The sequence below is a fragment of the Dipodomys merriami genome, unplaced genomic scaffold (genome assembly GCF_024711535.1).
Source record: "Dipodomys merriami isolate MVZ:Mamm:240054 unplaced genomic scaffold, mDipMer1.0.p SCAF_50, whole genome shotgun sequence".
Taxonomy (NCBI): Eukaryota; Metazoa; Chordata; class Mammalia; order Rodentia; family Heteromyidae; genus Dipodomys; species Dipodomys merriami.
Window position 1 is genome coordinate 2,272,511 of NW_027206069.1, and position 564,990 is coordinate 2,837,500.

General features: G+C 50.4%; 5 protein-coding genes, 2 long non-coding RNA genes, 1 other non-coding gene and 2 pseudogenes across 18 annotated transcripts; 5 read left to right on the top strand and 5 right to left on the bottom strand.

Annotated features, from left to right (window-relative positions):
- Positions 1 to 2,281: 2,281 nt before the first annotated feature.
- Positions 2,282 to 9,336, top strand: LOC138810553 (uncharacterized). The gene is made up of 4 exons (XR_011367158.1): positions 2,282 to 2,617; positions 5,118 to 5,302; positions 7,831 to 7,927; positions 8,916 to 9,336. It is a non-coding gene; the product is annotated as an uncharacterized lncRNA (long non-coding RNA).
- A 19,213-nt stretch (positions 9,337 to 28,549) lies between these two features.
- On the top strand, positions 28,550 to 35,252 carry Hsp90aa1 (heat shock protein 90 alpha family class A member 1). The gene is made up of 11 exons (XM_069997550.1): positions 28,550 to 28,656; positions 29,486 to 29,647; positions 29,760 to 30,126; positions 31,400 to 31,533; positions 31,818 to 32,138; positions 32,274 to 32,439; positions 32,549 to 32,739; positions 33,011 to 33,158; positions 33,320 to 33,588; positions 33,820 to 34,153; positions 34,563 to 35,252. Exons 2-11 carry the CDS (start codon positions 29,486 to 29,488, stop codon positions 34,670 to 34,672), a joined length of 2,202 nt encoding a protein of 733 aa, XP_069853651.1. The 5' UTR covers positions 28,550 to 28,656; the 3' UTR covers positions 34,673 to 35,252.
- Positions 35,253 to 38,392: 3,140 nt separating this feature from the next.
- On the top strand, positions 38,393 to 50,778 carry LOC138810433 (uncharacterized). 4 transcript variants are annotated; one of them, XR_011367129.1, is made up of 6 exons: positions 38,393 to 38,526; positions 46,278 to 46,396; positions 47,066 to 47,122; positions 48,873 to 49,363; positions 50,160 to 50,365; positions 50,652 to 50,778. XR_011367129.1 is itself a non-coding variant. In XM_069997553.1 (5 exons), the coding sequence occupies exons 2-5, from the start codon at positions 46,298 to 46,300 to the stop codon at positions 50,653 to 50,655; spliced, it is 651 nt and encodes a 216-aa protein (XP_069853654.1). In that variant the 5' UTR covers positions 38,393 to 38,526; positions 46,278 to 46,297; the 3' UTR covers positions 50,656 to 50,778. The 4 variants fall into 4 exon arrangements, 2 of the variants coding, with proteins under 2 accessions (XP_069853654.1, XP_069853653.1); XR_011367128.1 differs by having other exon boundaries at positions 50,160 to 50,326; XM_069997553.1 differs by lacking the exon at positions 50,160 to 50,365.
- Positions 50,779 to 51,138: 360 nt separating this feature from the next.
- Dync1h1 (dynein cytoplasmic 1 heavy chain 1) lies at positions 51,139 to 134,043 on the bottom strand. Its single transcript, XM_069997551.1, has 78 exons — positions 133,645 to 134,043; positions 117,338 to 117,425; positions 114,403 to 114,576; positions 113,961 to 114,216; positions 113,194 to 113,380; positions 109,920 to 110,191; positions 109,605 to 109,832; positions 106,337 to 107,413; positions 105,572 to 105,751; positions 104,071 to 104,220; positions 102,099 to 102,245; positions 99,698 to 99,838; positions 99,152 to 99,328; positions 98,944 to 99,054; positions 98,743 to 98,862; positions 97,983 to 98,222; positions 94,929 to 95,084; positions 94,516 to 94,629; positions 94,246 to 94,356; positions 93,959 to 94,168; positions 93,644 to 93,790; positions 93,313 to 93,479; positions 93,051 to 93,224; positions 92,385 to 92,550; positions 92,112 to 92,300; positions 91,700 to 91,894; positions 90,833 to 91,115; positions 90,505 to 90,605; positions 88,231 to 88,390; positions 87,017 to 87,260; positions 86,678 to 86,861; positions 86,316 to 86,528; positions 85,906 to 86,144; positions 85,558 to 85,714; positions 83,442 to 83,669; positions 82,642 to 82,872; positions 82,289 to 82,429; positions 81,951 to 82,184; positions 81,661 to 81,867; positions 81,459 to 81,580; positions 80,178 to 80,343; positions 77,116 to 77,279; positions 74,637 to 74,766; positions 72,410 to 72,543; positions 71,526 to 71,640; positions 71,254 to 71,415; positions 70,952 to 71,166; positions 70,646 to 70,850; positions 68,810 to 68,983; positions 68,607 to 68,726; positions 68,374 to 68,494; positions 66,262 to 66,457; positions 65,766 to 65,883; positions 65,465 to 65,680; positions 64,650 to 64,862; positions 64,407 to 64,534; positions 63,924 to 64,077; positions 59,673 to 59,819; positions 59,435 to 59,585; positions 59,050 to 59,303; positions 58,833 to 58,967; positions 58,628 to 58,722; positions 58,339 to 58,513; positions 58,054 to 58,129; positions 56,675 to 56,835; positions 56,398 to 56,509; positions 56,259 to 56,319; positions 56,050 to 56,173; positions 55,847 to 55,960; positions 55,055 to 55,225; positions 54,690 to 54,907; positions 54,493 to 54,596; positions 53,621 to 53,832; positions 52,679 to 52,832; positions 52,118 to 52,260; positions 51,848 to 52,016; positions 51,610 to 51,737; positions 51,139 to 51,522 (listed from the first exon to the last, which is right to left on the bottom strand). Exons 1-78 carry the CDS (start codon positions 133,913 to 133,915, stop codon positions 51,394 to 51,396), a joined length of 13,956 nt encoding a protein of 4,651 aa, XP_069853652.1. The 5' UTR covers positions 133,916 to 134,043; the 3' UTR covers positions 51,139 to 51,393.
- LOC138810554 (ubiquitin-conjugating enzyme E2 C pseudogene) lies at positions 79,297 to 79,928 on the top strand (annotated as a pseudogene).
- Positions 127,869 to 127,975, bottom strand: LOC138810595 (U6 spliceosomal RNA). The gene has a single exon (XR_011367184.1). It is a non-coding gene; the product is annotated as a U6 spliceosomal RNA (small nuclear RNA).
- Positions 134,044 to 155,048: 21,005 nt separating the features above from the next.
- Ppp2r5c (protein phosphatase 2 regulatory subunit B'gamma) lies at positions 155,049 to 292,664 on the bottom strand. Of its 8 annotated transcripts, XM_069997556.1 has the most exons (17): positions 292,566 to 292,664; positions 291,769 to 291,834; positions 264,001 to 264,166; positions 210,167 to 210,366; positions 188,039 to 188,149; positions 186,700 to 186,792; positions 186,485 to 186,615; positions 179,657 to 179,716; positions 177,692 to 177,800; positions 176,667 to 176,720; positions 176,140 to 176,310; positions 172,088 to 172,215; positions 170,172 to 170,273; positions 168,182 to 168,254; positions 164,275 to 164,391; positions 159,821 to 159,877; positions 157,521 to 157,606 (listed from the first exon to the last, which is right to left on the bottom strand). In XM_069997556.1, exons 1-16 carry the CDS (start codon positions 292,590 to 292,592, stop codon positions 159,830 to 159,832), a joined length of 1,656 nt encoding a protein of 551 aa, XP_069853657.1. In that variant the 5' UTR covers positions 292,593 to 292,664; the 3' UTR covers positions 157,521 to 157,606; positions 159,821 to 159,829. The 8 variants fall into 8 exon arrangements, with proteins under 8 accessions (XP_069853662.1, XP_069853656.1, XP_069853655.1 ...); XM_069997555.1 differs by lacking the exon at positions 159,821 to 159,877 and having other exon boundaries at positions 157,385 to 157,606; positions 264,001 to 264,163; XM_069997554.1 differs by lacking the exon at positions 159,821 to 159,877 and having other exon boundaries at positions 157,385 to 157,606.
- A 365-nt stretch (positions 292,665 to 293,029) lies between these two features.
- On the top strand, positions 293,030 to 440,513 carry LOC138810557 (uncharacterized). Its single transcript, XR_011367159.1, has 4 exons — positions 293,030 to 293,155; positions 299,936 to 300,060; positions 393,131 to 393,220; positions 440,390 to 440,513. It is a non-coding gene; the product is annotated as an uncharacterized lncRNA (long non-coding RNA).
- LOC138810594 (huntingtin-interacting protein K-like) lies at positions 323,048 to 323,365 on the bottom strand (annotated as a pseudogene).
- Positions 406,155 to 407,352, bottom strand: Dio3 (iodothyronine deiodinase 3). The gene has a single exon (XM_069997777.1). The coding sequence runs from the start codon at positions 407,322 to 407,324 to the stop codon at positions 406,410 to 406,412; it is 915 nt and encodes a 304-aa protein (XP_069853878.1). The 5' UTR covers positions 407,325 to 407,352; the 3' UTR covers positions 406,155 to 406,409.
- Positions 440,514 to 564,990: the final 124,477 nt, after the last annotated feature.

A 564,990-nucleotide genomic window follows, 5' to 3' on the forward strand; every position in this document is an offset into this window, starting at 1 on the left:
TGACCTCTCGCCTGGGCTGTGACCTCCCCTCCTGGGCGGGGCCTCTTCGGCCTGGGCTGTGACCTCCCAACCCCCCCCCCCCCCCGCCGTGACCTCCCCGCCTGGGCTGTGACCTCTCGCCTGGGCTGTGACCTCTCGCCTGGGCTGTGACCTCCCTGCCTGGGCTGTGACCTCCCTGCCTGGGCGGGGCCTCTTCGGCCTGGGCTGTGACCTCCCCCCCCCCCCCCTGTGACCTCCCCACCCGGGCTGTGACCTCCCCCCCCCCCGCTGTGACCTCCCCACCCGGGCTGTGACCTCCCCCCCCCCCCCGCTGTGACCTCTCCGCCTGGGCTGTGACCTCCGGGCTGGGCCGTGACCCCCCCTCAAGGGCTGTGACCTCCCCACTAGGGCTGTGACATCCCCGGCCTGGCTGTGACCTCCCGGCTGGGCCGTGACCTCCACGCATGGCCTGTGACCTCTCGTCTGGGCGGGGCCGCCTCGGCCTGGGCTGCTCACTCTGGTCCCAGAACACTGAAGACCTTCAGACCGTGGGGAAGCCTGGTGGGGACCGCTCCACGCTGCCGGGGAGGTACCCGAAGGCTGAGTTTTATCTTAAGTGAAAGAGGGAAGCCCGCGTTGTTGGAAAGTCACAGGTCTGACCCCGAGCCGCAGGGAGCGGTGGAGGACGTGAAGCCGGCAGGAGGGTCTCTTGGCCCAGGAGTTCCGGCCAGTCTAGGCAGCATAATGATTCGCCCACATGGCCCAAAGGGTTGGTGAGTTCAGAAAGTGGGAGAGTTTAAATCGTAAGCATTTTGTGTGGTCTAAAACAGGTAGAGAGGCTGGGAAGGTGGCTCAGTGGTAGAGCGCTTGCCTTGCATGCCTGAGGCCCTGGGTTCGATTCCTCAGCACCACATAAGCAAAAAGAAAAAAGCCGGAAGTGGCGCTGTGGCTCAAGGGGTAGAGGATAGCCTTGAGCCGAAGAGCTGAGGGACAGCGCCCAGGCCCAGAGTTCAGGCCCATGACCGGATCCAAAAAAAAATAAAATAAAATAAAACAGGTAGAGGGCTGGGATGCAGCTCAGTGGCAAAGCGCTAGCCTAGCAAGTGCCCTGTCCTGGATTGGATCCCCAGTACAGAGAAAAGAATAGACAAAAAAAAAAAAAAAAAACATTTTAAACTAGAGATAACAGCACTAACTGTGATAATGATGTAACAATGCATTTGACATCTACATCCTGTAGCCTTTGTACATTCAGGTAAGAAAAGCACTAGAGTAAGCCAGCCTGGGAGCAGTATCTGTGAGACTCATTGTCAATTAACCACCAAAAAGTCGAAAGTGGTACAGCACCAGCCTTGAATGAAAAAGCTCAGGCACAGCACCCAGGCTCTGAGTTCAAGTCCTAGGACCCACACACGCACGCACACACACACACACATACATACACACACACACTTACCTTACTAGCCTGTTATAACTATCCTGCCTGTGACTTTGAGCCACAGCACCACTTCCTGTTTTCTGGTGGTTGATTGGAGATAGTCTCACACTTTCCTGCTGGCTTTGAACCACTATCCTCAGATCTGAGCCTCCTGAGTAGCTAGAATTACACTAGTGCCCAGATAGATATCTGCTTTATATATGCATAAAAATATTCTTACAAAAATAGGAAAGAAGGGCTGGGAAGGTGGCTCAGTGGTAGAGTACTTACCTTGCATGCCTGAGGCCCTGAGTTCGATTCCTCAGCACCACATAAGAAAAAAGCCGGAAGTGGTTCTGTGGCTCAAGTGGTAGAGCCTTGAGCTGAAGAGCTGAGGGACAGTGCCCAGGCCCAGAGTTCAGGCCCCACGACCAGACCCCCCCCAAAAAAAAAAATAGGAAAGAAATATCCATGACTAACTCCTTCCTTCATTTCTCCTACAGCCTGAATTAGATTGTTGTAGCTGGGTCTTAATAGCAGGGCGTGGCAATAGTCAGAGACATCCTACTACATGAGCTCCTGTGCTTCAGACCTTCTCTTCCTCACTTGCACTGTGAAGTAGTAATCCATTTTCCCTTGGTAGTCAGGAAGAATCCATCATTCCTCCAACAATAACTCCCTTCTTAGCTTGTTGACTCAGGGGCATGAAGAGCCCAAAATGGCTAAGAGGAAGTCTTAACTTCCAATTCAATAACATCATTGTATCCTCTCATAAATGACTACTTCCTCTGAAACTAAATCTTCTAAGTCGGCAGAACATCATAAGATCTCAGGAACTGGAAGCAAACTAATTTTGCCCCTTGATTTCTAGACCTGTGAATCCTGTCTATAAGAGAAAGAATACCACAGATTGGATGATGATTCAGTTCTCCAGCCTTCTGGAGACCCTTGTCCCACACCACAAGATACTGCACTAGCTGGCCCTGCAGTTAGAGCATCAGAAGGTCATTCCACCACTCCTGTTAAGCCAGCTGCTTCAGGATGGGTAGGGAGCATGGCAAATCCAGTGAATTCCACGAGCATAGGCCCATTGCTGCACATCTTGGCTGTGAATGGGTTCATTAGTCAGAAGCAATGCTGTGTGGAATACCAGGATGGTGAGCAAGGCATTCTGTAAGACAGCAAATGGCAGTTTCAGCCAGTACACTACGTGCTAGAAAGGTAAGTCTATACAAGAATAAGTGTCTATTCCAGTAAGGACAGGGTGCTCTCCCTTCCAATGAGATTGGCCCAGTATAACCAACCTGCCGTCAGCTGGCAGCATTCCAGGAAATGATGCCCTATTGGAGGCTCCAAGTCCATAGGGCAATGATGAACAGCTGGCAAAAGAGGGTGACTCCTCTCCACCCAACACGTCATCCTACAGTCCTCTGCTAAAATCACCTTTTGCTGACAGGAGTATCTTCACATCTCTTATCAGTTTATAGAGATCTACCCAGCTGCCACTTCTCCAGAGGTCTTTTGTCACCAATTTTCCAATCATGCTCCTTCAAAGACCCTAATCAGGGCTGGGAAGGTGGCTCAGTGGCAGAGTGCTTGCCTTGCATGAATGAGGCCCTGGGTTCGATTCCTCAGCACCATATAAGCAGAAAAAGCTGGAAGTGGTGCTGTGGCTCAAGTGGTAGAGTGCTGGCCTTGAGCTGAAGAGCTGAGGGACAGCATCCAGGCCTGGAGTTCAGGCCCCATGACTGACAAAAAAAAAAGAAAGAAAGAAAAGAAAAGAAACTTTTCATTCTAGGCCCCTCATGAACACTAGCAGCTGTTGGAGGTGCTGAGTACCTTGACCATATCTAGGTGAGGAATGCACTGCCTCCAAAAGCCAAATAGTGGTGCCTCTTTCTTGGTTGTAAAAGGGGCCATGCACAACAACTGACCTTAGCAGGGACAGCTCAGTATGGCCCACACACTGGACCCCTGGAGGTTTCACTGAGGTAGAAGGTCTTGGAGCTTTAGCTGGATTCATTCCCAATCCTCTTCGTACCCAAATGCTTTACCAACACATCCAGAGTAGTTAGTTACTGCCTCTCTTATTCGGTGCAGTGAGCATAATGTCATCATTGTAATGGACCAGCATGAAAGCTGGTGGAAGAGGAAGGCCATCAAGTTTCCTGAGAATTAAATAGTGACACAAGGCTAGAGTGTTAAAATTACTCCTGGTGTAGGACAGTGAACATGCATTGCTGGCCTTAGCAGCTGAAGTTGCTTCTGATAGGCCTTATGGACAGATAGGGAGAAAAGGCCATTTGCTTGGTCAGTCACTGCCTACCAGGTACAAGGAGGAGGTGCGTTAATCTGCTCAAGCAAGGAAGCCACATCAAGTAGAGGCAGCAGCTACAATCAGTCACCACTGGATCAAACTTACAGTAACTCATCTCTGAGGTTCATCTGCCTTCTGCATAGGCCAAATAAAATTGAAGAAGGTAGTAAGAACTACCATCCTTTAGCCTGGCACCAGTGGCTTCTGCCTGTAATCCCAGCTACTCAGGAGGCTGAGATCTTGAGGATCACAGTTTAAAGACAACCTAGGCAGAAAAGTCTGAAAGAAGCCTAGTGCCAGTGGCTCTGGTCTATAATCCTAGCTACTCAATCCTAGCTACTCAAGAGGCTGAGAGCTGAGGATTGGGGTTCAAGGCCAGCCCAAGGGCTGGGAAGGTGGCCCAGTGGTAGAGTGCTTGCCTTGCATGCATAAGGCCCTGGGTTCAATTCCTCAGCACCACATAAGCAGAAAATGCTGGAAGTGGCCTTGTAGCTCATGTGGTAGAGTGCTAGCCTTGAAGAGCTGAGGGACAGCACCCAGGCCCAGAGTTCAAGACCCATGACCAGCCAAAAAAAAAAAAAAAAAAGGCCAGCCCAAGCAGTAAAAAAAAAAAAAAGTCTGTGAAAAGTGATATAGCGCTAGCCTTGAGCTGAAGAGCTGAGGGACAGCACCCAGACCAGAGTTCAGGCCCCACAACCGGACCCCCCCCCAAAAAAAAAAAAAAAAAGTCTCTGATACTCTTTTTCTCCAATAAACTTAAAAAAAAAAAAAGGCTGGAGGGGGTTGGGAATGTGGCTTAGTGATAGAGTGCTTGCCTAGCATGTATGAATCCCTGGGTTCCATTCCTCAGGTACCACATACACAGAAAACCCCAGAGGTGGTTCTATGGCTCAAGTGGTAGAGTGCTAACCTTGGGCAAAAGAAGCTCAGAGACAGTGCCCAGCCCTGAGTTCAAGCCCCAGGACTGGCCAAAAAATAATAATTTTTAAAAGGCCAGAAATGGAAGGATAGCACCCTGGCCCTGAGTTCAAGCCCCAGTACCAGCACAAAAAAAAAAAAAAAAGAAGAAGAAAAGAAGAGAAAACAAGGGCTGGGAAGGTGGCTCAGTGGTAGAGCGCTTGCCTTGCATGCCTGAGGCCCTGGGTTCGATTCCTCAGCACCACATAAGCAAAAAAGAAAAAAGCCGGAAGTGGCGCTGTGGCTCAAGTGGTAGAGCGCTAGCCTTGAGCTGAAGAGCTGAGGGACAGCGCCCAGGCCCAGAGTTCAGGCAAGAACTATCATAGGTCTTTGGTGATGGCACTGATCTCTGTGGTTATCTGATTGCATCGTTGTTATTACTCAGCAGTGTTCTTATGGCTTTCCTTTTGCCTTTACCAACATAATAACCCTCTTCCCATGGGTTAGGAAAAACAGTGGATACCTATCCCAATTACACATGCTGAGAATAAGGAAATCACCATGGGATGAATTCAGGAACCCGCCAGAAACACAGAGTGGGGGGCCTTGGCTAAAACTCCATCGATCACCTGATGACTATCAGCACCTCTGACTGGAGGGCTACCCTGGCATTTGGATCTACTAGAATCGAGGTCAGTGCAGAGCCAGAGTCTTCAGTGTTCAGTTACCTGGTAAAAGTCTGTGGGCTCATTCAGTCTGCTACAGCCTCATTTTCCTTCCACCATTAACCTACGCCCATTTCATCTGCTTATGTGAAGGAGAACCCTCAAGAAATCCTGTAGAGCCGGGCGCTGGTGACTCACGCCTGTAATCCTAGCTACTCAGGAGGCTGAGATCTGAGGATCAAGGTTCAAAGCCAGCTCGGGCAGGAGAGACCGTGAGACTCTTATCTCCAATAAACCACCAGAAAACCGGAAGTGGTGCTGTGGCTCAAGTGGTAGAGCGCTTGCCTTGAGCTGAAGAGCTGAGGGACAGCACCCAGGCCCAGAGTTCAAGCCCCACGGCCGACCAAAAAAAAAAAAAAAAAGAAATCCTGTAGAAGTGTAGTGCACCTCTTCACAGATCACTCTGTGTCCTTCATCTTTGACCTCACACACCCTCCAAGGCTGAGAGTTAAATTAGGTTTGCAGTCAGCTAATCCAGTCATGAAAGCCTTTTGGGCTTTTGACAAGTGTACCTCTGTGGCCTCATGAAAGAAGGCTCCTTTAAGGCACACTTAGTAGTGTTGTATTTACACACTTCTTAACCTGGGAAATTAAATCCCTGAGCTCATCATGTTCCATCGTTACTCTGCCCAGGACGGGAGGATGAAAGACCATGAGGTAGAACGCCCACAGGACAAGCACAAATCCCTGAGTTCAGAACCTCTGTACTGCCAAGAAAAAAAATTATTTTGGTTGGTTGTGGGGCTTGAACTCTGGGCTTGGGCGCTGTCCCTCAGCTCTTCAGCTCAAGGCTAGCACTCTACCACTTGAGCCACAGCATCACTCCTGGGTTTCTAGTGGTTTATTGGAGATGAGTCTCCTGGACTTTCCTGCCTGGGCTGGCTTTGAACCATGATCCTCAGATCTCAGCCTTCTGAGTTGCTAGGATTACAGGTGTGAGCCATTGGTGCCCAGTTTTGTAAAAATAATATTTTTTAAAGCATCTTGTATAGAGTTACTGAATTCTTTTTTTTTTACTGGAAAATAATAGTTTAATAGAGTTACCTCACAAGTGGTGAATTAGGAATATCTATCTAATGCATTTACATAGTTCTTTGAACAATTCAAACCAGGGATTATATGTGTGCTCTAGGCTATAAGAAGGACTGTCTGCAACATTAGATTAGCAAGCCAATTCCAGAAACCACAGAACCAACTAAGGAATTGCAGCTGTTTCTCTAGAACCACTACCAAAATCCAAAATCTGGATGTTGATTTTCTAGAGCAACAGAAAAAATAGTATCTATCCATCTTAAATTGCATAATTATAAAGTGATTTGTTAGCGCCGGGCTGGTGGCCCAGGCCTGTAATCCTAGCTACTCAGGAGGCTGAGATCCCAGGATTATGGTTTGAAGACAGCCTAGGCAGGAAAGTCCATTAAACTTTTATCTCCAATTAACCACTGAAAACTGAAAATGTCACAGTGGCTCAAAGTGGTAGACCACTAGCCTTGAGTGAAAATGCTGAGGGACAACATTCAGGTCCTTATTTCAAGCCCCACAACTGACAAAAAAAAACAAAATTTAAGTCCAACCTGGGTCACAGAGTGAGTTACAGGCCATTCTTTGTCTTCTTCAGAAGAAGGATCCCCTAGAATATTGCTAAACATGTTGTAAATGATCGGATCAAATATATACTAACCTAGATTTCTAGTTTTTTCCTCTTCCTCCTTCATCCTCATATAATACTAGTCTATGGAATATTCCATCGATGCTGCATGTCTGGAAATGTCACAATGTACAGTTACAGTAAAATAATGTACAAAAATCATCCCTCTCTATTGTTCGCCTTCCCATACCCCACTTTCTGCTTTTCTGTCTGAGACCACGACTCAAACTCGGTATCTGACACTTTCGTTCATTGGCTGGCACTCTACCACCTGAGCCAGGCCTCCAGCCCTCACCCCTTCTTCACACACTTTCAGCCGGTTTCGTTGTTATTTTCATGTATGTATATTAAATGTGCACTTTCACCATATTCCCAGCATTAGCCCCCTTCTCCACCGCCCCCCACCTGCTGACATCCTCTGCCTACTTTTCCTTCCGAATAGTTTTGGGTTTTTTTTTCTCATTTCTCTTCCTGGTGTTTGCTTCCCACATGCCCTCTAACTGAGTGCTGGCTCAATTAGTTCCTCATACCCGCCATTCCTGCGCTTTCACGGAGCAGTGAGACGCCCTTTCCATCTGTCCATCCAGGGGAACCGGGCACTGCTACCCTTAAACCTCAGTTCCACAGTCACCTGCGTGCGCACGCACCCAGCTCTCCTTCCCAGGCGTCTCCTGACACCCAAATCTAACTTCATCTCTTCGGGGGGTTTTCTGCAACATTGTGAGTTCATTTATAGCACATAACCACAATGTCTAACCATAGATCATTTTATACGCACATTTATTTAAGCAGCCCACCTCCCCAAGGAGACGGTGGGCTCTTTGAGAACAGAACCTTTCTCTTTCAGCGTGCTGCAGGTAGATGGGAGCCCCGCATTCAGGAGGACTCGGTACCCACGTGTGTCAAGTGAATGCCGCACCTCCTCTGGGAAACATCCTCACCTGGTGAGTTAATAGCTAACCATCTCCTGAGGGTCAGCCACCGTGGCCGCTGTGGCAGACGCGCTCAGTCATGCTTTCCTTTCTCCCGCCCGAGCCCTGAGCTGGACCTCGCCTCGGGGTCACTTCACTGGCTGCGGGATGGCTTTACTCCTGGCCTCCTGAGGGGCTCCAGCCGCTCAGTTGTTAGATGTATTTACCTTTCATATCTAGTTCCTTGGGCATACCTCATTCCATCTACCTTTTTGCCAAAAGCAGACCGTGGTCCTGTGATGGGACGGCCATGTCAATTTAGTACCATACAGTACAGAATTTTCTGAAGAGGCTTTAAGAAAGAAAGAATTGCCACCTGGATATCTGTGTGGTTCTAGAAATATGTAGGATTTTGGCATTCAATATTTTGGGGTTTTTTTCTTTTTTGGGGGGGGGAAGGGGGTCTGGTTGTGGGGCCTGAACTCTGGGCCTGGCCTAAGCGCTGTCCCTCAGCTCTTCAGCTCAAGGCTAGCGCTCTACCACTTGAGCCACAGCGTCACTTTGGGCTTTTTTCTTTTTTTTGCTTATGTGGCGCTCAGGAATCGAACCCAGGGCCTCAGGCATGCAAGGCAAGCGCTCTACCACTGAACCACCTTCCCAGCCCCAATATTTCCTTTTTTTTTTTTTTTGGTCGGTCGTGGGGCTTGAACTCTGGGCTTAGGCACTGTCCCTCAGCTCTTCAGCTCAAGGCGAGCACTCTACCACTTGAGCTACAGCGCCACTTCCGGTTTTCTGGTGGTTTATTGGAGATAGGAGTCTCACGGTCTCTCCTGCCCGGGCTGGCTTTAAACCGCGATCCTCAGATCTCAGCCTCCTAAGTAGCTAGGATTACAGGCGTGAGCCACCAACGCCCGGCCCAATATTTTCTTTTAAGTATATCTTTCACAGATTTTCCTTTAATGCTAGTCCTTGGACTTGAACTCAGATGCTATTGCTGAGCTTTTTTTTTTTTTTTTTCCAGTTGGCTATGGGGCTTGAACACAGAGCCTATGTGGACTCCCGGGTGGCAATACACATCTCCCAGAGAAGTGGGGAAGCAGAGAAGTTGGTTAGGATGCTACAAAGCGAATGTGTGTCCTGAGGCCAAGTCCCGCAGTGCACTTAACACCGCTATGACCCTAACTACTCAGGAAGCTGCGATCTGAGCAGTCTAGTCCAAGAAGACAAATCCAAGAGACTCATCTCCAATTAACCATCAAAAAGCCAGAAGTGGAGGCATGGTTCAAGTGATAAAGCACCAGCCTTGTGGGGGAGAGGAGGGAACAAGGAAGAGTGCAAGGCTCGAAATTCAGGCTCTAGTACTAGCACAAATGCGCTTGTGAACACATGGGCATATACGCACAGAATAGTATAACACCATGAAGATGGGCAGGGGACCTGGCTCAGTGGTAGAGTGCTTGCCTAGCATGCATGAGGCCCTGAGTTTGATACCTTGGCACTACATAATAAATAAAATTAATAAAATTTAAAAAACATTAATTTTTTTGAACTATGAAGAAGATAAGCGAAAATACCTTCTTGGATTAGAAGACTCAATGTTGTAATGGTGCTAATTCTCTCTTGAGCACTATATAAATTAGATGTAGACTAAATCTAAAGCTACCCCAGGCAGGAAAGTCTGTGAGACTCTTTTGGGTCCGGTCATGGGGCCTGAACTCTGGGCCTGGGCGCTGCCCCTCAGCTCTTCAGTTCAAGGCTAGTGCTCTACCACTTGAGCCACAGCGCCACTTCCGGCTTTTTTCTTTTCTTTTCTTTTTTTGCTTATGTGGTGGTGAGAAATCGAACCCAGGGCCTCATGCATGCAAGGCAAGCACTCTACCACTGAGCCACCTTCCCAGCCCCTGTGAGATTCTTATCTCCAATAAACCACTAGAAAACAGGAAGTGGCGCTGTGTCTCAAGTGGTAGAGCACTGGCCTTGAGCTGAAGGGCTGAGGGATAGCGCCCAAAGTCTTACAGACTGTCCTGCCTGGGCTGGGTTTGAATCCTAATCCTTGGAAGTGGTACTGTGGCTCAAGTGGTAGAACACTCGTCTTAAGCTGAAGGGAGGGACAGCTCCCAGGTCCAGAGTTCAAGCCCCATGACTGACAAAAAAAAAAATGTTGTTAATCGAAATGAACTTCAATCCTCATATCTCACCCTCCTGAATAGCTGTGATTACAGGCATGAGCCACCAGTGTCCCGCTAAAACCTCTTTAAACAGATGAATGAAGTGGTATACATTATTAGGCCTCAGCAGATATGGATATATGCCAGAGATGGCAGCACTGACTAAACAAAAGGTACTGAAACAACCAGTTAGTCATGTATAATAAAAACAGATTCTAGGGCTGGGAAGGTGGCTCAGTGGTAGAGCGCTTGCCTTGCATGCCTGAGGCCCTGGGTTCGATTCCTCAGCACCACATAAGCAAAAAGAAAAAAGCCGGAAGTGGCGCTGTGGCTCAAGTGGTAGAGCACTAGCCTTGAGCTGAAGAGCTGAGGGACAGCGCCCAGGCCCAGAGTTCAGGCCCCACGACCGGACCCAAAAAAAATAAAATAAAAATAAAAACAGATTCTACATCCTCCTTACTCCAAAATAAACTCCAGATGGATGAAAGGTTTAAATATAACAATTAGCCACAGGAGTCCAAAAACAAACTGCCTGAGTAGATGTATTTGTAATTGAAATAGAGAAGGCTTTTCTAAGCATAGCACAAAACTCAGAAGCTATAGTATTTTTGTTTCATGTCTTGTATGGCACAAAGCACCACTTAAAAAGATAGACAAGGGACTGGGAGGCTGGCTCAATGGAATGGTGGAGTGATTGCCTAACATGCAGGAAGCCCTGGGTTTCATCCTCAGTTCCACATAAACAGAAAAAGCTGGAACTGGTACTGTGGCTCCAGTAGTAGCGTGCTATCTTTGACCAAAGAAACTCAGGAACAGTGCCCAGGCACTGAGTTTAAGTCCCAGGACTGGCAAAAAAAAAAAAAAAAAGACAAAGCCAGGTGCTGGTAGTTCATGCCTGTAATTCTAGCTACTCAGGAGGTTGCGATCTAAGGATCGGTGTTTGAAGTCAGCCCAATCAGGAAAGGCCCTGAGACTTTTATCTCGAATAAACTGTTAGAAATCTGGAAGTGGTACTGTGGCTCAAAGTGATAGAGCACTAGCCCTGAGCAAAAAAAGGACAGGGACAGGGCCTACCTAGGCCCAGAGTTCAAGCCCTGCAACTGATAAAGCAGATTAAAACTTTTTTTTTTTACTATCATACAGAAAAAAAATTGTATTGGCCCAGATTTTAGTGTGGAGAAAAGTTTTTGGGTACCAGTGGCTCATGCCTATAATCCTAGCTATTCAGAAGGCTGAGATCTGAGGATCGAAGTTTGAAACCAACTTGGAAGGAAAGTCCAGGAGACTCTTATCTGCAATTAACCACCAAAAAGCCAGAAATGGAGGTGTGATTCAAGTGATAAAGCACAAGTCTTGAGCTAAAAAGCTAAGGGAGAATGTGAGGCTCTGAGTTCAAGCCTCATGACACACACACACACACACACACACACACACACACACACACACACACAGAGCTTTAAAATGCTTCAGAAAGAATCAGAGTGCATGGAAAAGCACACCATGTTCTTGAGAAAATGACTCAACATCATGAGGATATTTTTGGTTGTTAGTGAATTAATGTATAAATGTATTGGGCCAAGGCTGTAGTTTCATGTCAGAGCACTTGTCTAGCATGTGGGATGGGCCCTCTGTCCACCCAAAAAAAATTGATCCATCAAATTCTAAACTGAGTTTGGAAACTAGGCAAGAAGATTTCAATATTCAAGTAGGAAAAAAATGAGAAAAGGCCAAATGAGTTAGGAAATTTCTAAAAAAAGACTAGGAAGAAGGTGAATCAGCTATATCAAATATTAAAAGATCTGACAAAGCCATAGCCGAATGTGATATAGGCACATAAATAGAATCAAGAAAAATAAGTGTAACGAGGAGAGACATTTTGAATCTCAGAATATGAAGGGGTTTTCTGAGTATGACACAAAATTCAGAAACCAAAGGAGAAATTTGACCACATTAAAAAAGGTGTATCGTGCCGGGTGCCAGTGGCTCATGCCTGTAATCCTAGCTACTCAGGAGGCTGAGCTCTGGGGATCCGGGTTCAAAGCCAGCCCGGGCAGGAAAGACCGTGAGACTCCTATCTCCAATAAACCACTAGAAAACCGGAAGTGGCACTGTAGCTCAAGTGGTAGAGTGCTCGCCTTGAGCTGAAGAGCTGAGGGACAGCGCCCAGGCCCAGAGTTCAAGCCCCATGACTGACAAAAAAAAAAAAATAATAATAATAATAAATATTTTTTAAAAAAAGGTTTATTACTCTGGGTGCTGGTGGCTCCCACCTGTCATCCTTGTTTTTCAAGAAGCTGAAATCTGAGGATTGTGGTTTGGAGTCAGCCAGAAGTGGAGCTGTGACTCAAGTGGTAAGCACAAAAGTTCAAGAATAAGCTGGGCACTGGTAGCTCACGCCTGTAATCCTAGCTACTTAGGAGGTTGAGATCTGAGGATTGCGGTTCAAAGCCAGCTGAGGCAGGAAAGTCTGTGAGACTCTTATCTCCAATAAACTATTAGAAAACCAGAAGTGGCGCTGTAGCTCAAGTGGTAGAGCGCTCACCTTGAGCTGAAGAGCTTAGGGACAACGCCCAAGCCCAGAGTTCAAGCCCCACGACTGACAAAAAAAAAAAAAACCTGGGTGAAAACAGGTATTGCTGGGGGGTAGAGAAATGGGCTGGGGAGGGGACATGCATGAAATAGGGTGAGGAACAGTCAGAATAAACTGCAACTATGAAAAGGGAACAGTGAAACCTGTTGAAATGGTTTTGGGAAAGGGAGGAGAGGAAGAGTAATGGGATGGATTAAATACATGGCCAATGTGTAGGAATCACTCCCCCGTAAAACTAATACACGCTAATTAAAAAAACATAGACAAAATATTTTCCTGGTGAAAAAGTGTGATAATTCTACCAGGCTCACTAGAGGACAACCTAGCAACAACTAATTTTTTTTTTTTTTTTTTTGGGTCCGGTCGTGGGGCCTGAACTCTGGGCCTGGGCGCTGTCCCTCAGCTCTTCAGCTCAAGGCTAGCACTCTACCACTTGAACCACAGCACCACTTCCAGCTTTTTTCTTTTTGCTTATGTGGTGCTGAGGAATCGATCCCAGGGCCTCATGCATGCAAGGTAAGCGCTCTACCACTGAGCCATCTTTCCAGCCCCGCAACAACTAATTTAAAGCCCCCCTCTTGCTGGATGTCCTGGCTCACGCCTGTAACCCTAGCTACTCAGGAGTCTGAGATCTGAGGATCGTGCAGGGAAAGGCCCAAGCCCAGAGTTCAAGCTCACGACCGATTAAAAAAAAAAAAAGCCCAGCTCTCCACTCTTCCCCTCCACACATCTTTGCAAATCTAGGTTCCTAATTTCTTTCTCCATCCTGGCAGAATCTGAGAAAAGAAAACAAGGAATTGTTATTATTAGCATACACTAATTGTATGCCATGATACATACCAGTCATCTCCCCTGGGGGTCTCTCTTATCCCTGTCCCCCTCAGTAAAACAAGTTCAGCAAGCTTCATTATTCTATTTCATGCATGCAAATGTCACCCTCGCTCACCCTCTTCCTTAGCCCCCTCCCCACTCCTGCAAGGCAGAGCGCTAGCCTTGAGCTGAAGAGCACAGGGATAGCGCCCACACGCAGAGTTCAAGCCCCACGACCACCCCACCATCCCTGCCCTCCTCCAAAAAAAGAAAAAAAGTATAATAGGTCTAGAAAGAAGAGCTCTTCAGAGTTTAGTTTGCACTTTTACACATTAGCACCATTTCTTCCTGGCATTCATATCTTGTGTGTGCTGCAGTTAGACCGACTGTGCCCTCAAGAAAGATGACTGTGTGTTGGAAGTCCATTGTGGAAATATCTCTTTGTGGTCATCTGTCTGAAACTGCAAAGCGGCCCGTGAGGTAGGCCAGCCCTGCACGCCTGTTGCTAGTGAGGGAAGACGGGGACGTGCGTGAGACCGCACAGCGGGCACAGTCAGGGCGTTCAGGGCAGGCCTGAAGACACTCGCTCTCCACTGGGGGTGCGGATCCGCTCCAAGGGGCTTTTGAAGGTTTTGTGAATGCGCCTTCTGCAAAACCAAGTCCTCCGGCCTGCCAGCCACACACTGCAGTGCGGTGGCTCGTTCCCTGCGCTGGACAGGGTTCCCTGCGCTGGACAGGGGCCTTCCTAACCCTCCTCTCCCTTCAGCCTGCTAGGACGACATTTTCTTTTTTTTTTTTTTTTTTTTTGTCGGTCGTGGGGCTTGAACTCTGGGCCTGGGCGCTGTCCTTCAGCTCTTCAGCTCAAGGCGAGTGCTCTACCACTTGAGCTACAGTGCCACTTCCGGTTTTCTGGTGGTTTATTGGAGATAGGAGTCTCACGGTCTCTCCTGCCCGGGCTGGCTTTGAACCTCGATCCTCAGATCTCAGCCTCCTGAGTAGCTAGGATTACAGGCGTGAGCCACCAGTGCCCGGCAGGATGACATTTTCAAGCTTACACAAAGTAGAGAACTCTGCGCCCTGCGGCCACAATTACAAAGGGACTGTCTTTTTTTTAAATCTTTTTAAAAACGTTAAGAAATTTTATTGTAACATATGCATAACATTTATCATCTGAACCAGTTTATATATTTTTTTTAATTTAATTTTTATTTTTTTGCTGGCCCTGGGGTTTGAACTTGAGTCTCTGTGTGCTCAGGGATAGCACTCTACCACTTGAGCCACAGTACCACTTGCAGCTTTTTTTTTCTGTTTATGTGGTCACTTCCAGCTTTTTTTCTATTTGGTACTGAGGAATCGAACTAAGAGCTTCATGCATGCTAGGAAAGCACTCTATCACTAAGCCATATTCCCAGCCTCCCAGAGCTCTTTTGCTTTTTGCTCAAGGCTAGCACTCTACCACCTGTGCTATCATCTTTTCTGTGCTTTTACTAGCATTCTATCATTTGTGCTACCATTTTTCTGGCTTTTTCTGTGACTAATTGGAGATAAAAGTCTCACAAATGTTTCTGCCCCGGCTGGCTTCCATCCACAATCCTCAGATCTCAGCCTCCTGAGTAGCTGAGATTACAGGCGTGAGCCACCAGTGCCTGACTGATAATTGGCTTTTTGAGTTTGGCTTGCTTCACTCCACATGATGTTCTCCAATTTCATCTATTTTCCTGTGAGTGACAATACTTCCTTGTTTCTGATGGCTGTATGATTCTCACGGTATATTTGTACCATATTATTGTTACCCATTCTCTTATTGGGTGCGTCAGCTATTTCCACTGTTTCCCGCTAATGAACAGAGCTGCAGTAAATGCGTATACAAGCATCTTTCCTGTATTTTGGTGTGTGTGCGTGCGCATGTGCATGCACACTCATGTGCTGATACTGGAGCTTGAACTCAGAGCTCCATGTTCTCGCTGTTGGTTTTTTTTTTTTTGTTCTTCTCAAAGCTGGCTGTCTACCACTTAAGGCACACCTCCAGTCTGGTTTTGTTTTGTTGTTGTTTTCACTGGTTATTTGGAGATGGAGATAGTCTCTCAGACTTTTCTGCACCAGCTGGATTTGAACGACCACCTTCAGATCTCATCCTGAGTAGCTAGGATTACAAGTATGAGTCACAGTGCTTTGTTGATTTATACTCTTATGGATATATGCCCCATATGGCTAGGCTGTTTCGAGTTTGAGGAGACTTTGTACTGATTGCACCCGTGTACTTCCCACGGGCCTTTTCTCCCACTGTGCTCACAGAGGGCCACCTAAACTATTACTCCTCAAGCAGAAATTCTTTTTTTTTTTTTTTTTTCGGGTCTGGTTGTGGGGCCTGAACTCTGGGCCTGGGCGCTGTCCCTCAGCTCTTCAGCTCAAGGCTAGTGCTCTACCACTTGAGCCACAGCGCCACTTCCGGCTTTTTTGTTTTTGCTTATGTGGTGCTGAGGAATTGAACCCGGGGCCTCAGGCATGCAAGGCATGAGCTCTACCACTGAGCCACCTTCCCAGCCCTCAAGCAGAAATTCTTTAAGAATCATTTCTGGACAATCTGACATTTAAAGTTTCACCAACCAATTGCCCATTATAAAATGAAAAAAAATATTCAGTGAAACCAAAAAGAAATGAAATTCAATGCACCATAGTTCCACTAAAATCAAGAAGAGAATAGCTACTGTCTCTACTACTAGGAACATTGTTCTAAAGTTATTAACCAGCACTGGTGGCTTACACCTGTAATCCCAGCTAAGCCTGAGATCTAAGGATCACAGTTTAAAGCAAACCTGGGCAGATGAAGTATAGAAACTCTTCATTAACCAGCAAAGCCAGAAGTGGATGTATGGTTCAAGTGGTAAAGCACAAGCCCTTTAAAGGGAGGTGGAGCTAATGGAGGATGTGAGGCCCTGAATTCAAGCCCCAATACTGAAACAATCAAAAGCCACGAAAACTGCCCTGGTGGCTCATGCCTGTAATCCTGGATACTCAGGAGGCTGAGATCTGAGGATTGTGGTTCAAAGCCAGCCAGGATAGGGAAAGTCCATAAGACACTTACCTCTAAAACTGGCAAAAAGTTGGAACAGAAGTCTGGCTCAAGTGGTAGAGTGCTAGCCTTGAGCACGAAGAGGCTCAGGGATGGCACGCAGGCCCTGAGTTCAGACCCCTAGTTTGGGGAGAGCCAAGCTGCAGGGAGGGTACAGGTGAGCAGCCTGCGCCTGCTTTGTGACCTGCTGGGCAGAGCAGCACTCGCATGGAACTGAGAGCCTCTGCTTCTCCCAGCATGCAGCGCAAAGCCGAAGCAGTGCCAATGGCTTTTCTTTCTTCCAACTCCTGGCAAGAGACAGCACAATCTTCTTGCTAGTCTTTTTCAGGATTTTTCCAGATCTATCTGATTTTGTGGATTGATTTTGTGGTCCATCGTGTGTGTGTGTGTGTGTGTGTGTGTGTGTGTGTGTGTGTGTGTGTGTGTGTGTGTGTGTGTATGTGTGTGTGTGTGTGTGTGTGTGTGTGTGTGTGTGTGTGTGTGTGTGTGTGTGTGTAGCTAGAATTTCTTCTTAGCTCCCTACCTGACATTAGCTGACATCGCAGAGGTTCTTGACTAAGCGATGCTGGCTCTGAGCTGCTCACTGAAAGTCAACACTAATCAAGTACTTGGATCAAAATGGTTTTGGTGCTGGGGTGTGATTTGAGCCCTCCAGGCATGAGGCCTGGAGTTTGATCCTTGGCACAAAAAGAAAGGAAGGGGAGGGGATGGGAGGAAAAGAAAGAAAAGGAAAACTGAGGCGGGGCACAGGTGGTTCATGCCTGTAATCCTAGCTACTCAGGAGGCTGAGATCTGAGGATCAGGGTTCAAAGCCAGCCCAGGCAGGAAAGTCCGGGAGACTATTATCTCCAATAAAAACCACTAGAAAACTGGAAGTGGTGCTGTGGCTCAAGCGGTAGAGCACTCACCTTGAGCTGAAGAGCTGAGGGACAGTGCTCAGACCCAGAGTGCAGGCCCCACAACCAACAAAAAAAAAAAAAAGGAAAACTGAAAAACTTCCAGGAGCCAAGGGCATGGTTTCTGGAGGTCAGGATCATTGATTGAGAGGGTTATTTCTGAACAAAACAGAAGCCAGACTCCACCAATGCACCAATGCAAAAGACGGTGAGACGCCAGCTCCCGCTTGCGAGAAGCCATCAGCCTCTCCGCCTGTACCCCTGCGATCGCTTTCTCATGGTCTCCTTGCAGCTAGGCTTGTGGCCTTCAAATCAGAAAGCCACCCACCCCTGAAACCTACCTAAAACACACATCTCAAAAAGAATGGTGCTAGGTGCTGGGAAGGTGGCTCAGTGGTAGAGTGCTTGCCTTGCATGCCTGAGGCCCTGGGTTCGATTCCTCAACACCACATAAGCAAAAAAAAGAAAAAAGCCAGAAGTGGCACTGTGGCTCAAGTGGTAGAGCGCTAGCCTTGAGCTGAAGAGCTGAGGGACAGTGCCCAGGCCCAGAGTTCAGGCCCCATGACCGGACCCAAAAAAAAAAAAAAAAAAAGAATGGTGCTAGTACTGGGGCTCGCATTCTAGCACCTGGATGTGTTCCTCAGCTTTTTCAGTCAAGGCTAGCGCTCTACCACTTGAGCCACAGCTCCACTCCCAGCCTTTCGGGGGGGGGGGGGGAGTAATTGGAGATGAGTTTCACAGACTTTCCTGCTGGCTTTGACCTGCAATCCTCAGATCTCAGCCTCCTGAGTAGCTAGGATGGCAGGCGTGAGCCACTGGCCTGGTGCAGGCTGAGGAACGTGCTCTGTGAGCCCCTCCTCCCACATCTCTGGACCTGTCACCCTCACACCCTCAGACATGCAGCCCCCCCCCCCCATCCCTGGCTTGTTCCTTTCAGGTCTGCTCCGCTGTCATTTGCCCTCAGGAAGCCTTCCTTCCCAGGGCCTTGCTAGGCCCCCATAACACTCGCAGCCTATGTTTACCATGGCGCTACGTCAAGGCGTACAAGTACCTATTCCTGGCTTTGCCTCCTCAGCCCCGAGGTCCCACACTGGAGAACAGGAACTGGGTCCTGCGGATCTCTGAATCCCCAGGCCTAGCGCAGACTGGGGCACACTGAAAACTAGGTCAGCATTTGTGGAATGAAAGCTGAATGAATCCACGCAAGGGACATTGGGCACGAATGCTGCCTGCGCTCTGTTCGTGCATGGTATTCCTTGGATATGATTTTGGAATGTCTGACATGCTTTTGTGTTATGCAAGAAAAAAAAAAAAACTGACCTTGGGCTGAGGAGGAGGCTCAGTGGTAGAGCGCTTGCCTTGCATGCATGAGGCCCTGGGTTACATTCCTCAGCACCACATAAACAGAAAAAGCCGGAAGTGGCGCTGTGGCTCCAGTGTAGAGCGCTAGCCTTGAGCTGAAGAGCTGAGGGACAGCGCCCAGGCCCAGAGTTCAGGCCCCATGACTGGACCCCCCCCCAAAAAAATGCATTCTTATTTGTAGAGTTGGTAGAGCACACTTGTAATCTCAGGTACTTGAGTAAGAGGTAGGAATTGAAGCCCAAGGCTGGTTCTGGGTGAAGGCACAAGACCCTACCTGAAAGGTAGATTAAAGCAAGAGGAGCTGGGGGATTTGGTTCAAGTAGCCTGCCCAGCCAGTGTGAGGCCCGAGTTCAAACCCCAGCGCCACAAAAACATTATTTTAGGGTTAGAACCGTAATGGAGGTAAGCCTCCGCCTAGCGCAGAGCGCTGTACTCTGACTTGGCATCACACCAAAAAATGAAAATAAATGATTTTTCTTTTGGTGGTGGTGGTGGTGGTCCCAGTTGGAAAACGGCCTCACCCTTGCTAGGTAGGTGCTCCAGCACTTGAGCCGTGCACCTAGCTTGTTTTCGTTGATTTTCTTATTTTTGTGCTGCTCTTAGGGCTTGAACGCAAGGCCTGATGTTAGCGAAACGAGTCCCTTCCCATAGCTTAGCCCACTGTGTCCCCTCTCCGCAGCTTGGCACGCTCCTTTCCTAGGCAGCACTAGGCCCAGGTAGTAGAGGCAGTAAAGAATCCGCCTCCAACCCCCTCTTCCTTGGGATGGCACTTCTCTGGGGAAGCCACCACCATAGAAGGCAGCCAGAGCCCCTTAGAGTGCCCTTCAGGTCTGGGCAGCTGCAGGACCCTGATCTACTATTTGCCCAGCAGCCATCAGTCCTAGTCCACCAGATGAAGCCCCTGGCCCACATGTCCACACCAGGGTCTCCGCCTCCTAGCCCCTTCCAGCCCCTCCTAAACCTCCTAGGTTATATAGGTCACCCCAGACAATAGCAGGTGCTTCTTCTCACTTTTCCCTTGTGAGAAGGAGTCTTGCCGGCCCTGGCAATAAACCTTCCTTTGTTCTTGTACCTGGAGTCTGCGTGGTTCTCTGGCAAAGTCTAATGAATCTTTTGCTATCACCTGAGAGCTTGTGTGCTCAAGGCTGACGCTCTACCACCTGAGCCACAGCTCCACTTCCAGCTTTTTGGCAGCAATGAGTCTCTTGGATTTTCCTACCTGGACTGGCTTTGAATCATAATCTGCAGATCTCCACCTCTTGAGTAGCTAGGATTAACAGGTGTGAGCCACTGGTGCCTAGCTTCATTTATTTTTATTCTTCCACCCGCTTGTAAACACTGAGACAACCTATAAAATTAGTGAACTATGGGGCGGGGAAGGTGGCTCAGTGGTAGAGTGCTTGCCTTGCATGCATGAGGACCAGAAAAAAAAAAAAAAGCTGGAAGTGTGCTGTGGCTCAAGTGGTAGAGCCCTAGTCTTGAGCTGAAGAGGTGAGGGACAGCGCCCAGGCCCAGAGTTCAAGCCCATGACTGGACCAAAAAAAAAAAAAAATAGTGAACTAAGCCGGGTGCCGGTGGCTCACACCTGTAATCCTAGCTACACAGGAGGCTGAGATCTGAGGATCGAGGTTCAAAGCCAGTCAGGGCAGGAAAGTCCCTGAAACTCTTATCTCTAATAAGCCACCAGAAAACCGAAAGTGGTGCTGTGGCAGAAGCAGTAGGGCGCTCGCCTTGAGCCTTACAGGGACAGCACCCAGGCCGAGTTCAAGCCCCACGACCAACCAAAAAAAAAAATTAGTGAACTCATAAAGAACTCTTCCTTCACCTCACAGACTCCTTTTATGCCTCGCTGCTTGGTACTGCATCACGTGGCCCTGTCTGTGTGCAGGCTGGGAGAGCAAGTTTGGTGGCTTCTTTCCAACCCACCAAGGGAGAGGTCAACAGCGCGGCCCCTCCATGTGGAAGCAGCATTTCTAGCTAGGTATAATGCTTGCTGACTGGCTTCTTCTCTACGGGTTAGAAGGCACGCAGCTCCATTTATGAAAGAAAAGTAATTTTCTTTTTGTTGGTCATGGGGCCTGAGCACTGTCCCTGAGCTCTTTTGCTCAAGGCTAGCATTCTACCACATTGAGCCACAGTGCCACTTTCAGTTTTCTGGTGATTAATTGGAAATAAGAGTCTCATGGAAGGGGCTGGGAAGGTGGCCCAGTGGTAGAGTGCTTGCCTTGCATGCATGAGGCCCTGGGTTCGATTCCTCAGCAACGCATAAGCAAAAAGCCGGAAGTGGCACTGTGGCTCAAGTGGTAGAGCGCTAGCCTTGAGCTGAAGAGCTGAGGGACAGCACCCAGGCCCAGAGTTCAGGCCCCACAACCGGACCCAAAAAAAAAAAAAAAAAAAAGAGTCTCAGGGAAGGCTGAGAATGTGCCTTAGTGGTAGAGTGCTTATCTAGCACACATGAAGCCCTGGGTTCCATTCCTCAGTACCACATACATAGAAAAAGCAAGCTGGGCCTCAGTGACTCACGCCTGTCATCCTAGCTACTCAGGAGGCTGAGATCTAAAGATCGCGGTTCAAAGCCAGCCTGGGCAGGAAAGTCTGTGAAACTCTTATCTCCAATAAACCACCAGAAAACTGGAGGTGGCGCTGTGGCTCAAGTGTAGAGTGCTAGCCTTGAGCTGAAGAGCTGAGGGGCAGCGCCCAGGCCCAGAGTTCAAGCCCCATGAACGACAAAAAAAGAAAAAAGAAAAAGCTGGAAGCGGTGCTGTGGCTCAAGTGGTAGAGAGCCTTGAGCAAAAGAAGCTCAGGGACAGCGCCCAGGCCCTGAGTTCAAGCCCCAGGAGTAGCAAAAAATAAATACAAAAAGTCTAAGGGACTTTCCTGACTGGGCTGGCTTCTAACCTCAATCCTCAGATCTCAGCCTCTTGAGTAGCTAGGATGACAGGCGTGAGCCACCAGCGCCTGGCTCCATTGTTGTTATTGCTGTTGTTAAAGGCCTTCAGAGAAGCAGCTCTCCCTAAAGTCAGTAGAAGAACAGAGGAGGGACAAAAGTGGCAAGGAGAAAAGGCACGGGGGGAATGGAATCTGCTGACCTGACTTTCCGAGGCAGGATGACATTCATTTTCCAGGCAGGAAGAATAGCCTGGACCCAGAGGTGTAAGCCCCACCCCCAATAAAAATAAAGGTTGGAGTGTGGATTAAGTAGCCCTCTATCTTCCTAGTAAGTATAAAGCCCTCAGTTCAACCCTCATTGCCCCCAATTGAGTGACTAATTTAGGGGGTGGAGGTATAGCCCAGTGGTAGAACATCCAACAGACTGAGAGCCCAAGGTTCAATACCCCACACCACCAACAAAAGTGAACTGGTCACTTCCTTGACAAATACAGACCGCCTCATTCTACACAGGGAAATCCTGGCATCTTCACTATGGACTTGTGGAGGTGAGAAATTAAAGACAGTGATGTGCACGGGGACTCACATCCCATTTCCCACTCCTCTTAAAATGACAGAAATCGGAAATCATTTCTGGTGGGAGGCTGCAGCTCGTGGTCACCAGGTGGCGCTAGAGGTTCATGGCTCCCTTTGGACTGAAAGGTTCTGATTTCGGACGTGTCCAGTCATTCCTTGAGCACATCCGTAGCTAGTGGCCTGCCACAGGCTGGGTGTGGGGCTGGGTCGCGAGAGCAATCAAATGAGAAACACAGACTCATCTCAATGTGCTCCCAGGGGCCAGAGACGGTGAAGGCACCCAGGGTGACTCTGGCCAGAGAAGATGGTTGCAGGGCTGATGGCAACAAGCCCATCTGGCCAGGAGTGGCTTCCAGCCCTCTGGGCCCAGCCCGTGGTGGAGAGACCCAGCAGCCCCGAGGGCTCTTGAGCTGCTCAGCGGCCCCAGCAGGTGACGGGGTGTGGTGATTGCATTGTGCAGGGTCTTTACGCCTTCTTTGGAAGGGTGGAGGAAGCAGCAGCACAGTACTAGGAAGGGGAGATGGAGGCTGGAACAAACTGGAAAAACGTGTCAGCGTAGCCTACCCCTACAGTCTGCTCTCTCTCCACATCTATTTGGAGGCCTGTGTGTGTGTGTGTGTGTGTGTGTGTGTGTGTGTGCACGCACACCCGCATGCACACTGAGGATGGAACCCAGGGCCTTGCACAGGCCAGGCACGTAGTTCTTCCACGAAGTTCCTATATTCTCGGTAACTTGCCAGGTCACCTGGTCGAGGCTTGCAGAGCTGCCAGAGCACGCAGGGTGAGGGCAGAGCCTGGTGAGGGGCCAGAGCTCGCCTAGACAGGGAGGATATAGGTCGGTGAGGGAGTCGAAGAGTAGAACGAGCTAGCGAACGTCCTGAGGGTTTTCTGCAGCAGGAAATGGGACAGAGAAAGGCACAGAGCAAGCCTGCAGGAGTGGCTGAAGGGTCCAGGTGTGGCCGCCCTCAAGGCCTGGACCAGGATGTGGGAGAAAAGAGCAGAGCATAGAAAAGAACCTGCGCACCTGGCAGCTGTCAGGTGTGGGGGGGGCAAGGCCGAGTCTAGACGTCACGAGGTTTGGAGGTGACTTCCGGTGGCTTCCAGGACTGGAGAGCTGCCTGAGCTCCGCCCCCTTGTCCTCCACCTGTTTCCGGTGTGTGCTTCCACTGTGCGAACGTGAACCCCTGCAGTCCCCCTGGGGTTGCTCTGAGTCCCTGGGTCTGGCTGGGGACTGAGGGGCTCCCACAGACACCCCTCTACCACCCGTCTAGGGGCAGGGAGAAGCATCGGAGGTGTCGGGAGACCTTGGGTTCAGGAGTTCGGGGAATGGGGGTCCTAATATCTCTTGCTGTGATCACACTGGAGCCAGGCACCCCCAGGACTGGACCCCACTCACAGGCCCGCCAGGCACCCCCAGGACTGGACCCCACTCACAGGCCCGCCAGGCACCCCCAGGACTGGACCCCACTCACAGGCCCGGCTCCATGTCCCCTGGGTCTTTCTCTCTCCTGGTTGCCGGGATCTCCAGCTCCCCGGAGATTGCTGGGACTGTCACACAGCCCATCCATTCCCCCCTTCATCCCCCTGCCCCCCCAGTCCCAGGACCACGGGATGGACGCTCCACAGCCTATTCTACCCAACACCGCCAGCCTGGGCCCCATGGTCCCCATGACGGTCACCCCGCACCCGCTAAGCTCCGTCCCTTGGAGGCCAGCCCGCTGTCTGTGGCTCCTCCCAACTCTGCCCTTCCTCTCCACCAGGGATGGGTCGCAAGGCCTGCAGGCTCATTGGTGGCCCAGCCCCTCACTCACCCGGGAGGAGGAGCCGGGTGCCCGGGAAGCCCCGCCTACCTTCGCACATTTCCGGTGCTTGGCCCAGATGACTTGGGATTTGTTTCCTGTCTCTCACTTCCACCCCTCCCCCCCCCACCTCCCACCCCATTGATGGTTGTGCCAGTCCTGGGGCTTGAACTCAGACCCTCATGTTCCAACTTTGAGGTAAGCCAGACTTAGGAAGATGGAATATGGAGAATGTATTACACAGCAGGCCGCAGCCAACCAAATACACATACCACAGCTAGGAAACGGTCCAGAGAGGAAAGAAAGAACAAAAGCAATGCCACCACTACCAAAACTCCAACTCAGCTCCAATGGAGAGCTGGATTAGGACACCAGGATGACTGGAGACAAGCCAGAAGGCAGGAGATACAGGGCGCGGTCACGGAGACACACGTGGCATGGAGTAATGGCGGCTAAGCTGGCCCGGGCCTAAGGTCAGCACAGGGGGCAGATCCTCAGGAAATTCCAGTCCCAGGCACTGGACTGACAGATTCAGTAACTATCAGCCAAGGGCCCGTCCCTGCCTGCAGGGGTCCAGGCAGGTGATGGGGGGGTTTCCTCCCCCCAGCATGAAGACAAGATGCCAGACCTATAATCTACCACATGGCCAGTATGCTACTGGCCAGACCTGACCTCCATGCTTCCACTCAGCTTCCCTACACACTTTACCACTTGAACCACCCGTCCATTTCTGGCTTAATTGAAGATAAGAGCCCAGGGACAGACACTGGTGGCTTGTACCTGTCATCCTAGCTACTCAGGAAGCTGAGATCTGAGGGTCGTAGTTCAAAGCAGCCCAGGCAGGAAAGTCTATGAGACTCTTATGTCCAATTAATGACCAGAAAACTAGAAATGGTGCGGTGGCTCAAAAGTTAAGAGCACTAGCTTTGAGCAAAAGAACTCAGGGAGGAGCCGGGCGCTGGTGGCTCACGCCTGTAATCCTAGCTACTCAGGAGGCTGAGATCTGAGGATCGCGGTTCAAAGCCAGCCCAGGCAGGAGAGACCGTGAGACTCCTATCTCCAATAAACCACCAGAAAACCGGAAGTGGCGCTGTAGCTCAAGTGGTAGAGTGCTTGCCTTGAGCTGAAGAGCTGAGGGACAGCGCTCAGGCCCAGAGTTCAAGCCCCACAACCGACAAAAAAAAAAAAAAAAAAAAAAAAAAAAAAAAAAAAAAAAAAAAAAAAAAAAAAAAAGAACTCAGGGAGGGGCTGGGAAGGTGGCTCAGTGGTAGAGTGCTTGCCTTGCATGCATGAGGCCTTAGGTTCGATTCCTCAGCACCACATAAGCAAAAAGAAAAAAGCCGGAAGTGGCGCTGTGGCTCAAGTGGCAGAGTGCTAGCCTTGAGCTGAAGAGCTGAGGGACAGCGCCCAGGCCCAGAGTTCAGGCCCCAGGACTGGGATAGAGCTAGGCCCTGAGTTCAAGCCCCACAACAGACAAAAAAAAAAAAAAGTCTCACACGTTTATATGCCAGGCTGGCTTCAAACTGGACAGCTCAGCTCTCTACTTCCTGAGCAGCTAGGATTACAGGCATGAGCCACCATGCTTGACTCTCCACACTCATTTTTTTTTTTCTTTGTTGGTTGTGGGTCTTGACTGTGGGCCTGGACACTGTCCCTCAGCTCTTCAGCTCAAGGTGAGTGGTCTACCATTTGAGCCACAGCACCACTTCCAGCTTTCTGGTGGTTCATTGGAGGTAAGAATCTCATGTACTTTCCTGCCAGGGCTGGCTTTGAACCTCGATCTGAATCTCAGCTTCCTGAGCAGCTAGGATTACAGGTGTGAGCCCCCAGCGCCTGGCTCCATCTCCATTTTTGAAGGAATTTTCCTGTCCATTTTCTCTTTTCTCCACTCACCCTCCTACTCTTCCACAGTCAGCTCCCAGGATTCCTCCTAGCTTCCCCGAAGTCCCCCAGGCCTTTCCTAATGCGATTCCCCCCCCCACACCTCCCGGCCTCCCCCTCCCTGCACCAATCAGTTTGTCTAAGCCAAGCACTTGGCGGCAAGCCCCACGACCTTCTTGACCTTCCTCACGTGGGTGAAGCCGGGAATCCGGGGCACCAGAGGGCACCGAAGAGCTGGTGGGAGGCCCGCGGCCGAGGCCTGGCTGAGGACCTCTGACCTCGCCCGGCCAAGCCCGGAAGGGACTCTGCAAAGGTTCAGGAAGGAAGGAAGCCAACTATGGGAATCACCTGGGGGGTTGGTGTTAGTTTTGCTTTTTCCCAGCTAGGACTGGACCCCGTTCCCTGCACTTGCAAACGCTCTGCCACGGAGCGACTTCCAGCCAGAGCCCTATGCTGGCCTTCATTTTGGTTTTCTTATTTTTAAGACTGTCTCTTGACGTAGTGCTAGCAGGTTTGGAATTTGTGATCCTTTCTGCCTCAGGCTTGTGAGTGGGAGCTCTCTCGGTTCTGTTTGCTCACCCCAGCTCCTGACTGGGAACAAAGCAGGGGAACGGAGTACTCCACTCTGCAAGGTTGTGAAGGACTTGCAGATGAGCTGATGGTTGTGTGGCTGGAGGGAGGGGTGGGGGTGGGGTGAAGTGGAGGGAAGTGTGGCTGGGTGGGGGGTGGGGGAGTGAAATGGAGGGAAGTCCATTCAAGAGGTATTTAGGAGCCAGGCCTTGGTGGCTCACACCTGTAATCCTAGTTACTCAGGAGGCTGAGATCTGAGGATTGCAGTTGGAAGCCAGACTGGGCAGGAAGTCCCTGAGACTTTTTTGTTTTGTTTGGGGCCTGAACTCGGGGTCTGGGCTCACTGTGAGCCACAGCTCCAATTCTGGTTTCCTGATGGTTGACTGGAGATGAGAGTTGGGAGATGAGTCTTTCCTGCCTAGGCTGGCTTCCAACCACGATCCTCAGATCCCAGCCTCCTGAGTAGCTAGGATTACAGGTGTGAGCTACCAGGGCCTGGCTCCCTGAGACTCTTATCTCCAAAATTCTACCCCCTCCCCCCAAAAAATGATGAAAGTGAGTTGTGGCTCAAGTGGTAGAGGACTGGCCTTGAGCACAAAAGCAGCTCAGGGACTGGGGCCAGGCCCTGAGTTTGCACGCATGCATGCATCCGCATACACACACACACACACACAGGTGATTAGGAAGCTATTCTAACAGGAGTTGAGTGTCTGGATCTGGAAAGTGGTAGTCAGGGCAGTCAGGTAGTCAGGCAGGGAGGTAAGGACTCTGTTAGCTTCCTTCCCGGCTGGGCTCCGCTGGTTGTCTGCCTGTAGAAAATAATGGTGCTGAGCCAGGCATGTGGCAACCATCTTTAATCCCAGCACTGGGGAGAGGGAGGCAGAATGACTGAGTGTGAAACCAGACTAGACCTTAGAGTGAGACAGTGCCTCTCAGAAAGACGGAAAAGGGCCTAACAAGCTTCCCCTGGGGCGCAGCATGAGCTCCGTCCCGGCGCTGGTGAGCAGCCAGGGGAGGGTGGCATGGAAGACGCTGACGCTGGCGCGGGGGCGGCGGGCAGCCGCGGGGCGGGCTCCCGGGAGAGGGAAGGCGGCGGGCAGCCGCGGGGCGGGCTCCCGGGAGAGGGAAGGCGGAGGCCTGGCAGAGCCAGGTAGGAGTGAGGCGGGTCCTGGCGGAGGCACAGGCCAAGCGGGTGCTGCCAGTCAGGGCTGGGCAGGCTGGCCAGCGGCCCCGGCCGGGCCTGCGGGTTCGCCCCAGAGCTGGGAAAGCAGGTTTTTCCTACAGGCATTGGCGTGTGGACTGCCCTTCAAGTGTGTTTACACCCTAAGGTTTCTAGATTGTTCCACCAGATGAGGGGGAAGGAGGGCGACAGACACCAGCGGCGGCAGCGGCGCCCTGTGAGCCTCGCCCCGAGCTCGGGCCCAGCCCCCGCCACGGGACCCGACCGGCTCCATCAAAATGAAAGCCTGGGAGCCGGGCCGTGGCAGGCAGCCGTGTCGGGTGCACAGAGAGGGCCGTCCCCTGGAGGAGGGCGCACAGCACTGACCCCTGACCCCGGCTGCCGTGCAGACGGTGGCGCGGGAGGCCCGAGGCCAGCCCGGCAGGGAAGCCCCACTCTGCTCGCCAACCACCACGAGTTCGAGCCCCGGGGAGCGAGCGCCGCCGCCGGCCCGGCGAGGCCCCGCCACGCTCCCCGTGGCCGCTGCGGTGGCCGCGCGAACCCGCACCCAACCCGCGCCGACGCTGCGCTTTAACACGCTGTCCAGAGCGCCGAGGCGCCGCGTCCTGCTGCGCATGCGCGAGGGCGCGGGGCCGCGCGCAGGCCCGCGCGGGCGCGCTCGGGGAGGGGGCGGGTAAGAGGGAACCGCGGGCGAGCTCGCAAAACGCGAGACTTCGCGAGAGTTCCGGGCGGCGCCGGCGCGTGGTGCCCGTGGGGGAGGGGCGGGCCCGGTCGAGGGCGCAGGCGCGAGCGCGCGGCCGCGGCGGCGGTTGGGGGGGGCGCCGCTTCCGGAAGGTTCGGGAGGCTTCTGGAAAAGGCGCCGCGCGCTGGGCGGGCCCGCGTCTATATAAGGGAGGCGCGGGGGCGGCGCGCCAGTTGCTTCTGCGTCCCGGTGTCGCTGCGCGGAGCGGTGCGGTCACTCAGCCAAGGTGAGCGGGCTCGGGCGCCGGGGCCGGGATGCGCGCCGGGGCCGGGGTGCGGGCCGGGGCCGGGGTGCGGGCCGGGGCCGGGGCGGGCGGCCGCCTGCCTGCCCGGACCCCCTAGGCCGCGGAGCCCCGGGGCCCGGCCGCCCTTCCCTGCGGAGCCCGGGCGGGACGGCGGGACGGCCCGGCGCGGGGCCCCGGCGGGCGCCGCCATGACGGCGGGCGCGGGGCAGGGCGGCCGTTGGAGGCTGCGGGGGCCGGGGCCGGGGCCGGGGTCGGGGCCGGGGTCGGGGCCGGGGTCGGGGTCGGGGTCGGGGCCGGGGCCTGGGTCGGGGCCTGGGTCGGGGCCTGTGCCGGGGTCGGGGTCGGGGCCTGTGCCGGGGTCGGGGTCGGGGTCGGGGCCGGGGCCGGGGTCGGGGTCGGGGCCGGGGCCGGGGCCGGGGCCGGGGCCGGGGTCGGGGTCGGGGCCTGTGCCGGGGTCGGGGTCGGGGTCGGGGCCGGGGCCGGGGCCGGGGCCGGGGTCGGGGTCGGGGCCGGGGCCTGGGTCGGGGCCGGGGCCTGTGCCGGGGTCGGGGTCGGGGCCGGGGTCGGGGCCGGGGCCGGGGCCGGGGCCGGGGTCGGGGTCGGGGCCGGGGCCTGTGCCGGGGTCGGGGCCGGGCCCGGGCCCCGCGCGCACGCGCCCGGCGGCGGCCGCCCCTGGAAATGAGGTCATCCTTTGTGAGCCGGCCGCGCCGCCCCCCGCCGGGCCGGCCCGGGGAGCCCGCACGCGGCGGCGGGGCCCCGGGGCGCCGCGTGGACCTGGCGCGGGGCTTGAGGCGGCTCGTGCCCTCCGCAGATGCCCGAGGAAACCCAGACCCAGGACCAGCCGATGGAGGAGGAGGAGGTCGAGACCTTCGCCTTCCAGGCGGAGATCGCCCAGTTGATGTCGCTGATCATCAACACCTTCTACTCGAACAAAGAGATCTTCCTGCGGGAGCTCATCTCCAACTCCTCGGACGTGAGTGCGCGCGCGCGGGGTCGGGCCTTGGTTTCAGCGGGCACTCCTCGGCCTAGGCCTCACGTGTTCTCCACCCCGCACCCCCCCCCTTTCTTTTTCTTCTAAATAATAGGCTCTGGACAAAATCCGATATGAAAGCTTGACAGATCCTAGCAAATTAGATTCTGGGAAGGAGCTGCACATCAATATCATTCCCAACAAGCAAGATCGCACCCTCACCATTGTGGATACCGGCATCGGCATGACTAAGGCCGATTTGATCAACAACCTTGGTACTATCGCCAAGTCTGGCACCAAAGCCTTCATGGAGGCTTTGCAGGCCGGTGCAGATATCTCTATGATTGGCCAGTTCGGTGTTGGATTTTATTCGGCCTATCTGGTCGCTGAGAAGGTGACTGTCATCACCAAACACAACGATGATGAGCAGTATGCCTGGGAGTCCTCGGCCGGGGGCTCATTCACCGTGAGGACTGACACAGGTAGGCACGTGGGAGGAAGAGGCTCCTGTCAGTCAGTGGGGGTGGGGAGCTGCACTGTGAAGTGCTCTTTAAAAAACCTTGTTTAGGGCTGGGAAGGTGGCTCAGTGGTAGAGCGCTTGCCTTGCATGCATGAGGCCTGGGCTCGATTCCTCAGCACCACATAAGCAAAAAGAAAAAAGACGGAAGTGGTGCTGTGGCTTAAGTGGGAGAGCACTAGCCTTGAGCTGAGGGACAGTGCCCAGGCCCAGACTTCAGGCCCCACGACCAGACCCAAAAAGAGAAAAAAAAAACCTTGTTTAGTCAGCTCTGGTCTCCTTCCTGTAACTAGATTTAGAAGGCTGAGGTCAGAATTGTGGTTTAAGGCCACCCCAGGCAGGAATATCCATGAGACTCGTATCTTTAGCCACCAAAAAGCCAGAAGTGAAGCTGTGGCTGAAGTGTTAGAGCACCAGCTATGAATGAAAAAGCTCAAGGATAGCCAGGTGGCTATCAGGAGGCTGAGACCCAAGAATCGTCATTCAAAGCCGTCACCAGCAGAAAAGCCCCCACGAGACTTGTAAGTCTCCATAAGCTACTCAATGAAAAAAAGCAAAGTGGCACTGTAGCTGAAGTAGTAGAGCACTACTAGCCTTGTAGTACAAAGAAACTCAGTGACAGTGCCAAGGCCCTGAATTCAAATCTCAGGACCTACGTTTTACACTTATTTGTTCAATATAGCCAGTTCAAAAGAAACATACAATAAAATTGTGTAAGCCAGGCACTGGTGGCTTGCTCCTGTAATTCTAACTACTCAGGAGGCTGAGATCTAAAGATGGTGACTTAAAGCCAGCCTAGGCAGAAAAGTAAGCACCCCTCAAAAACAGAAGAGGAGCTGAAGTATAGCAGCAATCTTGGGCAAAAAATGCTCAGGGTTAGTGCCCAGGCCTTGAATTCAAGTCCCAGGACTGGCACAAAGGTAAACTGCCTGTTTCTGTGTCTGAGGATTTAGGTGCTGGGAATTACATGGTGCCACTCAGCTAACAATTTTTTTTTGTCGTGGGGCCTGAACATAGGGCCTGGGCACTGTCCCTCAGCTTGAGGCTAGGGCTCTACCACTTGAGCCACAGCGCCACTTCAGGCATTTTCTGCTGGTGGCTAATACGATTTTTGAGGCTGGGTCCCACTAATCTAATCTTTTCTCTTCAGTCTCCCAAGTGGTCCCACTACAAGCATGGGCCACACCCAATTTGCTAATGTTCGTAAGCCTTTATTTGGCTCCATTTTCCTTCTGCAGGGGAACCTATGGGCCGAGGAACAAAGGTTATCTTGCATCTGAAGGAAGACCAAACAGAATACTTGGAGGAAAGACGAATCAAGGAAATTGTGAAGAAACATTCTCAGTTCATTGGCTATCCCATTACCCTTTTTGTAAGTATTCATGTAACTGCAGAATGAATTTTCTTGTTTGTAAAGTAGCTAAGATAAATACTCTGTTCAGCAGTTTAGCCCAAACTCCAGGTGTTTACTACGCAGCCTTTTGGGAGCCTAAGCACCCTAGGTGCTGTGCCTAGGATTGCTTGAAAGGTAAATACTAATGGAGAAGCTTGTTACAGCCACATAACGTCACTGTGTTATCATGAAGCAATGTTTTCTCAAATCTGTGCTTCGTGCTTACATACAGCGTAAAGCAAAATGACTTCTGGTTTTTGAAGGTGGAGAAAGAACGTGATAAGGAGGTCAGTGATGACGAGGCCGAAGAAAAGGAGGATAAAGAGGAGGAAAAGGAAAAGGAAGAAAAGGAGTCAGATGACAAACCTGAAATAGAGGATGTTGGTTCTGATGAAGAGGAAGAAGAAAAGAAGGATGGTGACAAGAAGAAGAAGAAGAAAATTAAGGAAAAGTACATTGATCAGGAAGAACTCAATAAGACAAAGCCAATTTGGACCAGAAACCCTGATGATATCACTAATGAGGAGTACGGAGAGTTCTACAAGAGCTTGACCAATGATTGGGAAGATCACCTGGCAGTGAAAGTAAGTGACCAATGAATGAGCACTGGAAAATGAGTCTTGTCTGTGGGCTCAAAGTGAAAACGCTCTCCTTTAGCACACACATCTCTGACAGCTCATTGCCCACGTGTTGATGCTGAACATTGTGTTTTGTTGTAGCATTTCTCAGTTGAAGGACAGTTGGAATTCAGAGCTCTTCTTTTTGTCCCGCGACGCGCTCCTTTTGATCTTTTTGAAAATAGAAAGAAAAAGAACAACATTAAGCTGTATGTCCGCAGAGTTTTCATCATGGATAACTGTGAGGAGCTGATCCCTGAGTATCTGAGTGAGTATGAGCGGGAAGACCGTTTCTGCTTAAAGCCTCTCATCTCCAGGTTCCTTTGAGGGTCTATGTTTTGTCCTCCAAGTGACCAGTGCCTTGTCTTTTTTTGCAGACTTCATCCGAGGGGTGGTGGACTCTGAGGATCTCCCTCTAAATATTTCCCGTGAAATGTTACAACAAAGCAAAATTCTGAAAGTTATCAGGAAGAATTTGGTCAAAAAATGCCTAGAATTGTTCACTGAGTTGGCAGAAGATAAAGAGAACTACAAGAAGTTTTATGAACAGTTCTCTAAAAATATAAAGGTGAGTGGATACGTAGTTGGTTTTTAAACAGGCCTCTTTGTTTTGGTCAGTCGTGGGGCCTGAACTCTGGGCCTGGGCGCTGTCCCTGAGCTCTTCAGCTCAAGGCTAGCACTCTACTGCTTGAGCCACAGCTCCACTTCTGGCTTTCTGCTTATGTGGTGCTGAGGAATGGAACCTAGGGCCTCATGCATGCAAAGTAGACACTACCACTGAGCCACCTTCCCAGCCCTGGGCCTCGTTGTTCTTAAAAAAAAAATAATGGTCCTTTCAGCTTGGAATCCATGAGGACTCGCAGAATCGGAAGAAGCTTTCTGAGCTCTTACGCTACTACACCTCTGCTTCTGGGGACGAGATGGTTTCTCTCAAGGACTACTGCACCAGGATGAAGGAAAACCAGAAGCACATCTATTACATCACAGGTAGTGGATGGGCTGGGGAGGTGTTACAGTCATCTGTTGGGTCTTGTAGCTTTAAAGAGGCCATGGATATTTTTGCCCTAACATAAACTAGATGATTAGATGAAGCAAAGCATCTGACCCCTAGGAAATGCGTGAAAGAGGAACTTTGCAATGCATTTCAGGTGAAACTAAGGACCAGGTAGCTAACTCTGCCTTTGTGGAGCGTCTGCGCAAGCATGGCTTGGAAGTGATCTACATGATTGAGCCCATCGACGAGTACTGCGTCCAGCAGCTCAAGGAGTTTGAAGGGAAGACGTTAGTGTCAGTCACCAAAGAGGGCTTGGAACTCCCAGAAGATGAAGAGGAGAAGAAGAAACAGGAAGAGAAAAAGACAAAGTTTGAAAATCTGTGCAAGATCATGAAAGACATCTTGGAGAAGAAGGTTGAAAAGGTGTGTTTTAATACCCACAGGCAATGTTTTCTGATCACTATTCCTACAGCGTTCAACTGCCACCATCTTTTTTGTAGATCTTAGCTTCCAAATAGTACTGATGCCTACACTTAAAGATGAAGTACTTCAGACCCACTCAATACTTGAGTTCCTATTTTATTCCTTTTAGAGAAGTCTTGAAAGATTCAAAAATATTTCTAGGCATAATCACCACTGGGCTTTGAATTGCAGGTCGTCGTGTCAAACCGATTGGTGACGTCCCCATGCTGCATTGTCACGAGCACGTACGGCTGGACAGCGAACATGGAACGAATCATGAAGGCCCAAGCCCTTCGAGACAACTCAACCATGGGCTACATGGCAGCAAAGAAACACCTGGAGATCAATCCCGATCACTCCATTATTGAGACCTTGAGACAGAAGGCAGAAGCTGACAAGAACGACAAGTCCGTGAAGGATCTGGTCATCCTGCTCTATGAAACGGCACTCCTGTCCTCCGGCTTCAGCCTGGAGGATCCACAGACCCACGCGAACCGCATCTACAGGATGATTAAACTCGGGCTAGGTAAGACACTGCAGGCTAGGGCAGTACACGAGAATGGAAGCCTCTGGAGGCAGAAGTTAATATGGGCCAAACTGGATTTCTCACCTTGCTTTTTTGGGGATCTTAATCTGTATATTTATGGGGATAATAGAACAAGAGGGGGGACTGGGAAGGTGGCTCAGTGGTAGAGCGCTTGCCTTGCATGCATGAGGACCTGGGTTCGATTCCTCAGTGCCACATAAGCAAAAAAACAACTGGCGCTGTGGCTCAAGTGGTAGAGCGCTAGCCTTGAGCTGAAGAGCTGAGGGACAGTGCCCAAGCCCAGAGTTCAGGCCCATGACTGGACCCAAAAAACAAAAAGAAGAGAATGCCAGCCATGTCAGACTGCTTACTTGTTTTTAAGAGCTAATAGATGGTATTTCCCACGAAGGTATTGATGAGGATGACCCCGCCGCCGACGACACCAGTGCGGCCGGGGCAGAGGAGATGCCGCCCCTGGAAGGAGACGACGATACCTCACGCATGGAGGAAGTGGACTAGGCCCGGCAAGCTCCACACTCACCTTCATTCCCTCTATAATATCCCCAGGATTTTGTTTATTTTTGTTAACATTTAAAAAGTCTGTATAGCATGACAACTACTTAAAGGGGAGGATAAGATTTCTTTCTACTTGTAAGTGATAACTGTGACACCGTAGGCGAGGCAGATTAGTAATGCTTTTTTCTAGTTTCACCTTGGTTTTGGGCAGGTGAAGATGTTTGTTGTAAGCTCTAACGTGACCTGGTTTATGGTCTCAAGTGTTTAGCTATTAAGCCAGATTCCTTAGCAGACCAAATCTTTTGTCATTGATGTGTTCTGACACATTACCTTGATGTTTAAAGAAATGTGTTTTTGTTGAAATGGCTTGAGTTTCATCAGAGGGTCCAATTAGTTTTCCATCCTTGTAGTTAATGCTGCATGTGCTAGTCCTCTAGAAATATGTGTTAGGCTGACACAACTTGATGGAACTCTACAGGGCTTGTTTTCCAAAGAAAAGTGTACCATTTAGAGAAATATAAATAAACTTCCCTAGATGTTGTGTTAAACATTAAAGCCACTCAGCAGCAGAGCTTGTGTGTGATGTAATGCGCTCACAGTGTGCTTTATTTTTTATTTTTTTAATTTTGGGTCTGGTCGTGGGGCTGAACTCTGGGCCTGGGCGCTGTCCCTCAGCTCTTCAGCTCAAGGCTAGCGCTCTACCACTTAAGCCCCAGCGCCACTTCTGGCTTTTTTCTTTTTGCTTATGTGGTACTGAGGAATCGAACCCAGGGCTTTGAGCATGCAAGGCAAGCGCTCTACCACTGAGCCACCTTCCCAGCCCACAGTGTGCTTTAAAAGATAGCAAATATAGATGAGTTAAAACAGTAGAAGTCTTTATTATGGAGTAGGGTTTTTATCTTGCTGCTTAAAAGGATCTGTTTCAAGCTGGGTTGGTGGCTCACACCTGTCATCAACTACTCAGGAGGCTTAGATCTGAGGATCATAGTTCAAACCCAGCCCAGGTAGGAAAGTCTGTGCTGCTTCATCTCCAGTTAAGTGAAGTTGTGACTCAAGTAGTACAAGTATCATGCTTGAGTTGAGACAGTGACAGTGTCTAGGTCCCATCCCAGTCCTGGGACCAAAGTGCATGCTTTAAAAGAACAAGACCCACACCAAACAACAGAAAAACTATTAAGTGGGCGTGAAGCAGCATACCTGTATTCTTGGCTGAAGCCAAATGGAGTCATTCTGGGCAATGTACTTTTCTTGCTAGTCCTGGGGCTTGAACTCAGCCTGGGTCCTGTCCCTGAGCTGCTTTTGCTCAAGGTAAGCATTCTTTTTTGTGTGTGTGTGTGTCCGGTCGTGGGGTTTTTTGTGTCCGGTTGTGGGGCCTGAACTCTGGGCCTGGGCGCTGTCCCTCAGCTCTTCAGCTCAAGGCTAGCGCTCTACCACTTGAGCCACAGCGCCACTTCCAGCTTTTTTCTTTTTGCTTATGTGGTGCTGAGGAATCGAACCCAGGGCCTCAGGCATGCAAGACAAGCGCTCTACCACTGAGCCACCTTCTCCCCTGTTCTTTTTTCTAGTAAAATTTCACTATTTTACCCAGGTTGGTCTTCAACTCTTGGGCTCACATGTTTCTCCTGCCTTCGCTTCTCAATTGCTGGAACTATGAGCTACACCTCTAGTCTCTGGGAATATTTGGGGGGAGTTGGGGATGAGGGCAGTCTCACCGTGGAGCTCAAGCTCGGCAGCGCTGGCGGGTTGGCCCTCCGCCCGCAGTGGCACTGCCCCAGCTGCCTCTGCCCGCGTGAGGTAATCCAGGAGCAGCAGATCACCGCGTTCCAAACCGGTCATCCGCACCCTGATTTTCCCATTTCCTTACCAAGACCCCGTGATTGGCTGAGTCCAAGTCATGGGTCTGTCCCAGAGACAAGGGGGAAGAGACTTGTGTCCAGAAGGCCTCAGGAAGCAGGGTTTGGGGGTTTTGTGCCAGTCTCAGCTTGAGCTCAGCTGGGTGCTGTCCCTGTACTTCTGTGCTCAAGGCTAATACTATCACCTTGAGCCATGGCTCAGTTTCCAGCTTTTTGTTGGAGATGAGTCTCTGGGTACCGGGTACTGGTGGCTCATGCTTGTCATCCTAGCTATTCAGGAGGCTGAGATGTGAGGATTGCTGTTCAAAGCCCGTGGGGGCAAGAAAGTCTGAAATTCTGATCTCTGATAAGCCACCAGAAAACTGGAAGTGGCTCTAGCTCAAGTGGTAGAGTGCTCGCCTTAAGCTGAAGAGCTGAGGGACAGCACTCAGGCCCAGAGTTCAAGCCCCACGACTGACCAAAAACAAAAAGGTCTCTGGGTGGGGAAGGTGGTTCAGTGGTAGAGTGCTTGTTTCACATGCAGGAGGCCCTGGAAATGGTGCTGTGGCTCATAGTGGTAGAGCTGAAGAGCTCAGGGACAGCACCCAGGCCCAGAGTTCAAGCCACATGACCAACCAAAAAAAAGTTCCATGGATTTCCCTGCCTGGCCTTAAACCATGATCCTCAGATCTCAGCCTCCTGAGTGGGATTATAAACGTGAACCACTGGCTGGCTGAGAAAATATTTTCTGACAGAAGCCCTAGCAGTTCTTGCATTCACCACATCTTTCCCTGTTTTGTGGTGGGAATGTGGCCGGCACCGTGCATGCTGGCCAGCCCCTGTCCACCGACCCCGGCCTGGCCTGGCTGGCTTTTGGTGGTGGGCTGCCTGTGAGTCTGGGAAGGGAGACCAGAACCCCGTTTATTCACTGCTGTCTCAGCGCTCAGGGCAGGTACCTGGCTCATTTGTGGCCCGAATGAGAAGTTGGTTAAGTGCAACTGGTATTTTTTTCCCTTCCTGTGTGGATGACAATTGAATAATTTTGTGTTATTTAGGAAACATGTTCCTCCTGCTCAGCTTCATCTCTTCAGACCTTTAAAGAATAATGGCAGATTAATCTTCCATGGGAAGGAACGTCACCTCACCTCCCTGGAAGAACATTCTGGAAAGCCACGTTCTTGATGAGTCACTGAGTATTAATAGCACCACCAAAAATCTGAACAAAGATTCCATTATGTGAGCGCAGAGGCGGTGACTGCCAGCGCCGCCAGCCGGGCGCGCCGTGCAACATTCCTGCCTTCACGCTGCCACAGTGGGCCCGTGAAAGTTCCAGAGCTGAAAATGTCCACGTTAAGCCAGGTGCTGGAGGCTCACACCTGTAATCCCAGCAGTCAGGAGGCTGAGATCTGAGGATCAGGCTTTCAGGTCGGCCTCCCGGAAGGACTCCATGAGACCGACAGGTTAAAGTGGAGCCGTAGCTTGAGTGACAGAGCGCCCACTTTGAGCAAGGGATCTCAGTGCCCAGGCCCTGAGTTCAAGCCCCACCAGGCCAGCAAAAACAACGTATTTTCGGTAGTTGATTGGGCAGGAGGAGCGTGTGGGAGCAAGCAGATGTTTCCCACTGTAGGGGGCCCCCCCGGGGGCTGCCGGGAGGAGCAGCTGGGGCTGCTCAGGTGTGGGGTGAGCGGTGCTGAGCCAGGCAGGGGCTGGTGCAGGATGGCGCTCGGCTGAGGATGGAGAGGCTGAGGGCAGCCACGGGGAAGGGGTGGAGGGCTCGGTGTCCTGCAGCCCTGGTGGGAGGAGGAGTCTGCCAGACTGGGCGGCATGCAGGGCAGGTGCACCCCTTCTCACCCCTACGTGGAAGGTGGGGGCAGGTGGAGGGCCTGTGGGAGGGGCAGGCGCTCTCCAGAAGTTGCCCTGAGGGGGGTCGCCGTGGAGACCCCTGTGACCTCACTGGGGCCTGGGCCCCAGGACCCCGCCGCCGCCACCTCCACGTGGGAGCAAGATGGACGTCCCATCCTGGAGGTAAGGCTGGCGCGAGTGCCTGAGCTCTGCACCGCTGGGCCACTGGCTCTAACCCGATCTATCCGCTCCCCTCCGCCCAGGGGCAGGCCCAATTTGGGGCTCCCTTCCTGGGAACAGTGCGAGTGTGGTCAGTGGGGTCCACCGGCAGGCAGGGGCAAGGCCAGGGGGGCCAGGTGTATGGCGCCCCCCACCCCACCCCGTGTACCTCTTCCCACAGGGACTGCTGTGCTCCGAGCCATCCTGGAGGTTGCTGGGTGGAGGATGGCGGGTGGATGGAGGATGGCCTCCAGCAGCCAAGGAGGCCCCTGCACACTTTGTGTGACTAAGGGTGTGGACCCCCAAGAGAGAAGAAGTGCTCCTGTGGGATGAGAACGGGACCCCACCTCCCAGATCCTGCAGTGGGGGGGCCTGGCTGTGAGGGGGGCGGGAAGGCGCCTCAGGTCTGCACCCTGGGCCTGCGGCCCTGCCTGTGGGCAGGGGGCCCATGCGGAGCTGGCCCCTCCGTCCCCGGCCGCACGCCCACGCAGGATTCTAGGGCATCTGGGAATTAGTCCCGGCCATTGGTGCCGTCTGGGAGGGCACGGTGTTTTTCCAAAGTGAAATAAAATTGCATCGAAGTGAACTAGAATTGCATTGGAGCAGCTTCCTGTCCAGCAAGGACTCTGCTTTCTGCTTGTACAAGTTTTGTTTTGTTTTTGTTGGTTGTAGGGCTTGAACTCAGGGCCTGGGCTCTGTCCCTGAGCTTCTTTGTGCTCAAGGCTAGCACTCTGCTTCTTGAACCACAGCGCCACTTGTGGCTTTTTCTAAGTAAGTTAATGGAAATAAGAATCTTATGGAAGCCTGGCACTGCTGGCTCACGCCTGTCATCCTAGCTACTCAGGAGCCTGAGATCTGAGGATCATTACGGTTCAAAGCCAGCCTTGGCAGGAAAGTCTGTGAGACTCTTATCTCAAATAAACCACTAGAAAACAGGAAGTGGCGCTGTTGCTCAAGCGGCAGAGCAGTCACCTTGAGCTGAAGAGCACAGGGACAGTGCCCAGGCCCAGAGTTCAAGCCCCATGACTGACAAAAAAAAAAAAAAAGTCTTATGGACTTTCCTGCCTGGGCTGGCTTTGAACTGTGATCCACAGATCTCAGCCTCCTGAGTAGCTAGGATGACAGGCGAGAGCCACTGGCGTCACCCAGCTCTGCTAGGGCACCTTTGTGATCCGAGGGATTCTGAGAAAAGCTTGGTTCACCCCCAGGCACTGTGACCTTGCGGTGACCTTGCCCTCAGGAGCTTTCCTCCTACCCCCCCACCAGAGAAGGTTGGTCTGTCCTTCAGAGCTACTCAGCACACTGTAGAATTTGAGTTGTTTTTCGGTGCCATCAGAGATGGGAAATTGTAACCTAAAATAAATAATACATTGTTGATCCTTTTAATTTTTTTAATTTAAATTTATTCTTGTGCAGATTCTAGGGCTTAAACTCCGGCTCTGACCCTTCTGCTTGGCTTTTTCACTCTACATTGGCATTCTACCACTTGAGCCACAGGTCCTCTTCTGGCTTTCTGGGTGGTTAATTGGTTCAAAGCCAGCCTGAGCTTTGGACCCGGACCCTCAGCTCTCAGCCTCCCGGGTTAGCTGGGATTATAGGTGTGAACCATCAGTTCTTAGCTGTTATTCCTTTCTAATATGCCAGAGAATGTGTGTACATATATATACACATATATATGTATAGATCATATATGTGTGATATTGTTATATAATCATGTTATATATTGTTATAATATATATCACATCTAGTTTATATACATGAGACATACTTGGTTTTTTGTTTTTGTGTATGTGGTGCTGAGGAATTGAACCCAGGGCCTCATACATACTAGGCAAGCACTCTACCACGAAGCCACATTCCCAGCCCCTTATGAGACATATTTGGAAATGTCTGGTTCGGCTACGATGCGCAGTGGCTGTGGTGAGCGCTTGCCTACGACACATGAGGAGCCCCAGCACCGCAGAAACAAACTATCTGGTCAAAATATTACCAAGTATGAGCCGTGTGCTGGTGGCTCACACCTATAATCCTACTCAGGAGGCTGAGATCTGAGGATCATGGTTCAAAGCCAGCCTGGGCAGAAATGTTCGGGGGACTCTTATCTCCAATGAACCACTAGAAAACCAGAAGTGGCGCTGTGGCTCAAATGGCAGAGCAGTAGCTTGGAGTGAAAAAGGTAAGGAACAGTGTTTAGGTTCTGAGTTCAAGGCTCCCAGCACCACAAAACCTAAAGCAAAGCAAAGCAGAAAGTTACGGCCAATAATATGAAGATGTTAAGCTTAGAAAAATGCTGGGGGGGTGCGGGGGGGAGAATGTGTGATTTGCACACTAGATCCAGGGCCCTCCGAAGGTGAGTCCTCCAGACCATCAGCTCTGTGTGTCTGTTTAGAATTCTGTCTTAGATGAGAACAAATGGTTTCTGCGTGCTGACCCTGGCTGAGAATAGGGAGAAGCTGGATCTGGAAGGAGTGCCCAGTGTGTGTGTGTGTGTGTGTGTGTGTCTGTGTCTGTGTGCGTCTGTGTGTGTGTGTGTACGTTTGTGTCTGTGTGTGTCTGTGTGCGTCTGTGTGTGTGTCTGTGTACATGTGTGTATGTGTGTGTCTGTGTGTGTGTGCATCTGTGTGCGTCTGTGTGTGTGTGCATCTGTCTGTGTGTGTGTCTGTGTGTCTGTGTGCATGTGTGTGTGTGTGCGTCTGTGTCTGTGTGCATCTGTGTCTGTGTGTGTCTCTGTGTGTGTGTCTGTGTGCGTCTGTGTCTCTGTGTGTGTGTGTGTGTGTGTGCGCACGCGCACTGTCCCTGGTGTCTAGTGCAGCGAAGGGGCTGGCTGCTTGCAGGGCAGGCTGGCTTGGAATGAGGCTCCCATCTCTGGAAGGAGTGCTGTGTGTGTGTGTGTGTGTGTGTGTGTGTCTGTGTGTGTCTGTGTGTGTCTGTGTGTGTGTGTCTGTGTGTGTGTGTGTGTGCACACGCGCACTGTCCCTGGCGTCTAGTGCAGCGAAGGGGCTGGCTGCTTGCAGGGCAGGCTGGCTTGGAATTAGGCTCCCATCTGCTGTGCCCACGCAAAGCCCGGGGATCCTCTTAGCACTGCTGGGCACAGGAGCTCAGCGGATCTGACATCATGCAAGGCGCGCGTGGGGTGTGGGGCCGGTGTGCTGGGGAGATCCCACGGCCTAGCCTGGACACCCCGGCCCTGGCTGCCCAGCCCTCCCTCCACCGCCCTGGGCTGGCGCGCCGGCCACGTGGCGCCTCGGCCCGTGTGAACAGGGAGCAGTAGGCTCGGGCGATCGGTGTGGCCCGGCTCGCTGGCTTCCTCCATCAGCACGCCGCGTGCTGGGAAGCAGACTGCAGGGCGTCCACATCTTTTTTTTCCCCCCTAGTCCTGGGACTTGAACTCGGAGCCTGGGCACTGTCCCTGAGCTGCTTTTGCTCAAGGCTAGCGCTCTACCACTTGAGCTACAGCTCCACTTCCAGCTTTTTCTGTGTATGTGGTGCTGAGGACTGGAACCCAGGGCTTCGTGCATGCTAGGCAAGCATTCTACCACAAAGTCCAGCTGGCTTTGAACCTGTCCTCAGGTCCCGGCCTCCTGAGTAGCTAGGATTACAGGTGTGAGCCACCAGCGCCCAACTAATTTGTCAGTTCTTTTGTTACCTGTTCATTTTGTTCCCTGTGCCCGTGGGGAGCTGCCTGTGCTTCCCGTGGTAACTGCGCAGCGCGGCACCTGCGTTTCGTGCTCGCTCTGGAGTTGGCGCTGGGCCGGCCTGGGGCGCCGTGCTCTGCTTCAGCCTTTTGCCTGTGGCTCTTCTCTTCCCCAGCGCCGCGTGGTGAGGAGTCTGGCTTTTCTCCAGTGTTTCTGGGGCCTTTGCTCAATCATGGAGCTGTGGGTGTGTGGTTTATTTCTGGCATCTCTGTTCTGTGTGTCGTTATGCCACTGCCGTTCTGGAGCATATGTATGTATGCGCGCACGCATGTATGCATGTTGTACACACTGGGTCATGAGTGTATTAGACTGAAGAGCAGAAGTATCAACAACCAGATCAACATGGAGAGTTGAAGTGGTCGCCATGGTGACCTGAGGAGCGTCAGGACACGCCAGGCAGGAGGGGCAAGGTTAGGGCGCAGGGTCCCAGGGGGCTGGAGAGTTCAGTCTCGTAGGTTGGCTTCTGGTGTGGGTGTGGCAGGTCCAGTCCAGAGACAGGTGTGGCCTGCAAGGAGGAGCTGGGGCACTAGTGCCATCTGTCACTAAGGGGGAGGGGAGGGGCTTTGACCTTTAGATTAAGATTCCCAAGCCAGGCGCCGGTGGCTCACGCCTGTAATCCTAGCTACTCAGAGGTTGAGGATCTCGGTTCAAAGCCAGCCTGGGCAGGAAAGTCCGTGAGACTCTTATGTCCAATAAACCACCAGAAAACCAGAGTGGTGTTGTGGCTTATGTGGTAGAGCGCTTGCTTTGAGCTGGAGAGCACAGGAACAGCGCCCAAGCCAAGTTCAAACCCCACGACCCACCAAAAAAAAAAAAAATTCCCAGCTGGAAGCCGGGTGCCAGTGGCTCACGCCTGAAGTTCTACTCAGGAGGCTGCGATCAGAGGATCACGGTTCAAAGCCAGCCTGGGCAGGAAAGTCTGTGACTTTTTTTTTTTTTTGGCTGGTCATGGGGCCTGAACTCTGGGCCTGGGCGCTGTCCCTCAGCTCTTCAGCTCAAGGCTTGTGCTCTACCGCTTGAGCCACAGCACCACTTGTGGCTTTTTTCTGCTTATGTGGTGCTGAGGAATGGAACCCAGGGCCTTATGCATGCAAGGCTAGCGCTCTACCACTGAGCCATCTTCTCAGCCCTCTGTGAGACTCTTATCTCCAATAAACCACTAGAAAACTGGAAGTGGCGTTATGGCTCAAGTGGTAGAGCACTAGCCTTGAGCTGAAGAGCTGAGGGACAGCGCCCAGGCCCAGAGTTAGACAGATGGCCTTCAGGTCGGTCGCCTGGGGGGAGGGGGAGGAGGAGGGATAGGCCAAGCTCTCCAAGCCCTGAGAGCAATACCGATTCCCACCTGCGCGTGTGTGCGTGTGTGCGTGTGCGCGTGTGCGCGTGTGCGCGTGTGCACGTGTTTGAATTATTTGAATCATGGCCTAAGAGCTCGACATGGCCTCAAACTCTCCGTCCTCCTGCCTCAGCTTCTGGGACGCTGGATTACAGGTATGCCCTACCATGTTTTGTTTCCACGTGTGTGCACATCAGAAATTGTGACATTTCCAACTTTGTTTTTTTATTCAAGACTGCTTTCCTGGGCTGGGAATGTGGCTCAGTGGTAGAGCGCTTGCCCTGCATGCCTGAGGCCCTGGCTTCGATTCCCCAGCACCACATAAGCAAAAAGAAAAAAGCCGGAAGTGGTGCTGTGGCTCAAGTGGTAGAGCGCTAGCCTTGAGCTGAAGAGCTGAGGGACAGCGCCCAGGCCCAGAGTTCAGGCCCCACGACCGGACCAAAAAAAAAACAAAAAACAAAAAAACAAGACTGCTTTCCTATTTGGGGTGTCTTGGAATTCCATGTGGATTTTAGAGTTATCTTTTTATGGGGGAGAGGGGGAGGAGTGAGGGAGGTAGGTGGGAGAGGGAAGGGATAATAGGAGAAAAACAAAGGTAACAATGCTGGACATTACTGTAACTGTAACCCCTCTGTACAGCATCTTTACAATAAAATTTAAGCCAAGTGCTGGTGGCTCCCACCTTAACTCTACCTTCTCAGCCTCCAGCTGAGGATCACGGCTCAAAGCCAGCCTAGGCAGGAAAGCCCATGAGACACTTATTTCCAATAACCACAGAAAACCGGAAATGGCGCTGTGGCTCAAATGGTAGAGCGCTCGCCTTGAGCTGAAGAGCTGAGGGACAGCGCCCAGGCCCAGAGTTCCATGACCGACAAAACACACACACACACACACACACACACACCAGTTCCATGACCGACGAAACACACACACACACACACACACACACACACACACACACACACACACACACACACACACACACACACACACAAAAAGACCCACAACTATTTTTTCTAACTGTGAAGAATATCATTGGTATTTTGGTGAGGACTGCTTTGAATCTGTAGATTGCTTTGGAAGGTATGAACATACTTTTTTCTTCATGGGGCTTGAACTCAGTGCTTGGCACTGTCCCTGAGTTCTTTTGCTGAGGCTAGAACTCTACTACCTTGAGCCACAGCGCCACTTCTGGCTTTTGAGTGGTTAATTGGAACTAAGGGGCTCAGGGACTTTTTCTTTTTTTTTTTTCAGGCGGGCGGGGGCAGTCAGGGAGCTTGAACTCTGGGCCTGGGCACTGTCCCTCAGCTCTTCAGCTCAAGGCTAATGCCCTACCACTTGAGCCACAGCACCACTTTTGGCTTTTTCTGCTTATGTGGTGCTGAGGAATCAAACCCAGGGCCTCATGCATGCAAGGCAAGCGCTCTACCACTGAGCCACCTTCCCAGCCCTCTCAGGGACTTTTCTGCATGATCTGGGTTTGAACCACCATCCTCAGACCTCAGCCTCCTGAGTAGCTAGGATCTCAGATCTGAGCCACCAGTGCCTAGCTGGTGTGTACTTTTTTTTATTTTTTGGCAGTCCTGAGGCTTGAACTCAGGGTCTGGGCACCGTCCTGGGGCTAGAATTCTGGGGCTAGGCACTGTCTCAGAGCTTTTGTGCTCAAGGCTACCACTTGAGCCACATCTTCACTTCTGGCTTTTTGCTGTTAGAGAAAAGCGTCCCACAGACTTGCCCGCCCAGACTGGCTTTGAACTGTGATCCTCATATCTCAGCCTCCTCAGTAGTTAGGATTACAAGCATGAGCCTCCAGTGCCCAGCTTGTTTTTCTTAAAACTATCAACCTTTTTTTTACCAGCACAACTATGTTTATTGCAGCATTATTTACCATAGCTAAGATATGGAACCAACCCAGATGCCCCTCAGTAGATGAATGAATCAAGAAAATGTGTGTGTATATATATGTATATATACGTATATATGTATATATGTATACATGCATACATATATACACATGTATACATATATACGTGTATATACATACATACACACACACACACACACACACACACACATATAACTATCAACATTTTTTTGAAGAGTTGGTCTTGCTGAGGTTTAACTCTGTCTCTGCCACGTTCACCCCTGAAGGCTCAGGGCTCTAGTGGCTGGTTTGCTTTGAGCTGGGGTCTGGCTTCCAGTTGTGGACTGGGTACTTCCTGGTCTCAGCCGCTAAGTGCTGGAACTGCAGGCAGGTTTCACCAGGCCGGGTGGCTCTGGGCTCTTTTTTTTTTTTTAAATAGTCATGGGGCTTGAACTCTGGGTCTGGGCGCTGTCCTTCAGCTCTTCAGCTCAAGGCTAGTGCCCTATCACTTGAGCTACAGCGCCACTTCCTTTTCTGAGTGGTTTATTGGAGATAAGAGTCTCACGGACTTGCCTGCCCCGGCTGGCTCTGAATGGCGATCCTCAGATCTCAGCCTCCGCAGTAGCTAGGATGACAGGCATGAGCCACTGGTGCCTGGCCACTCTGGGCTTTTGACAGACATCCTTGTGGGTAGTGGTCACCACCATGAGGACACGAGGACAGAAGGCTCCAGAAAGTTCCAAATGGCACTTTGGTGGTCCACCTCTTCCTGCCTCTGGGATCTCTGACTGTACTTTGTCCTTCCCAACTTGGTCTTTTCTAGTTAAGGAACAAGTGGACATCATGGCCTGCCTGAGGCGTGGCCAAGCCCCCTGTATCCGGGCAGGGTTCAGTATGACCAGCTTCCGGAAACGCCCAAGAAACGCACGTCATCGGCTCCAGGTGCCGGGACTGGGCAGGGGTGGGCAGGGCGGAAGGTGCTGGGGACTCCTGGGAAATGTCCATCTCACTGGCTCTTGGTTCACCTGTAAAGAACTTGGCTAAGAACTAGACCTGTGGGGCTGGGAAGGTGGCTCAGTGGTAGAGCGCTTGCCTTGCATGCCTGAGGCCCTGGGTTCGATTTCTCAGCACCACATAAGCAGAAAAAGCCAGAAGTGGAGCTGTGGCTCAGGTGGTAGAGCGCTAGCCTTGAGCTGAAGAGCTGAGGACAGCGCCCAGGCCCAGAGTTCAGGCCCTAGGATTGGCAAAAAAAAGGAGGCCCTGAGCCCTGAGGCCTCACTGGACCTCAGCTGCTGTCCGTGGAAGGAGGGAGGGACGTCTGGCTCTGGGGGTGGGCTGGTGTCCCTCCCCCTGGGGAGGAAGAGGGGTCCTGCTCTTCTGGGAGAGGCCCAGGTTCACATCCCGGGCCGCAGACCACGCCTGCCAAGGGCCCCGAGCTGCTGCTCAGCATCTGGGGCCGCTTTTCTCCTGTCGGCCGCCATCTTGCCTGGACAAGATCCAGCATGGCAGCCATGCTGGCGCGGGCTGTGGGAACCCCGCGTGCCCTCATGGGCTAAGTTGCTCTCCTGCCTCAGTGGACAGAAACACGCAAGACTTCCTCCCCTGCCCCAGGTCTGTCACAAGAAGAACCACCTGGACTTTGCTGTTGCTGAAGGCATCTGGAGAGAGGTGTGTCCAGAATGTTCCTGTGACCCCTTACCCCTTACTAGGGAATGCTAAAAGCCCCTGAAAACTGACCTCTGGAGAAAGATCTTGGGCCTCCTTTTTTTTTTTTTTTTTTTTTTGGGTCCAGTCGTGGGGCTTGAACTCTGGGCCTGGGCGCTGTCCCTCAGCTGTTCAAGCTCAAGGCTAGCACTCTACCACTTGAGCCACAGCATCACTTCCGGCTTTTTGCTTATGTGGTGCTGAGGAATCCAACCCCGGGCCTCAGGCATGCAAGGCAAGCGCTCTACCACTGAGCCACCTTCCCAGCCCCGACCCCGGCTGTTTTTTTAACCAAAGGAAAACAGTAAACTATTGACTGAGTAGTTGGCCTGGGAGCTTTACAAAACCATAGATCTGCAGTTAGTCAACTGCAAACATCACCTCTATCCAAATTCAGATTAAACCGTTTTCTAGGCATGCGGTGGAGAGGCTGAAAGACGCTTTTTGGGGAACGCGTGTCAGTCCTCCAGAGAGGATCGGGGGTGGGGGGAGCCCTGGGTGTGGCCCGTGGCAGAGTGCTCGGTCTGGGCTCCGAGCACACTGCGTTCAGGCTTTAACTCAGCACCAGAAGCGAGTCCATGAGCTCTCTGAGGTTTCCCTCCCGAGGGAGACGGCCCTGGAGCGCAGCTTCTGTGCTGAGCTCGGGACAGTGTGCTCCTCTCCTGTGTGCACACGTGTGTGCGTGCAAGTCGCACTGAGTGGCACGCAGCACTGGCTCACCCATTGCTCAGCTGTGCGTCCCCCGAGCTCCTGTGTGAGGCCCTGGATTCTGCCCACAGACAGGGCGAGGAGGAGGACTGGTGCTCTGAGGGGCCTGGGCGGGCTGCAGCCGGCTGCCGCCCGGCCTTGGGTACATTTGGGCATCAGCCACCCTGGCCAGCAGCCCTCAAGCTGCTGCCTGCAACAGCCCCGGGAGCAGGTGGCATGAGATGCACCTCAGGACAGCAGAGGAAGCCGGCTTGGGATCCAGTATGGCACTCTGGTCTCCCTTCACCAGGGAAACGGACTCGGGGTTGGCAGGGATGTGGCGCCGGCCACAGTGGCCGGCAGGGCTCGGCTGATGGACCTTTGGCCCGAGGGCAACTGGTTTTTCTTGAGTTTGAGTCTTGTTCTGTTTCCCAGGTTGGCTTCTAACTCCCACTCAAGGGATCCTCCTGAGTCGCTGGGACTACAGGCACACTCCACTATGCCAGGGAATTGGCTCTAATGCCTTCAAAAAATTGTGCTGTAGGGGCTGGGAAGGTGGCTCAGTGGTAGAGCGCTTGCCTTGCATGCATGAGGCCCTGGGTTCGATTCCTCAGCACCACATGAGCAAAAAAGAAAAAAAGCCAGAAGTGGCGCTGTGGCTCAAGTGGTAGAGCGCTAGCCTTGAGCTGAAGAGCTGAGGGACAGCGCCAGGCCCAGAGTTCAGGCCCCACGACCGGACCCCCCCCACACAAAAAAAATTGTGCTGTAACCCAGCAGTCCTGAGGCCGAGGCCGGCAGGCAGCAAGCTGCAGGCCAGCCTGGACCGCACTGCGCTCTCCTCTCAAAGCCCCGACTGTGGACTGAGGCCCGGGGTGGGGTGGGGGGCGGCCCACTCCGCCAGCAGCGCAAGGCCCAAGTCCGATCCCCACTCCCCCTCAAAAATCGCTCCCAAGGCCGACCGCAGGCCGCATGTGTGCTGCCGCCTCTGCCGCCGAGGTGGACGCGTGCAGCGACGTTCTGTCTTCAGCTTTCAGACCCCCGTGACGGCCACTCAGACGACCCTGGTCATTCTTACCACCTGGCCCGCTGCCCGGGCCGGAGCGACTGCGCGGGCGCCGCAGCCACGCCGAGGCCGAGCCCGGGAGAAAGGCTGCGCGAGGAAGGGCGGCGCCCCTCGGGGCTCCCCGCCATCCTGGGGGGAGCTGCCAGCCGCGCCCCGCCACCCCCCGTGTCCCCCAGTGCCAGCGACGTGGACATGCAGCCTGTGGGCGAGGCCAAGCTGCCCGCGGCTGCCCGCAGCCCCCAGGGTGCCAGGAGGCCGGCCTGGAGACCGTGGGCGTGGCCAGCCGCGGCCGCCATGCAGCCCGCCGAGGGGGGCAGACGCCTGCCCAGCAGGGCCAAGGGCACGCGGTCGCCACCCCGGCTCCGGAGCGAGGGAGACAGGGCGCCCAGGCTCACGCTGTCCAAGAGAAAGCTGCAGCTTCTGCTCGCAGAACCTGTGAGCACTAAGAGAAAGAAGTATGTGGCCTGTTCTGGGGTGATTGGATTGGGTTCTGGAAGGGTCCAGAAGTCACCTGGGGTGGGGGCTCATGCGGTAAGCTAATGCTGAGGAGTGCATGTTTGTTTTTGTTGTGTGCCCACACCACTATTGGGTCTACACTCTGGGGCTGATTCTGCCCTGTTGCTTTTTAAATTTTTTTTGCCTGTCATGGGGCCTGGGCGCTGTCCCTCAGCTCTTCAGCGCAAGGCTCTACCACTTGAGCCACAGCGCCACTTCTTGTTTTCTTGTGGTTCACTGGAGGTAAGAGTCTCATGGGCTTTCCTTGCGTGGGCTGGCTTTGAATGGTGATTCTCAGATCTGTCTCTTGAGTAGCTGGGATTACAGGCGTGAGCCACTAGTGCTTAGCTTATTTTTGTTTTCTTTTTGTGCCAGTACTAACTGGGACTTGAATTCTCTTTCAGCCTTTTCTTTTTTTTTTTTTTTGGGTCTGGTCGTGGAGCCTGAACTCTGGGCCTGGGCGCTGTCCCTCAGCATCTTCAGCTCAAGGCTAGCGCTCTACTACTTGAGCCACAGCATCACTTCTGGCTTTTTTCTTTTTGCTTATGTGGTGCTGATGAATGGAACCCAGGGCCTCAGGCATGCAAGGCAAGCACTCTACCACCGAGCCACCTTCCCAGCCCCAGCCTTTTCTTCTTATAGCTCTAGTTAGGATTTTCTTTTTTTTTTGGTCGGTTGTGGGGCTTGAACTCTGGGTCTGGGCATTGTCCCTCAGCTCTTCAGCTCAAGGCGAACTCTGTACCGCTTGAACCACAGCGCCCAGGCCGAGTTCAGGTCTTCTAGTGGCTTATTGGAGATCAGAGTCTCATGGACTTTCCTGCCTGGGCTGGCTTTGAACTGCGATCCTCAGATCTCAACCTCCTGAGTAGCTAGGATTACAAGCGTGAGCCACTGGCGCCTGGCTGGACTTTTTCTCTTAAACGGTGACAGATGGAGTCTGCTGTTGAGAGGGGATCTTTGTGGTAATCTTGAGTGGCCTTTGGGGAGGGTCTCAGTATTGGTGAGGAGCTAAGTTCTAAGCCAGAGGCCCACAGGCCGCCTGTGCCCGTGCCCGTGCCTGGCTGCGCGAAGGCCGCCGTCGGGCCGCCGCCTCTGAGCTGGAGTGAGCGGGGGTGAGCGACCTGAGCTGCCGGGGGGGGGGGGGGGTGGGGGGGGTGGGGGGGTGGGGGGGTGGGAGCAGAGGTGTTCGGAGCTGTTGGCGGGCTCTGCTCTGAGGATGCTGGCTGAGCTCGGATTTGCTTCTTGCAGGTAGCGAGAGCAGAGAGCCAACGTGGTGCCCGTGGATGCTGGCGGCTCTGTGCCCGGCCCCCTCTCCCAACAGGGTGTCCCCCCACCCTCTGCAGGCTGCAGGACTCCCCCAAGTGCAAATAAAAGCCACGACCTCAGGGGCGCTGGTCCGTGCGGTGGGCGGCAGGGCTGTGTGGGGCAGTCAGTCCTCTTGTGTGGTCGCTGGGTGAGCACCGGGCCAGGCAGTGTGCTGCTGTGTTGTTCACCCCGCACCCTTCCCGGGGGCCAGGCAGGCCTGGGCCACTGCCTCCCCGCCATGCGATTAGCAGGTCTAGCTTTGCTGTGCCAGTAAGGGTGTTGCCCCAGAGCCTCTGCCAGGAAGCCTGGCTACCCCACAAGGTCCGGTGGCCATCGGGTGAGGACAAGCCAGGCAGAAAGCCACACAGGCTGCCGGGAGGGCCCCGACCTCCGCCTCCCCCCGCCAGATGAGTGCCGAGACAGAGCCAGCCGCGTTTAGTGTTTTATTCATAAAACCAGCCCCACGCGGACACTCTAAAACCAGGCGCTTCAGCTGCACCATCCCACCGCTTGCTACCGGCCGCCGCGCTCCGTGCCTCCGGCGCCCGCCCCGCCCCGCCCCGCCCCGCCCCGCCCCGCCTCCCTCCCGCTCGGTCCGCAGCGCAACCCGCGCTGCCCCGCGGCCAGGGGTGAATGCGTGTTAAATACTGAGTTTTACTGTGACATAGGGGAGCCCGCGGGTGCCTCACTCAGTGCACAGCACGGCCACGCCTCGCTCGTAGAAGCTTCGAGGATCTTCCTTGGTAGCAATTTCGAAGTCCACGGTGAAGATGAGGTCTGCCCGGGTGAAGTTCAGGTACACGGGTAAGGTCACCTGGGGAAGGTGGGGGAGAAGAGGTGAGGCGCGGCGCTGCGGGGGTGGGGTGGGGGCTGGGGGCGGGGCAGGGCAGCGTCTGCTCACCACACTGGCCTTCTTCTCGGCGTTGGTCTGCTTGACCCAGCGCAGCTGCGTCAGCGGGAGGACGGTGGAGATGGCGTTGGACAGCGACAGCTTGTTGTTGTTGCACGTGGCCCCTTGGAGCTTCAGACCTGCGGGAGAGGAGGTCGCTGGGCGGCCGTCCCCCTCCCCCCTCCCCCCCCCCCCCCCCCCCCCCGTCACCTGGGAACAGCAACCCGGGCTGCCCCGCCTCCCAGCTCACCTGTGACCCCAAAGCTGCAGGCGTCCAGGGCGGCGCCCTGAGAGGTGGTGACATTGACCTCCAGGCAGAGCTCCTCCAAGGACCAGCTGGTGGCCTGGGCCACGTACTGCCTTGTGGCGGTGATGTACGCCTCGGGCACAAACAGGCCGCCGAGGTACACGTGCACGTTCTGTGGGAGAAGCCGCGCAGGGCAGGCGCTGCGGTCAGCCGTGTCCGCTGCGTGGGCCCGGCCCGCAGGGCAGGCGTCCCGTTCCCCGCGGGCGGTCCCACCTTGAGTTCCTTGGCGCCCCCCGACGCGGCGGCCTGCGAGATGCTCTGCAGCTGCTTGATGCGCTCGCTGAAGTCCGACACCCACTGGATGACCGTCATGCCGGCCGGCACGGTGTAGTGAGACCAGCTCCGAGGCAGGATTCCTGCAGCCAGGCAGGGACCCACTCGTGTCAGCTCCCACAGGGCCCTGTGGGCTCCCCCCACCCCCGGCTCTCACCCGGGTCCTTGGCACCCAGGATGCCCCTGGGTGCATCTGTTCAGCGTCCAGTTAGCCCAGGGCGAGTGGTTTACACAGCTAAAAACCCCCCAAGTGGCTGAGGGCTCCTCAGCCCCGTGCCCTCGCCCGCCACCACCCCCACTCCCGTCCAACCCACTCGCGACGGAGCCTTCTCCATGGAGGGCACTGTGTGCTCCCTTGCCGCACTGGAACCCCCTAAAGTTATGGGACTTGGAGCAAGACTGCTCTACCCAGAACCTGGCATAAAGGAGGAGCCCAAGGCATGGGAAGGCCCGTGCGCAGGGCCTCCGGCATGGCCGGGCGCGGAGGTGCAGGCCCAGTACCTTTCACCAGCTCGTTGATGAGCGTGCGCAGGTAGTTGGTCTGCTTCTTCTTCCCCTCGCACACCTGTGCCACGTCTGCCAGGTCCTGGCGCACGTCCTGGAGCAGCTTCGCCCCCATCTTTACCTCCCTCTCAAAGAACCTGAACAGAGGATCCTAAGAACATTCCAGAAGAGAAGCGAGGATGAGGCCATGGCTCGCACAGGGAGGAGACCCTTGTAAGGAGCCCAGAGCTGCTGACAGTGTCATGGGAGCCTGGGGTGACCTGTCAGCGCTGCCCACCTTCACTTTGCTTTGGTGATCGACCAAAAAACAAAACAAAACAGTGGGGTTCACTTGGGGGCTTGAACTTGGGGCCTGGGTGCTGTCCCTAAGCTCTCTGTTCAAGGTTAGCACTCTACCATTTTGGGCCACAATGCCACTTCTGGTTTTCTGGTGGTTAACTGGAGGAGACGGGAGTCTCACAGACATTCCTGTGTAGGCTGGCTGTGAACTGCGATCCTCAGAGCTCAGTCGCCTGAGTAGCTAGGGTTATAGTCGTGAGCCACCGGTGCCTGGCTCTGTCCCTTTTTGAGGTCCTTTGCCTAGCCTAGGGAGCAGGCAGTTCCAAAAGGTTCCTTGATGGTAAAATAGGTTCTGGAGTGCAGGAGCCATGGGAGGGCGGAGAGGCCAGCTCTGGTCAAGTTCTTTACATGCACGCATGAAAACAGGTCCGTGAGCCCTGCTGAAGCTGGTTTACCAGCCGGGAGGAACGGGGCAGAGATGGAGGGGTGGGTTTACCTGGGATGTGCTATGTGTACAGACAGAAGCGACACCACTTGTTGCAAGGAAAACACTAAAGGGTTGCTCCACTTGCTGCCGGCTGGGGATGAGCTGCTGCTGCTGCACAAGGCGGGGCCGCTCAAGCACCTCCTCCCCCCAGTTGGCTAACCCCGCACGGCTACCTTGATGTTCTCCACCGTGCGCTTGAGCGGGCTCAGCGCCTGGGGGATGAGGTGCAGCCAGTTGGAGGCCGTGGTGTGCAGGGTCCTCATCCAGGCCGGGCGCCCGTCGGACGTGGAGTCTGTCCTGGTCTTCTTCTCCGTCTCTGCGTAGGCCAGGTCATCCTCATCCTCCAGCATCTGCATCTTCAGCATCTTGCTGATCATGTCCACACCTAGGCCACAGGCCACCAGAGGGGGAGAGGACGGAAGAGAAGAGACACGGAATGGAAAGGCCACAGGGCCAAAGTCTTGCTCGGGTGGCCTGAAAGGCACTAAGCTGGAGTGCCCCTCGGGCTCTGCGGTGCTGTTTCCTCCCATGTCCAGTCAGTGACTGAAGCACTGGCCGGGAGATCATACAGGACAACAGCTCACCCCAGGGCGAGGCCCCGGTGCCCCTCTGGTGCCTGATGGCGCGTGTGGAAAGAGGGGCTCACGACGGAGAGCTCTGAGGACATCTATTCTGCCAACTCAGAGAACTGGTGGCTGCGGAGCCTCTTTGGTGTCCTCTGCGTCTGGCTGAACCACCCCAAACCGCTCTGCCTCGGCGGGCCCTGGACTCGGCCACGTCCACCAGCTGTCCTGCAAGCGCCCATGGGCAGTGGTGCCCTGCTGGTCGCTGCTGTCGTCCTCTGTTCTGGCCCTCACCTCCGAGGCGGCCAGCACAGCCTGCAGGACGCTGACCCCAGGCCTTCACTGTCCTCCCTGGCCGGGCTGTGTGCTCTCATGGGACTGAGGAGCCTTCCGCACATGCATGCGTGCACACACATGCATGCACGCACACACACGCATGCACACACATACGCATGCACGCACACACACACACACACGCCCACCTTGGGTGGTCAGGAGCACCTTCTCGGCGTTGTTGGGCAGGCCCAGCCAGGAGGGCGTCTGTGCGTCGGGGAGCAGTTCCACCCACTGCACAAACTCCTCTCGCCTGGAAAAGCAGCACATGTGGAGCGGGTGTTAGGCAGCCCTGCAGCGCCAGCCGCGTCTCCTGCCACCCTCGGGCCCCCGAGGCGGCGCACACCTGATCCCATCGGGCATTTGAATGTCCTTGTGCCCATCGACCTTGCAGGCCAGTTTGAATTCACTATCGAAGCTCCTGGTGGTGAAGAGCCGCTCGAGGAAGGTGTTGAGCAGACGCTGGTCAAACTCATTGTCCACGCGCCCCCCGTAGATGGATTGGGCCATCAGGGTCTTCAGCGCAGACCAGGGGATCTTGTCAGGAGAGATGTTCTGCCTGCCCTGGGGTGCGGAGCCTGGGTTACACGTGTGCGCTCAAACACTGGGCCTGCCGACCGGCAGCGCTCTCCTTGACCCTCCCTTCAGGTGCGGGGTGACGTGTGTGCTCCCTAGGCGTGCCCTGCCTCAACTGTGGCCTGGCCAACGTACCTTGGCCGTGTCATCTAGCCACGTGTCCACTGTGTCACAGGCTGACCTCAGGTCAGATTCTCCAAACTCGTACTTCTTGGACCAGCCCAGGGGTGCGTAGCGCAGGCGCTCTTGGATGATGGCGTGGAACCAGGCCAGCAGGAAATACAAGCGGGCACGTTCGTTGGGAGACTAGGTGAGAAAATGAGGGAGACAGCCGTCAGGAGGCAGCATGGTTTGTGCGTGAGAGCGCGAGAAGAAAGGCGACCTGTCCAGCTCTCCCCCTGCCTGGGCCCCCGTGAGCTCCAGGGCGGAGCAGCAGCAGGGAAAGCAGGCTGGGTGGGAGGCGGGGGGGGGGGGGGGGGAGGAGGAGGAGGAGGAGGATTTCTATTAGTGCAGACAGGAACTATCAGTCAACAGAACATTACAAGACACACTTTCTAAAAATGCACCAGAAAATAGCGGATTATGGCACAAAATCCAGTGGCATTCAGGACACGGAGCCCGTGCAGGCCCACTGCTGTAAACCCCTCTTCCCACTGCTGTCATCCCTGTCTCTGCAGGCACCCAGATGCTGTGAGTGCCCTCAGGGTCCTGGCGTGGGAGAGGAGGCTGCTGCCACCCTGTGGGACGTGACTGCCCTTCCATCTTTTCTGCGAGTGGGACACATGCCACGCTCTGCAACTAACCATGGCTGTGCAGGCGTGCCCCTTTCTGAGTGTGCACAGGAAGCAGATCTGTAAATGACCCGTGCACAGCTCCAGGACGCACTGCCGAGAGACCCACTTCCTTGCGCAGGGCTGGACGCTGTACCTTGCATATCCGAGACACAGGGATGCTGCTGAAGGTCCGCAGCATGTTGGCCTTCACGCCCGGCGGCGGCTCGAACACGAAGATGCGGCCTGCGCGGAGCAGGTTCACTGGGACCTAAGGGAGAGCGCGCCGCTGTGACCCAGGGCTCCGCTCAGCCAGTCAGCCCACCAAGTGCCCACCCTGTGTGCCTCCCACTTGCTCACCTTGGGGTTGATCTCCATGGTGAGGAAGAGCCGGAAGCAGGCGTGGGGCTGCAGGGAATGCAGCTTCTTCTCCAGCTGCATCAGCCACCCGGGGGCCAGGTGCACGTTCTTCAGCATCACCCACCTGCGCGCACAGCGTGAGCCATGACCCACGGGCCTCCACCAGCATGGGCAGATTTTGGCTCTTAGGCAAAACCGGCTAGGCCTACCTGCCCGATTTCACTGCCGTGTTGATAGCCTTGTCTGCTTGGTTGAAGCCTTCCGCTGAGCCTGAGGCAGGAAGGAAAGTGTGGGTAAGCAGCTGCAGCCTGCTTCCCACAAACCCGCAACGCCATCAAGTGTCTTTACCGATGGCAATCGAGGTGATCTGTGTGTTCTGCTCAGCTGCCAGGTCCTCCACGTGCCCGCTGGCATCATACCCGGGCACAGAGCACATCAGGACAGGTGTGTTTGGCTTCACCTACAAGTGAAGAGGCAGTGGACGCTCACCTGCAGACTTCTGACGGGCAGGTTCAGGACCATGGGGGGGGGGGGACAGCAAGGAAGTGAGGCTTCACATGGCTGCGGTGGGGGACGGGGAAGCAGACACGGGGTTCTGGGAAAGCGGGTGGGCACGGGGCATTACCTCTGTGCCCACAATGTGTGTCAGGTCGAGCGGCTGCTCCATGATGGACATGAAGGACTCTCCAAGGTTGGTGGAGACAAACATGTGCGCCATGGCCAGCAAGCGGTCGGGCCGGAAAGCCTGAATCAAGAGCAGCCGGTGGATGGCCTGTCCGATGGGAGCTGAAAGGAGGGGTGCCAGGGTTGGGGAGGCAGACACTTCAAGACCCTGCCCCAGAGGCCTGCTCTACGCAGGGCACTGGCGCGGCAGGCACTCAGTAGCCAAATCAACCTCTGCTCAGGCTCCACCCCAGAAAGCCCGCGGTCAATTCTGGCTCTCTAGCCAGGAGCGTCCGCCCTGCTTCCTGTTCCAATGCCCGGCGACCAGACCTCACCAGCTAAGCATAGCAAGGTAAGGCACCATCCATCCGTCCATCTCTCTGATGGTATGGGGCTTTGAACTTAGGGCCCTGTGCTGGTTAGGCAGGCATTGTGTCAGTTGAAGAGTCCTGTTGTTTTGCGGCAGGGGGGGTCTCTATATAGTCCAGGCTGGCCTGAAACCCCTACTTCTCGGACTGCGTCAGCCTCCCAAGTGCTGGGGTTACAGGTATGCACCACCAAATTGGGCTTACTTGTGATCCTTTCATCATTCAACTAGTACCTGTTCAGTGCAAAACAGCCAGGAATTCTCAGGAAGGTCTGGGGACGTGGCAGTGGCTGGCTGTGGGTGCAGCAATGTCCCTACTCTGCCTTCTGCAGTCTGGACCCTGAGGTGGGGTGGTCATTTCTGCAAGTGCCTGCCTGTTGTGGCCCAGGGCATTTTCTCTTTTACGTAAGGAGAGGGCTTTTCTACCTCCCGCCCGTGTCTGCGGGATCTTTTAGTTGGAGCAGGAATTAGGAACTGTTTGGTTTTCGCTCTTTCTACATCAAGAGCCATTCGACTTTTTTTGTGGGGGGGGGGGGGGAGGATGGGGGGGGGTTGTGGGGCTTGAACTTGGGGCCGGGATGCTATTCCTGAGCCCTTTTGCTCAAGGTGGCTAGCACTCTATTACTTGAGCTGTACTTCCTGTTTTCTGGTGGTTTATTGGAAAAAAGAGTGTCATGCACTTTCCTGACCAGGCTGGCTTTGAACTGCGATTCTCAGATCTCAGCCTCCTGACTAGCCAGGATGACAGGCGTGAGCCACTGGTGCCCAGCAAGAGCCATTTGCCTAGGTATTTCCTACAGAGTTTATAGAGTGTCACTGTGTAGCCTGAGCTGCACAGTTTAAGGTGCATCTCCTGCCGTGGCTTCCTGAGATTTTTTTTGTTTAACTCTTTAAGTGCTAATGTATCCTGGGAACCAGTGATGCTTTGGTTTGTGGAAGCTTCCCTCCACCCCAGGAGCCCGGATGCCACTCACTCGCAGGCGTGTCCTCACTCCAGACGTACGGCACTGTCTGCTCTGGGGAGCTGCTGTCCAGCCAGATGCCAAATTGCTGTGGAGGCAACAGAGCATCACCACGAAGCAGACCTGGATGGAGCCCGGGCCCGCGCCCCGCTGCTGAGCTAGCGGAGGCCAGGGCTGACCGCGGGAGGGTGCTAGGGCCAGTCTTCCAGGTGTCTGCCGTCTCTCTGTGTTCCCTCCTTGCCCATTTAATGGGAAAAGGGCACAGTTCTCATGGGACACATATGGAAGGACAGTTACCTCATCTGCCTGAACCTTCGCGATCAGATCTTTAAATGCAGGAAGACAGCTCAACCTCACAACGGCCTCTGCTTGTTCCATAGTCAGGCCCTGGACTTTGGGAGTGGAGCCAGCACTCAGCACAATCTCCTTCCCTCTCAGGAAGTGCTGAAACTCAGCATCATAGGTGGGCTCCCTGGAGAAAGAGGTCAGTCACAAAGATGAGGAACAAAGAACACATCCCAGTGGGACATGCATGCAGGCAAGCAGTGACTTTTACCCCAGAGCAAAAGCAGGGAGCTGGACTCACCCCACAGTGCCCTTCAGCTTGATCCTCGCCAGCAACATGGCGAAGGTGATGTGGTCCTGGTGCAGCATACCTCGGGCCACTCGGTTAAATGCCACCTGTGGACAGCGGAGGAAGCACTCACGTCCTGAAGAGGCGCTGCACCCACTCATGCACACAGTGTCGCTGCCGTTCCCACCCGCAGGCACACAGAGTCTGAGTGCTGTACCTGGAAGAGGTCCCTAGTGACAGTGGCGAGGCGCTGTGTGTGGTCACTGACCCCCTTCAGGTTTGGGTTCTCATACAGCACATTGTGGTAGATGTCCAGGAAGAACTGGAGCGAGTACTGGTAGAGGAAGTGTATCTGCAAGGAAGGTGGGCACGACTGTCAGCCCCCCCTCCCCCTCCCCCTTCCCCCCAACAAGCCGAGGACGTGCGTCAGTCACCTGCTTCAGGGACTCCATGGTGAAGTAGATGCTGCTGCAGGCGGTGGACAGTGGCAGGTACTGCTGCGACACCGTCTCCACCTCCTGCATGACGATGTCCGTCTCCTCCACCTTCCTGGTCACCTCAGCAGCTTCTCGCTTGAGGTTCTCCAGGGTTGTTATGATTGTGTCATCATCCAGGATGCGACCTTTCACCTCGTTCAGCGCTTGTAGCAGAGACTTCTCCAGCTGGCGTAAGCGGAGCTGAAATTCCCCTAAAGCGATCAAGACACGCAGGTTGCTAAGATGCCTACGCTCATCCGAGGAAAAGCAGTGCTCCCAAGGTCCACACGAAGTCGGTGGGTGGCCTCCCTGCTCCAAGTGGAGCCTCCACTGTGTAGCCTACCTTGAAGCTTAAGAAGATCAGAACGCTTTTCGTCCACGTCGGGTCTCTCTGCCTTCAGCACTTCATTGAGACACTGGCTCTGCAGACTGCTCCGGGTGACGGTGAAGTTCACAAAGGTGACCCGGGAGCACAGGTCCGGTGGGAACTCAACCTGCCCAAACAGAGGGCACAACGCCTCCGTCAAGTCAGCCGCAAAGCCACCCTGCACACGTCGCACACGAGGAGGCTGACTGCTTACCGTGGGGTCTCTGGTGGACAGGAAGATGACAAATGACGGTGACAAATCTATGTCCTGGTCACCAAGGGTGATCAGCACCCTCCCTCCTGTGCGCCGAACTTCACGATTCAGTACTGGATTCAAAACTGGGTCGTAGCTCTCCACATCCTGTAACAAGTGAGTGAACAGACATCACCTTCCTCCCCCTGACAAGCACACCAGCCAGGAGCCACCTAGCCACCCACACCTGTGCACTGGCTCACGTGACAGCCAGGAGCCACACATCCTTACTGAAATCGAGGTAAGATTAAAATTGACACATAGGGGCTGGTAAGGTAGCTCAGTGGTAGAGTGCTTGCCTTGCATGCATGAGGCCCTGGGTTCAATTCCTCAGCACCACATAAGCAGAAAAAGCAGGAAGTGGCACTGTGGCTCAAGTGGTAGAGAGCTAGCCTTGAGCTAAAGAGCTGAGCCTAGAGTTCAGGCCCCACAACTGACCAAAAAAAATAAAAATAAAATAAATAAATAATAAAAATAATATTAAAAAAAATAAAATTGACACATCCTAGTACTTGGAGGATCTTAAGTTCAAGGCTGGCCCAAGCTACATAGTAAAATCACCTCAAACAAATAGGAAGTGGAGGTGAGGCTCCAGTGGTTGAATACCAGTCTTGAGCAAAAAAGCCAAGAAAGAGTGTGAGGCCCTGAGTTCAAGCTCTGATCCCAACTCTCTCTCTCTCTCTCTATCTCAATTCTTGCACTAGGGAGGGGATGTAGCTCTCAGTGGCAGAGTGCCTAGCACATGCAATTCACAAGGCCCTGGGTTCCATCCTCAGCACCAATTAAAAAGAAAAATCAGCTGGGCACTGGTAGCTCACGCCTGTAATCCTAGGTATTCAGGAGGCTGAGATTTGAGGATTGCGGTTCAAAGCCAGCCTGGGCAGAACATCCATAACTCCAATTAACCACCAGAAAACTGGGAGTGGCACTGTGGCTCAAGTGGTATAGCTAGCCTTGAGCTGCTGAAGAGCTCAGGGACAGCACCCAGGCCCGGGGTTTAAATCCCACGACAGACCAAAAAAAAAGTTTTTTTTCAGACTTTCTAAATAGAATTTTAAATTCAAACACGTTTTTGTTGATTTATTTTTAGTTGGTCATTGAGTTTGAACTCAGGGCCTCGGCTTTGTCCCTGAGCTTTTTTGTTCAACGCTAATGGCTCTACAGGCTACTTCTGGTTTTCTGGTGGTTAACTGGAGATAAGAATCTCATAGAGGCCGGGCGCTGGTGGCTCACGCCTGTAATCCTAGCTACTCAGGAGGCTGAGATCTGAGGATCGCGGTTCAAAGCCAGCCTGGGCAGGAGAGACCGTGAGACTCCTATCTCCAATAAACCACCAGAAAACCGGAAGTGGCGCTGTAGCTCAAGTGGTAGAGCGCTTGCCTTGAGCTGAAGAGCTGAGGGACAGCGCCCAGGCCCAGAGTTCAAGCCCCACGGCCGACAAAAAAAAAAAAAAAGAATCTCATAGAGCTGGGAGCCGGTGGTTCAACCCCATAATCCTAGCTACTCAAGAGGCTGAGATCCTGGTTTAAAGGCAGCCCAGACAGGAAAATCCTAGAGACTCTTATCTCTAATTAATCACAGTAAAAGCCAAGAAGTGGTGTTGTGGCTCAAATGGTAGAGTGCTAGCCTTGAGCAAAAGGAGCTCAGGGACGAGTTCAAGCCCCTGGACCAGCAAAAAAAAAAAAAAAAAAAGAGGGCTGGGGAAGGTGGCTCAGTGGTAGAGCGCTTGCCTTGCATGCATGAGGCCCTGGGTTCAATTCCTCAGCACCACATAAGCAGAAAAAGCCAGAAGTGGCACTGTGGCTCAAGTGGTAGAGCGCTAGCCTTGAGCTGAAGAGCTGAGGGACAGTGCCCAGGCCCAGAGTTCAGGCCCCACAACCGGCAAAAAAAAAAAAAAAAAAAAAAAAAGAATTTTCATAGATTTTTCTGCCTGGGCTGGCTTTGTACTGTGATCTCAGCCTCCTGAGTAACTAGGATTACAAGTATGAGTCACTGATGCCCAGCTGGATTTTTGAATTTTTTAAAGATTTATTTTGGCCAGTCCTGGGGCTTGAACTCAGGGCCTGGCCACTGTCCCTGAGCTTCTTTTGCTCAAGCCTAGCACTATGCCACTTGAGCCACAGCACCACTTTTGGCTTTTTCTGTTTATGTGGTGCTGAGGAATCAAACCCAGGGCTTCATGCATGCTAGGCAAGTACTCTACCACTAAGCCACTTTCCCAGCCCCTAAATTTAAATTTTATAGAGCAACTTCAAACTTTACCCTTGCTCTGATATCAAGTCTGTAAAAGTTCAAATATCAATGTTTGTACCATGTAGTTTTTTTTTTTTTTTTGGTCAGTCATGGGGCTTGAACTCTGGGCTTGGGGTGCTGTTCCTGCGCTCTTCAGCTCAAGGTGAGTGCTCTACTGCGTAAGCCACAGCGTCACTTCTGGTTTTCTTTTTTTTTTTTTTTTTGTCGGTCGTGGGGCTTGAACTCTGGACCTGGGCGCTGTCCCTCAGCTCTTCAGCTCAAGGCTAGCACTCTACCACTTGAGCCACAGTGCCACTTCCGGTTTTCTGGTGGTTTATTGGAGATAGGAGTCTCACGGTCTTTCCTGCCCGGGCTGGCTTTGAACCGCGATCCTCAGATCTCAGCCTCCTGAGTAGCTAGGATTACAGGCGTGAGCCACCGGCGCCTGGCTTCACTTCTGGTTTTCTAGTGGTTTATTGGAGATAAGAGTCTCACGGACTTTCCTGCCTGGGCTGGCTTTGAACCAGGATCCTCAGATCTCAGTCTCCTGAGTAGCTAGGATTACAGGCGTGAGCCACTGGTGCCCAGCTTGTACCATGTAGTTTTTTTTTGGTCGGTTGTGGGGCTTGAACTCTGGGCCTAGGCATTGTCCCTCAGCTCTTCAGCTCAAGGCGAGCGCTCTACCACTTGAGCTACAGCGCCACTTCCGGTTTTCTGGTGGTTTATTGGAGATAGGAGTCTCACAGTCTCTCCTGCCCGGGCTGGCTTTGAACCGCGATCCTCAGATCTCAGCCTCCTGAGTAGCTAGGATTACAGGCGTGAGCCACCAGGGCCCGGCTTGTACCATGTAGTTTTAAGACCTACCTTACAAGCCTAAAAGAAATTCAGTCTTGGAAGCTGATCTTAGAATTCAAACATAGTTGGGTACTCATGCTTGAAATCCTAGTTACTCAGGAGTCTGAGATCTGATAATTGAGTTCAAAGTCAGGCTGGGCAGGAAAGTATCAAACTTTTTTTGTTTTTTTTGGCCTGTCTTGGGGCTTGAACTCAGGGCCTGGGAGCTGTCCCTGAGTGTCTTTTACTCAAGCCTAGCACTCTACCACTTGAGCCACAGCGCCAATTCTGGCTTTTTCTGTTCATGTGGTACTGAGGACTTGAACCCAGGGCTTCATGCATGCTAGGCAAGCACTCTACCTCTAAGCCACATTCCCAGCTCCTTTTCTAAGTTTTTTTTTTTTTGTCTGTTGTGGGGCCTGAACTCTGGCCTGGGTGCTGTCCCTCAGCAAATAAGCTTAAGGCTAGAACACTACCACTTGAGCCACAGTGCCACTTCCAGCCTTTTCTGCTTATGTGGTGCTGAGGCATCTAACACAGGACCTTATACGTGCAAGGCAAGCACTCTACCACTGAGTCACCTTCCCAGCTGCCCCGCCCTCCTTTTTTTGTTGTCAGTCATGGGGCCTGAACTCTGGGCCTGGGCGCTGTCCCTCAGCTCTTCAGCTCAAGGCTAGTGCTCTCCAACTTGAGCCACAGCGCTATTTCTGGCTTTTTCTGCTTATGTGGTGCTGAGGAATCAAACCCAAGACCCCATTCATGCAACAAGGCAAGCACTCTATCACTGAGCCACCTTCCCAGCCCCCTTTTCTGAGTATTTTTATTGGAGATGAGAGTCTCATGGGCTTTCCTGCCTGAGCTGTCTTTGAATTGCAATCTTTAGATTTCAGCCTCCTGAGTATCTAGGATTATAGATGTGAGCCACCAGAGCCTGGTTTCTATGAAACTTTTTTTTTCCTCTATAAAATGCTTATGAACTTCAAAAAGCCAGAGTGTAACTGTGGTTCAAGGTGGTAGAGGGCTACCTTTGAGCCAAACAGCTCAGGGACAGTGCCCAGGCCCTGAATTCAAGTTCAGAGGCCAATAGACAGACTGACAAGAGACTGAGACAGAGATATAGATAGGCATTCAAGTGGAATCACAAACCTGGACCAGAAGGGGATTCCCAAATCTCAGTGCACTCTCCAGATTCTTTCTGAAGGCATCATCCAAGAAGCTGGTCCGTGTGATCTTCCGGTCCTTGTACTCATTCATAATGAACTCCGTGGCCTGCCCGGAGGGATCGATGATCAGCGGATACCTGCAGATGAGGTGACAGAGGAATGGTGAAATGGCCTGCAAGGTGTGTGATCCTGACCAGCCAGGAGGGAAGAAAGGCTATTATCAGACCATTCAGTGGTTTCTAGGTATTTCCAGGCTTACAGATGCTGGATGCTAAAATCAAGTTGTCTTTCTCAAGAAGGGCTGTGATGAGCAGAGCAACTCAGGGAAGATTAGGAATGGGAAGGAACAGGAAGGAACGAGAAGGTTAGGAATGGAAGAACTATGCCCCACCCCTCCCCACCTCCCAGTCCTCTACCAGTGCTTTCTGAATGGAAAGGGTGAGCGCGCACAATGCCTGGCTCCTACCGATTGAAGCGTTTCAGCATGATGGCGTTCTCCGTGCACAGGTCGTCGGCAGGCAGGGAGCTGGCCTGCCAGCGCAGACGCTCGTCGGCATTGGAGAGGTACTCAGTCCTCGCGATGTCTGTGCGGAACTGAGAAGGGAGCTGGTTATCTTCCCCCCTACTCAGCTACAGACAGCGACTGTTCCCAAGTGAACACTCGGAGTAAGTGGCTCCCACCACCCTGGAGCTCCCCACAGCCAGTCACCTGGATGTTGGCTTGCTGCAGGTGGTGAGACCAGGTGGTGAACAAGTTCTGCCGCATCTGCTGGTCAAAGTACCCGGCGTAGGCGATGAAGGCGGCCGACAGCAGGCAGTCCCCGGCAATGGTGGACATCTGGTTCTTGAACGTCTCACTTGTTTTTTCCCATCGTTCCCGTTCAGCAGACAAGCTCTTCAGGAGAGCAGTGCTCCGGTTCACCTACGGAGGATTAGAGGTGCTCAGGGAGTGGCACATTGGGCGTGCCCCCAATGCCCCCCCAGAAGAGGCGTGCCAAGGTGCGCAGGCCCATGTGGGTGAGCAGCAGGCTTCTTCTGTGCATGCTCCAGCAACGACGGCCAAGTCCCACCATTGCCGCTGTGGGCTGGTCTCTCCTCAGAGCACAGGGCTCACTGTTAGCCTGAGACACAGGCCTGAGAAGGAGAGGCCCGAGATGAGGGACAAAAGGGGGTGTCCAAAGGGAACAGAGGACACCAGTGGCAGAAGACCAAGGACTGGAAAGAGGAAGTGGGTGAGTGACAGCAGTGGGTGGGGCAGAGGCTGGACAAGAGACCCAGAAAAGAAGTTTTCAAAAGTGGGAGAACAGACAGAAGGAGAAGGACTTGCTGGCTTTGGACTGTCAAGCAAGCTAATTAACACCGCCAAGCAATAAGCCAGACCCCAACAAGCACAGAGACTCACGGAGACCAACAAGGCCTGTGTAGCTCAAGTTCATGTGCACAGTTCCCAGTTCCCAGACTCCCTCGGGGAGGCTGAGGGCTAGTCCCAGGTATGTGCAGGCTGCAGGAGGCCGAGTGGCTTACTTTGGCCTCGACGGCTGCCAGGTCGGCCTTAATGGCCTGGGCCTCTGAGATGAGGACGGCATACTCCTCCTTGTAGCGCGCGATGCTGGCCTCCAGGTCCCGGATCATCTGCTCCACCTCGTTGGCCTTCTGCTGGTTGTCCTTGGCATCATCTTCCAGCTTCTGCAGCTCATTCCGCAGGGGCTCCACTCTCTTCAGCATGTCTGCGTAATTCAGCTGTGACGGGAGAGTCCACAGTTGTGGTTGCAAGTGACAGGAAGGGCTGGTCCTTATCTCCGGGAGCTGCCGGCTGCATGCTTACCTGTGCGATCGCCCATTTTACCATGGGGCCACAGGCCAGGGAGGCGCGGTTGACAATCTCGTAATTGTAACTTGGATTGGACATGTAGTTCTTCTTCATCTTCTCCCTTATGGCATCACTGGAAAAGAGGCATTTTCTTTCTAAGTGTGTGTAGGATAAGAAGGACTTGAGTTCCCATCTGGATGGTTCTGGCTCAGTCCTGTCTTGGGTGGAAAAAGCAGTGGGCTGTGCTGCCAAAGCTGGGTGCTAGGCCTTGAGCTGGTTTTGGGGCAGCAGGTGGGTGGCCCCCGCCAGGGGCTGTGTCCTCACAGCTGCTCGCAGGACGGACACCTGCAGGATTAGTGTAGCCCACACTGCCTGCTGCTCTGAGGCACCAGAGATGGCCGGCAGCCTGAAGAAAACGCTAGCCCCAAGAGCTGCCGGATACCAGGACGCTGCTAGCACACGGGCATGCTTCCTCTGTGCCAGCTGGGCACCGGCACTGTGGCATGCGCACCTGATTTCCTCAGCGGAGAAGTTGACGATGGTGGGGATGAAGTTCTCCCGCATGATGATGGAGCGGATCTGTTTCCAGTCCGTGGTGCTTTCGCCCAGCAGCAGGCAGATGGACTCGAGAGCCAGCTTCACGGCGGCAGGAGGGTTGGCCATGGACCGCACTTCCACCAGGTGCTGCTTCTTGATGGACTTCACAGCTGCAGACGTGGGCAAGACGGGACAGCGCACAGCGAGGTGAGGATGAGCAACCAAGGCTGGCGCTGACTCCCGCAGGAGGCAGACACGCAGCGCGCTGGGGTCAGAGCCTGTGGACTCTGACCTTTCACTTTTTTTTTTGGTCCGGTTGTGGGGCCTGAACTCTGTCTGGGCCTGGGCGCTGTCCCTCAGCTCTTCAGCTCAAGGCTAGCGCTCTACCACTTGAGCCACAGCGCCATTTCCGGCTTTTTTCTTTTTGCTTATGTGGTGCTGAGGAATCGAACCCAGGGCCTCAGGCATGCAAGGCAAGTGCTCTACCACTGAGCCACCTTCCCAGCCCCTCACTTTTTTTTAATATAGCATTTTTTGATTGAATGATTACATAAACTTCAAATTTCACAGTAGTGTGAAATAGTGATACTTAAAGTCACAAACACATCCTAACCTTCATTTTTGATTAGGGGTTGGAACTCAGGTGCTCTACCACTTGAGATACGCCTTTTTGTTCTAACTGCACTTGAGATAGGGTCTTGTGTATCTGTGATCAGGCTGGCTTTGGACTATGATTCTACTACTCACGCTTATTGCTACAGTTGTGATTATAGCTGTAAGTGCCACCATGCTCAGCTGTTTCCTGTTGGCATGGAGTCTCACAAAACTTTTGCCCGCAGGCCTTGGATCGCAATCTTGTTCATTTTCATCTTTGCAAGTAGCTGGGATTATAGGTGTGGCACAACCACACTTGGCAAAAGTAAACAATTTTAATGTAATCATTCATTCATTCCTTTAGGGTTTCTGATACACAGTCTTAGTCCCGCACCTGCAGCTGGTCTGGACCTCACTAGTAGCTCCCACTGGCCTCCCTCACAATCCTCCTGCCTCCCACAAATGAGTGCTGAGATGCGACCAAGCCCACGGAGCGGCAAGGAAGCACCAGCAGTCCCCTCCCTGCCTTCTGTGCTTGGGATGCAACCAGGCTAGGAGAATGCTCTACCTCAGCCACAGTCAGCCCTTAAGGCCACTTTTTTGGGGGGGCGTCAGTTGTAAAGCTTGAACTCTGGGCCTGGGCACTGTCTCTGAGCTTTTCAGCTCAAAGCGAGCTATCACTTGAGCCTCAGAGCCACTTCTGACTTTACTGGTGTGTTTAACTGGAGATGAGTGTCTCATCAACTTTCCTGTCTGGGCTGGCTTTGAACTGCGATCCTCCTATTTCGGCCCTTAGTTGCTAGGATTGGAGGCGTGAGCCACTGGTGCTCAGCTTTGGTGCAGGCCATTCTTAATCACTGGGTGAAGTGCAAACTCAAAGTGGCGTCCTACTCCAGCATTCCACAGGCATGTATGAGCACGCGTGCTATCTCCACTTAAATAAATAAAGCATTGCAAGCCAAGGCCAGACGTACTCAAATCACTGTATGAGGGTGACACGGACCGTGATCACTTCATGAAATTCAAGTCAGGGACTGATAAACCCTGCCAGCACCATGTGTTGATAAGATGTTTTAGAAAGCAGGCACATTTGTAGCCAGGCGCCAGTGGCTCACGCCTGTCATACTAGCTACTCAGGAGGCTGAGATCTGGAGATCGTGGTTCAAAGCCAGCCCAGGCAGGAAAAGTCCATGAGACTCTTATCTCCAATAAACTACAAAGCTGGAAGTGGGGCTGTGGCTCAAGTGGTAGAGTGCTAGCCTTGAGCTGAAGAGCTGAGGGACAGCGCCCAGGCCCAGAGTTCAAGCCCCATAACCAACCGGGGGTGGGGGGGTGGGGGGGTGGGGGAAGGAGGCACATTTTTTTTCACGGTGGTACAGGCAGGCTAATGTCAGGAGATTTGCTGTAAGATGGAGACTATCCTAAGAGTTTGGAAAGGCCTCAGTGCCATTAGGGTGCATCCTTTCTGGAGAGCTGAGCGGCACCTACATACCGTTCTGGGCCTCAATGACAGCAGGCTCCACCTTGTCAAGGTCCTCCTTGACGCTCATCTGCTTGTCGGCAATCACCTCCTGCTGCTTGTGCAGCTGCTCCTGGATTTCTTGGCTCATGACCTGGAGAGGAAAGATGGCGCTGCTGTGAACCTCGCTGACCAATGTACAGCTCCCCGCTTCTCATGGGAGTGTCCAGCCCCCAGGGCCAGCTTCCTGGAATAAAAGGAAGTACCTTTTTCTTCTCGGCCTCCTGTTGGTCCTTCACCATCTTTTTCAGCTTGTCATTGGCTGCCGCGTTCTTCACCTCTAGTTCCTGGCTCTTTATCCTCAAGTCCCGACGCAGTTCTTCTACCTAAGGAACCAAGGAACACGCAGCGACCACCCTGACCACAGGGGTCTCACGCAGCCCGCAGGGAGGCCTGCGCCCCGCTCTACCTGGTCTACTGTCTCCTTTATTTTCCTCAGCCCAACGTTCAAGTGCATCTGCTGCTCCTCCAGCTCGCTTCGCTTCTCGTGGAACAGGTTGGCGTAGTGGTTGATGAAGTCCAGGTAGTGGCGGGGCGTGATGGCCATGGTCCTGCCCCCTCGCTTCGCCAGACGAGCGTTAGCCTTTCAGAAAACGAAGTAAAATCTTTTCACGCTCTTCATCGTCTCTGTGTTTTACTTCATTTTTTGCCCAGGCTGGTTTTGAACTTGGATCCTTAGATCTCAGCCTCCTGAGCAGCTAGGATTACAGGCGTGAGTTACCAGCGCTTAGCTGACAGTTGCATCTTAACAGACTGCAGTGTGAACCAACTGCCCTGACAAGCAGTCCCGCCTCCAGGCACCACACGCTCAGCTGGACTTCGCTTATCCACTTTCAGCACTGAGTAGCCCCTAAACTTCTAAGTTTTGCCTTAAATTTAGCTAACTGAGGATGATGATTATGCTAATATCAGAGGCGGATTTAATGAGAAAGGGTTCCAAACAATTATGATGTCAACCCTGCTCATGCCCCCTCTACATTTTTTTTTGAAATAGGGTATGAAGCCTAGGCTGGCCTTGAACTTGTGATTCTTCTGCCTCAGCCTTCTGAGCGCCGGGATTATAGGCATGTGCTATTAAAGGTAGACACCAATCCTTTCTTATCTTTTACTGCTTACTTGCAATGGAAACCAAAATAAGAAACATAGAACAGGCCCTTTGGGGCTGGGAAGGTGGCTCAGTAGCAGAGTGCTTGCCTTGCATGCATGAAGCCCTGAGTTCCATTCCTCAGTACCACATAAGCAGAAAAAGCTGGAAGTGGCACTGTGGCTCAAGTGGTAGAGTGCTAGCCTTGAGCTGAACTGAAGAGCTGAGTGACAGCCCCCAGGCCTCTGGTTCAGGCCTCATGACCGACAAAAAAGAACAGGGTCTTTGTGATCAATGGTTTTGGTGTGAGGCAGAGCAGTGGAGATGTCTGCAGGCATCCCGGGCCACAGGTGCCCTCCAGTGTGAGTAGCTTCTCAGAACTTTTCTGGTGGACTGTCTGTTACAGAGATTACAGCAGGGATTGTACATTTCTCAGGGGCAGTCTGTGGGTGGCAGCCATCCCCTTGATTGTACCGCCCTTAGAGCAAGGTGGTGGTGGGCAGGACAGCGAGTGTCACCAGCTCTGGATTCAGAGCCTGGTACAGGGAGGATGACTCACTGGAGAGGTGACAGAACAGGTGGGAAACAAAAATTTCTTCAGTAGTGATGGCTCCCGAAAGGCTTTTTATTATTTATTTATTTATTTATTTTTGGGTCCAGTCGTGGGGCCTGAACTCAGCTCTTCAGCTCAAGGCTAGCGCTCTACCACTTGAGCCACAGCACCACTTCCGGCTTTTTTTTTCTTTTTGCTTATGTGGTGCTGAGGAATCAAACCCAGGGCCTCAGGCATGCAAGGCAAGCGCTCTACCACTGAGTCACCTTCCCAGCCCCAAGGCTTTTTATTTTTTATTTATTTATTTATTTTTGGTCAGTCACGGGGCTTAAACTCTGGGCCTGGGCGCTGTCCCTCAGCTCTTCAGCTCAAGGCTAGTGCTCTATCACTGGAGCTACAGCACCACTTCCGATTTTCTAGTGGTTGACTGGAGATGAGTCTCATGGACTTTCCTGCCCGGGCTGGCTTTGCACTGCGATCCTCAGATCTCAGCCTCCTGAGTAGCTAGGATTACAGGCATGGGCCACCAGCACCAGGCCTAAAGGCTTTTTAGAAAACCACTTTTGTTTTACTTATTTTTTTACCACTGATCTCAAAACTGCACTTACCTGGTGAAGGGTCTGATGGACGAACACACAGCTGTTGACGATGGCCTCGCGGTGCGAGGGGGGTTGGGGCAGTTTGTCGTACACCACCGGCATGTAATCTGGCACCATGTAGTTAGGCTTCTCCAGGTCCATTTTGCTGGTGAATTCTTTGCCAACTTGATACAGTGCTTCCGTGGACCAGTCACCAAACCAATTTAACACGCACCTGAAAAGGAAGCCCCTCCGTCAAAACAGCTCCCAAGAATGGTCAGTCCTGGGCAGGAAACAGACTGCTCTGAGCGACCGAGAGCCCGAGGAGGTGGGCACCTGTTGAAGAGGGCGGGCGAGGTGGCTGCCCGGTCCTTGAGCCCCTCTGAGGACGGGTTCATGGTGAACACCACGTGCAGGTTGCGGATCACCTGGCTGGTGAACCACTTGTAGAGCTCTTCATGGGAATCGAGCATCAGGCCCTCCTTCTGGGCGCCCTCTTTGCACTGCGTCATCAGGGTGGCATACTCGTCTCCTTCAAAGAGCCCAGGAACCTGAGGGTAACACAGCGCTGTGACTTACTGGTCCCTGCAACACGACACCATTAACACACCGCATGGTGAGACACGCTGCGTAATCACCTCGCCATTGGCCAAAAGGGTGTTCATTCGCTCCAGGAACCCAGAATCTAACACGTTGGATTCATCCATGATGAATGCTATCTTCTCATTTTTACAGCCAGAACGTCTCAACACTGTCCGAAGATCTTCATCAAAGTCTTCCCCTGTGTACTTTCTGTGGACCTACAACAGAAGCAGTTGACTAACAAGTTAGGTCCCTTTTTATGCCACAGTTCTGTTACGTGTTAGAACAAGAATCCATTATTGGTAGTAAGCGCTACTGAAAGACCTACCTTTATCTGGTACACACTCAAACCATTCATCCAAGCGACGAACCGAGACAGGGTGGTCTTTCCTGCACCACTAACACCAATCAGAAGCAAGTGGCCTTGTGGCTGACGGAATATTCTGAAACATCATCCGAGCCAATGAGTTTCAATGTTTGTATGCCTCTCTCCCCGTTTGATACTCATGTCCTAAACTTTTATTGTTGGTTGTAGGGCTTGAACTCAGGGCCTGAGTGCTATCCCCTGAGGTCTTTTGCTCAAGCTAGCGTTCTACCACTTTAAGCTACAGTTCCACTTCTGGTGTTTCTCTCTATGCTGGTCAAGGGGCTTGAACTCTGGGCCTGGACACTGTTCCTAGGCTCTTTTTGCTCAAGGCTAGCTAGCACTCTCCCACTTGAGCCATAGTGCCACTTCTGGCTTTTTCTCTGATTAATTGGAGATAGAAGTCTCACACACTTTCCTGTCCGGGTTGGCTTTGAACTGTGATCGTCATATCTCAGCCTCCTGAGTAGCCAGGATTACAGGCGTGAGCCACCAGCAGCCGGCTGTAAGCTGAATTTTTACATAAACATTTGCCAGGCCCAGTGAGGATCCGAAGATCAACAAGATATGGCTGTGTTCTCCAGACTCATAGCTGACACCAGAGACAAAGCCAGTTGTAGGAGGCGGCAGAAAGGCTGTAATCCGTGGCAGGCCTGCAGTGCTAATAAAATAGAGTGAAGTTCTTGGGGGCAAACACTAGGAACAATTAAGCTGGACTTGGAGGGTGAAGACGAATGGCTGAAAGGCTGTGGGGGAGGGGGCACCATGAAGCCTGGTCTGATCACCCTGCACCCACTTACTCAAGAACAGCGAAGCCCAAGGGTATATTGTAACAACAAAAAGCCTACCTGTCAATCCTGAGCACATGGTCTAGCACTTCATTGAACAGCACTAGAGGAACATCAAGCTCTTCTTCATAGAAGACTTTCAGCCGAGCTTTGACATAATCTCTTAATTCTTCTTGGTCGACTGGGATGTAATCCTACAGAAAAGAGATAACATAAAAAAGTACAACAAATATGCCAGGTGCCAGTGGCTCACGACTGTAATCCTAGCGACTCAGGGGGTTGAAATCTAGAGATTGCGGTTCAAATTCAGCCCGAGCAGGAAAGTCCATGAGACTCTTTATCTTCAATAAACCACTCAGAAAACCAGAAGTGGCCCTGTGGCTCAAGTGGTAGAGCACTAGCCTTGAGCTGAAGAGCTGAGGGATAGCGCCTAGGCCCAGAGTTCAAGCCCATGACAGACAAAAAAAAAAAAAAAAAAAAAAGAAGGAACATGGGAGGTGGATGGGATGGGAAGGGGAAACAAAGGAGGAGGCTACAATGTTGGATGAGAAATGTACTCATTGTCTTGCCCATGTAATTGTAACCCCTCTGTACGGTATTTTCACAATAAAAGAAAGAAAGAAAGAAAGAAAGAAAGAAAGAAAGAAAGAAAGAAAGAAAGAAAGAAAGAAAGAAAGAAAGAAAGAGAGAGAGAAAGAAAGAAAGAAAGAAAAAGAAAGAAAGAAAGAAAGAAAGAAAGAAAGAAAGAAAGAAAGAAAGAAAGAACATTTCTGCACAGCTACGGACATAGTTGCTAAACTAGAAAGACAGCCAACACACTGGGAAAAGATCTTTACCATCAATATATCAGACAAATGACTAATATCAAATGTATACAAGGAGCTCAAGAAACTAATCTCTCCCAAACTAATAAACCATCACTCAATGGGCACGGGAGCTAAGAAGAGACTTCTCAGAAGAAGAGGTGAGAATGGCAAAGAAACACATGAGGAAATGCTCACCACCCCTGGCCATAAGGGCAATGTAAATCAAAACAACTCTGAGATTCCACCTCATCCCTCTAACATTGGCCAACATTGTGAATTTGAACAACAAATGCTGACAGGGATGTGAGGATAAAGGAACCCTATTACACTATTGGTGGGAATGTAAACTAATACAACCACTCTGGACAGCAGTCTGGAGGTTCCTCAAAAACCTAAACCTAGACCTTCCCTACGACCCAGCCACACCACTCCCAGGCATCTACCCTGAGCATCATGAGCCAGGATACGATAAAGACACCTGCACATCCATGTTCACTGCTGCACTGCTCACAATAGCCAAGCTATGGAAACTGCCCAGATGACCCACAGGAGATGAGTGGCCCCAAAAATGTGGCACCTATACAAAATGGAACTTACACAGCCATTAGAACGAGTAAAATAACGTCACCCGCAGGGAAACGGGTGGAACTAGAACAAATCATGCTCAGAGAAACTTAACGGCGGTGCATGTTCTTTCTGATATGTGGAAGTTAGATTATGTACCTGCATATGATAAATTATACAGAATTCTAGATATTCACACACAGACCAAGAGAGGATACTCAGGAGAGAAATACAAAGGGGCAATGCCCAAGGGCTTTTTTGCATTTATATAAAATAATATATATATAGTGAAACAAACTCCAAGATAGGGAAACAAGAGACCTCTTTTTCTTTTTTCTCTCTTAGTTTTTGAGGATTCTACCTTCTTCACCTTATGTATCTCTTTAGGAGAGTAAAGGGGAGGTACAGAACTCAAGGGAAAAAGATGGAAAAATGCAGCAGTGGAGCTCACTGGACACTGATGAAACTTACGTAGAGATGAGAGGGAGACTGAGAAATGAGGGAACAGAAGACTGTAGAAAAGGAAATGTACGCAGTACCTGACTCATGTAATCCTAATCTCTATGCATATCACCACTATAATAATAAACGAGTAACAACAACAAAAACCAAACCAATTCATAGCTACGCTAGAAATGTCTACCATAAGACATTGCTCTGTCTTTTTTTGTGCTGGGGACCAAATCTAGGACACTGCACTTTCTAGGCAAGTGCTTTGCCACTGGCTACATCCCAGCCCCATAAGACACTTCTCACACAAATCTACAACTGCCTCATGTCAGTGTGGGGCTGTGGCGCAGCCACCAGCCACCTCCCAGGGTTTTCTACAAATGCTATTAGCACACTGCGCTTCACATTTTTATCAGAAAATCAGTTTAGTCACAGGGAAAAAGAACCAGTGGGCAATGCGGCGGTACCTTGGACAGCCAGTTGCTGTACAGGATGGGCCGGCTCATGGCTTTCTCTTTGTCTATGTTGGGGAAGTGCTTCAGAGCCACCATGTCAATGTTCTCGTCAGTCCAGCGCCGCTCCTCGTCCTCCACGAGCCTGTTGGAGGGCAGCCGAGCATTAGAGCTGTCCAGGTCCACGAGGAAATGGCAGGCATGCGCCATGGAGGCCTGAGTAGTCAAGTCACTCTAGCCACGGGAGGAGCCCGTGGTTCTGCATCCTGAACTCAGGATGACTGAAACAGGCTGAGATTTTGAAACTCAGGGTCAAGACCTTTCCAACTATGGCATCATGACATTTGAAAGTTCTTTTAAAAATGTTTAATTGCACGACCGACAAAAAAAAAAAAAAAAAATGTTTAATTGCAGCCGGGCGCCGGTGGCTCAAGTCTGAAATCCTAGCTACTCAGGAGACTGAGATCTAAGGATCACAGCTCAAAGCTAGCTGGGGCAGGAAAGTCTGTGAGACTTTTTTTTTTTTTTTTTTTGGTGATGGGGCTTGAACTCTGGACCTGAGCACTGTCCCTCAGCTCTTCAGCTCAAGGCGAGCGCTCTACCATTGGAGCTACAGCGCCACTTCCGGTTTTCTGGTGGTTTATTGGACATAAGAGTCTCATGGACTTTCCTGCTCTGGCTGGCTTTGAACTGCAATCCTCAGATCTCAGCCTCCTGAGTAGCTAGGATTACAGGTGTGAGCCACTGGCGCTGGCTGTGAGACTCTTATATCCAATAAACCACTAGAAAACCAGAAGTGGTGCTGTGGCTCAAGTGGTAGAGCGCTTGCCTTGAGCTTAAGAGCTGAGGGACAGGGCCCAGACCCAGAGTTCAAGCCACACAACTGACTGCCCCCCCCCCCAAAAAAAAGCTGTTTCAGTTGGGCGCCGGTGGCTCATGCCTATAATCCTAACCACTCAGGAGGCTATCTGAGGATCTTGGTTCAAAGCCAGCTTGGGCAGGAAAAGTACATGAGACTCTTATCTCCAATAAAACACCAGAAAACTGGGCTGTGGCTCAAGTGGTAGAGCACTAACTAGTCTTGAGCTGAAGAGCTGAGGGACAGTGCCCAGGCCCAAGATGTTTAATTGCACTGACATACGAAGTGAACATATAAATCCAGTTTCTTTTCTTTTTTGTTTTCTTTTTTTTTGTTGGTCTTGGGGCCTGAACTCTGGGCCTAGGTGTTGTCCCTCAGCTCTTCAGCTCAAGGCTAGTACTCTACCACTTGAGCCACAGCACCACTATCGGCTTATGTGGTGCTGAGAAATCAAACCCAGGGCCTCATACATGGACGGCAAGCACTCTACCACTGAACCACCTTCCCAGCCTCTAAATCTGGTTTCTTTGTGGAAAGGGTCTGTGTTGCCCAGACTGGTCCTACGGGAATCCCCAGATTCCCCCTTCTTCTTAGTCTTCTCCATCTGCCAGTACAAACCACCAAATGTGGCTCAAATCTATTTTCTGAGCCTACGAGAAAGCAATGTTCCAAATATTATGGCAGTAGCATTAAGGGGACACACACGGGGCCATGGAGGTGGCGCGGGGTGTGGGAGGGAAGAGCGAGCAGGGCACGCGGGGTGACCTGAGGGCTGGAACCTGGAGAAGCTGAGTGTGGCGTCTGCCGTGCTGGCTGCCAGAAGGGGTGAGCAGACATGCAGAGCAGGCTGGCCTGGAACTTGGCATCCTCCTGCCACACCCCTCTCATTTTGTGCTGGCATGAGAACTCCAGACCTTTTTCACTCACAGCCACATTTTTTGCTGGTTAACTGAAGATAAGAGACTTATGAGGAGCTGGGAAGGTGGCTCAGTGGTAGAGTGCTTGCCTTGCATGCATGAGGCCCTGGGTTTGATTCCTCAGCACCACATAACCAGAAAAGACCGGAAGTGGCGCTGTGGCTCAAGTGGTAGAGCGCTAGCCTTGAGCTGAAGAGCTGAGGGACAGCGCCCAGGCCCACAGTTCAGGCCCCATGACCGGCAAACAAAACAAAACAAGTCATTTTCACGACTCCTAGAAAGGTAAAGAGAAGTTTTTTGCGTGGCAAGTTCTGTGGAGACTGGTCTGCTAAAGTCTCCCATAAATGACCCTGCCTATCGGTTCCTGACCTCAAGCAAGAACCCACAGTAGCCAATAGGGAAACAAGGAAAGGGCAGTGGCCGGTGAGGAAGACTGAAGTGCAGCAGGCGTGGTGGAAATGCAAGCCACACCGTGGAATTGTGGGAAGGCCCAGACCTCGCTGGAACACAGGCTTTGACAAGCCACGCCCACAGCCCCTTACTACCCAGGCTGGAGACACGCCTGCCAGCGTTGGCAGCAGACTGCTGCAGGCGGTGTGTGGCCGTGACTTCCATCCCCTGCAAGCCCCACCTACTTGTGCACGCGCAGGCCTGCCTCACACAGACCCAGGCAGATGAAGCAGAGGACGGAACCAGAGGGATCCTGGGCTTGCCTTACCTGTCCTGGAAGAGACGGAGGGCTTCGTGTGCCCAAATCCGAATGAGGCCTTCAACAGGCAAAGTCTCCAGGGGTCTTAGGGCCTCAAAGATACCCCTGACCCACCGCGTCATCTCCCGGGGTGAGTAGATGTAGTGGGGCTGGGTGTCTTGAGTGAATCTCTCCTGCAGGAAGGAGGAAAACAGGTGAAGGTATGAAGAAATGACTGAATGCAAAATGCCACAAAATGACTATGTCTACTAAAGACAGAGTCTAGGCTGGAGGTGTGGTTCAGTGGTAGAGCACCTGCCAGCAAGATCAAGGCTCTGAGTTTAAATGCTAGTATTGCCTCTCCCAACAGCAACAAGAATCTAGACTTCAAATATTTAAGGATGAAACAGTAAATATTCCTAAAGATTTAAACTAGACTGGGTATTCGGTGGTAGAGCATATAAAACATCCCACTTAAAAAAACAAAATAACAACGAACCCCCAAAGCAAAAAATAAAACAGAGTAAACAAGTTGGGAGCCTCCTAGATTCTAGGAGGCTGAGATCTCAGGACAGCAGTTCAGAACCAGCCTGGGAAGGCAAATCGGAGAGACTCTCATCTCCAAATAACCAGCAAAGCCTGAAGTGAGGCGTGGCTCAAGTGGTAGAGTGTCTGTCAGCTGTGACTGAAGAAGCTAGGTGCTGGTGGCTCACACCTGCAATCCCAGCTACTCAGGAGGCTGAGATCTGAGGATTGTGGTTCAAAGCCAGCTGGGGCAGGAAAGTCTGTGAGATTTATTTCCAATTAAACACCAAAAAAACAAGAGATGTGGCTCAAGTGGTAGAGTACTAGCCTTGAACAAAAAAGCTCAGGGACAAGGGCTGGGAAGGTAGCTCAGTGGTAGAGCGCTTACCTTGCATGCATGAGGCCCTGGGTTCGATTCCTCAGTACCACATAAGCAAAAAGAAAAAAGCCGAAGTGGTGCTGTGGCTCAAGTGGTAGAGCGCTAGCCTTGAGCTGAAGAGCTGAGGGACAGCGCCCAGGCCCAGAGTTCAGGCCCCATGACTGGACCCCCCCCAAAAAAAAAACAAAAAACAAAAAACAAAACTCAGGGATAGCACCTATGCCCTGAGTTTAAGGTCTCAGGACTGGCACCTAAATAAATAAAAAAAAAACAAGCCAATAAAACCAATTAAATACCAGAGTAAGTATCTGCAGTCTCGGAGAGACAAGGCCAAGGAAGCAGTGACAGAAATATGGACAGACTATTAAGACCAGGCAGCTAGGCACCCTTCAGGGCCAGGATGGAGGCTGGGCAAGGACATCAGGTTAACATGAAAGCAACACTTTGAAGCAGCTGTAAACTGTGATTCTCAGATCTCAACCTCCTGAGTGGCTAGGATTACAAGTTGCGCAATTGGAGACAAAGCCCAACTCCATTATTATTTTTTTTTTGGTGGCAGTCCTGGGGCTTGAGCTGAGGGTCTGGGCACTGTCTTTGAGCTCTTTTTTCCTCAAGGCTAGTGCTCTATTACTTGAATCACAGCTCCACTTCTGGCTTTCAGGTTGTAAACTCGAGAAAAGAGTCTAATAGACTTTCCTGCCTAGATTAGATTTGAACCCCAATTCTCAGATCTGAGCCTCCTGAGTAGCTAGGATTACAGGTGTAAGCCATCAGTGCCTGGCTTCCTTTTTTTTTTTTTTGCCAGTCCTGGGGCTTGAACTCAGGGCCTTGGTGCTGTCCCTGAGCTTCTTTATTGGTCAAGGCTAGTACTCTACCACTGAGCCACCTTCCCAGATGACCCCGCCCCCTTTAAAAAAATGATTTATTAGGAAAGCAAAAGTAGACCTGGAGAGGCAGGGCAGGCAGTTGTTGCCCTTTGGAGGGCCGGCCCAACACACTGATGTAGCCCCAGTTCATATTCTACGTGAAACCATCAGTAACGGGCTGGGAAGGTGGCTCAGTGGTAGAGCTCTTGCCTTGCATGCATGAGGCCCTGGGTTCGATTCCTCAGCACCACATAAGCAAAGGGAAAAAAAGCCGGAAGTGGCGCTGTGGCTCAAGTGGTAGAGCGCTAGCCTTGAGCTGAAGAGCTGAGGGACAGCGCCCAGGCCCAGAGTTCAGGCCCCACGACCGACAAAAAAAAACCCCAACAACAACAGGCAGTTCCCCCGGTGTGGACTTTCTGTCTCCTTGCCAGCGCAGCCCTGATGGCCTCCCAAAACCGCGATCCAGCCGCCGCCAACGTCGCTGCCTCCCGCAAAGGAGCCGAGCCGAGCGGGGGCACCGCCCGGGGCCCAGTGGGCAAGTGGCTACAGCAGGAGCTGATGACCCTCATGATGTCTGGTAACAAAGGAATTTCTGTCTTCCCTGAATCAGATAACCTTTTCAGATGGGTAGGGACTATCCATGGAGTGGCTGGCACAGTATATGAAGACCTGAGGTATAAGCTCTCCCTGGAGTTCCCTAGTGGCTACCCGTACAACGCACCCACGGTGAAATTCCTCACGCCTTGCTACCATCCCAACGTGGACACCCAGGGAAACATCTGCCTGGACTTCCTCAAAGACAAGTGGCCGGCAATGTATGACGTCAGGACCATCCTGCTGTCTATCCAGAGCCTACTAGGAGAGCCCAACATCAAAAGCCCTTTGAACACACATGCTGCCGAGCTTTGGAAAAACCCCACAGCTTTTAAGAAGTACCTTCAAGAAACCTACTCAAAACAAGTCTCCAGCTAAGAGCCTTGACCTGAGCTGTCCAGCTTCTCCTGTGTTGTCTGTTTTTTCCTTAGTCTACCTGTCCTTTTCCTTGACTTCTGTACAGGACTCTGTTATCTTGAGCTGTGGTGTTGTTTTTGTTATATTTTCTGTTTTTTAAATTAAGATTTAAGTCCTTGCAATGTTTACTAAATAAATAACTTATGGGTTGTTTTTGTAAAACAACAACAACCAAAAAAAACCCCAAAAAACAAAAAACATCAGTAGCCAGAGGGCCTGTGGAATGATGCTGAGGACAGAGCTGGCAGAAAAGCCCTGTATGAGTTCAGAACGCACTCGATCTTACCAGGTTCTGCAGCTCCTGAACTAACCTGAGACATGGTGTAGAACTCCACCATGGCTGCCGTGAGCGGCTCTGCGTAGGTGCGCAGGGAGGGGATGAGCCTCAGCATGGCGCGGTTGAAGGTGCCGTAGATCTGGGTGAGGGAGGCAGGTCCCGGGTAATCCACATACACCACAGGCACGTGCCGCAGGAACCTGTCAAGGACGGGTGGTTTGCATCCTTCCACTGTCTCAGCACCCTCTGACAGGGCATGCAGAATGGGCTGTCTTGGAGGGTGCTTCTACTTCCTTGCCCTCTACATTATACTCTGGCTGCCATCTCAAACACTAGGTTCAGAAAGCTTCAAGATCCAAGGAAAGATGGGAAATGGATTTGGCCCATTTTAACTTCAACCTGACCCTGCCATGGAAGTGTGCAGTTCACCTCCTCACAGGGTCAATGCTTTTCATTCTCCTTGCTACTCACAAAGTCAATCCTTTTATTCTCCCCCACCCTCCTTCCTTCCCTGTTCTTTTTTTTGTTTGTTTGTTTGGTCAAGGGGCTTGAACTTTTATCAAGGCCTGGCGCTGTCCTTGAGCTCTTTCACTCAAGGCTAGCGCTGTACCACTTTGAGCCACAGCACACTTCCAGTTGGAGATAAGAGTCTCACAGACTTTCCTTACCTAGGCTGGCTTTGAACTGTGATCCTCAGATCTCAGCCTGAGTAGCTAGGATTACAGGCGTGAGCCTCATTTCCCCCCCTTTTTTCTTGTAGTGTGGTCTGCCACTGAGCACTGGGCACTCAGCCCCAGGACTGGCAAAGAAAGCACTAAGCCCTAAAGTCTCTCTTTGTAACAGGACGTCCTTGAAACCCTTCTTGTGGCAGTCTCCCAAATGCTAGCATTTCACATGTGCTGCTCCATCACATTCAGCTCCTAATGCTTTTTATAGAACATGTTTCTAGCCAGGTGCTGGTGGCTCACACCTGTAATCGTAGCTATTCTAGAGACTGAGATCTGAGGATCGTGGTTCAAAGCCAGCCAGGCAGAAAAGTCATAAACTATCCAGAAAAAGCTGTAACTGGTTTTGGCTCAAATAGCAGAGCACTATCCTTGAACAAAAGAGGCTCAGAGACAGCACCCAGGCCCTGAGTTCAAGCCCCAGGACAAGCACACACATGCACACACACACAAAACAACAAAAATAACACATTTCCACGGACCCTGCACAGTGGGCGTGCCCTGTGACAGGCAGTTTTTTGTCACCCTCATCATTCACACCAGCTGTTGGTTGGCTATGCTGTGCTACAGCCCTCCTGGAAGGGGGGTACCTGTGGGACAGGGGCTTTCTCCCAGGGTCGGTGGGGGGATTACAGGCCCCCACAAACTGGATCCGCTCTAGCTTCACCCATGTTTGATCTGAGGTGCGGTAAAAGCCTCCGTGCTCCACCATCTGAAGGAAAGGAAATGGCACGATCAGGAAAGAAGTGGGCGGGTGGCCGTGGTAGGGAGCCAGGCTGTGGCGGGGCGGACCTGTCTGATGAAGGAGATGACCCTCTGCGTGCCGTATTTGTCCATGTCCGGCAGGTTGATTTCATCACAGAACAGCACCAGCCACTTTCCAAGCTGAACGGGAGCCAGGACAACGCCGTTGGGTGTGCGCCTGTACTCGCAGTAGTGGTCGAACGTCTTCAGGAGGAGCTCTGGGGTAGTGGCACTGGAGAAGTTAAGGCCGACGACCTTGGAAGGGACACAATCAAGTTAGAAGAGCACACCTGCCCTGAAGCCCTAGAGTCCAGCTGCTCCCTCCTCAGTCTCCCTACCTCCATGTCAGGCAAGGCCCGAAGGGCGCTGAAGAGGGTCATGGTCTTGCCAGAGCCTGGAGGGCCACACAGCACCAGCGGCTTGTGCTCAGCCAGCCAAGTGTACAAGAGAGCTTCATGGCGGACCGTGTCTAGAGTTGGCACGACGACATCTGGGGCTGCCACTTTGTGTGTCTCCACTTCAATCTGAGGCACCTTGGCCTGCCACGGGGACCATTCTCCACTGATGGACACCTGCACACGGAGACAGGGAAGCGGTGCTGTGGGGCCCAGCGGCGCACGGGATGAAGGGAGCCACGCGGTGCGAGGCGGGGCTGGAGGCGGGGCGGCACACTCACTTCATAGTCGATGATGGGGATGTTGGGGGCAGTGGGCAGTGGCACCGTGGTGATGCGTCTGATGTATTCACCCAGCTCTGCTCTCATTTTCAGCCGGCTGTCTCCAGACAGGGACCAGAGGATGGCGTAAACCAGGTATCGCTGTTGAAATAATTATAATTACATTTTTACAAAATTTCGACAAGACTAAAGCAAGCTACGGACAGCGGAGTTCGCCTTGAAACCTTCTGGGCCTCAGGATGCCCATCTGAGCTTTCCTCGGCCCTCAGGAAAGCCTAGTTCTCCTGCAGGAGTGCAACATGGCAGAAGATTCCGGACTTTCCCAGACCCCCAGCTACCCGTGCGCCCCTGACCTGAATGTAGCGCTCCAGCTGCTCGATGTGCATAGGGAAGTCGGGGTGGTTGGCATTGTACTGCGCCACGTTGCGGCAGGCTTGGTGCAGCATGGAGAAGAGCGAGCCCAGGCAGCGCAGCCGCGTCAGGTCCATGATGTGTTCCAGCTTGAAGGCATGCTCCAGGGCCTTGGTGACCAGGCCGTTGGACGTGAAGTATGGCTGCATGATGGTTGCTGCGTCCCTTTGGATCTAGGGGAAAGAGGGAGTGAAGGATGCATAGCTGTCACTTCAAAGAGCTGGGGAGCTGGATGTAGGGCCAGACTGAGCTCCACGGCGGCACTCTCCAGAAACAAAACAAAGCTGGGGCACTGCACTAGCTTAGCCTCTGCCTGGGAATCATGTCAAGTGGCTTTTTTGGGGGGGGCGGGGAGGAGAGGAGGCCAGTCATGGGCCTGAACTCAGCCTGAGCGCTGTCCCTCAGCTCTTCAGCTCAAGGCTAGCGCTCTACCACTTGAGCCACAGAGCCATTTCCAGCTTTTTTTCCCCCTGCTTATGTGGTGCTGAGGAATCGAACCAAGGGCCTTATGTATGCAAGGCAAGCTTTTCAATGACTAATCCCACTAACCCCTGGAAACCCTGCACAGAACGGAGGCTCACTTCCTAAAAGGAGAGCAGGGAATGTTTCTCTTTCTTAGTTCTCCCTCGTTTTAACCCTGTCATACTAAAAGAAATTCTTGCTAAAGCTTTCGTCAATTTGCAGAGAAAATAAAGGGATTAAGTGTCCCCTGGGCGTGGACCGTGGCCCCACTTGGTGGCACCTGCAGCATCGGGGAGGCAGCCTCTTCTCCCTCGTCCTCCTTGCCCTTGCGCCGCCGCTGGGCCTCATCCTCCCCTTCGTCCAGGGGGATGCTGCGCAGCCTGGCCAGGAAGTTATTGAAGATCATGTCTGTGCTGAGCACGTCCTCGCTGAACCACACCATGCCACAGCGAGACACCGTGGCCAGTGTTGCATACTTCAGGTCCTGTACTTCAAACATTATTCGCACCTGGAAGAGATTTAGTACCTTGATGCTTATTTTGTATATTATATATACATATATTCTTCAAGTATTATTTAAACTTAATTTTTCTAGGGGAGGGGAGAAAAGAAGAATGGAGGATAAACAATTTTGAAGTGCAATGAAGTATGTATGATGATGGCATGAAGAATCTCAATGCATGTTGCTGACCAGCAGATGTCTGGGGCAGAGAAAGAGATCACAATAGAGAAGTTACACTGATCTAAATATAATATACCCACACCTGAAATACCATGGTATCTTTCCTTTGGATAACTAATACAGACTTCAAAAAAATTCCAAGCTGGATACCAGTGGCTCACGCCTGTAATCCTACTCAGAAGGCTGAGATCTGAGGATTGAGGTTCAAAGCCAGGCCAGGCAGTAAAGTCACTGTTTTAGTTCCAAGAAACTACTCAAAAAAGCAGGAAGTGGCCCTGTGGCTCAAGTGGTAGAGCTCTAGCCTTGAGCACAATGAGGTTCAGGGATGGTGCCCAGCCCTGGAGTTCAGGCTCTGGACCAAACAAACAAACAAACAAACAAACAAAACCCAAATTGAGACTGACAGGAATGTGAGTGAGCTCTGTTGTTGGGAGTGGGTAGGTGCAGCAGAAGTGTGGATAAACAAAATTTTAAACATTAAATCAAACTGTAACATGTTTGTACATCACCTTTATAACTATAAAAATTGAAAAAAAAATAGAAGAATTTTCTGGGCTGAGAATGTGACTTAGTGATGGAATGCTTGCCTAGCATGCATGAAGCCCTGGGTTCCATTCCTCGGTAGCACATACACAGAAAAGGCTGGAAGTGGCTCTGTGGCTCAAGTGGCAGAGCGCTAGCCTTGAGCTGAAGAGCTGAGGGACAGCGCCCAGACCCAGAGTTCAAGCCCCACGGCCGACCAAAAAAAAAAACAAAAACAAAAAAACAAAATACTAAACCTATCAACAATTCATACTGCTCTGGCATCCACACTGTCCCCACAGACCTGGGCAGGAAAGTGTGTGTGGAGGGCAGAAAGGCCGGACAGCACACTGTTGAGCTCTCTGTCAGGAGCTGGGGGTAGGATGGAAGCACAGCTCCCAGTGCAGTGTGCACCTTTACCCCAAAGCACTGCAACCATGCTGTGGCTAGACTCAAGGTGCAGGCCTCCGGGCTCTGTTTACAGGTAGGACACTGCTGCTATTTGGTGGGGTTGAGATTCTAATCACTTGGTCAGATTCCACAGCCTTTAGCCTTCATGCTGCATTATCTCACTGGGAGATCAATCTGACAGTAGTTAGAATCTACTGGATAATTAACCACCAGAGGAACCAACAAATAAGACAGATCAAGAGGCCATCAGTAAAGGCACACTTGCAAACTGGATTGATTCCACGGCTCTGTTCTAAGCAGTAGTAACCACCACTCCTGATCCTTCCTGTAAAGGCTTATGTTCACCAGCTTCTTAGACTACAGGGTTGGCCTCAACTCCTGTCCCTCCTGCCCTCACCTAGCTCATCAGCAAATGCTATCACCACCTTATAAACTGCAGTGCAGGGAGCCCTTCTCAGCCCCTCAGTGAGAGGGACAAGCAGCAAGACACTCAATGGATGCCCCAACTGCACGCTCCGCCTTTCTTAGGCATGCTCCTGTACACGTAAGAGATGAACAACAATAACCTGACAGAACAATTATGGTAACAGACTAGTTATTAAAATGTATAAATCATGAGATTCTGGAATTTTCCAGAGTCTTCTCTGATTACAGTTCACCTTGGTGACTGAAACCTTGGAGAACAGAGTTTTATGAGGGGACCACTGCCTAAGGAAGAGGCTCCCCAGCGCCCTCTCAGGGACGCAGGGCGCTGCGCCCACAGCCACAGGAAGGTATTTACATTGGGTGGAAGGCTGAGCCGCTCTCCGTTGGGCAGAGTCAGGAGTTTGTTGTCGTCGAGCACGGAGTTCAGGTTCTCAACCCACTCCGGGTCCACATCACCATCAAACACGATCCACTGGCGTTTCTGTAGCTCACCTCTCACATTGTCTATGATCCTGGTTGGGAAGGATTTTAACACAGCTGTTGGTTAAGTCAAGAAGTGAAAACTGAAACGCTCATCTGCTCCGGGCTTCCCAAGTGAGCTTTGTCTAGTCGAGAGCACAGTGAACCCGAGGCTAACCCGAGGCTACCCCGAGTGCGTGGGCCCGTACTCCCCAAACGCAAGCGCCAACGAACGCAAACGCACTTCCTCAGTACGTGTGTGAAGAGCCCGTCGGTCCACTCCCGGGTGTTGGGGTCCAGCGTTCCGTAGAGGTGGTCTTTGCTGATGGCCTTCGGGTCGATGATGTGGGCCACGCCCTCCACGCCCTCCAGCCTCTCCAGAGCCTTCAGCAGCACTCGCCAGGCCATGCTCTTCCCACTTCCTGAGGGCCCCACCATCATCAGACCGTGGTTGATCTGGGTGATCTGATAGAGCTGGAGAACCTGCAGGGCCAGAGCACAGGCATCTTCAGCGGCCTGGGGTAATGGCGAGAGGAAACAGTCTGTGCATTCTTTTTTCCCCTTTTCTTGTAAGGGAGCCGCGCCCACCGCCTAGACTCCAGCAGCGTTGCCACAAGCTGCTGGGCTGTGAGCACAGCAGAGCAGATTGATTACCTTCTCAACCCACATTCCGCCGACTTCTTCCCCGTCGCCGTATGTCAAGTACATCTCCCGACACACTTTCTTGAGCTCTTCTCGAAGGGCAGTCATCTCCCCTCGGTGGTACTGGACTCCGGGGAACACGTCCGACAGGAGACTGAAGAGCAGCGGGATGTCTTCTGCCACCAGCTTGGGCACCATGGTCTCACAGACGCTCTGTATCAGGATCTGTGGGGAGAGGTGGGGCCCAGCCCCAGAGGAGCGCATGAAAGACGGCAGCGACCCCACTCCCATCATCCACTGATGGAACTTGGAAGTCCATCACCAGAAGGGCCCCAAAAGTGAGGTTTGAGTGGGGGAAGAACTTTGATGCAAACCTCTTGTTCCGGCAGATTCTCTGCAATTTCTCCTTCATCAACTGCTTCCCCTCGTTCTTCTTTCTCCCTCTTTATCTTCTGAATCCTCTCCCTTTTCACATTGCCAGCGCTCACCAGCACGCTCTTCAAAGCCCGGAGACCGAAGTCATAGTGGCTTTGAGAAGACAGCTGCTCGTCACATAGTCTGCAAGGGGAAAGGATCTCTGTAACAACAGTGGGCTTACGTAATGCGAGTGTGAAGAACGGAAGAATCAGAGATGAGTACTTTGAAAGCTATACCCCAAGTCTAAACGACACTTTTAGCATGAGATGGGGCACACTCAACAACAGGCTACTCACTTGAAGAAGGGGACGATTTTGTTGGCCAGGACCTCGGCGGTCCGGAAGCCCTGTGAGTAGAGCATGACCTGCGCGATGAGCTGGCGGTCGGGCTTGGTCATGGCCAGGCTCCGGAACAGCTTCTTGAGGTTGTCAGGGAGGTTGGAGCGGCCTGCGTAGCCAGGGTTCATGGTGATGAAGATGGCCATGTCTGGGCTCACTTTGACTTGTTTGTTGAGCAGCTCACAAGTAATGGGGGCAGAGGCTGCAATCAGATGACGGTGTTAATGCCAACGATGGGGAAGACCACCTACCAACTTTCCAAAACCACACAACGCTGGTCTCCCGTCCTCTGCCCAAAGCGCAGGACTCTTGGAGAGACTGGGGAGGAGACCTCCCGGGGGCCACTGCTAGCAGCCAGGCACAGCCCCAGCCCGTGCCACACCGCAGTTATAGAAAGGGTAGCGAGTGCAGCACTCTGGTTTGTGCACAACGCTGCTGAACACCACAGCACAGCACGAGGGCAGCCTCACCACATTCAACACGCGACCCGAGCAGCTGGTGGTGACAGGACAGCTTCCAACTTACAGAAACAAAGCCCTCAATGACCGTGGGGCGCGTGTACTTATTCCAGGAGCACTGACCACAGACATGGGAGTGCCCTCTGCCCTCTGCCGTGCCTCTTGACTTACGAGGCCTGGGGAATTCTCTGTAGGACAAGTTACTATCATCATGGAATAAAAGGAGGAAAGAAAAACTAAGGTGTGCACATGAACAGGCACCATTTCACCCTATCCTGGTGTGCCATATGGATTTCCTCGTGCGGTTGAGACTCGCTCCACCCATGTGAAGCCATGCTTAGAGCCTGAGCAGCCACTCTTAGGATAAATATGACGGAACACTCTGGTCCAAAGGGAAGCGGGTGCTGGGGGCCTCGTGGGCTGAGGTACCCACTGCATGGCACAGGCTGGAGAAGGGAACACACTCGTACATACGTGGTGCAGGGACTCAGGGCACCAGCCTTGTTGAGGGAGGACGACACGGCAGCTAGGAGCTGACTGCTATGCCGCTAAGCAGCACTGGGACACGAATTGCTGATGCAGAATCGTCTTAGCTCTGACCTTTGACCCTTATGGAGAGCTCACTATATTGCCTGTGAGAGTGGGTTCTAGTTCTCATGTCAGAACTCCCCCTAACTCCACCGAGTGATTGTTTTTAGCAAAGAGAAGTCTTACTCTTATCGTAGTTGGGGTTGGAGTGCTCGCGCAGTGCTTCCTGTATGCACTGCACCTGCTGGGACACGGCCGAGAGCATCCGCTCCTCCAGGCGGTTAAACTCGTCAAAGCAGCCCCATGCGCCCACCTGACAAAGCCCCACAAAGATACGTCCCATCGCCTGGAATGGAACAAGAAAAGAAGCTAAAACCGTTAGTTACAAACAACTGTGTCCCCCTCAAGTCACACATTACAATCTAAGCCCCAGCGATGATTCGGAAATGGCCTTTTGTGACAGACAGCGAATGAGGCGAGGAGGTGGACATCAGAGGGGAGGCCACACAGGGACAGTGGCCGTCTACAGGCATCACATGGAACCAACTCTACCAGAACCATGACCTTGGACTTCCTGCATCCAGTACTGTGAAAAGATAGGTTTCCACTGTTCAAGCCAGGCCATGGTGGCTTGCAATGATGGCTCCGACACACTATGCTGCCGCTGCCGCTGCCGCTGCCCCAGGAGGAGCTGGGCAGGGCTTGAATGACTCGTTCAAGCTTAGGCGAGTCCCATCTTTCTGACAGTGGACTCCTCACTTTAAAATGAATTCCTCCTAACCTCCCCTGCGGCTGTGAAGATAACACTCCTATGCCAGGGGAGGGGCACAGGGCCTCTGGTGACAGAGGTGACAGGCATTTCATAAACAGACACAGGGGGACTATATGATGTTTTTCTTCCTGTGCCAGTAAAAACACACTGACAAAGTTAGTTTTAGTCTACCATGTTTTGTTGATTAAAAAAAAAAAAATCCATGGGGCTGGGAAGGTGGCTCAGTGGTAGAGTGCTTGCCTTGCACACATGAGGCTCTGGGTTCGATTCCTCAGCACCACATAAGCAAAAAAAGAAAAAAAAAGCCGGAAGTGGCGCTGTGGCTCAAGTGGTAGAGAGCTAGTCTTGAGCTGAAGAGCTGAGGGACAGCGTCCAGGCCCACAGTTCAGGCCCCATGACTGGACCCCCCCCCTAAAAAAAAATCCAAAAAAAAGTTTCTCCTATAATATTAGTTTATTCTCAGACACAGGCGCTACATTTTTTTTTTTTTAATTTGCCATTTTAAGCCAGGTGCCAGTCATGCATCATAGTTAGAAGGCTGAGGTCTGGAGAATCATAGTTCACAGCCAGCCCAGGAAGACTATCTCCAATTAACTAGCATTTTCAGACTGGAGGCATGGCTTAAGTAATGGCAGAGCATTAGCTGTGGGCAAGCATACTCAGTGTGCGACATGGAGCTCTAGCCCAAAAACGGGGAGAAGATTTCTTCCACATATTTGCTTGTCAGGCATAGGCACTACACATTCATTTTCCTCAAATTGCTATTTTAAGCCAGGCACTGGTGGCTCATGCCTATAATCCTAGATGTTCAGGAGGTTGAGATATGGAGGATCAAAGTTAAAGACTAGCTAGAGCAGAAAAGCTTGCTAGATTCCAGCTCCAAAATAAACAGCAAAAAGTAGGGTTGGAGGTGTGGCTCAAGTGGTAGAGGGTCAGCCTAGAAAGTACAAGTGACTGAAGTTAAATCCTAGTACTGTAAATTTTATTTTATTTTTTAAAGCTTGCAGTTCAGGGGTGAGGCGCAGCTTCAGTAGAGTGCTTGCTTGACTTGTGTGAGGTTCTGGGTTTGATCCCCAGCACCACAAAAATATAAAAGTACAGCCGAGTGTGGTGGCACAACATACTACCATGCTGTAATCTCAGAAATCTGACCTGAATTCAAGGCCAGCCAGGTTGCACAATAAGACCGTTTCCCAAAAAAACAAAAACGAAAACATCATTTTAGAAAATAATGTCTAACTCTGAAAACATAAAGTTAAAGTTAACTTCAAAGCACAATATGTTGACTGCACAAATAGTTCAGAATTACAGTTATAAGAACTCTATCTTGAGCCGGGTGCTGGTGGCTCACGCCTGTAATCCTAGCAACTCAGGAGGCTAAGATCTGAGGATTGTGGTTCAAAGCCAGCCTGGGCAGGAAAGTCTGTGATACTCATCTCCAATGAACCACCAGAAAACTGGAAGTGGTGCTGTGGCTGAAGAGGTAGAGCACTCGCTTTGAGCTGAAGAGCTGAGGGACAGTGCCCAGCCCCAGAGTTCAAGCCCCATAACTGACCAAAAAAACAAAACAAAACAAACAAACAAAAAAAAACTAAAGGCCAGACACAGCACACCAAACTACATGTAAGGCGAACAGCTTTGAGAGGAGTAAAGTCAATGGTACGGACAGAACCTGTAACATTTCTTACCTGGAAGTCAAAGGTTTCATCACAGTTGAAAACTAAGACAAAGCGCCCAAGCTGATGGCCCAGGGCTTTAACAGACTCCGTCTTCCCAGTCCCAGCAGGCCCTATTGTTTGAAGAAAAATAATTGAGTACCTTAATGAAAACATAGCTTTAGCTGGAAGACAGCTGGAAAATGCCATTTATGTTACAAGCCAGAGCAAAGAGATACAATAAAAACAAACTTAAGATTTCATGTTTACTATGTAATAAACATATTCACATCTTCACCTTACTCTTTAAAAATTAAGCTTATGACACGATCAGCTCCGCCTAGCGTGTGGGGTAACTTACCGAATGGGGAGCCCCCGAGCCTGGCCTCCAAGGCCTGCGTCATTGTCAGATAGCAGCGGTCAGTGAGCGGGGTCTGGACCAGCTTGTCCTGAACCCCCAGGTACTCGAAGCCGTAGTTAAATTTGGCATTTGCCATTTGAATTGACAATTGCTGCAGCACATCGGTTTGCTTAGGGTCAAAGTAAAACCGCATCTGGCTGAGCCACTCAAATGATTTGGGGTTGTCAATCTTGCTTTTGATCAAGGATCTGGTAACGTCTCTCTGGTGAACCAACTCTGTAATCTGAGGAAACAGAAGATTGCCATTAACTATAAGATTGGAATAAAACATAAATAAGTGCGGAAATCAAATGCCCCTCCCTGTGTAACCCATGCAAACTAGTAATAATAAAAAAGTAGCCCAGTACATCCTCTGGGTTTGTGAATTACTTGTTAAAATAAGGTTCTAGGTCAGTTCCAGCAGCTTTTGGTAAATAATGCAATACATAAATCCGCTTCTAGAGACAGCATAAATGGTATTCATGTGACAGTGCAGAGATTCAACAGCTAAGCAAAACCAAACACCATCACCCACTGTAGACAGGGGCGCCGTCCCCACAGGCCACATCCTGCCTCATGGGGAGAGACGAGGGGAAGGAGTGACACAGCCTGACCAGGGTGGCCACCGACTGTCTCCCGTGAGGAAGTCTCATTCCAGAAGCCAGCTGCCAAAAGCATTTCCAAGAACAGAGCCCAGCATCACCAGAGTGCGTGAGTGTGCCTTCTAGTTTTCTACTGGACACAGAAACATTTCCAAGTAACCCTCCACTGACTGCCTGAAGAAGCCGCAGAAAGCCTAAGAGGCGGGAAGGGCCAGGCCTGACTCACCAGGTGCTCCAGCTTCCTTCTGCGGAGCGGGGGCTGCTCCATGAGGACGGAGTCTGCTAACACATTCAGAGTGACCTCCACGTTGCTCAGCACAGACTGCAAAGGCGCAGTGTCCCCGCCTCCTCCGATGCTGCTCAGCGCGTTCTCCACATTTTCAGACCAGGCTATCTGGGCTGACAAAACCACAAGCTGGGCCTGAAGGAAAAGACAGGAAAAGTACAGGGTAATTTCTTTTCTTTTTTCATAAATTTGAGATGGGCTCTCCCTGAACTCCCAGGCTTAAGCAATCCTCTGCTTCCTCCTTCCAAGCTGCTGCAAGGCAGACACACTATGGCGCATGTGTCAATAGAACAGGGTCGCCTGAAAGCCAGCCGGTGCTTTCATCTCCAGCCTGCCCACTTCTATAGATTACCTGGTATTTATCAATCCAAGTGATGTAGGTGCTTGGGTCAATTGATGTCGCTTTGCCAAAAATTTCCACCTCTGTAACAGACTCAGCAAGAAGTTTAGCCAAGGTGACTCTCATCTCCTTCTCCACCAGCGTGAGCCACTCATTGATTTTGGGATGTTCGGTGATGGACACAGGAGTTTTAAACATAACCTTGAAATTAAGAAAACATATTAAGAATTAAGAACAGCAGAGATAAGCAATGTTTTCTAGGTTGCAAACATCAACTTGACCAACCTCCTCCCCTTCTCGGGACGAGATGCCCAGGACCACAGAGTTATCCTCATTCAGAATGATGCTCGAAACACCAGCAAACATTTTCTTGAAGTGTTTCTGCAATTTAGCTACATTCTTGCTGTTTCCAATGATTTCAAGCAAATCTTCATCACCCACAAAATAGAACCTGAAATTAAGACAGCATCCAGTTGACTCCCCTTTCCACATAGAACTAAGTGATGAGGGCAAAACAAGGATGCACAGAAGAGGAAAGATGTGACTGCTGGCGGGAATCTCCAGTCCAAAGTCACATCACGTCCCTATCTCTTCCAGACCTGAGCAAAAAATACACATTTATCCAGCAAGATTTTGAAGCAAAAAGAAGTCAATGTCATTACCTAGCCACATTAGTATCCTAAGCCACTCCTAGCTAGACAGTGGAACCATGCACGTTGCCTTGGGAGGACGATGGGCTGAAGCTGCTCAGTAAAGCCCAAGTGGAAAATCAGAAACTGGGGTGCAATCAGTGCACAAAAGGCAAAGTGTTCAGTAAATAACTCAGTCAAAGTCCTGGGTGTCAAAACTGACAGCACATAGGCCAGAGGAGACAACAACAGCTGGAAGGAAGCACAGGAGGACGGAAATGCAGCTGGAGCTCAGCTCGAGGAGAAGCAAACCAGCTCTTACCTGGGGAAAGACGAACGCTCTCTTTCCAGGTATTCTCCAAGGGCCTTCTGGATCTTTCCGAGCAGGTCTGCCAACCTTTCTAGAGACCTTTGCACGCCCTGGATGTTCAGAACATCCATAACAAGGGGAGACTTGGATACTTTTTTCATTAGAGCCAAAAACTCTGTGCTGATACTAGAAATCAAATGAGAACATGTGTGAGCGTGTAGGTACCGGCATCCCCAGCCCGGCTGACCCCTGGCTCCCTGGCCAGAGGCCATACCTCTGGAACCGCTGGGTTTCCACAGGCAGCAAGTGTTTGATGTCTGCACTGCCTGTGAAGATGCCTTCCAGGTAGACCCATCGCCTCTGCACGTCAATCCATACGTCAAAGAGAGCCATGATCCGGTTCAGTTTGTCTTCCCAGGACAGGGCATCCTCCTCGAAAACCTGGTGGGTACACGGGAGGGCAGGGTTCAACAGCTGGACTTCACTCACAGACATGCCAAAACTCATTAGAAAATGCAGACTAAGATCTATCAACCCCCACTTCAGAAAACAAGCATCTAGCAACTTGCAGTGCAAGCTCCCACCATGAAGGCAAAGAAGGGTACCTTGTAATATGGAGAGAGCTTCATGGCGGAGACACTGTTGATGTGCTCTTTGACCTTGTTGAAGAGGTCATCCCAGCCTCGGATCAGGCGGCACTTATTCTGATAGTTGACCAGGTCCAGTTCGTAGGTATTCCATACTTCCCGTATCTGAGTGAACCACAGAGGGCCGTGTTACAGTGTTTCCAGATATTTGTCAAAGCCCAGAGACCACACATCAGGGGGACAAGAGACAGCAGAGGGTAAGGCTTCAACTCACAAGCTCAAATCCACACAACAGACTGAAACATGGAAGCAGCCGTCCCCCCCAGCACCTGCCTGCTTCAAAAACTCCTCCAGAGCCATCTCCCCCTGTGCCACCAGTAGCACATCCTTGACAACAGCTTCGTTCTTCTGCAGGTCCACATCCCAGATCTGGCCGAGGGTCAACTCCGAAAGCACCCAGTTAACATGTAGCCGCTTCATCAGTTGTTTCCAGTGCCGGTCTTTAAGTGCTTCAGATTTCAGTTCAATCACCAGCATGTTGATCTGAGAAGAGAACACAGAGACACTTGCTTAGGTGTGCCCTCATTGGACAACCGCCACCAGCTGTCCCAGCTCCCTACCTTCATGTAGCCTTTCAGCAGCCTCTGAACAAACTCATAGGAGGCGTACTGTCGAAGCCGGGCAGGAAAATTCTTCAGCTGGTTCAAGAGGCCATCTAAGTTTTGTCGAAGCTGTCAAGAGGCACAGAGGATATTTAGCTTGCCAATATTTTTTTTAAGTAGTGTAACAGTCTTTGAAATAGCCCTATTTTTATTAGTCTGGATGAATCATGCAAATGACACATAGGAGAATAACATCTGTGAACTCCCATGCATTTCAACAAGACGTACCTTTCGAGGCTGTACTGAAACCCATGGCTGCTCCTTCATCTGATCTATTTGTTCCCAGACTTTAGAAAGCTCTGACCAAACGCCTTTGAGGTCCTGTAATTCCTCTAAGGCCACCTGTGATTGAGTGTAACAAAGCAGTTAAACTTTGGAAATAGAAGTCACCTTACAAACGAAGAAAGAAAAGGAGGGAGAAAGGGAGGGAGGGAGGGAAGGAGGGAGGGAGAAAAAGAAAGAACTAAAAAGAAAGAACCAATTCGCCATGAAACCAAAGAAAAGAAAACTACCCCAGAATGTGGTCAGGCCAGAGACACAGCTAGCTCGGTGGATGTCAATGGAGCAGGACCCCATCCTGGGGGAGGGCTGGCAGTCTGTGGGCGGGACCCAACCTGGGGGAGGGTGGGCAGTATCTGTACCTGCACGCGCTCCTCGCTGCCACTGAGGAGGCCCGTGTCCGTCAGCTCCAGCGCCTCTTTGGCCTTTGCACATTTCTCTCTGTCATCCTTCAGTCTGCCAAATTTTCCTTCGTATATGGTCAGAGCCTGAAGAGCCTCCTCGGGGCGAAGATTGCCCTGAGAGTGATCAGAACACAGAATATTGCACTGACTGAAGAGAGAGGATCACTGGGGCTTTACATGGTGGACATGCTGCTGGCTCATGCTTGTATTCCTAGCTACTCAGGAAGCTCAGATCTGAGAATACTGGTTCAAAGCCAACCTAGGCAGGAAAGTTAGTAAAATTCTATCTCCTTGTCAACCATTAAATGTTGAACTGGAGCATGGTTCAAGTGTATAAAAGCTGAGTGAAAGGGCTGGGAAGGTGGCTCAGTGGTAGAGCGCTTGCCTTGTATCCTGAGGCCCTGGGTTCGATTCCTCAGCACCACATAAGCAAAAAGAAAAAAGCCGCAAGTGGCACTGTGGCTCAAGTGGTAGAGCGCTAGCTTTGAGCTGAAGAGCTGAGGGACAGCGCCCAGGTCCAGAGTTCAGGCCCCCACGACCGGACTCCCACCCCAACCCCCCCCCCAAAAAAAAAAGCTGAATGAAAGCTCAAGACCCTGAGTTCAAGCCCTGGTTCTGCTGCCAAGAAACAACAACAACAAACAACAAACAAAACCCCACCAAGACCAGGTGTCTGTGGAATTTCTGAGGTTGAGAACACATCTGTGTAGGTAGATATTCAATGAGCATCCATATACAGTACTGAATGTTTTGTTTTCTGCCTTTTGTTTTTTGGTCGGTCTTGGGGCCTGAACTGTGGGTCTGGGCGCTGTCCCTCAGCTCTTCAGCTCAAGGCTAGCACTCTACCACTTGAGCCACAGTGCCACTTCTGGCTTTTTCTGCTTATGTGAGGCTGAGGAATCCAACCCAGGATCTCATGCATGCAAGGCAAGCACTCCACCACTGAGCTACCTTCCGAGCCTGTACTGAATGTTCTGTATCAATATATCACATAAATAAAACAAGAGTTGTTTTTCCATTGTTGTGTTGTTTTTGGTCATGGGGCTTGAACTCTGGGCCTGGGTGCTGTCCCCCAGCTCTTCAGCTCAAAGCGAGCACTCTACCACTTGAGCCACAGCCCCGATTCTGGTTTTCTAGTGGTTTATTGAAGATAAGTCTCATGGACTTTCCTGCCTGGGCTGGCCTTGAACTGTGATTCTCAGATCTCAGCCTCCTGAGTAGCTAGGATTACAGGCATGAGCCACCAGCGCCTGGCTTCTTATTTTCTTTTCTTTTTTTTTGTCTTATTTGTTTATCTCTCTTTGGGAGGATAAGGGGCAGCACAGAAATGGAGGGACAAAGGATGAACAAATGCAGCAGTGGTAGTCACTAGACACTATGTTGAAAATGAACTATACAACTTGTGGGTAGGGATGGGAGGGAAAAACTGAGTGGGAAGGAAATTCTCCAAAAAGATACATCCTAGCTGGCTTGTGCAACTGTAACCCCTTGGCACATCACCTTTATAATAACAATTTTAAAAATTTACAAAAATAAGTGGGAACGTGGCCTAGTGGTAGAGTGTTTGCCTAGCATGCACGAAGCCATGGGTTTGATTCCTCAGTACCACATACACAGAAAAAACCAGAAGTGGCACTGTGGGTCAAGTGGTAGAGTGATAGCTTTGAGCAAAAGAAGCTCAGGAATGGTGTCCCAGGCCTTGAGTTCAAGCCCCAGGAATAGCCAAAAACAAAAACAAGAGTCTCATAGACTTTCCTGCCCAGGCTGGCTTTGAACCGTGATCTTCATATCTCAGCCTCCTGAGCAGTTAGGATTAAAAGCATGAGCCACAGGCACCTGATTAGTCATTGTTCTTTAAATCCTACCTAAAATTTGAGTAACTATATCAGCGCACTGTGAGGCTTGGCCTGCCTGGGTCTACAGAAATCAAATTCTAAACTTTGGGTGTACCCAAGGGAGAGAGTGGTTTAAAACAGAAAAACTTCAGTTTTGGTTTTGTTCTTTTTGGTCAGTCATGGGACTTGAACTCTGGGGCTGGGCGCTCTCCCTCAGCTCTTCAGCTCAAGCTCTACTGCTTGAGCCACAATGCCACTTCCAGTTTTCTAAGGGTTTATTGGAGAGAAGAGTCTCACAGACTTTCCTGCCTGGGCAGGAACTGTGATCCTCAGACCTCAGCCTCCTGAGTAGCTAGGATTACAGGCGTGAGCCACCTGCACCCAGATGAAAAACTTCAGTTTTAAAAATTTAAATGAGGGCTGGGAAGTTGGCTCAGTGGTAGAGCGCTTGCCTTGCATGCCTGAGGCCCTGGGTTCGAGTCCTCAGCACCACATAAGCAAAAAGAAAAAAGCCAGAAGTGGCACTGTGGCTCAAGTGATAGAGTGCTAGCCTTGAGCTGAAGAGCTGAGGGACAGCGCCCAGGCCCAGAGTTCAGGCCCCACGACCGGACCACCCCCCCCAAAAAAAATTTAAGTGACTGTCATTGTGGTTAAAAGAAATCAAAAGTTAGCTTTACATTTACTACCTGCAAGTATTTTCCCCCCTTTGTTGGTGCTGAGGATTGAAGTCAGGACTTCAGATATGTCCAGTAAGTCTCCAGCGCCGCATTGCTTTTTAGACAGGGTCTCCACTAAGCAGCTCGAACTACAGGTGTCTGCTTCCACATCCTGCTGCAAACACAGCTTTCTGTGTGTGTGCTGGTCCTCGGGCTTGACCTCAGGGCTTTGGCGCTGCCCCTGAGCTTTTATGCTCAAGGCACGTTCTACCACTGGAGCTACAGCTCCACTTGTGTGTCTGGTAGTTAATAGAAGGCAAGAGTCTAATGGGACTTTCTTGCCTGGTTTGGTTTCCAGCCACAATCCTCAGATCTCAGCCTCATGAGTAACAAGAATTATAAGCAAGTACTGCTTTTTTAAGTATAAAGAGGAAAACTAAATATTGCAAAGTTACGGTGCTATATGTGTGGAAGGTAAGCAGAGCAGGTGGAGCGGGTAGCTGGCACGTGGCAGGGCTCACCGTGACAGGCTTGGTCTTCTCCCAGTCTGACAGTAGGTCAGTGGTACGGCTTTCCACGGCCCGGTCCTCCTGCACAATCTTCATCTGCAGGTTTGCCACCTGCTGCTGGATGGCAGAGTCCTTCCTCCGCATGATGTCATTGAAAGCCCCCCACTCCCCCTCGATGTTGTCGATGTAAAGCCAGGAGGGGGGGAACTGGAACCTTTGTTTTTCCAGCAGACGTTGACCATTGCGGTAAAGCTTTGAGAATTGAATTGAAAGATTCATAGAATTAAAAAACAAAACAACGGAAAGGTATAATTAGTTTGACATTAAGACAAAACAACTGTCAAAACCTCTATTCTCCCACAGTTTTCCACCCTAACACGACTGCGCCAGAGGACAATGCACTGAAAGTGTGGCTCACTCGCCAGTTACTACACCGAGGTCCTGATGAGAACAGAGCATGGGAATGCTGGGCTTCGCTCTTTTATTTCAAACACAAAAGACCTCAAATCCTTGAAAACAAGGACAGCAAAGGACTGGTATATACAGCAGTAGCTCTCAGGCCTTGTCGGGCCTAGGAATTGCGTGCAGAGCTTTGCAAGCACAGACTCCAGGGCGCTACTGTCTGCACTGAATTGTAGTAAGGACATTAGGTGTCCTGACAGGTTACCGCCGAGTAAGGAAGGGTGCTTTACAGCTGGGTCAGGACATTCCCTACATTTTAGAAGCCCAAGCACACTGCTCTAGTCTGAGGGCTGCTATCTAGAGAGCTCACCTCAACTTGTTTCTCAAACTGTTTGATCTTCCGTTTCAGAGACTGCACGTAGGTGATGAAGGTCACAGCATCAGAGGTGCTGGCTGTGTCTACAGAGTGCTGCTCCAGCTCTTGGCGAGACTGTTTGGGGAAGGCACGTTTTATCACAGGGCTCAGATTCACCCACATCCTCACTACACAGGCAGACTTCTACCTCCTCACCTTTGAGATCTGGGAATGGAATTCTGTCATGTTTGATCCTAGCATCTGACCAAATTTGCTGAGAACTTCCTTATGCCAGGAGTCATACTTCAGGTTCACCTTGGATTGCACCTGAGGGGGAAATGCACACAAGGACGCCATCAGTTCTTCCTGCAGCCATGGTACAGGAAACTCCCCACCTTCCTTCTAGGAACGAAGCTGAACTCACCTTGCCATAATCTATAACCACTGGCCCAAACTCTTTCTTGGTTTCAGCATTGTCAAAAGTTCCTCTAGCCTTCCTGATCTGAACCAGCAGTGCCTGCCACTTGTTGAGATCTTCCCCAAGGCGGTTGTAGATGTTTTCAGCTTGCATATCCCACAGGCACTGATACTGAAGCCACACCTGCAAGTGGGATGCACAGTTAAGTATCACCGTTTAGGTTTTCATTTTATGGACTGTTACTAGTTACCACGTTCACGCTCCATTAAGAAGGCTCATGTTTTCATCACCACTACAAACTCACTTTAGAGTCTCAGAATCAGATTTAGTCTTCTCAAAAACCATAGTTAAAACCCCACGAGATGTATCTTACTGGTCACTCTTCACTTTGAAATAAGCCAGTACTATCTAGTAAACACTACCATGTATGGTCAAAATGTTTGTCCTGGAGTGCTGGGTACCAAACCCATGGTCGCTGAGCTACACTTATCTCTACCCTTAAGTGTCTACAATAGAGCACAGTGCATGTAGATGAAATCAGAAGCTGTGTACCTTAACATACTGCTCCACCTCGGTCACGATGCCCATGACTGCAGAATATGACTCTTCCAGGGCAACAGGGCCATCAGGCATGCGCGTTAAAGCATTCCGATAGAATTTCTCTTCTTCAGTCAATTCGTAATGCACGCCCACCTGACCAATGGAAGCCAGAAATGAACACCAAGTAGTGTGCACAGAAATGCTCATCACAGTCACCTTTAAACTCAGTATTTAAAGAGGATCACATCCTCTTACCTTCATCACAGCTAACCCAAGGCCTACTTATATTTAACCAATAAAAGGAGTATTAGTTCACCACACTGTACCACTATCTGAATGAGGTAAGAGCAGCTGAAGAGCACACAGAACTGTGTTCAACTGTGAATTCTTGCTACATGTATACAGATACTATTTTAAGTACAATAAGTAAAAAAAAAATCCTTGATCATGTGAACTCACAGTTTAGGAGAGGAAAAACAATAAAGGAATACGCAAAACATATACAGATAGGGAGAATTCTATGGCGAAAGGGCAGCAAGGAGAATAGGAAGGATGGGTGTGTGTGTGTGTGTGTGTGTGTTTTACTTGTTTTTCTGCAGTGCTGGGGCCTTGTGCATGGTAGGCAAGTGTTCTACCACTGAGCTATATAGTGATATGGCAATAGGAAGGATGTGTGTGTGTGTGTGTGTGTGTGTGTGTGTGTGTGTGTGTGTGTGTTACTTGTTTTTCTGCAGTGCTGGGGCCTTGTGCGTGGTAGGCAAGTGTTCTACCACTGAGCTATATAGTGATATGGCAATAGGAAGGATGTGTGTGTGTGTGTGTGTGTGTGTGTGTGTGTGTGTGTGTGTGTGTGTGTGTGTGTGTGTGTGTGTGTGTGTGTGTGTGTGTGTGTGTGTGTGTGTGTGTGTGTGTGTGTGTGTGTGTGTGTGTGTGTGTGTTACTTGTTTTTCTGCAGTGCTGGGGCCTTGTGCATGGTAGGCAAGTGTTCTACCACTGAGCTATATAGTGATATGGCAAGGCCTGATTGTATTTAAGATGAGTCAGGAAAAGGCCTTACCAGAGGGTGAACAACTATGCTGGGCATTGGTGGCTCACGCCTGTAATCGTGACTACTCAGGATTTAAGAATCACGGTTCAAAGCCAGTCCAGGTAGAAGTCCGAGAAACTTTTTCTTGTTGGTTGTGGGCCTGCTGGGCCCACTGTCCCAGAGCTCTGTTGCCTAATGTTCTACCACTTTGAGCCAAAGTTCCATTTCTGGGTTGTTTATTTTTTTTTTTTGGTCGGTCATGGGGCCTGAACCCTAGGCCTGGGGGGCCCTGTCCCTGAGCTCTTCCACTCAAGGCTAGCACTCTACCACTTGAGCCACAGCACCACTTCCAGCTTTTTCTACTTATGTGGTGCTGAGGAATCGATCCCAGGGCCTCATGCATGCAAGGCAAGCATTCTACCACTGATCCACCTTCCCAGTCCCCACTTCTGTTTTTTTTTTTTTTTTTTTTTTTTGGTCAGTCGTGGGACTTGAACTCTGGGCCTGGGCACTGTCCCTCAGCTCTTCAGCTCAAGGCGAGCGCTCTACCACTTGAGCTACAGCGCCACTTCTGGTTTTCTGGTGGTTTATTGGAGATAGGAGTCTCACGGTCTTTCCGGCCCGGGCTGGCTTTGAACCGAGATCCTCAGATCTCAGCCTCCTGAGTAGCTAGGATTACAGGCGTGAGCCACCAGCGCCCGGCTCCCACTTCTGGTTTTAAGTGGTTAATTGGAGATAAAGAGTCTCACAGGGACTTTTATGCCCAGACTGGCTTCGAACTGCTCAGATCTCAGCCTCCTGAGTTGCTAGGATTATAGGTGTGAGCCACTGGCACCTGGCTGAGAAAAATCTTACCTCCAATTAACCACAAAAGGCCACAATTAGAACTGTGGCTGAAGTGATAGATCACTAACCTTGAGTGAAAAAGGTCAGGGACAACACCTAGACCCTGAGTTCAAGCCTCAAAACTGACACACACAAAGAAGTGACAGCCAGGAAAAGACCAAAAGAAGGGATAAAGCAAGCCATGTGACTGTTACTCTCAGCAAATGCAAAGGCCCAGGGACCAGAGTACATTTGATCTGCATATCAGTGAGAGTTCAGTGTGCTAACAGAGCCTGCAAGGGGAGAAGCAGGAGGTAAGGCCAGAGAAGCAATGAGCAGCCCATATTAACATGGGGCCTAGCAAGCACTGTGAGCTGTCAGCTTTCTTGCTGAGTGAGACAGCAGATGGTTAAAGGGCTTCAAGAGAAGCAATGTCAGGATCAACGTAGAACTCAAGACTTTCAGATTTTAGGGGGAAGAGCAGCAGGAATGGCTGAAATGAAAGAGGATGGCACCTTAGATAGGGGAGTATCACAGAGCCCAAGTTGGGGGAAGGCTTACCTGGTACCTCTGACTCTGGATGCGGGGGAGGGACAGTACCACCATCTTCCAGGCAAACATTTCCTGGTATAGCTTGTATCTGCACTCCTCGATCGGAGGGTTCAGATAGATTACCTGATTGGTTATTCTTAGCTCATGAACAACGTTCTGTAAAACAAAGGTTTCATTTTCCCCTCAGCAATGTATTTCAATAAAATGCTTTCAATTCTTAACACCCACTCTAAGTTATCAAACTACTTATTTCTGAATCACAAAGTCTATGACTTTACGGGACAGGGTCTTACATAATCTCATGTTTCTCATTCGCCCCCTTTCAAGATCTTGAGTGGCTGGAGGTGGGAGTTGCTCATCTGTTGCTCACCTTTTCCCAGGTCCCTGTGCCTGGGCATGAATATACAACTAGTGCTTAGTGAGTACCCTGTAACTCCATATACCTGACACCTGAACCACATATGACCTCAGGCCTGAGAAACCAGTGCAGTCAATTTGGGGAGGGAAGCACTGGATGTCAGCCACAAAGGCACTGATTTAAGCATGCCAAGTTAAGCCTGTCATCTGCCAGTGTGTTAGGCTAAATTCCACCTCTGGCCAAGTGCTGATGGCTCATGCCTGTAATCCTAGCTACTGAGGAGGCTGAGATCTGAGGATCACGGTTCAAAGCCAGCCCAGGCAGGCAAGTCCGAGAGACTCTTATCCCCAATAAGCCACTCAGAAAACCGCATGTGGTGCTGTGGCTCAAGTGGTAGAGCGCTAGCCTTGAGCTGGAGAGCTGAGAGATATTGCCCAGGCCCAGGGTTCAAGCCCCATGACAGACAAAAAACAAAACAAAAGTTAAAAACAAAACAAAAAAAACAAACTGGGCTGGGAAGGTGGGTCAGTGATAAGAGTGCTTGCCTAGCATGCATGAGGCCCTGGGTTTGATTCCTCAGTACCACATACACAGAAAAAGCTGGAAGTGGCGCTATGGCTCAAGTGGTAGAGAGTAAGCCTTGATCAAAAGTAGCTCAGGAACAGGGCCCAGGCCCTGAGTTCAAGCCCCAGGACCGGCAAAAATAAACTCACAAACAACTAAAAACTTAAGAAAAAAAAAGAGTTTTTAACAACAATCCAGTTACTTCTCCTGGCTCACTCTTTACTGAGCTTCCGTTCTGTGAGACACAAGGCTGAAAGCACTGACCTAGGTCTGTCAACTACAGGGCAGACTAAGTCAGGTTACAAGGGAGCTAATCCAAAATACAGCATGATGTTTTGTCATTAACACTCGCTATCAGTGACACCTTCTCAGCTTTCTCTCCTGTTTCACAATCTGGACACTCGGGACAGTGGTGATCAGGTGTTCTACAGTAAGCTGCAGGGATTTGGGAAGGAGTAACAGCGGTGAACCACGTGACATCACACAGCACGTGGTTTCCTCACTGTAAATGAAAAGTTTGGCAACTACTGCTTGTTTTTCTCCTGTTTAGTGTGGGGGAAAAGGAGCCAGGGACCTTGCACATGCCAGGCAAGTGTTCTGCCGGAACTACATCCCCATCTCAGAGCCTTACGCTTGCTAGACAGGCAACCTACCACTTGAGTGGCACCTTCAGCCCTTTTCGCTTTAGTTTCTTTTTCAGATGAGATCTCTCTCATGCTAGGGCCAGTCTGAGACTCTGTTGCATAGCTGAAATTATAGGCACACGTCACCAAATAACGTATTTTGTTACTTGTTGAGATGAAGTCTTGCTAATAACTTTTTACCCAGGCTGGCCTCAAACCATGAAACTCCCATTTCTGCCTTCTGTTTTTTGTTTGTTTTTTTGGGCAGGGGCTCACTAAACAGTGCTCGGCTAGCCTGGCACTCATAATCTTCCCACCTCAGACTCCGGAGCACTGGGATTACAGGCTTGGCATTGCCACGCCTGGCTCCCATAGATACATGAGCAGAGCGTTTGCCTCTGCTTTCCCACAAGTGGATGCCATAGTAAGTACTCACTTTGATCTTTGGCTCTCCACCAGGCTTGTGACTAAGTTGTGGAGCATCTGTGTCCATGTCGACTTCTGCTTTATCTTCAGCCTGGCCCAGAAGCACCTGGGTCCAAGCCCTTAGGCCTGCTTGTAGACGGACGCCCAGTATCCTTTCAATCTAATTCCAAGACAATCAGAAGGCAGTAGATAAGTTTTGGATTAAAGATTAAAAGTTCTTCCTCGGATTCTGTCTCCCTTCTGTCACCTTCAGTCTCAGACAGCGCATCTCAGGCTGTGTTCTCCTTCCTGCTAACAGAATCACCAGTCCTCCGAAAGTATAGGGACAAGGAAGCAACACAGTGCAGCAGATGCAGTGAGGTCCTGAGGTCTGCTCAATACCTTAAGAACTCACAAAACCACCAGGCACCAGTGGCTCACGCCTGTAATCCTAGCTACTGAGGAGGCTGAGATCTGAGGATCACAGTTCAAAGCCAGCCTGGGCAGAAAAGTCCGTGAGACTCTTATCTCCAATTAACCACTAGAAAACTGGAAGTGGTGCTGTGGCTCAAGTGGTAGAGTGCTCGCCTTGAGCTGAAGAGTGCAGTGATAGCACCTAAGAACAGAGTTCAAGCCCCACGACTGACCAAAAACCAAAAACCTCTCCAAAACTCACAAAACCAAAGTGCTTTTGTGGGGCTGGAGAGGTAGCTCGGTGGCACAATGCTCGCCTCACATGTGCCAGGTCCCGGCTTCCATCCCCAGCAGAACACATGCACATGTGTGAAAACCCACACTCTGTCTTTTTCTCCTGGAAGTCTCAGACATAAAATAAGAAAAACAGTAATTTTGGAGATGAAATCATTTTCTTTCAACAAAGAGAAAGCCTTCTTGTGATCCAGAATGAGACAAAAGTCTATGAACAGGAGGACCCCTGCACACCTTTGTCAGCGTATGTCTTGGGCCACACAGCTGTTCTGGGCCAGCTCCAGGGACTTTCAGTACATTTGTGGACTGGGAACTCTCTTCTGCTGGTGTCCCTTGTGTGGTGTGGATAGAAGCAACTGATCTCTCCATTTTCAAAAAGAGAGATGGAAAACTATAGCTTGAGACCTGACCAGGCCACTGACCTGCAACCTCTGCTGTAAAACGTGCCCCAGCCAGGCCACTCCGTATGTGCCGAGGCTCAGTCACACTGGTGAGCAAACACACACCTTCGCCCTCACCCTCAGGGGTGAGCCGAAAGCCTCTACACTAGGAACAAAGGGTGTTTTGTAGTTGGGCATTTCTTTCTAAACCAGGCTGTGGAAGAGCAGGGTCTGAGCACGGTGCCCAGAGGGCTAGGGAAGACTGTGAAGTATCCAGCAGAGAAAGGGACTCATCCTGTATAGTGCCCAGCTGGGAAATGCATGGGTAGGACACCCAGTATCACAACTCAGCTCTAGATTAACCGGGATTCCATGGGGAGCTGGGTCATCCCAGGGAACTTATAAGGAAAGTGCTGAAAACACCCCAACCATCCCTCGCCTCACCTCCATATCGAGCTTGTTGACCCAGATAGGCAGGTTGGAGTACGAGTGCAGATTCAAGTCATCCACGGCTTTCTGGACTCTGTTTAGGATCTCAGAGAAAGTCTTATGATCATACATGCAGGTTTCTAAGGAACGGACTTCCAAGTCTATTTTTTCTTCAATAATCAGGAGATCATCCACCTAAAGAAAAATGCACTCAATACTTAAATGGCCACTTGCTCTAGTCTACTTTTACACTTCTTCTCAGGAAACTCACACGGGCTCGAGGCAGAAGTCCCTTCCTTCCACAGCTTAGCCTAGCCGATGGACTGCAGGCAGGCCTCACCTCCATGTCCCCACTGGGGGAGGGGCAAGTGGGGTGTCACCAGCTTCTCTCCCCTACTCCTCCACAGGAGGGTTCTCTGATCTCTATGTCTGAGTGCCCCAGGGAGGCAGCCTGGGCACAGCTACATGTTCTGGGCCAGGAGATCTACAACTGTCCAGCTGGGCTGGAGACTGGGAGTCTGACGAGAGGAAAGCGGACGAGCACTCGCAGCTGTGGATCTAGCCATGCTTCCTCCAGCCACAGGGGTGTGCTCTTGCTTGGCCTGTCAGCCTCCCATGTCCTCTCTCTGGGATTCTGAACACAGGGTTGCTCACAGCCTCCCTGCAGCCCCACCCCCACTGGAAGCATCAGTCACCAACCATGCCGGCTATCTGTGGAAGAGCTGGCCTGTGTGCGCTGACTTAGTACCATCTATACTCCTGAGCATTGGGAGACAGTACCTTTTCCTGGAAGTTGAAGACTGTCTCTGCGAGGCGCTGCACGTAGGGGTCGAGCTTGTAGGATTCCCACACCAAGGCAATGCCCTCTGCGATCAAGGCCTGCACTTCCTTTTTCAAGCCGGCAACCAACAGGGAAATGGTGTTCCGCTCCTCCACTTTCTCGCAGGTTCGCTCATATGTCCGGACGCTTTCAATCAGGGAGATGGCAAACGGGTAAAGCTGGTTGGCTTGGTGGGCCTTGTTCACGATGGCCAACGGGACCCGGAAGCCGAGCCACTTGAGGTTCCGGACTTCTTTTGAAAGTGTGATGATCTCGGGAAGAAAGTTCACTTTGAGTTTAAGGACATTTCCAGTTCGGCCCCGAACACGGGTGCTTTCAATGGTGAAGATGCGCCCTGACACGCCCAGGTTGCGCTGCTGTACCTTCCTTGCCCAGTCGTCAAAGATCTCCTGGGTGTTGAGCTTCATGCGGAAGCTGTCTCCGTCCTGCTTCAGTTTTTGTCCTTCCACATGGTTCTCCCAGCCCTTGCCCAGGACATCTTCCACTCGCTTCATGTAGGCAGTGAGCTGTCTGTCAATCTGTTTAGCCCAGATGATAGACCCTGACACAGGGGGCAGATCACGAACGTGACTCATCTTACAAGCCTGACTTTGTGGATACTGGACCTTGAACTTGTCGTGCAGAGATTCAATGTCATCTTTAACCCGCTGGATCAACTGGGTCTGGTATTCACGGATAGCCCCACGGATGTGAGGTCGGACAAACAGCGCATTGAACCTGGAGAAAATCCTGAACATCTCGTTGGCATTCTTGGCTGTGCCGAGCTGATCTCGAAGGCGCGCCGTGATGCGGGTCTCCACTCGGTCAATCCTCTCGTCGTACCTCTTCATCGCTGCCTCCCAGGCCTCTGTGCCTTCTTTGGAGACGTCTAGCCCATCGACTTCCTTGACATTCTCGTAAGCCAGATTCACCTCTTCAATAGCGTTGGCGTCCGCAGCATCGAAGAGAACCTCCGCCACCTTCATGTCTTGGGGTTCAGGAACCTCACCTTGATTCTGCTGTGCAACAGCTGTGACCTAAAGGAAAAAAATTGTAAAAATGACTGTGAAAGAGATTTAGTTTTTTTTCTTTTCTTTTTTTTTTTGTCGGTTGTGGGCCTGAACTCTGGGCCTGGGCACTGTCCCTCAGCTCTTCAGCTCAAGGTTAGCCCTCTACCACTTGAGCCACAGCTCTACTTCCGGCTTTTTCTGCTTATGTGGTGCTGAAGAATCGAACCCAGGGCCTCATGCATGCAAGGCAAGCACTCTAGCACTGAGCCACCTTCCCAGCCCAGATTTAGTTTTTTTTGTACATATCCCACAGGATTATCTGTCAGCAACATGGACAATTATGTATTTTAGTCAAACATTTTATAATCACAACAAAGCCAAGTAGAACATTAATTTTGGGGGGAGGGGGCAGGTCGAGGGGCCTGAACTCTGGGCCTGGGCACTGTCCCTCAGTTCTTCAACTCAAGGCTAGCGCTCTACCACTTGAGCCACAGCGCCACTTCTGGCTTTTTCTGCTTATGTGGTTCTGAGGAATCGAACCCAGGGCCTCATGCCTGCAAGCCAAGCATTCTACCTCTGAGCAACGCACCTTCCCAGTCCCTAAAACACTAAAATTTTAACCTTGCACCACAAGTTTTTTGATGGGGCTGAGAAGGTGGCTCAGAGGGGCTCAGTAGTACAGCGCTTGCCTTGAATGCATGAGGCCCTGGGTTTGATTCCTCAACACCACACAAGCAGAAAAAGCCGGAAGTGGTGCTGTGATTCAAGTAGAGTACTAGCCTTGAGCTGAAGAGCTGAGGGACAGCGCCCAGGTTCAGAGTTCAGGCAAAAAAAAAAAAAGTTTTGACAATATAGTTTCGTTGATTAATCTTGAATTTTTTTTGTAGTAATGAGGTTTAAACACAGGGCCTTCCGCTTCTAGCCCTGATTTTTCTTTTCTTTTTTGGTGCTGGTACCAGGCAGAACCTAGAGCTTCAAGCTTTTGCTAAGCTTTTTTGCTCATGGCTGGTGCTACATCGCTCAGGCCAGGCCTCTAGCTTAGGGCTTTTGCTGGTTAATGGTGGCAAGTCTCAGACTGTCCTGCCAAGGATGGCTCTGAACTAAGATCCTCCAGGTATCAGCCTCCTAGATAGCAAGGTTATAAATAGGGTTAGAGGGTTAGCTACTAGTGGCCAGTGTGGGTGTTGCTTTTTTAAAGGAAGAAAAGACCTGCTGAAGCAGGTGACTTCAGAAAGGAAAAAGAAAATACAAAGAAAATTTTATTCAGTTCTTTTAACACATCTTGGGAATATACAATTTTAATCCACTGTTTACCAAAGAGGGCTCTGAGAAGAAAGGTTAAATAATGTGTTCAATTTACACAGTTAGTAAATGGTTAAATTGGGATTTAAACCTAGGAAGTGTGGCTCTAGGGTCTAATGCAAAAGGAAGGAAGGAAGGAGAGAACAGAAAGCATTAAATATTTGGAATAAAAAAATATAGAAATATCACATGTAAAAGACAACAGTGACAAGACCAAAATGCAGTTAAAGAATAATAAGTACTTAGCGCAAAATAGAAAAAAGTACTTAGAACCATGATCCTCAGATCTCAGCCTCCACAGTAGCTAGAATTAGCCACCAGTGTCTGGCTAGAAATAGTTCTTTTTTTTTTTTTTTTTTTTGGATCTGGTCCTGGGCCTGGGCACTGTCCATCAGCTCTTCAGCTCAAGGCTAGCACTCTACCACTTGAGCCACAGTGCCACTTCCAGCTTTTTTTTTTCTTTTTTCTTATGTGGTGCTGAGGAATCGACCCCAGGGCCTCATGCATGAAAGGCAAGCGCTCTACCACTGAGCCACCTTCCCAGCCCCTAGAAATAGTTCTTAAAGAAATAAAGTACTCATAGCTGAGCACCAGTGGCTCACGCCTGTAATCCTAGCTACTCAGGAGGCTGAGATCTGAGGAACACGGTTCAAAGCCAGCCTGGGCAGGAAAGCTCATGAGACTCTAATTTCCAATAAAACACTAGAAAACTGGAAGTGGCTCTGTGGCTCAAGCAGTAGAGAGCTTGCCTTGAGCAGAAGAGCTGAGGGACAGCACCCAGGCCCAAAGCTTAAGCCCCACAACTGACAAAATAAAAAAGGAGGAAAACTGTCAACCCTCCGTACATCCCTGTTACAATAACAGTTTTAAAAGGCAACACAATATGCACGTATGAGGTTTTAGAATGCAGTCATACCTGTGGCCTCAGGACCCTGACAATGACAGCTCTCAGCTGTTCATGCTGGCGCCTAAATTTCCTCATCTGGTCCAGGCGAGCCTGGAGCTTCCTGTGAGCAGGATTAATACGCCACACCATCTTCAGATTTTCCTCCCTCTTTCTCTTGACGATGTCTCTGAGCAACACCTGCAGTTTCTCATACTCATCATCCCAAGTCTGGAAGACTTCGAAGCAAGCTACCATAACCTATAATGCAATTTAAGAAAAGGAGCTTAGCACTGGAACAGATTTCTTTTCACTGCCTGGAGGTGGGTTTCGTGAGGTTAAACTTACTTTTTCAAATTCCTCATAAGCAACGTGCATTAATTTTCTTGTGCCCAATACTTTGAGTAACTGAGAACTCAAATCTCTCGAAATTGCCTCCACCAAACGCAGGGCCCTCTGAATGGGATACTTTGTGTTTCGGATTTTTCTCAGATGGGTGAAAATTGCAACAAGTGCCTGCCTTATTTTGTCCAGCTCGGTGGCAGAGAGCAAGTCATTGAGAGGGAAGTCTTTCATCAGCGGGTTGTAGTCATTCACGGTCTCCAATGCCTGCTTTAGACCTACATCAACGAGGAAACAGCTATAGGTTTTCACATAAAATAATAAAACTCAGAGATATATCCTAACAGGGAAACATTTTGATGCTATGATGCTACAAACCTTTAGAGACTGTTCATGGTACCTGAAAAAGAAGCATTACGGATAGCCTGAGTATAAGAGCACGCTCAACCCATGAGCACTCTCAATACTATGGGGAGAGCCTTGTCAGTTCACACACACACACACACACACACACACACACACACATTCATGCATGTGCTTTCTATGTCATTTATGCATAAGTTTAGAGATGCTAAAATGTTGTCATCCTTGAGAACACTAAAATGTAATTTCAGCCAGGCTCATGCCTGTAATCCTAGCTACAAGAGGCTGAGATTTCAGAATCGTAGTTCAAAGCCAGCCCTGGTAGAAAACTTACCTACAATTAGCTACTAAAAAAGACAAGGGCGGGGCTGGGAAGGTGGCTCAGTGGTAGAGCGCTTGCCTTACATGCCTGAAGCCCTGGGTTTGATTCCTCAGCACCACATAAGCAAAAAAAAAAAAAGACAGAAGTGGGGCTGTGGCTCAAGTGGTAGAGTGCTAGCCTTGAACTGAAGAGCTGAGGGACAGCGCCCAGGCCCAGAGTTCAGGCCCCAGAACCAGACCCCCCCCCCCCCCCGCAAAAAAAAGACAAGGGCTAGGAAAGTGGCTCAGTGGTAGAGTGCTTGCCTTGCATGCATGAGGCCCTGGGTTCAATTCCTCAGTACCACATGAGCAGAAAAAAGCCAGAAGTGGAGCTGTGGCTCAAGTGGTAGAGTGCTAGCCTAGAGCTGAAGAGCTGAGGGACAGCGCCCAGGCCCAGAGATCAAGCCACATGCACAACAACAACAACAACAACAAAAAAGTATTAAGAAAAGTCTCTAGGTAGGCATTCAGCATTAGTGAATGCCCAGATAAACTGTTCAACATGATCAGAAAGTAACCAAAGGTTCTACTTGAAATTTCTTCTAACATTTAAAATGTAGGTACCATACTTACCTGAGCGGAAGCAGGGAGGGAGGAGATGAACATGACAAGCAGTATACTTTAGTGTGTGCATGTGCGTGTGCGTGTGTGTGTGTGTGTGTGTGTGCATGCGTGCATCAGTACAGGGCCAGGGCTCTGTTCCTAAGCTTTTTTCCTTAAGCTAGTGTTCTACCACCTGAGTCACACCTCCACTTCTGGCTTTTTTGCTGGGTAAATGAAGTTAAGTCTCATAGATTTTTCTACCCAAGGCTGGCTTTGATCTGTCATCCTCATATGTCAGCCTTCTGAGATGTGAGATTCCAGGCGTGAGCCATCTGCATCCAGTAGACAAACAGTATACTTTTAATTACTTAACCAAACATGTCTCTGAGGTATAGAGCTGTAGAGAAATGCCTCACAATGCTGGGTAAAAAACATTTGTTTGGCCAGGTTAAACTTCAGTTAATCAGCAAAAAGCCAGAAGTGGAGGTATAGCTCAAGTAGTAGAGCAACAGCTTTGAATAAAAAAGCCAAGAGAGCTGGAGTTCAAGCTCTAGTACTGAGACACACACGAAAAACATTTTATTCAATATCACTCCCAATGTTTGGATTTACTAGATTTACTCTGACCACTTAGACAGAGGAAGAGAAGGCAGCATTGACCAACTCTGCTCCTACAGCTTCCCAGAGCAAGTATGTCTGCATGGTTCAAAATACCTTCCTGCCTGAGATTGTGAAAAGCACACGTATGTTTATACAGGAACCAAGCAGTTGATAAACAGAAGGAAAATTCCCAGTGCTCATCTCATTATCTTCATATTTACAAGTTGTCTTAGGTTCTCAAAATCCCTGAAGGGGAAGGAGTTATATAAAAAAACCATTTTAATTCTCTAGAACTAAAGGAAAGATGAGACAAAGCACGAGGAGGAAACCAAGCAGGTAACACTGTTCAAAAAGAAATATACAGGGCTGGGAAGGTGGCTCAGTGGTGGAGTGCTTGCCTAGCATGCATGAAACCCTGGGGTCCATTCCTCAGTATCACATAAACAGAAAAAGTCAGAAGTAGCACCGTGGCTCAAGTGGTAGAGTGCTATCCTTGAGCAAAAGAAGCTCAGGGACAGTGCCCAGGCCTTGAGATCAAGTCTCAGGACTACCAAAAAGAGAGAGAAAGAGAAAGAGAGAGAGAGAGAGAGAGAGAGAGAGAGAGAGAGAGAGAGAGAGAGAGAGAGAGAGAGAGAAATGTACACATTACCTGACTTATGTAACCCCCTCAGTACCTCACCTTTACAATAAACAATGACTACAACAACAACAACAACAAAAAACCCAGCCTCTGTGAGCTAGAGGCATGGCTCAAGTGGTTGAGTCCCAGCCAAGCAAATAAGGCCATTAGTTCAAACCCCAGTACCAGCAAAATAAAAACAAAACACTTGGCAGAATGGCTCAACTAATGGCCGGGTGTGGTGGCATACGCTTGTAACCCCAGGCTGGCCTCTGTACAAAACAGCAGAAAAAGGGGTTAGGAGTGTCTCAAGAGACAGAGCCCCTGATTAAGCAGCTGATGCCCTGAATTCAATTCCCAGTACTACCAAAAATAAAACACCAACAACTGTCAGGTACTGGTGGCTCACACCTGTAATCCTAGCTACACAGTAGGCTGAGAACTGAGGATCACAGTTCAAAACCAGCCTGGGCAGGAAAGTCCATGAGACTCTTATCTCCAATTAACCACCAGAAAACTAGAGGTAGAGCTGTGGCTCAACGTGGTAGAGCACTCGCCTTGAGCACAGCAGCTCAGGGACAGCACCTAGGCCCTGAGTTCAAGCCCCACAATTAAAAAAACACAAAACAGCAACAACAATCCAGGGCTAAGGCTGCAGCTCTGTAGGAGAGCATGCCTGGCCTGCACGTGGCCTGGGTCTGGTCCCACAGTAGACCTACTCATTTTCACCTACACTACAAAGATCTCTTACAACCCCGTCAGTAGCTAATGAACTGAGTTAGCTCCAGTTCTCACCTGTGTCAGTGTCGAAGCTAACGGTGGCATGGAAGCGCTTGCCATGCTTCAGGATGTCCAGAGTCAGGAGGACCTCTGGGCTCTCCCGCTTCTCCTGGATGCGGTATAACGCACGTTCCAAGTTTAGCCAAAAACTGATTTCCTGTAAGGCAGTTCCTGAAGCAGGATCTCGATCCAGTTTGGTCACCTATGAAGACAAAGTAACATTCAAGGATATTCACTACTTACCCAGAGAACAAACAAGTATTCCTGAAATGTACTGCAACTCCACATAGACTGCCTCCCTGTAAAGCGGAAGTGGTCTGCTTAGAGTCTGCTGGGGTGGATGCTCAGGGCTAGTGTGTTTACTGCACCTGACCATCCCACCCACACCCACACCTGCGCCGGTCCTGCGTGAGCACTGCCAGGAGAAGCAGGAACCACTTCCAGGTTATCCCACGAGTTACCTCCCTGACAAAAGCCCAGACCAGCTTCCCATAGATATCAAAGAGTAATCGAATTTTTACACAATTTTTCAATATTGTGTTCTTACTTTTTGTTTTTTGTTTTTTGGATTTTTTTTGGGTCCGGTCGTGGGGCTGAACTCGGCCTGGGCGCTGTCCCTCAGCTCTTCAGCTCAAGGTGAGCACTCTACCACTTGAGCCACAGCGCCACTTCCGGCTTTTATCTTTTTACTTATGTGGTGCTGAGGAATCAAACCCAGGGCCTCAGGCATGCAAGGCAAGCGCTCTACCACTGAGCTACCTTCCTAGCCCATGTGTTCTTACTTTTTGAATTTCTCGGATCCACCGGTTAACTCCGGATTGCAGTTGGTTAAGAAATGTTGGATCTTCAACTTTATCTCCAAAATCTGTAACTTTTGGCTTTTCTCCGCGTTCATAGCACTGTTTTGCAACATTTGTAATGACTGGGTGGATCGGGAGGCTGATCTCTGGAATCTCAATGTTCTGTTGCAAGTGAAGGAGTCCCATTTCAAGTTCTGCAATCTTCTTCTCAACGGAAGGAGCCATCTTATCACCATCTCTGCAAGGATAAAATATCCCAAAATTAGGGGACTAGGGTCTCCATAGGGACCAGCAGAGAGGAGTTACACCACCTTGATTTGCTAACTTCTCCTGGGCTCACAAATTTTACATCATCCTCCACACTGCCTGTGAACAAATTAAGTGAAATTACATTCAAACTACAGAAAGAAAGAAGGGATTTTACCTGTCTGCCTTGCCAGACTCTCTGATGTAGGACTTGAAAAAAGGAGCCACTGCATTGCTAATGAAGGAGTGAAGCGTTTCATAGGGAGAGTCTTCACTGAGCGTAAGAACGCGGAGCTGAGAAGACACTGGTTTATCTGCGTCAATCACGGGGGTGCGCTTAATGAATGCCAAACTAAGAAAAAAGCAGAGGGAGAAATTACACAGGACAAAGAATAGCATTTTCCTAATGATTCTTACAACCACAGCCTTTGTGTTACACTCAGATTCACTCACTTGAGGGTTTAACTTAACAAACATGTCAAGAACTGTTGTTCTAACTGGGAAGCTTACAGCGGCCTTTCTGCACTCAGTATGTGAGGGTGACTGAACCAACTCTGGGGTCATCGCATTCTCCCAGAAGTGGTCTTGAACTCAGTCTTGGCTTAAAAATTCCTGCCCTTGCTGGGCACCAGCGGCTCATGCCTGTAATCCTAGCTTCTTGGCAGACAATCTGAGACTCTTACCTCCAATTAACCAGCAAAAAACTGAAAGCGTTATGTATGGCTCAAGTGGTAGTATGCCAGTATTGAGCAAAAAAGCCATGGAAGACGGTAAGGCCTTTAGTGGAAGCCCTCGTACGGGCACAAGTGCGTGCGCATGCACACACGGGGAGACCCGGTCTTAAAGTCAGGGCTGGGCACTATCTCTAAGATTTTTTTGCTCAAGGCTAGCACTCTGCCATTTGAGCCACAGTTCTACTTCTAGCTATTCCTTGTTGTTGTTGGTTAACTGGAGGTAAGGTTCTCATGGCCTTTCCAGCCCATGCTGGCTTTGAACCTCCATCTTCAGGTCTCAGTTTCCTGAGTAGCTAGGATTACAGGTAGAGGCCATAAGCACTCAGCTATACTTACAGTATATTTCTTGTAGTGTTGGGGATCTGCCCAAGTCCTTGTGTGCACTAGTGCTCTACCACCAAACAACTTCCCCAGCCCAAGGACACCCAGGAGTTCAAGCTACTATACTTGGAACTCTTACGTAATACCTCTAGAGTGCTGGAATTCCAGACCTGGGCTTCCATACCTTGCAACTCTCCTGCAACCTTGAAATCACTCAGAAACTTCTGACAACAAAATCAATAATTATAGTACTTACGTATTTACATTTGCCTATTTCTACTAGATTAATTAATACCAACTTTCTGGAAGGTGAAAAGTCTAGTAAGATGCATTAAAAACTTTAACAATGTTTTGCATCTGAACTCCTAATGCTATCTTTAAAAGTTTCTCCTACAAAAAAATCAGACGAGCCAGGTATGATAGCAAATATCTGTAATTTCAGCACTTGGGAGGCTGAGACAGGAGGAGGCTTGCAAGTTTAAGGCCTTCCTGGACTACACAGAGAGTCCCTACCTCAAAAATACAAAAAACCTTGTCTAGCAAGCACAAGGTCAGTTCAATCCCTAGTATTGCATAAATAAATAATCTTGAAACAACAAAAATCAGACCAGTATAAAAGAACGTTTTCTAGTTGGGGCTGAGAAGGAGGCTCAGTGGTAGAGCGCTTGCCTCGCATGCATGAGGCCCTGGGTTCAATTCCTTAGCACCACATAAGCAAAAAAAGCCAGAAGTGGGACTGTGGCTCAAATGGCAGAGCGCTAGCCTTGAGCTGAAGAGAGAGGGACAGCGCCCAGGCCCAGAGTTCAGGCCCCACGACTAACAACAACAACAAAAAGAATGTTTACTAGTTACTTATAATGATGAAAATCAGATAAAAATCTGAGGCTGTATTAGACTGAGTAATAAAAAATCAAATTAAAACCAGAGACTAGCCAAATCCTGGTGACTCATACCTATAATCCTAGCTACTCAGGAGGCTGAGATCTGAAGATTGTGGTTCAAAACCAACCTGGGCAGGGAAATTCATGAGACTCTTATTTCTGATTAACCACTTATGGCTCAAATGGTAGAGTCGTAGGCTTAAGCATAAAAATGCAGGGACAGGGCTGGGAAGGTGGCTCAGTGGTAGAGCGCTTGCCTTGCATGCGTGAGGCCCTAGGTTCGATTCCTTAGTACCACATAAGCAGAAAAAAAAGCCGGAAGTGGTGCTGTGGCTCAAGTGGTAGAGCGCTAGCCTTGAGCTGAAGAGCTGAGAGACAGTGCCCAGGCCCAGAGTTCACACCCACGACCGGACACCCCCAAAAAAAACAAAAACAAGGGGCTGGGAAGGTGGCTCAGTGGCAGAGCACTTGCCTTGATGCATGAGGCCCTGGGTTCGATTCCTCAGCACCACATAAGCAAGAAGAAAAAAACTGGAAGTGGCGCTGTGGCTCAAGTGGTAGAGCACTAGCTTGAGCTGAAGAGCTGAGGGACAGTACCCAGGCCCAGAGTTCAGGCCCCACAACCAGACCCTCTCCCTCCCCCCAAAAAAAACAAAAAAAACAAAAACAAAAACAAAAATGCAGGGACGGCACGCAGGCCCTGAGTTCAAGCCCCAGGACCAGCGCCAAAAACCAAAAACGCCAGAGCTAGGCACCAGTGGATCACATCTGTAATCCTAGCTAGAGAGAAGGCTGAGACCGAGGATTGTGGTCTGAAGCCAGCCTGGGCAGGAAAGTTAATTAATTAATTAATCACAGGAAAAGCCAGAGTGGAATTGTGGCTCAAGTAGTAGTGCTAACCTTGAGCACAAAAACTCAGGGAAAACGCCTAGGCCTAGAGATCAAGCCCTAGGAATTACTATTAAGTACATTATAGCTCAAATATAAGAGGAATGCCATTATGTGACAATTACTTTAGAATTTATACCAAATTGAAAATCTTCCAAATTTGAAGGCATAAAACCAAAAATATTAAATTTAAAAAGCAGAAGTCTTTTGAGTGTTTTTTTATGTGCTCAGTCAATTAAGATTCAAATTTGTAATCACAAACATCATAATGCAAATTCATAGTACTCACCTATTGGACTTAACTCCATAATGAATGTCTATGTTGATATTATAGGAAATGAATTCTTTTTCTTCTTCTCCTTCGTCACCAACATCCTCTACAATCATAATAAATATTTTATCAAATTAATGTCAACATTTCCAATTTCTTTCTTTCTTTTTTGTTGCCAGTCCTGGGGCTTGAACTCAGGGGGCCTGGGCACTGTCCCTGAACTTCTTTTGCTCAAAGGTAGCGCTCTACCACTTGAGGCACAGAACCACTTCTGGCCTTTTCTGTTTACGTGGTCCTGAGGAATCGAACCCAGGGTTTCATCCATGCTAGGCAAGCACTCTACCACTGAGCCACCTTCCCAGCCTGAAATTTCCAATTTCTTTGTCAACTGCTTGGAGAATGATTCCCCTATTCCATGTCGGGCATTGAAGTCCCTAGGTCATCAGAACTACTACTTTCCCAACTCCAGATGTGGTGATGCACTTGCGGGTTCGAGGTAGATCAAGCAGTACTGGGTATGAGTTGTTGGAGGGATTAATGAGCGGGCTAGGGTAAAGCACTAGAGCAGGGCTGGTCTGCACACAATTGCAGGCAGATGCTGCTGGCTTGGCCAGTTTCTCACTATCCCAACCCAGCAGATTCATCCCCAGTGTTCCCCACCCTACCAAGCTCACCTTGTCAGCTCTCTACTCTGCACTCAATACGCGTCACAACTAACCGTAGGGGTGGCCTGCCCTTATTCTTCTTATTTCCATTTTCCTACTACACAACATAAGCAAACCAACACAGACACTCGGCAAGAAGGCAGGGAAGCCTGGGACTCCAAAGTCCAGGCTCTACACTAGCACAGAGCACAGGAGGCCCAGGGCAAAGCCCAGCTGAGTCCAGCTGAGCCCAGCTGACTGCTATCAAGATGCTCCCGGGGGTAGAGGCATTGGCCAACCTTCCACCACAGCATCTGGCAGTCTGCTCTGGGTTCAAGTCAGGAATGCCTTCTCTCCTCAACTGTGAGCTCTTAAAGGCTAGAGCCTATGCTAGAACACAGCACAATGCTGAGATGTATCTATTTAGGAGTCATTTTGGGAAGGTGGCTCAGTGGTACAGCGCTTGCCTTGCATGTATGAGGCCCTGCTTCCTCGGCACCACATAAAGAAAAGGCCAGAACTGGCGCTGTGGCTCAAGTGGTAGAGCACTAGCCTTGAGCTGAAGAGCTGAGGGACAGCGCCCAGGCCCAGAAGTGGAGCAGTGGCTCAAAGTGGCAGAGTGATATCCTTGAGCACAAAAAGCTCCGGGACCGCACCCAAGCCCTGACCAGGCCAGGCACGGTGGCTCATGACTGTACCCACTTGCTCAGGTGAAGATAGTGGTCTGAGGCCAGGCTGGGCAAAATAAAAGCTATGTACAAGGAATAAGTCGATTATGGCTTGAGATAGACCGCTGGCAAATCCAGAGATGCTTTCTGAAAAATAACTAAAGCAAAAATGGGCTGTGGTAAGTCAAAAGCAAAAACAAAACCCCAGGGGCTGGGAAGGTGGCTCAGTGGTAGAGTGCTTGCCTTGCATGCATGAGCCCCTGGGTTCAATTCCTCAGCACCACATAAGCAAAAAAAAAAAAAAGCTGTAAGTGGTGCTGTGGCTCAAATGGTAGAGCGCTCGCCTTGAGCTGAAAAGCCGAGGGACAGCGCCCAGTCCCAGAGTTCAGGCCCCATGACCGACCAAAAAGACAACAACAACAAACAAACAAACAAAAAGCCCCAATCCCCTTCTTATTTAACAATAAATTAGTTTCAAAATGTAGGTGTGTAAAATTTTTAAATAAGTAACTCAAAATCAATATGGAAAAAGTAGCTGGGGGAGTCAAAGGTTCATACCCATAATTGTAGCTACTCCTGAGGCTGAGATCTAAAGCTCACGGTTTGAAGCCAGCCTGGATAGGAAAGTCTGTGAAACTCTTAACCTCCAATTAAGTACCAAACCCCCAAATGTAGAGGAGCTGTGGCTTCTGTGGTAGAGCACCAGCTTTGAGCAAAAAAGCTCAGGGACAGCACCCAGGCCCTGAGTTCAAACCCCAGGATTGACAAACATATGAAAAATAATAAAATAAATAGAAAATAAATTTGTAAGAAGGGAAGACAAACCATATTTTTCTTTTTCTTTTTTTTGAGGGGGGAGGTCTGGTTGTGGGGCCTGAACTCCGGGCCTGGGCGCTGTCCCTCAGCATTTCAGCTCAAGGCGAGCACTCTACCACTTGAGCCACAACACCACTTCCGGCTTTTTTCTTTTTGCTTATGTGGTACTGAGGAATCGAACCCAGGGCCTCAGGCGTGCAAGGCAAGTGCTCTACCACTGAGCCACCTTCCCAGCCCCAAACCATATTTTTCTAACAAGCACTAATCTACAAGTGGCCTAAACATTCTAGCTGAATCATCTCTGCAATGATACACTGTGAAATTTGTTTTGGTAAAAATTATGATCTAGGGATTAATTATACATGATTTACCTTTACATTTAAGCCAGATGTAAAAGAAAAGGCAATAAATTTAACAGATACAGAGTCAGGTCCTATTGCTTTGAAGTGAAGTGACCTTGGGAAAGTCATTTTTCTTAACTGGGGCTTCAAATTCAGTTAACCACTAAATAGCTGAAAGTGCAGCTGTGGCTCAAGTGGTGGAGCACTAGCCTTGAGCACACACTAGCCTTGAGTGACCCGGCCCTGAATTCAAGCCCCAGGACCAGCACACATACACAGAAGAGGAGACAAAAAATTCACTTGTGGATGCTGGTGGCTCATGCCATAATCCTGCTCAGGAGGCTGTGACTGTGGCCTGTGGCTAGCCCTAACAGAAAAGTCAGTGAGACTTCATCTCCAAAATAACCAGTAAAAGGCAGGCCTGGAGGCATGGCTCAAGTGGCGAGCACCAGCCACGCAAGTGTGCAGAGGGAGTGCAAGGTGCCGCGCTCACCCCCAGCACTGCCAAAACCAACCAGCCAACCACACCACAGAGGGAGTGCAAGGCACCACGCTCACCCCCAGCACTGCCTAAACCAACCATCCAACCACACCACAGAGGGAGTGCAAGGCACCACGCTCACCCCCAGCACTGCCAAAACCAACCAGCCAACCACACCACAGAGGGAGTGCAAGGCGCCGCGCTCACCCCCAGCACTGCCAAAACCAACCAGCCAACCACACCACAGAGGTAACGAGATTTCCAAACTGTTTTTGGTACAATTTTAAGAAGGGGAAAAGCGGGTAGTAGAACATTCTAGTATGCCAAGTACTACCCAGAGCTTTTGTGGGTACTGGCAAGAGACAAAGCATCACTAAGGCCTTGAGGATGCTGCAGTACAGGGGAGAAGCCATGGCTGCGCCCGGGTGCTCCGTCACCCGTCTCTGTGCATCTTGGTTTCCAGTCACGCTGCTGCCAAGGCTCACTGCTGGTGCTCTGAGCAAAGTGCCCGCGGGAGAGGGCAGTATTGAGAAGTCCCAGCGGGGCTCACGGCAGGCACTGGGGTTACCAGAACCTCCCACCACGAAGGGTGTTGTCAGACAGAGCTGCTGAGGCACGAGTTGGGACTCGGTGCTGGGCACCGCGCCCAGGCCGCTCCATCCAGACCAGGAAGCCATGACTGCCACCGAGAGGCCCAGCGTGTCCTGAGTGCAGGGTCCTCCTGCTCCTTGGCAATGTCACCAAAAGTTTAATTTTAAAATTATTTTTAATGGCTTCAAATGGCTAGACAAGGCAATCATTTCGCCAACATTCGTGTATGCACGACTGCACTGTAAGGCAGCTCACGCGGCCACACGTGCGGAGGCCATCTGTACAACACTAGCACCTGGAGACAAAGCAAGTAAAGACTGTCCCCACAGGTGTTCAGGGGATGGATTATGAAACATTTTCTCCATCAATTTCCTAAATTTTCCATAATATTGGCCTACAGTTCATATAAAATAACACTCAAGGGCTGGGAAGGTGGCTCAGTGGTAGAGCGCTTGCCTTGCATGCCTGAGGCCCTGGGTTCGATTCCTCAGCACCACATAAGCAAAAAGAAAAAAAAGCCGGAAGTGGCGCTGTGACTCAAGTGGTAGAGCGCTAGCCTTGAGCTGAAGAGCTGAGGGACAGCGCCCAGGCCCAGAGTTCAGGCCCCACGACTGGACCCAAAAAAAAAAAAAAAAAAAAAAAAAAAAAAAAATAAAATAACACTCAAGCAATACACAGAAAAGTGTGTCAGGTGTGCACCGTATAGTCCTGACACTTAAGAGGCCGGGGGGGGGGGGGGGGGGGGGACTGAGGCCAACCTGGGTTACAGAGTGAAACCATGTCTCAAGAAAACAAAAAGCGGGGCTGGGAAGGTGGCTCAGTGGTAGAGTGCTTGCCTTGCATGCATGAGGCCCCGGGTTCGATTCCTCAGCACCACATAAGTAGAAAAAGCTAGAAGTGGTGCTGTGGCTCAAATGGTAGAGTGCTCGCCTTGAGCTGAATTGCTGAGGGACAGCGCCCAGGCCCAGAGTTCAGGCACCATGACTGGCAAAAAAAAGAAAAAAGAAAAGAAAACAAAAAGCCAGGTGCCGCTGGCTCTCGCCCGTCATCCTAGCTACTCATCCTAGCTGAGACCTGAGGATTACAGTTCAAATCCAGCCTGGGCAGCAAAGTCTGGGAGACTCTTATCTCCACAATTAAGCAGGAAAAAGCTCAAAGAGGAGATAAGGCATCAGCCTTGAGCTAAAAAGTTAAGGGAGAGTGCCTAGGCCCAGAGTTCAAGCTCTGGTACTGGCACACACACATACACAAACATTAAACCAAGCTAAACAAACAAACAAGCAACAAAGCTGGATACTGGTGGTTCACAGCTGTAATCTTAGCTACTCAGGAGGCAGACATCTGGAGGAATGTGGTTCAAGGCCAGCTTGGACAGACCAGCATGGAAAAACCCCATCTCCAAAATAAGCAGGAAAGGCTCAGATCCGGAGGTGGCTCACAGGGCAGAGTACCAGTCCACGAGGCCCAGCATACGGACGGTACCGACACACACAAAAGCTCTAGAATGACTAAGGGGAACACTGCCGCTGCCAGCATGCTGCCAGCAGTTCCTAAAGCAGCTCCGGAAGCAAGCTCCACTCCAGGAGATGACTCATGTGGTGGGTGTGGCGAGCACTCCATGGCACTGGGGTTTGGCAATGCAGCAAGCGCAGCGCAGGTCTGGGAAGACACGCCCAATGACATAATCCTAGCACAGTGACAATGCAAACAGACATTCCCTACTGCTTTGCACACAGAATGCAGCCTGGGTTGAGTCTTTATGCAAGATCAAATGAAGTCTCAGTACGTCCGATTCCCACTTACAGAACTTATGGCACTATTTGATAAATTTCTAAATAAACTTTTTGTTGTTGTTGTTGGTCCTGGGGCTTGAACTCTGGGCCTGTGCACTATCCCTAAGCTCTTCAGCTCAAGGGTAATACTCTACCACTTGAGCCACTGGCGCCACTTCCAGTTTTCTGATGGATTATTAGAGATCAGTGTCTCATGGGCTTTCCTGCCCAGGCTAGCTTTGAATTGCGATCCTCACATCTCAGCCTAAGTAGCTAGGATGACAGGTGGGAGCTACCAGTGCCTGGCTTGAAATTCTTCTACAGAAACATTTTTAAAAAGTTGTTCAAAGAATATAACTGCTTGCTAGCTTATAATAACAAAAAGGCTAGTATTGTTGTTGTCTATTTTATCAGACAGTTTTAGTTCCAGTAAAGCTTGGGTCAGTTTCCTGAAGCCCATAAAGGACCAACACCACCTGTGAACACAGTCTGTGAGTGGGGTTCCAGACATACATGGGGCGGGGGACGGCGTGCGTGCGGGCGGCTGCCTCCTGCAAGCCGCAGGCTGTACTAGTGTCTCTAGAATCTTGGAGCAGCTCTGGTCACTTTCTGGGTCTACTGACTTTCTAGAGATGTTCAGCATGGTATTAATCGCTCATCTGTGAATACCTTTATTGGAAGACTAATTATTCCAAGTTACTAGTGATTTGTGTATGACGTTGTGAATCAGGTGACCACTGTCCTCTGATTAATGAAATGCATATAGGATAACAGCTCAGTCACCTCAAGACCTACACTCCCTCCTGAGGAGACAGGTCATGAGTCCACAAAGTATGGCACCAATGGGCAGCTGGAAAAGGGATAGAGGACGCAGGCAAAGAAACAGGAGAAGCAGCAGGAGCTGCAGCACCGGGGTCATTCCTGTGGCTCTTCCCGCCCAGCTTCCTGCTTCTTAGCTCTGGCTAAGGTGAAGTCATTATCCTCAGTCCTTCCTATTTGCTCCAGGTTCCTTTCCCCCTTTTAAGATGTGAAACTTCTAGTTCCACATTATCTTGGTCGGTCACCACCATCCACATCCTCTTTTTGTAGATTGCTCCTGGCTTCTCCTCCTCTAAGGAGGCTGGGCCTCTTACTACATCACTCCCTATTCAGGTTCAGAGCAAATGACACGAGATTACCTTTCCCAGTGTAACATCCCTAGAGGGGTGAGACAGGGGCACTAAGCTCCATTTAATACTCCCAAGATACAAAAGTACAGTTCACTTAGTATTCCTAGGAAAAAGCCAAGAAATATAAACACTGAATTACTAATGCCCTAACATCTTGAGACTTAGTGCTTCTTAATAATAATTTTAAAAAGTAATTGTTATGACATTAAATATTCCCATTTGAATAAGTATCAAGTAATTGCAGAGAACTTTGTCTTCAGATTTCAGAATCCTCCTTACAAAGCCCTTTACCTGATTGTACCCCAGCAGGGCCCCGGTGGCTTACTGCCTGTCATCCTAGCTACTCAGGAAGCTGAGATCTGAGGATCTTGGTTCATAGCCAGCATGGGCAGAAAAATCCATGAGACTCTTATCTCTAATTAACTAGCAAAAAGCTGGAAGTAGAGCTGAGATTCAAATGGAAGAGCACGATCCTTGAGGGGAAAAAAAGCTCAGGAACAATGCCCAGGGCCTGAGTTGAAGCTGTAGGAATGGCACAAAAACACAACAACGAATCTTTTTCCCAATTGCGTCTTAAAAGTCTAGGGCTTCGCCGGGCACCAGTGGCTCATGCCTATAATCCTAGCTACTAAGGAGGCTGAGATCTGAGGATCCCAGTTCAAAGCTAGCCCGGGCAGAAAAGTCCGTGAAACTTTTTTTTTTTTTTTTGGGGTCCAGTTGTGGGGCCTGAACTCTGGGCCTGGGCGCTGTCCCTCAGCTCTTCAGCTCAAGGCTAGCGCTCTACCACTTGAGCCACAGCGCCACTTCCGGCTTTTTTCTGTTTTGCTTATGTGGTGCTGAGGAATCGAACCCAGGGCCTCTGGCATGCAAGGCAAGCGCTCTACCACTGAGCCACCTTCCCAGCCCTCCATGAACTCTTATCTCCAATAAACCACCAGAAAACTGGAAGTGGCAATACAGCTCAAGTGGTAGAGCAATAGCCTTGAGCTAAAGAGCTGAGTGACAGCGCTCAGGCCAAGAGTTCAAATCCCAAGAGTGATTAAAAAAAAAAAGTCTAGGGCTTCAATTCCTTCCTGTTGAAAGAGGAGGAGATCTCTTGCTTTCTTGCCGCTCTAGACTGGCATTTTAAATGCTGAGAGCCAATTCCTGTCCACCTTCATCTTTATCACTTATTTATTTACTTATTTTTATTTTTAGTTTTGTGTCAGTCTGGGGCTTGAACTCAGGGCCTGACCACTGTCGCTGAGCTCTTCTGCTCAAGGCTAGCATTCTACCACTTTGAGCCACAGCACCACTTCTGGTTTTCCGGTGGTTAATTGGAGATGAGTCTCATGGGGACTTTTCAGCCTGGGGCTGGTTTCAAACTGTGATCCTCAGATCTTAGCTAGGCTTACAGGTGTGAGCACCAGCGCCTGACTAGCAACCCTTTCTACTCTTAGTCATCTCATTGATCATTGGAAGGGCCGTGAAGGTTGTAATCTGAAAATCTGAAACTTTTTGAGTACTGACAAGAAGCTCAAAAAAAGAATTCAGATTTCAAAATAGAGACGCTCAAACAATAAAAGTCTATACAAGGGGCTGGGAAGGTAGCTCAGTGGTAGAGTGCTTGCCTTGCATGCCTGAGACCCTGGGTTCGATTCCTCAGCACCACATAAGCAAAAAGAAAAAAGCCGGAAGTGGCACTGTGGCTCAAATGGTAGAGTGCTAGCCTTGAGCTGAAGAGCTGAGGGACAGCGCCCAGGCCCAGAGTTCAGGCCCCACAACCGGACCCCAAAAAACAAAACAAAAAAAAAATGTCTATACAAAATGACCAAGTCTGACACTTCTGGTCCCACATATTTTAGATCCAAGAAACCCAGTTTGTACTATGCTTCTTTAGTCATAATCTGCACTTTCTATAAGACTTTCCATCTCCTCTCCATCTCTATGATAAGGAGTCCTTCACACAGCTCTGCTTTCTTTCCCATTCCACTCCCAGCCTACACATTAGAGAGGAGGCAAAACCCCATATTACCTACCTCTGGACAAACTGTAATTACATGCTTCAGGTAAGTACACATGAAGGCAACCACTGTTTTCAGTCCTAAGCTAAGACACTGTGGTGAGCATGCGCGCACACGGCACACACAGCACACACTCGCGCGCCGGGCCCGGCCAGGCCACTAACAGGCTGCAGAGCCCGCAGCTGGGAGCTGCACAGGGATGCTCACCAGCCCTGCTTACTTAGCACAGACGGAACACAAGAGCCACAATCCAAGCACAAAGTGCTTTCAGCATCAGCAAGAGAGCAGGGGCTGGGAAGGAGGCTCAGTGGTAGAATGCTTGCCTCGCATGCATGAGGCCCTGGGTTCCATTCCTCAGCACCACATACGCAGAAAAAGCCAGAAGTGACTCTGTGGCTCAAGTGGTAAAGTGCTAGCCTTGAGCAAAAGCTGCTCAGGGACAGCGCCCAGACCCTGAGTTCAAGCCCCAGGACTGGCAAAAGGAAAGAAAGAAAAAAGGGGGGGAAGCAAAGTATAGAACACCCAGTTCATAATGGACACCTGCCTATCTAGTCAGAATTTTTATAAGTACACTATGAAGATTATTTCGTGCAGACCAGATGTGAACGAGAGATTTCCTTTTCTTGTCTATTTTGGTGGTGGTGGTGGTGGTGGTCATGGGTCTTGAACTCTGGGCCTGGGTGCTGTCCCTGAGCTTTTCAGCCCAAGGCAAGTACTCTACCACTTGAGCCACAGCACCACTTCCACTTTTCCAGTAGTTTATTGGAGATAAGAGTCTCTCAGCTGGGCGCCAGTGGCTCACGCCTGTAATCCTAGCTACTCAAGAGGCTGAGATCTGAACATCAAGGTTCAAAGCCAGCCCAGGCAGGAAAGACTGGGAGAGTCCTATCTCCAATAAACCACCAGAAAACTGGAAGTGGTTCTGTAGCTCAAGTGGTAGAGCACTGGCCTTGAGCTGAAGAGCTGAGGGACAGCGCCCAGGCCCAGAGTTCAAGCCCCATGACCAAAAAAAAAAAAAAAAAAAAAAAGTCTCTTGGACATTCCTGCCTGGGCTGGCTTGGAACCGTGATCCTCAGATCTCAGCCTCCTGAGTAGCTAGGATTATAGGCCTGAGCCACTGGGACCCGGCTTGAGAGGAGATTTCTTAAAGTGAAAGCTGTAGCTTTTCATTCCCTACACTCCAATTTTTCACTATCAAAATAAGCTCCTAAGATTGGCACCAGTGGCTCATACCTGTGACCTTAGGTACTTAGGAGGTTGAGATTTGAGAACTGTGGCTCGAAGCCAGCCTGGGCAGGAAAGTCTATGAGACTCTCATCTCCAATACCTAATCAGAAAAGGTGGGAAGGAATGCTGTGGCTCAAGTGGTAGAGCACTAGCCTTAAGCAAAAAGAAGTCAGGACAGCACTCAGGCCATGAGTTTAAGCCCCAAGACCAGAACCAAAAAACCCCCAAAAACCTGCTAAGCTAGATGTTGGTGGCTTGTGCTTGTAATCCTAGCTACTCAAGAGGCTGAGATCTGAGGATCATGGTTCAAAGACAGCCCAGGCAGGAAAATCTAGGAGACTCTCATCTCCAATTAACCACCAGAAAACCAGAAGTTGTGCTATAGCTAAAAGTGGTAGGGTGCTAGCCTTGAGCAAAAAGCTCAGGGACAGTGCCCAGGCCCTGAGTTCAAGCTCCACACCAACAAAAATAAATAATATATAAAATAAGCTGCTAAAGCTTGTGAGATCTGAGGATCTTGGTTTGAAGCCAGCTCAGGCAGTAAAATCCATGGGACTCTTTTTTTTTTTTTGCTGTATATATATATATATATATAAATACTTTTTTATTGTGAAAATACTGTACAAAAAATATGGAACGCTTGGGCTGGGAAGGTGGCTCAGTAGTAGAGCACTTGTCTTGCATGCATCAGGCCCTGGGTTCGATTCCTCAGCACCACATAAGCAGGAAAAAAAAAGCCGGAAGTGGTGCTATGGTAGAGCGCAAGCCTTGAGCTGAACAGCTGAGGGACAGCACCCTGGCCCAGAGTTCAGGCCCCACGACCAGACCCCCCCCAAAAAAAATATGGAACGCTTCACGAACTTGCATGTCATACTTGCGCAGGGGTCATGCTAATCTTCTCTGTATCGTTCCAGTTTTAGTATATGTGCTGCCGAAGTGAACACATCCATTAGACTCTTATCTCCACTAAACTACCAAAAAAGCTGGAAGTGATAGAGCACTAACCTTGAGCAAAAAGAAGCTCAGGGACAGCACCCAGGCCCTGAGTCCAAGCCCCAAGACACACACACACACACACACACACACACACACACACACACACACACACACACACACACACACACACACACACACACACACACACACACACACACACACACACACACACACACACACGCGGACAGCACCCAGGCCCTGAGTCCAAGCCCCAAGACACACACACACACACACACACACACACACACACACACACACACGGACAGCACCCAGGCCCTGAGTCCAAGCCCCAAGACACACACACACACACACACACACACACACACACACACACACCACCACCAACAAAGCCAGGCGCTGGTGGCTCACACTTGTAATCCTAGTTATTCAGGAGCCTGAGATCTGAAGATCAAGGTTCAAAGCCACCCCAGGAAGTAAAGTCTGTGAGACTCTTTTTTTTATTTGGGTTTTTTTTAACTGTATTTTTTTTTATCTTTTCTTTTTTGGTACTGGGGATCGAACCCAGGATGTTGCACTTGCTAGGCAAGCGCTTTGCCACTGAGCTACATCCCAGCCCAACTCTGTAAGATTCTTATCTCCAATAAACCACCCAGAAAACCAGAAGTGGTGCTGTGGCTCAAGTGGTAGAGTACTAGCCTTGAGCTGAAGAGCTGAGGGGCAGCGCCCAGGCCCAGAGTTCAGGCCCCATGAGTGACAAAAAATAACAACAAAACACAAAAAACCAAAGATGTTTGCCGGGTGCCAGTGGCTCATGCCTGTAATCCTACCTACTCAGGAAGCTGAGATCTGAGGATCGTGGTTCAAAGCCAACCCAGGCAGGAAAGTCCGTGACTCCTCCAATAAACCACTAGAAAACCGGAAGTGGCGCCGTGGCTCAGCTCACCTTGAGCTGAGGAGCGCAGGGACAGCACCCAAGCCCAGAGTTCAAGCCCCATGACCAACCAGAAAAAAAAAAAAAAAAAAACAACCAAAGATGCTGATGGGATAAGCACAAAACCCCGTACCACATACACAAAAAAGCAAAACTGCCAAAACAACGCACAATCTTTATTCTCTACTCTGAAGAATGCTATACTTTTAAGAAAAGGTTTACAGCTAACTGGGTTAGAAATATGGTTTCATATAAATATGTCTGTATTTAATACAGGTGGTTTGGAAACTCCCTTCTATTAAAAAAAAAAGAGAGAGAAGGGGCTGGGAAGGTGGCTCAGTGGTAGAGTGCTGGCCTTGCATGTATGAGGCCCTGGGTTCAATTCCTCAGCATCATATAAGCAGAAAAAGCCAGAAGTGGAGCTATGACTCTAGTGGTAGAGTGCCAGCCTTGAGCTGAAGAGCTAAGGGACAGTGCACAGGCCAGAGTTCAGGCCCCACAACCTGAGAGAGAGAGAGAGAGAAGGTAAACCAGGCACGGGTGGCTAAGGTCTGTGATGCTAGCTTCTTTGGAGGCTGAGATCTGAGGATCAAGGTTCAAAGGAATTTCAGGCAGGAAATTTTGAGAGAAGGTTATCTCCAACTAACCACCAGAAAACCGGAAGCAAAGTTGTGGCTCAAAATGGTAGAGCTCCAAGAGAACTCAGGGACTGGGAGAAAATGAGGAAAGAGATGACACTGTTCAAAAAGAAATGTAAGCGCGGTTCAAAGCCAGCCCAGGCAGGAAAGTCTGTGAGACTCTCACCTCCAATAAACCACTAGAAAACTGGAAGCGGCACTGTGGCTCAAGTGGTAGAGCACGTGCTGGTGGCTCACGCCTGTTATCCTAGCTACTCAGGAGGCTGAGATCTGAGGATCACAGTTCAAAGCCAGCTCGAGCAGGAAAGGCTGTGAGACTTCTATTTCCAATAAACTACTCAGAAAACCAGAAGTGGCACTGTGGCTCAAGTGGTAGAGTGCTTTCCTTGAGCTGAAGAGCTGAGGGACAGCTCCCAGGCCCAGAGTTCAAGGCCCATGACTAACCCAAAAAAAAAAAAAAAAGTAGTCATTACCTGATTTATGTAATTGTAACCCCTCTATACATCACCTGTCCAACAAAATTTAAGAGAGGAGAGAGAGGAAGGGAGGGAGGGAAGGAAGAAGGGAGGGAGGGAGGGAGTAGGGAGGGAGGGAGAGAGAGAGAGAGAGAGAGAGAGAGACAGACAGAGAGAGAGAGAGAGAGAGAGAGAGAGAGAGAATGCTCAGGGACAGGCCCCAGGCCCCAAACTGAGCCCCATGACAAAAAAAAAAAAAAACAAGCCAATGCTAAGTCCTGAAATTACTTGCAGACAAGCCCTTCCACCAGAGGCGCCAGCTCCTGCTGGGGTCTGCACTGTCCAGTGCAGCCAGGCTGCTAATAAGATCATAAACTTGGGCTAATTTTCAAGTTTTTCCTCAGCTTTTCAAAAGGTGAAAAATAACTTATACAGGCTCACTCACTAGAAATAGCAAGGATTTTTATAAAGAAAAATGAAGGAATTTTTCAATTTTAGACACTTTCACTAGTCAGCTCTCAAAAGTGCAAGTCATGATGGAGCTGTGATGTGGACGCTGGTATCCATTTGCTGAAGAAAAGTACATTCCTTTGATATGTTCACCCGTCACCAACGATAATTCTAGCAAAGTCTAACTCTAAAATGTTGAGAAAAGTGAATTATTGATGTGCACTGTAGAAGCAAAAAGCAACAGAGAAAAAGGAATCATGATACAACAGTGGTATCACTAGACACTCACTATGTTGAAAATGAACTATACAGCTTATGAGTGGGGACAGGAGGGAAAAACCAGGAGAGCGACGGAAGGGGTGACACTGTCCAAAAAGAAATGTACTCTGGGGACGACTGGGAAGGTGGTTCAGTGGTAGAGTGCTTTGCCTTGCATACATGAAGCCCTGGGTTCGATTCCTCAGCACCACATAAGCAGAAAAAGCTGGAAGTGGCGCTGTGGCTCAAGTGGTAGAGCGCTAGCCTTGAGCTGAAGAGCTGAGGGACAGCGCCCAGACCCAGACTTCAGGCCCCACAAACTACCAAAAAAAAAAAAAAAAAGAAAGAAAGAAATGTACTCTTCATCTGACTTATGTAACTGCAACCCCTCTGCACATCACCTTAATAATAACAATTTTAAAGTTAAGGTTGGTAATGTGACTTAGTAATAGAGAGCTACCCTAGCTTGCAATAAGCCCTGGGTTCTTCTATTCTTCACTACCACTGAACAGAAGAAGCCAGAAGTGGCACTGTGGTTCAAGTGATAGAGTGCTAGCCTTGAGCACAGGGATAGTGCCCAGGTCCTGAGTTCAAGCTCCAGGACTTGCAAAAGTAAATGAAGAAATAAAATATTTAGGGCTGGGAAGGTGGCTCAGTGGTAGAGCACTTGCCTTACATGCATGAGGCCCTGGGTTCGATTCCTCAGCACCACATAAGCAAAAAGCAAAAAGCCGGAAGTGGCACTGTGACTCAAGTGGTGGTGCTAGCCTTGAGCTGAAGAGCTGAGGGACAGCGCCCAGGCCAGAGTTCAGGCCCACGACCGGACCCAAAAAAAAAAGAAATAAAATATTTAAAAAATCATGATCCAAGGTAAATAAAATCACTAATTTAAATTCATATATTGCACAATAAAAATAGTACAAATGGGTCCAGGGCTCGTTACAGGCTTATGCCTATTATCCTGGCTATTCAGGAGGCTGAGATGTGAGGATCAAGGTTCAAAGCCAACCTGGGCAGAAAAATCCGAGACTCTTACCTCTAATTAATTACCAAAAAGCTGTTAGTGGAGCTGTGACTCAAGTGGCAGAGCACTAACCTAGAGTGAAAAGACTAAAGGGTCAGCACTCAGGTCCTGAGCTCAAGCTTCAAGGCACACACGCACACAGACAAATGAATTACTGAAACTTCTTTTAAAAAATGCAGGTTAGGGGCTGGGAAGGTGGCTCAGTGGTAGAGCGCTTGCCTTGCATGCCTGAGGCCCTGGGTTCGATTCCTCAGCACCACATAAGCAAAAAGAAAAAAGCCGGAAGTGGCGCTGTGACTCAAGTGGTAGAGCGCTAGCCTTGAGCTGAAGAGCTGAGGGACAGCGCCCAGGCCCAGAGTCCAGGCCCCACGACCGGAACCAAAAAAAAAAAAAAAAATGCAGGTTAGCTGGGTGCCATTGGCTCACACTTGTAATCCTAGCTACTCAGGAGGATTGAGATCTGAGGATCCAGGTCCAAAGCCAGCCTGGGCAGCAAAGTCCATGAGTGGCGCTGTGGGTCAAGTGGTAGAGCACTAGCCTTGAGCTGAAGAGCTGAGGGACAGCGCCCAGGCCCAGAGTTCAAGACCCATGACTGACAAAAAATAAATAAATAAAAATAAAATAAACACAGGTTAAACTTTATTTTAATAAAATACTGTGCATGCATTTTTTTAAATGTCCAAGAAGCAATAGATCAAAAAGCTGACAATGGCCTTACCCGGACAGTAAAGTCATAGTTCATTTTATCTCATGTGCATACTTTAAAGGTGAGTTAACGTTTTTTTAATCAATGTAGATTTCCATTAAAAAAAAAATCTGGGTACCCTTGAATGGGTATTTGCTTTGAACATTCCAGGCGAATCACAGAAAAATACTCTTACACTCTGCCAACCTCTGGCCCAAACCAAGGCTACAGTGAAACATCTCATCGCAACCTTGAAAGAAACAAACTATCAGAAAGAAACGGGAGGGGGGGCGGGGGGGGGCACAGTAAGCTCTCGGGCGCGCTCCAGGCACAGACCTGACACTGTAACAAACGCGTTCCCACACCGCACTTCCAATCTGCAGTCCCTGGCCACCCAACATTCTCCCGGACGCCATCCGGGTTCCCAGCAGGGCCTGCCACACCCATTCGCAGAACTGTCACACACCACCCCAGAGGGCTTTTCGGCAGCTGGACTGCGGTCTGCAAGCGGCCTTTCTCCTCCTCCCTCGCCAGGCCCCACCTCGCGCGATCACCCTTTCGGAAAGCCAGACTCGGTCCTGCGGGGCCCCCCTGGTCAGAGCCCTGGGCGCCTCGCGCTGGAGGCGCGGTGCGGGAACGCGGGCCACGGGCCGGAGCTGACCCCGGGGTCCAGCCGCCGAGCCGGACGCGCGGCCTCCCGGGCAGGCCAGGCCCGCGCGTGGGCACCCGCCCACGGCAGTCGGGCCGCGGCGCCGGGCTGGCCGCTCCCTGCGGGCCGGGCCCCGCCGCAGCCCTCCCGAGGCCCGGCCACGAAACGAAAGCAGCGAGCTCATGTGACACCGGAGGCGGCGAGGCCTCCGCCCGGCCCGGGAGACGCCGTCTCCACCCAGCTCGGCCATCTTGAGAGGCCCGAGCAGACAAAGCGACCCCATTGTTTGGGGGTGACGGCCAAGACGGGGGGCGCCCTCATCCCTTCCCGAGAGCAGGAAGGGGTCCTCCCGCGGAGACCCGGCCGGCCGAGGGGTGTGGCGAGGGCGCGGCGCCGGCCGCCGGGGCTCTCCCGGTGCGGGGCGCCTGCGGGCTGGGGGGCGGGGGGCTGGGGGTGCCCGGGCGGGCGTCCGCGGCCCGGGGGGCTTCCGAGGGGCGCTGCGGCCCACGAGCCCCGGCCGGCCGCGCCGGTGCGGCCCGCGCCCGCCTGCCCGCCCGCGCCCGCACCTTTCAGGGTGGAGCGCTCCACCAGCACGGTGTGGACCTGCGGGTCCGACAGGAACTTGCGCATCTGCTCCAGCGCGCTCTTCTCCTCCAGCGCCGCCTCCAGCGCCGCCGGCGCCTCGCCGCCGTCCTCCAGCAGCAGCGGCACCAGCTTGCGCAGGTGCTTCTGCAGCACCGACACGTCGGCCACGTTCTGCACGGCCGACACCTCCAGGCCGGCCGAGCCGTCCTCGCCGCCGCCGCCGCCGCCGCCGCCGCCGCCGGGCTCCGACATGGCGCCGCGCTTGGGACCCGTGGGGAGCCCTGAGGAGGTGGCCCGCGCGCGAGGGGAGAAAGTGCGAGAGAAACGGGCGCCGGAAGCCGCACCGTCCGCTAGCCCACGGCCGACTGCGGCGAGCGGAGCCGGCTCCGCCCTAAAGCCACCGCCGCCCGCCGGCCCCGCCCCGGCCCGCCCGCCGGCCGCAGCCACCGGCGCCCGCTCGCGGCCCGGCGTCACGCCGCCGCGCGTGCGCGGGAGCCTGGCCCGGCGATGCCGCCGCGCGGCACCCTGGGACTTGTAGTCCTAGGGCTGGCTGGGTCCTGCGTCTCTGCAGTGTGAGGAAAAGATGGGGCTCCGGCTTGGCACCCGGAAAGATGGGGGCGGGGCTGTGTCCGTGTTGTTCACTGCAGGGACCCAGCGGAATAGCGCAGAGCCCTAGAACTCCATAAACAGCGAATGAATGATGTATCGGGGGACCTTGTGCCCGGCACCGTCCTCTCGGTGAATGAGAACATCTGGAAGGCGAGGAGATGAGGGGTGTGCCCACCACCACCCTGGCTAGACCGGGAAGAGAGTCGGTGGGCAGGGGTCTTCCCGGCCTGCCTGACGCCGCGCAGGGTGAACCTAGGCCCTGGAAGACTGAGACCATCACTCCCCCGAGGGCGCCGGGACTCCTGGGCGGCCCCGGGCTGGCCTGCCGCTCCGTGGGGCTGCGCACCCGGGCTGGCAGGGACCTGGGCTGGATTCCTGCTGGCGAGGCTCCCCGCCGTGACCCACCACGGCCTTCCCTTACACCAAGCACAGAAGGGCCGCAGCCCACGCTTCCCACATTCATGGTGACGAAATGGCCAGTTCTGTGACTCAAGTGACCTGTCTACCAACGATGAAGCGCTGGTTCCAACCTCCAGCACTGGGCTGGGAAGTTGGCTCAGTGGTAGAGTGCTTGCCTAGCATGCATGGAGCCCTGGGTTCCATTCCTCAGTACCACATACAGAAAAAGCCAGAAGTGGCCCCGTGGGTCAAAGTGAGCAAAAGAAGCTCAGGGACAGCGCCCAGGCCCCAAGTTCAAGCCCCAGCACTGGCAAAACAAACAAACAAAAAACCCTCTAGCACTACCACCATCAAAAAAGAGTTTATTCTAAAGGGTAGTAATTGGTATTTGAGAGTTCATGTTCATAACTTATTTCTTCTTGGTTAGAAGCCAAAGTTGTTTTTGTGCACGTGTTTTAATATCAAAGAGTAGAGCCAGAGAGCTGCGTTCTGATTGGAGGGATCATGATGGTATGATCTGATTCTCTCAAATCATCTTTGGAAAACGGAAACCTGCAATATGCTTATTTCTGGCACAATCATCTAGTGCCAAGTCCCAGGGGCTGCTGGAACAGAGACTCATCAGCTGATTCTTATGAGAGAACAGATCAATCCTCTATCCTTCCATCCTCCATCCATCCACTGTTGTTAATATGCCCAAGGAATTTTAAGTAATCTCCTGGAAACACACACACACAAAGCAACTGCAATGAGTTTGTGCTGTGATCAAAATAGTTCTGGATAGCAGTAACACACCACCAATAGTTCACACTCAACAGTCACTTTGTGCAAGGCACTATGCTGTCCTTCAGGGGCAGGAACAAGGACAATAAGGAAAACCTATCCTCTATGAACTGGCCACACCCCACACTGTGTCTGCGACGAGAATCTTGCAGGGACTTGGTGGCTAAAGAGGCCACATGCTGGCTGCTGCACAGTGAGTCAGCACGGGCCCAGGAGACTCAGCCACTCAGGCATCCAAAAGGATTCAAACCTCTGCAACCTGGATCCAAGCCAAGAGAACTGATAACAGCCTCTGGATTTGAAACCCTATGTGACAAATTTGAAACTAATAGTGCTCATTATTTCTAAGGGGATGGAAGGCAGAGTCAACCCATCTACAAGGATTCTCATTATTAAAGGCATTTGCATTATTAGATGTTATAAGAAGAATGACCACCTTGGTGAACACTTGCTGCACATTAAGTGCCTGGTACTTTCATGCTTTGTCCCAGAGGCTGGCCAGACTGTGCCAAGGTTCTTTCAAGGTACCCCTTCCCCTCCCAGCACAGGACTCAGCCTCAGCATACCCCAGAGCTGACAGGGACCGGGGCCTGGTCCTTCTGCATGCTTGCTTGTTTAGGCCTCTCTGTTTTCTCCAGTCCATGGTAGAATCTGTTGGAGAAAGACCAATATAGTTGCTCCAATGCTTAGATTTTATCAGAAATGGGTGGTGCACTGTCTGTGTGTCCATCCCTCACCCCCCAACTCCCTCTTTGTGTCAGTCAGTCCTGGGACTTGAACTCAGGGCCTGGGCTCTGTCCCTGAGCTTCTTTTGCTCAAGGCTAGCACTCTACCACTTGAGCCACAGCCTCACTTCCAGCTTTTTCTATGTATGTGGTACTGAGGAATGGAACCCAGGGTTTCATGCATGCTAGGCAAGCACTCTACCACTAAGCCACCTTCCCTTAGCTTTTTTTTTTTTTTTAAACTAAAGGTTAGTGATCTACCACTTGATATCACCTCTACTTTTGGCTTTGGTGGTTAATTAGAGATAAGTCTCATGGATCTGCCCAAGCCAGCTTTGAACAGAGACCCTCAGCTCTCAGTCTCCTCGGTAGCTGGGACTATAGGTGTGAGCAACCGGCATCTGGCTCCCAAGTTGGTGTCTGCATCCCAGAGGCCCGCTGGAGGCCCTGCTGCCCTACAGCCCTACAGCCTCAGGCCTGTGCCCCACCCTTCTGTTCTCTCCCGAAATCCCACGGTGGGCTCTTCATTCATTCATTCATCCCTGTCGGGGCGGGCTCCTGCAGTCAGGATACTCTGGCCCAGGGAAGCAAAGGCCTCCCGGGGAATGGGTGGCATTCACCGCACCGCCGGGCTGAGGCTGCAGGACGCAGGTCATTCCAGAATCCGCCCTTCCTGTGGCGCCTTTCTGGTGGCGCCCTCAGGCAGGACACAAGGGCCCCTGCGCCCCCTGGAACGCCCCAGGGCTGGAAGCGGAGGCCGGAGGTCGTGGTCACCTGCGGGGACGACGGCCCTGCAGCACCCTCTGCTGGCCGATGCGCGCGCAGGCTTCCCTCCGGCCCAGCCGGCTGCCCATCCATAAGGTGATGCTGCCAAGGTCATCTTCCCAAGGTCACTGGGCCAGATGTCTAGGATTCCAGCCCAAGTAACAACGCAGTGGCCACATCCCACCGCCCACGGGGGAGATGTTCCCGTTCATCCAGGCTCCCCCGATGGCTGGACTAACAGGGGCTGCCACAGGCCCTGTTCAGCCCTCCACACTGCCCTGCCCTGTGCTGTCCCCTCTGGGGCATGGCAATGCTTCTGCATCTCCAGCGAGACCACTGCCTCTGGGTGCTCGGAAGACTTCATCTGAGATTCTCCCCTCACTCCCAAATATTCCTGCTCCGTCTCGGACTTAACCCTCTCCAGCATCCACCTACTCCCAGACATCTGTTCTTAAAAGGAAAAAGGCTAGCCGGGCATTGGTGACTCACACCTGTCATCCTAGCTACTCAGGAGGCTGAGATCTGAGGATCACAGTTCAAAGCCAGCTTGAGCAGGAACTCTGTGAGAGTCTTTTTTTTTTTTTTTTTTTTTTAGGTCCGGTCGTGGGGCCTAAACTCTGGGCCTGGGTGCTGTCCCTCAGCTCTTTGGCTCAAGGCTAGTGCTCTACCACTTGAGCCACAGCGCCACTTCCAGCTTTTTTTTTTTGCTTATGTGGTGCTGAGGAATCGAACCCAGGGCCTCATGCATGCAAGGCAAGCGCTCTACCACTGAGCCACCTTCCCAGTCCCATCTGAGACTCTTATCTCCAATAAACCACTAGAGAACCAGAAGTGGTGCTGTGGCTCAAGCAGTAGAGCGCTCACCTTGAGCTGAAGAGCGCAGGGAAAGCGCCCAGGCCTAGAGTTCAAGCCCCAGGACCAACAAAAAAGAAAAAAAAAAAAAAAAAAGCAAAAGGCTGCCATAACCTACTACCAGCGCTGTCTCTCTGCTGCCTTTTCTAGCAAATTCCTTAGAAATAAGTGCAATGGTTTCTCTTTCTCTTGGGAAATGTGTCTGTCTTGGACACTCTTGCAACTCCTGCCCATCCAACATTCCAGCATGTTCTCCAGTGAAGGTCACCTTCAGCCTCTGGGGGCCCAAGCCAGAGGCCAGAGCTCCGCCTTCGTCTCAGAGCCTCAGCTCAGCAGTTGTCAGCTCCCTGGACTCCCTCTATGTAGCTTCTGGCAGGGCGGCGCCGGTACTAGCACTCGAACTCAGGGCCTCACCCTCTCACTTAGCTTTTCCACTCAAGGCTGGTGCTCTACTTGCTCCTTGCAAGTCAGACCATGTTTGCTGTTTTATTTGCCTTTATTTTTACTGTCCTGTTTCTGTTGCTTTTGTTTCTTCAGTGCTACCACGGCTTCTGGTTTAGAACAACTGTTTCCTTTCCAGGGTGGATCGTCTCCATGTGACAGTGGGTAAATAGGCCCTGAGCTCCACAGGTTCTGCAGTCCATCATGGGTGCCTTGCTCATCTGGATGCATTCAATATCAGCGCAGTGTGCATCTAAACCAGAGTCTTCGTTTTTAAGTGTAAGCATCAAAATCCCCACACTGGGGGACATGCCAGCCGCTGTGCACAGCGACTGGCTGAGATGCAGTCTCCAGTACCCTTCTCCACCCTTTCAGAATGGCCTAGAGTCTCTATCCTCCCAATTCCACACCCAGGTTTATGGGCTTGAGCCATTAATCCTGGCCATTTGTTTCTTTAAAGCATCATCAGATACTTGATAGTTTTTTTTCACATATGTATGTTCTTAATCTGCTTCAAAAAATGCAAACAGAAAAGTTATGGGGCTTCATTTTAGGCCCAAGCACTGTCCTTGTGTTCCCTACACATTCCACCCCCCCCCCCAAGGTTGGCATTCTACAAAGCTCCACAGCTCCATTCTCCATTCTCCAAAGCCACAGCTCCACTTCTGGCTTTTTGGTGGTTGATTGGAGATAAGACTTTGAGTTTCCTGGCCTTGAGCCGTGGATCTTAGCTTTCTGGGGAGCTGGGATTACAGGTGTGAGCCACTGGTGCCAGGCTGAACCTCTTGATTTGCGCAACTTTGCTGGGTTTCCTGGGTCAAGAGTGGCAAACCATTTTCACAGGTCACCTCAGGACACTTACAGGAAGAGAGCCATGTTTGTTGTTGTTTTTTTTTTTTTGGTCCGGTCGTGGGGCCCGAACTCTGGGCCTGGGCGCTGTCCCTCAGCTCTTCAGCTCAAGGCTAGCGCTCTACCACTTGAGCCACAGTGCCACTTCCGGCTTTTTTCTTTTTTGCTTATGTGGTGCTGAGGAATCGAACCCAGGGCCTCATGCATGCAAGGCAAGCGCTCTACCACTGAGCCATCTTCCCAGCCCTGTTGTTTTTTGTTTTGTCAGTTGTGGGGGCTGAGCTCTGGGCCTGGGTGCTGTCCCTCAGCTCTCCAGCTCAAGGCTAGCGCCCTATCACTTGAGCCACAGCAGCACTTCTGGCTTTTTCTGCATATGTGGTGCCGAGGAATTGAACCCAGGGCCTCATGCATGAGGGGCAAGCACTCTTATCACTGAGCCACCTTCCCAGCTCATGTTTGTTGTTTTGAAATTCACAACCTGGCGTTGTCCTTTTCTGAATCACCTCTTTGATCTTTTCAGTGTCTCCTTATTTCTGATAATTTTTTGAGACTGTCTCATTCTGTAGCCAGACTGGCCTTGAACTCACCTCCTGCTTCTGCCTCCCAGTGCTGTTGTTACCAGCATGCACCACCTTGCCAGGTCTGTGGTAGGTAGGACTACCTGCGATAAAATCTCCTTTATTTGATATAGAGCCATTTCAGCTCTTTTTTTTTGGGAGGGGGGTCAGTTGTGGGGCCTGAATTCTGGGCCTGGGTGCTGTCCCTCAGCTCTTCTGCTCAAGGCTAGCACTCTACCACTTGAGCCACGGTACCACTTCCGGCTTTTTTCTTTTTGCTTATGTGGTGCTGAGGAATGGAACCCAGGCCTCATGCATGCAAGGCAAGTGCTCTACCACTGAGCCACCTTCCCAGCCCCATGTGTTAGGTTTTTCAAAATAGGTAGCCGAGTAAGAACAGCACCACGCAGGTGGTATTCAGGTAAGGGGTAGGTTTATTCATCGTTCTGGCTGGCACCAGGCCACATTGGCCCTCCACGTGGCTGGGAAAGAGGTGGGAAAGAGCTCGGAAAGAGCTAGAAAAGAGGGCATCTGGGCCTGGGCTAGGCCTTATCTAGGATATGGGCGGAGAAAGGTGTGGCCACATCAAATTCAGATGCAGATGTGACCTCTTCCAGGTGTGCCAGTTGCCTAGGCAACGCAGGTACTGGGCGGAGACTCTGGAGTCTGCTCGCCATCCAGGAATGGACCTTACAGTCTGTGGGTGGAGGGATGCCTCTCACCAGCTCCCTCCGCTCTCTGGGGTTTCGCATGGCTTCCTTAGCTACGAGGGTGCGCCACGTGGCCTCGTTCTACCTCGTACGCACCTGAGTAAACGCTGTGCCCAGGCTGTGGCATCTGCGATCTTTGTCCTTGGAGCCACAGCAACAGGTGGAGCAAACTCCACGGCGCCAAGCTGAGCAAGGGTCACTGCCTGTTTTGCAAAGAACTTTTCAAAAAAATTTTCATGTCTGTTGTGGGGCTTGAACTCTTGGCCTGGGTGCTGCTGTCCCTCAGCTCTTCAGCGCAAAGGGATTTGAGAGCAGTGCTTGGCATGACTTTTCTCCAGTGTCTCAAGCCTGGCTCTTTTCCCCTGGGTTTCTCTTTCAGAAAGAAACTATTGTGCGCCCCCTGCTGGAAGCGGACAGCTCCAGAAGCCCGTGGTGGTGCCTCATTGATAGAATAGGGACTGGGCCCAAAGCCAGACTCCAGAAATACTTGCTGAATGAATAAATACATGATTATCTCCAATGTATCAAGTCTCAGTGCAATCCCATGTCTCACCAGTAATGACGTGGCTGGAAGGGCCTTACCAGAGGCTACTGTAGAAGTGGTCCCTTGGGTCTGTGTCCCTCTTCCGTACTCCATTGGCTGCCCCTGGGGTGTCCTTCCTGTGTCCCTGCACTGACAACTCCTCCTTCCTCAGCTCCCAATGGTCCATCCTCTGCACTTCCAGCCTAGCTGGATGTCTTTCCTGTGAGCTGTGACTGGCCCTGCTTCCTCTGAGATCGCCGACATGTCCGGTGGACTCACACTCAAGCTTAGTCTGTCAGGCTCCTCTCCTGTAAGTCTGACTAGGGCAGACAGCTCTAAATGCGATCACGGCATTCAAGCACCAGTGTGGTAAGATTCAGCCATTGGCTGCTTCTGCACTGATCCTGGATCCTGGTCTGCCCAGAAAGGCAGATTTGATCATCCAGCTATCGATCAATCATCCATCCATCCAGGGATTTCACAGAGTCTCCCGCTTGTTAGACAAGTACTTCACTGCTTGAGCCATGCCCCAGGCTCTTCACTTTTGATAGTATTGTGTTTTTGCTCCAGCTGGCCTCAGATCTCAATCCTCCTACTTCTGACCACCTAGCAAATAAGATTACAGGTATATACCATACCTAGCAGAGAACACACAGATATATACCATACCTAGCAGAGGACAGTTTTTTATTTTTATTTTATTTTATTTTTTTTGTCGGTCGTGGGGCTTGAACTCTGGGCCTGGGAGCTGTCCCTCAGCTCTTCAGCTCAAGGCGAGCGCTCTACCACTTGAGCTACAGCGCCACTTCCGGTTTTCTGGTGGTTTATTGGAGATAGGAGTCTCACGGTCTCTCCTGCCCGGGCTGGCTTTGAACCGCGATCCTCAGATCTCAGCCTCCTGAGTAGCTAGGATTACAGGTGTGAGCCACCAGCGCCCGGCGACAGTTTTTTATTTTTGTCTGTCATGGGGCTTGAACTCTGGGCTCGGGCACTGTCCCTGGGCTCTTCAGTTCAAGGTGAGCGTTCTACCACTTGAACCACAGCGCCACTTCTGGTTTTCTAGTGGCTTATTAGAGACAAGAGTCTCACGGACTTTCCTGCCCAGGCTAGCTTTGAACTGCGATCCTTAGGTCTTCAGCCTTCTGAGTAGCTTGGATTATAGGCGTGAGCCCCTGGCGCCTGGCCAGTTATGTTTGTGTGTTTTTTTTTTTGGCGGGTCATGGGCCTGAACTCTGGGCCTGGGCACTGTCTCTCAGCTCTTCAGCTCAAGGCTAGCACTCTACCACTTGAGCCACAGCGTCACTTCCAGCTTTTTCCGCTTATGTGGTGCTGAGGAATGGAACCCAGGGCCTCATGCATGCAAGGCAAGCACTCTACCACTGAGCCACCTTCCCAGCCCTTGCCAGTTATGTTTTTTAAAAAGAAGTAGGTATGATTTCTTCAGTGAAAAGCAAAAAAGCAGAAGCTTTGTTTAAATTGTATCTTTATTTCTTTAGCTTATTTAAAAAAAAAAAAACTTATTGGGCTGGGCGCCGGTGGCTCATGCCTGTAATCCTAGCTACTCAGGAGGCTGAGATCTGAGGATAGTGGTTCAAAGCCAGCACAGGCACCAAAGTCCGTGAGACTCTTTTTTTTTTTTGGGTCCGGTCGTGGGGCCTGAACTCTGGGCCTGGGCACTGTCCCTCAGCTCTTCAGCTCAAGGCTAGTGCTCTACCACTTGAGCCACAGCGCCACTTCCGGCTTTTTTTTCTTTTTGCTTATGTGGTGCTAAGGAATCGAACCCAGGGCCTTGAGCATGCAAGGCAAGCGCTCTACCACTGAGCCACCTTCCCAGCCCTCCGTGACTCTTATCTCCAATAAACCACTCAGAAAACTGGAAGTTGCGCTGTGGCTCAAGTGGTAGTGCTCGCTTTGAGCTGAAGAGCTGAGGGACAGAACCCAGACCCAGAGTTCAAGCACCATGACTGACAAAAAACAACAATAAAAACTGAAAAAACGAACAAAAAAACGCAGAAAACTTTTTGGGCTAGAATGTGGCTTAGTGGCAGAATGCTTGCCTACCATGCATTAAGCCTTGGGTTCAATTCCTCAGTATCACATATACAGAGAAAGCTGGAAATGGTGCTGTGGCTCAGGTGGTAGAATGCTAGCCTCAAGCAAAAGAAGCGCAGGGAAAATGCCCAGGCCCTGGCTTCAAGCTCAAGGACTGGCAAAAAAATAATAATAATAAGGTATTGTGGTAAAATATACATGAAGCTTTTTTTTTTTTTTTTTGGTTGTGGGGCTTGAACTCTGGGCTTGGGTACTGTCCCTCAGCTCTTCAGCTCCAGGCGAGCGCTTCACCACTTGAGCCATAGCGCCACTTTTGGTTTTCTGGTGGTTCATTAGAGATAAGTCTCACAGCCTCCTGGGTAGCTAGGATTTCAGGCATGAGCCACCGGTGCCCGGCTTATCATTAAAATTTTTTGAGGCGAAGCCTTGCTCTGAACAGAGTCTGGACTTTGACTCACTACGACCTCATCTTTCTGACAGCTAGCATTACAGGCATGTGCCACCACACCTGGCATGACCTATTTTATTATTTTATTTTGGCAGTGCAGGAGTCTGAATTCAAGGTCTCACCTTGCTAGGTAGGCACTCTTCCACAAGAATCACTCTGCCATTGTAAAATGTATAATCCCAGGACATTAAGATCATCTGTATTCTAGCTACTCAGGGGGCTGAGATCTGAGGATTGAGGTCCAAAGCCAGCACAGGCAGGAAAGTCTGTGTGACTCTTATCTTCAATTAACCATCAAAAAGCCAGAAGTAGAGCTGTGGCTCAAGTGGCAGGGTGCTAGCCTTGAGTGAAAAATCTGAAGGACAGTGCCCAGGACCTGAGTTTTAAGTCCCAGTACTGGGAAAAAGAGTGCAGCACAGTGAAATGGGCTAGGTGTCCTATGGGTAGCTGGTACAGGAATAGAAAAGCCTAGGAAATCTGAACTCTGGGCTCTGGTTAATGATAATCTGTTAATAGTTTCATCAGTGGTAGCAAAGGAACCATGTTAAGGAAAGACATTACTAAGGACAGCCCCCTTCCCAAGCTGTAGTCTAAGCCATCCCTGGTGAGCCTCTTGGGTAAGGTCCTGGGTGCTAAAGTGGACATGGTACCCCTTCCCTGGCAGTCTGCTGTGGGGGATGTTAAGCAGAGGACAGGTACAACAAAACATAAAATAAGACTCAACTCCCAGCTTCTGACTTTTCAAAGTGATTCTGAGAACTTGTCGGAGACCTTGGAGCAGGGGGCCTTATGGAGATCAGGAAAAGCTGTCACCCTACTTCCTGGTAAGCCACCTACCCACCTGTACAACCTCAAGTGGAAACTCTGGAGCTCAGGGCAGAGCTGTGGACAGAGCAGAGGAAGCTGGGAGCAGCCATCTAGGTTTTCCTCAGGCTGGCAGCTACCCAGGCCTGGGCAGAGATTACAGACACCACAATGGCTTCATGTCTGGTGGCTGAGAGCACATGACAAGGCTGCTCTTGAGGTGTGTGTGTGGGGGGGGGAGGGGGACCAGTTTGAGGGCTGCCTACCTATCTCTGCCAGAACACCTAAGCGCTTCTGGGAGTGGAGGCAGCTGATGGGATGTGGAAGTGCCAGACCATGGGAAACGAACTGGAGTGAGGTGCTCTGCCGATGCTAGGAATATGTGGATAGAGTGACAGGAAACCACATTCCCATTCCCCTCAACTTGCCATTTACAGCCCACAGAACCGAAGGGGAGGCATCATGGTCGGAGGAAGACTGACTTTCTGTCCCTTTTTGATGCAGTACTTGAAGCAGGGAGGTGACTTGGTGAGATGTAAGGTTTCCAGTTGGACATGACGTCAATCTCACTATACTTACCTTCAAAATCTGTTAGCTTAGAGTGGATGGCTCACGCCTGTAATCCTAGCTTCTCAGGAGGCTGAGATCTGAGGATTGAAGTCAGAAGTCAACACGGGGCAGGAAAATCCACGAGACTCTATTTTTTTTCTTCTTTTTTGGTCGGTCTTTTTTTGAACTCTGGGCCTGGGCGCTGTCCCTCAGCTCTTCAGCTCAAGGCTAGACCTCTACCACTTGAGCCACAGCGCCACTTCCGGCTTTTTCTGTTTATGTGGTGCTGAGGAATCGAACCCAGGGCCTCAGGCATGCGAGGCAAGCGCTCTACCACTGAGCCACCTTCCCAGCCCTCCACGAGACTCTCATCTCTAACCAGCAAAAAGAAATGTGGCTCAAGTGAAAAAGCTAAGTCAGAAGGTAAGGCCCTGAGTTCAAGCCCTCGTACTGCTCAAAAGCAAAACCTGCCTCGCCAGCAGCCTGGCCGACCGTCCAGGCCGCTCCTCCAGGTGTCACGGCACAGCGGACCGGGGCGTCCGGCGGCGGCCTCGGTCAGTCCCGCCCCAGGCTCGGGAGCGGCGTCCGCGGCCGCCTCCCACCCCGCCGCCCTTCCTTAGCCGCTCTCACAGCACCGACCTCCGCCATGGCCTGGTTTCACAGTCCAAGCGCATTTATTTAGCGGTGCTGGGGGTCCAGCCGAGGGCCCGAGCTGGGCCCGGGCAGGGAAAGCAGCTCCCGCAGGCCGCTCCGCGCCGGCCGCTTCCCGGGAAACCGGCTTCCGCGACTCACGTGGCCAAACGGCGGGTCACGTGCCCTGTGGCTCGGTCACGTGCGTCCTCCGGCCAATCCCCGCAGCCAGGAAGGAGAGGCGTGGTGATTGGTCTGTTCCTGCCAGGGGGCGGTACTCCGGCTCCGCGCAGGCCAAGCACCAACCCTCCCTACTTCACTCTCAGCGGTCCTCGTAAATCTCGTTCCCTCGCGAGACTCGGCGCCAGGCGGATGCCTGTAGGTCCCACAATGCAGCGGGCGGGGGCGGGGCAGTCCTTTATCGGCGCGGCGTCGCACACCGTTACGTCATCCTTCTGAGCCAGTCTGATCCCAGAGTTTTGTGTTTGGCTGCTGTTCTCTGGGGGAAGCGGACGCGTCGGTTCGTGCGGCAGCTCCTTCGGCTGTCGCCGTCGCCACCCTCCTCCCTGGGTAGTGGTCCTTAGGGACCTTTCCTGGCACCGCCGGTGGCCGTGGATGGGCCTCGCGGGGCTTCAGATAGTGCGCCCGGCTGGCGCGGGCTGTGTCTGGGCACTCATCACGGCATGAGTTGTGACTGGTGTGTGCTCAGGCTGTGATCCAGGTTTGTGATCCAGTGAGTGCACAGGCTGTGATCCGGGTGTGAGAATGGTCCGTGCTCTGGTGTGTGCACTGGATGTGATCTAGGTGTTGAACACAGGCTGTGGTATAGGTGTGAGTATGGGTTGTGTTCCAGGTGTACACAGGCTGTGATCCGGTGTGTACACCCCAGGGATCCACATGAGTGTACGGGCTGTGATCTGGGTACACGAGTTGTGATTAGTGTGTGCACAGACTGTGATCTTGTGTGTGCACGGGCTGTAATTCGGGGTGTGCATGTTGTCTGGCATCCAGGTGTGTGTATGGACTGTGCATTTGGGTTTTGATTAGTGTGTCCACACGCTGTGACCTAGTGTGTACTCAAGCTATGATCCTGTGTATGCATGGGCTGTGATCCTGTATGTTCCTGGGCTGTGATCTGGATCTGGGCACGACCAGGATTCTGGGCTTTGTTTCATCAGACTGGTACCCCGTGGCATCCCAGGACCCCCTCACCCTATTGTTCTTTACCAGTCACCCGTGCTTTGGTGCAGGTGTCTGAGGCACTTGCAGATGAATGCCCCAACGTTATCCAGGTTGCCTTCTGCACTCGCCTCAACCTACCCCTGCAGGAATGTGTGATGTTGCTTGCACACAAGTTTTGGTCACTTGTCTTCCTGCTGGGATCATGATCTGCTCTGTTTATCCCTTCATCCTGCCCTCAGATGGTGATTTAAGCCCATGAGTGAGGTGGCGGGCGACGGGGAGGGGGGATCACGAACATGCTGGACCCCAAAGATAAAGTGAACAGAGTAGCGGGGCAGTGTTGCTCATGGACTAGCTAACGGGGAAGCTTGGAGATGAGACACCCACAATCTGAGGACTAAGTGAAGCTGGGAATGTCATTCCAGTATTTGAGGCAGGGGGATCATGAGTTCATGGCCAGCCTGAGCCACACAGTAAGACTTTGCAGCAAAAGAAAATCAAAAGAAAGGGTAAGAGGCAAACTGACCTTGAAGGCTCGTGGGTAAGAATCAGCCTGTCACGGCGAGAGCAGAGGTGACTAGACTAGCAAGTTGATTCTTTACTGTTGGTAGGCAGGATTGTGGACTGATTCGATGGGTATTTTTGGAAGACTTGTCTTGGATGTAGCCCCACGTGTCACCCCTCATGTGAGGGGTGCAGGAAAAAGAGGGGGTTGTACCTGGACCAAGAACAAGGTGTAGGGACTTGCTGGTCTTCACTAGATTCTTATTGCCATTGAGGAGCTGCTGAGCTTGAGCAAGCGTTGTATTCCCTCTGAACCTCAGTCCTCAATGGGAAAACAGAATCACAGACCACCTGAGTTTGAGAACTGATGAAGAGAGGTCGTGTGCAGACAGCCAGCCCAGCACGGGCCAGACACTCTGCACATGTCACAGCCATTCTGTCTCCTTGGCTTTGAGGAGTCCATGGCTGCACGGCATAGCTTGTAGGTTTCCATTGCTGGGGGCTGGGGTCCTCTTAGCAACGCAACCTTGTATTATAGAAGCCCAGCTGAGGTGTGAAGAGGCCCTGACACAGTTAGGCCCTGGGGCTCTGGAGTTCTCCAGAACCACTTTTATTTGGTAGTTTTGAAATAGGGCTTCCACTCTCAAGTGCAAGTATTGCTGTGCCGACATCCCTAGAAAGAGAATTGTAAAGGCTGAGGTATGACATCTTAAATCCTTTCCATATTTAGCCATATTTGACCATCACCCAGTCACCAAAGGTTCTAGCCATCAACGTGCTTGTCCCCCTCTCCCACAGCCACTGGAAATTCTTGTCCTTCCCGGCAAGTCCTTTTCTTTCAGAGCCTCAGTTGACCCCAGGTGAGATGCGAACAGGACAGCTGTGATAATCACTGCAGGGCACTCGGCTGAGCTTCGTCTGCTCTGCTGCATTCTTTCTTCATTCCTCCCGTCACCAAGGCAGGAATGGTCTGTGTGTTCCCTTACCCCCACTCCCAAAAGCTGGAAGCTGGAATTTTTGACTGAAGTATGTCTGTCTTCAAGAAGCCCTTCTCGGGGCTGGGAAGGTGGCTCAGTGGTAGAGTGCCTGCCTTGCATTCATGAGGCCCTGGGTTCGATTCCTCAGCACCACATAAGCAGAAAAAGTCAGAAGTGGTGTGTGGCTCAAGTGGTAGAGCGCTAGCCTTGAGCTGAAGAGCTGAGGGACAGCGCCCAGGCCCAGAGATCAAGTCCCATGACTGACCAAAAAAAAAAAAAAAAAAGGGCTTCTCCAGGTGCCTGCCTTCCTTCCCAGCAGTGGGAACTTTTCCTAGCTCCAATCTGGTGAGCATTATGGTAATTACTTGTTTGATGTCCCAGGAAATAGGGGGAGGGGAATGCTGCTACCTCCTCCCAGGCTGTCACCTGGAGCCTCTGGGGAAAGGGCAGGGAGAGATTCTCATGTGAAGATTTAGAGGAAGCCTCTGTCCTGGGTGGAGGACATGCAGATGATGGGAAATTCCACGTCCTCCATTGTGTGCCCAGAGAAGTATAACACAAGTTTCATCATAATTCATGACCAGAGAATCATTTGGTCATTCATGATTTCCTGTGACACCATAATGTAAGTGCATATACAAAAATTGGAGGCTGGGTGCTGGTGGCTCACGCCTGTCAGCCTAGCTACTCAGGAGACTGAGATCTGAGGAGCATGATTCAAAACCAGCCCAGGCAGGAAAGTCTGTGAGACTCTTTTCTCCTATAAACCACCAGAAAACCAGAAGTGGCAAGTGGTAGAGTGTTAGCCTTAAGATGAAGAGCTGAGGGACAGCACCCAGTCCCAGAGTTCAAATAAATAAATAAAAATTGGGGGACAGCACTGGGGTTCAAACTCACAACTTTGTGCTCTCTTGGTTTGCTTGCTTGGCTAGTGCTCTTCTGTTTGACCATGTCTCCAGCCTGTCTTTTTGCTGCTTAGTTGAGAATAGAGCCTGGTGGACTTTACTGCCCGGGTTGGCTTTGAACCTGAATCCTCCAGATCTCAGCCTCCTGAGTAGTTAGGATTACAGGGGTGAGCCATTGGTGCCTAGCGTGTAATTACAGGTATGTACATTTCTTCCCTCCCTTGCCTTTCAGGTTTGCCCTCCTGTTAAAATGGACCATCTTATCTGCCTGCGCTCCTGCTGAAGAGCATCCCTTTGCTGCTCTCCACCTCGTCCCCTGTCCTCTTCTCATACCCCATGGGGGCCCTGTGTGTCCTCCCACTGGAGAACACAGTGTCTCACCAAGGCCAGATCCCCCTGTCCACGCCTTCCCCCTCCATCCTGTCTCCCACTCCCACTGTCTTCCCAGGGTCCACAGTGGCCTCCACCCTGCCCACACCAGCGGTTGCCACTCTATTGCTCACTCTCTGTTCGGACCTCTTGCTCCTGGCTTCTGTGAAGCCACTACCCTGCTTTCCCCCACACTTCCTGGTCACAGGCCCTGCACCCAAATGCCCTTGCATGACGTTCTGTCCCATTCTCCTCTCACATAGATGAGTTTGTCTTTTTCTGATAGAAACTCACTGACTGGCATCCGAAATCTAAAGGCTGTCTCCCTGCTTACCTTCCTATGAACTCCTATCAGGATGTCAATTCTTTAGTAACAGCTAGAATCCACCTCACCTCCTGTTTTGGGTTTCTTTCCTTTCCCAGTCCCGTTTTCTATCCCAGAGCAGCCTTAAAGCTAGTGGTCACTTCTCCCCCATGACCTTGCTCTCAACCTGTCCCTGTCTCTAATGTCCAGTGGCTCACGCCTGTACTCCTAGCTACTCAGGAGGCAGAGATATGAGGATGGCGATTGAAAGCCAACCCAAGCAGATAAATAGAGGAGATTTTTTTTTTTTTTTTTTTTTTTTTTTTGTGGGGCTTGAACTCTGGGCCTGGGCGCTGTCCATCAGCTCTTCAGCTCAAGGCGAGCACTCTACCACTTGAGCCACAGTGCCACTTCCGGTTTTCTGGTATTTAATTGGAGATGAGTGTCACAGACTCTCCTGCCCAGGCTGGCTTTGAACCACAATCCTCAGATCTCAGCCTCCTGAGTAGCTAGGATTTCAGGTGTGAGCCACCAGCGCCCGGCTAGGAGATATTTTTTTTTTTTTGTCGGTCGTGGGGCTTGAACTCTGGGCCTGGGCGCTGTCCCTCAGCTCTTCAGCTCAAGGCGAGCGCTCTACCACTTGAGCTACAGCGCCACTTCCGTAGGAGATATTTTTATCTCTAGTTATCAGGTAAAAGATTGAAGCATGGCTCAAGTGGTAGAGCACCAAGCCATGAGTTTGTGTTTTTTTTTTTTTTTTTGAAAAAGCTGTTAGATCATAAATCCTAGAACTCAAGCCCACTCTCTGCACACAAAATTAAATGAAGAAATAAAAATACCCATGTGAGCCTGGCAGCCCTGCCTGCGCCCTCACTTCTCGGACCACATGTGCCGTGTGTGTACATGCCGCTGCTTGCACTGGCAGGGACCTGGGGAGAAGGGGCGGCGCGGCCAGTCCCAAGTGCAGGCTCTACCCAAGCCCCAGGCTGGCACTCCAGCTGGTGCTCACCACGTGGGGCTAGCTCTCTAAGTGTGGGGCATTAGTTGCGGGCACGGGGCGGGGGAGGGGCAGCTCTGTGGGGATTCACTGTTGGTGGTACTGAGGTTTGGGCTCTGAGCCTCGTCTATGTCAGCCACACTCCAGCCTGGATTTTGTGTTATTTATATTTTGGGAAGTGCCTCATGGTTTTCCCTGGGGCTGGCCTCAGACCCTGATCCTCTTCCCGGAGGTCTCCCTTGTAGCTGGGATTATAGGCTTGAACTACCACATCTGGTGTGTTTGAGAGGGAGTATCACTAACTTTTTATGACCCTCCTGCCTTCGTGTTCCAAGTGTTGGGATGAAGCTGTCTCCCAGCACACTCTGCTCCTTAGTGGCTCTTAACTCACCATATCATGCCCGCCATTTAGATCTTTTCCTCACCAAATACATTCACGAGTAAGTAGACAGACAAAAAACCCCAACAGACCATTTGCATATGCATACACACAAAAATGATGCCAACTGCCCTGCATGGCCCACGCCTGTGATCCTAGCTACTCAGGAGGCTGAGATCTGAGGATCATGGTTGGAAGCCAGCCAGACAAGAAAGTCTGTGAGACTCATCTCCAATTAACCTGCAAGAAGCCAAAAGTAGAGCTATGGCTCAAATGATCGAGTAACAGCCTTGAATGGAAAGGCTGAGGGTCAGTGCTCAGGACTTAAGGTCAAGCCCCAGGACTGGCACACAGGTGTGTGTGCACGTGCACAAAAACCTTGAAACCAGGCAAGCTGACCGAACAACATCCTAAAGTAGACGTGAATCCAAGAAGGCTCCGTGGACCTCACGGACAGAACCTAACCGCAGAAACCGATGAGCTCAAAGCAGCAGGCACCTGTGCTCACATCACGGCCTTGGTGATAGGCCTGCAGGGGGGCAGAGTACTTGGTTAAAGGGGGATGCACAGAAACATCCCAAGATTGAGGCAGTGGGAGCCTCAATCACATAGCACCCTGACCCAAGAGAAGACATAGCCGGGCAGCACTGCCAGCCCTGGGAGCAGAGAGAACAAAGGGTTAGTGGTTCTGGAAGTTATGGATGCTCCCTGAACACGCTCCTGCTTCCGGTCCCTGCTGACACCAGTCTGCTTCCCATCTCCTGCCTGAGTGAGAGCGTGTCTCCAGAGTGGGTGTGGTTGAGGTTGGGAGCAGCAGAACAGAACGTTATCGCCTATGATGGGCCAAAGATGGTTTTCCCAGCTTTCCCCCAAGCAGTTGCAAAAACTGAGTTTTGTTTTTTTTTAATGTGGGACTTTTTTTTTTCTTTCTGTGTAGGAAATGTGTGAATGTTTATTTTATTCAGTAAAGACATTTTCCTGCTGAGCACTGGTGGCTCTTGCTTGTAATCCTAACTACTCTGAAGGCGTAGATCTGAGGATTATGGTTCAAAGCCAGCCTGGGCAGGAAAATCCTTAAGATTCTTTATCTCCAATTAACCACTTAGCTTCCCACCCCCAAACAAATAAAAAACCAAAGTGGAGCTTTGGCCCAAATGGTAGAGCACCTACCTAGCAATAATTAAGCCTGGAGTTCAAGCCCAAGTGCCACCATGTGTACACACATGTGCCCAAGCATGCACACATGCATACACATGCATGCACACATACATACATTATCAGCCCCTTAACCCGGCTCTGGGGTCAGCCTAATTTTGCTAGCTTGGGCCTTAGTCCCACTTCCACTTAGAAGGTGATACCCCATTCTGCCTGGCCTCCATCAGTGTGCCCATACTGGGTGATCTCCCAGCTGAGGACCTACTGCCAAGAAGCTTCTAGATACTCAAGAGTAAAAGCATGTGGTCTTAGGCACAGATGGCTCATGCCTATAATCGTCACTACTCAGGAGGCTGAGATACAAGGATCACGGTTCAAAGCCAGCTGAGTCAGGAAAGTCCATGAGATTTTTTTTTCTTTTTTCTTTTTTTTTGCCAGTCCTAGGCCTGAACTCTGGCCTGGGCACTGTCCCTCAGCTCTTCAGCTCAAGGCGAGCGCTCTACCACTTGAGCCACAGCACCACTTCCGGCTTTTTTCTTTTGGCTTATGTGGTGCTGAGGAATCGAACCCAGGGCCTCAGGCATGCAAGGCAAGCGCTCTACCACTGAGCCACCTTCCCAGCCCCGCCATGAGACTCTTATCTCCAATAAACCACTCAGAAAACTAGAAGTGGTGCAGTGGCTCAAGTGGTAGAGCGCTTGCCTTGAGCTGAAAAGCTGAGGGTCAGCGCCCAGGCCCAGAATTCAAGACCCACGACCAACAAAGAAAAAGACAAAAAAAGTAGAAAGGAAAGATGGGTGAGTGTGGGGACAGTTCGCGCCGAGTCAGTTTGGGCATCTTTCTACTTAGTTTCCTTCTCTCTCACACACACAAGACCCGAACCAAGTCAACCCCACATGCACACAACAGCACCGAGAACAGCCGCAAAGTTACACCCGGAGGACCGGAAACCTCAGGCACAGAACCCTCCCGCCCGCCTCGGAGAGAGCCATCTGTTCATACATTTGTGCTAGTTTGATGCCGACCGCGGGTCCGGTGTGCGCGCCTGCCAGGCCTGCTGTGGCCGGTGGGGGTCCCAGGGGTTCTCAGGTCCCGTCCCCGAGCTCTGTCCCCTGTCCTCCCCCTGCACCCCCCCCCCCCCGCCCTCCAGGCCTGCGCAGGGCCGCCCTGTGACCTTACCATGGGCTCAGGGGCCTCCCTGCCTGGGGCCTCCACATCTCCCACAGCGGAGGACACGAGTGTGGGTCCCCGCGGTCCTCTGGGGGACTGGGTGGTGAGGGGCAGGGCTTGCTGCAGGGCTCAGGCCGCACCCACTGGGCCCGTGTCACCCGCACCCGCTCGGGATCATGTCAGGCCGCACCCACTGGGGCCGTGTCACCCGCACCCACTCGGGATCATGTCAGACCGCACCCACTCGGGATCATGTCAGACCGCACCCACTCGGGATCATGTCAGGCCGCACCCACTGGGGCCGTGTCACCCGCACCCACTCGGGATCATGTCAGACCGCACCCACTCGGGCCCGCGTCACCCGCACCCACTCGGGATCATGTCAGACCGCACCCACTCGGGCCCGCGTCACCCGCACCCACTCGGGATCATGTCAGACCGCACCCACTCGGGATCATGTCACCCGCACCCACTCGGGATCATGTCAGACCGCACCCACTGGGCCTGTGTCACCCGCACCCACTCGGGATCATGTCAGACCGCACCCACTCGGGATCATGTCAGACCGCACCCACTGGGCCCGTGTCACCCGCACCCACTCGGGCCGGCGTGGCTGCGGGCGGCGGCCTCCCGTGCTCCCGGGCCCTGAGGCTGCAGCGGCCCCGCCGGCCTTGCCTGCTGCCTCCCCCTATCTGTCCCTTCAAGAGCGCCTGCATGGGGCCGGAGGTGTGGCTCAGGTGGTAGAGCACCAGCTGGTACTCGGATGAAAAAGGAAAAGACACGGCACTGCACTTCGTGGAGGACAAAGGCGTGTGCTCCCGGGGGGGGGGGAGGGGTCCCGCAGGGGAGTCCCGCGGGGGAGGGGGTCCCCGGGGGGTATCCCGCGGGGGAGGGGGTCCCCGGGGGGTATCCCGCGGGGGAGGGGGTCCCCGGGGGGATGGCGGTGGAGCGGAGCACGCGGGGCACGCGGGGCGGGGCCGGGGCCTGCGTGCCGGGACTGGACAGCGGGGCCGGGGAGGCGGCGGCCGGGCCCGGCCTCGGCTCACAGGGAAGTGTTTCAGGGAACTGTTTTCTGTCGGTTGTGGGGCCTGAACTCTGGGCCTGGGCGCTGTCCCTCAGCTCTTCAGCTCAAGGCGAGCGCTCTACCACTTGAGCCACAGCGCCACTTCTGGCTTTTTTCTTTTTGCTTATGTGGTGCTGAGGAATCGAACCCAGGGCCTCAGGCATGCAAGGCAAGTGCTCTACCACTGAGCCACCTCCCCAGCCCTCAACTCATTTTCTTAACATGTCTGGCTCTCATCTGATTCCTCAAAAACCCAGATGCTGCTGACAGGCTGCTGGCCCTGCGCCTTCGGCTTCTGCGATCGGCTCCGAGCCCGGAAGGGCCGGGTGCTGGGGGCGCTCGGGGCGCCGGGTGGGCGACAAGGGCCGGCCGCCTCCTCTGCCCTCCGGCCGGCCGCGTCAGCCCGGCCTGCCCGGTGCCGGGGCTAATTTAGTTTCAGGATGAGCAATAAAATTCACATGTTCTTTATTTAGTTCATATAATACACCGTTTTAAGAGTTCTTTAAAATTAGGTAAAAGAGCATATTAAGTGGCAGGTGTATGAAGTTCCTCTTCATAAACAATGTCAAAACAAAAAGTTCTGAATTACAAAATGTTAAAAAATATGTAGGTACTTAACATTTCACGAAAGCATAAAGTTACAGGTATTTCCTAAAGAAAAAAAATAATTGTGCCACTTACCTATTTTTGCTGTTTCTATGAACTTTTTTTTATTCTGTACATAGGACATTTTTGTACAAAATATGAAGTCTACATTTTTATTACTTATTACCATAAAACAAAGATACAATGTATGTACAATATTAAAAGGAAGCCATCCTAAAGCCACACTAAGAAGACACTGGGAACTGTGACATTTGATGCACAGATACATTTCTGGGAAGAGTGACGATGCCAAACGCAGAACTTTATGAAGAAAAACAGTCACCAGTTTATTTTCAACGCAGTACTTCTGAAATCTGTTTGGTACAGAGTGAACAGTGTCTCAGTATGATATATATATATATATATATATATATATATAAGCTGAACCATTCGCACAGGGAATCCGAGTACTAACTAGGTAACTTTAATAGGCCAAAATATTAAGCAATACTCTTGTCCAAGAAAATTAGTTTCTCTCAAAACTGCTTTTCTTCCCCTTATTGGTGAATGTTTGTCTTCAATAAAGAGCAGAAATAAAACCTAGACCAGAAGATGTTTTTATACGTTGAGCTTTACACAATCACCCGACACTGATATCTCCCTTCTCCCCCAGGGCCGAGGGGAGGCCCCACCTCCTCAGCACCCCGGTCAGGGGCCTCTGAGAATCTATCAGCTAAAGACGGAAGTTCAAACAATGGTATATCAAAATACATAAGACGCTGCTTTATACAATAAAAAGCACCCTTTTTCCCTCAAAAGGAGAAGGCATCTCAACTTGTTTTTAAATTATAGATTTCATAATGGTAAAATGGATAGATACTTGTCAAGTTTCTCAGGAAGTGTTCTGACCAGGCCCGGCAGCCCTCCCGCGCCCTGCCGCCCCCCGCCAGGCCCAGCCGGTGCCGGCCCTCAGCACAGGTGGCCTCTCCCCTCCCCGCAGGGCGCGCTCCTCCCAGACTCAGCAAAGAAGCATCTTCAGCGGACCGCAAGGAAAGCTGGGCAAGCAGGCACTGAGGCCGCCCAAGGGGCAATGTTGGATTTCACCATCTTTTCATGGATACCCGAGACCACGATTAAAAACAGATCCTAAAAGAAGCCACATTTTATCTCTTATGCATCAAGACATTTAACATTAAGTTTTATATATATATATGTATTTATATATGTATATGCCAGAGACAAAAGAAACTAAGTCACTGTTCAGAACAGCAGTGCACATCTCAAGTAGCTTTCAAGCAGGATAAGTAAGTCAAAATACTGGCCACCCTGAGAGAAATAAAGAATAGACAAAGCACTAAGTTTAAAGGAATTCTCCTCGTGCTATCCCATCTAAAACAAAAGCTTAATCCATGCAAGAAGTCTGGGAAATATATAGCAGCATTATGAAGACAGTGAAAACTCAAGACACTGCATTTTCCTTCCGCGGCAGGTGCGTGTGCCCCTTCCTCACAGAGCGCAGGCCACTTCCCAACACCCCCCGCTGCTTCCCGCCCCCCCTGGGAAAGGAGCCGGTGAGCTGGGGGCGGGGCGGGGCCTGGCCGGCCCACAGTTATCCCAAAGGCAGAGGCCGAGGCCTGCCATAGGCCAAGCGCCTGACTCCTTCCAACTTCCCCCTGGAAGTAGGAGGATCTTAGACACTGTAACTGTATCACTTCAAGAGTGTTGTGGAAGGGTATCCAATGTGTACGTAGATGAAAAAAAAAAACTGATTCTGTAAATAAAAATATGAGCACATAATTGAAAAATTCCAATCCAGTCAAGGTGACAGAGAAAGCTTTTGGAAGGACTGCCTGGCGCGAGCTTCCCTCGGAACCCTGGTGCTGGCACGGACTGGGAAATATGGCTTTCGGTAGACGAGAGCAGCAGGGCCTGGCGTGCGTGCGGGAAGCAGGGTGAAGGACACCTCGGCAGGCATGGCCAGCGCCAGGATTGTCACGACACTTTCCGGGAGGCTCGAGAACGTGAAAGCGGAGAGCCAACCCGCGAGATCACACAGACAAAAACGCGGGCCTAGCCACCTGTGGGAGCCATCTGAAAGGCTGTGCAGTCTTAAAGGTAGGCGGTACTTTTCCAAGTGTTCCTCTGATCTGCAGAACATTGAAATTACTGCGGAGCCACCTATCTGGAAGGGACACGAATGCTGTGTGTGTGGAGCAGGGGCGTGAGGGCCAGGGTGCTTTCCTACAGCTCTGGTTTGGTGATAGTCTTACTGAGGGTGATGCTGGGGAGGGTAGGACCTTGTGGGGACACTGTCACCCGCCCTCCCCCCGCCCCAGCCTGGCCCGTGGGGTCTGAGAACCACCATTGTTTGAACTCCTCATCTCGAGCTGAGGCAGGTACGCGTGGTCGCCTACGGAACGGGGTGGAAGGAAGCTCTGAGTGGAGCTGACGGGTATGGCACACACAGTATGTATTTTCTACAGAATCCAGAAGAGACGGGCAGGCCGGGCCAGCGCTGCGCCGGGCTAGCGCCCGTCCTGGGAGAGCAGCTCGTCGGCCCTGCAGTGAGCTTCCAAGGCTTTCTTGGTGAGAGGGTCCTGGGGCAGCTCGGACTTGCGGCGCGCAAGAGGACGGTCCTTCTTCGGATCTTTCTGGGCCTGGAATTAGAAATGCAGTGGCGTTGGCTGCGCTCTGAGCTGTCTGACTTCAGAGCAGGGGAGAATTACGAGGTGTGGCAGGTGTGTGCGTGCCTCGGGAAAGCCGGGGCCCGCGGCCATGGGAGACCACCAGGCCATCACCAAAACGCCATCCGATGGCTGGCGGCTGCCTTTCTACAATGTGTGGTGTTGGCAGAATGCCAGGGCCAGGCCCACCTCGTTCATCAAACAGCCACTGCCAACGTGATTTCACAGCCCCGGCATCCCAGGACATTTAAGTAGAAATTTCCTCTTGAGGTAAAGAGAATGAACAAAAAACATAGTCAAACCAGATTAAAAACCAGTAAGAAACCCTCTGTAGGACAAAAAACCTCTGTCTAAATTAAAAATTATTTAAAAATAAGAGGTACAAATGGGCTTATAAAGCCAGTAATTTACATTATTATTAAGGAACAAGACTCCTTTGCCCATTCCATTGTCTTTCTGAAACTTAAGACTTTAAAAGGGGCTGGGAAGGTGGCTCAGTGGTAGAGCGCTTGCCTTGCATGCATGAGGCCCTGGGTTCGATTCCTCAGCACCACATAAGCAAAAAGAAAAAAGCCGGAAGTGGCGCTGTGGCTCAAGTGGTAGAGCGCTAGCCTTGAGCTGAAGAGCTGAGGGACAGCGCCCAGGCCCAGAATTCAGGTCCCACAACCGAAAAAAAAAAAAAAAAAAAAGACTTTAAAAAATTAAGTGAATCCCATTTTTCAAGTCGATTTAGAAAAGTGTATCTGCAAAGAAAGGGCAGGTTTCTTGGTAGGAAGTTTACATACTCAACACACTCATTCACAGGAATAATAGTTAAAAAAAGGAATTCAGTTTTAAAGGAGGGCTACTACATTAGCACCAGTATTTTGAAATAAAATAAGAAGCAGTGTATATGTCAAAGACTGCCAGATAGTTAGCAGCTTTGTTGGATCAAAGTTGTGTAACCAGAATTATTTTCCTTTCTGTTCAGTTTCTCCAACAGACAGGACATTGGGCCTGGCTCCTCCTTCCTCAGCAGCAGTGTGAGATAGCGGAGAACCAGAGTCCAGAGATGGCGAATGTCACCGGTCCCCTTAGAGACTGTCTGTCTGTCAGCACTCTCTCTCTTTCTCTCATCTATCTATCTATCTATCTATCTATCTATCTATCTATCTATCTATCTATCTATCTATCTATCTATCATCCATCCTTCTATCCACAATCCATCTTCTTCATCACCTATTATCTATCTATCTTTGAGGCAGGATCTTGTTATGTAGCCCAAGTTGGCCTCAAACTCCTGATCTTCCTGCCTCATCTTTTTGGTGTCGTCAGGCACAGCACTTCAGAATGCTGTCTGTAGCTTGCAAAGCAGGTTTGCCTTCAACCCATCAGATACTTGAGAGGTGAAATCCTACCCTGAATTTTATGCCTGTGGTATACTGATCTGTAAACCAAACCAAATCAAGTAAGTTTTTGTATAAACAAAATATATGATCACCCGTGGAAATGAGCACTTCAAAAAGAAGAAACATTTTAATAGAGAAAGATAAAATAAAATAGTTATTAAATACTTGGAGCTAGAAGCAATGCAGGCAAAGGAGAAAATCGGCTGGGCCCTGGGGCTTGCGGGATCTCGGGCAGCTGATGGATGTGTGTGGGCTTGGGCATTTCAAGTCAGCATGTGAGGCAGAGAGTCATCGTACACACCAGGAGGGGACAAAGGACGAACCACAAAGGGACAAGGAACACAGGAGGGGGGAGAAACGAGACATCACACAGACAGTCATCGAGGGTGAGGGGCCTCTGGGGACATGCTGGTAGCATGCGGGCATGGGTGGACTGACAAGAAAGGACCAGAACGCGCTGGCCGAGGACAGCTCTGCGGAGGCCCCACCGAGGAGCAGCCTGAGCTGGAGCGTGTGTCTCCCCCAGGGCTGTCAGGTCGGGGAGAAGAACACAGGACTGTGCACATTTTCTTCCTTTTAGAAAGGCGTAACTCCAACTCCAAATTAGTTTGAGGCACGATGTATCAAAAACTTGTTTTATCTTGACTACACCATTCCAAGCTGGAATGACATGGGTGACATGCAAAAAAGGGAAAATACTTCATGTATACCACATTCTTTTCTTCGGTCAACTTTCCTCACAGACGTAAAGCCTTAAGCATACTCTACGCAGTTCATGGCAGATACCTGCACTGCCTACCTTCCGTCTCTACACCTTCCTCACTTGCGGGCTTGACATTGCTTTTCTTGCGACCAACTGTTAAAAACGAGAATCGTAAATATTTTAAACATCTCTGATATCAGTGCTATTCATATGAAACTTTCTAGTTTTCTTTGGATGTTCTCTATAGGGCAACACGAGTTTCTCAAAGGAAGTCTAAGCCAGCATTCTGAGTGGCTGCTAACGAGGTGGTTAAGGGTGAGTTGGAGGCACTCCACCCTCCTGCCCCCTCCTGACCCAGCGCCCAAGCTTATTTACAGGAAATGGAATCACTTTGGAAAAACAAAAATTAGTTGAAAATCAGATTGAAGGGGCACTGAACATATCCAAATAACAAAATACAAGATCCCCGAACCTTAGCATTTGGCTATAACTTTTTTTGTTTTGGATACTGGGGTTGAACTTGGGGTCTTACACTGCTCAGCTCGGGTGCTGTCACACCCCAGCCTTGCTTTTTGCTGGTTATTTTGGAGATGGGGTCTCACAGACTTTTCTACCTAGGTTGACTTTGAACCTCAATCTTCTGGTTCTCGGCTTCCTAAGTCGCCCCCTGCACCGGGCTTGTTTGCTCCGTTTGGGGACAGGGTCTCACTTGATAGCCCAGGCTGGCCTCGGGTCCCCACTCCTCCAGACTTAGCCTGGGCTACCTCACCTGGCACTTGGCATCTGTTTTCTTTTTGTGAGAATTTCAGGAAAATGACTTCAAACATGTTCAAACTTAGAAGAATCTACTCTCTCTCTTTCTTCTTTTCTTTTCATGACAGTGCTGGGACTTAAACCCTGGACCTCCGACTCTCACTTGGCTTTTTTGCTCAACGCTGGCTCTCTTCCACTGGAGCCATACCTCTACTTGCAAATTTTTCCTGGTTAACTGGAGATAAGAGTCTCTTAGATTCTCAAGATCTGTGTATTCAGATTGGCTTCAAGCCTCGATCCTCAGATCCCAGACTCCTAAGTAGCAGAGATTATAGGTGTGAGCCACTGGTGACTGGCTTCTCCTTCCAAATATTAAGCCTACAAGTTCATACTTCATAAGTATCTTAATCTACATAGGCTGAGATCCAACTGAATCTGAATGAGTTCATGGAAATCATCGAGTGCCGACACTGGGAAGTGCTGCTAGTCTCCCAACTCTGTTCTTTCTCAGAGTTGTTTTGGCTATTCGAGGTCCTTTACGTTTCCACAGGAATTTTATCTTGTTTTACTTTTCAGAAAGAGTCTTGTAACATAGCCAAGCTGTGCTCTAACTTGAGATGCATCTGCCTCCTGATCAAAGGGAACTCCAGTGGACTCGGCTTGTTAATCGAATGGGAAAATGCCTGTTGGGACTCTAAAGAGGCCATTCATTTGGGGAAATGATTCCTGTGGCATTCTGACTCTGGAACAGGGTGGAAGAGAAAGCACACATGCCATAGGAGTCCTCTCAGAGACTGCCATCCATACTTCCCTTTAGGACAAGGTGAGCAGAAAACTTCAGACTAGTTCCTTCCACAGGGTCCTCAGGATTGGACATGACCCCTGGGAAGGGTGGAGGTTGGGGCAACCAGTTGAGAAGGAGCGTGGCTCTGAGCATCCTACACCACCAGACTCCACCCAAAGGCAGTGTCGCTTGAGATGAGAATGTTATTTATTTATTTATTTAGAGATAAAGCCTCACTAGGCCTTATTGCAAAAACAGTCCTAGGCTGGCCTAGAACTTATCTTAATGCTTCAGTCTCTAGAAAGCTGGGATTATAGGCATGCACCACCACACACAGTTTGGTTTGTATTCCTATCAAGTGCTTCCTTCCCTCTCTCCCTCTCTTCTTCCTGCCCCCCCCCCTTTTAAAAACAGTATTGGGGATTGAACTCAGAGGCCTTTGCTTTTTAGACAGGGTCTGGCACTTGTATCTGTTCCAGTCAGCCTGTGACCTCCTATCTCTGCCTCTTAAGAAACTGAGATCACAGGTGTATGCTGCAACTCCTGACTCCCAAGTGTCCTAAGAATAAACATGAGATCAAATCCCAGGCAGGCTTCCCACAGCATGGATCACATTTGGAGTCTCTCCTGAGGGACTCAGGTAAGGGTTCAGCTGGCCTTCCTTTGGCAAACTCAAAGGTGAAAAATTAAAATAAAGAAGATGACCTTAGGGCCAGGGCTGTGGGTTAAGTGGTAGAGTGCCTAAGTTCAAATTTCAGCACTATTACTAGCACAATAAAAGATGGACTTCCATTATTTTTCCATTCCAGTTTAAAAAAAAAAATCAAGGGCTGGGAAGGTGGCTCAGTGGTAGAGCGCTTGCCTTGCATGCATGAGGCCCTGGGTTCGATTCCTCAGCACCAGATAAACAGAAAAAGCTGGAAGTGGCGCTGTGGTTCAAGTGGTAGAGTGCTAGCCTTAAGCAAAAGCAGCTGAGGGACAGAGCCCAGGCCCTGAGTTTGAACCCCAGGACCAGCACAAAAATAAAAAAATCAAGGAGGAGAATTAATACCTCACAGATAGAATACAGGAAAACAAAAATATTTTTTTGGATGAAATCTGTTAAGAATAATCCTTGGAGGTGGGCACTGGTGGCTCATTCCTAGCTACTCAGGAGGCTGAGATCTGAGGATCGCAGTTCAAAGCCAGCTCAGGCAGGAAAGTCTGTGAGACTCTAAACTCCAATAAAACACCAGGAAACTGGAACTGGCACTGTAGCTCAAGAGGTAGATTGCTAGCCTTGAGCTGAAGAGCTGAGGGACAGCGCCCAGGCCCAGAGTTCAAGCCCCATGACTGAAAAAAAAAAAAAATCCTTGGCTGGAAAAGTAGCTTAGTGGTAGAGTGCTTGCCTAGCATGCATGAAGCCCTGGGTTCGATTCCTCAGTACCACATAAACATAAAAAAAAAAAAGAGGGGCTGGGAAGGTGGCTCAGTGGTAGAGCACTTGCTTGGCATGCATGAGGCCTTGGGTTTGATTCCTCAGCACCACATAAGCAAAAAGAAAAAAGCTGGAAGTGGTGCTGTGGCTCAAGTGGTAGAGCACTAGCCTTGACCTGAAGAGCTGAGGGACAGCGCCCAGGCCCAGAGTTCAGGCCCCACGACCGGACCCCCTCCCCCCCCAAAAATAAATAAAGAGAATAATCCTTATGAGCAAAGCATGGAATCCAACTGGATTAGATTGAAAAAAATATATAGTTCCTGATGCTTATTAGGTGTCTGCTGAGTTTTTCCATTTCATTTTTAGATTTTTTTTCAGGCTCTGATGAGCTGAAAGAAGTATTTGCTTATTTTTTGACTTAACTAAGGCTGAGGGATTGTCTGGGCAGGAAGACATCACAGGTACACAGTGCCAAGAAACCTCTGTGCATAGCACTGTGAGAAAAAGCCTGTAGAGGGGCTGCCCATCCAAACACAACACCAGCTATGCACGCAATTCCAAATCTTCTAAGAGCCACGTTAAAAAAGGCAGGGTGCCTGTCATCCTAGCTACTCAGGAGGTTTAGATCTGAGGATCATGGTTCAAAGCCAGCCCAGGCAGAAAATCTGTAAGATTCTTATCTCCAATTAACCGCCAGAAAACTGGAAGTGGTGCTGTGGCTTAAGTGGTAGAACACTAGCCTTGAGCTGAAGAGCTGAGCAATAGCGCCCAAACCCAGAGTTCAAGTCCCAAGACTGGAAGAAAAAAAAAAAGTTAAAAGAGCTGGGTACTGGTGGCTCACACCTATAATCCTAGCTACTCAGGAGACTGAGATCTGAGAATCAAGGTTCAGGAAACCAGCCTGGTTAGGGAAGTCCACAAGACTCTTATCTCCAATTAATCACTTAAAAAACCTGGAAGTAGCACTGTGGCTCTAGTGGTACAGTGCTAGTCTTGGGCAAAAAAGCTCAGAGACAGTTCCCAGGCCCTAGTTCAAGCCCAGGACTAGCACACATACACAAAGGCTCTTCAAACCTAAGTGGGAGTACTTCTTTGAAGCCTATCTGTGTACATTCCCAGTTCAGCAGGAAGAGGCTTGCGGATCCAAGTGCCGTCTCCACCACGGAAAACAGACCTCAGAGCGTGTGAACTGCCTGAGGTGCTGCCACAAAGGCCTGGGCCCAGGCTCCTTCCAGCGTACTGTGCACCTGTGAAGAACTAAAAGAGGTGTCTCTGGGCCAGAGCAGAAGTCAGAGAGATGGAAAGGGAAAAGCAGGTGGCAAGATATTACCGCAAAGCTTTTGATTTTGCTCGTTAACATATATAAAGAATAGCTTTGGAATTACTAATGTTAAAGTAAATGAAAAAAATTGCAGACACACAACCATGAAAGACTGTTTCTAGTAATCTGATTATTAAAATCTAGAGATCAAACATTCCTTAAAGGATGGCCAAGTGGGATCTGTAATTTTAGCTGAAGCGGAAGGCTGACGCGGTCCATGTTAGCTACTGGGAGGCTGGCATTTCTGGAGCAGCACTGCTGGAGCTCACTTTTACCTGATGAGCCTCGTCGCTCCCTGTCTTTCTCAGCACCTGCACATCTTCATACTGAGGCCCATCTGTGTCCATTGCAACCGGAATGCTCATGGTGCTGGCTTGACTATACACTGCGTACTGCAATGCAAAGTGTGGAGTTGCTCTGTTAGGGGCTCATGTCTGCACTTGGGGTTCTCATCTTGGCAGGGGCGGGGGCACACCTTCCTACCGCCTCCCCCAGCTCCCTTCCTCCACGAGGCCTACGTACAGCAGCCTGTGGGCTCTGCTGTCTGCAAGCCAGACTGCAGAACTGGCCTCCTTCTGGCCCCAGGCCATTTTCACACCCTGAGTCTCCAATGTCTGGTGAACAGTGGGCCTGCACCTGGCTTGGAGCTGCCGACAGTGACCCTGTGTGGGTCCCCATCGTTGAGAAACACCCCTGACTGACACTGTCACCCCTGCACACAACCTGCCAGCCTTTACTTTCATGACACCATCCTCCCTCCCTCCCTTTCTCTTTCTCCTCTCTCTCTGTCTCTCTCTTTTATACCAATTCTAGAGCTTGAACTTAGACTCAGGGCCTAGGCTCTATCCCTAAGCATTTTTTTCCCTCTACCACTTGAGCCACACTTCCATTTCTGGCTTTTTGGTAGTTAATTGGAGATAAAAATCTCGAACAGCCTGGTCATCCTAGTTAGTCAGGAGGCTGAGATCTGAGGATGGCAGTTTAAAGCCAGCCTGGGGCAGGAAAGTCTGTGAGACTCTTATCTCAGTAGCGCTGTGGCTCCAGTGGTAGAGTGCCAGCCTTGAGCTGAAGAGCTGAGGGGCAGTGCCCAGGCCCTGAGTTCAAGCCCAACGACTGACAAAAAAAAAAACAAACCCCAAAAACAAAAAAACCTCATGAACTTTCTTGCCCTGACTGGCTTTGAACGGTGATCCTCAGATCTCAGCCTCCCGAGCTGCTGGATGACAGGCGTGAGCCGCCAGCGCCCACTCCTCTATCTCTGTATCTCATTTCCTCAGCATTTTCCTAATTGCTTAAACTTTTAGCCATATTCCCAATATTCTGCTTGTCATCAAAACAAATGCAACCACAATTCATCAGACAGCCCTGGGGAACCAGGCAGCCCTACGGGTGACGGGTGTTGTGGGGTGGGACCCGCCCCCCCTGCCCCCCCCCCCCCCAGAGCTGTGCTAGTGGTGCCTCCTGTCCCCTCTCTGGACCCCGTCTCCATTCCCCGATACTCTGCAAAGCCAACAGCTTGGCATTACAGATGGTTCCTCACCAGCCTGTCCCTGGCCCCGCTGACTTCTGGCTTGTTAGTGTTTGGTGTCTACACTTGCTGTGAGGAAGGGACGGGGAAGGCCAGAAGCCTGGAGCCTGCGGCGGGCACCCCCGTCCCACAGCAGTGGGTGACCCAGCCAGAGGGGCTGGGAACTGCCAAGCCTTGGGGCCTGAGGGGAAGCGGGGCCTGCCACCAGAAGAGGTTCAACAGGCCAGGCCTGCTCCAGCTCCTTCTATCCACACACATCTGGGGGTGGGTGGCTAAAATCCAATCCCCTGCTTCTCCAGCGCCACTCTCACACAGACCTGCCCTGGCCCCACAAACAGACACCTCCTGGTTCCAGCCTTGTGGCCACCTCAGTCGGCCTTGCCATGGACGCAGGTCTGAGCCTGAACGTGGACTGCATCAGCAATGCTGGGCACACAGGGCGGGTGGCCGCTGGAAGGCAGGCCTGCACAGTGAAGCAGAGCCCCTGCAGACCCGTGTGGGCGCCTGTGGCTGCACTGTACTCCACAGAAGCACTTTCCTTCATCCTCACCTTTCCCTCTCCAGGCAGGGAGCAGGCTACATGGAGACACACACCTAGGTTAGAAATCTTCCATGTTTTAGGATTTCAAACAACCAAATCACGTGTAACACAGAAAACTCAACGAAGCTGCCACAGCCGCTACAACAAACAGGCCAAGCGGAGAGGCGCGCCCACAGGTGCCGGCCAGGGGGCGGTGCTTGGTCTGTGAGCACAAGCAAACTCAGACACCATCTCCACAGACGTCACCCTGTGTAGGATGGGGCTCTACCTTCAGAAAATGAAGCCCAGTAAATCAACTCACCACAAGGCAGCTTTAGATGGAAAACAAAGCTTAAAGAACCCAATCATTTTTGTGACAGAAATAAAAAAAGCATACTGTATCATCACCAAATGCACTATGGTAACGATGAGCACAGATCACAATTTAGGAAAGATTTTCAGAAAAACAAAAAACCTCTTTCCAGTTCTGAACACATGAAGTATTTTCCACTGGCAGGGGTGGGGGGCATGCACACAGGACTATCACAGAGAAGAGGACAGAGGACAGCAAGAAGGGAGGTCACAGAGCCCCAGAGTCAAACCAGCACGGGCGGGGCAGTCAATTAGACAGTTCACAGAGAGCAAAAGAAAGAAAGGGAGGCCCTGGGCAAACCCGGGCAGAGAGCAAGGTCTACGTGAGCAGGAAGGATCATGCTGTGGGACAGTCATGAAGCCAGGTCGCTGCTAAGGCTCATTTGTAACCGTGCTATGTGTGGTTTGCTCAACAGGTTATTCTCATCTTCTAGGGAAAGTAGAGAAAACCAGATGCTCTGGTTTACACACATTCTGCACACTCTTCAAGACTATTAGCTGTTGAGCAGGCATCTGTCTACAACTTAAAAGAAAGCTGACCCCTAGGGCAATGTTAGATAGTGCCAAACCACCTAAATCTGCCACAGGATTACGGTGTTACCACATTTTAAAACAAGTACCAGTATTTTTACCTGGCTACTCCGTCCGTCTACACAAGAGCATGGATAAGTACTTTTTTTGACCAGGACCAGGACTCACTCAGTATCTGATGCTTTTGCTCATTAGCTGGTGCTCTACCACCTGAGCCACACCTCCAACACCAAGTTCTTCCCAAAAATACTGACTACCAGTTCTGGGTGAAATCAAGGATACACAAATGAGAGTCATTCACACTTCCTATGATTTTATGGTTTTAAGTCTCTTAATTGCAGTTTTATCCAAAAGATACAGGCCAGGATGTGGTTGCACAGATAACATTCATACTGTTAAGTTTATGCTTATGTTTTGCTTTTTACCATTAAGAACTGACGCATCAAGCCTTGGACATTAACTTTTTAGGTGCATCTCTCACATGATATAGTAAAATACTTTCTTCCCTGGGGAACTGAGAGAAAGAAGCTTGTGAATTCTAGTGTGGCAAAGATTCAGACAATGCTTTTCATAGAGGCCCTGCGGCCATCAGAAGACACATTTGTGCTAATGTTCTACTAGCGAGCCCAGTGGATGCAAAATCAAAGGACCATGGTGGCCTTGGAGCCAGGCCGGAGACAATACTGTAGGAGGTCCTGGAGGTCCACCACTCCATGCAGACATTGTGCAGGGCTCACTGCTCCCTGTCAGTGCTGACAGGGTAGAATTCATTAGTCCTTAGCATGAAAGGCTGAGGCCACAGAAACACAATGACATTACTTCATTCACACGTCACCTACTGCAAGTCAATTTTTCTTTCTTTTAAAAGAAATTAATTCAATATTTAAAAGAAAGGGAAACATAGCTTAAGTTTGACACTTAAGTGGGAAAGCAAATCATAATCTTGGAGCAGAAGTTAAATCCTCATTTTATTTTTACCACAGTATAGTAATAAGATTCAGTTCTTATTTACAAAGAAGAGGAAAAAAAAGTAAATTCTGTGGTAAAAATGGTTTGGGGCAAAATAAGTACTTATACAAGAGGAAGGTTACAAAGTTGAAAAGTATTTATTGCAGACATTTCCATGTACAATGTTAGTAAAATTGATTTCCCCTCCCTGGCGACGCCATGCCCCTGTCCTACAGAGGTCAGTAATACCTGCACACTTTCACATTAGTCTTTTTTTTAGTACCTGGGGATTCGCTTTGGCTAGATTTTCTATTTTAACCCATGCTTCTTCTCGCTCTTTCATCTTTAGCTTCTCTCTGAAAAATAGCAAAATGTCATCTGAATTAGAGAAAAGTCACAATTGTAGAAATGCTGAGATGAGCCCACATCTCTTTCTCTGGTCCTTCACAATCTCCTTCCACATACCTCCTGGTGCTGCTCACGCTGCAGGTTGTAATGTGAAGACTAGCTGAGAGTTTAGAGGAAAATATTGAAAAAAGGTGGGTTGAGGGCATGGCTCAAGTGATAGAGTGCTACAAGACCTGAAGTTCAAACTCCAACACCACACACACACACACACACACACACACACACACACACACACACACACACACACACACACACACACACACACACACACACACACACACACACACACACACACACACACACACACACACACACACACACACACACGGTAATATTTAACAAAAATTTCAATTAAAAAAAAAAGTCTTAGATAAGGAAGTGGTAAATATTTAACAAAAATTTCAATTAAAAAAAAAGTCTTAGATAAGGAAGTGGTAAATCTTATGTTTCCATCTTGATTGGTTATCTCTCCATAGGACCCACTGCTTTGGTGTGGAGCTTATTTATTCAACAAAGGACAAGATTAGCATGGAGTGAAGGAGCCAAAGTGGATGGAGCCAGAGAACAAGGTTGTCCGATTCTACCCTTAGAGTCACAAGACCTTCGGGAAGTCATTGAGTTCGGCCCCTGCTTGCCTCTCGGCACTGTGACGCTCTGGGCAGGAGGAGGGCCTGGGGCAGCCCCATGCTGGGCGCTGCGCGCAGCAGTGCGGGAGAGCACACACCACCGGCTCTCCCGTGGCCCTGCCACTGTCTCACACATTCTGCCTTTCGCTGAGTCGTATTTTGTTCTTGACCATGTTAGGTAAGATATCAGCCTTCCAGTGAGGATTTTTGTTTTGTTTGCTTCTGTAGCCTTTGCAAAGCTAAAGCAGGACGGGTTAGGAGAGATGGGTGACAATGTTGTCAGACACCTCATATTCATATACTGTTTCGTAGAATGGGAACGTCTTTGTACAACTACTTAAAGATAATAAAAAAAAAAAACTAAAGCAGAGTTGGTATGCAGAAATGCATGTTTATCTCAAGAATGACTAAATGATGGGTGGCCATGTAGATACCTTGTAGTCTGGATTCTACCATTCCAAGTTATCTACCCTAGATAGTTTTAAGTGACAAGCAAAGAGCAAAATCTGCTAGCAGCCCATACTGGGCGGTACTGTGGGGATACTTGGGTCTGAACTCAGGGCCTGTAGGCTTGCTAGGCTGGCACTCTAACATTGAGCTGAGCCTCTTTTCTTTTTCGTTTTAGGTTATTTTTCAGACAGGGTCTTTTGTGCTTTTTTGCCCAAGCTGCCTAGGCTAATCTACCTACGCTTCCTGCCCAGCTGGGATTATAGCCACGATACACCAGGCCAGGCTGAAGAGTGACTTCAATGAGCAATCACACGATTATGTGTGCAGCTGAGGGACACAATGTCTTACCACCTAGACTAACACTGGGCAAACGTGGGCTCTGAAGTTCCCAAATGCACAAAGGCAGCATCTTGGTTTTTCCAGAGATGGCCTAGATCCCTGAGAGTATGGAGAACACTCAGTCAGAATAAAGCTATGCTACAAGGCAGATTCTTGCTCTTTTACATAAACCCTTTAGGACGTGATTAAAATTCTTCTTTACACACATGATAAATTACTATCCAGAACAGCCTCAATGTGTCCCCAGAGAAAAGCAGCTGTCCTGCAGGCTAGTTTCCTAACCATACCGCATCCCAAGAGTGACTAAACTAGTATCAGGGTGAAGAGCTGACTTTAAACACCTGTGAGAGGTCTGTCATTGCTTTAAGGCTTAGAACAATTGAGGACAAAACAATTTAGGATTAAGAAAAAACATCCTATAAACAGCCACGTGTGCAAGGAGCAACTTACTTTAGTTTCTCTGCTTTGAACTGTTGAGTACAGTCGTCAAAGAGCTTCTGGTTCATTTCCATGAAGAGTTTCAGGGCATTGTATATCAGGCCATGTATGGTCCTACCAAGGAAACATTACAGTGAAACTCTACACTGGACCACCCTCTCTCCTTCCTCTGCCACACCAATCCTTCCTTCCTCTCCAACCAGAGGCTCTGCCACAAGTTTATGAGGATTTAACATGAAAAGCCTGCTAGTTTTCACCCAGTGTCTACTTCCTTCTCTCCCTCCCTCCTTACTTACATCCCTCCCTTCTTTCCTTTCTTGTGTGTGTATGTGTGTTAGTTTTAGGGCTTGAACTCTGGGCTTGGGCACTGTCTCTGAGCTTCTTTTTTTTTTTGTCGGTCTGGGGCCTGAACTCTGGGCCTGGGCGCTGTCCCTCAGCTCTTCAGCTCAAGGCGAGCACTCCACCACTTGAGCTACAGCGCCACTTCCGGTTTTCTGGTGGTTTATTGGAGATAGGAGTCTCACAGTCTCTCTTGCCCGGGCTGGCTTTGAACCGCAACCCTCAGATTTCAGCCTCCTGAGTAGCTAGGATTACAGGCGTGAGCCATCAGCGCCCTGCTTGTCTCTGAGCTTCTTTTGCTCAAGGTGAGTGCTCTACCACCTCTGGCTTTTTTGAGTAGTTTACTGGAGATAAGAGTCTCCTGTCCAGGCTGGCTTTGAACTATGATTCTCAGATTTCAGCCTCTTGAGTACCTGGGATTACAGGTGTGAGCCACAGGGTCCCAGCTCACTTTTTTTTTTTTTTGCCTACGGCTGGTGCTCTACCACTTGAGACATACTTCTACTTCTAGCTTTTTTCTGGCTCATTGGAGATAAGAGTCTTGAGGAATTTTCTGCCCAGATGGCTTTGAATTGTGATCCTCAGGTCTTAGCCTTCTGAGTAGCTATGATTATAGATGTGGGCCAATGGGTGGCCAGATTCTAGTGTCTATGCTTTTTGGGGGTTGCTGGTCTTGGGGCTTGAACTCAGAGCCTGGGTGCTGTTCCTCAGCTTCTTTTGTTCAAGGCTAGCATTCTACCACTTGAGCCATAACTCTACTTCCAGCATTTTTTTTTTTTTTTTGGGTCCGGTCGTGGGGCCTGTACTCTGGGCCTGGGCGCTGTCCCTCAGCTCTTCAGCCCAAGGCTAGCACTCTACCACTTGAGCCACAGTACCACTTCCAGCTTTTTTCTTTTTGCTTATGTGGTGCTGAGGAATCGAACCCAGGGCCTCAGGCATGCAAGGCAAGCGCTCTACCACTGAGCCACCTTCCCAGCCCTTCCAGCATTTTTTTTTGAGTAGTTTATGGACATAAAGAGTTTAATAGACTTTCCTGCTTGGGCTGGCTTTGATTTCAGATGTCAGCCTCCTGAGTAGCTACCTCCTGGCCCAGGCCCTTAGTTAGAACCCCACGAGTGACACACACAAAAAAACAAATAAAAACACAATTAAAACAAAAAAGTCACCAAGCCAGCTTAGACACTGGTGCTTATAATACTAGCTGCTAAGAAGGCTGAAATCAGAGGATCATGGTTCAAAATCAGCCTTGGAAGCAAAGTCCATGAAACATTAATTCTAAACTGATAGTAAAATTTGGATTGCAATTCTAGTTGCAATAACAAGAAGATATGCATCACTGAACAATGACAAGGAAAGATGGGCGCCTGTTCTTTCTTTTTTTTCTTTTTTTTTTTGTCGGTCATGGGGCCTGAACTCTGGGCCTGGGCACTGCCCCTCAGCTCTTCAGCTCAAGGCGCAGCACTCTACCACTTGAGCCACAGCACCACTTTCCGGCCTTTTCTGCTTATGTGGTGCTGAGGAACCGAACCCTTGCAAGGCAAGGACTCCCACTGAGCCTCCTTCCCAGCCCCAAGCCTGTTCTTTCTTACTTGTTCCAATGGGTCTTTGAGTTGCGGTACAAGGATGGAAACATGATGGGCAGGATCTTTGCTGCATTGTCACTGATCAGACTCATGATGTACTCGTTGTTCCAGTAGTACAGTGCTCGCTCTGCCACCTGAAGAAACCAAATGCACAGTGATGTTGGTGATTATGCTTATAGACATCAGGCAGCTTCCTGACCAGTTCTGACCTGGGTCAGAACACTAGTTACTTCAAAGTGTTCTAGATTACAGACTTGAAGAGTCTTCAACAAAGAGCTAACAGATGATTTTAATTATTATTATTATTTTTTTGTCAGTCATGGGACCTGAACTCTGGGCCTGGGCGCTGTCCCTCAGCTCTTCAGCTTAAGACTAGCGCTCTACTACTTGAGCCACAGCGCCACTTCCGGCTTTTTCTGCTTATGTGGTGCTGAGGAATTGAACGCAGGGCTTCATGAATGCAAGGCAAGCACTCTACCACTGAGCCACCTTCCCAGCCATCTTAAATTTTGCCAGTCGTGGGGTTTGAACTCAGGGCTTGGGCACTCTCCCTGAGCACTTTGTTGCTCAAGGCTAGTGCTCCCACTTTGAGTGACTGCTCCACTTCCAGTTTTTGGTGGTTAATTGGAGTCTCATGGGGACTTTTCTGCTCCGGATGGCTTAGAACCACGATCCTCAGATTTCAGCTTCATAAGTAGCTAGGATTACAAGTGTGATCCACCAGTGCACGGCAGATGATATCATACACATTTAGAAATCTAGAACATCAGCATTTGATTCTTCATTCACTCCATGAACATTTATCCTAGATATCAGCCACCTGATGGTAACATGACTCGAAGACGTTTCTTCCAGTCCTTCCTTGAACTCACTTACCCATCCATTCATTTTCCACTCATTTTCCTTTTTTTTTTTTTTTTTTTTTTTTGTCGGTTGTGGAGCTTCAACTCTGGACCTGGGCAATGTCCCTGAGCTCTTTAGCCTAAGGCTAGTGCTCTACCACTTGAGCCACAGAGCCCTTTCGGTTTTCTGGTGGTTAATTAGAGATCAGAGTCTCAAGGACTTTCTTGCCTGGGCTGGCTTTGAACTGAGATCCTCAGATCTCAGCCTCCTAAGTAGCTGGGATTACAGGTGTGAGCTACCAGCACCTGGCCATTCACTCATTTTCCTACTCACTCATTCATTCCCCATGTCCTGTATTTACTAGTTATCTAGTGTGTGATGCATACTCAGCAATGCGTGTAGAGAGAGCAGGGGATGGGGGTGTGGGCAGACATACTTACTTGTAGTGGCTTCTGAAGGAAGAACCAAGGATGGGTGATTTCCTGATTTACTACAAGTGATGAGGTTGTAGAGGGCTCAAGGAGCAGTGGGCAGGAGGGGGCATGCAGGGAGATCCTGAGAAAGGAGGACAGCAGGGAGCAGCCAGAGGATTGCCAAGAGGAACTGAGGCATGGACCCAGCCCAGGGTCCATGGACTGGTCCTACTTTGGATGATTTGGGAAGCCAGAGGAGGGCTCCCACCTGCTCTAAGTTTCCAACACACAAAGCTGAAAGGCTATTATGAGTACACACATCCTTCCACCCCTGCTGTCTCTCTCCACAAGCACCTGGCACATCTCTGTGCTTTCTGCAGAACCAGATGAAAGTTCATACAGCCACTAGGCTATGTACAGCCTAGCAGTGGCTCTCACACACTTAGCACAGAGGAGTGGTTACATTTCTGCTACCAGAAACCTAGAGATTCTAAGATCATAATGTGGCAGGGTGGGCAGCAGCAGAGAGAATGGCAGGAGAGGGCGAGGAGGGCTCAGGAATCACAGGATGTGAGGAGCTGAGCTTTGCAGAATAGGGGTGAACTTGTTGAAACAGAAGAGAAGGGCACACAGGACAATATAGAGCATGAGTTAAAAAGACAAAAACAACATTAACAAGGCTGGGCACTGGTGGCTCTTGTCTATAATCCTAGCTACTCAGGAGGCTGAGATGTGAGGATCACAGTTCAAAGCCAGCCTGGGCAGCAAAGTCTATGGGTCTCTTCTCTCTCTTTTTCTTCTTTGTTGTCTCTTTCTTTTTTGGTACTGGGGATTGAACCCAGTATGCTGCACTTGCTAGGCAAGCGCTTTTTGCCTGTCTAGATTTCTACCCTGCTTATGGCAACATACCATCCATATCTGCTAGTGGCTCAATACTGCCCTCTTGCATGGGACTATGGTAGGGAGAAAGGCAGAAATACTTTACATGCATACATGTGTGCGTGCACGCGTGTGCTCACGCACACATGCACACACACACACACAGATGTCAGTTGTTTTTTTTAAACCAGTCCTAGGACTTGAACTCAGGGCCTGGGCACTGTCCCTGAGTTTATTTTGGTCAAGGCTAGCCCTCTAGAACCTGAGCTACAGTACCACGTCAGGCCTTTTCTGTTTATTTGGTATCGAGGAATTGAACCCAGGGCTTCATGCATGCTAGGCAAGCACTTTATCACTAAGTCACATTCCCAGCCCACACACTGGTTTTTGAGAAAGGATCTTACTATGAAGCTTATTCTGGACTTGGACTTGTGATTCTCTTGTCTCACCCACCAGGGTGCAAGATTACAGGTGTGCACCACCACACTTGGTTGGAAAATACTAATTTTTTTTTTGTCAGTTATGATGCTTGAACTCTGTTGGGCACTGTCCCTCAGCTCTTCAGCTCAAGGCTAGTGCTCTACCACTTGGGCCACAGTGCCACTTTTGGTTTTCTGGTGGCTTATTGGAGATAAGAGTCTCATGGACTTTCCTGCCAGGGCTGGCTTTGAATCATGATCTTCAGATCTCAGCCTCCTGAGTAGCTAGGATTACAGGTGTGAGCCACTGATGCCCAGCTGGAAAATACTAATTTTTTAAAGCATTAAAAAAAACTTTAAGCGGGGCGCTGGTGGCTCACGCCTGTAATCCTAGCTACTCAGGAGGCTGAGATCTGAGGATCGCGGTTCAAAGCCAGCCCGGGCAGGAGAGACCGTGAGACTCCTATCTCCAATAAACCACCAGAAAACCGGAAGTGGCGCTGTAGCTCAAGTGGTAGAGCTCTTCAGCTCTAGGCTAGTGCTCTAAAACTTGAGCCACAGAACTAACTTCTGGTTTTCTGGTGGTTAAATGGAGATAAGAGTCTCATGGACTTTCCTGCCTGGTCTGGCTTTGAACTGTCATCTGCAGACGCAGCCTCCTGAATAGCTAAGATTACAGGTGTGAGCTATGGGCACCCAGATATAGAACTAGGGGTTTTTATCATCACCTAAATTCTGATAACTCAAAGCCAGGCATAGTGGCTTACGCCTATAGTCCTAGCTACTGAGAAAAAGCTGAGATATGAGGATCATAGTTTGAAGCCAGCCTGGGCAGGAAACTCCATGATATTATTACCTCCAATTAAAGGCCAAAAAACCCAGAAATGGAGTTGTGATTCAAGTGCTGGAGCAGCAGCCTTGAGTGAAAAAGCTAAGGGACAAGGGCTGGGAAGGTGGCTCAGTGGTAGAGTGCTTGCCTTGCATGCATGAGGCCCTGGGTTCGATTCCTCAGCACCACATAAGCAAAAAAGGCCGGAAGTGGTGCTGTGGCTCAAGTGGTAGTGTGCTAGCCTTGAGCTGAAGAGCTGAGGGACAGCACCCAGACCCAGAGGTCAGGCCCCATGACTGACCGGGGGTGAAAAAAAAAAAAGCTAAGGGACAGCACTAAGGCTCCAGGACTGCCACACAAAAAATATCGATAACTCAGTTGTGAAAAATAAGGCTGTGTCCATACTGGACTTGAACAGAAAAAAGTATATAGAGAAACCACTTCTAATCACTCCTGTGAAGAAAAATGTTTTCAGTGATGAGAACAGGATATGAAACTATGTTTTATAGAATTAAAGTTTTAACAGCTTATTTTGAAGCATAACTGAAGTAAAAACTTGAATTTTAACTCTGAATTGTGAGAAGCAAACCATGCACTGAAACTTTCATTTCCAAAATGAATATTCTGAAATAATTGAGCAATCGCCGCCCCCCCCCCCCCCCCCAAGCCATCTACCTGGAAGTGCGGGCTGGAGACACATTTGGCTAACTGCCGGAAAAGGGGCTCCATGATCTTCACAAATTCCGACGGTTCAATTACATCTAGAATCTCCTCTAGTTCATTTAAGAACATTACTTCTTTTGGACTGTGAGTCTTTGGCCAGTATTTGAGAAGTGCCATTACCACCTGAAAAAGAGGAGACAGGAAGTGAGGTTGACAGGAAGGGAGGTCTGACATCTGGGAGGTGAGAGGTGTGCTCTTTAGGTCCTGGTAGAGCGTCAGACTCAGAGATTAGCATAGGACATGGCGCCTGAACCTCTTAGGGGCTCAGTGTTCTGTGACTGGGCCAGGGACAAGCTCATCACATAAAGATTTTGTAATGACAACTACCACCCTTTGCAAACCTCTGCACAGAAGTGCGATTAGCCTGCTGATCAACACTGCAACTGAAGACGAAAATGCTGTGTGAGCAGCAGACATGTAGCCATAGTCACAGATGTGAGGAAGGCACAGGCAGTCAGGACCACAGACAGAGCACTTACTGGCTCGGTGAGGGTGCTGTCCTTTTCTAAAAACTGCACGACACAGTACGCCAGCTGAAAAGTGATAGAAGAGTGTTAACATTTCACTTCAATATGGAAATGCAGCCGTGTTCCTTCTAGAATCACCATTAAACACTGTCCCTTGGCAAGACAAAGGCCTACCAGGCCTGAGCCTACTGAGTCCAAGGAGGCTCTCCCAGGGGCTTCTCAGGAAGGAACCCGGGACTGATGCTCAATATACCACTCTTTCTCCATTAATAGGTACCAAAACAAACCAAGAAACATCTTTTAGACTAAGCGCCATCAAGTCAACCTAGTGCGGTGGGGTTTTTCTTGTGGTCCTTTTCGAGATCAGAATGAACAAGTAATCTAATGGCTGGGGGAAACATTGAACTCAGTTTCCATCTGAAATCTCTGAATTATTAATTTCTTTTGTACAACACTTAGTTAATAGCAGCCACAGAAAATGAGTTATTTCCCAGGAAGCCAATGCCTTCTGAATCAACTGAAGAATATACTTTTTTTTTTTTTTTCTGGCAGAACAGGGTTCCTTCCGTGTGTGGCCCAGTGGCCTCCAAGGGTACCACTGAGGAGGAGCCTTCCTAAGGCTTCAGGGTGCTGGGATGGTTGTGGCTCAGTGTCAGGGACAAGTGTGGGTCATCCAGATCTAGAGACAGCCAACTACATCAGGAACCACTCAATTTCCCAGTATAACTACAGTTAGCCTCTTTCATTTAAAAAAACCCCTTCCTGGTGCCCTCCCCTCTTTGGCCTACTGGTTTCTGTACCCCAGGTCCACAGTTGCAGAGCACACTGTGGAAAGCTTCCCTCCCAGAAGTCATCCTTTCAGTCTGCTCCTCCCATCTCTACCTCAAATTATCTGTACAGTTCTTGATTCCAGAGCCTCCCTCAGTTTCTCAAGAGGAATCTCTTGCCCACTTCTGCTCCTGATGTCACCACTGTGATAGGGAGACACTGCTGGGCAGCTGGGCCCCCACCCATCCTTTGTCGTGAAGATGCCTTACCTGGGGATGGTAGACACTCAGGGATTTCACTTTGTGCAAAGGTAGTAACACCTTCAATAAGAAAATCTTGTGCTCTTCTTTGAGTGGTAAGGCAAATCCATTAATTATACTGTTGAAGAGACAATTTATTAAATTAGTATTTGCAAATTCCAGATTAAAACCAAATACCTTCTCATTCTTTGTTTTCTTCATAATGAGCCAGTATGCAAAATATTTCAGAAAAAGGGAGTATATCAAAAGGAAAAAAAAACCCAAATGACTTTGAGAAAGCATAGCTGTTGTAATCTTTGTCATTGCAAGATAATCTTGAAGTTCAAGGTTTGTGCAACTTGACTTGGTAGCAGGCAGCCTGAGGCAGCTAGAAGGCTGAGATCTGAGGACCACACAGTTTGAAGCCAGCCTGAGCAGCAAAGTTTGTAAAACTTTTTTTTTTTTTTTTGGTCATTGTGGGGCTTGAACTCAGGGCTTAGGTGTGGTCCCTGATTTTTTTGTTAAGGCTTATATTCTACTACTTAAGCCACAACTCCAGCTTTTTGGTGGTGAGTTTCAGACTTTCCTGTCCAGGCTGGCTTTGAACTGTGACCCTCAGATCTCAGCCTCCTGAGTAGCTAGGATTATAGGTGTGAGCCACCAGTACCTGGCTGAGACTCTTAGCTTCAATAAGCTACTCAGGAAAAGCTGGAAGTGGTGCTGTGGCTCAAGTGTAAGAGTGCTAGTCTTGAGCATAAAGAGGCTCAGGGACAGCGCCCAGGCCCTGAGTTCAACTTCAGAACCAGCCAAAAAAGAAAAAAAAAAAAAAAAAAAAAAGGCAGGCCAAGGCAGTGGGAGAGCATGTAGTGTTTAGTAGTATTTACACCTTTTGCAGCTGTGCCACCCCGTCAGCTGAGATGGCAAATACAATTATCCTTCCCATGTGACTTGCCCAAGGTCATGTGACTGGGAAGGACATCCCTCTCCACCCCCGACTATGCCATGCATCGAGGGATAGCGTTGTCCTAGTGTATCAAAAGTAGCCTATGCAGATGTCTCTGAGGACGATGCCTTTCAAATTACATTAAGGCAGCAGGGGTGGTCTTTCTTGGAACTCTTGGGCAGAACCTGGCCCACCAGACAATAGTGTCTGTTGAGACGAGACTCTGTTTAGTGCTGTGGGGAACCGGCAGGCTCAGTCCAAAGACCTGGGTTTCTTCGCTGCAATGGCTCCTCTGCAGCCTGCAGCGCTGCTACCGCACACCTCATCCCCACGGGGGAAAAGCCCTCCTCAGCTTTGCCACTCCAGCCCTGAGGGGATCTCAGGAGTGGGTTATGAGGGCTACTTGGATTAAAATGATAAAATCTTGGAAAAATGTCAATTATCATTAAATACTAAAAACAGTAAAATCAAAGAAATATTAAATATTAGTATTTATTTAATACCTCAAAGGTATAATCTACCTTCTGAGTTTCTAGGATCAAACTTCTTATGTAACCATTTTTTTGTGTGTGTATGTGTATATGTGTGGTACTAGAGCTTGAACTCAGGGTCTGGGCTCTGTACCTGAGCTTTTGTGCTCAAGGCTAGCTCTCTACCACTTAAGCTAAAGCTTCATATTTGGCTTTTTGTTGGTTAATTGGAGATAGAAGTTTCATGGGCTTTCCTGTCCAGCCTGGGCTTTGAACTGCAACTTTTAGATCTCAGCCTCCTAAGTAGCTAGGATTGCAGTTCTAAGACACTGTTCTTGAGAAGTAACTGAAGTTCCATAGTTTCCATGGTAACGGCACTGAGCTATGTGAAGTGGGATCAACTTAAAATTAAAAAAAAATTGAAATCATAAAAACGAGATTTGTCAAGCTCACCAACCTTCTCCTTAGGTGAAATTCTATCATCTTTCTTTTAGAGAATGATTTAAATTACTTGCCCTAGGGAGAGAGAGTGGGATCATTCTAGCATAAATTCTACCTTGGTCCATTCACTGCCAGACTTACCTTCCCAATATTTCCAGTAATTCTGCTATGCCATTATGATGCTCTGTTTCATAAATAAACCTAGAGAGAACAATCAGAGTGAGAACCTGAGGTAATAGAAATAGTAGGAAAACAAAGCCTGCAGGAGGCAAGCCAGGGAGCCGGGCGGGAGGCAGCCCTCTCACCTCCCTGCCTGTGGAGTCTTCAGGTGCTCAAGAGCTCGTCAAAGCCTGGAGATGGAAATGCCTTGAGGGCAGAGAGCTTTTCTTGCTCAAATTTCTTCCCAGGATTTTATTTTTAAAAATTTCAAAGCTGGGCGTCGGTGGCTCACGCCTGTCATCCTAGCTACTCACAAGGCTGAGATCTGAAAATCGTGAATCAAAGCCAGCCTGGGCAGGAAAGTCCATGAGACTCTTATCTCCAATGAACCACCAGAAAACCAGAGTGGCGCTGTGGCTCAAGTGGTAGAGGGTAGCCTAGAGCTGAAGAGCTGAGGGACAGTGCCCAGGCCCAGAGTTCAAGCCCCATCAGCCCCCCCCCAAATTCAGTTATGGGGAAGAATTTTTATAGCAAACCCCTTATTTCAAATATGCAGATTCAATCATTAACTATCTGTTTCATCCCATTTATACCTATCCATGCTCTAATTCATCTCATATTTGCTTATTTCAACATCAGAGGATGTCTTATACAGTTTTTAAGCACAGTGTCCATAAAGGGGAGTAGCTTTTCCTGTAGTACCTTTGTGACTATGTCACCTGCATCCACTGACATCCCCCTACACTTCTGGGGGTGCTGTCACCTTCCCACAGTGTCAGTCGGCTGCGGCTTGTCTCCTGTATTCTGTGCAGTCTCTGCCACTGTGCCCCTGCGCATGCTCCTAGGGAACTATGTAGCCCACCCTCTGCATCTGCTTGTCTCCTCCCAGACGAGGACAAGGACTTCTTCTAACTGTGTTCCTGGTGCTAGAACTGAGTCTAGCATCTGTCAGATGCTTACAATGCATTTGCTAAATGAACTGAGGACACAGAAACAACAGGAACATTTCAGAAAACAAGAAAATGTCCAGCAAGGGCATCGTAATCCTAGCTACTGCTACTCAGGAGCCTGAGACCTGAAGATCGCAGTTCAAAGCCAGCCGGGGCAGGAAAGTGTGTGAGACTCTTATCTCCAATTAAACACCAGAAAACTGGAAGAGGCACCATGGCTCAAGTGGTAGAGCACTGGCTTTGAGCTGAAGAGCTCAAGGACAGCGCCCAGGCCCAGAGTTCAAGCAGCATAACTGACAAAAGAGAGAGGGGGGAGGGTTTTGGGTGGGAGGAGAAAACGTCCTTCCCCCAAGAATTTTCCTCACAAACAGATAATCTGCTCTTGCCCCATCCAGGCTCACCGGGTGTTGGTCACCAACATGCACAGAAGCTTTCTGTGAGCAATGGGAGGTTGAAAGTCTGCCTATCAGATGAAGCTTTACATTTGGAGACAGCTCTAAGCAGGAAAGACGCCTATGAAGACTAAAATGTCCTAAAATTGAATTGTTCTTGTTTGATCATCCCTTTTTTTTTTTTTTTTTTTTTTTCGGTCGTGGGGCTTGAACTCTGGGCCTGGGCACTGTCCCCCAGCTCTTCAGCTCAAGGTGAGCGCTCTATCGCTTGAGCCACAGCACTACTTCCGGTTTTCTAGTGGACATAAGAGTCTCATGGACTTTTCTGCCCGGGCTGGCTTTGAACCATGATCCTCAGATCTCAGCCTCCTGAGTAGCTAGGATTACAGGTGTGAGCCACTGGCGCCAGCTTCTTGTTTGAAACAACTGTGCAAGTGACCCAAGATAAAGAACAGGTAGACATCACAGAGGCAGAGTCTACACAGAGGGCTGGGTCTAGATGTTTCTGTATTCCCAAATAGCCACAATTGCCTGGTGGTCAAAAAACTCCCTGAGGGGCTGCTGCTGCCCTGCCCTGCCCTGAAGGAGGGTTTCCACCAGACTTACACAGAAGAGACAGGACAAAGTTGGCAGGTGGGCAAGACAGGTGTGTGGACAGGTTTTGAGCCCCCCCCCCCCAGTCCTGGGACTTAAATTCAGGGTCTGGGCTAGCACTCTATCACTTGAGCCAAAGTGCCACTTTTGGATTTTTCTGTTTATGTGGTACTGAGGAATCGAACTCAGGGCTTCATGCATGCTAGACAAGCACTCTACCACTAAGCCACATTCCCAGCCCGTTTTGAGGTTCTTGGTAAACGGAGAAACAGCCTCAAAGGATTGGGAGCACTGGGCCTCAAAAGACAGATGTGATGTGCTCTTGGCCATCTGTCACCTCCAAGTGGGGCAGGTATTATAAGAACTGGAGGTGGGTGCCCAACAGGGTCCTTGTTGAATCTGCTTCCTGCCAGCCTCTTTCTACACCTGCCCCAAGACAGAACTCCACTAAGTGAAATCAGTTGTGTCCACAAGGAAAAGTGACTGAATTTATCAAACTCAACTCAAACTTCACATGTTTATCCATAATGCGGAGGATGGCTGGTGTACCATGTGGCTTTGATCTCCCATCATCCCACTGCACTCAGGGCTACCTAAGGCCAGCAGTCGGGCACAAGCCATTTGGCTTTCCAAATCAACACTCTTAATTTCTAATTACTTTGATCTGATCTGAAGTAGGTGTAAGAAAGAGAAAATGAGGGTAGTTCTCCTTTCCCGGAGGAAGACAGGAGGGGACCGTGTACACCTATTTAGAGCAAGCTAGAGTATTTCTAACTTTAGCAGAAAAGCAACTGGCCCTTCCGAAACCTGGACTGAGCCTGCTGCTCAAGATGGACGCCTCCCTGTGTGATGTCTTCTGTAGCTCACCTCAAGAGGTGGGGCTCTGCTTCTTTCCTGTGAAGCTGGGCTGTCCAGCAGTTCCAAGCCAAGCCCTCCAGAGGACTGGCAGCTCTGCCACTTCCCTTTTGGAGGCAGCGGGAGCACTGCTGCAGGCTGCAGGAGTGGGGATGGGCAGCAGCCCTGCTGCGCCAGCCACCGCAGGAGCCACCAGGCACAAAGGAGAAGTGACCTTGGACATTTACAGCCCTTGAAGACGCCATACCATTTCTGCTGAGTTCACTCTGGACATACAACTGAGAGGATCAATGGATGGTGATGGAGGCCAAAGGTCTGTGGATCAGTGCAGCAAGAGCAGGAGCAGACCTGTGACTGCTCTGAAACCACATCTCCAGGTTTGCCAAAACACCCTTAGGAGTCACCCAAAAGATTCACATTCAATAAACAGATTCGAATGAGAAATTCTAAGATGAACCAAGTATCTAGAAAATGCTAAAAAGATAAAAGTTTTACAGACCGAGAATCCCTTACTCAAAATGTTTGTGACTGACCAGCAGTATGACCAGATATGGGATAGTGATTTTTTTTTTTTAGATTTTGGAATATTTGCATGTATATGATGAGAAATTTTGAGGATATGCCCCGTGTGCTTGTGGTTTTTAATTAAGCGTGTGTGTGTGTGTGTGTGTGCGCGCGCGCGCGCACACGCGCGCATGCGCGCGCGCACTGGAGCTTAAACTCAGATGGGTACTGTTCCTTAGCTTTTTCACTGGTGCTCTACTACTTGAATCACAGTTCTACTTCCAGTTTTTGCTGGTTCATTAGAGATAAGAATTTCATGGGTTTTCCTGTCCAGACTGGTTTAGATCTCAGCTTCTTGAGTAGCTAAGATTAACAGGTGTGAGCCACCAGTGCCTGGCAAACTTTTTTTTTTTCTTCATGTTGAGGACTGAACTCTACTTTTTTTGAGACAGATTTTTGCTGTGTTTCTCAGGATGGTTTCTAATTCCTAGGCTCATGAAATGATTCAGCCCCAGCCTCCTTAGTAGCTAGGACTATAGGCACAAGCCACAAAGCTTGGCTGTGCCTGTGTCTGTCACCTGTCACATGAGGTCAGATGCGAAGTTTTCTCCTTGTGTCATCCATGCCAGTGCTCAAAGTTTCCAGCTTTGGAGTTTTAGATTTTAGGTTTGGGATTTTTTTGGTTGGGAATGTTCAATTTGTATTGCATAGAACTTAGATAAGCTGAGGACACAGATTCAAGATGTTTTGCTAGTTTTCTCACAAAAGGGAAGACCCAAAGCATACTAAGTAATCTAAAGGTATGCTTGGGCCTTGTTCTTGCTATGCAAACAGACTTCACTTGAGCCATGCCCTGGCCCTTAAGATATGAGACATTTCCACGTCTTTTTTTTTTTTAATCAGTCCTGGGGCTTGAACTGTGGGCCTGGGTGGGCTGTCCCTGCACTCTTCAGCTCAAGGTGGGAGATCTACCACTTGAGCTACAGCACCACTTCTGGTTTTTTTTTTTGTTTTTGTTTTTTTTCCCCCCCTGGTGGTTTACTGGAGATAAGAGTTTCACAGACTTTCCTGTCCCAGCTGGCTTTGAACCATGATCCTTAGATCTCAGCCTCCTATGTAGCTAGGATTATGTGTGTGAGCGCAATCAGCTCATTTCTATTTCTTTAATGATAGTGTTCAACAGATTTATGGTTCTGTTGTCTAAACAAAATCTAGTAGTGTTGAAGAATCAAAAAGATTGTGGCAGGAGCCTTTTCTTTTTTTGTTTTGGGTTGGTTGTGGGAGCTGAACTCTGGGTCTGCGCATTGTCCCTCAGCTCTTCAGCTTAAGGCTAGTGCCCTACCACTTGAGCCACAGCACCACTTTGGCTTTTTTCTGCTTACGTGGTGCTGAGGAATCGAACCAGGGCCTCATGCATGCGAGGCAAGCACTCTACCACTGAGCCACCTTCCCAGCCCAGAAGCCTTAATTTTAGGATTAAAAAACTTAAATTTATATTGTACCTGTTCTATATTATTTGAATAATGTATATTACATTCTGATAGATAAGCCTAGTAATGATCTTGTTAGAAAGGAATAACAGAATCAAGAAATGCAAAACAAAGCCAGACACCAGTGACTCACATCTGTAATCCTAGCTATTCAGGAGGCTAAGCTGTAAGGATAGTGGTTTACAGCCAGCATGGGGAGATAAATCTTATCTCCAATTAACCAGTAAAAAACTCTGGGAGCAGAGGTGTGGCTCAAATGGTATAGCACCAGCCTTGAGTGAAAAAGCCATGCACGAATTTGAGGCCCTGAGTTCAAGCTCCAGAGAAGGCACTTGCAGGTGCACACAGTATATACTGATGCAAAACAGGAATGAACATTTAGAGGAATGACATCATTCCCTGCAATGCAGGTGGTGAGTCAGGACTGGGTTATGTTCAACCCTGAGTTCTGTTATGCAAATAGACATGGGAGCTTGAAGTTCAAAGGTAGCCACATACACACTGAGATGCTCCAACATCAAAATGTGTCCCTGGGTGGCAACGTGGGAGCAGAGTTAGATTTCAGTGGCTGCAGCCACTGGGCTGTGCACTGGACTGGGAGGGCCAGGAGGAATGGGTGCTGGGCTCTGTGAGTCTGATTCAACTCCCTAGTTCCTGGCTCTTGCTCAGCCACTATGACTAGGGAAGGCCAGAAGGCCTAGGTACTGCCGTGACTGGCACTTCAGGCCCCTTCTGTAGGCAAGGCCAGGCCTGGTCTTATAGTGAGACTATATGAAACTCTCCTTTGCTTGGTCATGTTGGAGTTGGATATCATGGAGATGCAAGCCAATCCAAGAAGCCCAAACCAGAACATACTCACTTGGTGTTTCAGACACAGGTGGAGACCACATGAACTGTTTTTTCCAACAGCATCTATCCTGTGCAATGGTGGGCTGTGCTTAAAGCTGGTCCTGGGTGTGAGCACCTCACCTTGTGGGATGGGAGCCACGCTGAGTAGGGTGGCTTCCCTGCAAGGGGATGTTTGGGAAGCTTCATGGGCCGAGGGGAGGGCAGGGCTAGAGCAAGACAAAACAGCTACGAAGCCTTAAGTGGCAGAGCCTCGATGTACACAGAGGCGGATCAGAAAGGGTGCCCTGCCACCCCAACAGCAGCGGCGGCGGCAGCCATCTGTGGTGTCAAGAGACTCAGAGGTGCCAGGTGAGAGAATCAATGAACCCAGCATGCTGGTGCAGGTATAAAATCTCTGGAGGCACAGGCAGGAGGATATGGAGTTGGAGGCCAGCCCAGGCTAAGTTAGCATGACCCTGTTTCAAACAAACAAACAAACAGAAGGGCTGGAAGCATGGCTCATGGGCTAGAGTGCTTGCCTAGTACACATGAGGCTCTGACTTAAGAAGCAACGAGGCCTGGTCAGCGAAGAGGCCAGAAGTGATGTTGGACCACGCACTTGAGCACTGTGGTGCCTTTCTAAGCTCAGTGCTCACAGGCCAGCATCTGAGGTTACACCCCATGGTCCTGTAGGCTTCAGGCTGGGCATGGCACTGGAAAGCCACTCTGGCAAGGTTTTCTCCCCTGTGCCCAGCCAGAGCCCCCAGAACTGCTCACCTGAGTTCACAGATCCTCCTAGGTCAGGCTACTTTGCTCCTCACCCTGTCTCCTTCACTGAGATTCTTGGAGAGGGAACAGATGGCGCAGGTGGAAGGACGCGGTGTTTGGACACCATTGGTTCAGTGCCATCGGGGCACCCAGAGGCTCCCAGGGAAGTCCCAAATCAGCATGAACAGTGAGGTTCTGGGAGATGTGGGAGGCCTCAAGAGGGGGCCAGGTATGGGGCCGGGGAGGGAGCTACCTGGACAGCAGCAGGGAGGCCCAGGGGTGTGCAGTATGTCTGCCGCTGTGCATGACTTCTAGCATGCTGCTCCATCTCTCTCCACTGCCCTTTGCCCCACGGCAGGGAGACACGGGGCACTGAGTGTGAACGTGAATACCGTCATGCACAAAGAACGTCGCCTCACAGAGACTTACCTATAAAATATATTATTTATCTGTTTTCGGATGTAAGCTCTCAGGCCTAAGAACTTTCCATAGATTCTGTGAAGGGTTGTTTTTAGAAAATCTCTCTCCCGAGGATCCTCGCTGTCAAAGAGCTCTAAAAGCTTCAAGAAGAAAAAGACATTTAGTGACCACTTTGCAGCTCTGCAGATTGTAGCTCCTGCAGTTACAGCTAACTCGTGCCTTACCTGCAGTACAAACTTCTGGTCAATATATTTCTTTGCAATATTAGGCTGGAAATCTGGAGACTCTAAAAATCTTAAGAAAAATTCATAAACAAGCTAGGAGAAAAAAAAACAATGAGTCAAATAACAGTATTTTATTTATTTGTTTATTTATTTTTTGCTAGTCATGGGGTTTGAACTCTGGGCCTAGGCGCTGTCCCTCAGCTCTTCAGCTCAAGGCTAGCTCTCTACCACTTGAGCCACAGCACCACTTCCAGCTTTTTCTGCTTATGTGGTGTTGAGGAATCGAACCCAGGGCCTCATGCATGTGAGGCAGGCACTCTTCCACTGAGCCACTTTCCCAGCCTAGTAGTATTTTAAGTGGTGATTTAGATGCCCTTTGATGTGGTTTTTGTGGGTGTTTGAAAATAACAGATACTTAAAGGGCAGCATCTCTACCGAATCCAGGTTGAAATGTGTGGCTTAACTTAACTATAATTTGTGATGGCAATTATTTTGTTTATTGAGAGCCACAGACTATGCTTTAAATAGCCATTGAGCAAAACATTTTCCATGGCCATGTCACCAGTGCTTACATCACTGCCAGAGCCCACTGAAGAGCCGCCACGCCCTGGGCCTGGATCAGCCTCCAGCATGGGACTGGCAGGCTGTTGCCTGGGCATCTGGAGTGAGTGCTGAGACACAAAGCCAGGCAGCCGCACTCAGCGGCTGTCAGTGGAGCGGGCTGCACAGATGCAGACAATGAGCTGTAGTCACTGGCTTCTCCCCTCGTGACTAGGCTGCATTGGGCACCATGGCCTGGTTGTCACAAGCTAGGTGTAGAAGCTAGACGCTGTGAGGCAGAATATCTGGCTCCCAGGACACCCTCCCTTCCCTGTGTGTCCCACTATCTGCTTCCCTTCCAGGTGACCTGCCATCCCCCTCCAGGGCCTTGGCATGCATGACCTTGCTTTGTCCACACTGGCCTGGGGGCCTTCTAGTCTATCTGGCATGTACAGATGCACTTGGAGAAGGTTCCAGTCAGGAAGGAGCCCAGGGTATGCAGGGACATAGGTTAAATCCAGGAACACTGGAAGCATACCTGCCGAACTCCTCCAGGTCTCAATTTAGAGGATATCTGCAAGGTGGGTATTGCCATCGGAGATACACCCCAGTTTAACATCTTTGTAGTTTGTGTAAAAGCACTTAAACACAAACGCGGTTTGCTAAAACATTACTAGATCAGAGATGAGTTCAGATGAGAGGTCTACTGGCTAGCACTGAAGGAAGGCCCTGGGCAACGCCTCTGCTCTACAGAGCCATGCAGTGGGCACCCTCCTGTTTGGGGCTCAGAGTCCAGTACCTGAAGATGAGGCCAGGCTGCTTCTAACGTTGGCTCATCCTCCTCTGGGTCGAATTCTGCTCCCGTAGGATTGGAGGAGGGTGGCAAGGTCCGAAACATGTTAACTGCAAACTAAAACCCACATATTACGTGGTTACAACCATGATACTTCAAGTTTGACAAAGAAATATGTAATAATTCTAATAACAGTCTTCACCCTATCGTGAAGTGGCTGGTCATTATTTTTAAGATTCAGAAACAGTGGAGCCTGGGTCAAAAGTACAGCAGCAAACAGACTTCCCACAGGCAGACGATCACCAAAGTCCTGTGTTTGACTTCCTTCCTTCCTCCCTCCCTTCCTTTATTGTGCCAGTACTGGGGCTTGAACTTGGGCCTGGGTACTATCCCTTAGCTTTTTCACTCAAGGCTGGTACTCTACTTGCGCTGCATATGCTACTGGTTTTCTGCTGGTTAACTGGAGATGAGTCAGATTTCTGTGCTTGAGATGGCTTCAAACTGTGATACTAAGAACTCAGCCTCCTGTGTAGCTAGGATTTCAGGCATGAACCACTGGCACTGGGCTTAGTCTTCTGACTTTTTTTTTGTTGGTCGTGGGGTTTGAACTCTGGGCCTGGGTGCTGTCCCGTCCCTGAGTTCTTCAGCTCAAGGTGAGCACTGTACCTCTTGTGTCACAGCACACTTCCCATTTTCTGGTGGTTAATTAGAGCTAAGAGTCTCATGGACTTTCCTGCCCCGGCTGGCTTTGAACTGCGATCCTCAGATCTCAGCCTCCTGAGTAACTAGGATTACAGGCGTGAGCCACTGGCGCCCGGCTCCTTAGCGTCGTTTGCTCAAGGCTATCATTCTATCACTTGAGCCACAGCCCCACATCAGGCTTTATCTGTTTATTTGGTACTAAGGAATTGAACCCACGGCTTCATGCATGCTAGGCAAGCGCTCTACCATTAAGCTACATTCCCCGCCCACAATTTAAATTCTTTTAGTAAAATAGGAGTAATGTTCCTAAGACATAAGTATAAAGAAAAAAAGTCTGGCTGGGTGTCTGTGGCTCACACCTGTAATCCTAGCTACTCAAGAGGCTGAGATACGAGAATCGGTTCAAAGCCAGCCTGGGCAGGAAACTCTGTGAGACTCGTATCTCCAATAAACCACCAGAAAACTGGAAGTGGCGCTGTGGCTCAAGTGGTAGAGCGCTCGCCTTGAGCTGAAGAGCTGAGGGACAGCGCCCAGGCCCAGAGTTCAGGCCCCATGACCGACAAAAAAAAAAAAAAAAAAAAAAAAAAAAAAAAGTCTGGAACCTAAGCCTTGATGCCTGACTGGTTCTCACTGGTATCCAACCTCTGAGGACCAGAGACCTCCTGTGAGCCAGTCATGTGCACAAGCCTCTGTGAGAATGCCAAAAACAGGTGACAAATGGTGAAGCCTGACAGGGAGAGGGGTGCTTCCTCAGCAGGTAGAGGAGACCGGGACAGGAAGGCTTCTCCAGGCAGCACACTCATAGATTCAACCACCAGCGACTAAGGAGAGGCCATGTGCCCGGTGGGCCATCACTCCTTCCAGAGTTTGCAGAGAAGGGCAGAACTGCCTGTCACCACCAGCCACCGAGCTGCGCCACAGCTCCTCCCCGAGCCGTGAGCATGAAGAGAACCAAGTTTTGTGTGTGTCAGTCCTGGGGGTTGAACTCAGGGGCTGGGCGCAGTCCACTTCCAGTTTTCTGGTGGTTAATGTCCAAGCTGGCTTTAAACTTCAGTCCTTAGATCTCAGCCTCCTAAATAGCTAGGCTTACAGGCGTGAACTATGGACATCCGGCCTCAGAATTGAGTCTTTAACTTTCTTGATCTGGGTTGGCTTTTCCTGAAAGCCAGATCATGGGGGTGGGAGCGCCCCAGTCACTCAGAGTTGAGGGGCACATTTGGAAGAGAGACAGGTGTATTGCGGGCTGTGGTGTTAGTTTGGAGAGAGCGTGTGTTTGGAGAAAGCAGAGTGCATGTGGGAGCACTGGGGCTGGCTGGGAGACAGCGAAGGAGGGCTGGCTCACCACAGCGGGCGTGCTGCCCTCCGCACAAGGATGTAACCTGCCCAAAAGACAGACTACCACAAGGAAGAGCCCGCACACTGCTGGAGGCAACTTCTCTACCCCCTCTGCTCAGTAGGGGTAAAGGGGACCCCCGCATGTCCCTCCTAAAGCCAACTATGTCTGAGATGAAAACTTTCAGAAATGACCAGCCTTCCCAGGAAGGGCAGGGGGTATGACATCACAGACAATGGTGAAAGGCAATAGTTAAGAAGGAAAGGTACCCCAGAGTGATGGTTCATATTGTGCTAACCAGCGAAGCTGCAGTACCCGACCATGCAAACAGACAAGGTGTTGCTGCGAGGGTGGTGTGGAGATGCTGTAAGCAGCTACCATCAGCTGACTCAGAAAAGGAGACAATCTTGGGTAATGGAGGTGGCCTGGGCCTGCGAGGCTGGCTGGGCTCCCTTCCTTCTCCCTCCCCTGCCAATTCTCCAGGAGTCTGACTGGAGCACCCGTTTGTAGGGGATTTGTTAGAAACCCAGTCACAACATTAGTTAAGAGAGTGGTGCGCTGTCAGGCTGCTGTCCACCAAGTGTCCGTGCACTGTGGTCCAGTGACTAGGAAACTCTTCAGCTTCTGGGTCCTGCTAGGGGTCTGCCAGGCAATGGCTGCCACCTTGCTGCAGTTGCAGCCTAATGTGGTGCCACTTTCATTCACTTCCCTGGTGGCTACACATGGTCCCCAGCTGGTGGTGGAAGCCAGGGTCGGTGAGCTGGGTCTGTTTTTCTGTTTCCTCCAGATCCTCCTTCTCCCTGTTTCCTCCTACCATGAAGTGAAAACTAGTTGTCCTACCACATCTGCCACAGCTTCTGCTTCACTGATGGCCTGATGAAGCAGGAGACTGTGGACAGAAGCCAGGGACCTTTCTTTCCTTTTCTTTCTTTCTTTTTGTTTTTCCCGTTTTTTTTGTTTGTTTACTTGGCCTGGGCCAGGTCAGAACTCCCAATATTCCTGCTTCATGAATCAGCCTACCGAATGCTGGCACGAGAGGTGTGCATCATTATGTCCAACTAATCTTCCTTCATTTAACTTAAATTTTTTCCCCAGGTATTTTGTCCTAGCAACGGGAAGTTAACCCAGGGCCCTAGGATTCAATTAAGGTAAATATGGTGCCTCCACCCCGTGCACTCTCTCAGAGGAAAGACCAACGGGAGCCAGGAAGGGAGTCCTCGCTGAACTAGAACTCTTCCGGCCCCGGGGTCTTGGAGCATCCAGAGCTGTGGGGACGCCTGGGATGTGTGGCACAGAGAAGCCTGGACAGGCCAACACCGTGCCCTGCACAGCCAGGCGGCTGTGCTGCTGCTGCTCGACAGAAGCGCTCTCACGTGTAAGAAAACAATCTTCTACCTCTAACTCCTAACCTCTGTGTGACTGCATGACACTGCATTGACCTAGCGCTCATCTGTGGAAAAGGTTAAATAAAGATGTTGAAACTGGTATTTTGAGGGGGAAAAAAGGGAGCAAGCGGCGACCTAGAAACATTTCTTATCATGAAGGCTTCAAGGGTCACATCTGAGGAGGCCCAGAGAGAACAGAGCTGTGCGGCCAACATCAGGGTGCAAATGTCATCTCCGTACAGCAGAAAAGAGTTCATGACATCTTCACCAACACTCCATCTCCTTGTGAGAACCAAGGGACTCAGATCTCTTAAGCCTGCACAGATCACTCTGGTCTCAACAATCTTTTTTTTTTTTTTGGTCGGTGGTGGGGCTTGAATCTGGGCCTGGGCGCTGTCCCTCAGCTCTTCAGCTCAAGGCTAGCGCTTTACCAACTTGAGCCACAGCACCACTTCTGGCCTTTTCTGATTATGTGGTACAGAGGAATCGAACCCAGGGCCTTGTGCATGCAAGGCAAGCACTCTACCACTGAGCCACCTTCCCAGCCTGTGTTGGTTATTTTGAGACAGAGTCTTGTCTCCTGACTGGGTGTGTGCCTGGACCTGGACCTGCCTATTTTAGACTTTATGTTACAGCTGGGAGGATAGGTGTTTGCCACTCATTAACTTCATTGTTGTTGTTCTTCTTTTCTTTTCTCTTTTAATCAGTTGTGGGGCTAGAACTCTATGCCTGGGTGCTCTGCCTCGGCTCTTCAGCTCAAGGCTAGCGCTCTATCACTTGAGCCATAGTGCTACTTCCAGCCTTTTCTGTTTATGTGATGCTGAGGAATCAAACCTAAGGCCTCATGCACTCTATTGCTGAGCCACCTTCCCAGCCTCTTCTTCTTTTCTTAAGCAAAGTTAAAAAAATTATCTTAAGTAGTTGACTTCATCTTCTGCTGAGACAGATGGAGTCTTGAAGACTTCTGCTGGGTTCACTTGGAATCACAGTCTTCCTTATTTCCACAAAGCTAGGTTGACAGGCATGGGCCACTGCTCCCAGTTTGCAGTTGAGAAGAGGTCTTGGGAACTTTCTGCCCCTGCTAGAACCATGATCCCCCCAATCTCAGCTCCCAAGTAGCTAGGCTCATAGGTATAAGCAACTGGCACTCAGCTTTCCCTACATTTTCTTCTTACCTAGAAGCATGAGCTAGACTGACGTTCTGCCTCAACTTCCATTCTCTCATCTGCTAACAGGGGTGGCTCCTTCCTTTACTCTGGAATAGCCTGAGAACCACACATGACATCAGAAAGAGTACTTGTCAAGTGTAAAACCACGATGCCTGGGCAGTCCCCACTTAAGTATTTCCCAAAAGTGTGCCACTATTTCTCTGGCCTCCTGAGGGCAGTGACGGCAAGCACGCACATGTGTAGTTTGTCTCCAAGCTCCATGGGCTGACTGTGAAACACCCAAAGCACCGGCTTCTCCACTGTTCCCGACACACCCACTGGCAGGGCAGAGGTCAGTCCTGCAGGTGTTGAAATAGATGCAAGCCAAAACAACTCCAAAACCATTTTGTGGAGAATTCTTACAATTCAGCAATTTTCTGCCGTGTTTCTATAGCTGTGTTATTTATTACCAAGGGGGTGAATAAATACTTATGCTGTGACATAACTGCAGCCCAATAAGACAGATAAAGATTTTAAGAGGCGAAGGGATGTTCTCCCACAGAAGGTGGCTTAATTCTGGATGAGCTTGGAAGACAGGCTTGGTTACTCACAGGTTCCGGGTGGAACTCACACCGCTAGCCTGCTACCTCCCTCCTCCTCACAGTTCTGTTCCTGTGAGTGCGATTTATAACAGTTCACAAAGGCCGAACGATGGCTACTTCAGAACACTTTCCCTCCTATGACATTATATTGTAAGAGTCGTACTACTCAAGAAATACCTTTCCAGAAAGTTTGTTTAAATACTAAGCTACCATTTGCAAATGATACATCAGAAAAATAAAGGCACAGACTGACCTGCAGCTCTGACAGCTGGGCCATCATAGATGGATAACCAGATCCAAAAAGCAAGTACAAACAAACAATCTCTCCATGAAACAATAACAGAGTGAAAGGCACCATACACAAAGACAGAGAACCACTGAGCATTACCTGTGCATTTGTCCTAATTAGAAGGCTGAATGGAGAAAGCACAGGAGCTCCAACAAAGGGCATTAAGAATACTAAAAGTGTGATGAAGCCTTCACCACCACCAGAGGATGACATTCCATGGTAAACAAGGGACTTGAACAGTAAGCATAAGCAAGCTGATTTTCCATGAACCCAGAGACTTACAACAGCCCTTTCTTCACTGGCACAGGGAACAGCTGGCACCTAGTAGGTCCTCAGATACTTGCTGAGGGGAGTGGATCCTCTGGGAAAATACACATCAGTCATTCTGTTAACTGCAACACCCTGTAATTACCTGAAAACTGTGAAACATGTCTGATTAAACCTTAAGCTCTCAGCTGTAATGTAATTACAGTCCTAATTGGGTTCCTAATTGTAAGCTCTTCCATGATGGAGTACATTTTCTCCTGAACATTTATTCCAAAGATAACTGGATGACTGGGCAGCTCCATCTCCAAGCACTACAGACAGGCCCTCAACAAATGCTCAGGGGCTTTTACTCAAGGTCAGAGCTGTCTCAAAAAATACAACTTTCGAGCTGGAAAGGTGGCTCAGTGGTAGAGTGCTTGCCTAGCATGCATGAAGCCCTGGGTTTGATTCCACAGCACCACATACACAGAAAAAGCCAGAAGTGGTGCTGTGGCTCAAGTGGTAGAGGGCTAGCCTTGAGCAAAAGAAGCTCAGGGACAGTGCCCAGGTCCTGAGTTCAAGCCCCAGGACTGGCAAAAACAAAATAAAAAAACAACTTTCCATCAAAACAGATGCTAGCATATGTTATTTAAGAAAAAAAATCCTGGGGCTGGGAAGGTGGCTCAGTGGTAGAGCGTTTGCCTTGCATGCCTGAGGCCCTGGGTTCGATTCCTCAGCACCACATAAGCAAAAAGAAAAAAGCCAGAAGTGGCGCTGTGGCTCAAGTGGTAGAGCGTTAGCCTTGAGCTGAAGAGCTGAGGGACAGCACCCAGGCCCAGAGTTCAGGCCCCATGACCGGACCCAAAAACAAAAGAAAAAAAGAAAAAAATCATATCTTTTGAAGTTCTTATTTCTGAATACCTTGCTATTTGTATAATCTACTTGAATACAGGTTAAACATCCCTTATCTGAAATGCTCAGGGCCAGAAATGCTTTGGAGTTTTTCAAATTTTGAAAATATTTTATGTCATACACATAATGAGATATCCTAGATATGGGATCCATGCTTAAGCACAAAATTCATTTGTTTCACATATATACATCTTACATGCAACCAGAAGGTTTTTTTGTTTTTTGTTTTCTGGGTCATGGCTGTCCTCCCAGCTACTGGGAGGTAGATATTAGAAGATCCTGGTTCAAGGGTAGTCCAGACAAAAAGTTAAGTGAGATTTCATCTCAATCAATAAAGCTGGGCATGACGGCATGTGCTGGTCAACCCAGCTACGGAGATGGATTACACAGGGGATTGCATTCCAGGACAGCTAGAGCATCAAAGCAAAAAGGGCTGGAGGCATGGTTCAAAGTTAGAGCGCCTGCCTAGCAATGATAAGGATCTGAGAACTGAGTTGCCTGATTTTAAATTTTACTTATTTTTATAAGCCCACATTATTAATACAAGAGGTTTCATTGTGATAATTCCATAAATGTGTACAGTGTACTTTGAACAAGTTTATCTCCTTTACTGAAGATAGGGAAAAAAACCCCACAAATTGAGAGACAACTACTATAATGTGTGAGGTGAAAACTTGACTGGATGGAGGTGAGAACAGATAAGATGTGCAGAAAAGGTGAACTTAAAGAAAGCAAAAGAAACCATTCAAGTGAAATGGGGGAAAAATAATAAAAAGAAACAGCCCTAGCCCGTGGTTCCCCAAGGGTTTCTACTGGGGCCCTGAAGAACTTTTAGAAAGAGAGCAGGGGAAAGACAATGGCTTTCTAAATTTGATGGGAAGTATAAACAAACTCCAAAGGAGAGAAATGAAGGAAGCCATACAGGCTGGAGGTGGGGGGTAAGGGCAGGAGGTGGGAGTGAGGGAAGCATTATATCAGTGGCAACAGAAACAAGGATGAGAGCAGATTTCTCACTGGCAGCAGTGCAAACAAGACAAGAGCAGTCTAAAGTCAGAAGAGAGCCCTTCAGACAGATACAGGCTGAAATAATTTGCCACTGGTAGACCTCTGCTTCAAGAAACAGTAAAGATGACCAGCATTGGTGGCTCACGCCTATAATCCTAGCTCCTCAGGAGGCTGAGATTTGAGAATCGTGGTTCAAAGCCAGCCTGGGCAGGAAAGTCCATGAGACTCTTATCTCCAATAAACCACTCAGAAAACTGGAAGTGGCGCCGTGGCTCAAGTGGTAGAGCTCTAGTCTTGAGCTGAAGAGCTCAGGCCCAGAGTTCAGGCCCCATGACCAGACCCCTCCTCCAAAAAAAAAATCCTAAAATTCAATGGCAAGAAAAGAACTCAATTAAAAAAAATGGGCAAATGGCTAGATGCCAGTAGCTTATGCCTATGATCGTAAGTAATCAGGAGGCTGAGATCTGAGGATCTAGAGTTGTGACTTAAAAATCAAAGCCACAGCTTGAGGCCCCAATTTCCAAAACCAGTTAAATAAATAATGAATAGAAATAAAGCTACAGGGCCTGGGAAGGTGGCTCAGTGGTAGAGCGCTTGCCTTGCATGCATGAGGCCCTGGATTTGATTCCTCAGCACCATATAAACAGAAAAAGCTGGGGCTTGGAAGGTGGCTCAGTGGTAGAGCGCTTGCCTTGCAAGCCTGAGGCCCTGGGTTCGATTCCTCAGCACCATATAAGCAAAAAGAAAAAAGCCGGAAGTGGCGCTGTGGCTCAAGTGGTAGAGCGCTAGCCTTGAGCTGAAGAGCTGAGGGACAGCGCTCAGGCCCCACAACCGTACCCCAAAAAAACAAAAACAAAAACAAAAACAAAAACAAAAAAACAGAAAAAGCTGGAAGTGGCACTGTGGCTCAAGTGGTAGAGCGCTAGCCTTGAACCGAAGAGCTGAGGGACAGCGGCCAGGCCCAGAGTTCAGGTCCAATGACCAACCAAAAAAAAAAAAAAAAGGTATTTAAAACAAAACCCTTTTTCTGGGTTTCAAAAAGACCTTTCCTCCTTTTCTCCCTCCCTTTCCATGGTTGGAAGAGAACCTGGAACCTGAGGCATGCCGGGTAAGTGCACTACCAACTGTTCTACCTCCTCAGCCCCTAGGGCTTTATTTTTAAATCCATTGATGCTCATTCTCCTTTAATCCATGTTATTGTAACCGTGGCAAAATAAAAACTAAGCAAAACAGGGAATATGTAATTTAAAACTTATTTGAACTAATTCTGCCAATGATTTGAAACTTCACTGGTTACCATACTACTCCTTTTAAATTCAGAACATTCTTTCCTTTCCCATTTCAGAAGCATCGTAACTCTTACAAGTAATACTTTCCAGAACACACTGTAACTGTCAGATATAAAAATAGGGAAGGGAAAGTATCCAATTTTGATCGCTAAGTGGAACATGGGACAATCATCTTGAGTCCTTGAAGGTACCTGGCCAACACATCCTAGGGAAAACTCTGAGGCCAAAAAAGCTTGTAAGTCAATATTAAATCATGTGAGTGCAGACTAAAATAAAAAGCAGAGTTCATTTTCCCTGGAACAAAACACAAGTCTTCACATGAACCATCATCCCATACACAGATCATTTCTGTTCATTCGTTTTAGTGATCCTCCTCTCCTTCCCCTCGTTTCCTCCTTTCCCTCCTAGCCTCTCCTCTCTCATCTTTTCTCCTCTCCTCCTCTGCTTCCTTTCCCTTCTTTCCCTCCTATCCATCCACCTATCTAACAATCCATTGTGATTATGGGAAGTGAACTCAGGGCCTCTAACAAGCACACTACCATTTGAACCATGCCTTAGTCCTTTTGCTTTTAGTTTTCAGATAGTCTCGAGTTAAGTGAACTGATTTTACCTCTGCTTCCCGAGTAGCTGGGATTACAGGAGTGTATCACCAATTTTTTTTTTTTTTTTTTTTTGCCAGTCCTGGGGCCTGAACTCAGGGTCTGGGTGCTGTCCCTTAGGCTAGCACTCTACTACTTGTACTACTACTTCTGGTTTTTGAGTGGTTAACTGAAGATAAGAGTCTCTCGGGGACTTTCTTTTCTGCACAGGCTGGCTTTGAACCTTGATCCTCAGATCTTAGCCTCCTGAGTAGCTAGGATTACATGGTATGCCATAGATGCCCGGTTGTATCACCAACTTAAAAAAAATTTTGTTGGCTGTGGTGATGGCAAGTGTAGTACATGATCATTATTAAATGTTTTAAAAATTATGAAAACATACAGCAAGGGGGGGGGGAAATCTATATAATTTAACTACCCCAAAGCAGCTACTACCCACATTCTATTATATTACCTCTAGATTTATTTTATAATCTGAAATGGAACCAGCAAGCCAAGCTGTGGTATGAATGAGGCTGCAGTTATATAATTGCCTTCTCATCCCAATTTTGGTTTTGCTTCCATTAATTTAGTTCCATGTTACAAACATGGAATCATACCTCAGGCCATGTTTTTAGACCTCTAATCACTATTTAGTCTAACCTAACCAAGTTCTCTGTGAAGCACTTCCACAATGTAACTTTCTAAACAGGGAAGCAGAAAGAGTGACTGTGACTGTAAGGTATCAGAATGTGAAGCAAGTCAACACAAGGAGGGAGAGCTAGGCAACTGCCCAGCACATGTTCTAAAGAGCCTGGAAGAAGGGTCTCTTGGAGTACTGTCTCTTGCCCATCCACTTCTGGGGCTGAGAGAAGACACTTGAACAATAACTTCATTCTGGGGCTCTCCCAATTTCCACATGATTCCCTTTCAGCCTAAGGCTGCTACAGTCTTTTGTTTAGAACTAACACAAACTTGTAGACTTGAACCATTCACCTACAGCAGCACAGGGAGTGGATGGAAAGCTGGGTACAATGTGACTGCTTGGCCTGCCCTTCTCAAAAAGCCTTCCTCCAACTCTCAGGCACAGGAAGGAGACAGGCAGGCATCAGACAGTTTGTGACCAGGGCCAATCAGTTTCTCTCCTTCCAGGGCTTACAGCCACTGTCACACAGATGCCCGAAAGACCGAAGCTCTACACAAGCTGGACACAGGACATGGACAGAGCCTTGCCCACTGGAATTGTTGACCAAATACCCCTAGGTCTGTTTGACAATCCACCTATGAGTATAAACAGCGTGCCTGCCATGCGCAACCCAAAGACAACTCAAACTCAGGGCCCAGGGTGCTTTCCCATACTCATCTACTTGCACAAGTCAGAAACTGGGGCACCAGTTCATCTTCCTAAGTATCTCAATTCAAATCCTCTAAACATTAGTGCGTCTAACTCATCATATTTCACAGCTGCCATTTCTTTCCATCCCCACAGCACTGGCTTAAGCCACCATTTCTCCTCTGCAAGGCTCTAGCAGACTCAAAACCAGTTCCATACACCTCCATTTTATATTCCTTCCTATTGCTCTTCACAGGGCAGCCAGAGCAAAGGGTGTGGCTTCAGCCCTCCAGGCCCAGCCTCTAGTCCTTGGGCTCCACACCAAACTCCTCAGGGTCTTGACTCCAGCCTTACTCAACTGGTGCCCCCCCTTGTCTTTATCTGCAGCCGTGGAGGGCTGTCCCGGCTCGATGCCCTTCCAAATGCAGCTTGTCTTCCCCAGACAGCAGGTCAGGCTCCATGTGTTCCTGCTTGCCCCAGGCCACTCTGCTCTGTCCCTCTCAGACAAGTATGGGCAGGCTTTGGGAGAGCGCAGGGAACATCCCAAGAGGTAGCACGGTGCTAGAGCCCCGACGGATCTGTGTAGTGATTCAGCACAGGCGACCGGGGAATTCCAGAGTCCATGTGATGATGTGGAGTGCCCCGCCAGCCACCACATCCACACACCCAGCTACACAAATCCTGTCTCACCTCAAGGGATGCTCACCTGTGCCTGTTCAGATGAGTCTCAGTGTCCAAGTCTAGGCAAAACCCGGCATTGTACACACAGAAGCTGTGCCAACTTCAGTGAGGAAATGCAAGAGCCTAACTTTTCTCTCAGGGAACTTGCAGTCCCAACACGGTGGTAAGTCAGGAAGCCTGCTGGGAGCAGTTCCTGTTAAATCTGTGGCATGGCAGACACAGGCGGACACAGACAGCTGCTGCAGACCACCCCACAGGCCAGCTTCTGAAGGCAGGCGGGGCCCAGGAACCTGGGCTTCTGATGAACTTCTACCTTTGAACTCCTAAAAATGACTGAGGAGCCCAAGGACCTTTTGTTCATGAGAGCTGTATCTATCAATACATACTGTACTAAAAACAATCCAGAGAGGTTAAAAATAGCAATTATGTCTCAATATAAACAATAAAAACTTCTGTGAAATAACTATTTCCCCAAACATAAAGGAACTAATTCATTGTCATTGTTTTACATTTCTCAAAGCTCTTTAATATCTGTCCTAAGGAAAAAACAGCTGGATCATGCTATCAGCTTCCGAATCACAGGTTGCTTCTGGATGACATCTACCTCACACAGGCAGGTACTAAAGAGGGATGAGCACCTAACTCCTTCTGGGCAAATGGGCTTCCTGACACTGGACTAGCAGCAGCTTACTACAAGTGAGTGTTGTGCGGATGGTAAAGCCTGAGTAAAGATGTTTTGTCCTCATTCCATTCAAATCAAGTGTGAACCCTGCAGGTGAATGGACTTCTCGCTATAAACCATTTTCTTACACCACTCATTGGTTCTTCGGAAAACTGCATGGTTGACATACATAGATCTTCCCGGTGGTGACTCACTTCGGGGTGTCTTAAGAAATCCCATTCTTACCCCAAATGACCAAGCTAAAAATTCCCTTAGGAGCTCAGATTTGATCACTGACCACAAATACCACCAGCTTGTTTTCTATAAAACTGCCTTTTTATTTTGTTGAGCTTTGGAGAAAATGTGTGCTACAAATATTGAAGTCTGAATGACCGATTTGTCTGTCAGCCATTTTTCAGGTAAAAACAGTCTCTGTGGAACGGTGGCAAGTTTGGCTTTCAACTCTGCTGTGCAGGGGCCTCCTCCATGGGTCCTGCCTGAGCCTGCAGCCTAGAGCCTGGGCACACTCACACCTCGTCAGGTAGGGTACTAAAGAGGCATAATGTAATAACAGTAATATATTCTGCTTCGGCTAGACCATGAAGGAAGATGGGCTGTTTTTGTTTCTTACTGGTCATGTTACGGCTGTGAGTATACCAGGTCAGTTCAGTGACACTACCTGGCTTCTTGCTAAGATGCTAATTGTACCCACAATCACAGCTTTTGCACCAAAGTGCAAATGTCAACACAGTGAAGTGTCGAAAAATCAAATCTTAATGTCATCGTGGAAATATTTTTCACTTCCTAGGTCCTCTGAAAGAGCCCTAGGAACCTGATTCACTGATTTGAATGAGAGCCTCATTAGAAGATAAAATGGATACTATGAAGTTTTTTAGTTTGGGTCTACTACACGTTGTAAGAGAATTAAAGCCTCTGAAATCATACGCAAAAATCAGTGCATCATTCTATTCTTCAGATTTTTTTTTTTGGGGTCCAATCGTGGGGCCTGAACTCTGGGCCTGGACGCTGTCCCTCAGCTCTTCAGCTCAAGGCTAGTGCTCTGCACTTGAGCTACAGCGCCACTTGCGGCTTTTTTCCTTTTGCTTGTGTGGTGCTGAGGAATCGAACCCAGGGCCTCATGCATGCAAGGCAAGCGCTCCACCACTGAGACACCTTCCCAGCCCGCTTTTCAGATTTTTAAAGAATCCAGCCTTCCATGCAACAACTTAAATACTGCTGGCAAAGCAATTTTAAGTTTATTACTTAAAAAAATTTAAATATATTGATTTGTGATAAAAATTTTGGCTATTAGAAAAAGGTGACTGTCTAAAAAAAACAGATTAGAGAACTGAAAACCCAGATGACTTGTTACATTTAAAATCTGACTGAAATGAAGAGAAAAGGAGGTTTCCGTGATTCCCCTAAGAACCTGGGGGGCAAGGGCTTATCCCTGTTTTCTGCTGCTGCTCCTTTATCTGTGTGTCTCTGGGAATCAGGACACCACCTGTGCACAGCCCCTCACTCATGGGGAAATGCAGGCCTAAAGTACAGTGAGAGGGGCTTCTTCACAGTGAGGATGGAGCATGGCTGTGATCAAGACAGGGGACACCCCAATGCGGCCCCCAGGAATGCGGAACAGCCTGGCAGCCTGTCAAACTGCCAAATACACATTTACACATACGTATATACCAAGAGAAGTGAAAACGTGTTCACATAAAGCTTGTACACAGCTCTCACAACAGCAAATTCACAAAATCCAAACCAAAAGTGACCCAGATGCCTGTCAGCAGGGGATGAGGGTAGTGGAACACTAAGTGGCAATGAAAGTACGGGCAATAAAGTAACGAGGCAGGACATAGGCAACACTAAATTAGACAGCAAACCAACCAAGAACACAACGCTGAGTGAGAAAGGCTGTGATCGCACTCTTCCCTTTACATCTTTACCTCGTCCACAGACCGCCTGCAGCGCGAGATGGCAGGCGTCCTCTTGGTGGTGGAGGTGGTGAGGCGGCAGGAGCAAGGCGGGGTAACAGTGAGCAGGAATGCCCGCGGGACATGAAAACATTCCAAGTCAGATGTAAGGACAGTGGCATGATCTTTTTCTTTTTGGTGCTTACCGGGGTTTGAATTTAGAGTCTCATGCTTGCTAGGCAAGCACTCTACCACTGGAGCCACACCTCCAGCCTTTTTTTTGGGTCCGGTTGTGGGGCCTGAACTCTGGGCCTGGGCGCTGTCCCTCAAATCTTCAGCTCATGGCTAGTGCTCTACCACTTGAGCCACAGCACCACTTCCGGCTTTTTTCTTTTTGCTTATGTGGTGCTGAGGAATTGAACCCAGGGCCTCCTGCATGCAAGGCAAGCGCTCTACCACTGAGCCACCTTCCCAGCCCCACCTCCAGCCTTTTTGCTTTAGGTTTTTTTTAAAATTTCATATAGGTTATCATACTTTTGCCCGAGTTCAGTCTCTGACCTCAATCCTACCTCAGCATTCTTGAGTAGTTGGGATTACAAATGTGCCATCATGTCAGCCTTCGCAATCTGAGACATATTAAAATATGCTGATGGGCTGGGAAGGTGGCTCAGTGATAGAGCGTTTGCCTTGCATGCACGAAGCCCAGGGTTCGATTCCTCAGCACCACATAAGCAAAAAGAAAAAAGCCGCAAGTGGCACTGTGGTTCAAGTGGTAGAGCGCTAGCCTTGAGCTGAAGAGCTGAGGGACAGCGCCCAGGCCCAGAGTTCAGGCCCCATGACTGGAACAAAAATAAATAAATAAATAAATAAAATAAAATATGCTGAATTACCCTTTTTAAGGGGGCTAGATTTTAAGGTATGAATAATACTTTAATATAATGCGTTAAAAAGCAATATAACAGACTAGTCTAACAGACAATATGACCAAGATACATACATACATACACACACACACACACACTCTGTCTCTGTCTCTGTCTCTGTCTCTGTCTCTGTCTCTCTCTCTCTCTCTCTCTCCCCTACTTCAATGTCTGGAGAAGTGCTATAATGTGGCCAGCACCAGGGCTGTGGCCTGCAGAGCTTCCCACCACAAGAGACCTTTAAGAGGTCAGAACTTTTCCACCTTCCCGTGGGTTCAGGTCTCACTGGAGTGAAGGTCTGAATTCTCTGCCCTCTCTTTATGTCTGACATGGTGACACACTATAGCCCATTCCCACCCAGCACATAGCCTTTCTTCCTTCATAGTACTTTTCTTTCTTTCTTTTTTTTTTTTTTGGGGTCCGGTTGTGGGGCCTGAACTCTGGGCCTGGGCGCTGTCCCTCAGCTCTTCAGCTCAAGGCTAGCGCTCTACCACTTGAGCCACAGCGCCACTTCCGGCTTTTTTCTTTTTGCTTATGTGGGCTAAGGAATCGAACCCAGGGCCTCAGGCATGCAAGGCAAGCGCTCTACCACTGAACCACCTTCCTGGCCCCTTCATAGTACTTTTCACCAATGTTGTCTGTTCATAAAACAACTGCAATCATCAACAAAAAACAGAAAATCCTATCTGTCACTTACCCGCCCCCCCACCCAAGTTCTGGGCAAATGAGAGGTCAGGGAATGCTCTTCTGAACTTAATCAACATTAGAGCAGAAAGAGAGAGAAAAGGAAGGACCTCCCTGCTCTTTGTCTGCAGAAAGTGCCTCGTGAGGATATCTGTAAGGGACAGCCTGATGAGATCACAAGGTTCTCTTTGGACCTGCACTACATCGTGAAGCTCTAATCTAACCCTGGGTTCCTTCCCTTTGCATGAGAAGGAAAGGCTGGGGAAGGCAGCACTCTCTCTCTGGAGAGTGCCTGCTCAGAGGATGTTCAGCCAGTGAGTGTTACATGTGTTCTGGATACTAGATCTGATGCTCAGGGAAGGGGAATAAAGCTAAAGACAACAGAAGGGAAATCAAGCTAAGAACTAGCTAAAATCTGAAAATAAATGGTTCAGGTAGTACTCCCTGGTATCGTGAAGTAGGAACAAGAGACTAGGTCAAGCTGTCCAGAGCACACCTGGCTAGCGGTAAGCATCTGCCCCGAGCCAGGGCAACTGGCCTCTCCTTCCTCTTTGCAGACTCCTAGAGTGCAAAAACTGGCTGGCTGCCAAGCCTGTTTTTTTTTTTTTTTTTTTTGGTCCTGGGGCTTGAACTTAGGGCCTCAGCACTGTCCCCTGAGCCTCTGTGTGCTCAAGGCTAGTGCTCTACCACTTGAGCCACAGTGCCACTTCTGTCTTTTTTGAATAGGTTATTGTAGATAACGTCTCACAGGGACTTTCCTGCCTGGGCTGGCTTTGAACCATGATCCTCAGATCATCACCTACTGAGTAGCTAGGATTATAGGTGTGAGCCACTGGCTCCTGGCTTTTAAAAAAAGTCCCAAGATGATTATAAATGTAATGTGAAGAGTAAAATCATGCAAGTCATAGGAGAGAATATCAGTGATTTTTCTTCATGTCTCTAAGGTTGGTAAGTAACAGTTGAAGTTAAAGAAAGAACAAAAGGTCCACCCTAGCTTCTTGGAGGCAGTTTGAGGACATTTGCTCTTTGCTCAGTAGATGTTCATCATCTGAGGTGAGGCTCTTATGTGTCCCTTATGCAGACCACATGGCAGCCATGGCATAATTTCTCAACTTCCAGAATTAATAATACCTAGCTGGGCAACTATGGCACATGCCTGTAATGTTACCTACCCAAGAAGCTGAGATCCAGAGGATCAAGGTTTAAAGCTAGCCCCGGCAGATTAGTCTGCCAGACTCCATCTTCCAAATTAACCAGCAAAAAGCCGGGGAGGAGATGTGATCCAAGTAGCGCAAGTCAAGCGCAATCATAAGGCCTTGAGTTCAGTACTGCCCTCCCCCAGGCTAACAATAACTTAAAGTAATCAAGCTGCTCTCAACTGCTGACAGAAGACAGAGCTATAAAAAGGACATTCCTTATAGTCCCAGGGGCACAACAGATAGGAGAGAGATTTGACAAGTGGGACTACATCAAAACAAAATGTTTCTGCACAACTAAGGGCCTAGTTATTAAACCAGAAAGACAGCCAACACTGGGGAAAGCTCTTTATCAGCAATATATCAGACACAAAGGCCTAATATCCAATATACACCAGTATATACTAATATCCAATATATACTAACCTCTCCCAACCTAATAAACCATCACTCAATGGGCACGGGAGCTAAGGAGAGACTTCTCAGGAGAAGAGGTGAGAATGGCAAATAAACACATGAGGAAATGCTCACCACCCCTGGCCATAAGGGCAATGTAAATCAAAACAACTCTGAGATTCCACCTCATCCCTCTAACATTGGCCAACATTGTGAATTTGAACAACAAATGCTGACAGGGATGTGAGGATAAAGGAACCCTATTACACTATTGGTGGGAATGTAAACTAATACAACCACTCTGGACAGCAGTCTGGTCTGGAGGTTTCTCAAAAACCTAAACCTAGACCTTCCCTACGACCCAGCCACACCACTCCCAGGCATCTACCCTGAGCATCATGAGCCAGGATACGATAAAGACACCTGCACATCCATGTTCACTGCTGCACTGCTCACAATAGCCAAGCTATGGAAACCGCCCAGATGACCCACAGGAGATGAGTGGGCCCAAAAATGTGGCACCTATACAAAATGGAATTTACACAGCCATTAGAACGAGTAAAATAACGTCACCCGCAGGGAAACGGGTGGAACTAGAACAAATCATGTTAAGTGAGGTAAGCCAAGCTCAGAGAAACTAACGGCGGCACACGTTCTCTCTGACATGCGGAAGCTAGATCTATGCACTGGGATATGATAAATTATATAGGATTCTAGATACTCACCCACAGTGAGACCAAAAGAGGACACTCTTAGGAGAAAAACTCAAAGGTGCAATGCCTAAGTAACTTACTTATATAAAATAATATGCATCTTGTTTCCAAGATATGGAAACAAGAGATTTCTTTTTTATTCCTTTCTCTTTCTTTTAGTTTTTGATGAGTTTATCTTCTTTACACTGTATGTATGGTATATGCATGTGCACATCTTTGGAAGGTTGGGAGGAGGGTACAGGACTCAACGGAAAAAGTGTGAAAAAGTGCAGCAGTGGAGCTCACTGGACACTGATGTGAGTGAACTATACAACTCGTGGGTGGAGATGGGAGTGAAGGACTGGGAGAGAGTGAGGGAACAGAAGACCCAGTACGAAAGGAGATGTGCTCATTACCTGACTCATGTCATTGTGATCCCTCTGTATATCACACCTCTATAATACCAATGAATTAATTAATTAAAGAAAGGACATTCTGCTAGGTGGCAGTGGCTCCTAGCAGTGCCTGTAATCTTAGCTGCTCAGGAAGCTGAGATCTGAGGATCTTAGTTCAAAGCCAGCCCAAGCAAAGGAGTCCCCATGAGACACCTATCTCCAATCAACCTCTCAAAAGCCAGAAGCGCTCTATGGCATTGTGAACTGCAGCCTTCAAGAACACATTCCATGGGCTGGGAAGGTGGCTCAGTGGTAGAGCGCTTGCCTTGTATGCATGAGGCCCTGGGTTCGATTCCTCAGCACAACATAAGCAAAAAGAAAAAAGCCGGAAGTGGCGCTGTGGCTCAAGTGGTAGAGCACTAGCCTTGAGCTGAAGAGCTGAGGGACAGCGCCCAGGCCCAGAGTTCAGGCCCCACGACCGGACAAAAAAAAAAAAAAAAAAAAGAACACATTTCACATTCCTGGCCCTCCACTGCAGTTCAGCTGTCACCTTCACAACAACTTCACCCATTGCCTGGTCATGCACGGATTACATGTAGGGGCTCAGACTCTTTCACATATTTCCTGGCCTTTCAGGCCTTCCTTTGAAAGCTTGGATGCCCCTGCTCAGTACCTTGCATTTGGTATGCCTCCACATGTGTACAGGATGCCAAGGTCTACAGCCAGCCTGAGCAGCAGCCTGGCCCAGGCCCCTTAGAGCACGGGTAGAACAGGCTCTAGGTGGCTGGGTTCTGAGCACAGTGAAATGAATCTCAGGAAACAATTTTGTAGGTGGCCTTGTACAAGAAGGATGTCCCAAGATGCTCTCTTCCATGGTAAAGTCTTTTTCCATAAGTCCAGTCATGCTGCAGTGGGTAGGGCCTTACAGACTCCTGAGATGCCCGCAAGGCATTTTTCTATTGTCCAATGTACAGTGCTAGGCTTCTCCTTTTTATTTTTTTTTTGGTCGGTCGTGGGGCTTGAACTCTGGGCCTGGGCACTGTCCCTCAGCTCTTCAGGCTCAAGGTGAGTGCTCTACTGCTTGAGCCACAGTGCCACTTCCAGTTTTCTAGTGGTTTATTGGAGATAAAGAGTCTCATGGAGTTTCCTGCCCGGGCTGGCTTTGAACCATGATCCTCAGATCTCAGCCTCCTGAGTAGCTAGGGTTACAGGCGTGAGCCACCGGTGCCTGCTAGTCTTCTTTTTAATGTTCTAATCTCTTCAGCAACCCTACCTCCCTTTGCTACTCAGGGTTGCTGGACCCAAGTCCTCTGTTTTCCAAGTCCTGATGTTTTGCATTTTGCTCATAATTCACACTGTAATCCTGGCTAAAAGCAGCTGGCAATAGCCACTGCCAGAGCCTAAATGCTGGAATACCTTTAAAATATCTCCTCCAAATCCTCAGGATATGGACAAAATAGAGACAAGTTCCTGTCAAGTGTGACACACATGCCTCTAGTTGAATTCCAAGTGGAGGCAGTCCTGGTCCCTTCTGAACCCTCACAGTACTGGCTTTCTGCCTGCATGCTGATGAGCATCCTGGTCTTCTGAGCCCCCACCAGCGGCACCCGTTATGCTCTGCTTATGGCATCCTAGCCTACTTTCGCAAACTCTTCCAAATCCTTTCCACAAACCAGTTCCAAAGGCCGAGGAACCACATGGTCAGGTTTAGTCAGAGCCATGAAACACTGTGTTTAATTTTCTATACTAACTTTTCCCATCTCTGTGACCAAATATCTGACAAAACAGATGGATTTGGGCTCATGGTTTCACAGTGCTTATTTGTATCATGGTGAATAGGAAGCAGGGACACAGAAGAAGAGAGGCAAGAGGAGAGTATGGGAACAGACTGGGGACTCAACATGGTCTTCAAAGACATACACTCTGTCACCTTCCTCTAGGCTCCACCCCCGAGGTTCTGTAGCCTCTCAACACATTGCCTCCAGCTATCGACCAGGCTTGAAGACACAGGCCTACAGGGAGAGCAGCTCTCTCTCTCTCTCTCATTTTGTTGGTCATGGGGCTTGAACTTAGGGCCCTGATGCTGTCCCTGAGTTCTTTTTTTTTTTTTTGGTCGGTCGTGGGGCTTGAACTCTGGGCCTGAGCACTGTCCCTCAGCTCTTCAGCTCAAGGCGAGCACTCTACCACTTGAGCTACAGCACCACTTCCGGTTTTCTGGTGGTTTATTGGAGATAGGAGTCTCACAGTCTTTCCTGCCCGGGCTGGCTTTGAACCTCGATCCTCAGATCTCAGCCTCCTGAGTAGCTAGAATTATAGGCGTGAGCCACCAGCGCCCGGCTAGTTCTTTTTTTTTATTTGTCGGTCATGGGGCTTGAACTTGGCCTTGGCGCTGTCCTTGAGCTCTTCAGCCCAAGGCAAGCACTCTACAGTAAGTTGAGCCACAGCACCAATTCTAGCCTTTTCTGCTTATGTGGTGCTGAGGAATCAAACACAGGGCCTCATGCATGGAAGGCAAGCACTCTACCACTGAGCCACCTTCTCAGCCCCCTGTCCCTGAACTCTTTTGCTCAAGGCTAGCGCTTTTGGGGGGGGGTGGTGGGGAGGATTGGGGGGGAAAAAAAAAAAGGCTAGCGCTTTGCACTTTGAGCCACGGCACCACTTCTGGTTTTCTGGTGGTTAACTGAAAATAAGAGTCTTACAGACTTTCTTGCCTGGGCTGATTTTGATCTGCAATCCTCAGATCTTAGCCTCCTGAGTAGCTAGGATTACAAGTGTGAGCTACCAGCACCCAGTTAGGGGAGAACACTGCATTTTCAAACCATAACACATATTAAGGAAGAAATAAAAGTATTTTCAGTCAAGAAGGTAGTCAATGCTGAAATGTCAGTTGGGGGAAACATCAAAAACTTTGAATAAAGAGTTCAATGAAAAAAATCAGAATTTAAAATCCTATATTAAGCAATAATGACTCATCAATAACTGGAGGGAGAGGGCAAGGGAGAGAGGGAGAGAACAAGGCTGATTTAAAGGCAGGCAAGATAGTAGCAGAAAAAATAAGTCCCACACACCAGTTATTCTGTATCAAATTTTGGTAGCAGCATCACAGGAAATGTCTCAGGTAGTACTGCCTGAGTCAACAAAAGGAGAAAATAAAGATAGTTGCAGATGGCCGCGAAACAGTTCTTCACAGGATTGAGGTTAGGGGCTGAAACACTCTGATTAACTCATGGTAGACTGTCTCAGCCAATCACCACATATTATCCTAATCCCAGCACTGATTGATAGAAGCTTGTCAGCCAATTAGCATGGGCTGCTCTGACATCAGCTTGGTCCCACCAGTATTTTAACTCTACATCATTACAATTTTTCTTCATGGGTATGGAAAACATTTACTTCTAAACTAAATAAAGGTGCTAGTACACTACTGTTAGATATGTTAAGAAAACACAAAAAGTTTTGAAGATGGTAAGAGAATAATGCTAATTAACGTTTTAGCATTTCTATCCCACAGGGTAGTTTCTGGGGACTGAGGGAGTTCATAAATATAAAGAGGGTCTATTATATAAGCAATTATTATATATTATACCCAGCTTCCTAAGAGGCAATGAATTCTGTCACTATCATGACCCTTCTGGCCTCGTACACGCTATAGAGAAAGCCCCCGTTCTTCCTAGGTGAACACTTGTGTCTTAGCGGAGGAAGAGGTTGCCCCACAAGCCTCACAGTCCTGTGGCAGCTCCGGCTGGGACTCAAGGTTAAACTGCAGTCACTTACCATATGGACTACTTCCGGATAAATGGGCTCTGTGATCACATTCCGATTATGGGTGATATATTCTACCATTTCACTTAAAGCAGCTCGTTTTACTTCCTTCCACTTTAGGTCACTCAGTGGGTCAGAAACAAAGTCAAAGAGGACACAACACTGACGTAACTTCTGGATAAAAAGCTTCTCTTGATCTGCAGGAGGAACATCTGCAAAGCAGAAAGTAAAACATATTGATCACAAAATTTGCTTAATGCAAAGGGGCTATGAACCACTTTTTAGTGTTCTGTTTTTATTCTGAATTAACAGAAGTTCAAGAAAAAAAGAGATGGGGTTGAGGTAAAGAAACATTACATTTCTTAAACAAGTGAAAAAGTAAAAGCTTGTCACTTCTCAGATCATATGTCTGACTTGAGAAGTGTGTTAAGCTCATCACTGCTCAGATCATGTGTCTGGTATGAAAGAGTACTTTTTTTTCATTCTTTCAAACCAAGACAAATCCCCCTTTCATGCATTCTCTGGACAAATTCTAAGCATCCAAGTTTACAGGCAAGGCACTAGCCAGGGGAAACAAGAACAAGAGGCGAGTGGTGCGTTTCTAGTTGGGGTGAGGGTGTGGGTACATTTATACCAGGTGACTGCAGAACACAGGTAGAGCACTGGTGGAAAGGGTTAGAGGGGAAGGGTGCTTCCTCTTGCTCTAAACTGCCACAGGGGAGGCTACAGTGGCTGTCACAGAAACAACCTGTTACAGATCTCCAATAAAAGCATCTCCTTAGTGCTCCTCAAAGCCCATTCCACTGCTTTTTTCTGGTCTACAGTCAATGCACAGCACACGTGATGAGGGACAGCACTCATGATGACACTATTAGCGAAATGGAAGTAATGATAGTAACCACTATTTAGTGGTTATAAATGTATTAACATTTTTTTCCACTTAAGTTTTACAAAAAGACAACTAAGATAAACAGATTTAGAGGATTACTAAAGGGTGGCAACTGATGAAGCTGGGTTCAAACACTGTTGCTATGACTGGCTGGTATTCTGGGAAGTTTGGGAAACCTGTCAGTGTATGCCTGCTGGCTTCCCTAGGCTGAATATGGGATCTGTATAATGGTAAGTGGCAGTTGTTGATATATGTACTGAAAAGGTGTCAAAGAGTGGTCAAGTGTCTCAGCAGATTCGTGTAACTCTGTGAAACAGTATTTTCCAAGTGAGTTAACAAATGGTGTAATATCAGAGCCAAAGTCACTGAATGTGCAAGGCAGACGGGAAATGAGAATTTAAAACAATATAATTATATTGTTATTATTAAGGTGCAACTAAGCTTTGTGGGTATTTATTTATTTATTTTGGGTGCAGTTACTGAGGCTTGAACTCAGGGCCTGGACACTGTCCCTGAGCTTTTTTGCTCAAGGATAGTGCTTTACTATTTGAGTTACAGCTTTTTTTTTTTTTTTTTTTTTTTTTTTCCAGTCCTGCCTTTTTGGCAGTTTATTGGAGATCTGAGTCTCAGGGACTTTCCTGCCCTGGCTGGCTTTGGACTACAATCCTCAGATCTCAGCCTCCTGAGTAGTTAGGATGACAGGCGTGAGCCCCCAGTGCCCAGCTGCCACTAGATTTTAAAGGGATAAAATATGCAGATAGCTTATTGATAGGCTTTCACACTTCACACTGTAGGTTCCTATAAGAAGCTACTCCAAAATTTTGGTGCACTATCACAGAAAATGTCCACCACTCTCTGGAATGGCCATTGAAATACTCTTCTCTTTTCCAACCATGTCTTCCTACATGCAACCACAGCAACAATGATCAGAGTGTGAGTGACCAGAGTGTGAATGACCAGAGTGTGAATGCAGAAACACATCGAGGGGCCCAGGTATCACCTAGTAAGTGAGGCATCACAGAGATTTATGATATAATAAAACAATGTATGCTCACTAAAGTTAACTTTGTTTTGGAAAATACATCTCTTTTCAAAACAATGCTAACTTCTGTCAAGATGTAATAAGTTTATTAATGAGTTAATAAATACATGTTAGAATTTTTCCTCTGGTTAATTTTGAATAAGTCAATGCTAATAGCCAAGAGTCACGTAAACAGAAACTGTTGGGGTCCTAGTTACTTTTAGGAGTGTAAGGGGTCTGGAGATTAACCTTCCCACACTGGCCTTACCCCACAGAATGTCTGGGAGCACTTGGGCTCCTGCTGTCCTTCAGCACATTGTGTTTTTGCTCTGGCCCACAGTTCTCGCTGCTGCTCACTAATTGTCAATGTGCAGTACAGGTTTATTTTTTGAAGGCCTTTTCTTACTTCTTAGGTTAGCTAAGACACACTGCTCTAAGCACTTAGCACTTCCAATTGATTTGCACAGCTAGTGATCTGCTCAGGGTCTTCTCCGGGAGGGGGCATGCTGTGAGGTCAGGGGATGTGTGATTGTTTCCTAGCTCACTTTGTGTCCGATGGTAGCCTCAGATACAGATGGTACATAGACAGTGCTCTCTCAGTTTCATAGCCCCTTTGTGTGAAAGGGTGCTTTCCGCATTTGCCATGCTAAGTGTTGAGGAAAGCAGAGCACAAGCTGGGAGCTGGAGTGGTACACAGCACCCGCTTTAGAGACCCGAGAACGAGCCTCTGATTCTAAACATTGTACACCCAGTTAGAATTTCAGGGACCTTACCATCCAAATACCCTGTTTATGAACAGGGTTCATTTTCTGAGTTTCTTTCTTGTTTGCCTTTGATCCTCTTTCATTCCATAACTCTGCTCATATTCCTAAGGGCCAAGGTGCCTTCAATGTGTTCATGGTTGCTGCCACAGCTTGTCCATTGGGATGGCCTCTAGCAATCTCACTGTCTCAGTACTACAGAGAACTAAGAAGTCTATAGCCATCTCAAAGAGCCACCCAGCACCCCATTGTGAGCCCCCTCACAGATGGCTGCTACCTTTAGGACCATTTCCCTCTGGACCCTTGAAACAGCAGCATGGAGTAGGTACTATAGGACCCAGCTGAGAGGAAAAGGATTCTGAGAGCTGAACAGCCTGTCCAGGCTCCTGGGCAGACAGAGCCAATGGCAAGAAGAAAAACTTGAATATTGGGAGAATCAAGTAAGTCTTAAAGACTCTGAAAATATCATGTGCTTTTTAAATATAGCCCTACTGATACTTAGAATAAAGATGATGTTTCATCAAAACATGAAAATAAATCTACTATGACTAAGAAAGGACATAATAAAACCATTTTTCCCCCATAAAAATGCTTCTAAAAGGCAAGCAAATCTCAATGATTTGGAAATGAGCTTGAATTCTTCCAGAGCTCTGGGCAGTTAAGGTGTTACTGCATGGCTTCTATTCACAGCCTGCAAACAGGTTGGTCATTATACTCTCACAAGCCTTTTGGTTACTTTAAATATCTTATTTGGCTATTGAAAATATGCTACCTAAAAAAATCTATAACAATGAAAGTGAGTACAGTATAAAAAACTCATATTAGGCCCTATCAGTTTTTTTTTTTTTTTTTAAAGAAAGTCAATTTTGATCAGTACATTTTCTAAAGTCTTACTTTTCTGCTGTACTATTCGGGCTGTACCACAGGGGAATAAAAATAGGTGGAAGTGAAGGAATGTGCTTTATATCTTATGGGCTCTAATTTCTTTTAAAAATTTAATTGTTATTTATAAAGATGATGTATCGACGTTACAATTATATAAGTCAAGAGTACATTTCTGGGAGGGAGGTGGGAGGGCAGGGATGGTAAGGGGAAACAAAGGAGGAGGCAACAATACTTGATAAGAAATGTACTCATTACCTTGCTCATGTAATTGTAACCACTCTGGTATTTTCACAATAAAAACTTATTAATAAAAAAAATGAACTCCAGGAAATGAAAAAAAAAGAGTACATTTCTTTTTGGACAATGTCATTCCTCCCCTCACTCTCTTCTAGTTTTTCCCTTCCTTCCATCCCTACCTACAAGTTAAATAGTTCATTTTCAATAGTGTCCAGTGGGACACTTAACAGTGTAAATGTTACAATGAATACCCCATATTTACATAGGTAACTTCAAGAACCCCTCCAGTTCCATTTTTTTTTGTCAAGTTGGGTCAATTCTCAGTTGTTTAAAGGGAAAGCCTCAGTGATACTCAGGAGCAAAAGTAACAGACACACTTGTGCAGAATCTGCAGGGGAGAGGAGAGCTGAGGGCCTCAGAGACAACAGAAAGATGGTGAGGCTAAGAATGTATCACTGCTTCCAAACTTCAGCACGGTCTGCCTTCTGCTGAAGGCTGAAGGCAAGGCAGTCACTCGTCCGGGAGAAATGCAATGCGCAACAAGTTACCTCTGAAATAGCTTTGTAAATGTCCCCAGTTGCACTGGTGAGGAAGGGCAGCATTTTTACAGGGCATGGCGCTGAGAAAGCCCCAAGGAACTGGATTTGTTCCATTCATGGGGGCTGAACTTGGGGCTGACCAAGTGAGATGTAAGAAGAAAACAGAAAGTCTGCTTGTATTTCTTCTTCTTCTTCTTCTTCCAACAGTAAGAAACTAAGATGCTAGTATGTGTGCACGTCGCCTCACGTGAAGAGGTGTGCTGGAGGCTGATCAGTGGGGCCTGGGAGCTGACACTTCCACGGGAGGAAGGTGATCCCCGGGAGTTTCTGAGGGTGTTGGGATCTCTGTAAAGACCCACCTTTCTCCTTGGGATAGGGTCTGGCTAATTTACTTTCCTTCTCCAAATCTTGCTTTAGGTATTCTAATGGGCATCCAGTTTAGGGAACCAAAGTTTTAGTTTAAATTAACTGCTTTCTAACTCTTACTGCCTCTGTATTCTGCTTACAATGGTGTCTTTTAATTTTAAGCTTGAACAATTAATTCTTTTGACTTAGGTATTTTGGCTACTTGTCCCCTTCTATACTAGCTTATCACTAGCTAAGAAACCTACAAAGCCAGACTGGCTGAAACCCTAGTTTCCCAATAGTGAAGAATGTTCAAGGGAGATATGTAACAGGTGTGTACCAGCTGCTTTGGTTGAAGAGCACTGATGTCTGACTTGGGCACATGCCCTAATGATAAGGTAAGAGCTAGTATCCCTGCCCCTGACTTTGTTCTGTGCCATTCCCTCCTACTGTCCTGTAATCCAGGAAGGAGTGGGTCGCCTGCAAAGTGCCAATAGGTAACCAATCCTGAGACAACTGAGTGTGGCCAGTCATTTGCCAGTCACCTGTAACTGGACTGTTTAACTATGCCCACCTCTCTCTTCGTCCCCATTTCTCCTTCCAATGTAAACCTGAAGTAAATGTCTCTGGGGAAGACTGAAATGCTTCCTTCCTGTGGCTGACCTGTAATAAACTTCCTTTCTCTGCCCTTCATTAATACCTGTCTTCTGTATTAGACATGCTGGGGCGAGTGGCCGGACCTGATCTATGAAATCCAGGAATTTGGGCCTAGGGTCTAAAATCTGTACCACTAAAACTAAACACTTACCACCAAGAAGATGGGCGTGGTGGTGCTCACTCTAGCATTTAGGAGGCAGAGGCAGGGGATAGTGAATTTGAGGCCAGCTGTGCTATATAGTGAGACTCTATTTCAAAAACCAAACTAAAAAAAATGAACCAACAAAACTCAAAATCAGACACCACTGGTACACCCTCACCTGTGCCAGCAGAGGCCAGCGGTACCCAGGATCACACTGTGCCAGCACTGTAGTGTGGGTACATGTTATCAACCTGGCCTGGGAGCTAGACCTGCACCCTGGCAGAAAACCTCATGACAACAGACAAAAGTGCATCACAACACAGGTAAAAACCAACACAGTGCCGGGCGCTGGTGGCTCACGCCTGTAATCCTAGCTACTCAGGAGGCTGAGATCTGAGGATCTCAGTTCAAAGCCAGCCCGGGCAGGAGAGACCGTGAGACTCCTATCTCCAATAAACCACCAGAAAACCGGAAGTGGCGCTGTAGCTCAAGTGGTAGAGTGCTCGCCTTGAGCTGAAGAGCTGAGGGACAGCGCCCAGGCCCAGAGTTCAAGCCCTACGACCGACAAAAAAAAAAAAAAAAAAAAAAAAAAAAACAAAAACAAAAACCAACACAGCATCCATCAGTGGTGGACACACTAGACACACTGTGGTTCACTGTACTCCACTTTGTAAGTGGACGCACAATGCAATGTGATGGGGGGTGGGGAGGTAGAATCTAAGAGGCAAGAAGCAGGAAGGCCTACTATGGAAAAGAAGTGCCAAACTGTAGCTCATGACCAGCCATGCCTGGCCTCTGCTCCCTGGAAGAGGGGAGGGCTTTGCTGACCTAGCAGGCTGCCATCTGGGGTAATGATGACCTTTTTTTCTTCTTTTTCTTTATTTGGTGGAGCCAGGAATGGAGCTCAAGGCTAAGCAAGCGCTTTGCCACTGGACAATACCCCCAGCTATGACAATGACCTCTCAGTCTATGGTTCCAAACTGACCCACAGAAGCATGGCAAACATAGCTGATATAAATGAAGTAACATGCTTGTCTTCTGTACATATGGGATCTAATCTCCCCACACTATTCTTTTTTTTCTTTCTGGTTCTGGGGTTTGAACTTAGGGCCTGGGAGCTATTCCTGAGCCTCTCTATGTTCAAGGCTAGTGCTCTACCACTTAAGCCACACCACCACTTCCAGCTTTTTCTGAGTAGTTTATTGGAAATAACAGTCTCATGGACTTTTCCACCTGGGCTGAACCACAATCCTCAGATCTCAGCCTTCTGACTAGCTAGGATTACAGGTGTGGGCACCGGTGCCCTCCTTCTCACACTATTCTTAACTTCTGAAATTTATAACAATCTTTCTTGGTCTCAAAGTACAAGTATCTTTTTCCATCCATTCTAGTCTATTTTCCATCTTAATAGTCCTAAAATCAAGTTGCATCTTTCATTAAAAAAATGGTTTGAGGGGCTGGGAAGGTGGCTCAGTGGTAGAGTGCTTGCCTTGCATGCAGGAGGCCCTGGGTTCAATTCCTCAGCACCACATAAGCAAAAAGAAAAAAGCTGGAGGTGGCTTTGTGGCTCAAGTGGTAGAGCACTAGCCTTGAGCTGAAGAGCTGAGGGACAGCGCCCAGGTTGAGTTCAGGCCCCACAACTGACAAAAAAAAAAAAAGATATGCATAAAAATGGTTTGACATACAATTAATAATGTTAGACTGCGGTATTGATATTTATATGTGTAGCTTTAGTACCCTTATAGGCTCCTTCTTTGGTTTCTAAAAGTAGACAATGTCCCTGCCTCCTTCCACATTGACTGTCTAAGTTAGTAAGGGGCTGAGTAATCACTTGGTAATAGGAAGCAAGCAAGGCTTTGAAAACAATGTCTTTATCCCAGGGAGGGTTCACTCATCCACCTTCAGCTATGTCTTGTTTAGTGGCATTCCGTGAGAAACCACAGCGAGGTCTGGATACTGACACTGTCCTTCCTCCACACCTTGTGGGCGGAATCTGGGCTAAATGAAAGTGCTGCTTGCTAAACTGGTCTGGGTACACGCTTGGTTATGAAGCCTACTGTGCCACTCCTTTCTTAAACCCACAGATAGACATTTTGCAGCTCAACATCCACTAGGCTGCTGCTTTCTTACTTCTCATTGTGCTGGTGGCTGTTCTGCTCTGTGGTACGTAGACAGTACTGTGTCCTCTTTCTACAGAGAGTTGCTCACTCTCTTGGGGCTCTCACTCAAGCCTGGGCCATGCCAGCCTCAAGCCCAGGAGCCCGCCTTAGGGTTCATGGATTCTGTAGACTACTGTTGCTCCTAGATGAAGAAGGGTGATACTACTCTTTCCACACACTTTGCCTCCCACCATCATCTTTCTCATGAAATGATAGTGCAATTTAGTAAGGCAGGCAATTTCATTTGAAAAAGCAGTGGCTTAAGCCAAGTTCTATTTCATTCATGTATGCATCTCTGAGCAAGAGAGGGTGAGGAAGGCAGGGCAGGGGAGGGCAGGGCAGGGCGAGAGAGGAAAGACAGGCTAGGAAGAGACTGGTTCTACACAAACGTCTTATTTCAGCTAAGTACATTTTTCATGGAAGATCTGAAGTCACACAGAAGAAGCAAGCCAATCTCTAGTCTCCATTCTGACGTAGAGGAGCCCGGAGGCCATGCAGTTATGCAAGCTGTAGGCTGCTGAGGCTATAAAACCTCTGTGGACATGTGTAATTAGGATGGTACCCTCGCCACCTGCTAGAGGTAGCACAGAAGAGGAATTCAATACATTTGCCCAATGGGCAATTTGGCTTTTTTTTTTTTTTTCTGTTGGTTGCGGGGCTTGGAGCTTGAACTCTGGGCCTGGGTGCTGTCCCATCCCTGAGTTCTTCAGCTCAAGCTGAGCACTGTACCTCTTGTGTCACAGCACACTTCCCATTTTCTGGTGGTTAATTGGAGCTAAGAGTCTCATGGACTTTCCTGCCCAGGCTGGCTGGCTTTGAACTGAGATCCTCAGATCTCAGTAGCCACCGGCCCCACTATGGATTTTTTTTTTTTAACTAGGAAAAGATTAAGAGAGCCAATAAACTCCTAGCAAGAAAAACAGAAACCCAACACAGCATTATTTGTTGGTGCAGACCATCTTCTCTATTTCAGGACCAAGCTCTAGAGTGTCTAGAGAATAGACATTATAATTAAAGCTAATCAGCAAGGGTTCAACACCTGTGGTGGAGCCTGTGTCACTTCACCTTCCTCTCATTCATATTAAACAGCAGTGCCGCACCTGGTAGCCCACAGTTCTGCTCACTTACCGAAAGAATAAAGGAAGACATGACAGCAGCAGCCTTTATTATGTTTGACTCAGAAGACTACCCAAGAAAGATTCTAGAATTTTCAATACACTGACCAGCATATGAAATAGTGTGGGGTTGTTGAAAGGCTACACTAAAAATATTTTGTTGTTGTTGTTGTTTTAAAGTTCCTATTCTGTTTTTCACTTCCTTTCTCTACACCTCTTTCTGGACAAAAACTCGTTTCTGGGAACGTGGGCAGTTTCCCTTGATGTCTACTTTTCTGATGCAGCAGGGGGGTCAGGGAGCCCTGCTATGTAATGCAGGGCCGGGGCACTGCAGGCAATTTCTGTCCTAGAAGAAGCAGGCTTTCCTGCGGTGCTGGGCAAGAACCATGGACAGAAGTTTTTGGGGTGAGGGGGAAGGGTAGAGTTGCGACCTCAGCAGCTGGGTAAGAGCTGCAGTGTGGGTCTCTGAGGTGGAGCAGCAGGCCTGGCAGGCTCTGTGTGCTTTTCTCAAGCTTGCCTGCATGGCCCTGGTGACACCGGCCTCCTGGGCCCCGCTCAGCCTCTCCCTGCCCCAGCAGCTGCGCAGAGCCTGGCCACACGAACTCCTCTCCCACTCGCCAGGATGGGGCAGTCCACTGTCTTTGCCCTCTGCTGCCTTTGCTGCCTAACACTGAGGGCTTTTCTGCAGAGAGGGCACCCCATTCATTGTGGTACCTCTCCCCTAACTGCCCTCTTCGGGGATGACAGAGGCTCACATGTGGATCTAACACGGTGCCACCGTTGGGGAACCTCAAATCTAAGTTCTGAATTCAACACTTCTGTAGTGAAACAACATGTTCATGGCATCTCAAGGCACAGTGGTTATTCACTCCTGACTCTATCCTTCATTTAGAAAATACTTGCTATGTGTTGGGAAGGTGGCTTAGTGGTAGAGTGCTTGCTCAACATACATTAAGCCCTGGGTTCGATTCCTTAGTACCACATGAACAGAAAAAGCTGGAAGTGGTGCTATTGCTCAAGTGGTAGAGTATAGCCTTGAGGAAAAGAAGCTCAGGGACAGTGCCCATGCCCTGAATTCAGGCCCCGGGACTGACAAAAAAAAAAGAAAAGAAAAAGAAAATACTTGCTAAGCCTCTAGGACATAAGGAGTAGCACTAAAGCATGAAGACTTTGGGCAGAACTGAGCATGGTAGTGTCGGCCTGTAATTCCAGCACTCAGGAAAAGGAGGCAAAAGACCAAAAGTTCCAGTCTAGCTTGGGCTGCGTGGTGGGATTCTGTCTCAAAAAACTTAAAAGACAAGGATACCTGGGTTAGAATCCTAGCATCCCTCGACAACCTTAGTGACCTTGGGCAAAACAGTTTGATATCACTGGGTTTGTTTCCTCAACTGGAAAGCAGGAGTACTCTACTCCTGGGGTTGCAGTGACATGCTTAGCACAGCCTCCAGTAAACAGGCGGTTTTGTCTTTGTTAAGCATATGCCAAGTGACTTAATAGTTTCTACCACTCAATCCTGTGATTTTCCAATCCTTTGGGTCTGCAAACAAAGCAACTTTTTTTTTTTTTTTTTTTTTTTTTACCCCTGCAGGCATTTCCTAGCAGGCCTCTGACATATTGCACTAAATCTGTACCTAGGGAGAGGCAGAATCACAACTGGATAGTGTCTGGTTCTGCATAACACAATTATGTGCCTGTCCTGCCAGAGCCTTGTTGTGCTTGTTCTCAGAACAGGGTAGCACAACAGTTGGCCTAAAGAGGATGAATAAACCCAAACCCAATTATTACAATGTGCCAATAGGTCACAGAGAGTCAATCTCTTGGGTTATCAGTAGGTGACACAACCAGATTTGGACGGAAAAAAAATCTTTAAAGTCTAATAGGTTTATAAAGGATTATGGTAGAGTGTGTTAATTATTTTTTTCTTTTCTTTTTTTTTTTTTGAGGAGGTTATAGAAACTCATATGGGTAAGAAGAGAAATAAAAATTAAAAAGTAGAAACCCTTCCTCCAAAAAAAATTATATAGTAGTAGGCAGGACAGGGCTGTTGGTGCCAAGTGTGACCAGAGTGACCTGATCTTAGTCTCTACATCCTGGCCTCCTGGGCCTCTGAGGCTGTGGAGGAGCAGCTCTTTCAGGAACTCGGTTTTAGCAGAAATTTCAGACCAGGGAAAGAAAACACAACAGGGCTCTAAACAGGAGGGCTCTAAACAGACCTCGTAAATCCAGGTGAATAACTTACCAGGTGAGTATTGCACATAAAAACCCAAGGGCATATATCTACAAGCAAAATCTCTCCTAGTGTATAGCTGACCAGTATCTTTAAGCTGAACTACTTGTTAGAGTATATTAGACTTTGCCAGAAAACCACACAGACATCCAGATACAAAGAACAAAGGAAAGGTTTACTGCTGGTAAAGGGACCGACAAGACCCCTTCCACATGAGAGAAGTGAGAAGAAGTGCCGGCTATTGTCTAAGTTGACCTATATACCCTACTGAGGCTAGGAGGGGCCAGGAGGGGCTAGGAGGGGCTCGGGGGTGGAGACCTTGGTGCGGATGTGAGGACCAGGGGCTTCATCATAGTAGACTAGGATTTATGGCTGTTGCCCAAGTAGTAGATACGGGGCCCTGCAGCTGCCCAGACCTGAAGGTCACTCTAAGAGGCTCCTGCTGCCTTATATAATGGTAGCTACCCCAGAGGTGGGCCATCTCAAGGTAAAGGAGGGTTGGAGGCTGATTATTTACTGTCTTTGCTACATGGGGCTCGTGTTGCCTAGGAAAGTAACATGCTAAGGTATGGGAACGGGCAGGAGCGTGCTAAGCTACGGGAGCTAAGGGAGCTCAATGGGCTAACACTACTTCTTAGCATTTTATTGCTAACATACTGAGCAAAACTATTTCTGAAGAATTTTGTCTTTAGAAATACATGCTCACAATTAAAAAAACAACAACACAATCCAAATGGAAAGGACCACGCTGAGACCAGCGCTGTTGGGTGTGTGATGCCACCTGCCCAGGAGTCCCCAAAGCAGATGTTCAGAGGCAGTCCTGTGGGACTGGAGCTTCACGCACCCTGAAGTTCTCACCTCCCGGATGCCAATGAATGGGTCAACATCATCTTTAACTGAAGTGTCACTGTACACTGTGCTACGAACGTTAGTAAAGTCAGTCATCTAATGGTATTGTCTAATGTATCCCGCCATGGAGGCGGGGACATCATCCAGTCCCACCCTGTCCTGAGCTTCCAGGAAGGACAGTGAACTCTGTGAAGGGCTTGCACCATTAAGGCCTCGGGGCTACTAGGCTGGAGAGGAGGGGCGGAGGAGAGGTTAGGCATCTGGTAGGGCCCCGGGAAGGTGGAGCATAGCACTAGTGAGGTCCACAGGCCCCCATGGAACATGGGTGCAGGTGAGCAACAGGATGAGGACTGGGCAAGGCTATTCCAGAGCCCGCTTCAGGGCCACTCGGGCAGCGTGACCATGTGAGCGAGGAAAGCTTTTGCTTTTGGGACTGGCAATCATTACTGCCAACCCTTCCTCCCACAGGGGGGCAAGCTAGCCTCATTTGTGTATGGGCAGCACCAACAAGCATGCAAAGAAACCCAAGAGCAATCAACACGGATGAACCCTGCATCTGCGTGGCCCCTGGCCGGGGCTTGCCCATTCTAGAACAGGGCGTCAAATGCAGCTTTTTCTTTTGACAGCTGCCTGGGTAAGGAGACAAAAAATGAGGCCAGGGCCTTGAATGTAGGGAGGGTCTGGTAAGACCTCCGTGCCATTTACGATGTATTTACCTGAGGGAATAAGTGCTGGAGATGTAACTATTAAATAGAGATAAATACGCAACACTTTGATCAAGAAAACTTTTATGCTACTCTTGCAACTTTCCCATAGTGGAAATTGTTTTCAAAATGTTTTTTTAAAAATGCCCCCCCAAAGGAATGCTTCTTGAATTTTATCATCTTTTAAAAAAACAGTATTTTTTTTTTTTTGTAAAGATACTGTAGAGGGAGGTTACAGTTACACAAGTAAGGAATCCAGCATTGTTATCCCTTCCTTTGATTTTCCCTACCATCCCTTCCCTCTCTACCTCCCCAAATTTTATCATCTTTATGTTAATTGAAATCTCTGTCCTAGCTACTCAGGAGGCTGAGATCTGAGGATTGCGGTTCAAAGCCAGCCCAGACAGGAAAGTCCGTGAGACTCTTATCTCTAATAAACCACCAGAAAACCGGAAATGGCACTATAGCTCAAGTGGTAGAGCACTAGCCTTGAGCTGAAGAGCTGAGGGACAGTGCCCAGGCCCAGAGTTCAAGCCCAACGACCGAGCAAAAAAAAGGAAATACTCTGATTTTTTTCCCTTAGACCCATTAAGTCTTTTTTTTTTTTTTGGTTGGTTGTGGGGCTTGAACTCTGGGCTTGGGCGCTTTCCCTGCGCTCTTCAGCTCAAGGTTAGTGCTCTACCGCTTGAGCCACAGCACCACTTCTTGTTTTCTAGTGGTTTATTGGAGTAAAGAGTCTCATGGACTTTCCTGCCCCGGCTGGCTGTGAACCACAATCCTCAGATCTCAGCCTCCTGAGTAGCTAGGATTACAGGCGTGAGCCACCGGAGCCTGGCTTGACCCATTAAGTCTTACTGTACCCTTTTACTTCTCTTTTTTTTTTTTTTTTTTTTTTTTTACTAGGCTAGCTAGAAGTTTATTTATCTTTTCCTTCTTGGCCTCACTCCCTGGCCCAACCCTGCTTCTTGGATTTCATATTCATTCATTCATTTTCAGTTTCCTAAGACATTCATGTCAGTGTCTATCTTTAAAGAATACAATAATGGCCAGGTGCTGGTGGCTCATGCCTGTAATCGTAGCTGCTCAGGAGGCTGAGATCTGAGGATCACGGTTCAAAGCCAGCCCAGGCAGGAAAGTCTGTGAGACTCTTATCTCCAATAAACCACTAGAAAACTGGAAGTGGCATTGTGGCTCAAGCAGTAGACTGCTTGCCTTGAGCTGAAGAGCTGAGGGATAGCGCCCAGGCCCAGAGTTCAAGCCCCACAACTGACCAAAAAAAAAAAAAAAAAGAATACAATAATTCTTTGATTGTTTTGGTACCATTTGGTTCCATTTTTGAGTTGAAGTAGTCTGATCTTTACTGACGATTCACATATTAACTCTGTAAGCCATCTCCTTCTTTATAGTGGTTCATCCACTTGGAAGCAGTATTTGAGAGCACAGCCTGAAGTCAGATGCCTGGGCCCAACTCTCAGTTCTCTGCTCCTCCTCCACAGGGGCCCACAGGAGTAAGTGTGAGATCAATGGAAAGTACTTAGAAAGGGGCTTGCCACATACCCACTACTGTTAGCTGTTACTCGCGAATGGTGACTAGGGCTACTTCAGATACCCCTAGGAAGAACAGGACAGAAAGGGGGGTGTTAGGGACCCAGAAGCTCCAGCTAGAGGGCGAGCCACGGCCTGCGCAGGGGCGGCTGGTGGTGCCTGCTTCCACCTGTCTACTTACTGCCACTGTTACTGTATTAGGATGAGGGAGTACAGCTTTGGTCTCTTTCAATTTTCCAGAAACCACAGTGGTCTTTCTGTAAACTATTATATATTAAATTTAAAAACTTACACCTGTGAGCCCTTGTTTTACAGCCATCAAACCGCAAGTCTCTACTAGCTCACAGCAATAACGGAATTCACCACGTGACCCGTCAGGGTACGCCCCCCCCCCCCATGCCCTTGGAAGAAGTGATTTTGTCTGATAGCCCCCACACCCCTTGTTTTATGTGCTCAACATTAATTAGTTGGGCCACAACATTTTATTACAGTCTGCTATCCCTTTAGCATGATGGAAACAATTCTACCTCATTTAACACTTTTGCCTTGAATTTAATATTAATGTATTGACCCCTGCTTTTCTTTCATCTGCCTAACCTATAGTTAGTCTCTATTTCTTCTTAATATACTTTTTAGATTATCCATCTCATTTTAGGATTTAAAGCTGAAGTTAGAAGAGTAATGTTTTTTGTTTAAATATAAAGGTAAATGTAATTTTTTAAATGACAGAAGTAATTAAGTTCTGCTAGCCTAAAAAAATGTATGCAACACACCAGACATCAGAAACTGAGATGTCATATTTATCTAAACAGCAATATGAAGAACTAGCTACAGACCCCTGGAAGGAGGTATACATTTCTAAAACAATGAATGTTTTGCTTATAATAATCACAGAGATGAGCGGTAGCTATGACTTTGGTCTAGAGGTTGGCAGAAGAGGAGTGAGTGGAGGGAGGAAGGGGAGATGGGGCTGGGTCAGGCTCCGGAGCTACCTGGCCCTGGTGGACTCTCCCCCTACTTCCCCTTGGCAATGCCAGCCACGGTCAGAGGCCTTCCAGCCCATGCACTCAGTCTACAGCTTGGGACAGAACCCTGGGCAGGACAGCCTTAGTTATGAGAGCATTTTAACTCCAGGAAAGTCTTAAGTTTTTACAGATTTATTATTGCTTGCAAATTTTCTTAAATAATTTTTAAAACATAACGTCCCATTTTATTCTCCTATTTTGTCTAACAGTTCCTATTATTTTCATTTTAAATTCTTTGTAAAGAACAATGATAGCTCATCATCTTTTTTATTTTTTTATTTTTATTTTTGCCAGTCATGGTGCCTGAACTCTGGGCCTGGGCACTGTCCCTCAGCTCTTCAGCTCAAGGCTAGCGCTCTACCATTTGAGCCACAGCGCCTCTTCGGCTTTTTCTGCTTATGTGGTGCTGAGGAATGGAACCCAGGGCCTCCTGCATGCAAGGCAAGCGCTCTACCACTGAGCACCTTCCCAGCCCCCCATCATTGTTTTCTATGTGCTAGGCATACTGGAACTTTTCCAAATGTTGTCCTCCAGCACACTGAGGGGTTACGGTCTCCTCCCTAACACAAATGAGAACCGGGGTGGAAGAGGGTGAGGTAGTATGGCCGGTGCCTGAACACAAGCAGGATGGCTTCAGAGCCTTTCAGTGACAGTGGGAACAAAAGTCACTTGAGCAAACTGCTGCTGGCTCTGCATGGTGTGGGAGCTGGGCAGGAGCTGGGCAGGAGCCCTTCCCCACCGCTCCCGTCCCTCACCGTCTCCAGGGTGCTGGTCAAGAAAATAGCTATGTCTGTTCCTTGAGGGTTCTCAGAGCTGGGACAAAATATTCCCTCTAAGACGTTTAACTTACTCAGTGAACACTTCAGCTGCATTCCTCATAGACCCTGGACACGAGGCAGGAAGGGGAAACTAGCCAGCCAATATTTGGGGTCTTGCCTTTCCTCTAAGTCTACCCTGATGATTCCTCACCAACCAAACACCAGAATCACCAACTTTCCCTCTTAATTCTCTAGAACACTCAGTCAACTGTAAAATGTGTCCCCAGATGAGCCACTGTGGAATCTAGACTATGTCCATTCCTAAGTGCCGCTTACTTGCCCGTGCTCCACTGATGGACGCTCCACCTCACGCTTCCCTGAGCCTGCCACACACCATGATTCTCTCTTCTTAGATGGTCCTGGCAGAGCAATTGTATTCCCCCTATCCAGTCCAATCCCCTAGATCTAAGCAGTTAGGTGATCAGCAGGACTGGAATCAGAATCCTCAAGTCCCTAAAGACACAGGCAGCATCTCTCTCATTACTGTGAATGCACGGAACACACTCCTACAAGCAAGACTCTTCTCCAGTCCTGCCAGACCTTGGAGCCATTTAGGGTGGCTCCGTTATCACATGTCCACAAGGTTCCAGATGTCAAAGGCAATGTGCAAAGTTCAAGGACTTGTTTTTGTAGCTTTTGGCAAGATCACCTCAGGACAGGACAACAGTGATGTTACAGGACAGATTCTTCTTTTCCAGAATGTAGTACACACTTGTCCAATCACATACCTTTCTTTTTTCCCTCTTTTTTTTTTTTTTTTGTGCTAGTCCTGGGGCTTGTACTCAGGGCCTGGGTGCTGTAACTGAGCTTTTTAAGCTCATAGTCAGCACACTACTATTTGGGTCATAACTCTACCTCTGGCTTTTTTTGGTGGTTACTTGGCAATAAGAGTCTCATGGACTTTCCTGCCAAGGCTGGCTTCGAATTGTGATCCTCAGATATCAGCCTCCAAAGCAACTAAGATTATAAGCATGAGCTACGAACACCCAGCCCCACACCTTTCTTTAGCTCCTTTGCTCAAGGCTAGCATTCTAACACTTGAGCCACTTGCTTGGGCTGGCTTCGAACTTCAGTCCTCCCTGCCGTGTCCCCCGGACTTCCCCCATGCCTGCCCCATTTCCCCAACTCCATGCCGTGTCTGGCTGCTGAATGCAGAGACCACCCGATGCTAACACCGACTGCTTACTCTGAGGTAATCTCTTCCCCACAGTACTGTGGAAGCAGCAGGGAAAGGAGAAGTTTAACCAAGTATAACTCAACATATCAGACAGAGTCGTACTTTACTTGAAAATAATATAGGCTATTTTTCCTTTTTTTTTTTTTTGGTGGGGAGGGGAGGAAGGACAATCTTGTTTCATAGTTCACAGGTGGTGCTAACTAGGTGCAGCTTTAGCATCTATGGATAGAGTTCTAGCTAACACTAAGAATGGGTCATCTGGACTCAAAAATGAGAGAAACTTCATTTAGGTAAAAGCCTGAAGAAGTCTTCAAACCATTCAACATTGTAGTGTGAAAAGTATGTGAGGTGAGATAAAATCTCTTTGGGTCAGCTGACACTGCAGTTTCCGGAGATTACAGATATGCAAATCACTAGCACTGGTGTGCATATCTACTGTGTGTGTGTGTGTGTGTGTGTGTGTGTGTGTGTAAGAGAGAGAGAGAGAGAGAGAGAGAGAGAGAGAGAGAGAGAGAGAGAGAGAGAGAGAGAGAGAGAGAGAGAGAGCCCCAGGATTCACTGCAGTTTAACAAAACTCTTTCCCTTCCAAGCTTTCTTTTTTTTTGGGGTGGGGCCTGAACTCTGGGCCTGGGCGCTGTCCCTCAGCTCTTCAGCTCAAGAGCGCTAGGCTTGAGCCTTGAGCCACAGCGCCACTTCCGGCTTTTTTCTTTTTGCTTATGTGGTGCTGAGGAATCGAATGCAGGGCCTCAGGCATGCAAGGCAAGCGCTCTACCACTGAGCCACCTTCCCAGCCCCTTCCAAGCTTTCTGTATAATTACATCATTCAATTTTTAAAAATGGAGGTGAAATTCATATAACATACACCAAACTATTTTCAAGTGGGCAGGTCAGTGGTGCTCAGTACACTGGTGATGTTGTACACACTCAGCCTCTCTAGTTTCAACATCTTTCCGTTATCCTAGAAGAACACTCCATATCCATTTATGTCATTTCTAAATCCTTCCTCTGTTAACCCCTGACAATTGCTAGTCTGCTTTGGCCCCTATGGAGTTTCCTACTCAGGATATTTTAGAGAAAAGGAATAGAAATAAGCTTTTAAGTTACATTAATTATTTGACATATTGTGTGGTAATTCCAGATATAAACAAGGTAGAAAGCCTAGGGTGCATGGTCTAAGATGATACTAGGATTTGGGATCTCATACACCACTAACATTTACTAGGTGGTCTCAAGGATAGGCACTGGCTTACCACCTTGACAAGATCATTTAAAAACATCATCGCAAAAAAGACACTTTAATACCCAAAAGGACAATATCAGAACAGAGAAAGGACAGTCCTGTATAATGAGTAAGTTCAGCTCTGTAGAAAACCTACACATCAGCCTTGTTTTCACCCTGGAGAAGTCAAAGTCCTGTTGCTGTGCAGCACTGGTGTTGGAAAATGACCAGATACACTAAAGGTTAGTGCTCACAAATCAAGATCCGGTTTCTCAGAAAAAGGCAACAGGAACAAAATAGATTTTACATTGTAAGACCTAATTTTTTTTTTTTGACGGCCAAGATGGATAAGACCCAAATATAGCTCAAGGATCAACAGAAAAAGGATGGGACCTTTGCTAGAGAAACTAGCATGGGGGGCTGGGAAGGTGGCTCAGTGGTAGAGCACTTGCCTTGCATGCTTGAGGCCCTGGGTTCAATTCCTCAGCACCACATAAGAAAAAAGCCGGAAGTGGCGCTGTGGCTCAAGTGGTAGAGCGCTAGCCTTGGGCTGAAGAGCTGAGGGACAGTGCCCAGGCCCAGAGTTCAGGCCCCATGACCGCCCCCCCCCCCAAAAAAAAGAGAAACTAGCATGGGTGAATCAGGTCAGGCCGCCTTTGCCCCATAAAGATTTTGACAGCAGCTAAATGCTGTCCCTCTGATTCAGACCCCAGTTTGGGGTTGGGGGTGGTCAGAAGGCAGGCACTGCAGAACCAGTCTTCACAGCTACAGGAACGCTAGCTAGCAGCTTCTTCTGCCCGGCCTTTCACACAAAGGTGCACTTTGGAGGGTGCATGTAGCTGTGGGATCACATGATGGACTTCCTGGAACATTAGTTTTCCCTGTAGCTAAATAATGTCAGGCATTTTACACTGACTATAGTAATTATTAAATACTATATTAAATTCAAATAGTTTTTTTTTTTTTTTTTGTCAGTCCTGGGGCTTGAACTCAGGGCCTGGACACTGTCCCTGAGCTTCTTTTGTTCAAGGCTAGCACTTTACCACTTGGGCCACAACACCACTTCTGGCTTTTTCTGTGTATGTGGTACTGTGGAATCAAACCCAGGGCTTCATGCATGCTAGGCAAGCGCTCTACCACTGAGCCCCATTCCCAGCCCCCATTAGCTTTTAATGATCAAACCTCTAGGTTTGGTTTGTGGGGGAGGTCTAGTGTGCCCTCTCAGGATGTGGGCGCTCCCCAGGCAGAGTTCTCAGGGAGTCTGGGTGGTCTGCTCTCATCAACTTGAGCAGACCAGAGAAGCCTTTAGAACAGGAGAAGAGACAGAGGGTACTGACAACTGGTCTAAAAGTCACATGGAGATGCATGAGACCCAAACTACCAAAACTAAACTTGAAAAAGACTAAAGTTATAGCACTCACATTTTCTGAGTTTAAAGATTACAACAAAGCAGTAGTAGCCAAGACAGTGTGGTACAAGATATAAGGACAGACACAGATAGTACATAACTGGCGAACTCCTCTGTGGTCCACCGATTTCTGACAAGGGTGCCAAGTCCATTCAGCAGGTGCAGGGGGACAGTTCTTTCACTCAGTGGGGCCATGGGAAGAGAATATTCACGTATGAAAGAATGAAACTGGGACATCATCTCACACCATTCACAGTGCCCACTCAAAGTTGATCAAGAAACTAACGTATTCACTTAAAACTACAAAGCTCTTCCAGAAAGCGTAGGAGTAAACCTTTGATTCTGCAATATTTCTTAAATCTAACACCCCAAGCACTGGTGGCAAAAGGCAAACCAGTCTTCACCCAAATGAAAAACTTTTGTATTTCAAATAATAACATGAAGAAAGTGAAAAATTCAACAGAACATCTGCAAATCACACGGATCACCAGGGGCAGGCTCACCAAGTAGACAAGGCCTTTCTGTGTGGTTACACTCTGACCACGCCCTCCCTGCCATTCTAAGCATTCAACCATCTTGGGTCAGTTTTCCCTTCAGTCTTCTTGTTTCCCATCTGTTGTTCAGCCTCAGCTCTCTGCGAGACATCCACCCTCTCTTATACCACTGGGGTACCTTTTCCAACGTACTCCTTAAATTTCCTCTGGGCTCCAGAAAGCCCTAATATCCCTCTCTGCTGCTGATGACACTGAACACTGGAGTTTCCAGCAGCCTGGTTTTGACAGGCCTGACTACACAGTGATGATATCTGAAAAACAGAAAACTGCTTCAAATGATGCCTGAAAACCAATGAGGCCCTGGCGCATTCATGAGTGTGAGCCACCTGCACCCTTTGCTCTGTGGTGCTCACGCAGGGGAGGAGCACTCAGCCAGTTAGGGAAAAGCAAGAGTGCATATTCTAGGAGAAGGATGAGGAACGTGAACTAGACAAGTCTCCAAGTCCAAATCTACAATGGGGGCTTTCCAATACAGTGTGCTAGCCAGCCGGCCAGCTGGCAAAAGTCAAAGCATTAACCTTAAACACCCTCACTTTTAGTGCCCTGAGTTTTTTCATTTATTTATTTTCCTGAATAGGTAGTATATTCACATGGTTCACACATGTGTGGACAGCAGCACACACAGAGTATAAACTTTCCTCTCTCCTCCTCCCCTCCCACCCAAGACCTCACTTTGTCTCTTCTCCATTGCAGAACCACACAAACACATTTTTAGCCCAAACTCCATGTACGCAATGACACAGGTGACATGTTTTGCCACTGTTCTGCACCTTGCCCTCCACTAAAGGCTCTCTGCCCCTCTTCTTTTATTGGCCCACAGTGGATGCTGCTTTGCTTTGCTTAATATAAAACCTTTTCTAGGATTTCTGTGACCATAAGGCCCAACTACTGTCACACACCCTTCCCAGCCAGTTGAATGCTCTCCCAACCCCATAGTGTCTTCCCAACTGCATTCTGGGACCACCAAACAGCTTTTTTTTCTTTCTTTCTTTCTTTTTTTTTTGGTTGGTTGTGGGGCCTGAACTCTGGTCCTGGGCGCTGTCCCTGAGCTCTTCAGGTCAAGACTAGCGCTCTACCACTTGAGCCACAGCGCCACTTCTGGCTTTTTCTGCTTATGTGGTGCTGAGGAATCGAACTTGGGGCTTCATGCATGCAAGGCAAGCACTCTACCACTGAGCCACCTTCCCAGCCCCCAAACAGCTTTTTGAAACATCTACTGAGCAGGTCTTCTGGGATGCCTACTCTCTTCCCTTCATGCCACAACGCTGGCACAGGTCCACACCAGCAGCACCTGTAACAGAACCGATGCTAGCACCAAACAAGGACTAGGTACCACTAAAGTAATGTCTAAACACTTGTCTAATGAAGCAAGTGGTCGCAGGCAGAGAGGCAGAACTTGATTTTCTTTTCCTTCCTGTACTAGGTACATTCCATAAAGGTCCCCTTCCATTTGAAATGAACTCAGCTACCTGAAAGTTTCTGGTCTGAATTTCAACTCATTTGTCACAGACAAAGCTGCCAGGCTACTACACCAGTGATATGGAGCCCTTACAGCAGTGAACGAGGAAGGAAATGTGTATCAAATGATCAGAAGCATGAGTTCATAGACATTTTTTACTACAATGTAAATATCCCTTCATTGTATACATCAAGAAACATTCCTAATTTACTATTGTTTTGCCTTAGACAAATGCCTAAGCTAAAATAGAGCCTGTGTTTAGAGAAAGAATACTTCACTGTTCTACCTAAAACTGTAAACCAAGACAAAGAAGATACCTAATATTGTTTCTGATTCTAAGAATTACTCATTAAACATCTTTACTAACAGTAAATTCACATTCAGCAAGGAAATACTGTGGCCAGTTATGTTTAAAATGCAGCTGGACCATGAATCTTTCAGGACATGGTTGATCTACTTAAGTAGAAGGTAAGTTATGGGCTTTTCCTGTCTGTGCTTCTTTACCAGCAGGCCCAAGGCCAGGCTGAAGTACAGCCAGGCATTAGATGGAGCTAGACAAGACCCAGTTCAGGTAATTTCACCTATGCCACAAACCCCCAAGGAAGAGCCTTACCTTCATGACCTAGAATCTGCATCTCTTGTTTTTCTAGATGACACCATAACCTGGTTTCAGCAGCTCTGCACTCTACACCACTGCAGACAGAGGCAGAAAGAGCTGTACAGGGAGATGTCTGTGATAAAGGAAGCGGCAAGAACAGCTTCCCATGCCCATCCAGAGAGGTGTGAGCCCAGAATCGTGAGTCAGAAAACCCAAGTGCTTATGGCTCCCTGTCACCAGCTCCTCTGGGACCTCAGGCAAGTTTGAGGAACCTCTCTGCTCTGGTTTCCACAACCATAAAAATGGGGCTAATAATACCTGTTTACTACCTCACAGGAAGGAGGGCAACGGCTAATGAACACTTCCAGGGAGCTTTGAAGATGAAAAAGGTTCCTGGGTGCTAATGACAATAATGGTCTATCCAGTCTCAACAGTGGAAGCCAATTGCTTCCAGGAAACTAGTACTTCAGAATCTTTCTTAAACCATTTTGAGAAACCCAGCACTGAAGGGCCAAAGCTGTTAACTGCATCAGGGCGAACTGGATAAATATTTACATTCGCAGCATGTCTAGTTACTATGGATGCCACAGTTAAGGCTATTAACTCAGTCCTTAGGTCCCTGTTTTCTGCCAAAGAACTCCTTACTGAACATGTTTCTTAAACTTTCCTTTATATTTTTTCTTAATATTTAAATGTGAAGTGTAGTGCTATAAATTGTTCTGGGGCTCCAAATTTAGCTTACCTTTCACTTAAAACACTCTTTTTTTTTTTTTTTTTTTGTAAAATTGAAAGGGTAAAAAAGCTCAAATAAGCAAAGGCCCACTAAGGCTGGAAGACTGAACTGACTCTTTTGTTAATTGATACTCATCAGCTTTACATTAACATACGTGCATACACACGCACACTATTCCCACCCCAAGACATGGTTTCTAATCTGGGCAGACAGGACAATCTCTATTTATTTAATTGGATAACGGTAGTACCAACTCATACATAAAATGAAATGCAAAGCCTCAAGATTAGTATTTTAGAGCTGACATCTAAATTATGTCCAAAATTTCAAAGTAAAAAGTGCAGAGTTCATGCCTACTGATATTGCACTATTTGATTTCTTAATCAAAGCACCTCCTCCCACAAAGTTAACCTGCCTTACAAACCCTTAGTATGAACATCGGAGGGCCTTATCAGGAAAATGAAACAAAGTAAGAATGGAGTTATTAAGGAGAGAAAGTAGGAAGAGAGGAAACTAAGTAAAAGATAAAATCAGAATATAAATTTAACTTTGTTGCCAGGCACTGGTGGCCCATGCCTGTAATCCTAGCAATATAGGAGGCTGAGATCTGAGGACAGGGGTTCAAAGCCAGCCCAGGCAGAAAAGCCATTAAGACTCTTATCGTCAATGAACCACCAGAAAACCAGAAGGGGTGCGATAGCTTAAAGTGGTAAAGCACTTGCCTTGAGCAAAAGAGCTCAGGACAGTACCCAGGCCCTGAGTTCAAGTCCCATGACTGTCAAATAATAAAACTTTGTCCTTTTTTTTTTTGTCGGTGATGGGGCTTGAACTCTGGGTCTGAGCGCTGTCCCTCAGCTCTTCAGCTCAAGGCAAGTGCTCTACCACTTTAGCTATAGTGCCATTTCCTAAAACTTTGTCTAATGGCTGTTTACAAGTAATAAAACCACTTTTGGGCATAATGCCATTTGTGGCTTTATTATAAAAAGGTATCTAAGCTTTTATTAGATTCTAAAAAAAAACTTGCCCATTGGACAGTTGCTAAAGTTCTCTCTTAGCAGGACATTTCTCTTAACTACAGATAAAATAAAGAAAAAGTGTGCACATTCTGTTGGTTTCTTGTCTTCAGGAGTAGTAAGTACACCTTAATGTCAACCTAAGTTCCTTTCTTCCAATCCCCTTGAAAATAAGGAATTTGACCAGTGTATCTTCAAACATCTTTGGAGCTGTGGGAAGCTATGGTGATTCAGTTGTGGATACTGTGGCTTTAAATCTGGATGACTTGATCTGGTAATTCAGGAAGGGAATGTGACACTAGGGGCTAGGGAGGGATTCAATATTTTCAGGCTGTAGTAAAATAATTTTAGTAGGGTTAGTGACGTTGTATATAGTAAAATGCCTCCTCAGAAACAAGTCTGAAGAATTGGGAAAGAAAAGTCAATGTTTCTGGCTCCTGGATGAAGCAGAAAGGAGTCTCCATTCTACAGTAGGCCATTTCCCTCAGGCCTTCCTATTCTGACACCTCTCAAACGAGCCTAGATCATGTGTGCTTGTTGTGGGAGGTGCGTAGAGGAGACAGCTGGAGGACAGTCCCAGGCAGGTGCCTCCTCCTCTCAGACACCTACCCAGACCTAAAGTTTAAAGTAAACTCCCAGAAGGGTGCAGGGAGCTACACTAATTATTTATGCACATGTGTACTTACAGTGCAAGATTATGTTATTAGCAACAGCTCAGAGCATCGCCCAACTATCTGAGTGCATTATCTACATATAACAAGAGCTTATAAAAGGGTTTGGCTTCTGACACTGCTCTGTCAATTTTCCCCCCTAAGAAATGCAGAAACAAAACCAACTATATATGTTCTATAAACACATACTTATGTATGCAGATAAACAAACATATATCAGGGGCTGGGAAGGTGGCTCAATGGTAGAGGGCTTGCCTTGCATGCCTGAGGCCCTGGGTTCAATTCTTCAGCACCACATAAGCAAAAAAGAAAAAAGCCGGAAGTGGCACTGTGGCTCAAGTGGTAGAGCGCTAGCCTTGAGCTGAAGAGCTGAGGGACAGTGCTCATGCCCAGAGTTCAGGCCCCACGACTGGACCCCCCCAAAAAAAACCCCCAAAAAACATGTATCAACAAAGCAGTCTTGTTTTGTTTTTTGTCAGTCATGGGGCCTGAACTCTGGGTCTGGGCGCTGTCCCTCAGCTCTTCAGGTCTCAAGTCTAGCACTCTACCACTTGAGCTACAGCACCACTTCTGGCTTTTCCTGCTTATGTGGTGCTGAGGAATTGAATGCAGGTCCTCATGCATGCAAGGCAAGCACTCTACCACTGAGCCACCTTCCCGCCCAACAAGGGCAGTCTGATATAACACATAGGAAACTCCAACAGTAGAAGTTCTAAGATGTAAGGGAACATAGAAAACAATTTAGGGTCAGGGAGAATTTTAGTTTTAGTTGTAATTAAGAAAAGAATATAAAGATGGCTTTCTCTATATATGAATGGAAATGGGTTAAAAAAGCATTTGAAAAAGATGAAAGGAAACTGATTAAGGCAGAAAGGGAAGTATTAGAGCAACAGTCTCTGGATGGTACATGGTCTGAGAAACCCATTTACATGACTAGAGCATCATTGAGTTTGTTTTGTTGTTTTCTTGAGAGAGAGGGCACAGAGGTTTAATAAACACAAACTCAGAGCCACTTCCAGCCCAAGTCAGAGAGATATCCTAGAAGGCTTTTGATTTTTGTGCTATCTTATGGAAAATCTTACAACTTGAAAGAACTTTGGTATGGGTAGATTATATCCATATCCATGTCTAGAAAACTGAAGATACATTTCATGCTCAATAGCATCTTTATGAAAAAATTATTAAGAATGAAAATGTTTTTGCATTTTTGCATATATCATTACTTGCAATATCAACAAGATAGCCTCTGTGTTCAATTTGCTGGGATAAGTTGTTTTGATTGAAAGTTCAAATTTTATCATGGACAAAAAAAAAAATCACAGTAGGTTTTCTTTGAATTGATGATCTGATTTCATACATTTTGAGAAAAAAAAAGCCAAGTATTCAAGTCTTCGTAAACATAGTTTGTCGTCTTCCTTTTTTGCTTACAAGAAAAGAGTGTTCTTGGAGAAGTGGCTACAGCGGCTGGCGACAAAAGCAGCGGGAAGGAGCTTCCCTCACCACAGCCACTGCATCCCGCATGTCAGACAGGCCTTGCAACTTTGCATCTCACTCCACAGAGTTAAAAATTATGTGCCAGAGTTGAGATTTAATACAACTAATCCTCCCACATGTCATCAAAGATATTCTTAGTTGAGACAGGTAGGTGTGCATGTGGTGAACACAGTGGCCACTTGCTGGGTACCATTCCTTGCTCGGTCAGGAGCCTTTTACACTGCCTCATGCCCGGCACATTCCACATAGCAAACAAGGCAGGTAACATCTTGGTAAGCCCAGGAAGACAGTTTACAGACTCTTTTTTTTATTTTTTTAATTTTTTTTTTGGGTCCGGTCGTGGGGCCTAAACTCTGGGCCTGGGCGCTGTCCCTCAGCTCTTCAGCTCAAGGCTAGCGCTCTATCACTTGAGCCACAGCACCACTTCCGGCTTTTTTTCTTTTTGCTTATATGGTGCTGAGGAATCGAACCCAGGGCCTCAGGCATGCAAGGCAAGCGCTCTACCACTGAGCCACCTTCCCAGCCCAGTTTACAGACTCTTTGGCAAAGGGTACCTGTAGACTCGATGGGCCAGAGGTTGCCTTGACGTATATGCAAAGACTGAGGGCATCACCATAGCCTCTGAGTTCTGAGAACATAGCTGCCAAATGATAGTTGTCAAATGTCATCACTTAATGCCCTTGGCCACTATATAAAACTGGGGGAAAAAAATCCATTCCTAGCTGCACGCTTGCAGACACCATCTAACAAACATATATATGCACACATTCCCTGACCTCTCTTTCCTTGAATGAAGCCCACCAAGACTGAAAAGAGCAACTTGAGAAGAATTAGGATTGCTCACTAGAGTGAAGCATTACTGTTCTCAGGATAAGCACTGGCTGGCTTGTGGCGCATGTCTGAGGGAGGAGTGTTTGGGGACTGAGCAGGAGGATAACTTATGCCCAAGAGTTTTAGAACAGTCTGGACAACATGGCAAGACTCAATACTTTAAAAAAAGCAATTCAGTAGGACAGAGACGGGATAAGATTTGACACTTCTGAAGACAATGTGGCTAAAACATCAGATAGCAATATCTGCACTTAAGAGAAAGGAAGAAAAGAGGACTCAAGTGGTAGAGCACCTGCCCAGCAAGTGGGAGAGTTCAGTCCCCGGTACTGAAAAAACAAAGCAACAAAATATTAAAATACTAAAAAGAAAATGACATATGAAGTGAAGCTATTTGGTCACACAGAACATACTTATATACCTGTGTACTAAGCACACCTATGCACTTAGTACACCTGTGCTATCAGTCACAAAGAACATCTTTAGATATTCAATGTAAAATGTATGTTACGCTAAAAAGTCTTCCTCAAAAGGGTTGAGTGTGAGTGCCAAGTTCTTGTCTTACCCTAGGCTTGACAGAACTGCAAGAGATGGAACAGAGGCCAGTGGGCACTCGGACAGAGGCTGTGGAGGTGGTGCCCCAGCTCATATAGGCAGATGATGTGGGACAAGAGCTAGAATGCTGAAGATACGAACTGCTTCCAGATGGCAAGATACCACAACTACTTCGAATGAAAAGCCTCAGGAAATGAAGGAGCTTCAAGATGAACAAATACAGGTAACACAGCTGTGGAAAATGAAACAGATTTTTGTGGTTCAGCTGCTTGGTTCCCAAGTAATACTTGTGACCTACAAAAGGGGTCACTATGGCCACCACAAACACCTGGAGTGTCTTATACAACTCCAGATGCCATTTTACGCCATATATACACCCTCCTGCACTGAACTCCTATGAAAGCTCTCATTTCATATCTAATTTCTAGGCACGGAGAAGGCCTCCTCTGTCTAACATGGGCTGGGGTGGTGGTGTGTTGCAGGGTGGCCCCAGACCTCACCCTCACCCTTGGCCATTAAGCACCTGCCTCTCAGGTTCAAGAGGAGTCATGGTTTTATCTCCTGGCATGCCTTAAAGGAAGTTACTCTAAAAGATTGATAAGAAGGGATAAACATCAAACAGTAAGTATAATCTGAAACAGTGTTTGGTGAGACCATGCAGTCACCTGTGCAGCTACTGTGAATTAGCAACCATGGGGCTAAATCTCACACTCACAAGACTACTTTAAGGAATGATTTCAAAGCTATTACAGTTCCCTCACTGTCCCTCCCCCACAAAAGCAGACTTGTTTTAAAGATACTTCCCTCAAACATTATGAAAAAGTTTAAATCACTGAAGAACTTGAATGAATGTCGGTGCATTTCTTTCCTTAGATGCAGTAACTGCTTGATTAGCATACTGCTTTAGATTTATTTTTCTCTGCTACATGATTACATTTCAGAGATTGTGACACTTACAGACACTTCAGTCTGCATTCTCTAATGACAAGGACAGTCCCCTACACAGTCACAACCACCTTTTAGTGTAACCCTGTGGCCCCCGGGTCGCTCTGCATTCAACTTTCAACTGGCCCGAAATGTCTTCTTTGGGGCTGGGAAGGTGGCTCAGTGGTAAAGCGCTTGCCTAGCATGCATGAGGCCCTGGGTTTGATCCCTCAGCACTACATAAGCAGAAAAAGCCAGAAATACTGCTGTGGCTCAAGTGGTAGGGTGCTAGCCTTGAGCTGAAGAGCTGAGGGACAGCACCCAGGCCCAGAGTTCAGGCCCCACAACAGACCAAAACAAAACAAAGTCTTCTTGAGCTTGACTTTGTACCATTTAGAACATATATTAATTCACTGAATTTAATATCGTATCTCTGTAGTCTTTGTTTTAAAAAAGTTTTGATTATCAACAATTGGGGCCTAAAATAAAACCATACCTTCATTTGCTGTAGGAGACTGTAGTGTCCCTGCATGCTTTGCTAATGTCTTTCCAAGATCAAAAAGACTATGTTAGTGAGAAAAGAGTACATTCATGAGAGAAATCACTTATTCAAGTTCTCCACTTGGTACCACCATTTCCTACACGATGCCTAATAACAACTGCTTTCCAGATGCTTACTAGAGAAATGATGTCAGGTGCCAGGAGAGAAATGAGCTCCAGTGACTGTCTTCAGGATGCTTGTGATTTTGTGGAGAAGATAAAACACTGAACCAACAAGTAACACCTGGTTGGCCTGGTAAGTGCAATGGGAGGTGGGACGGGAGCTCCGTCTACACCAGCATATGTATCACACCTCTAGAAAGCCTCTGTTCAGCTGGAAAAGGAGGACTGCACTGCAGACCTTCCACTATGGGCCCCCCCCCCCCCCCCCCAGGCAACAGAAGACCAAGAGGTACAAGAGATTTAGGAACCTTCACAACAGTTCCCGTACACAGGAGCTGAGCTGTCTGAGGCTCACTGCATTCTCTCTGGCCCTGGGCATGGGCTTCCCTTTCTCCTCTGGAAATAGAAATAATTATTCCTCACAGTGCTGGGAGGACTCAAAAACAAAACACAACACAGAGACAGGAGGGTGTGGCCTTGGTCCAAATACTGTAAGGGCCCCATCAATGCTGCTGCTTCCTTCAACAGTGGCTTCAGGAGCAAGAGCCTTGGACTGTACCCTCCAGGCTGGGGGACCTTAGGAAGAGCCACACCAGGACTTGTCCTGCCCCTGGGAGGTACAAACGAGTTTAGTGCTCACAAAAGCTCCCTGAAATTGGCCTAGTGCTAGGGAATTAACAGAGAACTATTATATTTGATGTAAGGGAACCAAAAGTAGAATGTCTTGGAGTTTCCGTCCATCATTTTCCTAGGTTGAAAAACACACACTATAATAACCTTACCACTTTCGTTCATTCTTTTACCACAATTAACATAACTCAATGAAAAAATTTTAGGAGGCAGCTTTTACTGGAAGGCAAAAACTCTGGAGAAGACATTATCCCCAGGTTCAAGGGCAGGACTAATTATCACAAAGGCGTGTAGACTTTATACAAACAACTCCCTCTGCTCCCAGAGGGTTGTTACTTTGGTGACTGTGCAAGACACCAAGAGTACAAAAGAAGCTATTTCACAGTTAGGATCACTACAGTGGTGTTCAGCATACTTGCGGAACACTCCATGCATGCAGAAATGCAGGCAAAGCAAAGCAGTCACACAGTAAGCAAGTGTTTTGAAGTAAAATTGTTGGAAATGAAGTATTATGCAAGGGTGGGGAACTGTATGGGGCCTTCAAAGCCATTTGGTATATGCTACAACAGACCTGTGTGCTTCTCATTGGCTGCCCATGGCTTGTCTGCCTGTATTGATAAATTTGTATTGGCTTGAGAATGATGTAAGTATGGCAGAGAAAAGGCTCCCTACCTCTGATACAAAGGATCAGCAATTTGCTATTTGGTATTTGTTTCTTGTCTTCATTCAGACCTGTTTCCTTCTTGTTGGGAACTGAGAGTGTGACAGTGTATCACATGCTCACCAGTGCTTGCAGAACTCACTCCATGCAGATTTCTCAGTAACCTGTGTAGAACTGTACACAGTTCTACCAACGGGGAAGGTGCCAGAACTTGGGCAAGGGGGAATGGAACCAGCAGACAGTGATTTCTTTGCTTGCTTCCTGCACATTTCTCCCTCTCTCCCTCTCTCCCTCTCTCCCTCCCGCTCTCTCTCTCTCTCTCTCTCTCTCTCTCTCTCTCTCTCTCTCTCTCTCTCTCTCTCTCTCTCTCTCGTGTGTGTGTGCACATGTGCGCGTGTGCTTATGTGCTGTCTCTGAGCTTTTATGTCTGGCTTTCTTTAACTTTGTATTAGAGAGGTGAAGACCAAACCAACTGGTGACCCAGGGAGGACTGGTGAGAAAACAATAATAATTAAGACTTCCACTTCTCAGGAGACATTGGCTTCTATCAAAAGAATAATGTGTTTTTGCCGGGCACTGGTGGCTCACGCCTGTAATCCTAGCTACTCAGGAGGCTGAGATCTGAGGATCATGGTTCAAAGCCAGCCTGGACAGAAAAGTCCGTAAGACTCTGATCTCCAATAAACCACTAGAAAACTGGAAGTGGCGCTGTGACTCAAGAGGTAGAGCGCTCGCCTTGAGCTGAAGAGTGCAGGGACAGCGCCCAAGCCCAGAGTTCAATCCCCATGACCAACTGAAAGAAAGAAAGAAAGAAAGAAAGAAAGAAAGAAAGAAAGAAAGAAAGAAAGAAAGAAAGAAAGAAAGAAAGAAAGAAAAGAAAGAAAGAACGAACAATGTGTTTTCCAACTTCCCATCAAGCCTCCAGAGGCTCACCAACCAGGCGGGTTTCTGAGGACTAGACCAAGGTGGGGGCAGTTTACAACTTTCTAGAGGCCCAGAATGGGAGCTGAAGAGAGAGGGTCCTCTCTGGCCACTGATACCTTTGTGGCTGGGCTGTGTGTGTTTTTGAGTGGGCAAGCTGAGCTCTAGGTCTAGGGAGGTGCAACTTCCCAAACTTCACTCTCTGGTTTTCACCTAGCCCACTCAAGAAGGACAGGAAGGGGAAATGCCACCTCAACTGAAGGGCTAGCCTAAAACACATTTCCAACCCCAGAACTGCCCCCTACTCGTGCAAAGAAAGCTTACTAGGTCACGACATACCTTCCTGTTATTGTCTCTGGCTGTTTTTTTTTTCACAGAGACAAAAGTGTTGACAACTGGGCCCCTATCCAAAAAAGTTTGCCAATTCTACTACAATAACCACTAGAGGACACATGTGTCTATTTAAACTAATTAAAATTAAATTAAAAATTCAATCTCTTACATTTTACATGTGCAAAAGAGTGGCAGGCACTAAGAACATTGTCCTCCAGGCAGAGTTCTCCGGGCAGTGCTAGGGCAGCCCAGGATAGTCAGCAAACTACATTTACAGCCATCTAGTTCTCTCCTTTTGGAGGCAGGAAGGTCTGGACTTGGTTGAAATAGATTCCTTTTACACCTGAAAATTCATCATGTAAAGTACGACTCTAGACTATCTGTTGATTGTATGTATGTATTTGTTAACTTGACTACCAGCTACCCCCCACAGGGCTCACTCTTATTCCAGGTTAAAGCGTTGCCCAGCACCTGATACTAAGTGACAAATTCAACGTCTAAAACCACCAAGAAGTGAACCTGGGTGTAAAATTGTCACCAAATGGATGATAGGGCACTAGGACAAAAAACACTACTGCAATCTTCTTGCAAAATGTTCTATAAACTGCCAAGATTCCTATTATAAAGCAATCATCTGGATTTGGACTCTAGCCCCATGACCTAGACCTAAGGGCCATGTGACCTTGGGCAAGTTATTTTCCCCTGGTAAACAGCCCCTCCCCTAAATGGGAGGGATAAGGGAGCCAGGTAACCCCGTGGCTAGCCCTTTTCTGTCCTCTCTCCTCGCCAGCAACCCAACACTCAGGCACCCCTGGAACTCCCTGACTGAGGAGTTCTTCTCTGTCCCCTCCAACACAGTGGTCAGCTCACAACAGGGGTTGTGTGTTAGTCATTTTTACTGACCCTTAGCACTTGACACACAGCAGCTGCTAGTCAGAAGTTAAACTGACTAAGAATCTAAGAGCCCAATGAATCAAATACATGTTGCATACTTCACATTAACATGCTTGCTGTAAGAAGCTCTTAGGGAGGTCATGTGTTCTGTTTTGAAATTAGAAATGGAATTAAAAGTTACTATTAAGTCACTAAAGGTTACCCCTTCTTGAAAACCCATGTCTCTTCTAGTTTATTATACTTTACTACTTTTCTCTCTACAATTACATACTAAAAGACCAACAGGTGTATCAACAATACCGGAAAAAAAAACCCCAAAACACTGGGTGCAATGAAGTCTTAGAATTTAAAACAATAGTAATGGGACTTAAGATATAAAATCATTCGATTTTGGAATAATAATTCATAATCCAAAAAACCTATACATTAGATGTCTACTTAAAAAGCCAGAGGAGTCACAAACCAAATAGACTCGTTATTTATAAGGTACAGTTAATGTGGTGAAAATTTATATTTTATACCTAGTCAAACAATTTTACTGCTAACTAGCTAGTGGGTTCACTGAAATCTAAGCAATTACATTTTGGTTTTGCCCATGTGGGTCCTGCAGCTGAACCTTCTAATGCTATCTGTAGTGGGCCTGTCTCTTTCTGGTATAGCACCAAACAACAAATCCACCACACCACCAGTCTTGCAATTTGGCCACAGTGGCTATTGATTTCTACCAGCTTCATAGAGGGGGTTTGGAGAGAAGCAGTGCAGTTTCTTCCAAGAGGCTGGCTACGTGTCCACTGTCCCAGGTACACCTTGCAGTCCTGGCCGGCATTTTAGTCACAGGGGCTATTAGTCATCAATGATCTGATCTGCCCACACCCTTCCTTAACATGGGCCCCTACTGGAGATTCAGACAGTAAAACTGCTCTGTGAAGGCAAGGCCATGATATGTTATACATTTTAAAGTGACGTGATAGTCTTTTACATTCACTTTCTCTTTCACTAAATCATGAACAAAAACTCACATTAATAGCTTAAAATACCAACTAAGAGTAAGTATGTACAACACCCTGATGCCTATAGTTTAACAAATAATTGTGTTTTAAAGCTAAATTTCAAACCCAAGATATGTATAAAGTGTAATTACCAAAATAGTGATCTATGTATACATTGAGAACACGTTGCTGTTTAAAATTTTAATGCCAAATTGCAATAAGAGTCCTTGTAAATGCTACTATGCTATGAAAATGCTAACAACCCTTTTCTCTCCCCTAACAGGTTTCAGCATTTCAAAGCATGAACGTAATTTTCTCTCTCCGGCTTCACGGCAAGAATGAAAATCCTTCCAAAGGGAATTCCTTCCTAAACAAATCTGCATAATATCTGAGCACCATCCATCCTTAATTCAGAGACAAGTCCCTGGCAAAGCCTTTGCAGTATTAAGCAACACTGGTTTAACAGAAACTCCGGGAACGGACAACTTGGCTGGCTTGGTCGGCCCGCCTTTCCTTCCTTCCCCCACCCAATGCCTTCCCCAGGCAGTGACTTCACATCCTTTGACATCAGCACAGCTCCGAAAGGGGGATGGGAGAGAGGGCAGAAAGCAGAAAAACCAGCTTTGAACGGAGCATGCAAGGCCTCTCTCTAGTCTCAAATTCTGTACGTAGTTGGTAAAATGTCCAACAGCCGAGCCACACCCCACCTGCTCAGGTGAAGTCCACAGATAAGTGGAGTGAATTCTGCTGAAAGGACTTCCTGCTTTTCCTATCGGAAGCACAATAGCCATTTATTAACTACCTCGGCAGGTTCCGGTCAGTGGAGCACACAATAACTCACCTCGAATATGGAGAAGGGCCACGGGCTGGAAAGGCCCATTGGAGCTGGCCGCATCCACCACCATCCCGCTGCCCGCCTTATTACATGTCAACATCTAGACTCCAGCGGGAAAGGCGGTGCACTCCTTAAGGCAAGAAACCAGCCTCCATTTTAGTTTAAAAAAAAAAGGCAAACTGGAGCTCTGCAGCTGGAGGGAACTGGCTGGTTCGTGATGTCAGTGGGCCTGGAGCTCGCTGATTGGCCAGGAGCTGCAACTTAAAATGACACTAAAAAAACTGCAAGCGGAAAGAGCGTTCTGTTTGGCTGTCAGTGTGCATTAAAAGCCTGGGCATTTTCCGGCTTTCTGTGATCTTCATTTCTCAGTAACTTTTAGGCAACGATCTTCACTCTCAGGGCCCAGGGCAGGAGGCATGGTTCCCATCAGCCTGTAAACAAAGGTCTCTGCGAGCTACCAGGAAAAAAAGATGTGTGTGTGCGCGCGCGCTTGTGTACTTTACATTTTAGCATTTCCCTAACTGGCACACAAAATTCCACAGTACTTTCTACTACCTTCTACTATTTAGTTCTACATTTGTTAATTGCTGTATTATATGCGAGAGTCCAGCAACCTAGTTTTTGTTTTTGTTTTTTTTTAGCAAATGGCTAAATATTACACAATTGAGTAATTTAGACTCTTATTCAACTTCCCTGAGTGATAGGGCAAGTAATAAATAAAAAATCCCCCAGCTGGTCCTTCCCGATACCTTTTATTTTCCTGAAAAAAAAATCAGGTTTAAAAAATCATACAGAAAATGAAAGCTGTATAACATTCAAGTTAGAAAATGCTACAAACAATTTCTTAGCATAGCTGTGGGTGTTAAGGCATAAAATGGAAAAAGATAAAGTGAAATTCAGAGCTCATTTTTGTGGTCAATATATTATATGCTTTCATTCAAGTTTTAGACATTTTGTTGTTATAAAATTAAGATAAATTTACTTATTTTTATTTAGGCTACTATTCAGATCTTAGTTTCCTATCTATGCTCAAAAAATGTAAATGTGGGCTGGGAATATGGCTTAGTGGTAGTATGCTTGCCTGGCATGCATGAAGCCTTTGGAAGTGGTGCTGTGGCACAAGTGGTAGAGTGCTAGCTTTGCGCAAAAGCAGCTCAGGGACAGCACCCAGGCCCTGAATTCCAGCCCCAGGACTGGCAAAAAAACAAAAAGTAAATGGGGATGGTGCTGAGACTCAAATGTCATTACTGTATAAATAAATCAAAGATAGGAACAATTTCTGGTAAAACTAAAAAAAATTCTCATTTTTTCATGTAAATATTGAAGTTCTCCCAAATTATGTCCCTATTTTTTTTATTTCTCATGCAACCTCACTCATTTGCTCCACTCATGATAAGAAAAGTCCTTCATCTCCTATAACCCCCACAAAGTTCCCAAGAATAAGAAATGCTGGGAATACAACTAGGCTGCTGTCACTGGAACAGGCCCGGTCTTCCACTTCTTCCAGTGAATGCGTGAGTGAACCCCACAGCCAGCTAGTGTGCTTCACAGGAAGAATGTAGATTTTGTGTGGCATGGTGTCACAGAATTTATGAGACTGAGGCTGGCCTGGGCAAAAACAGTGAGACTGTCTTAAAAAAGTAAAACAAAACAAAACAAATGTAGATTTTATTGTGTTGATAGCTATTAAGATAAATAAGAAAAAAAAAATCCCTCCCCCCACTCCTTTCTCCTAGAGCTGAAAATGCTGTAGTAACCCTACAGCTGGCCAGGAAGTTATTATTATTATTGCTACTATTGTTGTTGTTACTGTTTTGAGGTGATACGGGTTGAACCGAGGGCCTCTGTTGTGCCAGGGGCGCTCTAACACTAAGCTACACTCACAGCCTTTGCTGACTGCTTGTAAGTATCAGAGTAGAGGCTTTTCATGGCCTTTGCTCACATGCACACACTTCGGGCCTCACACTGGCCCAGCTGGCACTGGCACGTGAAGCAAACATGGGTCAACAAAAAGAGCTTGTGCTCCTACTCAAGGGAACTTAAATGTAGGACTGTGGCTACCTACTCATTTCTGGGTTTTCTCTACTGACCGCTGGGTTGCACCTGTCAGCAGAGGACTGTGACCAACCTGTCACCAGCATTAGGCAGTGTTGAGGACCAAGCTCATCCTCATCTCTTTTGTCCAAGGATGAAGACACAATCAGGAGCCAGGTCCTTAGGGGAAGAGAGAGAGGTGAAGAGGAAGAAAAGGGAGAGGGAGAGCAAGAGCAAGGGAGGGGAGGAAAAGGAGAGTGAGGGAGAGAGAGGGAGAGGGGAAGGGAGGATGAGGGAGAAAGATCTGCCCACCAATACTTTCTGTGACATGAGAAGAGACTGGATGTGCCTGTTCTAGGGCTGTGCTGATGAGCTGGAGTGCCGAAATCTGGGGAAAGACTTCTAGAAGCTTCATGTAAAATATATAGAAGGCAAAGGAAAAGTAAAGACACTTTTTGATGTATTTTTCAAAGGAGCTCAACTTTATTAGTAATTTCTCCCACAGTCTTTTGAAATCTTATGCATATAAAGTAGTTCTTCAAAGAACTCTGAGAGTGTGATCTAGAAGTCATTGATAAAACATACTAGTAGCATGTCTGTATTCCTAGCAATCAGGAGGCTGAGACATGAGTACTGAGGCTAGTGGGTGCTCCACAATGAGTCAAAGTCAGGTTAGGCTACACAGAGACCCTGCCTCTCTCAAACTCTCAAATATAAGCAGGAGAAAAAAAGAGAGTTGAACTAATAAGTGGTATGTTTCTGAATGGGAAAAATAAATACTATAATATGCTGGTGTTAGTTTTTCCCTAAATGGTTTGTAGGTAAAAAGTGTTTCCAACCAAAATTCAGGTGGGTTTATTTTCCTAGGTAATTAACAAAACCATTCTAAGCTGGGCTAGAGGCTCACACCTGTAATCCTAGCTACTCAGGAAGCTGAGAGCTGAGGATCGCATTTTGGAGCCTGCTCTGGCAAAAAAGTCCATGAGACTCATACCTCCAATAAAGTACTTAGAAAATGGCAGAAGTGGCATTGCGGCTCAACTGGTAGCACCCTAGCCTTGAACACAGAGAGGCTCAGAGACAGTGCCTCGGCCCTGTGTGCAAGCCGCAGAACTGGCAAACAAAACGAAACAAAAAAATCTAAAATTCACCTAGAGAAATTAAACCTGAAACTTCTAATAGAGCCAGTAGCTAGTTGTACCAACCATAAAGCTACATGGACTAATGACAATGAGAACAGGCAAAAGGGGCTAAGGAAGCAGAGAAAATAGCCCAACCAATGAATGCGTTCACACAAAATAGTGTTGTGACAAGAAATAAATTCCAAATCAGTGGAAAAGTGAAAAACTAGAAAATCAATCCGTTATTAATCTTTTGGCTACTTAATTGGAGATAAGAGTCTCATAGGTTCTCCTGGATGGGCTGATTTCAAACCACGATCCTCAGATCTCAGCCTCTTGAGTAGTGAGCCACTACAGCCACTAGTGACTGGCTAAAAGTTACCATTTTTTAAGTATAACAATTCAGTAGCACTAAGTACATTTATGTCTCTGCCTTAATTTTTTTTGATATGTTACTCCAAATTGGTGTTTGTCTCAGACTTCTGAGCTACCACACCCAGCCTATTTTCTGTTTTCCCTATGAATTTGGGATTGAATTTTTTATTTGGGGAAAACACCGCCATCACTGCCCTTAGTGTTAGACAACTGGGTGCTAGAGTCATCCCTTGCTATATGGCAATTCACTGATTGCGGCTTCACTGTATTGTGCATTTAAAAAGTATGTATCTGCCAGGCGCCGGTGGCTCACGCCTGTAATCCTAGCTACTCAGGAGGCTGAGATCTGAGGATTGCGGTTCAAAGCCAGCCTGGGCAGGAAAGACCTTGAGACTCTTATCTCCAATAAACCACTAGAAAACCGGAAGTGGTGCTGTAGCTCAAGTGATAGAGCATTTGTCTCATCTTGAACTGAAGAGCTGAGGGTCAGCACCCAGGCCCAGAGTTCAAGCCCCATGACCGACAAAAAAAAAAAAAAAAAAAAGTATGTATCTAATTCTGTATTGTGGAGTTTTCGCTATATCATGGGATTTTTTTTGGCATACAGGTATTTATATAATATTTATGATTTTAGTTATTTTTGCCTAAAATTTTAAAACAATATAAAAATCATCTGTCCATGAGTGCTCCCACACTGTGTCCATATGTTCAGAATCTTGCCTTGTCTACTTCACATTGACGTCTGGTCGCTGCACCTAGTGTTGCTCTGTGGTGTTGTGTTTTTTGTGAAATTTTCATAAAAGTCTGAATTTATTTCAAGCCCTATGATGCCACCCAAACATTCTGCACCTTTAAAGGCTTTTGGCAGTGAACTCAAGATGCTTACCATCAAAAAGGTGGACCTTCTTGACCTGTTAAAGGAAGGCAAAAGCTACACAGCTGTAGGCTGCCATTATGGGATCAACAAACCTAATGTGCACCATATAAGGAAAGATGAGAAGACTAATAGGTCTACGGCAATGATGGCTTTAAACAAGACTGAAGTAAGGCCGCTGTGAGGATGGAGCCTGCACTGGACCTGTGGATAATGAGAGCAGGAAGAAAAATATCTTGCTGGATACCAACACCATCTGGATGAAGGCCAAGAACCCTTATGATGGTCACAACAGGGATGAGGACGAGAACCAAATGTAGAAGCAGCATCGTCGAGTGCCTCTTCCACTAGGCCAATCTCACTCAGTGCCAGCAAGAGCTGGTTTGACAAATTTCAAAGACACTTTGGACTCAAGAGCATTTCTCTGCATGGCGAAGCTACCTCTGTGGATAAAGCTGTAGTATGTGAACGACACGTTCAAATCCATCATTGACAAAGGAGGCTATAAGCTTGAACAAGTTTTAAAAACACAGATGAGATGAAGTTAGGGAGTGAAGAGGGGATAGGGAACAAGATGAGCTACAGGTTGGAGGAGGAGGTTGGCCTAACACTCGACTGTCTTGCCACCATGGTCAGAATGGCCAAAGAACTTCAGCGAGTGGCTGACGAATGGGAGCCCAGATGTGTTGTTCGTTGCACTTCATAAATACAATTGAGAGTGGTGTGTCAGATTATAAAAACTGTCTCACTCAGAAGAAAAAGCAGTGCCAGCAACTCTCTGTAACTACGTTCATCACTTGGATGAAGAGAGCAGTTATGCCAGCGCCTTTAGTAGAAATACAAGTTACGGTCCAGGGGAAAGATACTGCACCACCGATGAAGTGCCCGATGCAGTGGTGCCTTCAGAAGAGCTGTACCGCGCTTCTTGGCTGTCCCGTACATTCACCTCATTGCCATGCCTTCACCACCATCAGCGCTGCACTCTACTAATTCATGATCTTTGTCATTCAAGTTGTAGTATACTTTCACTGGTGAGTACCCATATCGATATTATATGTATGTTGTTAACATTACATGAAAGTGTTTATAAAAGTGTGGGACAGGTTAATGAGAGTGGGAAGGGTTTACAGGAGAGTGGGGTTTATAAAGCCTTAAAATGCATATAATAAAATAAATATAATGCTGCTACTTCATGGATTTCCACCTATGGTGGGAGTCTCTGGAATGTAACTCCTGTGATAGGTGAGGGATCCCTGTACAGACATTCTAACAACAGTACAGGTTCATCTTCTGCTCTACTATACAACGGGTCCTTCCATTTGCTTGTAGCTGCTTTATTTTCAGTATGGTCAGTCCCTAGGGACAAACAAAGTGTTCCCCAAGACTCATTGTTCAGGGCTTGGTCCCCAGAAGGGGCACCATGTTGGGTAGTATGGAGATTTTTAGGAGGAGGGGCTTAGAGGGAGGAAGGAAGTCCCGGTGGAGGGGGGGAAGGGGGCTGTGTCTCTTCCAGGGCCTGGGTGTCTGATATGATGGAGATCCCTTGTCTACCACCTGCTCCCCACCATCACCTTCAGCCTGGACACTCCCTGTATCATAACAGAGCTCGCCAGACATGGATAGAAACCATGGGCCAAAGTATGTCCTTACTCTTTTTTTTTTTTTTGGTTGTGGGGCCTGAACTCTGGGCCTGGGAGCTGTCCCTCAGCTCTTTAGCTCAAGGCTAGCACTCTACCACTTGAGCCACAGTGTCACTTTTTGCTTTTTTCTGCTTATGTGGTACTGAGGAATCGAACCCAGGGCCTCATGCATGTGAGGCAAGCGCTCTACCACTGAGCCACTTTCTTACATCCTTACTCTTTTAAGTTGTCTCCTCAGGCATTTGTCACTGTGACAAGTGTAAGGTCCGCTCCTGGATGGCCAGCAGACTCCACCCTCCTCGCAGCAAAGTCTCCACCCAGTACCTGCGTTACCTAGGCAACTGGGATACCTGGAAGAGGTCACATCTGCATTCGCTGAGGTCACATCTGAATTTGATGTGGCCACACCTTTCCCCGCCCATACCCTACATAAGGCCTAACCCAGGCCCAGACGCTCTCTTGCTCTTGCTCTTGCTGCTCTTTTCTTGCTCTCTCTGTTCTATTCTAGCTCTCTCTCTGTTCTTTTCTTGCTCTCTCTTTCCCAGCCACGTGGAGTGCCAACCTTGCCTGGTCCCAGCAGGTCTACCCCTTACCTGAATACCACGTGAGTGCTATTGTTCTTACCCCTCTCTCTGCTCTTTTCTGGCTCTTTTCTCTCTCTTTCCTCTCTTCCCAGCTCTCTCTCATTCCCAGGCCTTTCCCAGCCACGTGGAGTGCCAACCTTGCCTGGTCCCAGCAGGTCTACTGAATAAACCTACCCCTTACCTGAATACCATGTGCGTGCTGGTGCTGTTCTAACTTGGTTACCTCTTTTTAAAAACCTAACAACAAGAATTCTAACATAATTTCTTTGGGGAGTAGTTTGTTGTTTTCAGTTGTACCAGTCTTTCAAGTCCTTGGTAAGTTAATTCCTAAGTATTTTATTCTTTTTGAGGCTATCAGATTTGATAAATATGGTAAACTACCTTAATGTCAGAGATTTTCTCTCTCCCTCTCTCTCTCTCCCTCTCTCTCACACACACAGAATGAACTTTTATACAGCCATCAAGAGTACTTACACATTTATAAACCAGAAACATGAGAGGGGCCATGTATAATTTTTCAAAAGCATTATGCAGAAAAACACAATCCCAAAATACCAACAATGGTCACTATTGATGGTATGGAAACAGGTGACTTTTCTTTTAGAAATATCCCTGTATTTTTCAGCACTGATAAAACAAGAACATATTACGTTTATGAGATTTTAAAGTACAGTTTGGAATTGGGCGCTGGTGGCTTATGTATGTAATTCTAGCTACTCAGGAAGCTATGAGGTTGTGGTTTGAAGGCAGCAAAGCCCATGAGACTCTTACCTCCAATTAACCACCAAAAAAGCCAGAAGTGGCGCTGTGGCTCAAGTGGTAGAAGCACTAGCATTGAACAGGGAAGCTCAATGGGACAGTGCTCAGGCTCTGAGTTCAAGCCTCAGGAATGGCACACACACACAAATCAACAGTTTTTAAAAAGGGATATGGATCAAGTTACAGAAAGAACCACCTTTAATAATGAATGCTGCCTTTGAGATATAGGCTAAGAACAAGGAAAGGCCTATGATAGGAGCCAAGGAAATTTGATACAAAAGAATATTGTGACAGATAAGTAAGATCATCTATGTATAAACACATAAACAGAAGCTGAAATCAGACATGAGAAATTCGTTAGGATGTTGACTCCTGATTTAAAAAAAAAAACAGTTATCAACTGCTCAACTTTTCTCATGATTTTGTCATCTTTGCACAGGCTCTGGGGTAGAGCTTCTGCCCTGATGATACAAGAATCTCACATGGCAACTTGTGGGGGGGGGGAGGGGGGGAGGACGGGTGGCGGAGAGGTTTGCAATGCTGGCTCATCGCTTGCACCCAGCCATGTTTCATTATGCTTGGGAGAGGCTGGGTGCTGAGGGGAGGGAAAGAGGCTGCCCTGAATGCCCCCAAGCTGGTTCTCTTGTCATCATAGTGTAAAGAGGGTACATGTCATACAAGGATGTCGCTCTCCCTGCTGAGGTAAAGTGGACAGTTGGTTTGAGCTAGCAAAAATGAAATTCAGGAAACAGCAGGCATTGTGCCACTCAACACATGCTGCCAGGCTGGGCGCTGGTGGCTCACTCCTGTAATCCTAGCTACTCAAAAGGATAAGATCTGAGGATTGTGGTTCAAAGTCAGCCTGGTCAGAAAACTCTGTGAGACTCTTATCTCTAGTTAACCAGCAAAGACCTCGAATTCAAAGTGTGATTCAACTGTCAAGAGTGCCAAACTTATGCCAAAAAAAAATCTAAGGGACAACACCTAGACTCAAGAGTTCAAGCCACATATAAAAACAAAACAAAACAACAACAAAAACCCATGCTGCCATCCACCAATAGAGTTCCAAAAAGATCCCCTGGCCACAGTGACACTTAAAGGGCCTCCTTAGGCTAACCCCTTCGGGAAAGACTTCCTCTTGCTTCCTTGCCGGGCTTGGCCAGAGCTGTGACCACAGGCTGTTTTCCTTGGCTGAGTGCCTATGATGAGCCTGACACCCAGGAGGTGCCCTGTCCTGAGTGAACAGGTAAGTGAGAAAGTTGAGCAGAAATAGCCAACACTGATCTGCCCTCCTGTGGCTCATGGCTAAGAGGGACACGCCATCCAGTCATCTCCAGAATACTTCCCATGCTCTGAAACAGACCCTACTCCATGCCAGCTGCAGAAGGGGACACCTTCCAATCACAAGCAATGACAAGCATCACTTGCCTTCTCTGCTAGCCTTACAACAGTCTTCTAGCGACTTTCTGGACTGAAACTGTATTGTACAGGGCTTGAGTCAACATCAAGGAAAGTAGCTGGCTGGTTAAGCACAGTGCATCTTCTACAGGGAAACAGGAAAATAGTAGAGTGATTGTCTGCATGTCTCTTTTTTTCTTTCTCTCTCACCGGGGTTTAAATTTAGAGCCTCGTGCTTTCTACATAGGTATTCTACTGTTGAGCTAATCTTCCAGCCTTCTTTTGCATTGGTTTTTTTTTTTTTTTGGGTCCGGTCATGGGGCTTGAACTCTGCGCCTGGGCACTGTCCTACAGCTCAAGGCTAGCACTCTACCACTTGAGCCACAGCGCCACTTCTGGCTTTTTTTTTCTGCTTACGTGGTGCTGAGGAATTGAACCCAGGGCCTCCTGCATGCAAGGCAAGTGCTCTACCACTGAGCCACCTTCCCAACCCCTGCATTGGTTATTTTTGAGACAGAGTGTACACTTCGACTGTGACCCTCTTATTTTGTTGCTGCCACAGTTGTAGTGACAGGTGCATACCACCACACCTACCCTCTTCTACTGAGATAGCATCTCATAGATTCTTCTGCCTGGGTTGGCCTGATATCACTCTCCTGATCTCTATATCTCTTGCAGCTAGGATAACAGGCATGTGCGTGCCTATCATCAGCTAATGGAGTCTTGCCTTATTCTGTGATCCTCTTCATTTTAACCATGAAGTAGCTAGGATCACAGGCATGAACCACTAGCACTAGGCTCAATGCTCAGCTCGATACAACCTCCTAGCAATACTGCATGCAGTATGGTAATCTTTGTACTCAAAGATTTCTTTTTTCCAGTCATGGGGCTTGAACTCTGGGCCTGGGCGTTGTCCTTCAGCTTTTTAGCTCAAGGCGAGGGCTCTACCACTTGAGCCATAGCGCCACTTCCAGTTTTCTAGTCGTTTACTGGAGATAAGAGTCTCACAGACTCTCCTGCACAGGCTGGCTTTGACCTGTGATCCTCAGATCTCAGCCTCCTTAGTAGCTAGGATTACTGGGGTGAGCCACTGGTGCCTGGTCAGTTAAGATTTCAAAAGAAATTGTCCTTTATTTTCTGGTCCCTCTGTTACTGTTTTGTTCCTTACTTACAGCAGAGCGTGTATAAATTCATCCTGCTGATTTTATTTTATTTTTATTTTTATTTTTATTATTTTTTTGGGTCCGGTTGTGGGGCCTGAACTCTGGTCCTGGGCGCTTTCCTCAGCTCTTCAAGCGCTCTACCACTGAGCCACCTTCCCAGCCCCCCGCTGATTTTATTTCTAAGTATTTTTCTGAATAAAACTTAGATTTCCATTTCTAAATTTAGCTAAAGGTTTTCATTTTTAAAAGCTCTTCAAGTAAATTTGTAGGCAAATTAAATATATTCATATTTTACTGAAAAAGTTTTACAGCAATTAGCAGAAAGCTGGTGTTTTAAACCTAGAGATCTGGGGCACTAGAGCTGTAATATGCTGACATCAAGCTGGTCAGCTCTATTTTTCAAAAGAAAATAAAGGAAACAACATCTGGAAACAATATGGATGATGGGAAGTTTTGTTGAATAAGAAATTCAACCTTGGGGCTGGGAAGGTGGCTCAGCGGTACAGTGCATGCCTTGCAAGCATGAGGCCCTGGGTTCGATTCCTCAGCACCACATAAATAGACAAAGCCAGCAGGAAATTCAACCTTTTTTTTTTTAACTTGCAGTTTAAAATAGACCTTTCCCCCTTAGATCCTAAGTACCTACTACTCAGCTATGTTTAGACGCTGCCAGTAAGTGCTGTTTGCCAACAGCAAGGACAAGGGACAGGCACTAGTGTTCTGCAGATAGGACTGATCCTGAGAGTAATAAATAGCAACTGGAGAGCTTCTCCACAGGCAGCTCAGCACAGCTAGGTGGACCAGGTGAATGGAGCCTACTCAGGTTCTGTATGCAGACCAGGGCTCCCACTGCTATAGCTTAGCAGAGGTAAGTAAAGGGGGCTTACCTAGGTCTTGAGGGCAGATCTGGGCACGTTTACACAGGTCATGTCTGCCTCACTTACATAGTTTAACACAGCAGTGGAGCAGTGAACAAGGCCTACCCCAGATCCTGTATGCAGCCTGTACTCACATACACAACTCAGCACTGGCAGGTGGAACAGCTAAAGGAGGCCCAACTCAGCTCCTGTATGCAGACTGGGCTCACTGACACAGCTCAGCACAGTAAGTGGAGCAGGTGAACGAGGCCCACCTCAGCTCCTGTTTTTGGATTGGTTCACTTTCATTCTGTTACAAGTGCTTATACCCTTCCTTGCACTGAGAATACTAGAAACCCCACATAGTATAGGAAGGATCTATTCATTCAAAACTTTCCATATCAACTGCTTTGTTTAATTTGCCTATATCCTTCTTGATCTATCATATGTCACTCAAGCAATCAACTACATTTTTCAAGAAGGATCTTGAGGGGAGGTGAAGGGAACATAAAGCCAGGCTGGCTCTGGACAATGGAAGGTAACAGGTCTCTGCGATCACTGAGGGTAGGTCAAGAACAGGCAGGGGGAAGAAGGGTAGCTTTGGGTGGGGGGTGGGGAGAGTACAGTTGTGGAGATGGGAGGGAAGGGATGGTAGGGGAAAAACAAAGGAGGAGGCAACAATACTTGTAGGACATGTACTCATTACCTTGCTCATGTAACTGTAAGCCCTCGGTACAATAAAAAACATAAAGACAAGAGGGTAACTCTTTGTGACCCCTGAGACAACAGCTTGCATGTGGTATTAGAAACATGTCCACCCTACTGCAAAATATGCAAAGGGGAAAGAGAGAAGAAAGTGTGGCCATCTTTGGAAGGAATAAGATCCGGTACCTCTGTGACCTTAAGTGGGCCTTGAGGATGTCCCACAAATGAACTGAGACAGACAGAAAAGGACTAATACTACAGGACTACACTTATATGAGGTCATCAAACTCTGGTAACAAGAAGTATACTGGGGCCGGGCACCAGTGGCTCACCCCTAGAATCCTAGCTACTCAGGATGCTGAGATCTGAGGATCATGGTTCAAAGCCAGCCTGGGCAGAAAAGTCTGTAAGCTTTTTATCTCCAATTAACCACTAGAAAACCAGAGGTGGGGCTATGGTCCAAGTGGTAGGGCACTAGCTTTGAGCTGAAGAGCTGAGGGATAGCACCCAGGCCCAGAGTTCAAGAAAAAGAAAAAGAAAAAAGTAAAAAGAAGTATAGTGGGAGCTGCAGGGGAAGGAGGTAAAGAAGACTTGCTACTTCATGGGGCCATTTCAGTTGGGGATGATGGAAGAGTTCTGTGAAGACTGGCTGGGGATGACAGGTGCAGCACTGAGAATGCACTGAATGCCACATAAATGGATCACTATGATGCTAAGTGTATTTTGCCACAATTTAAAAAAAGAAGAAAAGGATAGTCTGAGCCAGAGTAGCTTGCAGACCTCACACATAGGGTGTAACAAGGGCAGCAGGGATGGTGGACTGTGCTGCCCCTGGAGAGGCCAACTGCCATGGGCAGCAAGGTCTCTAGCTCGAGACAGTGACCTCAATAAAAGCAAGTAGCTTGGTAACTTTCTCACACTCTGTTCTTATTATTCTTCAAGGAATAGGGAAGAGGCCAGATTCATGTAACTATGTATGCAATTCATCTTTAAGCAGGAAAAAATACACTTTTATGGCAAAACGTTCAACTATGTTGGAAAGTAAACTACCATGAGTAAGGATGGAATATGTATTTTCACAAAGAGGTCAGGATATATAAAATATTCCCCCCAGAAATGCAGATTTCTTTTACCAAGGCCTTCTACTTCACAACTCTCTAGTGCTAGGGTCTCTCATTAATTGATCTTTAGCAACTATACTGTCCGATAACTTTGGCTTCTTTCTGTTTTTTTTTTTTTTCTTTCTACAACAGAGAGATCAGCTGTAAGAAATAAAGCCATGTTATTTTATTCCTCCCATAAGTCATTAAACAAATTATATTGGAAGCTGGGTGCCAAAGGCTCATGCCAATAATTTGAGCTACTCAAGGGGTTGAGATCTGAGGATTGAGGTTCAAAGCCAGCCAGGGCAGGAAAGCCCATGAAACTCTTATCTCCAATTAATCACCAAAAAGCTGGAAGCGGAGATGTGGCTGAGATAGTAAAGTGTTAGCCTTGTCAGGTTTGTTCCCAAGTGACATCCTTGAGATTTTCTTTTTTCTTTTTCTTGGGGGGGATCTGGTCATGAGGCTTGAACTCTGGGCCTGGGTGCTGTCCCTCAGCTCTTCAGCTCAAGGCTAGTGCTCTACCTCTTGAGCCACAGCCCTACTTCCGGCTTTTTTCTTTTTGTTTATGTGGTGCTGAGGAATTGAACCCAGAGGCTCATGCATGCAAGGCAAGTGCTCTACCACTGAGCCACCTTCCCAGCCCGAGTGTTAGCCTTAAGCACAAAAGCTCAGGACAGCATCCAGGCCCCGAGTTCCAAGCCTCAGGATCAGCACGCACATGTGCATGTGCACTCATGCATGTGCACACACAGATGTGCACACACACGCGCGTGCATGTGCGCGCACACACACACAAAGATAAAAATGGTGAATGATGCTAAATAGAGACAAAATAACCCAAAATAGTCCTGAGTTCAAAAGCTGAGGGATAGCACCCAGGCCCTGAGTTCACGCCTAAAGATCAACAAATATGTAGGTGTGCGTGCGCATGCGCCCACACACACAGACACAGGTAAAAATGGTGATGAATGATGCTGAACAGAGACAAAATAGTCCAAAGAATAAATGAACTCCTAAGGACACTAACTTGCACAGATGTGAAAACAATTCAAGGATGTATTAAGCAGTGCCATGTACTAGTTATCAGGTGACCCTCACTAAGCCGACCCGTGGTGGAAGGAAGACCTATAGTGGAGAAAAAAGCACACTCCCTGCTTACTTCTGCTGCAACCTTTCAACCCTATTTCATGGATACTCCATTTTAATACTTCTGAAAACCAGGTGACCAACCCTTATCATGAGATGGCAGCATGAGAGAGAGAGATGCAGAACCCTGCGACTACCTTCAGGGGAGATCTCAGATGCTGGTCCATACATCTTGGGTTTAAGATACCAGAGTACAATAAAAAAAAAAGCAGAAACAGAAAAACCCAAACCAAAAACTACTAAAGAAAAATTACATACACAAAGGGAGGGAAAAAAACCCTACAAACTAGTTTCTTTCTTTTTTTTCTCTCTTTTCTTTTTGTCGGTCATGGAGGATGAACTCTGGGCCTGGGCACTGTCCCTCAGCAAGTCAGCTCAAGCCGCTCAAGTGGCTACCACTTGAGTCACAGTGCCACTTCCAGCCTTTTCTGTTTTATGTGGTCCTGAGGAATCGAACCCAGGGCCTCCTGCACGCAAGGCAAACATGCTACCACTGAGCCACCTTCCCAGCCTATGCAAACTAGTTTCATGTAGTAAATATAGAAGATGTGTGTGGGTTTGACCTCAGAGCCTTACAATCATTAAACAGACACTCTACCACTTGAAATACACTCCCTGACAAGAAGTAAAAATTAGTAAACTGGGTCTCATTGCTCATGCTTGCAATCCTAGCTACTTCAGAGACTGAAACTGGTAGATCACGGTTTGAGGTCAGCCTAAGCAAGGAAGTTCATGAAATCTCAATCAATAAAAAAGTTGGGTACAGTATATGAACCTGTCATTCCAGCTGTTTACATGTGTAAACAGAAGGACTGTGGTCCAGGCTGGCTTGTGCATGAATGTGAGATCTTATTCAGAGAACGCAGGAATAAAGGACTATAAGCATGATTCAAATGGTATAGCATATGCTATGCAAGTGCAAAGCCCTGAGTTCAAACTTCAATAACACTAAAAGAGAAAGAGAAAAAAGAAAATCAGCAAACTGAACCAGGCAATGTAAATAATATACTGCAACAAAGTTGAAGTTTATCCTGCAGATGCAAAGATAGTTCAGACCCAGAAAAATCTATCAACACAGCATTTGTAAAGTTGCGGTAACATCTTACGGAGAAAAAAATCCTACATCACTGTCGAGGTTCAGCAGTGGCCATGCACTGGCACAACACTGCACAGCCCATGTGGCTGATCAGGGCTATGCTGCTGTGGACCCTGAACAGCAGCCATCTGGGGATGACCATGTGCCAGGACCGAGAGCCCCTTCTACATTCGACAAGGGGAAGACGAAGCCATTTACCACAGCAGGAGAAACAGGATGCCTGCTTTCCCCTCTGTTATCTGTTTAATTGGTTCTGGCTGATGATGTAATCAAATTACAATGACTGGTATGTATTCGTATAAGCATTAGTAATGACAGGACAATAGGAACAGACTCAAGTAAAAAAGAATTACTAAGGTTAATAAGAAAAATTAATGAGACGATAATGGCATATAAAATTATTTAAAAACCAAATATTTAAACTCACTCTTTAGTAGCTTACCAAAGATCAATTTGAAGAAGAAATAGGAACATGTCAAGTCAGTCTCAAGAGTAAGAAAAACTATAAAGGATTTAGGAGTAACAGTAATAGAAAGGTAGAGCTTTGAAAAAAATATAATATCATTTTATTATGCTGAACACCAGTGGCTCACATCTGTAATCCTGGCTATGCAGGAGGCCAGGGTCTGAGGATCAGGGTTTGAAGTCAGCCAGAGCAGCAAAGTCCTGTAAGACTCTTACCTTCAATTAACCACCAAAAAAAAAAAAAAAGCCAGAAGTGAAGCTGTGGCTCAAGTGGTAGAGAACTAATGTTGAGCAAAAATGTTCAGGGCCAGCACCCTGGCCCTAAGTTCAAGCCTCAGGACTGACACAAATTTTAGGATTAAAAGAAATTACCCCTCAAATGGCTAGAAGGGCAAAGAATACCACAGAAGTGTCTCTCTTCCCCAAATTAACATGTAACTTTACTGTATGCCAGTCAATACTTATTTCTTTTAAAATAGATAATATTCCTTAGTTTACACACAGAAGTTATAGAACAACTGAGAAAGAATTATCAAGCAAGATGAGGAGAGCTATTGGCTGACGGTTGTGAAATGCTCCTGCATGTAGACTGACTATGAGGAAAACCCTGGAGAAGAGTAGAAGCTTAAACGTGGAAGAACGTGGCCTGACACTCTTATGGGGTGTAGCAAGAAAAAGAAGAAACAGGGGTTGAGAACAGTAAGCATGGCAGAGCTGATGGCCATGAGCAGGTTTGGGTGAGACTCCTTGGAAAGGTAAAGGAAGACAGGAGGTACACGTGAGCCCACACTGGTACCTGTCTGGGCTCTGACATGTGCAGAAAGGAGCAGAACACACACCTAGCACACCCTTTCTACAGTACACTCCCGATGGGATGGGTACTAGGATGGGGCTTGGAATAGGAAGACAATAAAAGTTCTACACACATAACCTCTTTTACCCAGACACCCTCATCATTCTTATTCAGCCTGTGAGGGAACTAGAGGAGTCACATGTTCCTACTCAGCCTACCAGGGAACTGGAAGGAGGAATAACATGTTTCTACTTAGCCTACCAGGGAACTGGAAGGAGGAGTCACATGCATGTGTTTTTTTGTTTTTTGTTCTTTGCCTCCTTACCATCAAGAGGGTTGAGCCCAGGAGGGCATTGGATTAAGGGATTTAACACTAGGTCCCTCATAGCTACTCAATACATATGTATTAGGAGAAGATTCATCAAAAACCAAGCACTGCACTTATTCACCACAAAGCTAAAGCAAACACAAACAAGTGCTGTAAAACACAGTGAATGGAGAACCTGGATTTTGAGCAAAGGAAGGGCAAAAAATCTACCCACTCATCCATCCCTTCCCCTCTCCCCTGCTTCCTTCCCTGTCCCCAGTCATGCTGGGAGTGAGTATTCTCTACCCTGTGGTATGGAAAGCCCTGCTCCCATTGAGTTCATTATCAATAAAAATTAATCGCAAAAGCCCTGTGATTAGAAAATTAAGATTGGAAAAATATCAGATGTTTTCTATATTTAGTGTACCAGTCTTTTACCATTTTCAGTCATTCACATTTGACTTTACAATTCTTAATCTTCTCTCTCAAAGTCTCCTGAAGGAACCCAGTTAGGGGCAGAGCAACCTCGGATTCAAGGGGATGGCTGTGCCATTAGGGGGAAACTCTAGGTAAAGAGCACTTTTCCCTAGCCTCAAATAATGAAGCCTAGATGGAGATAATGTTAGGATCCATCGTGACCATCCCAGCGGACCACATGGAGGCAGGCAGGCACAGGAGAAAGATTACACCTGAAGCGAGTCTCTCAGCCCACATGGTAGCCTCTCTTTTTGCCAATTGTAATTGTCTGAGCACTCACAGAAGTTATATAAGTCCCATAAAATATTGGGGTTCCAGTGTCCCAAGAAGTAGCCACGTGGAGTTCCAAATTTGGGGCCAAATTTGATTGCATTAGGCTTAAGATTGGGCTCAAAGTTGAGTGGTTTTTATGAAGAATTTTAGTTGTGTCCCTCCCATGGTAGGGACAATGCTTGGTTAAGACCAAGCATCCTCAGAAGTAATGTTCAGCTCATATGAGGGGAACACCATAGCAAATGTGATCGTCACCACAGTTGCTGAGTCCCTGGGCCTTTGAGGACCTTGAAGTGAGGTTCAGAACTTGACAGCCAAAATTTTGTCCTAAGGCCCTGCTGCCTACATGAAGGCCCTGCACCCTATATGGAAATCTGAACTCTGAACCTCTGGACCAACTGGTCACTTACCCGAGAGTAAAAACCAATCATCCACTGTTGGATGGGTAGGAGGTAAAGCGCTTGGTCAGGAGAAAGTTACCTTGGTGGTCTTCTGGCAACAGCAATTTGGGACCATGGGCTAGGTCCCAAGGCAGCTGGCCAGACCCGTCTGAAGTGTGTGTGTGTGTGGGGGGGGGAGCAAATCCATCAGGGAACCTATTCTGGGTTTTGGCACCAAATGTTAGGGTCCATCACGACCATCCCAGGGGACCACACGGAGGCAGGCAGGCACAAGAAAGATTATTATAAGGTTTATTAGAGGGGCCATATCTCCCTGGGAGAAGGAGCAATATGGCATCTGCCTCTATCCAGGTGGGTACCTCTAGGGCTTGTAGTGAGGTAAGTGCACAGGAAGGTCTGGGTGGAGAATGGGAGTGCCCAGGAATATGGCTGGAATGCTAGGGTGGGGAGGAGCTCAGGTCTGGCTGCAGCCAAGGACTGGATGTGGGGATAATGCTAACAGAAATAACCTCCAGGGGGCTAGGAAGGTGGCTCAGGGGTAGAGTGCTTGCTTTCCATGCATGAGGCCCTGGGTTCAATTCTTCAGCACCACATACACAGAAAAAGCCGGAAGTGGCGCTGTGGCTCAAGTGGTAGAGCGCTAGCCTTGCACTGAAGAGCTGAGGGACAGCGCCCAGGCCCAGAGTTCAGACCCATGACTGACAAAAAGAAAAAAAAGAAATAACCTCCAAATGATTTATAACAGAGAGCCTCTAAAGCATTTCTTTTTTTTCCTACTTATCCCATCCCCTCTAACTCATCTTTTGTACATCTCACACAAATGTTAATATCTCTATCTATCTATCTATCTATCTATCTATCTATCTATCTATCTATCTATCTATCTATCTATCTTGTGTCTGTCAGTCCAGTCCTGGGGCTTGAACTCAGGGCTTGGGTGCTGTCCCAAGCTTTTTTACTCAAGGCTATAGCCTCTATCTCTTGAACCACAGCTCCATTTCCAGCTTTTTTGGCGCTTAATTGGAGATAACACTCTCCAGACTTCCTGCTCAGGCTGGCTTCCAATTATGATCCTTAGAGCTCAGCTTCCTGAGTAGCCAGGAACATAGTGATGGAGACACACTGGTGCCTGGCCTTCTTTACTTTTTGACCAGATCAATCACTTGGATACCTGTACATGATACTCTAAAGATTTTATCTACCCCACCTCCTGTCCCCAGAAACACTTCGCCCGGTGGCAGCTTAATACCTATTTAGGATATCAGCCGCTCATCTTCCCTATTTTGATATAGGCAACAAAGATCTTGTCTATGTCCATTGTTTTCTCACTATCCAACTCAGGGCTGATATATGTTTCTCCTAAATATTGTGGACTGAATAAATTAAACAACAATTTAAAATAATTTTTCCAGGGTTAAATAACCTTCTTGTAACAGAAGTTACCATGTGTGACTACATTTGAAAAATAGAAGGTTTTAAAGCCTTTACAATTTCTCCACTTGTAGTAAAGAGTAAGACAAACAGGAGAAAATTGCTTAAAAGAAAAAATGGCTACTTCACAACAGGAAACCTTTTTAATCTTTCTTAGTACAGCATACTTATTTTTTAAGTATTAAGTTTTATCTCAATTGCCTTGGAATAGTAGCCAAGAGAAATGAATGGCATGCAATCTAAGAAACATCTCAGTTGAGAAAAGGATCTAGAGAAGGAATAAGAAGCTAGCAAACTATTGAACCAGTATTGCTTCCACACAAATAGCCAAAACTTTAACTTTCAAAAGACAAATGGAAATTACCTTTTAAAGATGGTAGTTTTTGCAGTTCTCTATTATTGCTGGCATTAAACCGAGAAGAATTTTGCCGTTTGTCTTTCTTCATGACTGGCTGAGGGGCTGGTACTTTCATTTTAGTAGATGTTGAGGACTGGACAGACGCAATGCTATTTTTCCTGCTGGGAATCTGCTTTAGAAATAAAAACAAGAATGAAGATTTAAAATGGCTGTATTTGTAGCACAATCAAAATATTAGAAAACACATACATAAATCTCATCCTGGAACAGTGTCTGTCATTCCATTGTAGACATGAGCCCTTGTTTGGAGCTGCTAGACGATGGGTTTTATGAAACACCTCTCTGGAAGTGGTGCTGTGGCTCAAGTGGTAGAGTGTTTGCCTTGAGCTAAAAACTGAGAGACAGCGCCCAGGCCCAGATGAAAGCCCCAGGACTGCCAACAGGAACAAGAACAACAACAACAACAACAAAACCTGAAAAAACCCACCTCCAACATGTTCATCTGAGAGGGATTCACAGTCACCTATTTCTTATATCTCCAATTTTTTTTTTTTTTGGCAGTACAGGGGTTTGACCTCAGGCCTCATGCTTGTTTTTCATTTTGTTTTTGAAGGGGAGGGGTGGTTATTTTTGAGATAGGCTCTTACTCTGAGCCTAGGATGGCCAGGACTTCAATCCTCCTAGTCTGAAATCTCGCCTTGAATATGATCCTTCAATCTCCACCTCCCATTTGGAGGTGGATTACTAGGATTACAAGCTTGAGTTGCTGTGCCCAGCTCTTGAGTTCTAAAGTTTGTTGTTTTTGTTGTTGTTGTTGGTTGTGAAGCTTGAATTCTGGGTCTGGGCGCTGTCCCACAGCTCTTCAGCTCAAGGCTAGTGCTCTACCACTTGGGCCACAGTGCCACTTCCTGTTTTCTGGTGGTTTATTGGAGATAAGAATTTCACTGACTTTCCTGCCCAGGTTATCTTTGAACCTTGATCCTCAGATCTCAGTCTCCTGAGTAGCTAGGATTATAGGCATGAGCCACCAGCATCTGGCAGTTTTGAAAAATTTTAACTATAGTTAATGTGGTAGGATGAATAACAACTGCCACAAGAATGGTCATGCTGGGGGAGGGGAGATGGGAAGGTGACTCAGTGGTAGAGTGCTTGCCTTGCATGCATGAGGCCCTGGTTTGATTCCTCAGTACCCCATAAGCAGAAAAAGCTGGAAGTGGCACTGTGGCTCAAGTGATAGAGCGCTAGCCTTGAGCTGAAGAGCTCAGGGACAGCACCTAGGCCCAGAGTTCAGGCCCCACAGCTGACCAGAAAAAAAAAAAAAAAGAATCGTCATGTTGGACCATCAATGACTCACACCTGTAATCCATCAATGACTCACACCTGTAATCCTAGCTACTCAGGAGGCTGAGATCTGAGGATCATGGTGCAAAGCCAGCCCAGGCAGGAAAATCTGAGAGACTTATCTCCAATTAAACACCAGGAAACTGGAAGTAGAGATGTGGCTCAAGTCGTAGGGTACTAGCCTTAAGCAAAATTGCTTAGGGACAACACCCAAGCCCTGAATTCAAACTCCACAGCCAAAAAAAAAAAAAAAAAAGGTCACATCCTAATCCCACATATGTGACTTTACTTGATAACAAAAACTTTGTAGATTTGGCTGCATTCAAGGCCTTGAGATGAGTAGTTAATACCGGATCACAGAAGGGCCCAATGCCCTTACACAAGCATGGGAACATGCTTACCACAGCCGTGATGACTGAGGCGGCGCTCTGCCCCAGACGTGGACCCGGTGTGAGGACAGCGTCTCCTCCAGAGACAGTGCAGCCCTGTCCTACCTTCACTTTCCACTTCTGATCCCCTCAAACAGCAAGCCAGTCAGGCTGGGTGCTATTGTAAGCCACTAGGGTTGTGGCAGTTTATGTCGAACAGAAAGTCTGTCTGGGAGAATACTTGTAAGGGCTGGGTTTCCTTGCTAGCTCACCACCCAGCCTCAGGAATGAGAGCACAGGCTGCCTATAGCCCCTTCTCCTGAGCCAGGGAACTGCTCTGGCACCTGGCTTCTTTATTTGTATGCATCTCTAGGCTCCCAATTCAAGCCTCATCACAATCATTAGGACCGTATATTCCTTTGTGGTCAACTGCAATTCAGTGAAATACTTGAGTGAGAGTCTGAGGAGATATGTGGCAGAGGCACTGGAGGTACCATGTTCCACAGGCCTAAGGGGATCCTATGGTGTTCATCTGGGCCCACAGCTGACACAGCACACTGGTTTGTTACCACTGGGGTCCAGCAGTGACAGCCACCAGCCAAACAGCAAGTGAAGATGTAGAGTGTGCTTCGCTGTGCCCTGTCTACTCTAAGCAGTGGAGCTCGGTTCTGTAAAGCCCTTGAAATAGGCCTTCAAGCACTGATCTGGAGGTGCTCTCCCTCCTTCACCCCCCAAGCCCATTCCAAGTACTGGGGAGCTTGGACAATGCACACATCAACTCAGGCTCCAAACTAATCTGCTCGCATCCTTGAATGAAAATTGTGCAAAGCAGTAAAAGCTGCTTTAGTTTTAACAAGCAGCTTTAGAACACTTGAAAAGAGTTTTCCAAGATGAGATCAGCAAACAGAATTCTGACCTGGGAGCAAGGGGTCTACGGTCCCTTCTCTCTCAGCCTGTGGCTTCTTGGTCAAAATGCACTTCCTTGGGCTTTGATCTAGATATCTACTATTATCTGAATGTGGCCTTTTGGCCCCTCTTCCCAAATTTAGTCCTGAGGGTGGTGGTGTGGAAATTTAGGAGGCAGGGCCTGTTCGGTCGGCCTGGGAGAACAGCTCCTCCCCATTTCCTCTTCACCTACCTGAAACCAGGAATCACCTGGCTGTAAGTCAGCAAAGGATCCCAGGCTCTGAGGTCACTTCCTCATGTGCTGAGGTCACTTCCTGAGCCGCCCAGACAGTGAGAGCTTCCCCAGGCTCTGCAGTCACTTCCGCATCCACTGTGGTCCCACCTCCCGCCTTTCCCTAGATAATCTGGCTCAACACAAGTCCCCTCCTCTCTTTCCCTCTTTTTCTCCTTTTTCTTCCCCTTCGTCTCTGTGCACCTCCATCTTGTGCGGGCTAGCAGTTTGCTCTCCCCTCAATAAACTCTTTTCTGCCCGAACCATGTGGCAAACCTCACATCTGTTGCCCAGAACCTGGGAGGGGGCAGAGTTAGGAGCCCATGGATTCCCTCCTCCCTCTTCTCTTTCTGAGGTTTAATCCGCCTCCTTGACCACCCCTCTGTAGACCGACATTCTGGAAGCTGGAGAACCCCACCTCAGACTTCTCACCTTTATCGTTGCTGTCTGCAGCTCTCCCTCACCATTTCCTCTCTACATTTGGTGAGCGGCTCCCTTTACCATTGCTGGCTATGCATCTACCACAGGGTGTCCTCTCTACATCTGGTGAGTGACGTCCCCCCCCATACATCTGGTGAGTGCTACTTTACGAGCCCTCTGCTGTCTGTCTAGACGCAGCACCAAGCCAGAGGGTATCTATGCCTCACTGGCTGGTCATTTGGGACACCTAAATTAGGGACTCTGACCCTCACTCTGGAAAAGGTTCTGGGAATGCATCAGGACTCAGGCCATTCCTAAGATTTTAACACTCACCAGACTCCTCCCCCTGTACATCTATGTGACTCGGCCCCTACACCCTATGGGGCCTCCCATCCCCCAGTCCTCACCCAGACTCCCTGCTGTCACGCTGGGCCAGGACTCCCTTGGGACGATTCCTTCTCCTTTAGTCTCTCACTCAAGCCAAAATGCCTTATAGGCTAGAAAATCGGCCTCAATGGCCCAACCTTTTGGCTTGTGCCCGCAAGAATGCCATGCAGGCTGGATTCCAGGGATCCCCTCTCCAGGTTCTCTCTCAAAAGCTAGACATTCTGGGTTTGAAACCAGATCTAAAATCAAAACAAAAGTATCTGCTTAGAAATTTGGACTCAGTGTCAATTGAACAATCACAAGTTTAAAAAACTTAACTGCTTAGAAATTTGGCCTTCCCCTCTGTACAGTATTTTTACAATAAAAAACTTATTAAAAAAAAAGAAATTTGGCCTAAGTACCAACTGGGTAATTGCAATCACTGACCTAAATACAGTACTTTTTTTTTTTTGGGGGGGGTCTGGTCGTGGGGCTTGAACACTGGGCCTGGGCGCTGTCCCTCAGCTCTTCAGTTCAAGGCTAGCACTCTGCCACTTGAGCCACAGCGCTACTTCTGCCTTTTTCTGCTTATGTGGTGCTGAGGAATCGAACCCAGGGTCTCGTGCATGCAAGGCAAGTACTCTACCACTGAGCCACCTTCCCAGACCCTAAATACAGTACTTTTGACTCCACCATATTTGGACAATTTCTTCCATGATAATGGTATGTGGTCAGAGTTGACATATATTTAGGTTTTCTTTGCCTGTCTTCTGTCTCTCTAAGTAAACTCCCTCTGTTGACCTCCACTTCTGCCTCCCAACCATCTCCTCTAGAATGGTAACCTTCCCTATTATAGTTCAATCTTTCTCTCTGCAACTCCAGACTGGAGATCATTTAAAACTCACTCTCTCTCTGCCTTTCCTCGAGGGCACCCACACACTGTTAAGAGTGTGCCCCTTCCTTTCTGCTTGTTTGTCTGCTTGCTTGCTTGCTTACTCAATAAATCTCCACTGGGCTGGGAAGATGGCTCAGTGGTAAAGTGCTTGCCTTGCATGCATGAGGCCCTAGCATCACATAAGCAGAAAAAGCCAGAAGTGATGCTGTGGCTCAAGAAGTAGAGTACTAGCCTTGAGCTGAAGGGCTGAGGGACAGCGCCCAGGCCCAGAGTTCAGGCCCCATGACTGAGCAAAAAAATTAAAATAAAAAATAAAAAAATAAAGCTCCGCCAAATTTTCTTACCATCCTGACTTGTTCAGAAATCTGCCATCTTGGATTTGCCAGCACTGCCATGTGGCGGGTTAAGGCTTGGCCTCGCCTGATGCTCACTCACCCTTCTGCCAAGCTTACTACTCCACCCATTTATCTTTTTTTTTTTTTTGTCGTTCATAGGGCTTGAACTCTGGGCCTAGATGCTGTCCCTGAGCCCTTCAGCTCAAGGCTAGTGCTCTACCACTTTGAGCCACAGCGCCACTTCTGGTTTTCTGGTGGTTAATTGGAGATAAGAGTCTCACGGACTTTCCTGCCTGGGCTGGCTTTGAATCTCAATCCTCAGATCTCAGCCTCCTGAGTAGCTAGGATGACAGGAATGAGCCACCTGCACCCAGCTCCAACCATGTAATCTAATGTACTTTGCTAACAATAACAAAGTTGCTGTCTCTCTTCACAGGCCCTGGAAACTGAGGCCAACCATCTTCTGTGCTTTGTTAGCAAAGATGTTTAACCATACTGTTTGTTTTCAAATTTTTTGAGCTTTTCCTTGTATTTTGTTTGGTGTTGTCTGCTTTTTCTAGCCTTGACCACATGGTTCTATCATACAATGGGCAAAAATGTATTGCCACTGGAATTCCAGAAAACTTAAATGGCCAATTAAAAAAACCTAAGCAAGCCAGTACCAGTGACTCATGCCTGAAATCCTAGCTACTCAGGAGGCTAAAATCCTGAGGATTGAGATTCAAAGCCATCCAGGGCAGGAAAGTCCATGAGACTCTTAACTCCAATTATCCACCAGAAAACCAGAAGTGGTGCAGTGCCTCAAGTGGTAGAGCACTTGTTTTGAGCTGAAAAGCTCAGGGACAGTACCCCAGGCCCAGAGTTCAAGCCCATAACTGACAGAAAAAAAAAAAAAATTCTAAGCACACCCTGAAGCTTGTGCACAAATGTCTGTATCTAAAATATGTAAAAACTGTCATCATGGTTTCAAAATTACTTGTTTTTTGACTATAATTGACTAATGTAAACTTTGTGTTAAATAGCAAGTGTTCCCAGGCTAAAGGGTAAAAGCTGACAGTTTTAAAACCCAAACAGCAAAGAAGCTGCCCACATCAGTCTGTGGATGGAATCACGGACAACTGCCTTGTGGCAATTATGTGACTCCAGACCAAAGGAAAAAAACAGGCAGTTTTGAACCCAAACTGCAAAGAATCATCAGATATGGGTGCAAGTAAATGTGTCTAAGAGTTAATCCAAACACAAATTAAGGAAAAACCAGTAAGGAATACATTGACATAAAACCAGCATGTCATTCTTTATGTCCATCTAAAGTATGTACTAGCCTTCAAAAGCCAGTGTACTCAGAGAAAGTGATCAGGAAAATACGGGGAGATTGCAAATGTCTTTAGCCAGTCTGTGAAGAAATTTTCAGGCAACCCAGCAGGAGGTGTGACAATCCACCCAAGGACACAGCCTAGCCCATACCCAGTCCATCTCTTTGAATCTGAAAGACAGCCTCACTCCTGCCTGGACCATCTCCACCGTGGTAAAAGCAGACTGGACTCCTACCTGACTCCATTACATGCAGCTGATTCCTGGTGAAAGACTGATTTGGATTTGCAAAAACTAAGACTTGTGTGACATTATTCCTGTAATCTTCCCCAGGCTGACCTGGAAAAGGCTATGTTGTTATGCTAGAGAAACACGTGTAGGCCAGGAGTCTCTTGTGAACTTTGGTTAAAGTAACTTGCTTAATTTAGGCATTGTTAGGGTCACCAGAAATCAATACTATCTCTGTGCTAAAACCCTCATCATAGGGGCTGGGAAGGTGGCTCAGTGGTAGAGCGCTTGCCTTGCATGCATGAGGCCCTGGGTTCGATTCCTCAGCACCAGATAAACAGAAAAAGCTGGAAGTGGCGCTGTGGTTCAAGTGGTAGAGTGCTAGCCTTAAGCAAAAGCAGCTGAGGGACAGAGCCCAGGCCCTGAGTTTGAACCCCAGGACCAGCACAAAAATAAAAAAATCAAGGAGGAGAATTAATACCTCTCATCATATCTACCGAGTTTTGCCATTGCAGAATTCTGGCAAGTATTTGTTGGTCAATTCTTGACAAGGGGCGGGTATTTATTTCTATTTGATCTCCTTGTTGCTTTAATTGGAAATAATAAAGGATTTTGTGGCAAAGACTGCAGTTTAAAGCCAGCCCAAGCAGAAAAATCCCTCTGACACTTCATCTCCTAACTAACCAGCAAAGAGCCAGTCTGGAAGCCATGCTCAAGAGACACTTATCTCTGATTAACAAGCCAAATACTGGAAGTGGAACTGACTCAAAGTGGTAGAGTGCTAGCCTTGAGCAAAGCCCATGAATGCCAACTGGGATGAGCTATCCCAGCAACAAGCACCTAAACCCCCAGGATGGGGCTAGTCCTAACAACAAGAAACCACGGAGAGGAGTTAGAGGAGATGATGTCATATCAGCCATTTTGTGCCTGCGCTTTCAAAATTAACCAGAGCGGGAGGTCAATAGCAATAAGTTAAGAAGCTTGCCCATCTAATGTTCATACTAGTCTACCTTCACCTGGACAGGAACTTACATTCTTGCATTTGCTACCTGTTATTTGTATTTATAGTGAGTCTTAGAGTCAGGACTGTTAGCCTTGCAGCTTCCTAGGTCTCCCATCTATACATCTACCATCCAGACATCTATCAAGGCCCCCGGTCAGGAACCTTAACCACTCCAATCAAGCCCCAACTTCTGAATGTTTACCAGCCTAGCAGCTCTCCCCTACCTAGTCACCAGATGTCAGAAGTAGGAAGGGACATTTCCCACTAACTCCAGGACCACCTGGAATGCAAGAGATAGGAAGTAGCCCAGTCATTCAATTTTTAAGTTTCTGCCCTGAACCCGTCTTTCTGCCATTTGTGTGCCCTCTAATATTTTTTCTTATTGCTCAACCCCTGCCTTGTAAGATTTCTTTGATTTTATCCAAGGACACATATATCTGTTCACCACCAAGAAACAGTTGGTGCTTGCTGCCTTCTCCCAGACCGGACAACAACTCTGCCCCTAATGTCATTGCCCCTTGCCAGCAGGCAGTAGCCAAAGAAAATCATCACCCATGTATAACTACCAAAAGCCTGGAATGTTAGGTCTGCCTGGAAGACCAGCCCCTCCCCCCTTCCTCTTCACCAGCCTGAAACCTGGAATCACCTGACTGTCAATCACCTGACTTGGAATCAGCAAAGGATCCTAGGCTCTGAGGTCACTTCCTCATTTGCTGAGGTCATTTCCTGAACCACCCTGGTCATACCTCCCTCAGACAGTGAGAGGTTCCTCAGGCTCTGAGATCACTTCCACATCCAATGTGGCCCTGTCTCCTGCCTTTCCCTATATAATATGGCTCAACATGAGTCCTCAACTCTTTCTCTCCCTCCATCTCTGCATGCCTCCCTCTTATGCAGGCTGGCAGTTTGTTCTCCCCCAATCAACTCTTCTGCCTGAACCATGCGGTGGGTTTCCTTACGGGCTACTGGGAAGTCTGTGCCATTGGGGGTGTGCCCTCATAAGGAGGCAGGACACCAGTACAGGGATTTGTGCCAAGTATTTTGTTATAGTGCAGAAAGTTGACTAATATATCTGTCATTCTTTCTAGTCACAAAACCCTGAGACTTCCTTTCTTAAAAACCCCATCTATAACCCACTTATTTACAGCTAGAACTTACCTGCTCAGCTTTCTTGGGGGTATGCCTTAAAAAGTGCTAACTGTCCCTGTTTTAAACATTATACTATATTGGCCAGGCACAGTGGTGAATTTCTATAATCCCACCTTCTTGGAAGGTGGAGATACAGAGGAATCAGCATGAGCAAAAGTTCTTGACACCCCATCTCAATCAAAATTTGGGTGTGGTAGTATGCCCTTGTCATCTCTGCTGCATGAGAAGCATAACAAGGAAGATCATAGTCCAGGCCAGAATGCAAACAAATGGAAGGCATTTGAAGGTATTTGAAAAACAGCAAAAAGAACTCAGAGCATGACTTAAGTGGCAGATAGACTGCCTAGCAAATATAAAGCCCTGAGTTCAAATCCCAGTACACCAAAAAATTATATATACATGTGTTCCAGTATATAACTTCCATCTCCTTTCATTTCCTACAATGCCCAACCTAGTGCTGCACATATCATGACCCTGAACAAACAACTTATAAAGAGATAAACAGACATAGCCCCACAGATGCTTCCTACCCCGACAGGAAAATAAACTGTGTAGCTTATGAAACCAGATTTGTAAGACTGGGATTTGGTGATCTAGCTAACCCACAAAACGGCCTCAAATGTTCTGTGACTTCCCCAGTTCTTCCAGGTGTCTGGGTCTGCCCTCTGCTGTCTTCAGATCAGGGTGGCCTTCCTTACTGCTCATGTCACCCAGGTGTCTACACACAGCATGCTGCATTGTGGGCACATAGTAATTTTACACTCTTCTGTCAATTATGAAGTGGACATCTTTTTTCCTGACTGGGATCATGAGCCCCTGAGGACTTTTCTGAGAAAAGATGCTGTGCTCCCTGCCACAGGCTTGGCATGGTTGCAGGCCAAAAGCAAAGACAGGAAAGGTGCAGGTGCCTTTCAGATAAGCAAGCCAACTAGCCTAGGCAAGGAACTGTTCTTCATCTGAAGAGCAACCAGAAGTTAAGAGATCTGATGTGGGGAAATGATAGGGCAGCTCTTCTTTTCCTTTTCCTTTTCAAGGTATTTTGGTGGTTACTGGAGTTTGAATAGACCTTGTGCTTTCTAGGCAGGTACTCTGCCATTTAAGCCATTACCCTCACCCAGTTCTTTTTTAGAAGACTACTCAGAGCTGAGTGCTGGTGGCTCACAGCTATAATCTTAAGCTACTCAGGAGGCTGAGACCTAGAGATGGAGCTTTGGAGCCAGCCCACACAGACAAACAGAAAAGACTTTTTGTTGTTGTTGTTGTTGTTGTTTTGTCGGTCATGGGGCTTGAACTCTGGGCCTGGGCGCTGTCCCTCAGCTCTTCAGCTCAAGGTGAGTGCTCTACCACTTGAGCTACAGCGCCACTTCCCAGAAAAGACTTTTATCTCCAATTAACTAGCAACAAGCTGGAAGTGGAGGTATGGTGCAAGTTGCAGAGTTCTAGCCTTACGTGAAAAAGATGAGAGTATGAGGCTCTGGATTCAAGCCATAGGACTGGCGCACATGCAACACACACACACACACACACACACACACACACTCTCTCTCTCTCTCTCTCTCTCTCTCTCTCTCTCTCTCTCTCTCTGCTTGGTCTCTTGTGTAGACTACAGAAGTGGGAGGGGAACTATCAGAAGACAAGAGTTGAAGATGCTGGCTTGGGACAGGGCAGTACCAGGTAGCTGTGGTAAATGACTCAGGTGCTGAAGGACAGGAGGGCATGTGGGATAACAAGTGAAGAAAAGGGAGCCAGGAAGGATGCCCCGCTTCTGGCTCAGGTAGACAGGTGGACAGCTGGACAAGCCATTGAGGTGGGAAAGGAGTAAATTCAAGGGGGACTGATTTGTCTGAGGTCCCAATGTAGTAATTCCAATTTACACAGAGTGGGGTATACAAGGGTGCCTCTCCCACTTCCAGCACTGATTCTTTGTTGAGTGATGTAAGTTAGCAGCTGGGCTTTTGTTTCTCTGCCTGCTTTCTTGGTTATTGGCTTTCCCATTCTGCCTCTGTGTCCTGGACCTCATGACAGTCTTGCGGGCACACATCCCCATGGGTGGACATCTAACATCGACATGGTTACTGAAGTCTTGGGAATGAATACCTACCTGGCAGAGGAAAACAAAGGGAGAATGCAGGTAGAGACAAGAGGAGGATTGAATGAGGCATTGAGGACAGGCAGCCATGCAGGAAGAACCCCAGAGGGCATGGTCTCATACAAGGAAGGAGAGTGACTTTCTGGAAGACAGCATTAACCCTGTCAACTGTGTGACAGTGACCAAGTTCAACAGCTTGGAGAGGGTGCTAGTGAAAGCAGTGCTCTTGAGCAATGCTGGGAGAAGTGATGAGAGCTCACCTGAATAGAAGACCTGCGCTCAGCCATGCCCTTGAGAAATTCTGTTAAGAGAAGAGGAAGCAGAGGGGAGGCCACGCCATTTGGGGAGAGAAAGGCCGGATGTATGGGAAGGCTGGCAGGACAGGGCTGGCTGAGCTGGGCAGGAGCTGTGCCTGCAGGGACAGCAGGACAGAAGAGGAAAAGATATTCAGAAGCCTCGATGTCAGCAAGTCTGGTGTGTGTGTGTGTGTGTGTGTGCGCGCGCGTGTGTGTGTGTGTGCGTGTGTATGTGTGCATGTGTGTGTGTGTGTGATGCCAGCAAGTCTGGTGTGTGTGTGTGTATGTGTGCGTGTGCGTGTGTGTGTGTGTGTGTGTGATGCCAGCAAGTCTGGTGTGTGTGTGTGTGTGTGTGTGTGTGTGTGATGCCAGCAAGTCTGGTGTGTGTGTGTGTGTGTGTGTGTGTGTGTGTGATGCCAGCAAGTCTGGTGTGTGTGTGTGTGTGTGTGTGTGTGTGTGTGTGTGTGTAAACAACATGAGGTCATCTGTCAGGAGTTTCTGTAAAAGGAGGTAAAGGAAGTGATGAGAGAAGGCAGAAGAGGTCTCTGGGAAGAGGACACAGGCAAGGTGCCTGTTGAAGTGGGGTGGCTATGAACACATGCTTTTCCCTAGCTGCCAACACACCTGCAGCGGGTCAGTGCCAAGGAGAGCTGCCACGAAGAACTCTCCAGACACCCTATTTCCCTCCCATGTGTCCTCTGGCAGTCTCTATTATTATCATTATCATCATTATTATTATTTTAGTGTGTGTGTGTGTGTGTGTGTGTGAGCATGCTGGTACTGGGGCTGGAATCCGGCCTTGCTGGCAGTTCCTATTTACTCTGCAAATTTACCATCTGTGCCAGACCCTGGCAGTAACATAGCTGTGATTCTGTTCCCATGGGGTCCAGAACTTAGAGGCAAGCAGGGAGCAGCTGCTCTAGAACGTCAGGTGCCCTCCAAGTGCCCCATAGTGTTTCCACATCCTTGTTTCAGACGAGAAGCTCAAGTTCAGAGTGTTTGGCTCAAGAAGGTGAAGTTGAGAGGTGCAGCCACTTCAGAAGTGGTATGTCAATGTCTGTACCTCCAGCCTGAGCTGGGTGCTGGTAATGCACACCTAGAGTCCTAGCTAACTCAGGAGGCTGAGATCTAAGGATTGTGGTTTGAAGCCGGCCCAAGCAGAAAAGTCCATTACTCTTTATCTCCAATAAACTACTCAGAGAAAGTCAGAAATGGCATTGCGGCTCAAGTGGTAGAGCACTAGCCTTGAGCACAAAGAGGCTCAGGGACTGCATCCAGGCTAGTTCAAGCCCCAGGACTGGCACAACAAATAACAAATAAACAAACATAAATAAATAAATGCAGGGCACATACAAAATGTAAAAATGTAATTTACATAGCTTATATGGTTCTTAGCAGGGGTGATTTGAATGTTGGTTTTTTTTGTGTGTGATAATACTATTTTGGTTCTTTTTTATTCCAAAGGCATGGAAAACAAAAGCAAAAATTGATTAACGGAATACTTCAAATTAAAAAAAAAACCACTTCTGCACAGTAAAAGAAGTAATCATAATGAAAAGATAATCTCCAAAGTAAGAGAAAATATCTCCCAACTATTCATTTGACAGAGAGGTAATATCCAGAACACATACACATACACACACACACACACACACACACACACACACACACACACACACACACACCCCTAAAACAAGAAATATAATTTAAAAATGGTCATTTATCTGAAAGATTCCTCTTCAAAGAATACAATGGCTGATAAACATAGGAAAAATGCTTAGAAACATTAGTCAACTAGAAAATGCAAGTCAAAACCACACTGAGATACTATCCCACCCTTCAGAATGGCTCTTAATTAGTACACCTATGAGAATCTTTAATAAGCTAAAATAGATCTACTATATGATCCAGCTATTCCACTGTGGGTATATATCCAAAGGAAATGAAACCAGTGGTCCAAAGAGATACCCACACACTCAGGTTCAGTGCTGTACTATTCACAAAAGCTACAGAACAGAATCAGCTTAGGTGCTTATCAACAGATAAACAGGTACAGAAAATACAGTATATACATACAATGGAATATTATTCAGCTATTTAGTAAGAATAGACTCATTATTTGCAACAACATGGGAAGGCACTAGAAGACATTGTGTTAAGTGAAGTCAAGTCAGAAACGGAGACAGCTACCACATGCTCTCTCTCATAAGTGGAGGTTATAAATAAAGTTGACCTGGATGCAGAGCAGAGATGACTTGAGGTAAGTAAAGGGTCGCCAGATCTAGTCAATGTGTGCTGTCTGTATGCACTCAAGGATCACTAATGGAGCTGAGCCTCATTCATATGCTTATTGAACACACATTAAAGAGTCCTATAAACACAGGCTCAGATTTCCTTCAAACCAATGTGAGGAGAGGGAAGTGGGGGAGGCTAGGTAAGTCTGGCAGAGTTCTCATGATGCAAAGCTGGATGATGGGACCTCTAGTTTAATTTAATCCTATCACCTCTAGACTAGAGTGTAACAACTAGAGCCTTTCCCTATTTTATTCTGCTGCCAGACTTCCCTTTTTAAAAACTCCAGACACGGGCCCTTTATTTCAAGGCCTTCCACCCTACTGCCAGATTCTCAAATGTCTTCTGGACATGTCCTGTGGCAAGGCCTGTTCCTTTTACATGAGGTGCCTTCTACATTTCCCACCAACCCCACTTCTCCATGCTTAAAGGTTTTCAAATACTTAACCTTCCATCATGGCTCAAATGTCAATAGTTTATCAAGTTCTCCCACTTCCACACTCTTGCAGCCGGGCTCAACCACAGCCTTGATATTCTTAAGGTATTTCCCTTAGTCTTACATCATGCCTTGATCGTGTCTGCCTCTACAAAAATGGTATACTTTTTGAGATCTGGACTATGTCTCAGCACCCTTTTACCTTCCAAAGCGCTCAAGATGGCCCAGAACTTCTTAACTCTTCTCCACATCACTGACTCAACTTCTGATTCTCCCTTACATAACTGTTCTGTGCATGAACATTTACTTTATGTTTTGGCAATGCCAAATGACTTGTATTCCCAGACAAAGCCTATTTTTGAATGTCTATTAGTATCCTTTCAAGGAGAATTGTGATCAAGTAGCGTGACCTAACATACGGGTCGGTGAGATGGAACCAAGAGCCAAGACCACTGCATGATAAAAGAATACCGGCACCCTTGTTAGTAGACTGTCATGACAATGGGACAGTCACATGGAAAAGAATGAAGCTAGACCTCTATCTCATACCATAGGTAAACAACTCAAAATAGATCTAAGGCCTAAATATGAGTTAAAACCACATAATCCTCTGGTTATGATAGTCAGCACCTGTAATTCCAACTATTTAGGATCACATTTCAAGGTCAGCCTGGCAGAAAAGTTGGTTAAACTTAATCTCAGCCAACAAGCTAAATGTAGTAGATGGTGCCTAGCATCCCAGTTATATGGGAGGCATAAATAGAACGATCATTGTCCAAGTCCCAGGACAAAACTGTGAGACTTCTCTGAAAAACAGAGCAACAGAGGGCTGGGGGAATGGCTCAAATAGCAGAGACCCTGCCTAGCAAGCACAAAGCCCTGAGTTCAAAATCCATCATCCTCCCCCAAACAAACCCCAAACCAAACCAAAATAAAAAGCTTTCATAAAATTCTTATAAGTATACAGAAGTAAAACTTAATGGAAGTGAATTTAGCAATAGTTTCTTAACTATGACACAAAAAACCCACAAAGAACTAAAGAAAAAACAGGTAGGTTGGACTTCACAAATATTGGAAACTTTGTGTAACAAAAGATATTATCAAAAAAGGCAGAGGTAAGTCAGGCAACCAGTGGCTCACGCCCATAATAATAGGTTCTCAGGAGGCTGAAATCTGAGGATCATAATTGGAAGCCATCCCAAACAGGACAAGACTCTTAGCCACCAGAAAACCAGAAGTAGAGCTGTGGGCTTCACTAGTTTTGAGCAAAAAAGCTCAGGGACAGTGCCCAGGTCATGAGTTCGAGCCCCATGACCAACAAAAAAAAAAGGCAAAGATAATTTAACAAAATATGACAACGTATTTGAAAATTATATTTCTGATAAGGGTCTAATATCCAGTATACAAAAAGAACTCCAGCAACCCAGTAACAGAAAAAAAGAGCGTAGTAAAGAAGGGGGGGCAAAGGACTTAAATGGACATTTCTCCAGAGAAGACAAACAAGTGGCAACAAGCACGTGAAAAGACACCCCCAGGGAACTGCAAATGGAAACCACAGTGATATACCAGTTCACACCACCAGCCCGGGCTTCATGCTTTGTTGTATTTTTTGTTTTGTTTTGTTTTGTTTTTGAGGGGGGTTGGTCATGGGGCTTAAACTCAACCCCTGGGCACTGTCCCCAAGCCCATTTTACTCAGGGCGAGAGCTCTACCACTTTAAGCCACAGTTCCACTTCTACTTCCAGTTATCTAGTGGTTAACTGGAGATAAGAGTCTCACGGACTTTCCTTCCCAGGCTGGCTTTGAACTGCGATCCTTAGATCTCAGCCTCTTGAATAGCTAGGATTATAGGTGTGAGCCACGGGCACCTGGCTTTTTTTTGAGGCAATTCTCTCTCTCTCTCTCTCTCTCTCTCTCTCTCTCTCTTTTAGGGTCCGGTCGTGGGGCCTGAACTCTGGGTCTGGGCGCTGTCCCTCAGCTCTTCAGCTCAAGGCTAGCACTCTACCACTTGAGCCACAGCACTACTTCCAGCTTTTTTCTTTTTGCTTATGTGGTGCTGAGGAATTGAACCCAGGACCTCATGCATGCAAGGCATGCGCTCTACCACTGAGCCACCTTCCCAGCCCGAGGCAATTATCTTTCTACACAGCACAGACTATCCTTGAATTTGTGATCCTCTCTCCTCAGCCCCGTGTTCTGGGATTACAGGTACCTGTCAGTATGTCTAGGTGGTACATTGTATTACAAATGGAAAATAATGGTTGTTAGTAAAGACGTGGGAACTTGGAGGCCTGTGCATTGCTAGTGGGAATGTAAACAGCAGCAGCTGTGGAGGACGTCTGGGTCCTCAGTAAGCACAAAAAATTACTGAATGACCCAGCAGTCATTCAGTATTACACATGTGCCCAGGTGTACATCAACAAGAACTGTAAACAAAGTTAAACTAAGGCACATTGTAAAATGCTCATAGGAGCACTATTCACATAGCCAAATTCCATCAGGATGCCCATAGAATGTCCATAGAAGGAAATATAATTCAGCCACAAAGAGGAATGGTGTATTGACAGATGACAACATACATGGGCCTTGAAACATGATGCCAGGTAGAAGAAGCCAGACACAAAAGGCCCTGCATTACATATTTCCACATACAGGAATATAGAGGGGAGGCGAATCTACCGAGAGCACATCAGCTGTTGGGGCAGGGTACACATGGGGAGTGACTGGAAAAGTTCTGGAACAAGAATGAGGTAGTGGCCGGGCGCTGGTGGCTCACGCCTGTAATCCTAGCTACTCAGGAGGCTGAGATCTGAGGATCCCGGTTCAAAGCCAGCCCGGGCAGGAGAGACCGTGAGACTCCTATCTCCAATAAAACCACCAGAAAACCGGAAGTGGCGCTGTAGCTCAAGTGGTAGAGCGCTCGCCTTGAGCTGAAGAGCTGAAGGACAGCGCCCAGGCCCAGAGTTCAAGCCCCACGACCGACAAAAAAAAAAAAAAAAAAAGAATGAGGTAGTGGTGAGCTACAGTACCCTCTCATCGGAAACATCCTTTAGGGCTTGCTGTCACAAACAGCGAGGGTGCCATGGGCAGCAGCGGGGTGCATAGGAAGCATTAATGTCATCTGGACAGTGAGAAATGGCAGGTATACTTTTGTACTTTAAGAGTTTACACATTCAATAAAAACAGGATATTGATCTTTTAACTTCTGTCAAGAAGTATGACACTATTGTTCAGCGGCATGACTCGGGAACCTCTACCAAAGACTTGATTCTTTCTTTCTTTCCACTCTGCTAGACTGGAGGGAAAGGGTAGTTTTGCTTTTATCTATTCATTCAGTGAGGCAAGTCATGCCCCTGGAATGACTTGAGCCTTCTTGTGTCTGGCTCAATGGTAGGAAATGGCTTCTCAAAAACAGTATTTACTAAACCCAAACCAAAATAGCTGATCTCCCTTCACTTAGAAGCCACTGAAGGTCAGTAGCCTGCAGAGCACTAAGGCTCCCTACCTATCTACAAAGTACCTGTGTTTCTGGGGACCCCCAAGCTGTGTGTGAGGAGCTTAGAGGCCAAAGGGAAGATACATAAAGTGGAAGGTGTTTGCTCAGGGCTACCTGACTGGGGAAACACCAGGAACCGTGTGGGAGGGGCAGCTAGGTCACATGGGGCAAGTTAAGCAAGGCCCAAGTAGCCCCTTGACCCTGATCCCATGTAGAAGCTCTGGTGCTCAAGATGGTAGTTGGATCACTGCTCCTGGGTCTGGCCCCCCCTACCTTGCTAGGCTCACAAGAAAAGTATCGGGGGAAATGGCATTGCTTGCCTTGGGAATACAGGGCCCACTCCTCAAGTCTTCCTAGAAGCCATCAAGTATGTGGACACTTCCTAAGACAGAGAAACAAGATGCCAGAGATGTCCTTCACCCTCAGGAAAGGTGTGCAGTCTCCCATAGCAGAACCCACCAAAATGTGGAGCAAAAAAATCTGGACAGAGCAAGCAGGGCACTGGTGGTTCATATCTGTAATCCTAGCAACTCAGGAGGCTAAGATCTGAGGATGGGGATTTGAAACCAGCTGGGGCAGGAAAGTGGGGGAGACTCCAACAAACTAACAAAAAATGGGAAATGGAGCTGTGGCTTAAGTGGTAGAGCACTAGCAAAAGCAGCTTGGGGACAGCACCAAGGCTTTGAGTTCAAGCCCCAGTACACCCTTTTTTCCCTGCCCCTTCTCCCTACACACACTCCAAATCTGGTCAGGAGATATATGGGTGCTTATTAGTCTCTGACCTTCAAAATTATTCATTCGAACGGCAAAACAGGCAAGTAGTTTTGTGACAAATCCTTACTCTGAGAAGCATTATGATATAAGAGATTACTACTCTAAATAAGCAGCTTGTTTCCTTCATTCAAATGCTGTTACTTCTGAAGATTTAAAATGCCATTGGGTAGAGCCAAACTTTAGGTCTTGGAGCAGCTTCAGAGGCGATGGAAATAAGCAAGGTTGGTTTCAGGTAGGAGTTCAAGGGTAGAGCCTGAGGACAGCGACATGACCGCCTCTTACCACTCTAAGTGCTGAACCTCATTTGGGTCCCCCTGGACCCTACCGCTCCCGGGCCACTTCTGGCCCTACTTTGTAAATGAAGTTTTGTTTACTAGAGTAGCATTCATCTGCTTACCACCGTCTAAGGCTGTTCTCTTGCTACAACAGAGCTAAGTTGTTGTGTCAGAGAACAAGACCTGCACCTAGAATATTTCCTACCTGGCCCTGCACAGCAAGTGTTTTTCTAGGCCAGCATTTACTGGTGAGAGGTAGGAGGGATGCAGGAGGGAGGATGAAGGTTGACTGTGCACTCCAGTCCACATGAATAATGAAGGAATACGAGAGCTCTGACCTGCACCCATGACAACAGTACTGGACAGTGCAGCTTGGCAAGGGAAAAGTTGAGAGCTCAAGGCCCCCTAGAGGTCTGGACCTGGAAACTCAGCTGTAGTGGACCGTAGGAGCAAAATCAGGAATTATTCAGCTGATACTCATCTGTTCACAGCCACTTTCTTGCCCTTACCATTTCTGCAGAGCACTGCTGAACTGGGTGTCTATCAAGGGAAGCGTATATACTCCATAGACACTAGACTGTCTAGGAAAATTAAGGCTGCTATGAGCGCCCTTAAAATCATCTAAAAATGAAGGCAGCCTTTGTTCCCCAGCTCTCCGCCCTGTGTGTGAACATGGAGACATGCCTCTGGGTGCTCTACCTGTTCTACTCTGCTGTGCTGGAAGAGAGAAGTGTCATGTGTCCCTATTATTTTTTCTTTTAGGGTGGTGCTAAGGATTGAACACAAGCCCTCACTCATGCTAAGTTTGCCCTTTCCCACTGAGCTAACTCTCCAGGGCCTGTACTATTCTACTTTTTAGCCATAGGTGTTTTGATCTAAAACTAAATATGTAAGAGAAACTAAATGTCTAAAAAGCCATCTGGAAGGATGTGTAACTTCTCCCCTCCTATGACAAATGATGTCTTTGTGTAGGCCTCCTAGGCAGGCCCAGCATGAACCTAGAGGCAAAGGTGGCCTTCTCCCCATCTCCCCAGCATACTCCCTCCTCTTGATTTTTTTTTTTTATTGTGAAAATACTATACAGAGGGGTTACAATTACATGGGCAAGGTAATGAGTACATTTCTTATCAAGCATTGTAGCCTCCTCCTTTGTTTCCCCTTCCCATCTTTCCCATCCTCCTCCCACCCCCCCAATCATCCCCCCCCCACCAGTTGTAAAGTTCGTTTTTCCACATAATGACTTGTACTTCTCATTGTTGCAATGGATCCACCTGTATCCCTATTTAAACAATTTGTTTTTTCCCTTCCCCTCCACAAATTATACCAACCTCAAATACAGTGAAAGCAGGGGTTATACCATGGGGGAGGGACATACAAAGCAACGAAGAAATAATCTTATAAATGTGTTAGAAACAATCACCTGAAAGAAAAAAACATTTGAATACATATCTTAGGGCTCGTTTCCCTAACATCAACTTATCTGACCTTTTCTGCTTGACTCAGACATATACTAGTTATTGCAAATAAGGGAAACCATGGGAACTAAGTTTCTTTGGACCTGGCTTACTTCACTTAATATAATTTTTTCCAAGTCTTTCCATTTCCTAACAAATGGGGCAATGCCATTCTTTCTGATGGAGGCACAGAATTCCATTGTGTATATATACCACATTTTCTTGATCCATTCCTTTTGATTTTCTTGTTCCAAAATTTTACCTACTTCCTTCTCTCTGGCCAATTATCTTCTTTACCTTTAAATTTACCTTAAACTTTGACATGTCATATTATAAAGAGTGACAACTAGCAAAGCTAAGTTAAATTCACTCATGTTAGGATTGGTTTTGGGCAACAGCTCTAAGCTCCAGAGGCTCTGGGGAGCTGGACACTTACCCATCTGATAGCCATCAAGTAGCCACAAGCCACTGGGGACTATGGAACTAGATTTTAATTTTTAGTTTCATTAATTCAAATTTAAATTACTTGATATGGCAACTGGCTAGCATATATCCAGGGCAATTCTAACACTTCAGAGTTCCCAGTCTTTTGATATTATCACTAAGAAAAATCAGCAGTTGGTCAAATGAATGCTCTTTAGGGCCATGGGCATAAATCTCATCTTTAAAAAGATATACATGATGAAAGAAAATCCAATATGTCCTCAAACCTTTGTTTTTCCCCTGGAATTTAGGGTCTAGGCTTGTTCTCTGACTCCCCCAGGTGGAGACATGAAGACTGCAGCACTGTATTGAAAAGCAGCACCTCACTGTGGCAGCTGTTCTTAAACCTGCCCAAGAAGCAGGGAATAGGGAAGTCATTGCTTAACACAACTCACTGATAAGAAAACACAAGATGATTGCGCACTATGTGTGCCTGGCCTCTGACAGGCTCTCATGCATTATGTAAAGTCCTAATTGCAATCTTCTAGAGGATTTCCCTAGTAATGTTGGAAGGCGGGTAGACTGCCTAGTTATACCATAAAGGCAGGGGGAAAACTTCACTACTGTGTGGCAGGATGCAGGTCTATGCTCAGCCTACAGGAACTTGGAGTTTTGACACCTCCCAGACCAAGTTAGATCATTTCCTGTCACTCATCTGATGAACTCTTTTTAGAAGAGGAATGCTTTATCTACTTGCCTAATGTGCCTCCTGGAACTTGACCACTTAGTGGTAAGCCTGTGCCTGTTTACGTGCTTTCCAGTACCTGATGTTCTAATTCCAAGCTCCAGTTGGCTTTCCCTGAGATGGGCTCCATCTTGTCCCCTCCATTCAGCAGAGATGAGATCTGACTGAATGGGGTCCAGGTTACTCAAATACTTGACTGTCCAGAGGCAACAGGTGTCATACAGCACAAATGGTTAGGACCATGTTATTCATTGTTTTGATTCTCCCCAGTCAATAGGACAAAATGTTTGCATGAGATTTGATGTGCTCATGACAAACTCTATTTTACAAAACACATTCAAAGTATATTCTACTAGAAAGCATTCTCCAAATATTTATTTATTTGGCAGGATGTTCCTCTGATTCTCAACTGGTCTGAAACTTGCTATGTAGCACAGGCTGACCTGGAACCTGCAGTTCTCCTGTCTCAGTCTCCTTAGTGCTGGGATTATAGAGGTATGTCACTACACTTGATTCCCTAAGTAAATTTAAACTATGAAATCCTAGGCTGTGAGTGGTGCTGTATGTTTGTAGCCTTAGCTACTCATAAGGTGAGATAGGAAGATTAAAGTCTGCTTGAAGCACATGCTTCAAGGCTCCCTCTGAAAAATAATGAAAGCAAAAGAACTGGAGGTATATAGAAAACATATTTGAGTGGAAATGAAAATAATATGTTGAGACTTCTACAGAATTGGAATTCAGGTGGTTGAGCATTAGGTGTGGTAGAGATGTTTTAGCAAAATCTTGAGACTACTCTTTTTTCTATGTATGTTGAAGCAAACTAAGAATATTCTATTTCTTAAAACGTTCACAACATCTTTTTAAAAAAGTCCTGGTGTTAGGTGTGGTGGTGTAGGCTTTTGATCCTAGCACTCATGAGACTGAAGCCAAAGCATCTTGAGTTCAAGGCTAGCCTAGCCTACATAATCAAGTTCAAGTCCAGCCTTAGCTACATAAGGAGACCCTGTCTCAATAACCCAAACTCAGTCATGGGCTTGTGGTTCACTAATGTAACCTTAGCTACTCAAGAGGTTGACACCTGGAGGACCGTGGTTTGAAGCCAGCCTGGTAGAAAATTCTGTGAGACTATCTCCTACTAACCAGCAGAAAACCAGGCTTAAGGGGTAGGGTGCCAGCTGCCCAAGCAAGCCAAGCAAGAGAGAGGTCTTGAGTTCAAGCCCTAATGGCAGCAAAACAAACAAATGAACACCCCCCCCCCCCACATACCACCACCAACACCACAACAACAACACAAAAAAGCAGGCAGCAGACTCCTGAGTACCTTAATCTCCTATCTCAGTATGCCATTTAGTTAAAATAAATATTGAATAAAAACTCTGCATAAAATGTCTTTAAATCATCTGGGAGATGGTGGCTCACGCCTGTAATCCTAGCTACTCAGGAGGCTGAGATCTGAGGCTCATGGTTCAAAGCCAAGAAGGGCAGGAAAGTCTGTGAGATTCTTGGCTCCAATAAACCACCAGAAAGCCAGAAGTGGGAGAGTGCTCGCCTTGAGCTGAAGAGCTAAGGACAGCGCCCAGGCCCAGAGTTCAAGCCCCAGGACTGAAAAAAAAAAAAGTCTTTAAACCAAAATAAGAGATAATCTTAAAACAAAAAGCAACTTGTTTTGAAACTTTTTCCTTATCACTTTTGAAATCCACTAATCAAACAGAATCATGTTAAATTATATCCTATAGGGCTACATCTAGTGAGGGTGGCAAGTTGAAACAATATGAATGAAAATAAATGGTACAGCAAATTACTAACAAGTTTAGAAAGTCGAAAAAATATGGCCCAGATGGTGAAAACAGGTTTCCTTAAATTTAAAAATAGATGAACTTGAGTTGGAGCTAAAAAGATGAAGCGTTTAGTCAGAGGTTAGTCAGAAGTGTTCTAAAACAGTGGTCTTTAGGTATGTTCTTGGGACCACAGGGGGTCCCTCATTTGCTTTCAGGAGTGCAAGAAGTCAAAGCTGCTTTCCTATCAGGAAGACACGATGTGGCCTTTGTAGAATCGTGATGTGGAGTTATTCACAGACTACACATGATATCAGAATGGACTGAATACAGAGGTAGACAGTTGAAGAGATTTGTACGAACATAAAGCAGTGCTGCTCTTTCTGGTGATCAGGTTCATCTTGGATAAATTCAGTTGGTAGATATAGCTTCCCTTTGGGGTTCTAACTTCGGTGAGTGAACAGGAGAAACTCCCTTCATCTGAGCACTGCAGTTTTGCAGGCAAGTGCGGCAGGGTGAGTTATATGTTGCTCTATAAGTAAACATGTGCTCTGTGGAGAAGCTTAGCAAGGTGTGTGTGTCCTCCAGACAACATTTAGCAATGCATGGATGCACTCTGGTTGCTAATGGCCTTCAGTGCGTAAGTCCAAGGATGCTGGTGAACCTCCTACAAAGCATAAGACCCAGGACAGCCTTCAAATGAAGAATTGGGCCTCCATGTCCAGGGGTGGGAGATCACAAGGGGTCTCCTGAAGGTCCATCTATGACACTTACAATTGGACAGGAGGGTGGTTAGAGGAGGGTGGCAGTTTAAGGAAGAACCAACTGCTTCTTTGAGGTCTTGAGAGCAGCTGGTGCAGGGACGCAGTGGCTGGTTCCTTGCAGCCTGGCCACCTTTCTCCAGTATCTGAGCAAGGATGGTTAGGGGAAGGAGCCTGGGAAGAGCCATCCAAGACAAGAAATTCAAAGCAAGGAATGGCATTTCCTATGTAACAATTACATATGAATTCCAATGCCCTTGAACAGTATTTGATTATACTGCCACATATCTTCCAGAGCCTTTTATCTGTAGTATTTCCCAAATACCTCTTCTTTGATTTGGATTTACTGGCGTTTCCTTGAGGGTTGTATGGAAAAAAGCTGGGAGAGAATGAAAGAAAACAAGGTACAGGAGGTCCAAATAGAAGACAAGTGCTCAGAGATGAGCATACAGATGGAGGCTATAGTCTTGCCAGGGAAGCAGGGGCCAGATGTCCCCCTGCGGTGGCCATGCCACCACCCACTTCTCCTTGAACACTTCCCACTGTCTTCTTTCAACTAACTCAGGAGAAAACTCCTGCCAGCATATGAACAGAAAGTAAAAAAATCTTTGAGAAGACCTTCTTTTAAAAAATTTATGTTAATATAAATATGTGCTATCAGATTAATAAAACATTTGTTTTAACTTATAGAAAATTATTCCACCACCCAGTGCAATATGACCTTAGGCAGGTCTTTGTTTCTCTGCTCCAGAACACCATGGGGGTGGTGGCAATGGAACTGCAAAGGGACTATCTGTAAGGATGTTATTCCTAGAGGTAGACGGTGTCGCGATAAGATACCAGGTCCAAGAGAAGGCTGTTCAGCTTTCTTTTCAGCAATAGATGTTATATAAGAGTTGCCGTAAAGGCTTCGAAACCAAACTAAGCAGAGCCGGACACGCAAAATACATAAGCAGAGAACAATACTCAAATCACCTTTAATGTGCTGAAAACAAATCACTTCACAAATGCATTAACAATTATTTAAAGCATAACTTTGGACACAGTACACAAATTCAAAAGACAAAACAAAACAATACAGCAACACCATCCTGCAGTCTGATCTTGCAAAATGAACTTTAGGGTTTGAGGAATTTATTAAGATTTTAAGTATTCATAAGATGTGCCTAGTCATGCTCCCCCAGACTTGAATGCTACTGAGAAGAGCTGCACAAGAATATAGTTCCTTGTCAATCTCCACATTTTTCCATTATCAAGTGGCCTATTAGTCCAGCTGTGTTCTTGTTCCTTAAATATGTGCTGCAAAACCAGCAGTGAGAACTGGACAGAAACTTCCATTTCCAGGACACATGTGGATAAGCAACAAGTCAAATTTTAAAATTCTATTTGGGAGAGGAGAAAAATAAAAGAAAGAAAAAAATGTATCAGTGTGTCATTGAAGAAGTAGGCCTTGTTAGGATAAGGTACAAGTTGGCCACAATAGTGATGGCCTTTAACAGTATTTTGTTATTCTGAGATATATCCTGCCATATAGCTTTTGGGGTAAATTTCTTATCAGAATAGAGCCTATCTGTTCCACGTAAATAAAAATGGAAAAATCTTAAACTCACCAACTTATTTTAGAGATGAGGAAATAGAGTCACACAAGTATATGACTCATAATTTATGACAAGCAGGAAGCGGCGTTTCAATTTTGTAATTCCTCAGGTGAATGAAAATCTTTCCACTTTGCTGGTGTACCTTTTGCTCCATGACTTTATCTTCCTTAGGGAAAAAAGGTCCAGGCTGTCAAATATTCCCTTGTTGTAGCCAAAAAAATGTGATCTTCCATGCAGACCACTTGCTGCCTTGTCTTCTGTAAGGCTAGAAGACAGCTAGCCAGCGTTTCCTCTATAAGGACCTTTCACACAATTGAAGTAATGTGTTATGGCAACCTCATGCCAGGATCCTGAATGATTCCTCTGCCAGGATTACTTCTCAAGCCTGGAGCAGGCACCCATCCTCCACCCACTACAGGCTGTGAAGGGAGTGTGTGGTAACTCCATGCTCACAGACATGTTCATAGGGAACATGAACAAAATTACTTGTGAAGGTGACATATTCCAAAGGTGACATGTTCCAAAGCAACATGGGAATATTAAACCTATTTAAATCCCTCAGGTTAAGGTATTCTAGTTCAGAGTAACACTGAGAGACAGGAGAGGAAAAAATGTGTGCAAGAATGGTTTAAGTCACCTGTGTGAGTCAATCATGCTTGGTAAGTGGGCGGAACTAGAAGAGAAGAAGAGAGCTGAAAGCTGAGGGGAAGAAACAACGGAGTAAGGGTCAACTCAGAGTTCAGATGAACTCATGTGCCTCAATCTGTATTCCTAAACAACAGATTACACAGTGACCTGCCAAGTGTCATGCTTAAAATGCCATGTTGCCTCTGGGGTCCTTATGAGAGGTAATGAGGTGCTCAACATCTGTGTTTTGCAGTGGAAATTTCAAGCCTTGTGGTTCCAGCTCTTAAGACAGTAGCACTAGAAAAAATACAAAAAGACAAGTGGGGCATCACACTCAGACACTACAGGCCATGCTCAAGATCCTAACTCAATAGACAGTCCAAGAATCCAAGCCACCTTACAAACACATTTCCACATAGCACTGATTTGGGAATTTTTGAATTACTGATGGACTTTTCAGGTTCAAACTTAGCAATATTTGTCCTTATGGCCAGGTTCTTTCCTCTAAAATAGAAGCAGATGACGCATATACATTTATATCCCTTGGTAGACGTAGCAGTAAGTAGATATAGGCATGTTAGCAACAAAAGTTTAAGGACAGTAGGAAGTCTTAGCAGTTTTAATGAAAGAGCAACAACCCTAAAAGAGAGTGTATACCCCTGCAAAGGTAACTACTTCTCATCTAAATTGTCAGAAGAGTGACCCAGGAAGTAAGCAAGTGAAATGCACATAAGCCACAGTAAAAGTGGATTATCTGCTATAAAGAAAGAGCAGAGAAAGACAGGTACAAATAATCCTAACTAAGCATATTTAAAGAACCTTTTAGATTTCTGCTTTTTGCTCTAGATAGGGCAATAGATTTGTTGGAATAAGCTACCTGCTGTAAAGGAGGGAGGCTTAGAATACACCAAGGACAAGGAAAGATAACCTGGGGCTAATCAAAGTCTACTGCATCTGATTACCAGTTAACTGTGTTTCTCAGGCAGAGCTCAACTCTTCTAATATGATGTACAGGAAGGAATCTGAGAGTCACAAGTCAATGTGTGATAAGACCTCAGTGATCAGTTCTGGAGCCCCGATTGAAGGAGGCCCTTGTCAGCATCTTCTGAGCTCACAGACACTTGGACCCTTGGCCTCAGTAGCTACAGTTCCCCGATTAGTCACAGGAAGAAAAGGCCAACGTGGTGATTCTGCGAACACTCCCAACCTACAACTGTGTCAAGGACCAAAGATTCCACCAGGTAGACAAAACTACACAGAGCATTCCAGCTGTTCCTTAAATAAGCCCAAAGCCAGGAAGAAGGAAAAGTCACAATTTGCCAATTGCAGGGAGGTGAGGGCAAAGGTGGGAAGGGGGCGAGTGGAGAAAGTAGAAGACTACACAAAAAAAATACCCAAACTAGGTATCAAAAATACCAGCACTAGACATCAAGAGAAAAAAAAAGCTTGTTCAGAACACCAGCTGCGGAGACAGCACCAAAGAAAGCAGGGTGATAAGGAAGGAGCCACTGAAAAAGCCACCTGGTAGCTGGCACAAGAAGGAAGCTAGAAGGAACAGAAGTCCAGCCAGAGCCCCTGTATGACTGTGTGCAAGGGAGCACTTGGTAGGGGCAAGGAGGTGGAATAAACTTAAAAATACCAGCTTCGAAGCAGATGCTGGCAGCTCAGGCCTGTAATCCTAGCTACTCGGGAGGATTTGGGGAATGTGGTTCAAAGCTGGCCCAGGCAGAAAAATCTATGAGTTGCTTATACCCAATTAACTGCTCAGAAAGAGCTGGAAGTGGCACTGTGGCTCAGGTTGTAGAGTGCTATTCTTGAGCAAAAGAAGCCCAGGGACAGTGTCCAGTCCCTGAGTTCAAACACACACACACAAACAAAAAACAACACACACACACACACACACACACGCACGCACAAAACCGTTCCTCAGGTCAGCATAACATTCATAACATCATTGCTATTTTCCAAAGCAGAAAAAAAGAAATACCTGAAAACCTCCAAATGGTGAGACCTCAAAGTCTTACATAGGAAAATATTTTGGAAGACCCAGAATTTTATCACTTAGGGCTTTTCCACCCCCTTATTCTCTGTATTAGAAACTGTTCATGGGGGAAAAAAAAGAATCTCTGAAGAGAGTTACCTCTGTGTCTACCGTGTCTTGTCCTTCTTTTGAACTTTTCCCACTTTTCCCCGGTTTTGGTGGTTCCTGGGAAACATCAAAGGCATGCAATTAGTCTTCTCAATTTTTTTTCGACAGCTGAACATCAGATAAACCAAATGCAGTTTCGAAATTGATTTATATAATTGAACTGGAGCTTCTGGTGGTTTCAATCCATACCGGCAGGAGATCTACACGGTATTGTGGAAGGAAACCGTGCAGCCATGCTGCACCCCACCCCGCGCCCCACCACCCCGATTCTGATCAAGGCGCTTTCGTTCTCCTCAGTATCGGGGGGCTGAAAACTTTAAGCGGTGTCAGATGAGCCCGATTGCATGCAGCGCTCTCGGGCATTCTGCAAGCGCCACATCACACCCCTGGCTTCCCTCCGCGCCAAGTCCCGGGGAAGGGTTTCTGGGGTGATCCTGAAACCTTAAAGCCAGAGCCTTGGCCGCCCCCCCCCCCCCCGGCCCCGTGCAAACGCAACGCGCCGCACTGAGCCGCCGCCGCCCCGCACAACGACCCAGGCAGCGTGCCACCCTGTCAGCCGCCCGCTTCGCCCCCGCCCGGCCCGGCCCGGCCGCCGGGTCGCCGCCCCGCCAGCACCTGCCCACCTCCGAGCTCCCGCCGCTCCGCCGGGCCCGGCGCTCCCCGCCCCCACCGGCCTGCGGGGCGCCCGGCCCGCCGCCGCCCAGGGGAACCCGCCGAGCCCCCCTGCCCCGGCCAGCCCTGCCTTCCCCCTCAACCCCCCGCCCCGGCCGCCCGGACCCGGGACTCACTTTCTCCTTCTTGTTTTTATTCGGCATGGCTGGTGCGGACCGCCGCCGCCGCCCCTGCCGCCGCCGCCGCCGCCTGCCCCCGCCGCAGCAGCGCCCCCACCCCGGCCGTCGCGCCGCCCCGGCCGCCGCCGCCGCCGCTGCCGCCGCTGCCGCCGCCCGGGGACTGAGTCGCTCGCTCGCTCTCGCTTCCCCTTTTCCAGGCTCCCAGAGGCTGCGGCAGCCGCGGCGGCGGCGGCGGCGGCGGCGGCAGCGGCGGCGGCGTCTCTCCGCCCCTCCCCTGGCCCGCCCCTCCCCTGCGCAGGCCCCGCCCCCGCGCCAGGCCCCGACCCGTGCCGTCCCCACGCCGCCCCTCGCCCCGCCCCTCCGCCCTCAACGGCCCCTCTCCATTGGTCGGCGCGCCTTCACGTGCCCTAACGCTCCGCTGCGCCGCCACGCCCCCTGCGCGCCCAGTCCCCACCCACTTCTCGTTGCTCCGCCGGCGCCGGCTTCTGCCGCTGGGTTCTGAGGGAGGCGGGCGAGCGGTGGGAAGCGAGGCGTCTGAGGAGGCCTGTGGCTGCGACTTAGGTGACAGGGCCGTGGTCGCTGTGGAGGTGTGTGTCAGGGTAGGGGACGAGTAAGGCGTGTAGAACGCACGTTTGAAATGTATGGTAACAACGTGGGCGGCCAGCGGTGTGCTGAATGGTGACTTCTCGGCCTCGCCCTTCACCGCGGCGGCTCTTGCAAAACGAGGGCACTCGTGCGCGGTGCACGTGGGGGCCGTGGAGGCCCGGGAGCCGCGCGAGCGGCGGTTTCGCAGGGCCCCGCCAAGCCCCGCCTGCCGAGCTAGCCCCGCCCCGCCCCTTAGCGACCCTGCCTCCTCCGGCGCAGGCCCCGCCCCAGGCCCCGCCCTCCGAGGCTGTGCTTATTTTAGCACGGGCGGCTGCTAGGCTGGGTTTTTGTTTTTGTTTTTTAAACAATATGATTTTATTGTTATCGTTAAGGCGTGGTTCGGAGGGGATACCGTTTCATAAGTCAGATAAAGAGTACGTTTATTTTTTTTTTGGACAAGTCACCCCTTCTCTCTCCCATAGTTTTCCCCCTTCACGTCCCTGCCCACAAGTTACGTAGTTCGTTTCCCACATAGTGTATACTGAATAGCACAAGTACGTTTGTTCACCTTTATTCTTTCACTTGGTTTGATGGTAAGCCGTATGAGAAAACTTAAGTATGATGACCACCTACTTTTCTCATTCACTGATAGCTCTGGGGAGCCGAGTTTTCACAGGGGGGGAAAAAGCATCACTTTTTAATACATGCTTCTTCAGTCTGTCTAGGGTTCCTGATGATTGGAGGTGCTAATTAAAGTCATCCTAGAGTGCAGCAGTGCATCAGGTAGTGAGACTAGGAATGAAGGATGTGAGCGGTATTTCAGGCTCACCTTGTTTAACTAAGGGGCTGTAATTTTTTTTGTGTGTATGTGTGCTAGACCTGGAGCTTGAACTCAGGGCCTGGGTGTAATCCCTGAGCTTTATTGCTCAAAGCTAGTGCTCTACCACTTGAGCAACCACTTGGCTTGTTGGGGTAATTAGTTGCAGGTAAGAGACTCACACTTTCCTGTCTGGGCTGGCCTGGAACCTTGATCCTCAGATTCAGCAACTTTTAAAGCTAGGATTAGAGGTGTGATTCACCAGTAGCATACTTCAGTAGACATTTTTTGGGATGCTTTCTGTGTGCAAAGCATACTGCAAGATGAGCAAGGTACTGCCTTTGTCAAGCAATGCATATACCTGGGTGGGAACAGAAAACCCACTGCTAGCCATGGCACAAGAGAAGTCTTCAAGGACTAGGATTAGGATGTCAGGCTTGCAAAATTGTGAAGGACTCTGCATAGGATGTTTTGTTGTGGCCAGAGAGATACAAGGAACAAAAGCTCTTGATTAAGACAGGTATGGGTTGCCAAGTAATTGGACTTGTTTTCTAGTGCATTTTAGGGTCACTGAAGAATATTCAATTGGAAAAGTGATGTGATTACATTTGCATTTTCAAAAGTATCTGTGTCAGGAGTGTGGCAAGTGTGGAGGTGATGGTCCAGGTGCTGCTTCTCTGAGAGTAGCAGGGGGACCACAGGTAGCAGGTGGTGGACTTGCTCAGATGGAGAGCGCCAAGATCTTAGCTAAAAAGCTAGTGCTCATGTTTGTAGTTTGGGTACTAGAGTGAATGATGAGGAAGGAAAGCATATAGAGAGCAAGTTTTCTCAGAAGCATGATGAAATCTGTGTGGGACATTGTGTTCGAGCCGTGTCTCTCCAGAACATAGGTAGAGTGACAGTACGGCAGAGTTCTAGTTGTAGGTTGTTAGGGAATTATCAGGTCATTTTGAGTTTGAGAAAAGGAATAGAAAAGATACCAGACAAGCTGCCTAGTTTCCATCCAGTGACCTTGAAACCATAGTAACCAGAGAAGTCTGACTACACCATCATGTAACATGCGGGTACCTCACTGGCTACTAAACTGGTTTCCATTTGTCCACATTAGAAGAAGCCATCCCATGACCATATGAGCTGACGGTTACCTCTCCCTGAGGACTTTGTGCCCTGGGTGTTTGTGGTCTTCAAAGGAATGCTGGATGTAGATATAGCTTGCTCTCTAAAGAAGGATTTAGAATGGGATGCCAAAGAGGATACAGAAACAGTGTGTGAGTGCACATGTACAGTGTGTGTATGTGTGCCTGAGGGGCACCTCTTCTGGGAGGGCCCTGGCTTCCATGTTCATAAAGCCATCTTCCATAGCACACAAAACGTCGTTACCCTTCTGAAATGCTTTATTTTCCCTTTAAATAATTGTACAGAAAGGTTTTAATTCAGCATGTTAATTTATGTACACAATGCTGAAACACTTCTTTGAAAAGGTCTCTAGCAATTTGGACATACTCTGTCCATGTCTAGCTCTGGAGAAATGGCTAAGGGATTGCTTTGTTTATGCTCCTGGGGTCTTTCTAGAGGGTTGCAGAGGTTCCCAGAGAGCCCAACCAACCACACAGTGGCAGGGGTTTTCCACCCTGGCCCTCAGCTGCACTCAGCCTCTGCAACCTTCTCTTCCCAGTGTCTCCTCTCTTAGACACCCATGGCACTTGAGGTCCTGCCTCCTGGTTTACGCTGAGTCTAGTATGAATTTTTCCTGGCTGACACATTGCAGCTTGGGCCTTCCTGTCCCAGGATGCCCTCTTGATCCTGACTTCCAGGACACCAGGACACCATGGGCTCAGCTTGCTTCACGTCCCTTCTGCCCAGCTACCTCCAGTGAGTGTCAAGGCAATCTTACTGTGTGGATTTTCAGCTGAGCTTCTTAAGAGGTGGTGGTTATGGTTTAGATACTCTGTTTCTTAGTGCCTCACTGGAAGGAACTGATGCTGGCTTGCTCCTTATTGCAGTTTGGCCCGACTTGTTCCCAGACTTGTCCACTAACCTATGCCTTCTGCTTTTAAGCTATTTTCTCTGTTAGCCTCGTGGTGTAGCTATAGTCCCCTTCTGTCCTTGTCCCCGGCCCTTCTCAGGCTCCCAGCCTCCACCTCCAGCCAGGGGTTGCACGGATTGGACAGTAACTTCTTTTAAGGCCAAACCAGGTCAGCTCATCTAACCACCTTTTAACCCTTTCCTTTGAAAAGTCTTTCACAGTCATTTTAAAAATTGAATCTGGATATATTTATTCACACACTCAACTCTCTCTACTCACAGTGGCCTACAGGCTTAATAATAGATTTAAGTTGGGTTGGGAAGGTGGCTCAGTGGTAGAGTGCTTGCCTTGCATGCACGAGGACCTGGGTCGATTCTTCAGCACCACATAAGCAGAAAAACATGGAAATGGGCGCTGTGGCTCAAGTGGTAGGTAGAGTGCTAGCCTTGAGCTGAAGAGCCGAGGGACAGCGCCCAGGCCCAGAGTTCAAGCCCCACAACAGACAAAAAAAAAAAAAGTAGATTTAAGTGAAATTACATTTAAATTGTCCACATATAAATTGTATTGATCCCAGAGCCTGGCAGAAAACAAGTGCTCAGTGAGTTTAGTTGTCAACTAGTGGACAGTGATTTGGTGTAGGTACCATTTAGTTTTGAGGAGCAGGAGGAAAATCCCCAAGTTTTACCTTTAAGGCCCAGGATAGTTAACAGCTCTGTTAGGCTAAGCAAGGCTCTTGGTTGGCCAAGTGAAGAGCCTTGATAAACACCACTAGCTAGTTGCCCTGAATCTCAGTATAAAAACCATTCAGAGCTGGAGTAACCAGCCTTAGGTGCTGACCCCATGAGAACCAAAGGGCAAAAAACCATGAACTTTAGAACTTCAAGTCTTGTACATTGACCTTAATAAAATTTTGAATCCAGCTCTTGACAAATGTAAAACACAAAAAAAACATTATCAGGGGCTGGGAAGGTGGCTCAGTGGTAGAGCACTTGCCTTGCATGCCTGAGGTCCTGGGTTCGATTCCTCAGCACCACATAAGCAAAAAGAAAAAAGCCGGAAGTGGCGCTGTGGCTCAAGTGGTAGAGTGCTCGCCTTGAGCTGAAGAGCTGAGGGACAGCGCCCAGGCCCAGAGTTCAGGCCCATGACCGGACCCCAAAAAAAAAAAATCATTATCAGGTGAATAGGATGAAATACAATCCCTTTTCTTTTTCTCTCTGAAATCCCTAAGTCCAGGGGAGGATGTAAGAAGGGACAGAAATAACCTGAGGTGGAGAGAATACCTTAAGAGCATTAGAGACTAGATTACGAGGTCACAGAGAGAAAAGGGCACATTCAGATGGGGGCAGCAGAAGCTTGCTGGGAGGGAAGGCCTTGCTGAACAGCCACAGTATTTTGACATGTGGATTTCAGTTGTTTTTGTTCCCTTGGATTTTTGGAGACAGTCTCATTATATAGTGCAGATGGGCCTGGAACTCAGTGTGTAGTCCTGACTGGCCTCAAGTTCACAATCCTCCTACAAGCCTCCTGAATGCTGAGATTGCAGGTTTGAACCACCATGTCCACTTTGATTTTAGGTCTTAATCAGGTTTGGAGTTTTTGGTCTTAACAGACAAGAAATAGATGGCACCATCAAAAGGGTCTGATTGCAAATAAATGAATGAAAGGCCCAAGCATGGAGACATGCAAAAGTCAAGTACATGGGTGACAGTGAGCAAAGTGTTCAGGGTGAGTGCCCAGGTGCGTTTGCTGAGAGTGGGATAATGCAGAATCTGTTAGGACTACTGTCAAATGACAAAAGGGAGGAGGGACAAGTGGCCACCCCCTCCCTTCTCTCCTTTCTGTGACCAGCGCTCTTTTGTCCTGAGCCACATGACCTTGAGGACTCTGGGGCAGTGAGATGGGCCTAGAAGAGTGGAGAGTGGCTCTCTGGTGGAGTCTAATCTAAGCTGTGGGAGAATGGAAGGTTGAAATTAGTCTAGCTCTGTGTGTAGACTCTGAGAGTCCAACCCCTCTGAGTGCATGGCTCCCATATAGGGGCAATATTGTGCCTATATAGGGACAGTTGGCGTGTCACAATTGGATGTATGTGGGTACTGTTAGCACTGAGTGAAGGTTAGGGCAACTGCAACATCTTACAATATGCAGAACAGCCCCCACAAAGGATCCCCCAGGCCCCAAAGTCACTTGTTTTAAGTTGGAGAAACTCTGGTCTTACATAGATAAAATGGATGTGACACAGGTTGCCTGCCCTTGCCAGTGGCCACTGTGAGTGTCAGAGATGATAGTGGTGTGAAAACCAGAATTCTGCTCACAGACTCCATTTGGGAGAAATCCTCCACCTGGACAGAGCTCTGCAGCAGGCTTGGTGTACTCTATGCCCATTGTTGTCATCTTTCCTGGCCTTGGAAAGATGTAGCCCCTCAGCTGCCCCTACCTGAGTGAGCAGAGTTCTTTGCCAGGTTACTGCTCCATCTTGGGAGGCCTGGAAGTACCCCTCCACATACAATAAAATCCAGATTGTAATGGAGAGGCAGTGAGGTGGCATTGAGAGTACATTGAGAGAAAAGGCACATGACATAGCGTCATCTTAGCCATTTTCAGGTATGCATTTCAGTGACATTCAATGAATCTACTTCATTGTGCTACATCTATATGTACTACTGCAAACATCATTTTGTTTCTTCCTTTCCAATTGGGATGCATTTGTTTAATTTTTTAATTTCTCTGGCTGTGACTTCCATTGTTGTGTTTGATATAAGTGACAATGATGAGCCTTTTTTTTTTTTTTTTGTCGGTCGTGGGTCTTGAACTCTAGGCCTGGGCACTGCCCCTCAGCTCTTCAGTTCAAGGCTAGCACTCTACCACTTGAGCCACAGCGCCCAGTTCTGGCTTTTTCTGTTTATGTGGTGCTGAGTCATGCATTCTACCACTGAGCCAACCTCCCAGCCCTCTGGTGAGCCTTTTTGTCCTATTCCTAATCTTAGAGTAACATCTTTGTGCCACAGTAGTTTCCTTCCAATTAAAGTTTATTGAGTTTTTCCCCAAAGAAGTGTGTTGAATTGTGTCAGATGCCCTTTTTATATCAACTAAGATGATCCCCTTTGTTTTGCTAATGTAGTATGTTCCATTAAGTAATTTTTGCATATTGAACCATCCTTGCATTCCAAGAATAAATCCTACTTGGTCATGATATAAAATCTGCTGAATGTATTATTTTATTTTCTAGTGTTTTGTCAAGCACTGTTATATATTTATCAGAGATAGATAGGTTTATAGCTTCCACCCCCCCTTTTTCTTTCTTACACTGCTTTTCTCTAGTGTTGATTTCATTCTAATCTTATAGAATTAATTTGGAAATCCTTCCTCTTAAATGTTTCTGAATTTGAGGAGGATTGGTGTTACTTCTGCTTTAAATGCTTGGTAGGGTTCCCCAGAATAGCCCTCTACTGCTGGGATTTTCTTTTTTTTTCTTTTTTTTTGGGGGGTCCGGTCGTGGGGCCTGAACTCTGGGCCTGGGCGCTGTCTCTCAGCTCTTCAGCTCAAGGCTAGCGCTCTACCACTTGAGCCACAGCGCCACTTCCGGCTTTTTTCTTTTTGCTTATGTGGTGCTGAGGAATTGAACCCAGGGCCTTAGGCATACAAGGCAAGTGCTCTACCACTGAGCCACCTTCCCAGCCCCTAATGCTGGGATTTTCTATGTTGCCAGGCATTTGATTTCTAAGTCTATGAAGCTACCCCTTTACAATGAATGCTATAACTTTTATATCCAAAAATTTCCTTTCAGAAGAAAGTCCATCACTTTAGAAGGAAATGTGCCTTTTATATGTGATTTTTTCAGAAAAAATTTTAAACTCCTTACTAGAATTGCTTAATTTTGATTACTTGATTAGCATAGCTTGTTACTATTGTTTGATTGCATTGTTTTTTTTTGTTAAACAGAAAAAACAAGAACAACAATAAAAATATTGGACATTAGCCTTGATCTACCCAACTTGGCACACATAAAATTGAACATCCAGATATACACCCTAGAGTCGGAAGATAAAGATTTGCTACCACTTCAGGTATGTGCTAGCTTGTGCCAAAGGCTTATGAGTAAGTTTTATTTCATAATATATGAATTTACACTTGATGACAGATGGGCTGTTGCATGTCCAGAGGTGTCCACAGTGCCTGGCAGCTAGAACTTTTATGGAAGGGCAGAGAATCAATGTAGGGAATCATGCACAAATATGAGGCCCAGTTAGTAGCTGTCCATCCTTTTCCCTCTATCCCCTCAGAGCTCTCTAAGCCCTGAGAAGCTTCTGGAAGGCACATGGGAAGGGCATCTTCAGAGCTTTAACCACCGTAGCCCGCAGCTCTATCTTGACCACAGCATGTGCTCATTGAGGTGTGAAAGGCTAGTGCGTAACAACTCTGTATGTACTGCCTCCTTGTTTCAGAACAAATTTGTCTCTCTGCCTTTGCTTCATGTGAGTTCTGTTTTTGTTGCTGTAATGAAATTCCTGGGGCTGGGTACTTTATAAATAAAAGGAGATATATCTAGCTTACAGTTTTGAAGACTTGAGAGTCCAAATTCAGGTGGCCCGTCAATTCAGCCTGGTGAGGCCTTCCTAGAGGTTGGTACTGAGACTGCAGAAGCATCCCATGGCGGGACAGGAAGCCAGGGGAGCCGGGATACAAGTGTTAATGGAGCAGCTGTCAGAACTCCCTACAGCAGTTACAGCAGTTTCCAGGTCAGTCCCATCTCCTCACCACCCTCCTTGCCTGCTGACTCCCCTGGCTTCCCAAATTCTGCTCACCTCCACCCAGCTTGTACATCCCCTCTGGCCTCCCTGTTGGAGCTGCTCCTTTTCTTGGCTCCAAGGAGGTCCATGCCCACCTCCTCCACTTCCTAACCCCCACTGCAGGGACGTGTCTGCACTTCTCTCTTCCCCCCCTCTCATATTTCCAGTGAATATAGGGTTTATCCGATCCTCGACTTGCTGGTTTCCCTGTCTTTTCACACTGTCTCTCCTCTTACATCTGTCCTTCAAAATTTGGGCTTAGTCGGGGCCAGTGTGGTCTCTCTTGCTCCTAATACTTCCTGATTCTTTTTCTTCTGCTGTATTCCATGGCTTTCTGCTTGTTCTCTCTTACTCTCTTAGGCCCTGTGGACTCACCTATCCATTTGCACCAAGGTCTATCCTAAGTTGCTGCTCCAACCTCTGGTTATCTCCTTTACACAGTAGTCTTGCTGTATCTGCAGTTTGACTTTCCATAGTCTGAAGATATTAAATAAAAAATTCCAGAAATAATTCATAAATTTAAAATTATGCATCATTCTAAGTAGTGTGATAGAATCTTGCACAGTTTGGCTCCACATTGGACGTGAATCACCGCTTTGTCCAGCACACCCACACTACACATCAACATGCCCCCTACCTAGTAGCCATTTCTGTTATCAGGTCAGGTGTATCTGTATCTATCACCCTGCTTCTATACACGATTTGGTGCTGTGTGCTCAGGCATCCACTTACAGGGTTACTTCTCATATATCAAATAAGATTAAGAGATGAGTTTTGGGAATGCTTTGGTGACATAGCATATTGGGCAATAAATATTAGACATAATAGAATTACTGAACTGAAGGCCTAGGTAGGCAGCCTTTTGTCCTACTATTTGATCATAATTTATTACCCACCTAATATATGTCTTTGGAATTAGGATTATATTGGTAGAGACAGACAGAACACTTTCCTTATAGACCTGCATTCTAATGGGGAGAAACAGATAATGACTTCATGAACAAACAGATAAGTGAGATCATTTTAGATAACAATATGCTACTAAAGCCAAAACTGGTGGCGAGGGATTGACCCATACTGTCATAGCCACTGTCCATGTGGATATTTCAAATTAATTCCTTACAACGAAATAAAATGTAAAATTCCATTATTCAACTTCACTTACCACTTTTCAGTTCTTTTCAGCCACATGTGACTCATAACTACTGTACTGTTCAGCATGGAGATAGCACATTCTCAACATTGCAAAGGATTCTTTGGACATTCTGGTTGGGTACTGCAAAGGGTCTGGCAAGGGAGCAGTGGCTACTTCAGCTACAGTGGTCAGAGACAGTTTCTCTGGGAAGGTAGAATTTCAACTGAGATAGGGTCACAGAGTGAACCATGTAAGCTATTGAGAAACAGCTTTGCAACTGAAGGGCCATCTGGTGGAAATGCCCCAAGGCCTTAATGCATGTGACTTAGACCATCTAGAGGTTGCTCTGGCAAAGGGTGGGAATAGATTTTCCTGAAGGCAAGAGGAAGGCTGGATGTTACCTTCCATCTTTACAGTGGTCTTGGCTGGGCATATGACTTGGGCTGTTCATTTGATCCCGCTAATGTCAGGTTCTCATCACTCCTGGCCTCGTTTTGCTACTGCTGCCAGGGGAGCCAGCATGTAACACAGTGTTCACAGCTGCTGCTTGGCTCCATTCTGCCACACAGGTGAGGGACTTGCTGCATGTGTATACATCTTGTCAAAACACTATCACTCCAAAAGTGAAATATTTATTGCATCAACTTGAGCAAGCCTCGGTAAGCAAGGAAAAAGCTAAAACTTTAGTAATCCCATCTCCTAAAAATAATAATCATTTATGCTCTATGTCCATCTTTTCCAGTTTTTATCCTAATCATATTACTTTTATTGGCAGAAACTCAATTATGATATACCTGTAGTTCTGTAGTTGGGTTTCACCTCCTAAGACTTTGCTGTGGGCAAGTTGTGGCACTTGTATCTTGCTCCCATGGGTCTCTGAGGAGGTCCTTCTGAGAGGACATGGTTGCTACTGTTGAATCTCCTGACCTATAGTAAAGGTACAGCTACCTTGTGCTTTCACCTCTCTTGTTTCCCTGCTCTCTCTCTCTCTCAGTCTCTCTCTTTCTCCTCCCTGTCTCTGTCTGCTGGACTCCCCTGAGACTTTCAGCCCCCCTCAAGCCATCCACTGCATTGCAAAGGACGGCAAATAGAAGACAAAGATTGCCTGTACTGTGTGAGATTCTTGTTGAGGTTTGGTGTCCAGCTCTGTCTATCTTCTGTCTCTTCCAGGTTTCCTTTTTGTCTTTGAGCCGGTGGATATGACTTCCCTGATATAACCCTTGGTGACCTCAGAAAGTCTTTCCTTGGTCTCTGCTCCTGGATCTTTCTGCTACTACCTGCCTTAGGGAGAAGATGTGCCTTGTGTTGGCTTCCTGCTTCAGGGCCCTGGTTTGGTCATCTTACTGCCCAGGAAGAGGAAGTACAATGTCAAAACTCTTCTAAATCCCTTCAGATCTCCATGATTTCTTTCTGGACTCTTTCTCTGACCAACAGTGCTTACTAGCCAGCTACCACCTTCACCACAGCTATGCCTGTCATGTCATTTCCTCCTCAGAGACCCAGGGGTAGCAACATGCCTGATTTCCTCAACCTCCTCTCAGTCTGGCCCTGCTCCCTGACAGCTCTCAGGGCCATCCTCCCGGCCTCTGCCTCCTCACCTGCCGACACTCTCCTAGATCCGCAGATCACACTCAGACCCTCCTCTAGCCTTCCCCTCCTTTTGGCTTCTAGGACTCTACCCAGCACCTCCAGGAAGCATTCTTGTGGCTGTGCATCTGTCTGCCTCCTGCTTACTTAGCCCAGTGCATGGAGCTGGGTGAGGTCTGTGCCTACCTCCTCCCTTTCCTAACCCCACTTCAGGAAGGTGACTGCCACTCTATGTTGGCTGCAGGTGCTACATCTGTAAAGTAGGCATGATCCTGGTCCCTCCTTCCTACACTGTTTTCTCCCCACGGCTTAATCATCCCCTTGGGTACTTATTTTAGTGCCTCCATCTCCATCCAAGCCTGGCACAGTGCTGGGACTCAATAAATGATTGTGAGATAGGACTGTCAGGTCATGGTGTTTACGCCCTGTATAGTGGCCCCTTTTTGTATTCCCACTGGACCTAGAACACTCATTGAATGTGTTCAGAATGAACACAAGCATGAATATAGAACACGTGTTCCCCTGACTAGAAAGCCTGCCCTCCCTAATTTCTCACAGGTCAGGCTGCAGTGGGCAGTGCTAAGTCATGCTAGTTTCTTTGGACCCTGATCAAGCAAAGAAAAGTAACATGAAGGCAAAAAGGGGACAAATGCTCAGTGGATTGTCGGTGTGACACTTGGCATCTATAATTATTCACTGTGTGCAGGGAAAAGATGGCATTTTAATTTATGCACTTGGTATTCTTGGTTTTGTGCTGAAAAACCTTCTGCCCAGCATCTCATAATGTCCACAACTGCAAGGACTAACTTTGCCAAATATATTGCTTGCCTGCCATCCCTCCCTCCCTCCTTCTTTCTTTCCTTCCCTCCCTACCTCCTTTCCCCTTTCCCTCCTTCCCTCCCTCTTAGCTGCTGTGAGGACTATAATTCTTGAGGTGTCTCTTCCTCCTGCCTATCCTTCCTCTTTCCTTCCTTTCCTCTCTTCCTTCTCCTTTTTCTTTTCTTCTCTCTTCTTCCCTTCCTCCTCCTTGTTTTCCTTATCAATGCAGAGCTTTCAAAAGGCTTGAAACAACCTACACAGTTATCAGAATTATTCATCTGCATGATGCATTGCAGGACATCCATTTTGTCCACACACAGCTATAGCCAGAAGGTATTTACCTCACCTCAGAACATTTCCAAGAGCCACGATCTGCATCCATGAAGGTGGGGTAAAGCTCATCCCACCAGCCTGGTGCCCTACAGAACAGGACAGCCTAGACATGGTACAAAATAGAGGTTACTTTGGACTCAAACAATTGAATCTGTGGATACTGCTTAAGAATACAAATTATGGGCTGGGAAGGTGGCTCAGTGGTAGAGCGCTTGCCTTGCATGCTTGAGGCCCTGGGTTCGATTCCTCAGTACCACATAAGCAGAAAAAAAAAAGCCAGAAGTGATGCTGTGGCTCAAGTGGTAGAGTGCTAGCCTTGAGCTGAAGAGCTGAGGGACAGCGCCCAGGCCCAGAGTTCAGGCCCCACGACCAGACCCTTCCCCCCCCCAAAAAAAAAGAATACAAAATATTCAGCACCAATGCTCACATTCAGGCTTGTATATTTAGAAACTTACAGCTATTCAAACCCACATAAAATCAACTCTTGCCATTTATTAAGTACCTACTATGTGCTTAATGATTCCCTAGCTTCTATGTGGACTGTAACTGAGATGTCTCTCACTTCAGAGGAGGCCAGAAGAATGACTCATGAAAAGAAACAGACAGAGGACTTTGCAGATATTTCTCATATGGACCCCTTGTACCCAGACACACTCCTGCAACAATGTGTTCCATGATTGCATATGGCATGAATGAATCAAGGGCACTGGTTCTTTTTTTTTGTTTTTGTTTTTCTTAACCATCTCCTCCATGTAAGTCCCATCTCAGCAAGTCAACGGGACAGGTGGGTTTGTTCCCAGGATTGCCACATCCAAGTCTCACAGACTAGAGTACTTGAACCCCCACATCTAGCACTGGCAACGATGGTTGATTGCCTTAAAGTTCAGAAGACTGGAAGTCCAAGATCAGTATATAAGAGGGTTGGTTCCCGCTAGGGGCTTTGGGAAGGGTCGGTTCCAGGTCCTTCAGCCCAATAATGGTCTATCATCTTCCTGCTGTGCCTCTGTTTCTGGTTCCAAAGTTTCCCTTTTTATAGGGACACCAACCATATTATCTTTGATTACTTCTCTAAAGACCCTCTACCCAAATGAAGTCACTTTCTGTGATACCAGAGGCCAAGACAGCCACAATTCAACTCACAACAGCCAAAGGGCTCACCTTATGATGCAGAATCCGAGGTAGTTCACACTGGGGTCTAGGTTTGCAGGATGGAGATCAGACCCAGTCAGGGCTTTGCTTCAGAACCTGTGCTTTTCCTCTGCCCCATGGGGTGTGTCTGCACCCGCACAGAGCAGCCAGAGGAACAGCAGGGACTGTTGCATGCCCAGCGGAGAGGACTGAGTGGGGAGATGCAGAGCCATGCCTGAAGGGAGCCACCAGGAAGAGGGTCAAGGATCCTTCCAGTTGAGTCTCTGTCAAAATCAAGATTTTGGAGCAGTTTCTTTCAAGGATGAAATTCTAAAATATGTGACTGGGAACTTGAGTGAGAGCTGGACAGTTAAAATCGAAGGAAAGGGAGGGAGGGATTGACTGTGAGTTCAAAGGCAGGGAAGGGGAGTAGCATACTGAGAAAATAGGTCACTCCCTGAAGCTCTAGTGCAGAGTCTTGGAAAAGTTCAAAGTCGTGAATCTGGGCTGCCGGGAGAGGTTTCCCAGAGGTGAGAAATCAGAGGCAGAAAGGACTTTCCGTGTGTGGTGGCAGCTGGGGAGGCAATGAATCATGCGCATCTCTCTAGGAAGGCCAGGCCTACAAAAGGAAAGCTGGTGAGTCCCTGGAGTCCAGCTTGACAGGCAGCCTGCCGCTCACCTGCCCAGTGCAGCTCGGTGCATGGCCCAGTCTTCCCCCTCCTCTACCAGCAGGGCACCATGGGCAGAAGGGAAGATGATGGCAGATCCGTATCTTCTCAGCAGTCTTGTGCCCGATTAAGAAAACAGATAGTTTGGAGGCTGGCAATGTTCTGGGCAGCATCTGGCCAAGCCTTTATAGGGCTCGACTCAGCTTCTTTCTCCCACCCCTCACCACAATAGAGCATTCATTTTGGTGACAGCCAGGCAGCCATACCACAGGCCTTGTGGGTTTCACAAGTCAGGGGCCAAGTAGACATGGGTGGGTCAGTGTTATATGCTCATTTCCTTAACTGATTAAGGTGAGTGAGTGCATAAAGCTATCTTGAAAACAGTTGCTAGAGCGCAATGTCCTACTCTGCAAGATTTCCAAAGATGAAGTAGCACTCTTAAACCTGGGTGTCTGGGGGACTATGTCCAGAGCTTCACTACGGTGGGAGGGACGAAGTACCACGTAGAGGCCATCCTTTGGCCTTTTTGGTATCTGGAACCCTAGAATCCCTCTTTCCTAAACCCCAGGGGCTATGCAGGCCTCTTCCTGAGTCTCCCAGGGTAGACCACAGCACTGGCATGGTGGTCTCTTGAAGGGGAAGGATGGGTGGAGCTTGGATGTAGGAGCTGGGATGGCCACAGTTGTGCAGAACCTGTCCTCTTGCCTGGCCTCACCAGGGTGGGGAGTAGACCTGCAGGTATGCACATCAGTTGTGGAAGCTTTTATTCGCAGCCAAAGAATCAAAAAGGAAATACTAATAGTAATAATAATAATAATAATAATAATATACCTTCCAAATGCATCTTCTAGCACATCATTCCGTGCCGGTAGATGAGCAGATTTCAGTGTGTAGACTAACTGGTACCTGCAGTGCTGGTAGATGAGCACCTCCGTGTGTTGACTGACTGGCGTCCATAGCGCTGGTGGATGATCACATTTCAGTGTGTAGACTGACTGGTGTCTGCGGTGCTGGTAGAGGAGCACATTTCAGTGTGTTGACTGACTGGCGTCCATAGCGCTGGTAGAGGAGCACATTTCAGTGTGTTGACTGACTGGTGTCCACAGTGCTGGTGGATGATCACATTTCAGTGTGTTGACTGACTGGCGTCCGCTGCGCTGGTAGAGGAGCACATTTCAGTGTGTTGACTGACTGGTGTCCATAGCGCTGGTAGAGGAGCACATTTCAGTGTGTTGACTGACTGGTGTCCATAGCGCTGGTGGATGATCACATTTCAGTGTGTTGACTGACTGGCGTCCGCTGCGCTGGTAGAGGAGCACATTTCAGTGTGTTGACTGACTGGTGTCCATAGCGCTGGTGGATGATCACATTTCAGTGTGTTGACTGACTGGCGTCTGCTGCGCTGGTAGAGGAGCACATTTCAGTGTGTAGACTGACTGGCATCCATAGCGCTGGTAGAGGAGCACATTTCAGTGTGTAGACTGACTGGCATCCATAGCGCTGGTAGAGGAGCACATTTCAGTGTGTTGACTGACTGGTGTCCATAGCGCTGGTAGAGGAGCACATTTCAGTGTGTTGACTGGTGTCTCAGTGCCTTCAGCTGCCCAGGCCCCCATGCACCACAACTCAGGCCCTTTTCCTCCAGTGCCAACTTTTTGTTTGGTCTGTCCTCAAACCTTGATCCATACAAGCATCACCTCCTGAGTAGCCAGGACTACAGACATGAGCCACCACACGGCTACGACCTGCTCTTTTTTTTTTTTTTTTTTTAATGTTCCCTTCCCTGGAAACTAGGGAGGTCTGTGACTATGGCAGACTTAATGCTGTGTAACTGCTGGGATCAAGCGCCTCTTGCAGGGTGCTAAGACTCAGAGCCAAGTCCCATGCTAGGAGGAAGTACACTAGGTAAGGGGCCAAATGGAGGCAGCACCCACACAGTTGTGTAAGTGAGCAACCAACTGTAAAGCACTTACCGCTGTTTGAAGCCAGTTCGTTGGATGACCCCTGAGCAGCAACAAGTAACGGGAGTAGGGCACAGAGGGTGCAGTAGGGTGCTTTCTGGGCAGGGTGCGCGGTGTCCAATGGTTTACACATGGCCTGCTTCGGCGTGCTTGGGTAATGTTGCATATTAGATGCACAATTACATCTGCCCCACTTCATTATCGTCAGGGCTCTCAGAGATGGGTGGGCGGTGGCTGCTTGAAATGCAGAACATCTTTGGAGCCGAGGCCTTCCAGACAATGCAGTGCTCATTAATTAAACCGATATTATTAGATGTGTTTACCTGGAGGAACGCTGTGCAATAATAAACGTGCTGGTTTCTAGCCTTCTCTCTTTGCAGACTGAATTTTTATTGTTTTGAGCCCAGCACCAATCAGAAAACAGCAGTGTCTAAATATTGAAATGCTTTGCTTCCACAAGCTGTGAGGATGTACTGGCAAAGGTAGCTCTGTGACATGGGGGTCTTTATCTTGTGTTCTGTGCTGTAGAGAGACCACCAGGGGCTGTCAGCAGCCATTCAGCAGTGCTGGTGCTCGGTAATAATCAGAGGCATGGAGACTGTGATGCCTATGGATGTGAGATGCCTTGTTCTCAGTCCTGCTAGTGCCTGGAATAACCCTCAGAGGGGCCACTAGTACCTTCATGTTGTAGGGGTAGATTCAGGACATGTGAGGCTTTAAGCTGTTAAATCTGGGCATGCATATGGAATGAGGCTGATAGAAGCTTTGGGAGGAGCTGTATTTGTTCAGACCCCCATCCATGTGCCTTGTAAATGCTCACTGACACCCGAGTCTGCAGGGTGGGATGTCTGAGGTCCTCCTGCTGTGTGACAGTCTCCCTGCCCAGCCAAGGTCAGATACCTCAGCCTACAGTTTGTCGAGGACTGGTGTCCGTGGGTCCTTCCTCACCATGCTCCTTGAGGGGAGCTGCTTCCCTGGGCTCACAGCCCCACTTCAGAGTCTGCTCCACACCCCTCCTCTTACTTCCCTCACAAGCCTGCCATGCTTTTCTTTTCTTTTCTTTCTTTTTTTTTTTTTTTTGGGTCCGGTCGTGGGGCCTGAACTCTGGACCTGGGCGCTGTCCCTCGGCTCTTCAGCTCAAGGCTAGTGCTCTACCACTTGAGCCACAGCACCACTTCCAGCTTTTTTCTTTTTGCTTATGTGGTGCTGAGAAATCGAACCCAGGGCCTCATGCATGCCAGGCAAGCACTCTACTACTGAGCCAACTTCCCAGCCCCCATGCTTTTCTTCTTTAGAGGGCATCAGGGTATTCATTCTAGTTCCCGCTTCACACCCCACAGAAGCAGGGAGACCTGATGGTTTGGCTATTGACAGGTAACTTTTTTATGGGCTGTGGTTCTGGTCTGAAACTTCTAGGGCTCAGTGTGGCCTGGACAAAGCTGACCACCCTCTGCTATGCAGGGCACTGGAAGGCTCACATGGCTCCTGCACTGTTCAACCTACTATCTGTGATCCTGCTTCACATGTCGCAGCTAAGGTGCATACAGATGTATGCTAAGTACTTGCTGCTTCTAGCTTCTCTCAGCCACCACAAAGGGAGAATGGACAGTTTACTTCCATACTGTGTTGTGGAGAACTCTATGATCAGGATTGTGACTAAAGATCACAAGGAAGGGAATGAAACATTTATCATCTCTTGGGAGGACTGAATCTACTGAAGAGGTGGGGTTTTTGGTTTGTTTTTAAGAAGGCTTGCTGTGGGACTGGATACCTGCATTTGACAAGCTTCCTCACGCCCTTTGGTACAGAGTCACTACAGTTTGCAAATGCCTGCTCTGAGGCATCACTAAAGACTCAAGCAGTGGGTTAGTGTTCTTTGGAGCTATAGCCACATCCAAGTACCTGGGTAGTCAATGTCTCTGGGAGGAAGCTCAGTGTCACTAGATGCAAAATAGTGCAGCACATCAGGGCGCTGATGGCTCACACCTGTAATCCTAGCTACTCAGGAGGCTGAGATCTGAGGATCTCAGTTCAAAGCCAGCCCAAGCAAAGAAGTCCCCATGAGACTCTTATCTTCAATCAACCACTCAAAAACCCTAAGCATTTTATTTTTTTGCTCTACCACTTGAGCCACACTTCCATTTCTGGCTTTTTGGTAGTTAATTGGAGATAAAAATCTCATGATCAGGCTGGGAAGGTAGCTCAGCGGTAGAGTGCATGCCTTGCAAGCATGAGGCCCTGGGTTCCATTCCTCAGCACCACATAAACAGAAAAAGCCGGAAGTGGCGCTGTGGCTCCAGTGGTAGAGCACTAGGCCTTGAGCTGAAGAGCTGAGGGACAGCGCCCAGGCCCAGAGTTCAGGCCCCATGACTGGCAAAAAAAAAAAAAAAAATCTCATGATCAGTTGGTTATCAGTGGCTCAGACCTATAATCCTAGCTATTCAAGAGCCTGAGATGTGAAGATTGTGGTTCAAAGCCAGCCGGGGCAGGAAAGTCCATAAGACTTTTATCTCCAATAAACCACTCAGAAAACCAGAAGTGGCACTGTGGCTCAAGTGGTAGAGCACTAGCCTTGAGCTGAAGAGCTGAGGGACAGCGCCCAGGCCCAGAGTTCAAGCCCCACGATCACCACCACCAACAAAAATTAAATGCAAAGAGGGCAGAGCTTGGTCTTAGCCTCTAAGAGGGCTTAGACCTCTTAGAAATAAGTAAACCTGATCCTTCCTTCCTTTTTACTTTCCTTCCTTCCTTCCTTCCTTCCTTCCTTCCTTCCTTCCTTCCTTCCTCCTTTTTTCCCTTCCTTCCTCCTTTCTTTTTTTTTGGTGCTGGGCCTGGGGCTGAGCTCTGTCCCTGAGCTCTTTTGCTCTAGGCTAGTGCTATCCCAGTTAAGCTACAACTCCATTTCTGGCTTTTTTGATGGTTAATTGGAGATAAGAGTCTCATGTACTTCCCTGCTCTGGCTGGCTTTGAACTGGAATCCTGAGATCTCAGCCTCCGGAGTAGCTAGGATTACAGATGTGGGCCACCAGAACCTGTCATAATCCTGGTCTTCTATACACAAAATTGCAGCTGAGCCCCAAGTGCCCCCAGTCCCTCTTCCCCCATCTTGTTCCCCTCTCTTTTCCAGTTTGGAAAGCCTGGGCAGCCCTCAGGGGCTCTCAGCACCCAGCGGGGCCATCCAGTGGCACAACAGTTAGGAAAGTAGATTTGGGTTAAGGGAAGCCCAGGCCCCTTCAGACATGTGGTGAAGGGAAGTCTGGCGTTCTTCTGGCCACAGACAGCTTTACTAAGGACTCACATGCACTCATCTGTGTATGTTGGGTTTTTTTTTTTTTTTTGTTTTCTATTCTTATCAATATCTGCTTTGATCATTTTTGTTTCTTATCTTTAGAATCAGTTTGTTTCTTTTAAACTTTTTTTTCTTTTTTGGTTGGTGGGGCTTGAACTCTGGGCTTGGGTGCTGTCCCTGTGCTTTTCAGCTCAAGGTGAGCCCTCTACTGCTTGAGGCACAGCGTCACTTCCGGTTTTCTAGTGTTTTTTGATTGGAGATAAAAGTCTCACAGACTTTCCTGCCCTGGCTGGCTTTGAACTGTGATCCTCAGATCTCAGACTCCTGAGTGGCTAGGATTACAGCCATGAGCCACCGGTGCCCGGCTGTTTCTTTTAAACTTTTAACCTTTAAAACTTTCTTAAAGTAGATGCTTTAAGAAGTTGATCCAATTGCAGCTGGGCACTGGTGGTTCATGCCTGTAATTCTAGCTATTCATAGGTATTGAAGTTCAAATCCAGCCAGGGAAGAAAAGTCCCCAAGAGACGCTTATCTGCAATTAACCACTCATAAAAACTGGAAGTGGTGGTGTGGTTTTAAGTGTTAAAGCTCTAGCCTTGAGCAAAAATGCTCAAGAACAGCACCCAGGCCCAGAGTTCAAGCCCCACAACTAACAAAAAACAAGAAAACAAAAGCCCATTGTAGCAGCTCACACTTGCAACCCAGTTAATCCAGGTTTGGATTGGGAAAATTATGGCTCAAGGCTAGCCCAGGGAAAAGTTTATCAAGATCCTGTTTCAATAAACAGGGCCTAATGTGGGTCAAACCATAATCCCAGCTGTATAATGGACTGTAGGTAGGAGAATCTTGGTTCCAGTATGACCCTGGGTAAAAAAAAAAAAATAAGTGAGATTCTATTTGAAAAATAAAGCAAATTTTAAAAAGGCTAGAGACATAGCTCAAGGGATAGAGTGTCTGCCTCACAAGTACACATTGGTAAGTTCAAATCCAAATACTGCCTAAATAAATAAATAAACAAACAAACAAATAAATTAAATAAATGGATGGATGGTTAGATATCAATTTGAGATCATACTTCTTTTCTTTCTTTTTCCTTTTTTTCTTTTTATGCTGGTACTGGGGCTGAAATTCAGGGCCTTTGCTTTTGCTCAGCTTTTTTTTTTTTAAAACAGGATTGATTCACTTTATTATTTTTGTATAAAATTCTATGTTGAAAAAAATTCTATGTAGTAGCACAGCTGGAGCCTGGGTCCTCTGCATGGAGACTCTGGTGTGGGTTTTCACCAGTGAATTCCTGATAAGGAGATTTGGTGAATGTGGTCTCTTTCCAGAGGTCAGGGGTAGGTAACTGTAGGTCTTAGAGATGGCAATAAAGATGGCTTTGGTGAAGTTGTCCAAGGTAGCAGTACAGCCCTGGCTGAGATGGAGCAGTCATGATTCCAGCCATCAGCAGCAGCTTCTTGGGGACAGGCGCTGATAGGATCCCAGTGCCTCTGAGGGTAGGAATGAGGCCACCAGTGCAGAACCGCAGCAGCCTGTCACCTTGCATGGGACAGTGTGAGGCTTGCCCATCTTGTTCCCCCAGTAACCTTGCCGCACAGGGACGATGGAGAACTTGGCCAAGATGAAGGCCCCGGATGGCAGTGGCCACCTCCTTGGAGCACTTAACCCCTAGATCAACATGGCCGTTGTAGTTGCCAGTGGCTACGAATGCCTTGAACCTGGTGTGTTGGCCAGCTCGAGTCTGCTTCTGCCTGGGCATAATCTTCAACCCCTCACCCTGGATGATACCCCCAGGAAGAAGTCAACAATCTCAGACTCCTTGATGGGCAGGGAGGATAGATCGCCTCCGGAGACTTGATCTTCATTCTTCATGTCCTTAACCGGGTGGCCCAGTTTGATGACAGGGATCCAGCCTCCCAAGCACGCCGGGGGGGGGGGGGGGGGGGGGGGGAGTAAGAGGGGGAGGGGGAGCCTGGGCCCTCCCACTGGTGTTTTCCTGGAGGAGAAGAAGGTTTGCTCAGCTTTTTTACTCTGGTTCTCGTGAGCCACACTTCCAGTCTAGCTCTTTTGTTAGTTAATTGGAAACAGAGCCGGATAGATTTTGCTGCTGGGGCCAACTTCAAACTGAAATCCTCATAATCAGCCTCCTGAATAGCTCGGATTACAGCTGCAAGGCATGGGTGCAAGCTCATTTTTCTTTTCTAGTATAGGAGATACTGTTTGACATTCCACCCCACACACTGCGGTAGTAGCATATTGGTCAGGTTGTAGCAAGGTACCACAGAGGGGTGCTGTCAACTTCAGAAATTCCTTTTCTCATGGTTCTGGAGGCTATGAGACCAAGATCAAGATGCTGGAAGAAGAACTGGTGTCAAGTGAGGCTTCTCTTTGTGGCTTTTCGGTGGCCACCTTCCTTCTGTGTGTTCATCTGGTTTCTCTGATGCACCTGTGTGCACACGGGCACACACCTAGCTCACAGATCCCCTCCTCTTCTGAGCAGTCCTCCCTCCCCCAACCTCATTTAACCTAACAAACTTCCCTAAAAGCCCTGTGTATATGCATCATGTTAGGGGTTAAGATTTCAGCAGATGAATTTTTTTTTTTTTTTGGGTCCGGTCGTGGGGCCTGAACTCTGGGCCTGGGCGCTGTCCCTTAAGCTCTTCAGCTCAAGGCTAGCAATCTACCACTTGAGCCACAGAGCCACTTCCGGCTTTTTTCTTTTTGCTTATGTGGTGCTGAGGAATCGAACCCAGGGCCTCAAGCATGCAAGGCAAGCGCTCTACCACTAAGCCACCTTTCCAGCCCTCAGCAGATGAATTTTTATGTTTTAAAATTTGTACATTGTGGTGGGATATAGAAGTCTCTGGATTTTATTCTTCTGTGAATTTCCTATATCCATTCACATATTCCCTCCCATTCCTTCCCCATTATCTCATTTTTGGCTTTTATTATAAATGAGTCAAAGGATTATTTTGTGCTGGTACTGGGGCTTGAACTCAGGGCCTGGAGCTCTCACTTAGTTTTTCCACTCAAGACTGGTGCTCTAGCACTTGAGCCACATCTCTACTTCCAGCTTTTTCTGGTTAACTGGAAATTAGAACCTCTAGGATTTTTCTGCTCAGTCTGTCTTTGAACTTGATCCTCAGCCTCCTGAGTAGCTAGGATTACAGATATGAGCCTCAAGTGCCTGGCTATTATTTTTAATTTAGTTAATTAAATTAAATTAATTTATTTATTAATTTATTTTGTTGGTCATGGGGCTTGAACTCGGCCTAAGAACTGTCCCTGAGCTCTTCAGCTCAAGGCTAGCGCTCTACCACTTGAGCCACAGCACCACTTCTGGCTTTTTCTGTTTATGTGGTGCTGAGGAATTGAACCCAGGGCCTCATGCTTGCAAGGCAAGCACTCTACCACTGAGCCACCTTCCCAGCCCAATTTAGTTAGTTAATTTTAAAGTAGTTATACAAAGGGTTTTCAATTCTACAAGTCAGGTTCTGAGTACAATGCATCTTGATAATATCACCCCTTTCATCATTCTCTCCCCACTTTCCCTCAAGTTGTGTAGTTCAACTATTACATAATATGCATGGAATATAATGACTGTATTTGCTCTCTCTCCACTCATGTCTCCCACCCTCAGCAAAACATGTTTCAGCTTCCTGGTATCATTTTGTTAAATGGTCTATTATCAACATACAATTATTTTATTTTATTTATTTATTTTTAATTTTTAAAAATTAAAAAAATTTAAATATGTTTTTTTATTGTGAAAATACTGTACAGAGGGGTTACAATCAGATGAGCAAGGTAATAAGTACATTTCTTATCAAGCATTGTTGCCTCCTCCTTTGGTTTACCCTACCATCCCTTCCCTCCCACCTCCACAACTACATTCTCCCCTCTCAACATACAAATTTTAAGGGAACATGATTTGGTCTATAGTGAATGACATTCCCCAAATTCTGGTACTTGAAGTTTTCATTATTTTCAGTTCAAAATATGTTCTAATTTCCCTTTTTTCTTTTTTATTCATGGTTATTTAGTAGTTATTTAGTAGTATATTATTTGACTTCTGAATAATTGTAGATTTTTTTTTTCTTTGTCAGTCTCGGGGCTTGATCTCTGAGCCTGGGTGCTGTCCCTCAGCTCTTCAGCTCAAGGCTAGAGCTCTACCACTTGAGCCACTGCACCACTTCTAGTTTTCTGAGTGGTTTATTGGAGATAAGAGTCTCATGGACTTTCTTGCCCTGGCTGGCTTTGAACCGCCATCCTCAGATCTCAGCCTCCTGGGTAGCTAGGATGACAGGCGTGAAACACTGGTGCCGGGCTAATTGTAGATTTTAAAGGCTTTTTTTCTATTACAGACTTGTTATTTACTCTCATAGTCAGAGAATTTACTTTGAATTACATGAATCCTTTTAAATGAATTATACCTGTTTTCTGGCCCAGAATATGATCTACCTTGATAAATAGTACTTGTACATTTGAGAAGAGTGGGTATTATACTGTTGGGTAGAGTGATAAATGTCAGTTAGGTCAGATTGGTTGATGATGGTGCGCAACTTTGCTGTATTCTTGTTAATTTTCTGTGTACTAGTTCTTTCAAGAAAAAAAATTTCTGAGCTGGGCGCCGGTGGTTCACGCCTATAATCCTAGCTTCTAAGGAGGCTGAGATCTGAGGATCATGGTTCAAAGCCAGCCTGGGCAGGAAAGTCCGTGAGACTCTTATCTCCAATAAACCACTCGAAAACTGGAAGTGGTGCTGTGGCTCAAGTGGTAGAGCACTGGCCTTGAGCTGAAGAGCTGAGGGACAGCGCCCAAGCCCAGAGTTCAAGCTCCATGACCGACCAAAAAAAAAAAAAGAAAAAAGAAAAAAAGTTTCTGAAATTTCTATGATTGTAGATTTCTGTTTCATTTTTCAGTTGTAACTTCTTGTGTTTTGTATTTTGATCTATTACTAAGAATGTGAGTGTTTAGGATTACTGAGTCCTTTGAGTGAGTTAACTCCTTTATCATTATCTTCTTGTTCCTGGAAATATTATTTGATCCAAAATCTGCTCTCTGTGTTGTTGCTATAGTGATGACAGCTGTCTTTTGACTAGTATTAGCATAATACGTCTTTTCCTTTTCTTTTGCTTTGAACTTGTTAATATCTTGTATTTGAATTGTGGTACTTAACAGGCATCAAATAGTTTTGTATTACTTGACAATTTCTGCCTTTAAATTGGGGCACTTACATTTAATGTAGATTTTCAATATACTTAGGTTTAAATCTATCACCTTACTATTTTTATGTATCCTATTTAGTCTCTGTTCTCTTTTTTTTTTCCTGCCTTCTATTATATATATATTTTTTTGGTGTGTGTGGGGGTCTGGTCGTGGGACCTGAACTCTGGGCCTGGGCGCTGTCCCTCAGCTCTTCAGCTCAAGGCTAGTGCTCTACCACTTGAGCCCCAGCGCCACTTCTGGCTTTTTTCTTTTTGCTTATGTGGTGCTGAGGAATCAAACCCAGGGCCTCATGCATGCAAGGCAAGCGCTCAACCACTGAGCCACCTTCCCAGCCCCTCCTATTATATTTTTATATTTATTGTTTTTATGATTATAGTTTTATATTTATAGTGTATGATTCCATTTTAATTCATTTGTTGACTCTTAATCCGTAAATCTTTGTTTTGTTATTTTAGTGGCTGTTTTAGGGCTATGGTATACATACTTAACTTACCTTCTTATGTTACTTCACTTCATTTATTTTATTTTTATTTTTATTATTATTTTTTTTATTTTTGGGTCCGGTTGTGGGGCCTGAACTCTGGGCCTGAGCGCTGTCCCTCAGCTCTTCAGCTCAAGGCTAGCGTTCTACCACTTGAGCCACAGTGCCACTTCTAGCTTTTTTCTTTTTGCTTATGTGGTGCTGAGGAATCGAACCCAGGGCCTCAGACATGCAAGACAAGCACTCTACCACTGAGCCATCTTCCCAGCCCTACTTCACTTCATTTATGATATAAGACCCTTGTCATGTTCCTCTGTGATTCCTCTCCCAGCCTTTCTGCTACTGTCATGTTTTATTGGTGTATATGTTTTGAGACCTCATGTTTAGTTTGTTTAAATAGAAAAGTATATGTTAAAGGAATTTAAATAAATATATAATCAATTATTAATCATTAACATATAGTTATAATTTTCAGTCTGTTCTATTGTTTAGATCCATATTTCTATCTGGCATCATTTTTAAAATCTACATTAAGGATATACTTTAACACCTAACATTTCCTGTAGTCTGGCTGTTCAAGTGATGAAGTCTTTAAGCCTTTGTATGTCTCAAATTGTGTTTATTTTGCAATAAGCATTAAAAACTTGCTGGGTATAGAGTTATGGGTCAGCAGGGTTTTCATTCAGTGCTTTGAAGGTGTTTTCTCTTTTGTCTTGCATGTTTTATTAATGGCAATAAGTCTGTTGCTGCTTTAATTTCTCTTCTGTCCATTATATGCTTGCTTTTTCTCATAGATTTTAAAGATAACTCTCTTTCTTATTGGTTTTGAGAAATTTGAGTACAATATGCCTTGGTGGAATTTTTACCAGGTTTTCTGTGCTTTGGGGTTGCTAAGTTTCCTGAGTCTGAGGGTTCACAGTTTTAATCAAATGTGGAAAAGATGTTGTTGCTGTTTTTTTAAATGTAAGTTTCACTATGTAGCTCAGGCTGGCCTGAAATTTGTTTTCCTCTTGCCTCAGTCTTCTCTGTGCTGGGATTATAGGTGTGTATACTATGCCCAGTGATAGGAATTTGGTTTGATCTTTATGCCTCATGGCTCTAATATTTGGACACTTGGAATACTCCTCCTCCTCTAGCTTCTTTTTCTTCTATATTGGGGACTGAAATCAAGGTCTTGTGTTTCTGTGACAGATGTCCTACCACTTGAGCTACATCTCTAGTCCTTTGGCTTTTTTGTTTGTTTTTCAGATAGGATCTTGCTCTTCCTTTGATTGTGCTGGTCTTAAACTAAGTAGCTGGGATTACAGGTCTATGCCACCGTATAGTCCTGTAGTACATTTAATAACTATTTTAATGACTTTGCTAATTCTAACATCTTTGTCAGTCTGAGTTGGTTTGGTTTGACTCATTCTTCTCCTTATATATTCTGGCTTTGTTCCATGTTCAGAGTATTTAATTGGACACCACATATGATCTTATTGGGTGATGGAAACTTTGTGTTTCTTATACATATTCTTGACCTTTGTTTTGGAATCCTAAAGTTAAGTTACCAATTAAGTTTGATGGCCTCTGGGCTTGCTTTTATAGTAGGTGAGTTGACAGTAGCTTGTAGCCTAGAATTTGTCATTTCACTTCTGAAGCAAAGCTTGCCTCAGTCTTGTGAGCCAGGAGCCATCCAGTCAATCCTTGTACAGAGCAGGGCGCCGCCGCCGCCGCCTTTCATCCTTTCATGTGGGGTCTCTCTCCTGCCTGTTGCGTGCTGGATGCCTGCAGGGGTCTTGCACATCTCTGGGTTCTGTTTGTGCAGCTCTCTCCTCTTTGGAACTCTGCCCTGAGCATCTTTACTACCCCAGTCTTCCCCAGACTCTCAGCTCTGTCCCGTCCCCTCAACTCAAGGAGTCTAACTAGTTCCACCTGGCCACCTGCCCTGGGGCTGTGGTGTGGGTCCCTTCTCAAGGAAGTAAGCTGGAAGGACGGCAGGGCTCTCCTCCTTTGATTCCACATTCTCCGGGATCATTGTGTGTTGTCACTGGCTACTCACTGTTTTGAGCAGTCTCACTCCATGTATTTGGCCCAGTTAATTTTAGTTATTTCAGCAGGTGGGTAAATCCAGTCTCTATTACTTTATCTTGTTTTAGAGTGAAAGCTCTCTTGATTGAAAATACCTTTCCATTTATAAAATCAGTTCACGTTTGTTGTGAAAAAAATCAGGGAATAACAAAAGCATCAAGAAGAAAACAGAAAGCATTACTAATGTCATCACTTCGCCACAACCACTGTTAATGCTCAATCTATGCTGTCATCTTTCATTTCTTGTGCATATGTGCACATATAGCAGGGTCACAAAAATCAAATGTGCAAAGAAAATAGAGCATCTTTATTTTCCTACATAATCTGATCTTTCTTGAGTGGTACCATCTGCTGGATAATAAATCGGGAGGGAAAGAGTCCATCTGAGTGACTTCAGTCTAATGCACTGAAAGAGCTTCTTGAAACACTTTTGATTTGTTTTCATAGGCAAAAACATCTATCCAGTCAGATGTCTGACTGCTTCATCCTCTGTACTCCTACTTCAGAGCGTGAGGACTTGCCTGTAGGATTTCTGGGCTCTCCTGCTAACCTGGAAGGAGAGGTTCTCTGGTGTCTGCATGCTTTCCAGTCTTTGTGTGACTCTACAGAGCTGTCAGCTGACTCGGGGGGCGTGGCTGGGCTGAGAGGGTGGTATGGGGAATGAGTGGTAAGGGTGATTAGATGAAGACTTTGGGGACTGAAGGTGTTGATTAAATGGTGGAACACCTGAGTTCAAACCCCAGCAGGAGCCCCTCCAAAAGCCCACATTTGGCTTTTATCCCTTATGAGTTAGGGCAGCCACTGGAAGGTTTCTTCGCCCCCCCCTTCTTCTTTTATATGTACATATACTGGGGCTTGAACTCTTAGCCTAGTGTTTTCCCTTGGCTTCTTTTTTTGCTCCAGGCTGGCATTCTACCACTTGAGCCACATCTCCACTTACAGCTTTTTTTTTTTTTTTTTTTTTTTGTAGTTAATTAGAGATGAGAGTCTCATGGACTTTTTTAGCCTGGGCTGGCTTTGAACCTTGATCCTCTGATCTCTTTCTTCTGAGTAGCTAGGATTACAGGTGCAAACCGCCAGTGCCCAGCGATGTGGAAAGTTTCAGTGCAGTGGCCTGACTGACATGAGAGGAGAGGAACCGAGGAAAGAACCAGTTGCTGCTTTCAGGGTGGAGCGTCTGTAACGGGGAGCAGAAAAGGGATGAGGAATCAAGTTTGTAAGATTTGAATTAAAATGGAAGATAAAGTGAAAGATCCAGAGAGGACAGAGAGGACAGATGGACACGGATATACCACTTTTCATTCCCACCAACAGTGTACAAGGCTTTTTATATCACCACTCACGCTACTTTTTCTTAACCAGTAGCCACCCTACTGGGTATGAATTGATACCTCATACTTCTTTTTTTAATTTTAATTTTTTTAATCAGTCCTGGGGCCTAAACTCTGGGCCTGGGCACTGTCCCTCAGCTCTTCAGTTCAAGGCTAGCACTCTACCACTTGGGCCACAGCACCACTTCCAGCTCTATCTGCTTTTGTGGTACTGAGGAATCGAACCCAGGGCCTCATGCATGCAAGGCAAGCACTCTACCACCGAGCCACCTTCCCAGCCCCTCATTGTACTTCTGATTTGCATATTGTTATTTTGCTTTTTGAGATGGGGTCTCCCTATACAGCCTAAGTAGGTCTCTAACTCGCAGGCTGGGACTTTGTTTTTGTTTCGGCAGTACTGAGGACTGAACTCAGGGCCTTGCACCTGCTAGGCTGATACTCTATCACTTGGTCCCAGTGAATGTACATTTTTCCCCCTCTATGCCACTGTGGTGATCCTTCTGGATTGTTCTCCCCAGATGGACTTGACATCCTGGATACCTGGGGTGTTCCAGCTGTCAGTCCTAACTGCAGAGAGCTGTCCCGCCCGAGGTCACCACTCTGCCTGGACGGCCTCCTCCAGGGACAGGTCAGTGTGGGGCCTCTCCGCTCAGCTCAGAATAAGGCTTCTGGACCAGCACCACCCAGCTCCCGGAAGTCACTAGGACTGTCACTGAGTCTGTAGCAAGGTTCCTTCTGCTCTCTCCCCATTTCTTTCCCTTTTCTTCCATAGCTCTTGGTACTAAGGCAGGTCTCCAGTAAACACCTGCACCTGCTAGCCTGCCCCTAAAACACCCATTCTTTCCATCTCACAAGGGCTCATCTTTACATCCCAGCCTCCTTGATGGGGTGGGGTGGGGGGGCTCGCTTGTGTTACATCCCTGTGATTAGCTGGTAAGGCTGTGCTGGGCTGACAGGTATTGCCAGAGTGACTTTTGTGGATTGCTTTTGCCAACAGCTTCTTTTGCCTGCATCTCCGCCATCTGCTTTTGAAGATGGTTCTGGGTGTGTGGTGTGTCTGCTGCCCTTGTGGTTAGGAGCGCGGCATGGTGTCCGGCCCCCGCACCTCGCTCACCCTCGCAGCTTCCCTCCCTGCCAGACCTCCATTAAAAACAATCTGCTTTAGGGCTAACATTACTACTTTGTACACTGGTTATGGAGATTAAATGAGTAATAAAGCACTTCTAACAGTGCTGGGGTGCATAGAGAATGGCATCATTACTTTCTATTTTTTGTTAGTATCTATATTATTTTTTCCCACTGGCCATCCAGAGTATTGCACCCCGTACAGTCAAGCCCGTCTGTGTGTTGCCTTCCCAGTGATGTTTAGGAAGAGCTTGCTTGTTTCAAGGTTTTATAAATATGTACCACCATTTCCTCTCAGTGGTTTTTAGGCTTTCATTCACCTGAAATCCAGAGCCTCTGAAGTGAGATTATGTAGATTATTATTATTAGATTATGTAGAAGACAGATTTCTTGAGTGTATAACATTGCTTTAGGAACCCAATTGGTTTCCTTTCCTTTTCTTCTTAAACTTGTTTTTTTTGTGTGTGTGTGTGTTTAAAAACCTGTCCTTCTGTAGTTGTACATAGGAGTTCCCATTTAACAAAGCGGTTTGTGAGCACAGTGCATCCTGACCAGTGCCACCCTCTCAGCGTTCTCACCCGTTCCCACCAAGCCCCTTCCAAAACTTTTCTTAATTTTGGATTTCTTAACATTGGATTCTTGGCTGCATTCTCTCTCCCTTTCATTTAAAGTTTGAACAATTCCTTTTCAATTGACATAGTTCAACAGCCACAGCCACTGTGGGGAAGTAGAGGCTTCTGGTGTGCTCTTGATTGACACCTGGCCGTCGCCGGGTACACTGGCTTCAGTGCAGGGCCCTTGCTTTGGCCCTCGAGTGCTCATTCCATGTCTCCCGGGCCCTTGTGCCATCATTGTGGGCGCTCTTAGAGCACCCCATCTATTCTTTTTTATTTTATTTTATTTTTATTGTGAAAATACCATACGGAGGGGTTACAATTACATGAGCAAGGTAATGAGTGCATTTCTTTTTTTTCCAAGATAAGAAAAAGTTTATTGCAATAAGTTAATCCAGAAAATGTCTAAGGAAACGCCTCTCAGTCGGTTAGGGCAGTAAGAGCTTCTCCACATTGCCGTGTGTTCCCGCAAGCTCCTCTGTGCTGCTGCTCTAGAGATCTCCATCGCTGTCATTATCAGCTCCACATCTTCCTTTTTGGTTGTGACCTTTGCCAATGCCTTCTCCCGCTCCTGTTCGGCTTTCTGCTCCGGGACCGTCTATCTCCGATGACGGACGTGGCGTCCCAGGTTGCAGCTCTGGATCTCCTTCTCCTCCGCGTGGTCGGTGACCGGCTCCAGGTCCGCCGCACCGCTGCCATGTCTCCGGGGCTTCTGGGGGGGGGGGGGGCTCTGGGCCGCTGGTCGCGGTCTCCAACTCGAGCTCTACGTCTCCCTCGGTCGCCATACCGCTCGCACCGCGCCGCCACATGAGTGCATTTTATCAAGCATTGTTGCCTCCTCCTTTGTTTCCCCTTCCCATCCCTCCCCATCTCTTCCCTCCCTTCCTTCCCCCCCCATCTATTCTTAAGTCCCTTGTTCTGGTGTTATGTGACCAACCAGAGTGGAGTCTCGCAACATCTGCAGCTTGCTTGATGTGGCCTTTCTGGCTCTTAGATGGCCATCTTTGTCCTCACAGGGCAGAAGGCAGGTGGCAGCTCCCTGGAGTCTTTTAGAAAGGATCCTGATTCTGAGTGTCACTGTCATAGGACCCTAGACAGGGTCCCACTCTCTAAACTTGAGTCTTAATCTGTGCAACACCTCAGAGGTGAGTGTGAGAACTGAGTTAACATAAGCAGCAAGCCTGTAACAGTGGCTTGCTGGTGTGTGCTGAGTGATGGATACATTTCCTGCAAACGCTGGTATTAAAAGCAAAGCTGAACACTGAGTGCCATCTGGTGGTCACAATCTAACACTGCACCTTGGGTAGCGTGCACCCGGGAACTTTTCCCCCTGCTGGTCCAAGGACTGCTCGCCATTGCTAATGAACTGCCTCCTGGAGCCTATTGCAGCTCCTTGGCCTTGCTATAGGCAGTGTCCCAGGAAAGATGACAAGATGTGCCTGGACAGGTGGCTTCACTCCTGCCCTGGATGCTTGAGAACAGGCCCTTGTCCCTAGTGCCCCATGGGCTGACCTGAGGATGCTGGGTCTTCATGTTAAAAAAACTCCAGCTGTTAGCCAGGGGCTGGTGATTCATGCTTGTAATCCCAGCTGTTCAGGAGGCTGAGATCTGGAGGGTTGTGGTTGGAAGTCAGCCCAGGCAGAAAAATTCCCTGGACTCCATCTCCAAAATTACCAGCAAAAAAGCAGGACTGGAGGCATAGATCAAACAGTAGAGTGCCAGCAGAACTAGCAAGCTGTTCAAGCATGAAGTCTTGAATTTAAATCTTGGTACAGGCTAAAAAAATCCCTCAAAACACAACACTTTCCCACCTACCCCCAAATGAAAACAAAACAAACCAGAAAACCCCAAATAGTGTTTGTTCCTGGCGCAGCTCTTCAGATCCCTCCTGCCCCATGCCCTGCCCACCTGTCTGGAGATGCAGCCAGGGCCTGGCATATGGTTGGGGTGGACAGAAGCCCATTTGGCTGCAGAGCTCCCCAGGCTTTTCTCACCACTGGGCTGGGGGGATGGGGGCCGTTAGCTGTGTTCCCTGTGACTGTGCGTGTTCAGGCTTTTCTCACCACAAGTTAGCTGTGTTCCAAGGGCCCTCCGACATTGGCATACCTTGTGGTCAGCAACATCCCCAGAGAGAGACATAGAGAGGCCAGGCCCAGAGACTGACGGGTCAAGCGAGGGCTCTTGAAGATTGTCCCATAGCCACCCATGGACTAGAGCCGGGAGCTGTGAAGGAGCCTGGACTGAAATGGAAGTGCTGTCCAGGCAGTGGATGGAGAAGCCAGAAATCAAAGAAAGTGGGCCCTAACTTTCTGATTTGATACTTTGCACCCTCACTGCTGGGATGAGGGTCAAGGGTCAGGAAGTCTACTTTGCCACGCTGTCTAGTGCTTCAAGGTCAACGCAGACAAAACGTTTTTGAGATTTTCATTTCAACAACAAGAAAGTTGGTGTGGTGGCTCATACCTGTCATCTCAGCCACGTGGGGATGATGAGCAGGATTGTGATCTAGGCTGGTCAGGGTAAAAAAAAGAGACAGACCTGACCTGGAAAATAACTAAAGCAAAAAGCCCTAGAGTCATATAGTTCAATGGTAGAGTACCTGTCTAGCAAGTGGAGATCCTGAGTTCAAGACCCAGGACCACCAAAAACTTAAAACATATCAACTCTGAACACCTAGAAGCAGTGGTTACTAATTCCTCCAATGCAGGGAACATCTCTGGATGCCTAACACTACAGATGACCGGTCTGCATCAGTGAAGGTTCTACAGTGTTACTAGTGCGTCTAAACTTAGGAGGCTGTTGATTCCAGGTGCACCTGTGCCGTCAGGTCCTTCTTAAGTTGTTTGTCATTTCCTGTTAGAGTTACACCTGCCCTTTTCCTCTCACATTGGCAAGTGTTCCTCTTTCTACCTCTTTTCTTTCAATCTCTTTGTGATCTCATATTTTACTTAACCTCATAACTCTTCTAAATGACACCCATTTGAGTACTTTTTGATCCTGCCTGGCAAACTTAGTGTTTTTCTTGCATACTTACACAGTTAGGTTTGTAACATATTCAAATTTACTTTTATTTAGTCTGTATTTTACTCACCTCTTGGGTGTTCTTTTTTTCTCCTCCCTGGCTTTCTTTTAGTTTTAAAAATTATTATTACTACTGTGCTTTCTTATAAGTTCCATGTTCTTTGCTGTCCTTAAAGGTTGTACTACAGAGAACAGAATATAGTTTTTACTCATTACTGTGGAAAACACATTTTTATGTCTCCCATTTCACCAATGTGTTGGGTGTTGAGCATATTTTAACTTTGTCTGTGCCTTATTGTTGTAATGTATTTCACATATAGAAGCCTGACATACCTCGTCATTTTCCAGGCACATTTGATGGGATCCCAGGCCTCCTCCGCACACAGTTCACTGGGCTGATGTGTTCCACCATCCTTGCACTGAGTGGGTGGCTTCTGCTTGGGCTGGCGTGCACTGGCTCCTCATGTACTGTCAAATAGAGTTTGCTTGTATTTTGTTGCAGATTAAAAAAAAATCTGTGCTCTTCAGAGATATTGGTCTGTAGTTTTCTTTTCTGTGTTTAATATCAGAGTAATGCTGGCCTGGTAAAAGGAGTTTGAAGTAGTCCCTCTTCTCTAATTTTTTGGGAGAGCTTGAGTAGGATTTGTATTAATTTTCTCTAAATCTTTGATGGATTAGCAGTGTCATATCAGATTCTTGCCTTTTCTGGAAGGCTGATTCAGTCACCTAACTTGTTACTGGTTTGTTCAGATGTTCTGTTTATCCAGAATTTATTTTTAGTACATTTCAAGCACCTAGAAGTTTCTTCTAGTGGTCTCTGGTGATCCTCTGTATGTATGTGATGCCTTTTTCCCATTTACTTTATGTTAGACTTTGTTTTTTTTTTTTTTAGTTTAGCAAAAGACTTGTCAAACTAGTTTATCTTTGAAAACACTAACTCACTTTCATTGATTTTTTTTCTATCATTTTTCTAGTCTATTTTATTTATTTTCTTTATTGTTTCCTTCCTTCTCTTGTAGGATGTAGTTATTTATTTATTTATTGTCCTGTGGGCTATAATGTAAGCTTGCTTGTTTGGCATTATTATTTTTTATTTTTATTTTTGGTCGGTTGCGGGGCGTGAACTCTGGGCCTGGGCGCTGTCCCTGCGCTCTTCAGCTCAAGGCGAGCACTCTACCGCTTGATCCACAGCACCACTTCCAGTTTTCTAGTGGTTTTATTGGAGATAAGAGTCTCACGGACTTTCCTGCCTGGGCTGGCTTTGAACCGAGATCCTCAGATCTCAGCCTCCTGAGTAGCTAGGATTACAGGCGTGAGCCACCAGCGCCCGGCTTGGCATTATCATTTTTTGATGCAGGCATTTATAGCTGTGACCATCTCTCGTAGGACTGCCTTTGCTACATCTCATCACTTGCTGTGTGTGTGTGTGTGTGTGTGTGTGTTTGGTCTCAAGCTCTTTTCAAATTTTCCTTTTGATTTCTCCCTTGGCATATTAATTGAAAGGAGCACCAACTGTTTAATTTCTACATATTTGTGAATTTTCTGAAAATTTTCTATAATCCATTTCTACACTCATACCTTTAGCACCAAGGGATGTATTCCGTACGAGTCCAATTTTGGTGAATGTGTTAACATTTCTCTAGGCTAACATGTAATATGTCCTGGACAATGTTCCATGCTTGATCTTGATGGCTGACAACTTCAGTATCATAGTTCTTTTTTATTTTATTTTTGAGACAAGATTTTGACACATAGCCCAGGTTGGCTTCAAACTTAGAATTCTCTTTTCTCTTCCTCCTGAGTGTTGGGATTACAGGCATGTGCCACCATGCCTGGCTTTACTTAGATATTTATATTTCTTCAAGTTTCAAAAGTATTTTTGCTATTTCTTTACTACTAACCAATTACTTGAGACAGGGTCTGTCTCTATGGCCTAGGCTGGACTTGAGATCTACTTGCTTTTGATTCTGGAGTAGGCTAGAATTACAGGACATACGACCTGGATTATTTCTTTAAATAAACATTCTGACCCCTGGGGTCTTTCTCCTCTTTCTTGAATTCCTGGGACTTAAACAGTTGTTCTCTTAGTACTGGACTACATATCCTATACAGTTTCTTTATTTCTTTCCTCTTCTCCTCCTCCTCCTCCTCCTCCTCCTCCTCCTCCTCCTCCTCCTCCTCCTCCTCCACCTCCTCTTCCTCCTCTTCCTCCTCCTCCTCCTCTTCCTCCTCCTCTTCCTCCTCCTCCTCCTCCTCCTTTTCCTCCTCCTCCTTTTCCTCCTCCTCCTCTTCTTCCTCTTCCTCCTCTTCCTCCACCTCCTCCTCCTCCTTCATCATCATGATTTTGTTGGCACTGAGGTTTGAACTCAAATCCTCTCATTTTTCTTGGCCAGCGCTCTACTGCTTGAATTATGTCCTCGGTCCTTTTTGCTTTAGCTCCTTTTTGGACAGGGCAAGATCGTATCCTGCGGCTGGCTTGGGCCCTCAGTCTCCCGGATGATGGTTGTTGTGTAGCTGGAATGACCATTATTCCCAGTGTCTGTGTTGAGATGAGGGTCTCACTAACTTTATTCTCCAGTATTATGGTTTGAACTCAGGGTCTTGTGCATGCTAGGCTGGTGCTCTACTACAGAACCGTGCCTCCAGCCATATCTCACTAACTTTTGCTCAGGGTTGGCCTTGAACCATGATCCCTTCCAGCCCTGCTTCCAAAGCAGATGAGATTATACCTGTACTTGATACTTGGCTTCAGCATTTTGCTCTTCAATCTGGTGTTTGTTGTGGGCCTTTGATAAACAGACTATTAAATTTAGGAAGTTGTTCCATATTCCAATTTAGTTCTTAAAGCTCTAATTTTGCATGTTAATGAATTATATGCATTATCCCCTTGATAGTGATACATCATTGCTTTCTTGGAATGAAAAACACTTGACCATAGTGCATGATTCTAATGTGTATTTGATGTATCATAATGCTTACTTTCCATCTATTTTAATAAATGAACATTGTTCATTCTCTTTTGGGAATAAATTAGAAAAATGGTATTAAGGATATGTTAACTTTACAAATTGAATGGAGAGAATTTCTAACTTTTTCTATGACTTGGACTACTTTTTTTTTTTTTTTTGCCCATCCTGGGGGTTGAACTCAGGGTCTTGGCACTGTCCCTGAGCTTCTTTTGCTCAAGGCTAGCACTCTACCACTTGAGACACTGTCCCACTTCCAGTCTTTTTTGTTTATCTGGTACTGAGGAATTGGACCCAGAGCTTCATGCATGCTAGGCAAGCACTCTACCACTGAACCTCATTCCCAGCCCCTGACCTAGACTACTTTGACTAAAAGAAATTATCCTTATTTGAATGTAAGCTAGAATTAATTTGTAAAACCTTCTGTGCCCAGAACACTTTTATAGGGTCCGCAATTTTTTTTTAGCACTTTAAATATTAAAATTAATTTGGACTTTGGCTATGGTAATCCCCAAACTCTGGTAATTTGGAACAATTCACTTTTGGAAACAACAAGAAAACCCAGATAAGAGAAACCCATTGAAAGTTTTGAGGATAAAAACTATAGTACTTTGCTTCAGATCTGCAGCAGTGGCTCATACCTGTAATCCCAGCTGTCATCGTTTATAGCCAACCAGGGAAAAAAAGTGAGACCCTATGTCAACTAATAAGAAGGGTCCAGTGGATCACATCTGTGGTCTCAGCTATGTGAAAGGCCCTAGGCAGGAGGATTATGATCTGATGAGGGCTGTAGGAAAAATACAAGACTGTACCTGAAAAAGATAGTTGATGCAAAAAGGGTTGGAGGTGTTGCTCAATGGTAGAGCACCTGCTTAGCAAGTATGAGGCTCTGAGTTTAAAACCAGGTACATTAAAAAGTAAAGAAATAGTGACCGAAACTTGGCCATTGCTGCCAATGCTTCTCCCACAGGGCACGTCTGTAACTCTGTGCTACGTGCTAAGAGGCCAGATGACGCTGGGTTTGAAAGTAGTCTTTGTCTTTTTGTTGGTTGTGGGGCTTGAACTCAGGGCCTGGGCTCTGTCCTGAGCTCTTTCATGCAAGGCAAGTGCTCCACCATTTTGGGCCACAGCTCCACTTCCGGCTTTCTGGTGGAGTCTCCTGGGGACATTTCAATCGAATCCTCAGATGTCACCCTCCTGAGTAGCCAGGATTACAGGTCTGAGCCACCAGCGCCTGGCTGGTCTTGTCTTTTTTTTTTTTTTTGGGTCCGGTCGTGGGGCCTGAACTCTGGGCCTGGGCGCTGTCCCTCAGCTCAAGGCTAGCGCTCTACCACTTGAGCCACAGAGCCACTTCCGGCTTTTTTCTTTTTGCTTATGTGGTGCTGAGGAATCGAACCCAGGGCCTTGAGCATGCAAGGCAAGCGCTCTACCACTGAGCCACCTTCCCAGCCCTGGTCTTGTCTTTTATAGTCTGTTTTTGATATGTTCTTCTTTCTTGAGGTATTATTTTAATAATAAGTTTTGCCATAATCTACTTAGAAGTACAGTTTATTTTTTTTTTACTTTCCCAGTGTGCAGCTGGGGGGTGTATCAGGTGTGCAGCTGGGGGGTGTCTCAGGTGTGCAGCTGGGGGGTGTCTCAGGCACGTGCAGCTGGGGGTTTCTCAGGTGTGCAGCTGGGGGGTGTCTCAGGTGCGTGGCGTGCAGCTGGGGGGTGTCTCAGGCGTGTGCAGCTAGGTTTGTCTCAGGCACGTGCAGCTGGGGGGGTGTCTCAGGTGTGCAGCTGGGGGGTGTCTCAGGTGCATGTGCAGCTAGGGTTGTCTCAGGTGCATGCAGCTGGGGGGTGTCTCAGGTGTGCAGCTGGGGGGTGTCTCAGGTGTGCAGCTGGGGGGTGTCTCAGGTGTGCAGCTGGGGGGTGTCACAGGTGTGCAGCTGGGGGTGTCTCAGGCACGTGCAGCTGGGGGGTGTCTCAGGTGTACAGCTGGGGGGTGTCTCAGGCATGTGCAGCTGGGGGGTGTCTCAGGTGTTCAGCTGGGGGGTGTCTCAGGTGCATGTGCAGCTGGGGGGTGTCTCAGGTGTGCAGCTAGGGGGTGTCTCAGGTGTGCAGCTGGGGGGTGTCTCAGGTGTGCAGCTGGGGGGTGTCTCAGGTGTGCAGCTGGGGGGTGTCTCAGGCATGTGCAGCTGGGTGGTGTCTCAGGTGTGCAGCTGGGGGTTGTCTCAGGTGTGCAGCTCGGGGGTGTCTCAGGCATGTGCAGCTGGGGGGTGTCTCAGGTGTGCAGCTGGGGGGTGTCTCAGGTGCGTGTGCAGCTGGGGGGTGTCTCAGGTGCATGTGCAGCTGGGGGGTGTCTCAGGTGTGCAGCTGGGGGGTGTCTCAGGTGCATGTGCAGCTGGGGGGTGTCTCAGGCATGTGCAGCTGGGGGGTGTCTCAGGTGTGCAGTTGGGGGGTGTCTCAGGTGCGTGTGCAGCTGGGGGGTGTCTCAGGTGCGTATGCGGCTGGGGGGTGTCTCAGGTGCGTGCAGCTGGAGGGTGTCTCAGGCATGTGCAGCTGTGGGGTGTCTCAGGCACGTGCTTGATTCCTCTGAACATTTTGGGTGAGTTCTAGAGTCCACTCTCACCCCCTGTTGTTCTGCTCCGTGGACATTGCCTGCGCTTCACGCGTCTCGAGGCTGTCCATATACCACAGATGAAGCCTTTCTTTATCCTACATTTCCTTTAGCGTCTCTTCTGCCTTGTTCTGTGTCCTCCACTAATGTGTTTCTCTTCCTGTGCTGTATCTGGACGCTTTCTTTCAGTCTGTCTTTAGCTCTGTCAAACTTGCACTTACTTCCATTGACTTTGGTTGTTGTTAATCGTTTTACTGTTATTTGGTATTTTTTACTTGGTTCTTGCTGGGATTCTCTGGTGATATATATTGAATTGTGTCTCCCTGAGTCCCCCCAACTTGGTGGGGTGTGACCTTCTTTGAGACTGGAGTCTTTACAGCGGCAACTGAATTAGCATGAGGTCACTGTGATGCTTTTAACCCGCACGACCGGGTCCTTTCCCATTTAAAGGGGAAAATGTGGGCACAGAGGCAGATGGGGGGAAAGACCACAGACAGAGACAGGCTGGCAGGTGAGAAGGCCGCCGCAGTGGGGCAGAGCCGGAGAGAGTGCCGAGGCGGCCGGCGGGGCAGCGGGGAGGCGAGAGAGCTCTGCGGGCCTGGCCTTGCCCGGGAGCCCAGCTGCCATCCTGGATTGCAGGCTTGTGGCCTCTGGAGCGTGGACATACACTCCTGCAGCTCGGGGCCCTGCCCTGTGCTACTTTGCTGCAGATCTTTAGAAAACAAACCCACCTAATGAGCTGAGCACGAGGCCAAGTGTTGGTCTGCTGCGTTACTATGGAATGGAATCCGGGAGTCAGCAGTGGGAGGAAGCAGAGTGACACAGGACACAGCAAGATCCAGGGTGCAGATGAGCGCGGCTCGTTGCTCATGGTGAGCACATCTTCCTAGGGGCTGCAGGACAGCGGCTATCTGCGCACCGTGGAGGAAGAGACACAGGGAGTAGTTTACCAGCCATCCGTGGACTATTTATTTCCCCACCCAGGCCGGAGTCTGGTGTGAGTCCTCGAGCTTGCCATAGCTTTGTGGCAGAGGGAAGGCTGGACCAGGAACACGTGGGGCCCAGCGTGGGCCTGGGGTGTGGTGTCACAGCTGCGTGGAGCCAAGTGGCTCCCCTCTAGGCCTGGGGCCCTCAGGACAGCTGGAGCCACGCAGAGCATGAGCGCTCCAAGCTCCAGTCCTCATTGGGAGGTATTTGGGTTTGATGACGTCGTGTAGGTGGAGGCCCGGTGTTAGGATTAGTGCCCTTCTAGAAAGAGGGAGACCCAGGTTCCCCTTTCCTCTGGGCCGTGTGGGACACAGACAAAAGGTGGCCATCTGCAAACCACAGCGAAGGTCCCTGGAACAGGGAGACGTGTGTGTCTGTGCTAAGTCCCAGTCAGTGGCTGTTGCCAGGGCGGTTGGGCTGAAGAGGCGACAGAGGCCCTCGGTGTGCTTTGCTTTCCACAGACACAGGATACAGCGCTACTTTTTTCTTTTTTAAAAATTGTTTTCAGATCTCTGCCCAGATCTTCAGTCTTGTCTCTTATGTCCAGAGACAAACAATTCATATTTATTTTGAGATCTGAGTAAGATATTTCCAGTATCTGGCTGCCTGTGGGCTTGTTACTACATTGTCTTATTTTTCCTTGAATGTTTACTGTGTGTCAGCCTTGTGTTTATTACATGTAGGAAGTCTCTTGTAGCTGTGATCTGAGTTTGCTCCACCCGCCACCAGGGGGCACTAGAACCCCATGGTTGCTGTCAGTTGTCAGTTGTCATTCCAAAGTAGGAAAACAAGGATGAACTACCCCATCGCCAAAACGTTGGAATGCTTATGGTCTCCTTCACACCAGGTTCACAGTCCCCACCCAAAGCAAAAGGGTCCAGGATTGACCTTTGCTCGGCCCCAGACACTACCCTTTGCTTACAGCTGCTTTTCAAGAGGAACAGAGTGAGTAAAAGGCTTTAGAACAGTATGTGTTTTTTTTTTTTTTGTAAAGGTGAAAGAAAAATAGCTCTGAACTAGAATTTCCTATGTAAAGAAAAATGTCTTTCAAGCTGAAGTAAAGATATGTTCAAACAAATCTTGACACAAGAAGAAGCACATTAAAAAATAGTAAATGGGGCTGGGGATATTGGTGGGAGGGGGAGTGGAAATGGAGAGAATGAGAAGGGGTGTGGTCCAAGTACTTTGTATGCAGGCATGAAAATGAACAATGACACTACTTGAAATTGGTTTAAGAAGTGAGAGGGAGTTGATAAGAGGGATGAGGTTGATGGGTATATTGTATGCATTAATGGAAATGTCACAATAAGCCTCCCTTGTATAGATAATGCATGCGTATAGGAATCTTAATAAAAATTAGAACAAGTAGTAAATGACATTTTTCAGGCAAAAAGGGGAAAGCAGGCAAAGAAACATAGGAAGGAATGAGGAGCAGCTAGAACAATAAATCCCTAGGCAGATTGAAGTGAGTATGCGTAGCACAGGACAATCATAACATCTTGTTGCATGAAGTATAGATATAATGAAAGTGCATGACAAAATTGCTCTTTGTGAAGGACAGAGTTAAAATTTGCATTGTTCTGAGATTATCATTAACGTTAGACTTTGATAGGCCCGGGAAGCATGGTATCTTTAGGGTAACTACTAAAAGACTTCATACTTTACAAACAGAGTTTGTAAATGGAATAATAAGAAATTAAAAATGATAACAAAAGGAAAATCAGTTATTCTAGGCTTAGTGGTCTGTACCCGTGACACCCACACTGAGGAGTCAGAGGAGGATTGCAGTCTGAGGCTGCCATGGCAAAAGGGTGAGATCTGATCTGAAAACCTACAAGCAAAAAGACTGGCCCCGTGGCTCAGGTGGTGCAGTGCTCCCTGGGCTTTCCTCCCCAGCACAGCATCAAGAACTAAAAGATAGAAGGTGCTAGTGCCTGTTGCCAGAAGAAATCAAAAGGACAATGTCTGGCAGCCTCATTTCCACCCACAAACTGGACACACATGGCTGTAGATCAAATGATATGAGTGTTCAAGATTATTTAGTCAATTAACTAATATTTGTAAAGCATCCTCTAAAGTTATTACCAAATATTTTTTGGTGCTTCAAAACAGATTAATCTTTTTTATTATATTACAGACAACATGTATATGCAAATTTCTTTGCTCAAAGAAATCCTAGAATACCTGTAATCCCACCTATGTGGATGGTGGCAGTGTGTTCCAGGTAAAACCTGAGCGAAGGCACGCAGCACTCTGGAAAACACAGCAGGGCAGGAGGCTGGGTGTGGTTAAGTTCTTTTTTTTTTTTTTTTAATTTTAATTTTTATTGTGAAAATTCTGTACAGAGGGGTTACAATTACATGGGCAAGATAACGAGTACATTTCTTATCAAGCATTGTAGGCTCCTCCTTTGTTTCCCCTTCCCATCCCTTCCCATCCTACCCCCATCCCTCCCCCAATCCTCCTCCCCCCCCATCAAAGTTGTAAAGTTCGTTTTTCCACATAACGACTTGTACATCTCATTGTTGCAATGGATTGGTTAAGTTATTGAGCAGCGGCCGTGAAGTCCTGAGTGCAAACCCCTGGTACGGGCAAGGGGCAGGCAAGGGTCCATGTAAACCAGCTCGTAAGAGATCAAGCGGGAGAGTGAAACATTTCTAACAATGCACATGGGTACATTATCCGTTATTTCTGATGGTACATATACCAAAGACTGTATTAAAGCTGGGTGCCAGTGGCTCACACCTGTAATCCTAGTTACTCAGGAGGCTGAGATCTGAGGATTATGGTTCAAAGCCAGGCTGGGCAGGAAAGTCTATGAGACTCTTATCTCCAATGAACCACCAGAAAACTGGAAGTGGTGCTGTGGCTCAAGTGGTAGAGTACTCTTCTTGAGCTGAAGAGCTGAGGGACAGCGCCCAGACCCAGAGTTCAAGATCCACGACTGACCAAAAAAAAAAAAAAAGAAGAAAAGAAAAGAAAGAAAGAGAAAAAGATTGTATTAAATGTGAAGAGCTTGAGGCTTCTACTTGTAACCAACATAGAAAAACAGAAATGGATCTGCACTAGTGCTTGGTTAGCTGAAGGTAGATCAGTACAACTCAGAGAAGCAGCTGAGGAAGGATGGTGCCCAGGGGGCCAGAGGCACACAAGGCAGCGCTAGCGTGGCCCCAGCTTGCTGCTCTGAGGTGGCCCCCGTGGACTCGCTGAGCCGAAGAGCTGCTGAGAGACAGAGCAGGACAGGTGAGGACACCGAGCCTGAGGACAGAGTTGTACTGAGTGAGAACTCCGGAGAGCCACCTAGTGTTCCCCTGGTGTGTTCAGCCCAGTGCTGCTCGGTGTGTTGGGGAGGAGCTGCCGGGGGTGGTGGTGGGGAGGGTTGGGAGGGAGATAAAGCCAAAGCTGAACCTGCTCAGTGCTTGCCCAGGGCTGGGAATGGTGTTGCTTCTCACCAGCGACATGAGCAAACACTGCGATTGAGGAGAAGTGGGGAGGAGTTCCAGAAGGGTTCATTTCTGTAGTGGGAGGGACTTGTCACAGACGGAGCCGCGCTATCATGGAGTACGCTGTTCTTTCTTGTGGTGCCAGGTTTGCTGCCAAGGCAGGCACTCTACCCCTTGGGCCACGGCACTAGACCACGCTCCAGATCTTACAAGAAGACTCACATGGTCACAGTAGTTTTGAGAACCTTAATAGAATCTTAGAAGAAATATTGTTTCAGGTTATTTATAGAAAGGCAAAACAATGTCTAATATTCTCCTAGGCAGAATTCACAAAGGTTGCCATCTCAGTAAAAACCCTGATCAGAGGAAAAATAGGTAGAAAAAAAATGCAAGCCATACTGAGGAGAAGAATCAAGCAGTTGATACCAACCCAGAACTGACTAAATGCTAGAATTAGACAAGGATGTGGACATCACAATGAAAACTGTATTCCGAATATGCTAAAAGGTAAATAGAGGCCTAGAGGATACCAATGATTTAGGTTGCACCACTTCTGGAAACAGTAATAGGGAGATGAAATGTACCCTGGGTGCTGTTAGCAGAGACTTAGGCACCGAAGAAGAAAGCACAGCAGTCCACGCTGTCCAAAATGAAACACAGAGCGCAAAGACAGCGCAGCAGTGAGGAAAGGAGGTGCTCTGAAAGGTGGTGGGAGCTAGTAGCATTCGCCTCTCACCCAGATAACAATGGCATTGGCATTTGATGGGACGATTGGGAACCTGTGGTCTGTGGAGGGCTCAGATGACAATCCCAGTTAACTTTGATCTATCTCAGGTCTTAGCTGGTGGTGCGTGTGCACCCCAGCCCACCACCCACGGTGGGTATTGTTCACCTGTTACAGAAGCAGCTTGTGACTGGCAGTACCAGTGACTAAGAAGTGTGCTGCCCTCCAGATACCCAGGATCTGTGCCCCGTTTGCAGGTTGTTCTTGGGATCATAGTGGTGGCAGTCACTGCTGCATCTACCCCAGGGCTGAAGTCCCTCTCCTTCCAGCAAGCGAACTCCTGGGGATGACAGGGTCGGTGTCCTTTCTTACTCCCTGCATCTTTCTATTTCTGAGAAATAGACATGAAAGCCCAAGGGATTCAAAAGAAACTGCATAGCTGAAAAAAAAATTACGAAATAACCATGCACACGCAAGGAAAGGCCTTGTTCTGAAAAGACCTGAAAAACCCGAAGTTTCACCTCAGGCTGATCTTTGACTCAGGAATGGCCCATGCCATTAAACAAAGCTGGGCGCTTGTGGCTCCTGGCGATGATCCTAGCTACTCAGGAGGCTGAGATTTGAGGAGTGAGCTTCAAAGTTAGCCAGGGCAGGAAGGTCCCTGGTGGACTCTTGTCTCTGAGTAATCACCCGAAAGCCCGGTGTGGATCTGTGGTGGTAGAGTGCTACCTTTGAGCAAAAAAGCTCAGGGACGGCACCCAGGCCTGGGTTCAAGCCCCAGGACCAGTATAAAATAAAATAAAATCAAACAGGAATAATATTTAAAAAAGCAACAACTCCCATACAAAAAACAGGTCCATAAGCAAGTAAACAAAAACAATAATAAACCTGCCATCTCTAGGAAGGAGAGCCTGATTTTTAAAGTTACCACAATATTTGGCTGAAATGTCCAATTCAGCAAAGAACTAGGAAGTATATAAAGACACAGGAAACATGATCAAATAAAGGGGAAACACTAACAGGAAGTCCTCGAAAAAGAGCTGGTGGCAGATCTACTAGATAAGGGCTTTCAAACAGTTTTAAAAATTCTGGAAGAACTAAAGGAAGATGCAGAAAAAAAAAAAAAAAGATAAATGAGCCAGGCGCCGGTGGCTCACGCTTGTAATCCTAGCTACTCAGGAGGCTTAGATCTGAGGGTCACTGTTCAAAGCCAGCCTGGGCAGGAAAGTCTGTGAAACTCTTATCTCCAATAAACCACCAGAAAACCGAAAGTGGTGCTGTAGCTCAAGTGGTAGAGCGCTTGCCTTGAGCTGAAGAGCTGAGGGACAGCGCCCAGGTCCAGAGTTCAAGCCCCACGACCGACCAAAAAAAAAAAAAAAAAAGATAAATGAACAAGTGGACTGTCAGTATAGAGACAGAAAACCTCAAAAGAAACCAAAAGAAGTTCTGGAGTTGAAAACTACATGAATTCAGTATAGGGATGAAGAGACATCTCTGAGCAGGCAGAATAAATAATGAATCTAAAGATAAGACAGTAGAAATGACTGAGACTGAGGGACAAAAAAATAATTATAGGAAAATGAGTGTCTCTAAGGGACATCCACCATTTAGCTAACTGATGTATAAATTGTGGGAGTCTCAGAAAGAGAAGACAGAGATAGAGGCAGAGAGAATATTTTAAGAAATAATGGCTGAAAATGCCCCACATTTGTGAAAGTTGTAACTATAAACTTCCAAGAAGCTCTGTGAATTCCGAGTGAGCAGCTGAATGACACACAGTCCTCACTGACACACAGCGGAGCAGAAGCCGAAGCCACACGGAGCACAGAGTTGTAACTATAAACTTCCAAGAAGCTCTGTGAATTCCGAGTGAGCAGCTGAATGACGTCCTCACTGACACACAGCGGAGCAGAAGCCGAAGCCACACGAAGCACAGTGCAGAGGGAGTCTCGAGATGGTCAGAAGTGACTTTTATCCTCCTCAGAAACCGTGGATCAGATCGTAGTGGCCAAAGTGCTAAAAAGAAAAACAAACAAAATAAAACAAGGAAGAAATCAAGACATTCTCAGATAAACACCGGAGGCAGTCTGTTCCGGTTAGATCTCGCCGGCAAAACATAACCCAGAGGAGGCCGGTGGGGGGGAGGGATAGGGGAGGGTGAAAGGGTGGGGGTCGAAAGATCCTAATAAAAGTAAATACACGGACAATTATATTCTAACATGATTTAATTGAGTAATACATTAAAATATTAGTCTAAAGACTAAGATTGTTATCAACTGGGTAAATGACTACACATAATGTTTTCTGTATGATTTAAGAGGCAAATGTACTTAAAAGAATAATTAGGGTAATTATTGGTTTATATCTTAATTCTCTCTCTTTTTTCATCAGTCCTGGGGCTTGAACTCAGGGCCTTGGCACTGACCCTGAACATCTTTTGCTCAAGGATAGTTTTGAGCTACTACTTGAACCACAGCACTACTTTTGGCTTTATCTGTGTATGTGGTCCTGAGGAATCGAATCCAGGGCTTCATGCATGCTAGGCAAGCACCCTACCACTAAACCACATTCTCAGCTCTTAATTCTCTTTTATTCAGAGTCGGGTATGTAAGCGAAGCTCGCCTGTGGCTGACTGTACAGTCCAGGCTTGCCTTGAATTTGTGGTCGCCTTGCTTCACTCACCCTGGTGCTGGGATTACAGGCATGTGCTATTATACGTAGTATGTTTTCTTTTAATTCTTTTTTTTTTTTTTTTTGTTGGTCGTGGGGCTGGAACTCTGAGCCTGCGCGCTGCGCTGTCCCTCAGCTCTTCAGCTCAAGCCAAGCGCTCTACCGCTTGAGCCACAGCACCACTTCCAGTTTTCTAGTGGTTTATTGGAGATAAGAGTCTCACAGACTTTCCTGCCTGGGCTGGCTTTGAACCGTGATCCTCAGATCTCAGCCTCCTGAGTAGCTAGGATTACAGGCGTGAGCCACCGGCGCCCGGCTTCTTTTAATTCTTTTTTTTTTTATTTTTATTTTTGGGCCCGGTTGTGGGGCCTGAACTCTGGGCCTTGGTGCTGTCCCTCAGCTCTTCAGCTCAAGGCTAGCACTCTACCACTTGAGCCACAGTGCCACTTCCAGCTTTTTTCTTTTTGCTTATGTGGTGCTGAGGAATCAAACCCAGGGCCTCAGGCATGCAAGGCAAGCACTCTACCACTGAGCCACCTTCCCAGCCCTTCTTTTAATTCTTAAAGGAAATTTTAGTCGTGGCTGCATACTGTATAATGTATAATTTAGCAACATCAACAGCTGAAAGGGAGAGGGGCAGAATTGTAAGGAAACAGATTATACGTTACTGAAGGGAAGCTGGTATGAACTCCAACTGAACACTGTAACTGCAGGCAGTTAAACATAACCCTCATGGTAACTACAAGAAAAATAGCCAAAAAATTACAAGGAAATTTAAATGTGTTATCATAAAAAAACAAAACAAACCCAACAAAAATAGGTACAGAAGAAAACAGGGATGTGGGAAGTGGGGGGCAAAAAAAGCTATAAAGCATATAGAAAATAACAGAGTAAGTCCATTTAAAAAAAATCAATGATTACTTTAAATGTAAATGGACTAAACTTCCAAACAAAAGACAGAATGGCTCAGCGATCCAAATATATACACTGTCAACAGGAGATGCTTCATGTCCAAAGGCACCAACAGATGGCCCGAAGAAGGCAGTACTATTATACTAAGACCATAAAAATAGCTTGCAAGTCAAAAAGTTCTTAAGACACAAAGGACATTATGTGTTAAAAAGTTCAATAACAAGAAGATTGAACATTTACATACTCAGTAACATCATAAGAGTAAAAAAATTGACAGAATGGAGAAATGGACAGCTTTATAGTAATAGTACAGGATTCCATACCTGCTAGTAATGGATAGAACAACCAGACAGAAGATAGGTAAATGAACAGGTTTGAACAGCACAATAACCAACGAGAGCTAATGTACATCTTCTGAAGATTTTGCCCAACAAGAGTGACAACAACACAATCTTCTGGGGTGCATGGGACATGTTTCAGGATGCACCATGTGTCCTGCCACAGCAAGGGTAGGGGATTTAAAAATACAGATACCATCACGTGTCTTCTCTGACCACAACAGGGATGACGTTAGAAATCAATACAATGATGAAAACTGGAAAGCTCATAAAGAAATGAAATAACATATTCTGAAACAAACAGTGGATCAAAGAAGAGATCATAAGAGAAATTAGAAAATAGAGATGAATGAAAATGAAAAGAAAACATTCCAAAATTTATGGGATCCAGGAAAAGCAAAGCAAACTACAATGAAGGTGTACACCTGTTCCATCACCAGAACTGTCTGTGGATGTTGACATTTTAGCAGCTTGATTAAAATGTGTCCCTCATCCCTGGGTAAGTCCCTTTTCCTTTCCCACTTGTAACGGAATTGCATTAAGACCAGTTCCTTTATTTCTCTGAGATTTAAATCAGGTAATCTATACTTTTTTTGCTTTCATAATCAAATATAATTTCGAAAACTCAAGAGAGAAGGAATTTAGTTGAATTTTCCCGTATTTTTGTTCTTTATTTATGTTTAAAGTTTCTTCCTGATTTTTCACCGTTCTGCCTTTATCCTTTCAGTTCTGTTTCAAGAACTTCCTTTGGTAAATCTTTTAGGATAAATCTTATCCCATCACATTTTCTTAGTTTTCCTTCATGTAAGAATGTTTTATTTTTTTCTTTACCCCTGAAGGATGATTTTGCTTGATATAAATTCAAGCAAAGTTCCATCAATTCAAGGTTGATAGTTCTTTACTTTCAAGACTTGAAAAATGTGGTCTAACTTCTTTGTGGCCTCCAAGGTTCTGATGAAAAATCCACTGTCATTTTAGTATTTTTCCCCTGTAGGTTACATGTCATTTCTCACTGCTTTAAGATTTCTTCTGTGTCTTTGTGGTTTTCTGAAGTTTGACTGTGATGTATCTTGGTGTGGATTTTTGTTTTTGCATTTTTTTCTTGAGTTTTTAGGCTAATGTCTGACCAAGTTTGAGAAAGCTACTCCATATTTCTTTGAGAAATATCCCACATTCTTGTAGTCTAGGTGGTCTTTTTTCTCCTCCAGTTTATTTTTATTTTTTGTTTTATTTATAGTTCGATTTAAAACAGTCAGATTCAAGTTGGTTAATTTAGTTATGTACCAATCTGACACAGTGGAGGAAAACAAACTTTAAAGGGACTGTGTCCATTATTTGAATCAGAAAATTTTTTTTCTTATAATTAAGTTCAGTAAAATGAGTTTTTTTTAATGTTAAAAAATATCTCATGCCAAGTGCTACTGGCTTATGCCTGTAACCCTAGTTACTCAGGAGGTTGAGATCCGAGGATCACGGTTCAAAGCCAGCCTGGAAAGGAAAGTCCATGAGACTCCTGTTGCCACTAAAACTACCAAAAAAGCCAGAAGTAGAGTTCTGGTTCAAGTGGTAGAGCACCATCCTTGAGCACAAAAGCTTGGGGACAGCATCCAGACACTGAATTTAAGCCCCAGGAACAGCACAAAAAATAAAATATGATAAAATAAATAAACTAAAGGACTCAACAAATATCCCATGTTCTTTTGCTTTTCCTTCTGGAACTCATTATAAAAGTGTTAGGTCTTTGGTTATTACCTGACGAGTCTCTAAAATTCAGGGTTTTGTTTTTCTTTTCATTCTGTTTTCTGTATGTTCCAATTCATTGATTTCTATTGTTCTATCTGTTAGTTCACTAACAATATTCTTTCTCCACTCCATTTTTCTGTTGATCCCTTTCACTGAGTTCTTAAATTTTTGCTAATATCCCTTTTAATCCTAATTTTTTTTGTTTAGTTCTACTTTATATGTTTTTACTTTTATTTTTTGCTGGGACTTTTTGTGTCTTTTCATTTGTTTGTATGTACTTGTAATTGCTCATTATAATGAGCTACTTTAATTTCTTGTTGGAAAATTCTAGCATCTGTGACATCTCCCTGTTAGCCTCTACAATTGTAGATGTTTAAATATTTACTAGAATCGCAGATGAAACCATTTGTCTGGGACTTTTCTCTTTTTCTTTTTCCTTTTTGTCGGTCGTGGGGCTTGAGCTTTGGGCCTGGGCCCAGTCCCGCAGCTCTTCAGCTCAAGGTGAGCGCTCTACCTCTGGAGGCACAGCGCCACTTCTGGTTTTCTAGTGGTTTATTGGAGATAAGTCTCATGGACTTTCCTGCCTGGGCTGGCTTTGAACCACGATCCTCAGCTCTCAGCCTCCTGAGTAGCTAGGATGACAGCGTGAGCCACCGGTGCCCGGCTCATTTTACTTTTCTTACTCTAGAGTATTACCAGCTTTCAGGTCACTGTTGTGGGTGGAAATGAAAGGTAAATATTTGAAAATTACTTGATGTTAGTACTTCTCATTTCATTTCAACATCTTGAGGTTTTTCTCTTCGACTCCATTTTTGTGTTTTGTATCTCTCTTCTCCCCCAAACCATCCTGGTTCACAGAAATGTTCACTTGTTTGCATATGTAGAGAGATACACATCTATAACCCTCTATACGTGTACACACATGTGGTATGAACACAGGTGGTTTGAACGCAGAGCCTTGAACTCACTCAGCTTGTGCTCTACCAATTGGGGTATACCTCCAATCTAGCGTTTTACTGGTTATTTTGGAGACTGAGTCTCATGGATGTTTTTCCCCCTGAGTTCACTTTAAACCATGATTGTCAGACCTTTGCCTCCTGAGAAGCTAAGATTACAGGTATATGCTCTGGCTTGCGTATTTAGTTTTTGCTCTGTCTCACAACACACAGAACATGATATGAGAATTGCAGCCCTACATTTATTGCCAATAGCAGATTTTTAAAAAAAGAAGTCCAGGAGTTTCCTTAGTTCTTATTTTTACATAAATAATATGTCCAAAGGTACCTGGATTATTTTTTCTTCTATGTGGCTATGTCATCGAAGTAGTTCTGTCCACTTGTCTCTGCTTGTGTGCAATTTGAGGGGTTCTCCTTTAAATCTTGCTGATTTTGTTTTACAAATGTGTAATATTTTAACACATGTGGCTCCAAATTTAAGGTTGTGTGTGTGTGTGTGTGTGTGTGTGTGTGTGTGTGTGTGTGCTGGTAGTAGGGCTTGAACTCAGGCCCTGGGTACTGTCTCTGAGCTCTTTTGCTCAAGATTAGAGCTCTACCACTTGAGCCATAGCTCCACTCCACCTTTTTTTGGTGTGTGAATAATTGGAGATAAGAGTTTCATGGACTTTTCCTGCCTGGGCTGGCTTTGAACTGTGATTCTCAGAACTCAGCCTCCTGAAATAGGATTATAGGTGTGTGCTACCAGCTCTTGGCTTAAGATTAAAAACAAATATATCCAGAGAATTCTTATTCCTTTCCTTTTCCTTACTCTGGCTAAAAATATTTTAGGTTTTTACTCTTACAATAACCAGGTTAATTGGCTTTTGCTTTATTCTATTTTTTCCTTACAGGTATTTATAATTTTTCTGTCTCTCTGTGGAATTTTCCTATGTATACTTACCTTTGCAGCCAACAGTTTGGCAACCAGTGTTTTCTTCGGAAATAATCCGTTGCATGCAAATCTTTCACACTGTTGCACTGTTGCACAGAACAGCTTATTGTGATTTTCTTTCTTTCTTTCTTTCTTTCTTTCTTTCTTTTTTTTTGGGTCCGGTTGTGGGCATGAACTCTGGGCCTGGGCGCTGTCCCTCAGCTCTTCAGCTCAAGGCTAGCACTCTACCACTTGAGCCATAGCACCACTTCCGGCTTTTTTCCTTTTTACTTATGTGGTGCTGGGGAATCAAACCCAGTGCCTCAGGCATGCAAGGCAAGTGCTCTACCACTGAGCCACCTTCCCAGCCCGCTTATTGTGATTTTCAAAATGTCTCTTTTCCTTCTTATCATGGCTTGTTTCAGGCACGAGTGCTTTATCCCTTTTTTTCTTGATAACTAAAGACTGTCTCTATTAGATTTTCTAAAGGACCAGAATTTCAAGTTATTAATTAATTCTATGGCTTTTCTATTTTCTACCTCATTAATTTTTTTCCTTTTTTCTAAATTGAGGTACAATTCGCATAACATACAATTAACCTTTTCAAAGTAAAATTCGGTGGCATTTAGTGGATTCACAATATTGTGAAACTACCATTCTGTTTAGTTTAAAAGTTTCCATCACTCTATAGAAAGATCTTGCGCCCATTTTTCCCTTGTGGCATTGGGGATTGAACCCAGGGCCTTGTGGCATTGGGGATTGAACCAGGGCCTTGTGGCATTGGGGATTGAACCAGGGCCTCAGTTGTGTTAGACAAGCATTCTACAACTTGAGCCATGCACCCAGCCCTTGTATCTATAGTTTGCTTTTGAGATAGTTTCGCTCTTTTTGGGCTAGCCTCAAGTTCACAATCTTCCTGCCTCCCCTTTTCACTCAGCTGGGATTATAGGGCATGTACCACCACGTTTGGCATAAATAACTGTTGTATGTTTTTATTTTTATTGTACTGTGATTTGAACTCAGGGCCCAGGCTTTGTTAGGCAGGCACTCTGCCATTTGAACCAAGCCTGTAGCCACTGGTGCTTTGGTTCTTTTTGCAACAGGGTCTCATATTTATGCTTGGGCTGCCCTGGATATGATCCTCCTATTTACACTGGGCACTGTAGCTAGACTGACTCCATAGCCAGCTCTTGTTGATGGAGGGGTCTCTTGAGCTTTAGTCTGCTCACATTGGCCTTGAACCACCATCTGCCCAGCCTCCGCTTACCAAGTAGCTGGGATGACACATGTGAGCCATTTTGCCTGGATATAAATTATATTCACCAAGTGTTATTTGTATAATTTCTACCTTATGAAGTGTGTTAGAACTTAAGACGTATATGTGGGGGCATGGGGATTGGAGAATATTCTATGTATACCAGAGAGGAAGGCAACAGTTTTGTTGGTTTTGGGCGCTAGGGATGGAACCTGCGGCCTTGAGTGTGCTAAGCACGTGCTCTGACACTGAGCGGTGGCCCCGGGTGAGGTGGATTTACCTAGAACCACACGGTCTCTCTTGCTAACACCAGTGCATGTGATCTGCCCACGCGTGCATGATTTAGTTTATCTGACTAGGGTGGAGTGGAAGGGTCCTGCCGGCGGAGTGAGGTGTGGGTCCTCCTGGCTTCCTGCAGGGCTGCGGTGCCCCTTGCCGCCTCCATCAGTGCTCATCACGGTGCGGTGGCTCCATTGGCCCAAGAACTGGTGTGGTTTTCACATTTGAAGCTCTGGAGGCTGGATTCCACCTTGTCTGATAGTAGCGCCAAATCCCTGCTCGTTTACCGTTTCCATTTCCCCAGCTTTTCTGCCTCTTAAATCACTGGCTTCGAGCTGTGGCTTGCTCTGTCAGCTGATTTGAAAGTCCTTCTTTCTTAATGCATGAGCTTAAGCCCATTCCTACCGCCGCGCCGCCAGTGCTGCTGCTCTGTCATTGTGTCTCATTTACCCTGGCCATCGCATTACCTGTGTGCTGTCTCAGTCTCCCTGTGGTCTGCTTTCCTTCTTTTCTTTAGCATAGCTTCCTCTATTATTGTTTTTTATCACTTAAGGAACAGCTTCATCGAAATCCCTTTCACATCCTACACAGTGCCCTGTGTGTACGACACAGCCCAGTGGTTCAGGGCATTATCAGCGTTTTAAGCTTGGGGTGAAGCATACATTATATAAAACCAATCATTTCAGCCAGCTTTAAAAGTGCAGTTCAGTGGCATTATGGGCATTCCTGATCTTGGGCCATCTATCACCACCATTCCAAGGACTCACCACCCCCAGCAGAACTGCCTGGAATGGCTGGCTGCTCCTCCCTCTCCCCTCAGCCCACGCTCCCCTCAGCTCTGCTCATTTTCTGCCCAGGAACTCACTAGTCTACCTGCCTCATGCAAATGGAGCCACAGTGTCTGTCCTTTTGTGTCTGGCTCATTTCCCTAAGCACAGTGTTTGCAGGTTTACGCACATGATTGCACTTTCTTGCATTTCATTTGTAATTGAGAGAAGTTTGTGTTTTCGTCTAAGTGACTATCTTTATTCCAGTACCTTTAACAATGTTTAATTAGCTTGAAGAATATAGACCCTGAGTTTGTGTAGGTAAAAGGGGGTTGGGTCTTGGAATTTCAGGTGGTGCCAATGAATCCTGTTGCTGCGTCAGCCTGAAGCCTACCTTTTATTTATGACTATCAATGAGCTTATTATTTATGCCTCTTCCTCCTTCTCTTACCCTTCTAGGTTGCCTTATTTCTATTTTGTCCCAACCCCAGCAGCTGTTTATTCATTATTCTCTCTCTCTGCTCTGTCTCTACACTTAACCATGTTTAGCTCTCTCCACCGGCCTTCTAGCAGATTCCTCGTGAAGGGCTTGTGAATATATTTCCTGGGTTTTTGCACATTTGAAACTGCTTTCCATAGCCTGGGCGGTTGAAGGACAGCTTGGGATGGCGGTCCTTGCAATTTCCAATTAAGTTCATTGAGGTACTCAAAAGTGTCAAGTTAAGTACGCCATTTTTTGAATCCAAGTGCGATCTGCTAAGTGAGAATCATTTGCACTTTTCCGCCCCCGTCTCATCTCTTAGCTCTTAAACTCCCGACAAATCTTATTCTTTGGACAGCCACTTTGGCAGGGCACAGCTAAGCCCGGTACACGGATGCAATTTTTTTTCATGTCACGTTGGAACAGACGGGACTGTCAGAGCTTGGGTTTTATTAGAGTCACCGTTGGATCATATCATTTAACGTGGGTGTCAGATCTGTGCGCAAGCTTTCCATACAAGAGCTGTGACTAATCCCTTGCAGGCCGTGCAGCTCAGGGTTTTCTAGAACAATCTTAATGGAGAGCCGTTAACACCTTCTGTCATTCCAGCACATCTGTATGGGATTCTGCAGCCTCTGTAACAAGCCCTGCATCTCCAAGTGTTAATTTACCAGTTTAAATGTCTTATTCCCAGTCATTCATGTTGGGACTGCTTTAAAGAGCAACTGTGTCCTCCCTAGCCATTTCCTTGAGGAATTCTAATTAGGGCAATTAATGGGGTCCAATTAGGGATGTATTAATACAAAGATTCATCGATCTGCAATAAATGCTTTTTTGGGGGCTTAATAAACCTTTGGATCCCTGTTGTCCTTGTCATCTGACATGTCGTCAATTCGTTTACTAATAATATTATTCGAAAATGTCACCTTTTCCATTTCCTTTGCTTCATTAGTCTCAGACACAGTGTTGACAATTTCCAATCAGGCTGTTAAAATGAGCGATTCTGCAATTATGTGAGTCATTTCTGCTTTAGCTCTTAATTGCACGACCTTGTAAGCAGCTCCTTGGGCTCCACCGGTACCAGGGCGATCGATCTAGCAGAGGACCAGGTTCCTTAATTCATGCTTGCGGGTGCTTGTAAAAGGTCACAGCTTTTTTTGTCCTGGGTAGTGCGTGCGTTATGGGGTGGGATGTGGCGCCGTCTGCCTGGCTCCCTTGCCTGATTGGAGAAGTTCTTCATCACAATCCGACTTCTAAGCTGGGGGTGGAGGGGATCATTGTTGGGGCACACAAAATCCAGTGTGGGGTAGTTCTCATTATGTTATATTGTCCAATGGATACCTTTGACTTTTTTTGGGGGGGGGGGTGGGGAATGACTGCTTGTTTTGTGACTATGGTAACTTTCCAGCTTTAATTAAAATGTCAGTTATAGGAGGAATAAAAATATCTGTAAAAGTACATTTATTTAGACATAAAATTCTTAAGGAGACCCGAGACTTTCAGAGCTTCTGAAAATCAGTTTTAAAGAGTTTTTAAGAAAAGGCTGTCTGCATTGTTAAATGTTTAAAATATACAAATAAAATTAAAAAATCTTAAGCATGAGTAAACAAGTTAGGATACAGTAATGTATGGATCAGTAGTTAATCCAGGGATTAAATTTCTGACAACTTCACAAGATGTGACTGTTACCTCTCCAGATAGACAATAAAGTACATTTGGGAAGATGGATTTCTGCGTAGCTAATGCCTATGTCTCTTTAATGGATTTGCTTAAAGTCTGTTAAATGGCTATTTGAAAAGAAAAAGCATTATTTTAACTTATCAAACCATTAAATTGTTTTCAATTTCTAAAGTAGTAATTTATTATAAAATTTTGTTATGAATCAGACTTTGATTAATTGCAAATATAAATTTAAAATTTTAAGAAACAAATTTTAAAAAGGAATCAAGAAATTGCTGTCAGGACAATTAGTCACAAAATCACTTGTGCTTTAATTGGAAACATCAAATGCTGAGAGTCTACACCATTGACAGAAAAAAAGTATCTGATGATAGCATTAGAGATGGTGTGTGTGTATGAGAGAGAGAGAGACATGTTTTCACATTCTTCAGAATGAGGGACTTTGCTGGTAAACAGTTGGTAAACTAGATATAGCTGACTGCTATCGGAAGGTTGGAGCTATGCCTCGGGGCCACTGTAGTGCTGCTCATGCTCTACATGAGGAGACTGTGCCCGCAGTCTTTAGAGACCAGAGTAACAATGGTGGAACCTGGGACAGGCTCCTCCTAAAGGGAAGGAGTCACTGAAAGAGGTAGGGGCCACCATCTTGGATGTAGCTGACATAAAGAGATGACATCTGCTTTCTTACTGTAAAATAATTGCCTGAGACTGGGTAATTTGTAAGGAACAGAGGATGTTTTCATACAGTGAGGCAGAGCAAGTGTGCCAGCTTGAGTACCTCCTCTCCTTAGGAGGCCATAATGCCATTCTGTGGCTCCACATTGATGACCTCAGCCAGGCCTACCCATCTCCCAAAGGCCCCGATCGCCAGGTGCTGCTAACACATGAACCCTGTGTCACACACACAGGGAAACACACACACTTCTAAAGATTCTTGTTTGAGATAACAATTGAACTCCTTTATGGGGCACAGGCATTATTAAGGTAATTTAGTCTATAAGCACAATGTGCAATAATCAAGTCAGGGTAGTAATTACTCCTATCTATTCAACCATGGATCATTTTTCGGCACTGGGGATTTAATATTCTTCTTTTCTAGCCATTTTAAACTATACCATCGATTGTTACCATACTGTGCTAAGAAGTTCATCTTGTTCTTCTACACAGTGATGACTGGCTTCCACACAAGAGGAGCGACGTGGGGTATTTGTCTCTGTGTCTGGTTTGTTCCGCTTAACATGGAAATAGCCTACTCCACCCAACATGCAAACAGCATCATTTCATTTTTTTTTTTGATGAATAGTACTCCACGGTGTGACTATACCACATTTGCTTTATTCATTTACTGAAGGGAATCTGAGTTGATTCCATATTTTGGCTGTTACAAATAGTAGTGCAAAAAAAGAAAAAGAAAAAGAAAAACCTAAGAGAGTGCTGAATGTTTCTGGTGTAGGGGTTTCATTTCTTTTGGACATACACCTACGTGGCACGATGGCTGGATCCGGGCGTGAGGAGCCCTCAGAATGTTTTCTATCTTGCATATAGGCCAGCACATGAATTTGGGGGGGGGCGTGTTCAAATTTCAGTATATAGGAACAGTGCAGAGAGCTGTGTCTTTGAGGATGACCCCTTGAGCGGTTGATGGGCTTGGCCTCCAGCCTCCTGCTGTGTGGGGCACTGCATCTGGCATGAAGTAATGCACATGAACTTTCAGTGGGTCTGCAAATTTTTCTTTGTAGCCGATGTGTAGAGCTGGATGGAAGTTGGGTGAGAAGGGTACGCAGGGATTGAACTAGAAGCTAAGTCTGCAGGGGCTGGAGTCCCTGTTATGGGTAGTGGTGGCTAAGAGGGTCTCTGTCCACCGGCCTTCCCCACCATGCAGGCCACCGGGCCTCCCCCTCCCCAGCCAGCCTGGTGGCTCAGCTCGGAGCGTGACCCAGGGGCGGGGCACAGCCATCAGTCCAGACTCAGGCAGGTGTCATCTTCAGTCGGAGGGTGAGTGATGAGGATATTAAACGCTTGTCTGTAAAGGTCAGAGCGGCAGACAACGGGCCGAGCGGGCCAGACGTGCGCCTTGGGTGCCCGCGGCAGAATTCATTAACTTGTCACCACCACCAGAGCTGTCAGAGGCCTTCCAGGGACAGCGGGACGTGGGGCTGCAGAGCCCGGAGCGGAGCTGCTGACCGGCCCCTTCTCTATGCCACGCCCCGCAGCAGCGCAGCGGTGTGCGGGAAGGCCTCAGAGGGGAGGCTCCACGGTCTGAAGTGTCCTGATCCACTCTGGACCCGAGGGGCCAGTGCTCTCCCATTGGGGAGCCCATGCTGGGTGCCAGGACAGGCAAGCAAGTCGCCAGTAAAGGGGGGGTTTACTGTTTTTGGGTTGCGGGTCAGCTCCCAGGCTAGAGTCACATCTGTGAGCAGAACCAGGTGTTCCAGAAGGGCCTGCTACTCTCCCTGGGAGCAGGGAAGGTGTGTGGGGTGAGGCCGCGGGGGAGGCGCAGCCAAGCAGCCATGCTGACAAGGTGCCAGCACCCCTTTCCTGCTGGCAAACTGGAGCTGGGCTCCCCTGTGCCACGCGGTTTTCCGGAACAGTGACTCCCCCGCACGGTGGTGACCGTCACCAAGGCCAGGGTGTCATGGAGGGAACCGGGATTGCCGGCTGGAGCCTGTGTGGCCTCTCACTCCCGCTGCGGCCTCTCACAGATCCATTCCTCCCACAGTATTATTGAGTAGCTACTACATCCATGCACTGCCTGCTACCCCTGGGGCGGTGACCCAGTTAACCCCCCACCAAATGGCACAAGGGGCTGTCCGGCACAGGAGGCAGGAAACAGGAAGCAGCCACACCACCCCTGGCTATCCCTGAAAGAGGCCAGAGAAGGCCCTGGAGGCCCCGGGAGCAGTGTCCTGAACAAGAGCAGGAGCAGAGGCAGAGGCCGGGGACCCCAGGCCCCAGTTTCCATTGAGGGCTTGGGTGCCCCCCAAGGGTGGAACAGGGGCACACCTGGGGACTCCCCCCACTGGGGGGCCCACCCTCCTGCGCACCTGGGCATCTGTCAGAGCCCACCTCCTGCCAGGCCTGGGCCTTCTCCTCCATGCAGCCTTCAAAGCACCTGGCCTCCAGGGCCTCTCCCTGGAACTCAGAGCCATCCTCCTTGGTAACCCCCGGAGCTCTGTGCCTCTGTCGAACCAGGACCCACCGATTGCTAAGTCCCCCCACCCCCATCCCATCTTCTTCTGGGATCATCGCTGGGCACTCGAGTCTGATGACACCTCCCCCCCCCACCTCGGGGAGCAGCTGTCGCAGACCCAGCCCTCCGGGGCACCCCTCACCTCCCCAGTGTAGACACTAAGTTTTTAAGCTACACACTTCTGATCGCTCGACTCTGCTTGAAACCTTTCAAAGCTAGACTTCCCATCGTTCCTAGAAAAATGATCAAAATCCTCAACAAGGCTCCCTGACAAGTGCTCTTAAAGTGGCCGCACAGCATCACCTGGAACCGTAATGAATTAATCACTGCTCCCAACTGCAGCAGATTAGTGGAGTGTGAGTGTGGCTTTAATCTCCTCTCCACTGGCGGTGGGCTCTCACCGCCTCTCCCCAGCACGGAGCACAGCAACATGTTTATATGCAGAAGACTGAGTGAATAAAAACAGCGGCCACGGGGCAGGTATTCTCTCCTACTCAGTAAGCCGAGCGCTGGGCATGGATGAACTTCCATCCCAGCAGCACCGTGACGCAGGCCTGTCCCCATCATACAGTGGGAACACAGAAGACAGGGAGGTTAAGGAACTTGTCCAGGGCACACAGAAAGGACCTCCCAGCAGCCTATCTGCAGGGCGTGTGGAGAAGGAAACAGAAGAGAATTATTAGTTCATAATGGGAAGTGTCTAGAAAGGAAGAGAAATTTAAAAAGAGACGCTGTCCACAAATGAGCACCATTAATGTTTTGGTGTACTTCTTTCTCCAGGTAGCCATATTCTGTTTTGGCATCTGCTGTTACCATGGACGGCTTGGAGACACAGCCTTCCCACAGTGCGGACTTGCCTCTTTATTCATACTCTTGTGCGAAGCCCTTCTCTGGAACCTGAGGCACTTTCTGCTTTAACCATTTGTCATGTTGGCAGTCAGTACATAAGAGCAAAATCATGGTCAGTGATCAGTTCCTAGAAATGGAGTTCCTGGGTCAAAGGTCATGCAGGATTTTTAAGACATCCCCTGCATGGGGCCAGATCCTACCCCACCCCCTTTAGCGTGGGTAGAGGGGCACACTGGCCAGGACAGGGGGGCCTGTCTCTAAGTCAAGCCTGCCCCTGGCTCCCCGCACCTGCCGGGCGGGGTCCCTGTGACCCAGCTGGGGATGTCTGTCCCCGCTTCCCTGGCTGTCCCTCTGGGGCTCCTGCTGGCGGGCTGCCCTAGGCGGGGGCAGGGGGTGTGGTGCCCCTCTCTGTGCCCTGTGGCTCCTCTTGAGCTAGACTCCGGCCAGGAGATGTCTGCCCTCCCGCTCCCAGCTACTGGTGATCATTGCCCCTCTATGTCTTCTTTTTGTTTTTTTCAAGCCTAAAAAATTCTTCAGTGGTTGAGTTGGGGCTGCAAAGGAAACTGGATTTCTGCTAAGGAGTGGCCTTTGAGAACATCAGAGTCCCTTCCCAGAGACCCTGGACAGTCAAACGGCCAGAGGAGGCCGTTCCCTGGCTTTACAAGTGGGTGACTCCTGTACTTGAAGGGGACCCCCCCCACACCTGCAGGAGAGGCGAGAGGAGAGAGCTGGCACTGGCTGCCTTTTACAAGGAGCCATGAGGGAAAAGAAAGGCCTGGGGTGCCATGTGAAGGCCAGTCACACCGCAGCCACGGTGCCCTCAGCCAGCCATACTCCAGCCACGGTGCCCTCAGCCAGCCACACCCCAGCCACGGTGCCCCGCAGCCAGCCACACCCCAGCCACGGTGCCCCGCAGCCAGCCATACTCCAGCCACGGTGCCCTCAGCCAGCCACACCCCAGCCACGGTGCCCTCAGCCAGCCACACCCCAGCCACGGTGCCCTCAGCCAGCCACACCCCAGCCACGGTGCCCCGCAGGTAGCCTTCCAGGCTCATGTAAACGGTATAAACTATATACATCAGGAAACTGAGGCAGGAGAGGGGAAGGGACATGCCCAGATCACCTTGGTGATCACCAGAGTGGGAGTCTGCCAAACCCATCTTCCCAAGCAGCCGCCCAGCCCTGAGGTTAAACTTGCCAAGGAAGAGAGTGAGTTCCTGCTTGGCAGGGCCAGCTCTCTATAGAGCGCTCCTTGTGTCTCAGGCATTGGCCCCAAGAGGAGATTGGAATGCTGCCTCTGTGTGTGTGTGTGTGTGCATGTGCAGCATCCCCCCACCCCCAAATGCGAGTGTACATGTGTATTTTACCCTCAAGTCATCTGGAATAGAAAATGGAGCATTCAACGAGGGGTGATTTGGGGGCTCAGCTGGGGTGTCATATGAAGCGGGGCCTCCTGTGGTAGCATTTACTGAGCACCCACCATTGCATGCTGACCTCTTTCACAGACACCCCTCTTCCAGGGTCTTCAGGAAGGGAGGGGTAGCACTGGGAGCTTGCTGGTGATATGACTTCATTGTATACAGTGTTCATATAAATTACCGCTTATGCACCCCAAAATTGGCAAAGCCAGTCTCTTGTGCTCCTCCATGTTATGGCCTTGCACACTGGCTAAGACAGACACAGTCCCCTCCCCTCCAAGTCCCATGCTCCAGGTGACTTCAGCTGCTCCGAGTCCAGGGGGCAGAGCACCCCAGCTTCCAGCCATCTGGAGCTATGGCAGAGCATCTCCATGGACATGCCACAACAAATGTGAGTGTCCTGGTGGGGAAATGACCACAAGCGGAGTTGCTGGGTGCAAACTCATCTGGCAACAGGCAGTTGCAATTCACACTTCCTCCAGCAGGGTGCACACTTCCTCCAGCAGGGTGCCATGTCCCAGCCCATCCTCACCACAGAAATCAGCATCTTTATTGCCAAAGCAACAGTTACAATAGGTACCCTGATCTGTACCTGTACCTGTACCTGTACCTGTATCTGTACCTGTATCTGTATCCATATCTGTATCTGTACCTGTATTTGTATCTGTATCTGTATCCATTATCTGTATCTGTGTCTATCTTGCTTTTCCACTGAAGACTAACACATTCTCACTGGACAATTTGGGGGCAATGTAGCAGGTAGAAAGAGTTGCTGTTTCCCTAGTGCCTTGAAGGGCTGTGGATACAGTAGGTGCTTACTAAATATTTGGTGACCAAGTGAACAAGAGAATAAAGAGATAGCGGCTCCACAAAAGCAGTTCTGTGGACTCTCCTCTGAGCCTCCACATGGGCTTGCTTTGCATCTGTTCTAACTGCCCATAGGGCTGCTTCTCACAGTGGGCATCCTCCTCTTGTTCTCTCCCAGAAGCCGCGTTTTAAATATCTCTAGAATGCTTGTCGCTGTAGGAACTGTAGTTTCTTTGAAACCTCTGTTATTGTCCCTGTAGGCTGTTTTCAATTTCTCTTTATAAATGATGCTGCAGCTGATATCTTTAAGAGAAGCGACTTTCTATTTCAGCTTATTTTCTAAGGAGAGAAGTAGTACTCAGAAGAAAGATTCACTTGGTCAGAGATTTGGAAATCTGATTTTGTCTTTCTTAAGAGGGAGGCGCCTTATGAAACGGCTTTGTATCTGTTGAAAACCTGCTTATGTTCTTTTTTAAATATTATTTTTAACAATGACTTGTTCTGAACAATATCTTGTGCCTTCAAGAAAACAGCTGCCGATTTGAAAGGACAGGCATTCTGTCTGCGCTCTCAGGGAAGTGATCAGCTCGGGGAACAGACAGCCAGGTCCCTGCGTGTATCTGATGGTTGCTATGGGAACGAGTCATTTCTTAGGACACTTGACTAAAGGCTTGATCAATAAGGGAGGGGGTAAAATGGAAACAAATTAGCTGGTGTCTGAGCAGCCCTGACAGATGACGGTACTAATGGGAGCCCTGGGAGCCGGCCCCGGGGCAGGAAGCAGGGGGAAGGCAGGCCTGCGGTCCCCACTCAGCTCGCGTGGGACAGCGTGGGACAGCGCACGGGGGCACAAGGCCTGCGGGGCTGCGGGGACGGGGCCCGGTGGGGGCTGCGGTGCAGGGAGGCCCGGCCCGGCCCGGCCCGAGGCGGGTCAGTTCCGTTGCGGCCCAGCCGCACTTCCTGCCAGGCCGGACCGCTGGTCCGGGCCGACCGGGCCTGCCTGACCGCAGCCACGGCTGGCCAGCCGGGGAAGGGCGCAGGACGCTTCATGAAGGCCGAGGGCGCGCACAGGCCGGCGGCGGGCCGGGCCCCGGGGGGGGGGCGGACCTCCAGAAGGCCGGGGTGGACCCGTGTCCTCGCGTCCCACCCGGACTGGACTCGGGGGCTGCCCTCCGCCGTTAGTGCGGGGAGCCTCCTCTCTCCGGCCTCCCCACGCGTGCGGCCTCCTCTCCCCGGCCTCCCCACACGTGCAGCCTCCTCTCCCAGGCCTCCCCACGCGTGCGGCCTCCTCTCCCCGGCCTCCCCACGCGTGCGGCCTCCTCTCCCCGGCCTCCCCACGCGTGTGGCCTCCTCTCCCCGGCCTCCCCACGCGTGCGGCCTCCTCTCCCCGGCTTCCCCACGCGTGCAGCCTCCTCTCCCCAGGCTCCCCACGCGTGGAGCCTCCTCCCCACGCGTGGAGCCGGGCCGCCGGGCTGTTCTTCGACCGTCAGGGCCGTGCCGCTGCTTCGGCCCCCGTCTCTGCCCTGGGGTCTCTCCCGGGCTCCCTGCGTGGCACAGCCCCGTGATTGCACCCCAGAGGCCCTCGCGGGGCCCTGGGTAGGGACGGGCTTCAGAGGGCAGGGCTGTGGCCGGGCCGCGGTGAGGGCGGCTGGCGTGGCCCCGGGGGTCGGGAGCACCTTGGACCCCACGGGTCCCGGGTCTGCCTTCCGCCTCCGCGCCGGGGTCCGCCCCCGGCCGCGCCCCGCGCCCCGCGCCCCGCACGTGCGCGCTGCTGAAGTGATGCGCGACGTGGGCGCGGCGCCCGGGAGCCAGGCAGCGGCCGCGGCTTCTGGAAGGATCGGGGAGGCGGCGCGCGGGGCGGCAGTGCGCGCGGCCGCCGGCAGGGGGCGGGCCGGGCCCGCGAGCCGCGGTGTCCTCGCCTCACCCCGCGGCCGCCCCGCGCCCCGGGCCCGGAACGCGCCCTAACGCCTAGCGGTTGAACGCCGGGCTGGAGCGACCCAGCGCCCAGTCAGTAAACAGCGGCCACGCTCGGGACCAGAGGCCCGCGCCGTGCTCCGCTCGGGCCGGTCCAGGCCCGGGCCGCGGGGGGGGGGGGGGTCCTCCCCTCCACCCCGGGACCCGGCCGGCTGTGCGGTGGCCCGGCCATCCCCGGTCTGCGAGTCGCTGTGGCTCATGACGGCACGCGTGGAAGTGGGAAAACACGCGGAGGGGACGCGGGCGCCCGGCAAGCCTCCGGCGTCCCGGCGGAGGGAGGGCCGGGGGGGGGGGCGCACACCTGGTGTGGGGCGCGCAGCTGGGGCGTGAGAGGGGGGTGGGAGAGGAGGGGTGGGGGGGAGGGGAAGCGGGGGGGGGCGTGGAGGTGGGGGGAGGGGGGCGCGTCCCCCGCCCGCCCGGGCTTTCGGAGGCAAGGTCAGAGGCAGAGGCCCCTTTTAGCTGTGGGCATTTCAGATAATAAGGAAAATTGGCAGGAAAACTAAAAAGGGTGGCTCCCAGGGAGCCAGGCACTTTGGAGCGGGGGAAGGGGGAGAGGGGACGGGGGTGGGGGGGGCGCTCCCATAGGCAGTTTGCGTTCTTTCACTGAGGGGCATGGAGTCGCCCACCTGATGTGGACCAGCAACTTGTGTGTGCAGGGGTGCTGATCACCTCCTCCAGCTCCTCCCTAGAAGTGCAAGACCAGGTGGGAGGGCCCCTGCGGGCCCGGCACCTGTGCTCACCCTCAGGGCAGGCCTGGCACACCTGTGCTCACCCTCAGGGCAGGCCTGGCACACCTGTGCTCACCCTCAGGGCAGGCCTGGAACACCTGTGCTCACTCTCAGGGCAGGCCTGGTACACCTGTGCTCACTCAGGGCAGGCCTGGCACACCTGTGCTCACTCAGGGCAGGCCTGGCACACCTGTGCTCACTCAGGGCAGGCCTGGCACACCTGTGCTCACCCTCAGGGCAGGCCTGGCACCTGTGCTCACCCTCAGGGCAGGCCTGGCACACCTGTGCTCACCCTCAGGGCAGGCCTGGCACACCTGTGCTCACCCTCAGGGCAGGCCTGGCACCTGTGCTCACCCTCAGGGCAGGCCTGGCACACCTGTGCTCACTCTCAGAGCAGGCCTGGCACCTGTGCTCACCCTCAGGGCAGGCCTGGCACACCTGTGCTCACTCAGGGCAGGCCTGGCACCTGTGCTCACTCAGGGCAGGCCTGGCACACCTGTGCTCACCCTCAGGGCAGGCCTGGCACACAGTGCTCACTCAGGGCAGGCCTGGCACACAGTGCTCACTCAGGGCAGGCCTGGCACACCTGTGCTCACTCAGGGCAGGCCTGGCACACCTGTGCTCACCCTCAGGGCAGGCCTGGCACACAGTGCTCACTCTCAGAGCAGGCCTGGCACACCTGTGCTCACTCAGGGCAGGCCTGGCACAACTGTGCTCACTCAGGGCAGGCCTGGCACACCTGTGCTCACTCTCAGGGCAGGCCTGGCACACCTGCGCTCACTCAGGGCAGGCCTGGCACACCTGTGCTTACTCAGGGCAGACCTGGCAGACACCCCATGCTCACTCTCAGAGCAGGCCTGGCGGGTCCTGCCTCTCCACTGTACCTTGGGCATCCCTACCAGGGTCGGTGTGATCTCTGACAAGCTCTAGGGAGAGCTTGCCCTTTTCAGAGTGCACCTGGGCCCATCCTTGCCTAGATCACTGTAGGGTCCTGGAACACAGGCAAGGGGGGCTCAAATGGAGACACAAAGGCCCCTCCCCCCCCCAGGTCATAGGCATTCTTCTCAGAAGATGCCCTTTTGATGGGGTCAGGGCCTTTTACAGCCCAGGCAGGCATCCTGGCTGGAAGCCACACTGCAGTCCTTGAGCCTCTCGCAGATCTCAAGACCTGGAAGCCTCGTGCTGTTTGAGGTGATGGGAAAGGCTGGTGAGATGCTGTATCTCAGTGTAGGTGCCAGCTCTGGAGATCCCTAACTCCCAGCATTTGCAAACCCATCCATGCACCTGTTCACTCAAGAACTCACCCACCACTGTCCACTTTCCTGTTCTCCCAGATCTGCCTAAACACAACCGTGCGAACCTATCTCACCTCCCCACCCTCCCTTGCTCAATGCATATCTACAATAGTCAAAGCCATCATGAACAAGAAGAGGAATTCCTGATTCCAAGGTTTAAAACAACAATGATGGTATGCCATTGGCACAGAAACCAGCACAGACCCTGGTTGCTTAGAACAAGGGGCCAAAGCCCACTCCCAGCCCTCCAGCCAGTAGATACCCCACAGACACCAAAACATATGCTAAGAAAGAAACATACACTGAAAGGTCCTAGGGAATGCAGAAGGACAAAAATTCAACTAAAAATTGATCAGAGATCTAAATATGATCACGAAACTGTGAAACTACTAGAAAACACATGGGAAACACTTGACAACATGGGTACAGGGCATGATAATTTTTTTAGGTCTCCAGAGCACAGACAGCAATGGGATTCAGTGAGAGGTAGGAACATGCACACGGCAAACAGTCCACCGAGAAGAGACAACCTACAGAAAGGGAGAATTTTTTGTCAACTATTTATCTAACAGGTGTGATATGTAGGAGATACAAGGAGCTAAAATGCCCAATGGTGAAACCCAAATAATTCAATTTAAAATGTAGAGATGATTTGGATACTTTTCAAAAAATTCAGATGGCCAATATATCATTAACTGTCAGGGAAATGAAGACAAAATCCCAGATGAGGTACCACCTCACTTCAGTTAAAATGGGCATTGTCAAAAAGATCAGAACAATCCCCCCTCAAATGGTGGCACATGCCTGCAATCTCAGTACCTGGGAGATTGAGACTTAAGACTTACAAACTGGAAGCCAGACTGGACTACATAGTGAGAGACCCTATCTCTAAACTCAGATCAAACAAGAAGGGGTTGTGAGTTTAGCTCAATTGCACAGCACTTGCCCGCCCATCACTTTCAAGGCCCTGGATGCAATCCCCAGCACTGAACAGTAAGTAAATGAAGATAAAAGTATCTACTGGTGAGGACAGGGAGGGAAAAGAATGCTCATGCACTCTTGGCAGAAATGTCACTGATTGTAGTCATTATTGAGACTAGTAGGGAGGTTTCCCAAAAAGTACAAGTAGATCTGTCAAGTAGTTTAGCACTCCCACTTGTGGGTTCACCCAAAAGAGACAAAAGCACATCAAATACTGCCCATGTTTACTGCGATAGTATGACCACAAGGTAAGACATGGACACAACCCAGATGCCCATCGACAGAGAGCAGATAGAGAACATAAAGGAATATTATCCAGTCATAAAAAGGAATGGAACTCTATCATTGTAGCAAAATGCATGAAGCCAGATGACTTTAGGTTAGGTGGAACAGGTCTGACACAGCCAAATACTGCATGCTTTGTCTTGTAGATGGAAGCTATCAAAAGCTCAAGCTGGATGTGGAACAGTGATTCCTGGAGGCGAAGGTCTGCTGAGGGAGGTTGGCTAACAGGCTCCAGCTCAGTCAGTGGAATGAGTTCTGATGTTGTAAAGCCCCTCAGGAGTTACTGCAGATCATAGTAACCATTGGTTTATGGGGAAGAGCTAGAAGCATGAAGGTGCCAAGCATTAAGTCACTTTGAGCAGAAGGAAATGCTAATGAATAATGATGTGGTCAGGACAGGTACACATGGGTGAACTAGCACATTGTGCTGTGTAGATATGTATAACAAGCAACAACAACCACCATAGATGAAATGCAAAGCAAAACAACAGTGAGATTCCACCTCACCCCAGTTAGAATGGCTAACTAAGAATAACAGATGCTGGTGGGGATGTGGCTGAAAGGGAACGCTATTATACTGTTGGTAGGAATGTAAAGTTGTTCGACCACTCTGGAAAGCAATATGGAGATTCCTTAAAAGACTAATCATAGAGCTTCCCTATTTCCCAGTAATTCCACTCCTGGGCATTTATCCAATAGACTGCAAACCAGACCACACTAAAGTGACCAGCACAGCCATATTCATTGCAGCATTGTTTACCATAGCCAAGATATAGAACCAGCCCAGATGTCCCTCAGTGGACAAATGGATCAAGAAAATGTGGTATAACAAGACAGTATGTTGGAAATGATCTGCACAACTTGGGGGTGGGGGGGACTGGAGGAAGAGAAAGTAGGAGAAAAATGAGGGAAGAGGTAGGTAACAAGTTTGACAAGAAATGTCCTTATTACCTTACTTATGTAACTGTAACCCCTCTGTACCTCACCTTGGTAATAAAAAAAAAAGAAAATGTGGTATATATTCACAATGGGATTTTATGCTTTCATCAGAAAGAATAACATTGCCCTATTCATAAGGAAATGAAAAGACTTGGAAAAAATTATATTAAGCAAAGTAAGCCAAACCCAAAGAAACATAGGTTGCACGTTTTCCCTCATTTGTAGTAATTAAAGCGTGTCTATAAATCTACAAGTAAAAACACAATGGATGGTAAAAGACAAAAAAAACTACACTTGGACATGACAGAACTCTAAATATTCACACAGTGAGACCAACTGAGGACATTCTTAGGAGAGGATCACAAAGGCTCAATAGCTATGTGCAAATACAAAATGTTTATCAAAATGAACTCCAAGAAATGGAAACAGGAAGTTTTTAAAACATTATTTTACCCTCCCCGCCCCACTTTGTCACTTTTTTATTTCCATACTTTTTGTCTTGTATGTTAGTTTGTCAGTTCTGGGGATGGTAAGGGGAGCATAGAAATGGAGGGACAAAGGGCGAATTATTGCAGCAGTGATACCCACAGACACCATGTTGAAAATGAACTATACAACTTGTGGGTGGGGTGGGGGAGAAAAACAGTGAGGGAAGGGGCATTTAGAAAGAAATGTACTCTTTACCCGACTTACGTAACTTCAACTCCTCTGCACATCACCTTAACAATAAAAAAATGACAACATTCTCCCAAATAACAACTATTAAAGTCTTACAGACTATGAAAATGTAGATGAAATGCTTCATGACATATGACCCAAAAGGACAGGCAGCAAAACAAAAAAAAACTGACAACTGCACAGGGCACTGGTGGCGCATGCCCAGAACGCCAGCTACTTGGGAGGTTGAGGTGGGGAGGGTCAGGCTTTGAGGCCAGCTGCCAGGACAGGGTAGTTCTTGAGTCAGCCAGTAGCTGGATGCGGTGGCTCGGGCTGTCATCCCAGCTCAGACGGGCTGACTAAATTAGGCAGACTGAGGTGCAGGCATGCACCAGGGCAGAAGGCCAGACCCTATCTCAAATATGCCCAACACAGAGAAGGGCTGGAGGTGGGGCTCAGGACCGAGCACCTGTGTAGCATGCATGAGACCCTGAATTCAAGCCATAGAACTTAAAAAAAAAAAAAAAAAAGGTTGGGAATGTGGCTTAGTGTTAGAGGGCTTGCCTTGCGTGTATGAAGCTCTGGATTTGATTTCTCAGTACCACATAAGTAGAAAAAGCTGGAAGTGCTCAAAGCTAGTGCTCTATCACTTGAGCCCAGAGAGGCTCAGGGACAGCACCCAGATCCTGAGTTCAAGGCTCAGGACTGGCAAAAAAACCCCCAAAAACAAAAAACTAAACCGTTTCTGTACAGCAAAGGAATCAACCAACAGCATGAAGAGACAGACAAAGAATGGGAGAAAATATTGGTAAACCCTATCTCTTATCAGCATAGGTAAGGAATCCAGGGTACTTAATGGTACCTGTGCTAGGTAAAAGTACTCAGTAGTAAAATTCAAACAAAATCAATTCTGATGTAAAGATGCACAGTAGATTGAAATAGACATTTTGCCTTCTCAAAAGAAGACATGCAAATGATTAACAGAGGCAGGGCACATGCACAATGGTGCACGCCCGTCACCACAAGAAGTACAAATCGGAAGTTTTCAGTTTGAAGCCAGCCCAGATGAAAAAAACCCAAAACTAAAACCCAAACAACAACAAATCCACCAAGACCCTATTTGAAAAAATAATTACAAAGCAGGAAGGGGCTGGGGGCCTGGCTCAATTGGTAGAGCGCCTGGCTAGTAAACATGAGGCCCTGAGTACAAACCCCGGTTCTGCCCAAACAAAAACAAAAAATAAGCAAATAAAAAAGATGAAATGGTCTACAGGCACATTGGAAACAAAACCCTCAATCTCACTATTCATTAGGGAAATACAAATTAAAATCCCATGATGACATATTGTCTCGCTTCAGTTCCAATGCTTAGTCTAAAAAGACAAAAGATAAGCCAGGCACCAGTGGCTCATGCCTGTAATCCAAGCTACTCAGGAGGATGAGAGCTGGAGGACTTCAGTTCAAACCCAACTCAGGCAGGAAAGTTCACCAGCCTCCCATCTCCAAAAACAACCAGCAAAACACAGGACTAGAGGTGTGGCTCAAGTCAACCAAGCAAGCCAAAGGAGTGAGAGCCCCGAGTTCAGGCCACAGGGGAGCCACTGCCCCTTAAAACAAAACAAAAACCCAAAGATATCAAGTACCTTCAAAGACCTGGAGACTCCCACTGCTAGGGGGAATATAAATTGGCACAGCCATGCCATGACATAGAGACTCCTTAAAAATACAACCACCATGGTCCCATTATTGGAAAATACAAGAAGAACTGGAGCCATGGCTCAAGTAGCAGAGCAACTGCCTAGCAGATGCAAGGCCCTGAGTTCAAACCCTAGTATCTCCCATCCCCCTGTTGTAAAAAGAAAAGAACTTTGTGAATGGGAACATGCCAAGAACAGGAGCTGAAAGAACCCTCCCTCCCCACTCCCTTCTTCTCTTCCTCTCTTCCTCTCTTCCTCCCTTCCCCCCTTCTTCCCTCTCTTCTCTCTTCCCTCCCTCCTTTCCTCCCCTTTTCCACCCCTCCTTCCCTCCATTTCTTCTTCCTTCTCTCCCTCTCTTCATTCCCTCTATTCCTAGATTTTCTTTTTGAGAGTATCACAAAGGGGTGTTGGCACAAGCATAGGTTTTCTATTTTTTCCCTTTAATATGGTAAATGTTATAGTTTGGATCTCATTTTTTAGGATCCAGAAGCCATGCTTTGGTCATCATCTGGGGGAGGTGGTGGACCTTGAAGAGGCGGGCCCGAGAGGAAGGAAGGGGAACACTGGGGGTGTGGCTTCCTCTAAGGTGATTCTCTCAGGCGCTTTGCCAGTGATGAAAAGTTGACTATACAGTAAATTATATTTCTTTAAAAATGGTAAAACGACTTTGTTTTGAACCTTTTTAATATTGTTGGATTTTACTTGATAATATTTCAAAACTTTTTTGTGCTAACGGAGTTTGAACTCAAGACCTTGAAGCTTGCTGGAAAGGCACTCTATTACTTAAACCATAGCTCCAGAGCTACTTGCCTATATTTCATTAGTAATTTTGAATGTATATTTTCAGGAAAGATTTTGGTCTGTAACTTTTTAATATTTTGTATAGCTTTTAAAAATCATATATTTATTAGGTGTTAGTATTAATAAAATAGTATTATAAAATAAAGTTGAGAAGTACTCTCTTTATCCTCTGAATTTGTGTGAACTTTGTATTTTTTTTCCTTCAAGGTTGATACAATTCATCACTGAAAATCTCTGGACCTTCCTTGAGTTTTACTTTGAAGGGTTTTGATAATCAAAGGACAGACTCAATTTCTTTTTTAGGACTGTTTAGCTTTTTGTTTCATCTTGTGTTAATTTGGCAAGTTATGCCATCCAAGGGGTTATCTCATGTAGGCTGTTGAATTTGTTGATGTGAAGTTATCTGTAGGCTCTGTAGTGATATATCTTTCAATTTCTGCTTTTAGAAATTTGAGCTCTCTTTTTCCATCATCAGTCAAGCTACAGATTTGTCAATTTCGTTCATCTTCTCCAAGAACCACCTTGTGACTTTATTAGTTTTATGTCCCGATGTATTGCTTTCTATGTAAATATTTAAAGTTATAAATTTCTTTCTCAGTACTCTTCCAGCTGTTTCCCATACGTTTTAATATGTTGGTTTTCCTTTATTCTATTTTTGTGATTTCTGTGATACACTGATTATTTAGAAGTTTGTCATTTGACTTTAAATGTTTGAAGGGTTTCTAGATATTGTATTGTTTGGTTTAATTCTGTTGTTGGATACTCTGGTTAATTCTGTTTATATTTCTGAATCCTTATAGCTCAGCATATGGAATATCTGAATGACAGTCTATAAAAAGAACGTGGAGGAAGTGGCACTATGGCTCAAGCAGTAGAGCGCTAGCCTTGAGCACAAAGGAGCTCAGGAACAGTGCCAAGGCCCTGAGTTCAAGCCCTAGGACTGGCAAAAACAAACAGTAACAACAAAAAACATAATAAGCTTAAAAGTACATGGACTCTGTAGTTGTGACAATCCATAAATACAAGTTAGGTTAGGTGATTGATAATCTTGTTCAGCTCAATTATGTCACTTACGACTGAATTTTTAAATCTATTATTCTATCAGCTACTGAAGTGGAGTTTAAGTCTCTAATGAGATAATTAAAGAGTTGTCTATTTCCCCTTTAATCTGTCAACTTTTGCTTCCCATATTTTAAAAATTGCTGTTATATGAATATATATTTATATTTGTTATATCTTTCTGATGAATTAGCCCTTTTATCTTTATGAACTTGTCTTAATTAATGGTTGTAATAAAACCCCTGTCTCTGAAGTCTCTTTTATCTGATATGAAGATAATTATTCCATTAGGAAATAATTATTTTCTTCCCTCCCTACATTCTCTTCCATTGAGTTTTAGGCAGTCTGTGCCTTTGCACAGGAGCTTTTAGTTGTTTTTTTGCTTTTGTATCCACTCTGACAATCTGCCTTTTAGCTGCAGAGTTTAGACCATCTGTGTGTCTCAATTCACAGTTTGTTTCCTGGATCTACCCATCTACCCTTTGCTTTTGGTTCCTTTAATCCTCTTTTCCAGCTTCTTGTGCAAATTTGAATATTTTTTTAGGTTTGTTTCAACTGATCTGTGCATTATTAGTTATACATTCTTGCATTAACAGTTTTTAGTAGTTTTTCTAGGAATTAAAAATTAAAAATTCCTAGCTTTTTCACAGTCTACTTAGAATGAATATCCTACCACTTCATGTAAAATGTAGATGTCTTGCAACCATAGATATTTGTTCTTTATGCTGTCACTGTTATATGTAATAAGTCTGTGTGCATTATAAACTACATACAAAAATGGGGATGCTTTCTAAAATACAGGAAGAAAACTTTTTATATTTACCAGATATTTATCATTTCTGAGGCTCCTTATTTATCCCTGTAGATCTATCTAAGTTCCAAGTGGCATAGTTTCCTTTTAGCCTGAAGATTTCTTGTTAGTGTTTCTCACAGTGCAGATATGATGGATATGAATTCTCTTAGTTTTCTTTGTCCCCAAAGTTTGGGTGTGATGCATTCTCTTCGTTTTCCTTTGTTCTAAAAGTTCATATCTCACCATCATTTTTAATATTGGTGTAGAGAAGACCAGCCTGGCCCTGTGTGGCCTAAGCTGTTACTCTCCAACTTACTTGTCTATCTTTATTCTTGAGGATATTTTCTTTGCACATAGACAGTTCTGAGTTGAAAGCTTTTTATCTTGGAATTTTGGAGATGAACAGTTCTCCTGTATGTGTGGTTTCTCCAGAGGAGTGAATGGATGGACTGGCTCTTCCACTCCATAGAACTCTCATTCCTGGCCACTCAGGACAACTTCTCTTTTCTTTACTTTTCAGTGATGTGACTGTTGTGTGCTTAGTGTATGTGTTTGCTTTTATTTTCGTTTCATTTGGGGCCTGCTAAGCTTCTTAAATTCTTAAACGTTTTTGGTGGTACTGGGCTTTGAACTTTGGGCTTGTTGCTTGCTAGGCAGGTGTTCTATTACTTGAGCCGTTCTGGCAGCCCTTCTTGCTTCTGTTAATATTTTGTATAGACGTTTATGTTTATGTCCTGGACTGAAAACCCCATATTCATACATTTTGGGCTTGGTGTATGGTCACTTGCCACTCCACCCAGCTTTTTTACTGGTTGGGATGGGATTTCACTAAATGTTGCCTGAGCTGGCCTTAAAAAGTGAAATTTTCTGCATTTTTTTGTAACTCCTCCAATTTACTCCTCTCTCCTCCCCCCTCTCTCCCCCCTCCTTTGTAGTTTGAACTTAGGGTCTTTGCACTGTCCCTGAGCATTTTTGCTCAAAGCTAGGTCTCTACCATTTGAGTCACAGCTCCATTTCTGGATTTTTGGTAGTTAATTTGAGATACGAGTCTCATGGACTTTCCTACCAGGGCTGGCTTTGAACTGTGATCCTCAGATCTCAGCCTCCTGAGTAGCTAGGATGACAGGCGTGAGCCACCAGTGCCCAGCTCCACTCTTGTTTTAGTTCTGCTTCTCCTCCATTCCTTTTCTCTGAATTCGTCAGATTTGAACTATAACATTTGCTTTTCAACAATCAATTTGAAATAATTTCCCTGTTTTGATAGCCTTTCCCCATTTATACTTTCCTTTGATCTATGAGCAGACCTTTTCTCCTTTTTCTACCTCTATTCCTTATTCCTAATACCTCCTCATTTCCTACTCTATTAGCTTGTAACTTGATGCACTTTATTTTCTCACCAACATCTTCTACCAAGCTTAGCTCTGATCCCTTCCTTCCCCATATAATCACACACATGGTATTATGAATTAGTGTTATGCCTGCTCTCTCTTTCCTGTTACTGTCCTGGTTAGCTAAGGTCTTCCTAGGCCATGAAGATATTGCTTTATAGAAGCAATAGAATATATAGAATAAAGATATGGAAGCTGTAGTAGTGACTGGTATTTCTTAGGGATCCACACATACAATAGCTTTAATTTTTTACCCAGGGCCTCAAGCATTCAAGGCAAGGGCTCTACCACTGAGCCACCTTCCCAGCCCCGCTTTAATAACTTTTGAAGCCAAGCTTCTTCAGCCCTAGTGGAGAAGTCTACTACTGTGTCTTAACCATTGAAATGGTTGGTTTGACTATTGAACTATAACCTCTCCTATCTAGTAACAGGCACTACTTAGTCTTAACAAGCACTTAACAATCACTACTTAGTGTAACAAGCACTACTTAGTGTTAAGTAAACCCTAAGAAATCACCAGCTAAAAAGACACAGGAAATGGAAATCACCACAAAAATTGTCCCCAGATGTATAAATGCCAGTAAAAAAATCACCAACTTTGTGAATAAACAAGACAACATGTCTCCCTAAAAAGCTGACAATTACACAATAAAGGACTTGACTGATAGTGAAGAGAAAGAAATTTCAATTAATTTAACAAACCAATGACAATAGAGATTAATGAAATTAAGCAGGCAATGTGTAAGGAGCTGAGTGAAATCAAAGAAGATAAAACAACTAATTGAGCTCAAAGAGAATACAAACAGCTGAATGAAATGAAGACTGCAGGATATGATGGAGGAATTCAAAAAGACAAATTGGAAAAAACCCAACTGGAAACTTGGAAATAAAGAGCTCAGTAGCTCTATAAAAACTCGTTGAGGGCTGGGAATGTGGTCTAGTGATAGAGTGCTTTCCCTGGGCTCAATTCCTCAGTACCACATAAACAGAAAAAGCCAGAAATGGCGCTGTGGCTCAAGTGGTAGAGTGCTAGCTTTGAGCAAAAGAAGCTCAGGTTCAGTACTCATGCCCTGAGTTCAAGCTCCAGGACTGGCAAAAAATGAAAACAAAACAAAACAAAAACAAAAACAAAAACCTCAATTGAAAACCTATGTCATAGAACAGAACAGTTTGAAAATAAGGTATCGTGGACATAGTTAAGCAGAGGAATTATATCATACAAAGTCATTGGAAAAAAAACTAAGAAAATATGAGTGGGATTCATAAGACCTCTGTAACACCATCAAAAATTCAACTGTACAAATTATGGGAACTAAAGACATAGGGAATTTTTTAAATAGAATAATAAAAAACTTCCTTCATATTGAGAGTCACCCAGATAGAGGAGGCTTATAGAACACCAAACAGGTTAAATCAGAGAAGAGAACCTCCTAGATATATTAGCAGTAAACACAAAATATACACAGTAAAGAATATTGAAAGCTACAAAGGAGAAGAGATGGGTTACATATAATGACAAGCCCATTAGAAGAATACAGTATTTTACAACCCAAAGTCTAAATATAAGGGTGACTTAAGAGGACATGATCCAAGCCCTAGAAGATAACAGTTTGTGAGATTGGTGTACCTAGTGAAGTTCTTCATAACTGAGGGAGAACAAAAATCTGTCAATGGTAAAGGAAAGCTAAAGGAATTCATTACCACTAACTCTGCACTACCCATTGAAAAATCCGTTTAGTGTCCTTTTCTTGCCTTATTTGCTCTGGCTAACAATTCCAGAACTATACTGAAGAAGGGTGGAGAAGGGTTCTTGCCTTGTTCTAATTTTAGGTGAAATGCTTTTATTGTTTCCCCATTTAGCATGATGTTGGCTGTTGGTCTGTTGTATATTGCCTTTATTGTTTTAAGGAATGTTTCTTTTCTTCCTAGTTTCTCTGAAGCTTTAAATATGAATTGATGTATTTTGTTGAAGGCTTTTTCTGCATCTATTGAGATGATCCTATGGTTCTTGTCCTTGGCTTTGTTGACCTGGTGAATTGATTTGAGCATGTTAAGCCAGCCTTGCATCTGTGGGATGAAGCCTACTTGGTTATAATATATGAATTTTTTTGTTTGTGGATTCTGTTAGCTAATAATTTATTGAGGGGCTTTGTATCTGTGTTCATCAGAGAAATTGGTGTGTAGTTCTCTTGAAAATAAGGTATCATGGATGTAGATAAAGCAGAGGAATTATATCATACAAAGACATTGGAAAAAAAACTAAGAAAATATGAGTGGGATTCATAAGACCTCTGTAACACCATCAAAAAATTTAACTGTACAAATTATGGGAACTAAAGACATAGGGAATGTATTAAATAGATATTAAGGATATTAAGGATTCTTACCTGGGTTTGGTATAAGTGTGATAATGGTGTCATAGAATGAGTTTAGAATTGCTCCCTCTGTTTCTGTTTACAGAAAAGCAATGAGGAGTATTTTTTTTGGGGGGGTGGGGGAAGTCCGGTTGTGGGGCCTGAACTCTGGGCCTGGGCACTGTCCCTCAGCTCTTCAGCTCAAGGCTAACGCTCTACCACTTGAGCCACAGCACCACTTCCGGCTTTTTTCTTTTTGCTTATGTGGTGCTGAGGAATTGAACCCAGGGCCTCATGCATTGCAAGGCAAGCGCTCTACCACTGAGCCACCTTCCCAGCCCTGCATGAGGAGTATTGGTACTAGTTCATCAGTGAATCCATCTGGGCCTAAGCTTTTCCTTGTTGGGAGACTTCTGATTACCTCCTCTATTTTTTTTTGCATGTTATTGGCTTGCTTAGCTGTTCTATATCTTCTTGGTTCAGTTTGGGCAGTTTGGGTATTTCTAAAAATGTGTCTAGTTCTGCTTGGTTTTCCTCTTTATAGATTTTGAAAGTAGTCCTTTATAACCACTTGGATTTCTTGGATATTTGTTATAATGTTTCCTATGGCATCTCTGATCTTATTGATTTGAATTTCTTCTTCTTTTTTTCATTAATCCTGCAAGTGATCTGTCAATTTTATTAATTTTTTTCAAAAAAACAGCTTTTTGTTTCATTGACTTTATGTATAGCTTTTAGTTTGTTTCATTGATACATGCCTTAGTCTTTGCTGTCTCTCTGCTTAGTAGTTTTAGATTCGATTTTTCTTATTTTTCTAGCAGTTTTCATTGCATCATGAGGTTATTTACTCAAGCTGCTTCTGTTTTCTTTATTTGTGTACTCCCCCCTCAGCACTGCTTTGTTGTATCCCAAGGTTTCATTGTGATGTGCTTTCATTTTCATTGAATCGTAAGAACTTACTAATTTCTTCTGTGACCCAGGTGTTACTCAGCCTCCATGTGTTTGAGTGATTTCAGCAGTATGTTTTGTTGTTGAGAGCTAGTTTGATTCCACTGTGGTCAGATAGGATGCAAGGAATGATGCCAATCCTTTTGTATTTGCTTAGGTTTGTTGTGTGTCCTATGATATGATCCATTTTGAAGGAAGTTCCATGGGGTGCTGAGAAGAATGTGAATTGGGTCGTTGTTGGGTGGAAAACTCTGTAGATGTCTGTTAAGTCCATTTAAGTTATAGTGTCATTTAGTTCAGAGGCTTCTTTGCTTGTCTTTTGTTTGGTTGACCTGTCCTTTAGTGAGAGTGGGGTGTGAAAGTCTCTCACTATTATTGTGTTTGCGTCCACCCTGTTCTGTAAGTATGAAAGTGTTTAATGTATTTAGCACCTCCATTGTTTGGTGCACAGATATTGACCACTGTGATTTCCTCTTCATGAGTCATTCTCTTTCCTAATATGTAATGACCTTCTTTGTCTCTTTGTACTGATTTCAGTGAAAAGTCAATTTTATTACATATCAATATGGCTACTCCTGCCCTCTTGGAGGGTGCAATTTCATGGAAGATCTTTTTCTATCCCTTCATTCAGAGTTCGTTTTTTTCTGACTGTGAGATAGGTTTCTTGGAGACAACAAATGGATGGATCTTGTATTTTGATCCAATGTGCTGTTCTTTTTCTTTTGATTGGGGAATTGAGTCTGTTAATGTTTAGGGTTATTATAGAGACATGTGTCATGTTTCCTGACATTTTCTAGTTTTCCTGTATTCCGCTTCTTCCCTCTTCCTGCTTACCAAATTGGTCCTCTAGTGATTTTTGTCTGATGTGTTTCATTAATTTTGATTGTTTTCCTCAGATTGTGTTTGCCCTTTAGTATTCTTTTTAATGATGGCTTAGTGTACATGAATTCTTTTAATTTTTGTTTGTCATGAAAGGTTTTAGTTTCACTGTCAAACGTGAGTGATAGTTTTGCTGGGTACACCGATTTGGATTGGCAGTTGTTGATCTTCAGGAATTGGATTATACCACTCCAGGCTCTCCTTGCATTGAGGGTTTGTATGGAGAGATCTACAGTGATTCTGATTTTCTTTCCATTGTAATATAGTTCCTTCTTTGAGTTGGCAGCATTTAAAATCAATTCCTTGCTTTTCAAGTCTAGTATTTTTGCTATGATGTATCTGGAAGTGTTTCTTCATGGATCCTGTCTACTAGGGCTACTATATGCTTCTGTTAGGCAGTGGAGATTTTTTTCTCTTAAGATTGGGAAGTTCTCTGTTATTATTTTACTAAATAGGTTTTCGATACCTTTAATATTGAATTCTTCCCCCTTGTCCATCCCATTTATGCATAGATTAGATTTCTTAGCAGAACCTGCCAATTCTTTGAGTTCCCTTTGATAGGTTCTGAGTGTTTTTTCCATACCTTTGACCTGTTTTTTTGATCCTCTGTTTTATTGATATTCTATTTTCCATTTCACTTATTCTGTTATGTATGGATTTCACTGTGATTTGCACTATGGAAATTGAACTTTTTATGGTTCTGAAATCAGTTCTCATAGTGTTAATTTTGTCTTTTCATGAGGCAAATAGTGCTTCTATTTTTGTCTCCATATATTTTTGGGATTCTTGGATTTTCTTTGTCATTTCTTATTTTTTTTTTCTCTTGAAATTGTTTTTGCATCTCCCCTTTAATTTCATTGGCCCTCTCTCTCTCTCTCTCTCTCTCTCTCTCTCTCTCTCTCTCTCTCTCTCTCTCTCTCTCTCTCTCGTCAGTCATGGAGTCTGAACTCTGGGCCTGGGTGCTGTCCCTCAGCTCTTCAGCTCAAGAATAGTGTTCTACCACTTGAGCCACAGTGCCCAGTTCTGGCTTTTTTTGCTTATGTGGCCTCATTCATGCAAGGCAGGCACTCTACCACTGAGCCATCTTCTCAGCCCCTAACTATTTCTCTTATAATTTCTCTAATGATTCTTCTGTCCTCCATCTCTTCTTCACTCTCACTGGGATCCTTTCCTGGATTGTTGTTGGCTTTTGGATTTGGTTTGTTGTCTTGATTGTTCATGAATCTTGGAATCTTATTGTAATTTATGCATTTGGATATGAGGATTGTCTTGGCCTATTTGTGCCCAGGCCAGCTCACACTGGGTTGAGTAGCTCACACTGGGTCCCTGGGCAGCAAATGCTTGTGCTTGTGCTTGGCCCTGGGCTAGTTGAAAGGAGCTTTGTCAGGTCTGCAGTGGGGGTTGGGAAGGTTAGATTCTGGCCTCTGGGATAGGCACACACTTCAGAAGGCAGAAGGCGTGGGCTCCCATAGGTGTGTGGGATCTTGTCTGTGTTGTTTTCAAACAGGCCAGGGCTTTGGAGGACACAGTGTCCTAGTCCTAAATATGAGTTCTGGTGGTCTCTCATTGGAAGCCAGAAAGTGGGCTGAGGGGCAATGAGTTAGGGCTCTGTCCTCTGTCCTCTTCAAGTGTGGTGCTCCTTCTAGGGGAGGAGGGAGGTGTCCGGATAAAGCTCTATGGGATACCACCAGTGCTGGTCTCCCATGGTGGGGGTCATCCCAACAGGGTACTCACTGATACTAGAATTGGTTGTGAGCTGTGTAAATCTCTGTTGGAACACTGCAGTCTCACTGGTCTGGTCTGTATTCTGGGGTAGCCATGCAGCTGCATTAGCTGTGTTGGTTGTGGCCTGGATGGTGGTTCTGTGGAAGATCTCCAGTCTGGATGCCTCTGTCTCTTTCTGCACTGTCTGGGTCCAGCACTGTGGAAGTTTTCTGAGTCTGGATGTTGCAGTCCTACTGGTTGGCATGAGATGGGGATATTGGGGAAGGGTTCTTTGAGATTTTCTGTTCTTATGTGTACAAGCTATGAGTTGTTTTCTGTTCCTGTGATTCATATTTTTTTAAAAATATACTTGTTGTCAATCTCTAGGGGAGAATTAGGTGTTAGGACTCTAAAACTCTGATTAGAGAGAGCTATGGTGATTCCTTATTGTTTTGCTGCCATCTTATTCTGTTGTCAAGAAGTGATATTTTGAAAACCTATACTCAAAGGAGAAAAATCTAGAAGAAATGAAAAAACTTCTAAATATAGATGACCTATCAAAAATGATCAATGATGATATAAACCACTTAACAGATCTATAACAAGCAATTGAGATTCTTCAACAAAGAAAAGACCAGGACCAATTGATTCATGCCAACTTCTATCAGACCTTTAAAGAACTAGTCACACTAATAGTCCTCAGACTTTCTCATGAAATAGAAAAGTGAAGGAATGCTATTAAATGCATTTCATGAAGCTAGCATTATGCTCATTCCAAAACTGCACAGAAATAACAACAACAACAATGGGAATTACACCAATATCTTGAATATCATGAATATTAATGCAAATATTCTCAATAAAATCATGCAGACCAAATTCAACAACACATTTAAAAGATCATACATCATGATCAAGTTGGTTTTATCCCTGGAATGCAAGGATGGTTCAACATCAAATCAATAAACAGGATCAAGAACAAAACTTTTTTTATGATATAAGTTTTGAAGAAACTAGGAATAGAAGGAAGACCTGAACCTAATAAAAGCTGTATATGTATGTGTATATGTATATGTATATATATGTGTGTGTGTATATATATGTGTGTGTATATATATATATATATATATATATATATATATATACATATATACATATATATATATATATGACAGATCTATAGTGTCACTTTTTTTTGGTGTGCTGGTATTGGAGCTTGAACTCAGGGCCTCATATTTTTGTTAGCTGTTTTTGCTAATGGCTGGCACTCTGACACTTAAGCCACAGCTCCACCATGGGTTTTTACTAGTTCAAGATAACAGTTTCTTGGATTTATCTGCCAGGGCTGGCTTAACTGAGATAATCAGATCTCAGTCTGGTGCCAATGCCATATTAAATGAGAAAAATCTGAAATAAGTTCTACTAAAGTTAGGGAAAAGACAAGTATGCTCACTCTCTCTCTTTTTTTTGGGGGGGGGGTCTGGTCGTGGGGCCTGAACCCTGGGCCTAGGTGCTGTCCCTCAGCTCTTTAGCTCAGGGTGGCGCTCTACCACTTGAGCCACAGTGCCACTTCTGGTTTTTTTCTTTTTTGCTTATGTGGTGCTGAGGAATCGAACCCAGGGCCTCATGCATGCAAAGCAAGTGCTCTACCACTGAGCCACCTTCCCAGCTCCTATGCTCACTCTCTCTACTCTTATTTAATGTTGTAGTAGAATTTCTAGCCACAACAATAAAGTATGAGAAGGAAATCAAAGGGATTGAAACAGGTAAGGAAGAAGCAAATTATTCCTATTTGCAGATGATGATCCTCTACTTAAGAGATCCTACAGACTCCTTCAAGACATGTCTAGATTTGATAAATATCTCTAGAAACAGAGTAGAATATAAAGTCTACCCTCAACAATCAGTAGCTTTTCTATATGCCAATAGTGAATAGGTGGAGAAAGACATCAGGAAAACAACTCCAATCACAATAGTTTTACAAACACTAAAATATCTAGGAATAAGCTTAACCAAGGATGCAAAAGACCTGACAATTAAAACTATCAAACCACGAAGAAGGAGATTGAAAATACCAGAACATGGAAACACCTCCCATACTCATGGACTGGCAGAATTAGTATTGTGAAAATGACCAGACTGCAAAAAAAAAAAAAAAAAGCGTTCTGCAGATGATTAAAAGCTCAATATCATTGTTCACAGAAATAGAAAAATCATTCCAGAGACTTATATGGATATTGACTATCCAAAGCAATCCTGAGTAAGAAGATCATCGACTCTTGGGATAGAACATTATCAGACTTCAAATTTTACTGTGAAGTCATAGGAACAAAATCAGCTTGGTAGTGACAAAAAATCCTGAAAACCAATGGAACAGAACAGGGGAATAAAACACAGCTACAATTTTTGATAAAAGATAAAAAACATACACAAGACAAAGTACAGCCTTTTTTAAACAAATGGTGATGGAAAAACCAGTTATCTACTTATAGGAGTCTGAAACGACATTCTATCTTTCACCTTGTTCAAAAATCAACTCCAAATGGATCAAGATACTCAAAATAAGACTAGAAATTTTAAATTTACTCCAGGAAAGCACAGGAGAAACTTTGAAAATTATAGACACATTTTCTGAATGGAACTCTAATTGTACCCCCACCCCAAATAGAGCAAGAATGAACAAATATGACTACATCAAATTAAAAATTTCTTCACAGCATTTCTTCACAGGATGGGAGGATAAATATGGCCGAATTAATTTATTTGAATACCTTAGAATAGAACTATGAAACTGGAATTATTTAGAAAGGGGTGGGGCTTACTGGAACCTGACAGTGTGAGGCTGGATTGTATACACCTATGGACATGTCACCATGATGTTCCTCTCTTTTGTACAACTCATGTGTGCTAATAAAAAAATAACTTAAAAAAGAACCAAACTCTGGCACCGGTAATCTCAGCTAAATAGCAAGTTTAAAGCCAAAGTAAGTAAAGCTAAAGTGAGACCCTATCTCAAAAAACAAAATACAAACAAATACAAATGAAAGGGCTGGGGCATGGTTCAAGGTGTAGATGACTTGTTTCGCAATCAAGTGGCAGTGGCTTCAATTCTCACTACTCCAAAGCAAACAACAGAAAATAAAGAACCCCACACAGATTGGGAGAAAAACATTGCCAGCTATCCAATAGATAAAGATGAATATCCAGAACATCCAAAGAGCTCAAAACTTAAATGGCAAAAGAATAAATAATCCAACTGATAAATGGGTAAAGGTATAGACAGTTCACAAACGTACCAATGGCCAATTAATACAGGAAGAAATGTTCAAGATCCTTAATCACAAAGGAAATGCTACCCCAAATGACACTGCACTTCCATCTCACCCCATTCAGAATGGCCATCAATCAAAATAATAACATCTAATTCTGACAAGGATTCAGGGGGAAAAAATGGCACACTGTAGGTGGGAACCTAAATGAGTGCAAGCACAATTAGAATCAGTTTGGAGGTTTCTCGAAAACTAAAAGTAGCTCCACCTTAGGATCCCACCATCCTTTTACTGGGTACATATTCAAAAGGATGTAAATCAATATACAAGATTCTTGCATATCTATGTTTTTTAAAAATTAAGTTTTTTATTGTGAAAAAACTGTACAGAGGGGTTACAGTTACATGAGTAAGGTAATGAGTACATTTCTTATCCAGCATTGTTGCCTCCTCCTCTGTTTTTTCCCTACCATCCCTTCCCTCCCACCTCCTCAGCTATTGCCCCCCACCCCCCCCCCCCCGCCTAAATTATAAAGTTCTTTCGACATAGTGTAGCATCTTGTAATCTCATTGTTGCAATGGGTCAATCTGTATCCCTATTTAAACAATTTGTTTTTTCCCTTCCCTTCCCCAAATTATACCAACATCAAATACAGTGAAAACAGGGGTTATACTGTGGGGGAGGGTGCATATCTATGTTTATTGCAGTTTTTCTAACAACAGCCAAGTGGTAGAATCAGCTGAGGCACCTAACAACTAATGAATGAATACTCTGTGTGTGTGTGTGTGTGTGTGTGTGTGTGTGTGTGTGTGTGTGTATGCAGGTTTGTGTGGGGATCAGTGGGGAAAGAATATGGTACTGCAGTAAAGAGGCTCAAAGTACACTTAATATGTGTACACATATGTAGATGTACATATGTGTGTATATACATATATAACTATATAGACATATATAACTATGTAGACATATATAAAGATATCATGATGAAATGCACCAAACACTGTTTGGTGAAGAGGAAGGAATGGGGTAAAAGAATATAATAGATGGGGTGAACTTGCTTAGAGTATACTGTGTACATCAAATAGAATTATCATAATGAACCCCCCTTGTATAACTAGTGTATGCTAATTAAAAATTAAATTAAATTTTAAAAAAGACCCAGATGCTGGATGTGCTGGGTGCTTTTGGGTTTCATCGCTGGTAGTTAGTGACAGAACAAGAGGTGGTGCTTGGGGCCTTGTGTACTCACATTCCCCCCCCATTGTCTCTACACGTGATCATCGAGTCTCTGCCCAACTAAGCCCAAGTGGATATGGATGTGTTCCACTGAAATCTTTCACCTCCCCCTTGTACCTATATCCTCTACCATCATGAGAGCCCTGGACTCTACCATCCAGCATGTTTGCTGAACTGCTCCATTCTGTTTTACTCCAGTGGTACGATCGGAGTTCTTAACTCATGTTGCCATCTGGCATCTGGCATCAGCTATGAACTTGAATGGTATGGTCCATTCAACTTGTGTATGGTCCTTTGTCTATACTCATTTCCAAAGCTGCCACAGTTAGCGTCCTTCCCCTGCCCCTAAGACAGTTTCTCCACACGTGTAAGAATCTCCCGTTAGAGTGTCTCCCTCTCTCAGCATCTCCTGATCTTCTCAATGGCTTAAAACGTTTGCATGTGTTAGCTTACATTACCTGTGCCACGAAGTTCTGTAGTGGCATGTCTCCTACAGAACAGTGCCCCTGACTCATTCTCTTCCTCACTATTGTAATCCCTGCAAACAATAGATTTGTCTTTTTTACCTTTCCTAGAGTGTCGTATAATTGGAGCAGGCCGGTCGCAGCCTTCCCAGTCTGGCTTCTTTTCCTGATCAACATGTGTCTAATGTTTCTCCAAGTTTTCAATGGCTTGATAATTTCCATTTGTCATTGAATGCTAGTCCATCATGTGGGTGTATCACAGCTTTTCTGTTCACCCACTGAAGGAAACTGTGGTTGATTCTTGGTTTTGGCAATTAAGAATAAGGCCCCAGCAAACATTTGCATACAGGTTTTGGTGTGGACACAGGTTTTTATCTGTTGAGTGCCTGTGGAGTTGTTTTTCTGGATCAGATGGTGAGACTTTGAGGGACAAGAAATTGCCACAATGTCTCTGCATGGAGTTGCACAGCCATTCCTCATCCCTACTTAATGAGTAAGAGTCTGTATTGTCCTGAAGTTTCCAGCACTTACCCTTGGCAAGTTTGTAGATTTTAGTAATTCTGGAAGCTATGTTAATGGTACCTCATTATTTGAATTTGCAATTCTCGAGTGATAGTTTTTTTTTTGGGGGGGGGTCACTTGTGGAGCTTGAACTCTGGGCCTGAGCATTGTTCCTCAGCTCTTCAGCTCAAGCTAGTGCTCTACCACTTGAGCCACAGCACCACTTCCAGTTTTCTGGTGGTTTATTGGAGATAAGAGTCTCATGGACTTTCTTGCCTGGGCTGGCTTTGAACCGCCATCCTCAGATCTCAGCCTTCTGAGTAGCTAGGATGACAGGCATGAGCCGTCAATGCCTGGTGAGTGATAGTTTTTTGTTTTTGTTTTTGTTTTTTTTTTAGCATCTCTCATATATTTGTTTTCTGTGTGTATATGTTTTTTTGGTAAAGTTGTCTGTTCAGATTTTTTTTTTTACTGTGGAATTGTAAGACTTCTTTGCATGTTTTAAGTGTTAGTCCTTCATGAGATACAAATTTTGTGAATAGTTCTGCTCCCAGTTCTGGCTTGTGTTTTCATTCTCTGAACAGTGTCATTTACAGAGCAGAAGTTTTTAATTTTAAAAACGCCTATCGTGTTCACTTTTTTCATGGACCATGTTTTTGATGCATCTAAAACATCATCAAATCTAAAGCAGCCTAGATTTTTTTGTTGCTTGCTTTGAGAAGTTTTGCATTTATGTTTTGTTTTATAATCCATCTTGAACTGTGTGTGTGTGTGTGTGTGTGTGTGTGTGTGTGTGTGTGTGTGTGTGTGTGTGTGTGTGTGTGTGTGTGTGTGTGTGTGTGTGTGTGTGTGTGTGAAAGACCTTGATCTAGATTCTTCTGGTCCTTCCCTCCTCCTTTTTCTCTTTTGTATACAGATTCTCAGTGGTTTCAGCACTGTTTGGTGCAAGACTCCACTTTCTTCGGTGACTTGCTTTTGCTGCTCTGCCACAGATCAGTTGACATGGCACGGCTGCTCATGTGGTCTCTAACGTGCTCCATTGATCAGTTTGTCTAGTCACTCACCATCACTGGGCCATCTTGATAGTGTAGTTTACAGTAATCTGAGAGTCAGACAGTTCAATCCTCTGATGTCATCTTCTTCAGTATTGCTTTTGGCCTTTGTCTTTTCATGTAAACTTTAAAGTTGGTTTGTCAATATGTACATAAGAGGCAGTTTTTCTTTTGAGATTGCTCTGGATCTACAGATAAAACTGAAAAGAACTGACATCTCAGAAGGAGGAACCTTTCAGTCCTGAGCAGGGCATCTTTCCACTCACTTGGGTGTACTTCCATTTCTTCACCAGAGATTTGTCGTTTGGGTTGCACAGATTCTGGGTATAAGCTGTGCCAGATTTATACCTGATTTACACCAGATTTTATCTTTCACTTTTAATGCTATTATATGTGATGCTGTGTTGTCAATTTCAAATCCCAACTGCTCATTGCCAATTTATAAAAAAAGTCACTGACCTTGCTGCACTTACCATAATGTCCCAAGCTATGAGAATTCTTCTACACAATCACATTGCTCATTTCTTCCTTTGTGTTACACACGTCTTGCTTTCTTTCCTTACAGTGCTAGCTGGCATGGCATGTGTGGCTGATGAGGATGGGAGCAGGGACCATCCTGGTCTTCATCTCAGTCTTAGAAAGCAGTTCGCGTCGCTCTGTGAAGCATGAATCAACAGCTACATTTTTGCAGCTTCTTCAAAATGAAGTTCTGTTCTTAGTTTTCTGAGAAGATTGTAAAATTAGGACTGAGTGATGGACTTGTTGAATGCTCTTTCTATGTAGTTGGTATAATCATTATAGTAGTTAGAAGCCGATCTATCCAGGCAGCTTCCATAGGTATATGGGGGTAACATATATATATATATATATATATATATATATATATATACATACATACATATATATATATATATACACACACACACACACACACACATATATTGAATTTGATAATGTTTTACTGAAGACTTCTTTTTGAGATCAGGGCTTGATGCCACCTTTGTCCTAGCTGGCATTGCACTTGAGATCCTCCTACCTCCACTTCCCAAGTAACTGGGATTATATAGACATGGACTTCCATGCCTGGGAATTGATCTTGGCTCCAAATTTTTCCTACAGTGTCTTCCTCTGACTTTGGTGTTAAGTTAGAATAAGTGTTCTTAAGGAGGCTGTATTAGTATCATTTCTTCCTTAAATGTTTGGTAGATGTAGCCAGTGAGACCTCTTTTAGGTCGTCATTAATTATCAACTGAATGTTTTATAGCAGGCAATCCTATTGAGCAGGGTGACTCAGATTGTCCTGTTTCCTTGTGTGAATGGTGGCAGATTATGCCTTCCAAGGAATCAGTCCACTTCATCTAAGTCACTAGGCTGTGGGAGTAGGGCTGTTCTCAAGATCCTTGCTATGCTTTTGGTGTCTGTGAGATCAGTGCTGGCATTGGTGAGGTTACTTCTGGTATTAATAATTTCTTATCTTTTTAGGGGGTCAGTTGTGTTAGGTGCATCCATTGTATTCATCTTTCTCGTGAACTAGCTTTTAGTATTGCTGATTTTTCTCTATTATTATCCTTTTTTATTCCATTGATTTCTGTTCAATTTATTATTATTTTTTTCATCCTGCTTGTGTTAGGCCTAAAATGCTCTTCTTTTTCAAAGTTTCCTAAGATAGACACTTAGGCCTTTGAGTTTAGATTTCTTTTTTGTTTGTTTCTTTTTGTTGTGGTGGTACTGGGATTGGTCTCAGAGCCTAGCCTTGTGGTTCAACTCTACCTCTTGAGCCACATCCCTACTTCTTTTGCTTTTGGTTTATTTCCCCAGATATTATCTGTCCTAATTGTCCCTGGGTTAGCCTTGGCCTCTGGAGTAACGGGGCTACGGATGTGCCTGCCACTCCTGGACGATCACCTGTGCGGGCTCTCTCTCTCTCTCAAATATTTGTATGCTTTCAAATGGACAAATCTAAACTGCATTCATTATGCACAGCACTACACATTGTGTGGAAGGGCTGAATTGAGCTAATTAACACATGAATTATTTCACATGCTTATCATTTATTTGTGGTGAGAACCTATTGAAATCTATTCTTTGCAATTAAAAGCTATTCTTAGCAACTTTCAAGAGTACAAAACATTGTTCTACGCTAGCTATTATGCTGTGTAATAGATGTCTTGAACTCATTTTTCCTGTTTAGCTGAAATTTTCTATCCCTTGACATCATTAATACTAGATATCTGGAAAATTCCAAAATATTTGGAGATTCAACCACTCAGTCCTATATAACACACACATCAGTCTCAAGAAAAAAAATGGCTTAACATTGTAAGCTAACTGCAAGCAAAAATATAACTTTTTAAGATTTGTGGGAGGCAGTGAAATCAGTGGTTGTGGCCCTGAGCTCAGGGGATGGAACAGAAAAATCGACAGGAAGGAAGTAGTGAGAGGTTGGCAGACATGGACAGTGCCGCTGCATCTCCCTCGTAGGTAGGGTGGGACGGTGGTCAGCGGGAGGGCTGGGGACAGATGACCATGGCTGTGTACTGGCAGGTGGCCTAGGAGCCCTGGCTGAGGAGGAATGGGGGCTCACCTGGCCTGGGAATGGAGGCCTGGGCTCATTTAGACACTTCAACCACAGCCTTGCCCCTACGTGCTGCCACGGTCAGCCCTGCCAAGTCTACCATCCCCTCCTGGGACCCGAGAATACTCCTTCCCTCCTTCCCTCCTTTCTCCTCTCCCTTTCTCCCTCCTTCCCTCCCCCTTTGCAGGTTTTCTGGCCCCCTTTTCCTTGCAAGGCCTAAAGCCCAATTATATAGTCCTCCCATGGTGAAAGGCAAGAGAGCTTTACCTTGTCCTTTCTACAGGCTGCCTCTGCTCTGAGTTCCTAAATGGAACCCCACGCACCAGAAACAGCCCAGGACAAGCACAATCCTTCGCTGTCCTGCCCTCGCGCCTCTCCCTTGCCCAGCCTGGACCGCCTCCCACGCAGCCTCAGCAAACGCGCCCTTCTCTACGCTCCCTCATGCTGCTTCCACTTCACGTGTCCAGTCCCATTTTATCTATAAACAGACTCCTCTGGAAAGCCGTCCTGGTAGTACGTTAATTACCAGGACCCAAACACACCTGGCCCTAGTTAGCAGGGATCGTTTCTGCCCTCTAGGGGTGGAGAAGAGGCCCTTTTGGGGGAAGGATTAGAAGTAGCTGAGCACCCAGGGGAGCTCATCCTGGGAATTCCAGAATCTAGAGGCAGGTCCAAAGAGACTGGGGGTGGGGGGCAGGGAGAGGGCACTGTCTCCAGGTGGATCCCTGGCAATGGAAGACCTCTCTAGACCTACATCCTGGTACTAGCCAAGGCTCTCCTGGTTGGGGTAGGTGGGTTCTACTCCTCCTGTGGTCCCTGCCCCCTCCCCAGTGGGGAGCTGAGTGGAACTGGTCTCTCCTAGGAACTGTGGCAGGAGCAGAGGAGACCCCGCAGGCCCGTCATGGGCACCCATTTCTGTAGGCCCCCTTGTGACCAGGGTGATCTCCATAAGTGGGGAAACTGAGGCTCTGAGGCCTGATGGAGTCTCTGCAGAAGGGAGCGTGGGGCCTCCCCTACTCCTGAACCAGGTAACAGGGAAAGTGAGTGGACTCGAAGACGAATGGCCCAAGGTCACGTGGCAGCTGCGAGCCCTGGGTCAGCTGCTCTGGCTTTGGAGCCTCAGCGCCCGCATCTGTAACATGGCCAGCAGCCCCTTCCCCCAGGGGCTAATGGAATGGGCTCCAAGGTTTCCCTGGTATCCTCTTCAGGACCCAGCGGGAGCTAAGCGGGCTCTGGGAGGTAATGGTCTCTAGACTGGAAGCAGGCCTGGTCCGGGCTCTGAGGTCTTGAGTGTGGTGGTGGAGTCCTGCCTTGTCCAGAGGTAGTGGAAGAAATGCTCTCTGAAAGGTCATCCTCCAGAGGCCTTGGGAAGCCTTGCTGGCGTGGGATGGGAGGTCTGGAGATGGCAGAGGAGAGCGGTGCAGCGCTGGGGTACGAGGTGGGGCAGGCAGCCTCATGGTGGCCTCTGTCAGTCACCAGCTGTGTGATCTTGCAGCTTGCTCCACCTCTCCGGGCCTGGCTCAGCTGTTTGGTTCGAGGCTGTCGTGAGATGCCCATGATTTAAGGGCAGTTGACAGCTAATTTTGGCCCCTTTGGAGCAGACTCCCTAGAACTGCAGCCTGTCAAGGATGGGGATGAGGGGACCAAGTGGCCTTCCGTCGAGACTTATTCCTGGGGCCAGAGACCGGGTGGCATATGACAGACACACACTGACCATTGGACAAGATAGATGTTTCCTTTCTCTCCTATAGAAACCTGGGTTTCAGGGCCCACTGTTCTGCGAAGCTCAGGAACCGAGGCCCTGTCTCCTCTGCACCTGCCTTCTACTTAGTCCAAGAAAGCTCTCAACTGGTCCCAACTGGGGGAGGAAAGGAGTAGCCTTTGAGCTGACCAGGAAGTGCAAGATGGCCCTTAGGCTCATGTTTTATTGGCCAAAGTGTAGTAACACAGTCACTCGACCCCAGGGAAGGCTGGGGTGTGTGGTCCTCATTGTGGACCACCATGCACCCGGCAAACCTCAGGGGTTCTATTCCCCAGGAAAAGAGAGAACTGGTGCTTTGCCAGACATGGGGGTGCTGTAGGGGACACTGCGGGTGCTGAGGGGGAGGTGCCAGGCTCAGTTTGGGGTGGAGTTCATTGTGGAGGAGACACTTTGCTCTTGAGGTCTCCAAACTACGGTGCTGCTCCTGCCCCGGCCCCGTCCACACATACTTAGTTGCACAGCACTTGCTGCTTAGTTCACACCCCAGAGCCACACATCTCCAGATGGGGATCCAGATCTGCTTGGACATCCTGTGCTGCCACTGTGCCTACGTCCTACTGTAGACGCCCTGATGAAGGGTTATAGCCCGATGAACCCATTGCAGATCAAAAATAGCGCAAGTGGAGACTGCATCAGGACACCTCGCCTTGGCAGTGGCACCCGGGAGACGTGTTGCCCCTCGTGACTGCCAGGCTAATTGCGCACCTGGGCTTCCTCCTGCAGCCCAGCATCCCAGAAGAGCCTGGTATTGTGTAGAGCTTGCCTGGGAAAAGATCCCAGTTCAAATCTCATACTACCCCTTCCACGGAGAGCACGTGCTTCACACCCTCGCGCGCTGACAGCTGTAGCCTGAACCCTTCGCTTGGAGGCCGCCTGCATCTTCTGCGAGGGAGGCCAGTGGTTCTCCTCCAAGTGTGGCCTTCCCTGGGGCAGAGGCTGCAAAGCAGGACGCACTGTCAGGTCTGAGGTGAGGCTCTGTCTCCTTGGCTGTCCCTCAGAGTCAAGTGCTGAGGGAAGCTGGGTCTCCAGGTTTCCCTCTTCCCACCTCCAGGGACCTTAGGGTGTTAGGGGTCCTTGGTCCCCTACACACAGAGACTGTGCTCATTGAGTACCGTGGAGTCTTGGCTTGGCTCTTTTGCTTCTTTGGTCTAACGCAGAAATGCCCCTGTATCTACTCCCAAGACACCAGCTTGGGTGCTGGGTGGGAGCTAGCCTGGGGACCTCCAGGGGAGAGGATTTTACCTGGCTGCCTGCGCTGGCTCAGAGCCTGTTGGTACAGGGGCTTAGCCAAGCATCAGACAAGTTCCTGTGGCTCTCCACAGACCTGGGATTACGTTCTTCCCTCTCCACTCCCTGCCTTGGGGCTTACAGGCAAGTTATAACCTCTTTTCTCTCCCGAGACCCTGACACGGCTCCATCTTTAGGGCAGTATGACTTTTTAATGGTACTGGGAGTTTGAACTCAGGGTCTTGCACTTTCTTGGCAGGTGCTCTACCACTTGAGCTATACCCACAGCCCTTTTGAAAGTTATTTAACAGGGTCTTATGCTTGTTGTCTGGGGTGGGCCTATGACAGTGATCCTCCTTCCTATGCCTGCTGGGTAGCTGGGATTACAGAGGGGTGTTACCCTACCCAGCAGGATAGTGTGAATCTTGTAATAGGCATGTGTCTGGTTTTGTTGTTGTTGTTGTTGTTGTTTTTTGCTGCAGTTGCTTAGGAACTCAGTGCCCAAACTGAAGTCTGACGTTGGGTATCACACTCTTAATGCTTTCCTGCTATTATTTCTTTATCTTCCCCTTTACTCCCTTGGGAACAAGGTGGAGGGCCACACTGTTTGGATGCTTCTGAGGTCTGAGGAAGGAGGCTCCGTGTGGAAGAGGCTGGCAGCTGCGTGCCGTGCCGGCGGTGGCCACGTCCAGGGAGAGCTGCCCCCCCACCCCCTGCAGGCCCGCACTAAGAGGGACAGAGCCAGAGACTTGGCCCAGGAGTGTCCTCCCTTGGGGGCCGAGGGAATCGTGGCTCCTGCGCCGGGGAAGGGCGCTCAGGCCCCCAGCACACAGCCGGTGGCGCTCCTGCTCCTCACCCCAGGGACCCCTCATTCGGGGTGTGACTGAGGGGTCCCATCTAGGCCCCAGGTGGCCTCCTTCCCAGCTTCCCCTCCAGAGGCCCTCCTCCCCTAGCCTGCTGCTCTCCCTGACTCCAAAAGGAAGGTGCCCGAACTTTCTGGAAAGGATTGGGATGTCTGGTGTTTGTAAATTTCCCTGTCACTGCTGTTGTGTTCTATGGTGCAGGAGGGGGAATGGGTGTGTCCACTTCATTGCTTCTCAAAGGTCTTGGGGTATCCATGAACACAAAGGGCCTCAAGACCGTGGCCTAGTGGAGAGATGGGCGGGGGTAGGGTGGGTGGGGTGCTGGGAGGGGACGGCGGGGGGGGGGGGGAGCAGGTGCCATGTCATCAGTTGACAACTATTGTATTTCCTTTCAGTCTGCTTTCTATGCAGGTGCACAGCACACATGTATGGGCATGTGTGTGAGTCTGTCTTCCTGCAGCGGAGACCAGGCAGATTTTATCTTGTCTTCAGATTTTCTGCAACTTGGTTTTTTTTTAACTCCCATTTTCTGGTTCTGTCTTCTTTCTGCTTGCCATGAGCATGCCCCTACCCCTCAGCCATTCAGCAATGTGTCTCTCCATTCTGAAGCCCTCCTCACCAGCTGCTGTACCCAGAGGTCATAACCACTGTTCACAGTGACCCCGCCCCCCCCACAGATGCCCGCACCTCACCCTGCTGGACTGCAGGCCCACACCGGCTAGCGGCTGTCCAGTTGTAGCACTGTGATAAATGTGTGGGAAGGGGCTGGGAAGGTGACTCAGTGGTAGAGCGCTTACCTTGCATGCCTGAGGCCCTGGGTTCGATTCCTCAGCACCACATAAGCAAAAAGAAAAAAGCTGGAAGTGGTGCTGTGGCTCAAGTGGTAGAGCGCTAGCCTTGAGCTGAAGAGCTGAGGGACAGCGCCCAGGCCCAGAGTTCAGGCCCCACCACCGGACCCCCAAAAAAAAATGTGTGGGAAAAATGGATGAAAATGAGAATGATCGCTGGCTCAGAGCTGTGCCCGAGCTGTTAGCTCCCCTGGTGAAGAGGACAAACATGTGTTCTTTGTGGGGGGGCAGAATGGGGCTTGCTCATTTGTATGCCTCAGTGCCCTGCATGGACCTTGGCATACAAAAAATACTCACCCCCTAAACGTCAGCCGAGTGAGCCTGGCTACGTGCGTCATGCAGATGTTACTGCAATGACAGAAACACAACTTATACTAGTTTAAGTGAAACATTGCTTCTCACGCTGGGAAGTCCAAATACAGCCCTACCTTCAGGTATAGCTGAATCCAGGAGCTCAGAGAGTGTGGGGACTCAAGACTTCTTCCCTTTCCGTCTCCCCATTCTCTCTGCCTTGGCTGTCTGAATGTCGGGTGAGGAAGGTCTTGAGAATGTATTTTTTTTTAATGTTTTAAGGTCACAGATAAAGAGAGAAGACCACCCCCCCCCTTCCCCGCCAAAGCTCCATACAACAAAACTCTCACGAAATAGGAAGATCTGGGTCTGGGTCACGTGCCTTGTCCTCTTAAGACAAAATTGAATGTGATGGCTTCTGACAGGAAAAGGGGCCGTTATTGGAAGGAGAGGGAGGAGTACTGGCAAAGTGAAAACCACTTCCTATTGTTCAATAAACTGTCCAATGTCAGACCCAGATAATGAGGAGGGAGCAGAAGATTTCTCCCCCATCATTATTGTAATGGAAAAACCCACCACGAGTCCAAGTGAATCATCATCATCCTGATTTGCAAGCACAAGACTGGCTCTGAATAGTCCTGTAACTCAGCACGGACAAGGAGATGGAGGACTGTGAAGGGGTTCCACACCCTGAGGTGCCATGGGAAGAGGTGCCTCTTCTTCCTTGGTGTTACTGAGCTGGGCTATGGCAGCAGACAGCCTGTGTCCTCCTCCCCCTCCCCCTCCCCCTCCCCCACCCCCGGGTGTGGGTGTGCCAGCTATGGGGTGAACATGGGGGAGGGGGGTCTGGGGGAGGGGGGGCAGGGAAAGCTCTGTGTCCTGCAGGACTCCCCTCCGGAAGCACCAGCATTCATCAGGAAAATCTGTTGGGAAGGGAACCAGCAGCTTCTTGGGGCAGAAACACCCTAATTGATAACAGCTGTCATGTTTCCTGTGGCACCGAACAGAGCTGAAACTTATGTTTCACAATTTACTAGCTGAGTTCACGAGCTTTTGACAGTTCAGTCATATTTCCTGAAGTTATAAAAAATATTTTCTTTTCTTGGGGTGTGGCCACTTCTATGCCTTCACCCGCTTGCGTGGCTTCACCCCACCATACAACCTGGGTGGAGAAAGGATTCTGCCATCAGACAGGGTCCCCGAGATGTGTCAATTATATTGATGTGAAAAGAATCCATTTCCTTGTTAGATCTCATGGAATTTCACGGATGCTCAGACTGACAGTCCTGACTGAGCTGCAGCCCACCCAGGTACTCTGGGTTCTCGAGTCCCTCAGCTGGGAGACCAAGAGCCTGGGTAACATTTGGGGACTTGAAAAAGAGACTTACATTGTTTGTGCTAATTATTTGAGCCGTAGGCACTCAGATCGAGGAGTCCTTAATGTTAATTGTCTTCCCCACTATAGCCAATTGATTTTGAGTTGGGTGAGTGAATGGATGGGTGGGTGGGTTGTATATGGATGGTAGATTGATGGATGAGTGAATGGCCGGATAGAGTAGATGGGTGAATGGATGGATGGGTAGGTGGGTGGGTAGATGGACACAAGAGTAGAAGTTAGAATGGATGTGTAGATGGTAGATGAATGGCTAAGTGGATAAATGGGTGAATGGATGCATTAGTAGGTGGATGATGGATGAGTGAATGGATGGATGAATGAGTGAACAGATGGATGGATGAGTGGACAGGGGGTGATTGGATGTATAGATGAGAGTGTAAGTAGGAGAATGGATAGTGGGTATATGGATGGACACAGGAGTGAAAGTTTGGACAGATCAATGAGTGAATGGATGGATAAGCGATAAGGAGGTGGATGAGTGAAGGGTGGATGAGTGAGTGGATGGATGAGTGGATAGGTAGGTGAGTGGGTTGGTGGGTAGCTAGATGGATGATAGGATAAATAGGCAGATGGGTGGATACAGGAATGGAAGTTTGAATGGATGGATGGATGGATGGATAGATAGATGGATGGATAAGTAGATAGGTAGGCGGGTGAAACGATGCAAAAATGAATGAGTACGCAGATGAATGGATGGGTGGACACAGGAATGGAAATTTGAATAGATGAGCAAGTACATGAATGAGTGAGTGGATAGGTTGATGAATGGATCAATGGGTGGCTAGATGCATAGATGGATGAATGAGTGATTGATGGATGGAAAGGTACAGGAGTGGAAGTTTGGATGGATGGGTGTGCATGGATGGATGGATGGATGGACACAGGAATGGAAGTTGGGATGAATGGGTGGGTGGTGGATTTGGGATGGGTGAAGTTTTCTGAGCCAAATTAAAATGGGGATGGTCAAGTCTCCCTCTGGCCCTCCCAAGGGTGCCTCTCAGCACTATCACCTCTAATCAAGGAGAGAGTGGGCCCTCTCCCCCATCCTGTCCTCTGGAAATTCCCACAGCTTGAAAGTGAGGATTCAGTTTACTCACTCAGGGCCCAGCAACCTCCTCTAGATGCTCAGGCGGGAGAGGAAGGTAGGGGAGAGAGGAAGACAGAGGCCTCAGTGCTGGAGGCTGTGACTTTAAGCAAGAGGTGTGTGTGTGTGTTTGTATGTGTGTGTGTGTGTGTGTGTGTGTGTGTGTGTGTGTGTACATGAGGGAGTATGAGCATGCTTGCATGTGCATGTGTATGTGGGTGTGTATCTGTGCACATTGTGTGAGGAATGCATGTGTGTGAGTGGCTGGCCGTGCTGTGGTCTCTGTGCACAGGTGGTCTGGGAGCTGTGGCTCTGGATGCCTCTGTGTGTGTTCAGGAACACGGCCTACCTGGGTCCTGGGAACACAGTACCCTTCTTCAGGGGCTCTGCATCACATGTGCCTTCTTTTCAAAACCCTGAACTCTGGTGTAGTCAGATGATGTTAGAAGCTCACCATGGGTATCTTGCTGAGAGGCCAAGACAGGGCCTTTCCACTGTCAACCCTCCTTGTCCCCTGCTTTCCCTCTGCTGAATACCCAGTCACCTTAGTACCTGCATGTACTCCCAACTCTCACGTGCAGAGAAGAGACCAGAGAACAGGGGGTTTCAGGCCTTGGCCAATGTCACATAGCTACAAATAGCAGTGCAGAGACTTGAGCCGGTACAGAGCAGTGTCCAGGGGGTGTGGCGGACCATGCTCGGCTTTGATTTGAGGGCCCCATGCCGCTAAGCCGGCATTCTAAGCTGAGCCACACTTCCAGCCTTTTCTTTTTGTAAATTAATTTATTTTTATTGTTATTATAGAGTTGATATACAGAGGGGTGACAGTTATATGAATCCAAGCCTTTTTGAACTATGTCTTCCCTTCCCCGTCTCTCTCCCAGCTTCTCCCTCCCATTCCCACCATAAGATGTACAGTTCATTTTCCACATAGTATCTAGTGAGTGCCACTGTTGTATTTGTTTACCCTTTGTTCCAGCTTTTCTGTGCTTCCCCTTCCCCTCCCAAATAAAGCCAACTAACAAACGAGATACAAGGAGAAGAAAACAAAAACAGTAACAACAACTACGAAAAATCATCTCGTTTCATTTTCTTGGAGTTCATTTCACAGATTATTATTTTATATGATCATCTGCACATAGCTATTGAGCCTTTGTCAACCACTCCTATCCATATCCTCCTTTGGTGTCAGGATGTGAACGTCTAGAGTCCTATATAATTTATCATGTCCCTGTGTGTATGTATGTGTGTATATATATATATATATACACACACATACACACACATAAATAAATAAATATATATATTTAATCATTCAATGTGTTTCTTGTAGATTTATAGGCATATTCTAGTTACTACAATTGAAGGAAACCATGGATCCTATATTTCTTTGGCTCTGGCTTACTTTGCTTAATATAATTTCTCACCAAACTGCTTGAGTTGAGCTGAAACTTTGGCAAAATGGCAGGGTATAAAATCAACCCTCAAAAAATCAGTAGCTTTTCTATATGCCAACAACAAGAAGAGTGAGTCTAAAATCAGGAAAACAACTCCTGTTGTACTAGCCTCAGAAAAAAAAATACTTAGAAATTAACTGAACCAAAGATGTGAAGGGCCTCTGTTGTGACTTTAAACTTCTGAAAAAAAGGGGCTGGGAAGGTGGCTCAGTGGTAGAGCGCTTGCCTTGCATGCCTGAGGCCCTGGGTTCGATTCCTCAGCACCACATAAGCAGAAAATGTTGGAAGTGGGTGTTATGGCTCAAGTGGTAGAGCACTAGCCTTGAGCTGAAGAGCTCAGAACAGCGCCCAGGCCCAGAGTTCAAGCTCCATGACCAGCAAAAAAGAAAAAGAAAAAAATAAATAAACTTCTGAAAAAAAGAAACTGAAGCAGGTTTAAAGAAATGGAAAAACCTCCCATGCTCCGGGATGGAAGAATTCGCATGGTGAACGTGGCGAGACGCCCAGCCTTTTCTTTCACTGCCTGCGCCTCAGTCTGCCTGATGTCAGGGCTCTCCGTGGAGCTGGGCTGACAGGCCTGCGCTACCACACCCAGTTATCAGTTGTAAAGGGTCTCAAGAACTTATCTGCCTGGCTGGATCCAAGCTGGGGCTCGCAGCGAGTAAGGGGTCTGTCCCTCTTGTCTTTCCGAGAGGCTGCTGGCAGGTTTGTAGACACAGGCCTTGGAGCAGGGGGCTTGAGGAAGGGGGGCAGAGCCCTGTTGGAGCCCAGCTGTCGGCCACCTGCTTGGCTCTGCCTCTTGCTGATTGAATCATAGAGTCTCCCGTGCCTTAGTTTCTCCATCGGCAAAACAGGGAGTTACAATGAGGTCTTCTTCAGAGTGTTGATGTAAGGTGTGTAGATCGGGGTGCCAGCCAGGAAGAGGTGGCATGCCAGCCCTTCCTGGAGTGAGCGCTCTCAGGCCCACTGGCTCTGATGCCAGTGTCATATGCCACCCTGGATAAGAGGGGACCCAGTGCCTGGGGACCACGGGAATGACCTCTGGAGGGAACCCCACCACGTGACAGCAGCTGTGGCAGGAGGGGCTTCGGAGGAGTTGTGCTGGAGCCATGGCTTTTCCTCCTGTTTGGGGAGAGGGAGGGGGACAGAGCGGGACGAGTGGGTTCTGTTTTTATGCTAAATTATGAAACATCCCAAACCTACAGAAAAGGACAGAGAAAAATATAACCACATCCACACCCACTGCTCAGATTCAGCACAGAGCAACATTAGTTTTTGGATTTTACACATGAAATAAACATTAGTGTTGGCTAGAGGCCTGGTCCTCCTCAGGACGCCCACCCTCCCTCCCTCCCTCCCTCCTCCTGGGGACCTCCTTGGGATGTGGCCCACAAATGTACTTTAGGTGATTTGCGTACCTTTCATAAATTCAGTATCCTTTTGTATATTTCCTTCTTGGGCAACTTGCTTTTCCACCTCGTGTGACTCTCTTCCGTGGAGGAAATGGTCACAGACATCAGCCACTTTGAAGACTCCAGGGCTATGGGGGTGCCAGGCCCTTTCCTTCTCCGCATAACCACTCCACATGGCAGCCCTAGACCCCCAAAACAGGAAAACAGAAGCAGCAGGCCCCACTCAGGCTTGGAGCCAGTGTGGGAGTGGCCACAGCAGGTGGTCCCCAGACCACTGCTGAGGACAAGCCAGCTTGCTGGACTACCCTGAGCTGTAGCTGTGGTCTGCCATTTCCCGGGATGCTATGAAGCCTGTCCGTTCCCAATATTCGTTTTCTGTCCATGCCCTGACCAAGAGCCCTAGGGTTTCTCCATGTCTGCCCCTGTTCTGCCTGGTGAGGGTGGTTGATGCGGTTTCAGTTTGCCTTTCCTTGCTGTCTTCAAAGGTGGGGGCAGTTTAAGTTGCTGCTGTAACAAAGGATTGCAGCTTAGTCCTTAAAATTCTGGAGGTCTAAGTCAGACATGGGGCTGAGCTAAAATTAGACAGCTCCTCAGCCAAAATCCAGGTGCCTGCAGAAGACTCTAATGACAGCCTTTCTCTCTTTTTACCTTTTCCAGCTGTCCTTGGCTTGTGGTCCCTTCTTCCACCTTAAAAGCCAGCAGGGGAACATCTGAAATTCCAGACTCCTCCGACTTCCTCTCTCTCTGGTAAGAACCTCTGTGATGACATTGTGCCAGGTGGAGGCCAGGTGGCATATCCACTCATGGTTTTGGGGATTAGGGCATGGATGCCCCTGGGGGGGATGTCTTGCTGGCCCACAGGTGGGTGCCCCTTGTGCTTGTTTGCTGCTCCCTTTTCCACGTTGGGCAAGACCTGCGCCCATCTTTGTCCTCTCTGTACCACAGTGAGATATTCACATTTTTCTGATGGTCTACGTGCCATGAACACACTTCCAGTGTCTGATTTCTTATTTGTTTTTTTATTATTTATTCTTTGGCCACATAATCTTACTGTGTAGCCCAGGCTGGGCTTGGACTCGATCCTCCTGTCTCAGCCTGCTGAATTTGGAATTACGGGTGTGTGTCACCACACCTGGCTGCTTTGTGTCTTTTTTAATCACCAAGATGAAATGGCTCTTGTCAAACTGGGTATTGAAGGAAGCTTAACAAAGGTGCAAAGAGACCAACAGGGGCTTCCGGGCAGCCAAGGCGTCGCAGCTGCCTCGAGGCCTTTGGTGCCAGGATGGAGGCAGAGCCGAGCAGAGAGGCTCACACCACAGGCAGCATGTTCTATATCACAGGCCGCAGCCATGCTGCGGGAGAGGCGTGGGGTGATGACATCTCCTCCTGCCTCCCTCAACCCTGTGTCTTCTCCTGGGCCCCGGCTGGGTTCCTGCTGCTGGCCCTCAAAACCCAGAAGACAGTCCAGTAAGGGGGACTCCAGGAGAGCTGCTCTGCTGTCATGGTGGAGCACAGGCTACCCCACAGCCGCATTCCGGAGGACGGATGCAACATTTCAGCAGGTGTCCCAACTTTGTGAAGGCTTCTCCTGCTGTAGAGTATTCAGTTTATCATAGAGCACTATTTCCTTGATGTTTTAGTGTGTGTGTGCGCGTGTGTGCACACGCCGGTACTGGGGCTTGAACTCAGTGCCTATACGCTGTCCCTTAGCTTTCATATCCAAGGCTGGCACTCTACCACTTGAGCCACTCCTCCACTTCCAGCATTTTGGTGGTGAGTTGGAGGTAAGAGTCTCACGGGCTTTCCTGCTTGGGCTGGCTTTGAACTTTGATCCTTAGAGCTCAGCCTTCTGAGTAGCTGGGATGACAGGTATGAGCCACTGGTGCTTAGCTAGATTTTTCTGTTTTGAATGGAGTGTTTGCCTTTATCATAAGACCCCGGAGATACTCTTAACTATTTTTTGTGTGTATACACAATAGTAAGTATATATAACAAGCCTCCCTCTTTTATAGCTCAGCAGTGTTACGTGTACTCATGGTGTTGTGCAGCTGATCTCCACAGCTGTTTTTTATCTTGCAAAATTAACACTCTGCATCTAGTAAGCAGCACTGTGCCATGCTGGCCCCGCTGTGTCAAGTTCTACTCTGTTTTCTGTGTCTACCTGTTGGACAGCACTGGCTACTGCATGTGAAACCAGATGTACTCAGCCTTTCGTAACTGGCTTATTTCACTCAGCATTGTGTCCTTGGGTTCATCTACATGTGACAAATGCCAGAATTTCCTTCCTTTTTTGTCGGTTGTGGGACTTGAACTCTGGGCCTGGGCACTGTTCCTCAGCTCTTCAGCTCAAGGCAAACACTCTACCACTTGAGCTACAGCTCCACTTCTGGTTTTCTGAGTGGTTTATTGGAGATAAGTGTCTCATGGACTTCCCTGCCCGGGCAGGCTTTGAACCATGATCCTCAGATCTCAGCCTCCTGAGCAGCTAGGATTACAGGCGTGAACCACCAGCACCCGGCTTGGGATTTGAACTTGCCTGGCTTGCTTGGTCAGCTGGTGCTCTATTCCTTGAGCCATGCCTCCACCTCCAGCCCATCTTTTCTTTTTAAAGCTGGGTAGTTTTCAGCCAGAAGAATGTGCCATGCTTTCTGTTTCCCCATTCATCTGTCAGGAACCCTGGGCAGTTGTGAACACTGGGCGCTGTGAACGTGGGTGTACACACTGCCTTCCTCTGCCCCCACTGCAGATCTCGCTTTCTGTTCTCTCCATTATCTCCCCGGAAATGGAACTGCTGCATCTTATGATTGTCCTGAGTGAGAAACATGAACAGACACATTTGTGTATTTCCACAATGTCTGAATGTACTGAAAGGCAACGAAGTCACAAGCCCATCAGTTTCAAAGGCATCAGTTTGCTGGGGATGATTGAGTACGTTGGATGGCCAGGTCCATGGGAAATACAGCTGTTTTTGTTTTTTGTTTTTTGTGCCTCTCTTGGTGACTAAGTTACCTCTTAGATCCTATATTACACTTCACATAATAGTAAGATATAGGTTAGAGAATGGCCAAGAGAGGGTTAAAGCAGTGCAGAACTCAGGGCCTTGCTGGAAGGTTGGAGAGCTGATAACCTCCCAAGAGAAAGTCTCTGTGGAGACCAGATAGGTCTATCAAACCACAGGTGCAGAGCTGTTCAGCTGTGGGTGCTGGCCATTTTGGGTGTTAGTTGGAAGTGTGCTGTGTCTTACAGACTGGAGGAAGTGCTCAAGCTGGAGCCCAGGGACGGAGGCAGAGGTTCCCTGTGCTCAGTTTTCCTAGACAAGGTTTGTGATAGGTGACAGGGTGAGATCTGCGTGCCTGGCACACCTCAGTCTGGGGTGCTCCTCCTCCGACAGCCCCAGATGAGTGGGTTACACCTGGTGCGATTGATAAGTTCTGATGGGACATGATATATTTACAAGTGTAATTGTTTATTGGTGGAAATAAGTTATTTATCAGTTTGTGCCTCATGGTATGCTGGCAGATGGTGGTTGTTTACTTGTATAAACAAGACATAGTGTCATCCTGTCTTGACGCTTAGACTAAAAATGGAGTAACTCAGGTCAAAATTGTCACTTGAAGAAAGGAGTAAGTCAGAGCTAGGCATCGCCTGCAGGTGCTGTTTATACAGCACAGCGGGGGGCTGGCAGGGCCAGGCGACCCCTGACCCCTGACCCTATTTTTAACTTTCTAAAGAATCACTGTATTGTTTTTCACAGAGGATGCATGGTTTACATTCCCACCAGCCACACCTCCCATGTTGCACACCCTGACCAACTCTTACCGTCATGCATGGAGCTTGGTGCTGCTCACTGCGACTCTAGGGTATGCTTCACACTCTCTTAGCCCTTAGTTTGCAGGTCTGTGCTGCACTGGCCGCCAGTGCTGGTGTTGTGTGCAGTGAGGATGGGTGATATGATGTTCTTTCTGGTCCCAGCCCTCTTGACCATCCAGTCCACCATTCCGTTCTGCTGTCTGCTTTGTGCTGTGGTCCGCCGGTCCTCCCTGTGTCTGTTTTTTATATTTTGATTTGGTAAGTCGCTCTGTCCCCTTCCCTGCCACGATGCGCACAACCTCCCCGCAGTGTGTGGCCTTGGTCCTTCTCCCACCAGGTGGTGGGCCTGCGTCCCCAGGCAGACCTCCGTGACTGCCCGGCACTGGGTAACTGCTGAGCGTCAATCACAGCATGCCGCATGAGCACTCGCATGTGCACGCCCCTCCTCCCCCACTACACATAGTTCTCTTGGGCTGCTCGCTCCTGTTCCAGAGCCCACTGGCATCCTCAGAGGAAGCCCAGCTACCACAGGCCACAGAGCGTCCCCAGCCGACATCTGCAACAGCCCTGGAAACCTGCAAAAGGAGGCTGAAGAGGACATCGGGCACCTTCCATCCCGCTGCAGCCCAGAGAGCCCTGGAACAGCTTAGAGGACTCTCAGCAGAGCCCCACCTGCTCCTACAGCACCATGGTCACTCACCACCTCTGACTGAACTGCGAGCGTGTGCCACGCTGCCCAGGCTCCACGTTCCCACGCTGTCCGCCTTCGGGTCACCCCTGGAACTCTACTTTCCTGGGAACACCTCCTCCAGGAAGCCCCCCTCAACACAACCACCCTGCCAGGCTTTCTGAGTCGCTGAGCTGTCCTTCCTCCAAGCAGGGGAGCAGGCCTTTCCCGGGCCTCATGCAGGCCCGGGATGCCAGGGCCACAGGGGTGTGGAGAATGAAGTCCAGGTATGCCCGCATGTATACTCATGCATACACACAAAACATTCATGTCACACACATGCATGTCCACATGCTGACCTGTACGCACATGGAGCACGCGGAGCACCTCCCACACTGGCCCATGCATAGACACACGCAGTTACACTTAGATCCATGCACACACAGACACATGCATACACACAAGCATGTCACACACACCCATCCATGCAGACCCACATCACAAGCACATACACACAAGCATTTCTTTGTAGACACACATGTACACATGGGCACACATCTGTGCTGCATCTCTGGACATAGCTTCCTCCCATGCAACTCCCTTGCTGAGCCGGGCGCCCCTCCTGCGGCCTCCAGAGACAACAGAGACGGAGAACAGTGTGTTGGCAAGCATCTCCAGCACGTTCACAGTGCCCAGGCTGGGGACGGGGAAGGGCTCTCCCCTAAGAGCTGTCAAGTGACTGAACTGAGCCAGAGTCCGAGAGCATGTGTCTGAGGAAGGCCCCTGGCATCTCAGCCCCGCTTGCTTCCTAATGGGTGCTGCCGATTCCAGAGGTGCCAACCTGTGCTTAGCATGCTGCCGGTGGAGTGTCTACCTGGGAACCACTCTGTGTGTGTGTGTTGTGAATCCTTGTGTTTCTGGTGTGGGATACATGTCTGTGTGTGCTGCGTCGTGTGCGTGTGAGCCTGTGCTCGTGGGAGGTGTCAGTGGCATTGTGTGATTGCTTGCATGTCTGGCATATGGCATATGTCTGCACAGGTGATCATAGAGTGTGTGAGTGTGTACTCTGAAGTGTGTGTCTCTGCATTGTGCACTGTGTGTTGGAGTAGGTTATGTGTGTATGGTATATGACAGCTTGTGTGTCTGTCATGTGTCTGTGTGCATGTGGGGTGTGTCTGTGTGCATGTGGGGTCATCTATGTGTGTATGAAGAGCTGGACAGGTGCAGGCTTGCTCCAGGGCATGAGGAAGGGCCTAAAACCTGGCTATCAGGGTTGGCTACGGTGGCAATGTCCTGGGGCCCTCAACATCTCCTTGCGTGGAGACCACTTCCTTGGCATAATGGTATCCTGGGGGCCCCAGTGGCTCCACTAGTGGGGTTTGATTGTTTAGATTCCATATATAAATTTCTTTTTGTGCCTTGATTATTTCACCTAACATAATGTCTTCAGGTTCATTCATCCACACTGTCACAAATGTAAGACTTTATTCTTTTTGAAGGCTGAGTAATTTCCCACATATATAAAATATAATATGGCATTTTCTTTACTCAGTGGAGGGCATGGAGGTTGGTCTGAGGCTTGGCTGTTGTGAACAGGACGGCAGAGATGTCCCTTCCCCATCCTCTGTCCAGTTCCCTTGGGTATGCTTCCGGGCTGGGATGGCTGGTCACCAGGGAACTCCAGCCTTCATTTTTGGAGGAACCTCCACACTGCTCTGCACTGATCCATTTTCCATATTAATCTCCCTCCCTCCAGCAGCGTACAGGGTGCCCTGGCCCACACCCTGGCCCACGCCTGATGCCTTTGTCCTGCTGCTCTGAGCTGCTCTACCAGGCGCTTCGGTTTGGATTTGTGTTTCCCTCATGCATTAGTGAGATTAGTTTGTCCTCCTTCAGAAAATGTCTGTAAGGTCCTTTGCCCATTTTAAAATCCAGCTGTGTGTTTTCTTGCTATTGAGTTGTCTGAATTCCTTAGATATTAGCTCCAATGGAAATGCATGGCTACAAACAGGTGGCCTCCTCACACTTCCTATGTTGGCTATTTCTTTTCTTGACCATTTCCTTTGTTGCGTGGAAACTCTTGCAGCTAAGGCTTCTTATTTATTTTTTGCTTCTGCTGCCTGTACTTTTAGTGTCTTATCTAGGAGCCAATTCCTTATTGTATGTATGTAGGTAGGTAAGTATGCATGCATACATTCATGCGGGTGTATTTGCATGCATGTATGAATGTATCTTGTCTCTATCATCTATCCAATCTACCATTGGTTCTCCTGAAGAGAGTACCCAGACTAGCATATAGTTTAAAATGTTACCTTTTCCTTTCGCATACTGACATTAATTAGCAAATACTATACAACAAGCTGAGACACCATGGGAAAGAGAAAAGTAATTTATATTTTACACTGTCAGTGGTACCCTCCCCCTGCTGGAATTTTTTTTCTTCAACTAGTTGTACAAAGGGGTTTTAGCCTCTGCTTCCCCCCCGCCCCCTGCCCCAAGTCCTGGGCTTGACCTCAGGGCCTAGGCGCTGTCCCTGAGCTTTTTGTGCTCAACCCTAGTGCTCTACCACTTTGAGCCATAGCTCCACTTCTGGTTTCCTGGTGATTAATCAGAGGTAAGAGTCTCATGGACTTTGCTGCCCGGAGTTGGTTTTGAGCCACGATTCTCAGATCTTGGTGTCCTGACTAGCTAGGATTACAGGTGTGTGCCACCAGTGTCTGGCTCTGCTCCTGCTTTTTTTTTTTTAATTTAATTTAATTTCATTTGTGAACATACTGTACAGAGGGGTTACAATTGCACGGGCAGGATAATGCGTACATTTCTTACCAAGCACTGCAGCCTCCTCCTTTGTTTACCCTTCACATCACTTCCCAGCCTCCCCCCTTCCCCCCCATCCCCAGCCTTCTCCTTCCCCCTCCTCCTCCCTCCCCCCCCCCCCGCCCCCCCGCACCAACATTGTAAAGCTCATTTTGGACATGACAACTTGTACTTCTCATTGTTGCAACAGGTCCACCTGTATCCTTAAGCAACTGGTTTTTCCCCATCTCCTCCACAAGTTATACTGACATCAAATATAGCAAAGAGATAATCTTATAAATGCATTAGAAACACATGCATGAAAGAAAAAAACATTAAAATACACATCTAAGGGTTCATTTTCCTGACATCACATTATCTGACCTTTTCCGCTTGACTCATACATATACTAGATATTACAAATAAGGGAAACCATGGGACCTATGTTTCTTTGGGCCTGGCTTACTTCACTTAATATAATTTTTTCCAAGTTTTTCCATTTCCTAACAAATGGGGCAATGTCATTCTTTCTGATGGAGGCATAGAATTCCATTGTGTATATATACCACATTTTCTTGATCCACTCATCTACTGAGGGGCATCTGGGTTGGTTCCATATCTTAGCTATGGTAAATAATGCTGCAATAAACATAGTTGTGCTGGTAGCATTAGTGTGGTCTTGTTTGTAAACATTTGGGTAAATGCCCAAAAGTGGGATTGCTGGGTCATAGGGGAGTTCTATGTGAAGTCTTTTGAGGAAGCTCCATACTGCTTTCCAAAGTGGTTGAACAAGTTTACACTCCCACCAACAATGAAGTAAAGTTCCTTTCTGTCCACATCCCCTCCAGCATCTGTTGTTGTTAGAGTTCTTGATTTTTGCCGTTCTAACTGGAGTGAGGTAATATCTCAATGTTGTTTTGATTTGCATTTCTTTTATGGCTAGGGATGTTGAACATTTCTTCATGTGTCTATTGGCCATCCTTCTTTCTTCTTCAGAGAAGTTTCTCTTTAAGTCTTTCGCCCACTTATTTATTGGGCAGTTGTTTCTTTGAGGATTTGTTGTTGGGGGGTTTAATTTTTTGAGTTCCAAGTATATTTTAGATATGTCTGCTCCTGCTTTTTAAACAAGGGTACTACATTTTCTTTTGTCTTTCTCTTCTGATTGAACTCAGAGCCTTGTCCTTGCTAGGCAATCACTCTCTCTCCCACTTGAGTTACAGCCCTAGGTCCCCTTCTTATTTTGTTTTTGATACAGTTCTGCTCAATATATTTGCTTGGCCTGGCCTCAAACTCGAAATTCTCCTACCTCTGCCTCCCTGGTGGCTGAGGTTACAAGTGTGTACTACCAAGTCTGGCTGGGGCTTGTATTATCGTGTTGTATGGGACCCTGCAAATCACTCACTTTTTCCTTGGCTAGGGGCCCGAGATGAGTTTGGGGTCTGGAGTCTTCTGTCTGACCACAGGGATCCTGGCATTCCCTGGAATTTCAGCACTGTAGGCAGATCAGAGACCGGGGCTTCCTCTTTCAAAGAGCCACCCTCCTTTGAGCATTATCCCTTAGCAGGACATCTCAGAGACTGTCCTCCACTAGAGCTGTCAGATTTAGAAAAGCAAATAACCCAGGTTGTCCAGTTCAATTTGAATCTCAGGTAAAATAGTGAATTAAAACTGATTTAATGTAAGCATATCTGGTGTCGTATTTGGGACACGAGCTAAAAACTCTTTTGCTGAAATTGGTCATCCTGTGCTTTATTCAGCAGCACTCCCCACGTCCTTCCTTCCAAATTCTTCTCCACGGTCTAGCTAGAGCTCACCTTTTCCTTCCAGACCTTCTGCCCTGTGACCTGGTCTCCTGGACACAGGCCTCTGCTGTTTTCAGTTGCATTTTTCTGTCCTAAGTGTAACGAGTGTTGATTATACCAAAAGCACAGGCTAAGCAATAAGAAGAAAGCAAGAAAACAGAATCCCACTCACAGATGGCTCCTCAGTGGGACCTGTCTAGAGCCGTGTGCGTATGTGGATGCGTGCACCTTTGCAGAAATGTAGAAAAGGGCGCCTCCACCCTGAACCCCAATCTAGGCCCGCCGCCCTTCAGGCGAGCTTCATGAGTCCACAGAGGGAGTTTTCCCACAGCCTGGCTGGTCTCAGCCACCTGGGAGGGACTCTGTGCAGTCTGAGGTTGAGCTGCAGCTGGCACTGGGCTCAGAGAGACCCTTGTCCAGGTTGCTTCCTGGCTCTGGGCCTGAAGTAGTCAGGTGTCACAGACCCTGCGGTTTACCCAGCAAAAAAGAATTCCTCCCAGCTGCAGAAGCCGCAGGTGGTTGGGTTGGTTTCTGCTGAGGGGTGGCTCCCCAGCTTGGTGCAGGCCGCCATATATGGCCTTTCCCCCGCGTGTCTGTATCCTAATCTCTTCTCCTGAGGACTCTAGTCAGGTTGGATTCGGGCCCACCCTAATGACCTCATTTTAACTTAATCACCTCTTTACAGGCCCCATCTCCAAATAAGGCCACATTCCCAAGAACCTGAGATCAAGACTTGAGCATAGGAATTTGGAGGGAACCAGATCAGCCCCAAATGCCTTGGCCTGGCTGAGCCCTTTCCTCTTCCACGAGATGGCTCTGGGACCCCATTGCTCTGAGCCTGTCCAGGAGGGCCCAGCCACCCTGTGGGGCCCTGGCCGGATATTCAGACCTCATGTCCTCCACTCTGGAGGACCCTGCAGATGGACAATGAGGAGCTCGCGGCCTTTGGTCCCTTCCTCCTCCTCTGCCGGTAGCTCTTTCCCTTCAGGTAAATTCCTGGAGGAGAGTTGCTGGGTCAGAGGGACAGAGGTCAGTACCGCTGATCCCATCCCAAATCTTTGATGACTCCTGTCCCCTTTCTGACGCCTGCCCCATTCCCACCTGAGTTCCTGTGCCAAAGCTCTGCAGAGGGGTGAGGCTGGTTCCCAGGCGACTTCTTCCTCTCCACCTGGACACCTTCCTGCTCTGCAGCCTTGCGGAGGCTGCTTTTGCCTTCTGGACAGATACATTTTCTCAGCCCACCGCAGCTGCGCTTGTCCCCCACCAAAGACACCAGGACACCTTCCCTTGCATGTCTTCCCGGGGGGAGGGACGCAGCAGACTGTGGACTCTGTGGACTCTGAGTAGGATCAGTATGCTAGGCCCATTCTGGCTGGGCCTTGGGTAAACACTAGTGAGGAGGATGACAAACCCCACAGGGCCCCACCCTGTTTCCACCATACACCCCAGCAGACTTGAGGACAGAGTCCTGGGGGGTGGGGTGGGGGGAACAGGCCAGGGAGGGCTGCAGGCACAGACCTGCTCATACCAGACAGGTTGTCAACAGAGGGGGCCAGGGAAGGGCTGGAGGCAAAGCATGAGGGTGGGTTATAAACACAGTGTGCATGACCCGAGAATATGACAGGTATGATTGTGCAAATATGAGACAGGGCCTAGAAGGAGACCCCCAGCAGTTCAGGGGGGATTGCGAACGCTTCTATCCAAGGTTTCAGGCCAATGACCTGCACACACACACACACACACACACACACACACACACACACACACACACACACACACACACGGCACTACATCACTGAAACTCAGGTTGCAGGAACTACAGTTCTCTAGGTGTAATTTTTTTGTGGTATTTGTAGTACGTTTATTCTAGTTCAGTTCTCCAAAATGCTTGACCTGATGGGGTAAACCTATTTCATGACCCCCGGCATGAGGGAAATCTTGCTATTAAGGGTTTTTTACTTTCTGCTTTCTATGTTTCTGTATTTAAATTTTCATATGGATTTAGGTACCTCCCTTCTGCTTTTCCCTGAAAAAAGAAGCGATGAGATGCATAGGAATACCCGTCAGACTTTCTGGAAGGCAATTTAGCTACATAGGGCAAAGCAGGCCTGTTCAAAGATGTTCTGGCCTAGTTCACTTGAGGGAAGTACCACGGGGGGGTGTGTGGGGGGGAGGAGCAGAGCCGGCTCCAAGCTTCCTGAGCCCCCAATTTGCTAATGAACATCCTGATGTGCCCCCCCTTCCTGGGGACCTTGTGCTGTGGCCCCACCCACTCTTGCTTATTGACATGGAAATTGGGGGGGGGGTACCTGCCGGCAAAAGTAGCCGGGCACAAAAGGGCAACCAGCTCATGTTTTTAAGATGCGCACCTATTCACTCACAGCCTGGGGCAAGAGGTTTGAGAGTGCAGGCGCGGGAAGTCACCTAGGCCTGACTGCGTTTTCACCTCTGGACTTGCGGGGTCTGCGTCTGGCGCGTGTTTTTATAATAAGGGAGGGGTTGTAAAGATCGCAGGGAAAGGCAAACAAAAGAAAGGAGAAACCAAACAGGGAAAAGAGGGAAGGAAAGGAGGAAAGGGGAAGGGGGAGATGGGAAGGGAAGGGAAGGGGGGCGGGAGGGAGGCAGGGGAAGAAGGGAGAAAGAAAAGGTGTGTGTGTGTGGGGGGGCCCGAGTCCCGGACGCATGGCCTCCGAGGGCAGCGGGCGGCGCTGCCGAGAGCACGCGTCCGGTCAGGGCCGGGCACGTCGGAGGCGCTGGGGCGCGGGCTCCCGCGGGAAGCGAGGTTGCGTGGCGCGCCCGGGAGACGCCATCCGTCTCCGGGCCGGGGCGGGGTGGGTGCGGGCTGCGAGCGTCCGCGCTGCGCCACGCCGCGCGCCCCGTCCCGCAGCCGCGGGGGCCGGAGCTGGGCGCGTCTGGCGGGGCCTGGGGCGGCGGCCGCGGCGCTTCTTCCTCCCGGGGGTTTCGTGGCGTCCTTCCGAGCAGCCGGGCTACTTCGAAAGCCACTCAAACTTTCCCGTGTTTAGGGCGTCCGTTCCAAAAAGTTCTCCTGGAGGGGAGCGTGGGGCCGGGCTCGGAACTGGGGGGCTGCTTCGGGGTCTCCGCCAACCCACCTGCCGCGTCCCCCCTCTCCCGCCAGCGTCCCGTGCGCAGCACTCCCCGGGGTGCGCACCGCCCCGAGGAGGCCCGGGGTCCGCGGTCCCCCCCATCCCCGGCCTCGGCTCCCACAGCCACGTCGAAACTCCGTCCAGGTGTCCCTGGGGGCGTGCATCGCCCTCACCCCGGGGTCTGCGGGGGGCGCGCGGGGCGGGGCGCGGCGGCTGCCGTGAGGGTGCCCACCCCCCTTCCTGGGCTCCACCCTTCCACTTAGCCCGCTCCCCGGCCTGCGGCGGGCGAGGGTGTGTGTGGGGGGGTCGGTTCCTGTTTTCAGGGGCAGAGGAGGGGGTGCCCGGGGCAGGGGTCCCTGTGATCTCCAGCCCAGCCGTGGAAGCCGCCGTTGGGGCACGCCGGGCTGATCGTGTGCCCACGGACCCCAGCCGCGGGCCGGGCCTGCTGGGGGCAGGTGCGCCGTGGGCGGGGGGGGGGGGGGAGCGAGGAGCTTGATGGGTGGGCCAGGGGTTCTAGAAAGTTCGAAGCTCCCTGCGCTGTGTCTCCTTATCCACCGAGGCTGGGGGGAGGGGGGGTTAGACGGCGGGAAGTCCTGGGCGTGCGCGCAGGCACGCGGGGCAGCGAGGGGAGGACCCCGAGCCCCTCCCGGCCCTCTGTCCAGGACCGCGCCCTCCCTGCGGACCCCTTCCCGCCCCGCCCACCGCCCGCGCCGGCGCCGCCTCCTTCCAGGGTCACAGTGGGGCGCGAGGGGAGGACCCGGGCTTTAATTCCCATCGCTGTTCACAGGCGAGAGAAGGAAGAGGACCAGCGGCCCCCGGCAAACAGTGTACTCCAAGTCTTTATTTTTGCAGCTCAAAAGAACTTTATATACAAGGAATCTTTCCATCCAAACCCGCGCCGGATGACCGTGGGATCAGGCCCCCCGCCCCCGCCCCGCGATCGGCAGCTCTGCCTTAGGAGTCCCAGACTGTGCCCCACCCCTGGCCTCAACTCCACCTTCCCAAGGAAAACCACCTGGGTCCCTCTCTCCAAGGAGTTCCGGCCTCCTCTCCTCCCCTGGCGGCGCGCCCAGCCTCGCCAGCGCCCCTCAAAGCCACCTTCCTCCGGTCCCGAAGCCGACCCCCCTCTCCCTCCCACCCCATTTTCGGCGGTTCCCCGCAGGGACCCAGGGCACTAGCCCCCGCTTGCTTTAGGCGCTGTTCCGAGCCCTCCGCGGTTCAGAGCCGGCTCGTGGACAAGACCAGTTAGAGTCGGTTCGTCATCAGCAGCAGGGTTCGCGAGAGCCCAAAACAAGGGGGGGGGCGCTCTCCTGGCCGGGCTCTCCCACCCCTCCCCCTCCCTCAGGGACGAGACGTAGACACACTAGCAGCAGGGCTCCTGCGCGCGACAGGTGGGTACCAGGCAACTAGCGGCGAGCTGGCGGCGCTGGCGACACCCAGCTGCGCGCAGGGCGCGCGGGCGTGGCCGAGGTGCCCGCGCGCCCGGCCGAGGAGCTCGGGGGAGGTGTGAGGAAGAGGAGGGGCAAGGCCCGGGGACGCAAGGGCAGAGCGCGTCCTGCCTGCCACCCCCAGGATCCCGAGAGGCTTTCAAACGAGCCAGGCAGGTACAGGTGAGTCCCAGGGAGGTCCCTGGCTCAGTATGGCCGCGACGCCGAGGTCCCACCAAACTTGACCTCGGAGGTTTGGGCCTCCTGCACGTGGGATTCAGAGGCCCGAAGGCCCTGCCCGCCACGATCGGTCTGTGGTCCCTTGGCGGTCTACAAACGACGGGGCGGGGCACCGTGGAGCTGTTGGTCGTAGTGCTCCAGCCAAGTGCGCAGTTCCGAGACCTGGTAGCCATCCGGGCCCCGGCCGCCCTGGTACATGATGGTGCCACCCTGGATGACGTAGAGGCGCTCGAAGTAGGCGCCATAGGCGGAACTGCTGGAGTTGGTCATGGTGTCCAGGACCAGAGCGCAGCCAGGCGCGCCTCGCTGCAGCACCCTCGCCGCACTGACCCGGTCCTCCAGGCTCCGGTGCTGAGGGATGACGTAGGGCGAGTCCGTGGTGACCCAGCCGTCGGAGGGGTGCGCTTCCTCTATGTAGATGATGAGGAAGTCCACGTCGCGCCGGTATTTGGTGACCAGGCGCTGGAAGGCGCTCATGCGCGCCATGAACGGTGGTCAGGTGCAGCTGCCGAAGTTGAGTACCAGCGGGCGATTCCCGCGGGCATAGTCCAGGATGCGCTGGCTCAGGAAGCCCTCGGGGAGGACTACCTCGGAGTTGGGGGCCGGCCCGCCCTCGTGCGCCTGCTTGAAGAAATCCAACTTCTGTCCGTGCCACACGGCCTTGAGCGACGCCAGGGTGCACAGGCGGTTGTCGTCGGACACGCAGATGGGTGGGTCGTCGGGGGGCGCCTCCTCGCCCTCACTGCTGAGCTCCACTTCGGGCTCGGGCTGCCCCCGGTGGCTGCGGCGCAGGAAATGCTTGCGGATGCACAGGAAGTCGAGGAGCCACAGCATGAAGGCCGTGCCCAGGAAGCGCGGGAAGAGCACGAGGCACGAGGCGGTCTGGGCGCAGAGCCTCAGAGAGTGAAGCAGCAGGGAGCGGAGCATGGTGGCTGCGGGCCCCGAAGGCCCCCGGGCCCCGTCGCCTTCCTGGACCACCAGCCTCGAGGCGGCCTGGCGAGGCATCTGCGTTGCGACCGCGCGGGGAGCTCAATTTATAGCCACGGCTGGAATTGGCGGGAGACTCCACCTCCGGGCCCGGGCCCGCCCCCCTGCAACTTGAGCCCGAAGGGATCACCCAGCGGCGCGGCCAATGCCCTAGAAACCGCGAGCCGGGGGCGGGCGCAGGCGGGCCGAGGGCGGAGCGGGCCCGGGCCGGCGGGGGCGGGCCTGAGCCCCGCAGCCGGCGCTCGGGGGCGAGGGGGGGGGACCCCGGCGCCGCCCGCCTCCCGGGACTTGGAGTCGGGTCTGGGACCCGGGCGCCCCAGGCGGAGGTCCCTCCGGCCAGCGCGGTCGCTGCGCGCGGTCTCGGCCCCCGCAGCCCGGCACCGGCCCGCGTCCCTCTCGCCGCGCACCTGAGCTGAGTTCCCCGGCGGCCGCCGCGCCGCGCCGGAGCTCCGGTTCGCTTCCCGCGCGCCGCCGCCGCCAACGCCGCCCGCGCCGCTGCCGCTCGTGCGGGGCCGCTGCCCAGGTATCGCGGAAGGCCAGGTCCGCGGTCGCCGCCTCGGTGGCCCGGACTCCAGCCCCGCGGCGGACGCGGGCCCGCGGGGAGGCAACTTTGCGTCCCCGCCGCCTCTCTGGCTCGCCCGCGGGCGCCGCTCGACTGCCGGAGCCCGTCCGCCCGCCTCCCGCGCGCGCTCACACTCGCGCCTCGCACACGGCCGCCCCCCGCACCGCCCCGCCACGCACACCGCGCTCGGCGCCCCCCGCCGCTGCCCGCCGCTGCCGCGCGCCGCTCCAGCCCGCGCAGCCCCGGCCGCGCCCGCCCCGTCCCATCTCGGTCCCCCGGGCGCTGCGGTTCCCCGGCCAGCGGCCGCCCGGGGTCCCGCGGAGGGGTGCCGGGGCGGGGGGGGCGGGGTCCGCGGACAGGCCCGCTGCCCGGCGCGGGAGCCCGGGGGCGCGGGGGGGAGGCCCCGCAGCCCCGAGCCCGCCGCCGGCTCGGGAGCGCCCCGGGCGTAGGGCGCTGCGGGCGCCGGGCGCGGGGCAGCGGGCGCGGGGCGGCGCCGGCCCCGGGCGGCTCTCCCACTAGGGGTAGCTGTTGCCTGAACGCCGGAGCGCTCCCCTCTCGCCGCCTGCCTCGCCCGGCGCAGCCCCGGCCGCCGGGCGCACCCGTCCCGTTCGTCCCCGGTCGTTGCTCTCCACCCCGGGAACGTCGAGACCGGAGCGCCCGAACGGAGCCACCTTCGCGAACCTGAGCGCGGCGGCCCGACTCACCGTGGAGGCGCCCTGACGCGTAAAGTGCGTACTTCCACCCGAGAACGTGGGCTCCGACTTTTTAGGGGTGCGGGGCAGCCCCCAACTCCACCAGCCCCCCCTCCCCCGCCAGTCCTGTCGCCGCGCCCAGGGCCGGATCCCTGGCCGCGCGGCGCGAGGCCGGCTGTACGGGCTTCGGGGAGGCGGGTTGGGGAGCGGCCTTGACCTGGGGTCTCCCCCCCCCCCCCCGCTTCGGCCCGCCGCGTCCCCGGGGCCAGGCCTTGGCCCAGCCGGCTGTGGTCCACCCCCGTCCGGGAAGCCGCGCTGCCCGGGACGCCCCGCGGTGCGGCCCGCAGCGCCTGCCGCCTTCGCCCGTGCGCCGCCCGCCCCAGGCACCGGGAGCCCAACTTCTCCGGACCCGGCAGAGAGCGCGCTCGCGTCCCGGCCGGCCGGCGGGAAGAGCGCCTTCCGCCACCCAGCAACTTGTCCGGAGAAGTTGACCGCGCGCAGGGCCGGGCGGAGCCGGGAGCCGCCGTCCTCCCCTCCGGTGCCCTCGCCTCTGCCGGGACGCTGCCCCCGCGGGCGCCGAGAGACCCGTGGCTCCGGCAGGCTGAGCTCCAGCGGGCGCGAGGATACTCCCTTCTCTCCAGATAGGGATAGCGGCGGAGAACTTCTCTCCCCAGAGAGGCCAGCAGGTCTGGCCCAAAGGTCCTTCCTCCCCCTGGGCGAGGGTCTTAAAGGCGGCCTCCAAGTTCTCCCTGAGCGCACCTGGCTGGGCGGGGGTCTCCTCCCCTGGCAGGCCACTTGTCCCGTCTGACTTCTCGCTTGTTCCCTATTCCGGCCTCTGCTTTTGGAGAGGGGTGGACGGACTGTCGGGCGGGGGCGGGGGTGGGGGGAAGGCGGCGGGAAGAAGAGGCGTTTGGAGAGGAGTGGAAGTATCAGGGGAGCAGGGGCTTTTGGAGAGGGATGGAAGGATAGGGGGAGCAGGCTTTTGGAGGGGGTGGAAGGATGGGGGGAGCAGAGGCTTTTGGAGGGGGTGGAAGGATGGGGGAGGAGGAGGCCTGAGGTTTTTTTCTGAAGGCTTGAGACTCCCGTTAGGGACTCCAGCTTTAGGTGGACAGTCTCCCCAGCCCTGACCTCCTGGTCTGTGAGAGGTGCCAGTCTAGGGTTGGGGTCCTGCCAGCCCGCACAGGATTTGGGACAGTTCTTCTCTCCACCATATCTAGTCTCAGAAAGTGAGAAGCCACCTTGGGCTGGGAGAGCGTTGTTGGGGTGGGCGTGGGGCTGCTCTTGGTGGTGTGCATGAGTGTGTGTGTACACGTGCACACGAGTGTGCGCACACGCATATGCTCTGGGGCAGATGCACATTGGGCTCCTGACCTCCCCGGGGGACCTAGCCCACGCGGGGAGGTGGAGAGGTAGAAAAGCTGGTGCCCCTCCTGACCCAGCCACCCAGGAGCTGCTGCTGTTCAATGGGCACAGGCTTCACCCACGCCTTGGGGTGCTCCGGTCAGACGCCCTCGCTTCCACAGCTCCTGGTGCAGGTGAGAATAGAGCCAGAGTCCATCCAGGTACCGCTGGTCTTTGGGACAGAGAACCTGGCTGCGGGACTGTCACTCTGGTGCTCAGCTCCCTCCTAGTTCCCCCTCTTTCTGGTCTCCCCTTAACTCTTCTCCAAGTAGCCCCCCCTCATCCCTCCAGCACTGCACCCCAGTTCTCTGGGTGGCCTGGGTCTCCCTACTGGCCACCTGTGTGCTTCTGTCTGGTCCCAGCTGTCCAGAGAGCCTGGCCCAAGGCTAGTCTTGGGGCTTGGGGGAAGCCTTGGTCTTGGTGGGTCTGGATGCTGTCCAGGAGCAGTTTGGAGAGGGGCTGAGGGCACAGGCCGTGGGCCCTGGCATGGCTGGGGCTGGCCGGCCTTTTCACGGCCTCCCGCTTCCAGGAGCCTGGGCACGGCCACCTGTCTGTGAAAGAGTCGGGGCCAGGCTCTGCCTCTCACTGCCTGTGTGGGGCAGGTGGGGACGAGGCCGTCACCAGACTCCCCTGGGGCAGTGTGGCCCCAGAAGCTCCTCCGAGGATCAGAGGAGGAGGTCCTGCTCCACACCTGGGGAACCACAGGTGGGCGGCCCTGGGCTCTGCCCACCACACCGTGACCTGGCTGCGCGGTCCCAGCCTCCTGGGCCACCACTCTGCCTGTCCCTCCGCTCTGCCTGTCCTTCTGCTCCGCCTGTCCACTCTGCCTGTCCCTCCACTCTGCCTGTCCCTCTGCTCCGCCTGTCCCCTCCGCTCTGCCTGTCCGCTCTGCCTGTCCCTCCACTCTGCCTGTCCCTCTGCTCTGCCTGTCCCCTCCGCTCTGCCTGTCCGCTCTGCCTGGCCCTCCGCTCTGCCTGGCCCTCCGCTCTGCCTGGCCCCTCTGCTCTGCTGTGGGTGCTGCAGGTGCCTTCAGACTTCTGGACTTCCCCTCCTGCTGTTTCCCAGTCTCCCACTTCTCCTCTCTCACTGCTCTGGGCTCTGGGGTCCAGCCCACCCTCCACAGAGGAGCTGAGCCCCCACCTCCCCACCTGCCCTCCTCCCCCCACATGGCCCCTCCTGTGTTCCTGTGTGTCTGTACTCAGTGGAGGCCTCTCGCTTGGGCTCTGTGTCTGGCTCCTATGCCAGCCTTGCCCCTGTCCGCCTGCGGCGGGGACCCCAGAGCCCTGTGCTGGCACCTGCAGGTGCCCAATAAAGCTTCGTGTGCTGAGCCTCGAGTGTCCTGTGGACTTCCTGAAAAGCCGCCGTCCGGGGAGAGTTTAACACGTTTCTTCTGTGCTTTTGGGCAGAGCAGCAGTGAGCGAGCAGGGCACAGGGACCTGGGTGAGTGGACCACAGTCCCTGGGTCGTCTGCTCTGGATGTGGGGTCCGGTGCCCACACCTGGGCCAGGCTCCCGGGGGCCTCTCTCCGGTCCTGGGCCGAGCAGATCCTCCCAGGCCTCCCTTGCCGAGATGGCGGCAGGCGTTCCTCCCCTGCGGTGGGCTTGTCCCGCTGGCCCCCTGTGGGGGCAGCCGGTGTTATGGGGGCGGGGGTGTGTGCGAGGTGTCCCCACAGCAGGAGTGGAAGTTGAGTGGAAGGCAGTGAGGCTGGGGGCTGGGCAGGGGTCTCAGCCAGGAGAGCTTGTTGGCCCCAGGGCCTGGAAGGAGCAAGGGCGTGTTGGCAGTGTTCAGGGCTGGAGGAGGTGTGGGGGTCCTGTGCCAGAGAGAGGACAAGGCCCAGGAGACAGTGCCTTGGCTACTTGTGTGACCCCAGGGCTTGGACGGCTAGAGCCTCGTGCCAGTGCCTTCCCGCCATTACCCTGTGGCTTCAGATGTCCTAGAAAGTGCAGGGAGAGCCTGGCCTAGCCTGGCCTGGCTGAGACGCCCCATGGAACATGGGAAGCCCCGTGGAGAGCCCACCCAGCCCCCTACTGTCATCTTGGCCCGTCCCATTCCCACTGAAGCGGGGGGGGGGGGAGCCCCTACCTTTTGACCTATCCCCACTGTCCAGCCCAGCCTGGGCTCTGACTTGTTCCTGGCACATCGTGCTCCCTGGTGCGCGGCCAGCTCTGGGGTGGGAGAGGAAGGATGCTTTGCCAGCCGCTGCCTGTGGGCACTGGGGCCTGCCCAGCCTTGGGATGATGGGCTTCTCGTACCAAGGAAGAGGCGTTGTCTGAACCCTGTTCTGGCACGAGGGCCACCTTTGCATCCGTGCCTCCTTCCACGCATCTGCAAAGACACAAGGGCCAGATGTAAGGTATGAATGCGTGTACAAGCATGCGTGTGCATGTGTGTCCGCCTACTCACACTCGGCCTCGTTCCAGAGTGGAGTCCAGGCTTTCCAGGAAGCCCTGGAACCCAGGAGATTGCACAGGAGAGACGGTGGAAAGCAGGAGAGGCAAAGGACAGGACGATGTCCCCGCCTTGGCCGTGGCACAGCGATGGGGTGGGCCTCAAAAAGCCGGGGCGGGTGGCACCAGTGGCTCACGCCTGTAATCCTGGCTGCTCAGGAGGCTGAGATCTGAGGATCGTGGTCTGAAGCCAGCCTGGGCAGCAAAGTCCCCGTGAGACTTAACCTCCAATTAACCACTCAAAAACTGGAAGTGATGCTGTGGCTCAAGTGGTAGAGTGTTCATCTTGAGCACAAAGAGGCTCAGAGACAGTGCCCAGGCCCTGAATTCAAGCTGCACAACCAATGGGGGGAAAAAGTCCTGGATTGAAACCTGACAGCTGCGATTGCTAAAGTCCCGCGTGGAGCAGGCTCCGTCCCCCGCTCACTGTGGAGCCCCGTGGCCGGGAGTCCAGCCGCTCGGCTTCTGCGGCGGGGTCCAAGCCGGACATGTGAAGGGGCTGCGTCGAGGCGCAGACCAGGGCTGTGTGTGAGGTCGGCGGGAGGGCAGCTGGGAGGAGGAGCCCTCTGCCAGCCCCACGGTCTGTGGCCTGGTGGCAGCCAGGCCCTGGGTGTGTGGCTCAGGGCAGTGGCACAGCGAGAAGTGTGTTCCTGAGCCATTCGTCTTCTGGGGGAGTCCCCTGCACCCCGGGCTGCGGCTCTGCCAGGCCCCAGGAGTAAGGCGGCAGGTCCTCTGCTTGAGGCCCCTGAGGAGGGGCCGTCGGCAGAGGAAGGGCAGCATAGCCAGGCAGATTCCTGGCTATGGATAGAACCTTCTAAATCAGATGGGGGAGGGTGAAGGGACAGGCTCCCGTGGCTGTGTGGGCGCTGGGTGCCCCAGCACATGGCTCAGCCTCCATACTTCTGTCACCATTCCCTTGGGGGACCTTGGGTGAGCCCTGATGTCACTATGGGCCTTTCATTGGCTTCCACCTGCTGGAGCAAAGGAAGGCGTGGCGGCACGTGCCTGCTTAGCCCAGACTATGTGCTGAGGGGGTGGGGGAAGGCAGGGGGAGCCCGCGCTGGCTGGGAGCCGGCCACCGGGCCGTGAGCTCGGGCCCGGCCTCTGCGCCCCTACTCCGCTTCTCCAGGAGCTGTGACCAAAGGCCTGCCGGCTCGGTCCAAAAGGACCGGGTCAGAGGGCAGGCAGGCCTCCATTTCAGAAGTCCATCTCTGTGAGGCTCTTTGGTCCTCATGCAACAGGAATTGCGCCCAGTTGTGTTTTATTAAGACCCTGTAGGGTTGTACCTGGTCGAAGGAGAATCCGTATTCAAGCTAGAGGAGAATTTACCGGCTCCAGTCAGTGCTGGGTCCCAGGGGACATGCCCACAGGTGTGGCTGGCATCCAGGTGCGCCCCAGATGCTCGGCCTTGCTGCCCTGTGACTCTGGCCAGGCCCCAGGAGGCAGCTTCCTTCCCTGTGTTGAGAACCGGGCTGGGTCTGGCGTTCAGAGGTGCTGGCTTCACACACTCGCCACACTGCCAACCTGAGCGTGGGTGGTGGCCGCTTGTGCCCTACCCCCGATAGCGGGGCAGAGGCTTTCGGACCCCCATTTCACAGGTCCAGAGAGGCAAGGGGCTTGCCGAGTGACACAGGCTCACGCCTGTCATTCTAGCTACTCAGAAAGTGGAGATCTGAGGATTGCAGTTCAAAGCCAGCCCAGGCAGGAAAGTCCACAAAACTCTTCAAGGAACCACCAGAAAATCAGAAGCAGTGGAGCCGTGGCTCAAGTCGTATTATGATAGCCTCTAGTGGAAAACACAAGTGAGAGTGTGAGTTCCTGAGTTCAAGCCCCATTCCATACACACACACATTCACAAAGACACAGAGCTCACGTCTGACCCCTAAACTCATGAGTAGCAGGAGATGTGCACGTGGGAGGGGAGGCTGGTGGGCGGGCGCCTGGGTCCTTGGGGTGCATGCGGGGTTGGAGGGGCCTGTGGCCTTAGGATAAGGACTGGTGGGGCCGAGGGGTGAGCACAGCTCTTCAGGAACGACCCCTGCATTCAGCTGCTTTTGGTCTCCTAGTGTTGGGGGTGGGGCAGATGGCTGGTGGCAGCTGAGAGGAGGCTGGAGGGAGAAGCCCACGGTGTGGGCCTGCGCCGGCACCGCCACGAGCCCCAGCTTCAAGGCCCCTGCGGTAGCAGCGTGGAGCTTCGCGTGTCTACCGTGTAAATGTCATCTTCAGGACCTGGGCACTGGGCTAGGGTGCAAATAACCAATTCTCCGGGGTTCTCCCACCGGTGGGGACCCTTGGCTTTGGGATTCCCAAAGACCTGGATTCTACTCTGTGTCTGCGGCTTAGAGGCTGTGTGGCCTTGAGTTTGTGCCCCTCCTTGGGCCCATCCTGCAGGAGCGCTGGTGGTGCTGGCAGCTTGGTGTTTGCCAGCCAGGGTCAGTGGAGCTGCCGGGCAGAGCGGAGCGTCTGGGCAGGATGGATGTGTTACCTGTGGACTTGGGGGCTCTGTGTTCGTCGCCCTGCCGCTATGCTTGGTAACAAACAAGACCCACAAGGCAATCAAGCTTGTTTCTTGCAGGCTGAGCTGGGTTTAACTGGTCCAGAACGGAACTCTGCTGGTTTGGTTTGGGCAGTTCCGTGGCCTGTGGAGTGCTGCCTGCCTGTCTGCTGACGGGGGATGCCCTTGCTGGGGCCTGGGCTCCTGGGGAGCAGTCTCCATCCAGGGGCTCCTTGGAAGCTGCTGGCACTGCGTCCGCCCCTTTGCCACCTCATGAGTACCCACCACAAGGCAGAAGGCCCTGCCTGTGGAAGGCAGGGGTGTGTGTGCAGGGAGGGGTGGGGAATGAAGGCCGAGTTAACACCTTGAGCCTGGGGCTGCTTATAGCGGCTGGTCACCACCCAAGTTCCTGGGAGCCCAGCCCACTGCCACCCAGGGGTGGGGCCAGTCCCAGGCCTGCCCAGGGCAGGAGGAGGTGTTCCTGGGGGCGGGCCTTGGGGCCTCCGGGTCTCTGCTGAGCCTTGACGTGGCCATACCTGGGCTTGAAGACTCCACAGTGCTCTGGAGGTTCAGCTTCTGGGACAGAGGGGGGCATGCCCCCTTTCCCAGTGGCTTCTGGTTCTGTGATCTCACAGCCCAGATGAATCGCCAGTCACCTCAGAGAACGCCCTGCTTCCTGCCTGTGTCCTGGGGCTGTGTGCCCTCTCTGCTATGGCAGAGCTGGACAAGGGGAACAAAGGGACCCTGGCCGAGCCTCAGAAGAGCTGGGTGTGAGCAGCCTCCTCCCATGTTCTCTGTCTGTGAATGGAATCCAGGGCTTCACACGGGCTAGGCAAGTGTGGTGCCCCTGGGCTGCACTCCCAGGCTCCCTGCCTCTGATGCTTGTTTCTTCCTTTCTGGAAGCTTCTGCAGGCCCCTTTCACTGGGGTTAGGGATTGAGAAGTGCAGAAGGAGTTGAGGGCTGGGCATGGGTTGCGATTCTGGTTACCTCATCCTGCGGGAGCTACCCACCGAATAATTCCCTGGCCAGCAGGGCTGTGGGCGGGGAGGGGCCCCCCTTTCCCCTCCCCTTCCCCGGGGTTGTGGTGGTTTTATGTGGGACAAGAGCCTGTTAGAGTTAAGTGCTTCAATGTGCTAGGAAGACAGGTCCCCTGATGGCTATGGAAGGTTCCTCTGTGCTGTTGTTCTAGGGCGTTGCTACGCCAGCCAGGAGACGCGAGGAGCAGGGACGCTATAGAATTTAAAGTGCCCACTGTGCGCCAGGTACCGGGCTCACTGTACCGCCACCTTAATCCTTAGTGCCTTTGCCACACCCAGGGCTGGAGGCTCCTAGAGGGGAATAAGTGCCTTTGGCATGCTGTAGTCATTCACCACACACCCATCTGTCCTTCCTCCCTTCCTCCTTCCCTCCCTCCCTCCACCCACCCACTAAAATAACCATCCATCCATCCATCCATCCGTGCGTCCATCATCCATCCATCCATCCGTCCATCCATCATCCATCCATCCATCTGTCCATCCATCCATCCATCCATCCACCCATCCATCAACCTATCTCCCTGTGTATCTGTCCATGTGGCACTTACGTGGTCTGACACAGACTCAGGATGGGCATCTCAGAGGGTCAGAGGACAGTCTCTAGGGACCCGTGGGTGCATCTGTGGTGTCCTTAAGGCCTCATCTGGGCCTCAGGCCAGAGATGGACCATCAGGAGGACCCACTGGCTGAAAGGTTGCCTACCTCTTGCCCTGACTTGAAACTATGGGTGAGGACTTTTCTTTAGGGGTCCAGGGAAGAGGAGACAGGTTGGTCTGGTGAGTTGTCCAGGCTCCCGGGAGCTGGTAACATCATAGGTCTGGCACATGGCCTCTGGAAGCCATAGGAATTGCTGCCCAGGACCAGCAGCCCCCCACATTCCTCCAGGGGGGCAGCCAAGGGTGGGTCTGGGCATACCTCTGGGGAAGGGCTGGCCCGCACACAGGAAGCTGTGGTCAGAGGCCTCTCCGTGGAGGGTGGGGTGTGTGTGGTGGGGAGGGGAACAGCAGGGCCTTCTTGCAGAGCAAGTTTGAAAGGGGTCAAGAGTCAGGGGACTGTCAGGGGACTGGGGGCCTGGGGGAGACGCGTACCCTCTCCATCCCTCCTGTCTCCCCATCTCTTGCCTCCCCTCCTCTTCCTCTCCTCCCCCTTCCCCTCCCTTCCTTCTTCCTTCATTTACACTGGGCTCAGCAAACAGCCCCTGTGCTACCTCAGGGCTTCTATCCTCTCCTCGTGGTTAGATCCTCACAGTGACTGGCCCCCATCACCCGGGTCTTCAGGGCCCTGTGTCCCAGGGAGGAGCCCGGAAGGCTCAGTGTGGCCCCACTCCTGGTCTGGGGCGCGGCTGCGGGGCCTCTGGGCGGAGGCACCGCGGTCATCCCTGAGGAGGGCTGGGGTGCTCCGAGCTCCTGGGGAGACCAGTGGTCCAATGTCCTGGAGGGTGTCATCCCCCAAGACCCTGTCAGGGCAGCGCCCCTCCCTGTCAGCCCCCCTCACCATCTGGCCGCATGGCCTGGGCGGGGTCGGGGCCACCTCTGTCCCCAGGAAGGACTCTCCGGAGAGGAGAGAAGAACACATTTCAACACCTCCAGATTCTGAAAATGGATTTCTCCCAGGGAAACAGAGACTTGAGCATGTTCTCTTCCCTGAGAGGGAGCCAGGAAGAGTGGGGGAGGGGAGGCCTCCGCCGGCACCAGGGGAACCTGTGCGCGGTCCGGAAGGTCCGCACCAGACACCTGGCCTCGCCGTGCGACCACACCTCCCAGCCTCGGCCCCGGCCCCGGGTGACTGTGGGTGGAGCCACCCTTCACCCTCCGTCTTCTTCAAGATGCCATCAGGATGTGGCAGGTGTTTGCCCCCAAAGGGCAGACGGCACCCAATGCCCTGGTTCTGATCGCAGGGCCTTCTGTGCAGCCTCAGGGAAGTGACCAGTCCTCTCTGGGCTCCAGTTTCTGCAGCAGAGACCGGGGATCCCTTGGGTTGGGCTCTGCTTCTGGGAGTCTGACCTGCCCGTGGCCTGGCTTCAGCTTGTCCCTCTTCCCGGTCCACCCTTCCTCCCCACCCCCCCCAGCCCCACGTGGCCTGGCAGGTGCCCCCCTCCGGGAGGCTTCCCTAACTGCCAGGGGGTGTGGGGGGCCTGCCCCGGCGGCCTCTCTGGGGGCCTCGGAGCTGCATCCTCTTGGTTGCCATGCCTCCCCTCCGGCCTCCTTGCTCTCAGTCCCTGGGTTAAAGGCTGCTCTCTGCCCAGGACACCACCCACCGCAGGCGGAGCCTCCTGTGGCTTGTAGACACATCTGAGCTGCCCAGCCTGGACCACGAGCCTCCCTCCTTCCCTCCGGGCGAGGCCTGCCCCTCCCTTCAGCCCCATCTCCTGTTCCTGCCCACGCTGCCTGACAAACCACCCACAGAAACTTCTAGTCCTCACCACCCGAGGCCCGGCCCTCCTGTGTCCTTAGCAGGCCTGCCAGGAAGGGCAGCGAGGACCTCGGCCACTCTGAAGAGACCCATCCAGGCACCAGAGCCTCGACACAGGGCTGTGCAGACACGGCCCGGGATTCGAACCCAGGTCTTCTAGCTCATGCTGGCTGAGTTGTTGTGTCTCCTGTCCTCCGGCAGCCATTCCTCCCTGCAGGAGCCCGGACTTCTCTGTCCTTCAGGGGTCCCCCGATTCCCACCCCAGAGGCCCCAGCAGACCCTGCACCCCCCCTTGGCCAGGGTCTCCAGGGACCCTGGATAGGGTGCCCCCGTGGCAGAGTTAGCTGCCAGATATCTGCTTCTTCAAAACATCAAAGAAGTCTTGGATTAAAGCTGGGTGCAACTATTTGATCATAATTCCCCACGCTTACCCCTCCCCCTCCTCCCCCTGCCCCCCCCCCCCCCCCCCGCCTCCCCTGGGGAGAGGTTGGGCCTGAGGAGACGGAGAGTGCTCCTGGCAAGCTGGGATCTTGCACACTGACCTGGGCCCTGGAAGGCTGTGGAGGAGTGGGGCAGGGGGGAGTCGGCACTGTTCCTTCTTTATGCAGGTGTTCCCCTGTCTCCCCCCTCCCCCCCCAGCCTGGCTGGCTGGCTGCCCTGACTTGACCTGTGCTCCATCACCAGGTCACTGTGGCTGGGAGACACTCCGGGGGGAGTTGAGCATCAGCTCATCCCCAGCTTCCTGTGGCCTGGGATCCCTGGCTGGCCGGGGGGCCAGGGTGGGGCGGGGGGCTGAAGTGCAGGCCATGGAGGGGCTGGGGCTGCTCTGGGGCCTGCCCTGTCCCGCAGACACACTTGCTCCTGCTTTGGAACCAGGGTTCTGCACGGAGCCTCAGCACGCACGCGCGCGTGCACGGGGGGAGTGGACAGCCGGGCACAAGGCCCCCCGGCAAAATCCTAGCAGGGACCAGATGCGCTGTCCTGTCCGTTCAGGCCCGGACAGCCACGTGCTCCCCAGATCCACAGCCCCACCAAGCCAACCCCCGTCCGCCCGTTGCCCCTGCGCCCGGCCGCCCGCTCCGCTGTCTCAGCCAGTCTGCCCACTCCAGTGTCTGGGCGGTACCCGCTCTCGAGCGACACACTGCCGTGTGGGGAGCCAGGCAGGACAGCGCGGTGAGGTGGACGCGGCCAGGTTTGGGGGTGGCGGGACGGGCATCATAGGGAGAGAAGATGAGCACCGGTGTGCGCGCGTGTGTGCGTGTGTGTGCGCGCACGTCTCCTTGTCCAGCCCCAAGGTTCAATCATAGAACCTGTGGGTCCCAGCCACCATTCTGAGCCCCAGAGATGCAGGCTTCACCCCTCCCCTCCCCCAGGGGGCCTAGGGGACGGCCAGCCCCCCCCCCACAAGGCGTTCTGGGCATGCGCAGTCCTGTGCTATGGTTTCTGTGCCGCGTCAAGCTTGGTGTTGGAAGCCGACCCCCGCCTTCCATCGCTGGCTGGGCCCCAGGAGGCTTTGCCCGTCACCCCTCAGCAGGCCTCTGGGGGCATGAAATGAACACCGGGAGAGGGGGGCCGCTTGCCCCCTGCCCCCCTAGCGCCCTGCCCCCCTCCTCTCAGGCCTCCGTGGGCTGGCAGCCGGGCCGGGCGGTGGTGAAGGCCTCCGGCGTGTGCCCCAGGCGTGGTGAGGTCCTCGGGGCCTGGCAGCGGAGGAACCCCAGTGAGGGGCTTGACTTGATCTTACAAATGACGGCCCCTGACACACGGGGTCTGGGACACCAGGACGGGGTGATGTGGGGGCCGGTGGTTTGTGTAGCTGTGGCCGAGTCCCAGCTGCCCCCCAGCCCTGGAGACGGGACATCTTGGGGAGAGGAGTCCAAGGCCCCTGCCTCGGCCTGCAGCACCCCGTCCACCCTGCGCCCGGCCCTGGCCTGCCTCCCTTCCTACAAGCAGGGCCGCAGGGCCTCGGGCCTGTGGTTTTCAGCCAGCCCAGGCTGAGCCCCTGGCCCTGTGGCCACCTTCCTCCCACCAAAGCACCCTGTGCCTCTGTGGACGCAAGGCCTCCTTCTTCCTGACCGTCTGGTATTCCCTGATAGTACGCAGAAGAGTTGGGTATCCCTCGCTGCAGCCGCCCTCCCGAGCTGGCACGGCAGCCTGCCGACCTGCGTTCCCACTGACGTCTCCCCCCCGGGGTCCCTGGGGAGATCGCCCTTCCCAGGGTCCAGGGAATTGGGCTGGTCTGTGGCTCAGGGAGGCCAGGCATGACAGGGTTGGGGCCACTGCTCCAGGTCCGGGCTCACACTCAGCTTCCTAGATGCGGTGGCCTGGTCCCCGCGTGTGCCCGTGCAGTGGTGTTCTGACAGGACCGGGAGGACGTGGGCTGGTGGGGTGTCGGGCCTGGACTCCCCTTTTGGGGAGCTCAGCACTCAGGATGAGACCCAGCCTCAGGCCGGGCCTCTGTGGACGGGAAGGCAAGCTCCAGGCCCAGGGGGGCCGGCGGGGCTCTGGGCAGGGGGGAGGCGGGCCGAAGGCTTCCCTCATGCGATGTGGGCAGTGGGGCGCGTCATCACCCTCATCCCCGCTGGCACCACCATCTCCAGGCCTGGGGGCAGCTCAGGGGTCACCCCCTTGAGCCCCACAGCAGTTTGAGGATGGCAAGTCCGGTGTGTGTTTGTTTGTTTTTGGGGGGTGGGGTGTCAGTCATGGGGCTTGAACTCAGGGCCTGGGTGCTGTCCCTGAGCTCTTTGGCTCAAGGCATGCTCTCTATCACTTGAGCCACTGAGCCACTTCCTGTTTTCTGGTGGTTTATCGGAGATAAGAGTCTCACGGACTTTCCTGCCTAGGCTAGCTTTGAACCACGATCCTCAGATCTCAGCCTCCTGGGTAGCTAGGATGACAGGCGTGAGCCACCAGTGCTCAGCTGGGTTTGTTTCTGTTGAGACAGGGATTACAGGTGTGTATACTGGTCCTACAAAGCTGTAGTTCGACTTGTGTCTTGTTGGCTGCTTGCTGCCTGTATTAGTTCTCTTCTGCTGTGTAACAAACTTCCCAGAAGCGCAGCTTGAAGCATCAGTGTTTATGCCTCTGTGCCCATCTGCGGCGGCAGGTCCTGGGCATGCTGCCCACCAGAGCCCTGGCTGCACTTGCTGCCGAGCACTGGTTTATCTCAGGGCTCCGTTGGGGAAGGGCCACTTCGGGGCCACTCCGATGGGGACTGAGGACTGGTTTCTGCAGGCCTCCGCCGTTTCCTGTGCGGGAGAGGGTCAATGGACGTGGTCACCTGGCTCTCGCTCACGGCTGCCCTGCAGGGAGGAGGCCAAGGCTCCAGGCATCAGTAGCTAAAGGAACGCACAAGTTTGAGGTCCCGGTGTCGCCCAGCCCAGGAGATGCTCCTGTTGCTGTTTCTTCTCTCTCCCTGCCCGCCTTGGGCCACCACTGTCCCGGACAGGGCTGCCCTGACTCTGGGCCCCTGCCTGCAGCCTCTCCTCCTGCGCCCTCCCTCCCGGCACCCCTTTCTGGGCCGAGGAAGAGCTCTGAAGAACTGACCAATTTGTTTTTCTACATTTTGCAATTTTCCTGGAAATGCGAACGATCCCAGAGGGAGCCGGAGCTGAGGTCTGACTCCGCAGGCTGCTCGCGCCTTTGCTGGGGGGGAGGGGGCGGAGGGGGGCTTTCCAGGAACCGGTGGTCGCTGGCCAGGCCGGGCTAGAGATGCACGGGCAGCTCAGAGGGGGGCCGGCACGACTGACTTGCTGGGGGGGGGGTAGGACAGCGAGGCCCTCAAGCTCCCGGGTCCCACACAGCCCTCTGTGGAGTTTGTGAACCAGCCAGGCTCCCCGGGAGCTTGCTGGCTCTCTCCCTGCAGGGCACAGCGCAGGGCGTAGGCTCCGAGGGGGTGGATCCAGGGCTGCTCTGTGCCCTGGGAGGAGGCCCTGCACGTCTCTGTGCGTGTCTGTTTTCTGTCTTTACAAGGACAGCAGAGGACACGGGGCTGACTGGACCTCTGGGAGGGCTTTCTTCACTCTCTGACTCAGTTTCCTCCTTGGGGAGGGCTGTTGGGGTATGAAGACCTTCGTTAGTGCCTGAACACATTGAGCTAAGGAGGAAACGGGGCCTGGTCCCTTCCCAGCCTCGATGTTTCTAGAAGGATCTCTGGCTGAGAGCACTGGATGGCCTCCATGTGCGGCGGTGACCCTGCTTGCCCCCAGGCCGGGCTGTGCTGAAGGCTGGGCTTGTAGCCTGTCCTGGGTCTTCCTTGGGTCTGTTTTCTTGGGAGCTGCCCAGGGACAACCATCCTCCAGCCTGGCTCCTGCCCCTTCCTCTTTCCTCCGCTGGAGACCCCATCTCAGCCTGGCCGGGGCTGGCAGCGGGCCAGGCTCTGGGTCCTTCCCCGTGGGCTGCTCTGGGTGTGTGCCCTGAACCCCGAAGGTCCAGTCTGGGCCCCCATCACCCTTGTTCTGTCTTCGGTGCTCCCTGGCCTGGCATGACCGGGCTGTCTTCCTGCGGGCACCCCTTACCCAGAGCCCCGCGTGCACATCACCACCAGCCGGCCCCCAGGAAGGCACCTGCAGCCTAACCACTGCCGCCAAGCCCGCTCCCTGTCTTGCTCTCGCTCTGCCTCTCCGCCCTCCACCCTCCACCCTCCGAATTCTCTCCATGCAGCCTCCCTGGAGCCCAGAAGGGCACGGGATGAGTCTTTGCGAGGAGAAGACTCAGCTGGGCCTTGTCCAGTTCCCCCTGCCCCAGGGATGGCCTGGCCCCTTCCTTCCCACCCCGGAAAGAGGCCAGACCTGGCTACCTAGGAGAGCCCCTGGTGGTTCCCAGCAATGTGGCCTGGGCCGCTAGCCTCCTCCGTGCCTCGGAATGCCTGGGCGCCCTCCCCGAGCCCTGGCAGGGTGCCCCCCATACCCCTTTACCACCCACAGCCCCCGGGGTGCTCCACTGCAGCACACCCTCCCTCAGCAAGCCTCGTAAGAACCCATGGCACACCCCACAGCGAGCGACACAGAGTCGGGCAGCAGCTGCTGCGCTGTGGGTAAGCGACACAGAGCTCGGGGCAGCGGCCACTGCGCTGTGGGTGTCTGTGTTTGGGCCAGGACATCTGGGGTGCAGCATGTCCTGGGTCCCCCTTCTTGTGTCTGCTCTAGCTAGGCTTGTGGAAGGAAAGAAGGAAGAAGCCAGAGAAGCTGGGGACTGGTGGCTCACACCTGTCATCCTAGCTACTCAGGAGGATGAGCTCTGAGGATCACAGTTCAAAGCCAGCCCGGGCAGGAAAATCTGTGAGACCTTTAGCTCCAATTAACCATCAAAAAGCTGAAAGTGGTGCTGTGGCTCAAGTGGTAGAGCCAAACAAGTTCAGGATAGGGCTCGGGCCACGAGTTCAAGCCCCAGGACCAGCACACATGTGCACACGAGTGCACACATGCACGCACACACACACACCAAAAACAGAAAGAAAAAAAGAAAGAAAGGGAGGGAGGGAGAAGAACGCTAGAAAAAGAGAAGGAAAGAAGAGGAGGAAGAAAGAGATGAAGGAAAGAAAGAAGAAAGAAGGAAGGAAAGAAGGAGGAAAGGAAAGGTAGGAAGGGAGGAAGGAAGGGAAGGAGGAAGGAAGGGAGGGAGGGAGGAAGGAAGGAAGGTAGGAAGGGAGGAAGGGGCTCACTGGAATTTGGAAGGAAGGGAGCAGATAGGTGCTCAGAGCCACCCCTCAGTGGTTTGTGTGCTTTGTTCCTGCACATGTTGATGGAGGCTGTCCCTGGCTGGGGGGTTGGAGGGTGGGGGGGGCAGGGGGTAGGGGGGAAGGGGGACAGGGGGGTAGGTAGGGAACTACAGTGGCTTGGGGCTCAGAGCAGAGCCAGAGGCCAGCAGAGAGGGGAGGCCAGCAGATGCCAGGATCCCAGTCCGGGCGGAAGGAGGCCGGGTGGCAGGCTGGGAGGGCTCAGTGAGGCTCTCTGGGTGCTGGGGGACCCCTTGGGGAAGGGGCCCCTGGGAGCACCACAGTGGCTTGGGTGCAGTATGTCCTCCAGAGGGCCTGGCCCAGGCGGTGCTCCGTGGCCTGGCCCAGGTGGTGCTCCGTGGCCTGGGTGTGTCCTTCCAGGGGCCTTGCCCAGACGGAGCTCCGTGGCCTGGGCACAGGGCTGGCGCGACCGCTCCCTGGTCCCCAGCCCAGACGGAGCTCCGTGGCCTGGGCACAGGGCTGGCGCGACCGCTCCCTGGTCCCCAGCCCAGACGGAGCTCCGTGGCCTGGGCACAGGGCTGGCGTGACCGCTCCCTGGTCCCCAGCCCAGACGGAGCTCCGTGGCCTGGGCACAGGGCTGGCGCGACCGCTCCCTGGTCCCCAGCCCAGACGGAGCTCCGTGGCCTGGGCACAGGGCTGGCGTGACCGCTCCCTGGTCCCCAGCCCAGGTGGCGCTCCGTGGCCTGGGTGTGTCCTCCGGCGGGGCCTCGCCCAGGCAGCGCTCCGTGGCCTGGGCACAGGGCTGGCGCGGCCGCCTCCTGGTCCCCAGCCCAGGCGGTGCTCTGTGGCCTGGGCACAGGCGGCGCTCCGTGGCCTGGGCACAGGGCTGGCGCGGCCGCCCCCCGGTCCCCAGCCTGGGTTTCGTCGTTGCTGTGAGCCTGGGCCTTCTGCCTTGCCAACCAAACTCAGTTCTTCTGGTGTTTATGGTTGGCACAGATTAACTTCCTGTTTTTTAAGAGAAAAGGATTAGAAACACTTATTAAAAAGCCTTTTGAAAGGCATCAAAAGACTTCCTGAACGTCAAATGACTCTTACAAAAGAGCCATTTAATGATTTAAACAGCGCAAACAACACGAATGAGAAGCACACCGCGCGGCCCAGTCCCTCTGCAGCCAGGGAGGTGGCGGCCGTGGGAGGTGGGGCTGAGGGCCACAGTAGTCCTGACACTCGTGGTGGGGACACAGGTGGTGGGGGATGGGACACAGAGGGTGGGGACACAGAGGGACCCAGGGGACGGGGACGCAGGAGGACCGGACACAGGTGGCAGGGACATAGGGACACCGGTGACAGGGGCCAGGACCCTGTGCTCAGGCCTGCACGGGCCCCAGTGTCTTGCATCCCCTCAGGCCACCTTCCCTCCCGGGGCTGTGACCTCGGGTAACCTCTCCACCAGGCCTCCCCACTCCCCACCCTGACTTGTCACCTCGTCCACAACAGACACGGCCTTCCTCGGGCAGCTGTGGAACATGGTAGTGGCTTCCAGAAACTACCAAGGAATTCTTGGAATAGAAATAACAATGAATAAAGTTGCCTGGAAATGAGGCCTAGGGGCTGAATCTGATTATGCCCCATTTAGTAGAGAAAATCACCTTATGGCTGAGGTGAGGTGCTTGGCCCTGCCCCCCAGTAAAACAGGTGTGTTTGTCCACCTCCGCCTGGAGCCTGCCCTCGTGGGCATGAGCAGAATGTCCGTGGCCTCTGCCCAGGGCTGGCGGTGCTGGTGGCGGGGGGGGGGAGTAGGGGGTCCCACTGCCCAGGCCACGCTACCATGGCCATGGCGACCCTGTCCCTGTAGACATGTCCTGATGGTGACCAGCAGAAGAGGGGCAGCAATGGCAGACGCCTGACGTGGCTGCTCCCCGCGTGTCCCCCTCCCCCCTCCTCACGCTCGTCCTAAGTCCTCTTCTGCCTGTCGCTCTCCCTCCCTTAGGATGGAGTCGGAGCTCCTCACCCTGGCACCCACATTCTTCCAGCCCCCAGTGGTGGCTGTGATGGTCATTTGGATGCGTCACCTGGCCTGGGGCATGGGGGGCCCAGGGTTTCGGGCCGTCATTACTCTGGGCGTGTCTGTGTAGGTGTTTTGGATGTGGGGGCGCCGCCTTCAACCTGTGGCGGGTCTAAGTGGACATCGAGCCAGGCCCTCCTCCAAGGAGGAGGGGGCTTCCTCCCATAGGAGCATCGCTGAGCTGGGGCATGACTCCTTGCTGTCTCGGGATGTTTTCCGCCGTCTCCAGCCTGCCAGTCTGTAGACAGAGCTGCTGCGGGCTGCGTTTGCCCCGTGGCTCTTGGGAAAGGCAAGGTTTTGTACCGGAAGTCTCTGCTTCTCTCCATCTCTGTGGACACCCAGCTGCAGAGCCCTGGTCCACGCGCCGCGGTAACACCCCACGGCCCACTGGCTGCACACGACACACACGCGTTGCCTCGTGGTCCCGGAGCTCAGGAGACCACGAGTCAGAGCCACCGGGCTGGGGGCGAGGTGTGGGCAGAGTGCGGCCCCTTTGGGGTCTCGGGGCAGGGCCGACCCTGCTCCTCCTGCTTCTGGTGGCTGCCCGGGGCTGGCCCCGTTCGCTTCTCCTGTGCGCGTAGCTGCGGTGGTGCTCGGGGAGCCCATCTGATGTGAGACAATCTGCTCACCTAGCTGTGCACGCCATGTCACAGAGCAGGTGAGCATCCGGCTTCCCGTGGCCACGGTCACACGCCTGGCTGTCCCTCCTCACCGCTGTGGTCACTCTGGCTCTGGGATGGCCACAGCGTCCTCATCAGGTAAAAATCTCAGCCGTTTCCCGAGACGCGGGACACAGCCAGCCCAGTGCCTGCCCTCATCCTGGCCCCCCTCCCGCCCCCCTCCGCACAGCCGCTCCCCTCCTTCTTTCCAGACACACGCCCACCAATTCCTCCTCAGCACGAGCCACTTCCTGTGCTGGTGCTGATCCTGCCCCCCTCACCCCCACCCCCACCATGGCAGCCGCTGCCCAGTGTGTGCCTGGCAGGGCCTGGTCAGAGGGGCGAGGGGCTGGGCCAGGACGCGCTGGTGACTCTGGTCCGGGACGAGGGTGGGCGGCGTGGCTGGGCCTGGAAGGAAAAAGCGCATGGGCTCTGGAGGCAGAAGGCTGTGCTCCTCCCCCTCTGCCTTCTGGTCTGGGACCCGTGTGAGTTATTGGGGCGCTGGGAGCCCCGCACGGTGCAGGCAGCAATAGAAGTCTGCTTCCCCGGGGGTCAGCGGGTCACTCAGGCTTCGCTGCGAGGCCTGGGCTGCTGGACAGGGTGCGCACTGTCTCCTCCCAGCCCCGCATCCCGGGGCCCACGGCGAGGCTGCTCTGGTAGATGCCCCACAAGCAGGCGCCTTGGTGGTGTGGGCTTTTGCCCTGGAGCAGGTGGGGGGGAGGGAAGGCGGGGTGGGATGGGGGATGGAAATGGACACAGTTGAGTAAAGGGGGAGGGCATCCTTGGGCTGGTGCCATGGTGGTGGGCTGGCAGGGCACTGGCTTCCCATGTGCAGTGTCATGGACCGGTGGGCACCACGCGGGACGGGCTGGAGGAGTCAGGTGCCGCGTGGACAGCCGGCTCTATCTGGAGGACGTGGGCCGGGCTGAGGGCCGGGGCACGCTCACCTCTCATTCCTTGCTACCTGGGGAGGGGGATCCTGCATTTTCTCTTCCCAGGCTCAGCAAGCACACCTGCTGGACAGGGTTAATCTGGTATGCATCTCAGGAGCCGAGGTGAGAGTCAGGCTAAAGCAGCTGCCTCAGGCTAGCCCAGGGGCTGGGCTATCCCGAGATTCCTGGGTGGGATGGGTCAGAGCCCTGGTCCAGTGCCCGGGGTCCTGTACTGTGGTCTGGGACCCCCTCCCCGGCCCGGGGCTGCGGTGGACAGGATTCTCCGTCCACCGAGAGACCGCTGGGAGCGGGAGCCTCCATGAAGCCGAAGCGGCCTTCCTCGGCCTCCAGCCAGCTCTGGGTCAGCACCAGGAGGACTCTGGGAGTGACCGCCAGCAGAGGCGGGGGGGGGGTGCCGAGGTTCTGGGGCAGATGGGGAGCCACAGTAAGACTAGGGGGGTGCGGTGCAGGCGGAGATGAGGCTGCCAGCCGCGGGCTGGCGTCCAGACTCTGCGCACAGACCAGGCTCCTGCTAATTAGCTGCCACCCACCCACATCCTCCCCCTCCCACACACAGGCTCACGTGCCTGCTGCCGAGGCACCCCGAATCACCCCACACCCCCAGATCTTCCCAGCCCCCACACCTGCAGGCCCTGCACAGACACACCCACCTCCCATCCCCCCACACCTGCAGGCCCTGCACACAGACACACCCACCTCCCAGCCCCCCACACCTGCAGGCCCTGCACACAGACATGCCCACTTCCCAGCACCCCACACCTGCAGGCCCTGCACAGACACACCCACCTCCTAGCACCCCACACCTGCAGGCCCTACACAGACACGCCCACCTCCCAGCCCCCCACACCTGCAGGCCCTGCACAGACACGCCCACCTCCCAGCCCCCCACACCTGCAGGCCCTGCACACAGACACACCCACCTCCCATCCCCCCACACCTGCAGGCCCTGCACACAGACATGCCCACCTCCCAGCCCCCCACACCTGCAGGCCCTGCACACAGACACACCCACCTCCTAGCACCCCACACCTGCAGGCCCTGCACAGACACGCCCACCTCCCAGCCCCCCACACCTGCAGGCCCTACACACAGACACACCCACCTCCCATCCCCCCACACCTGCAGGCCCTGCACACAGACACGCCCACCTCCCAGCCCCCCACACCTGCAGGCCCTGCACACAGACACGCCCACCTCCCATCCCCCCACACCTGCAGGCCCTGCACACAGACACGCCCACCTCCCAGCACCCCACACCTGCAGGCCCTGCACACAGACACGCCCACTTCCCATCCCCCCACACCTGCAGGCCCTGCACACAGACACACCCACCTTCCAGCCCCCCACACCTGCAGGCCCTGCACAGACACACCCACCTTCCAGCCCCCCACACCTGCAGGCCCTGCACAGACACGCCCACCTCCCAGCCCCCCACACCTGCAGGCCCTGCACAGACACACCCACCTCCCAGCCCCCCACACCTGCAGGCCCTGCACACAGACACGCCCACCTCCCAGCCCCCCCCCACCTGCAGGCCCTACACAGACACGCCCACCTCCCAGCCCCCCACACCTGCAGGCCCTGCACACAGACACGGCCACTTCCCAGCCCCCCCACACCCGCAGGCTCTGCACACAGACATACCCACCTCCCAGCACCCCACACATGCAGGCCCTACACACAGACACGCCCACCTCCCATCCCCCCAAACCTGCAGGCCCTGCACACAGACACGCCTACCTCCCATCCCCCCACACCTGCAGGCCCTGCACAGACACGCCCACCTCCCAGCACCCCACACCTGCAGGCCCTACACACAGACACGCCCACCTCCCAGCCCCCCCCCACCTGCAGGCCCTGCACACAGACACGCCCACCTCCCAGCACCCCACACCTGCAGGCCCTGCACAGACACGCCCACCTCCCAGCACCCCACACCTGCAGGCCCTGCACACAGACACGCCCACCTCCCATCCCCCCACACCTGCAGGCCCTGCACAGACACGCCCACCTCCCAGCCCCCTCACCTGCAGGCCCTGCACACAGACACGCCCACCTCCCAGCACCCCACACCTGCAGGCCCTGCACAGACACGCCCACCTCCCAGCCCTCTCTCATTCCCCACCCCCACATAAGTGCTAGCCTTGAGCTGAAGAGCTGAGGGACAGCACCCAGGCCCAGAGTTCAGGCCCCACGACCGGACCAAAAAAAGAAAAAGAAAGGTAAAGTGGGGTACCCCCTTGCTGACGCCGTTCCTGCTGGGTGCTGGAGCTGCCTCTCCACCCAGCACCTTGCTGCTGCTGGCACCTGCCCCTGCCCCCCCCCCCCCCCGCACCTGGATCCTGTGGTTTCCCCATCCGGCCTGCAGCTCCTGTGTCTCCTGACAGGTACAGCTGGCACGGTCTCAGTGCCCTGCGCCCGGGGACTTTCCTGGATCGCCTTGCCTGTCTACGCTGGTCCTCCCGGAGCCCCTCCTGCGGGGCTTCGTGCTGGTCCCTTCTTGCAGGCAGGCTGTAATTGGCCAGGGCTGGCAGGGTGAGGACGCCGAGGTCCTCACTCCACGGTGGGGCCGGGGCCTCGGGGTTATTGATGCCTCGCACCTTGCCTGGTCCCTCTTGCCCACAGCTTGGCATCGACACGGGCCCAGCGTGGTGCGTGGGACTGTGCTGAGCATCCTGGCATCCACACCCAGACCCCGCTGCCCGCCACTCACCCCACCCCCAGCTCCGGGGCGGTCCGCGGCTTCCAGCACGGTCCAGTCTCCTCGGCTCCAGGCTCCCCTGCATGTCCGCCCTGATTGGCACAAGATCTCACCAAGGGCCCCATGGCCGGAGCTGGCCTGCCAGTCTCAGCGCCCCGGGGGGCCTCACCCATCCACCCAGACAGAGGCCGGGACGGGGCCGCTCTGCTGTGGCCGACAGCTGCCCTGTCCTTCGGGTCAAGCCCGTCCACGGGGCCCAGACGCCCACGTGCCGCTGCCCCTCGGCCCGGGCTGCCGCCGTGACCTCTGCCACGCCGGGCGTGCGGCCCCTTCCTCCTCCACCCGCTGGGCTGAGAGGAGCACAGGCTGGTGGAGAGCAGGAGTGGCAGGGGTCCCTGGGCCCCACCCGCTCTGGGCTCTTTGGGTCGCGCATGTGACCCCTGCTGGGGCCAGCCTCGGGCTGCGCGGTGGGTCCTGGCTCTGGACCTCAGTCAGGGGTGTGCCCTGCTGCCGTGACCCAGGGGTTGGGGCCGCTGGCTCTGGGGCGGCCCGCAGGGTCCAGCCTGGGCTCTGGGTGGGCCGTGGCGGCCTCGGATGACCCCGAGCCTCCCGTGCAGGAAAGCACCGTGGGGAGCTGAGCGCGTTGGCTCGGGATGTGGCGCGTGTGTCGTGTTCTGGGATGTGGCTGTGGCTGCCTGCCATCATTTATCTTTATAATTAAGTACAATTTGGCGGGGGTGGGCGGGGGAGCTGTCAGACCCGCGCCGCGCCGCCTGCCTGCCAGGGACAGCAGCGGAGCCTCCGCAGCACAGGTGGAAAGGCCAGCCGATGTCCCGCCTCCCCCGGCCCTGGGAGATCAGGGCCGCCACCAGCCCGGGCGGCCCGGCGCCCCGTGGCCACCCAACAGCCCCCATCCCCGCTCCCATGGGGCGGAGGTGGGCTTTGGGCCCCGTTTTGGCTGGCGGTGGGCTTGGGAGGACAGAGAGCAAGAGCAGCGCTGGGGGGGGGGCGTCATTGGGTCTGAGCAGCGCTGTGTTAGTATCTGCCACGCTCCCACGGGGGGTCTCAGGGCTCTGGGGCCAGTCACACCCCCTTCCCGGGCCTTCTCTAGCTTCTAATCCACCCACCCACACCTTGGCCCTCTCTCAGGGTTCTGTCTGTGCATTAGATCTTTGGGAAGGCCTGCTCTGTGCTGAGCCCCTTTCTGGAACGTTCTGCCTCTTATTGTTACTTTATTCTGTAAGTAGCAGTCTTTTCAGTGTCTCCTCGTCACCAAATATCATTCCAGATACACAGATGCAAGGATGGGGGGACAGGTCACAGCTGCTTGCCGGCTCAGAGAGACAAATTCAGCCCAGAGTGTTGAGTGAACACAGGAGAGTAAAGGATGGAGGTACAGTGGGGTTCCCTAACTTGTTTGTGTCTTGGGGTTAGACCTGGGGTTGGGGTCTGAGGGGAAGGCACTGGGCAGGGCAGCTGGATGCTCATTGCCAGCATGGGTCTGAGCTCTGAGTTCGAGGTGGTGGCTGCCTTTGGAGCAGGAGGAGCTCTAGAGTGAAACTTGTTGCTCAAGGTCAGCTCTCGACTCAGTTTCCCCTCAGATCAGAGATGGGACCAGGATTTTAGTTTACTTCTCCATTATGATCAAATGGTCACCTGTGTTGAGAAGGATTCATTCCGCCTGATCTTAGAGGTGGGTGGGGGAGATGGGCGGTTGATTAGTGATGTCTGCCACAAGTGCAGCATACATCAGACAGACCTAGCTTTCCAGTTCTAGACAGTAGAGCAGATGGAGAGCCGGGAAAAGACCTTGGACATCTTTGGGCCGGCATCTCCTGTGTCTCTGAGGGGAAGCCAGCAGGGTCATCTCAGTGACAGGACAGGACAGCCACAGCGGTGCCCGGCTCTCTCCCCTGCTACGGGGAAGCTTCCCCGCCAGGGTGGGGTGTGGGGCTGGGGTCCTGACCAGGCATTGTGTAGTGAGGTCCCGGGAGTGGCCAGGGCTGCGGAGAGAGGAATGAAGGTTCTGGAAGGCTCAGGCTCTGCTTTGTTTGGTGGTTAAAAGACTCAGGGAGCCCAGGACCAGGGTCAGGGCGGCGGTAGTGTCTGTGCTTGGAGCAGTTTCTGCAGGTGACTGCGAGTGGAGGCCCTGGCTCGGGACGGAAGCTGGGGTGCCCCCCCCCACTTCGCTGTCACTGGGCCCCACGGGGCCGTGTCATCCTCTGGTCCCGCGGCAGCGCCCCGCGGCTCACCTGGGTGCTGAGTTGGACGAGGCGGCCTGGGAGACGCGGAGGCTGCGTCAGGCTGGGGCTGGGCCGAGTCCTGGCACGCACGTGTGGTGTCCAGCAAGGACGCCGGCGTCTCCCCTCCTGCCGGGCCGCAGGGGCCGCTCCGCGCCTCCGCCCGGCCGGGCACCAGCGGACACCGTCCCTGCTCCCGTGTCGCAATCCCTCTTGGCCGCTGCCTCGGTTCTCTGGCAATTGCAGGTTTTCTCCGCTGTGATTTGGACAGTTTTTTTCCTCTCCTTCTAAACAACCAGTCCGGACAAAAGTGTCCCCGCTCCGTTCCCACCCCGGCCTCCTGTCTTCCTGGGAGCCTCTGTTATGAGGTCCCTGGAGTCTGACCGGCGCTGATTCCAACCCTGGGCACCAAGGCACCGGGGCTCTGAGAGCTCCAGAAACTTGCCCGGAGCTGCCCAGCCACAGCCCCCAGGCGGGCTGGACGCCGGGCTCTGGGGTGGAGGCCAGGGGGAGCTGGCGGAGGTGGGGACCGGCCGGCCCTTCCTGCTGCCCCCAGCCCAGCCAAGCATGGGTTTTGGCAAAACTTCTTTCTTGGCGTGTGTGTGTTTAAGGCACCGCACGGAAGCGCCTGCCTCCTTCTTCATGGGGTTTCTGGGCTGCACATGTCACCTGATGAAGGCTCAGCCTGGAGTTGACATGGATGAGCTGGGCCCTGTGGGGGGGGGCTGCTCTGCAGGACCCCAGGTGTCTGCATCGGCCTCCTGTGGCATGGCTGCCTGCCGGGGGCCACGGGGTGGGGGAGAGGGGTGGGGGCACTGGGGGTGTGGCCCCGAAGACTGGGCTTCCTGGGTGCGGGGGGGGTCATGGGGTGGGGGAGAGTGGTGGGGGCGCTGGGGGTGTGGTCCCGAAGGCTGGGCTTCCTGGGTGTGGGAGGGTCATGGGGTGGGGGCACTGGGGGTGTGGCCCCGAAGACTGGGCTTCCTGGGTGCGGGGGGGTCACGGGTGGGGGAGAGGGGTGGGGGCACTGGGGGTGTGGTCCCGAAGACTGGGCTTCCTGGGTGCGGGGGGGTCACGGGTGGGGGAGAGGGGTGGGGGCGCTGGGGGTGTGGTCCTGAAGACTGGGCTTCCTGGGTGCGGGGGGGGGGGCGCTGTGTCCATCCCTCACCACTATCTCCGTCCTGCCATGTGCTGGGAACTGAGCCTGGAGCGGGAACTCAGGCACGGAAGAGGGCAGGCGCTGAAGTTTTTGTCAGAAGTGGTGGCATGTTTTCTGAGTAAACAAATCGTATGAATCTGGATTAAAGAAAAAAAAAAAAAGGGTGTCCGTCCCCGGCCCCGTGGACCAGCCCGGCTGCCGACGCCTCAGCCTGCGGTGGTTTTACAAGCGGCCCTCGTGCCAAGCCTGCAGCAGCCAGAGCCCGGCTTGTGACGTCTGGACCGGCGCCCAGCCAGCCACAGGCCTTGGCCCTGCCGCCCCGCACCCAGCTCCACGGGAGCCGGGGGCCCGCTGCTGCCCAGGCCCCTCCACACCCGGAGGCCGGGGAGGGCTCCAAGGTAGCCAAGGACAGGCAGCCGGGGCATGCGGTCTGCGCGGTCACCCGGCTCCGCTCTCCGTGGGTAGCCACGCCCTGGACCCGACCCGTTTGTTTGTCCAGGACTTTCGTGGTGCAAGGGTAAGCCCTGGGCCTGAGGGTCCCCAGCGTGCCCAAACCCTGCACCCATCCCCGGAGCTTTTAACCACCCCCCTCCAACTCCTCTCCCTGCTGGGGGACTTTCGGGGTGAAGCCAGCGGAGGCCGGCTTAGCTGTCCCGCCTTCTGTCCTAACCCTGGGAGTAAACAGGAACATTAAATCACTACTTGGGGGTCAGGAAACTGGAAATAATCAAAACACAGTGTCCTGTCCTCTGCCCGGGCTGCTCGGCCCCGCCTCTGTCTGAGCTGCTGCTCTGCTCTCTGCTTGGTGGCCAGGGTGCCCACAGTGGCCACGGTCCAAGGTTCAATTAGTGAGATGGGAGTCACACCGCCCTCACACTCGGATCCCACCCGGCACCGACTGTCACCCAAAGCTGGACTGTGCACACACTTTCCTCAGCGGGCTGCGGGCCCCAGAGGTCAGGGAGGCCCCAGTGCGGGCCCCGGGGGCTGGGGGCTGGAGCTCAGTATGGCTGCCCTGTGCCTGCTTCCAGAGCAGTGCTCTGTGTGTGTGCATGCATGTGCATGTGTGTGCATGCGTGCATGCACGTGCATGTATTGGTACTAGGGTGTGAACTCATGGCCTCACACCCTCACTTGGTGGTGTATTCACTCAAGGCTAGTTGATGCTCTGCCACTTAAACTGCACCTTTGCCTCCAGCTTTTCACTGGCCAGTTGGAGATAAGAGGCTCTCACAGGCTAACTTGGAATGACAGTGCTCGGATCTCAGTCTCCAGGGTAGTTAGGATTTCAGGTGTGCCCACCTGTGCCCGACTTCATGTATCCCTTTTCTGACTGACCCTCCTTCTTAGTGTACACAGTGTCTCCCAATAGCCCTCAATGGCCATGGTGTAAAGGAGAAACTGAGGCTCAGTACAGACAGTGGCTGCAGGGCTTGGCTCTGGACTTTGTCCTGGAGCTCTGGGAAGTTCCTGCAGGCTGGTCCTGCTCCAGTGATGTGGTGGTGACAGAGGGGCGAAGGAGTCCAGGCTCGGGCCCCTTTCCTCCCCCCCCCCCCCCCCCGGCCATCCTGAGTCCACTGTGTCTTCTGCTGAAGAGCTTCACATCTTGGAGTCCTGCAAAATCTGAGGAAGGCAAAGAGTAAAATGTGCAGCCGCTCACTTTGCCAATAGGAAACATAATGCAAGGCATGTCCCAGGATGCGGGGTGTGTCCCAGGATGCGGGGTGAGTCCCAGGATGCGGGGTGTGTCCCAGGATGCGGGGTGTGTCCCAGGATGCGGGGTGAGTCCCAGGATGTGGGGTGTGTCCCAGGATGCGGTGTGTCCCAGGATGCAGGGGATGTCCCAGGATGCAGGGGATGTCCCAGGATGAGGGGTGTGTCCCAGGATGCGGGGTGTGTCCCAGGATGCAGGGTGTGTCCCAGGATGCGGGGTGTGTCCAGGATGCAGGGTGTGTCCCAGGATGTGGGGTGTGTCCCAGGATGCAGGGTGTGTCCAGGATGCGGGGTGAGTCCCAGGATGCGGGGTGTGTCCAGGATGTGGTGTGTCCAGGATGTGGTGTGTCCCAGGATGCGGGGTGTGTCCCAGGATGTGGTGTGTCCCAGGATGTGGGGTGTGTCCAGGATGTGGGGTGAGTCCCAGGATGCGGGGTGTGTCCCAGGATGCGGGGTGTGTCCCAGGATGCGGGGTGTGTCCAGGATGCGGGGTGTGTCCAGGATGTGGTGTGTCCAGGATGTGGTGTGTCCCAGGATGCAGGGGATGTCCCAGGATGCGGGATGTGTCCCAGGATGCGGGGTGTGTCCCAGGATGCAGGGTGTGTCCAGGATGTGGGGTGTGTCCCAGGATGTGGTGTGTCCCAGGATGCAGGGTGTGTCCAGGATGCGGGGTGTGTCCAGGATGCGGGGTGTGTCCCAGGATGCGGGGTGTGTCCAGGATGCGGGGTGTGTCCAGGATGTGGTGTGTCCCAGGATGCGGGGTGTGTCCCAGGATGTGGGGTGTGTCCCAGGATGCGGGGTGTGTCCCAGGATGTGGGTTATGTCCCAGGATGCGGGGTGTGTCCCAGGATGCGGGGTGTGTCCAGGATGCGGGGTGTGTCCAGGATGTGGGGTGTGTCCCAGGATGCGGGGTGTGTCCCAGGATGCAGGGTGTGTCCCAGGATGCGGGGTGTGTCCCAGGATGTGGGGTGTGTCCCAGGATGTGGGGTGTGTCCCAGGATGTGGTGTGTCCCAGGATGCGGGGTGTGTCCAGGATGCGGGGTGTGTCCCAGGATGCAGGATACATCCCACCCAGGGTACAGGGCATGCCCCAGGGACAGGGCTTGGCAGAGGAAGCAGGCCAGGGCCTAGAGATCAGGGCCCTGGATGCTGGGCAAGACCTTGGATACAGGGCGTGGCCAAGGGTGAGAGGCAGGGCCTCTCACAGTGACCCACTGGACGTGGGCCAGGCCGTGGGTCCCTGGCCAACCTGAGCTCCTCCTGGGCCTCCCTGATTGGAGCAGCTTGGACAGCAGCAGGACCCGGCTCTGCGCAGGCCAGGCCCACGGGTCCTGACCTCTGGGCAACGGGGGCTTCCTAAGCATGTGTGCGGGCGGGGTGCTGTCCATGAACCACTTCTCTGGACGCCCAGGAGGAGGGAGTCCACACATGCCTAGATGCCCGAGGGTTCCCGCGGGGTCTCGGCAGGCCGCGGGGGGCTGCCACCTGTGGGGTGACTAGCAAGCGGCAGGCCAGGACAGCGCCTCGGCCACAGGGCTGCTGTGGGCCAGGTGTGGTCGCCCCCTGCTCCAGAGCAGCAGACCGAGCCCAGGAAGCGTTGACCGCAGCCTGGGAGGCTCCGAAGACCAGTCCCTTCCTCCTCAGGCGGACACCCTCGGGCTCTGGGCAGTATCTTCTCAGGGCCCAGGCCGCCAGCTCCCATCCCTGATCTCGTTCTCAGCTGCCGCGTACCTGAGCCAGCCCCTGGGCGGGCGGGCGGGCTAGGGGGCTGGGGAGGGGGGGTGTTTTCTGACCTCCCTAGAACCATGGCAAAGGCAGAGACCATTTTCCTGGTTCAGGCCCCTTGAACATTCTTTGGGGTTTGATGTTGGGAGCTGGAACGGCCATCAAGGCTGACTTTCCAGGCTAAGGGAAGTCCTGAGAGGCTGGCTCTGGGCTGCTGGAGCTCTCTCTAGGGGTCTTCCAGGCAGGATGGGGCCGGGGGTGGGCACGCCACATGGGCTAGGGATCCATTCTCAGGTCCAGACAGCGAGCGAGCTGGGTTGGGCTGGGCTGGTGTTGAGAGGTGGAGGCCTTGAGAGGAGGCAGGGGCCTGAAGACCTGGCCGGACTTGCTGAAGAGAGGTGGGGGTGTGGGGACTTGGGGAGTGGCCTCGGCCCCCCTGGAGGAGCAGCTCAGCTTCTCTTGGGGGCGCTGCTGGGTCACAAGGTCACAGGAACAGGAGGCAGTGCCCTGCCCTGCCCCTGAGGAGCAGCCCTGGCTGGCCGGTGGCTGCGGGGAGCGAGTGTAAGCTTCCGTCTCCATCTCCCTGCTGGGGGGGGGGGCGGCGAGGAGGCCAGCTTCCCCTGCTGTGGGGTCCCACACGCCCTCCATTTGGCGTCGAGGGTCAGCTTTGGGTCATTGACACATGATGGGGGAGGGGAGGCGGGGAAGACAAGCGGGGCCTGGAAAGGAGGCGCTGGCACAGGAGGGGCCTGTCCTGTCCTGGAGAGGTCGGGGTCCTGGTAAGGCATGGAGGCCAGACCACGCCCGGCTTCCCCCACGGCCTGGGGCAGGCCGGCTGGGGCCAGCAGGGCTGCGCAGAGTGGAGTGGTGTGTCGGGAGCAGGCGGCCGCAGACATTGGGGTGGGGGGAGGGAGAAGCCGGACCTCTCTACCAGGTAGATTTGACCATATTCACCCGTAGGAGATGGCTTTCCCAGACTCCCTTGCAGCGAGGATTGGCCCCCAAAGACAGTTTTGGGTAGCACGACGTACAGAAACATGGACGGGGGTCTTGGGGAGGCTTTGCTCCCTCTGATAAGTGGAGTTATGTGGGGAATGTGCTTCCTGACCACGTCCTGCCTCCTGCCTCTTGACCTGTTTGGAGCTGGGTTTGTCATCCTGCAGCCGTGAGGACAGGGCCAAGAGGTCACAGAAGCCCAGGGCCTCTGAGCCACGGCTGCTGCCTGGCAGCGCAGAGTCTCCTCATCAGGCAGGGACATAAATGCTCTTTAGGCCGAATACTCGCAGCCCAGAATATGCTCAGATAATACAGTTTCTCTTATTTTTTGGTAGTATTAAGGTTTAAACCCAGGGCTTCATGCTTGCTAAGCAGGTGAGCTGAGCTCTACCCCTTGACCCCTCCCCACCCCCAAGCTGTTTTTTGGCTTTGATTTTTGCTTTAGCTATTTTTACTTTTTAAATTATCTTTAAGTAGTTGCACAGAGGGGTTTCAACTTGACATGCGGTTTTATGAGTACCCTGCATCTTGATGGTTCTCCCAGTGGCTCCCCCATCCCCACCCGTTTTCCTAGTTCCATTTTCGCATGCACGCCTGGAATGGAACGACCGCATTTCTCCATGCCTCCTCTCTTCTGCTCCCTTCCCTACCTCACCCCTGCCTCGACACCTCGAATTCCAGCTTCCTGGTGTCATTTGGTTAGACTGAATTCATTATTCAAAGGAGTCACGCCATCGGAATCCTCCCCTGCACATACCATCCTTGATTCAGTTACTTTTAGAGAGAGTCTCCCGCTTCCCACGATCCGCCTATCCATGCCTCCCACGTAGCTGCGATTATACGGATGTACCACCATACCTGGCCCAAAATACAGGACTTGGTAACAAGTGTGGACTCTTATTCCAGAGCCCAGTGCAGAGTCAGCCTGGGCAGGAGGAGGCAGACAGGGGGTTCAGTAGATAGGGGATTCGTGATGTCAGCGACCCTCCGCTTCCTGAGCCTGTACTAAGTGAGCTGGGATGTGTGTGTGAACTTGATCATTGTTTCCAGGCCTCGCAAGACCCCTGAGGCTGGGGACTGCGCTGGGCCCACATAGACACGCTGACCCCAAGAGAGAGTGCGCGGAGACCCAGGCCTGAGGAGACCCCTAGAGCACCCTCTGGGACAGGCCGGGGCAGGCGGGGAGACGGGGCCTGTGGGGAGCTGGCAGCGGAGGGAAGGCTGGGCTGGGGCTGCGGGAGCCGGCAGGAGGCGTCCAGGAGGACGCTCGGGGCCTTGAAGGCCCATCTGGGGAGTTCCGTGCTGTGGAGCTGGAGGGAGGAGGCAGCGGCCGGGGTGAGTGTGTCCTGTAGAGCAGCAGGGGTGTCCTGTGGGGAAGGGGGTGCCCCGAGCGGCAGCTGCCCAGGAGGGGGCTTGGGCAGCCTCGGCCTCTCCCCGATGTCTCTCGAGGCCAGGCAAACCCACAGTTGGAGCCCTTGGCCTGAGGCCACTGGAAACAGCTTGTCTATTCCCATTGAGTAACTGCAGTTAGGCCTTTTGGTCCAGGCCATTTCAGGACAGTGTAGTTGCCCAGGCAGGGGGCACCGGGACCCCCACCAGCCCCTGTCGCAGTGGAGCCTGGGCCAGAGCCCTGGTGTGCGGCCTGTGGGGGCGGGGCGGGGCGGCCTGTGGGGGCGGGGCGGGGCGGGCGGGGCGGGGCAGGCAGATCGCTCAACTGGGGCAGGCTGACCCAGATCTATGCCAAAGTCGGGATGACCACATTTCCCACTCCATCAGCTCCTGGCTGGTGAGGTCAGAGAGGCCTCGGTCTCCACGGGGAAGGTAGGGGCTGGCCTCGGGACAAGGGTGACGGCCAGCAGGGACCTGGCCAGCAATGGAGGGGTGAGCAGGCAGGTCAGGCCAAGCAGACTTGGCTTCCGGCCCAGTTCCCAGCTCCGGGATGCCGGTCCTTGGCAGGTCCCTCCCTTCACCTGGGTGCCTGGGTAGCCTTGGCTGAGGCTGGGGCTGGGGCTCAACCAGCCAGAGCCGGCCTCACTCACAAGAGGCCATGATTCCACCCCAGCCCCACGAGGAGAAAGGAATGAATGAATGAATGAAGATTGATATGAAACTCCAGGCCTGAGGATTTCGCAAACAATTAAAATTAAAATTTCAGAAATCAACTTGAGTTCCTGTCTCTGGATGCCAGCTTTTTCACTTTGCCAAGGAAGAATATTGAAGACAAAAAAACAGAATACCAGCTAGCAGCGACTGTGACTGTCTCTTCACGGAGAGCCTGGTATCCCGGGGCTGCCCTCTACGCATGGCCCGAGCTTGGCTCTGGTCTTCCAGGTTTATCTTTCACCTGTGGGAGAGGCCGCGGGTCGGCCCTGCGCCGTTGTGCCCGCCTTGGGCGGGCTGGCCAGGCTGGCGTGGGGGGGGGAGGCCAGCCCGCCCGGAGCCGAGGTTGATGTCTCAGAAGCCCTGCAGAGGAAGTGCGGTCCCAGGGGCTGTGTGCAGCGTGCATGGCGTGGTCCGTGAATCCCTGCTTTCTTGGGTCACGTCAAGCAGCCTCCTTCCATCAGCAGGATCTGAGTCCGAATGCCCCGGCCTCCCTAGGTGTGGGAGGGTGCTCCCCATTCTTCAGAAAGGGGGTCTTCCCAGGCACTGGGAGCTACGTAGGAGGTAGAGACCAAGATGGTGGCCCTCCCAGGCCAGCCTAGACAAAACGTTTGCAAGACTCCATCTTAACAGAGCAAGCTGGGCGTGGTGGTCTGTGCCTATCACCGGGTACAGAGGGAGGTGTAAGTGGAGGGGGGGGTCTGGGAACACACAGGCGAAACATGAGGCCTTAGCTCAAATATAACTAGAACAAAACGAGCTGGAGTCGTGGTTCGAGTAGCACATGGCTTGCAGGTGTGAAGTCCCGAGTTCAACTCCCGTTGCTATGAAACCCGGGGTGATCTCTGATCTAAGGCTCCCCTCCCCTCCGCCCTGGTGAGTGGAGCTGCTGTGGGGGGTCTCGCTGGCACCGGCCGCCGCAGGTTCTTCGTTTCCTTCGGGCGTGGCCAGGCTGTTTGGAGCGTTCCAGTCAGGTGGGAGCTGCTCTGGGAGCTCAGAAGGGGGGGCAGTGCTGGGGGTCCCCCAGGCTGGAGGTGGCAGAGCTGGAGTCCGAATCCCGTCTTCCTGCCTGGCGGTGACGCTAAAAGCAAGGGACAGAAACGCAGGGCCCAGGGCCTCTCTGACTAGGGGATGCCAGGCTGCAGGTGGCCTGTGTCGTCCGGGCCACGGGCTCGGGCTTCTCCTCACTGGTGATCTGCAGTGGTGAGCTGGCTTGGGGAGTCCACCTGGAAGGGCCCTGAGCTCCTGAGCTGGCCCCAGACGCCACCGGCAGCAGGGCTGTGTGGATGGAGGCCTCGTCCTCACCCCGGACCTCGCAGAGAGGCTCGGGAGGAAGCCGTCACCAGCCACGGGGGCACAAGCCTTGGCGCCTCCATCCCCTGGGAGCCCCGGCCCCTCCGTCTCCCACAAGCCCCAGACCCTCCATCCCGCCGTCCCCAGCGCTGGCTCAGGCCACGGCTTCCTCACCTGCTGCCCTGCGGCTGCCCCGGCCGCACAGGGTGGGTGTCGCAGACACTCCAGCGGCAATGTGGCTCTCCTCCTGGATTGGCCCCTGCCCCCCCGCTTCCTGGCCTGGGCCCACAAGGATGCCTCGGGAACATTCTGGTTCCCACACTTCTGCCAAGAGCCGAGCGCTGTCCCAGGGGAGCGCGCCTCCTCGGAAGCCCTCATTAGCGGCGAGGATGTTTAGGCCGCAGGCTCCTGGATGGTGGGGTGGGGGCTCCCCTGCCTGCCAGCATGGGGCGGGGATGGGGGTGGGGCTGGACCCAGCCTGGCGTGGGGAGGTGGGGACCCCCCCCCCCCGAGGCCCGCGCAGGCCTGGGCGGGCTTATCTGGACCAAGGGGGCCAGTAGGCCTTTTGGAGCAGAGTGAGCGGGCATCCAGGGTCCTGACCATCAGGGTCCAGGCCAAGGCCCTTCAGGCCTGGGTCACACCCTTCCCCAGGTCCGAGTCACCTGACCAAGCGCGGCGGCCCCTTGGGTGGGCCTCGGACGGCCCATGCGGCTGCTGCTGCTGCCCAGAGGTGGGGAAATAGAGGCCTTCTGGAGTCTTCCACAAGCCTTTTCCTCTATGTGTAGCCCTGTCCTGGGCGACAAGGACTCCAGAGGAGCTGACCCCCCCCCTGCTGGCCGGGAGTGGCCCTCAGTGGTCCTGTGGGCCTCGGTCCCGCGGGTGGGAGGTGGGGAAGCTGGTCTCACGGGGCAGCCCGGGGAAAGTTGAAGCTACAGGTGTCACGGCACGCACGGTGGAAGCCTGGAGGCTGCTCCTCGCGGGCTCACACCCATGGCTTCAGGCCCCCCTAGGCCTCTCCCCACCCTCCTTGGGGGAGACAGCAGCGCGGTCCGTGCGTTGTGGAACACTGGCTGTGGGTAGGCGGGGCCGAGCCGACGGCAGGAGCTGGATCCGCCGTGGCCACCTGCACTCGGCCGCAGCCTCCTGTGCTCATGCCCGTCCGCAGGGTACTGGGGTAGCCAGTGCTCAACTCCGGCTGCTGTTTAATGGCTGCGTTGCTCCACGGATGTGGTTAGTGTGAGCCATTCCCCAAACAGGTGCTTTCCAGTGGGTGTAGCAGGCAGTGCCCACCGTGTATAATGCACACATGCACACGCACACACACACACACACACGTGTCTGTCTGCATGTTCCGCTGCAGACCTCCTGGGCTCCAATCTTCGAATCTCTTCAGTTCCAAGCCCTGACCCTGGCCAGGCCGTGCACACTGCCTGGCAGTCCTCTGTGCTCTGACTCCCAGCCTCTGGGCTCCACGGGTGGCGGAGCGCTCGCACCATCCTGCCCACGTGCCTTGCCCATCCGGGGACTTCCCCGTGCTGCTGTGAAGCCCCCTCTCCAGTGGCCTGGGGACGGCCCCGCCACACTCAGTCTGCACCCACTGGCTGACACCCCCACCCACCAAGCAAGCCCAGAGGTCCCCTCCGCCAGGGAGCGCGGGACGGCGCACGCATGCGCGCGCGTGCGGGGCTCAGCTGTGAGTGGAGGGAGCGGTGCTGGGGTCGTGGTCCTGTGACCCTCCGTGCGATGCCCACTGCCCCCCCCCCGCCGCCTCAGCCCATCCCGGGCTGCCAAGCTGTGCTCGCTCTGCCCTTCCTGGGACAGTCCCACGTGCCACTCTGCCAGAGTGCCCGTGCCCACACCCACATCCTCGGATCTGCTCCCTGCGCAGTGCCCCACGTGCCCCGCCCCGCACCCTGCCTCCAGTCCCGGGCGGCCATGTCCTCAAGCCCAGGGCTGAGTCCTGTCCTGTCCCTGCCCAGCCGTCGGGAGGTGGGGTGAATTGTGAGTGACTTCCGGCAGGCACGCTCGCTGGCGGCCAGCAGGCTCTGTGGGCACAGCTGTGGGTGCTTGCACCTTCACACGGCCAGATGGATGGACAGACGGACAGACGGATGGACGACTTCCATGGGCTCGGAGAGGCCACAGGATTCCAGGGCTTTAAGGTTTGGGGATGGGTCAGCACAGAGGCCCTCCGCTCACGTGTCAGGCCTGTGTCCCCTGCCTTGGTCTTTCCTTGGTAGAGCCGTCCAGACTCCAGCTCACCTGGCGTGGTCTCTGCTTCATGGCTGAGCTGAACGCCGGCTGAGCGGGGCAGTGGTCATCTCACCCCCCTTCTCTGCAGTGCGGCCTCTCGGGTGCCCGCCCCCCCACTCCATTAGGAGAGCCGGCCTCTCCCCGGGACACCTGCAGTGCCCTGGCCCCACCAGAGCCCGGGAAGGCCCCCTCGCCGGCCACACGTGTGGCCACTGAGCAGATCTCTCCCGGCCTCCTGAGTCCAAGGCCGGCTTTCCCAGAGTGACTCAGGGAAAGGCTCTTGACAAATACTGCGGAAGAGAGGCACAGCAAGTGTCGGGGCTGAGAGAGAAGTGGGGGCCCGGAGGACCCCAGGTAACCCACAGGGGCAGCCCTGTTTGGTAGAACCTCTATTTTTCTTTTCTTTTTGGTCAGTCGTGGGTCTTGAACTCTGGGCCTGGGCGCTGTCCCTCAGCTCTTCAGCTCAAGGCCAGCGCTCTACCACTTGTGCCACAGCACCACTTCCAGTTTTCTGGTGGTTCATCGGAGATAAGAGTGTTATGGACTTTCCTGCCCGGGCTGGCTTTGAACTGCGATCCTCATATCTCAGCCTCCTGAGTAGCTAGGATGACCGGCGTGAGCACTGGTGCCCGGCTCAGTGGAAGCTCTTTTAATGGATGAGCCGCACGGAGCTGTGGGTGAGGCTGGGAAGAGCGTTCTCTGCGGAGGGAGGACAGGGAAGCCGGGTGGCCCAGTGTGGCGTCCACACAGCCCCTTTGTCTCAGCACCTGAGAGCCTGCTACTGGCCCTGCCATCCGCCCTGCTGGTGAGAAGGACTGAGTCCCGACAGCCCACCCCTGGCATGCTTGGGCCTTAGGGAAATCTCTGCTCTCCCTGCTAGGTGGGTGGCCTGACTGCAGAGGAGATCCCTGCACACCGGGCATGGCCGGGCCGGCCTGAAGGAGCTGCAGACTCTTCCAGGAAGGTGGACAGGGGCTGTCCACCCTGAGCATGTGATCTGCTGGTGGAGAGAGAGCACGTGGTGCGTCGGGCGGTGGACACAGCTTGGTGGGAGCATTGTGGCTGGGTTGCGGGGCTGAGATGTAGAGAAGCAGCAGGGGTGGCAGGAGGGAAAGGCTGGAGGCTCTGGTGGTTCCCCCCAAGTCTCCCCAGGGCTAACTCCCTCCGCCCACCCTGGGCTCCGTGACCTCCAGAGTGAACTTCTGGACCCTGACTGTGTCTCTGCCTACGTGGAGCCTTCCATGGCTCCCACTGTCCTGCCCGGCTGGCCAGCCTCTCCCCTCCTTCCCTAGACACCTAGCCTGCTCTCACCATCCTGCATGCTGTGCTCACGGCCCTCTGCTGGGCCCGCCACGGGCCTGTCCAAGCCTCTCCTTCCCTGGGACGCCACCCCATGGATTTGTTTTGTAACGAACTACTCATCCTCGGGAGACCATCTCCACCAGGAAGTCCTCTCTGATGGCTCTCCTCCCCGTCCGGTGCCCGTGGCCGGCTACACTGCCCTGTGGGGTGGTCACCCTCTCTTGCCAGGGCTGCCTCTGGTTTGGGTGGGGAGGCTCCTGGAGGGAGGCCAGGCCCCGTGTGGGAGTCCTGTCAGCCCCCTGCCAGGGCCGTGCTGCCTGTGCCTGACTGAGGGATGCGGAGACGAGGCCCCTGCGTTCTGCAGACGCTTCCCACCAGCTGGCACGGCCCCCACGCAGGCTGGGGGGTTTTCCAATCTGCCCCAGAAAGGCCCAGTTCCGAGCTTGCGGGAGCATCTGGGGACGCGGCCTTAGCCGCAAGCCGAGTGTGAGGAGCTGATCACTCAGGGTGGGGGGAGGAGGGGTGGGGAGAAGAGGGGAGGGGAGGGGAGGGAAGGTCAGAGGGGAGGGGGAGGAGAGGGGAGGAGAGGGAGAGGAGATGGGAGGGAGCGGAGGGGAAGGAAGGAGGGGTGGGGGGGAGAGGGAGGGTCTTCCTTAGGCCTCCTGTCCTTGTCCACCACCGTGCCCAGGGTGTACAGCACCCACCCTGCCTAAAGTCCGGTCCAGCCCCTCCTACCCAGACCTCAGGACCTGCGACTGACAGGCGGGCGGGTGCCCATCTCCCCATGGGGCGGGGCGGGCTAGGTGCCTGCCCTGCTGTGTTCAGGGTTTCTGGGCCTCTGTGTCTGAGTTGTTGGAGCCTGGGGCGGGGGCAGGTGAGAGGGGCAGGGACAGGGTCAGGGGTCAGGGGTCATGTGAGCGCGGCGGGGGCTGGGGCACAGCTCCCGGGGTTCACGGAGTTGGATGGAAACTGCGGGAGAGGCTTGCTCCTCGCTCAGCTGGCCTCCGCTCCCGGCTTGGGGAGTTGTTTTGCTCTTGGTAATTGGTGAGAACTTTGCTTCAAAAATCCTGCCCAGAACCCCAAAGTGGAAGTGGGCAGAGGGCCCGCGCGGACGGGGAATGTTCTTTAAAACACATTTTAGTACAAGGATGTTTGGGATTGCTCTTTGGACCCCGTGAGCGGAAAGCAGTTGCAATGCGAGCAGCGCCGGCCAGGGCTTCACCTTTGCCCCGAGGGCCCAGAGAGGCCCGGCGGGCAGAGGAGGGCTGTGTCCTGCCCGAGAGAGCCAGGCGTCCCTGGGCAGCGAGCGTTGTGGGCACCACTTCTCTGGCCCAAGCCGGGTGCCCAGGGTGGGGTGTTGGTCCCGTGCTGAGGCCTCTCCTGGGTCAGATCTCAAGCCCTCGGCTGGTGTAGACCGTATGTGCTGTCTCGCCCTGTGCACACGCTTGCCCTCTGGCCTTGGACTTGGCTGCTTCCTGCCTGACTCAGTCAAAGAATAAGTCGCTGAGTGAAGGGTAGAGAAAAGTGAGGGGTGGGGAGGGGTGAGAAGGGGGAGAGGGGAGGGGTGCGGGGTGGGGAGAGTGTGGGGATGGGAGAGGGAAGGGGGGAGAGGTGCGTGGGGGAGAGGGATGGGGGAAGGAGCACAGGGGGGAGAGGGAAGGGGTGGGGAGGGGAGTGAGGTGGGGAGGGGTGGGGGGGGCACAGGGTGGGGGGGGTGCTGGCCCTCCGAGCTTTCCCTTTGCACACAGCAGGCCTGCGTGGGAGTCTCCAGGAAAAGGTTTCCCTGTCCTGACCTCTGCTCGTTGGGTGATGGCTGCGTGTCCCTCACCTGCGGTGCCTCAGTTTCCACACCTGTTATACAGCGAGAGGGCTCTGAAGCTGCAGCCTGCTGCAACATTTGTCTCTCAGCCTCAGTTTCCCACCCTTTTGTAAAAGGAGACTGTTTAGGAGGCGCCTTCAGAAAAGAGCCGGGGCGCGGCTGGAACCCTCTCCCCACGGCCTCGGGGAGCGCGGAGCGGCAGGGTGTCCTTCCTCCATGCACTGGGGCAGAGGCCACAGCGCCGGGGCCGGCAGGACGGCACGCAGCGGTGGGAAGCTGGGGTCTTCACGCTGGCCTGCAAGCGGTGCTGGGCAGCCTTTACCCAGCTCGTAGTACCCAGCTGCTCCCACGCCCCGCGTCCCCGCGGCCGGCGCTTCTGAGCGTCCTCCTGGTGCCTCTCCAGTCGCTGGGTCTTCCAGGAGCTGGAGACACGGAGACTGGGCACACACGGGCACTGGGCACACACGGGCACTGGGCACACACGGGCACTGGGCACACATGGGCACTGGGCACGCATGGGCACTGGGCACACATGGGAGTGGGCACACACGGGAGTGTGCCACGTTTGGCACAGAAGGCACCAAGTTTCATGGTTTGTAACATTCCAGAACCTCACTGAAACTTTTCACAGCCCTGCCAGACACAGCATCGGACACACAGGCCAGGGGGGTCCTGTGGGGTTCTGGGGTTTCTGTGGGGTTCTGGTGGTCCTGTGGGGTTCTGGGGGTCCTGTAGGGTCCTGTGGGGTCCTGTGGGGTTCTGGGGGTCCTGGGGGGCTCTCCTGGCTCTTCATCCTGAGTGAGGATCATGGTCATTGTGTCTAGAGCTCCTAAGGTCGACCCAGGGCCCCTTGACCCAGGCTGCGTGGCGGCTCTCCACGCTCCTGTCCTGTTTGGGCTAGCCCAGGGCGCTTGTGCATGTTTGGGCTAGCCCAGGCTGATCTCTGTGGACGAAGGTGGACATCGCTGCTTGCTGCGTCGTGGAATGCGCCTGCGGTCGCCAGCCCGTGTTAGAGAAGGACAGGGGTCACTGGTGTCATCTGACCTCAGAGAGGGAGCCCATAGGTCTCCCCACCCTGGTTCCCAGAGCGAAGGGGCCCTGCTGGCTCCAAGGCAGCTCTAGAGGTCCCTGGAGAGCCCCCCCCATTATATATTTATTTTCAAGTGTGTTAGAAAAGAGACTAACCCATCAGATCTGGATTTCACTAAGAACATTGTCTCGAAGATAAAGGTTTAAATACAGAGACTATTTTGGATTGAATCTAAGCAAAATATGAAGTCAGAAACAGTGTGACTGGAGGAAGGCGAATGATTAGGGCCATGGAATAGACCAGGCCCCCCTCGACCTCAAAGCCCCTGGCCTGTCCCCAGCCTCTGCCCCTCTCCCCACAGCCCTTTGTCTGCCTCGGGAAAATTCTCAGGACCTGCTCCATGCCGCCTGGTCCGGGCTGGATTTGGCTCCCTCTGCCGCCAGCGGCCGCCATCTTGCTGGCTCAATGGTCACTTCTTTTGAATGACCACAGGGCCCCGGGCGTCTGCTCCTCTCAGGGCTTCTCAATCCACCTTCAGTGGCTTCCTCTGTCTTCTTGGGCTTCCTCCTCCACTCCTCTTCTAGGATGTAAAATATGGATGTGCCCAAGGGCTCGGCCTAGAGCCAACCCCACGTCATCCCCTGACACTTCCACTGGAGACAGGCCCCGCCCACCTCCGTGCACAGTCTCCTACGGGGTGTGTTGGGGCAGATCACCTTGTCACTGCCCACTGCCCCTGCCTGCCCCTGCCTGCCCCTGCCTGCCCCTTGGGGCTGGCTCTGCCACCACCAATGGCACCAACTCCATCCCAGCTGCTCCGGTTGGCAATCGGGGCTCAGCCCGGGGTCTTCTCATCTCCTGTGCTGTCCAAGTCTCCCGTGTCCTCCTGTGGGTTGAGTCTTGAATCTACCTACTTCTCTCCATCTCTCTTCCAAGTACCATCATCTCATGCAGCTGAGACCAAAGGTTAAACCCCTACCCTCTGCGACCGTCTCTCCTCCACCACCCCTGACCCTTGAGTGAAGCCTGACCGCGGGTCAGAGCCTTACATGACCTCCTCTCCCTCCTCCCCTGGCTTGGTCCCACCCAGATTCCACAGGAGAGCTGGACACTCCTGAGGGAGTAGATGGCTTCTACGACTCCTGGGGCTCTCCCAGGTGTCCCAGCCAGAGTCCTGCCTCTCCCGGGGCTCTGCCCCAGCCCTGGGTCTAAGGTGGGCATCCCAGTTCATCCAGCCCCGAGAGGTAAAGAGAAAGGAGGAGGGAGCGATGGGGAGTGGAGCACACACCTGCTCCCATCCACGGAGCTGGCTGCCAGGGAGGCTGGGGTACCATTCTGGGTTGTGGGGACAGCCGGCCTTTCCATTCCCATGTGGACAGAGAGTGGAGATTGCAGGGGGAGGAGACTGGACATCCTCCCCGCTGGAGGCCCGTCACCTCTAGCCGAAGGCCCCGCCCCGCCCCAGCACCATCTCTGATGCAGGGTGGGAGGCCCCCAGTCCCAGGGAGATGGTAAACCCTGTGAGCCCTGGGCAGTGCGGTGTCATCGACTCTGCCTGTCCCCGCTCACGCCTGCTGCTGCCACCCGGGGCCTGGCCCGTGGCCCGGATGGTTCTGGGCAGGGTTTTGGAAGCAGCACTTGGTAGGACTCGCCCGGACTTGGCGGCTCCGTGGCCTCTCGCTCGCCGTCTTTCCACGCTGTGGCTTTGGCACACACGGACCTGGTGTGTGTGTGTGTGTGTGTGTGTGTGTGTGTGTGTGTGTGTGTGTGTGTGTGTGTGCTCGGGAGAGGAGACTGGCAAGGGTAGGCGCATTTGGTGCGTGGCAAACCGAACCTGTCAATTCCAGAAGCTTCTGGCACATTGTTGAAGCGACTAGATGACTTTGAGAAGTATCTGCATGTTTTTCCCCAAGTGCAGTTATTTTTGCTGCTGTGAAATGTTCTGAAATCTGACAGTTTTGTTTTGAGTCTTAGCCCGATGTGAACACGGAAAGGAACACTGCCTCCCAGTCCTGTGGCACCCGTTCCCGGGGTCTCCTGAGGACACCCCGATCCTGGAGAGGTGGCCAAGGAGAAGGCCAGGGTACCCGGGGCCGGGGGTGGGGGGCGCACAGCAGGGCGGACCCCGCAGGGCCGGGGTGCACCGGGGGGAGCAGGGGCGCGCACCCCATCGCGTGCGCCCTCTTCTGCCGACGGCATTGAGCACCTGCCGTCTGGGGTCGCGGGGCAGTGAGGGGGCACGTGGGGCCATGCTCCAGGGCGGGGACCGGTGACGCAGGAACGCAGATCCGCAGGAGTCAAGGACAAATGGTCCGGTCCATGTAGCCTCCCTGTGAGCCGGTCCCGCCTCTGTCCCCTTCCTCATCTCCCTCTATCACTATGGTCTAGACCTCTGGCCTTCCTCCCAGCTCAGAGCCTGTCCTCCAGCTGATGGCCACTGGCCGCAAGGCCAGGGCTCTGCCCTGCGTCTCCAGCCCCTCCCTGGTCCAGTTGCCTATGGAGCTCCTCTGGGCTTCTCAGACTTTCCAAGCTCCTGCTCTGATTCCTGTGCCCACTAGGGCTATAGCCCTGCCTCAGTTTCCTGTCTGGGGGTGGAGGCACTCTGAGGCTTTCTGACTTGGTGCTGAGCCCCCACAGAGGAGCACCGGGTTGCTGCCTCCCCCCCCGCCCCCCCCCCCCCGTGCCGTGTTCTCAGAAGACACAGAGAGGCAGGCGAGCAGGAGATCCACGGGTGCGCAGCGCAGCAGCAGCTGGGAAGGACCGGGCTGGGACCCGCAGCTCTGTGCCACATGCCCGCAGTGTTTGCAGTGCGTGCGTGCGCGTGCGCGTGTGCAGGCGCGCATTGCTGTGGAGACAAGGATACTCCTCCTGGCAGAGGCTGCGGAGAGGACGCACCGGGACCCAGGAGCAGACACCCCGTATTGGTGACACCCCAGAGCTGGGCATGAGGGTCCCTGTACAGCTGTGCGGGAAGTGGGAAGAGTCCTTTCTTTCTTTCACAACTGGCCCTTCCGGCTCAGCCCGGGAGCGTGGTGCCTGTCAGAACCGCAGCCTGGCCCTCGGAAGGTCTCCGGTGCGCCGTGCCAGCCCTGGCTGCCGGCGCTGGCTTGGGGTGTCTCTTGCCGGGTCAGGGAGAGCGACAGCACATCTTGACACTGCGGCATAGAAGGCTCCGGGCCCCTGTGCTGCGGGTTAGCCGCTCATCCGGAGGTCTTGGTGGAGCTGGAGCTCAGGCGTTGCTCTGGTCTGGGGAGTGCTCCGCCTTTCCACCTGCAGCCTGTCCCCTTTCGCCCTGGTTATTATTTTGGGGATGGGATGTCATGAACGTTTTGCCTGGGCTGGCCTTGAACCGCAATCTTCCTGATCTCAGCCTCCCGAGTAGCTAGGATGACAGTCCTGAGCCAGGGACCGAGCCTTTCAGCTGGGGTCTTTGTGCTGCAACAGCCTGGTCTTTTATTCCAGGCTTGGGTCTCCGCCCCTCTTCTTCTCACATATTCCATGGCCACTCCCGCAAAGCCCGGGGGGCCTGCGGGCTTGGGCAGAAGACCGGCTGCCCTTGTCCACGGGACACCTTTGCCACCTCAGCCCTGCCGGAAGAGCCGAGCCGAGGCGGAGGCCTGAACCAGCCTCCAGCCTTGGGCCTCTCCTCCCCCTGCTGGGAGTGTCTTCCTGGAAGGAGGGGGGAGCGGGGAGGGGATTGCACCCCTGGACTGAGGGTTTCAGGGTCGCTCTGCAGAGTGCTGGGCTGTCAGGCTGCCTCGGCCTTTAGGCTGTGTGTGTTTGGGGGGCAGGGGGGGGGCGGGGGACAGTTCTGAGGAAGGCTGACAGTGTTTCCTCACAGCAGAAACATTGTAGATTCTTGCAGCCCAGGGCAATGCACCCAGATCATGGAGCTGAGAGTTGTAGCAATGTAACCTGTTTCAGGACGGGGCCTGGGATCCCCAGCAAAGCTCCCCCAAGCAGAGGCTGAAACCAGGCAGAAGGAAATTCCTAATGTGATGCTGGCACACAAGCAGTTCAGGAGAGGATAATGGGTGAGATGAAGACACAGCCCAACCCCTCAGCCCCCAAGGAGGAACTTTGAGCTCAGGGCCCAAGGTTGCTCCTTCCTTCCCATCTCCATCTCCATTCTAGCGAGGATTAAACCCAGGAGAGGAAGCGGTCTCTGCTGTAGGGTAGGGGCTGAGGATGTGCAGTGTTCAGTGTGCATTCACACCCCCTGGCTATGAGAGGTCTCAATCTTCCAGAAGTCAAGCTGCTCAAAGGCGTGTGTCTGTGTGCATGTGCGTGCGTGTGCATGTGTGTGTGTCTATACTGGACTCAGGGCCTGGGCGCTCTTCCTGAGCTTTTCACTCAAAGCTGGCACTCTACCACTTGAGCTACATCTTCATGTTTAGCTTTTTGGTAGTTAATTGGAAATAAAGAGTCGCTTTCCTGCCTGGGCTGGCTTTGAACCAGGATCCTCAGCTCTCAGCCTCCTGAGTCGCGAGGATTGCAGGCCACCAGCGCCCTGCTGGAGAAAGTAACTTTAATGGACCAAAAAAAAAAAAAAATGCTCTTAGACATGAGGAAATCCTCATCAGCATTCTGGTTGTTATTAGGTCAAAGGTGCAACATTTTGAAGGTGGACTAGGGAACGGTTGAAAGGGTGCTGTGGCCAAGATGCGCGGCCCAGGAAACATGCGGTTTGTGTAGGAGACTGTGCTGCGTGGTCCTGCCCGCTGGTGGGGGGAGGGTGGGGCCGAGGCCCTGGCAGCAGCAAAGGGCTCTTCCTGTGCCAGGCAGAGACGCCGCCCCCGGGAAAGCCACGGGCAGACACCGGCAGAGGCCCGGCGGAGAGCCTCGCATCCTGCAGAGAAGCGAGAGAAAAAACAGTCACGATTGCCAGAATGGTATTGGAATAACCACGGTGGCCGGCTGCTCCTCCTGCTGCAGCCCGAGAAATGCGGCGCCTGGCCGGGGAGAAGCTGCCTGTGCCGGGGGGCTGGCGAGGCGGAGCTGGGCGGTCCTGGCGGGGGGAGGGGGAGAAGGGGGCAGGGCCCTTGGGACGCCCCCTCTCGGGCTTTCCTTCCAGTAAACCGTGTTCTTCCTCTGCACCTGCTGGGGCTCTGAAACTTGGGGTTCTTCATCCTCCCCCTCCTACATGCAAGTTGTTCATGGAAGCTGCCTGGCTTGAGTCCTAGAGGATAAGAAGCCCTGAATGTGGCCTCTAGGGCTGGAAAAGGGGAGGACTCCCCCTCCCCCTACCCCTCCCCCTCCCCCCCTGCCCCTCCCAAGGCTCTCTAGGAAGGCATTATCTCACTGGCACTCGGGACTGTGGAACGGCCTCCATTAAGATGCACCGAGACACAAGCAGCAGGAGGGTGGGGGAGCAGAGCCCCCGGGAAGGCCTGCCTGGTGACCTGGGGGGGCTCCCAGTGGGGCCCACTCTGCAGCCGCCTCCCGTGGGTGCTGCCCGTGGAAGCTTGGCCCCAGGGCCTTCTGGGTTGAGAGCCTCGGATCCTGAGCTGAGCTGCGCGGGCGCGGGCGCGGGTGCAGGCTTCGGCCAGCCGACGGGCTAGGCTGGGAGGCGGGCGGGGGCCGGGGAGGTGGAATGACTCGGGACACGAGGCGGAGCAGGCCCAGATCCCAGACTTTCCTGTCTCCCAGACCAGCATCATCGCAGCAAACCTTCTCCCCCCTCTCCACCCCGCTGCCTGCCCCGGCCACTGGGGGCCGCACGGGGTGGGGGGTGGGGGGACACTTTTTCACTCAGCCCCAGAGTCCCCAGGGAACACAGCTTGCCATGGTGGCCATGAGCTCGGTACCTCACCCCCGGTGAGCAGGGCGACTGTGCTCCGCGTCATTTATTATTCGTATCCATTTTGTGTTCACTTGTGGCCTGAGGTGGTAGCTCATGCCTAGAATCCCAGCGACTTGGAGGCAGACACAGGAAGATTTTGGTTCAAGAGTAACCCAGGCAAGGTGAGACCTCATCTCAAAAACAAGCTTGCGTAGTGACGCTCTCCAGGGATCCGGCTGCCAGGAGTGAAGATCGGAGGGTTTGGGTCTGAGGTCGGCCCAGGCAAACACGTAAGACCCGGTGCAAAGAAAGAACTCAAGCAAAAAGGGCTGGGGGTGTGGCCAAGTGGTAGAGCACCTGTCTAGCAGGTGTGAGGCCTTGAGTTCGAACCCTAGTGCCGCAGCCCTCCAAAGTGTGGTAAGATAGACCCGGTGTCCCCAGTGCCCGCGTCCTTGTCGACACTTGATTTCTGGGAGCGCAATGGAAGGCAGCCCTCCTGGGGGCGTGGTGGGCTCCCCGGGGGCCGGGCCTTGCGGCACACAGTCGGGTGGCGGAGGCCTCCGACCCCCTCCCCCTCACCCGGGCCTCGCACACCCTCCGTCCCCCCCCACCCGCCTGCGCTGCCGCCCCGGCGCTGTGCCGCTCTCTCCGCGGGGCCTGTGGCGTGGGGGAAGGGGGAGAGTGGGGGGCGGGGGCAGGGTGGGGGGGCGGGGTGGGGTGGGGGGAGGGGAGTGGGGGGGTGGGGCGGGGGGGCAGGGTGGGGGGGCAGGGTGGGGGGGCGGGGCGGGGGAGTGGGGGCGGGGCGGGTGGGGGGCGGCGGGGTGGGTGGGGGGGCAGGGCAGGTGGGGGGAGGGGAGTGGGGGGCAGGGTGGGGGGAGGGGAGTGGGGGGTGGGGCGGTGTGGGGGGAGGGGAGTGGGGGGCGGTGTGGGGGAGGAGAGTGGGGGGGCAGGGTGGGGTGGGGGGAGGAGAGTGGGGGGGCGGGGTGGGGTGGGGGGAGGAGAGTGGGGGGGCGGGGTGGGGTGGGGGGAGGGGAGTGGGGGGCGGGGTGGGGGAGGGGAGTGGGGGGGCGGGGTGGGGTGGGGGAGGGGAGTGGGGGGGCGGGGCGGACCGGGGCGGGGACTGGCTCTCTCCTCTACACTGGCATCTCCAACCCGTGCTCTCCACAGACCCACGGCAACTTGTGTAATACCCGAGTCCACACCTGACATGTCCACGTGGGCACCTCACCAACCGCACTTCAAACCACGCGTCCAGGCCTCTCCCCACGCACCCGCAGACTGCCAGGCCCCAGGCTGGGTCCCTGTCCTGGGCTTTTCTTCCATCCAACCGGCCAGAAACCCTTGTCACGGCCGCACCCCGAATGCGGACGCCCTCACTGCCCCGGGCCACACGGCTGCCCCGTCCCCATGGGAAGGAGCACGGTGTTTGCACACAGACCGCACAACCCCTTCAACTCGTGCGCCCCACCTTCCCTACCGTGCCCAACGCCAGAGAAATGCCGCATAAGCGTGGGGCTGGAGTGTCATCCGTGCGTGGTTAGCACAGAAACACGCTGTCTGAAGATTTTCCGTTTGCAGCCAACTGGATCCATCTAGATGTAAGCCTCCCCCCTTCCCCAACGTGGGGATGGAGGGCCGCTGCATCTGCAGACGCGGTCTCAGCTCTCCTGGAGGCTGCAGTTGCTCCATCAATTCCCTTCCTCCGTCCTTTCTCCAAGGGCTCCCTGTGCTGGAGCCAAAGTGTCTCCCATTGTGCTCAGCCCTGTGATGGGACAAAGATGGTGGCAGCGGCGTGAGCCCAGTGGGCAGCGCCCCTCCCCGTCACACCAGGACCCAGAGATGACCCCGACCGGCCAAAGGCAGGACGGCCCTGACCCCAGGGGAGGGAGCCCACAAGCAGATTCCACGCTGCCAGGTGGGATGGGAGAGGCGGGGGTGGGGCCGGATTCAGAAGAGCACTTAGGGTGCTCAAGGTCGCCGGAGGCTGAAGGACACAGCATGAGTTGGGGGCTAGGCAGTGGGCGGTGGGGTGCTGGGCTGCGTCTCTCGGAGGAGAAGGCAGGTGCCCGGCCCTGCGGGAGTCAGCCCAGGAGCAGGGGGGGGGAGAGGCCTCCACAGCCCCAGACGGGACCCCACACCTGGAAAGTGTCCCCCACAGCCCTCGCCAAGCCCCACCTCGATCACCCCATGCCCCCACACCCAGGGTGCACCCCAGAACCAGCCAGGACACAGCCCAGCGAGGCCAGGACACAGCCGCACCCGGACGCCCCACGGGGAGACGCACAGCTGTGTGCGCGTGACCACACGCTCTCCCACGGGACAGACGCACAGCTGTGTGCGCGTGACCACACGCTCTCCCACGGGACAGACGCACAGCTGTGTGCGCGTGACCACACGCTCTCCCACGGGACAGACGCACAGCTGTGTGCGCGTGACCGCACGCTCTCCCACGGGACAGACGCACAGCTGTGTGCGCGTGACCACACGCTCTCCCACGGGACAGACGCACAGCTGTGTGCGCGTGACCACACGCTCTCCCACGGGACAGATGCACGGCTGTGTGCGCGTGACCACACGCTCTCCCACGGGACAGACGCACAGCTGTGTGCGCGTGACCACACGCTCTCCCATGGGAAGACACAGCTGTGTGCGCGTGACCGCACGCTCTCCCACGGGACAGACGCACAGCTGTGTGCGCGTGACCACACGCTCTCCCACGGGAAGACACACAGCTGTGTGCGCGTGACCACACGCTCTCCCACGGGACAGACGCACAGCTGTGTGCGTGTGACCGCACGCTCTCCCACAGGACAGACGCACAGCTGTGTGCGTGTGACCGCACGCTCTCCCACAGGACAGACGCACAGCTGTGTGCGCGTGACCACACGCTCTCCCACGGGAAGACACAGCTGTGTGCGCGTGACCACATGCTCTCCCACAAAGAAGACGCACAGCTGTGTGCGCGTGACCACACGCTCTCCCACAGGACAGACGCACAGCTGTGTGCGTGTGACCGCACGCTCTCCCACAGGACAGATGCACAGCTGTGTGCGCGTGACCACATGCTCTCCCACGGGACAGACGCACAGCTGTGTGCGCATGACCGCACGCTCTCCCACGGGACAGACGCACGGCTGTGTGCGCGTAACCACACGCTCTCCCACGGGAAGACACACAGCTGTGTGCGCGTGACCACATGCTCTCCCACGGGACAGACGCACGGCTGTGTGCGCGTAACCACACGCTCTCCCACGGGACAGACACACAGCTGTGTGCGCGTGACCACACGCTCTCCCACGGGACAGACGCACGGCTGTGTGCGCGTGACCACACGCTCTCCCACGGGACAGACGCACGGCTGTGTGCGCGTGACCGCACGCTCTCCCACGGGACAGACGCACAGCTGTGTCGCGTGACCACACGCACCTCCCACGGGACAGACGCACAGCTGTGTGCGCGTGACCACACGCTCTCCCATGGGAAGACACAGCTGTGTGCGCGTGACCGCACGCTCTCCCACGGGACAGACGCACAGCTGTGTGCGCGTGACCACACGCTCTCCCACAGGACAGACGCACGGCTGTGTGCGCGTGACCACACGCTCTCCCACGGGACAGACGCACAGCTGTGTGCGCGTAACCACACGCTCTCCCACGGGACAGACGCACAGCTGTGTGCGCATGACCGCACGCTCTCACCCACGGGAAGACACACAGCTGTGTGCGCGTGACCGCACGCTCTCCCACAAGGAAGACGCACAGCTGTGTGCACGTGACCACACGCTCTCCCACGGGACAGACGCACAGCTGTGTGCGCGTGACCACACGCTCTCCCACGGGGAGACGCACAGCTGTGTGCGCGTGACCACACGCTCTCCCACGGGACAGACGCACGGCTGTGTGCGCGTGACCGCACGCTCTCCCACGGGACAGACGCACAGCTGTGTCGCGTGACCACACGCTCTCCCACGAGGAAGACGCACAGCTGTGTCGCGTGACCACACGCTCTCCCACGGGACAGACGCACGGCTGTGTGCGCGTGACCGCACGCTCTCCCACGGGGAGACGCACAGCTGTGTGCGCGTGACCACACGCTCTCCCACGGGACAGACACACAGCTGTGTGCGCGTGACCACACGCTCTCCCACGGGACAGACGCACAGCTGTGTCGCGTGACCACACGCTCTCCCACGGGACAGACGCACAGCTGTGTGCGTGTGACCGCACGCTCTCCCACAGGGAGACGCACAGCTGTGTGCGCGTGACCACACGCTCTCACCCACGGGCAGAGCTGTGACCCGGCCCGAGAAAGCGGCTGCAGAGCCGGACCGCGCACGGGGCGTGGAGACACCGCGGTGACAGGAGGAAATGCCGGCCTCCTGCCCACGCAGCTGAGGAGCCGGGCGCTGGGGAGCGCCTTCTGAGCAGGGACTCGCCAGGGGAGAAGGAACGGAGGAAGAAGCATCTCGACGGCGTGAGATATGAACACGTCCCGGACACACACGCCTGTAGAAGAATCCAGAACGAAAGGCGCCACAGAGGGGCCCCCAAGACAGGGGATGCAGAGTGACCAGGGCGTCAGCTTCTCTAACTGGGAAACTGAGGTTTTCAAGAGGCAGGGAGCGGAGACGAGCATCCGAGGGTGGAAGAGCGAAGCAGTCCCCGTCCGCGGCAGCGCTGTCGGCAGATCCAGCAGACCGAGAGGAACCTAGAAGACCCATCAGGCAACGGTGGGGAAAGTCAGACTTCAGTGTCAGAAGTCAGCCCTGAAGAGGAAACCCGAAAAATGGGCTGGGGGTGGGACGGGGCTCGCTACGTGCAGAGGAAATGCGCAAACACGCCAGGCTCGGCCAGAGAGGCACAGCACAGCCGCCAGTCGGGAGGCAGCGCGCGCCGCGGGTCGCGGGCAGTTGTCCAGCTAGCATTCCCTAGAATTCTCCAGGAGTCACAGGAATCCCCTGCAGCTTGTAAGACCCACCTCCAAAAAAGGTTGAAAGAAGCTATACCAGAAGAAGAGATGTCAGACACGATGTTTGATGGACACAAGGGGTAGAAATGGCAGGAATGCGGACAAATGTCAAGATGATTTAAGAAACAGGCCGTTAGGAAGTGGCGCTGTAGCTCAAGTGGTGGAGCGCTCGCCTTGAGCTGAAGCACGCAGAGATAGCCCTCAGGCCCAGAGTTCAAGCCCCACAACCGACAAACAAACAAACAAACACACAAACGGAAAAGGACGCTAAAGGAACCTGAAGAACGGCGATTGAGAATGGCGTTTGTGGGAGGCTGATGGTTGATAAATGTTATGAAAAAACTTGATGAGGCCTGGGAACGTGGCTGGAGCAGGACGCGTGGCTCACTCGCAGGTGAGACCCTGGGTCTCACGCCTTGGTACCCCATAAACACAAAGTAAATCAGTTAAAACACTTGATCAGCGATATTCCAATTATGGCTGTGATGTGTGACTTACACAGATGACATCCAACGATAAGGTAATAATGACTCTATCCCCCCAGGGAATAATGTTGGATGTGCAGCCTGGCACACATATTTGGTATGTGGAATAGAAAAGTATGCCAACATACATGATATGTAAATTGCTGTTTACGGGAGTGTGTCAGATGCACAACAGCATTCAAAACGGTGTGTTAAACATGTATCAATATATCAAAATATATCAAAACCTTTTACCATCTCTACCTTGTGGGAAGGGGTTTCCACTCAGCGTCGGCTCAGGAACAAGTGTCACCCTGCCAGCCACCCCGGCCTGGCCCGGGCCGCACCCCCCTCCCGCTTCCAGTGCTGAGCACATAAAATGACAACCGCATGCTCCGGGCGTGCGCACACTGTGACACTGCGCTGTGGTGTGCTCTGGGCGTGCGCACACCGTGACACTGTGCTGTAGTGTGCTCTGTGTGTGTTGCACACTGTGCTGTAGTGTGCTCTGTGTGTGTTGCACACTGTGCTGTAGTGTGCTCTGTGTGTGTTGCACACTGTGCTGTAGTGTGTTCTGTGTGTGTTGCACACTGTGCTGTAGTGTGCTCTGTGTGTGTTGCACACTGTGCTGTAGTGTGTTCTGTGTGTGTTGCACACTGTGCTGTAGTGTGTTCTGTGTGTGTTGCACACTGCTGTAGTGTGTTCTGTGTGTGTTGCACACCGTGACACTGTGCTGTAGTGTGCTCTGTGTGTGTTACACACTGTGCTGTAGTGTGTTCTGTGTGTGTTGCACACCGTGACACTGTGCTGTAGTGTGTTCTGTGTGTGTTGCACACTGTGACACTGCGCTGTAGTGTGTTCTGTGTGTGTTGCACACTTTGACACTGCGCTGTAGTGTGTTCTGTGTGTTGCACACTGTGACACTGTGCTGTAGTGTGCTCTGTGTGTGTTGCACACTGTGCTGTAGTGTGTTCTGTGTGTGTTGCACACTGTGCTGTAGTGTGTTCTGTGTGTTGCACACTGTGCTGTAGTGTGCTCTGTGTGTGTTGCACACCGTGACACTGCGCTGTAGTGTGCTCTGTGTGTGTTGCACACCGTGACACTGTGCTGTAGTGTGTTCTGTGTGTTGCACACTGTGCTGTAGTGTGCTCTGTGTGTGTTGCACACCGTGACACTGTGCTGTAGTGTGTTCTGTGTGTGTTGCACACTGTGCTGTAGTGTGCTCTGTGTGTTGCACACTGTGCTGTAGTGTGTTCTGTGTGTGTTGCACACTGTGCTGTAGTGTGTTCTGTGTGTGTTGTACACCATGACACTGTGCTGTAGTGTGTTCTGTGTGTGTTGCACACTGTGCTGTAGTGTGTTCTGTGTGTGTTACACACTGTGCTGTAGTGTGCTCTGTGTGTGTTACATACCATGACACTGTGCTGTAGTGTGCTCTGTGTGTGTTGCACACCGTGATACTGCACTGTAGTGTGTTCTGTGTGTGTTGCACACCGTGACACTGTGCTGTAGTGTGCTCTGTGTGTGTTACACACTGTGACACTGTGCTGTAGTGTGCTCTCTGTGTGCTACACACCATCACACAGTTCCTCTGACAACAGCGTAGGTTCGGCTTCTCACATAGTATCACTCGTGGGGCTGGGAAGGTGGCTCAGTGGTAGAGCGCTTGCCTTGCATGCCTGAGGCCCTGGGTTCGGTTCCTCAGTACCACATAAGCAGAAAAAGCCGGAAGTGGTGCTGTGGCTCAAGTGGTAGAGCACTAGCCTTGAGCTGAAGAGCTGAGGGACAGCGCCCAGGCCCAGAGTTCAGGCACCATGACTGGCAAAACAACAACAACAACATAGTATCACTTGTAGTATGACTGAGCTGAATTAGCAGTAAGAATTTGCTCACTGAAGTCCTAACATATCTCCAAATGAGAACAAAGAGACCGTTTATTAGAGATTAATGAAGAAAATGGAATCCTAAAAATCACTCAATGAATTCCAAAGATTGGACAAAGACAGGAGATGGAACAAATAGAAAGCAAATGGACATGAACCCAGTAAGCCAGATCAATCATATAGAAACTACATGCATAGTAACAGTATATGCACATTTTGTCAACTTAATTACATATAAAACCTTAAATACTCCAATACCTGACAGAGAGTGTGTGGTGAGGAGGAGCTACCTGTCCTCTGTCTGTAAGAAACAGCTTAAATGTGCAGAAAATTCACTTGCATGTGTATAAACTAGCTAAGTGTATCTAGTAATTAAAATTTTAAAAATGATATCTTAATATAAACCAGCCATATAATTAAAAGCTATAAGAACCATGTGGTATTGAAACGGAATCAATTTGAATGAGCTCCAATAGCCAAAGCTGGAAACAACTGAGCAACAGAACCAAACCCAAACCAATGATACTGGATTATATCCCATAGGATACAATAAATACCTACCTGCCCACTCTGATATAAACTAGTAAGTAGTGTGTGTGTGTGTGTGTGTGTGTGTGTGTGTGTGTGTGTGTGTGTGTGTGTGTGTGTGTGTATGTGTGTAGGGGAACAGAGAATCTCATGGCCAGAATTCCACAGCACAGTTCCTGGAGATGAACTATACCCATGGATGTCTACATGGATGGACAAAGTATAAGAAGAAATGAATGGAGGAAGTTAAGACAAAACATAAATAAAAGAAAAAAGATTTTAAAAAGAGGATGGAGAAGAGAGTGAGGTTAAGAAAAACAATATAGACCCAGTGAATTTGATCAAAATACATTATATGCATGCACGTGTGTATGTATGTATGCATCACAATGAAATCTTTTGTACAATGAAACTGTTCTAATAAGAAAATTTCAAAAAAAGAACAATAAAATAAATGGTGCTGGAATAATTGTGTAGCCACATGTAAAAGCACATATGTAATGATATAAACTACAAATATAAATTTTCTATAAACATTCAATCAGTTATCAGAATTATAATAGTTATATTTATATTACATAATGTGATTCTATCATAAAATCATGTTTATAATATAATAATGTTTATTAAAAATAGAAAATGGTATAATATATGAACATAGTATTTATATACTTATGATAAAATAATTTATGTAAATCACATACAAAAATGAAAACTTCAACTTTTTCCTCAAGTAATACAGAAAATGAACACATAATAACAGATCATGGACCTAAGCATGGAATTTCCAATTGTAAAACTTCCAGAGACTGTATTTGTGACCCTGAGCTAGACCAAGGTTTCTTAACTCACAACCCCATAAAACCCGGACATAAGACTTGATAAAGTGGCTGTCAGGAAAATGAACAAATCTGTCCTTTCTAAAAGAGTGTCAGAAAGACGAAAAGTCCTGGACTGGAGAGAGTCCTGCCCTTGTATAGCGGATGAAGGCATATCCGGCAAGTACTAACAAGCCTTACAGCTCGTGAACAGTGAGACACACGGTAGCCCCTGCTCTGCGTGAATTCAGGCAAGGCCGCTGTCGCGGAGTGCGGCTGGGAACAAATGGGGAGCCGTGCCCAGTGCTCTTTGCTCCAGAGTAGCTCCTAACTCTCCCTCCCTCCTCCTCTCCCCTCCTCCTCTCCCCCACCCCTCCCAACCCCACCCTGCCAGCCCCTGCGTCTTCCGGTCAGTGGACTGCCTGCTCCCCGTACCCCTGCCTGGGAAGGTGCCCCGGATCCAGAGTCCGGGTGCGGGGCGTCTGAGGGCAGGAGAACCCTGCATCCAGGAGGCACTCAGTGGATTATTTCTTTTTATAAATTAACTTTAGCAAATCTGTGCTTTCCTTTTCGTGGGTTTATCTTTACGCCTCCTGCCACGGATTCACCATGTTCTTCTTGAATGGAAGGGCTCCCATCTATTAAGTCTGGACAATGTTCAGCCACAGTCCTGGGCTGTTATTTCTATCATCTTCTAGAACACCAATCAGATGCACCTCTGCCTCCCAGGCCTCTTTTTTTCCAACCTGTTTTCTGTGCATTTTACTAATTCTGATTCGGTTTCTACCAGATTATTTCTGATTCTGTTTTTACCAAATAGTGAGATTTTAATACCTAATAAGATTTTCACAGTTTTGTGAGGCTCTTTCAAAAAACAACAACAACATAATTCTTTCTTTAAAATAATACTTTTCTAATTGTCTGTAGTTTGGCTCTCAGTTTTATGGCTTGTCTATATATTATTGTAAAGGCACTGTACAGAGGGGTTACAGTTACATGAGTAAGATAAGGAGTCCATTTCCTATCGCGCATTGTTACCCCCTCCTTTGTTTTTTCCCTACCATCCCTTTCCTCCCCACTTCCCCAAGAAGAATATATTGGGATCCCCTTGTCAGTTCCATGCGTTGAGGTTCTTGGGAATCTCATTCGGGTTGTAGTTACCTGATTGGTGGGTCTGTATTTGCGGGAATCCTGTGAGGTCAGGTGGGAGGAGTTGAGCTTGCTTCCGGTGATTGAACTCTACCCACATAAAATACCTGCAGCTGGGCCAGGAAGGTGGCTCAGTGGTAGGGCACTTGCCTTGCATGCATGAGGTCCTGGGTTCGATTCCTCAGCACCACATAAGCAAAAAGAAAAAAGCCGGAAGTGGCACTGTGGCTCAAGTGGTAGAGTGCTAGCCTTGAGCTGAAGAGCTGAGGGACAGCGCCCAGGCCCAGAGTTCAGGCCCCACGACCGGACCAAAAAAAAAATACCTGCATGTTAGCTGCACAGTTTAGGGTTTCTTGGGCCACGAAGGCCCACAAACTCAAAATCAAACCACAAACTCTTGTAGCCCTTCAGATTTGCTTGTCAGGACTGACAGCTTTTCTCTACCAATATCCTAGGTTCAGATGGACATGTTTGCTTGTCTCTGTCACTTGTACAAGTCAGCAAAGCCTCATTTTGCTGCAGTTGCAAATGATCCTTCTTAGTGGCTAACCCACAGTGAGCCTTACTGTGTACTGTGCTTGGGGATTCCCTGGGATAGAGGTCTAGAAGGCGGGAGTTATTATTACACTTACAGAGGAGACCATAAGATGGAAGTCTTCAGTAATGTGCCTAAGCCCTGTTCCAGGGATGTCCTGCAACCTTGTTTCCCAGCCAGGCCTGGCTGACTCTGCTGGAGAGAGAGTTCTGCTGGACAGGCTACCCAGGGGCAGGCCTCCCAGAGGAGGTGACCTTTGACCCAGAGTGAGATTGACCAATGGGAGGTCGTAGCAGAGGCTGGTGCCAGTGCTCAGGCCTGGGGGCTGTACAGGTAGAGACATAAGGTTAGCAGCTCCATAAAGACTGGCTGAATAAATGAATAGCTGAATAGCCAAAGGAGGAGAACAAGAAGGGGCGGGGGTGAGCACCCCGGTTTGCAATGTGTGAGTCAGTTTCTTGCAATGGCTTGCGCTTGACCTGTGGTTTCCCTACCTGCCCTGGCCTCCTTTCTCAGCTAAACAAACCAGGAGGAATTTGTGAAGATGCCAGAGAATGAGTCTGGCTTCTCAGCTCGGCTGTAACCGTAGTTACCTAAAATTACAAGCCTGTCTGATCTCATTAGCAAAATAAGACTCAGCGAGGACCAAGGTGGAGGTCTCCTCCGGACCAGGAGACGCCGAGTCTTTGTCCTCTCGGCAGCCCCCACAGACCATTTCTGGCAGTTGGAAGCTGTGTGGTGCTGGTGTGGGGCCTGTCCCCCTTCCCTCCCTTCTCCCCCTTCCCCCCATCCCCTCCACCCCCCTCCACCCCCCAGGCAGGAAGGGAATTCCACTTGGAGCCTGGACTCTAGTCAAACCCCTTCCCCTCATTCATTGCCAGGAGGAACCGCAGCCAGGGCCTGGGAGGAGCCGTGGAGAAGGTCCCTGGGGGCACCTCTGGGCAGGGAACCCCTAGAGTGGGCTTTAGGTAATGAGCACTAGATCCACAGCGCCCCCAGGCCAAAGGTCTGGCTCAGCCAGGAGGAATTTGGCCTTCCAAGGCCGGAGAGAGGAAGAGGTTTAAGCTCCCGAGATAAAAATCGAGAAGGCTTATTTGCAGAACCAAGCCCAGGCTCTCTGGGGAGCACTGGGGAGACGGAAACAAGCGCTTGCTCAGACGTTTGGTTACCGGGTTGTGCAAGAGTAGCTCTTCTTTATTGATCCCTTCCCAGGCCGGCCGCAGTTGAAGCCTGGACACACATTGCTTGAGCAATCCTTGTAAAAAGTTCTGCAAAGCAGGTATCATTAGCCCCGTGCTCCCTGGGGCAGGATGGGCCATAGGCAGTAACTGCCCCAGCGTGGCGAGCTTGGGCGCTGGGCCTGGGGACCCGCGGGTCCTTGATCAGCCTTCCCCGGTGTCCTGCACTGCGAGAGAATGCGGGCCTCCACAGGACCGTTCACAGGCCACGGCAGCCATCCAAGCATGGCTGACACAGAAAAGGCAAACCGCTGAAGGACCGGAAGGCTTACTACAACCACTTTTTAAAACATGGCTGGTGGCAGGACCGCAGAAGCCTGTAAAAGTCAGTGTAGCTGGGCACTGGCAGCTCATGCCTGTAATCCCAGCTACTCAGGAGGCTGAGATCTGAGGATCAATGTTTAAAGCCAGCCTGGGCAGGAAAGTCTCCAATAAACTACCAAAAAGCCAGATGTGGAGCAGGGGCTCAAGTAGTAGAGCAAAAAGAAGCTCAGAGACAGTGCTCAGGCCCTGAGTTCAAGCCCCAGGACCAGCACATATGTACGTTCATATATACACATACACACACATGTGAGGGGTCACTGCTGGGCTCCACTGGGCACTAAACACCATTACGTCACAAACATTCTTGAACGAGCCTCTGGGGCGGGCGGTGTCTTTCTTCTGTCCCTGTCCGCATTTTCATCACCTGAGTTCTTTCATAGTCCGCTCGGTCCTGGCCAGTCAGCTTGTGCAGGGCAGCTGGGGACCCTGGGGCGTGTGGACCCCCAGCAACCGCGGGGGGGGGTGCTCCTCGCTCCAGAAGAAGAGGCCTTGCGCACCCCAGAGGCTGTCCTTGTCCTTGCGGTGTGACTCCTGCCGTGTGGGGGGCCGGCCGGCCGTGGAAGAGGCCACTGCAGGGCCCCCCTCATGAAAGTCATCTGCAGAGGACCGGAGCCCAGGCTGCCGCAGAGGCGGGGGGCCGGGGAGGGGTTTTCTGGAAGTTTCAAAGATGGGGGCGGGGATGGTGAGACGCTGCCTCCCTGCCCGTTCAGCTGTATCTGCTGTTCCGTGTTGACAAATGTTTTCTCTTGGAATCGTTTTAGATTTATGGCAAAGTCACGAAGAGGGAACAGAGAGTTCCCCCCGGCTCCCCCCGGCTCCCTCTGTTAGCGATCTTCCATGGCTGCGGCCTCTGCCAGTGCTGTTAACTTTGGGCTGCGATTGTGAACTCGACTCCAGACTTTATTTGGATTTCCCGTCTCCCATCAATGTCTTCTCTCTGTGCCAGGATCCAGGCCGGGGCACCACGCCGCACACAGTGGTCCTGCGTCTCCAGCCGCCTGGCATCTGGGGCACGCGGTTATTGGGTCCTGCTCCGGGTCAGGGCGAGGGCTGGAGCGATGAGTAGAGAGCGCTTTGGCTCTCGGTAGGTTTCAGGGGCTCAGGAAGGGGTCTGGCAGATCCGGACAAGCCCACCCTTGGTGGTGGATGGAAAGCTCACAGGCGGAGAGAAGCATGGAGGAAGGTTCAGCATGGCTTGGCGGATGTGGGGGAGGGGAGAATTTCCACGTGGTGGTGGTGGGGCAGCTCAAATACTAACATCCAGGGCTGTATTTTGATGGGATAATTGTTTTATATTTGTAAAGATTCTTAATTATCTCTAGCAAATGCAGCTAGCTCACTTGGTAATTGAATTAAGGAAAACATCTTTTCAAGCATTGTGAATGGTTGCTGTAATAAAAAAAAAAAAAGAAAGAAAGAAAAGGAAGAAAGAATACGTTGTCTTCCCTACACAATCTCCACAACCTCGTCATTCCCCAGAGTTCAGTAATTCCATTCAGTCTCCAGTTGGTTTTGAAGAGAACAGCATGCTGGAGATATTGAATTAAAATCGCCGGAGATGAGCGTGGCGATTTCTTCCTTCAGCCATTCTGGCTGACTTCGCACCTCCTGACGCGGGGACGCTCCTGGGCCTGTCCAGAGACGAAGTCCCACCCGCGTCTCCCCGCTTTTCCTCACACCGCACCCCGAGCTCCTGTCAGGCACACGAGCATCCTGCAACAGGGGGTTGCGAAAGTCACGTTTCCAGAACACGGGAGGGAAAGGCCTGAGCCAGGAGCATGTGCACCTGCGCCGCGTGGGCCAGCCAGCGCTCAGTGCCCTGAAGCCCGGCTTCTCAGGCCGCCCGAGGGCTGAGGGTGAGCTGGGGAGATGGGAGGAGCCCAGACAGACAGGCCCTAAACCTCGAAGAAAAATCAATACTAGGCGTTTATTGTATCATAAACTCTAGGCGCTCCCTGGCTCCCGGCGAGGCCCCGGGTGACCTCTGCTGAGGACAGGGCTCCGGCCTCCCTGGCACCACCCGTCTGCGGCTGGGCTCGAGAGCCACGCTCCGGCCTGGCCCCTGCTTCCGCCGGCACAGAACTGCCTCGGGGGAGGGATGGCTCCCTCGTTCCCGGAGGCCTGTGGCTCCCACGCGCTGTCCAGGTGGTCTGGGCCTGTGCACCGCCCCTCAGGTTGCTGTGGCCAGGGAGGGCAGAATCCACCGCGGTGGCTATCGCCCTCCGGCGGTGAATACACCGGCGTCTTCACCGATGAGCGTTGTCTTTCAAGGTGGTAAATGGAGGCAGGGCGTAGCCCAGGAGGAGGGGGTGCTGCGCCCCAGAAAAGGCTCTTCGAGTCACCCCGGGCTCCTGCCCAGCCTTGTGAGTCCCTCCCTCCTCCCTGCGGCCCCTCCCTGCCGGCTCCTCTGCTCCGTAGCTGCTTTGCCCGCTACCCCTCCCCCCCCTTAGGTGCTCAAACAGAAATGCCAGTTGCCTGGCTTAGGCCTCAGCGGTCTCTCTGGGGACCCCTGTGGGCCATCAGTTGATGCACAGTGGGTGACATGGAACATGGGAGCCTAGAGCTCTTCAGTGGCAGCCCCACGCCACGGGCACCCTGTGCGGCAGTGAGCCTCAAACTCAGGACTGAGTCCGGCTGTCCCCTGTGTCAGCTGACGTCTTACCTACAGCCTAAAGCCCGGTGGTACCCAGGAGGCAGCAGGGGCAGACATGCCTGGCTGTAGCCAGTGTGGCTGTGGAGTCCTGTAGTCCCAGCTCCAATTGTCCTGGGCACCTGGGGGTACCCACCAGGCGGGAGCTGGGAGGGTATGGGAGGCACTCGGGGGGGGGGATGTCAGGGAAGATGGTTTCAAAGGGCAGCTCTAAGCAGGCGCCTCGTTACCTGAGTTTATAGAATTCCACATCCTTTCCGAGTCTTGGATTACAAAACAGCCACGGAGAATCATGCAGCCCCATTAACATTGAGACTTTTATGTTTTTACAATTCGGCTTAAATTTTTACCCGGAGAAGTTTTCAAAATGTAACATGTGTTAGTCACCGCGTGAATTGCGAAACCAAGGAAATCTCTCCAGAGCGCTGGCCTCGGCTGTGTGATCTGGCAGGGCCTGGGGAGGAACAAAAATAACGCGGGGCCGCCGCGCCATCTCCTGAGGGTGGGGGGGAGTCCCCAGGTGGCTGCCCAGCCCCGGGGTGGCCCCAGGCTCTGCTCCCTCCTCCCTCCCCGGGGGTCCGGCACAAATCCTGCCTGTCCAGGGCCGCCTGTAGCACTCAGCTAGGGGACTGCAGAGCGAGTCAGGCCAAGGGAAGCGGCACTCAGATTAGGATTCTGGCTCTGCCTCTCATTGGCGAAAAGATGTTGAGAATTTTCCAGACAGACCTCTTGGTGCCCAGAGAGTTGGGAGGACATTCCTGAGGTGGCCTGGGGACGGGGAGCCCGGGGCGGCCCCTCGCAGCTGGAAGGCCGGCTGGGGTCTTCTAAAGGGCCCGCCCCGGCTGCAGGCCTGCAGGTGGCTTGAAGGCAGAATTGGCGGGCTTGCAGTCTGCCTTTCCTGCCTTTGCATTCTGTTTGCCTATGTGGTACCGAGGAGTCGAACCCAGGGCCTCCTGCATGCGAGGCAAGCGCTCTACCGCTGAGCCACCTGCCCAGCCCCACCTTTGCGCTTCTGGTTCTGACGGTTGTGTGTCCGTGGAGGCCGGCTTTGTAGAAGCGGTGGACTGGGGCACCAGGCTCTGCCTGGCTTCCCCTTCACCTCCTTCCCAGAGGCCCGGGCTGCGGGGTACACCCCTGCGCCCTCCTGACCCGCGGGCCCCCGCCGTGGAGCACCGTGGAGTCTGGGGCCCTGGGCCAGCCGAGCACCGCTCTCTGCAGTCAGGCCTATGCTGACCTTGCAGGACACCTGCCTCCACCTCCCCCCCTGCCCCGCGTGCCCCATACGAAGCATCGCCACCCACCAGGGACCTCCGTGCTGGGCCTGGCCGTCAGGGAGAGGGACTGGGTACCCCCCATTCTCCAGACCAGGAAACGAGGCTTGGGGATTCCTTGTGGGCCTACAGTCAGAGGGCCTGTAGAAGACAGACCTGGGCTTGCCATGGAAGGCTGCTCCTGCTCTGACTCTGCTCCCCTCACTGGCCAGATCCTCTCCCGTCCTGCCCGTCCGTCCCGCCCGGAGGACCGCGTGCTGTGGGCCGACCGCCCTGGGCCTGGCCGGGGACAGCTGTGCAGCTGACCCTCAACTACGCTCCCTGACCCAGTGATTCATTATTATTCCCATGTGTGCGGGCACAGGAGGACACGCCCCCCCCCCCCCCCCCCCCCCCGCTGCCCCAGGTCCTCGGCTGGCCGGGATTTCAAATGATATTGTTTCATATTAAATAATTTCAAATTCCACGGACCCTGGTTTCACAATCGAATAATTTGATCTTGTTTACAAAGGGGATTTTTTACTTTATGACAGTTTCTAGCTCTGTGAGCAGGATGGTCCGTGAACTGTGTCCTCCGATGCCCTGCGGCCACGGACGCGGCGGGATCCGGATCGGTCCCTCGGGCCGGAGGGGGGCCGGAGCGCGGGGCAGGTGCCGTGGCCCCCGCCCGGCCTCCCGCCATCTTGCCTACTGTCTGGCTCTGACCAGCAGAAGCTCCGTGAACAACAGAACAGAGATGTTCGGTGTACGTCATCCAACGCCCCATTTTGCAGGCTGTGAAACTGAGGCACAAGATCGCAGGTGGGGCCTGCGCAAGGGTGCCCCCCGGGGGCCCTTCCTCCCTTGCTCTCCCTCCCCGCCCCCGTCACTCGCTTCCTGGAATGATGACCCCGAAAGGCTCTCGCCCCGCGAGACAAGGGCCCGTGGACCTGGGGATGAGGGGGACAGCACGGTGATGGCTAGGGGAGGGCCGTGCGGGACGGGGGGACGGGGGAGCCCCGCGTTTGCGGTCTGCCCGCCAGGGTGGATAGGGGCAGAGGCTCACAATATTGTAACCAATGTGAGTATTTTCACAAACGCCCCGAAGTCCAGTCTGTTCCCGGGAGTCCCCGGTCACTCCGCAGGCCGGCCGGGGACTCCGGAAGAGCGGGCGGTGGACGGACTGTCGGCGCCCCTTCAGATCCACACACTGACACAGCCCCCAGTCTGAAGTACGGGGGGCGAGCGCTGACAGGCGGATAGGGCGGGAGTGGAAGCCCTCGCATATGGATTCGCTTCTAGAAGACAGACGGGAACTTCTCCCCTGCTCTGCTCTCCTCCCCTCCTCCTCTTCTCCCTCCGGGTTGGAGTCAGGAGGCAGGGCCTCGCAGATCCTAGCGGAGGCCCTGGGCCGCAGACCCCGGCCTCCTGCGCGCTGAGCGGCCGTGTGCTGTGGGAACCCCCCGTCCGAGCAGCTGCCGCGCTGGTCGGAGTTCACGAGCCCACAGCTGACGCTTCATTTTAAGTTCAAAGGTAGGGGAAAAAAACATCAGATGTCTCGGCCCACAGCCATCAGCTAGCGGGGAGCAGGTCCCACGCAGCCAGCCCACCGAGCCCCGAGGCCACCCTTGCCAGGGAGAGGGGGTGCTGCCCCAGTCCATCGCCACCGCCCTGCTCGCCCCTCGGGGCCTTCACACAAGCCCCACGCGAGGTCGGGGCGGCCGCGTGGCCTCACGGCCCTCGGCGGGCACGTAGACGGGATCCCGTGCCTCCCTCTCTTCTGGCGCTGGCCGTACAGGCAGAGTGGCCGATGGGCCTCTTGGACTGCGACCTGGCGTGGCCCTCGAGCATCCCCACTGGGCTTGGCTCCGAATGGCATCCGGCTGTTTGCACACGCTGGACTTGGACCTGCCGAGGGGGTCACGCAGCTGGCCTGGCCCTGCAGGCCGCCCCTCCCCCCCGGGCCCCCCTGATGCTGATGCTGGAGCCCGGGGAGGGGGGGACGGGGCGGGGGGAGGAGGGAGGCGGTGGGGAGGCCAACTCGGAAAAGCCTGAGAGAAAGTTACCTAACAACATCCCCAGCCAAGGTTTCGGAGCCCGGCAACAGGCATTCATGTGGAATGTACTGGAAGGTGGATGCAGATCAGAGCTGGCTGGCTGCCTCCGAACTCAGACCCCAAATCCTTGGGGCCCGTGTGCGAAACAGCCGGCTATGGTGGCACCGGGGCTGACGGTTCCCCCAGTCCAGGCGAGTGGAAAACACGTGTGGCACGTGGACCAGACGTGGCGGAGGAGGGAGGGTGGGGACCTGCCCTGGGCTCAGCACACTGCCCCCAGGGGAGAGCAAGGGGCGCGGCTTGCCCGCCTCGGGAGGCCGGATCTGTAAATCAGCTTGGACGTCAGCGTGCGCAGAGCGGAGTTGGACCCACTGGAAGGTGACACAGAAAAAGGGAACCGCGAGTTTGTAATCCTCTCTAGAGTTAAAAAAATCCCTTTCTTTGGTAATTTTTGGTTCTGCTCACATTCTGACACACTTCTCAGGGAGTGAGAAATGTGTTGAAAAGACATTCGTTTGACATTTCCGGGAATTTCGGTCCGCACCGACGGGAGGCGTCTGAGCGGGTGGTGTGACGGCCCAAGCTGGGGTCAGCAGTCAGCCGCCGTCCACTCGGCCTCGGCCCGTGGAGGCCCGGGAAGTCTGAGTTCCTAGCTGGCCTTATGACCCCACTATGCTTCAACACTGGGAGCCACCGGTGCATTCAATTGATTATTTTATTTTATATTTGTTTCGGTAGTGGGACTTGAACTCAGGGCCCGGATGCTATTCCTTAGCTTTTCCACTCAAGGTTGGCACGTGAGCCCCAGCTCCACTTCTGGTGTGGTTCACTGGAGATCAGAGTCTCACAGCCTTTCCTGCTCAGGCTGCCTTTGGACCTTGGTCCTCAGAGCTCAGCCTCCAGAATAGCTAGGAGCTATGAGCCAGCGAGGCCTTTGTAAACGTAGAATCCCTGACTGTGTGCTGCCTGTTCTCTGTTGAACGCTGACCTGTCCCGATTCTCTCGCGTTGCCGCCAGTGAGCGGGGCTGTGAGGGTTTCGTTGTAGGTCAGAATCTAAACCCTCCGGGGAGGCACTTGCTGTGTATTTCTCTGATGGAAGAGCGCCCGAGATGAGCAGCTCCACGCCCCCCAGGCCCCCCGTGCAGGAAGCCCTGGACTGCAGGGCCCAGGGCCTGGGCTTCCAGTCCACCACTTGGCTGCTGAAGAAACCGGGGCACCAGGAGGGTGAGGGATGTGGCCAGGTGACCCGGGGCTGTGGGGGTGGTGGTTGGTGAGGGGCAGAGAGCCACGCTCTGGTTCAAGTCTCTCTGTTACTCGTGGTGACAGCTTTCTGCCCTCTGGGACCAGGCCAGGCTGCCCCAGGCCGTACTCTGTGCCTCTCTGCATCCTCTGCTTCCTCCCTACATGCAGGCACGTACGTGGTCATGTTAGAAAAACGTCACCGGGCTCTCCAGATAGGGACAGGGCTCCTTTCATTTCTTATCGTCTTGTACAGTATGAAGAAAACAGGAAAGCAGCCGGGTGCCTGTGGTTCACGCCTGTAATCCTTGCTACTCAGGAGGCTGAGACCTGAGGATTGTGCTTCAAAGCCAGCCTGGGCAGGAAAGTTTGTGAGACTCTTATCCCTGATAAACTACTCAGAAAAAGTATGTGGCACTGTGGCTCACATGGTAGAGTGCTAGCTTTGAGCACAAAAGCTGGGACAGCACCCAGGCCATGGAGATTAAGCCCCAAGGTGGGGAAAGAAAGAAAGAAAAGAAAGAAAGAAAGAAAAGAAAGAAAGAAAGAAAGAAAGAGAAAGCAAGCCATGGTCATATTTTAAAACAAGAACTGCTAGGGATTTGGTTGTGGAAGCAGCCAGAGCACTAGAAAGGCCTTGGCGAAGTTCCTTGGGGCCTTGACCAGGGTCTGCTGGTTTGGGTCTTCACTGGGGTGTGGGAGCGCCCCACCTTTGTCCAGACGTCCCACAGTGTCTAGCTGGCACGGGGACTCTGAGACGCTCCTGCCACCCAGGACCCACTCAGCCACCACCTAGCCAAGGCTAGAGAAGAGGAGCGTAACCCAAGAGCCACGGTTAGTCTAGCATAGAATCCAAAGACCTGGTGGCCCCCAGAAGTGCTGACACCTGATCAACCCGAGCTCAGGCTTGTTGCTCTGCGGCCCGCCTGACTACTGAGAATGAATCACCTTGTCGCTGGAGACGGCAGATTCCCCGGTGTCCGGCTCAGCCTGGCCACTTGAGACTTCCATGGGCCCAGGTTTCCACAGGAGACCGTGGTGCCTTGGCAAGGCCGGGATCAGCACCCGCCAAACCCATGGCTCGTGGAAAGTGCCCTCCTCCAGGACTTGGATGTCTTCGAGGAGGGCGGTCGGGCGTCCACAGAGGCTGGAGGTCTGGGGCTCAGGGTGGGCGCGGCCCTGCCGCGGGTGCCTGCTCTGCTCCCCTTCCCTACGTCTTGGTCCTCTCGCAGTGACCAGCTCGCCCACCAGCCTTCCACAAGCTTCCGGATGCCCTGTAGGAAATGGTGGGCGCATACTGGTGGGCAAAGTTGACCTTCTACCCTTGGACTGTATGTGGCCTGGTGGGGGGGGGTCTGTAACAGGAACACCCTCCATCCTGAGTGGCGGCAGCGCACTACAGCCCCGAGGGCTGGGCTGAGAGGCGCCCGCTCCCTGGGGTCCCAAGGAAGAGGAGCTGCGATGTCAGGCTGGAAGCCAAAAGGATTCTGCTCTGCCTTCTCAGTTCTTCTCCTGCTCGGATCCCTCGCCGTAGCGCACCAGCCTCCTTCCTGCTCCCCACGGGTCTGAGCCTGGTCCTGGCCCAGGGCCTTTGCACACACAGGCGCCGGTGTCACCTTCTCCCGCCACCTGACGCGCACAGGCCGACCCCGCTGCCCTTCTCCAGGGCCTCTGTCTGTCCATCTCCAGGACAGCGTCTGCGCCAGAGGCTGGGGCAGGCCTGTGCACGGGCCCAACTACGACCAGGTCCACGGGGCCTGTCAGGGAGGAGCCCTTCGCAGCGTCCCCCAGAGAAAGCTGTCCGTCCTTCCCCAGGCTTTGTGTTGGGACCAGGGAGCCCGGGGTTACGCGCACGGGGTGTAACATTGGTGGTGATGAGAGCAGGGCTCTGAGGCTGTGTGCACCCAGGCGTGGTGCGTGTGTGCGTGTGCACGAGCCCGTGTGCACAGGGGTGTGAGGCCCTCTCCCCCACAGCTTACTTCCTGGCTGGAAGTGAGGTCGCCTGTCCTGTTTGCCTCCCCCTCGTCTGCCAGGACCCATAACAGAGGGAAATGCGCCCAGTTCTTTCAGGGAAGGGGGCTAGGCGGGCGCTGGGCTCCAACCCCACCCAGGGTGCCTGTGCAGTGGAGGGGGGGCCGCTGTGCTCATCTGGGAGTGAGCGGGCGGCCGCAGGCCTGGGCAGTGAGAACCAGCCTCTCTGAGCCTCAACTGTGGACGCTGTGTCCGCTGCGCCCCTGGGTCCGCGCAGGTGCAGCTGGGGGGCTGGGGAGTGGGGGCGGGGGCTGTGGTGGTTGCTGGGGGACCCAGGGGCCTCGGAGCTCCACCTTCTGGGGCCCATGGTGATCTGTGAGCCCCCAGAGCGCGACGGGAGACTGAGGAAGCAGTTCAGGTGGAAACGGAAGTGGAGCGGGGAAGGAGAGGAAGCTCTCACCCTGAGGCCGCGCAGGGAGTGGTGGGTGTCCCGGGCTGGACCAGAGGCCCAGGACAAAAGTGACCAGTGGTCGGGAAGGGTGAGTGGCGTGGGCAGCCGAGTCGAGCTCTCGTCTGGTGTGGGAGCGAGCCCACTATGGCCTGAGCGGAGAGCCTGGTGGGGGGGGGGGGCCGAGGCTCAGCTCAGGGAGGGGCATGGCCGCCCGGCGGGGAGTGGGGTGTGGTGCCCGCCCCCAGCAGGACGAAGGAAGACAGAGGCGGAACTGCGGGGGCCCCCCCCCCGCCCTGCTCTGCTGCCAGCTTCTGGGGTTTTGGGGTTCTGGCCGGTGGGACAGGCTGGAGGCTTTTCTCTTTCTGGCCACAGTCAGCTTGCGCGGGAAGCCACTGCTGTCAGCATGGCTCCTGCAGGGGCCTCGGGGCCTTTGTTCTCAGAGCAAGGCTGCTGGCGCTGGGCACAGGCCCGGCCGACGATTTCCACGGTGAGCCTCTCCCCCTGCGCCTGCGCAGCCCCGCCGCGGGTCTGCGGACCAGGACGTGGCACGTGTGGATGTTCCCAAGGCCCCAGTGCCGGCTGCAAAGCCCCGGCTTCATCTGCTCGCGCGGCAGCCATGTCCCCGGACCCCGCGGGAAGGCCCGGGGCCTCTCCATCGGGGTGGGCTGCTCGGAGAGGCCTACATCCTGGTGTTCACAGTGGGAGACAGGCAGAACAAGTCTCTCCTAGGCCTGGGCCAACGTGGGGCTTCTGGGGGCTCCAGGGGGCCTCAGGGTGGCGGTTGGGCAGGCTCCAAAATTCTCCCTCTTTCTTCCCTGGGGTGCTGACAAGCACTGGGCCTCTGTTTTGCTTTCTCTGTCCTCTTCGTGGTCCGGAGTTTGCGCCGAGGCTGCTTGCTGCTCCGCGGCTTCTCTACCACTCTGAGCCACTCCTCCTTTACTGCTCGCTCTTATTATTTTTCAAGTAGGATCCTGCGTGGCGTGCAGGCCAGCCGGGCTGGGCCGCGTCCTTGACGGCACCTTCCCGCGGAGCTGCGCTGCACTCGGGACGCAGCTCACACACTCAACTCATTTGTTTATTTATTTTTGGCTGGGATGGGGAGGGGAATCCAACTACCTTTTTTTTGGCACCACAGCAAGCAGCTCTTTATTTTTCATGGTCTGTTCATCCTCCCCAGGGCCCAGGACAGCCTTCAGTTTGAGCACATCAAATGAGCTAGCCCTTCAGATGTAATAACCATGCTCACAATAAACCAGCCAGCACACCCTGTGTCCTCCGGGGCCATGCAGGTACCCCAGAGAGACCTTCCTTTCCCAAGAGACACAGGACAAAACCCAGAAACACACCTCCAAAACCCCTGCGTGCACGCGCTCATCCCAGCTCTACAGGTCCACAGTCAGGACCCAGGCCGGGCGCCCCCTGCGGCCCTCCTCTCCCCTCCCAGGGGTCGGCTGCGGGTCGCTCCTCTCTCCGCATCTGGGGACTTTCCACGGGACAAGCGCGCTCAGGGACAACTTGGACCTTAAGATTTGATCGACTTGTTGGTCGTGTTTTACTGAGAAACAAGTGTTGTTCCCCACTATCGCGGAGGGGTCCCCCCTGGGAATAATCCAGGCTGACTTGGTGGAGGGCCTGCAAGGTGGGACGGAAACGCTGGCAGTGTGCGTGCTCCGCGCCTCCCCTGCGTCAGCTGGGTAACCACGCACAGCACAACGGCAAGGGGTCCGGGCGGAGGCAGGGTGGACGCAGACAGACACCCAGGGGATGGCACAGCAAGGAAGGCTGCACCCGCCACACGGCCCCTCCCAGGGGTCTTCGCGCCTCCCCATTCAGAGTCCGCACACGCGCATTCCCCTTTCCTGTCTCAAAAGTGTAAAGGTTATTTCTAAAAAGCAGCAGTTAATAGATGTTTTTTTTTTTGAGACAGAAAATTATTTACCAAGAACCCACAAATGAGTTGTTTTAGTCTCCACGACTGACTTATTGACTTCCGATCACCAGAAAAGCCACCCTGGAAAAAATTCAGAGTAAAGACAAAACTGATACTGGTTTTTTGCTTTTTTCCCCCCACAATCAGTTGGGTTAATGGCATTAGTGGAGTTGTAGCTTAAACAATCCTGAGGCCGTGCCTCTTCCTACACATTAAATAGATGTTACTGTCTTATGCCCAACAACACCAGATATTCCTATTTTTTTAATGGTCAGCTTTGTTGTTGTTGTTGTGTGTGTGTGTGCGTTTATCTCAAATAGAAGAGGATTCTAAATTTACCTGTGTTCAATAAACAGATTTTTTTTAAAAAAGAAAAAACAAGGAACGGATACTGTTTACATTTTCCTACAATTCTCTGAGCAGCAGAAGGAAAAAAAAGGAATGGAGTGTAGCATTTTTCCACTCAGGTCCCTTCCATCCATCTGGGAAGAAATCAATCAGTTCTATGTGTTAATTTAATATGAAATTATTTTATTTTTCACCCTATTTTTTTCCTCAGGCTATTAGGAAGGAAAAGGAAAAAAAATGTGTCTAGTGTGGGAGCAGGGCGGGCTGGGGTCCTCGCCGTCCGTTTTCTCCGCAGCCTTCCCCTGGCTTCTGGCTTTTCTGCTTCAGATTGGTTGAACAATGTACAAAGCGCGCACTGGAAGCCGGGGAAGGAAGCACAGGTGTTTTCCGGGTCCTCAGCCGGTGCTTGACTAGGAGAGTGCGGCCCGCTCTCAGCCCAGGGCCCTTAGGGGTCCCTGGGCGAGGTCAGACCGCAGGGGCTCGGGGCGGGATCCCAGGGCTGGCTCCCACAGCGGGAGCGGCCCGCGGGGTCCATCCGCCAGGCTCCGCCTGGGCCCCGGGCGCCCGGCCGCCCCGCGCCACCTCCCCGCGCCCGGCCCGCCTCCTCCACGCCCGCGGGCGCCGCTCGGGCCGCGCGTGCCACCTGCGGGGCCGCGCCGCGCGGTCCCCGCGTTCAGCCCTCCCGCCCCCTGGGCTGTTATTTCCGACCCGGGTTGGTAGCGCCGGCGCCCGGCGGTGGGGGTGGGGGGACCGCGCCCGACGCTGGCCGGTGCTTCCCGCCCTCGGGCGCCTCCCGGGGTTCTGGCTCGCCCGGGGCGCGCGGCCGGGCACCTGGAGCCCGGGCCGGCCTCGCCGCCCTCCACGCCGCCCCTCCGCGCCCGGCGCCCCCTGCGCGCGGCGGCGGCGGCCTGCTTCGGACGGCCGGGGCCTCCTGGGGGACACCGGTTCCCAGGCCCGGCGCCCCGGGAGGCCGCGGCGGAGCCCTCGGGGCGGGCGGGACCACCCACGCCGCCGCCGACGTGGGAACCAGGCTGGTCCCGGGGCGGGCACGCCGGCCCCGCGGCCCGGGTCGCCGTCCTGGGCGGGAAAGGGGGGCCGACCCCCTGGCCCGGGCCCCCCAGACCCCCAAGGCCCCGCACCCCGGGTCTGGCCCCATGGGCGGGCCCCGCCAGCGCTGGAGGGGAGGGCTCCGAGGCCCTGGGCCCAAGCGCAGACTGAGGGCGGGCGGGCGGGGGGGGGGTCCCCAATCCGGCCGGGCCCGAGGCCCACCGGCTTACATAAAGCCCCGCCGCCCGCGGCCGCCCGGCCTGGCCCGCCGCCGAGCCCGGACCGGGGCCCGGCGTGACCCCGGGAGGGGGCAGGGGTCCTGGCCTCTTCCCACCGCCGGCTTTAATCACATTAGCGGCCGGCCCCAATTAGGGGCCGAGGGGGAAGCCGGGGAAGCCACCGCCGAGTCACCCGGATAAAGATCCTTTTCATGCCCGGCCTGGCCGCGGCCCCGCGCGCCCGCCACCGGCCTTTGATGGCGGGCGCCTCGCCGACGGCGCCCGGCCTTTGTCCCTCCGTGCCCCCGGACCCAGTGGGGTCTCTCGGGCCGGGGCGCGCCCGGGGACCCTGCGGGAGCTCGGCGGGGTGGCCGGGCGCTCGGGGCGCCAGGCCCCTCAGGCCCCGCCGGGCCCCGGTGAGGCCCGAAGCCTGGGAGCCGCCGGGAGGGAGGGCGGCCGCCGCGGGGGGCAGCCCGGGGCGGCCCCGGTGCCCTTCCGGAGGCCCAGGCCCGGGCTGGGCGCCCCCGGGGCGGCGTCGGGGCCCGCGCGGTGCGGAGCCGCTGCGCGCCCCGTCGAGGGTCGCCTTGGCCCCGGAGAGGGGCGGGGGCCGGCTCCGCGCTCGCCCGGCCGCTTACCTTGCTCGGTGGCCGGGTCGGAGCCGGGGTCGTGCGAGGACAGCGGCCGCCCGCGCCGCCGGAATGCTGATGTCGCCGGCGCTGGCGCGGGGCGGCCGCGGGGACCCCTCCCCCTGCCCGCGCCCCGCGCCGCCGGCCCCGGGCCCCCACCTCCCCGGCGCTGCTGCTCCCGGGACCCCGGACCCCGGGGCCTAGCACCGTGCCGTCCACCCGCCCAGACCCCCACCGCCCCGCCATGGAGCCGGGACCTCCCCAGACCTTGGCGGGCCCGAGGAGAAGGCCTCGACCCCCCCCCCCCCTTTCCTTTCTCATCACGAATCCCACTGGTAATGGACCCTTCATGACTGCAGAGCGACAGGTGCGCAGAAGCACTGGAAGCCCTTTAGTACGGAAACACCACACCCCGACGGCTTCACATGAATAACAATAACAACAACAACAACAACAATAAATGCAGCCCGTTTCTAGAAAGGTAAGCTCGGTTTTAAAATAAACTTGCATTTCTCTCTCTCGGCTTTAAAAATGGATGGGATGTTTGGAAAATGGGTCAAAGAAATGACGCTTTTCTGGGGTGTGTGTGGAGAGGGGGAGATGGATCAACGCATGACCAGAGTTTCAGCTTAATTGAATTTTAGTGCCAATTAGAACTCACTGAGTGACTGGGTTTGGGGGAAGGGCAGCCAATTCTAATGGAAATATAACCATCCTGCAGGGGTGGTGGTGGTGGTGGTGGTGGTGGTGGTGGTGGTGGTGGTGGTGGTGGTGGTAGTGGTGGTGTGTGTGTGTATGTATGTGTGTGTCTGGTCACCTCACAATAAAAGCTGAAATCTTTAGTCTGCCTGATTCCAAAGAAGTGAGGTTATCAGCCTGGGCCTTTAGGTGGGGAAACCAAGGCGTGCCCCATTGGATTTAGGGATTTTGGTTAATATTTTCTGGGTGCCTGTTCATGTAGCAGAGACATCTTTGCTTGCCCTTTGCTATTTTCCAGAATCACTTCTGCTCTTGCCAGTAAGATGGGAGCTCTTCAGAAGCAGGATGGAAAGCAAGCAGGTGTTGGAAATAAAGTATTTTAACAAATAGGTACTTGGTTGTCAAAGCCAACTGCTAGGTTTAGAACAATTAGGCTTTTGCTCTTGGTGAGTGATCACAGATGTTCATTTTTTTTTTTTTGTTAAATAGATATTTGCATTTGACAGTTCCTGGATTAATTTTTTTGGAAGGGGGCGCGAGATAGGCTCACAAGTACGGAATTATCATTTAAATGCTCCAGGGTGTGTATCGATTATGGGAAATGTGGATCATTTCTAAATCTGTCAGAGGATAATTAGAAATGGGTGTGCCGGAATGGAATATTTGATTTCAGATGGCTTTGCGTTAGTCCTCGGTTACTCTGAACCCCCTCCCCCAGCTTGTCTCCTTTCTGTCATGCTCTTCCTGTTTATGCTCCACGCAGCTCAGCACCGAGGCTCTGGTACCCATTAAGCCCCTTCCTCCACCCATTGACATGCTGCAGCCCCATTGTCAGGCTACATCGAGGCCTCTGTGTGCAGCTTGGGTGGCAGAGGAGGCTGCCCTTCAAGTCCCCAGACCCACACGCAAGCCCCGGCATGGCCAGCCCGGCCTTCGCACTCCTGAGCCTTCCTGCCCTGGTTTCTTCATCAGCTATGTAACCAACCTTTCTTCTCCTACCTTTGGGCCTCCCTTACACCTTCTGGCTGAGACCCTGATTCTCCCCTCTCGGCCCCACAGGTTGCTGACCCGTGGTGCCTTCCATGAAGCCGTCTTCCCCTTCCTGGCTCATCTCCATCTGTTTGTAGCCTGGCTCTCTGGACGTGGCTGTGGTGGATGGACAAACACATGGAGGGCCCCTTGAGCTACCGTCATTCAGATACTTCGGGGCTCTGCCGGTGCCCGCACGCACACAGAGACGAGGCCATCTGTCCCTCAGTGGGACCCTGGTTTAGAAATCAGAGGTTCCTTCGAGCAAGGAGGAGGGGGAGAGCAGCAGATGGCAGGGGTGGCCCCGGGACTGGTGCTTTGCCCCGCCCCCGGCAACCGTCCCTGGGCCTTTCCAAACAACATGAAACCATTTAAATTAAGTGGAATCTTACATTGTTTAAAAAAATGAATATGACTCAGTTGGACCGCGACGGCAAGTAGAGGGAAAACAAACAAAAGCCCATCGAGAACTCCAAACAGTGCCGTCCGCTTTGGATAGCCTGGGATGAGGATGCATCCCTGCGAGGCTGGCGTGGTGTAACGTCTTGGCGAAGGCCACCCCGGCCAGCCGCCAGCTTGTCCTGCCTGGGACGGTCTTCTCTGAAGCGGCCCAAGGCCACCCGAGTGTCATCATCTTGCGTATCAAGTGTCATCCTGTGTACCGAGTGTCATGCTGTGTGCCGAGTGTCATCCTGTGTACCGAGTGTCATCCTGTGTGCTGGCAGGCGCTGAAGCACACAGGGGCCGGTGGCTCCCCCGGGAGTCACGCCCAGGCGCCGGTGACACCAGTGACACCGCCGCTGTGTGAACGAGCTGACAAACCCACTGGCGTCAATAAGTGGGTGATGGGAGCAGCAAGGTACAGATGACAGGAACACAGCGACTTTAAACACTCTTTGGGGAACAAAGGGCTCGGCAACTGCTGGGTACAGGAAGAGATGGAAATGCTGAAGAGAACTCTCTCAGGACTCCCGGGGAAGAAAATTTGGCACTTAGCTCTTCCGGAAAATGTGTTAACAATTCATATGTGAGCCAGGTACTGTCTCAGATCACTTAGTCTAATGAAGTAAATGAGAAGTATGAGCATTTAAAGATGCAGTGCGCCTCTCTCTCCCTGGATGTGAACTCCCAACTCCCCGAAGGGGATCAGCCCGAGCCTGCAGCCTCCAGCCAGACACACACCGCCTTAGGACCACCGGCCTCTTCTTTCATGCTTTCAAGCAACAGGAAGCTAATCAAAAGAAAAAGCAGATAGAGAAAACAGAACTGGATTTGGAGAAAGGCCGGGCGAAGGTGCACACGGGGTGTGATTTTCAAACTGTTGGACAAACTTGCAAAGCTTCCTCTCTTCCTCCCCAGACAAAGTTTCTTTTCTTACCTCCTCCTCCTCTACCACCTCCTCCTCCACCTCCTCCTCCATCTCCTCCTCCTCCTCCTCCTCCTCCTTCTCCTCCTCCTCCTCCTCCTCCTCCTCCTCCTCCTCCTCCTCCTCCTTTTTAACATGAACCCTTGCTGTAAGCCATCCCCATCCATGGAATCATTTGACCTTAGTGCATCTTTGCAATCAAAGACTTAGACGGACTGCACCAATGATTCAATCACATCATTGGGCGGGAGGGGGGAGTCTATTTTGATGTTCTGATCGGTTCCAATTCAACAGTTGGTTATAGAAAATCTGCAGGTCCAGCTTCATTTTGCATTGGTTTGCAAGGTCTCCTCTGGTGGGGGAGTGTGGGAGGAGGGCGGGGAAGCCAAACCAAACAAATGCCCAGTGCAGCTTTATGGGTGAAAGCCGGGTTGGCATCAGGTTGTGTGCCAAGGGTCAGTGAACTGGCGCAGCGTGCTTAGGAATTTGTCAAAGGCAGTGCTGGCGTTGAGCCAAGGCTTCAGTTTGAATCTTAAGCATTGTGTCCCCCCCCCCCCCCCCGCCGCCCTTTTCTTTTCTGCAGCTTGGTGCTTCTTTATTGTAATTAGATGCCAGGCCTTGGGTAGATTCAATTTTCATGAACAATACCTGCTCATGAAACCTCTGGGGCTGGAGGTTTTTCTCTCCAGAACTTAGATTTCTTTTTATTTCGTCTTTTTGGAGGGGAATGCGATGTAGAGAATGCTCGCACAGACTCTCCCCGCCGGAATACATGGAGGTGTGGATGGGGGCTGGGCGGGGGCTTCGCTGGGTTGCCTGCGGCGGCTGGGATGGCAGTGGAGCTGGTGGCCGCAGTAGGGAGGGGCAGAGGGGTGCTTCCCTCCAGCTCATCTTCCGAGGTGACAAGAACGAGGGGGTGCCCCAGAAATGGCACCGCTTCACACTCCCACGTGAGGCTCAAGGCGCCCAGACATCAGGTAGAGTTGCTTTAGAAAGATCTGATTTCCCAAACAGAAGTTGGATAGCTGTTTCCATGACAGACTGGCTTCCCATTGAATAAAGACTCCAAGATGAAGGGAGGGAGGGAGGAAGGAAGGGAGGGAGGGAGGGAGACAGGGAGGGAGGGCTGGTGCTTTTCCCAGACAACTGGGACCCAAGCAACAGACTGTTAATGCAATCTGAATGTCACAAAAGGCAAGCAATTAGATCAATTATGTTGATGAGTGTGTTTTGTAGACCATTCCAGAAGAGGAGCCATCTCCCAATGGCTGGGGGTTCACTCCCTTGGGTAGCTCTGTTGGGCTGGCTTGCATGTCGGGGCTGCTGGGAAGTGTGGGTGCATTCAAACTTCCAGGAAACAGCCTCGCCCACCTGTGCCCCCCCAGGGTGTCAGGCGGTGGCAGTTTCTGTCTTCTTTTTCTCCAAGTAGGGGTTCAGCCTTTGCTTTGAAGATAAGAAGTTGGGAGGTGATGAGTCACCAGTCACCCGGCCAGAATAGCTGTCTGCTAGATTCTCTCCCAGTTCCTAAAAGTTGCCTGTCGGTGCAAAGAAATGGACTCCTGAACTTGAACACCTTAAAAGAAAAAGCAAGCGTTTAGTAGCTGGTTGTTAAATTCAACTGTTTTTTTTTGTCTTTTGCCTTTGTAATTTTTATTTTATTTTAATGTGGTAGATTTCTTTCTTTTCTTTTTTTCTTTTTTTTCCTGGGCAAATTCTTAGCATTTAATTGCACTTAAAAATCGTGGAGCCTGTCAGAGGGAATTGCAGGTAGAATAGTCTCCTCCAACACAGCGCATCCTCTGACTGGCGCCATTGTCATGCTGCTCGCACGAAGTGTGGGAAGGACAATGGAAACACACTTCACACCCACCCGCAGCTCGGGCCCAGGATGGAGAGACAAACATCCAAGCTGGCAGCCCTGACAGCGTCAAAATCAGGCTCTGATGTGAACACAATTCCAACATCTCTCCCCTCCCCCCCCAAGAAAAGAAGAGATGTGACTCTCATGGGTTTTAAGTTAAGGCAGTAAAGAAAAATTAATAAATAATTTTTAAAAGTCTTTATAACATAACCTTGCTCGGCTCAAATTCCCGTCTGTGGTTGGGAGTGCACACAGCCCCAGCCTTTCCTCTGGCATAGGAATAGGGCTCACTGTTCAGATGAAAACAAGCCTTTGGAGGTGGGCGTGGTCACATGGGCCTGTGACCCCCGCACTCCAGAGGCGAGGCAGTTGGATCAAGAGTTTGACCACAACCGGGGCTATGTAGTGAGACTCATCTCAAAAAAATGAAGGATTTTTTTTTAAAGCTCTTTTATTGATTCACCCGAAGAACCACTTTCATCCTTTGCTCATCCATTTTTGATAAGGGAGCTTGTGGGGCTGAATCGATTTATCTTTATGAACACCAGAGTGTCATCACCTGTTTCTAGAATAAGAAGGTACCTGGTGCTTCTATCCCCCTCCTACCCCCAGCCCAGCCCAGGTATCAGCCAATCACAAACCTCAGCTTCTATCCCCCTCCTACCCCCAGCCCAGCCCAGGTATCAGCCAATCACAAACCTCAGCCGACGGGAGACTGAGTGGGTAGTAGGGCTCTATTGTGTGAAGTTACTTTCACGTTAACTCTTTTGGGCCCATTGCTGACGAATGTTGTTCTATAATATATATCCCTCACAAGCCAGGATAGATAAGGAAAATGTCTTCCTTATTTGGAAATATCAACTCATTTCTACTTTCCAACAATGTGGAACAGGTGTGCTAGATCACAGACAGTCAGTGGTTGGAAGTGTTGAGAAGGTGCTCAGTGTACACGGGTTTGGCTGAGAGGCTGGACGATAGGCAAGTTCCGCTCCTTGTGCTGCATCTCTCTGCACTCAGGGTTCTCGTCTGCAGAAGGGTTGCGCACTGGTATCTGCATCGTGTATTACCAGACGGGTCGGCATGGGCACTCGAGAAACACAGGCACATGGTGCACGCCTGGGACTTGGGGTGGTGTTTGATGGTGGAGTCAGTCACTGTGGGGGGCGGGGAGGGGTGGAACACGTTCCAAAAACATCAGGAGAAAAATAGTCATGGATGGCAGATTAATAGTTTTAGTTTGTTGTTCTCAACCTCTGAGTCCTAAGAAGGTTGAAATATGTGTGGGCCATGGACATTGTTGATTTGTTCGCGTGAAGTATACACACACAGGCACGCACATGGCCATATACATGCATGCACACCCATATCTGGCCATTAGATAGACTCTGGAAGTTGTCAGGTGGTAGTGGCTGGGGTCGGCCCCAGGTTAGCATGCCTCTAGTATTTTTCTTTTCCTTTTTTCTTTTCTTTCTTTTTTTTTTTTGTTGTTGGTTGTGGGGCCTGATCTCTGGGCAGATCTTCAGCTCAAGGCTAGCACTCTACCACGTGAGCCACAGCACTACTTCTGGCTTTTTCTGCTTATGTGGTGCTGAGGAATGGAACCCACGGCCTCATGCATGCGAGGCAAGCGCTCTACCACTGAGCCACCTTCCCAGCCCTCCTCTAGTATTTTTCAAAGTGAGTAAGATAGACTATCCTATCTTTTAGGCTTATAAAATTAAGTTCCATTCTGTCAACTAAGAACTTTTGCAATAACATACTTAAGGTGTTTTGGTAAAAGAATATTTAGAATTGGGTAAAAAGCAATCCATTGGCTTATTTATTTTATTAGTTTAGTAATACATTAGTTTTAATTTACACAAATTAGTGACAGGGGTCAAACAACCTCCTTCCCCTACTTCACTTATTTATTTATTTGTTTGTTTATTTATTGTACCAGTACGGGGGCCAGTTATTTGGAGATAAGAAGTTCATGAAGTTTCTTCCCTGGGCTGGCTGGTTTCAAATCAAACTGTGATTGTCACATCTCAGCCTCTGAGTAGTTAGGATGACAGGTGTGAGCCGATCCGGTGGGATCAGTGTCATCATTATACAGCGTGTCCCCTTCCCACTGACTGGCTCCACCCAGGTCACCGCGCTGAGCTTCAGACTCTTCACATCTTGCAACTGAAATGCTGCTTTGCAGTATTGCCCAAGTCTACGGGGAGTTTTAATTTTTAGTGACAGTTTCTTATTATATGACAAACCATATAACAATAAATATTCGTGCCATAAATTAGGACTATTGAGCTGATTTCACAAGAGCAAGTGACTTGAACTTCTGCTTGAAATGCACTCCTAAAACGGCAGCCCATGATGGGAGTGGAATTTAGAAAGGCTTACCAGTTGGAACAGAATCATGGTGGGATGAGTTGAGTATGATGGCATAGGCCTGTAGTTCCAGCTACTCACAAGGCTGGGGCAAGGGAGCTGCTCCAGCCCAAGGGCTCACTGCCAGCTTGGACAGTGCGCTGAGATCTGTCTCAAACAAACAAACAGTCACTGGATGATAGAAGGTATTTCCCAACTGAATTTGTCTTGTGACGTTTTAGGAGAGAACTAATCCTCTATAATAAAGAATCCACAGATGATGTGCAGGGCAAGTAACAGTTCCTAGGGGAGTTTAAAAACACGGGAAATCGACACTAGGAGTTGGTGTCTCACACCCGTAATCCAAGCTACTCAGGAGGCTGAGATCTGAGGACCTCAGTTCAAAGCCAGCCCAGGCAGGAAAACCCATGAGATTCTTAGCTCCCATTCACCACCAAAAAGCTAGAAGAAGAGCTGTGGCTAAAGTGGTAGAGAGCTACGAGACTGTGCGTAGGCCTTGAGTTCAAGTCCCAGTATTGGTACCAAAACCAACACAAAAATTCTCTTGGTGTCTGCTGAGCATCTGTGATGCCAGGTGCTGGACCCAATGGGGCACGTATGCGCCTGTGAGTGTGGGGACCGGCAGGGTGCACACATTTGGAAAGAAAGTGGGTTCTTCTGGATCAGAGTCAGCGGCATCAACGTGCAAGGGCTGTGAGGGGGTGGGAGGGAGACTCTTGTTCATACGGACGCCCCTAGTTTCCAAAGCAGCCAGCTCAGCCTCCCCTTGAGGAGCCCCAGCAAAGGCCAGCTCTGCGCCATGAGATGCTGACGGGGGTGGCCCCGCGAGCCCGGCGCAGGCCCTGGGCTTCCTCAACCTTCCACGGTGCAGATGTTTCGTTGGTGGCAGCGCTGGCACACAGGTGCCACCCTGGTGAAGTGCAGGGGCAGAAGGACAAGGATTCTTGGCGGGAATCTCCTACCCGTCTCACAGCGAGTCCCTGGGGCTCTGGCTGGCAGGGAGGGGCACAGACGGCGAGGCCACACTTCATTCTCCCCCCGGGGAGCCCACCTTGTCCGTGCTCCTTTGAAAGCAGAGGAGACACACTGCTAGGGGGAGAAGCAGAGCCGGGCTCCAGCCCTGCCCACCGGCGTCCGTGGCTTCCAGATGGTGGTATTCAGATTCTTTTGATATGGCTCCAGCAAGGGAGAGCAGATACACTTGAAAGAGAGAGAGAGAGAAAAATCTGGAGGGAAAAAAACAAGCATATGGCGAGTAGTGATCCGCTGTTCAGATGCAAGGCCGGGTCACAGCCCTGGAGCTGCAGGTGGTGTCGGCGGCAGGTGAAACACATGGAGAGTGTAGACCTTCCGTGGACCGAGGCGGGGCTGTGATGTCGCCGCTGACAGCGCCCGTCCCTGGGCTCCCACGAAGACCTAGGCAGCTGGGCTGCTCAGACATACCCGAGGTGGCACGGTGACTCTTCCTGAACCGTCTCCCAGGTTCCTGAACAACGAACGAGGAACTGGGGAAGACCCAAGGAGGGATTGAAAAATGCAGGTGAACAAATTCAAGGAGCGGAGCTTCATAAGATGAGGGAGAAGGTTAGTAAAGCATCCAAGATTTGGGTGGTTGGGTAAGTTGGCTCAGGCCTCTCCTCCCAGCTACTCAGGAGGTGAAAATCAGGAGGATTAAAGTCCCAGGACAGCCTGGGAAATGAGTTTGTGAGACCCTAACTCAACAAGGCCAGGAGTGGTGACATATGCCTGTCATCTCAGCTGCTTGGGGGGGGGGGCGTGTAAGTAGGAGGATCATGAGCCGAAGCTGGCCCAGGCCAAAGCACGAGACCCTACCTGACAGATAACTACAGCAGCAAAGAGCTAAGGGGGTGGCCCTGGCGGGAAAGGGGTGGGGGCCTGGTGTGGTGGGTGAGCCCAGGCCAGAGCCTGCAGCGTGTGTGCGGCTCTGGGTTCAAATTCCAATTCTCCCACCAAAGAGCCCCCCACCAAAGCCAAAAGAGATTGTTGTTGAAGACTGAAAGAAAACACAAAATTAGGTTCGCTGGTGATATTTGTCTTTCAGAAATAATTTTTGAGAATCGACTTGAAGAAGAAACGGTTTTCTTCCCTCCCTCCCCACTCCCTCCTCTGCCTCCCCAGAATGAACACTTTTAACCAGACAAAGGGATTTGTTTGGCACACACTTGTTCCAAGCCCTCCTCCCCACCAAGGGAGCCAAGTTCCCCTAAGGATGTCAGCAGAAGTCAGTTGGAGAAATCTCAGTTTTTAAGAAGGTGGCAGAATTACATAATTATTCACAACTCATAAGATGAAAAGAAAACCTCTTCCAAATATGAAGTTGTGAGATAACACAAAGCAAGTTCTGGGCTTGTGGAGGGCGTGTGTGTCTTTTGCTCACCCACACACAAACCCACATGGGCGTCTGGGCCCCGCTGGCTGAACACATGGCCGCCTGCGCTCCTGGGCACGGGGGGGGGGGGGGGGGGGGGGGGGGAGGTGGGCCGGTCTCCTGGCACCGCCCACCCGCTGGCCCTGCCTACCTGCCGGTCCCCCGAGGTCACGTGGGGACCGCCAAAGCTCCTTCTGTTCCTCCCTCAGCATCCAGGCACCAGGTGACCAATCCAAACGTCCCCAAGCTAAAGGTGAGGCTGGAGCAGCACAGGGCTGGAGGCGGGTCAGCGGCACCCCGCGCCTGGCCCTGAGTGGGGATTGCTCCACCAGTTACCACCAGGCTGGGCTTCGCAGGGGGACGCTACCTGGGAGACAGGATGAATTTAGGGGCTGAGCTCTGAGGGCCCTGGGGACCTCCATGGAGGGCTGCAGGATGGGCTCACGGTACAGGTGCCCAGGAGAGAAAAGGTGGGTAGAGCAGGGTCCAGGCAGGAAAGGAGTGGGGGGCCTGGCCTGGTGGGGGGTGTGGGCAGAGCCGGCCAGCCATGCTGCCATGTTGAAGAACTTTGGAGGAGGTAGGTAGCAGTGGCTCACGCCTGTCATCCTACCAACTCAGGAGGCTGAGATCTGAGGATCATGGTTCAAAGCCAGCCAGGGTAGGAAAGTCTGTGAGATTCTGATCTCCAATAAACCACCAGGAAACCGGAAGTGGCGCTGTGGCTCAGGCGGTAGAGCTCTGGTCTGGGGCGCCCAGGCCCACAGTTCAAGCCCCGTGACTGACAACAACAGAGGAGAACCACGGAGGGACAGCAGAGGCTGGAGGCTGAGGGGCGGGCCCGGCCTCAGTGTGAGGTCCGAGGCCTGGGTCTGGCTGTGAGGACTGTGGCCAGACGTCATCGGGGATGCCAGGCGGGCAGGCAGGCTCAGGGCACAGGACGTGGCCTCCTTGCAGGGGCTTTCTCCTTAGGGCCAGTTCCCAGCAGGAGGGGTGCGGGGTGACCAGCCAAGGCGGAGCCGAGGCCCGAAGGATGTGGCTGGGTGGAGCTGGGGCTGAGAATCTTCTCCATGCGGGGCCCCAGGAGGCTGGCAGTGCTGTCCTGGGGTGGAGCTGGGCCTGGGACAGGTGGGCGAGGTGGACCCGCGGCTACTCGCGGAGGACCGGGGCGTGGGAGACAGGCCACGGGTATGCTGGTGGGAGCAGGTAACCTGGGTGGGCACTGGCAGGGTGGAAGAGGCCCGGGGTGAGCAGGTTCTCATTTGGGGCTCAGGAGCTTAGGGGAGGGAAGGAACCTGAGAAAACCAGAGCAGCAAGTCCACCGTGGGGCTGGTCCACAGAGGTGGGGCTGCTTCAGAGCCTGGAGGCAGGAGGGCAGAAGAGCAGCACCCCCCCCCAGGTGCTGGTATCCATGGAGACGGCGCCTCAGTGGGTCACGGGAGGGAGCCAGAGGAGGGAGTGAAGAGGGCTCGGGGTGGAGGGCAGAGGCTGTGGCTAGCTTGTCCAGGCTTCTGTGGAACTTAGCAGGTACTGCGCCTCAATCCATATATAAAAATACAAATGACAATGGAATGGAATGTGTGTGTATATATATATATACATATACATATATATATATATAATGGTTGTGATACTAGGGTTTGAATTCAGGACTCTCAAATGATTAATTGGAAGAATTAACTTCCCTTTGTTTCTATAGGTTTTCATTGGCAGTCACTTTTCTGGGTATTATTTTATTTAATTTTTATGATAGCACCTAACCTTCAAACTGAAAACAGACTTATTATGAACATGACTTAGGAAGGGCGAGGGCTCAGCTCCAAACCAATCCAGTGTCCTCCCTCCCTCCTTCCCTCCATTCCTCCTTCCCCCATTCCCTCCTTCCTTCTCTCCCTTCCTTCCTTTTTGTGCCAGTACTTGGTGCTTGAACTCAGGGCCTGGGCACAGTGCCTGAGCCGCCGTTTTGGCTCAAGGCTAGGGCTCTACCACTCCAACCACAGCTCTACTTCTGGCGGGCTCATGGACTTTCCCGTCCAGGCTGACTTCAAGTCAGGATCCTCAGATCTTGGTCTTCTAAGTAGCTAGGATTACAGGCGTGAGCCACCTGCATTCAGACAACTTCTACTTTTTTTTTTTTTAATGCTTCCCATCACTGTCCCTTGGCCCCCTGTAGAATGCTCCCCTCCCCCCCTGCCCCGCCCCATGCCTTGCACACGAACTGCCCCAGGCTGAGGCATGAGATTCAGGAAATGACTTCACCGTACTCTGTGCCAGGAGCAAATGAACGGCGTGTCACTGCCTGCTGGGAGATCGTGGTCTCCTTCGTGGCTGCCCACGGCGGAAATCAGGAAAGATGGAATTCTCTGAAGAAACAACACCTGAAGAGCAGCTCGGGCCGCCGCGGCCCGGGGCCCTTCTAAGAGATGTGAGAGCCCAGGAAATGCAGCCTGCGCCAGGGGACTCAACTAGCCCTGGGCCTGTCACTGTGGCAGGGAAGAGGTTAAAACGACAAATAATGACTTTATTTAGACTCAAAGCATTTTTGTGTTTTTTTCTCTAGCTTTTGATGTGACAGCTTTTGTTTGCTCACACTTGTCTCTCTTTTAAAATTCTCATATCAGCAGTCAACATGATTTCTTTTTCCTGTAACATCTTGAGCTGGGTCTCCAATGATGGGGGGATTGCTCTTGCATTACTTGAAATTAGAATACGACGCCTAATTTGGCAAGCGGTGCGGTGTGTGTGGGGGAAGTGGAAATAATTTAGATCTCAAAACACTGTAGACTTTGCAGCCAGGTCATCTGTGGCGTTTGTGCTCACCAGTCAGTAGTAAAAGCATGAGTCTCTGCGGGGCTGATTTTGAGGCCCATCTGGGTCAGGAGTGGCCAGCCCCATTTTTGAGGTGGAGGATTGGCCGGATGGGCTCTGGGTGGTAGGGGAGGCTGTCTCTTTGGGGGGGGGGATGGTCTTACACCTTCTCCGAGTTGCAGTCAGGAAGGAAGTGGGTAGTGAGGAGAGGGTGGACACCGTCACTTCCAGCTTGTGTGTTACCATCAAACGTGTCCTTCTCACCTTGGAGCCACGGTGGCTCAGAAGGTTCCGGTGTTGGTGCCCTGTGCTTCAAGGAAGGCTTCCGGTTCTAGTCCTGTAGGCCTGCGGGAGCCAGTTTTCCTCTATGAGATTACTGACAGACTTTGAGCTCATTAGTGTTGGGTGGCTATTATTATTATTATTATTATTGCTAGTACTACTTCTTAGCACTTTTCAGTGTGAGGGATGGAACTGAGGCCTCACAGCCGCAGGCAAACACTCCACCACGGAGCCCCCAGCTCAGCCCCAGGAGTTCATCTGTTTTTAGTTTTTTTCTTTGTCAGTCCTGGGGCTTGGACTTTGTGCTCAAGGCTAGCACTCTACTACTTGAGTCATGGCGCCACTTCCAGCTTTTTCTGAGTTTGTTTATTGGAGATAAGAGTCTCACAGACTTTCCTGCCCAGAACTGGCTTTGAACTGTGATCCTCAGATCTCAGCCTCCTGAGCAGCTAGGATTCTAGGTCTAAGCCACCCCCGTCCTGCTGAGTTCACCATTTTCAAAAGAATTTTTGAAAAGAAATGCTTGGTTTCCATTCGAGTGCTTGTTGGAGTGAGAGCCAGTGTTCTTCCCTCGCTTTCTTCCCTTCTCCAGGCTCTTCGGGTCCCTTCTGGGTGCTAACCTTTTGCCTCAGACTGCCAAGTTAGCGCAGTTACATGCGGTACCTTGTGTGTGGGGCTGATGGGACGCCTCCTCCCCCTGCATCTTGCAGGGGTCACTGCTGGAGATCCTGCAATGTTCAGGGCAGAGGGGTCAACCACTGAACCCCACAACCCTCGCCGGCTGCTGTTTTCTAAAGTTCCCTGTGTGAACGCCTGGGAACTCAGCCTTACCACTCTAAACCAGGGCACCGGGGGCCAAATGCCAGTGGAATTCTGTAATGTGGGCTACAGTATAAACTGTGGTAGGGTTGAACAGAGGACTGTTCTAGAAAAACCTGTAAGTAATTAAGTTCTCCCTCCAGCAAGGTAGAAGCGGAGTCTGAAGCATATTAGTTCAAGAAAGAGTGAAAGCTTTGCTGGTGGTTGTGCTTTAATTTTTTTTTTTTTGTTTTTTAGTGTAAGTAAATAAAGAATTCTGGCAAGATGAAAGAATCTCGTATCTGTTACTAACCTAAGGAGAAAGAGAGACAGAGAGAAAACAAAACCCAAAACCAACTCACAAAAGACATAGCCATTGCTGGTTGTGTGTTTTCAAATAGCTGAGGTCAGGAGAAAACTTAGACAGCCCCGTTCCAGCAATTTCCAAACCATCTTTTGGGGAACATGCGATAGCTTTCGGGGGTGAGGGGCCGGGGCAATTTCGTGGCCCTCTGGGCTTCAGCAGTGCTGCGTTGCGATTTCCTTCTTCCAGAGATGCACGGCGGGTGCTGGTGTTGGGCCCGGTTGTGCCGTCTGTCTCTCCCGGTGACCGGTGACTGGCTGCACCCAGGGCCTCACCTCTGGCACCCATGTTGGAGACACGAGCTGTTCGCCCTCTACCCCTCGCCCCTGTGGTTTCCTCCGTAGCGTTCTTGGGGCCTGTGTTTCTGAACATCATGAATCCTATGACACTAGACCAGAGTTTGGTTTCTTCATTTTTATTGAGTTACTTTTATTTTATTTGTTTTGAGGCCTGTGTACTGTGCCTTCGCTTCTTCACTCAAGGCTGGTGCTTTACCACTTGAGCCGCAGCTCCACTTCCAGCTTTTGGCTGGTTAATTGGAGATAAGAGTGTCATAGACTTTCCTGCCCAGGCTGGCTTTGAACTGTGATCTCAGCTGCTTCAGGAGCTACGATTATAGATGGGAGCGACTAGTGCCCGGCTCTAAAAATACTATTTCTCACCCAGCTAAGCACCCCACAGATCCCTGAACGACAGTTGCTCAGAGAGAATGGATGTTTATTGCCATCCTAAGCCACTAAGTTGTGAGCTACTTTGTACAGAGGAGTGAACAACTAATACAAGTTAGGGAGGAGAGAAAACTGACAAAAAGAAAAAAGCCGTACTAAAAATAAGTATGACATGCATGATGGGATTTCATTCACATAAAATTTTATATAGAGCAAGTGGAGAAGTGTAGTTAGCGGTGTCTCTGCTGGCGTGCGGCAGTGTGTGTTCAGCGTCGGCTGGAAGGCCGTGCGGGGAGGGCTGACACTGTTTTGGGGTGAGCCTTGGGTCTGCCCCTCTGTGGAGGGGGTGGTGGGGGCTGAGGTTGGAGGAGGTGATCATACACACCTGTGTACAGCGCTTGCCTATGGTTAACATAAACTTGCATTATTTCTATAGTGTGTAAGTAAAGACACTTCCCCTATTTTTCTTGGAGTTTGAACCCTGAGCCTTCCACTAATACGATCTTGCTTTCTTTCACTGGTTGGCCTGGACGGCTGTCCTCCTATTTACCCGAACCATGGAAGTGAGGCGACAGGCACACAGCATGATGCCCAGCTTTCCTTGTTTGAGTTGGGTTTCGTGAACCTCAAATGTGGATCCTCCCCATGTCAGCCTCCTAAGTAGCTAGGACTACAGGCATGAATCACCACCCTGGGCCAGCAAATGTCTTAAAAAGCAAAGAACAAAAGATGTTTGGCTGTTACCTGATATGTTCATCATAGTTTTGAGACGTGTGTGTGTGTGTGTGTGTGTGTGTGTGTGTGTGTGTGTGTGTGTGTTGCATGTGCACATGTGTGCCTTGGACCTGTTTGGTTTGGTTGTCTCTGTTTGGTGGTTCTTGCTAGGTAATCTAGTGAAGTCTATAGTCTCTTTTGCAGACAAGTTTTCAAATGAACTGTTAAAAACACTGAGGGCTCCAACGGCAACTTGAGACGCTGAGATCAGGTTACCAGATGTCTAAAAGACACATTTTGTGATGTGGCGATATCCATGCTTCCTTGTCAGTAGTTTGAACGAGATGTAAGGGAAACACGACCAGCTGCCACCACGTGGAACTCATGATGGGGATCTGTGCTGTTTTGAGGCACTTGCAGCAACTTTAATGTGACAAGAAAATATTTGTGATTTCTCCTCCTGACCCTGTGACAAGAAGTGCGAATGCGACCCAGGGCGGCAGGCATGGCTCACAGGGGTCGCTAGACTGGCCAAAACAAATTCAAGGCTTTCCCCCTTCGAGCCCGGGGCCCCTTTGCCAGAAAGGCTACGACTGAGTTCAAGTTAGGTTTGCCTCACTGGGGGACATTACCCGATAGTTCGTGAAGTCGACTCTTTGTAGGTTAAGGGAGGACAGCCTGGGGGCCCCTGGGGGCCCCTGGGGGTGGGGCTTGTGGGGCCCCGCCCAGCCTGGTGCTGGTGAGGAGGCCGGCGACCCAACCCTGGCCCCTGGTATGGCTCCTCAGGCTCCCTTGGCTGGTTTGAATTTTAATTTTTTTTCTGCTTTCATTCATGCATCCCATGTGTTCACTTGTAGCCTTTCCTGGCTGTTGTTTCCTGGAAGTGCTCTGAGCGAATCTCCGGCCGTTGCTGGCTTCTCTTGAAATTGTCAATCACCGAAATACTTTTAAAATGACAGGCTGGGCCTGAGAGCCCACGGGCTGGGGCGAACAGGATAGCAGCACACCTTTGCTGCAATCCCTCCGGCTCTCAGAGCCCGTGAGGGCCTTCACCCTCTGGGAAGGGAAATCATATAATCTACCACTAAACCTAATGAGTCAGAAAGAACCAAGAGCCAAAGTCTTAAATCAAAGCCCATCCAGTGATTTCCTGCACATTTACATAAGCAGTCAACCCCACAGTCATTCAGCAAATATTTACCCACTCTCTCTTGTGTGAGGCTCCTTGCCCGGAGATGTGGGACAGTGTTAATCACCCCCTTAATGCGTTAGTAAATTCAATGTAGCCAGTTGTGACCAATCTTAAAAATGAGATAGAAAACAACAGGAAAAGTTAGTCGTAAAAGGAGCTCATGCCTATAATCCTAGCTACTCAGGAGGTTGAGATCTGAGGATTGCAGTTCGAAGCTAGCCTGGATAGGAAAGTCGGTGGGACTCTTAACTCCAATGAATCACCAGAAAAGCCAGAAGTGGAGTTGTGGCTCAAGTGGTAGAGCGCTCACCTTGAGTAAAAACGCTAAGGGACAGCACCTGGGTTCCGAGTTAAGGCCCAGTACTGACACACCAAAAGAAGTATGTCTCAAATATGCCCATGACATGCAAATGTTCTAGGTGGTAAGTGTGTGTGTGGTTTTCATTTTGGATCATGGTTAAATGTTCTAGGTGATAATTGTGCATGTGTTTTGTCGTTTTGGATCATGGTTAAATGTTCTAGGTGACAACTGTGCATGTGTTTTTCGTTTTGGATCATGGTTAAATGTTCTAGGTGACAACTGTGCATATGTTTTGTCGTTTTGGATCATGGTTAAATGTTCTAGGTGACAACTGTGCATGTGTTTTTCGTTTTGGATCATGGTTAAATGTTCTAGGTGATAACTGTGCATGTGTTTTTTGTTTTGGATCATGGTTTAAAACCGGGAAATGCCAGAATGCTTCAAGCTACTCTGTGGTCCAGCTTCTTCTGCCTCCGTTCTGCGTCCAGATTCACCCACTGTGGATTGAAAGTATTTGGAAAATACTTTCGACTGTGCTGGGTATGCAGACATCCACGCGCCATCACTCTAGCAACAGCTACTCCCTGGCATTTCCGTCGTTCCAGGAATTCTGAGGAATGGAGGGCTCATTCAGGAGGGTAGACACAGGTTATACACAGACACGGCCGCTTTAGAGGAGACACGGGCATCCTTGGGGAGCTGGACCAACCCCGCCCCCCGCCCCCAGGATGCTGAGGGATGAAAAGCTGGCCAGACAAGGGGTATAGCTTACCCCCTTCCCCTCCCCCCCCCCCCCCCCCCCCCGCCCCAGAGCACCTGCTGGGGGTAAGGCTCATGGTGTGGATACAAAAGATGAGCCTAGCCTGACAGTTGGGGGAAACCTCAGCTGGACTTCGGGGTGTCTCTCGCTTGGAGGGTGGAAGGGAGTTGGGTATGATTTTCCTCCGTGGTAAGAGTTGAGGAGGCAGCAGTGCAAATGGTTGCCTGGGCTTGGTGACCAAGAGGTTGGCCAGCAAGTTTAAAGAGGGACGTGGCAGCCGGGTGCCGGTGGCTCACACCTGTCATTCTAGTTACTCAGGAGGCTGAGATCTGAGGATCGCGGTTCAAAGCCAGCCTGGGCAGGAGCATCCATGACACTCTTATCTCCAATAAGCCACTAGAAAACCGGCAGTGGCGCTGTGGCTCAAGTGGTAGAGCGCTTGCATTGAGTTCAAGAGCTGAGGGACAGCACCCAGGCCCAGAGTTCAAGCCCCACGACCAACAAAAAAAAAAAAGAGGGATGTGGCAAGCTATACTTTGTGATGTCAGAAAGTGCCAGCCCGCCCCAGTGCGGCAGGGGAAGGAGGGGGCATGGCCCTGGAGCTTGGCAGACACCGGAGGGGACCAGGTGGGTATGTGGGGTTGGCAGATCCCAGACATCCTTGCTCTGTAGAGGGCCGGGTGGCTGGTCCACAGCCCTGTCCTGTGTGTGATGCTCACCAGACACGATCTGGGCAGGAACCAAGGCGGGCAGAGGCCAGACCCCCACGGCTAGCGGACTTCTCCTCTCCCCAGGGAACTTGTGGATGTCTGGGGAATGCTTTGGGCTGTGGCTCGGCCGGGTTTGACCGTGTCGTGGTGAGGAGCGCCCGGGCCGACGGCGTCCATCCCTGGCAAGCATGCGCCGGAGGGACCCCGGTGGCACGGGAGGGCGGGCGGGGCGCCCGGCTGGGCCTCCACTCCCCGCATCCGGCTCCCTGGGCCTGCTCTCGGCCGGCGCTCTGCGGCTTGAGCCACGTCTCCAGCCCAGCTGTGTGCTGGGTGGCGGAGACGGGGTCTCGCAGATGCTTCCCCTGCCCTGCCTGGCTGCACACCTCCATCGCCGAGCACCGAGGAGGTGCTGAGACTCTGCTCTGCTTCGGACCCGTCCTCTCGGCTCGGGGCCGGGCCCTTTCCCATGAGCCCGGCACTCTCCAGGGGCGTCGGCCAGGAGCGGGTGGCGTGGCTCCGCGGGGCTTCTCACCAACGTGAGGTCTGGGGTTCTGAGAGGGAGCCTCCGGGGGTCAAGGGCTATTCATCGCCTGCTATCCGGGGAACAGGCCTGAAGGCGGCATCGCCCTCTGTGAGGGGTCGCACGCACCCTTCCTTCCCGGGCTGCGCTCTGAGGAAGGTGGTGCTGAGCCCGGCCCACGCCGGAGGGGAGCCCCGCCCACACTGGAGGGGAGCCCCGCCCACACTGGAGGGGAGCCCCGCCCACGCCGGAGGGGAGCCCCGCCCACACTGGAGGGGAGCCCGCCCACACCGGAGGAGAGCCCCGCCCACACTGGAGGAGAGCCCCGCCCACAACAGAGGGGAGCCCCGCCCACACTGGAGGGGAGCCCCGCCCACACTGGAGGGGAGCCCCGCCCACACCGGAGGGGAGCCCCGCCCACGCCGGAAGGGAGCCCCGCCCACACTGGAGGAGAGCCCCGCCCACACTGGAGGGGAGCCCGCCCACACTGGAGGGGAGCCCCGCCCACACTGGAGGGGAGCCCCGCCCACACCGGAGGGGAGCCCCGCCCACAACAGAGGGGAGCCCCGCCCACACTGGAGGGGAGCCCCGCCCACACCGGAGGAGAGCCCCGCCCACAACAGAGGGGAGCCCCGCCCACACTGGAGGAGAGCCCCGCCCACAACAGAGGGGAGCCCCGCCCGCACTGGAGGAGAGCCCCGCCCACACCGGAGGGGAGCCCCGCCCACACCGGAGGGGAGCCCCGCCCACACCGGAAGGGAGCCCCGCCCACACCGGAGGGGAGCCCCGCCCACATTGTGGGAGAGCCCCGCCCACACCGGAGGGGAGCCCCGCCCACACCGGAAGGGAGCCCCGCCCACATTGGGGGAAGCTCCGTCCACAGTGGAGGGGAGCCCCGCCCACACTGGATGGGAGCCCCGCCCACACCGGAGGGGAGCCCCGCCCACACCGGAGGGGAGCCCCGCCCACACTGGAGGGGAGCCCCGCCCACACTGGAGGAGAGCCCCGCCCACACCGGAGGGGAGCCCCGCCCACACCGGAAGGGAGCCCCGCCCACACTGGAGGAGAGCCCCGCCCACACCGGAGGGGAGCCCCGCCCACACTGGAGGAGAGCCCCGCCCACACCGGAGGGGTGCCCCGCCCACACTGGAGGAGAGCCCCGCCCACACCGGAAGGGAGCCCCGCCCACACTGGAGGGGAGCCCCGCCCACATTGTGGGAGAGCCCCGCCCACACCAGAGGGGAGCCCCGCCCACACCGGAAGGGAGCCCCGCCCACATTGGGGGAAGCTCCGTCCACAGTGGAGGGGAGCCCCGCCCACACTGGATGGGAGCCCCGCCCACACCGGAGGGGAGCCCCGCCCACACCGGAGGGGAGCCCCGCCCACACCGGAGGAGACTCCAGGCACCTTTCTGTGGTCAGCCATCTACACAGACCCGTGAAGCGTCCCCTCCCCCGCCCGGCTTCCTTCCTCTCTCCGTCCTCACGTGGCAGTTGGCAGGTATTTATTTTGTTTCGCTGTGTTCTTTGGTCTGTGGCCCTGTGGATGGACAGACAGCCGGACACCCATCGCATTGGGTTTGGTAGCCTTGTGGAGCTCGTTCTGTTCACCTGCTTGGATTCTGGTTCGAGCACGTTCTCACTTGCTGGCACATCTCATGAGGCTTCGGGTCCTCGTGTCTGTTTCCTGCGCAGATCTCGGGTCAGCCCTGGCCTGCTCCGCGCGCTTGCAGGCGGGATCGAGGTGTGGCAGGGCTCACTGTTCCCGGGCCATTGCTTCTCCGTCCTCTCTGTTGGAGTGAAGGAAGAGGCATGAGTGTGTGTGCATGCACACGTGCACGTTTGCACATGCGCACGTGTGTGTACACACACACTGCCATGAGCAGTTCCACGCTCAGCACCAGCTCCTGTGATGTCCCGTGCTCTAGTCCACTGCTGCGAGGCTCGTCCTCACCCCACCCTCTCCTCGGTCACCTGCCACTCAAGTCTGGCAAGTTTTGCCACTGCCTACCTCCTACTAGAAAGGCATCAGATGAACACAGCTTCCTGACACACTGTTCTATGCCTAAGCCCCAGGCGCAGCCCCACAAGAGGAGGCCAGGACCGTTGGACCTAAGAAGGAGGCGGGGTGGGCCTGTCTGCCCTCTCGGCGTTGGCGGACTCTGCTCCCCAGTCAGCCTGAGCTGAGGTACAATCAGCCGGGCAGAGCAGATGTGGGCTGAGCAGCGCCCTCAGCTGCAGACAGACAGACAGCATCCTCAGATGCAGACAGCATCCTAGCTACAGACAGACAGCATCCTCAGATGCAGACAGACAGACAGCATCCTCAGCTGCAGACAGACAGACAGCATCCTCAGCTGCAGACAGCGTCCTAGCTGCAGACAGCATCCTCAGCTGCAGACAGACAGTGTCCTAGCTGTAGACAGACAGACAGCGTCCTCAGCTGCAGACAGACAGACAGCATCCTCAGCTTCAGACAGCGTCCCAGCTGCAGACAGCATCCTCAGCTGCAGACAGACAGTGTCCTAGCTGTAGACAGACAGACAGCGTCCTCAGCTGCAGACAGACAGACAGCGTCCTTGGCTGCAGACAGACAGACAGCGTCCTCAGCTGCAGACAGACAGCGTCCTCAGCTGCAGACAGACAGCGTCCTCAGCTGCAGACAGACAGCGTCCTCAGCTGCAGACAGACAGACAGCGTCCTCAGCTGCAGACAGACAACATCCTCAGCTGCAGACAGACAGTGTCCTCAGCTGCAGACAGACAGACAGCGTCCTCAGCTGCAGACAGACAGACAGCGTCCTCAGCTGCAGACAGACAGCGTCCTCCACTGCAGACAGACAGCGTTCTAGCTGCAGACAGCGTCCTCAGCCTGGCCCGTGGACTCTGGAGCCAGCCCTGTCCCTGCCTCCAGTCAGGGCAGGGGCTGGGGCTTCCTTGGGGGCTCTGAGAAGGGGTGCAGAGGAGGAAGGCCGCACACCGGGAGGTGGCCGCGAATGTGTGCCACTGACCGCAGCCGCAGGCTGGTCCCATGACCTGCTAACTGTTGAGGGCATGAAGCTCCGGTTTCTAGCGAGGCTGTGTGTTCGCCCTCTGGAGGGTGACAGGAAGCCTGCTGTTCCTGGAGATCATTCTGGTGGAAGAGCCAAGAGGCGGGATGGCACAGGGTGGTGAGGGGCGGGCTCCCTCCCCCCAGCCAGTGTTCGAGGGCCTCGCTTTCCTCCAGAGATGCCACACACGCTGCGCCTCACCTGAGATCTGGCACAGGGGCACGCTTGCTGTGTGCCGCCTACCAACCCCAGACATCTTCCTTGGGATAGGCTATGCCCAGAGCAGCCAATTAGGACAGCAGTTTGTTGGTGCCTCCTGGTGTTGAGAAGGCATTCTCCCGGCCCCTGAGGCTCGGCTCACCTGTGTCCTCAGGAACACCGAGGTCACCCTGGATCATGAGCTCAGGAACACCGAGGTCACCTGGATCATGGGCTGCCTCTGTTAAACATTTTTCAGGCTCACAGTTATTTGAAGTCATTTTGCCTCTCTAGGATCTCCCGGGCAGGAACATTTGGAGAGTGGTGGGGGCTGCTGATGTCAGCGGGGCTGGAGAGAAAAGAGGAAATTCCAAGTTAGCTAGAAAGCTCCGGGTCTGGATGCTGTGTCCTCTCGGGGAAGTTCAAAGCTCTTCAGGTGTTCAGAGCACATGATATCCGAAACATTGGTCTGGGGCCAAACTGGTAGATCCTGGATGCCAGGCTTTTCCCATGGCTCCGTGTGTGTGTGTGTGTGTGTGTGTGTGTGTGTGTGTGTGTGTGTGTGTGTGTGTGTGTGTGTGTGTGAGTGTATGTGTGTATGTGAGTGTATGTGTGTGAGTGTGTGTGTGAGTGTGTGTGTGTGTGTGTGTGTGTGTGTGTGTGAATCACTAGTTGGCTATCAGGTCAAGTCCATGGCAGCACCGTGTGCTGTAGAAACGTGTCAGCCATCTACTGATGGTACCAGTTACCAGATCTGTCTTTCAGCCACCTAGGGATAGACACTTAGAGCAGTAAGTTGAAAAAAATGAATCTGAAATCTGTGCAAAGGACAAACAGAGAAAGGAGTTAGAGAAGTAAGGAAACAAAGTCATAGTCCAGGGGAGAACTGGTGATGGGCAAACTGATAGCTTTTCTGGAAATGAGGCTCTAAGGCTGGCGCGAGAGAGAATGAGTGGAGAGGAGCAAGCTGTGAGAAATAATTCCTACAAGGTGCTTGGATTAATTTTACTTCCATAGAAATGTGTACACATGTCAGACTTTAAGGAGAGGTTTTATTTTCTTTTGTGAGTTACTAGTAATGAAATTATGTTAATGGGAGAGGTTCTAAAATGTGATTTTTGGGGAGACACAACACTTAGACTATAGTGTGTATCCTTGTCTGTTATGGTGGGTAAGACAAAAAGCAAGAAAATGGTGATAGAAAAGGTCATTCCAAGTGAAATCCTATTTCATTTTGCTCCTCCTCCCTCTCCTCTTCCTTTTTCTTCTTGGTTATATCAGGGTTTGAACTCAGGTTCTGATTTGCTGGGTTGGCATTCTACCAGTTAAGGTAGGACTTAGAGCAAATACTGTCTCTGGCAGTGGTTCTCAGTGCTGTGGGACATAATGTACCTTTTCATCACAAATAATAGAAAATGGTAAGCCATGGCTGCAGGTGTCCTCGTGTGATTGTGCCCGACTGTGGCGTGACATCGGCGTTCTTCTCACGTAGCAGGTGCCTACTTCTCCCCTGCCTGGAGTCCAGGCTGGCCTCCGGACTAGCCAGGACCCAAAGAGGATGTGGTGGAGATGCTACGGAGCCGCTGTACGAATTCCACCCTCTTTGTCTTAGGACACAGGCACTGTGTGTGTGTGTGTGTGTGTGTGTGTGTGTGTGTGTGTGTGTGTGTGTGTGTAAGCCTGAGCTAGCCATGTAGAAAGGCCACATGAAGGAGATCCCAGTGCCATAGATAACTGCCACACAGGCGTCTACCCGAGGCCACCGGGTCCCACTGATGTGCCGAATCATCAGCAAGGCAAGCTGCACCTCGCGGCAGTTGAGCCCTGCCCAGGGCAACGGCCTGCAGAATTGTGAGTGGAGACGTGGTTATTATTTTAAGCCACTGAGTTTGGGGGAAGTTTTGAAGATATGAGTAGATGACAGATAGTCTTCTTTCTTGTATTTAAAATGTGTAGGTTATATGCTAAACTTACATTATGGATATATATAATGTATATGTAAGTCAGATAAAATAAGTCATTTCATGGCATACTCTAATACAGTCATTAAGGAGCAAAGGGTGCTATCTTCATTGTAATACAAAGTGAATAACAGGAAAGTGATTTGTGATGATGTAATATGCAAATGTTACAAGACGGTGGTGCTGGAGGCCATGCGAGGCCCGGCTGCACAGCTGTGACTCAGGTCCCCACAGCCCTGCTATCATCCCTAAGGGGATTGTCCCCGCTGGGCCCGGCCAAATGCAGGTGAACAGGAATCACATTTTATTGTTACTGACACAGTAGCCGAGTCCTTGGAAGATTAATTTTGTTGTACAACTAGAACTCTTTATGAGCACCTTTGAGATGAGGTTATAGTCTAGGCACAGAAATCACAAACACATTTAAGATGGTGAAATACGGGGCATGATGATACATGCCTGTAATCTCAGCCCTCAGGGGACTGAGCCGGGAGGATGGTGTGGGCTCAAAGTCCACCTGAGCCGTGCTGAGAGATCTTGTCTCAAACAACAACAAGAAAGTCTTTTGACCAGAGGGAAATCAGCATCACTTGGGAATATGGGTTCTTACAAGAGAACCAATATTTGGTAAATGGCAAATGCATGATAAATTGTAAATATATATAGAGAGATTTAAGATACTTTCCTTCTTAGTTAGACATCTTTAACTGTTGATTGACTAAACATTTTATAATATATAACAAGAAATGGACAAAGGTCAGGAGGAAGAAAATGGAAATGTACTATATACTATTTATTTATTTGTTTTATCATCTTTAGTTGTACAAGGAATTTCAATTCAACAGATCAGTTTATAAGTACAATGCATCTTGATCAATGTCACCCCTTCAACATTCTCCCTCATTAGAATATGATATTTATGAAATGATGCACTATCTGGTCAAAGTAGACAGTATGAACAAAAGTGTATCCTCTGAGGTCCAGATACACTGGTAAAATAGTTTAAGAATCATGTAGGTCCTAAGTTAACAAGTGTGACAAAATTACTAAAAGTACACAATTACTAAAACAGGAAAGCCAGTGACAGAGGATTGAGTAGAAAACAGACAGGAAATTCATAGATTTAAACTTAAACATGCCAAAACCACACTAAATATAAATGGTAAAATACCTCATTGAAAAGAAGAGATCATAAGATCATATTGAAAAGCAAGATTGCAACAATACATAGGCCACCAAAAAGAAAAAAGAAAAAAACAATGACCCAAACAAACAAATATATCTTAGAAAACATACAGAAGTAGAAAACAATATAACATAACACTAGCCACTCCAGAAAGTTAATACTACTATACCAGGAACTTAAAAAAAAATCTTAACACGGTAGATCTCCTGCTTAGTGTTCTTATCACTAGTTTGTTTTTCTAAAATAAGTATTATTAAGAATGAAGATTTTTATGATACTTTTCATATGCTATGAAGTCAATTTGGCTAGAGAATAGTTTCACACTTTGTGTACCTACTAACAGAACGTAAGTGTGGTTATTATTGGGGTTTACACTGGCTATCGTAGTGCTCTACCGCTGAGCCATGACTCCAGCTTAACAGAACTTGAGTAAAAGTGAAGCAACATTGTAGAGACCAAGAAAAACAGAAAAATCCTCAATGATAGACATGAATTTCAACACACCTCTCTCCCAAGTACACAGATGATCAGTAAGGACAGGGCAGACTGTCAGTCCACTTGACTGTCCTGATGTTTGTGAGTAGAAGTCCCACTTTCTTCAACTGGATGCGACATAGTTGCGAACACCACACATGTTTCCAACCCTCATCTAAGTGTCAACAGAGAGCCGTTTCAGGTGTGGGAAGCGTTCTGACCACGATGGAACTGCATTTGGAATCAGCACTGAAAGTCATCCAGGAGTTCCTCAAGGATTTGGAAAGTAAATATCTCACGTGAGCATAACCACGGCCAAAGAAGAGATCAAAAGAAAACAGAAGCGTGCTCTGACCTGAATGAAAATGAAAACGCTGCACATCAGAGCCTGTGAGATATTGACAAATGAGTTCTCAAGGGACGATTTGGTTTCCGAAACACTTAGATGAGAAAGGAAGCAAGGGCTCAAATGCACAACCTCAGTTTCCACAGAAAAAGAAGGGAAAAAAACCCAGACCAAGTACAAGAAAGAAACTAAAGAGAGAGTGAAAAATGAAGGAAAGAAAACCAAAAAGCCAGAAAAAAGGTACAGAAAATTAACAAAGCCAAAAGATGGTTCTTTTAAGTATATCAATAAAATTGCTAAACCTCTGCCCTGACCGGTCAGGGACAGTGAGAAGAAACAAATCCATCTCAGAAAGGAGAAAGGCAATCCTGCTCTAAATAGTATCTGTATCTAAAGCGTTCTGAGAACTGAGATGGGTCATCTCCATTTCACTGTATTTATAACTTGAATGAGATGGACAAATACCTCCAAGGGCATCAGCTACCTGGGCTCACCGATTGCAAATTTTAAAAAACCTTGCAACTATTACAGAAATACAATCAGTTCCTAAATACATTCCCATAATGAAAATGTGACGCGGTAATAGCTTCACTGGAGAATTCTACCAAAGATGGAGGTCAAAACAATATGAGCATTACATAGACTTTTTTTTTTTAATTGAAAAGGTAGATTACATCCCAGCTTGTTTTATAGATTCACAAGACCAGAACTTATCCTGGAACCAAACAAGACATTATTAGGAAAGAGAATGAGCAACGTCTTTTATGAATGTCGATGTTAATCTTGAGCAAATTGAGTCAAATGGTATGCAACAAGGCTGGGACACAGGGACGGTATGAGGCTTATCTGTCATACTGTTAGAAAATCCACTGGTGCTGCACACCATCACTCAGTGGATGGATTCTTCCCCTACCCTTTGAAACCACTTAACAGTCCAGGGTTCCAGTGGGCGCAGGTGGCTTACACCTGTAATCCCAGCTACTCTGGAGGCTGAGATCCGAGGATCATGATTCAAAGCCAGGAAAGCCACTGAGACTCCTATCTCCCATACACTACCGGCCCCCAAGAAAAAAGCCAGAAGTGGAGCTGTGGCTCAAGTGGTAGAGTTCTAGGATTGAGCAAAAGAAGCTCAAGGACGGCTCCCAGGCCCTGAGTTCAAGCCCCAGGACAGGCAAAACAAAACAAAACAGCAACAACAAAGAGAATGCAGTGTTCCTAAGTAGGAATTGAAGGGTTTTCCTTACGAGATGTATCTTGGGCATCAGAAAAAAAAATCCTACACTGAATGTCAAAGACTGACTGCATTTCCTTTAAGATCGGGCTGAGACCAGGAGCTTCCCTCCCCCTCTCCCAGGGAGCCCGCGCTCCCCCCCCCCCCCCCCCGCCCCAGCCCCTATCTGTCAGTGTCCAGAGGCTCTAGCCAGGGCAATCAGGGAAGAAAACAAGTGAAAACAACCTGACTGGAAAACAAGAGGAGCTGGGGAGTGAGGGTCGCTGCCTTCCTGCTGACAGTCGGCCACAGTCTACCCACACTGAGCTCAGCCAGGCGGCCGTACAGAAGCAAGGCACAGATGTGCACTGCACTTTCATATATTACGAGTACAAAACCCATAAATTAGAGTTTAGAACTGTCTTTTATAACACAGTGACCACGTAACATGTAAGGATAAGTTCAACAAAAGACAAGCGAACGCTACACCCTGACACATGGAAAGCACCCCCTGCCCACACCCCAGCCTCCTTTGACGTCATCCCGGGAAGAATGACAACATTCCTTTGCACTTGAAAAACTGATGCTAAAATTCCTGGGGAAAGAAATGTTAGAGGACCGAGGATGGGTAAGACAACTTGAAAATCATAGTTAATGGTTTTTCTGGCAATGTCAAGATTTCTCATTAGATGTCAGTAATCAACCCAATTGGCTTAAAAAAATAAAGAGACAAATAAATCGGTGGCACAGCATCACACACATACATGGTCAACTTTGTAAGCCAGTGGAAAAAGGATAATGTTTTTCAACAATAAATGCTAGAACTTTAATCCAAGCATGTGCAAAAACTGCTGGAATGCTAGGCCTGAGCAGGAAGTCTGATGCTGCAGAACATGTAGCAAAAAATAGGAGGACAACTTAATCACATTGGATTAGACAAAACAGTAGATTTCTCAGGTAATAACAAACTTAGGAGCCGTAAATGAGCAAATCAAGTGCACTTGATCAAAGAAATGTTTAAAAAGTTCACTTTTCAAAATGTACCCGCAGGAGAAGGAGAAGGCTGGAAGAACATCTTTGTAAATCGTGTATCTGATAGATTTGTATCAGCATCAAGAATGACTCCAAAAGCCAGAGATTGGAAAACAAATAATCGAATTAAAAAGTAGGCACAAACCGTTTGCACAGACCTTCGCAGAGACAATACAGGGGCGTCAACACGGTCATGGAAAGAAGCCTAACTTCACTAGTGTCAGGCAGGGAAGAACCCACTAAAGCCCCAGGGAAGCAGCCCAGGCCCCTTCAAATGGACCCTCAGAAAGAAGGACAGGAGCGAGTGTTGGCAGGGACCTGGAGCGGCGGGAGGATGGGCGAGCCATACAGAAACAGTGACCGTGGCCCGAGAAACGAGACGCATGCAGACACGGGTCCCTATGGAGACGGGCTTGGCCTATTTTAACCACCAATATCTGGAAACGATATCAACAGCAAACAGGACGACTAAAAAAATGATTTCAGAACTCCATGTCGACCAGTGGCTGGGCAGGGTGGTGCACACCTGTAATTCCAGCTCTGGGAAACACACATGGACCGGTACCTGCTATCGCTGGCTGCACAGGGAGGAACAAGTATGAAGACTGCGGCCCAGGACGGCCCGAGCTGCAGAGACCCTGCCTCAACACCAACCCACTCGGAAAAGGGGGCAGGCGTGGCTGGTTGTGTGGCTCAAATGCCAATGGGAGGCCCTGGGTTCAAATCCTGAGTGCTGCCAGGAAGGAGGGAAGGAAGGAGGGAGGGAGGGAGGGAAGGGCAAAAGAGAGAAGGAAAGAAGAAAGGAAGGGAGAAGAAGGAAGGAAGGAAGGAAGAAAGGAAGGAAGGAAGAAAGGAAGGAGAGGAGGGAAGGAAATGGACATCTTTATCCCAGGCCACAGCGTGGTGAACTTTGCTGAGTGAAGGAAGAAGACCAGCAGTGCAGCTATGAGTCATCTCTCCGAGGTTGTAGGAAATACCAGCGACCACGGCCGGCCGAGAGGAGGGAGGGGGGAGGGGGGAGGGGGGAGGGGGGAGGGGGAGGTGTTACAGGGACTGGAGTCTACTTTATTTGGGGACGTGGTGATGGATGTTTTGTATTCCACACCAAGGGAAGAGCCTCGCCGCCCACCGGCGTCCACGGCCCCAGGCCCCAGGTCTGAGCTCCTGATTGATCTATGTGACCCGGACGAGTCGGTTCACCTGCAAAGCGGGCACCAGGTGCTCTGTTCGTGTCGCCTCAAGCCCCCCCCCACGCACACACCATCTATTTGCTTGTTTATTGATTTATAGCAGAACCTCCGTCCCGAGGGTTGGCACGGGTTTCCTTTTTTTGACCAAATTCAGAAACGTTAGAAAAGCGGAGCGGAGGACCTAGCGTGCTCGAGAGGGCATGTTAGGCCAGCGGGGCAGCGCCACGTGTGGGCCCGGAGATGACGCATGCCCCAGACACGCAGGAGGCCGTGGGGGGACACGGGGACGGCCACACTGGCTGCCGGGGAAACTCGAGAATGCTTTGGGGTATCACTCTGCTCGGAGGGCAGCCTCCTGGGAAGGCTGCGGGACGGCTGTGGGGACGGTGGCTGGCGTGATCTTTGCCTGTTTTTCTGGCTCTCGTGTAAGTCAGTTTCCCAACTCCTGACTGCACACAGAACCCACACTCACCGAAGTAAAGAGAGAGAACGTGCACCAGTGTGCAGAGCTAGGTGGAAACCCGCAGTTTTCAACACGAACCACGACAGCTCTTTTTAATAAATACACTTATTTTTGTGCTGTTCTGTTATGAACCTTTATCATCATCGCCATCATCATCATCATCCTTGTTATTATTATTATTTTTCCAGTCCTGATGCCTGAACTCAGGGCCTGGCCATGTCCTTGAGCTTCTTTTGCTCAAGGATTGCGCTCGACCACTTGAGCCACAGCTCCACTTCTGGCTTTTTTGGAGATAAGAATCTCACAGACTTTCCTGCCTGGGCTGGCTTCAAACCGCAAACCTCAGATCTCAGTCTCCTGAGTAGCTAGGATTACAGGCGTGAGCCACCGGCATCTGGTTTTGTGATGAGACATTTTAAGTGCATAGCAACATAAAAACAAAATGTCACAGAACAGGAACAATGTTGGGTCTATCATTTGAATGCTTTTTCTTTCTTTCTTTTTAAAACAATCTATCTCTGCTTTTAATTAGAGTATCAAGTGACATCACATGAGAGCAGTTTTACATGGTTGATTCAGGCTGACCGCCGTTTTTTTCTGTGCTCCTTGGTCTTGTTTGTTTCTTCTTTCTCAGCCTCCTTTGAGACGTGGGAAGGTGTTTTAGAATTTCATTTTTAATCTATTGATTTCTGAAGTGTTTATCTTTGCATGTTAGTAGTTACAGTGTTCTTTTTTGTTTGTGTCATGGTATATGCAGTGTTAATAATAAGCTTAGAAACCTTCGCAGTGCAAAGCCCCGAGCCTGTCTAGGTGATGCCTCCTCTTGTGCTTTGACACTGTAATTATTGAATGTATTACACCTACATTGTCATTCCAGTTCCATGACACTATAATTTTAACTTAAAGAGCCATACACACACACACATATATGAATTAAGAAGATAAAATAAGCTCTTTTCTGGTTACCTCTCTATTTTACATACTACTCATTTCTAATCTCTCCCTTTTTTTTCTAAAAGATCTTAATTTCAGGTGATATGATTTCTTTTTCAAAAAAAAAACAACAACTCCCTATAGCATTTAAGTGCATATTTGCTATCGGTGAACTCTTACTTATCTTTTAGCTAAAAGTGTACTTATTTTGTTCAAATTCCTAAAAGATATAGTCACTGGGTATAGAATATTGGTTTGACATCCTTTGACACTTCTAAATGTAGAAGTTTAAAGATGTTGGCTGGGTTGTGTCTTGACCCTTTAAAATGATAAACTGATGGGGGTGTCTTTAGAGATTTTTGTCCTCTAGTAATTCATTCTTTTTCTAGTTGTTTTCAAGATTTTCTCTTTACTATCTTTGATTTTGAAGTGTTTGGCTGTGGTTTTCTTTGTAGTTTTTCTGCTTGAGGTTCTATTTTTCTCTTAATTTATGCCTTTTGTCAAATTTGGGGACTTTTTTTTAGATGTTTCTGGTCTTATTCACTCTTCCTTTCTCATCATAACAATGGCACTGATGGCAGGTTCGTTGACTGAAGAATTTCTTTTTTCTTGATGTATTTCAGCTTTGACCATGTACGTTGCCCTGTTTTCAAGTTCACAAACTCTTGTATTATGTTCTTTATGCTACGAAGCCTACAAAGTGCATTTATTTCCTATATTGTATTGCTTTTCAAAAATCTCACATTTTATGGAACAATACTAGATTCACAGCAAAATTAAGAGGAATCTCTAGGGATTTCCCATAGGCACGGCTGTCCGTCCCCCAGCGGCACACTCATTACTGTGAATCGTTACCAGGAATCCTCCCATCAAGCTACAGTTTCTGTCAGGGTTTGTTCGCACTCGGCAGTGTGCGTCCTAGGGATGTAGAGGGGCTCACAACGGCATATACGAAATACCATAGAACTGGACCTATACTGCCATGCTGTATGCTTTTCTTTGGATTTTTTTGGAGTTCCTACTTGACATCTTGTACCTTTTTGAACATAGAGGGAATATTGGTATTTCTCTGCACATCCTTATCATTTAAAAATTTGAATCATTTTGGAATATATATATATACAGAGACACACACACACACACACACACACACACACACACACACATTCCCTTCTTGTGTGTTGTAAGTTACAGTCTCTTGGTTCATCTGGATTGCCCAGTGTTAGGTTTTATCCTGGATGTTAGGATAACACGGATCTGTTGTGTTTCTCTGAGCAGTGTTGATTTTGTTCACTCTAGAATATGACTTGTCTGGTCTCACACAGGGCCTCAGAGGGGCTGAAATTTTGGGTCAGTTCTTCATTCTTTAGTTTAGGTGCCTTGAATTCACCTCTCACACCCCAGGGTCAGGTGCCAGGCAGACAGTTGGAGGGCGTCCCTTCCCTGGGTCTCTCTTTTCCAGAATTCATCCTTCATCTCCAGTATCTCTGTCTGCCTGGACTCGGTTTGGTGAATTTTCTCTTAGCGATTGAGTGACTTGTATGGTAACAACTCGCTTGCCCTCAGGAGAACAAAACACAACAATGCAAAAGCCAGCCTCCGTGCGGAGCTGCTGCTTATGCCTGTACTCAAGGACTTCTCCAGCGGCCGTCTGCGTCTGTGGGAGGGTCAGGTCCAGGAGACTCTTACCCTGTCTTACTAACTGTGGGAGGGTCAGGTCCAGGAGACTCTTACCCTGTCTTACTAACTGTGGGAGGGTCAGGTCCAGGAGACTCTTACCCTGTCTTACTAACTGTGGGAGGGTCAGGTCCAGGAGACTCTTACCCTGTCTTACTAACTGTGGGAGGGTCAGGTCCAGGAGACTCTTACCCTGTCTTACTAACTGTGGGAGGGTCAGGTCCAGGAGACTCTTACCCTGTCTTACTAACTGTGGGAGGGTCAGGTCCAGGAGACTCTTACCCTGTCTTACTAACTAACAAGATGGACAACACAACACATTTTCTTGAGGTTTCATGCATTTTACTCTAAGACAATTTGCTTGGCTTTTATTTTTTGTTTTCCTTAAAAAAAAAAAAAGATCCCTAAACTCAAGTTGAAACAGACAAAGAGCTCAAGACAACTGCATCAGTCCTGTGCTCAGCCTCACTTTGAATTGCATAAGGAACATACACACAAACATTGAAAAAGTTTGCCAAGTGTTCTATTGCTTAGTAAGTTTCTGTTGCATTAGTCATCATGATAAGATGAGGGGTATTACCTATATCATAGAATCATTTTTAAAATGCAGCTTTTCATATTTATGTAATTTTTCCCACACAGAGACGCACTAACGTTGCCATTTCTTCTTTGTAGATTTATGTTGTTTCCATATTTTTTGGGGGGGGCCAGTCGTGGGACCTGAACTCTGGGCCTGGGCGCTGTCCCTCAGCTCTTCAGCTCAAGGATAGCGCTCTACCACTTGAGCCACAGCGCCACTTTTGGCTTTTTTCTTTTTGCTTATGTGGTGCTGAGGAATCGAACCCAGGGCCTCAGGCATGCAAGGCAAGCGCTCTACCACTGAGCCACCTTCCCAGCCTCTCCATATTTTTTTTGCTTGCACAAGTGACAGTGAACATCTTGTGTATAAGTATTCGTAGACATAGCTGACGATGGAGAAGTCCTCCCTCTTTCTTCTCTCCCCTTCCATTTGAGATGCTTTCTAACCACACACGAATTGTGTTTGCTCCCAAGCTGGTTTATGTAGGTTGTTCTCGTGATGTAACTGAAATGTCATCTCAGGAAATATGAGTGAGAAAAGATAGCAGTGGTTGTTTCTATAAGAATTAAGCTGAAGCCAGGCAAGGTGGCTCACTCCTGTCCTGGGGAGGAGAGTGGTTCAAGGGCTGCAGAAACATGCCCAACCAAGAGCCAGGTGTGGTGGGGCACACTTACCATCCCAGCCTCGCAGATGGCTGAGATGGGGGAGGGTGGTTTTAGGCTAGCCCTAGACACACAAAAGGGTTTTGAGGCCTCATTTCAATGGAAACAGCCGGTCAGGTGGTACACTGTCTTGGGTGGGATCAATAGGATTATGGGTAAGGCTGGGGCCTGGGCAGGAAGGGAGACCCTATCTAAAACATAACCATCGCAGGAAGACATTTAGAGGCATCGCTCAGCAGTGGCATGTCTGATTAGCAAGCACAAGGGCTCAGGTTCAAACCCTAGCATCACCAAAACCAAAACCATGGAGTCGAATACTGGGGAAGATTCAATAATGTGAAGTAATAATCAAATTGCTATGTAATTAGGTTATGGCCAGGCAACCATGAACAACTTGAGAAATAAAATGGTAAATTTTGGGGAGAATCCACTTGCAGATTGATTTCTTTAAGTTTGTGTTCCACTTGAAAGAAACCAAAACTTGGACTGCAGAACACAGAGTGCCTGGGTGTGGTTTGTGTGGAAAGTCAAGCCCAGGGCTCAGGGGCAAACCTCCATCCTTCCTAGAGACCGATGAAAGGAGCCACATCGCAGCTTGTGGTTGATTTGTGCCATTGGCAACACTTGGCCATTTAACGCACTTCCAGTGATTTGACTCGTTTTTCCAATTGCTGATCCTGAATGAGGGAGAGGTGGGGAGAGAGAGGGGGGGGAATCTTAATTTCCTTAGGATGGATTCCTAGAGATGTCATTATAGACTGTTTTTGAGACAATTAGTCTGCATTTCCACATTTCCCGTGTGAACTGTATTTCCTCAGGATGGATTCCTAAAAACACCATTACTGCGGTGTTTTTAGACTATCAATCCCTATCACCTGATTCCTCACTGGAGAGGGTGTATTCATGTATGGTGACACATAAAACTGTTTCTTATCCTTTGAAATGAATGGAGGAGCTTCTAGAGCCCCCCCTGACCTCCCCCCCCCCCCCGCCCCAGCCCTTCCTGAACTCCAGGGCTTTCCACCCGAATGAGCTGCTTAGGAAAGCAGCAGGATCCCCCTTCACGGTAACGAAACGGAAGTCCACTCCTTTTCTATGGATGATGGTTTCTATGAAGTTGAAAGTTCAGAATACAATCCCAACCACGCCAGGATTGGCATTTTTTGCCCAATTCTGTGTTGATGCTGCAGAGTGCTGTGGCGGCCCCACCTCCTCGCTGAGTCCTGGGGCTGGGGGTGGGCGCTGACTTGTGTTGGCTCCTGAAGTCGGGCCCTTCCTGACCGATGTGGAACTCCAGGGTCAGGGTTCAAGGGTCATGGATCCCGGCCATGGCATCAGCTAATGCTTCCTGGAGGCCTGAACTGCCAGGTACACACCGGAAGTGCTTTCTGATGATCTGACTCTCTCATGGAAACCTCATCTGAGCTCTCAGAGGGAGTCCACAGGGAAAGACGTTACAGCTGGGGCCGGGTGGAGGGAGGACTGAGTCTCCGTCTCTCTTCGGATCCTGGATCTTCATGTCTCTGTGACTCCCGCTCCGCAGGTTGGAAGGGGGGAGGGAGGCAAGGAGAGGGGGCGTGGCACGTGCCTGACGTGTGAAGGTTCATCTTACAACCCCATTTCCTATTTGGGAAAGTGAAGATCAGACGAATTAAGTGACTTGTGCAAGGACAGATAAGAGGAGGTGAAGCCCAGGCCCAACTCAGTCAGAAGCCCCCGGCTGCATCACTACCCACCGAGGCCCCAGGCATCTTGGGGCTGTGCACTGGAATTGTCCACAGAGGCTTTGCTTCAGGAACCCCCCTGCTGAAGTTCCATTTCCAGAATTCCCGATTTAATTAGGCTGGGATGGAGCTTGGTGATGGGATTTAAAAGAAAAAATCTCTCAGGGGATTCTGCTATGCAAAAAAAAATGCAGTCAAGAATTCAATGTATATTTTGTAGAATTAAGAAAAGTAGGGAAGGGGTGGACAGGGGAGGGGTGGGTGACAGTGCTGAAAGCGGGGACACTGGCCAAGGTACACTGTGTTCCTAAACTGCTTTGTGAAACGGCAACTCCTTTGTGCAATTGGTTAAGGATAATTTGTAAAAGGAATTTTAAAAGAGGAGGGGGCAGGTGGGTTGGGTCCTGTCATCCTTTTTCATTGCTTTGTTCCAATCTGAGTACGGGGTAGGTCACATGCACAGAAGGAATATTTTCACGTAGAGAGTAGTTCCTGGGGAGGCTGTGACTAATCACGACACACAGGCCAACTTCAGATGACGGCTGTGCGTTTTTCACAGGCCTGGGCTCTGAGCTGCAGGTGTGGAGAGGCCGCGGCCCCAGCCCGCCTGGGGAGGCCCTCTCTGCCCCTTCCTGGTTACTGGTGGCCTGCAGACTGGCTTTGGCCTTTCTTGTTTCCCCTGTCTCTGTGCCAATCTTGCTCCCTGTGGACACACGGCCTTCCCCCCTTTGTCTCTGTGTCCCCGGGTCTGTCTTCTCCGCTCGTGTCTGTATGAATGAGGCCTGAGCGAATCCAGTAGGCCTTCATTTAGTCTCATTCACAGACATGAGTGTGGAGAGGGACACTCTTCAGAAGCGACTGACACGACAATTTTGAAGAAGGCACGAGTCTCTAGGGACAGCAAAGGTGCAGTTACCTTTGGCGTTACTTTTGCATTAGATCATAGTCCACAGACTCCTAAATTTGAGCCACCTCTGTGTACATCCGCGATGCCTTCACTTCCCGCTCCTTCCTTCACCCAGGAGTGCGGGGACGCAGAGGCTCAACTGGCTAATTTAATTTCACTTTTGTGTGGACATACACTCACACACAGCCACACGACACTGGGGAAGAGGAAGCTATTTCTCAGGGGTGAAGTTTTGAAGGAGAAGGCAATTCCAAATCCCCCTCCTATCATAAGTGGAAGGAGGAAACGCACAGCTTATCATAGAGTGCCCTGATCTCCGCAAACCCAAGCAGGGTGCGCGAGGCCCTGCGCCGTGGGCACCGGATGTTTGACGCATTACTTGGAGATCATGACTCAGTGCAAACATTTTTTTTTTCTGTACAATGAAACCTTGACAACAATTTGGAAACAAAATGCCCTAGAATACTTTTTAAATTTTGATGGTTGTTGTTGTTCAAGACCAGGACTCGAACTTGGTACCTGATGCGTTCATTCATTGGCTAACGCTCTACCAACCCAGTTTTGCCTCCCGTCCTCCTCGTCTGATTCTTTAAGGCAAAACTCTAGGGTGAGCGGTGGACTCTTATTTCCTATTCTCCGCCACAATTCAGAAATCAATAACCTGCCACAAATAACACCAGTGCTTCCTTAGATCTGGCTGTCAGCCAAGGAGACACTACCCCTCACCACCCCCGCCCCCTGCTTATCCCCACCTTTAATTGATCTTGCCTGGTGGCTGTATTACTTGCAGACAGACTCATAGTTTTCATTTGGGAGAAGATGTGAAAGAATTAGTTGGAAGCCATGACTGTTTTTCCGATGCTACCATGAGATTGCCACCCTGCCCCCAACATGACCCTCTTCAAGAGCTCTTCCCGGACCCTGCTGATAGATCTTCTGTCTCTTGACCCCCAGTGGACATCATGTAGACACGCATGACTCACAGTGTCCATCCAGTTGGGAGAAATATAATAATTGGCACAGAAGCAGAGACTCTTTTTTTCCTCCCCCCAAACCTTGAGAGCCTTTATGAAGTCTCAATAGCACCATTTAAGTGATTTCTTAAAGAATAACTCATCGTTTCCACTCAAAGAGAAATCCTGGCCTTTCTGTCTCAATTTTGCCTTCCTTAAAAAGGTTACAGCTGGAAAGAAGTTGTAATCACCTAAATCTTTAGGCAAAAAAAGAAAGAAAGAGAGAAAGGAGGAGGGAAGGAAGAAGGAAAGAAGGAAGGAAGAAAGGGAAGGAGGGGAAGGGGGAGGGGTGAGGGAAGGAACGAAGGAAGGAAGGAAGGAAGGGAGGGAGGGAGGGAGGAAGGGAGGGAGGGAGGAAGGAAGGAAGGAAAGAAGGGAGGAAGGAAAGAAGGGAGGGAGGAAGGAAGGAAGGAAGGGAGGGAGGGAGGGAAGGAAGGAAGGAAGGAAGGGAGGGAGGGAGGAAGGAAGGGAGGAAGTAAAGAAGGGAGGGAAGGAAGGAAGGAAGGGAGGGAGGGAGGAAGGAAGGAGGAAAGAAAAGGGAGGGAGGAAGGAAGGAAGGAGGAAAGAAAAGGGAGGGAGAGAAGAAGGAAGGAAGGAAAGAAGGAAGGAGGAGAGGTAGGAAGGAGGGAGGGAGAGAGAAAGATCAACAATCCAAGCTTCAAAGGCTGGCCGGACAGCGTGTTGGAGCCAAGCAGCCGCTAGACACGTGAGGCTTGGAGAGACCGGGCTGACTGTGGTTTATGAACCGGGACCCGATGGGAGGTTGACAGCTTCAGCCCGGGGAGGCGCGTTGCCATGGCTCACAGCCTGTTCTCCATGCTGCCTGGCTCCCCGGGAATGTGCCCCGGAAATCCCCAGTAAGCTAGGACGCACCGTGCGTGTGGCATCGCTCCGCTGTAGGAGCGTGGCACGCGCGCGGGGCTGTACTCTGAGGCTTCGGCGAGGCCTCCAGGCTGCGGGCAGAGCTCACTCCCCGCAGGAAGGATCAACCGCGGATGAGTGATGTAAGGGATGCGTTCTCAGAGCAAGGCGCTCAGGCGCAAAGGTGGAAATGTCCTGGGTAACGTTCGACTTGTCTCTTTTGCATTTTCGGGGGCCCAACACACCCATCATCAGCCGTGGTTGGAGAACAGACGTGAAAGGAAAGTTCCAGCGAATTTGGCCGATTCCACCCCCCAAGGCCCTGTGCCGGTCAGCAGACCTGGTGACGATGGAGATCCTGGCGTCTGGGGAGGCCTGGGACAGGCCTTCAGGGCCATTCAGACTCCACGAGGCCCACCGAGAGCCGGCGGGCCCCGGCCGAGGTAGACTGAGCTGGCCTGGGTGACAGCGGACAGAGCATGCACACACCACAAAGCACCAAAGGGTAGGAGAGCCTGGACCTCTGGGGACTGGGTCTCACAGCGTTGGAGCCCTGTGACTCCATCAGACATTCTGCTGTGTGTGTGTGTGTGTGTGTGTGTGTGTGTGTGTGTGTGTGTGTGTGTGTGTGTGTGTGTGTGTGTGTGTGTGTGTGTGTGCACATGTGTTAGCCCTGTGGCTTGAACTCAGGGCCTCACGTTCCTGCTTGGTGTTTTGCTCAAGGCTGGTGTTCTACCAGTTGGGCTATACTTTACTTCCACTTCTGGCTTTTTGCTGGTTAATTGGAGATGCGGGTCTGGCCGATTGGTCTGTCAGGTTGGCTGCAAACTGAGATCCTCACATCTCCGCCTCCTGAGTAAGCAGAAGGACAGGCATGAGCCACCAGCGTTCTGGCCAGCACATTCTGCTGTGGAAGGGGAGATGGCGGTAGAGGCCGCAGGAGGGGGTGGGGTCTTCAGCTCTAGGTACTTCGATCTTCCCTTGTGGTCGCTCTGCTACCCCAGGCCAGGCTTAGGAGGGGCAGGGCTGGCTGACTGGGCTCAACTCTAGGTCCTCCCTTGACTGACCTCTGTGACTTCGGTAGAACTAATCTTGGCTTGGGGGACATCTCTAGATGCCTTTAGTCTAGCGAGAGAGGCCTTGAGATGAACTTTTATTTGCTTGCAAAGATACCTGTCTAGGGGGTCAGCCAGAGCCCAGCTTAGGCCCAGGTTTGACCTTGGTTCTCTTACTGCCTGTGACTTGGGAAAGTTATTTTGTGCTTGTGTGCCTCAGTTTCCTGATTTTCAGAGTGGCCACGGGAGAGCCACGAGGGCAAACACAGGGAGCGCCCAGAGGGTCTGGCACTCAGCAAGTGTTCTAAAGCGGGAAACCCTCATTATGTTTACTAGCAGCAAGATACTGAGCCCCCAAATACTGACTCTATTTAGTTCATAATACCTTTTACTGACTCTGAAACTACTCTCCAGTGCAGTGAGATAATTGGATCAGCATCTAACAATAGAGCAAAGAGGAAAAGATAAACTCTGGACACCCCCAGGAGGAGCACTACCTTTCATGATCTCAATTTCCTTCATCTTTGTAACCAGGATGTTAGTTCCACAGGGAGCCGGCGGCCTTCTCGGAAGGAGGCAGCCACAGACGGAATGTCAAGTGCGTTGATTTCAATGTAAGCAAGGCTAAAAAGAAAGCAGAATTTTCTTCTAAGAGGCTTATGGAAAACAGTTGGGAATGAACAAGATCAGAGAGCAGAGTTTCTGAGACGATGGAGTCATGCCCTTTATGAATACCATGGCGAAGGGGAGGAAGCAAAGCCCTGTAGCTTCCCTGGGCCGTGTGGCAAACCCACGGGGTGTCTTGGAGCACACCTCCCTTACCCCCCCCCCCGAGCTCCGCTGCCGGGTGCCAGGGTACGGGCAGAGTTGGGGAGGGCACGGGGTGGGGGGCAGTGGATGGCAGGACTCGGAGATGGAGAATTTGTTTCTTGTGTCAGGTAGAAAGTGCACGGTATTTATCCTCAGTGGTTGAGACTGTTTTTACCCTTGGTGATTCAGGCACCAGCTAAAGCACGCTGCTGTGTGCCCGGGAACGGTGGGTTCTGCTTCTTAGAAAACATGCATGGTAGGAAACAGGGGAGTCGTGCTGGAGGGCCCGCGTCTCCATCCTTGGTGCGGCCCGCGTGTTCTTGGTTGGGTTTTCCGCCGCTGCCCTTGGCTGATTCTCCTTGATTGCCCAGACAGCGGTCGCATGCGGGGGCCAGTGCATCGGCGGGTTTGGTGGGTCACCGGAGGATGAGCCCCTTGAAGGTCAGGCCGGGGTTCAAGCCCAGCCCTGGCTGTGAGCGGATGCGTCGTTCTGATCCTGTCTGAAGGCTGAGGGTTCGGAGCGCTCATCCATGTTGGGATAACGCCTTTCCAGTATGGAGTTGGAAAAGCAAAGCTGGCTTCTCACCATTTTCTTCTCTTGCCTGTGGGTGAGTGGCCGTGCCACGAGCAGTCCTGGGAGCTCGAGGGGGCCCTGGTGGCATGGCCGTCCTGTGCCGCTGGGCTGCAGGCCTGGTCGCCCCTCCCCCTCCTGCCTGGTCCCATCCCCTTCATCCCCCCCCCTTCACTGCGGACCTCGCGCTGCGGACTGAGCAATGAAGAGGGGACTGCAGCAGGCCTGGTTGGTCAGTCCCGGGGCTGTCCGATCATTTGTGTCACCCACGGCCCCTGCCATCTGCAGGTGAGGACAAAGCAACCACACTCCGCCATTGTCAACCCGGGGAAGCGCATGGAAAGAGCAGGACTCCCACAGAAGGGTGGGCTGCGGGCCGATGGAGCTACTTACAAGGAGGCGAGGCTGGGGCTCCCTGTCCCCACCCGCCTGCCCGCCATGTGTCCCGAGGCCCGCCCTTCCCAACCCCAGGCGCCCAGAGGCCTGCTGCCCCTCACCCCCAGGGAATCCCAGAACCAGGAAGGAGCCGCAAAATGGGGTGCATGTTTAAGGAGGCGTGTGCCCAGGGGCTGCAAAGCGGGTGCATGTTTAAGGAGGCGTGTGCCCAGCCAGGTTGATTTTTCTCATCTGATTCAGGTGCCCTGTGAGCACTGTTAAACCTCTGGCAGCCGCCTCTCCATACAAGTGTGGTGTCACTCGTGGGGCTGCCCGCGCTGTGGGGCCTTCCCTCCGGGGAGGAATTCACAGGCACGTGCTGACCCAGCCGAGGACCGAGGACCGGGGGCAGCGGGGATTTTACGAGCAGGCCCCGCAGGCCAGAGGGCGCGGATCTCCAGAAGCTCTGCTGCCACCCCAGCGTGACCCGCCGGCCTTCCGCTCCTGCCAGCCTGCCGTCCGTGCCCAGGGCGGTGTAGTCAGAGCGCGTGCTTTGTTGCTGGAAGATGGGAGGTTGGCTGTGGGTAGCAACAGTTGCTAGGTGAGGTGTGATTGCCTGGTGAGCCCGGGAGAGGGGTGGAAGGTAGATATGGAGGCTGGTGAAGGAATGGGGTTGGACCACGGGCCCTGCTGCTCAGCGGCTCTGCTCTGCCGTTCCAGTTCCCCACCAGCCTCCCCGCCTCCGCCCCCGGCCTCCTCTCCTCCATCTCCAGCCTCCCTTCCTTCCCTCCACCCAATGCCTGGAGTCTGTCTCAGCCTCAGGGCCATTCACAGACTCATCGGACACCTGCCGGGGGCTGGGGTCCGGGAGCTCGGAGCCCTGTGAGAGAGGCGGACACTGTAAATGGTGAGCCACAAGCCCCCCTGTGGCTGGAGTCTGTGCAAGTCTCGGTGGGTGCCGCCGGCAGGCTCAGGAGGGGATCCCGGCCACCCGGGCCTTTCTGCCTGTGCTGTGGACGCCGGACGCCGGCTGCCCCGGGAGGGACCTCGGCAGCTGAGCCAGGGAGGGAGAGCTGGGGGGACTGCGAGCTCTGTTCTGCGCGGCTGGAGGAGCCAGCAGGGAGGTTTAAATGGAAAGCGGGGGAGGGAGAGTTAACCAGGGAGGCAGGTGAGGAGGTCCGAGGCGGCCCTGGGTCCCCCCGAGGGACTGGGACTCATCGTGGGCTGGATGTGGCTTAGGAGGGACGAGGATGGGCAGGTGGGAGCTGGGGGAAGATTCTGGAGGCAGAAGTTGTGGGAGGGTTGGGCAGGCAGGATGGGAATCAGGAAAAGAGCATGGACAGGCTAGACTGGGGGAGGAGCTTATGAGCCTGAGAGGAGGGGGGAACGTGTGTATGTGTGTGTGTGTGTGCGCATATATGTATGCGTGTGTGCATGCGTGTGTGTATGTATGCATGTGTGCGTGTGTGTGCATGTGTGTGTATGTATGCATGTGTGTGCATGCGTGTGTGTATGTATGCATGTGTGTGTATGCATGTGCGTGTATGTATGTATGCATGTGTGCGTGTGTGTATGTATGCATGTGTGCGTGTGTGTATGTATGCGTGTGTGTGCGTGTGTGTATGTATGTGTGTGTATGTATGTGTGTGTGCATGCGTGTGTGTATGTATGTGTGTGTGTGCATGCGCGTGTGTATGTATGTGTGTGTGCATGCGTGTGTGTATGTATGTGTGTGTGTGCGTGTGTATGTATGCGTGTGTGAGTGTGTGCATGCATGTGTGTATGTATGCATGTGTGTGTGCATGCGTGTGTGTATGTATGCGTGTGTGCGCGCGTGTGTATGTGCATGTGTGTGTATGTATGCATGTGTGCGTGTGTGTATGTATGTGTGTGTATGCGTGTGTGTGCATGCGTGTGTATGTATGCATGTGTGCATGTGTGTGCATGCATGTGTGTATGCGTGTGTGCGTGTGTGTATGTATGTGTGTGTGCATGCATGTGTGTATGTATGCATGTGCGCGTGTGTGCATGTGCATGTGCATGTGTGTATGTGTGTGTGCGTGTGTATGCATGCATGTGTGTGTATGCGTGTGTGCATGCATGTGTGTATATATGCATGTGTGTGCGTGTGTGCGTGTGTGTGTGCATGCGTGTGTGTATGTATGCATGTGTGTGTGTGCGTGTGTGTGTGTGTGTGTGTGTGTGTGTGTGTGCTCCTAGAGACCTGGCCATAAAGGGAAGTAACCCCAGTGCTCATGGAGAGATGAGCAGGCAAAGTGTGGTCTGTGCATGGAACAGAATAGCCCTCAGTGTTTTGTTTGTCTGTTTTTGTCCTGGGCTTTCAACTTGGGGCTTGAGCTCTTTTTACTCAAGGCTAGCGCTCTACCACTTTGTCACAGCATCACTTTTGGTTTTCTGGTGGTTCATTGGAGATAAGAGTCTCATGGGCTTTCCTGTCCAGGCTGGCTTTGAACTGCGATCCTCAGATCTCAGCCTCCTGAGTAGGATTACAGGCGTGAGCCACCGGTGCCTGGCTGGGTGATCATGGTGGTTCTTTGCAATGCCTGTGCTGTGTCTGCTCCCAGCACCAGATAGAAACAGGGTCTTGACCTGCAGAACCTGGGCAGCCACCGCTGTGGCGTTCTGTCACAGGTGTGGCCATGTGGGCAGGTGTCTCAGCCCTCGGGCCCACCGACCTTCTCTGGAAGAACAATTTTTGAGTCAAAGGCCTTGAGGTCTGAAACTGAAAACGGGACTCAGAAGACATGATCACCCATCGGTGCCTGTGGTTCCTTTGTGTTCTGTAGATTCCCGCTTGACCTTTCCGCCTCATTTCCACACACACACCCCTGGCCCTCCTGGGATCCGTACACAGCTGTACACAGGCTACTTATTGTAAGACGCTGAGAACGATTGCTAATATTTTACAGTGACTTACTCTCAACTTTCCCCTATCCCTTCTGCCTAGATGCATAGCTTTCAGGAAATCAGTGTTGTAAGACAGGAGTAGGCAAACTGTAGGCACCGGGGCAGGCCCTCCCGTGGCCTGGCTTTGGGAATTAAGTTTGATTGGCACACAGCCAAGTACATTCATTTACATACTGCCTGGGGCTGCCCTGAGCAACAGCGGACCTGAGTGGTTTCAACACTGGCCATGTGACCTCACAGCAAAAATATTTACTATCTGACCTGGTACAGGAAATGTTGACAATATCCTGCTAGAAGAGATATTGGAATGTTTAATTCTTTGAGAACTGAGACACCCAGTTACCCTAAAAAAAAAAAACTCCAATAAATGAAAAAAAGGAAAACATTTTCTATAAGGTCTCCTACAGAAGTCATGTGGAATAAATCCCTAATATTACTAATCATGGAATAATCCACAAAGTGTCTCAGACTCAATGCTAGCAGTTTAATGAGTTTCTATTTTCAGAGTAATGAAACTAGGAAAGAATCTAAAATGGAAGACAATAACATCTGCTATCAAATGTCTCCCAACCCAACAGCTGGCAGGTAGGCCTGCGTGTGAAGGCAACACTGCCCATCCATCTCCCTTCCTGAAAGCTGACGTGTGTTCATCTTGGGGTTTGAAAGGCCTTGAAAAGTCTTCCTCACTCCAGACATTAGGGCTAATCAGTTATGTAAGTTTTACCTTGCTTGGGTTTAATTCTACCCCAAAAGGTTTCATGAATCCGGGGCATTCTGGGGAATAAAAGGAAACTGTTATGAACAGTAACCATGTGTGGAGCAGATCTCTCTCTCTCTCTCTCTAATACCATCTACTATTATCTATCTTATATCTACCATCTACCTTTTATTATCTCTTTCTCTTTCATCATCAACCTATTATCTTTCTACCTTTCATCTATCCATATATCTGTCATTTATCTCTATTTATCTACCTACCTACCTATCATCTACTTATTATCTATCTATATCTAGTTATCCATTCACTTATCATCTACTTATTTTCTATCATCTACTTATCCATTCATCCAACATCTACTTATCTATCAATCTCATATCTTTTATTGCCTACCTATTATCTATCATCTACCTTTTTATCATCTATCTACCCATTACCGTCTATCATCTACATATGATCTATCTGCCTGCCATCACCCATAATCTATGTATCTACCTATTGATCTATCATCTACTATGTATCTATGTCTATTGATCTATCTATCTATCTATCTATCTATCTATCTATCTATCTATCTATCTATCTATCTATCTATCTATCTATCTATCTATCTACCTACCTACCTACCTACCTACCTATCCACCTATTTATCTATCTGTCCCTCTGGACTTACTGTTGCTATCAATGAAAACCACTCCCACGATTTAGTAACAAACAGACCAGGATTTCTCAACGAGGGCCCTGTTGACACTTGGAGCAGAGCCTTCTTTGATGGTGCTGATCTGTGCAGTACAGGGAGTTCAGAAGCCTCCCTTGCCTTGACCCATTAGATGTCTGTAGCAAACATGACCTCTTCCCTTTGCCCTCTGCCTCCCCCAGTCCCGATAACCCAAATATCTGCAGACATTGTGAAAGGTCCTTGAGGGGGACACTTCCCTGGGCCAGGACGGCAAGATCAGTCCAGGGAGGAGCCATGTGGAAGCCAGCCCCTCCCCCCCCCAGTGACTCGGGGGACTGGACCACTCCAGGGGCTGGAAGCCACCTCCGATCTGCCCCAGCTTCTCCACGTGGGCGAGGTGACGTCACGGGCGCGGTTCTGTACAGCCTGAGGACATGGGGTTCCTTCCTTGTCTCACCAGGAAAATCACCAGGGAAAGAGTAGGAGTCTCTCCCTTCTCCAGTCAGAAGGGAGCGCGAACTACTTCAATGATGGAAAAACCCAATAAACACACCCAGGTATCTGGGGGAAAAAAAGAATCTTTAAAGCTGGAGATACTTTTAAGAAGAGGTTAAATAAAGTACAACAAGAAAGTTAATAAACTTGGGGGTAAAATATTTGACTGGGTAGACGGCTCCCGAAAGGCTGGCGTGCCTAAATGCTTCCCAAAGAACTGATAATTAGATGACTTTCAGAAACTTTATTTCTCTCTGAGCAAGTACCATTTTATGTAATTTTCTGACATCGAAACAACAGCTCTTCTCTTTGTTAAAAAAAAAGAAAAGAAAAGAAAAGAAAAGAAAAGAAAACCAGTTCCACCTCACAGTCAACAGAATCTTGGTTTTGACTAATCTCTATAATCAGAAGCTAATTTGCCTTAAGAATAATAATAGTAGCAATATGCCTGTTATGAAAGAGCGCGCTTTTATCGTTTTATTTGCCTGTGATTATGTAAATTCCGGCTCGAGGAGGGTGTGCGGAGCGGAAGCGATGGCAGGGGCCCTGTCTTTACAGTAGGAGCCATGGGGAGCTGTCGAGAAAGGCCTTCTGCTGGGAGAGAGGGCCAAGTCCCCGCCCTCCCCCTTGCGCAGCATTTATTTCTGCAGATTGGCTAAAACAGTTGATAGTTTAAATACAATATGTTAGAAAGATAGCTGGGCTGCATGGCTTCCCTGTTTCTGCTCCAGCCTCCCCACCCTGGAGAAGCCTGGGGGCTTCAGGAATGTTCTCTGTTCTCTCCCCTCCCCTTCCTGGTGGAGGAAGACCGGCCTACTCCTCCCTCCTTCTCTCCTTCGGCTGGCTGGGGGATGAGGGGCTGCCTCGATTCCTTCCGCAGGGTGCCGGGCATCGGCCCCCAGGCCATTCCAATGCCTCTCTCCTTTGGGAACTCTGTGTGTCACCCGAAGAGTGGGTGTGGTAGAGCTGAGCAGCCCCTGTGCCCAGCGAGGCCCAGGGTCCATGTGACAGGTGTAACCAACCGATGTGGCTGTGACTCTGTGAGTCTCCAAGTCGGGGATGCTGTGTCTTTGGCTCCAGCCAGGGCAGAGAATGTCCATGCTTGGTGTCCAGCCGAGGTATCTGAATGAGGAGTGTGGAGAGGGGCCAGAGGCCGTTTCCTGGCCTGCTTCAGAATTGCTGTGCATCTTCCTGATTCTTCACCAGTCCGTTTCAGAGCAGGTCTTGTGCCTCAGTTTCTTCTGCGGTGGCAGCAGTGTTGGTAGAGATGCCAGCACATGTTCGCCCTTCGGGAATGTTCCCTACGCGGGGTTCTTGATGCTTCCTTGTTGTGTTCCTCCCAACAAGCCCAGCCCGGCGCAGAGCTGAGACGGGGCCTCGCTGGAGCTCAGGGCCCACTTCTGGAGCTGGAGGGAGAGGCGCAGAGGAGGTTTTGCCTGGCCCACAGCAGAGCTCGGCCCTGTGCACGCATCCAACCGCTGATTCAAGGAGACAGGGAAGCCAGCGCGACTGCACAGCCATATGCTCCAGACGGGGGAAACTGAGGCACAGAGATGTTATGTAATCTCTCAGTGTTGCTCAGCTGCTGAGGAGCAGAGCCAGTACCCAAAGGCAAATGGTCTGGCCTGGTGCCACACACACACACACACACACACACACACACACACACACACACACACACACACACACACACACACACACACACACACACACACACACACACACACACACACACACAAGCTGTGCATCAGCCTAGTGGGTACCCATGGCCCAGCCTTACAACAAGGGAAGAAAGGCAGCCATCTGTCTGTCTTGAGTTTCTCTTCCAACAAAAGGAACTTCTGGATAAGGTATGTATCTCAACTCTTCTAGTCAGCTGGATCTTTAATCTCTTGATTTGGTTTCCTGCTGACCTGGAAGGGTTTAACTCTTCACTGTATCATTGCTGTGTTCCCTCCCTTCCTCCCTCCCTCCCTCCGTCCCTCTCTCCCTCCGTCTACTCCCAGCCAGTTCTGCTGATCTCAAGGTGAAGCCTGGCCGGTCACTCCCAGGACTCAGAAGGAAGGTGAGCATGGAGGTCTGGGAGTCCGCGGTACAGCGTGGCATCCGTGCTCCGGACACCAAGGCCTGTGTTGAAACTCAGAGCTCAGCCGCCTTGCTTCCAGCTAGCTGCTAGAAAATATTTCATGGAAATACATATTTGGTGAAAAATGACATTTCCCCCAAGACAATTGGAGCTCTGAAAACAATTTTCTTTGTTATGGCTAAAAAACCACATTTTCCCAAACCAAATTACAATAAAGATAAACCAGAGAAGCCCCACTTTGGTTGAAAATCTGACTTAGAGTATAATTTGGAAGTTTTAAGCGGGTTTTTTTTTCAAGTGTTTGAACGTTGTCTAATTACAGAAAACAGTGTAGCTCGGAGGAGAATCTGTAAAACAAACCAACACGTGAGGAAACAGAACATACGCCTGGCTGCAGAAGCGGAGCAATGGCGGCTCCTCCGAGCAGTTGCCCAGGGAGGTGGGCAGGTGTCCGAGTGCGTCTCCGCTGCTTTGAGCCGCGCTGGCTCGGCTCTGTCTGGCCCTCAGGGTGACCCCTCTCAGGGGAGAGCCCGTGTCCCAAGTTCAGTGTCCCCTGCCCCCTTGTACGATGCTACGGTGCCAAAGGCAGCCCGACATTTCCCCCAAGACTCAGGGAAGAACCTGGATTCTGGGTGCACAGAGCCATCTGGGGACATGGCAGAGAGTGGAGATTACTCACTGCCGAGCTGACGCTCCGTCACCGGGGGGTGCGCCCAGCCCGCGCGGGCTGGAGACAAGGCTTCATGGCAAAGCAACAAGATAATTAGGCACAATCGAATTAACTGACGACCCAGCGGCCGCCGTAGCTGCAACCGTCCTCATTTCATCACGCCTGCCTCTGGGGTCCCCCGTTCCAGCCCCACTCTGGCTTTGTTAAATCACTTTTAAGCAGCATCCAAACAACAATAAAAAGTGAGGGAATGGGGGGAGAATCTGCCCTCACCCCCTTGCCCCAGCCAGGGCGCGTGTGCCCGGATCCATGCATGCAGACGCCAGGCCTGTGGGGCTGTGCCTTGCACACTACTCATCTCTAGAAGCATAGGGGTGTGTGTGCTCTCTGGTGCATGTGTGGTGTGTCTGCAGTATGTGCTGTTTGTACATGTGTTTGTCTGTGGTGTGTGTGTGTGTGCACGCGCGTGGTGTACATCCTCTCTAAGTCTGCATCTCTGTGGTCATGGAGATCATCTACTAGAGGCCTCACGGGCAGCCGGGGACCCTGTCTGGGCATCAGCCTTCCACCGACATGGAGCACAGGGGAGGATGATGCCAGGGCTGCCCATGCTGCCCAGGTAGGAGGGTGGAGGCGGGAGCAGAGACTTGGTCCTCCAGAGCCATCGGAGCTGGTGGTGTCCTGTGGGGTGTGCACCGGGAGCGGGCCATGTGGATGCCCCGCCGAGAGGAGGGACGTGGACCCCTGCCGCCCCTCAGGCTGTCCCCTGAGTGTGGTGCCTGCCACCAGGGCTGGGTGAGCCCTGCTTCACCTGCAGGTCCTTATGCTTCTCTGGCCTTTCAGGATCTTTGACTATTTGAATTCCCCAATCCTTCTGTGCACTGTGGGGTAGGGTGATAGTCCCCTCTTTGAGGTAGGGGGTCACCAAAAACAGATGCTCACTCCTTCCCCGCCGTGCCCCTAAGCAATGAGGGAGGTCCGGTCCAGTTTGAACATGAGAGGGGCCAGCGATTGCTTTATGGTGAAAGCAGCCCCCTGTACGGACTGGGCGATGTCCCTGCTGACTGTTCTAGGCTGTTTCCGTGAGGCTGTAGTTTGGCTGGGGGCCTCGTGTCACCTGGCCACGCCCCTCAGACCAGGCACAGATGAGGAGATCCACAGGGCATGTGTCTCCATCTCTCCTGAGCTGGCCTGGTGCAGGAAGGAGCAGCCCTGGGGCTGGCCTCCTGCAGGACGCCACGGCTCCATTTGGGTCCCAAGGCACTGTCTGACTCACAAGGGCCACCACCAGCTAGGTCTGGCTGTATGGGCCCTGGGAGGGGCTGCATTCCTCTGCCCACTGTCAGTCAGGGGCTACTAGATCGGATGCAGCCAGTGGGATGGGAGCAGCTGTGGTACCAGCCCCTTCCAGCCGTGCCATTGTTACGTCTGCGTGCCTGCTTGGAGAACTTCACGTGAGGGCTTGCTTCTCGGAGGTAAAGGTAGGAAGATCTTGATTTAAGGACAGTTCAGGCAAGATTAACATAAGACAAATGACAGGTCAGAGGGATGGCTCTGGTGGTAGAGTGCAATGAGTGAAAGCATGTGTGAAAAGGACTGTGAATCCTGTTGGTGGACCCAATGAAACAAAACAAAAAGTAAAAAGCTAGGGGCGTGGCTCAAGTGCTGGAGCCAAAGAATAGTGCAGAGTCGTCTGGTATGGACTGGGGCTAAAGTAATGAGTACTTAGCATCATTTGGGGAGGATGCTGGCTGGCTTGCCCGGAGGACTCACTTTTCCATGGCCGTTCTTGGAGGCAAGGGGGTAGAAAGCTGGTCCTCCCGAAGTCCACACGTATACACGGAGACCCACAGCTCCCCCACGGACCCTCCAACCAGCCTGTCCCCTGCCGTGGCCATCTCAGGTCCAAGCTGTGAATCGCAGCCCCATTCAAGAAGTGTCTGCTCTTCATTAGCTGCAACTTGACATTTAAAGTTTTCCTTTCCTCGGGGAACGGGTCCAAAGGGTTATGTAAGTTTTCTGTCTTAGACACATTCAAAAACATGTTAAAACAATACAAAATGTCTGCTGCTGCCACATGCAAGCTGGAGAGCAGGCCCCTCTCCCTTCCTTTCCTACCACACTCATGCTGGATGGGCCCACGGCTCTCTCTGCTGGCATCGTTCTTAGGAATTCCCATCCTGTTCTGGACTGCAGGGTGACAGAGCCAGCTGGTGCCGGGCTTCAGCTGGACCAGACTTACCTCTTCTCTCCCTTCCAGAGACGCTGCTGAGAGCGAGTCAGTTGGGAGGAGCACCACAAACACCAGACCCGGGAATTCAGGGTCTGGGAGGGCATCCTCGACAGCACACGTTTGTTAGACACCTGTCCTTCTCTAAGTCATCAGACCTGGAAAGGGTAGGTGCTTCCTTCCCGGGCTTTCTTCTAATCTGGGAAGTTCTGTATTTATGGATGCGTCAACATTTGGGAAATCTCCCCCCCTCCCCATCCAGGGCATGTCTGTAGCAGTGAAGGAAGCCTGGTTAGAAAGAGACAGGAGGATAATCATCGGCTGCCCTCCCTCCCCACCCCCCACTCTGGAGACCTCAAGTGAGACTTTTACTTCGGGAGACTCTGATCCTCTTATTGGTCTTTTCATTCCAGTGCTTAGGATCTCTCTTATCTAAACACCAGGCTAGGCTTCTGAAGAAGGGGAGGAAGGAGGATGGTTCTCACTAGGAACTGTTTGTTAGGGAGACAATGTGAATCACTAGGTCCCTTACAGATACCAGCCTACCTTTTAGCCCAGCTTCATAGACATGTTTTCTAGGTTCCTGTGGCACCTGTGATTCTGTGCTGTGTAGAACATAGCCTGTTTCTGGGACTAATTCCTTTGTATTACATAATTTTTCTCTGGATATGCTTATTTAATGCCATGTCTCAATTCCGAGCTTAGTCTTTGAAGCTGCCAATGGGTGTCTGTTCTGCTCTTGGATCCATTTCAAGTTCCAGAGAGAAGTCATTTCCAAGGCTGCATAGCTGAAGATTCCTACACAGGTACTGGGGGAGCACGGAGCGCTTGGGAGTGGAGACACGTTACCTCTCTGGGAAGCTAGTCTTCTATTTCATAGGATCTGACTCACATCTGATGCACTTGGGCACTGCAGAGACTGAGCTGCCCTGCTGTTCCTGAGCCCCTGGATTGCACTCCCAGGCACGCTTATGTGTGCCCCGCCCTCATCTCCAGCAGCGTTCACAGCACCCCTGCCGACTGAATGGCATTTTCCACTCCTGTTTGCCCCTTTCCTCCCACACTTGCTGAGCACCTACCATATGCTAGGGTAGATGTTGGGGCGGCAAGTATTGATACAACATAGTCCCTGTCCTCCTAGAATACACATTCTGGGCAGAGACAAGTGGCGAACAATCTCCATGGACCGGCACCATCAGGATAGAGAGAGGCAGAGTTGGGGTGACCATGGCTGGTGGTCCAGCTTAGGAGCATGGGAGACACTAGAATGTAGAGAATTACAAAGAGCTCCAGTAGACCTGTGACATGTGTGGTCTGTTCAGAGACAAGACTGGGCTGTGCTGGGCTATAGAGTATGGGAGCAGATGCATAGAGACAGGTGAGGGGATCTGACAGTGGTGGACCTGGACCACAGTGGACCTTAAGTGCTTTTCCCCCCTCTTTCCCCTTTGTGTAGTAAATATAGGAGTGGCAGAGAGTTGTATCTTGAAGGAATGCTGCCCTGGCTTGCTTACTGTTAATGGAGAGACTGGAAGTTCATTGCTTGGCACACAGAGGTTCAAGGTGAATAGGACCTGCCATGCTCCCCAGGGGAAGAAGCTGTGTGTTGGAACTAGCCTCTGATCAGTGTCTTTAGTGAACATCTTCAAGTACTGAGGGCCACCTGCTCCCACAAGTGTCATGCTTTTGTGAGGTAAATGTTACCATGTCCACACCACTGTTGTTCTGAGGCTGGTCGGAGCAGGTGATCAGATGAGCCCTTGACTGGTCTGCGCTGCCCTGAACAGCCATCTTTGCTCATTCTCTGAAGCATCTGACCACTCTCACCAAGTGAGTCTCCTGGGGTTACCCTTTAGCTTTACCTGTCCATAACTGATGAAGCTCACAAGGCCTGGCTCAGGCCATCTCTTCTTTTGGGAGGGAGATTTCCATCTGTATAAGTTGGTTGTATTACTTGACTTAATGTGAACAACAATATGATATACGATGCACTGGTTTTAATGACAATTGCTGTAACCTCTTGTGAGTTAGGTCAATATTATAGTCATTTTACAATTGAGGATATGAAAGCAAGAAGGTTAAGTAGGCAGAAAATAGCTATGCTGATGTGTAGAGAGAAAAAAGAGAATGGGAAGTTGAAAAAAATCTAGAATCCTACTCTTGGAAAAAATGAGTATTTGTCATTGGGGTCTGAAAAGAAGAGACAGAAAAAGACAAAGGTGAAGAGGAAGCAAAATTTGGAGCTATGATGGAGGAACTTACAAGAAGATGATGAAAGACATCAAGTCACAGATTCCTGACTCACTAAGAACTCCACTAAATATACACACAAAGAAGACTGCACTGAGTAAAAGGCATATCTGAGTAAAACGCCTGAAAAACATTTTAAAGAGAAAAATTCTAAAAACAGCTAGAAACATAAGATAAAATCCCCTTGAAGATGCAAAAGTAGGATGACAGCTGACTTCTTTATAGGAACTATGGAGGCCAGAAATAGATGGGATGTTGTTGTCCAGTGCCAAAAGAAAGCAACCTAAATTCTATATTGGAGAACATATCCTTCTAGAATTAGAATATGTCTATGATATTCTTTTTTTTTTTGTCCATTGTGGGGCTTGAACTCTGGGCCTGGGCGCTGTCCCTCAGCTCTTCAGCTCAAGGTGAGTGCTCTACCACTTGAGCCACAGTGCCATTTCCAGTTTTCTGGTGGTTTATTGGAGATAAGAGTCTCATGGACTTTCCTGCCTGGGCTGGCTTAGAACTACAATCCTCAGATTTCAGCCTCCTGGTAGTTAGGATTACAGGTGTGAGCCACTGGTGCCCAGCTATATATGCTATTCTTAACAGAGGATTTCAATAATCCAACTGCTTAGTGCATGGGACCATATATAATGAAGTGTATCAACATGAGCTCCAATATATGGAAACAAGAGGATTTTATTAGGCCCCATATGTAGTTAGTTCTTTTTTTCTTTCATTTCTCTTAGTTTTCTGTACCTTGTGTCTTGTGTATAAGATTTTTCACTATGCGGAAGGGAAGGGGAGTCACAGAAACAGCAGGACAAAGGATGAACCAAAGCAACATTGATACTCTCATGACATGATATGAACATTACAACTTGTGGGGAGGTCTAGGGAGGGGTAAGTGGGAGATAATGAGGAGTGGGGTAACAATGATTAAAAACAAATGTACTCATTTCCTTGCTTATGTAACTGTAATCTCCTAGCTCATCACCTTTTCAATAAAAATTAGAACATATCTATATACATATATATATAAAGGGACTTTGAAATGATGGCATTATCCTTCAGTTTATGAAGTATAAACTGAAGAGAATTGCTACAAGCAGACACACACTAGGAGATGCAGAAATAAAGAAAATGATCCTAAATCAAGACACCGATAAAGAATGAAAATCCACACAGACGGTAAAGATGTGATGAAACTACAATGAGTGTGGATTCAATATATTAAGAATATTGACATCTTATGAGATTTAAAGTACACAGTGAATTAAGTAGCCAGAGCTGGAAGAGAAGAGATGAAGTGCTCTGAAGTTGTTGCATTTTCCAGGAAGTGTCAAATTTAAGAACAACTGTTAAAAAGAAATGTAAAAATAAACAGGCTTGTACAATGAGCAAAAATTTTAAAAATTCAAAATGAGGAAAGGAAGGCAAAAAATGACCCCTCAAAGCGAACGCAGGCAGGTTTAAATGGGCATGAGCCAGCTGTAGGGGAAGCGCCTCGTGGCAGTAGAGGGCACGTGTACACTGCACTCCCAGCCTCCCAGCCTCCATAACGCAGCTCTCCCTTTAAACCTCCCTGCTGTGCTCAGGACCAAGTATGAGGTGAACAATATTTGTAAATTGTGCAATGCCACATGCAAGGCCAAGATCCCAGGGGAGAGAAGAAAAAAAAAAGGATGAGGCCTGTGATCATCCTCACTTTCTTCTTGGAGGAAAATTTGGATAATAGTGTAGAGGTAGATTTCACCTGGAGGTCTTGCTAATTTGATGAGTTTGAGAAAATGGAATAGAATTCATGTAATTTAGCAGAGTACCAGAGAAGAAGGAGTTACATAGATAAGGAGCTCTAGACATTTTATATTAATCCTTTGAATCTTTGGCTAAATATGTTCTTGTTCTTTCATAAGAGACCAGACTAAGGATAACTCCTAGGGAGCTATCATCACTAGGGAGAAACTCCCAAGTCTTATACAGGCTGGGCATGATTTATTTCCAGAGAAGAGACTTCACTGGATAGACAGAGCATGAATAACAGACCTTGGGTTCTTGCTGCAGTAATGAGGGATTAAACTAGTCCTTGAAGAAATGCTATTTAGACCTCTTCTCCAAACAGCTTTAAAAAAAACCTTAGAAAGATGGGTGTTTTGTAAGTCATTTAACTGCCTGGTAAACTTTGCAGGAAGGCAACAAAACCCAGCATGTAAAACATAAAGTTCATACTCTGATCAAAATGTAGTAGACAGGCCAATAAGCCAGAAAACATTACCAACAAACAGCTGAAAATTCATTCCATAGAAGCAGGCTGAGAAATGACAATAGAGATCGTAACACAACAATATCCTAAAAGCAGCTGTTACAGACTATGGGGTACACTGAAGGGTGTGAACTAGCATAATGGGGAGAAAAAAAAGAGGGAAAAGGTAAAAAGAAAAAAAAGACCCTGGAGCTTCTAGACCTGCAAAATGCAATATTCCACGGGTCACTGTGGTGGACTTAACAATAGATTTACAATGTATAAAAATCCCTAACACAGATCATACCGGGATTTGTAGTAAGAGAATGCTTGTGAGATGAAGTACGAAGAGAAAAAGATTGAAAGAAAAATAAATAGTAACCAGTGTGAAGATATCAGTTGTTATCTCAAACATAATTTAAGTCCCAGAAGGCGAGAAGGAAATAAAAAATATAAAAAATATATTTGAAGTAACAATAGCTCAAAGTTTGCTTACTTTGATTAAAAACAATAAGCTTATAGATTCAAGAATCTATAAATTCAAGAATCTAAAACCCAAGAAGTGACATCACACACACACACACACACACACACACATACACACACACACTCCATACACAAGGCATAATCAAATTGCTAAAAATTATTTTTTAAAAATATCTCAAGCAGCGCAAGACTAAAGACACTTTTCATATAAGGAATCAAAAGAGCAATACTGCAGATTTTAAATCAGAAGTTATGCAAATTAGAGACAATGGAATGGCATCTTTAAAGTGATCAATCCTAAAACAACAAAGCAAAGAAAGGTGAAAGACTGCACCCAGAGACACACAGCCAAAGGAGGCATTCTCCAGAAATGAAGCTGAAAATGAGCGCCTCATCCCTCCCCCCTTCCCTCCTTCCCTCTCACAACTGAATGAATTTATTGTAGCACAACTGTTCTATAAGAAGTTTCTAAAGACTTGTCAAACAAAAAAATGTGATGACACAGAACAGAAACTCAGATCTTTACAAAGTCATGGAGGATAATGGAAATATTAAGTGAGTGAGAAGACAAGGTATTTTTGTTTTAAAATATTATTGTAGGTAATTGTCTACCTAAATCTAAGAAACAATGAGTTCATTGCATATATAGGAGTAATGTTTATATTACCCAAAGCAACAAGAGCCAGTAGATGGGACATATAAATTATGTCCTGAGATTCTGTGCCCAGTGGCCTGATGTTACTTGGGGGTCACCGTGTTGAGCTAAATTGTTCACTAACAATCATAAATCAGTCATTAAAAGAATAAATATGGTGTAGTTCATAATAAAATCACAGACAAAAATTAAATGCTAAATACCACCTGCCAAGGATAGCAGGCAGAGAAAAAGGATAAATAGGGTACACAGAACACAGATGGCAAGATAACAATGTAATTGATCTACACATAAGTAGAAATGATCTTCTCTGACTAGAAAGAGACTATCAAATGGAATTAAAAATAATCACCTTTACTGGGTGCTGGTGGCTCACTCCCATAATCCTAGCTACTCAGGAGACTGAGATCTGAAGATTACAATTCACAGCCAGCCCAGACAAGAAAGTGCTCGAGATGTGATCTCCAATTAATCACCAAAAATCTGGAAATGGAGCTGTGTGGCTCAAGTGTTAGAACGCCAGGTTTGAGGAAAAATAAAAAGTCAGGAACAGTGCGCAGGCCCTGAATTCAAGCCCCAGGACTGGAAAAAAATTACCTATCTAATTCTGGTGAATAGTAAACTTCTGTGTGTTAGACAAAGGGAAGGAAAGATTCTCCCATGCAAACTGACCTTTTTAGTGTCATTTTGAGCAGTTGGCAGAACAAGGAAGATTACTAAGCATGGGAAGATACTGCATAATGGTAATGGCTCATTAATTAAGAAGTCATAACAATAATAAATGGTGGTGCATGTACACACCTGAAATCCTAGCACTCAGGAATGAAGGTGTATCAAGAGTTCAAGAACAGGCTAGGCAACGTAGTGAGACAATGTTTTGAAAAAAGAAACAAAAATCACCTGAAAGTAGTGAAATGAAAGCAAAATAGACCTCTAATATACTTGGAGATTTAAAGTTTTCTTTCAGGAATTGATAAGAAATTAGTAGGAATAGATAAGACTTGAACAGCACTGTAAACATCCATTCATTAAAGGATTGTGTGCTGGCTTACAAGGCAAACCCCATTAAAACAAAAGATAAAGTGCTGAATGTGTAGCCTAGAGCCCCTGTCTCACGATCACAAAACACTGAGTTCATACCCAGCACTACAGGAAGAGGAAGGGGGGCAGGGGTCATGAAGAGTACGTATTTTTTGAGGCAGGTTCTCCTTAGGTAGCCTACGCAGTTCTTAGGCTCTTGAACCAGCTGCCTCTACCTCCTGGATGCTGAATTACAGGTGTGTGCTACTACATCCAGCTTAGAATATTACATTAGAAATCCATAACACAAATGTCTGCAAAATCTCCAAATTCCACGTTTCTTTTCCACCTACTGGACAAAAAAGAAAGCCCAATACGATCACATCAGACTTGAACGGAGTGGACGTCTAAATCAAGTGGGTTGGGGGAAATTCAGTGAAAGCATTCACAAGGAAGCTATCTATCACTCTGGGGAAGGATTCTAAGTCAGTTACCACTTTAAGCTGAACATTTTAAAAAGGCAAACAGAAGTCAAACCAAGAGAAGAAAATAATAAAGAGAACAGCAGAAGAAAATGAAACAGGAAAGAGAAAAAGAATCAGTAAATTCAATACAACCAAAAGAAGGTTCTTTGAGCAGATCAATACAATGGATAGCCTTCTAGCTAGACTGATAAAGAACAGAGAAGGTGCAAACTGCTGATGTTAGGACTGAAAGAGGGGACATCACCATCAACTCTACAATGCAGAAAGGATAATGATGCCACACTGTGAACAACTTCCAACATAAGTTCTACAACCCAGAGGGATTGTTTCAATTCTCAGAAAAAGACTTACAAATCAAATTCAACTGCACTTTAAAGAGATCATGTGTCATGGTCAAGCTCAGAATCAGGATAAAAATCATATGATCCTCTCATTTCTGGAAGAAAAAGCATTTGACAAAATTAAATATCCCTTTGTGATAAAAGTACTGAGGAGCCAGGCGCTGGTGGCTCACGCTTGTAATCCTAGCTACTCCATAGGCTGAGATCTGGGGATAGTAGTTCAAAGCCAACCCCGGGCAGAAAAGGCTGTGAGACTCTTATCTCCAATAAATACTCAGAAAACTAGAAGTGGTGCTGTGGCTCAAGTGGTAGAGCACTAGCCTTGAGCTGAAGAGCTGAGGGACAGCGCCCAGGCCCAGAGTTCAAGCCCCACAATCGACAAAAAAAAAAAAAAGCATTGAGGAAACTAGGAAGAGGAGGAATATGCCCCAACAGAATATGTATATATGGTGTATATATGAATGATGAGCCTATAGATCACATCATACTAAATGGGGAGAATTGAAATCATTTCTCTAAACTCAGGATGAGACGCTCTCCTCACTTTTGTTCTACATAGCACTGGAATTCCCAGCTAGAACAATAAGAGAATGAAATGAGAGGGATTCAGGTAAGGAAGGAAGCAGTGAAATTATTCCTACTTGCAGATGGTATGATTCTAAACTTAAAGGACCCTAAATATTCCCCTCCAAACTCCTAGATCCAATAAACACTTTTGGCAATGGAGTAGGGTAGAAAACCAACCTACAAAAATCAGGATTTTTCCTATATATCAACAATGCATAGGCAGCAGAAGAAATGGGGCAACAATTTCATTCATAATAACAAAAAAGAAAGTTCAGCATACACTGACCAAGGTGGACAATGATACCAAGAAAATGATAAAACTTTGAAGAAAGAAATCGAAGAAGATGCTAGAAGATGGCAAGACTGCCAAGCACCAGTGGGTCATGCCTATAGTCACATGATTTTTGACAAAGGACCAGAAAACATTCACCAGAGGAAAGAAAACCTCTTCCACAAATGGTACTGAGGAAGTGACTTGTCTCTCATCCTGTATAGAAATCAATGCAAAACAGATCCAATATCTTAGTGTAAGATCTAAAACCTTGAAATTATTATAGAGAAATGAGAGGAAAACTCTGAAAGTCATAAGCATAGGTAATTATTTTCTGAATAGGACTCCAATTACCCAGAAAATAAGAGCAAAAATTGACAGATGGGGCTGTATCAAACTGAAAAGCTTCTGCACACCAAGGGAAACAACTGCCAGAATTGAGACACAACCCACAGAGTGGGGGAGATCTCTGCCAGTTATTCTATGGATAAAGAACAAATATCTACAACACACAAGGAGCTCAAAGCATTCAGCAGCAACAGAACAAATGATCCAAATAATAAATTGCAGGTGAACTGAACAAACAACTCTCGAAACCAAAAGCATAAATGGCCCCAGCAAACATGAAGAAAAGATGTTCTACATCTTTAATAAAGGAAATGTGAGTCAAAACTACACTAGGATTCCATCCCACCCCAGCTAGAGTGGCCTCCATCAAGGAGATAAAATAACAATAAAAACTGGTGAAGACGTGGGGGGCAGGAGTCTGCATACAGGGCTGGAGTACTACTCAGCCATAAAGAAAGATGAAATTATGCGATCAACTGGAATAAGGATGAAACTGGACATCATTATGTTGGGAGAGGTAAGCCAAGCTCCAAAAGCCAAATATGACATCTTTTTGCTTATTTGTGAAATGTGAACCTAAAATGGTGATGCCAACAACAGCCACGAGGTTGGTGAGGAAGGAGCAGGAGGAGAGGGAGGAGCAGGAGGAGAGGGAGGAGGACTAGATGATGGGGACGATAATGATGAATATTAGTTATGAATGTAAAAAGGAGACTGTGAGGACCAGGCAGGGCAGGAAAGGGAAAGAAAACTGAGGGGTGAAGAAGACCAGATTGATTTCTATCTATGTATCCATTCATCATCCCCCCCATATGGTGTGTGTGTGTGTGTGTGTGTGTGTGTGTGTGTGTGTGTGTGTGTGTGTGCATATAAAATCAGCATAACGAAACTCATTAGACACAATTTGAAAAGAGGGGTAGTTTTGGAAGAGTCAGACTGCCTACTTTCAGGACTTAATGTGAAGCTCCAGAGATTAAAGTGGTTTAGCAATGTTGCAAGGTAGGTGTACTGAAGACCCGAGTGGAAACTGAGCTCAGAAACAGACCAAGCTTATGTGATCAACTGGATCTTTATTGAAGTCACAGGGTTCATTGGAGGCTGGAGAGGAGAGTGGACAGCAAGGTCTGTAAGTGTTGTGGAAATATCTAGATATCCTCATGGGAAAAAATGCAAGATTTGACATTTGTCCTGTATCATACGTAAAAATGACCTCTACTTGGGGCACCTGTTTATGCCTAAAATATGAAGGAATAAAGAAAGAATTATTGAGAAAAAAAGAATCTCCTAACTTTGGAGTGGTTTAAGATTTCTTAGATAAGATACTGATATACAATTCATAAAACTTAAAAACTGAATTTGAAATCCATGAAGATCATAAGCTTGTGCTTCCGAACTCACTGTTGAGAGAGGAAGAGGGGAAGGCAGTGAGGGACGTACTCATTACAGATCTCCTCGAATCTCAAATCAACAACATTTAACGAGATTTTACTGCTTAGTCCTACAGAGCCAAGCAGCCCATTAAGGTTGGGAACACTTTTCTGGAGACTTAAGATGGCTCATTTGGTTGCATGTAAATTATGCTTCTGTTCTCCAAATGGGATAAAAATGTTTCTTTTGATTCCTCTGCTTTCACACAGGATGGGGCTCGCAGGGCCTGGAGTTACCTTCTTGCCCAAACCAACCAAAAGATTTAAAAATAAAAGCCAGACCAACCTAGGAATCAACAGTTTTCAAAGTTCCGAGTACCAGGAGACAAAGGCCCCAGGTCCCTGAGAAGGTGAGAGCTTTTAGGCTTGCTACGGCTTGCTCATTGCTCTGACAGAGTTTCCAGGCTTCAGAACAAGAAGGAGAGCAAGGCCAAGCTAGGCTGGCTTGCTGAGTTGGGTTCTAGGAGCCATGAGTCTGGGAAACCAAGGTGGTTAGAGTTTGTAGACAGCACCAAAGGGGAGAAAGCACACAGAATGAACTCCAGAAAACCACAGAGCCTCCTTCCTGAGTGCCCACAGAACACTGATCAAGGCAGGCATGTGAGAAAGTTACTTGAAATTGGGGAAAATAACACCAAAATGTGCCGGTACAGAGCCAGGAGTAATGCCTGTTGCCACCGGGCAGACTGGAAAAACTTGTAACTCATGGGTATTGGTAGAAATCTCAGAAAGCTCCTGCTTCTGAAGTGGGGTACTATGAGACTTAGACACCTAGTAAATCATAAAAACAAGACCTGAAAAGGCCACTGGCTTCCAAGTAACTTAATGCTGAGCCCAAATTATGCCAAGAAAGCTCAGGAATATTTATAGAAAGTTAAAAAGTAAAGTACCCAGCAAAGTAAAATTCACTGTCTGGCATCTAAATACAGATTACTGGACATAAAAAAAGTAGAAAAGTATAATTCATTATGGGAGATCTATCTATCTATCTATCTATCTATCTATCTATCTATCTATCTATCTATCTATCTGTCTGTCTGTCTGTCTGTCTGTCTGTCTGTCTGTCTGTCTGTCTGTCTGTCTGTCTGTCTGTCTGTCTATCTATCTGTCTTGACCAAGGAGCTGTACAGATGTTAGATTTAGTGAAGACATTAAAATAGATGTTTATAATAACTACATATATGCCCCAAAAGTTAAGATATAAAAGATATATAAATGATGCAAATTAAACCTTTAGAGATGAAAACTACAATGCATAAAATAAAAACTTCACTGATTAGATTAACAGAAGATTAGACAGTGCAGAAGAAAATGCTAAAGAAATTGAAGCTAGCAACGGAAACCATCTGAAGGAAAACACACAGAGCAAAAACCCACGATAATAAAATTAGAGACCCAGTGACCTGCTGGAAACATTCAAATGTCATAATACGTGCAGGTAGTATGTCATAAGCAAGTTGGTCCAAGCCAATTTGAAGAGCAATGCATTCCTCCACATTGCTGTGGGAGAAACACAGGTAAGAATGACAGCCAACACACTGATGGACGTAGTGTATGTGAGCAGACAGTGGAACAACATCTTGGAAGTGTTTAAGGAAAACACTCCAACCTCACATTTGACATCTTTTCAATTGTGAAGGGGTAATGAGCTCGATTGGAGGTGGATTAGGACAACAGGAGATGTTGAAGCAGGTCCTTTAAACAGAAGACAAATGACACTAGACAGACTATACGTTAACCCAAAGGAGTAAGGACTTAGGTAAATATAGAAGATATGTTCTTATCAGTTCAACCTCTTCCAAAGATAGCTGGCTGTTTGTACAAAATTATGACAATGAGGAATGGGTTTATGTGGCATGTGTAAATGTATGCAATTATAGCATAGAGATTGGATTGCAGAAATGAAGGAAAGGTTATTAAATGATGTGACATCACTTAGGGTGTAAGATAGTAAGATACATGCTGCAGCCTCAAGAAACCACTAAAATACATTGAGTTATGGGCAGGGAATGTGGCTTCTTAGTGGTAGAGTGCTTGCCTCGCATTCATGGAGCCCTGGGTTCGATTCCTCAGTACCGCATACATAGGAAAAGCTGGAAGTGGCGCTGTGGCTCAAATGGTAGAGCGTTAACTTTGGGCAAAAAGAAGCCCAGCAGTGAGGGAAAGGCACCGTGGCGAGGGGGGTGTGTTCTGAGGGCTGACCCTGGGCCGGGGGAGAGGATGGCAGTCAGTCCGCAAGGCCTGCAGAGGGGTGTTGGGACAACGGAAATGGGGCCCTCCTGTCGCTGTCTCCAGCAACAAGCAGAGCAGAGCTGTCCTCAAGAGCCCAGCTCTTCTCACTCCCCAGAGAGCCCGGGACAGGCTGTGTGGCCAGCAGCCCCCACCCCACCCGCTGAGTGCCTGGCCCCCGGACCACGTGATGTGTGGTGCATCTGAGGCCAGCAGGGAAGACGAGTTGGCGCCCTGGCCGATGTGTGGGAGGGGAGATGACTCTCGGACCGTGAGCATACAGTGTCTGGTCTTTGCATTCAGCAAGCTCGAAGTGGCTGCTCTGTGGATAGATGTGCGCGTTTCCCTTCAATGCTGGGTAACTCCAGAATTTATCTCGAAGTGACAGACTTAGCATTTGCTTGTTAGGCAGATGCGTTGCCAGCTGAGCCACGCCCCCTAGTTCTTTTGCTTTCAGTTTGTTTTTCAGTTGTTTTGGTCTGGGCCCGCCTTGGACTATAGTCCACCTATATCTGGGTAGCTGGGATTGTAAGTGTGAACTAACCATGCCTGGCTGGTTTTTGAGATAAGGCAGTTACTTTTTTGCCTGGGATGGCCTCAAACCTCAGTCTTCCCAATTTCTAGTTCCTAGCTGGCATGAGTCACCACACTTGGTCGAGCAGTTTGATTGATGAGATCTGGGCTATCGAGCTAAGTCATCAGTGAACACAAAGTCTTCTTTGTGGACATGTCCTGCAGCAGGGCTGTCCAAGAGGGGCAGTTGCATTCCAAATGACTTCAGAGGTCGGGCTCCCTCGCGGACCAACGCAACCTTCACAGTGCCAGGAAACTGGACTTGCTCTTCCTCCCTGCCCTGACTCATCCGTGCACTTCAGTGGCCTGACCGCCAGTGGCTTCTGGAAACAAAACAGAGCTCCCGCAGAGGAATGTCTGATTCTACTGTCCCCACCCCCTTGTCTGACAGAGCAGAGCAAAGCCAGGCCACAATGGGGCTGGCCAGTGTTGCTGGCCCGTTCACACTTTTGCTGGCCGAGGAAAGCGGGGTGCTGGTCCTCTGTTGGTCTGAAGGCAGGGGCGCTCTTGGGTTAGCTGCTCCATCTTGGTTCTTATTGTGAATGGTGGCGGTGGCTGCATGTTGAGTCATTTCTCTGAACACCGTTGCGTTCCTTCCTGTCCACCCCAGAACACGGCCAGAACAGGACTGGTGGGCAGAAGCTCTCTATGTCCGTGGGAGACGGAGGCTCAGACAGCTGAGATCGCTCTTCTCCACCCAACATCTGCTTAAATCATGGGGCCGGACTGAGAAAATAAGTATAAGAATTGACAAATGGGATTGCATCAAGCTAAAAGGCTGTTAATTGTTTCAATCAGCAGAGCAAAGAAGCCCACAGGATGTAAGAAAACATTTAGTGGTTATTTGTCTGACAAAGTATTAATATCCAGAATATATAAAGAACTCAGAAAAATTAAACACACAAAAAAAGAAACAAATAATCCAAGCAATAAATGGGTGAATGACACTTGTGAAGAAATAAAATGCCAATAGTGAAAACTAGAAATAATGGACATCCTTAGCCATAAAGGAAATACAAATCGAAACGACACTGAGATGCCGTCTCAGCCAGCCAGAACAGCGATGGTGAGGAGAACAGGCAAGGACTGGAGAGGAGCCGGGAGAATGAACCCTCACAGCAGGCGGTGGCCAGGTAAAACCAGAACATGATAGAGGTGTTCCTCAAAAAGCTGAATGTAGAACTTCCATGGAAGGAATCCATGTCAGCTTACAGCAGGGACACCTGCACGCTCGCGTCTATTGTGGTAATGCTCAGAATACGCAAGTCACGGAGCCAGCTCAGGTGCCCACTGAAAACGCATGGGCAGAGAAAACACGGTCTAGGCCCACAGTAGATCCAGGGACACAGTCGTGAGGAGGAGGGAAACTCTGCTGTCTGCAGGAAAGTTTTAATCACAATAGAACAAACTCAGGAAGACAAGCATTTGATATTTCCTCTCATATATGAAATCTAAAACAGACAAACAAACAAGCTATGCAAGTAGAAGAGGGACTGTTGAAGAGAAGGAAGGAGACTAGGCCAGGAGAAGAGGAAGAGGAGCAAGATAATGGGTAAAAATCATCAAAGAGCAGGGCTGGGAAGGTGGCTCAGTGGTAGAGTGCTTGCCTTGCATGCATGAGGCCCTGGGTTCGATTCCTCAGCACCACATAAGCAAAACAGAAAAAAGCCGGAAGTGGTGCTGTGGCTCAAGTGGTAGAGCACTAGCCTTGAGCTGAAGAGCTGAGGGACAGCGCCCAGGCCCAGAGTTCAGGCCCCATGACCGGACCCCCCCCCCCCCAAAAAAAAAAAGTTAAAAAAAAAACATCAAAGAGCATATACACATCCCCCAAAGTGTGGTAAAACTATCTGGCCCCATTAACATGCATACTTGAACTCAGGGTCTGAGTACTGTCCCTTAGCCTTTTTACTCAGGTGGCTCTACCACTTGAGCCACAGCTCCACCTCTCACAGATTGGTCTGCCTGGGCTGGCTTTAAGCCTCTACCTTCAGCCTCCTGAGCAGCTAGAATTACAGGCATGAGTCACCAGCTACAATAAGGGAATCAACCATTAAAAAACAAACAGCAGATCTTTTGCAATAAAAGGAAAATCCCTGTTTCTGGTCAGATTTTCAATGACAAGGACATTACTTATAAGGAAAGGCCCCCCACTGCCAAGTGGCCCCATCACTGGAAAGCAATTTCTTGGGATGAACAGACCGCGCCTTTTCTACGTCTTCCAGCGGTTACTCCTCTCTCAAGCTGATTTCTCCAGCTGTGCTGGCTGGGGATGGTTGCTGCTGTTACCTTCTGGCGCGGTGGCTACCCCCAGCCGAGATGTAAAACACCCATGTCAAAAACATGTTCTGAGCGAGGATGTCAAAACATCTCACCCGTGCTTCTCACCGATGGTGTGTCACCCTATACTTTAGACAAATCAAATTCAATAAGATGCATAGGACGGTAAACACCACCACCACCAAAAGCAACAATTCACGGAGCCGGCGGGAGCTGGGAGTGCTCAGCTGTAGAGACGTACCTGTCACAAGGCACGGACTGCTTTCCCACAGCCGCATGGGGTGCTGGGCCCTGTGCTGTAGGAGTTCTGTGGCCAGGTTTCCATGGGGCAGAGGCTCTGCCCTGAGTCCTTCTCCTTCTCTTTCCCATCATGCCCCGGGTGAGGTCATGGGGGCACAGCATGGAAGGGCCTCCCTGGTCACAACCCTGGTTCCTGCAGAACCAGACTGCATGCTCCATCACCAGGCCACTCAGTTGTTGGCCCCATGCTGGTGCTTTGTGTGAGGATCCGGGCTGCTGCTCCTGCACAGTCTCAGTACCCAGCCCAGAGATGGACACACAGCAAACACTCAACAAATGACTGGACTATTTCTACAGAGCTGTTGCAGGGCACCAACCTGACCCGGCCAAGGTGTATGATGATCTTCTTGACACGCAAGCGCACACAGCCCCTGTGGTGGGCCGAAGGCATGGCAAGATTTATTGTCTTCACATTCCATCCACCGGGCACTTGCTTGGGCCTTGTGTGGAGCAGTGTGCCTATGTTATTCCCTTGATCTGCATCGAGAAACAGTAGGAGCTGAGTCCCGGCTGGTGCGCTGGCTTTCTGCAGGAAGTGGAATATTTTGCCACGGCCCGGAGATTCTGGTGAGGAGCAAACCAAGGACCAGCTGGCTTCTAAGCCAGAGCATTGCCCAACTGCATCCCAGATGGCTTCTCCCAGACCTGGGACCTGTACCCCTCTCACCCCAGCCTGGGAAGATGCTGGGAGCTCCTCCGTGGGGTGGTCCGTGGAGGTGGCAGTGAGAAGCGGGTGGCAGGCAAGTCCCCAGGGAGCTGGCAAGGCTCCAGATGAGGTGCTGAGGACCCACAGACAGAGAAGATGCAGGCAAGCAGCCATGTGGATCGGAATGGAAGAATGGCCGGCTTGGAGCAGACTCTTGTCTTGGGCTCATTGCCAAACACTGTGGGGCTCAGTTTACTTATTCATGAGATGGAGACATAAATACATGAGTCCACCTTGATCTGTGGCTTCCCTTAACTTGTTTTTTTTTTTGCCACCTACACTGAACTAAAAGTCTGAAATGGAAAACACAAGAAATAAGTCATAGGCTTATAACTGAAAAAGTCTGAAATGGAAAACACAAGAAATAAACAAGTCACAGGCTTGTAACTGGCCACCATTTTGAGTGTTCTGGTGAAATGCCACACCGCCAACGCTCTCGGTTCCTCCTAGGGTTTGATTTGTCCCGTGATTGTCCATCATAGCTGAGCCATCTACACCAGCTTCACTACCACCACCACCTGTCAGGGACGTTGTTGTCTTGGTTACTGGATTTATTGGAAGGAGGGGGAAGGGGAGAGAAGGCGGGGAGGAGAGGGAGAACCATATTACATGAAAAACAATTGTAGCAATACTAGAATATGAACTCTGGGCTACAAGCTTGCTAGGAAGGCACTCTACCACTTGACCCGCGCCTTCAGTCCTTTTTGCCTTAGTTATTTTTCAGCTAGGGCTCACATTTTTTTTGCCTGGCCTCAGCCTGAGACCCACCAACCTATCTTTCCCACATAACCGGGACTTCAGGCAAGTATCATCATGCCCTACTTACCAATAGAGATGGGAGTTTCACTAACTTTTTGCTTGTGCTGGCCTCGAATTCTGATCTACCAGATCTCCACCTCCCACACATAGCAGATGGCAGGCCTAAGCCAGGGTCCACAAGACTTCTGTTATAGCGTATCGGTGTGATGGTCCCATTCCACTCTTACTACTGTCACTGCTGTACCTCGTCTATACATGGTATCATAGGTATAAAAAGATCAGCGCTTTTAGGCTTTGGTGCTATCCTAGGTCCAGGGGTCCCCTGGGGGTCTTAGACTCTATCTTCTTTGGACAGGGGTCTCCTGAGCTTGGACGGCCGGTCTCTCTGGCGCATGTTTAACTCCAGGCAGGGTGCTGGGCTTGGAAGTTATCTCTGGACCCATTTACTTGGGCTCAGGAGCCAGCAAAGGAGGCTCCTGTCATTGTCCCGTGCCAGGCGTGTCCCTGTGTGGGCTGTTACCCAAGGGCGGCCTGGCTATCTCCGCAGAGCCGTCTCCTCCCAGAGCAACTGACCAGTGGCTCCTGCTCGTTTGTGGATCTCCACCGTGCTTTGAAAAGATCAGCTGGATAGGCTGGGAGTTTTCATCAGCTAATTGTTTCCCCCCCTCTTTCTGTCTGGGTTGTTATTTTGCACGGGGGAAAGAAACATGAAAAGAATTTGATTCATCATGAAGTGCTGGGAGGGAGGAATGCGAGCGGGAGTCACAGCCAAGGAACGGCGTGAACCTGGAGGGTGACACCGGACACATTCCGCCGGGCCGGGGGTGCCGGGAGTCCCACGGCCCTTGGCAGCTGTCCCCGGGGGGAGCTGGTGAGGGTCACTGGTGGACCTCGTCCACAGGCTCAAGGTCCTCCCTGTGGCCAGGCAGCCATGTGGCAGGTAGGCACAGGCAAGGCTGGGTAGAAGGAAAGTGGAATGTGCCTGAGGTCGGGGCGATGTGGTCTGCCGCGTTTGGGTCGCTCCACACTTTATGTTGAGAAATGAAAGCTCTCAGTGCTGTTACACGGGGAAGTGGGGCTGGGAGGTGACTGTGGCCTGACCTCTCTGCGTGGCTCGGAGGCCTCATGGATGGGAATGGCGGGGCCAGAGGCCTCTTCTGGCCTGTCCACCATGGAAGGGTGCCCCAGGAAAGTGTGGCCTCTGGGCTAAGAGCCGCCCCTTCCAGGCTGTGAATCTGCAGGGGCCTTGCTCTTGGAAATCCTGTCCTTCAGAAGTGTGAGAAATAAATCCCTCAGCTTTGAGTATTTCGTGATAGCAGCCAGAATAGAGGAGGACTGGGAGCGGTGCTGTGTTTCTGTGGTTCTAGATGGGAATAGCAAACGGGCACAGCAGACGGAGGAGGTGGCCGGACGGGGGTGGGCACCGCGGTGCTGGCCAAAGTCCCTCCTCTCCGTTTTCTGTGGAGGCTCCCTCCTGCAGCCTCCTCCTCTCTTCTCTGCACATTGGGGGCCCCAAAGGGCATCTCTGGGTTGTAGAGAAGATGAAAAGACCTCTACACACCATGGCAGACATGTCTTCACGAAGGAGGGAGGCTGGGCTGCAGCGTTCCCACAATCCATCTCTGCGCCCAAGCCCTGTTTAGTTGTGCACATCATTGGCTTTTTTTGGTGTGTGTGTGTGCATGTGTGTGTGTGAGCATGCGCCAGTACTGGGGTTTGAACTCAGGGCCTTGTGCTCTCCTTTAGCTTTTTCTCATCAAGGATGGTACTCCACCCCTTGAGCCACACCTCTACTTCTGGCTTTTTGTTGGTTAATTGGAGAGAAGAGTCCCTTGGTGTTGTCTGCCCAGGCTTACTTTGAACCATGATCCTCACATCTTAGCCTCCTGAGCAGCCAGGGTTGCAGGAGTGAGTCCCTGGGGCCTGGCTCACCGAGAACCTTTGACTGAAGGGTGCAGGGAGGGGGAGTTTGTGGATGATGTGGTCAAGGAGTCATGGTCACATGTCTCCTAAGGAAAGGCCTTCGCACCTGGCGACCCCATCCTTCCCACCCCTTCCCCCTTCACATAGCCTCCACACGCTCCCCTCCCCCCATTACATGGCCTCCACACGCTCCCCTCCCCCCATTACATGGCCTCCACACGCTCCCCTCCCCCCATTACATGGCCTCCACACGCTCCCCTCCCAGGGACCATGTTTGCGTCTGTGCCAGGAGCCCCCGTAGGAGGAAAGCTTGTCCGGCCCCTTCTGTGCTCCTCCCCGTGGGCCTCAGTGCTCCTGAGCTTTTCTCACAGACTCCAAAGTCAGTGCTGGGTGAGGAGCAGCCCCATGTCTGCCCCTTGCAGCAGGAAATGGAACGATCCTGGGGTGATCAGCAGGAAGTGGAACCGCCCTGGGTGATCAGCAGGAAGCATGCCTGCTGTACTGAGGAATGTGCCAGAAGAGAGAGGAGGGAGGCCAGGCAGGGGAGGAGGAAGAGGAGGGAGGGGGGAGGCCAGGCAGGAGAGGAGGAAGAGGAGGGAGGGGGGAGGCCAGGCAGGGGAGAAGGAAGAGGAGGGAGGATGGAGGTCAGGCAGGGGGGAGGAGGAGTCCCAGAATCCTCTCCTTTCACCCGCCTCTCCTCTGCATCGTCTACTTCATCTGGAGACGATCCATCACCCCGAGGCCCACGGCCTCTCCTAGCATCTCCTGACGGCTCCCCAGTCACCTGCACGGAGCTTCTGTCCTTCACTCTGGGCAGGGACTGGCCAGGCCCCGTGCTCTGCCTGGTTTCTTGAGGAGGAGGAGGAAGAGGAAGAAGAAGAAGAGGAGGAAGAGGAGGAGGAGGGATTAGTAGAGGAAGCGGCAAAAAAGGCCAGGCCAGGGGGTGGGGAGGGTCGGAAGCACCCCTGGGCTGTGACCTGGGGAGGGCTGAGCAGGATGCCTGCAAAACATGTCCACCCCCAGACGCTCACAAACCTTGGAGAAACTTCTCATCAGCATCACAGATGATTGAGCCACAGCTGTTAAACAATGACCAGAGGAACGTGGATGCGTGACTTCCTGGCGACCGTACACATCAGAAAAGCCTTCTCTCCCTTCATGTCCGCGTGCGGCTGCTCTGATCAGAGAGGGCCAGGGCTCTCAGCAAAATGTTTCTTCAGTGCGTTGATTTAGTTCTTTAAAAACTATGGATGCTGAGGCTGGGCTTGGGGTCTTCTCCATCCATCTTCATTGTTGTGTTGATGACAAAATTACTTTCTTTTCTTTAATTGACACATAACAATTATCTAAATGGATAGGGTGCAGTGTGTGATGCTTGGAACATGTATACATTGCATAATGATCAGATCAGGGCAATTAGCATTTCTATCATCCCAAACATTTATCATTTCTTAGTGGTAAAACATTCAAAATCTTCTAGCTATTTTGAAATATACAGTACATGTTTTTTTGTTACTTTTAAAACTTTAAATGTGTTATACAATTTCTCCACCATTTACATAATGAATCGCATTATATAAGCAATATCATATATTTATATATGAGCGTAGCCTACCTTTTCTTTTTTTTTAATTGTGTTGAAATGTACCCGACATAAAAGTTACCCTGGGAGCCATTTTCAAATGCACGCTTTGGCGGTGAATGGACGTTGGTGCCACCCGTCCACCTCCGGATGGTTTACACCTTCCCAAGCCGAAATGGTTTAACACCAGCCCGCCTTCCGCACTGTGCCGGGTCCTCCAAGACACCAGCATCTGCCTCAGCAGGAGGGGCCGCATGATGGGCTCTTGCTCAGCTCTTGCTTGAGTGGTTAGCCAATGGCAGCCTGCAGCCCTAATAGGCGAGATGAGACTGGCCTTTGAGTGGTCACAGTCCTAGCATGCATGCGTGTGTGCGTGTGTGTGTGTGTGTGTGTGTGTGTGTGTGTGTGTGTGAGAGAGAGAGAGAGAGAGAGAGAGAAAGACAGACAGACAGAGACAGAGAAAGAAACAAAGAGAGAAAAACAGAGACAGAGAGACGGAGAGAAAGACACACACACACACAGATAGACAGAGAGACAGAGACAGAGAGACAGAAAGAAACAGAGAGAGAGAGGGAGGAGGGGTTGTTCCTAAGGTTCCTCAAAGCCTCCATCTTCTCACCCCCGTGCTTCAGTGTGACTGTGTGTGGGACCCTTGGGGTGTGAATCCTTCTGGAAAGCCCTAGGCAGCAGAAGAAACTTGAGGCCTTGCGGGATGTGTGCCACAGTCCGCAAGGGCTCTGTCCGATTGGCTACCATGTCCCAAGGAGGACACTGGGGTGGGAAGGCTGGGGTGCTGGGCTCCCGGGGTGCTGGGCTCCCGGGGTGCTGGGCTCTGGGGTGCCGGGCTCTGGGGTGCTGGGCTCCCGGGGTGCTGGGCTCTGGGGTGCTGGGCTCCCGGGGTGCTGGGCTCTGGGGTTCTGGGCTCTGGGGTGCCGGGCTCTGGGGTGCTGGGCTCCCGGGGTGCTGGGCTCTGGGGTGCTGGGCTCTGGGGTGCTGGGCTCCCGGGGTGCTGGGCTCCCGGGGTTCTGGGCTCCGGGGTGCTGGGCTCCCGGGGTGCTGGGCTCCCGGGGTGCTGGGCTCTGGGGTGCTGGGCTCCCGGGGTGCTGGGCTCTGGGGTTCTGGGCTCTGGGGTGCCGGGCTCTGGGGTGCTGGGCTCCCGGGGTGCTGGGCTCTGGGGTGCTGGGCTCTGGGGTGCTGGGCTCCCGGGGTTCTGGGCTCCGGGGTGCTGGGCTCCAGGGTTCTGGGCTCCTGGGGTGCTGGGCTCCCGGGTTCTGGGCTCCGGGGTGCTGGGCTCCGGGGTGCTGGGCTCTGGGGTGCTGGGCTCCCGGGGTGCTGGGCTCTGGGGTGCTGGGCTCCCGGGGTGCTGGGCTCCGGGGTGCTGGGCTCCCGGGGTGCTGGGCTCCGGGGTGCTGGGCTCCCGGGCTCCGGGGTGCTGGGCTCCGGGGTGCTGGGCTCCCAGGGTGCTGGGCTCCCGGGCTCCGGGGTGCTGGGCTCCCGGGCTCTGGGGTGCTGGGCTCCCGGGCTCCGGGGTGCTGGGCTCTGGGGTGCTGGGCTCCCGGGCTCCAGGGTGCTGGGCTCCGGGGTTCTGGGCTCCGGGGTGCTGGGCTCCCGGGGTGCTGGGCTCCGGGGTGCTGGGCTCCGGGCTCCCGGGCTCCGGGGTGCTGGGCTCCCAGGGTTCTGGGCTCCGGGGTGCTGGGCTCCCGGGGTGCTGGGCTCCCGGGGTGCTGGGCTCCGGGGTGCTGGGCTCTGGGGTGCTGGGCTCCCGGGGTGCTGGGCTCTGGGGTGCTGGGCTCCGGGGTGCTGGGCTCTGGGGTGCTGGGCTCCCGGGGTGCTGGGCTCTGGGGTGCTGGGCTCCCGGGGTGCTGGGCTCCCGGGCTCTGGGGTGCTGGGCTCCCGGGCTCCGGGGTGCTGGGCTCTGGGGTGCTGGGCTCCGGGGTGCTGGGCTCCCGGGGTGCTGGGCTCCCAGGGTGCTGGGCTCTGGGGTGCTGGGCTCTGGGGTGCTGGGCTCCGGGTGCAGCCGGCCCTGGTAGCTCAGGCTGTTTCTGCTGGGCGTCTTGTTTACTCAGCTCCTACCCTTCCTCTGGCCAAGCTCTCCGCGCGGTGGAGTCACCCTGGGACAGCTGACCCTGGGCTCTCTTGGGGTGACTTAGGGTCCCGGAGGCTGCATGCTGCTTTGAGTAGCAAGATTCCTGGCCAGACATGAAAGGGAAGATTATAACAGCCCATTTTCTCCAGGCAGCTTAACCCGATTAAATAAAAATCAAGGGGGAAAAAAATCCCTACCTGGCAGCTCTTCCTTTTCAGCGTGGCCTTCCAGCCACCTTGCCCGGACCTCCCCGGGGAGGTCCGAGGGCATGCCCAATGTGCATGGCATGCTCTGGGCTGGGCAGAGCCTCCTGGCACCTTTGGCTTCCCTCTGCTGCTGCTGATGCACAGAGAGGCGGGGTGCCTGCCCGACGCAGCACAGCCCCCAAGTGCTGGTGGTCAGATCGAGGTCAGGGGCGGCCAGGCAGCCCCTAGGAGCCTTCCTCCTGCTGCGTGTCCCCTGTGGGCCGAGGGGCCAGACTCCACCCGGACACGATGTTCTCTGGAGCATCAAATGGCCTTGTGTAATCCTGTGACTGGTCAGTAGACACTGCCTGTGTGGGCTTCGGCCGGGGTCAGGCCAGGTCAGCCGAGGCTGGACACGGCATCCGATAGGATGGCGAGCCGGTAGCACCCCCTCACCCACGGGTGAACTGGCCGGGAAGCGTCCGGGAGGATGCCAAGGTTCGGGCGGATTTTTGGCGATTTATGCCATTGATACAGAGCTTTAAAACTCCAGCCCGCCACACCGCTGGCTCCAGGGCTGGCTTTGCCCACACCTATTTTGAGCAAGTTGAGTGTTTTCCTGGGGACCACGGGGTGGGGGTGGGGGAGGAGGTGGGTGAGCGATGCCTGTCTCCCCTCCCCCAGCCCCTCTCGGTGCCAGGGCTACTGCTTTAGGAGAGGGTGAGGCCTGGCCACGCCCGAGCGTGCCACCCCGGGGGAGCATCTGGGCAGGGGGAGGGGGCGGGGGGGGGGGAGATCCGGGCAGACGAGGTTCCTGCCAGCTTCCCAGACCTGGTGCTGTCAGCAGGGACCGCTGGAACATCTGAGCTGTCGAGGCTGACTTTGAAACCGAACGCGGTGCGGGGAGAAGAGTGATTTGGGCTGAGTGTGAGCCACACTGGCACTCGGGTCCTTTCCATTTTAGAGCAAGGATGCGTGCTGAAGATGGAAAGTACTTGGAGATAACTGGGAACTTGGCCTTCGACACACATAAACAAGGTGGTTTCGAAAGAAAGGCTGCCCTCGGTCCCGGAGCCAGCGGAGGCAGAGCGCTCTGCCCAGCGGCTGGGCCCCAAGGCCTCCCGCGGCCAGCAGCCGGGCTGGGCCTCTCAGGTGCCAGCGTCTGCAGCCTGGCTGCTCAGCACTGCGGCGGGAAGCAGGCGTGGAGGAGGAGGAGATGCTGAGGCAGAGGCTGCCTGATCCTCCAGGCTGCTAGACGGAGGCCTGAGAAGGGTCGGGTGAGGCTGGCTGAGGTTGGCACAGACCCCAGGGGATGAGGCTGCTAGGGAGAAGACGAGCGGAAAATGACCAGGAAGCCATGGTGGGGGCCGGAGGAGGAAGGAGCCATGTGCTCCCGGCGTGGCGTGTGTGGTGTATGTATCTAGGTGGTCTGAGGTGGTTGTGAAACAGAGTATGTACGTGGGGGGGGGGGAGTAGACAGATGCCAGGGATCAGGTGCATAGAGCTCTGAAGCCATGTCTAGGCCTTGGCCTTGTCTTTGGGCCATCAGAACAGCTTTGTTTTTGTACTGGTCCTAGGACTTAAACTCAGGTCCTGGGTGCTACCCCTAAGCCTTTTTGCTCCAGGCTGACACTCTACCAGTTGAGCCACAGCTCTTCTTTGCTGGTTAATTGGAAAGAAACATCTCACAGACTTTTCCTGCCCAGGTTGGTGTTGAACTCTGATCCTCAGACCACAGCCTCCTGAACAGCTAGGATTTCCAGCGTGAGCCGTTCCTGTCCAGCTAGCCCCTGGGTTTTAAGAAGAGACAATGCTATGATCTACCAGCAGATCCACTCATGCATTCATGAACACTGCCCAGCCCTTTGTTCCCGGGCCCAGGCCACGCAACAGGAGATGCTGAGGAAGAGTTCTTGTGGTGGTGGGCAGGGGGGAGGATGGAGGCCAGAGGCTTTGCAGGCATCCAGGGGAAGAAGAGAATGATGGGAGAGGAAGGTAGACTAAGGCTGTGGAAGGCAGAGGGAGCAGGCGTGGAGAGCACTGAGTGGGGATGTGGCGGACAGGGCTGGAGAGCGTGGGTTAGTTCAGGAACCTGGTCCTAGGCCAACGGAAGAGCTGGAAGTGCGTGCCCAGACTCTACCTGTCATGGTTGTGGGACTGGATTTGTTGACAAGAGGACTGATGGAAGATGACCTGAGAAGGTGCATCTGGGGAGAGCCACGCCCAGTAAGCCTCACTGGATAGGCTGCAGAGCACAGGTGCATGGCCCCATCACATTGCACGATCCCAGCAGCAGGGAAACACTGCTCTGCGTCCCGGGGAAGCCACCGATGGCCACTGTGAAGTACCACGGGGACAGTAGTCACACACTGCATCGATGAACTCAGAAGCAGGATGCTCCTGGAGCCCTCATGCCTATCACTCGTGGTGGGCGATCTCTTTCAAGACGGCAAAGGTTTGGGGCTCATGGATGGCTGAATGTCTTCCCAGAACCCTGAGGCTGGCAGGCACTGACCTGTGTGGGAGGTGGACACAGGCAAAAGCCACAAGACGTGGGTATTCAGGCCCCTGAAGCCATCGCTGGCTCAACGTGTCCATTTTGTAGAAGTAGAGCAAAGAGCACAGAAGTGTTTCATTGACTTAAGACTTATGAGAGGCCTCCTCAATGTGGCATCTACTGACAGAAGTTTCCAGAAAGATCCGTTTGTAGATGATGCATGGAAGCACTCAGGTTCGGATTCCTCCGTCTCTTCAAAAAGTCCCAGTCCTTTGGAGATGGAGGCGTTACTCAAGTGTGAGTGGCTAGATCCCAAGTTCAAGTCCTGGTCTCCGGCCAAATAAATAAATAAAGATTCACAGTCCCATCTTAAAAATAGCATCTGGGAACGGTTACACTATAGCTCTTCATTACCAGAGGTTGATTTTCCTGTCAACCAAGATCCATAAAGGGTCCAAGGCAAAGTCCCATAAATGAACAACTTACAAGCTGTCTATTGTGTGGCACAATGCCGTCCAGAGCCATCCTCAGACCAGGGGTCATCCTTGGACCTGTCCTGCCCAGCCACACACTCATCGTTAGTTACCTAGCCGCCATCTTGATTACCAGATCAATTGCTGGAATATCTCAGTACTTATTCAGCAGCCCTTCCTTAATGTATTGGTTGCGTAGCAAAAATAACAGATAGAAACATTTTAAGGGAGGAAAGAAGCCAGGTGGTTGGAAGGGATGGGTAGGGCTGAGAAGGGCTGGGTAGGGCTGGGGGCGGGAGGGTGATGGAAGGCCTGGCTTGATCAGGATTGTGCTCATAAAGGGAGGAAAGATTTATTTTGGTTCTTGGTTTCAGGAGGCTTACTTCATGGTTCCTTGTCCTTGGCCCAGTAATTGAGCAGGATGTCCTGGTGGTGTCTCCCATGAGAGAGAGAGAGAGAGAGAGAGAGAGAGAGAGAGAGAGAGAGAGAGAGAGAGAGAGAGAGAGAGAGAGAGAGAGAGGAGGGGGAGGAGGGAGAGAGGGAGGGAGGGAGGGAGGGAGGGAGAGAGAGAGAGAGAGAGAGAGAGAGAGAGAGAGAGAGAGAGAGAGAGAGAGAGAGAGAGAGAGAGCCCTGGATGTGATATAACCTTCACGTTGTCTCCACCTCCAACAGTTTCTATAAAACCCCCAAATATCACCTCCACCTGGAACCAGGTATTCAGAACACGAGCCTGTGGGACATCCTCCATGTTTAGCTGTCCTAAATAGGTAAAAAAGGTCCTGATGTGCATGGGCTGCGGTGGTGACAGTGTCATTACAGGGTGGGACTGTGTTGTCTTGGGTTATTTCTCGGGTCTGATTCCTAAACTAAATGCTATCCTACTGGTGTAGGAAAAGCAGCCTGGTGCGACTGGGTTCTCTCGGTGGTTCCAGGCCTTTGCCGGTGGTCTTGGAGGGGGTCCCTCATTGATAAGGCCAGGTGTCTGGAAGCAGACATCTGATTGCCACCTTCCTTACTCGGCTGGGAAGTCTTCCTCTCTAAGTCCCGCTGTCTCCAGGCTTTCCCCTCAAGGCTGGCATTCTAATACATTCGGACCCAGCTCCACTTCTGGTGTCCTGGTGGCTAATTAGAGCTAAGAGTCTCATGGCTCTTTCTGTTGGGGCTGGCTCTGAATTGTAACCTCAGATCTCAGCCTCCTGAGTAGCTAGGATTACAGGTCTGAGCCACCAGTGCCTGGCTTACAGGATTTATTTTAACCCTGGTGAGTCTCAGGCTGCTAACCTACCGGGCTTCAAGCTAGAAGCTGTGTCTTACCCCATAATCTCCTGTAGGGCACAGCCAGGATGCCTGGCCAGCTCTTCCCAGCCTCTCAGGGCCTTCTCCCCTTAATCCACCTCTCCAGTAAGAGTTCTTAATTACCGTACTTGAGGTGGCTTTTGGCCAGGAAGTTCAAAGCATCTCCTACCCTTACCCCATTAATCCTATTAGCATCCTGGGGAGAGCGGAAGGTTCCAGAGTGTCCTGTGATTCCCGTCTGCCTGCTGCGGAGAGCATGTGGAGGGCCGGGCGGCGCGGCGGCCTGTTTGGCCCGGACATCCTTGGTGAGTCAACGCCGGCCTGGAGAAGTGGCTGGATTCTCAACTTGGGCCAGGGGCCGCAGGGGCCGGGGCAGGCAGCCCTCCTTCCTTACTAAACAGCCATTGCCTGCCTCCAAATGCGTCCCTCTCCAGCACGGGCAGATGCCAGGGTCCTGGGGCCTGCGGCTCTTACCCTGTCCTGGGTGGAGGGTTCTTCTTCCTGTGGGCAGCAGACCCCCCCCCAAGCCTTCTCTGAGTTTCCTTTGCAGAAAACAGCTCCTTCCCCCCCCCCCCCCAACAGCTTGGCCGTGGATTAGAAGCCACATCTGTCACCTGTTCAGGGTGCTGTGCAGCTGCGAGGGCCCTCGGGGGCTACCTACGTGGGCAGGGCTGCTCCCCGGGGTGCCGGGGAGGGGACTCCCTCACCCCCGGACAGCGGGACAAGAGGAAAACAAGATGTTCTTTCTTCTGCCTGCCTTTGCCCTGGCCCCGAGGATTCCACATTGTTTTTCATCTTGCGCCTAACTCTGGTCCAAGAACTTGGTGAAGTTGGGGCAGAGTCCTTAAACTTGTTCTCCTTCTTCTTCTTTTTGTAAACAAGTGTGCTTTCCTGGCCAGATGTTTCTTTTTTTTGCTGCTCATCGAGGGCTGCGCCATTGCGCTGTCCGGCTGAAGCTGAATAAATCTTTGTTTTATGGCCTCCTTGGTCCTTTACAACTCAGGGCCTCTGGAAGGGGCTCGGGGCTGCGCATCCTTTTCGCCGTGGCCTCAAGCAACCTCAGAAATGCACCGGGAGCTTAAAAGCCTTGGGATGGGTTTTGTGAACCCAGTGGCAGAGTCCCAGACCCTGATACGGACAGAGAGAGATGGGGATGGGCCAGCCGGGCAGAGCTCAGTCCTGGAGAGCCCCAGAGACCCGAAAGCAGTTCTTTCTCAATCACGGTTCATCCACCGGCATGATGAGGGACCAAGCAGCGACCTGAGACGACTGTGGGCACGGACATGGCCTCCTGTGACCGGCTGATGCACGACCTGGCCTCCAGACCTTCTGAGAGTCTGTGAAGGAGCGTGCTGGGCTACGGCTGTCAGCGCGCAGGTCAAAGTTGGAGGCAGGTTGTCTATAGAGTAGAGGCAGAGTCCAGCTGTGTGTGCTTCTGCAAGGACACCGCAGAGAGGCAGCCTTGCCAAATCTGTTGTGAGTGATCTAGCTGTGGCCAGCTGAGAGTGGGCCCAATTCTCCTCCTCGTCCTCCTCCTCCTCTTCCTCCTCCATCTCCTCCTTCCTCTTCTTCCTCTTCCTCCTTCTCCTCCTCCTTCTTTTAGGTGGCAGTGCGGGGTCTGACCTCAGGACCTGGGAGCTGCCCTTTAGCTTTTTTGCTCAAGGCCAGCCTGGACAGCGAAGTCTACAAGACTCCATCTTCCAAAAAGCCAGCCGGAGACCCAGCCCAAGTGGTAGAGTGCCAGCCAAGAGGCGCAAGTCCCAGCATTCAAACCCTGCAACAGCCAAACAAGCCAATGAACCTGCTCTGCATGCTTCATCTCCAATCTAACAAAATCATCAGTGCTATCACCATTTCTAAAATCATTACAATCACTTCCAAACTTTTTACTGATCAACCACATTTCCTCTCATTTTCTTAACTCTCCTATCAGTGGTTCTCCTTCTCGTTTCCTGCTACTAGAACTTCCATTATCTTCACAGTTAGAATGCTTCAATCCTCCTTTGTACTTGATACCCGAGGTCATCCAGTTCCAGTGGTAAATCAGTCCCTCCTAGCAGCTAACACTTAGTATGTTTTATGAACCAAGTCTCCAGTTCTACTCCATTAACCTCACATGCATTGCCTTTCCTAGCTCAACAAAGTCCATCTGAAAGTTCAGAAGCTGAATTTTCTGCATGTTTATTGTGGGGGTAAAGCACAAAGAACATAGATTCTACCATTTTAATTGTGTTCTCATGCTGGCTCACTATTTGGTTCCAGGAAGCATTCAGTACCCAGAGGAAATAGGCCCCCTGAATCGTCATACCAGTCCTCCTCTCCCCCACCCCAGCCCTGCAGCTGCCCACCTCCCCCTCCCACCCCACCCCTGCAGAGCTGCCAGGACAGACACTTCTGTGAGTTCATAGGAAGTCTATCCATTGATATATAATCCTATCCTACCCCTCTCTATATCTATCATCTATCTCTTATCTACTTATAGAACTATCTAACCCATCCATCCACACATCATCTGTCCATCCACCCATCATCTGTCTGTCTGTCTATCTAGTTATGTCTATCTATCTTCTACTTTAAATCTACTTATAGATACACTCCATCCAGCTACCTATAATCTATCATCTATATGTCATCTATATCTCCTATTTTCTATCTACCATCTGTTGATCTATTTTTAGCTATATCTATCATTTATCTTTCAAAAATCTATCTGCCTATCAATCATCTTCCTCCTATCATCTACTTACAGATCTAATTTATCAATCTGCTATCTATCAATGTAGTTATAGATATATGTCTATCCTACTTATTAGTATTATCTACTTATAGATCGAATCTATCCACTGCTCTTCCTCTATTACCTATCGATAGATCTAGTCATAGATATAAATCTATCATCTATCCACTACTATCATCTACTTATAGATTCTATCTGTCTGTCTATCTACCTATCCAAAATCTGACTGTACAATAATGCCTCTTGTCTTCATTTGTCTTCTATTGCCATGGCAAAGTACCTAAGACTGGGTAATTGGAAACAACAGGAAATGTCTTTGGCTCACGAGTGAGTCTGCTGGGAAGCATAAGAGCCTGTGACCGGGAGCTCCTGGCCGTGGTGGCCTGGCGTTGGGTCTCCCACGGGACACTCAGCCCGGACAGCTCAGGTCTGTCTCTGTCTTTCTAGGAAGCCCCCAGTCCCAGCAGGACTCCCCTCTGATGGCCACATCCAAGCCTTACGACTTCCCAAAGGCTCGGCCTCCGGAACACCACCCCCTGGGACCTGAGGGTGGAGTTTCTATCACCTAAGATGTGATGGATGCATTCCAATCCTGTCAACTACTTAAAGAAAGCCAGACAAATCAACTACGAGAGGGAGAGAGGGGGTGGGAGGAGAGGGAGGCAGAGCAAAAGGGACTGATTTAAAAAAAACACAGGAAAAGAACAAGGTGCAGGAAATAATTTGGAAGATGGAAGAAATGCATAAGATGTCAAAGTCATTGTAAAGATCGCTGTGGGGGAGGGTGGGGTCGCAGGGAACCCTACAAGCCGTACTCAGGGCAGAGCAGCAGTTTGACACCCCGGCAAGGCCATCCTGACACGCTTAGGCGGGAGAGTGTGTGGACAGCGGGACCAGCCGACGCCCTTTCAGGGGAGGAAGGGGACAGCCACCCGTGCTCTGGGCAGAGGAGGAGAGCTGCAGGGCAGTTTGGGGTTTGGGGATTCCCTGCACACTGCTGGGTGCTGCCCCCGCCCCACCCCATGCTCCAGGAACAACCCCCATGGCGGTGGGCTGCACCCACACCAGTGCTGGCCCGGACCCCATTCACACTGCTTGACCTGGTCTTGTCCCTGCCCCTGCTCAGCTGGTCTTCTGCCTCCCCCCCACCCCTCCCCACCCCTCCCTACTCCTCCCCTCCCCCCTGCCCCTTCCCGCCCCTCCCCACCCCTCCCTGCTCCTCCCTGCCCCTCCCTGCTCCTCCCCTACCCCCTGCCCCTCCCAGCCCCTCCCCGCTCCTCCCCGCCCCTCCCCGCCCCTCCCCGCCCCTCCCCGCCCCTCCCTGGCCCTCCCCACCCCTCCCTGCCCCTCCCTGGCCCTCCCTGCTCCTCCCTGGCCCTCCCCGCCCCTCCTTGCTCCTCCCTGGCCCTCCCCGCCCCTCCTTGCTCCTCCCTGGCCCTCCCCACCTCCCTGCCCCTCCCCTCCCCCCTCCTCGCCCCTCCCCACCCCTCCCCGCCCCTCCCCGCCCCTCCTTGCTCCTCCCCGCTCCTCCCCGCCCCTCCCCGCCCCTCCCCGGCCCTCCCTGCCCCTCCCTGCCCCTCCCTGGCCTTCCCTGCTCCTCCCTGGCCCTCCCCGCCCCTCCTTGCTCCTCCCTGGCCCTCCCCGCCCCTCCTTGCTCCTCCCCGGCCCTTCCCACCCCTCCCTGCCCCTCCCCTCCCCCCTCCCAGCCCCTCCCCGCCCCTCCCCGCTCCTCCCTGCCCCTCCCCGCCCCTCCCTGGCCCTCCCTGCTCCTCCCTGGCCCTCCCCGCCCCTCCCTGCCCCTCCCCAGCCCTCCCTGCTCCTCCCTGGCCCTCCCCACCCCTCCCTGCCCCTCCCTGCGCCTTCCTTCCCCTCCCACCACAGGACAGCTGGCCTCTGGTCCTCAGGACGATGCATTTCAGGTCTCATTTGGTTTCACTCATCCAGGGCACTGTGAGGCCTCTCTGAAGCTGAGCTCTGCCTTCAGAAGCGAGCGGTGAAGGCCGAGGCCTCGGGTGGAGGCTGGGCCCTGGAAGAGGGGGGCGCTGGAGCCCGGCCTCCTCTAGGGGGTGTGCGGGAGGGGAAGGAATGTGCATTCGGACTGCTGTGGTTGCTGGGGCAGGTCACACAGCTGCCCTGGGCCTTTCCGGAACCCACTGAGGCCTGGTCCAAAGAGGAGATGTGGGGTGAGTCAGCTCGGTTCCCGTCAAGAGCTGGAGCTCCGCTGCGCTGCTGTCCCTTCTCAGGAGCACACCGGGGGCTGCTGCAGTCCCAGCAGCCCCTCCCGGCCTCCCCCTGCCCCGCCCTGCCCCCCTGCCTCCCCTGCCCCTTTCCCTTCCCCTCCCTGCCCTGCCCTTCCCCTCTCTATCTGCCCCCCCCGTCTCCCCCTGCCCCGCCCTGCCCCCCTGCCTCCCCTGCCCCTTTCCCTTCCCCTCCCTGCCCTGCCCTTCCCCTGCCTGCCCTGCCCTTCCCCTGCCTGCCCTGCCCTTCCCCTGCCTGCCCTGCCCTTCCCCTGCCTGCCCTGCCCCTTTCCCTTCCCCTGCCTGCCCTGCCCTTCCCCTGCCCTGCTGTCCCCACCCCTTGTCCTCACGAGGTGGTACCGGCCTCCCCCTGGAGGTCTCCCCCTGAAGGCCAAAGAGCTAGAGCTCTGAGCAGGAGGAGCCGTGCCAGAGCCCCGCCGCCTGGCCCGGCTTTCTGTGCTGGAGGAGGGCAGCGTAAGGGGTGGGGGTGGGCTGTGCCCCAGCCCTGGCTTCCCATATTGGTGGCCTCTGAATCTTCCAGAAGGCATCCGGTCCCTGCCTGTGTTCCTGGCCTTTCTACGCCAATGCATGCCCCACCCTTGCCACTGTGGTTCTGGGGTCAGGCCTTGTCCTGGGAACTGAGCCCTTCAGACCCAGCAGCCCCAGAGCCCCGGGGTGACCCGGGGGAGGGTGGCCTCACCCAGAAGCCCCAGAGCCCCGGGGTGACCCGGGGGAGGGTGGCCTCACCCAGCAGCCCCAGGGCCCCGGGGCGAGCCAGGGAAAGGTCACCTCACGTTCCGACAGGGGACTGTGCGCCAGAGGCCAAGGGAGCTGTGTGGGAAGGGATGGCCCCGCTGAGCTGACCCAGTCCGCAGCAGCAAGCTGGGGGACGCGGGTGGCGGCGGGGCTGGGCACCCCGGCCAGGGCCTACCACGCCATTCGCCTGCCAAGGACCACACTTGCACATCCCACATTGGATGAGGACACACGAAGCTGCCGACCCGGTCTGAGCCACAGGTGCCTTCCCTCCTCCTCAGTGGAGCGGCTGCACCGAGGACAGATGCACCTCTGAGGTGCTGTTAACGAAGGGTTCACGCTCTTCACCGCGCCACCAGAGTGCACGCACACAAGGCCAATCGGGCAGGTGTGTCCCGGGGCTGGGGAACTCACGAGTCTCTACACAGGCCAGGCTGGAGAGCATGGCTGGCGGTGGGCTCTGCAGAGGCCCCTCCCCCACCCTCGGCACAGCCAGGCCTCCAGCCCTTACTGTTCTTTATTAAGATGATTGTTTCTTCATCGCTTTACTTTGTAATAAGTCTTCATCAGATATATTTTTTCTTGTATTTTAAGTGCTTTGCATTTTAGTATTTGTATGTCTTTGTATATAATGTATATATAATATATAACATGTAGTATAATAAACTATATAAAATATACAATTTGCATATAATATATACATCAATTTTACAACAATCCTGTTGGGATTTTGATCAGTACTGAATCTGTACATTGATTCTGGAAAAACAATTAACATTTAAACAATATCCAGTCTTTCTAACCCACAAGCCAATCCATCCACTTTTGATTCTGTGTGTGTGTGTGTATATGTGTGTGTGTGTGTGTGTGTGTGTGTGTGTATATGTGTGTGTGTGTATGTGTGTGTGTGTGTGCGTGCGCGCGCGCTAGTACTGGGGTTTGAACCCAGGACCTCTTGCTGTTGCTTAGCGTCTGTGCTCAAGGCTGGCATATATCCCTTGCCAAACTTAACTCCAAATGTTTTTTCTTTTTATGATTTTTATGTAATATTTTAGAATTTTATTTTTTTGTTCAGTTGCTGATATATAGAAATGGAGCCAACTTTTATTGACTTGTGTCTTACCTCATCTTGTTTCAGTGACATTTTGGGAGTAGATTCCATAAAGATGTTCATGGTGTCAATAAATATCACAGCTTGCTTCTAGTTTTCAACAAGAACATCCTTACCTTTCATTTCTATCCTTAGCCTTATCGCATTAGTGAGACACTCCCTTAAATATATGTGGTGAGAATGGACATCCTTCTTCCTAGATTAAACTTTCCTGTTTTATTTCTACTTCTTTTTTAATATATATTTTTATTGTAAAGATACTGTACAAAGTGGTGCTGTGGCTCAAGCGGTAGAGAGCTAGCCTTGAGCTGAAAAGCTCAGGGACAGCGCCCAGGCCCAGAGTTCAAGCCCGACAGACCAAAAAAAAAGATACTGTACAATTACATGAGTAAGATAATGAGTACATTTCCTATTGTTACCCCCTCCTTTGTTTTTCCCCTACCATTCCTTCCCTCCCCAACTCTCCAACTACCCCCCGCCCCACAAGCTGTAAAGTTCATTTTCAGCATAGTGTCTTGTACATCTCATTGTTACAAGGGGTCAACCTGTATCCTTATTTTAGCATTTTGTTATTTCCCTTCCCCCTCCCCAAATTAGAAAAATGTATGTACAAGAGGCAGGACACTGGAATCAAATCGTTGAAAATGGGTTATACCATGGAAGAAGAACATACAAAAGAAACAAAAAATATTATTTTCTTTGAAGTAGTTGTACAAAGGGGTTTCGACTAAACACAGCCGTGTATCTCCACCAGGGTCTCCCCTT

Excerpts from the sequence above, each read along its gene's own strand:
- Hsp90aa1 (XM_069997550.1), top strand. The coding sequence starts at position 29,486 with ATGCCCGAGGAAACCCAGACCCAGGACCAGCCGATGGAGGAGGAGGAG. Across the intron at positions 33,159-33,319 it reads GCACATCTATTACATCACAG|GTGAAACTAAGGACCAGGTA; the intron begins GTAGTGGATGGG and ends AATGCATTTCAG. Across the intron at positions 33,589-33,819 it reads TGGAGAAGAAGGTTGAAAAG|GTCGTCGTGTCAAACCGATT; the intron begins GTGTGTTTTAAT and ends TTTGAATTGCAG.
- LOC138810433 (XM_069997552.1), top strand. The coding sequence starts at position 46,298 with ATGGCCTGCCTGAGGCGTGGCCAAGCCCCCTGTATCCGGGCAGGGTTC. Across the intron at positions 47,123-48,872 it reads CTGAAGGCATCTGGAGAGAG|CTTTCAGACCCCCGTGACGG; the intron begins GTGTGTCCAGAA and ends TTCTGTCTTCAG. Across the intron at positions 49,364-50,159 it reads GTGAGCACTAAGAGAAAGAA|CGCCCAGGCCGAGTTCAGGT; the intron begins GTATGTGGCCTG and ends CTTGAACCACAG.
- Dync1h1 (XM_069997551.1), bottom strand. The coding sequence starts at position 133,915 with ATGTCGGAGCCCGGCGGCGGCGGCGGCGGCGGCGGCGGCGGCGAGGAC. Across the intron at positions 82,873-83,441 it reads CTGCCTCCCCGATGCTGCAG|ATCCAAAGGGACGCAGCAAC; the intron begins GTGCCACCAAGT and ends TCTTTCCCCTAG. Across the intron at positions 52,261-52,678 it reads CATCAACGAGCTGGTGAAAG|GAATCCTGCCTCGGAGCTGG; the intron begins GTACTGGGCCTG and ends GCCTGGCTGCAG.
- Ppp2r5c (XM_069997561.1), bottom strand. The coding sequence starts at position 244,731 with ATGTTGACATGTAATAAGGCGGGCAGCGGGATGGTGGTGGATGCGGCC. Across the intron at positions 210,367-244,637 it reads GGCCCTTCTCCATATTCGAG|ATGTTCCTCCTGCAGATCAA; the intron begins GTGAGTTATTGT and ends TCTGCTTTGCAG. Across the intron at positions 188,150-210,166 it reads ATCCGGAAGTAGTCCATATG|TTTGCAGTTAACATGTTTCG; the intron begins GTAAGTGACTGC and ends TGTGGGTTTTAG.